The sequence below is a fragment of the Styela clava genome, chromosome 1 (assembly GCF_964204865.1).
Source record: "Styela clava chromosome 1, kaStyClav1.hap1.2, whole genome shotgun sequence".
Taxonomy (NCBI): Eukaryota; Metazoa; Chordata; class Ascidiacea; order Stolidobranchia; family Styelidae; genus Styela; species Styela clava.
The window spans coordinates 9,232,653-9,694,499 of NC_135250.1; the positions used below are offsets into that span (position 1 = coordinate 9,232,653).

General features: G+C 34.8%; 31 protein-coding genes, 1 long non-coding RNA gene and 1 pseudogene across 46 annotated transcripts; 16 read left to right on the top strand and 17 right to left on the bottom strand.

Annotated features, from left to right (window-relative positions):
* Positions 1-2,356: 2,356 nt before the first annotated feature.
* Positions 2,357-25,896, bottom strand: LOC120339791 (splicing regulator ARVCF-like). 7 transcript variants are annotated; one of them, XM_078111500.1, is made up of 20 exons: positions 25,356-25,498; positions 20,125-20,463; positions 15,618-15,704; positions 15,139-15,306; positions 14,789-14,880; positions 14,474-14,566; positions 13,912-14,076; positions 12,441-12,542; positions 11,986-12,108; positions 11,649-11,803; positions 11,177-11,377; positions 10,488-10,665; positions 9,972-10,092; positions 9,293-9,440; positions 8,370-8,554; positions 7,436-7,586; positions 6,723-6,912; positions 6,407-6,559; positions 5,807-5,906; positions 2,357-5,279 (listed from the first exon to the last, which is right to left on the bottom strand). In XM_078111500.1, exons 2-20 carry the CDS (start codon positions 20,428-20,430, stop codon positions 5,220-5,222), a joined length of 2,778 nt encoding a protein of 925 aa, XP_077967626.1. In that variant the 5' UTR covers positions 20,431-20,463; positions 25,356-25,498; the 3' UTR covers positions 2,357-5,219. The 7 variants fall into 7 exon arrangements, with proteins under 7 accessions (XP_077967626.1, XP_077967657.1, XP_077967723.1 ...); XM_078111531.1 differs by lacking the exon at positions 25,356-25,498 and adding an exon at positions 23,184-23,284; XM_078111597.1 differs by lacking the exons at positions 20,125-20,463; positions 25,356-25,498 and adding an exon at positions 25,873-25,896.
* A 1,181-nt stretch (positions 25,897-27,077) lies between these two features.
* LOC120340693 (choline transporter-like protein 1) lies at positions 27,078-38,727 on the bottom strand. The gene is made up of 14 exons (XM_039409034.2): positions 38,539-38,727; positions 37,919-38,061; positions 37,442-37,532; positions 36,620-36,744; positions 35,796-35,950; positions 35,166-35,255; positions 34,767-34,894; positions 33,826-34,012; positions 32,987-33,158; positions 32,329-32,482; positions 31,547-31,630; positions 30,887-31,019; positions 30,222-30,466; positions 27,078-29,474 (listed from the first exon to the last, which is right to left on the bottom strand). Exons 1-14 carry the CDS (start codon positions 38,671-38,673, stop codon positions 29,376-29,378), a joined length of 1,941 nt encoding a protein of 646 aa, XP_039264968.2. The 5' UTR covers positions 38,674-38,727; the 3' UTR covers positions 27,078-29,375.
* LOC120340704 (putative splicing factor YJU2B) lies at positions 38,711-44,911 on the bottom strand. The gene is made up of 7 exons (XM_039409046.2): positions 44,602-44,911; positions 43,968-44,087; positions 43,471-43,572; positions 42,714-42,888; positions 42,100-42,284; positions 41,339-41,465; positions 38,711-40,688 (listed from the first exon to the last, which is right to left on the bottom strand). Exons 1-7 carry the CDS (start codon positions 44,602-44,604, stop codon positions 40,222-40,224), a joined length of 1,179 nt encoding a protein of 392 aa, XP_039264980.2. The 5' UTR covers positions 44,605-44,911; the 3' UTR covers positions 38,711-40,221.
* Positions 44,912-49,177: 4,266 nt separating this feature from the next.
* Positions 49,178-53,429, bottom strand: LOC120348305 (riboflavin-binding protein-like). Its single transcript, XM_039418426.2, has 7 exons — positions 53,278-53,429; positions 52,751-52,905; positions 51,587-51,728; positions 50,848-50,973; positions 50,610-50,772; positions 50,095-50,229; positions 49,178-49,773 (listed from the first exon to the last, which is right to left on the bottom strand). Exons 1-7 carry the CDS (start codon positions 53,383-53,385, stop codon positions 49,724-49,726), a joined length of 879 nt encoding a protein of 292 aa, XP_039274360.2. The 5' UTR covers positions 53,386-53,429; the 3' UTR covers positions 49,178-49,723.
* A 7,036-nt stretch (positions 53,430-60,465) lies between these two features.
* LOC120341079 (uncharacterized) lies at positions 60,466-84,599 on the top strand. Its single transcript, XM_078111780.1, has 29 exons — positions 60,466-60,651; positions 61,128-61,270; positions 62,907-63,076; positions 64,219-64,346; positions 65,031-65,135; positions 65,334-65,414; positions 65,990-66,171; positions 66,829-66,994; positions 67,559-67,672; positions 68,288-68,441; positions 68,875-69,110; positions 69,249-69,383; positions 70,544-72,434; positions 72,692-72,734; positions 72,904-73,031; positions 73,533-73,738; positions 74,051-74,210; positions 74,737-74,924; positions 75,259-75,409; positions 75,597-75,709; positions 76,017-78,046; positions 78,185-78,368; positions 78,497-78,574; positions 80,246-80,313; positions 80,466-80,583; positions 81,342-81,422; positions 81,653-81,728; positions 82,169-82,353; positions 83,005-84,599. Exons 1-29 carry the CDS (start codon positions 60,564-60,566, stop codon positions 83,136-83,138), a joined length of 7,536 nt encoding a protein of 2,511 aa, XP_077967906.1. The 5' UTR covers positions 60,466-60,563; the 3' UTR covers positions 83,139-84,599.
* A 2,840-nt stretch (positions 84,600-87,439) lies between these two features.
* On the bottom strand, positions 87,440-90,178 carry LOC120348316 (guanine nucleotide-binding protein G(o) subunit alpha-like). The gene is made up of 2 exons (XM_039418433.2): positions 89,259-90,178; positions 87,440-88,896 (listed from the first exon to the last, which is right to left on the bottom strand). The coding sequence occupies exon 2, from the start codon at positions 88,873-88,875 to the stop codon at positions 87,814-87,816; it is 1,062 nt and encodes a 353-aa protein (XP_039274367.2). The 5' UTR covers positions 88,876-88,896; positions 89,259-90,178; the 3' UTR covers positions 87,440-87,813.
* A 179-nt stretch (positions 90,179-90,357) lies between these two features.
* LOC120341088 (lectin-like) lies at positions 90,358-93,568 on the bottom strand. Of its 2 annotated transcripts, XR_013477184.1 has the most exons (6): positions 93,479-93,568; positions 92,820-92,894; positions 92,360-92,401; positions 91,707-91,854; positions 91,191-91,298; positions 91,008-91,121 (listed from the first exon to the last, which is right to left on the bottom strand). XR_013477184.1 is itself a non-coding variant. In XM_078114143.1 (5 exons), exons 1-5 carry the CDS (start codon positions 93,537-93,539, stop codon positions 90,866-90,868), a joined length of 582 nt encoding a protein of 193 aa, XP_077970269.1. In that variant the 5' UTR covers positions 93,540-93,568; the 3' UTR covers positions 90,358-90,865. The 2 variants fall into 2 exon arrangements, 1 of the variants encoding a protein (XP_077970269.1); XM_078114143.1 differs by lacking the exon at positions 91,191-91,298 and having other exon boundaries at positions 90,358-91,121.
* Positions 93,569-94,597: 1,029 nt separating this feature from the next.
* On the top strand, positions 94,598-98,595 carry LOC120344312 (lectin-like). Its single transcript, XM_039413456.2, has 5 exons — positions 94,598-94,842; positions 95,103-95,177; positions 95,755-95,796; positions 96,419-96,563; positions 97,648-98,595. Exons 1-5 carry the CDS (start codon positions 94,779-94,781, stop codon positions 97,901-97,903), a joined length of 582 nt encoding a protein of 193 aa, XP_039269390.2. The 5' UTR covers positions 94,598-94,778; the 3' UTR covers positions 97,904-98,595.
* Positions 98,596-99,755: 1,160 nt separating this feature from the next.
* Positions 99,756-100,766, bottom strand: LOC120344319 (uncharacterized). The gene is made up of 2 exons (XR_005569704.2): positions 100,328-100,766; positions 99,756-100,012 (listed from the first exon to the last, which is right to left on the bottom strand). It is a non-coding gene; the product is annotated as an uncharacterized LOC120344319 (long non-coding RNA).
* A 1,472-nt stretch (positions 100,767-102,238) lies between these two features.
* LOC120346673 (sulfotransferase 1B1-like) lies at positions 102,239-106,196 on the top strand. 3 transcript variants are annotated; one of them, XM_078115694.1, is made up of 6 exons: positions 102,239-102,375; positions 103,003-103,047; positions 103,335-103,547; positions 103,810-103,981; positions 104,941-105,175; positions 105,500-106,196. In XM_078115694.1, the coding sequence occupies exons 2-6, from the start codon at positions 103,020-103,022 to the stop codon at positions 105,848-105,850; spliced, it is 999 nt and encodes a 332-aa protein (XP_077971820.1). In that variant the 5' UTR covers positions 102,239-102,375; positions 103,003-103,019; the 3' UTR covers positions 105,851-106,196. The 3 variants fall into 3 exon arrangements, with proteins under 3 accessions (XP_077971820.1, XP_077971824.1, XP_077971817.1); XM_078115698.1 differs by lacking the exon at positions 103,003-103,047; XM_078115691.1 differs by lacking the exon at positions 102,239-102,375 and having other exon boundaries at positions 102,687-103,047; positions 105,500-106,193.
* A 2,349-nt stretch (positions 106,197-108,545) lies between these two features.
* On the top strand, positions 108,546-113,175 carry LOC120346692 (sulfotransferase 1B1-like). The gene is made up of 5 exons (XM_039416499.2): positions 108,546-108,675; positions 110,294-110,506; positions 110,789-110,960; positions 111,681-111,915; positions 112,120-113,175. Exons 1-5 carry the CDS (start codon positions 108,570-108,572, stop codon positions 112,468-112,470), a joined length of 1,077 nt encoding a protein of 358 aa, XP_039272433.2. The 5' UTR covers positions 108,546-108,569; the 3' UTR covers positions 112,471-113,175.
* Positions 113,176-113,473: 298 nt separating this feature from the next.
* On the top strand, positions 113,474-124,107 carry LOC120344667 (uncharacterized). The gene is made up of 9 exons (XM_039413967.2): positions 113,474-113,738; positions 114,162-114,343; positions 115,230-116,153; positions 118,746-118,806; positions 118,908-119,538; positions 119,997-120,075; positions 121,932-122,092; positions 122,330-122,405; positions 122,838-124,107. Exons 1-9 carry the CDS (start codon positions 113,591-113,593, stop codon positions 122,958-122,960), a joined length of 2,385 nt encoding a protein of 794 aa, XP_039269901.2. The 5' UTR covers positions 113,474-113,590; the 3' UTR covers positions 122,961-124,107.
* A 1,246-nt stretch (positions 124,108-125,353) lies between these two features.
* Positions 125,354-139,553, bottom strand: LOC120344906 (dynein axonemal intermediate chain 3-like). The gene is made up of 19 exons (XM_039414238.2): positions 139,417-139,553; positions 138,810-138,860; positions 137,854-138,038; positions 136,847-136,973; positions 135,745-135,887; positions 134,691-134,911; positions 134,141-134,257; positions 133,605-133,716; positions 132,713-132,916; positions 132,000-132,179; positions 131,427-131,549; positions 130,857-130,991; positions 129,935-130,100; positions 128,271-128,453; positions 127,542-127,672; positions 126,999-127,172; positions 126,624-126,746; positions 126,331-126,444; positions 125,354-125,648 (listed from the first exon to the last, which is right to left on the bottom strand). Exons 1-19 carry the CDS (start codon positions 139,475-139,477, stop codon positions 125,511-125,513), a joined length of 2,688 nt encoding a protein of 895 aa, XP_039270172.2. The 5' UTR covers positions 139,478-139,553; the 3' UTR covers positions 125,354-125,510.
* Positions 139,554-163,025: 23,472 nt separating this feature from the next.
* Positions 163,026-165,286, top strand: LOC120348480 (uncharacterized). The gene is made up of 2 exons (XM_039418603.2): positions 163,026-163,233; positions 163,750-165,286. The coding sequence occupies exons 1-2, from the start codon at positions 163,026-163,028 to the stop codon at positions 164,424-164,426; spliced, it is 885 nt and encodes a 294-aa protein (XP_039274537.2). The 3' UTR covers positions 164,427-165,286.
* Positions 165,287-170,100: 4,814 nt separating this feature from the next.
* On the top strand, positions 170,101-452,149 carry LOC120348241 (putative MFS-type transporter C09D4.1). Its single transcript, XM_039418348.2, has 2 exons — positions 170,101-172,654; positions 452,134-452,149. The coding sequence occupies exon 1, from the start codon at positions 170,656-170,658 to the stop codon at positions 172,051-172,053; it is 1,398 nt and encodes a 465-aa protein (XP_039274282.2). The 5' UTR covers positions 170,101-170,655; the 3' UTR covers positions 172,054-172,654; positions 452,134-452,149.
* On the bottom strand, positions 175,043-180,792 carry LOC144411694 (creatine kinase, flagellar-like; annotated as a pseudogene). The gene is made up of 12 exons (XR_013478164.1): positions 180,548-180,792; positions 180,302-180,456; positions 180,092-180,221; positions 179,847-180,018; positions 179,653-179,776; positions 179,176-179,565; positions 176,638-176,830; positions 176,392-176,546; positions 176,182-176,311; positions 175,937-176,108; positions 175,743-175,866; positions 175,043-175,655 (listed from the first exon to the last, which is right to left on the bottom strand). The product of XR_013478164.1 is annotated as a creatine kinase, flagellar-like (transcript).
* LOC120340602 (uncharacterized) lies at positions 181,952-224,355 on the bottom strand. Of its 3 annotated transcripts, XM_078113328.1 has the most exons (28): positions 224,175-224,355; positions 223,131-223,336; positions 222,461-222,560; positions 221,285-221,378; positions 219,034-219,210; positions 216,945-217,685; positions 216,167-216,332; positions 213,947-214,095; positions 210,692-211,066; positions 208,866-208,924; positions 207,147-207,263; positions 206,151-206,262; positions 205,563-205,641; positions 205,019-205,114; positions 204,202-204,271; positions 203,847-203,883; positions 202,887-202,979; positions 202,404-202,526; positions 202,018-202,167; positions 201,363-201,487; positions 193,797-193,876; positions 192,859-192,995; positions 192,059-192,296; positions 191,443-191,606; positions 190,016-190,144; positions 186,719-186,863; positions 185,093-185,121; positions 181,952-184,594 (listed from the first exon to the last, which is right to left on the bottom strand). In XM_078113328.1, exons 2-28 carry the CDS (start codon positions 223,264-223,266, stop codon positions 182,894-182,896), a joined length of 5,622 nt encoding a protein of 1,873 aa, XP_077969454.1. In that variant the 5' UTR covers positions 223,267-223,336; positions 224,175-224,355; the 3' UTR covers positions 181,952-182,893. The 3 variants fall into 3 exon arrangements, with proteins under 3 accessions (XP_077969454.1, XP_077969468.1, XP_077969514.1); XM_078113342.1 differs by lacking the exon at positions 185,093-185,121 and having other exon boundaries at positions 184,452-184,594; XM_078113388.1 differs by lacking the exons at positions 181,952-184,594; positions 185,093-185,121; positions 186,719-186,863 and adding an exon at positions 188,638-189,466.
* On the bottom strand, positions 235,768-240,320 carry LOC120343884 (cytochrome P450 2U1-like). The gene is made up of 9 exons (XM_039412908.2): positions 239,937-240,320; positions 239,374-239,519; positions 238,932-239,028; positions 238,552-238,661; positions 238,122-238,243; positions 237,931-238,052; positions 237,503-237,647; positions 236,923-237,086; positions 235,768-236,840 (listed from the first exon to the last, which is right to left on the bottom strand). The coding sequence occupies exons 1-9, from the start codon at positions 240,195-240,197 to the stop codon at positions 236,523-236,525; spliced, it is 1,485 nt and encodes a 494-aa protein (XP_039268842.2). The 5' UTR covers positions 240,198-240,320; the 3' UTR covers positions 235,768-236,522.
* Positions 244,845-261,648, bottom strand: LOC120339784 (ceramide synthase 1-like). Its single transcript, XM_039407988.2, has 7 exons — positions 261,229-261,648; positions 259,506-259,665; positions 258,337-258,517; positions 257,739-257,900; positions 257,028-257,178; positions 250,109-250,263; positions 244,845-249,493 (listed from the first exon to the last, which is right to left on the bottom strand). The coding sequence occupies exons 1-7, from the start codon at positions 261,481-261,483 to the stop codon at positions 249,460-249,462; spliced, it is 1,098 nt and encodes a 365-aa protein (XP_039263922.2). The 5' UTR covers positions 261,484-261,648; the 3' UTR covers positions 244,845-249,459.
* LOC120343402 (IQ motif and ubiquitin-like domain-containing protein) lies at positions 264,467-275,831 on the top strand. The gene is made up of 15 exons (XM_039412572.2): positions 264,467-264,681; positions 265,540-266,217; positions 266,542-266,646; positions 267,646-267,780; positions 268,624-268,788; positions 269,398-269,573; positions 270,155-270,310; positions 270,912-271,122; positions 271,256-271,431; positions 271,735-271,905; positions 272,344-272,520; positions 273,179-273,300; positions 273,858-273,984; positions 274,304-274,489; positions 275,383-275,831. Exons 1-15 carry the CDS (start codon positions 264,654-264,656, stop codon positions 275,551-275,553), a joined length of 2,784 nt encoding a protein of 927 aa, XP_039268506.2. The 5' UTR covers positions 264,467-264,653; the 3' UTR covers positions 275,554-275,831.
* On the bottom strand, positions 276,945-288,858 carry LOC120345308 (thimet oligopeptidase-like). The gene is made up of 15 exons (XM_039414707.2): positions 288,632-288,858; positions 288,190-288,379; positions 287,172-287,297; positions 286,872-287,004; positions 286,039-286,147; positions 284,983-285,128; positions 284,063-284,210; positions 283,187-283,301; positions 282,537-282,662; positions 280,887-281,077; positions 280,025-280,149; positions 279,485-279,607; positions 278,587-278,730; positions 278,153-278,307; positions 276,945-277,655 (listed from the first exon to the last, which is right to left on the bottom strand). The coding sequence occupies exons 1-15, from the start codon at positions 288,780-288,782 to the stop codon at positions 277,493-277,495; spliced, it is 2,145 nt and encodes a 714-aa protein (XP_039270641.2). The 5' UTR covers positions 288,783-288,858; the 3' UTR covers positions 276,945-277,492.
* LOC120345317 (uracil phosphoribosyltransferase homolog) lies at positions 288,930-292,083 on the top strand. Its single transcript, XM_039414718.2, has 5 exons — positions 288,930-289,206; positions 289,514-289,689; positions 290,264-290,425; positions 290,919-291,017; positions 291,551-292,083. The coding sequence occupies exons 1-5, from the start codon at positions 289,070-289,072 to the stop codon at positions 291,655-291,657; spliced, it is 681 nt and encodes a 226-aa protein (XP_039270652.2). The 5' UTR covers positions 288,930-289,069; the 3' UTR covers positions 291,658-292,083.
* On the bottom strand, positions 292,849-295,981 carry LOC120341068 (lysM and putative peptidoglycan-binding domain-containing protein 3-like). Its single transcript, XM_039409502.2, has 2 exons — positions 295,547-295,981; positions 292,849-295,430 (listed from the first exon to the last, which is right to left on the bottom strand). Exons 1-2 carry the CDS (start codon positions 295,871-295,873, stop codon positions 294,765-294,767), a joined length of 993 nt encoding a protein of 330 aa, XP_039265436.2. The 5' UTR covers positions 295,874-295,981; the 3' UTR covers positions 292,849-294,764.
* LOC120347236 (serine protease HTR4-like) lies at positions 303,058-304,828 on the top strand. Its single transcript, XM_039417148.2, has 3 exons — positions 303,058-303,283; positions 304,050-304,197; positions 304,674-304,828. Exons 1-3 carry the CDS (start codon positions 303,129-303,131, stop codon positions 304,719-304,721), a joined length of 351 nt encoding a protein of 116 aa, XP_039273082.2. The 5' UTR covers positions 303,058-303,128; the 3' UTR covers positions 304,722-304,828.
* LOC120347227 (serine protease HTR4-like) lies at positions 310,861-312,377 on the top strand. The gene is made up of 3 exons (XM_039417137.2): positions 310,861-311,076; positions 311,638-311,785; positions 312,218-312,377. The coding sequence occupies exons 1-3, from the start codon at positions 310,919-310,921 to the stop codon at positions 312,263-312,265; spliced, it is 354 nt and encodes a 117-aa protein (XP_039273071.2). The 5' UTR covers positions 310,861-310,918; the 3' UTR covers positions 312,266-312,377.
* On the top strand, positions 313,850-318,043 carry LOC120343105 (small ribosomal subunit protein eS4, Y-like). The gene is made up of 6 exons (XM_039412220.2): positions 313,850-313,914; positions 314,187-314,264; positions 314,337-314,517; positions 315,467-315,736; positions 316,746-316,903; positions 317,895-318,043. The coding sequence occupies exons 1-6, from the start codon at positions 313,912-313,914 to the stop codon at positions 317,985-317,987; spliced, it is 783 nt and encodes a 260-aa protein (XP_039268154.1). The 5' UTR covers positions 313,850-313,911; the 3' UTR covers positions 317,988-318,043.
* On the bottom strand, positions 320,854-328,845 carry LOC120348349 (synapse-associated protein 1-like). Its single transcript, XM_039418468.2, has 10 exons — positions 328,656-328,845; positions 328,227-328,437; positions 327,765-327,859; positions 325,290-325,353; positions 324,939-325,018; positions 324,134-324,273; positions 323,507-323,713; positions 323,282-323,357; positions 322,413-322,583; positions 320,854-322,226 (listed from the first exon to the last, which is right to left on the bottom strand). The coding sequence occupies exons 1-10, from the start codon at positions 328,743-328,745 to the stop codon at positions 322,140-322,142; spliced, it is 1,221 nt and encodes a 406-aa protein (XP_039274402.2). The 5' UTR covers positions 328,746-328,845; the 3' UTR covers positions 320,854-322,139.
* On the top strand, positions 336,827-343,473 carry LOC120338227 (cytoskeleton-associated protein 5-like). Its single transcript, XM_039406180.2, has one exon. The coding sequence runs from the start codon at positions 336,897-336,899 to the stop codon at positions 342,852-342,854; it is 5,958 nt and encodes a 1,985-aa protein (XP_039262114.2). The 5' UTR covers positions 336,827-336,896; the 3' UTR covers positions 342,855-343,473.
* On the bottom strand, positions 344,632-346,026 carry LOC144425245 (uncharacterized). 2 transcript variants are annotated; one of them, XM_078114789.1, is made up of 4 exons: positions 345,715-346,026; positions 345,454-345,532; positions 344,937-345,104; positions 344,632-344,826 (listed from the first exon to the last, which is right to left on the bottom strand). In XM_078114789.1, the coding sequence occupies exons 1-4, from the start codon at positions 345,810-345,812 to the stop codon at positions 344,800-344,802; spliced, it is 372 nt and encodes a 123-aa protein (XP_077970915.1). In that variant the 5' UTR covers positions 345,813-346,026; the 3' UTR covers positions 344,632-344,799. The 2 variants fall into 2 exon arrangements, with proteins under 2 accessions (XP_077970915.1, XP_077970921.1); XM_078114795.1 differs by having other exon boundaries at positions 344,983-345,104; positions 345,715-346,003.
* Positions 390,661-402,254, top strand: LOC120348496 (inactive serine protease 35-like). Its single transcript, XM_039418635.2, has 2 exons — positions 390,661-391,474; positions 398,766-402,254. Exons 1-2 carry the CDS (start codon positions 390,848-390,850, stop codon positions 399,489-399,491), a joined length of 1,353 nt encoding a protein of 450 aa, XP_039274569.2. The 5' UTR covers positions 390,661-390,847; the 3' UTR covers positions 399,492-402,254.
* Positions 432,557-444,824, bottom strand: LOC120346666 (uncharacterized). Its single transcript, XM_039416460.2, has 3 exons — positions 444,657-444,824; positions 439,607-439,716; positions 432,557-434,761 (listed from the first exon to the last, which is right to left on the bottom strand). Exons 1-3 carry the CDS (start codon positions 444,743-444,745, stop codon positions 434,454-434,456), a joined length of 507 nt encoding a protein of 168 aa, XP_039272394.1. The 5' UTR covers positions 444,746-444,824; the 3' UTR covers positions 432,557-434,453.
* LOC120348336 (uncharacterized) lies at positions 450,623-453,511 on the top strand. The gene is made up of 6 exons (XM_039418452.2): positions 450,623-450,834; positions 451,012-451,145; positions 451,391-451,473; positions 451,592-451,648; positions 451,938-452,021; positions 452,816-453,511. Exons 1-6 carry the CDS (start codon positions 450,724-450,726, stop codon positions 452,974-452,976), a joined length of 630 nt encoding a protein of 209 aa, XP_039274386.2. The 5' UTR covers positions 450,623-450,723; the 3' UTR covers positions 452,977-453,511.
* A 2,025-nt stretch (positions 453,512-455,536) lies between these two features.
* Positions 455,537-460,608, top strand: LOC144425110 (uncharacterized). Of its 2 annotated transcripts, none has more exons than XM_078114432.1 (6): positions 455,537-455,712; positions 455,804-455,940; positions 456,536-456,573; positions 456,652-456,708; positions 457,626-457,709; positions 458,302-460,608. In XM_078114432.1, exons 1-6 carry the CDS (start codon positions 455,599-455,601, stop codon positions 458,460-458,462), a joined length of 591 nt encoding a protein of 196 aa, XP_077970558.1. In that variant the 5' UTR covers positions 455,537-455,598; the 3' UTR covers positions 458,463-460,608. The 2 variants fall into 2 exon arrangements, with proteins under 2 accessions (XP_077970558.1, XP_077970553.1); XM_078114427.1 differs by having other exon boundaries at positions 455,546-455,712; positions 456,491-456,573.
* Positions 460,609-461,847: the final 1,239 nt, after the last annotated feature.

Here is a 461,847-nt window from a genome sequence, read left to right on the forward strand (position 1 = left end):
ATACGTCCCGTTTTAGGCAGGAGTGTCCCGGCCGGTCGAAAGTACCGCCTTGGCGCTCAGCCAGACAGCATAATACACAAATATTGCCAATTAGCATGTTCTCGTTGCTGTGTAACGTTGACGTGTAAGCCTACTTACTGAAGGTGAATGCGTGATTTTCTTTGTTTCGTTGTTTTCCGGTAACAATTACAATTTGTTACGTGTAAGCCCTGGACCTGTAAACATATATTTACAAATGACTTAAAACGAGAATACAGGGAATATGCGCATGAACTCTCGATGACAAGACAATACGGTCAATAAAGACAGTCGGGATGGCTTTAAATGTAGGCCTATGTAGTAAAATCGGAAAATGTAAAGTAAAAAAAAATACAGCTGAGGGCATTGGTCTGTGGATTCGTGTCGCTTTGAGGTCACAAAAATATGTTAACCCTAATTATACGTAATCGAACAAAATTGAGCGAAACTATTGGGACCTCTAAAACTGCAAACTATATTAAACGAATTCGGAGGAGCTTGAACACAAGAAAATAAACGAAGAACAATGTTTAGACATCGCCGCTGCGTCACGCAATCGCGTTGTGGTATCTGAATTGTTTTTTTTACTAGAATCAAGTTGTTTTTTCTGAGATTGCTTCGATTCGAAATTCTGAAACTTACATCACTAATACATCCAAAACTATTTACGCGCACTCTAAAACACGTTGAAGAGAATTCACAATCGACTACAGATTGAAAAAGAATTGGTTTCGACTCTCGAGTTAAAAAAATTTCGATTACAAGAAAATCGAATTTTGATAACGCGAACTTCGGCGTATGCCAAAATTCATTTTTTCAACCAACACAGTTAGAAACTCCTAAAAAGTTACTCTAATTCCTTAATTCGAATTTGAGTGAGGAATTTTGACTATTTCAATACCATTGAAAATTTGCAATTCCAATGAGTAACAAAAGAGCAGTCTGTGTAGATTAGTTGTAGTAAGAGAATCATGTATCGGCGTATTTCTGTTTCAGGGTCGAGAGTGCTAGGACGTAACTGTGGCGACTCAAACGAAATATACAAACCCCGAATCTTTTTACATATTCAACTTGCCAACTTTTAACAATTTATTTTTTGAAATGCAATTTTGCGGCATTTGCAGTAAGACATAAATTCAGTCGCGTTTTCGAACACCATTTTCCTCTATTCTTGAACGATTTACCAAAAACAGGACGGTTCCTCGTTTGTCATCAATTGAACCAACCCAGAAAGATGAATATGCGCGCTCATATTATATACCTTGAATAACTGCGACAGCGGAGTGAGTCTGTATAGAGCAGGGTCGTCTAACCCGTGGCCATATGTGGCCCGCCGAGGAGTTTCGAGTGGCCTGCGCTGTATTTTCGGAATTAAATAAAAAAAAAATTGAGTAAAACTTCTATTTTTCGAGTGATGTAGTTAATATGAAGATTTGATACAAACAATTTGTCCATTTTCCTGAAATGCGCTCTGCTAGTCCGTTCAAACGAGCCATGAGTACCATCACCAACTGGAAGATATCGATACATAAATAGTAGCTTACACACTTGGGCAGAATGGCAGTTTTAATGACCTCATAATTTGGCAGCACGTAGATCATTAATTTCTGACAGTCATATGGAAAATTCGCTTCGCATTGCTACATCGTTCTTTTCAGCGAATATTGACAAACTTGTTAGCGGAAAACAGTGCCAAACTTCACACTAAAATGTCTACGTGTAGAAAAAACTTTGTTGACTCTTTCTTCGTTTTTTTATTGTTCTTATTATTGAGAAAGTTTGGTTCGAGGGTTTTGTTTGTTTTTCAATAACTTTTGGTCAGTGTAGCGAAACTAGAACATAATTACCATGTTAAGTGGCCCGCGCAATCATTAGTAAACTAAATGTGGCCCGTCGCCCAAAAAGGTTGGCCGACCCTGGTATAGAGAGTCTTTGACATATTTTAGTTATTTATCTGGTTTTGTTCGGACAAGAGGCACGAGAAAGCGTAGTATTACGTCAACATACAACCCTCACGAAACTCTGGGCTGACCACGCTTTTGCATATTGGATTTTTAATATGGATATTCTCGACTGTTTACGCCTGAGATGTAGAGTCCGAAATTGATTTCCATGCTATCTGTCATCGACTCCCATGTGACAAGTAAGAAAATCAAAATCAGACTAACACCAAAAAAATTTACTCCCCGAATAGATTATTGATAGTAGAAGTTGTGTTAATGGTCCATCCAGAGTCATATATCTTAATATTCACAGCTTTTGGCTGGATTTACTCTTATGACATTCTAAATGATTTCCTACCCACGGCTATGGTAGCACGGTATAAAACACAATAATATAATAACCACATTCTAATTTATTTCAGTAAAAATAAAGATCCATTTTTGATATTATGGGACACTAGTTATAGTAGCCTAGTTATATTAGGTGTTTTGGAATATCATTATTTCATCGAACTAATTTCAAAAGCTCGAACTGGTTTTAAAAATAATATACACTATTTACATATGCATCACACATGATCAAAGATGCTTTAGGTATAATCTGACCCACCAATGTCATACTACTACATCGGCGAAAAAGCAGGTCCACCATCACACTAGCATGTAGTACTGAGGGCAGAGAACTCAAATAGGGGCCACAATCTACAGGTGCTCCAAAAGCAAAAAAAGACACACGCTAAATTTGTCCGTGTGTCTTTGGCGCTATCTACTAATTACAGTATAGGCATTGATTACAGAATACAATATTGTTGATTTTCAACATTTCGAAAAAAATTATATGAAATTAAGCTAAATAAGAATTACATAACAAGCTACCATAACAAAGCTACAAAAACACAAAAGCTCATCGGTAAATGGCAGTAACGGTAGGTATAATAAGAGAATGACACAAGAATTATTGGTCATGTACATGGTGTGCAATTCCCTTTAAAAAAATTTGGTCACAAATGCGAACATTTTTCGTAATTGCTTAATCACCTCAACATAGGGGTGAACATTTTCAACTGAAATAGGTTTTGATAAGTAGTGGTTCCCAACTAGAGTTCTATCGATCTTTATCTGAGCTCAAGCGAGCCCATTGCAAGGGTTCAATATAGACCTACACATTTAACATGTTTCTTAGAAGCTGATGCTAGTAGATTAGATTGTATAGCGAGTCCGAAGAAATTGGATAGAATTAACAAATTAGTGCCTCTTTAGATGTCATAGGTATTTACCATTACCGACAATTCTTCTAGGGACAAATGTTTAAATATGGAAGAATTTCGAACAATACCATGGAATCATTGAATGCGGTTTGGCGGCCAGGAAAGGGTGGGGAACCAGTGGTATAATACAATGACTGGTGCACTTTCCCACTCGTTTACAGAATTTCAAATTACGAAGATGAAGCAAAATCGATGCTTGATACAGCCAATCTAGCATACTCGATTAGGAAAAATTATACGATTGAAAAGCACCATGTGCAAGCGAAGACTAGGACCTATAAGCACCGTTTGAATATGAGAACATCGCAAAAGTAAAACATTACAGAATATAATAAGTACAGAACCAGTGTTTGCAAGCACAAATGGAAAATATCTTGTACCATTCTAGCATAAAAGTAGTACCTTGTGGAATTCAGCCATTGTTTGTGGATTTATTTCTATATTTTGGTCCAAGTCTATAAACTTAAGATTTCATTTAATGATTTGATGAAAAATAAGAAATGTTCCTAGAACAAGATGTCGTCACAATTCATTGTATGAAAGCAAAAAAAGCCAAAAGTAAAATTGAAAATCACAATAGGTTGAGTCAGGATAAAATAACAATGTATATGTCACAATTATTGTTGGTGAATCTAATGTAAATTTACAAATGAACATCAATACCATTGCCGGGAATTTTTCCAGGTGATTATTAAAACATCTGTCGAGAACTTCCCCAAGAGAATATTATGACCATTTCCGAGAATTGTTCACGTGAAGAGCATGACATTGCTGAGATATTCCCAAAGCATATTACAGCCATTGCCGAGAATTTTCAAAAATATTACGGCCGTCGTCAAGAATTTTCCAATTTTTTTACGACCATTGCCGAGAATGTCCAGAGTAAATATTATGACCATTGTCGGAAAATTTCCCAAGCTCACATTATGGCCATTGTATCCGAAGTAAATATTCTAACCATGGTCGAGAATTTCTGTCTGATGCCTAGCGTGGTCAGTGCGAGAAATTTTTTTGATCGACATTACAGTAATATTAGGTTATGTTGATGACCTCATAAGCACACTTTCCAAATATATGATACAAAAAATGTTAAATGCAAATGTGAAAAACCACGATTTTACAAAAATACATTATCTGTCTCTCCTCGACATGAGAATGTTAAAAATTTTGTTAGAAAACAGTACATTTTTTCAAAAATCCTAAAACCTTTTTCTTAGTTTCGCATATCATACCAATCGAACAAATAAGGCACACATCATGAATGAATCAATCGCAATTAATTAATAAAGTACAAAAACATTTTCAGATTTAGTGATTAAATAGAGCGGATTGACCAAACTGGCGACGATTGGTATAATGGCATTTAAGATATGTTATGAAAGTGTTAAAAATTACGTATAGGCTAATTATTAGAAATTTATAATGCTATTCAAAAGAACTCTACACAATGATATGATGTTGAGGACTATAAATATATATGGTTGGTTCGAACGAATGTTTTTAGCAAGCCAAGTGCGACTTAGTATAAGACCAAGCTTGGTTAGAATATAATTAAGCATAAATCGAGCTTGATAAGTTGGATTTAAAAATGATCCAGACTAAATCCGAATGTGAAATAATACAATTACTGTAAATGTCTAGTGTGTCTATGTCCTATTAGCATAGACGTGATTAGATAAAAATTTTACAAATGCAAAAAGCGAGGCCCGAATATTAGTTGGCCCATTTTTCATCAGTTCTGTCAGTTTCATGGTTGAAAATTAGTCTTGTTTACGTTATTAGGACTTTGTTGAAAAAATAATCTTCAGCGCACCAAAATGCAAGATTGTTTTTAGCACCTTTTTTGAAAGTCTTGTCTCAGCAGAAGTAGAAAAACGTTGCGACACAAAACCTATTGTGTAACATTATAAGTTATTAATATCAATTGCTTTATTCGTGGCATCACGATAAGTTCTTTATATTATTGTCTTTAGTTTATTTCCCCTTCATCTTACACCCATGAATCAGTGGGTCCTTCATTTTGTTCAGAGTTCACAGCCGATTTGTTTTTCTGAAAAAAAAGCACAGAAAAAAAAATTAGTGCACTTTCTAAACGTTCGCCTATTTTACATCAAGTTGTGTAAAAGGACTAAAACCTATGGGCAGGAGGGGATGATCATTGGGCTAAAACAGACCAAACTTGTAATAGAACCAAAATAAGGAAAATCAGAATAAAATTATGGCCTAACCCTAACCTGGTACACATAATACGGGAGTACCGAATAAAGTACCACACACCCTGAAATTAGACAAATCAACAGAACTCTTTTGATACCAAAGTTCTCATACATATCAGAATATATAGTAGAAAAATGACTATTTGACCCATTTTTGTCATAAAATTATAGCAATTATTGATTACTGTACTTCAATTAACATAACTTATATTCCGCAAGAGCTGTATGTCATTCATTCATTTCGAAATCGTGTTTGTATTCCAAGAGCGAATTTCCCAAGTGAATATTTCCCAGAACCAATTTTAGATCACTATAAACAAATTGTCACGATTGCAGATGTCATAAACCAAAATTGTCATACCTCATTCATGGCATATTCTTCATTGTTCCCCTGTTTTCTTCTTGGGAAAGTGCCACTTTCTACAGCATCGTCATATGGACGATTGTTCAGTGCTTTTTGGCTAAATTAAAAAAAGAATATGTATTTCTATAAATAATTTTATTTCCCATAGAACCAGTTGATGGATAATTCAAAATACCAGAATAGTAAACTAAACTCAAGCGATTTGAGTATCTACAAGAGCATCAACAATATTTGAGTAAGTTCAGTTGGAGAAAATATTCAATTTGGAAATAGGCTTCAATAAAAATCCAGAAACCCAGCAGAAGTATCAGAAATACCAATGACCAAGGCAATTTGAAATTGGTTATTTTCAATAAAAGGAATTCCAGACATTAGAAATAGTTCAGAATAAATAAAATTTCAACTTCTGAATAGCTAAGAAAAATAGAAAATCAGTCGAAATAATGTTAGTTTTAACTATTTTGCACCACTAAATTCAATTTCTATCTATTTACAATCAATTTGTGAACAGGATTGGATTTAGAATTTATTCGATTTTCAAAAATATTATTTTTTAGAATGTATTCCTAATCGTAAATTATTTTTATCCTAGCTAACCTTCTGGGAAGAGTGGCTGCAGTGACAGTTGGCACGAAGTGTGTTTTATTCCATCCATCCTTTTTATACATGGAATGCAGTTCTTTGATATCCCACAACACTTTCAGCACTTGACCGGCGGCTTTCACAACTCTTTGATGGTACTTTCCATCCCTGAAAAATGTCACGCAACCATGAGGAAAATGAGTCATATCAGTTAATTTGAAAACTAGCGTAAAATATTCTTTGCCGAGCATGGTCATTGATGGACCACGCCTCAGCGGCGTGATCCATCAATGGCCATGCTTGGCTATAGATGACTCTTCTCCGATCCTACCTTGAATTATTCACTGTCGTGATACGTTCGATTCCACCAGCTTCTCGTAAATGTCTAGCATTTGTGGCACTTCTCTCTACTATGACTCGTACTGTGTTGAGCACAGCGATATATGTCAGGTCTGATAAAGCAGTTTGAGATTCTGTGCTTCCAGGCAATTTATATGCCAGATCTCTCATGGCATATTTTCCTGATAAGATAAAAAGATAAGAGTATGATAAGATAAGGTATGATTGAGGAATTCTCTGAAAAGCAAGAAAAAAAAGGCAAATTTGACAAAAGCAAACTTCTTGATAAACACTTTTCAGCATTTAAACTTTTTCAAAGAGAAGGAAATCTGTAGCAAATCTGTACATTATCTACCTTATCAGAGATTTGCGGTCATCGTTACACAATTTGGTACTCCTGAAGTATGCATACCAAGATGGCGGACACCGGAACATAGTACTTATCCCAGGTTAGGGTTAAGCCATAATTTTAGATACAAATACTACGAAAGTCACTTGGCTAGTCCCGAACTTGTAATAGAACTAAAATAAGGAAAATCGGAATCAAATTATGGCCTAACCCTAACCTCGTACACATACTACGTTCTGGTGTCGGCCATCTTGGTACGCATACTTCAGGAGCACCCACAATTTTCCAATTTACAACAGAATTATCATTTGTTGAGATATAAATAATAAGAACAAATAATTATTATTTAATCTTACCAATTAAATCTTTGTTTTTGTGGTCTTGTGCAAGATTAGTCAAAGCAATTGAAACAGCTCTTATAACTCTGTCATTATCAGTCCTCAGCCTGTCGACGAGGACTGGAAGTCCCTTTTCTTTACGAACTACAGCTCTAGCATAGAGGGCCCACTGAAATAAAAAACAACAACATTTGTTTACTATTCTATAAACAAGTAAATAAGAGAACAATTAACTGGGAAAGGAAGATAGGTGAAAGAGAGAAAGCAACTGAAATTTTGCCTGCATTCTAATAGTAAATATATTTAAATGGATTCTATTTTCCTTGAACAAGGAAGGTTTGGGAAAAAAGTTTATTTTGAGATATAGGTGGGTTTCTATCCAATTTTTTATTTTCACATTTCCTCCCTGAAAAAGGCACCATACCAGATATGTGACTGCTACTGTTTTTCTGAAGTACCCAAATCTTTCCGATTTTGCATCGATATGAGGTTTAAATTGGGATCTGTATGAGACCAATACTTTAACGACAGGCCATCACCTCAATGATGAGTATAGCTGTGACATGGACAAACTGCAGCCCGTGGGCCAAATCCGGCCCGCCTGATGCTGCCACAACCAAACTAAAACCAAATTTTGATGTTTTAGCTAAAAATAGCACAAGAAATTTAGTTGATATTGCGATTACATTTAGATTTTTTGCATGAGGCTTATTGTTTTCCACTTTTGCTTTTGTAACACTGTAAATATTGTTCATGAAATGTAAGTTTCTACGTCACACTTACATGGCTTGCCTGTCTAGGTGGGCAAAATTTAAAACCCATGGTCCAATAATCTTGGCCTCCTCTGGTATAGCTATAGCACTGATCATAAGATAAGTGTGCTAATCCTCAAACTACTATACCACAATGTCAAAATTCATGTTAAGTTAGAATAAAAGTAGACATTTCTTACCTGCCAATTTCCATGTGTTAAATTTTGAACAGCTCCAGCCGCCGCCTCCAATGTTTCTGGTTGATTTACACATGTGTTAAGAAGAGATAGATAGAGAGAAACAACATCAGGTTGCCATAATATTTCATGACCTCTTGCATTTGAATCAGCAGGCGGAATCTGATCAATGGTCTCTCCTTCTTCAGCTATGAAAATAATTAAGGTTTAGATTTGATTGCAAGATTTCAATTAGTCTAACTATAACCAAGTTGATTATTTTGATATTTCGAATTTAAGCAAATCTAGAATAGTTTCATTTTGAATATCATCGTGTTATGAAATTCGAATCTCGCTGTAAAGCCAAAAAAGGGCCATCATCAAAATTCTGAATACTAAAAAATGGTGAACCTATCGAATCAACGTTTATTAGAGTTCACATTCATTGAAAATGAATTGGCTTCGCGTGTTCTCACTTGAACATGACCCAATTTAGAAAATTACATTATTTCATGTTTGAAAATATAATTTTAAAATGTATTCCGGATGGTACATAAATACAGTTTTGGCCATCCCTGCGATGGATATTAAAATGATTTTTGATGGGGATACAAACAATAAAAGCTGAAGTGAGACATTCTCCATATAAATAGTATGGGCATTATATAATACTTTGTAAATCATCCTAAAATACCAATATGGAGTAAAGTTAATTGATAGATACTTAATTCGACAATTTTCCTAAGTCACATATATAATGGTGATTTTTGAATAAGTTTTACTTTTTTCTTAGCTAAAGTCCTTATTTTTTTATACTTTAGCATAGCAAGCTCTACATACTCCACTTTTATTTAGAATCTCGTTCAATTTCACACTGGCATTCTAGATTTCAGTTTTAAAAAAAAATTATATTTATCATTTTATACAAATATTTGAATATCCAATACCTTTTGATTTCTTTTTTCCAAAACAAGAAACGTCCGCCTGTTCAGGTTCTTTTGTTTCATCTTCAATTTTATATTGTTCTGCACCGGGTGCTTCAATGTATAACTGAAAGCTCAGATTTCTCAGAATGCAAGCACTGTTTTCAGTGCCCTGAAACAAATTATATGAAAATTCTATAATGCCATTGAAATGTATATTTTGTTTATATTTAACGTATTTAAAAATCTTTTGCTCTAAACGAGGCTCTGTAGTAGCTGCCACTGCTAGGTAATGACATAATATAGTTTGGAAGGATCAGAATCTTTTCGGTTAAGCATTACCACACCCAGGGGTAGGTAGGTAGGTGACTGGGCAACTGCACCCACGAACGAGTGTTTAAAAAATGGAGAGTGTTTGTGTATTCTAATTGAAGCTTAAAATAGCGGCATCAGCAAAAAATGAGTTGTGGAATTCGTTATTCGACTTTGACTGAGTTATAACTAGTTATCAGTATTAATTAAATTGAGAAAATTTTCAACAGAGTGCTATGCACATGGGCAGAGAAAAAGAAGATGGGAGTTATATATGAAAAACATTTCAGCTTCCAATTTCAATTTTCTGCTTCACAGGGATATTTCAGTCTAACCAATTCAACTAGAAATGATATAATTAAATTACTGGAAATAACAACAATTTTTCTACCTTGTTAGCGGTCTCTTCTTTTTCGATGTTCATTCTCAAATAATAAACAATGGCATCGATCAAATCATCGCACCCTCTCAAACGCTTTCTGTATTCAGGGCTGTTGTGTGAACTTAAATTCCTGAAAATTTATTCGGAACACTAATAACTACAACTAACCCTAGTAAGTCATAGACTCATGGTTGGCACACCATGTCAAGTGTTAGGCACATTGGTGCTCATATGGTACATAAGCCTCGTGCCAAAACTAAATTCAATCGCAATTTCACCAAATTCCTCGAGGTATTTTTTTATTGAAAAATATCAAAATTTGGTTTTAGTTTGGTGGTGGCTGCATTAGACGCGCCAGATTGAATTACCCAACGGGCCGGATTTGGCCCGAGGGCCGTAGTTTGGCCATAGGATAGCACAAGATATATTTCATTTTTATGATTATTTGCATATTGTCATTAAATCCAGCTAAACAAGAAAAATTTTGACTTGATCGACTGACTATTCTTATACCCAAAAGCTTACCTGATAATTCCGAGAGCATTGGTGAGAATATCTGGTAAATCAACTTTCTTTGGTTTAGTGCTTTGTTGTTCCTGCCATCCAGAATATGGAATGATAACAAAGGTTGCCAGTGGTTCCATGGCCAATTCTAAAATTTGTCCCTTCAGGTCCTTGTGCGCAGATAAATTCCATAATGTACCTGGAAAGTGTGGAAGATAGAAACTTGATAATGTAGAGTAAGATTCATAGAATAGAGAATTTCAGAAAGGAAACTGGTTGAAGGATGGGTTAGCAGTTGCTGCATCAGACCTAATTAGTTTGGTGATTTATTGTTTATCTCTCTACATATCACCGCTCAGGTAGTCTCGGGTTCAAGTCTAACTACCACCATTGCACCAAGTTGTAAGCAATGCTGAATTGAAAAGATCCCGCTCCTTCCCAAAATGGTAGCGACTTATTAAATAACTTTAGGAATCAGTGACTGTTAGTACAAGGCCCTGTATGGAGCAGAATGTGCAATCGTTATGCAAACAAAAAAGAGATGCATAACAATTTGAGCCCATTATGCAGAAAAATCATTTCAAGAGAGTTTATAAATACAATACTGCTGTGAGGTGTTACGTAAATGCAGAAAAAGGCTAGTAATGTTCAATTTATATGAGCATAGAATTGTAGGACTGTACACTTTAACTTTACAGAAGTAGACATACCAGTCGCTTGTTCTTTGACATCAGGGTCCTTGCATTCTCTTACAACTCTGACGAGAGCGGGTACTCCCTCGCACGTTTTTATAGCAATTTTGTTGTCGTTGTTTTGCGGGCCGTAACACAAGTTACGCAGAGCTCCGCAAGCGTTCAGTTGTACTTTTGGGTTGGCATGATCGAGAAGTCTCACGAGAGGTGGAATACCATCTGAAAAAATATTGTACTATTAGAAAAAAGTGTAATAAATTGAGTAGCCAATACAAAACCAGAAAAATAAGCAATGTTGAATTGAAAAGATCCCGCTCCTTCCAAAAATAGGAGCTCGTTAGATATCCATGGCTGATCATACAAGGCTTGTTCGATGCAAGAGAAGTGAATGAGAATCGCATAAACAAATTTGAGAATTTAACAAGATCTAACCATCTCGGCTCACATACCAGATTCTACTAAAATAAAAAAAATATCCTCGACTCCTTACCCAGCCTCCTGACATTAGCCTTGATGTTATTATCATTGAAGCAAAGATGTTGAAGATAGGCTGCTGCATTCAATTGCACGACGTCTATTGGGTAGCTCAACATTCTGATGACTTCTTTCAATTCTGGTCTTCTCCAGTCCGAGGGGTGGCCCAACCTAAACAAAACACAGTTACAGGTATAACAGAAATATCTGAGAATTTGGTTGGAAAAAATACAAAATTGATAGTATTGAGAAATAAAGTAATTTTATACTATCATTCAAGGCATGACTTTTTTTTTTCTATGATTCACCTTAATATTATATCACTGAGCATAAGCAATAAATAGTTAACAAACCTGTCTAAGCTTGCTTGACTTCCAGTTTCCATTTCTGCACGTGGAGCTCGTGGTGGATTTCTTGGGGCGGCAATCGGAGTCTCATTTCGCAGTTCAGCCGCTGGATCATATCTTGGTGATTGTCTAACATAGAATTGAAAAAAAAAAACAATAAACAATATAATAATGGTCCTATACCTGTGACTTGGGGTACTCAATAATTACCAAAATAAGCAAACATTTGTATTTCACCAAAGGTGGAATTCTTTAGTCTCATAATATTTTACAGGTAAATAATGGTAGGCAAAGATTAGGTAGAAATATTTATTTTATATATGTGATATTGAAAAATGAATAGTTTTTTTTGAATGAATATTATAAACAATATAAATAACGGCCCCATACCTGAGCCCTGGGGTACTCAATTATTTTTAAACAAAAATTCATACATCAACAATATAATAATAGACCCATACCTGTGCCTTGGGGTACTAGAGCGTGATGATTCGCCATCATAATCTCTTCTGCCCACTGGATCGAGACCATAGCCATCATTGTCATCTTCGTAGTCACTTCGCCTGAGAAAATGAAACTCAATCCATCAAATTTTGTAGTAGTAGTAGTATGTCAATTTTTAATATATACTGTTATTATTCATGTGGTCGCTCAAGCATGAACACCTTTATTTAGTCACAAAAAGAGCAAAGCATCTTTCTCCTAACTTTTTGACACAGCACAGTCTAACAATTGATATCGCCTTCCTGATGAAATAAGGGTGATTTCTACCTCTACCAATACATGGACATATTGACAATAGGCAAATAAATGTCTGACATTATAGCAAAAGTGATGGCCCATGTATTGAGCTTTTGAATTAAATTATCCCTCATTCTTTAGTTCTTTAGCGAAGTGAGAAGTGAAGAATAAATATTCGCTCAATAGTAGCTCATTAAATCTCACTCAAGCATGACACGACAAAATTCGAGCTGACTGCGGTACAATAATTAATAGTTAATTTGTTACTAATTAGAAAACAGCATGGAGGTAAATCACAAACAGCCTATCAGTTCGAACATAAATTGGCAACGCTCTCATATTAAAAATCAGGGATATTTAAAAGAAATAGAATATTATGAAAATATTTCTAGATTTTTGTATTTTAGGAATTTGGCATACGATGGTCAGAAGAAAAAAAATCGCCTTCATGGCTGCATCTAACTAACCTCTGACACAGTAAAAAACTCAAATTCCTCAAATTTCAATAAAAATAGTGACCTTGTGCAAAAAAAAATGATCAGGGTTTGAACTTGCCATTCAAAATATATACATCAGAGCTCTAATACAGTGATGGGCAATTACTTTTCTGAGTGGGCCAGATACAAAAAATAGACTTGGTTACTGGACCAGATGCTCCTAACTCAATATGAAAAACTATAAATAGAAAACAGTTTATTTACAAAAGCTAGTCAAACTATTAATTATATAATAATAAGCACAATGTAATAAGTAATAACTGGGGTCATCATGTTATTCTGTATCAATATTCTCAATGCAGATTTATATCCATAAAAACTATAGTCGTAATTTTAGCAGGAACAAGTGCATGTTATTCTGTATCAATATTCTCAATGCAGATTTATATCCATAAAAACTATAGTGTAATTTTAGCAGGAACAAGTGAGCCGGATGAAACACTTCATTGGGCTGACCCCGGCCCGCTGGCCGTAATTCGCACGCCTCTGCTCTAATAAACTCCTCGTCAGCAATCCCAAAGAGAGGTTTGATTGCCCATTATTGTAAAAATATGATAAACACAGTTTTTACATAATATCCTACATTTAAAAAAAAAAATTCTACCTACTACAACCATTTAGAAAATCATACAGTATGATTCCCATAACGATTAAGATTCTAAAATATAATCACAACATGATAAAGAGATTCTACCTTTCATCTTCAAGGCCATATTCTTCAGGCTGGAATTTTTCAGGAGTCAGTTGTCTCGGTTCATCTCTCTGGTCATAATTATTCTCCATGTGACGAGTGTAACCGACAGGAGCATCGTGGCTACCAGGTCGAAGGTCACTGTTGGAACTACTCTCTGAAGAAGGCCTGTAATAGAGTAATTCCAAATTAAGTAAAGTTTTACACAAACAGAATATAAGTTGGACACCAAGTAAAGTTTTGATTAAATCTTTATGCAGGCCCAAATAGAGAGATCGGGAACCAAGACCTATAAAAAAATAAGTATAGCAACAGATTTCAACTTCCAACTGGAATCTATGAGCAATGTAAACTCTTCAATATATTAAGAATGGAAAAATCAATTCCCAGTTTCGATTTTATTATATGACGAAGATAAACACGAATAAATCTGGTCTCAGTGGTCGAACGGCCATGAACTGCACATAGTGAACCTGCCGGTTTAAAAGCTCAGCAGAAAAAAATAGCTTTGGTTTACTTTATGTATAACATTTCATGATAAAAAGCTAGAAAAGACAGTTCTTACTCTTTCAACAGCCTTGATTCTTCATTTGTTGGACTTCTATGATTTCTATCAGAATATGTTGGACTTTGCTGTGATCTATAAGAGTCCTGTGGCCTGAAAAAAGAAAGATATATATCAATTATTGTACAAGAAAAATGAATGAGAGCTATACCTACCATTAAGGGATAAAACAAAAATGATATTCTTAGAATCATAGTAAAAAATTGGAGTGAGTGGGTGAAATTTTACAGAATAAATCCTATTTAATCAACCCATAGGTTATTCTGTAAAATATTAATATACATTAGGTCTATTAATCTCAAATCTAAGGGTTACCTTGACAAGTCGCTTCTAGGTAAACTTCCATGTTCGTAATCTTCTATTTGTCTTGTTGTATGTGTTGTTACTGTCTTTGTCACTGTCTTTTTCTAGAGAACGGATAAAGCCATTGATGAAAGTTACAAAACATGCTTAAAAATGGCACTTTATTCTTTTTCAAAGTTATTGAAGTACACATCTTTTTTGTTCTGAACTTTTTCGGACATTGCGGTGTCTATATAAGTCGTTTTATCTTCATGTGCATATATTTGAGCACTGTTGTCTTGCTATATCGTCTAATCAATTTTACGCAAAATACAGCAACAATGACAGGCAACATCCACAAACCATATCATATATTTTCCTACCGTTATAGTTCTTTCAACTCCATCATCTCCGACGACAGTCTCTGTTGTGATGAGGGGATCTTGATAGGCTTCTCTGGTTTGTGTTCGTTCTGACACATAACTGTCGCCATTCGGGCTATAATATGCATCCGCATTCATACTGTTTCCACTCCTGTTATCTGTGGGTTCCTATGAATAGTATAACCATAGGTTAAAGGTGCTTTATGAAGCAAACCTATGCAAGCTTATTAAATGTTAATAGTATTAAAAAATTTACTCTCAGCAGACAGCAGCATAGAATTTTTTGATATTATAACATTGAAAAAAAGTGACAAACGAGAGTTGTATAGCATTTTTGTAAAGATTTATCTCTTTTCATTAATAAGGAAGAAGCAGTACTGAAATTATGATTAACACTACCGTATTTTAAAATAGAGCTTTTAGAATACCAATGAACATTGGAATCCTAGTTTGTGAATGAATTAAGCTGTGTTACTTACGTTGTGAAATACTTGTAATGTGTTGTCAACTAACTTTGGTTGAGAATGTATCGTCCCATCAATATCTTCAGTTATTTGGGAGGCACTCTGAAAAGTGAGAATACTAGTAATTAGACACACCAGCATACGCAAAGAGGCATGTGTCAGTGGTTAAATGTAAAGACCTTATTGATATTCCATATTTTGACAAAGTACTATTTTCCAACATTAACATTTGGTCATTAGATTAGTTCATTGAGAATAGAGATTTAAATATTGATCCGTCCTAATACTGGTTAAGAATCTTGCTTACAATGTATGATATATTAGGAAGTATTATTAGGTTTTAAAGATCAATAAGGATGTGCTTTTGAATACACATCTGATGTACTACAAGAACATATTTTGTCGAAAATTTCTAAACGATTATTTTATTTATTGGATGTGCTACTATTATCTAGTTAATTCTTCTCAAATTATTCGGAAAATGTTCAAACAATTCAAGAAACTTAAATAGGGTTTATGATGCATAAATAACAGATACAGCAAATGATGACGCATGGTCTACCAAGCATGGCTTGTTTAAATAGCAGTGAAAAGAAATTAATATTAAATACATTCATATTACCAAATTTATTTATACAAGACAATTGATCCGATTATTATAAAGCCACATTGAGTATTTATTGCAGAGAGAAAAAATTTCCCACGCAAAATCCAACTAGTACAGTATCAAAAATTTTAGAAGGCCTATTGCACTTTGTCGTAAAATAGTTTTCACCATAAACAATTGCAATATAATTCTGCCCTCAGGGCTACTTTTTTACTATGACAAGCTTAGTGATAATTAGAAGCATCATCATCAATATGACCAAATAAGGCAACATCCATATTATATGACTCATTAAGGATGGGCCAAAGTTGATCAGAGTTTAATATACATTATCTTTGGCCTGATATAAATAATTGATAAATACTAAAGAGAACTGAGGTTCGATTATCAACATGGAAATTAGATCTCACTCATTGTGTAGTGTTCCCTTTCAAACTTTACACAACAAGACATGGCCCTGATAAAATTCTCATTTTGTCTATCATTTTATAGACATACCAAACATGATACGGTTACAAGATTGAATTGAACAAATCTCAAGTAAAAATATAGAGGATCGAAAAACAATGAATTCGAACTAAATGCGCGATTCAATGTAACGAATTTACGAGAAGAGAAGATATACTGTTTCCAAGTCAGTGCTGAACACTGTACAAGATATCAATTTCATTGACGGTATACTAGAGAAGGGTACTATACAGTTACCTATGGAAATGAAGCAAGAGTGTTCTGTACAAATGATTGAGCATTTTGTATTACCCCTTCAAAACTATGAACAGCAGATATGGAAAAACTATACAGATAAAATGATATGATGCAGTACTGCATTATATGGATAAGAATTCCAACCTTCAATAATATCACAAAATAAGATTGTCTTTTCCCAGTAAATTTTCTGGATCAATTTTTATATCTGCAATATTCTCCAAATATCATTTCAAAAAGGGAGTTATTTGTGAGATATATTTTATACTAAAACTTAAAAACCACAGTAAAAAATGCCAGCAATGTAGTCAAAACAATTGTAGTATTCCCAAAACATCACATGCCAAAACTGACTCATTATGGCATGGTTCAAATGGGTACACATCAATACAATTATATTCCAGTCTTACTCCCAAATATGAACAATTGATATCTTGCTCTTTTCTCTCAAAATATTTGCTACCGTATAAAGAAGACAGTTCGTGCTCGAAATAGTCTCAATATATTGATGAAGTGGTATTTTCAATAAATATTTAATGCGGACGAGCGAAATGTGTTTATTCAAAGGCTACACATATTTTAAATATGACATAATGTAATGATTCTTCAGCTTTGAAAGTATCACAGTAATTATGTGAAGTCAAGAATATTGCAAATTTTGCTTATTCGAACAGATTCTTAATAAGATATTACATTCAGTATTTCCTATCACCCCATTCATAAAATTTATCATAAGAAAAATACAAAGAAAGTCAGTATACAAAACACGAAATCTATAATACAATGGCGTCTTGTAGTAACCGCTATCAATTGTTTACACGAAAGTTACAAAAATATTTAACACAGTTCCCTCCCTTTTGTTTTTCAACTATTGCATTCAACAAGTATTAGTGGTAACAAGAATTTAACTATACAACCCCTTTTTAAAAATTTTACTAGTGAACATTTCTCAAATGTGAAGCCTATACTGATTCAACAAAAATACTGTATTCCTATAAGTTTAAATTCAATAATTTACAGCAGTAGAAAATAAAATATCGGATATCGTACATACACCATAATTTCAACCAGTAAAACTATGAAAAATTTTCTTTCAACAAACATGACAATGGCAAATTATAAAATACAAATTGGGCATATAGGCACTGTGACATATACCATTTCTCCTTAAATTCGTACAAAATAAGCCAACAAATTACCATATACTTGATAAGACTACACCTTTTGCAAATACCAGTCATATATAATTAGTACATTGTCAATAATAAATGAAAAGGCTGGACTTGATATTTATTTTGTCTGATTTGAGTATAAAACTTAAATTTAAACTGAACTGCAATAAACGCAACAAACAGAAGTTTTTATGACTAGCCGCAGTAAAATCGGAGCTGCTTTAGTGAGCAGATAAATGTTTTATAAAATGTTTGTTTGTTTGTACATATGTACAGTGGCTTCTGATCTAAGAATGAAAAGAGACAACTAGTAGAGTCTATAAAAAGTTAATTAGTTGTAGAATTCAGAAATTTTTTACAATATTGAAAAAAAAAAATCCGAAATTCAAACGAATGTATTTAGAATTCCAGATTATGTCACAGTTAATTGGTAATCTGAGAAGGACATTTATCATTTTTCCTCAAATTCTGAAGGTCAATCTTCTAGTATAAAAAGTATACTGGATAGCAATTTCATCATTCACATATCCCCATGTATCAAAATGCGTCAATTTAAATAGAACCTTGGTAAATAATGTTTGTGGTTATTGGGTCTGTCACAGCGTTGATTTATATATAGTTATATATATTACCACTACAGACAGACCATTTTACATGACAAAAATAGGGTACGGTTCACTGCATGCTAATATATTTGCTAATAAAATATAGTGAGAGAGCGACAGTAGTGTAATGCCTCTCTTGTTTACAAAGGTGATGTAATACATCTACCGCCACCTACGTGTCAGCAAGCACTCCTATCAACCCAAAGTCAAACACAAACAAAGATACGGCTCTTACAAGTAAATGGTTGACTAATTTTGCAAAGAGTTAGATGCTTTAAGTGAAGTGGACCGACAAAACAGAATTCCAAATGACAATACAGAATTGTGGTAATCGGCAACTAACTTCGTTTTGCCATTTTTTTTAATGAGAGTCACGATTTACGGAAGTGTAAAGTTTAAGACGACGAAAATTGAATTAGAATGAAGAGAACAAGCAACTAAGGGTACACGTACAAATGCAATTTTTTGTAAGATGGAAAAAAGAAATCTATGTATATATTTGGAAAAGACGGATAAACTAAACACAGACAAGACATAAGTATTCAACAATTTTTAAAATTATTGTTGAGCGAATGCAACCCCTCTCTATATGACAAAAGAAACGCAATTCAATTTAAGAATATCAACAATGAAACCACTTACAGAGAGACTAAAAACGCTTTTTGTTTCTGTGGAACAATAACCATCATCCGAAGTAGCTTCATCCCATTCAAAAGCACAATTATTAAAGCCCGCATATCTTTGCTCATTCTGGAGTAAATCAGCGAAAGAATATTTTCCTTTGCACAACTTCCCTATTCCTAAATCTAACGGTACATCGTTGCAAGTTATCGATGAAATAAATACTGGGTTATCCATAATGATATTGCTTTATTTAAATACACAGTGTTCGTACTAACATAATCTCACAATTGTTGAGCGGCTGATGAATACCACTCCAATTTATATTTTCAAACCGGATGAGTTACGTTAAAAATAGACTCGAGGGGCAGCGTAAGGGAAATGGTTTTCGTAACCCAAAACTTTATCAATTATTCCCTGACGTCCTTTATCAGGCCGTAATGTTTTTGTTTCCTGAGATTTGCGGTAAGATACAAGCTCGTAATATAATCTCATATTTCCTGATCTACATACTGGCTAAATAGTAAAAACGCAATCTAAGAATAACTAACTAGTACGTTATTCGGTGCGTAACGGTCGGCTGAACATTTAATCCATAAATGGAGACAGCGGGGTTACGTTATTAAGTTACCTATATTTATCTTCTGGGTAATCACATGCTGTACTTAGCACAAATAGGACCAAAATAACTGAGTTTGAAATACTTCATTGCCAAGCCAAAACGCTCCAAGAGTAAGACATAAACACACAACCAAATTCTGGTTTTGAAAACGGGCCTTCCAAACAAAAGCAACCTTCTACTATATTATTACCTGTACGGGGTGTTGCCTCCAGGAAAAAGTCTCTTCAGTATCACTAATGCTGTCAAGACTTGCACCTCGGTTACGACTTTGCTGTAGCTGTTTTGAAACGTTGCTTCTCTCAGCCTCTATTTCTTGGGTAAGCCTCGCAAATTGGGCTTCTTGCTCCCTAACGGAAGCCAGAATGGAAGCGCTAGTTTCATCATCATCATCTTCGTCGTCATAGTAACTTCCCTGCCCGCTGCTGTAGTGACTGCTACCATTATGACTAATCTGATAGTGATGTGTTAGTGATCCTCTCTCTCCAGGCGCAGCCATTTTAGTTTTAAATGTTAATGATATGAAAGAACCCTATAACAAGAATACGAGAAACAACACTTCAAATTCAAGTCAAGTGTGCTCTACCAAAATATACATTAAGTTCGAATCGATTACATCAGCTACATGTTCCGCAATTACAAAAATTGAATGATAATTAATCAGGCAAGTGTCACACAATTAGTTTCTATGTGCTTTCTATAAGACAATCTTGTAGTTGGAAATTTTACCATGCATTTTAACCAGCATATGAAATGTCACACCAAAATTATCTGTCCTCCAATAATATAGGTTTGAGAACTATGTGGTTAAATTTAAACAGTGAAAATAAGTGGAATAATTGCATTTTAACCTTAATATAACAACTATGAGTATGGAACATCTGTCAAATACTGTAAACTTCAATCAGCTAAGGTTTCCATTTAGTTCAAAAAAAATTACCGGAAGTAAAAATCCCTTAAATATCTTACAAAAAGATCGATTTCATTCATTATTTGCTTACAGCCATACAAATCTGTCTAAAACACAATGATCCTAATTTATTTCTTAAATTAAAAAGTTAAACACAAATTAATTACAACAAGCAAACAATTAGTTCATAGTGCAATTCTACAGTGCAAACTATAAAAACACAAAAAAATGGTCCTATTTAAATTGTGCTCAATTGGAAATCAGCTTACTTTTCCATAATGGAATCTTATTACCATATATACACTACATCCATAACTCTCAAACTATAGATCATAACCTCAAATTAAATCCTTTTCGGTTTTCTGTTCATATCTATATGAGAGTACGATTTACATTAAAATGTTCTGTTCTTCACAATCACAATCTTAAAATAATGAAAATGCTACAGTATCTAAATTTGGTGGTAACAAACTAGTATTCATTTCATACTGTCCTGAAATACAGTAGTACGGAAACAAAAAATCCTTGCCCTTGTTTATAGTGATTTGCCACCATAGCACCATAAGTGGAGATATAGCCCTTTACAATACGAATTATCGCGTCGGCACTGAGGTACTTGAAAAATGCCTGAAGAACCTCTTTGACCCTCAAGCTGACGACATTTGCACACTTTCAATTTATATGAAGATTTAAATCAAATCTGCGTCCATTGTTTGGGACTTATAGGAGTCTGAAACTCTTTTTTCTGATTGTTGGGCAGTCTTTCAGCAAGGGAGAACAAAAATTAAATTTTGAACAGGTCTAAATACTTGAAGAAATGTTTTACATTTAAGACATTGACAAATAATGTTTGATGAGTGAAGATTTATAGATAAATACATAAGTCTTTATATCTTTCTAACGAAACTTTCTTAAACACAATTCAAATATTTTATTAGGTTTGAATTAGGAATAAAAAGATATTTTTTATACCACAATCTTCAACTTACGTAATCTTTTCGTACACAATTGGTTTCTGATATTTCTGTCTAAATATATATTGTGTTCAATTTCAACATTACAGATCTAAAATTTTACTACACTCACAGACAGGCAAATTTGTAGTTTAGGCCAAAAATTAGTTCCTGCTAAATATAAAACTTTTATACGAACAAAGATGCTTGATGCAATGCTTTTCAACGAATCATCACAAGACTTCTAGAAGTTTATCATGCTTTGAAATCTAATATTCACATTTTAAAAATTGAATCAAAAATCCATAATGCATGCAACACAAGTTACACAATCAGTCAAGAGAATTTAAATTCTAAGCTCTTAAAAAGAAAATCAAACATCTCTATTTATAAGTACAAACAGTTCTACTCGCAGGAAATTAAAATTCACATAAAATAAAATTATATCACAGAAATCTGAAAAAAAACATAATATTTCAAAGAATTCAATAGCATGTAAATATACCGGAATGTGTTTCTATTACACAATAAAATAGCACAGCTATGTCTGTTTAATCTCAAAAACGTCCCAAAACAATTACCACACTTATTATGTCAATGGGAAACTATACAGGAAGTTATACTATATAATAACAAGGGCAATATGAGAAGCCCATAATACATAATAAACAAACATAATACATGCATTAACCTTGTATGAAGACTTCTGTGAGTGATATTTAAAATTTTATACTTTAATGCAGAAAGTTTGGAAATTTTAGTCAAATAGACCTTTTCATATAAATAGTGTCAAGCCGGTACGAAACGAGCAAAGAGGTACTTACATCAGTCAACAAATTTAGCCCCAAGGCTTATTAGTCTAGACCACTCAATATAAATATCTACCGTAATTATTACTTAATATCTCATGACTAATTTGACATGAACATCAACTACCGGCACTTTTCCCATGGTGAGCAAACTGTTATGAATCACAAAAGCATTCTGATTCACAAATATCCAACAATGTAACAATATTATGTTACTAGTCGATTTGTGTTTAAAAAATGTTACTCAAGCAGATATTCTATATGTTGAGAGTTCATTTTACTGTACATACAAGTTATTAAACACCTGTTTATTCTAATACGCTTGAATTCAAATTACATTTTGATGTAATTTCTAAAAGGATGCCAGTATTCTTGAAGGTTGATATGCAATAAAAACTTGCACAAAATGGAAAAACCACAAAGAAATACTGCAACACATAAAACAATCTAGATAAATTCAATGACACTCAACACAAATAAACTCAGAAAGCTGGCAAAGAGAAAAATTCAACATATTGAAAGACGTAACATGAAAGTTATTACAAAAATGAGGCCTACATTAGAATATTGCAAAACTGACCTTTCTTGAAAACTAACCGCACTTTGATGCTATTATTAATCCTCCAGTGGAAAGTCCCAGATGCAAGGCGTTAAATTAAATAACTTAATTATCTAAATATATGACTATAAAATATTGCTAAAAAATTAATCAATTTTAGGTTGTTGGGAGTTCAAAGCTTTTGAGAGTCAGTTTTAAAATCAGACTCTAAATATGGGGACCTAAAGTTAAAATCATATGACCACTACTTACCAGGGTGGCAAACAATAGCAAAACATCATAATATACTATTTTGAACAACTTATACTAGATTATGCTGCTATATTTTGTTCAGTGAATTCAGTTTTACGACAAAAAATTGACTGCATCAATAGCATACAATAACCACACCAATGTCTTAACCACTTAGTGATTATTTATTATTTGTTTCAGTGCTTACGGTATATTTTTGTATAATAAAATTCATGAATTTATAGCTGTAGCTCAGAACACTGTCATAATTTAAAATGATCAGACGATTCATCATCATTATTTACTGCATTTCCCAAAAAAGAGGATCAACCACATTATAATGGATTTGCTAATTCCATGTGACGGTTTTATTCGGAGAAATATACGTTTTTGCTCAATTTATTCTGGCTGATTAAACTATTAAACAGTTTCAACAAATAATCTAGAAATCCATGATATAATAACCGTCAATGCATCATATAGCACAAACAGTATTGAACCACATTTAACTTGGCACTACCCAGATATTTGAGTGAATTTCAAAATTCAATTTTATCGGAAAGTGATCATTATACAAACAGCATTGTTTACTAACAAAAATACATACGTCGTCATGAGATTTTCTTCGCCCCTACTAGGAGGTATTTGGTGCATACACACCAGCAAATTTTTCATATTTCAAACAATACATAATTTTTATTTTATCACAAATAATAGGCGAAACTAACATCCTGTTTCCAGCAACTAAATTTGAATTGAAGGATAAGCCACTTCGTAATAAAGAGGCTGAAGTAAACTGAGCCCACTATTCTCATATGTGGACTCTATTTAAAATCATTTGGAACCATAATGTCAAAAAGTGCTGTTTTCAAAAATATTGAACAATAATAGATCCAAAAAGGCAAAAATTTGCTGTTAATCTGCAGGCTATATCGGTAGGTTATATCACAGTTCTCTGATGCCAAGATGTCCCGACATCAGGTTCAATAATACAATCCCTCTGATTTGTCTCTGGAACTAAGGCATCTGGCATGACGGCAGTTGCGTCAGATCACGCCCTGCTTGTCTCTACAATAATTTAAATTTGTTGTGACATGCGTTGGCCGACAAATAACCCAAATCATCTTCTTTTGCTAAAAACACTCAAATGCTACTATAAATTTTTTTGTCATCTGTAAATCGGAATATTTTTTTTTCAGACTGCCTCGTAAGGGACGAGTTTGCACTTATCGTTATAGGCCTAGTTGATATCTTTTAATGTGGGGGATATTCTTGGAATTGGAGAACTGTGCCATAGTGTACCGTATATCCTACATCTGTACATAAGTTGCATAAAATTTGTTGGAAACAATTTGAGACCAACTCGGCTAAGACAGAAATTCAACTTGCTAGACACCGCTGTCTGACTGAAACCTTGATACTGATGTAATGTGATTGCAGAACCATAAATAGATGATGCCAAAATGAGACGAGCTTTCATATTTCTGTATTCTACGACTTTGAGATTACTTGTCTGCTTGTCATATTTTTTCAATTTGACACACGGTATGCAGATTTGACATTATATGAAACAATATCTATAAATATAATCTGGTCCATTTTGCTGGATTACCTACAATTATTGAATCAACTGTATTTCAGTATTCTGTAAACTAGATTCTGAGATTCAAAAATTTCAAGACTTAACTTAGTTTAGTAGTTACTGTAACTCACATCCATAAATCTGTAATTGTAATTTAAGAATTTACAGTTACTAAAAAACTAATTCCATATTATCTGAAAATTACACCGACCTACTAATAAGGCGTAACGGAGTATTTGTGACGAAGTTTTACTTTAAAGACAAGAAACTGACGTGACCGCGCAAGCAAGCAAGTGACGTTACTTTTACAGAGAATATAAGCTAAGGTTCTTTCTATTATGATAGACTACCCAACAAATTAATGTTTATAATTTTCTCACCTGCAGTCATCGAGAATAGACCAAATATCCAACAGTAAATTGTCAAATAAGTCCAAAAGCAAATAACACCCACGCGCCCACTTTAGATCTTCGCAGAGGAACCGCCTATTTATCGTTTACAATAGCCCTTCAACTATTATGCGCATGCGCAACTGGAGTTGCCAGAAATTATTATTGATATCGCGCTGTACGGAGAAAAATCAAACTCTGTATTTTATCAATGCCAGTTATCTCTATAACGCGAAAAAACGCTAGAGATTACTATTAAAATGCACTGATGTTTTCTCAAACATCAACAAAACGATTACCAACGAAGTCTGATTTTCAGCAGCGCATCCAAATTGTACACATTTTCAAAATTATTGTACCCATACCAAAAATACTTTTACCGATTCAGACACAGGGTGAGAAAATTTGTGTATATAACCTAAGTATGGAGCGGACCACTCAAAATCTATCAATAAGTCACTTTATATAATCGATTTGAAATATTGACTTTTTAATTCAAATATAATACCATGTCATGTAGGTTTTTCGTATTTTTTCCACAAGTCGATATAAAGACGTCTAGTCTGCTTGACAGCTAAAAATCTTTCAGCAGATGTTGAGAAGACCTGAATTTCCCTTTCACGCCAAACAGATGAGGTGCTACATGTCCGAACCGGGCCACCTTTGTTATAAATTATATCAAACATGAATATATGTGCCACAGATGCACCAATCACGCATACACGCGACGATTAATCGGACGTGATGCTGTTGTAACACCATACTAAAATCCTATCATGTATGATTGAAATCCTAATATATGAATTCCCGCCCCTTAGGATTTTCGCATTTATTCTTGGAAGACGACTGTTCAATATTATCTATTCATTCAGAAATAGTGTTCCAATATCACAAACGGTTGGACAAATACGGTATTTAGCAGAAAAATACAATTAAATGGTCCTTGATTAATAATGTAAACGTTTTCTTCCATATCTCACCCGAGACAGGGCCAAGTTGTTTTCACTTTCTAAACTAGTTATTAGTTCATGAATCTCTAATGGATTTGGCAATGAAATAGAATATTGATTGCAACCAAAGGCAGATAATATTGACAACATCTGACCAGTTTAGAGATATTCAAAATCTAGTAAAGAGCCCAAGAATGCGGCTTTATAAGTGTAAACGGTTGCCATTCACTATTACTGGCAGTCATGAGCATTCCACCTGAACCTCATTAATGCAGAGAAAATTTCCAATATTCCACAATTGTATACTTGAAAAATATTATGTGCCAGGGCCTCATCCAATCTGGATATATTTCAAAGGATCCAGGCTAAAAAAAAGATTAAGATTCTCGTCCCAGGGTTAGAAGCATTTAGAATCAAGAGAAACCCAAAATTTTGTCTAAGCAGTGGTCTTTGTGAAGAAGCATTTTTTGTTTGCTGTAAAAAAATTCCAAATGAGCTCTCAATTATCACAGATCTCATGTGCCCAATCAGTCGAGTTCAAAATTTAGATTATGAATAGGGAAATGAGACTATGATATGAGGAAAATGCCGCCAAACGCCAGCTAGCTATGCTTCTCTGTACAACATACATAGACAATATCAATATTAAACCCAACCTTGCTATTTTCAGAACAACACTATAATAACCAGAAAATTTAATGAAATATGCTACATATAATCAATAAAAGGGGAAAATGTTAAATCGTACCGAATTTTTTACTACACAAAAATGCAAATATGAAAATGTCATGGAAAACCAACCATTACAAGCTGTGTATCAGGCAAAATTACAAAGACAAAACAATGTTCATCATTCTCATAGCACTGCAGTTACCGTTAACGTTCTGCTAAAACATAGGGAGACATTCAAGGTTTCCCATACACCGAGTAAAAAGAATAAAATGGCTGGAGGGTTAAACTGATAATAGGTTTAAATAAGATCCATTTCTCGAACGACACACTAGTCTGACATCTGCACACTGTTTACTATATTTCTGGATGTGATATTCAACATACTATTATTTGACTATGCAGTGAATAAAACATGATCATAATTAAAAACCAACCATTACAAGCTGTGTATCAGGCAAAATTACAAAGACAAAACAATGTTCATCATTCTCATAGCACTGCAGTTACCGTTAACGTTCTGCTAAAACATAGGGAGACATTCAAGGTTTCCCATACACCGAGTAAAAAGAATAAAATGGCTGGAGGGTTAAACTGATAATAGGTTTAAATAAGATCCATTTCTCGAACGACACACTAGTCTGACATCTGCACACTGTTTACTATATTTCTGGATGTGATATTCAACATACTATTATTTGACTATGCAGTGAATAAAACATGATCATAATTAAACTTTAAATTCTTTAGTGCGCTTTAGTGCGTAATTGTATCCAGAAAATAAGTAAAACCAAAAATGATGATGCAAGACTAAAGCACCAATTATTCTTCCTGAAGGTTAAAAATAGAAGGTGTGAATGAAACAACAAAGGGGATTCAACGAAGGGTTCATGGAAAATAATTTAGGAACCAATTACAACCGCACATTGTCACATAAGCTGCTAAAATTGCAACATTGCATAATGATCAAAAACATTTGAAGACAACTGACAAATATTCTCAAATAAAGGCACTGCTCCAACTACCCAAAAAAGCACCATAATGAGGCATCAGCTGCCTAAAATTCCAAAATATGGAAACAAAACCGACTGCACACCAGAATATTGAGAGTAATAGTGGAGGATGGTATATGTTCTGAAAAACGCACACAAGTAGCTTATTTTTGATGATATAAAATTAGATGACTATACCAAGATGGTTAATAATATTGGTAGTATATGTATTAATGTTTAATGAAGAGACACTAAACTTTTAAACGAAGGCACAGGGGTGACTATTGGTACAAAAACATACCTTATCTTAGTAGTATAGGAATAAACGAGTCACATTAACGCTAAATAATTCACACTGAAATTTATTGCTACTTGTTGGCTATTCCAAATAAAACATACTTTTCTGATCCGCACCATATAAAATGCATATTTCCTAATTCCAAATATACAGGGTCGTCGCTAGAAAAGCAAAAAATAAGTTAACCATTCAAAACACTGCACGGGCTTGGGCTTCTAGGTTAAGACACTGCTCTGTGCTGTGAAGTGCACGAAGGGCATTTCGAGCATCTATGAGTCTAATATAACAAATGCCTTTAAAAAACTTCGTAAAAGTGATTCTTGGTAAAAAAAAAGCTGTTTGACAAATTTTCTGTTTTTCTAGCAACCCCCCTGTATATTTAAAATCAGATGCAAATGAGTGAACTGTAATTATTCACATTTTTGCGGCTAGTTTGTTCGATTGTGCAAAAGAAAAAAGTGCAATATTAAAATGGCCATTAATAATAGATAATAATACAATATAACAAATAGATTATATATCATTAAAAGCACCACAGATCAAACATGATAAAAGAAATATGTTATAAAAAAGTTCACATACATGAAATAGAAATGGAATCAAAAGGTATAACATGCTAATGGAAAATATACAAAATAGGGAAAAAAAAACATGGAATTCTGTTCAAGGCAACTAGTGATTACAGAAATATTAGGAATTTATTAACAACTTTAAGTTTTGGTTGAACATTGATCTTTATGGTTTTGATTTTGGATTGAGTTACATTCAGAAAATAAAAATCAGCGGACTAAGTTTTTTGACCATCCAAAATTGGACCATGAATGGTAATTGAAAAAATAGAAGCCATAATTTAAAATTTATTTCCATTTCATCAAACAATACTTCAAATGTCTGGTTCAAAAGTGAAAACTATTTCACCACAAAAATAGGTAACATAAAACGTAGCGCAGCATCCCCCAAACATAGAATGAGCATAATGGTAGTTAATATGAATTTGAGGTTTAAAATTTGAAGTGATATGCCCATTATGACTGTATAGTAGGAATCATCACAATAGGCGATAGAATGCTTCATTGTACTTGTATTCTTGTTATAATGATATTCATAGGGCACTTTCATTGAGTGGTACTCCTTCTGGTCCTTCTTTAGGTTTCTTCCCATCGACTTCATCAAGATGCCTTGTACTCTTCTTGACATATGCCTTGAAAAGAAATACGTAGAATTAAATATTATTTTATGCAAAGCTTACATCTATGGTCATGGTCAAGTATTGTTATTTATATGACCAATACTAAATATAATGCACATTGCACACAAATAAGCTTTTTGTGTTTTGAAAGACATTTCAAAAACAAGCTTATTCATATAGCGTACTACATCCTCTTGTCCAGTTACCAGTCCATGCCGAGTATGTAATTAGTTATCCAGATATTTATTTCAGATGCATGGACTTGATGGTGGAGGAAGCTGTAACTGACCAGTGGTTATGTGAACCACCCTACGATTACAAGGAGTTCAATAATCTTTACTTCTGTATGAGTGCTCGTAACTTTGCCCAGAGATGAGTTATCTTTAGTTGTGAGTGAGTGTCCATAACTTTGCTAAGGGATGAGTTTTCTTTACTTGTGAGTGAGTGTTCGTAACTTTGTTCAGAGATGAGTCTCTTTTACTTGTGAGTGAGTGTTCGTAACTTTGTTCAGAGATGGGTTTCTTTTACTTGTGAGTGAGTGTCCGCAACTTTGTTCGGAGATGAGTCTCTTTTACTTCTGAGTGAGTTTGTAATCCCCTGCGTATAATTATTCCTGCAGGAAGAGCTAACAAACAGACTAGAAAAAACATTCCTACTCTTGGCTTGGCAATCTTGTATTATATGATCTTGAATTCATTGATGCAAAAGTAAGAAAAAAAAGTATTTGGTACTGCAGAACCCCAAATCTAAATGACATACCATCAGTGATTTAGACATAAAATATTCTCGTCCAGGCGTCCCATCATTGACTCTGCAATCTTCACAGAAACATAACAACAGCGTATCAATTGCCATCTCATAGATAGAAAGGAAACAATGTGCAATGAGATACGCAAATATGGCAACAATGCCGACAGGTGCAGCAATGTAAGTCAGATTGGGATGAAACCGCATCACAACGACGCCACCGATACCCGCTGTAATAGCCACGACCAATAGTTTTCCTAGAATGAAACACACAATATAACAATCAATTAAATTTACAATTTGTACAATACAATAAATTAAATACAATATTCAATATGATCCATGAAAAAGTCCATAAATTTTTATTCCTTTTCATAAGAGATTTCGGTGCGCAATAAAAAAATTCAAATCTGATAGTAGTAATAGGGCAAAAATATGAAACACTCAAAAATATAAGGCAATTATAAAGACTATATACTTTGTGGATAAATCAACTTTAATAATATAACATAATGATGAAAAAGAATAAAATATAAATATTGTAACGAATTTCTAAAAAAAAACATTGAATAGAATATCATTATTGCTATCCAAAAAAGACACCAAACAACAAAATTGCCAACGAAAATCTCGACTTGGCAGAATTTTGCATGCAATTATCATGAGAACACATTTACCAAGAAATAAGATGAAAGTTCCAACAGAATTGATTGCGATAACACGAAGTGCATTTGACATCAATGTAGCCACGGCATCACATGCTGATTTACAGAAGTGTGTTCCATTGACTGCAACCAAAGTGTAGGCATTCTAAACGAACATGTTGTCGCAAAGTGATGATTATCATGAAAGTTTCTACTAATAATATTTAATTATATTTTTGATCGCAGATGAGTTACATTTTGCTTTGAAGAACTACGTGAGAGCTGTAAACGTAATAAGCTTGGGGTACGTTCAGCACATCTTTTGCTCCTAAAAATGTCCTATAAATGCAGTCACTGATACCTCACAATAGATAGGAAGTTATTCTTATTAATGAAGATAAGTTTAGGCTGTGTCACATGATCTCATGCATGAACAACTTGAAAGAAGATACAAGGCATGAAACAATGTGTACAGCTCTTTGTGAAGCAGAATATAATAAAGTATGCAGTAGTATGTCCAGCATTTTTTAAAATGAAATTTTTATATTTAACTCGAAGCAGGTCGGCTGACATTAGTTAGGTGTGTAGTCAATCGAAGGCCCTTGACCTACTATAATACATAACTACACTCTTCCTACATGGTTTTCCTGCGAAATAAGACCTAATTTTCATATATCATGATAACATACTCACATAATTTAAATATTTCAGACATCTTTCAAATACATAGAGGCAGCAGATGCACATCTTCAACAAAACTTTAGCACACATGTTCTCCTGCAATAAAACATAAGTTAATCAATGATATTAATATTAATCAATATTCCATTTGTGAATCATATATCCAATAATTTAACCGAAGTTATTAAACATTTATGCAGAAGTGGTGAAACAATTCTACAAGTGAAATTGACATTTGAAGACATCAAAAAAATTCTACTTCAAGAACTAAAACAATAATAATAATTTTTTAAAAATTTTACTGTTAAAAAAACATACTTTTCATCACGAAAATTTGGCAAATATCACGATTTCATTTCTGAATTAGGATTTATTTAATATATTCAAAATCGAAATTAATTGCAGAGAAAAAACTTCAAACACCAAAGTGTTTAAATAACAGTATTTTAAAAGTATTGTATAAAATAGCTCTTAAATTTCAGTAGTGGCCCAAAACTTTTCTCGGAGATGAGTTTCCTTAATTTGAGTGAGTAAATGTGACCTTGCTTTGAGAAAACTCTCTCAAAAACGTACATATGATTGAAATTCCAGTGGTAATCCACATCTTTGCTGATAGAAGACCCCCCTTACTTTTGAGTGAATGTGTATCACCTCGCTTTGAGAAAACTTTTTTGAAAAGATCAAGATATGTCTATTTAATAATATCATGTTTCTTAACTAGGCATCCATCAAATGAATAATTTCATTTTTATCATTTTCAAAAATTATTATAAAGAACATGAATTAAAACTCACAGAGCCACTCAATTGCGAGTGAATGTACATCAGAATGCATCTTGGAATTTTCACCAACGTTATTATGAATGATCCGAGAGCACAAGATCCAAGATGATTGGATATCAATCTTCCAATGGACGATAAAATTGGATCACCAAGTTGTGACTTGTTTCTGAAAAACAAAATTCATTGATGGTAAAATAGATTCACCTTATTTTTTGACTATAAAGTAAAAATCTTTCAGTCATGCTTGGCCAATATGATATATGCCTACCAATCCAAATTAATCCTATTTCATAGTAGATCGAACATAATACATTTCTGATTTAAATAAACCCAGTATCATGGAAGTTATAGATCAGTGCACAGCATAATGATAATGTAGCTGTTTATTATATAGGAACAAATATATTGTTCAAATATCTCAAAATAAGCTATCTTTAATTTTCCTATTATCTAACATTCTTCCATTATAACCAGTTAAACCAAACTACCAGGTGTAGCATAATGATTTAGAATAAGAAAAAAAGATTTCTTTAACAGTTTATGCACCGACATTTTTAAAAAAATTAAACGAAAATTAAAATAAAAAACGACGTCAAAATCAAGCAACAGGGAATATTGTCCTTTTTTAGCAGTGATACGTTGCATAAAGAAAAGAAAACTCATTTCCTACCTCGTAAAATAGTACGTTGCAATTGACCCGGCGATTGTCATCTGCTGACAAGCAAGTATAAATTCACTGATCCAAATCAAACCAACCAAATGATACCACCAACTATATCTAATTAAGGATGTTTCATTGTATTTCACCCAACCAGTGTGTGGGTCTTCAAGATATGGTTCCCCTGTAAGTGCATAATAAAATCTGTAGTTATTTTGACGCATTTTGAAGCATAGGCCTTGCTTCAGATGTCAAATCTGAATTAGGATAATAGTATTGAGTGAATTAATCTTGAGTTCAATCCCCATTTTCACTAACTCATTCTCAAAAAACTAGAAATCGTCTGGAGCAAAATTTTTTGAAAATAGTACCATGTTAGAATATGGGGAATTAAAATGCAGGTCGTTAAGTGATAGTAATACTCAGATATAAAGACGCAAAGGTTAAACCACCACTGTAGGTCTTTCGTTGGCAAGAATATGTAGCCAAAAAATTAGAAGCTGGCACATTTTCTTAAAATCTACAAAATGTAGGGTAAAACAATGAAATTTTGAAAATAACTTTTTGGGCGCTCCGGAAATATTCATACCGAGATGACGCACAACCTGAACAACCCTAACCTGGTACACATACTATGTTCAGGTTGTGCACCATCTTGGTACGAATACTTCGGGAGCACCACTTTTTATTTTTAACTACTGAAATTTTTTAGAATGATCAGACCATATGAAAAGATGCTTTCATTGACCAGATACCTCAAATATGAAATTATTTATACGAGCTCGAACTTCAGCCTCTCCAAACCTCTGCATTTCTTTTACAGAGAAAAAAATTTCAACAAAAAATCCAACCTGATGTAGCCAGGAATGCAAAAATGACAACCCAACACATCCAAAACAACAAAAGAATGATGAACGTCCAAAATGGTTGCATTAAAAGACATGGAAGTCGTGTCATGCACTTTCCAGCCTCGTAGAACAAATCAACTGTTATTGCAACCCGTTTTCTCATCACAAGGATTAAAAGAAGTAAAAAAACCTGAAAATATTGAAAAAAGAAAAGAATTTTTTAGAAAAGTTTGAAAACAAAGAATACTGGAAAGCATGTAAATCAAAATAATATAGTGAGTGTTCATTCAAAAGAGGATTCAGTAGCTTTTATATACCCTGGCTTATTGTACAGAGCGTTGTATAAAAAACAAGGGAGCAACGCTCAAATATATGGGAATGCAGTGGTATAGGTATGCAATCTGTCACAATAGCCTACCGTTACTGTATCACAGCATATTTGAACTTTCAAATGTGGAACCGCCACAAAGAGTGCAATTTTTAATTTTGATGACATCATCGCACACAGAAAACGAGGTCCACAGATGCGACAGAAATTTTTGAAATATATACAGGGTGTCCAAAAAGTTTCGCCCGATTTTATGGTAATAACAAATGTAATATTATCATAAAATCGGGCAAAACTTTTTGGGCACTCTGTATAAGTAATAGCCTTCTACTGAAAAATCCAATCTTTAACCACTGAAAATTGTTACAAGTAGTTAATGAGAAAAGCAATTTTTTTACAAGAAAAGAAATACTAACATGATGATCAACAAGAACAAAATAACAACGATTCATAGGTGCACTTTGCGTCCAATAAATGTCCCAGAGATCACAAATCATATGAATTCAATGCAAAATAAATTCGTAATTTTTCAAACATTTGCGGTTTAAACCCTTGATTATACCTAAACTCATTTGAACTTAAATTCCATGTTGGATTCCAAGTATCAAGGACTTACTGTAAGGACAGTTGCGGCAATAGCATACCACAGAAAAGCTTGCGAGTTGTTGGCTTCATTGAGTTTAATATTTAATTCTTCAATGCCTTGGGGAGAAGCATATGTCCACCACAATAAAACAGTGCCGCCTGAAAAAAATATGAAATGAATAGTTATTATTAATTAGGAGCTTTGGAGTAGAAAAAATTTACAATCGATTCGGACTTGAGAAAAATTTTGAGTCAAAGTCTGGGTTCTGACTCAAGAGTCAAGATTGATTAAAAATTCGACTAAGAACTCGGAATTCCGAATTTTCACTTTGATTAGAAATCTGAAATTGAAACTCAGATAAAATAAGTTGAACTTTATTAAGTTGAACTTTTTACGCATAAGTGCGTATAGTATTTAATAAAATCATACCTATTGATGCAACGCAGACAAGTACCAGAATGATATAAACAACGATACTTGCAACATATCTTATCAATATCACCATGATGAATGCAACCACTGGAAAAGAACAAACAATAAGTTAAAGACTGCACACTCGTGGAAATAAAATTTACATTCAAAGTTTACATTGAAGATACAAATCTGAGAGCAGTGGGAGAGGAAAGCTGCTTAAACAGATTAGCCATATAACGAACATGCTGTCACATCATTTGATGTTGAAACGTTTTGCTAACACCCGTTGTGCTTCATTTATTATCAACATGCTGTCGTTCTGTTACCAGTTTATGCGGTGTGGAAACCAGTTTTTGGTTTAGATGCACGGACTTGAAGGTAGAGGAAGTCAAGCAATCCTCTCGCACATAACTAACCCCGATATGATTGAAACCTGCGATTGAGAACACACACAGGAGTGAGTTCCACAAGTAATTAAAAAGGCGTTCATGGCGTTCAACGTTCCGTTTTGGTTGATACCGATTAACAAAAACAATTGTAGTTTTTAAATGAAGTGTATTAGTGTCAAAATAGATAGAATAGATATAGAATATCCATGTAAGCATCTTGGATACAAATTTGATATCACAGAGAATGCATACTTACATACAGCCAAAAAGCAAAGTCCTATAATGGCATATCGACTCATGTAAATATCTCTCAATACAAGGCTGATGAAATCAACGTTATATACAATTTTGACAAGATCGGACAAAAAGTCTGGTAGATCGTCAGGTACACATCGAAATAATACAGATGAGCTAAAATATAATGATATTTATTTTAATTACACAAAAGGTAGGAATTTTGTGAATATTTACTGAACACTCAATGAAACAAATTTAACTGGGTAAAAAATGAATAGAAATATGTAAATATCAGCTAATGTGTGGGAAAACATGATTCCATTTGAGGTCGGTTATTCGGGGGTGCACACACCCAAATGTGTAAGAGAATGCGAAATTGTTAAATTTGGTTAATAAAAAAGGGATAAATTTACCCCTGTTCTAAAAAGATAGGGAGTAGAGGAGTGAATATATGTTTACAAGAAGCAGTTTAAAAATATGAGCAAACATAATACAGACCATAAAGTCCCTTTATAATTTTAATTTTGTTAGTTCTTAATATATCTTAACCAGATTAGTAGTTTTTTAATCATTAATTGTCCAAGTATTTTTACTTCATTTAATACATCTGTGAGGGCTAAAACAATATATGGTATTGATAAATTCCCTCCTTAAGTTTAAAACTTTCTGAACGACCTACGGTATATAACTTGTCCAAAATGGAATGGTTCAATTTATTGGGCGCAAGTATTTCCCAGAAGGCTATTATTTTATTCTTTAAATAAATTCTACACTCCCTGGGCTGTTCTCACTACAAATTTTTCTGCAGTCACACAAAGAAACTTTTAGAAGAGGAAATTTTACCTAGGACGAACTGGTAGAACAGGACATGGACCATACTTAGACGAAGCTTGTGAATGATACTGATCTGGATCAACTTGATAGTCACATAGCTGACTCCCTGTATCATCAAAGAATTTCTTGACATCCTTGAAAACAAAATGAAAATGCAATTTTCAAAAAATTATTCTAAAGTAATTAGCAAGAGAGCAATGCACAAATAGCCTCAATGGCGGTACTGTAGTTTCACTGATATTGTTCAGTTATTTAGTATTATTATAATAAATACTATACTACATAATATACTATTCAAAGTGTGCAAAAAAGTCATCATTCAAGCTGTGTGTAACGTTAGCTAAAGATCTTCAAAAGAGGAAAAGAAGGAATTTAACTACTTTAGGGAATATTAGTAAATATAATAATAGCCTCCATCTTCAACTGTTAATAAACTATTATTAATAATAACCCTGCAGGAGTTCGCAGGTTCGAATCCTTTTGAGGATAATTGTGAGCTCCTCGCCGCCGTAAGGTAGTTCACTGCTGGTCGGTTACGGCTTCCTCCACCATCAAGTCCACACATTTAAAACAATAACTGGCAAACTACCGTAATCCCATAACCGACATTGACTGGTGACCGGACGAGTGGCCCTGGTTAGCCATATGATTAAGGCTTGACGGCTTACGACTTCCCGGGATAATAAATATGTAAATCCTAAATCAACTAGCCTTTCTTTACATACTATAGCAATCTTATGCAAATGAGAAAATATACGAATGTCAATAATTTTGTTATATATTATATAAGAGATGGAAACAAATTATTTGGATTGTCAAGTAGGTCCCAACCTGCATTGTCTCCAATTCTCTGTCCGGACATTTTTCAACACAAATCTCTAATGATGTCGGAGGATCCATTACGTCCATGAAGAAGACATATCTAAAAAAAATCGAGATTATATGGATGTATCTGTGAGCATCGGCCAATCAATAAGACAGAAAAAGTGACGTAACAATAGACGTTTTAGCAGCTGCTTAGACGCTTCTGTCACTGGGACAAATTTTTAGGCATGGTTTGTCTTGTAAACGTTACCTGGTTTTCACTGTTTTGCATGTTATTTGTTAGTTTTTATTAGTATATCGTAATTTAGGTATGAATCAAATAATTCAATGACCATTTCATTTTCCTAGGAGTTTTAGTTTAATTGCAGTAATCAAATATTAATCTAGAAATGCTTAATTTTTCTACTGGTACTTTTGTATGACAGATTGATGAATGTTTTGAATTAAAAAATATTAAAAAGTGTATCAAAGTAATCTTCTTACTTTTTTCCTCGTAGGTCCAGACCAGATTTATCAGAATTGACAATTTTTTTATTAACTTGGTTACATATATTTCCGTAACTGTCATAACCGTTAATAAGACGTGAGGCTGCTCCACTTGCAATGGAAAACGCAGCAATTAAGATCTGTAGAAAATAAAAATAAACTAAATATCCTCGTCCAAACCTCATGTTCACCAAAATACACAGTTAAATAAGTTTAAATTAGGTGTACTATAGCGAGATTCTAGCAATTTAAAAAACACTATAGCTCTCTGTCTAACAGTGTCTGTTTGCCGACAGCTATAAATGCACCCAACATTCTGAGTTAAAAACTATTTAAAAATATATTATAATGGACAAAGTATATAGGCTACTACATTTTCAAACTAAGAAGAACAAAATTATGAGAAAAACTAAGAGACACTATCTTTCAGTTTTCTTTCTGGGATAAATATCATCTACAAATGAGTATAATTTCGCTATATTCCCAATTATGCAATTTGCACAAATTTGTTTCGTAAATACCAATATTTCCAAAATTGTCCTAAATCAGAGAGAAAAAAGCAACACAAACTAAACAAATATGAAAAAAAAGTTGATGAAAATGTTTTAAATATTTACCATTCCAACAAAAAATATGACGAAAAATGTGAGAGGAACAATGTCAGTACACGTTCTTTTTTCAAGAGGTTCCCATTTTGAAGGTTTTGGTGGTGGCTTGCCTCCTGATCTAGCCGCACTATAGCAACAACCCATTGTAAGTCTACTGCATTTAAACCAAATCAAAAATAAACTGTAAAATGATATAGAAGTTGATTAAGATAACCTTATTGAGATAAAAATTTTTAAAACATTTTAATCCATTAATACCCAAATAATTAGAGGATGAGGGGACTTCAACTGTTCTAAGTTTTAATTGGCATTTGTTGGTATGTAATGTAACATCATATATCAATAAATTTCAGTAGCCATTGGCATTTCAGTATTTGTCCATAAACTTGATCAGATATGAGTTTCATGCACTCTTGAGTGAGTACGCATGATCTTGCTCTGAGCATATTCGTGTAATAAAAATGGAAACATGCGATCACCAATTACCGTATACGGATTGCAGTCTGCAGGTTACAATAGTTAACAGTATTTTACAATCAGAGTCAATACATCAGAATCTATACTAATTATTAACATACCAATACAGGCTGGCAGTACCTATATGACTATCCATTCAAAGTCAATTTAAAATTTTTTTGAAATTGAACACTGAAAATAATAAATGAATTCAACATGGCTTTTTGTTAAACAGTGCAACATGATATCAACAGCCATATAACGATATTGAAACCTTTGACATGTAATATACTTGAATGAAATGAAGACCAAACAGTCTTCAAATGTATAAACTATAAGATGGGATTGGCTTCAGGCTTCAATATTAAAATAAGAATGAACTAAAAAGTGTTTACTTGGCAAACAAAGACAGTCACACCTAAATTGACCGTAAAGGAGCTGCGTACACAAATATGTATCCATATATATATATATAAAGAACCAATAGGATTTACTTGGGGATTGGACCATAACAAGCTAAGCAATAGCTGCGCTATATACCATTATAAGCAAGATAATCCCCCAATTTACTAAGGTTTTTCAGTAATCAGAGTTATGTTGAGGCCCGATTTTATAGCAGTAGAACAAACTTCATGTGAAATTTGAATGTGAGGAAAAACCTGGTATATTAGGGTATGCAGCGAAATGATAATATATAAAATAATCAGATCACAATCAAATGCAAAAAAAATCTCCGAATACTAAACTATTATATGGTATCTGCCAAGTGAGAAATTTAAAAAAAAAAAATTAGCAAAAACCAGAAACTGAATACTATACACTCTATACTTATCAACTTAGGAAGGTAGGATAAGATTTTCGGGAAAGAGATAAGTTGACCTAACAGTTCAATCATATGGCAAACCACGGTATTTTCGTCCAGTTACCAGCCCATGTTGGGTATGGGAATAGTTCACTAGTTGTTCCAGATGCATGGACTTGCAGTGGCTACATGAACCACCTTACGGTGGCAAAAAGTCAAGCAATCCTCTCACACATAATTATCCTCCACAGGATTCTTCCTGAGAAATATCATTGAAAAACCTTGGGAGAGATTCACTTAGTATACAGACAAGCAATATTAGGAAATTGTGCTCAATTTTGAGTACTCCAACAAAAAATAATTTGTTATTTGAAATTTGGTATTTATAATTTGAAAAATAAATTGTTACAATTTTACCAACTTAGTATAATTTCTCATGAATCCCCGTCTTTGTTTGAAACATCACTATCAGAACTACTTTCAGAATCATAAGCTACAAGTGATTTTGACAAATTATCGTTTTTTAAATTATCTTCATTATTATTTTGTGTATTGCTACTTGGTAAAGATGTCTTATCCTCAAAAGAATTATTGTTTGAATTTGCTTTTTGAGCATTTCCAACTGAAGCTGGTTTTTGTAGAATTTCAGAAGATCTCTTTCGTGCTATTTTAATTCCAAGAGTTTTCAAAGGATCCGAATTTGAAATTGTTCTTTTCGCTGGCTTTGAAGTTGTGCTTATATCCCACAGATTGGGTTTTGCTATTGTTTTCATGAGAGCTGATCCTAATGATTTTGGTAACTTGGAAGTCACTTTCTTTGTCTCCATTACAGATGATGTGGACTCTAATACAGGTTTTGTTGAAATAATTTTTCTTGCCTCGTCTTGGCTTTGCTCCAATGCTAAAAAATGTAAAAGACGCAGTAAATAAATTTCCGCTAAGTCAATGACTCGACCAGAGTACCATTTATGAAATACTCGAAGAGACTCAAGTCATTTCAACAAAAAACTAAACTGCCGAGGAGACCTGAGTTGCAACCTTCATTTTTTGAAAAAAAGTACAATGTTGGTCAATGCCGTGTTACAAGAACTTGAAGAATAACCATGTTAATGCCAAGGTGCATGTTTTCAATACATAATTAAATACTAGTTTGATTTCAAATTGAACTTAAAATGAGATGGTAGTTCGAGTGCTCAATGACTCATGTTTATCCATTTCTCTGTTGTTTATGATAACTCTTTTGAAATAACTCGAAGACCCATTACTGGTCTAATACAAAATAAAAGTGATTTTCTTTCATATCTCGAATGATAGTATGTTGTTAATTTGAATACTTTGAGTTATGGTTTATTAACAACAGTAATTAAAGATAGGGCATAGCCCACACCAAGTATTTCCCCCTTGGTGAGGTGGTGGACATAAAACACTAACTTTTCAGCCACTGCCTTGACACAATAAATGAACAATCACATTATTAATTCTACTTAGTGTAAGAATGATAAAACAAAAATACTAAAAAATTTGATAAACTATAAATAATGAAAAACATACATTTCACAGTGTCATATTTCAGAAGCTTTGCCAAATTTTTGTCTTGCTCATTCTCAGGAAGAAGTTTGATGTCGAGAGATGATTTATCCAGAAGAGCTTGATCTTGTTTTGCAGTTGCTTCCAATGACTAAAATAAATATATCTTTCATACAAAGATAAACAATAGAAAACCAGGGGTGTACAGTCAGAAAAAGGTACACCTGACAAATATTTAGCCCAGTGGTTCTCAAACGATGGGGCGCGCCCCACAAGGGGGACGTGAACAATTTTTTGAGGGGATGAGAAGCTAATGAAAAACATGAATATTTGTTAGATTTGATCTTGCCTGCTTTATTTTGGATATTTCCGTTCCATCCACGTATATTTTGAATAAAACAAACAAAATAAACATTGTAAGTTATTGTTAGCTAGATATATTTGGGGGGTGAGACTTGACAAATTCTAAAGTTAGGAAGTTTGAGAACAATTGATTTCGTCTATGACCTCAACTCCGGGCAGAAAGAAATTCTGACTCCTGACTCCAGAAAACCAAATTTTAACAAAGAAACCTAGTGCAAGCATTCTCCTAAACTAAATGTATGTTGACAATGACAAGGCTTAGTCAACTTGATGCCATTAAACTACTCCTAAGAATTGAAATGCTGAATTGGCTCAGAGAGTTTAAAAAAAGTAGAATCTTTAATTTAACAACTAATAGAGTGTGCAAAGAGAAATCGACAAAATACTTTTTAATTTTAAGTAGAAAAGTAGAAAATATGTACCTTTTTCTTGTCACGAAACTTTTTCCTCAATACTTTATTGAGTATATAATCATCCCTTTTTTCCTCTTGTATATCTTGAATTTCTCCGAGTGTTGGTATAGCATTGATTAACTTTTTCTGATCCTTCACATTGTGTTCAAGTTTGAACATAGCATCTGTGGCTAGTTTCTTTTTATCCAAATGATCTGTAATAAATAACAGAAAAAATTATTAAAACAAGGATACATAGCTAAGATACAATTGTTATCAGAAGGTAAGAAAACAAGGCCCAAATATATGGACCTGTGGCCTAAACTGAAATCTGCTTTAAATCAAAATTGATTCGCATGGCTACGAGTGAGGCCTTGTTCGAATAAAGTGTTTGTCAAAAGATGGTGGACTAGGTTAATGGAATGCCCCAATATACATGAAAGTTGGGGTGTAATACCACTTCCCATAAACTCTGAAAATAACCAACAAAGTAAATAAAAGTAATAGCCTATTCTCTTTATTGAGTGATGAGAACACAGTTTCAATTTATTGAAGGCTGCAAAAAGTCTGGCGAAAACCTATAAGCAGTCTGAAGGCAAACTTTTGCACCCTGCTGAATGAAGTAATACAAGTAGGCTACCTACCTGTCATTTCAATTTGTTCATTATCTTTTGCATTCCATCGTTCTTCTTTCCGTCTTGCACCACTCAAGATAACATATTCACAATTTGCTGGGTCTGTTTGAATTTCAAAGTATTGAGGACAAAGATGGCATTTCATTTTGAATTTGTAAACAGGTGTAGTATAGTAATTTCCAACCTTAAAAAACACAATTTAATAAAGTAAGTTTGATTAAATACACTAAAACTTTCAGCCATAGAAGTTTATTGGCTGGAAGCTATCATTCGATCACTGTCAGTGTACACTCTATAGCAGGGGTGCACAACACGAGGCACGCGTACCAAATTTGGCACGTTAAATTGATTCAATAAAAAGATATTCGTTATTATGTATTGTTATTGCAATTTGTTTGTTTTACAGGAGTTAATTTACAATACCACAATTGTGCGTGGCACCCGACAAGATTATTTAAAAAAAAATGGCACATATCCTCATTTGAGTTGTGCACCCCTGCTCTATAGATAAAGGAATTGAAAAAAAAATTTGACAAATTTTCTTTCTGAGAAATCGAGTTACATTTTGGGAATTGCGATATCTTGAACTGTTTGAAGACTCGTATCAACAACATTTGCACCAAAAATCTATATTGTTTCAGTAATCCTGGCTTTTCAGTGGTTTTAATAATATGTTTGAGGTTCAACATATTCTAATATGTATGTTGTATCAAAAAATCGTTTCAGAGCTGCAAAAATAACAAAAGCGAATATGATAATAAAATACCTTGATTTTTTCTGAATTGTATCGAACTCCCATCCCAATATGTTTGTTGCATCCATTACACCAAATGTTATAAGGCATCTCAAATCTAATGATGAGTATTCCCTAGAAAAATTATATTAAGCATTGTATTATAACATAGACAAGAATCTAAGGATGACTGGAAAATAATTGGATAAAATATTCTCATACCCAACATGAATTGACGACTGAATAAGAGACTGTGATTAGCCATATGATTAAGTTGTCTTTTTAGCTTTTCGCTTATATAAAATGAAAAGGAAATCCATTTGTGCTCATAATACTATTTCTGAGCAAAATTTGATTCAAAGTTTGATTACTTGATTTAAAAAATTACATACAGCTTTCTGATGCTCGATAGGAACTTCAAAACTTAATTTACCATTAAAACAAATTTTTAATGATTACATTTTTGTTGCCAGTCACGGTTTATTAAGAAATGAAGAAATATAAATTGTCACAACTAAATAGTAGTATACCTCTCCCAATTTCTTTGCTCTTTCTCTGAGCGGATGAGAATTGTGGTATTTGTCAAGTGATCCATGTTTTTTGTAGTCAAAATCAGGAGGATAATATTTATTTACTCCCTTGCGTTCACCCTGTTAATAACAAGTTGGATAATGTAATATTTGAAGAGATATCACAGTAACATGCATACATACAGGCAAAGGGGTGAAAACAAATACACAAGAATTGTTTTATTATGGCAAAAAAAAAATCGAAATTTGCATGTTAAAATTGCATGGTAAATTAAATACTTATCTGCTTGCAATTTCAGTTTCAATTAAAGTTTAATTTTAGATTATCTCAAGTGGAATCAATCTTATCGATATAGAGGTACAACTACCGGCGCAAAATGGTAAATCCATACGGTACCGGTACCGGTACCTACAGCTGTAGTTCATCATCATTTACAGAGTAGATAGATAGTTTATTTTATGATTTACAGATTTAAGTTATGCGACATTACATTATTAAGACTGCAGGAGTTTCAAATTTGACAGGACATACAGTAGGCTACTTATGAATTCGGATTAGAAATAGCCTACATTAACATAATGATAACACAAAAAAATCATTGCAACAATAGATATAAAATATATGCCTACTTACCATTATCCAGTTCTATGTTATTTGTTACTGAAGACTGAAAGTTGAAAACAGCTACGGTAGAAATCTCCAATATGTCCAATAGATCGGGGCCGGTACCGGTATATCATGAACAAAAATGACCGACTTCTAGGCGATTGCAGCTGCTCTGCTAACTAAACTTGTCCTGATTGAACTCTTGCCATATTGTTGATTCACAGTGGCGCAAACACTGAAACAGGAATACAACTACCAATGTTTTTATCTGACACCAAGTGGGCCAACGAACTTGGCAACTTTGAAAACAAAAACCATACAATATTACGGTACCGCTAGGTTGGATCGGTATGTTAGTCGTTGGGTTGGATCGTAAATATATACTACTACGGGTTGGGTGGATCGATATTATTATTAATTTTATATTAATATGATAGAAAATATATCTTTAAACATTTGCAGCTGTACCGGTACCGTACACTTTATATTTGCATTGCAATATGCCAAAATGAATCCCCTAAAAACCACGCCTTTTTGTGGTGGCTTCCCATTTATGAGGGCAGGGTCGAACCGGTATGTTAGTCGTTGGGTTGAACTATCAATGACTCCACAACGATATCGTTTAATATATCGATGGTTAAACCATTATTGACTACACAAAGATATCCATGGTAAAACTTCTGGCACTGTGGTGGGGTGGTTCCCGTTATAGTCGACATGGTTCTTGTAACCTCCGGTAATCACTAACGTGAATATATAGCCTACTTGTCCACTTTGGCCTCCGCCATTAGCTCCATGCATTTGAAGCGAATAACTGCCAAGTGAAGTGGCGATCGGACAAGAGGCTGTGAATAGACCGCAAGTAAATACTAATATTAATGAACGATGATAGGATAGGATTTACATATTTATCCCGGGGGAGAGGAAAGCCGATAATACGGCTGATCCATATGGCGAACCACGGCCTCTCGTCCGATTACCATTCCAAGTCGGGTATGGGATTAGTTTTACTGTATTATTTGTTTTCGGAAGCATGGACTTGGTGGTGGAGGAAGCCGTAACCGACCAGCGGTTACGTGTTGGACATTGGACGTATGATTTGGCCGTCCTATCGACTTTTCTCCCTCTCAAAAAATAAACATGAGTATACTGTCCTACAATAAAAGTGTGGTGAGTGTTTTTAGGTACTAATGATTAAATGGGATATACCGATATATTTATGTTATATATAGGTTGCATTCTCGTTGTTGGCAAATAGCTGGAAGATCAATTTCATGCATCTGAAATAAATAACTGAATAAATAATCCGACCGGTATCGTTTTTGATTTCAAAACATGAAAAATTATGGCATACTTCCGAGTAACTACTTAGGCCTACTGGTTTCCTGATAGCTGGGTGAAGACAACATGAAACAAATATTTGACCAGAATATCTTGAAAAGAATACCGCCGAGTTTTCCGTCCATTTTATTTCTGTTATGCGTTTGCGCATTTTAAAATTTGAGCAGGCTATATAATGCTAACTGTGGAATATGGGTTTACACCTCAATATGACACATACGAAAATATGAATAAGTCCGACAAAGGTATCGACCGTATCAGAATATTTGCAATATTGTTTATTTACAACTGTAAACGTCTTCGAGAGAAATTTGTTCACTTAAAAGGTAGAAAGATTTATTAGAGTAAAAGTGTGCCAAAAATACTTGACTAGTCATTTCAATATTTTCAATTTTAGGCTGCTCTTCTGATTAGGACATAGTTTCGCAATTTACAAAGTTCCGAAAAACCAACATTATATGCGCGTAAGTCAGGAATGTGATAACGACAAACAATAATGCCCGGTGTTTTCAGTCAGATAGAAATAAGTAAAAATGTGATTACCCACGTATATTAAATGCTCTCTCAGACTGCATGGTCTATACCAGGGTGGCCTGCCGCTTCATTTTTTGTGGCCCGCGTCGCATTTGCGCAAGGGTAAACAAAAAATTGAAGTTGGTGTTGTTTCGTCATAAAAATAACCAGAAAAATCTTCTGACATATTGTTACATTACTAATGTCATTGAATTAACTGGTGTTATGGCTAGCTGAGGCGACTAGCAAAATTAAATAAAGTGGTTGGCTAGTCTAAATTGTTGCCTGGTTTCTATATTTTCGGTCGGGAACGTCAGTCGTTGGTCGGGAATATGTGCTAACAAAATCTGCTTCATAGAAAACTAAAAATGTAATGAGGAATCTGTTGTATACGCGTCTGGCCATTGTTTACGTGTGACGAGAAGTCCCGAGAAAGGAATCAACTGCCAGACTCGCACGCGATCCGCCCAGGCACTTTTTGAAGGTTTATCTGGCGTGCGGTACTGCTTTGTATTGTCTTCCGTTATGGTTGAAGTCTTATGTTATGCGGTATTAAATCTTGTGTGCATCACTCACTGAGTCTTTTCTGAACTTGCGAACTTAGAACAGAACATGGCGTTGTCGGCAGTGGCATTATAAGCCGTGTCATTGAATTGACCAGTGGACAATAACGATTTACTCTTGTCGCATTTCGGATATATCTGTAACCGACTGTTATGTTAACTAAAGCTGAATTATCGAAGATACTGGATAAAGCTAAACAGTAGTTGCAAGAAAAATTGCAGGAAATTAAACAATTGAAAGAGGAATCAAACAAACCAGTCCATGAAGTCGCGGACGGCGATTGGGTGAAGCAGTTTCTGGAAATGCAGCAAAAGCAAATGAAAATGCAGCAAATACAAATGGAAATGCAGCAAAAGAAAATGGAGGCTTTGGTTTCCTCACTTGGTTCTCAAGCGAGCAGTCCGAGAACTGAAACTGCCACGTTGCAAGGGCGCATATCAGCCAAATCTCCACCTGAGCTGACTGCTGATATTTCTTCGTCAGGCCTCGACTCGTGGAAGATTATGTGGTCCGATTACATGCAAGTTTCGGGCTACAATCAAGAACCACAAACGAAACAAGTCGCTGTTTGTCGCGGATGTCTGTCGCTAGAAATGCTGTCCGTCGTAAAACACGTTCTAAATGTCAGCGAAGAGACCGAAAAATCCGTTGACGTTATTTTAGAAGATATCAAGAAAATATTCGCAGTCAGATAAATGTTGCACTAGACAGGGTGTTGTTTGAAGAGCGCAAACAAGGTGATGGAGAAAGCTTCGATTCGTTTTAATCGCATTGAAAAAGCTAGGAAGAGACGCTGAACTCTGCGAAAACTGCTACGATGAGCGGCCCACTACACGAATCATTGCTGGCGCAAGAAACGCAACAGCCAGGGAAGAGCTGTTGGCGAAAAGCCCTTTTCCTAATCTACAGACAGCGGTTGATCTGTGCAGATCGAAAAAAATAACAACACTGATTTTTCGAAAAAGCAGAATTCGATTGCCAGTTCGATACAGATCAAGAAACCGTTTCAAAGACGATTCAAACCTAGGAACGTTCGCAACAACATGTCTTGTCAATATTGTGGACGAAGGCATGGTCAAAGATTAGCCTAGGGCGACTATGCCTGATAACTAAATATTAATGTAATGGCCGAACAATATAATTCCTGCCGGGTGGTTTTTTTTGCAACCAGCCTGAACCGTATACAAAAAATGCTGCCTATATGTCAGAAAATATAGTAATTACCCTCCTGTATCTCAAATTTGGTAAAATTCGGTAAGCAATCAATCTGCTGTTATTTGTAAGTTATTTTGCAAACATGAGTTTGAAATAAAAGCTGACCAATTCAAACATGTTTTTGACTAGATACGGGAGGAAAAATATCACAATGTTTGCTTAATATGATAACAAAAAGGGCATTTTCTTCGTATGGCACTTCCTCCGTTGTGAAGATTTTGAAGTCTTACACCGAATGTAGATATAGTAAAACTTTTGCACGTTTGAATGAGTTTTTTGCATGTTTTAGCTTGATGAATGGCAAATAATGACCAATGTGTCTGAACAATAAAAGTGTTTGTTTTGTATGGCACTACCTATTCTTAGCACTATTGTGGCCCGCAAACAATACAAAAATTATAGTGTGGCTCGCGAGGCCGACCACCTTGGACCACCCTTACTGATTACCATCCTGGTCTATACTATAGTACTCTATATGACACGGAGAAAATAAATCACCGTTATCTAGCGTTAATTTCATCTTTTACTTATTGAGGAGATATGACATATTCCTCGCTCAGTATTTAATTACCCGTTTGCGTTTTTACTGCTACGAAGCATGAGGCCCTCATATGTGAAATAGGGTTTTCATAATTATCACAGTGGAGACAAATCCGTGTGTAACCACGACTTTTCCTTCGCCCTCGATTGGTTACCATTTCATGTCGAGTCTGGTAATACGTTTCAGATGCATGAACTTGATGGCGCAGGAAACCGTTATAGACAAGTGAACCATCGTGTGACGGGAAGGAATTCAGCTTACCTCTCGCACATAATTATACTCAAGGGAATCCAACCTGATTACCCACATTGAGTTTATTGGGTGTGTGATACCAAGCGCGTTCCTGAAGCTCATATATATATTTATTCATTAAAATGTGTATATTTTCTCTTCTGTATTTCCTAAGATATGTGGCTACTGATGTTGAATTAAAAACGAGATCCTGTACTCCTTTGATTATAGAAGATAATTTATTCAAAATTATATCAAAAGATTGCAGCATTAAAGCAAGCATTTTTTTCCCAACAGTCGCTGTCATCTTGTTCAATACATTGATGACTAAACGTTGTTCAATCTAATTTGTCTTTATTTTTATTAGGTATGTGAAAAGGAAACATAGGTTTTGATGAATATAATGTAAAAAGCACATGGATTCGCATACCTAACGCCATTGAGCTTTCTTATCAGAGGGCGAACAAATTTAATTGAGACAGATATTACCGTACATGCTGGCAATCAGCAATAATAATTCTTTCTTTATTATTGGAGTATTTTCAAAAGTTTTTCAAACATGATCAGAAGGGATTTTCAGTGCAAAAGTTAATAATAAGATTGCAAAAGAGAATAAACATTCTAACATAAATGTGACAAATTTTTAGCATCATTGTGAGCCCATGGGCGACCAGCTATTCAAAGTAACAATGTTTCATGTTTGTCACATATGTTTTCTTACATCCAATATGTATATTCGTAATTTTATTCAAGTGTTGCAGGATTCAGTTCTTCCATTTCTTTTGGCTTCGGTTCTGAATTGAAGAATAATAATTTTTTTAGTCAGATTATCAGTTGAAGTTTGACGGCTTTACGATTTGCACATAATGGTATACGCTTATATATCATTGCACCGGTTATTTCTATTTGATTTTCAAATTCAATTGTCTTGAGTAATGATTGTGGGCAATGGTTACTGTACAATAACGATTCTTTCACCATCGATGCATATGCAAATGAAGCAATTGATTGGTTGCTAATTCCATATCGACAAATAGAAAATTAGACTGTAAGTAAACTGTTTAAATGAAGATTAAAGTTTTATTTCATCGTGAATCTTCAATTCACGAACTTACGTGATCCACCCTTGGCCTTATGTTTTTTAGCTTCTTTAGTTCTTATGATGAAAATAACCAGTGCAGTCAGCATTGCGGCTCCTGCTATAACTCCAACCACTATTCCGACGATCATTCCAGTATCAGTATAATGAACTGAAAAATTAAGAGTTATATTTAGATTTTAGATTAGTTTTTTAGATTTTATTTAGATTAGTTTTATTTATCTATACGGGGAAGCCGATAAATACGATGATTTGAAAAGAGTTCGAATAAAATCCGCCAGAAAGTAGTTGGATGGAAGATAATTTGTCCAATTAGATATATATTTATAATATTACTATACTTCATCGGCTCGGCTACCTGTCATTTCATGAATATTTTATTGATACTATATATTGTTTTTTGTCGATATATATATATGTGTGTGTGTGTTTTAAAATTGCCCATAGTGTAACAGTATGGTTGCCCCAATTTTAACAATTAATTCCACACCTAAATTTAACATCTCAGTTATCTAGTGTCCATAAACGTACCGGATTCACATGTCGAGAAAGGGGCATCTTCTCCTTCTACTGCTTTCACAACATTTTTATTGTGGCCTTGGTCTCCAGGAATAACGCAGCTACTTTCGTCAGTTTGATACATTGTTACACCTGGCCACATCTCCGTACAAAATTTTTGCGCATTCTCGTATACCTAAATAAGAAATTAACATTTTAAGTATATTTGCATAGTACCTCAGTGGCCTTCTTTACTTGCGTTAAAACTTACTTCGGAATATTTCCGGCAAGGCTGTCCTGTTTTACACTGCAAAGTGATATCTTTTGGGTCATCTCCGACTTGGACTTTCTGGAAGCCTCTCAACCAGTCTGTCCCGTCAACGCAAGTTCGATCATCCTTTATAAACGAGGTATAGGAAATGATTTAGTAATATCAATATTAAAACGGTCATGATTAGTTCTTTCTTTCGTTAAAAATAAAATACCAGGCAGACGTCAATAGACGTAAACCAACCTCCAGAACCTCCAAAACTTGATCAATCAAACTAAACACTTGACTGAGAATGATATTTTATTTGAAAAAGTCCGTAAAGATTTGAATTAAACCGCATAGATTATATGTAAGCACTTAAATACTTATATGCCCACTTTTCGTTCTGTGGTGAAATTTGGTATTTTATGTGGCATAACATACTAGTGGTATATTCCCACATCACTTCAGGTCCTTTGGATTGTTTAAACCACCATCCACAATTTGTCAATATTTTTGAATTTTCGCATCATATACTTGGACACATTGTGGATTGGATATTATGAAATTTGTCAACTATATTAGGTTGCATTCGTCACGCACGGGGTTAACTTATAACGAAACTTCCTGTTGTAGTTTTACGTGACATAGAAATGCTATCTATATTTCAAATATTCAATAGAAATACTAATCCCCATTCCGAGGGACTACCGCCTAAAGTTACTACAAATTCCAACGATAGTAGATATAAAACCAGTACCTTACATGCTTCGTACCAATCACCACAAAAACTGGCGCATATAGGCAAATTTTCCAAACGTCTTGTCACTCTGTGAAGCCATGGGTATAAATTTGGCGAACATTGATAGTAGCATTGAATGTAAGACATATAATTTGAACATCTGAATACAAAGAATAAAGTTCAAATACCGTGTGCATTGCATATGCCTATTGTTTAAATAGCTATTGTCATTTTAGTGGCCGCCTATGATGTTGTTCACAGGCTAGACCCTTGTACTGTTGAAAGCGCCTGATCTAGCTTCGACCCAGTTAGCAAATTTTCATGAAATTTTACAATACATAGCGATTTATGTTGTCATAGAAACGGCTCAATATACTTGAACAATGCGCGCAAACGCAACGAAATTGTTGAAATTTTACATAAAATACACGATAAATGTTATTATCTATGCCACCAAATTTTTGATGTTTGAAACCCTTAACGTACACTTTTTAAAGACGTCAAGATTATATGGTATTTTGAAATGTGTGAAAACTATTTGCGCTTATATATAGTTTCGCAAATTTTTTTGAGTTTTGTTTAATTCTCCAATTAGTATTAATTGGCCTAAAATGATAATTATGAAGCAGAATCTTGCGAAAAAAAGATATATATATATATACTTTTGAGAAATGCGTTTTTTTAAGAACCACTGCTGTGAGAATGAAATTTGTTTCATAATATGTTGATTGGACACGTTTAGTGGACATAACGATCGTTTCAAAATTTTGTTGTTATTGTTATTTGTCTTCATCATTTTTAAAAAATCGCTTTTCTCTTCGAATACTGGACCAATTGCTTTGAAATTTTCAGTGGTTAAAGATAAAATTTTTCCCCAGAAGGCTATTACTTTTATTTATTTCTAAATTTCGCATGAAATCTGATATTTCGTCTAAAATTTCGCTGTATTATTTTATCCACGGGAACACTGGCTGTTCGGTTTGATTCTGTAAATTATTTCTACGCAAAACTCGGGAATTTTTTGTGGGTACCGGTGGCGTCAAAGGTAAATACTGCTTCGCTCTGGTTAACGTGTCCATATATTTGAGCACAGCTCTCTTGTTTAAGTACATTTTGATAGCGAGCCTCGATCCTTAAAAAGTTTGCATCATTTTTTTTCAACCCATAAAAAAAGATTCTTACGCTGTGGACAATCCTCCATCACATTGGCTATAGTTGAGTATACCGACCATTTGCAGAGGAACTAATACCAGTTGTTCTGTCAATTCTTCTGTACAACAACTGTTACATTGATACTCTTTGCATGCCTTTAAGTTATTTTCTTGAGATGGGGCTTCCTGTAAACAATATTCAAAAACACAAATATATTATACCAATGCATTAGATTAATCGAGTAGTAATGGCAACGTTTTATTTCCTATATGTATTGCGATCAAAACCTATTTTACATTTTGATTAAGAAGAAAGGAGGGATTAATCACTGAGCGCCTAAAATAGGCGTTGCTGAAAATCAATATCGAGTACATAAGTACAAATGGCGCACAAGGCTTCTCGACTCTCTGGTATCAACTCAACGTTACCTGCTTCTAATATATATTGGTATTTTGAAAAAAAAAGATCTCCGAAACTGATCTCCGTATCAGTAATAGTAGCCTATATAGTATAAATATGCTTATTATAAAATTACGTTTATCTAATATGATAATCACCTTCGTATATGCTCCAAATGGGCACACTTGATCATTCGGTTGCTCCTGTGCCTTTGCAACTAGCAGTAACGAGATTGATATCACGGAAAAAAATGATATCAAATTCATTTTGTAATAGTAGATATACAGTATATGATTATGATGTAAATATGGGATCTGTTGTTAAAAAAAAAGTTAAAACATCATCAGGCCCCTAGTTAGATGATTCTCCAAAACTTTGGTACAGGCGTGATGTTGATGGCACTAGGCAAAATAAAAATATTTTACTCAAGTCGCCATATTTTTTTGTTTTGTTATAGAACTAATATAGGAAATCATAGTCGTTGCAAGCCTAGTTAAGATTTTATATTGAAAACATACAAAAATTGAAAAAAATGGGGAAGAGTCTTCTAAAAATCTAACCGATTCGAATCTTCAATAATCAGTAAGAATTTTGAAAATTTCATCTATATTTCAAGATGAGTTCGCCTTCAATTGAGTAGGCATCATCTGAGGCGAGTGCGCTGGACATGAATAAGAAAGAAATTCTTTATCTTTAACTATTCTCCAATTTAGTAACGAACACTTATTCCTTTTATAAATGTATATTGTTCTGTGACGTCTGTTCAGTAAGCATACTGTACTGATTTTTTATTGATTCTTAGGGAATGTTTGATGGTGGCCAAGGTGTCGATTTCCATTGTGTCTTCCGTTCTATTTCATGTTTCAGATGCCACTTACAAATTGCTGAGTTATTTATCTGACAAAACTTTGTTTCAAGATATGCATGGTGAGACGTTACATAATTCCGAAAGGCAAGTTTCGTTTTAGGACTCACTTGTCATTCGAAATAAAATAAAATTTAGACCTTTATCGATGTTTAAGATTACAAATACTCACTTTTATTCACCTGTTTACGTACTACTGCTTGATGCGTATCAATAAAAATGAATAGACTTTATAACAAACTTAAACAAAAAACTGAACTGAACTTTATCTTGAAAATATTCGATAGTCTTTGAAGGCTCACACTAACTCTTCTAGTATTATATAAGGATTACTTCACGCTGACCTCTACTTGCTGTGATGGGATCAAATTCGTTTATTATACTATTTCATAATATCAAGTAGAAAGAATATAACAAACCTTCTATTAAACAACATCGAGTTGTTAGATTTGCCCACTTCTATTCATTTACTAAGGGATTTTATTGTATCTCAAACTTGGATCAGTGACCTGGGCGCAGCGCGAGTAAGCCTTCATCGCTTCATCTCAATGCTTGATTACGGCTCTGCCCATTCGGGGCAGATGTTGTAGGATTGTATGAACTAACTTGATTTGTAGATAAGGCATAGTATCAGATTCGTATTATACCTAGATCATATACGTTTTAGGATTGAGAAACGTTTAATAATTAACGTTTCTTCGTTAGATCACATCGTTTGCTCAAGTTTCACATAGGTCGATCATTAACGAAGTGGTGGGCGGGAGATGGTATAACGTATTATTTTTTAAATATCTTTATCTTGATCTTTTTAAATAATGATTGTTTAGTTTTGTTGCGCTAGTTAAAGTAAATATGTCAATACACGTAGAAATCCCACCCATTCCCGCCTACGTCGTTGACGTTTTTGGAGAACAGCTTGATCACTTCTTTATAGTGAAGTGATCCAGTGGGGTTGCGCGTTTGTCTGTTTCTATACGCCCTTATTTTAACTCTAACATGTATAAGTTGTTTCCGATTCTGCCTTTTGGCACCACCAACATTTACTTTCTTTATGTTTCTGTGTATGGGTTTCGATATTGAAACCAATCCCTTATGGTGTATTCACCCCGAAAACGCCGCGAACATAATAAAGAGAATAAATTTAGTGTGATGCGATGTATTTTTTCGCAATCCTTATTGACTATGATGTCATTTGAAAATCAGTACACTAATTAAATATTTGCATTTTATATTTATAAACCACGTTATGCTCAACATACATCTATGTGAATAGAACAGACCAATGACATATATCACTAAATCGAGATACAAATAAGGAAAGCAATTTTAGAAAATATGGCTTATATGTATAATTGAAACGAACGTGGAATTCTCTGGATCTCGTTCTTCTTATCTCAACTGTTCACGGAGATAAGAACACATCTGTATTGATATATTTATATTGCAACTTACACAACATCAAAATTGAGCCTTAGATGACAAGCAATCATCAATTTACTGGGGTTATTCCAGCATTGACTGATTAAAATAATTTTTGTATTGGTTCCTCCCGTTTATGTCATAAAATGGCAAGAATATCAGGGCAACCAGTAATAATATATAGGTAATTTGTGGTTCCATCGGCTTTTAAAATAACCAACATTATACTAATTCACTCAATACTGGCGAGATGTTACGTTCTGAACATTGAAGCACCATCATTTTATGTAGGAAATCAACAGCATTAATGCGGTTTGAGATAGATCATCTACAGTTCAAAGTAAATACGATTTCTATTCAATGAAATATTTTTGGTTTTCCAGTGGTATTAACACATTACATGAGCAAACCGCAATATATGTGTACTCTAAGTAACGTCACTAGTGGATTCCTTCCAAAAAGCTTGTCTGAAGATATGTATCGAGTGGATGTATAAGAATCATTTCAAGCAAATTCAAACCTTAATCAAGAAGGTCCTCAATTTTTGCGTGCTTTTCTACGCGCGAGACGGTTTCTCCTTTCGTTATAATGTGAGACAACGAACGATAGAGTAAACATTATATGTTTATTCAGAACTGATATCACCACAAATATTAGCTTATCATTAACGATAGACCCATAGGCCATAACGTAATCCTTGTACGAATTCACCTCGACCCACGAATACTATATGTCTCGATAGCTTTTATGGAAACTGTAATATAATATGAAAATGTAAAAAAAGTAGTTCTCGTTACCTTTGAATATTTTTTCAATTGGTTTTAATTTGTGAAAGGATATATTCTCAGCTACCAAAAAATTTTTATCGACTTATTTCACTACCATTTTCAAGATAAAAGTTTATATGATCAGCCCAAATTTGGTGCCAGAACCAAATGAAATGCGCGTAAAATATCATGAGTTTATTTTGGAATATTGAAACAGATTTTGGTTAATTAATAACTTACTACGTTACGAGTTACTCCATTTATAAAGGGTATTGAAACTGTCGAGATATCAACTGTACTAAACGATTGCAAGACGTATGAAAAATAAATAAATGAAATATATATTTAAAATTAATTATATATATTATAATTCGAGATGAAATGTTGTCAATTAGGCAATAACTCCAAATGATAAGCTTACAAATGATAAAAATCAGTAAATCAGATTCGATGATTCCACACTTGATACCATGAGATACAGATTCAAAATTATTTATATGTGTATCATTCAATTACAAGCACATTCATAGCCCAGGAGGTGGAAGAAAGCTCGATGACACTTTTACAATGGATGACAAAAAAAATAATGCATTGTAATAGAATCCGTATGATTATAGTGCAATAAAGTGCATTTCAATCCACAAATATACGAGTTACAAAAATTTTGTTGCTAATACTTTTTTGACGTCTTCAGTATGACAGCCAACCTCATGACTATCATGAGCTTCTGTTCTTTTCTGAACATTTACGTCTGTGAAATAAATCTTCATCTAAATACAGTATAAGGACCTTAATAGGATGAAAATCAAATGGCAAAATGTTTGGAAAATTGAACAAAAGAAACCACGACTACATAGGACGGTATATTTAAGTTATCTTGTCGCAGTTAACAGGCATTTACCCTGTACCCTATCACTCGCGAAAGTGATAGTAAATACACTACAAAAACAAACACTTCCAAATTTCAGTTACCACGTGGAATCGTATCGAAAAAAGTAATGATTTATTTGGTTATCAATATCATAGACTGAAATATGCAGGTAGTTCGCAAGAACCAATCAGCGCCACCTCATGGATGCGACATTTGTGAGAAATGTTCCTCTCAGCAACAGGTTTTTGCGATATGAATATTTAGACGAAACTAAAACAATTATCTTTGTGCCCTTGCAAAAAAAGTTGCCAGATATAGAGTGTATACAGACGTTTCACCCAATGGACGTTTCATCCCATGGACCTTTCGGACCAGACGTCTTGACCCATAAAGGCTTGAGTCTGTAGATATGTTGTCAACGGATTTCTACCCTGCTCGGAATAAACCATATTCTGATATAAATGGCGCCTTTTACCCGCCAATATGAGTTAGACATTTGTTCTGGGGTTGTTTATTCCTATGCGATGGGAAACTTATCAGGTTAGGAGTTCATGAGAGGATTGAACATCGTATTAGTTAATATATTATAAAATACATTTACATAAAAAATAATCACTAATCTTTTCTTCATACGAAGATCATTTTTGAGTATAAAATTGAAAATTCCTTGTGGTACATGAACAATTGTTGGATAAAAAAGGTTCGTCACGCACAAATTAAAGTGACTGATTTAAAAGATGTTATATACCTGTTGATCAAGATCAGTGAATCACCTATTGATATTATTTTGAAACCAGTGAAAATGATAAATGAACATATTGTAAAATTTCCTAAAATCACACCACAAATCAAAGTATAGGGCCCTCAACAAAATGTAAAGAGTATTGATAGGACAGAAAGAGACCACTGGCGCGCTTAGAGTTATTTCTATGGTTTTATTAGCGTGGCAAATATGTCAGTCGATAACGGTTGAATCGAGACTTTTAGTTTCCTATTTTGCATCTAACAAATGACTTCAATTCCAATTTTAATCGACAATATTCTCAGTGGAATATTTTCAATTCACATGTTATGGTAGAAGACTGACAGGGACATCAAACACAAATATTCGTTTCGTAATAGTTGAAATCTTTCAAAAATTGTGTTCCGCGAGAAAGTAGGATTAAAGAAAATCTGAGAATAATATTCGACCATGTCCGCGTTTCATAAGTCCATATTTCTAATTAAGCTTTTTCCCGGAACGATAAACAGCTTCTAACATGCTTTAACGCTGAATTGAATGTTTATCAATTATACGAACGATACGTTGTTGTTGCTCATCTCAGAGATTAAGGTACGTTTAGTGTCGTAAGTTCAATCCGTATTATATAGGAAAGCCGAATTCGGTTTCTAGCCTTAGGCAACAGATTTAATGACTGACTTTCTAGCTGTTTGTAATTTTCAAAGCAGGCGATAGATGATACCGGTTGTAAGATACAGACAATTAAATGAGCAGCTATAATAAAAAGTGATAAATCAAAGGTGTGACTGAAGCGCCAAATATTATCTGAGAATATTTAGTAAATGGCAAGTTTTTTGGTAAGAAAAACAGTTTTTGAAGATCGGAATGTAGTTGAGATTTCGAAAGAATTTTTCGTGTTGCGAAACCATAACTATCAAATTACTTATTGGCGCGTTTTGCGACGTTATTACTAAATTGCGACAATGTGTTTCGTAACTTAATGATATCTTGACTACAGTGCGATAAAACAAATACTATGTTGAGTTATAGTAACCGTAGATAGACCAGAGAAAAATTGAAAGGATGGTAATAGAAATCAAATCTTCTTGTTTATTGTCAGTTTACTCACAGCAGCTCTAAGGGTAGGTAGATAGTTATTACTGATACAGAAGACGGAAGCGACCATCGCCACGCCATGAGATGTATATGGAGTACGTGTAGAAATGCCTTTTTTAGCATAATTTTTAGGGTATTTGAAGTCTACGACATTTGACAAATACTGTACTAATATGTATAAAAAGTAATAAGTATATATGGAAATTCGAATAGAACCAAAATTTACATCCATACAATTTTGAATGAGATGATGTTTTATATTGTTAGATGCTTAGTGATTTTGAGATAAAAAAAATAAGTACATTCAAAACTATGGATTAGTGATTCAGGTATGCGCAGTACATCAATGTTTTAAATATTTTAAGCAAATCGGTAAGCGGGTATTACAGATCATTGTTATTTTCATATTCATGCTTCACAGAAAAGATGAGATTCGAGAAATCTTAAATATGTGAAAGAACTCTTTACTTATGCTATGAATCATATACCATGATTATTTATTTAGGCGTGACTCCAAACATTCAATGCCAAGTCCCCAGAGTATAACGTCATTGTTGCTAATTGAAAGACTATAAACATAACTGGGAATAACTGCTGGCCAAGTAAGGCTGAGTTTTGCAAGTTAAAAAAAGTGCAATGATAAAGCAAAGCGATTAATCATGATTGAATTTTGATCCATGCCTTGTCGAATAAGTTCTGTTTGCGTTGATTTAGACGGAAAAAATAGATTTTGACAATTGAAAATCCCTCAAATATTACCCCTGTAAAAAAAAAAACTGGATATGCCGGAAAAATTTAAAATAATATCAAGAGTCTATATTTACTCTATAATGATTCAATTAGATATCGATTCGGAAATTTTTGTCATTTTCGTAATTTGTGCCTTGTGAGTACAAAATGAAGCTTTCGTAAAAATTATATTTACCGAAATTGGCTCCAGCGATTAAGTTAAGCTTAGGCGTTGTCCATTGCCTACGTAACAACATTAGTCATACGATGCTCAAGTTAACTATAAAACGCCCTTGGCGTTCAAACCGACAATTATTATTTAACCAGAAGATTGCGAACTTCGCGCGTTTTGATTATTTTGGATAGAATATAAAAATTATCGTTGAATTTTGATTGCATGTTCATATCACCAAATATGGCCCTTAGATAGATCATCAACAATTAACGTTTAGGTGAAATAGTCTCTATCGAGGTAGACTAATGAATTCGTGGGATATGAACTTGAATTACTGTTACTAAGTTGTTTCATCAATAATTAGTCAAACCCCAATATTGTTCAATTATCATATACCTATACCAAGTTTGAAGAATAGCCATTATTATAAAATGCAATGTCTTCATTCAAATATGAAATAGATTACCACGCTTTCGTCAAAATTTCATGGTATTTGTAATTCGAATTTCGTATAGGATATAGTTTCGAATTTTGAAGCACGAAATGAACCATCAAGTTTTAGAGAAATAACGTTTACAACTAGGGATTCCGATTCATTTCACGCAACCTTACGGTTCATATGAAAAATTGCATTATTACATAAATATGATTTTTTATTTTAAATTGTGTTATCGGGTCTAGATTAAAGAATGAAACATTTAAATTAATAAAAAGAAGGTCTGATTAAATACAGCTTATTCACATTCCGGATAGATAGGGATTCATCCACTCACTTCACAATATGGGTCATACCAGCTCAGGTTTTATATTTGGATATTATTTTTATTTTCTTCTGCTTCTTGGCGTCTGCAACTCACAAGATATACCAAGTAAGTATGTAATAATACATGGAATTGTTTCAAATTCAATATTAGCATATATTCTTGTAAAAATACCAACTATCTGCAAAAAAGAACAGAATCTCGTTTCATATAATGCAAGTTTCATCGAATATGTGGAGGAACCTAATGCATATCTTTTACACAATTTTTTTTGCCTTCGTGCAAAAATTTATTTTCGTTGTTATGCTAAATTGTTATAAATTGAAGGCGTTTTGCGGCGTATTTTTTCTCGTATAATAAAACATAGAATAAAATTGCACGCAAATAAATGCTATGAATGTTTGCTCTAAGCAAGATCGCGACTCTCCATCAAGAAACAAATCTTCTGGTAGAGACAGAGCGATCAGTGAATTGTTCTTTGTGGGGGCAATTTGGCTCCCATATTGCAAGCCATTACTTTTACATTGCAGGTATTTGATTGTAAAAATACCATGCTTAACTATATATACATTTTTTATCTGCAGCCACTGTTATCGGATCGTGTGGTGGAAGAATAACGGGTTCAAGCAGCGGATATATTGCTAGTCCCGGATATCCGTCAGAAAACTATCCGGACAGTTCAAACTGCTCCTATTTAATCGAAGCTGATGAAGGAAATATCATCACGGTAATAAAGAAATTATTTTCACGTTTGTCATTGTTAGTCTATATTACGTTATATCCAATTTAAAAATGCAACAAGGACTTTTATTTGGTGACCACCAACATATTGGATCGAATTTATCATTCCTAGTCGGAGCGACGTATTGCTGATTAGCGAGATGCCATCGCAGAGGCCTCGAATCTTGATCTAGTTCATTTGAACGTGGTTGGATTTTCTACAAAAATGTTGTTGATTGTTCTACAAAAATAGAAGTACAAATTATTAATTTTAGAGCAAGCTAGAACGCCCCCTTTGAAAATTGATAGGATTAGTCGAGTCCGACGTAATCGGGTCCATCTAAACTCAGTTTACATGACTTCCATATGTCTCGGGACTCAATCCAGTGTGTAAAAATGATGAAGAATTTATTGAATGAAAAATTCAAGTAACAGATTTTGGAACCATTCACCATATTTTGATTTATTTAAATAATTTACATTTATACTTTTTTCCCTACAAGTATTTTAATCAAAAAATACCGATTTGAAGCAGTATTAGAGCTGCAATAAGGGGAACTTTGATTCAAAAATAACCAGAAGCATTTCTCTTTGACATGGAACATCTTATCCATCCGTAGCTTTCGTGTTTGATTGCTAAGTACATGGTAATAGACCTTAGTCATTCAAAACCCATCCTACGCGCAAAAAAAAAAGTGGCATAAACAAATCAACTTAGCTCTTATGGGGAATGTGATCACCAGGACAGAAATTTGCATTTTTTATGATTTTCTAGTTCTATTTATTTGTAAACGTCGGCAGTTTTACATATAGAGTGATTTTCAGATATTTTTCGGTATTTTTATGACGATAAACATGGTCAAATATTTTGAATAATGGGCGTGGTGTTTCCGCTGGCGTCTCTCCTCCTAAACCTGACCTTCTGCCAGCCCGTTATAGTCTGTGAAATATGCTGCGCTAATGTCGACATGGGAAGCGTTTGACGTTGACAGTCTATAATTTAAACCATTTCACTCGCGTTTGTCTACTGATTTTGCGCATTTATACCTGTACAACTATAGCAACCATTTACTGACGGCATGCTGACGTTATTTAAACAACCGGTAGTCCGGTACCATACCGAGGAGGTGAAAACTAAATCCTAACAGAAATGTTAGCCAATAGGTAGGATGAGTTGTATACAAACAAAGTTAAATATCCCCAACCTATTACTCTATTACAGTAATTTAATAACGGTACAGTACTGGTATCCTAATTACACTAATAACACGCCGGTCGCTCGCTGTACCGGTAGGATGAGCGCAAAGCCAGCAAGGAAAGTGAATCTGACTGAATACGTGAACGTTAATAGACTACATTACAGCAAAACTTCACTATCTAGAATACATATTTTATTAAACGCCAAACACGGTACCGGTATGTTGTGGTACCGGTATTCTGTTACAGAATAAAAAGCACGAGTAGAAATCGTTTTGTTTATGCCACTTTTATTTTTCGCGTGTAGGATGGGTTTTGAATAACTAAGATCTATTGCGCGGTTATATGTTTTATGGGGGCTAACAACCGAAGAATCGAATGATAAAACATTTTTATTTGCTTATTTATTTACATCAACAATAGTAATAAACTGTTTTTATTAACAGTATCGAACATTATTACTCGACTTAGAAGCGAGAGATGCACAAGCAGATGAATGTTATGACTACGTTCAACTATATGATGGCGATATTTTGCTCGGATCTGCATTAAATTCTGGATCTTATTGCGGAAATGATAAAATACCACTCAATGCAACAACTGGTAACACTTTAGGGTAAGAACTTGTCACCGGTAATTACTGCAAATCTGGACTGTGCGGAAAATTCACGATCCGGCCCGATACCGGATTGAATACAATTTTGGCTCCGGCTGAGTTTAAGGGAATTTTGACTTCTACTCCAGCTCCAAACTCTCAAAAAAGTTTTGGTAACAAAATACTGTCAACACTGCCAAGAACGCTTTGTTAATTTCTTTTTTTGAGTTTCTGTAGATATTTGTCACCAATACAAGTCTGAAATTTCGACTTCCAAACTCCCGGGACTCAAAAATCTCGAGTTCCGGGATTTCAAATTTGGACTCCGACTCTGAAAAAATGTTATAACACGATCCCACTTCAATAAAACATGTCAAACTCCGAGTCCACATTCCTTCTGTAAAATATAGCTATCATTTTCCAGTAATGGTCCAATAATCTATCTACTTTCGCCCCTAATAAAAGAAACAAGAGAGCTATGCTCAAATATATGGACACGTAGCGCCACATAATTTTGATGACGTCATAGCAAAAAATAAAAGTGATAGCCTTCTGGAGAAAAATTCCATCTTTAACCACAGCAAATTTCAAAGAGATTGGTCCAATAATCAAAGAGAAAAGCAATTTCTTCGAAACGTGTCAATGAACAAGAACAACATAACAACAAAACGATCGTTATGTCCCCTAAACATGTCCAATAACGATTTTATCGCAATGTAGAATTTACGTTAAGTGTTCACACCGTAGTTTCAAACAAAGTTCTAGTCGAGACGAGCATGGCACCTAAGTGATGTGCAAATTCTTATATTAGAAATATGCCGGTACAATTATAAATAGTCAAAGTAAACACATATATACTGACAATTAATTGGAATGAAAGCACATTGCTAAGGTCAAAATACAGAGTTAAGGGGGGGGGGGTGGGGGGCCTTAATCTATTTAGAAATAATTCAAAAAATTATGTATTCTGTTTTTTTTTTAGGGTCACCCATTATAACAAATTCTAGTCTTTGAACAAGCTCTAGCACGACTTTATACAACTTTTACCGATTATACTAAATCCCACTAGAAAAATACCATAAGTAAATCCCACGTGGCTATATTAGCCTTTTAAAGTGAATATTTCAACTTCACCATATATTTATTTAATCTTTGCATCCTAGAATTGAATTTATTTCCGATGAAATAACAAATGGCAAGGGATTTGTAATACAATGGACTGCACTGAATCCTGCTGACAGGACACCAACACTGGATTGCAATTTTGACGGAGCTACGCCACTTTGTCCAGGTTTGTATCGTTATTGGAAAATACGTCGTATTAATTCTCGCGATAAATGCTTGTTTATGAATGGAAAACAATCATGTAATGACTCACTGCGTATGACTATTTTTATTTCAACGCTCGATGAAAAAAAAATAAAACTAATTAGAATAACATCGTAATATTTAAAAAGCTGCTTAGTATTAACTTAAGCGTCCCAAATTTTGTTATTCAAATGTCCAAACGACAACTCTGATTCGTATAAAAGCACATTTTGAAGAGCAATCTTTGTATCATTTGGTAGAGTTCATCAGTTTGGTAGATTATTTTTGTTCGTTCACCAAACCTACCTCAGGCCAGTGTCTTAAACTTTTAACGCTAAAGGGTTGAATTAAAACGCAGTTGGCCTAACCACGCTTGTTTTATGACGTGTTATACTGTATCTCGGTATCTCGAAACCAATTTAATACAAAATTACGCTTTTACTATCTGTAAACTAGTTCTCTTGTTCCACATTCAGTGAAATTATTTTACAAACCGGTTATCTGGATGTTATATATACTTGTATTTTGTTCAATTGTCGTTAACTTGTTAATTGATACAATCTTGTATATATATATATATGTAACAATCGCTTTATCAATGCAGTTGTTTTTTGTTTTGATTCGGTTACTCATCCCTTTTACCAATTCACTCTGTCTTTTATTCAAGGATGGACACAAAGTACCGAAGATTTGGGAGACTGGCAATTTTCACGAACAAAAACAGCTACAAGTCTCACTGGTCCATCGGAAGATCATACGGAAGACACAACAGGTACAGATAAGAAATTTGTAGTATTCAGGTAATTTGAGGAACTTGCCGACTGAACACGAAGTTTAAAAATGAGATAGGAGGTTCAAAATGGGGGAAAATCCTAAGAACACCATATTTGTGGCATCTAAAACCCCGTATCATACCCTTCAGTAGTCAACATCGCATCCAAAATTGAATATATTATAAATCTATTTTCAGATGGACGATATGCCTATATAGAAGCCTCTGACATGGATGAGGGAGAGGAAGCTATTATAATTTCACCTAAAATTGAGAAGAGTAAGTATGCAAACTTGTTGATTTGCAAAGTTGATGATTTGACTCCTTTATTCAACGCTGAAGACACAAACTATTTTCTTGTTATAACACATCAAAATGATGCAAAGCACGACTGAAGGATATGAAAAAATAACGCTGACGACACGAAACAATTTCTTGTTATAACGCATCAAAATTCCGCGAAAAAAGCTGTAGAATCTGAGAAAGATTCCGTGATATTTCGACACCTCACTGAAAAATATAGCAACTCCGACTCCGGATTCCAATAAAATGACTCCGACTTGAATTCACGACTCCAGAACCGAGAAAATCCGAAACAAGGAAATATATTCCGTTTTGTTTGAATTGTAAACTACAGCTCCTACTCACAACTATGAGAAGTCGGAAAATCAACCCGAATTTTTTTTACTCCGTTTAAAAATAGGTCACCTGATCCTACTTCAGTACCAGTCATAATAATAAAAATCACTCCGACCCGCAGCCCTGCTTCAAACATTCTATAAATTCATTTAGTTACTAATTGGCTATTTATAATGAACACTGAATTGATAAATTAACTTTATTTATTGATTCAGGTGATTCCAAATATTGCTTGTCGTTTTGGTATCACATGTTTGGGAGTGGAACTGGACAGCTTGCTGTTATAAAAGTTGAAGAAGGTGCTGAGACTGGAAATATTGTTTTTACTCAATCGGAAAATTCAGGAGATGTGTGGAAGCAGGCTGAAGTCACTTTGAGCGGAGATAGTTCATTTTATGTAAGTTGAAATCAGTTTGTGAAATGCTCGAAGACATGAAACACAAAGGTTGTGTGACTCATAAAGCCACAGCAATGTCAGCAATAGCAAAACGAATAATGTTAAACGAAATACATCGAATGTTATATCAAAGGCGTTCTCGCGACAAAAGTATCCAATTTGTGTTGGAATGTCGGGTTTTATAGGACTCCTGGAAAAATGAAATAACAAATAGCGACATTTGAAATGAAATTTGCACATTAAATGCGAGGGAAATAGGTAACTTTCAACCCAAGCAACGGCATTTTAACAAACTGATCCATTCTTGTCAAAATGGTTTGTTCACGCTAAAATCGAGTCGGAGCTGAAAATCACGTGACTTGGTCACGTGACCAATACGTCCTTCATCCTGAAAAGCTAAAAAAAAACTTATATCATGCTGTTTTGCGGTTGGGTTTAGCAAGAACAAAACATGATAATCTTATTTAACATACAGTACAATAATAACAAATTTGGGATCAACACTACAAAAACTAGAGGTGTAGTGTAAATAAATGCTTTCACGTCTAGCAAGTCTAAACAAGTTTTGGGATTGACACTATTACTGAGCTGCGTGTTCGATGAGTTTACGGTAAACTTATCGTATTTAATGGTGTTTTCATTTCTAACACATTTTAGTTGGCTTTCCGGGCGACAAGAGGCAAATCGTTTTATTCAGACATGGCTATTGATGACATCACAATATTGTCAGAAGCATGTGCATCACAACAAACGACCGAAAGTTCTGTTACTGAAGCAGAATTCACAACTGACTTTTATGTAACGACAGCTGATACTATATCAAGTAAGTGGATTGTTGGTATATTGAGTTTTGCTATGAATTTAAATATTTCGAAAAGAGATCTGTAAGCCACAATCTCAACTCGATGACGATTGAAATGTCACCACACGCTTCGAGGCAACAAAATCCACTGTTAAATAATACCTACAAAACCACCACTTCAGCGCACCATTATAAGTGATAGGTCACATACAGGCTGTGAATAGAGTTTATATGCTCTTTATCCTCATTTTTTGCTGAAACGTCAAAACCTGTGTACAGCTTTCGATCGTAAATTAAGCTACATCCTACCCTCATTATGACCAGGTATTGTGACGTCACGCTTTCTGATGCTGCGATAATATAATAGACTTATGAGATAACTCTCGCCTTTTCATAACTTATTTTTGAATTCTGAGCCATTACGTCATAAACTTGAGTGAACTTGATATGTATTCTCGCAAAGCAAACGATATTTTCAACAGGTAGAAACAATAATATTATAATTAATAGTTTTATAAACGTGAAGTCGAGAATATGGCACAGCAGACAAGAAACCTAATTTTCTAACTAAATTGACTTATTCAGATTGTACGGAAGAGGATTTTATTTGCTCGGATGGATTTGATTGTATCAAGAAAGAATATGTTTGTGATGGCGATCTAGATTGTTCAGATGGAAGTGATGAATTGAATTGTCCTGGTTAGTAATATAATTAAAAAAAAATTTTTTTTTCAAAAAACTGTAAATTGAAATTGAAAATAACATTATCAGTTGATTGTAAACAGACTAAAAACAGGGAAGCGAGTGTATGTTTACAGTTTTAGAGAAATCAATGCTATAAAGATAATTACGGTATACTCACTACGTGAAATTTTATTTTTGAGTGTCGCAAAATCGAAATACGATAAGAGATTTGTTTATACTAACTATTTTGGTTAAGTACTGTGTGCTTACATATGGTATGTTAACATGTACTTATTAAATATCGAACAATCCGTGGGAGCACATTTCTAATTGCAATGTTTGATAGCGTTTACATTGAAATAGCTTAAGTATTTTATTATTAACTCATTTTTCAGAAAAAAAGGTTCCATACTTTCCATGACCAATGTTATTTTAGTTATTATAACTTGTTTTTTGATATTTGATAATTGATGAATAGGATTTGATAAAACAAAATATCAAAAAACTTTTTTGTTTCTGTGACTTTTAACTGTGGAATGTGTGATTTCTAAATAACCATTGTTATTTGTTTCATGCTCCAAACAATAAAACCAACACACGGTTGTTTCAATACATGAATAATCATTTTAGCACCAGCTCGATGTCCTGAAACATTTGAATGGAAATCCTGCGGATCAGCATGCAATAGAACTTGCGCAGATGGTGAAGATGGACCAACCTGTTCGTTGAGATGTGTTCAACGTTGTGATTGTCCATTTGATGCTCCTGTGTTACACAATAGCAGGTGGGATTTATTTACTTCAAAACAGGAATGTAACGGAACATGGTTGAAAGAGATGATTATGTTTAAAAAAATGCTGACGAGACGTTACTGCGTTTTTGTTACATCGGAATATTATGTTTTTATTAAAAAATGACGACAAAAGCACGAATTTGGCATTTTTATTAAATTCGTTTTTTAGCAGTCTATGACATGCAATCTTTCGTTGGTGCTAGGGACGTTTTTTTCCTAATAAGGCACTAATAACATTGAAGCTGATCTAGATATCATTATTGTAAATTTCATGAAAGGCAGATTATGAAAATTGATGTTTTTTTAGTAGCTTGGAAAAAATTAACAAATGAGTGATTTAATATCAAAATCGGACACCTTAAGTGAAAAAGTTCAATGTATGTTGAAAATAATATTGCTTTAAATGAACCATTTAAATATTCAGATGTATTCCGTACGACCAATGTCCGTCTACTTCAATACCGCTCGAGGAGGTTCAAATCGCCTCGCTGGGTGAAATTACAGAAACGTCCGTAACCGTGACTTTCGATACCGTGTCTTCCGCTGAATCTTTTATCGTCTCTCTTGTCATTCCTGATCTCCCGGACTCAGAAAAGAAAACTCAAACTTTGAATAACGACAGAGCAACTATTTCTTACACATTTACGGGTCTTACTCAAGGTATGATGATTTCATGGCATAAATATAGTTTCGTTTTGTATTTCAATAAATGATTTAAATTTATGTCATAGAAAACTATTTGGTCATTTTTTTGATTTTAAATTTTTTTCGATTCTCATATATTTATCATTTGCGTAGGTACGAAGTATCAGATCTTCATAGAATCAGTTGCAACAGGAAAAGAAAACGTGCTGTCTTCTGTCCTTCTTACGTTTACCACACTGACTAATTTGGGACGACTCACTACTACTCCATCTGAAGAGCAAACTACGGGTAAGAGTTTTAGAGGTATACAAATAAGTTATTCCAGAGCTAAAATTTTTGATCAATTACATCAAAAGTCATTCATACAAAGGCAAGAACGATCCGTTGACAATGGGCGTTATATATATATATATATATATATATATATACATGCTTGTAACAAAATTCGCCAAATCCTTGTTAATTCAATTCAATTTATAACTTGAAGGAGATATGTATCAAGTTGATTAGCATTGACAGATTAGATTGATCAACTTTAGTTGGAAAGAGGCCAAAACTGTACTGAAATAATTGATTTCTCTTTGGGTAAAATTTTTGTTTAGATAAATTTCACTGATGTGAACTAGCTGCACACATACTACATCGTTTGCATATAAACAGAAGTTTTGTTATTAGGCTCATGATTTTAGGCTAAGACCGTATTTGCGATCAAATAAACTATTACGTCACTGCATGAAAGTCTAAAGATTAACTGATATTCCGGAGTAAAATTATTGGTATTTCCCCAGTAAAAAGTTTACATGAGGTTAATTAGAAACCAGCATGTTTAAATTTATGCTTATATTACAGAGAAGCTTGAACGAGTGAGCTTTTGCCAAAATTGTTAGCAAGATTAAACAAAACATGTCACAATATGTAGAACATCCGCCCGGGGCTGTTAGGTTTAATTTACCGGATTATATCTCTCTATAGTCGTGCCTGGGCTTCTAAAAGCATAGAAAATCATTTTATAAAAATAATATTTTGCTGTCGGGACATGTTTGACATCACTTGTCGTAATTAATCATATTATACATTATTGAATTCCATTTTGTAAAAAATTGTTGATTTACAACAAAAATTGTTTTTTTAAATGAACCTTTTCGACTTTTTGGTCGCAACATTACGAGCAATTTGTTTTCTGAATGTTACTTCTAAGGTTTTGCATAAAAAATAAACAAAAATAGGTCGGCGGAAATTGAGCTGTATTAAATATGTAATGCTTCTAATTAGAATTAATATTTTCTGGCCTGAATATGCTCTATATGTTTGAGTCTATAAGACGTTAGATGATTTTCTTGAGATGATAATTCATCACTATCGGAAATTCGAAACGAGACTACGTCCTGAAACAAAATGCCTCAGTTAGTATTCAACTAACGTTCAATAATTTGTTTTGCTGTTTCTAGGTTACTACGAAACAACCGAAGCCATTGACGTAACCGAAAAAGAAACCGCGCCCGCTCCGACTACCACAACATCTTCTTCGGGAGATGAAACTACTTTTGCTGGAACAGGAGTTTATGAAACAACGGAAGAACAATTTGTAGTAGTTGAAGATAAAACGACCCAATCACCACCCACCACTGCTTCGGAATCACCAGACGAAACTACGTTTCCTGATATTAACGTCACAACAGATTCTGAAGTCGAAGAAGTTACCACCACCCCAAAAACAACAACAGAAGAAACTTTTATTGACGAAGAAACAACAGCTGTACTGTATGAAACTACAGCAGCAGAAGTCATAGAGGACACTACAGCAGCTCCCATTGCGACAACAACAACGCTTCCTGTTACTACTAAAATTTCTGATGAAGAAACAACTGAATTTGATGCAACAACAGAGTTGGTAGACGAAGAGACTACAGCAACAACGACGACTACAACTGTACCTAATACTACTGAAATTCCTGACGAGGCAACGACCGAATTCGATTTCGAAACGACGGCAGAGGATGTTGTTGTGGAGACCACAGCAACCGTTCCACCTACGACAACAACAACAACGACTCCTGTCACTACCGAAAGTATCAATGAAGAAACGACTGAATTTGATGAAACAACGGAATCTGTGGTGGAGGAAACTACAGCGACAACAACGACTACAACCACGGCACCCACGACAAACGAAACACCCGATGAGGCCACGACCGAATTCGATTTTGAAACGACGGTAGATGATATTGATGTGGCGACCACAGCAACCGTCCCACCTACAACAACAACGACTGCTGTCACTACCGAAAGTATCGATGAAGAAACGACAGAATCGGATGTAACAACAGAATCTGAGAAAGATGAAACTACAGCGACAACAACCGTAACTACCACTGAAATACCCGAGGAGTTGACCACCGAATTCGATTTTGAAACGACGGTAGATGATATTGTTGTGGAGACCACAGCAACCGTCCCACCTACAACAACAACGACTCCCGTCACTACCGAAAGTATCGATGAAGAAACGACAGAATCGGATGTAACAACAGAATCTGAAAAAGATGAAACTACAGCGACAACAACCGTAACTACCACTGAAATACCCGAGGAGTTAACCACCGAATTCGATTCTGAAACGACTGTAGAAGATATGGTTGTAGAGACCACAGCAACCGTCCCACCTACAACAACAACAGCGACTCCTGTCACTACCGAAAGTATCATTGAAGAAACGACTGAATCCGAAGAGGAAACTACAGATTCAACCACTACCACCGTGCCTACGACAACTGAGATACCTGATGAGGCCACGACCGAATCGGATTTTGAAACGACAGAAAGTGATGTAGAGGAGACAACAGTTGTTCTCGCTACAACAACAACAACGACTCCTGTCACCACCGATAGTGTCAATGAAGAAACGACTGTACCTGATGAAACAACAGAATCCCCGGTGGAAGAGACAACAGTCACCACAACGACAACAGCGATTCCACCTACAACTACTAAAATACCCGATGAAATAACTACGTCTACGTCTGATATTAATGACGACACAACAGCAGCAACAACAACAACATCAACCACGACAGCGACAACAATTTCTTTGACAAAACCAGATGAAACTACAGAGGAAGAATTCACAACAAAAAGTAGCCTCACTACCGAAGCGGACGAAACGACACAGACTACCACCACAACTACCCAAGCTACAACTACGTCATCTTCAATAGAGACGACGGGTAGCGACTCAGAAACAACTGAATATTTTACTTTGCCTGGTGAAGATAAGGAGACGACGAAAGGAGTTGAAACAACGGCGCAAAGTACAACGAGGGCTGTTTTGCCTCCTACCACGTAAGTACAATATCCAATGCTTGAATTTCAAGCGAGAGTTATAACAAACCTGACGAAGAGTGATGAAACTATAGCAATATACTCTCTCAGATAATCAACATTGCTGTAGTGTCCCGTAGGTTCAACAGATCAACCGTGTTTATACATCATTTTGATGTAAATAGAGCGATTCAATACGCAAATTCCCGTTATATTATTGACGGTTGCAGGTAAAATCATTTTAATAAAAATTGCAACTTATTTGATTTTATTTACAGGCTCAAACCGGAAGAAACGAATAGCTTCTTCAAGACACTGGAGGTATGTAAGCTTTCCGTGAATCTATAAATCAGCAATATAATTCAATGTTTAATATTTTTCAACAGTACCATCAAATTATTTTGAGCATACGGGTCATTATTTAGTTGAATTATATAATGTCGTTCAACCTTTGTCACAAACGGGACATTAAAATATAATATTATTTTAGATTGGAGAAAGTATAACAATCACAAGTGAAGTATCAGACTCGGGACATTACAATAAAAATTACACTAAACTTTACAATTTTGTTGTTGCTGACGATTACATAGTTCGAGTCACGTTTACAAAATTGAAGTGAGTATGAAAATTTATTTAAATCAAAGTGAAAAACTTTTAATGAATCATTCATTTCGAATCAGATTAATAATTACCTATTTCATTTAATTTATTATTCATGATAAATACATACTTTATTGCTCACAAACTATGAATGGATCATTTTGCAAAATGGTAGTTGCTAATGCTGGGGAATATCGTAAAAAATCGCCGTTTTCATTTGAGGTACTTGATGATAGAATAAGTCGTCAGAACAATATCACTAATATTTTTTTTTTCGATTTTCTTCGAGTCTTACGGCCCAATTTTTTCCCCCAAATTATAATGTTTTGTATTATAATTGACGGCCACACTTTAACATGGCATTCGGTAAATTTATATATCACAGTCGGTACGATTCCTTTAGGATTTGGCTACAATTTTGACATTGCGGTAGCCATGATAGATATTTGATCTTCGTGCCCATATATATAATATCATGTATTTATTTATCTGAGCGCTGTCTGTTGTCTTTTTCAGTATGTATTGTGACGATGGAATTCATTTCTTCGATGAATTTTTCTTCGGAGACGAATTCATGAATGTATGTGGTTTAGAAGATCTAAGAATTCCAAACTATCGATTGCCAATTGTATATTCCCACTCTGAAATGATGACGATGGTTTTCCAAACTAATCATGAAAACGAAAGCGTGGGCTTTGAAGCTGTTATCGATTCTGTTCCTAGTAAGTATTTTCGATTTAAAAAAATGACTCAAAGTGTAACATTTCACATTTGGTAATGTAGAAATGCAATGTATATCAATTAGCGTTTTCTTGACTCGTTTGTTAGAGCTTCAGAAAGCTATTTTTTGAGCGATTATCGTCATGCTTTTTCGGCTACAGATTTGAAGTAACTTTAGTTTCATTGTAAACTGTTTATTTACAAATACTGCTCTTTTACTCACCCATAAATACATATATATATATATATATCTTTCTTACACGTATTGTCAAACTGCTTTCCTTAACATTGTATATATCTGTATTCTTTCAAAGGTAATACATTCCCCAATGCTGCGTGTGGAACAAAGATAACCGATACCTCTGGACAAATTGCTTCACCAAATTTCCCTGCTGTATCGGAAATGAAAGATTGCGAATTTGAGTTTGACTTATCAGAGAGGCAATATGTCGAATTTAATATCAACTTCATCGGGTACGAGTTCGCGTATTGTTGTGCTGTTAACCGATCTTGTATTTTGTCACCAGACTAAAAATAAAACTGGCCCTATGGCATAAATTTTTATATAATTCATAGGTTTTGAGTTTATGGTGTGAATTAGATGACTCATTTAATTATATATTCATTTTTTTCTGGTCAACGTTAAATACAAATTGGCGTGAAAGCTAAATATATAATATTAAAACTTCTTGATTTAATGAGTAGCGAAAAACAGTTGCTCTTATTTTTATACTCGCATTAAAAAAACACACTTGAATTCGACGAATTTTGATTCTGAAACTTAATGTTATTCAATTAAGTTTTAATCTAATCGTTGATTTTTAGATAACGAGGACATATTCATATTTATTATCTTGTCAAACAGAACTTTTTCTATGAGATTTTAAAATTTGAAAACAAAAGTTCTTGTTTATTTATTGCATTAAGAACAATATGTTTTTATTACAGAAGAAATGTAATATTGTGAATACAATTTTTTGCCTTAACTTCTATGTTGCAGTTTGGCACGAAACGAAACCGAAGGATTATGCGAAGATAACACATTGGTTTTTGTTTCATCTGACGGAGAAACAATAGTGAGTTGTGGAATTATGCGTTCACCTTTAATTACGCTCACTGGGAACATTAAAATAACAGCAAACACTGTGGGACAACAGCCTGGATTCTTGATATCGTATGACGTTAAAGGCATGTTGAGTATATTAATTAAATACAACTGGCATAAATATTCCTTTATTCGTTCTCTCATGCTTTCATTTCTCTTTTTCTTAGAAATTTGTTTTCTATTTGCCAATTCTATGACCCTCCTAGTCATGTAAATTTTGCATGTGCATTCATCTCGGACCACAAGCCTATTGATTTTGGATAAATTATGTCGTATAATTAGCGAGTTATTAATTAATTAGTGATGGGACACGCGGTGTCACTATAGAGTCATGAATCGAAACCGATATTCTCGTTGATTCTTTCTTCCGTTCTACGTTTCTTTCCTGATTTTTATTTGCAATAATTGGATTAACAGAATGTTTCGCTGATGGTCAAAAATACTCCAAAGTTGCTCGATCGTGTGATGATTCATGTTCCAATGATGTTCATGTACGATGCCTGGAAGAATCAGAAAGATCTGCAAGATGTGCTTGTCCGCCAGAAAAACCTATTTTATACTTGGGAAGGTGTGTGATATTTCTTATACACTGTACTCAAATAAAAGTTAATCTTAGGAACGTGGAGTGATTCAAAGCAAGGTTGCTATGTCAGAATCTTCCCATGCCTGAAATCCCCTGCCATGACTGTCTGACTGTTAAAGAGTGAAAAATTTCAGCTTCGCATATTTTGAAATCTTTTCTCTATACTCTTTAGGTGCATTTCAATAGACGAATGTGAAATACCGTCTACAACATCATTTGCTACAGAAGTTACTGATTATGCTATATCAACAGGCGCACAGTCTTTCGAAACGACTACTAGCAATGGTACGTATAGAAAGTGGGAGCTGGAAATGTATAACGTCTTGTAATTTTTTCTGAATAAACCAAATCTGAGTTTTTGATGTATTAGGGTCAATGATGTATGAGGTCATGTTAAAGTTTAGTTAAACGAACATGACTTTGTATGGGTACCGATACCTTATCAGTATAGGCTATTCTTCACTACAATACAGAAAACATGTTCTGGCAAAAACATTGCGTTGAATTTAATAAATATATTGTTTCGAAGTGCAAATGATCTTAAAATTATTGAGTTGCTTATTGCTTATTAAGTTTTTGTATCTCTTTCCAGTTTTGCAACAAACACCAGTGCCAGAAACGACACAAGAACTGGTAGTAGAAGCCGTTACTCCTCTAGGAACCACCGTATCCACTGGCGGCGTTGACGAAAAATTGGTCGAAGATACGACAATATCAGAACCAAACGTGACGACAGAGTTAGACTTCACTACTGAAGGTTCAGCTGATATAGAAGAAATAACTTCAACAACATCAACAGTCCAAGTCCCAGAGACTACCGAATTCAAGACTATAACTGATTCAGATAAAACAACTACACAATTTACTGCCGTTACTGGAACTCAAAAGCCTGCTGCTACAGCAACATCTTCTGGCGATGATGCAACAACGACCGATGCACCTGAAACTACTGAAATTGAAACAACTGAAAGTGAATTTACCACAGTAGAGTCTGTTACCGAGCCGACGACTACCCAGGCTGCAACAACAGCAACGATAGTGAAAGAGACCACGGAACCTTCTGAGACAACTGGATTTGAAACAACGGAAAGTGAATTTACTACAGCTGAATCAGTTGTTGAGCTGACGACTACTCAGGCTACAACAGCAACAACAACGGCGAAAGAGACCACAGAACCTTTCGAAACAACGGAGAGTGAATTTACTACAGCTGAATCAGTTGTTGAGGCAACGACTACCCAAGCTACAACAGCAACAACAGCGAAAGAGACCACAGAACATTTTGAAACGACTGAATTTGAAACAACCGAAAGTGAATTTACTACAACTGAATCAGTTATTGAGCCTACGACTACCCAGGCTACAACAGCAACAACAACGGCGAAAGAGGCCACTGAATCTTCTGAGACAACTGAATTTGAAACAACACAAAGTGAATTCACTTCAGCGGAATCAGTTGTTGTATCTACCACTCCTTCTACCCAGGTTACAACAACAACACCGAAAGAGACCACGGAACCTTTTGAAACGACTGAATTTGAAACAACGGAGAGTGAATTTACTACAGCTGAATCAGTTGTTGAGCCAACGACTACCCAAGCTACAACAGCAACAACAACGGCAAAAGAGACCACGGAACCTTTCGAAACAACGGAGAGTGAATTTACTACAGCTGAATCAGTTGTTGAGCCAACGACTACCCAGGCTACAACAGCAACAACAACGGCAAAAGAGACCACGGAACCTTCCGAAACAACGGAGAGTGAATTTACTACTGCTGAATCAGTTGTTGGATCTACCACTACCCAGGTTACAACAGCAACAACAACGGCAAAAGAGACCACGGAACCTTTCGAAACAACGGAGAGTGAATTTACTACAGCTGAATCAGTTGTTGAGCCAACGACTACCCAGGCTACAACAGCAACAACAACGGCAAAAGAGACCACGGAACCTTTTGAAACAACGGAGAGTGAATTTACTACAGCTGAATCAGTTGTTGAGCCAACGACTACCCAGGCTACAACAACAACCATAGCGAAAGAGACCATGGAACCTTTTGAAACGACTGAATTTGAAACAACGGAAAGTGAATTCACTACAGCTGAATCAGTTGTTGAGCCTACGACTACCCAGGCTAAAACAGCAACAACAACGGCGAAAGAGACCACGGAACCTTCTGAGACAACTGAATTTGAAACAACACAAAGTGAATTCACTACAGCGGAATCAGTTGTTGTATCTACCACTCCTTCTACCCAGGCTACAACAACAACACCGAAAGAGACCACGGAACCTTTTGAATCGACTGAATTTGAAACAACGGAGAGTGAATTTACTACAGCTGAATCAGTTGTTGAGCCGACGACTACCCAGGCCACAACAACGACGGTAGTGAAAGAGACCACTGAATCTGTTGAAACGACTGAATTAGAAACCACAGAAAGCTACATTACCAGCCCTGAAAGCAGTACGCCCGTTACTACCACTCAGTCAAAGGCCACAACTACACAGCCTAACGTTGGAGTTGTAGGTCCAACTACGATGAAATTGGAAGAAACCACTCAATTGGATTCTACTACGGAAGGGGCTACCATGAAATCTACCAAGAATACATACCCGGTAACTACAACAAACCATTGAAATTAAATCAGATTCACAACATAGCTAAACTAAAAGCTACCACTAAAGAAGAGCTCACAAAGCTACAATTCTTTATTTAATCATTCCAACTTAACAAATATATTGTTTATTTTTCAGTTCAACGAATTTGCTATTGTCAGCACAACGCACAATGAAGTTTGCTTCCAGTTCGAAAGTTTGTATGTCCGGGTCTATCTCGTCTTTTACTTTCCAGAGCAAGGGGGTGATGTGCAGTTAGTCGAAATAAATAGCTCACCGGATACAAAGATATATAAAAAATGTATCGATTCACTCACACCAGGTAATTTAATTAGTACAAGGCAATCTCTATCTGACATCAGATTTCATAACCGTACCACTTCTTGTCCTTATATTTAAGCAACGCCCTCTTGATATTAAATACAATAACACATCCTTACTAAATTACAGATACTGCATACAAATTGCAAGTAGGATATGATGAAGCAGGAACATATGTGCATCACACCGTCATATTTTCAACACTTAGTAAGTACCAACTACCAACAATAATTTTTTTACAATTAGCGAGATCTCCCCTTATTTTATAGCTGTTCAATCTCCCAAAGTTCTAGTACATAGCATCCCAGAGGCTAATCCAGCGTTTCCCAACCTTTTTTGGTCGCGGACTATTTTCTCACCGGCGAAAGCCTTTGCGGACTCAACGTGCGTTTATTGCAAATTTACTCTGCGTGAAGATGTAATAAAACCAAACAACAGAATTTTAACGAATTTTCAAAATCGGAAATTTGCCGCAATTGTGTGTTTGTTGATAGAGCCAACTTTTTTAGTGTAAAAAAGTGTGAACTCGTGTATGAATGGCCTTTTCTGTCACATAATATTCAATCCATGACAACGACGAGAATATAAAATGTCTTTCTATTTTAATTTAGTTGTGTTCATGGTCACTTGCGGTTGCGTCGACTTATGACAAGATGAAAGCACTACTTCTCTAATGCCATGGCAATCTGCGAACATAATAATGTGATAATATTTTGCCCGATTATATTTAGTTTTGATACATATTATTTGCGATCTTGCAACTTTGTTATCGCTGTTAGAAAAATCCTACTATCTGCTATAAATTTCCAGAAAGTACAACTTGATTTAGTATTTATCAAAAATAAAATTAAAGTATATTAGTAAATAAAAAATCGCCTTTCTTTAATATTAATTTAATTGTGATAATTTTAATCTGCGGTTGTGTTGACGAAATAGAAGCAATACTACTCAGCAAATATCATGACAATCCGTGGACACAAAAATGCGTGGTAAAGTGCCCGATTATATGTTGTTTTGATTCGTATTTTTGTGAATTCGACGAAGCTGAGCTGTTTGTATAACATGTACGGCGCTCCATTACTGTGCGTACCAATGTGGAGGCAGTAAAGCAAAGAATCTTAAGGGAAAACGCCCTGATACGGATACTACAGTAGCACCCGAAATTTTGCGATTTGCAATGTCTAAAAAAGCGTTTATAATCGGTCGAGGACTATGATAGAACTTAACTTATGGTGTTTTCCGTTTTATTTTAAGTATTTTGTATTGCCGCTTTTAAATTTAGAAAACTTAGGTTGCCACCATTGACACCTACCAGGAAAAAAAATTATTCCTCGTTGTTCGAGCTCACGAGAAACGCCACTTAGATATCTATCCACGCGTTTGCCGACTCGTGTTTTCGTCGGAAATCCGCAAGTGAGTTGTGAACTCCAATCGTTTGATTAAGCGACACGCAAGTGGTCTGTCGCGTCACCTGTTACCAAATTTTCGAATAGTAAATTTCTATTTTAATAGTTGAATATTCGAATATAAGCCCTACTCAGTACCCAGTAATTATTGAATCGATTAATGGTATATGAATAAATTAGATTTTTATATTTTATGTAAATTCTAACCTAAATTGTACCTTTGCTAATGGTCAAGTTTCGCAAAAACGTTTGCGACCCGCAGTGAATTTCTGGCTCGTTGCGGACTCATTCTAACGCTCCGCGGACTCATTTGAGACCGCGGACTCGGGTTGGGAAACACTGGGCTAATCAAATAAAAATTGTTGATATTTACCAGTGCAAGTGCTCTCTACCGCGTTTAGGCATGTGGAAAGAAAGTGATAACATTTCACTTATTCCATGGTAACAAATTATCATTGAATATTATTTTCAGAAAAATTCGAAGTTGAAACTGCCATGGTATTGAACAATATGGCGTGCATCAAGTTGGCGAATACAACAGTAAGTTGAGCGTAAAATAAAACAATTTGACAAATAATTTTTAAGATAATAAAAGCTTAAATGCTATAATTTTTTATCTCAATATTCACGCTGGATATCATATATTTTCAATTTGCATTCAATTTGTATAATTTAGACATTTTTTAATCTAGAAAAATATGACGTATGAAATTGAAATCACGGTCACCAATTCAAGTGACGTCATCCGAAAGGAAACAGTAATTTCGAAGAATCATCATATAAATAAATGTTTTTACAACTTGGAACCTGGTTAGTTTATATATATTTCGATTGTTTTTTTACACGACGAGATGATGTGTTACTGCATTTATACGGAGTATCGTTCCTACAGAAACCGTTAATTGTTTAAATTTTAACAATTTTCCTGAAGTTATCAGTAAGGAGAAGTGGAGATGAATAAAGTAGTCAAAACACTACCAATTTGACTTTCTTTGATTAATTGTGAAATTTCTAACAATTTTACACGGCTTTTTACTATCACTGATTTTCATTGTCAATACCAGTGTCGGATGAAAGTTCCTAAAACCCGATTTTCGCGTCACAAATTATCTGGTAGTCAAGTCGGAGTCGAGTCAATCATTGATTTCAATGTCAGTTACTTGACTTTGAGGACGGGTCCGAGGCATTCCGTTTGGATGTAACGAGTTACTTCGAGTCTTTGATAAGTAGTGACTCGAGTACAACTCAAGTCGAGTCAATGACTCGAGATTTTGAAACACGGATTATCACTATTCAGAATGTTGAGCAAAGATTAATTGTTGCTGAATTTTTATTCAATATTTTGACTGCTTTAATCTCGTTATCCGAAAAACATTACAATATATAAATCATCGTTCGCAGAAGTTGGAGTCATTTCCGATAAGAAAGAAGTATCAGGATTAAGTCCTGTCTAGCCCTGCTTTCCACACTTCCTATTTTCTGTAGTTCTCTTGTACCACATCAGTCAAAACTGGATGCCCATATCTCAAATAGTTAAAACAATTATTTTCCTTTTGTTTATTCTTTAGGTGCAAGTTACACTTTTGCAACGTATATGGCCACCGACAACGGTTCTTCTTCTATGGGTAGTGTGCACTTTCAAACAAAAGGTAACAACTAATTAAAAATAGTCGTATTATTTTAGATAAATACCGGTAATAGTCTTTATTTTTTGGCCAATTTTATTTTTCAGTAGTTATATGGTTTCTGAGAAGTATTTGTAGTGTGCAATTTTTTTTTCAAAATGTGCTTTTAATAATAGCATCCATTGTACTAGTTGATCATGCAAATGAATTCAGTAACAAACGTAACGTTAAAAATTTTCAAACTAATAATTTAGCCACCACAGAAACTGTACAAATATACGAACAAACACAAGAAAATAAAGAGTGGAGAGAGAGATATTATACTTGGAGGTGAGAATAGGGGTTCCATTTATTGTGTTTTGCGTACTAAAACGTCTCCAAATATCAGCCGGTCAAAATATATGTTCTCGACACCGAAAAATGTGAGAATACGACTTCTAGAAAGGTACCACAAAAGGTACTTCCGTAGTATGACAACCAGTTTAGGGTTAGGCCATAATTTTATTCCGATTTTTCCTATTTTAGTTCTATTACGAGTTCGGGGACTTTCTGTGTTAGCCAACGGAATATACCCCCTGCTCATAAGCTTTCGTTCTGTTACACAACTTAATGTAAAATAGGCGAACAAAATTAGTTACCTTCATATTGGTACACATACTTCTGGAGCGGCCCATAAAAAACTCAAAATCCCCATTGTCATATCTCTTTTACATTACATAAAGACAGCAATGACTTTTTTTTCAAATTAACTCTTTTTTTTCGTCTAATAGGTCGAGTTTTAAAGACTGGTTTGATTATTTCAATGAATATATGTACGATATTGGAGCGACATTTACGGATGATACGAATTGTCCGGTGCAATTACATAAGCCACCATGTAAAGATGGACAATTGACACCGATAACAGACGCTAATGGATGTTTTTTGTTGCTATGCAAGTCATCAGACTATGAAGGTAAGAAATCGAAGAAACACAATCAAAACCTAAAGCATTTTTAGTATAGATATTGATAAATTTATATCCATCAAAGATGATATGAAATTAACTGAATAAACGTTACTCCTGAAGTATGCGCACCAAGATGTCGCACAACCTGAACCCTAACCTAGTACACAACCTGAGTTCAGGTTGTGCGCCATCTTGGTGCGCATACCTAAGGAGGTCCGAATGAATTGTCGAATTGGCAGTCCAGTCTTATGAAATGGCATATTACAGCCATAGCATTTCTCGGAAGGAGTTCATTGGATGGTTAAAATACCTCTTAAGAGCCCGCCATATTACCAATATCCTGAGCACCAATCATCATTTTAGTTTGCTGTAAAAAAACAACTGTAAAAATCAACTATATATATCGAGTATTTAAGTTTATCGTGATACAGAACTCAATTTTTTTCTGTATGTTAAGAAGAAAAAAAGGGAAAAAATTGTTATAATACAATAAACATAACGACATAACACCAAAACTGGACATTGTAAGTAATAATCTTCAAAGACCCAGTGAAATGCTGTGGAATGGGCAATGGGCACGTCTTAAATACGCAAAATCTCATATATATATTTGTAATCTACGTCAAATAAATTTAAGTTATTGTATTTATCCTTCAGGTGAATTTACGGACGAAGATATTCTAGGTTGGGAAGAAGAATACAAACTATTTTCTGATTATTTCATGCCGCAATGGGAAAAAGTTTTCAAACAATATACTGCCCAACTTATAGACGACGAAAAAGACGTCTGATATATCTAGCAATTACTTCCAACACTAAAAAGGCCAAAACATGTTCGCAAAACATCTCAAAGACGTCTGTTGCCAAAACTGCGAACATTAGATATGTCCAGCGTTACACAACAGTGCCGTTACATGCTGAAATTTAATTTTGTTTATATCATTTTATTAGAAACTATTTGCCATAATTTTGACTACAGAAATATTATTTGCACTAGAAGCCATCAGTTGGTCATTTTTGTGAGATAGATTGTTTTCCAACGACTTAATAAAGATTTAACATAAGATATCCGCAAGGTTTGGTATTAGGGGTAAGATGGCGTGAATACCAGTCTATACCATTGCAAAATGGGAAATTTCCGAAAATGATTTAGGCCATAAAACAAACGATTTCAATTGAGTACCAAATATTCATACCGAGTAGTGTTTCCAAGAATCACAGTAGTTTAGATAGTAGCAGTTATTAGGTTATCGTAAAACTGTTCGGCCAGTTGGGTAATTCCATCTGGGCCGCCTGATGCTGCCACAACCAAACTAAAACCTAATTTTGCTGTTTATTCTAAAAAAAATCTTATGGCATTGGTAGATTGCGATTATGTTTAGTTTTGGCACGAGGCTTATTGTTTTCCACTTTTGCTTTTGCAAAACTAAATATTGTTCATAAAATATAACTTGTTACGTCACACTTACATGGCCCGCTAGTGTAGGGGGCCAAAATTTTTGGCCCCTGGTCCAAAAACCTTGCCCACCCCTGTGATGTAAAATGTTCTTGCCGCTGAACTTTGAATGTCTTGCACCCAACCTTGGATATGCAGAAAATTCGCATTTACAAAAAATTAGGTTTTTCTTTTAGAACAAATTCGACACGATTGGGGAAAATATTTACATATGGATCGGTTTTTCAAAATGCTCCTAGTTGTTAAAAGCAATTCATTTACCATTGAATGGAATTTTGTTTATATTGCGGATACTCATTTTATCTTTGTGACCATATATTTGTGCTTTCTCTCTTGTTTTCTTGAAATAATACCTTTAAATAAAATAGTGTTTGCGTGATGTAATTGCGTACATGATGTATAAGCTGAGACCAATACTTTCATGCAAACTAGCTTTTTTTCAATATTAAAGTATTACAACTAACTGCACCAGCTTATTTTTATTATTAATATGCAACTTCACAATGTTCTTTTACTGAAGTGAATCCATTACGCCATTTGTTGTTCAATTTATCATGGAACATGTTATAAAACAAGCGTTGAGCGCTCTTTGGGCAGAAAACATTAAATTTTTTTGGTTCATTGTGTTTATTTAAACGAATGATATTACTCAGCCCATTGGCGCTAAAGTCTTGGGCTCGGAGGAAATAGTAAATGTTTTAAGTTCAGGATAATTTGCATCTATCGCATATATATATATATATAATATAACGTTGCATTATTGAGTCTCGATTATAACAATTTTCTGAACGTTTCATATATATGCATTTATGATTTAGAACGAAATAACATTCACCGAGCGTAGTAGGGTATTGAGGACTGATTTTTTTTACAATTGCGAGATTTACTACTGCTAGGCAACTTCAGTCACCATAAATAGTAAGCTCTTTGAGATAATTTATTATATATAAAAATGAAGTCAAACGCAATATTTTCCGACAAACGTCTATTTTCAGTGACGTCAATTCATTGACATCAGTAGCCTTCCCCAGCGCATTAGGCAGAATGGAAGGCGCTGCAGAAATGTGTGTATCAATAGGGAAGTAACTAATTTTGTTCGCCTACCTTCCATCAAGTTCTGTAAAGGGACTGAAGGGTATACTTACTTGGCTAACACAGACAGTCCCCGGACTTGTAATAGAACTAAAATAAGAAAAATCGGAATCAAATTATGGCCTAACCCTAACTCGGTACACATACTACGGGAGCGACCATATACAATTAGTTCAATCATCTTCGATTGCTGTTGAGTTCGAAATAGATATGTAATCATAATGCATGTGAAAAATAAATGAAGTTTTGGGATGGTATAGACCTAAAAATAGGTGTATAATTGAACATATCGTTGCCATTAGCGGCGAAATAAACGTCATCTAATGGTTCTGTTATCAGTTCCACCTCGCCGTTACGTAAATGTTCCGCCCATTAAGTCTAATTAATTCTGGAAAACAATATTTTAATATCAGAATTGGTTATAGAAATATCAAATATTTGTCTCGTTTCATATTGACATTATTCACATCAAACTAACCGATATAGCGGATCAAATTGGCAAATGCAAAAGCCTATATGGCAGATATTTCGTTTCATCATGAAATGGAATAGCAAGCCAAAACTTTTATGTCTGTTCTGTGCTAACAATTGTCCATATATTGTGTAGTTGGGTAACCGAACTGAATTATTGCAAGTAACAGAAAATGAAAAAAAAACTTTATCTCAATACGATATGGAATGAATAATAAATTTTAACTACCTCACGTTAATAAAACGAAAACATATTATTCTTGGAATACGTCATTAAACTTGTTTTCGCATAAACAATGCATAAGAATAAGTATGTAGGAAATGAACTGAGCTACGACCATGTTTTTATGCAAATACAATGCGCTATTAGCACAAAGTAGTTGAAAGTAGTGAAATCAACGGTAACCATCAATCTGCAATCGCTACGATGTCAGACCATACGAAATATATAGCTATAAATTTTAATATCATTGTCATCGATATTGCAAGTTGTTGTCGATATTTTGGCATTGCTTTAAAGTCATGTTCAACTATTGTAATATCGGTGCTGAAGTCAGCAGATTTGGGTATTTTATTTAATCGTCGAACAAAGGATTTGGCACAGCATTTCGGGTTTTCCAAAATGAGATTTGAATTTCGTTTCTATCAAATCGCTGTCGCCAAATCGGATGGTGGTCCCAATCAGCAGACTCTACGTAATATAGATTTATCCGCATTACGCAATCAGTAATTTATCTTTCCACCATGCCAAAATAACGTAATAAAAACATACATAATATAAAACAAGCTACCAAAGATCGTATATTAGAGTGAACAGATCAGATCTTGCCAGTTCTGACTTGGCGCTGCAACATGCTATAAAAAGCTTGCATTAAAACAGCATTTACTCATCACACCAGAGTCAGGCGTCAATAAATTCGTTTTTGTCATATTTGGAAATAACAAAATAATTAGATTTGATTACATATATATATATATAGTTATATGAGATTTGCTACTCTACACGTGTCCAAATTAACCCCAAATATGGTTTATATTGCGACATATTCGAATATCATTGTTTAGTATCCCAGGTTTTTTCAACTTCTGATTAGATATTCAGGTTTCCACTTGGCAATTTGAATCCAGCATGAAAGGTAATAAAATTCTTTGACATTAATTTTTTGGGGAAAAAACAGATCGAATAGCGAATGATCTTTATAGGACCAAATGTCAGTCAGCTAAAATGTTGTCTTCTAACCACGGGTCTGCAAGGGTACAACTATCTGGTATATCAGGTTCAGCCACCCATCGAACCATTTCCGTTAGTGCCAAAGTGGAGATAAAAATAGATTTACAAGCTAGTCTCTCCACATTGTCCCCATTTATTCAAGAGCTCAATAATTCTCTTGTTTTGAAAATATTTTCAGTAAATTACTGATTATTGGATTGTTCCACAATTGCACAGTTAGAATTATTAAGATACACTATACTGCTATATGTTCGCTCTAGACTTTGATTGAAATCAAATATTTCATAGTTATGTACTTGTCATTGAGCCATCGTACCCAAATAATGTTGTTTTAAATATATTATTATCGGTCGCATCGTGGCATTTTGTTAATGACCAATTGAAATTGATAAAATCTATAAGTTGATCTTCGTCTCTCCACTTACGATAACCTCATGTTCAATTAGATACCGGTTTATATAAACTAAAAACTCAAATTTTATTTTATCATTTGTAAAATTTAAACTACATTTTGTGAACGTCGACTCGTCAGTATTGCAGGTAAGAGACCGGAAAAGCAATAACAATAACAATGTGATGTTTCAGAAATAATCATTATATTTGATCATATAAATAGAATAACATTTATGGAAACTCACACTTCAAATATGAAAAAGTCGATAAAATTAAAAAGACACATAAATAAATTAAACTAAAATATCATATGAATTTCAACACAAAACGTCATCACACTTTAATTAATAAAAAAAGTTCTCAATTTTGGAAGCGTATTTCGACTTTTTTTCTAGCAAAATTAAATACTAGACATGGCCTGGTGGAACAATTTTAGGACGTGATAAATAATTATGTATTACAAATATTGTAATTATTGTAATATTGCGTGACTATATTAAATATAGAGCATATTCCAGTTCCACCCATTCGTAAGCCCTCACACAAGGAGTTGCTTGTAGACAACTCAGCCTTGATATTCAGAAGATGAGTTGAAATTGAACTCCTAGCCAGAATTGATGACGAGTGTAGATAATCATGTATTGAACCAAATTTACGAATAGTTGTTAGCAGTAAATTGAGAAATCACTCGAAAAGGAAAATATTGAGCCTCACAGTTCCCACTTAAAAGGGCTGTTGTACCAGATCCAGTTCAACTCGACTTTCCATTTACTGTATAAGAATAATCGAGTGTAGATTTGCAATTAAACATTGGCGATTATATTCATACTAATTTATAGGCTACGGCTTGAAGATAGGAAGCACAGAACAGCAGAACCTTTTTCATATTTTCAACGTCTTCATGAGTTCTGAGGCGATCTCCAGCAATAAAAAACGAACAGTAACCTCGTCGTTTTAATGACTGCACTTGAAATTTTTTTCTAATGAAAGCCATTGCTTCCTCCACGCTATTGGATCCTTTATAATGACGAAAACAAGTTTTGAGAGGAACTCGGGCAAGTTTAGTTTCAAATTCCTCTTTATTTGTGAAAATTGTAAGCATGTAAACTGTTTTTGTAACGTCATGATTAGCGACATATTGAAAATGTTCCAATGTTTTTAGAAGTTTATTCGTTTTTCCATCATCTTCAAATTGATCATATGAAGAAATATCAACACAATATATTACCACTGTATTGCTTCCAAAGAACTGTAGTATTTTTTCAGCTTGTTTTTTAGTTTCGATCGGTTCGACTTCTAGTAACCATAAATTTTTTCGCATAGGAGTTTCAGAAACACCATTTAGTTTAAATCGACAAAGTTTGATATCGTCTGATGATGGAATGTACTTTGCTGACCGTAATCTGTCAATGCTGTTAAAGTAATACTCAGCATCTTCATATTTATCGTGGCATGATTTACTCATGGCAGCTTCTCCGAAAATTGGATCGTTCCACAATCGTTTGAAAGCCAACCATACCGCCCTTGGTATGTCTTTACCAGGTTTTTGCGTTTTGACTGTCGTTACATCAGTAACTCTTTCGGGATTGGAATACACAACTCCTGATTCCTTGACTTCATTTACCAAAGATAACATTGTGTCAATGGCAATACCTCTTACTAGTTGTTTATACGGTACAGCATCTGATTCGCTCTCTATGCCAAATTGATGTTTTTCAGCATAATCTCCGTATAATGTGCGAAGACTTTTACCAAGTTCTTTCGCTCCAGATCCTCTAGCTCCCAGTACTGGTAGTTTGAATGTGCTAGGGGAAGCTCCATTAAATCTTCTAATCTTATGTTGTCTTAATTTTTCCCAACCATTTATTTTCATGTGTAGTGCCATTTTATCACAATGAAACGATTTCTGTAAATATCGAGCAATAAATTACAACATAACTGGGAAAATTACAAATAGGAAAATACAACTTATTTTAATCACAAAAGACAACAATCAGGTATAGGGTGCCCAAACACATATCGATTCAAAAACGCCCTAGTAACGTTTACTACCTACTGAAGCAATGGCTTCCAAGCTTCTTCCTTGAATCCATCTCTCCGCCTATTTTGGACTATTTATTTCCCCTTCTTTATGCATAAAAACTACTTTTCTTCAATCTTCAACCGATCCTCAGCTAGCGTTATGCACAAGTCGGACCAAATAGTTGTGTGCACAAAAAGTAATATAGTAATAATAAAGAACTAAAGAATATTAGAAATACTACATACACAGGTAATTCTTCGCCATGAACAACATGATCACCCCTTGGAATTTCCTCCCCGGCTGGGAAATGTGGACCTAAAGTGTATCTATGTATAGACTACTGCTCGTTCAAAATCAATTGCATAAGTTGTTTTCAATCGATTATTAGACATGAACCGATTACAAACTTAGTCTCCTCCTTGTCTACCAAGCCTAAATTGAAGCATGCTATTCCGTTTAACGGCCTCATCATTTACTGTGTGCAGAATCAGTTCCACGTCTGCGTATTTATATAGCACCCATCTTTCATTCAATAAAAGAAATTTAAAACCACCATCGAGGTGTAAAACTGAGTTTTTGTGTGGTACTTCAATTCAATTTGGCGTCTATTTTAAGAAGTCGATTGCGAAAATTGATATGACGTAAAAAGCTATATGATACGAAAATTTGTTTTTTTGTGCAAATTGGGTTTATTAATATTGCGCTTAGGATATGAAATCACTAAGTATCAGTGGAAAATGCATGATTTTTCTATTTTTGAGGTGTGAATGAATTATACAATATATTACGTCATATCTGTTATGAATAATATGTACGTCAGTTGCAATTACATGATATTCATTTATTCCATTCGAATCTAATTGCTCAAAATTAAGCCGTTTACACCAGTATCTTAAAATAGCGATTTGATTGGTTGAATTAATATCTAACAAAAAATAACGGAATGCATTTAAAGGCCTTTCTGAATGCTAAAAAGCGATGTATTGAGTGTTTTGGTATTGAACACAGTGCGATAACACTTACTCGCATTCATATGAATTGCCAAAAAAATGTTTATAATGTTAAAGCAAATCTTATAATACCTTCAAATAAGGTTTGGAATGCAATTCCATTCGCAAAATTTTTTTTGTTCCACTTCAAAACGCATTCACGTCGCTACCATTTTAGACCATTGTAATTTCAGTTTAGGAGATATATGTCTCTATTTATGTGTTCTTAACCCAGTACTAAACGTACTTTAGCGGAGTCATCCAACTGACTCCTTCAGATGTCAATAAGCACACAATAACAGATAACGAAATACACTTGAAATCTTAACGCAAGTATATGTGATGAAACTAAATTTCTAACTATAAGTTTGCATAAAACGTTGTACAGAAATATTATAAAGTAAATGAATTAGGCAACGACCTTGTTTCAGGCAAATAACATGCACTATTAATATTAAGTGGTGAAAAGTATTAAAATACACAGTAATCATCATCACTCGCTGCACTGCAAAATAGCTTCTAGTTCTCGTATATATATACCCCATTGGTTTATAATGCACCACTGAAACGTCACGCTATAACATAAGCCAAATTGTGAGAAATTTACAGATCAATATAGAATCGGTTTCGTTATTACGTTGTATCAGCCAACATTGTTGCCTGTAGCTGCATACATTACAGGTTCTTCACCTGAGTTTAAATGGACAGGTGATGACGTCGATATGTTTAAATGGGCCAGTTCTAATATTATAATATAAGAATTTAAAAATAAGTTTGCCGCACTGGGAACAAAATATATAGATGTCTATATCTTAAAAGAAAATAGTTTCAGACTTTTTAATACTAATTTTAAATAAACTCAATCAATTAAGTTTTATTTCGCAAATATATCTATTACTTGTTGAACAATGATTATCGTTAAATTTCCATTTCTTAAGGTGAGATAGATGTACGCAATCTTCTTGGTTTTTATGATCGTCCGGTTGATCAGTACTCCAAAAAGAATCTTGATCGGACAAAGTGACTCCATCAGCCCAGACAAATGCTCCTTCCTGTTGAATGTCATCCAAACCTATCCAGGTATCAACTTCCACTGATTTTATCATTGGAAGTATTTCACTGCAATAAAATAAATAATTCAAAATGATTAACTCATTATCTCAAGTCGAACAATCAACCAGTTCTCACCTATATTTATTTGAAATCCATTGTTTTGGGTCTTTTATCACAGCATGTTGCACCGGTGTTAATGTTTATAGGAGGGATATGAAGTTGGCGTAAATTTCCGTAATCGGACTTTTAAAGATAATAATCAATGTGAAAATTTTCTACAGATATTCAAAAAAAAAAGAAAAGTTGACTAAGCGATCCTCAAAGGTAAGTCTCTACGCCAAAGTTCTATTATCAAAATCTGATTTTGGATTCACGTTAGGAGATGAAGATGGAGACAAAAAATTGTATCAACTGGGAGCGAATGTCAATTTTTTCAAGTTAGAGTCAAAGTTGAAATTATTGCTACAGTTTAGGAATTCTTTATATATACTCGATTAATTGAATTTAAAAACTTTAATGATTGGTATTGAATTTTTTTAAGAGTTTTTTGATACTTAATATTTCATCTCTTTGGACAGTAAATATAAAAGTAGTATTATGAATAAGTATTAAGCTAGGAATGGTATCAAAGTATGAATTAGTTTATTCTACCCGTTAAAAACAGTAGGATTTCTGATGCCAACAGAAGCCAAGTCTCCTCCTCGATTCTGACAATTTGACTTAGCTGTTGCATACGTGACTGGATCGTTGAACAGTTTGTAGTAGAGTCCGTTACTTGCTCTGTACCAGGTCTTGATTTCTTCCGTATAATAGACAAAAAATGATATTTGAATATTTTTCACACATTATATGTAATTTAGTTGATAGTTTTCTATGATATAAATTGATAAAGATAACTGAACTGAAATTTGCCTCTTTCTATTGTTTTATAAATATTACATCATAATAAGGTCTCATTTTTTAGCGTGTCGTTCTCTCCTGTTTGTCTGACAGCTACTAGGGCTGCTGTATTTTACTCTCATTCTGCGATTTATCGAATCAGCGGAATGAATGATATCAGTAATAAAATTAGGACAATGGCCAACTAAATATTCATCAACTAAATTCTATTTTGCAAGCGCACTGACTGAAGCACAGCATTTTGATTCTAAAAGAAAAAAACTATAACAGTGTAAAATGGTAAACAATAGTATTGTTTGAGGCGTTAATTAAGGTTCTTGATAATATAGTATGAATATTAATATAAAAAAATAATAAAAACGGTTCTGAATTCGCAAAAGATTTTAAGAAAAATTTCATTTCACCTTCTTTTTTCGCAACATTCTCTCTTAATTTCTTCAGAACATCTGGAAAAAAAGTAAATGCTCAAATACTGTCACAAATTTAGTTGGCGTAGAATGGTGTCACGTAATATACGACATTCCTTGTCACTAGTTCGCAAAAAAATAATTTAGGGTAAAACAATGTGCCTCAGGGAACCTAAGGGAAAATAAAAAACTAAAAAAAAAATTCGTAAGAGAATTTAAAAGTTTGATCGTCACAGAAAAAATAAATATTTTTTTTTATCAAAATGTAAACCTTTTCATACATTTAAACATTCTACAGGAAAATTTAAAAGCCCTACAAGAAAATTTTATTACTCATTTGTAGGTATCACCAATGACATTACATTGGTATCACCTCACATTGTTGGTTGTAGCCTTGATTTATCACTCAAATCAAGTGTTTCTTAAGAAATCTAATTTGTCAAAAATATCACTCTACCTTCGGCGCTTGGATTGTCACAATCTCCAACAGAAACCCAACGTCCATTCATCCATTTTGTATAGCAGTATCCATCTAAATGTAAACGTGATCTGTTTAGATCAGCATAGGACATTTTAATGATCTAATAAACGATTAAAATGGAAGGCTTTCGAGTTTTGGCCAAATAATAAATGGATTCTCACAAGAATATAAAAAAAGGCCGGCGCTCCAGAAGTGTGTGTACCAATATGAAGATGACTAATTTTGTTCGCCTACTTTACGTCAAGTTGTGTAAAAGAACTGAAACCTATGGGCAAAGGGCATATTCACTTGGCTAACACAGACAGTCCCGAACTCGTAATAGTACTAAAATAAAGAAAATCGGAATAAAATTATGACCTAAGCCTATCCTGGTACACTACGGGTGTACCGAAACATTATACTAAAAATGATTTCACATCTTTAATACTGTAATTATCAGTTGGGTTTATTCGATAGTGTAAAGGTAAATTTTGTTATACCTTTGCGCCAATGAATCCGTATGCGTATTTAATACAGGGGTGCTGTAGCAAGTGATCTATGTGTGGACTGTACTACTATAAAACTATAATATTATAAACAATATATTTGAACGAACTAGAGCGAGTAAAGTGAAATGAACATTTTCATCAACTCACCTCCAGCAAACGACAAATTGATCAAGCATTGACAAAGAGTTACGAAAATAATAAGCTTCATTTTTTGAGGTGTCTCTTCAAACAAATAACTCAAAATGGAGTCGAAACTGCGATTATATTTTCCTATGAATTTGTATGTAAATTAGAGTGGTTCATTTCCAATTTGCATTGATTCTAAACCCGGAACTTACTTACTACATAACACCAGTGGCCATGCACATTCATAATGACATTCGAGCGTGAAAAATATTTTGCAAACTTGAAAGTACGCAAGTATGACCTTTTTGAATATTGATATTAATTATTCAATAAAAAATTCAATTTTTTTTATTATTTCTGAAAAAACTTCAATTTAAATTTTACATTGAGTAACAGATGAATGCAAAAATATGCAACTTCCTGGATTCGATAAAAATGCAAATTGGGATTGAGAGATAAAGCAACAACAAAAATCAATTTGCGTATTTATATATATTACAAAATATTCATTATCAAATTGACTTAAAGTAATCCTCTTACATTTTTCATTTCTTTAGAGTTTCGGCGTTTTCATTGAGTGCAACTTTACTTCGATAAGTTATTGGGGTTAACAAACGAGAATATAAAAAATGTTTACCAACTTACCTACTTCACCTAACGACATATCGATTATGAATTGACAAAAGGTCGCGAAAATGTTACGTTCAGTTAGAGAGGTATTTCTCATCAAAGTAAACGTGGAACTGGAAACAAAGCCGAAACGACAAATATATGGAAAATTGAGAGTTATCACTTCAAAGTAAATTTGATTGAATATTTATTTATATAAATGTATGTAAATTAATTTTTGTAGGTTCTTTGCCTTTCAATAGAATTTACATTATTATTAAATCGCGGAAGTTGCGGATTTTTGCATTCATTTTTTTATTACTCAGTGTGAAATTTAAATTGCAGTGGATTTGTTTCAGAAAGTATTGTATTGAAATATTTTATTGAATAATTGATATATATTATTATTCAAAAGGAGTTCTCATACTTTTAAGCCTTCAATTTTGCAACATAATTCTTATGCTCGAATGTCATAATAAATGTGCATGGCCACTGGTGTTTTGTAGACTCAACTAACTGAGGATACAATGCAAAAATCTTTAATTTCCGGGTTTAAAATTAATGCAAATTGTAGATGAACCACCTTAATTTCTATATACACTCATGAGGGAAATATCATTATTTCAAAGTCACGCAAAATAAGTAACCTTGATAGTCAGTTGCAGGTTGACTTTAGTTTGGGTGTTTTGTGGTGAAGAGATACCTCAGAAAAATGAAGCTTATTATTTTCGTAACTCTTTGTCAATGCTTATTCAATTTGTCGTTTGCTGGGGAAGGTGAGTTGTTAAAATTGTTTATTTCTCTTCATATTTCTCAAATATATTATTTATAATATTATAAGAGTAATTCATGTGATATGAGAGTCGTTCTGCACGTTAGAACAATTATACTTATCTTTCTACGGTTGTCAGACAGAAATTTATTTCTAAGTCTGTCAGACAGAAATTTATATTGATGCTAGTTCTTGAGTTTCATTCAAGTATTGTCACTTCTATACTTGTCAGGGCACAAATTATAAAATCACGTTTACATTTAGATGGATACTGCTTTACAAAATGGAAGAATGGACGTTGGGTTTCTGTTGGAGATTGTGACAATCCTAGTGCCGAAGGTAAGATGATATTTTTGACAAATAGATTTCTCTTGAACAGTTGATTTGAGTGTTAAATCAAGGATACAACCAACAGTCAGAGAGGGCACATTCAGAGCAGTATAAAACCTTCCTGATGGACTGTCTCTGAATAGAATTTTCAAATGCATAAAAAGGTTTATATTTTGATATAAAAGTTTTTTTTAGTGAGCCTAACACGTAAATTATATAATTAAAAGACATGTACGAGTTGCTTTTTGGACATTTCATGAACATATGGATCGCTTTGTTAAATCTTTATTCTTCTTAAAATGAAAAATCGTTTTATTTCCAATTCCTGCGACAATCGAAATTTTGAATTTTCAGTCGTTAAAAACAGAAGCGTCTTCTACAAACTTGTAATTTTGAACATTTTAGAAAAAAACATTTTCAATTTTTCTCTTATTACCTTTTGCACGTAGTTTTACCCTAAATAAAATTGTTTAACAAATGACTTTCGAGAGCCTGTAGCCCACGAGTGTCGTATTTTTACGTGTCGACAATATAGTTGCACGCGCTTACTCACTATTTTACATTTTTGTCGTTTTTTTCTTTTCAGATTTTCTGAAGAAATTAAGAGCAAATGTTGCCAGAAAAGAAGGTGAAATCAAATTATTCTAAAAATACAATGTGAATTCAGAACTGGTTTTATGAATTTTTATAATTTATATCATATTAACGTTAAATTAGCGTTTCATACCTTTCAAATATTATTTCAGATTCTTTTTCAAAATTATTGTTTATAATTTTAAACTGTTATAGTTTTGTTTCATTGAACTCCCAAGTATTGTGTATGAAGTGTCTGAACTAACAATGATTTAGTATAGAGGCAAAATACTGTTCTTCGGTCAGTGCGTTCGCAAAATATAATTTAGTTGATGGATATTTCCTTGAGCATCGTTTGATATACATTCTTTCCGCTGATCCGATGAAGCGCAGAATGAGAGTAAAATACAGCAGCATTAGTAGCTGTTGAACAAAGAAGAAAGAACAACACGCTAAAATGACATCACATGGGCCGATGTGCTCGGAGTCAACCACGAAAATCAAATCTGCTTTCAAACAATATATCAGCCGCTGTCATAAATTTGACTCTGTACACAACATGAGTATGATGTAAACAAATGAAACAATAAAACTATTAAAACTTTCCCGTAATATCTACCAGTTTATATTCTAGAAAAATCAAATTTTGTTCTTTTTTGTCTATTATACGGAAAAAGTCAAGACCTGGACCAGAGCAAGTAACGGACTTTACTACAAACTGTTCAGCGATCCCGCCACATATGCAACAGCTAAGTCAAACTGTCAGAATCGAGGAGGAGATTTGGCTTCTGTTGTCATCAGAAATTCTACTGTTTTTAACGGGTAAAATAAAAAACTTTGATATCATTCTGACATAATACCTATTTAAGATCACTCTGCTACTATTATATTCACAGCCCAAAAAGATAAACCAAGTACAAAAAACTCATTTAATTACAGTCATCAAATTTTTAAAATCTAATTAATTGAGTATATAAAAGGGATTTTCATACTCTAAACCAGAGCTAAAGTAATTTCGACTCCGGAGTTGAAAAAGATTTTCACTTTGACTCCGGTTGATAAAATTTTCGTCTTCGACTCCAGCTGCGAACTCAAATCCGAAATCAAACTTCAATAATGAAACTTTGGCGTATGCGAGTTTCTGTCAAATTTCTGTAGATAATTGTAACCTGTATTATCATCAGTAGAAGTCAGAAACTCAAACTTCGAATACAGAAGTTCAAAACTTCGACAAAAACAGGCTAAACAAGAACGTAGCCAGGTTTTTTAAAAGGGGAGGGAAGGTTTCAAAAATGGGAATGAAAAATTCCCGAGCTACGGCTAAAACAGACGCCGCGATTACGCCACTTATTGAAATAGCCCTCAAAATACACTTTTGCAGCGGATGAAGATTTTTCTGTTGCGTAAAATATTCAAACCATGGCCGATCCGAACATTCAAATTGTCTTGCCATATTAGTTTAATTGTGATCATCGTAACTCGCCTTCGCGTCGGACTTGCTGTGAAAAGAAATCACTACTACTCAAGAAACTTCTTATTTTTGCGGGTCTGCGTTAAAATTCCGATTAAGATTACGAGGCAACCCAACATAATGTGAGCCGTAGGGACACCAAATTTAGTGATTTACAATGTCTAATAAGCATTTTTTCTGTCGCGGTCATCCGAAAACAAAACTTATGGTGTTTCCCAAAGTTTTATATTTGGTATTTTACAGTGCCGCTTTTCAATTCAAAATTTTGGGTCAGCACATTGCTATGAACAATGACACTGACGTAACTTATTTGCTTTACGTGCTGTGATAAAGACAGATTTAAAAAAGAGATATATATATATATATATATTGTTGAAAACTGTTTGATTGTGCTTGATAAAGAATTAATCATTTCAATTATTTATTTCATTGCAGTGAAATACTTCCGATGATAAAATTAGGAGATATTGATACTTGGATCGGTCTGGATGATCTTCAACACGAAGGAAGATTTATTTGGGCTGATGGCGAAATTTTGCCCGATCAATATTCTTATTGGGGTACTGATCAACCGGACAACCATGAAAACCAAGAAGATTGCGCACAGCTCCACAAGGGGCTAAGCTGGAAGATTAACGATGTTCCATGTACAGATACTTATAGTTATATTTGCGAAATAAAACTGGCTTGATTAAGTTAATTTGAAAATAGTATACTAAAAAATTAAAGATTTTGAAACTACCTTCTTTTGAGATACAAACATGTGTGACAAAAATCCCTTTCAATTTTTAAATTATTATTTGCGATGTCATGCGACTACGGCCTAAGTGATTGCATGTAGGCCTATGTACAAAAAATTTCTAATCAATAATCAATAATCCTGGTTCCCCGCAACTTCCCTTACCCAGTAAAATGTGTGTATAATTTTGTATTTTGGCAATTTCGTATGTTATTTTTACCCAAATGAAAAAAAAATAGACTACGGCTATGAACTATTAATATCATTATTTGCTATCGTCGAGGGACAACTAGAAACTACAATGTTTTAACTCATTTATTTCCATCTGTTTGTTTATGACCTGAGAGTATACAGATGAATAAAAAACTGATGCATTAAAAAGGCAATATCACAGCTTTAATTTTGAGCAGTTTTTTCTATTTGACTCATTTATTCCGGGTTATCATTTTAAGATTATATTTGGTATAATCATCCGATGATTAATATTTAGCTTATTTCTTATCATAGGGGTGTTGCATATATAAGGAAAAAATATAATTGAAAACTGTTTTGCTGACATGCAAAAATAAGAGAAATATATAACTTTAATCACGTATATCTGGCGTGATGTGTATGGTTTCTCATTAAATTTTTGAAATTAGAAATATGGTGTAAGTATAGGCAAATATTTCAATGATATAATATGTATACACAATGGTACGAGAAATGGGGAAACGTTTCTCCTTTGAAAAATAGATTGCAAATAGGCAGCAGGTGCATTTTTTGTGTGGTGGGTCCATGATATATATATAAATACGAAAATTTGAACATAGCTACCTGATAAAAAGTTTCATACAGCATCATCAAACCCAGACATGCCCGATGCCAATTCCCAAACCACTATATATATCTGCATACAGGAGCTAGATACGAACAAGGTCGAACCACTACCCGACTAGCACAAATTTCACTTTCCAGCTTTGAAATGCTAGTGACAGGTTGCGGGTTCAGCGGAATGTGGGCTACCCCAAGAAATCTTCACGCGACACCACTGGGGGCCACCACCCACTGTTTTAGACCATGTCTTCGATAATGCACCAAATTCACCAGTTTTTAGTGTAAAACTCGTAACAATTGATTATGCCAAATGTATAACATTTCGTAAATGCAAAGGCTAAACTTACTGGACCTGAAAACTTAGTTTACGAATAAACAATACCTTCGGACTCGGTCATATGAGAGAAGAATTCTGACAAATAACTTCCTAAACTCTAAGCAAGTAAAATATTACAGGTGGCTTTTTTGAAAAAAATACATTCTCTGCCGTTTACTTGTTGTCATCGGGTATCCTAAATAAGAAACTCATATCCCTAATTTAATTAAAAGGTGTTATGGCAATATATCAATGCTTTCAATAGGTTGTTGGCCCCTGCTACTGTGCTATCAGCAGTAGTGGGATTCAGTCGGTTAGCTCCGGTTCTATAGAACCGTCTCACGGAATTTTATGAGATCAGCGAACTGGTTAGCATTACATGACTTGGGGCTCCCGAAGTATGCGAACCAAGATGGCGGACATCGGAATGTAATATGTGTATAGGTTAGGGTTAGGCCATAATTTTAGGTATAAATACTACGGGAGGCTCTTGGCTAGTCTTCGAACTGATAATAGGACTAAAATAAGGAAAATTGGAAAGAAATTATCGCCTAACCCTAACCTAACCTGATGAAATAATCAGTATGTTTATGTTTTTAATTTCTCTTGCTAACTAATTTAGACATTTTCTGAAGATATTAAAAATCATTTCTAAACAAATATTTGAAACAATTCACAATAAGAAAGCATTTATTTCAATTAGCAATTTAGACGCAATATAGATTGCAAATTATATGATAATGACATGATTGTAAGTTTGGACAAACTTTAGTATGAGTTGGTGCAGGAATGTTTCTACGATTTTTATCAGGCATTTCTTAATGTTAAAAGAAAAAGTGAATGTCAGTTTATATTGGCATCTTTCTTTTCCGGTCTTTACAAGTAGATTGAAGACGATCTGTACGTTTTAACACGACGTCCCCAAATAGCTGTAAATGAAAAATATCATTGTTGGTTTTACCGCCGTAAAAAATAAAAATTGTTGCATGAATGAGAAAATACTAGATTATAAATTTGTTAATGAATGTCTCATTTCCCAAAACCAGTCCTTTTTCTGGATGTCAAATCATAATTAAAAGTATTTTTCACATATTTAGCATGTTAGGCCTATATCGATATTACCAAATTCATGAAAGTGAAATCTCAGCTAGATGTGTTTTCATACCTTCCTTGGGCAAAAATTTCAAATACAAACAAATAAATTAAATTGTTTAAGCTATGTTAAAAGAGTTTGCCCCACTTACATTCAACAGCTACAGCCATCCACAACATCACAAAGATAAAAACAAGTGCACGTTTCAAGAGTGTTTGTGAAGTTCCCGTCATTCTTCAGAATTCGTGTAGATTTGGTGATATATATATATATACAAGATGACCTAAAATATATATATCCAAGGTTTGGAAGGTAAAAAGTAATTTTACTCTGTTTTTTGAATCTAGACCGAAACAACACGAATAGAAAATCGTAATGTGTACAGCACATTTAACGTTTTCTTCCCAAATGCTGCCAGCCTAGTTCAGTCTATACATATTTTGCGTGAAGCAATGCTTTCACGGTAATTCTGCAAGTTTTTGAAAATGGTAAAATAATTCAACCATCCACATTGGCATATACAGAAAACCTTAGCACATTGTCGAGTGTACCGGCCTAAATACGGTATAAGCAGCGACTTGTATCGGGTGTGATTTCCTCTAAATGATGGATGAAAATGGGAAATATGAACTCACAGCGCGCCATTTCCTTTAACGTCTAAATTAAGTTCAATGTTCAAAAGAATGAAGTATTATGCAGGAAATATTTTGACTGTGTGCTAAGCATTAAATATAAATTATCTTGCATGCAGATCGACTTCACTTCCGTGTCGTGTCAAACACTTCCTAATACGGAAAACATGATATCGATCAGCTCATGGTCATGACGCTACATATGTTTTATGTTGTAGTAAACAATTTCTCTTCCCTTCTTCTGTTATGAGATTATCACTCGTGTCCTACGCCATTTTTACTTTAGTGGGTAAAGCTAATTCAGCATATAGGATTAAGAACATATCAGAATACCCTAATACTTCTTTTTTTAATATAGGGTTTTGATAAAACATAGAAGACATAGGAGCTCATGTATCCAACTATACTTATGCTTATAGTATACCATTTGTCATATTATATTGAATAATATGTTAGGAAAATTGTTCTAAACAAAAGAACAAAGCCACATTTTGTAAGCGAACACAGTTACACTCGAAATAGCGGAAATATTTTGCGACGCGCGTTGAATCAAACAAAATATAATACAACGTGTGTAAAAATAGTTTGCGTTGAACCTGTAATAAGTTTTCCGCGAGTAATAATAGTTTATTCAAGAATGTAAATAGTACGAGAGTTGTCACTAACTCACAGTATACAGGCGATTAATTTTTTTTCTATTTCACATGAATCACTTGACATATTATAATATAATAAACAGGAGATTCCGCTCACATATATGTGGACGAAAGCCAAACAACTACTTCATAGCCTTGCCATACTTTCAACGCCGTTCTCATAGACGCCCTCGTTTTACAGACAAACACTGTGTTTGTTTCATGATACTAAATACCGGCACATTGTCAATCAAGTGTATGGTGCTGCAGAAAGACATTTATCTGGTCATGCGACGTCAAATTTACTCAGTGGAATATTTATTTAGTACTTTTACTTTTGTTCCCAAAATGAGACATTATTGATAACCGTCGCTTGATGTGCCATCCGAGCAGTGATGAGCTGAAAAAATCGTTACAACCGGAACGCACCTAATTCGCGTATGCAATGTATATTTACATTCAACACCACGCGGATGCTGCCAGAAATATTTGTCTGTCCCAAGATAGAGCCGGAGAACTACAATGAAATATGAATTCCTTATTCGAAGAATATTCATACCAATTCAATACAAATGTTATTATTAGAATGTAACAGGACAAATTTTCACGGGGTCAAAGGTCGGCGAAAATCCACTACATGTTAATGCTGTACGTACCAACGACTAACTGCTGTACTAACTAATTGTTTGCCGCAATGTAAAAAGAATTATTACGTAACAAAGCGTAAGTAAATAACCAAGTTTACCAGAGAAACTAAACTTTCCATGACATAATTTTATTTCAATAACAGGAGCGCAAATGCAATAAAATGTCCAACAACCGGAACGCCGTTCCGGTGCGTTCCGGCTACAGCTCATCACTGGATCCAAGTGTGTTGAGTTGAATACATTCACCGTGAAATTGCTATTTCTCACACTAGCAATTGACAACAGGTAAATAAATGATCACCCCGCCTGATGCTTCGATATTTTTCAATGACAACCAAACATTATATGGACATTTGTAAGCAACATAAAGAGCATGGTAAATCATTAACCACATGCCGTAATGTTGAATCGCCAAACCATCCGAACGATTTAGGAAAACTCAAATGATTGCGTTGCAAACCAGGTTTAAAACTAATTTGTTATGGGTTCAGTTGAGATTGAAAACGTATGTCAGTGAGAAAAAAAGAATCTTTGCTTGTTGCTTGGCAAATTATCCGATTCTCTATGCAATGGTATGTAAATAGAATTGTTGAGAGCGAAAGTCAGTAAAAGCAGGTCAAGCGGCCAGAACAGGAAACACAAGGAATGGAATAACACCAGGCCATGGACATCACAGGTTCTTAGTTGGACACAAAAAGTAGACCGTTAGCAGAAATTTGATAATTATTATCACGATAATGTCACTTTGTAAAGGAGAACAGGAGAATTCAAAATCATATATATTTTTGCAAAAGCTGGTAGTATTATGTTCATATATATTAATGTGCTTCCAATTTAGTTTGTGAATCAATATGATGTATGTAATATGGACCGCTATTGCGGGTGTTCTAGCTGCAATTCTTCTTTATATAGACTATCTGTTGAATTCAATGAAAGAAATTGATAGAATGGAATTTGGTAAGTACCGGAATTTGTGCATTCTGCTTTTTCAACATGTTTTTGTGCAAAACTGATTTATATATAATATCACGTTTCCATGACGAACTATTGCTGATAAGATAGATACTACCATACAATATAGATACTAGCTCAATAACGTACATATTTTCACCTCTTTTGATCTAATATTAATCGGGGTGCAAGTTTCTGGTACAAAAAAATAAATTTATAAAGTAAATATATTAGCAATCATAAGAATAGTCTAATACCTAATATATAATAAGTTTTTCCGGTATTTATTTCAGAAGGCAAACTTTATCTCAGACCGTCAATTGTTCAATTGCTGAGCAATCTTAATAAAAGTGACATCATGCGGCCGAAGAAAGTTTACAGGGTGACCTATGACAATGGGTTCGAATTGCTGCTGCCTAGACGAGAATGGGCCGTTTCTGCAAAAGAAGCTTTAACTCTTGACTATCAGAGTGACGATATCATTGTTTCGTCGTTTCCAAAATCTGGTAAGCACAGAACATATCATTTTGTCCCAAAAATGATCCACGGATGAACGGATATAGCAATGAATAAATTTAGAATTCAACGAGTTGCCCTATCCCATTTATTACCAGCGAAGAGTAGGCCCAGTTGAGCGCAGGTATTCTATGTTGTAGGCCTTTTTGTTTGAATATTGTCGAATTGAGAGAGTAAGGGGTTTTGTTCTATCAGTCACAGTAGTCCAGTCAGCCCAACGGCCTGTCGATAAAATTGATCCGAATGTTTCAGGTACAACTTGGATTCAAGAAATTACCTGGCTGATTTGCAACAACTCAGATACTGTGGCTGCGAAGAAATGCCCTCTCCAAAATCGCTTTCCATTTTTGGAGATGGCATCGCTAAGCAACAACAGTGCTCTCGGGATAAAAGTATTGGAAAAGTGGCCAAAAAATAAGCAAAGGTACTATGTAAGACCTATGGACCTTTCCCCGAGCATCGACTTCCCTGTTTACTTCGTGACATTAGCCTATCAGCAAGATGCAAAAAGTGACGTAACAATGCTCCCTTTTCGCATCGGCTCAGACACTTTTCTCACTCAGACAGATTTCCAAGCGTGGTCGTAAACATTACCTCGTTTTCGCGTTTTTGAACTCTATTCGTTAGTTTTCAGTTGTGTTTCGGAAACTTAAATATAAATCAGATAATTCAAATATCACTATGTCTTCCTAGGAGTTTTAATTTAATTTCAGTAATAAAATTGGTTGTATGCGATAAATCATAATTATGGTTCGAAACACATACCCCATTTTACAGGCGCCAACTCGCAAAAGCACATTTGAAATAGACTCGAAAATTTTGCAATGGTAAAGTTTAAGAAGAATTTTTCGGGGGTCAAAGGTCGGGAAATGGTCCATTCTAATCGGTACGCGTTCCTATAATATTTTCAAATTAATTGCATTGTTATGTCATAAACGATTGAAACAGCAACGTTGTCAGAGCATTGATGACTACACTTAAGTCTATCACAGCTATTTCTACACTAATTTTTTATTACTGCAATTAAATTAAAACTCATAGGAAGACAGATTGATCACTGAATTTTCTGATTTATATTTACGTTTCCGAAACACAACTGAAAACTAACGAATAGAGTTCAAAAACGCGAAAACGAGGTAATGTTTACGACCACGCTTGAAAATCTGTCTGAGTGAGAAAAGTGTCTGAGCGGATGCGAAAAGGGAGCATTGTTACGTCACTCTTTTGCATCTTGCTGATTGGCCAATGTCCCGATGCAAACAAGGAGGTCGATGCTCGGGGAAAGGTCCATGGATCGGTTCTCTGATATACATACATCTTTCTACATGGCAGAAAGGCAGTAAACGTTAAATGAACAATGCTCTTTCTTTCTTGCCTTTTCAGACTAATCAAGACGCATTTGCCATTTGAAACGTTGCCAGTAGCATTTCAAGCTGGAAAATGTAAAGTAATTTATATTGCAAGGAATCCCAAAGATGTTTGTGTTTCGCTGTATTATTTTGGTATAATAAATGCAGCTGTCCCTCATCCTGGTAATTGGAGCACATTTTTAGATTCATATTGTTCCGGAGAAATAATTTATGGAAGCTGGTTTTCACACGTGAAAGAATATTGGAAAGTATAAATATTACTAAAAATCTGTGTTTTTACTAGAGAGTGGGAAATGAATTGGATCTTACGTTTTCCGAAACCAACCAATATAAAAAGCTATTGTAATGGTAATGTTAACCGCCGCACTTTTACTGAATTTACTTTTTTGAAACGCTAGGAACGAAAAATTATTTTTTAGTTGTGAGATTTATTGTTTTATATTTTGTCATCTATAATTGCAATTTAATTCGATTTAGTTTATCGGGATTCCGCCAACGTTCAAGCCTTTTGGTCCGTTATAAATTGTTTTCTATGCTACTTAGCCACAATTAATTTCAAGCACATGTTTCAGAAAATCCAGGAAAACAAGAGCTGGATTTATTTCACAACGTATGAAGATTTAACAAAAGATCTCAGAGGACAAATTATTTCAATCTCAAAATTTCTGGAAAAGAACTTAACAGACCCACAAATCGACGTCATAGCTAAACATTGTACGTTTGAAAGCATGAGTAAGAACAAAAGCACCAACTATTCGCACTTGACTGATAGAGGTCCTGGATTCAAAAATGCAAAGTTTATGCGCAAGGGAAAAGTAGGAGATTGGAAAAATTATTTCACTTTAAACCAAAATGAAGCATTTGATAATTTGTATGAAGAAAACATGAGGGACAATGGATTGGACTTCAAATTCGAATTATAATTATTATACCCATGTAATCAATAATGTAACATCAAGATCTTACAGGATAAACTTGTCGACTGCTACCAAATGAAGCAAACGTACCACACATACTGATTTCATGGTATTCGACAATTCCTATTTTATATATATATATGAGAATAATTGAATATATGAAAAAAATTGATTCTCTGTGTTTTCAATCAGTTAAAATTTTCTAAATTACACGACCTTATAACACTTAGTGATTTTCAATATATCGGGGTATACAAATATATTCGCCATGGCCTCACCTCTTTATCACACTTCTGATTTTCTGTACTAGATTCAGATATTTATTTCCGTCGTGCATGAAATATTGTACAAATAAAGAGTAAAAAAAAACAAAAGAAAGAGAAAATAATAACAGACGTACAATAATTCGACTGTAATACACGAGGAGCCGCGAATAAACTATAAAGTTAACGTGTCAGCGACATCTAGATTGCTGTATACAGCAGCAGGCGACGTCAAATAAACAGTATTCAAACGTTTTTTTTTTTTTGAATGAACACAATTTGGAAAATGTAAGTCGAATTGAGGAAGTCAGTTAGGAGAAAATAGTTAAATTGAAAATATACATGAAAAACGAGATAGAGAGAAAGTTAGATTATTGTTTTCAACCAGAACATTATGTCAAATATAAAGTCAGTATAGCAAGTAACTAAGTTGATTTCAATTTACCGTTACAACAAAACAATGAAGCAATACATGGCAAAACAAACAAATATAGGAAAATCGGGAAAGTGGACAAAATCTGAAAAAGATTTAAGATGTGCTGATGCACGTTCCCACTTACCCCAAACAGCGAATAACACATTGAAATAAATTTAAAAAAGATTCACGAAAGATAATTCGGGTGTAAATTTGTCTCAGATGTTGCACTGGACGTTTCGAGAAAACTATAGTTAGTCACCCTATCTGTGAATATGTGGGCCCGACTCCCGCGGTGAATGGAGATGGGTAGTTCACGAAACGCTCTCCGGTTGCGATTTCCTTCGTCATGCCAGTCCATACATATACAACGATTGCAGACGAAACAAACCCATACCGATCTGGCGATTGGCCCAGATTATGATTTTCCTATTTATCTCGGGGTATAGGAAAGCCAATAACACGGCTAATCATTATGGCCCACCACGGCCCGGTTACTGGTCCATGCCGGATATGGAATTATATAGTCAGATGCATGAACTTGATGGCCACGCTATGACGGCGAGGATCCAAGCAATCAGGGGCGTTTCTAGAAAAGGGTTGGAGGGGCATCACGTTCTAGTTGGCTTTTTGTTAATGAATGAGTTTGATCTTATACATGTGATTTTGAAGCTTAGTTTGATGATATAATCTACAATACAAACATTTCATTTTTACCTGACCTTCAATTTATAATGTATATTTCGTATATATAGCTTACAATGTATGTGTATATATTTATAAGTGTTTCGCCATTTTAGTGCTGACTCTTTTCGTTAGTTTGGTCGTTTTGTATTTTGATTTGGTTCCCGCGTTTTGATAAAATAAAACTTTGCCGCCCACTTGCGCTTATTGTCGTGTGATCTTTCGAGTCTTGCGATTCTCTCAAACTTTGTTTTTATCTGCGCGTTCTTCTACAAAAGTTGAGACTTGCTAGAGTTTGTAATATTTTCGGTTAGCTTATGGTATGTGGACAAAAATACAGAAGTTCGAAACTAGTGACGATGCCCACAGAACTGATATAACAAGTGTCAGCTTAGGTGTTCAGATCAGAAATCAGCTCAGATCTAGAAGTTGAAAATTAACGAAATTCAAAATTGTTGTTTGCGTTTTTCTCAAAACTTAAAATTGTGACTTAGGCCTGTTCTGTTCTCATCCGGCGATATATGCACGAAGGTTTAAACAACCACCTCAGAGTTTAACCTAGAATGAAATCTCCCGACTTCCAACGCCGTTCTACAGACAAAGACCATGTTTGTTTCATAGATCTAAATACCGGCAAACTGTCAATCGGTGAAGTGTGTGGTACTGCAAAGAGACTTTCATGCGGTCATGCGACCACAAATTTGCTTAGTGAGATATTTATTTAGCAGTTATAATTTTCTTTAGTACCTTTCTTTTTGTTTCCAAAGTAGGACATTTCTGTTAACCGTTTGATTTGATTTCATCAAGTGTGTTGAATAAATGCTATTTTCGCACACTAGCGATTGATAACAGATTATAGATCACTCCGCTTTGATATTTTTTAAATGACAGCCAGACATTATTTGTACATTTGCAAGAAACATAGTTAGTATGGTAAATCATTAACCACGTGCCGTAATGTTGAATCGCCAAACTATTCGAACAATTTAGGCAAACTTAAACCTAATGTATTCACTTGTTATAGCTTCGGCTGACATTGGAAAAGTCTGTCAATAAGAAAAGATGAATCTTTGCCAGTTGCTTGGCAAATTGTTCGATTCTTTATAGTTTATACTATGGTATACAAATGCATGTGAATATTGCGACAGAAAGTCAGGTCAAGCAGTCAGCAACATACCAGGGCATCAATGTTTGGCAGGTTCTCCGTTGTGCGTACACCCAAGGAAGAACCTGGGAGGGAATTTTAGGACTTTTGTCCTAAATGTGGAATATTCAAGAAACTAGAGTGTATCTAGCGACAAATTTTTAAAAAAGAACCCAAATGCTAATATAAATTTGCTTCAGATTTAGTTTGTAAATCAATATGATGTATGTAATATGGACCGCTATAGCGGGTATTGTAGCCGCAATTCTTCTTTATATAGATTACCTGTTAAATTCAATGGAAGAAATTGATAGAATGGAATTTGGTAAGTACTGGGTTTTATGCATCCTGTATTCTTTGAACATGTTTTTGTGCAAAACTGATTTTATACATCATATTACGTTTACAAGATGAACTACTGCCGCCAAGACATTTCTATACTATTGAATGCTGTAGTCCTACTACAGCAGGGGTGGCCAACCTTTCACATACCATGCGCCACGTTTTAAACATAATGTTTCAGATGCGAAATCTCTTGTATTCCCACGCCTAATGTCCGCTTCTTGTTGAAATTATATAAATTTATAATACACACACATATATACACACGTATATGTAGTTTTTACAATTTACAACTTCACATGAATAGAAATTAGGCAAGGAAGTATAATAAATAAAACTGATCAATTTTATTTAAGTACCGCCTTTATGAGACTTTTGCTGCTGTTTTACCCTCGCCAGGTTTTTTATTCTTGGAGTTAAGTTTGTTACTGAGAGGAGCAGTGCATTCTTCAAATTTAAATCTGTAAGTCTTGACCTCGCTTTGCTTTTAATTAGTTTCATGGCAGAAAATGTTTGTTCACATCTATATGTCGTTCCGAAACGACATATAAAACCCTGGGCAAATTTTCTCAGTTCTGGAAAATTTTCACGGGGTAACAAATTGCCAGAACTTGATCATGTCAGATGCACTTGGGACTGAAGAAAGCTCATCAAATTTAAGTTTCAATGATGGATGAGTTTTCAAGTCAATTAGTTCCAATTGTATATTGCTTGGCATCTTCATTATGGTTAGTTCACTAAGTGAAAATGGAAATCCATCTACCCTCGATTCTAATTGGCCTTTGCTAATCAGCTGTTTGGCCTAGCGTCGCGTGATTTTACTCCAGGCTTCTTCGAGATTAGTACTTGCGTCACAGCAAGCGATTTTACGCTTCGCTTTTGTTGACAACGGTCATTTGAAGTTTGGATAAAAAAGGTGGTATTTAGGGGTCATTTTCAGCATGTTGTGGGTTGATTTATAATAAATTTTTTAGGCTTGGGCAATTCAACTGGTTGTTCAATGGTTATTGGGAGATATTTGGGAAGTCTGGGCAATGGAAAATCCATGTTTCAAGCTGATAAATGACGATTTTCTATTTTTCCAGAAGTTCTGAACTTTTTACTTCAGTAGGGGAAAAATAGTAAATTTTACTAATTTTTGCTAAAAGTCTAGAATGAATGTCATAAAGTCCGTCCAAAAGCTAACGTCGATAATCGCCTGTTGTTTCGAATTCCAACAAGCCGTAAGTAGGCGACGTGGAGTAAGGAGAATAGATTTTAGGTACAATCAAAAGTCACCATGTAAATCGCAAAAAAACGGCTTGGCGTGGAGAAGCCAAGTGCAATTAACAATTTTGGCATGAAAAGGGTTAAAGATGCAATGCGCCACCTCTAATCATGCAATGCGCCACATTTGGCGCATGCGCCATAGGTTGGCCACTCCTGTACTACAGAATACCACACAATATAGAGTAGTTTAACAGCGTAGAAATTATCACCCCTTTTGGTCGAATATTCATCAATTTCTAGTACAAAGAAAAAATTTATAATGTAAATATATTAGCAATCATAAGAATAGCCTAATACCTAATATATCTAAGTTTTTCCGGTATTTATTTCAGAAGCCAAACTTTATCTCAGACCGTCAATTGTTCAATTGCTGAGCAATTTTAATAAAAGTGATATCATACGGCCAAAGAAAGTTTACAGAATGATCTATGACAATGGGTTTGAATTGCTGCTTCCCAGTCGAGAATGGGCCGTTGCTGCAAAAGAAGCTTTGACTCTTGACTACAAGAATGACGATATCATTGTTTCGTCGTTTCCAAAATCTGGTAATCACAGAACATATATTTTTGTCGTAATAATGATCCGCAGATAAAGAGCATTTGTACGACCTGTTTTTGTTTGAGATCTATTTTCCCCTTCAAATTCGACGACCACCACGGACCATGCTGTGCAAACAATTAAACGGCAGTATATCAATAGATAAATTTAGAATTCGCGCGTTACCCTACCATATTTATTACGGGCAAAAAGTAGTTTATTCGAACGAAGGGTAGTCTATGTTGTAATGATCTGACCGCCTGCCGTCAAAATTAATCTGAATGTTTTAGGTACAACATGGATTCAAGAAATTACTTGGCTGATTTGCAACAACGCAGATACTGTGGATGCACAGAAATGCTCACTTCTAAATCGTTCTCCATTTTTGGAGATGGCATCGCTAAGGAACAACAGTGCTCTCGGGATACAAGTGTTGAAGAAGTGGCCAAAAAATAAGCAAAGGTATGGCCTATCCTAATCATTATGCGTTTCTATTATATTTCCAAATCCAATTGCATTGTTATGTCATAAACGATTAAAACCGCAATGTTGGTTGTAACCACTGAACTGAGTATATCTCTATGATTGTAACTCGTATACGTAAAGTAAATAAATGTTGCCCTGACACCTGCAAATTCTTCCTATACTTTACTATTGCAAAATGTTTGACCTTTTTTAAGAGCGTTTTGGGGAGTTGGCGCTTAGCTTTACTGGTTTACCTTTTCAAAATCATCATTTTTCATAACTGTATTCAACCACATGCCGCTTACACATACTGATAGCATCTTTTAGTCTAGTTTATCGTCGATTTTCCGGGACTAATTTTTGAATATTGCAACTAAACTAATGCTTCTCCAGTGAAGTTTGCGAGAGGTTTTGGATTTCGTGCTCATCTATTTGAGCATCGCTCTCTTGTTAATAATACAAATATTTCACTCCTAATTGGTCGTTAATTTATTCATTCTAATGTATACCAACATCTATAATTTGTTTATCCACCGAATTATTTTAAAAGTTAGGTATAAAGAGGCATCATTATCAGGAACGCGCTCCGGGCGGCAGAAATAGTTGCAACTCTCCTGCCCACGGGCCAGTGGTTCGGCATCCCTGTGGTATACATCTTTTTATACATCTAAGCAGTAAACGTTGATGAACAATGCTCTTTCTTTCTTAAATTTTCAGACTAATTAAGACGCATTTGCCATTTGAAACGTTGCCAGAAGCATTTCAAACGGGAAAATGTAAAGTCATTTATGTTGCAAGGAATCCCAAAGATGTTTGTGTTTCGCTGTATTATTTTGGTATAATAAACGCAGCTGTCCCTCATCCTGGAAATTGGAGCACATTTTTAGCCTCATATTGTTCCGGAGAAATAATTTATGGAAGCTGGTTTTCACACGTGAAGGAATATTGGAAAGTACAAATATAACTAAGAATATGTGTTTATTTAGGGAGTTGAAAATGCTACGTCTAAAACCAAGCAATATAACAAGCCGTGGTAATGTCAACCGCCTCACCTCATCTATAATAACAATTTAATTCAATCCAGTCTATCAGAAAGCTCTTTTGTCCGTTTTTCTATGCTACTTAGCCACAATTTAATTTCAAGCACATGTTTCAGAAATTTCAAGAAAACAAGAGCTGGATTTATTTCACAACCTATGAAGACTTAACAAAAGATCTCAGAGGACAAATTATTTCAATCTCAAAATTTCTGGGAAAGAACTTAACTGACAAGCAAATCGACGTCATAGCTGAACATTGTACGTTTGAAAGCATGAGTAAAAACAAAAGCACCAACTATTCGCACTTGACTGATAGAGGTTCTGGATTCAAAAATGCAAAGTTTATGCGCAAGGGAAAAGTAGGAGATTGGAAAAATCATTTTACTTTGAACGAAAATGAAGCTTTTGATAATTTGTATGAAGAAAACATGAAGGACAGTGGATTGGACTTCAAATATGAAATATAATTATTATATTTAAATAATCAATACTGATTCACAGTAACAGCAGAATCTTCGAGGGTAAACTTGTCAACTTCTAGCAAATGAAGCAAACATACAACACATACTAATGTGTCATGTTATTCGACAAGTCCTAATATATATAAAAAAAATCAATAATTGATTCTTTATGTCCTAATCAGTTAAAATTTTCTAAATTACATGACCTTATAACACTTTTTTAATATATCGGGGTATACAAATATATTCGCCATGGCCTCACTTCTGATTTCCTGTGCCAAATAGAGAGAAAGTGAAGTTATTGTTTTCGACTAGAACATCATGTCACATATAAAGTCCGTTTAGTAAGTTTATCCTAACTTTTCGTTACAAAAAACAATGAAGCAATACATGGCAAAACAAACAAATATACGGAAAATCAGAAAAGTGCGCAAAATCTGAAAAAAAGGTTTAAGATGTGCTGATGCACGTGCCCACTTACCCCGAGCAGCAAACAACACATTGAAGTGATTGACGATTGGCCCAGATTAGGATTCGGATTTTCATTTTATCTCGGGGAAGAGGAAAGCTAAAAATTATGGCCCACCACGGCCTCTCGCCCGGTTATTAGTGCATGCCTGATATGGAATTATATAGTCAGATGCATGAACTTGATGGCTACGGAAGCCGTCACAGACCATGGCTTACGTGAACCACTATTCGACGGTGAGGATCCACGCATCAAGGGCCAAAGCGTATATATAATGAAGGGGGGTTCTTAGAAAAGGGTCGGGGGGGGGGGGGGCAGCACGTTCTAGTTGGCTTTTTGTTAATAAATGAGTTTGATCTTTTACATGTGATTTTGAAGCTTAGTTTCTGTATATATAACTTATAATGTATATGTATATATTTGTGAGTGTTTCGCCATTTTAGTGTTGACTCTTTTTCGTTAGTTTGGTCGTTCGGTATTTTGATTTAGTTCCCGCGTTTTGATGAAATAAAACTTTGTCGCCCACTTGTGCTTGTTGTTGTGTGAATTTTTTCGTAGGATGATACGCTTTGAGACTTTGTTTGTATCTTCGCATTACACTACAAAAGTTAAGACTTGCTAGAGTTTGTAATATTTTTGGTTACCGTAGCTAATGGTATGTTGACAAAGATGGAGGAGTTCGAAACTAGTGACGATGCACACAAAACTGATGTAACAAGTACCAGCGGTGAAAACTCCATGGTTGCCAAAACTCCAAAATCCAGGAAATCAGAGTTCAGCAGCTTGCTCCAATCAATGAAATTAGGTTTGTATGTTACCTATAACCTTCAGTATGTCAACTCAATCAGTCAATAGTACATTTTAAACTCTACAGTATCGCTGTAATTCCCTGTACCTGCATACTATTCAGTTCTGTATTTTGACCTCAAAACCTAAAAAATTCAGAAATTACTTACCTAATTCTGGAATCAGTGTTATACAAAAAAGATGATTTTGTATGGTTCAAAAAATCCTGAAATCCCTTTTTTGTTGTTGTATTTTTTCCATTAAACCTACATGTCAGCATGTACTGATTTGATTGAATTATTCAAAATACAAATAATAGTTTAATTCTAAAATAGTCTACTTGAAGATGTATATTTCTGACATCAAGCCATGCAAATTTTTTTTTCTCTACATATGCAACATTTATAAATTTCAATTTTTGTTTTTTTTTATCTGTTCATAGATATGGATGCGTCGCACGATGATGTTGACTATAACGTAACTGTACGAAAAAGGAAAAGAAGAGTTTCAAATTATGTATCTGTACCCAGTAACCAACCTGATACATTGTCAACTCCTCTAAAGCTATTCACACCAGATCCTGAAATAGAAGATTTGGTTAGTTGCGTTAAAGCTGGAAATGAGGTAGGAACAGGATTAGTGAAGAATGTGTTTATAATGGAAGGTATTTGGCTCTATAGCTATAATACTGTGATAATGATTTGATATTGAAGATTTTACTATATGACTCTTGCTCAAAACAAAGCACTGCCCAAGCTAACGTGCTTGGTGTAGAGCTACTATAAATGGAATGATCGGAATATTTTCGGTTCTGCATTGCCTACCGAATTTTCTTACACCCTGATTGAGGTGATGCTCATGAGATATAATAAAAATTCAAAATGCAATGTCATCATAGTTAGGCCTAGCGCTTTGACCCTTAGACCAGCAGTTCCCAAAGGAATGATTTGCCAAATGCGCCCCGAAAATTAACACAATTGTGTTAAACATAACTAATATATAATTGAATATTTACACTAATATTTGATAAATGTTTTATTGTTTCTTATTTGTAATGCTGTTTATAGGACTCAATAAATTCATATTACCTTTCTATGTCGTTTACTTTCTGTTAGTGTTTTTTTGTGTAAGTGCGCCATGTGTTTTTTTCCTGATAACTAGGCACCTCACGAACCAAAAGTTTGGGAACTGCCGCCTTAGACCATCGTCTCTTTGAATATAGTTTTTATATTGCAGCTTTGATCCGATCAAAAGAGTTAAATATTCTGTATTTGTTTTATGGAGATAATAATCATGAAAATATTGAAGCGTGAATCAAATTCCAATATTCCAATATTCCAATCAGCCATAGCTTGTTTCTGTCTGAAGTTTTGTAAAGTGCATACTCATGATTAAGGCTTTTTATATCCAGACACATAGAATTGTTGAGTGCAAATGAATATTATTTTACTAGTTTGACCATATTGTACCAAAGGCTTCTGAACTGATTATAGATATTTTTTTAATATAGTGCAGCCCGAAACTCATTATGCGACCAAATGAACAAGAGCATGCGGAATCAACACAGCCACACAAAAGGAGACGACTGTCTATGCCAATTCAATCGTTACATTCAAGCAATTTTGATCCAATGAATCTCTTTACCGAATCTCCACTAGTTGCTGACAAATTTATTCAAAAGAAAATTAAAAGAAAGCGACGTTCATTGATGTTACCGCCAAGAAGTAGCGGAAACGTTCCAAAACCAAAAAATATACCTTTTATTCAACCACCTTGGAATTCCAATAAACGACAACTTTTAAACGGTCACAATAAACAAGATAATTTGAAGGAATCAAAAATACCAGTTTCAAAATCATCTTCTTTGTTTCAAAATGGTTTAGAACACAGCCACAAAACAACCGCACCTATTTCAACAAAGAAAGCCTTGAAATTAACGTCGGAAAATAAATTCAAGAAAAAGCTGCAAAATAACATTAAAATATCAAGTCGTAACTCTTCACAGAGATGTCAAATCAAGCTCACAAAAGTTAATCACAGTAGAAGTGTGGTCATTCCAAATGGATATAATAACGAAGACGTACTGAAACAAAAAATTGGCAACGCTTTTATATCATCGAAAGACGGATCTACAACAGATGACAGTAACAATATTTTTACTGGACCTATAAAACCAAAAGACAGCACAGATAAATTAATTTCAGGTATCAGCAACAAGCCTGCATCCTGTGACGATATTCCCAACCATATAAATGATTCTGGATCTATCAACGGATCGTTATTTTATACCGAAGGAAATAATAAGACTGATATTTTTCATAATAAATTTGATTTAAATCCCAAAAGATATAAAAAGAAGAGTTCGGCTGTAACTTGTACTGATAAATGCAAACCTATATCTACAAATAATATTCAACTTGACAACGCATTTGAGGTAATTTTTCTTCAATCTTTCTTTAAGGTAATTTTCATTGTATCACATTAAATTGAGTGATAATTAAGAATTTGATTTGAAATTATTGCTAAGTAAGTCAAAACAAAACTATTGGGCTTGTAAATCCTGCAATATCCATACTCTGCCACAGACTCTGTTAGAATTAGTGAGATGGTGACGGCATGGAATTATTTCTAAGATATTCTTTTTATTTGGTGGTCACCATATAGAATTCAGAGAAAACATTTCGGGCCATGCACCTTCTGAAAATAATAATAAACAATCCTCTTGCATATAAATAGTTGTGATCACCAGGGATGGCCATTTCCGAATACTAAACTATTCCGAATACATTCTAAAATGATGTTTTCGAATCTGGAATTCCGAATACATTCTAAAATCGAAAATAACACATTTTTGTTTTAGTTTAATAAAACCCAGTAAAATAGGAAATAAGCTTCAATAGAAATATTAGAATAAAGCCACAAACCAACAGTATATGTACACAAAGTAATTGATAGTTTATAGCTATCAATAAAAAATAATAGCAACTTGTGACACAGTCAGTTTATTAAAATTATTCACTTTGTACAAATGACCATATGAAAAGATAGCCAAGGAGTTCTAAGTCTATTGACAAAAATACTACTTGTATTCAGATAATTGTGTATATTTTCTGAGAGTGATAAAATTTATTGGCAATACAGCCAACAACAATCGAAAATCCATTATGCCTTTAAAAATTCTATTATTTAAGCCTGAGGTATTTTACTACCTACCAGTATATTTGTATATTAATTTATGTGAACCATATTGTTGTGTTTGGAATTAGAAATAAATTAATAGAGAATAGATGACCACCACTGCCAGCGCGCAGCCAGGATTTTCGAAATCGGAAATTCCCATTGCTGCCTGAAACACCCACCGCGATTTCGCGCTCGTTAATTAAAATAGCCGTCTTTTCAGCATATAATGATCATTCTGTTACGTAAAAATTCAATCCATGACAACTACGAGATTCTAAAATATCTTTATATAAGAATTTGATGTGTCCAACGTAACTCGCGGTTGCTTCTTCTTAGGTCAAAAAAAAACATTACTATTCGGTCCACGGCGATCTGTGACCTAAAATTAAGAGATAAACTGCCTGATGTATTTAATTTTAATACGTATTTTTGCAATCTTGCCAACTCGTTATCGCCGTTGGAAAAATCTCAAATAATTATATAAAATCCTGTTAAGTGTAGAGTATAATTCATTTCATACAATGAATATACATATAAAGTTTAGCAGTGAATTAAAAATACAAATTCATCGCCGCGATTATGCCACCTGTTAAAAGAGTCTACTTTTACAACAAATAATATAACAACGAATATATATTTTTCTGTTGTGCAAAGTGATGAATTCATGACCGACAGGGGCATATTTAAAATGTCTTGCTTTGGTTGCGTCGACAAAAGAAAATCCTCACCACTCTTATATACCATTGCAATCCGCGGTCATAAAAATAAAAACGTGAGGTAAACTGTTTGATTAAATATTGTTTTGATCCGTATTTTGCGAATTCGGCAAATATTTAGATGTACTTGTTAACAGTGACTCCGCTCGATCGAAATGCTGCCACTCTGATTATTTTTAGATAAAACCGTTCGAAAAATTCATAAATATGTTGTAATATCTCAGAGTAAAATTTATTTCATCACAATAAAATTGATTGAATATACTTTAGATTAATTATATTATATACAACCTCACAACCCGGGAAAAAGTCGCGTTTCAAACCTCGTATCGTGTTAACACGAAAATATCGACGGCAATTTAAAGTAATGGATAATCAAGCAAATCCCGCCCTCAATTAGTGACGATATGTTTCTAAACGCCGACCAAACAAGGTGTGCCAAAGGCACACGAAATTTTGCGATTTTCACTGCCTAGAAAAGCGTTTTTTAAATTTTCGCGGGCCTCGATAAAACTTATATTGTTTACGATTTTATTTTCAGTATTTTAAATTGCCGCTTTTCAATCAAAAAGTTGCGTTGTCTTTAGAAACTCGCCGCCAATGAACGTATTTACCAGATTCACAATTCCGTGCGCGTACAAAAATAAAATAAATGTTATCGTTATCGTGGAACAAATTTGTGGAAAATTTTCGCTTTAGAGAAAATAACACAATCGAAAAGGCGTTTACGGGCCTAAATACCACGTTACGCTGATGAGTGATGAAAACAATCACGCGCAAGTTTCTATCGAGAATGTTTTCATTCAAGGGAAACGTCTTGAAAGCGGCGTCGAAAATGTGTGACGTCACACAAATATCCGATATTCTTATGAACGTGAATTCCGATATTCGAATGACGAGATATTCGAATACATTCGAATACTTTATTCGAATTGGCCATCCCTGGTGATCACAATCAAAGTTTGACTGACATTCTTTGGAATGAATATCCATTTGTCATTTTGAATGAAATATTGGAATTATAAGTAAATTACTAGAAAGAGATGGAAATAATTTGCTTTCAAAGAGGTAGATGTAAAGGTGAATTTACAGTGCCATTTACTCATGATCCAATTTATTCTTCTTCATAGGAACATACTGAAAAAGATATAGTACCAGATTCACTTGAATTAAATGAAACTTGTTCAAATGGTGAGTGTTTCAGCTCATTTCATATTCATTAGTTTTATAGAAGCTAGCCTACAAATACATATCTTTGTCATTATTAAAAATTATTCATTTTCAATTTTTAGGCTATATTTTATCCCGGAAAGATAGCAGACAAAACTTTTCATCCAATTTGGAATTACAACAAAATTGTGATTTCGAAACCAAGAAGCTATCACAAAACCTGTATAATGATAAAATAGCATCAGATTTATCCGTTTCGTTCCCACCAGAAACAATTGAAAAGCAAAATAGCAAAATGGATGAATGTAGCACAGAAGATCATGTGGAATGTACATTAAGTGAAAACCGAAAAGAGATTGTTCAAATATCATCAATAGAAAATGTAACAATTTTTCATCCTTCTGATGAAATCGAAAAAGATTGCGAAGTCCATTTTCATACTGAAGTCTTGAAAATGGAAAAGGTAGATAATGATTGCTCAAATAACAACATCCCAGCATCTGAAAGCAATTACCATTCTTCCTCTGTTACAAGCCAACCTCGCATATGCAGTATGTTTTTCACTAAATTAGATATGAGATCGGACACTGAATTTGAGAATGATGATCCGGATATTGCGCAAGAATATTCGGAATATGAAACTATTTTTAACAGTGGTGATAATAATAGAGATAACGATAAAATCAGGACTGATAAGGTTGAATCTCCAGAATCAATAGAAGAAGAAGCGACCACTCCCAAGCGACAAGACGGGTTCGTAAAATTTGATTTTATTATTATCGGAGAAAAAAATTTGTTGACAATTTTTTATTCACTCCCTATTATTAACGAATACAGTAAAGATTTTCTATCAATTTTAATCATCACCCATGTTAGGTATGCAATCCCCAATAGCTTCGTGCATGTCATTAGATATCAGGGGATCCTTATACATGGTAGTGTTCGAATTGATATGTGTAAAAAAATCATATTCTAGGACACACAAATGGGAACCATGGACCGTTTCAATGAATTCTCATTGTTATTATCGATCATTTTTCTCTGCAACAAATGTACCAATAGATTTTAAATTTTTAGTACTGAAAGATGGAAGACGCCGCTAGAAGTCTAGTGCCCAATAGTTCACCCCATGACATAGCTTTCCTGTTTATCCGATTAGATATATTATTTTATACTATATATATCTGATCTGATGTATTTCCTCTTTCCAGTGATGATTTTGAAATGCCAACAGTTACAAGAAAAACAAGATCAAAAAAAAGAATCATAAATAATTTACCAAAGTTGCAGGTTAGTTAGCAATTTTAATGTTGCTTCCGACAACAAAACTTAAAATTTAAGGCGAACATATTATTACCACAACAGTCTGTGGTTAAGACGTCTCATCAACTTTCTTCTCCTCCTTATGAAAATCATATCCTATTCCTAAGTGTAAAATTTTTGTCAGGGTTTCCCGCTCTTTTTCTTTGTTTCTGTTACACATACAGGATACAGCTTACATTAATGTTGAGCTGAAATTTCATTATGTAATTTTTTCCATATTTACACAAGTAAACACTATTTATATTGAGTCAGTATGTTGTTTTAATACTGTATAATGCATTGGTTGATCGTCTTTTTTCACATATTCTTCCCATGCCCACGTACACGAAATACTGTTGTACATGCTGTATTTTATCTTGGTTTGCTTTCATACTAATATTAGACACTCAATACATAATGAGAATATATGGAGCAAGATTGTATACTGTAATACTGTACAAAAGAATTTCCAAAAATTAGTAGTATGTTCATTTCTAGCATTGTGAATCGTGAATTTTAATGGTTGAAAACACCTCAGTTGCCATGGTAGAAACTGAAATTGGTATATCTACTTCCTTTACTGATCGTGAGCTTTTCTCTACATTGAATATGAGGGATTGTTCAAATATCTGGAAGTAGCTATTTGCATTGTATTGGGGTTCTAATTCCTCGGTATCTGCCACAGAAATGTTCGAACTTATAGATAATATCATATTCGAATAACCGTCTTGTTGCCACATTTTGACGCTACCGTTGTTAAATTTTATTATTTCGCTTGCTTCTTTGGACAGTCACACAAAATTAGCCAACTTAGTATTTTAATGAGTAAACGCCCCCCTAGATTTCTAAGAGCCCTGGGGCTTCGTATGGAGCCCTTTGAGAACCTATGGCAGGGGTGGGCAACCCCTGGCTTGCGTGCCAACGAGCTCATTTATTCGGCACGCGAGCGAGGCCTCAGAAACGAGATCATTCTCCTTTAGATAAAAAGTTCGAGACTCTGAATTAACTGATGAAACTAGGTGTTCGTTTATTCATTGTGTATCGTTTGTTAACAATCCGTTCTTTATTTAAACTCATATTGTCCTTTCATGACATATGGCTACAAAAAAATATATTATGTCGTAACAAATGGGTGAGCTCTCGAGAAATTTTGTCGAGAACAACGCAGCATTCATTTGGCTACTTTCTTACGTAATGGAGTTCGTCTGTGACACCCTTTTTCTTCATTTCCGCTTGATTTATTAAGTTGTACAGCTCATGTTGGTTAGAGTTACTTGCTAACTTACTCTCATGAATTGATTTCGAAAGAAATATAAGCGATTGGAGAAGGGAATACAAGAGAGAAGTGCAGAAAACAAACTATTACGTGATTGGGGTGCCATTCCCAAAAAATTTTCGTGTGTTCTAATCTTTGCAACTGCGTTACTCTCCATGTTTTCATCTACATATGCTCGTCTGTTCTCAGTACTCAACTTGATTAAGTCTCATGATAGGAGTAGCATGAAAGATGAAACCAGTAGTTCGTGTATTCCTTTAATAGTTACAGAATATAAACCCAATGTAAAACCCAATTTAAATATGTCTGTACATATTTAAAAGGTTTATTATTGTGTATTTTTGCTTTGAAAGTAGCAGAGCATTGTTCTTAATTTTGGTCGGCACGCGGGAGAATTTTATCGTTGAATTTAGCCGACTTTGGCACGGGAGCCGAAAAAGGTTGCCCACCCCTGACCTATGGTGTAGGCTACCCTTTTTGATATACTTGTGATTTGTTAAATGTACCAAAAACTTATAAACAATACAAATTTTTATAACATATTGTCTTATTTCACTTTATTATAAAGGTACGGCACACACCAATGGGTTTACCGAAGCCATTACGAGAAAAGAAAGAAAAGTTTTCAATAGAAGAAATATATTTGAACAAAAATTTTAAAACGCCAACTGAGAAGAAATGGGAGACTATTTTTGAATATCCAAAGAAAAATAAAGATGGCACTATAAGGTATAATTGGACTGATATGAGTTCAGGAAAGTACAAATAAAGGTTTGAAAAGTGTGCGTGACATATACCACTAGGGGGCGTTTTTGAATTTTGCATATATTACAAAAAATGGCATTTTGCATCTGAACTCTAAATGTGACTCTATTGCCGGATTTGGATAGTTTGTTACATATCCATAATACTATGAATCTCCAGTTACGTGATTAAATTTGGTCATATTCTTGCTATCTTTTACAGTAATTATGAAAAAAGGAAAAAGAGAAGGCTTTGTTATTTCACGACTGATCCGAGTCTAAGGAAGAAGAATTGGAAGGTCTGTATCACTTTAGTATTATCTAGAAAGGTTTGGATCTTCCAATTTCAATTATCTGGTCACGGTTACTAAATATTTGTAGAATGTCATGAAACTATTTTTGGTTCATATTTGTTTTTACGTTAATTTTAAATAAATTGCTGCTAATAAAATGTACTAATTGTATAAAAAAAGAGTTTTGCGAGTTTTGTCGTTGGTACGTATACGTGCGCACGGAAAGGGTTAATGACACCGTAATTTTCAAATTTGCAATACATGAACCTGAATAAAGTCGATATATTCAATTGCTTCCTTGTATACAATAAATCTGATAATAGAAAATATTTTCAAATATCACTGAAATAGATATTTCAAATTGAGTGAACTGTTTTGATATATATATACATTTTCCTTATGTCAACTCTATACATACACATTATATATTTTTTTTAGAAAAACAAAGTAAAGACCAACAAGAGAAAGAAAAATCTACAAAACATTGACGCTGATAAAATTTTAGCGGAAAAACTTATTAATTTAGATCTCGCTTTAAAACTTGCGGATTTATCACCATAATATATTTATTCTTTGTTCTGTTCGATCTGGATGGAAAATGGATGTCGATGCGGTATTAGGAAATTTCCATCCTGACAAAATTCAACCCTAACCTCTATTAAAATACTTGATTACTTAATTATATCATATTGTTATTTTCTCGGCATTGTTTGTTCGCAGCAAATATGTTTGACAAAACAAGATATAACTTTATCAAACAATAAATTCTATATTCTGATGAAAACTCCCAAATAACTTGCTATTTCATGGTAAGAGTCTAGGTTATTGTTTTTTACATTCATGATATAGTGTACGAGTATTATACCAGTTTCTATGTTCTGAAATAGTTCTAGCACTCCTGTGATATTCCTTTTCTTTCGTTTCCACGGTGCATGCTAAACAGAAATTTATTATTTTTTCTATGAATGGCTAAATCCTATTATCTTATTTTAAAGGAGTTCTTATGTTCCTAATATTTTTTTTAATATATCAATATATTTCAAAATTAGAAACCTTAACACAGTTTTAAGTCCAGCTACCACAAAACTGTATATGAGCTGATGCTTATGGTAGTGGTCATACCAAAAAACCTCAATGTATATGGAGTTAGAGGCCCAACTAGGCAAAGAATGTATTAAACAACCACCCCAGCTCTGACAAAAACTTAACTAAACCGACAATATAACTAGATTTCAACATTGGGCAATGAAGGGTTGATTTACCATGAAAAGTGGCAACACATATCATCTTCTCTTGGTTCGAATGTGTAATTTAGTTTTTAATTTTTTTTTCAGCACAGTGCCTGGTTCAAGTTTTTATTTTAGCGCAGTTTTCCACAGCGTGACCCTATTATAGATGGAATCATAAGACGTAAGATATGTTTTCCGTGGGAATCCATACTTAATATATCATCCCCTTCTGAATGAAACAGCTGAAATTACTTCAGAAATTACAGTTTTATTGTTAACTATCTAACTTGCTTGTAAAACCATCTATCGGGCCTTTTTATTTTATGATGAATTACAAATGTCTTATGGAGCAATTTTATGTTAAGTGATTTTCAGTGTTTGAAGATCTGCCTTGAATATGTCCTGTGTATGCGTATTTTATCAACTTTTTTTTTCTTTGCTCACAGTTTCATTGTTGCTATTATATTCATTATGCACAATTACTGGTGTTTGGTTACTATACTAAGGAAAGCATGTGAGGTTATTTGAAACCATGAACCCAGTTTTGAGATCCAGGGGGTTCGCTCGAACCCATACTTGTTTTAGAAGTAGGATGACGCACCAAATGGGTTACATGCACCACAGCTGATGACTATATTTGGCACTTAAAAAAAGTTTTGTGTTGAATTTATGTGAAGCATGTCATGTTGATGAAGCCTGTACATATATTTTTGAATTGAGGAAACGAATTTCTAGTGAGTTTGATACGGAAGATATCCTGCTCTTATAATTTTGAATCCTATCTACCGGTATGCATTGCATTGTTGATCAGACTTTAGGAGCATGTTCAATGTAAAAAATACAATAGGCCAGTTTTTCCATTTGAACAAAAGTTCTGTTATCTGAATGGCATTGAGATTTTACACTCGTTATAATAACACCTCGAGGTGTAAGAAAGAAGCTAGCAAATGATTCCCACATATGTCATCAGATGAGTTTTTGTGGTATTCTACTTCTCATTCAAAACTCTGTATGCTTGAAAGCAAAGACTAAAATTTTGAATAGAGATACGCGAGTACTTATTATCAGACTATCATGTCAGTATCTAGCAGCCTCTAATAACTGCTGATAAACATCCTGAATTTGAACTCAACTGAATCATTTTTTGGCATATTATGAAGTGTCTCTATGGCAAATACATAATAGTTGGAATATAAGACAATGAAGAGTGAACAATGTAGTGGAGTTACAACGGGTGATGGTCGGCAATTAGTGGTTGTCTGAAATGGGATGTGCAAAATATTCCCTGAGCGACATCGGGCAAAGAGAGACAAGCAATGCACAACGCAGGAATTTATTCGATGTTTTTGGCTATTGACCATCGCACAATATTAATCTATTTAAACGAGAAGAAGTCCATTGTGGCGTCACAAGTTCCGCCTACGGCGCTCTGTTTCCAGCGAATTCCTTAGGCTGTTTTCCTGCTCAGACGCACACCATCCCAAGCTGTGGTATTCAATCAAACACTGCTTTCCAAATAGAACAATTTTGTTGAAGGGCAATTCAAGATTTTTAGGCCTACTCCATGGAATTTTAAAGTAGAACTCTTGGCCACATTCTACTAATTTTTAAATGATCTTTTGAAATGCGACAACCAGGAAATATAAAAATGAAAACCATCTGCTTAAACATAGCCTTGTTCTGTCTGAGAAAACTTTACTATCCTTGGTGGAGCAATTAATTCAATTTTTTTTGTATCAAAATATTTAATTATATACTCTTGGAAGAAAATATAAAATACCAATTTCAAAGTTACAGTATGTACAATTGAAGTGAAAATTGTAACATGGAAGGAGCATGCTTCAAAAACTTATACTTGATCAAGCAAGATCTGGTAAAAAATTTACATCTCTGGTTCATCTTCTTCTACCGCAATTCCAAGTTCTTTCAATAGTTTTTTCTCAAGTTCAAGATATTGTTGATATTGTTTTTCGTATTCTTGTAGAAGTTGTTCTTCTGATTTATCTTCCGCAGGTTTGTCCTATTTATTTATTGAAGAGATCGAATATTAATAAAGTTTAAACCAGTATGGCAGATCACAGCTCAATTGGGGTCTCGGTAAAATTTTTTTTTCTCATGTTATAATGAAATATCGATCAATTTTGGAACCAGTACGGAGACCCACCATCACCGAAATAGAGCCAAAATTTGATCTCTTGTGCAAAAAGACAAAAGCATTGTCTGGGAGACTAACACTCTTGCTACGACAAGTTCATAGTCAAACCATGAATCCTTTTTCCCGGAAAGATGCCCCAAAAGGTCTTGTGATAAGATCAAAAAATCCCAATATAAATTTTTGCACATCAATTTAACATCAGTAGGTGAGTATGAGTGGTACTAAAGTACACCTGCACCTCTGAATGAATATAGTTACTTTCAGCTTAATCTGATCAAACTTGATCGGTAAGTATGTTGAGGTATTTGTATGTATGTCTGTGTGTTAGATGCACGCGATATCTCACGAAAGCGAGGTTCAATCTGCTCCAAATTTTGCATGTGCATTCATCTTAGCTCGGATCAGCAGCCTATTGATTTTGGATGGATTATGTCGTATAATTAGCGAGTTCCATAAATCCATAAATTAAATTTAGGGCTACTTCACTGTTGCAAACTGGAACCAATAATAAAAAGTAAAAATGGCAATGAAAAATCATTCTGCTTACGTCTTTCTTCTTTTTGCCAGCTTGATTCTTCTCTGCTTCTCTAATAACTGCCTTGTCGGAGAAATATTCAATTCTTTTTGTTTCACGATCAAAGTAATTCTGAACGCTGTGAACCTATTAAAATTGTGAAAAAACTTTTAAAACGGCATTAATTGGCTTGATTTCCCTCTTTTTACACCCTATTACTCTATTCTGACTACTATAGAAGTCATATGCCTTCTCAGCTTTGTCCTGAGGATACTAGGGTAACCATTTGACCATACAAGACTCACATTTGTAAAGTAGAAAATTACCTCATTTGCAGCAGCATGTCTCAAGTTCCAAGGTATTTCTAAAATGTGAAGTGTTCCGATATTATCTGATACGGCAATCAGATGTTGCTTCTTTGAAACGACCCAGGGGATGATAGTGGTAATCTGTTTGAATAGGAAATTTAATAGGAATCAGATATATGAACATGATATTTTTCTATGATAAAAACATAGATGGTGACAACTTACATTTGTTAACATACGACGAATCTCTAGATTTGATGACTTCGGCTGGATTTTTTATATAGCATACATTTATATGTCCTTTGCTCTAAACAAGGCTCTCCTAAAAATCGGAACCTGGTACACATACTACGGGAGTACCAAATTTAAGTATATCCCAGTGTGCCATCTTACCTGAGCTGCTGTAACATTTTGAACTAAAGATGGTTCATGAGTCCGATCTAGCAAATCCCAAACTTCCACATTCCCATCCTTTGTTCCCAGAAAAAACACAGCAGGTCGTGTTGTGCTCCAGTGACCAGCGGTATATAGTTTTGTAGCACATGCAGACTGTAGTATCGCATCATTCTAAAACATGTATAATTTTGTCAAGACAACCAAAATGAGAGTAATATCATGATTTATAAACTTGTTCGATTTGTGTAGCTATTCGCGATTCAGCCATCTTTCTATACCTACTATGGGATATATAAGATAGGATAGAACATTTTTATTCAGAGGAGAGGAAATCCGACACGACATCTTAATCATATGGTGTCCAGTTACCAGTCCATGTCTGGTATGGTTGGTAAGTTATTTGTTTCAGATTCATGCACTCGATAGTAGAGGAAGTCGTTACCAACCAGCAGTTCCGTAAATCGCCCTACGATGGCACATAATTATCTCCCACAGAACCAGCGCAGGGTAATCAGAGGTGTCTCATTAAATAATACATACTGTGACACCCTCTTTCCACAAAGCAAATGTCCATCCACCAACGCTCAACAAAATATCACTAAAGAATGGAGACCTTTGCAATGTATGTACTGGTCCATCATGAGGAGATACTGCCCAGGTGGGCCTGGGAACTGTGAAAAATATAACATTTTTAATGTTTTTTTTTAATAAATATATTTTATGGTTTAAAATTCACAAGCTAAACTTGTAAGAACTCTATGGGACTCTTTAATTAACAGTTTTATTTTCTGAGTGTGAATTATCTGATATACTATTACAATGTCGCAATATAAATCAACGGCATAGTTAAGTTCAACGCTCCAACCCTGACATGGGCAAACAACGGCATATCCTGCTGGATAATTCAATCTGGCCCACCTGATGCTGCCACAACTGAACTAGAACCCAATTTTCATGTTTTAGCTAAAAAAATAGCTCGCCCCACAAAGGGGGCGTAGACAATTTTTTGAGGGCCGTGAATCTAATTGAAAATAAAAGTATTTGATTCTTGCCCGCTTTATTTGGGATATTTATATTTCTTTATTTTGGATATTTACAAGTATTCAACAAGTGTTTTGAATAAAACATACTTAAAGCATCTGTTATTTGTATCGTATTGTTAGCTAGTTATTTGGATGTGGGGCACATGACGAATTCTGAAAATGGAGTGCGGCTCAAAAGTTTGAGAACCACTGATCAGGACATCTAATGCTTTTATTATGAATTTACCATTAGATTTTCCAGTTTCTGAATCTTTCTCCATTTTAAATGTTGCATAAACTACTTCACCATCCTCAGTTGCGATAAAATATTTCGTTGATACACCATCCAGTGGTTTTTGATTTTTTGCTGAATTTCCTCGGCCCATGCCAACAAGACTTTCTCTTCGGGTAGATAAATCAGGAGCAGGGACTAGAAAAGTGATAAGAAAAAAACAGAAATACATGAAAGTACGATAAAATAATCACCTCAAAAAACAAAAATGAAATTGCACATATCTTCGAAAATCAATGCATGATTGGTAATGCTCCCTTGCTTGAAACATTGAGAATAAATATCCCAGTATGCGATTAATTACTATCAAATTCAATCTTTCCCTATGTTGTTGCGCTAATGGCCTCGTTAGTATAATGCAAGGATGCTGCTGTAGCAGGAATAAAGATGACTATACTGGGTCTCGGCCAGTTGAAATGTTACAGAAATACATTTCTGTTCGGGTGCAGTAAGACTCTCAAATCACATAGTGCAATAAATTATATTGTAAATATATTTTACAATATATACAACATATTCACAAGGTAACAGGTTATCATAATATTATATTTGTAATCGAATGCATTGTTATATTCTGTCCCTCACGCTTCTTTATCTACATTGTGAAGGGGAAACATTTGGGTTTTCAAACAAACAAATAACTGTTAGTGCTTTGCTGGTCAAAGCAGCTTAGATAGAATGGGACACTCATATTTATTGTAGGAAATAAATGAGATCAGGTATTTTGATTATATGATGAATTAAAGCATTTTGTCTAGCCCATTCATTCATTGCATATTGGGGCCATTCCAAGCAAAAGTTGAATTCCATCAATTTTTTAAAAAGTGTAGTGGAAGTAAATTTTTTTATTTTTGATATCAAAAGACATTGGAATTTTATTGGACTGCACTCATTTCATCGAACAATTTAAAATTTCACCCAGGTTTATGAAAAATGGCCTGAAGTGTAGAAATTTTGGTATAATTGACATATTTTGTGAGGATTCCTGACACAAAGTGTTTGATAGTGTGGTACAGTTATTTTATATGGAATTGACGCACTGGATTTGAGTTAATAAAGTTTAAATGTTTGCAGTGCTGTAGGACATCTCTTTATTACCAGAATTTTAAGAGATGATACAGGCCGCTATTCCGAAGTGGAAAAATGTCCTGTAGTGGTACGTCCTGTAGTGTCACATACAATATGCACATTATTGGCATGGATTCACAGTGTTACATTAAGTAACTTGAGCAACACATAGAGGGGTAGTTCAGTTACTGCACCAGAAAATATTATGGGCTCCTACTGTACCATCGCAATAATTTACAGTACAACACAACGTACTGTTAGTGCATGGTGGATTTGCCGTCCTGTAGTGTCACGCTATATTTTACTATATTTTTTTATGTACTAAGTAAGTCTTGGGTGTAACTTTTGTGCAATTTTTTACATATTCAATAAAGCAACTGATTGGACGATGAAACAAAACATGTAGCTGAAAATGTGAAAATATATTGCATCCAACAACATGCAAAATTTCTGGAATTGTCCTGTAGTGTCACTTGGAATAGCCCATTGATGGAAAATGAATATAATTTATTTCAAATTACAGAAAATTCTCAATATACATTTCTCCTTACCATGATCTCTGACTCCCTGTCTTTCCTTGAGACTAAAAACCAATGGACTGTATTCTCCACTGCCATCAATTTTTTGAAAAACCATTTTCAGCAAAGGTTTCCAAGTCAAATCCAAATGCTTGAATGTTTGTGGACCTGTCTCTGATATTTTTTTATCAATAGCTTGCTATAAAACAAAGATTAATAGAACTTTATGTGTGTGGGTGAATTATGCACCACTCACTAAATTTCAGTATACATAAAATAGGGGTTTCATATGCTGCTAAACTAAATATGATAGGATATAATTTACATATTTACCCCAGGGGACAGGAAAGACGATAGGCTTAATTATATGGCGGTTACCAGTTCAAGTCGGGTATGGGATTAGTTTGACAGTTATTTGTTTTCGGAAGGATAGGATTTACATATTTATCTCGGGGGAGAAGAAAGCCGATAAGACGGCTTAATCATATGGCGAACCATGGCCTCTCGTCCGGTTACCAGTCCAGGTCGCGTATGAGATTAGTTAGCCAGTTATTTGTTTTCGGAAGCATGGACTTGAAAAAGGGCTTGAGCTCATTGACTTTACCAGATATTTGTTAAATATGTGTGAATATAGATAGAGCTTGAAAATGTTTAGGCAATACCGGTAGTTACAAATTTTATTGGCCACCAAGTATTTTCTATATTTCTCTTAATGAAATACACTGTTTTTTTCTGAAAGCGATACCTGAAGCATTGATGAAGCCACTAAAATTTTATATAATTTCATTATCGTTTGACATTCCTGTGGACACTCGTAACTTTCCTCAAAGTATGTGCTACCATACTTTGAGAAAATTTTATTAAAACGCTTGAATTAGTAATGACTTTTGGTTAATAATGTTAGAACATATTTCTATCTTTAATCATAAAGAATTATATTGAAAAATAGAGTGACCTGTTCTCTAGTAGGACCTGTTGTTGTTTTCGGAGGTCTTGTATCCCACACCAATATACTTTCATCAGGACTACATGTCATTATTTGAATGCATTCTGAAGTTTTGTTTTCAACCGGAATTCCATATCTGTTGAGCTGAAAGTAGATAAATTAGATTCTATGAAATTTTATTCAACTTTTGGGCACTATACAGTGACACGGAAATAGGGACTGTCATATTAGCTGTTATCAGAGTGAGAGATTGATATTTTCAAACGTCATATAGAGAAAAGTCGCAATTTTACTTTATCAACTATCAGACTTTCTGAAGTCGATCTGATAATGATGATAATAGACGAAAAGAGGACCAATAAGGCTTTAGCACTGCTACACAGCTCTTTCTATGATGTCGTTCAGAATTACTGACATAACTTTGCATTGGGCATAGTTTTATTTATTGAGCAAATTTTATTTCCTAAGGTATATTTTTATGTAATTTTCACTCCTTCATTCCAAATAAGACCGTGCATACATATTTCTAAATTACAAATGAAATTAAATGATATGTTATATCAAAAAAATTACTATTACCTCAAAATGATCTGGAATCCATTCCAATGATGTAATAACATTTTTATGGCTGTTTTCAATAGCAGAAACAGCACAATATCTGATGGTAGGTGTCTCTGGCCCAACTTCTTCACCAAATAAGGGCTGGAAATGTTGAAAATTTAATTAGTCAAATAAAAATCTCAATTATCACCTATAACAAAAACATTGCCTGTTGAAAAACAATCAACTATTTACATTTGCAATCATAATTCCTAACCTATGATAACCGAGTCGTATTTTGAATCGAAATTTTGAATTCCTTGTAGTCAAGATTCAGAATTGGTGAACAGCGGTGAACAAATTAAAAATTTCATTCAAAAACTAAAAAAGCACTGCATCAACTAAGCTGAAACAAAAAATTATAGGGAAGGTGTGAATTGAAAATTTTTTTTTTGTAAAAATTTTGTTCTCTCGGTTGGGTTAAAAGTTACTTCAAAATGGAGTTAGGCGCCATATTTTTATGATTTATTTTCAAATGGAATTGTAAATTTTTCTCCACTCTATAGTCCTAGTTAAATCGAAAGTCATTACTATACTAAATAACATACATACCTGTTGCTTTTTGTCAATTTTAGTATTTCCTCCCCCAGTTCTACTGCTTTGTAGTCTGTCTGCATGTTCTGAGATATCCCACAAGACTAGCTGTCCATTAATACAACCACCGGCCACAATATTTGGATCAGAAGGACAAAATTTAAAGCAAAATATGTCATCTGGAGCTTCGAGAAGTATCTAAAATTATAATAGATGTGATAAATCTAAGGAAATTTAGTCCATCTGAAACCAACTAAATCACAAATACTGCATCAAGTCGTGAATCAATGCAAAATTTAAAATCATATTTAAAATTCTGCTAAAAAAATATTTATATGGGACATAAAAATAGACTCATCTGACAAAAAGTTGACACTAAAGACCAACGAGTCCAAAACCAATCAAAATACTTTATCCTCTGACAGTTGGATAAAGAAGCAAAACATTCAGTTTTTAGAATGGTCATAACAAGTCATATTTCAGAAAAAAATTTTAGGGCTTTAACCCAGAAGTAAAAGTTGAAAAAGCTGTTTTTAAAAAATGAGGAGAATATATATTTTTGATTGACTTTGGTAAATATTGCTTCAAACTAAGATTAGATGCCAGCTTAAAAAGAGCCAGTTTCTTTGCAATATTCTTAAAAAAACATTTTTTTTTCAAAAATTCAACATTTTCTCTTTTATCTTGAAACCCTCGTTGTAAAAACTTCCACAAAATTATCATTTAGCTACCTGAGGATGAATCGGATCAGAAAAACTCCAGATGAGAATGAGTGAGGGAGTCATAAGTAGTTGAGTAGCTTGATCTACTCTCTCCTGGAAACTGAGGCGTTCTGCACAAGATACTGCCATAACTCCTTTAATAGTTGGATGCCAATCAATGCATGTTATTGTCCTATCCTTACTGTATTGTAGATCAGTGAAAGACTGGTATTCCTGTAAAAGATAGATACTCGTATTTACAACCTAATATTTTGATAACTTAATGCACAATAATATGCTCAATATATGCCGAACCACGGCCTCTCGTCCAGTTACCAGTCCTTTCGAGTATGGTCGGAAGCCAGTTATTTGTTTTGGGAAGCATAGACTTGATGATGGAGGAAGCCACAACTGACCAGCGGTTACATGAACCACCCAACAGTGACGAAGGAATGCACCTGAAGGGTAATCAGAGATGCCGTGACAAGCGTGTTACTGACGGTTAGCACGATGCGCCACGCTGCCCAGCCTTCAGGAGCTCTTAGCATTTTTGTAGCCGCCAGTAAATTTGATTAGAGATCAGTCTGCATGGGTGTATGAGACCCACGCAGAAGTCAATAACATCACAACATTTTTTACCACTAAAAATCATTTTCTGACTGATGGCGCGATGGCCAAGAAGTTTAAGACTTAACTGTATTGGCATAGCAGATTACACATCTCGAGTTCAAATCCGGCGTGAAAATGCATGAAAATATAAAAAAAAAAATTTTGCTCAACTTCCATTCTATAAAAATAGTTTCTTCTTGAATATCAATCGCTGCTTCTACAGTGCATCGCTAAAGTGAGTGTTGAAAAAGTTAAGGTGTGAACATACTTCATACAAAAATATAACTACAGCCAGGTAAAAATATAATTTTACTTTCAGATGGTTGTCTGATTTGCTTCCAAAATTAGTATCTTCATCTCCAAGCACTGACCAATCATCAAAAAATACATCCATTATGTCATTTTGTTGTAACGCGAGTTCAAATCTGCGTAAAGTAGCAAGAATGTAATTATCCTAGCTACACATAATAAATAAACTTCAGACAAAAACTGTTAGATATTAACAATTTCATATTATGTCTGTTGTATATACTGAATACCAACTGGCCAGATAATATCTGATATAATATGAAAATGAAATACAAATTGTTTAAAATTTTCTCTCGAAACAAGGTTCAGCGCAAGCGGCCAATGGCAAATAGGAAATTACTAACATTAGAATGAATGGAATCTCTTTGGCGCAGCATAGTCCAATTTTTTCAACCATGAATAGGGTATGAACCATGAATATTGTGATTACAGGACTAACCAACATTTAATATCTAGGATCTGACACGCCATAATATAAATATGAAAAAAGGGATAAATTCAATAAATACAATAAAAGTAGAATATAAATTGATTACAAACCTTGGAACAGTACTTTCAATAAAAGTTTGGTATTCTTCTGAGTTTTCTATTGTTGTACATTCTTCTTTTGATAAGGATCTTGGTTCGTATTGTACTGCGGCAGTGCATGGATGCTTCCTGATGCATTACAGTCAAAAAATTAAACAAATTACAGTCAATTTCCATTATGTTAACATACCACAGTTATTGCGAATGGTACCTAGTGAAGGCCCTTGTTTGTGGCCCCCAACGATTTGTTCCATAGCCCACTTAGGGAATAGGGCCCAGTTTCAGAAACCATGCAATATGCCACCAGGCTTTAATTGGTACTCCCGTAGTGTGTGTACCAGGTTAGGGTTAGGTCATAATTTATTACGATTTTCCTTATTTTAGTTCTATTACGAGTTCGGGGACAGTTTATGTTAGCCAAGTGAATATACCCCTTGCCCATAGGCTTCAGTCCCTTTACACAACTTGATGTAAAGAAGGCGAACATAATTAGTTACCTCCATATTGGTACACACACTCCTGGAGTGCCCTTTCACTTACACTAAAAGCTGAGCAAACATACCAGACTGTTTGTGATGATCCCTCCACACGTTCAGGCACAGCTTGCACAGATGAATCTTGCTCAAGTCTTTTTGATGAAAAATTTTTGTCTTCATAAGATGCTATTCCCATGTATGATGCTGAAAGACCTTGTTCTAATGCTGTCGCAGGATCAACATCACGATCTTGAAATTCACAGAAAGCACCAAACTCTCTTCTTACTCTTGATGCAATGAATTTCAACTGGAATTCAAGAAAGCAAATGTGGAAAATCATATGGGTTATAGTATAAAGTGAGGTATGCCACCATATCTCACCAACATGCAGTGGTTTTCGACAGCGGGCAAGGAATAGTCGCAAAAATAGTGTTTGCAGTGGGTTTGACCCTGCATCAGCTTCTTTTTTTTAGCGTGAGGTTTACCAATGATCAAATTATAATAACGCCACCTCATGTATCTCTATAGGAAGTTGCATTCAATCGAGCATGCGTTTGCCGTCAACCCTATTTATCACATAAAAAATGTCTATTCCGAGATGAGAGAGACTAAAAAAATAGGATAAAATTTGATAATTAACCACCAAAAAAGGGAGTGAATGGCCAAGCTATATAACCTTCCGTGTAGTAGTCAGGCTATAGCGGGCATGAGAATATTCCCCAGTTCAAGGGGCATTATGGGGTATGATTATGGCTCATGAAAGAAGCCATAGCCAACCAACAGTTATATAAACCAATCTGGAATAGTGAAGGTCCAGTTATCTTCTCCCACATACTTGACTAACAAGATAAAAAAATGTAAACACTTTCGCACATTATAAGCCTTTTAATAGAGTGACAGGCTACAAATGAAACAAGAATTCATCTGCCAAGATGATTTATGAGTAGGGTAAAAATGAGTGACAAATTTAATTGGAAATGATAATTTAAAAATCAAAAGCTACATGATTAATTGCACAATGACCAAATTCAAACAGGATGCTAGTAGGAATTCATCCATAGATATTAAACTTTCGTCCCACATTCATGAAATTAATACCAATCCTTGTGGATAGCAACTGGCAAATACCAGGATATTCACCTTAGGTCGAGTATCTTGTACAATTTCACATTCAACTTCAACCTGACTTCCAAGTGAAATCCATTCCTTAGCTTCAGGCGGTTTGTAAGTATAAACGATTTCTTCTTCTTCCTCTGGTTCTGCTTCTTCACCAGCTACACCAACTGGAAATGAAATAAAAATTTATTTTTAATAAAATGTAAACATTAAATTATTTTCATTAAGAATCAATGAAAGAACAGACCATATGACAAATGATCATTATTGACAAATCAAAATTTTGATTGGTTAATACATTTTTGTTTGACATTCTATCAAATTTATCTGTTACCTACACCGGTATATTATATAAAAGAATGTGTAAAAGGTTCTGTTGTTCAAATTCATAATGGAATCATTTTCACAAAAAAGCTGTATGTACCTGTAAATCCTGATGAAATTGTAATTTAGTCATAAGTTTCTTAAGGAATTTGGAATAACGTAACATTTTGGGTTATACTGAATTTGGAAATAGATAGTTTTAGAGGTATGTGTCCAAATTGATGAAATCATAAAAGTGCAAAATCAGAGTACATAATTTTTTTTCTGTATATTTTTACACAACTTACAACTTTTACAAAAAATAAAAAATTTTGTGGTAGCTTAAATCTGATACTTTTGACAACCGTAAATCTTTATACAAGTTTTAAATAAAAAAAGGCTCCAACTCTCAGCTTAAAGCATAAATGTCACAATCAGGAGGGCTGTTGAGTTGGTGTCTGGAGTTGAAATTTGAAGCTTCTAATTGTCATACAACTCATCACTGAAGTTAAAATTCTCAACAAAAACTCAGGAAGCATTAATTTAATTAAGCATTCTCAGCAGAGAATTTAGTTTGCTCAGGGTGGAGACATGTGAATTTTGCCAATTGGGAGTTGGGAGTCAAGAAAAAGTTTTTGAATAGCTCGGAAATTAGAGCCCAAGTCAGATGCAAATTTTCTGGCCCCCACAATCCTAGTTACAAGTAACAATATGTAACAATTGCTTAATCCAAATTTAACCTTGCGACAAAGAATTCTTTTCAATTTAAATTCTTTTAACATTCCCCTCTGATATTAGAACTATGCTAGAAAAAGGTCTGTACCTGGTCCTTTCCCCGACGCAGGTCTTAACAGCTTATTTTTTGCATCCTCTGTAGTACACAGATAAAAGTTTTGTCCATATTGGAAATCAGGATCATAAACAACCAACAATTCTTCTCCAGGATAATCCTAAGAAAGATGAGAATTTACTCGGTACAAGGTCATGCAAGGTCACTGAGAGGTAAAGAGCCAAGTCAAAGACGACCTTGAAAGATTTATACTTGTGTTGATTTCACAAAGCTACAGTGAAAAACAAAAAAATTAAGAACAAAACACAGACGAGCAATAGCAGTGTAGCAGGCTTGGCAATGTGGCGCATCGCCATCGAACCTCTAATTGCTATGTGTGGGTTTCCAGGTTCGAATCCTGGAGGGGGTAATTATGTGCAAGAGAATCGCTGGACTCCCTGTAACTGTAGGGTGGTCCACGTAACCGCTGGTCAGTTACGCCTTCCTCCATCATCAAGTCCATGCATCCGAAAACGAACAACAGATTACCTACCTAATCACATACCCGACATGGACTGATAACCGGACAAAGGCCGTGGTTCGCCATATGATTAAGCCATATAATCAGATTTCCTCTCCTCCGGATAAATATGTAAATCCTATCCAGTGTGTCACACAGAACGGCTCAAAAAAAATTCTGATCTAAAGGTAATCTATGAAACTACGGTATACAATTGAAACCTTCTTGAGTCCTATTAGACGAACAATGGAACTAATGCAATAAAACAGATTCCTCGCTTTCAATATAGTCCTTGAAGGGTACTCCCGCAGTGTTTGTACCAGGTTAGGCCATAATTTTATTCCAATTTCCCTTATTCCAGTACTATTACGAGTTCGGGGACTGTCTGTGTTAGCCAAGTAAATATACCCCCTGCCCATAGGCTGCAGTTAAAAAATTAGTTACCTCCATATTGGCACACACGCTTATGGAGCGCCCATTGAAGTATGTTTAAAACAGTGAAGTAATGATAAAAGTTAGTCATTGTAATACTATTTCATACCAAGACAATTTGTTTAGCAGGATGGAAATCAGATATAGCTGCTCTCATTTTCATATCTTCAATTATGTCTTCTTTCTTGATCAATTTATAGGGATTATCATCAGTAACATGTTCATCACATATGCATGAGAAAATTTGTTGAGATTTTGTTGCAAGAAACAGTGGCATGACACCTTCTGGTGGACCTTGGTTATAAAAAGAAAAAAGAAAACAATATTATCTTTATGTCCATTGCTTTTTTCTGTATTTTTGACTCTAGGTGTCGCAGACTCATGATGACCAGTTCTGGTCCTTTGTGACTTCCTGTAAATTGCAATGAAATCCGGTTTTCGGATGTATAATAATTGTGTTTGAATTATTTATGATTTTTTGCATGACGAAATGAAGATATTTTCAATAGTGATTATTACAAAATTTTTCAGATATTTCACAAGTTTGTGTGATAAAAAGGTTATTTAATTAGAAAATATTAAAATGGGTAGGAGTTCAAAAATCCTTGCAAACATTTCTCTCCAAACAGCATCCAAATCTGTGAATCTGCGCATGGTAATAGGATGTGCGATGGCATGCATGTTATGAATGTTCAAATTATGCACCAATGATTGAGCCATATATTCATGATGCTTTAATGATAAATGGTCGGAAATTTCTATGTTGGCATTGTCGATTAAGATTTCGGTTTCAACCTCCATGTCATAACCTAATCTTAGGATGTAATAAATTGGGTACACATCAACTGGAAAGTTTCTAGTCATTCCAAAAATAGTAGCCATTTCGGGTGACTACTGGTCTTAAGCTCAGATCATAGTAAGGCCAAGAGATCATTCGAGTTCACTTTTTCCAACATGAGTACAAATTACGAGAAAATGATAATTTACACAGTTTTACTGGGGAAGGGAAGTATCGAAGAACCAAAGCTGGTTGTCGAGCCCCTGATGTCCTAGACATGAACCTACCGGACTCCTTTGGAGGAGGTGAAACCACTTCTTCTTTAGGTTTCTTTGCATCTAAGAAACAAATTAACACATTCAATTACATTATATAATATTGTAAAGAAGTATGATTAAAATGAATTTAGAAAAGTCAAATAAAATCGGACCTCTTGAAGTATGCGTACCAATATGGCGCACAACCTGAAATCAGGTTGTGTACCAGGTAACGGTTCAGGTTATGCGACATTTTGATGCGCATACTTCAGGAGTACCATAAAACCAATCTGGAGCATTGAAGGAAATACTTTTGAAATACTTAGTGAGTGTGAGTATTCATATATGAGTGGGGGGGCTAACTGGAAAAGGTTCGAATATCTATAGGTTTATAATAATAATAGAAGCAAATGAGTTTTGATGGCTATTCAAAATAACATTTCTTGTTACATCTTCGTAGATTTTTTATCTAGAAACATACTTGTTATTTCAAATGTATTGCCTGATTGTGCTATTACTGTTTTACTACAACTACAAAACCAGGCTGCTATTATGGTTGAGAGAAGTACATAACATGTAGCACAACTGTGTCTTAGGCAAACAAGATCAGTATGACATCAGTATACAGGTTACTAACCCTTTTTTGCTCCTTTTGCACTTCCCTTCTTTGCTCCCGATGGAACTGGTGAATCACTCATGTTGATGATCGTTTAATTTTATCTGTATTTATTCAAATTCCAGTATATTCCATGTTTTTATAAATTGCTATAATATCTAAATAAAATTCATATTTTTAATTTCAGTTTTGTGCAACATCAGCCATTTTACAGTTTTACAATGATTTAATAAACACATAAATCTGGTAATTATGTCTTTAGGTGTAAACATTCTGATTTCCCATCGCTGGTGATAAACAGAAGACAATAGGAGTAATTCAGCCATCCAGGTTGCTGGTTCAAAATTTCTGGCTTTCCAGATACATTCCATGCCCAAGGTTTTCTGGTTTTGTTAATCTATTCAACTTGATGCATCTGAAACAAATAACTGGCTAACTAATTCCACAATCGACATGAACTAGTAAGCGGACGAGAAGCTATATGATTAATCCATTAAGCGTGGTATTATTAAGCCATTTTATCATCTTATCTCTCGCCCGGGATAAATAAGTAAATGCTATTCTAATAAGTATAGGTTTATTCCCATAATCAGCATAACAGGCAGTAAAATGAATGAAAAACTGTTTACAATATCAGGAGAGCAAACAAAACCTTGAATAAGGTTTAAAATGCAGAAACGTACAGAATATAAGATGGAAGGTTTTGCCAAGAAGAAGTGGTAAAATTATTAAATTAATTCACATGTATACACTCACATGCACCCACACACGACCACAGAGAAATTATTGTAAGTACTGAAATAGGAAAAACGACATAAACTTGAGATAAATTACATAGTAAACAAAAATAATAAATAAACAAATAAAAATTACTTGCCACACCATATTAATAATTTCATAATGATTGCCACTGCCAAATCGATAGATTTTAAGTATAAGTATAAGTATAAGTTTATTTCGACTCCATAATCAGCATAACAATACATTTGACAGATAAAAACAAATAAATAAAATCTGATTATGAAATCAGGGGAGCAAACAAAACCTTAGATAAGGTTTATAACGTACAAAATATAAGATGAAAGGTTTTGCCAAGAGGAAGTGGTACGTGTTTACTCACCTAAAATTATCAAGTTATTTCACACACGCTCACATGCACCCACCAGCCACACACACACACAACCACTGAGAAGTTATTTAAGTAAGAATGAAACGCGATAAATTTAGGGTATACTATACAGTAAACAAAAAAATAAATAAATAAATACTAGAAAAGAAAATTATCTGCCACACCATATTGATATTTTTGTAATGGTTGCCATTGCCAAATTGATCGATCTTCTAATCGTTAATTAGGTATATAAAAGGAAGATTCTATTGAAAACATATTGCCAAGCTGATTATAGTTGGAGTCAAATGCCAAGTTGCCCAACCAAAGTTGCCAGAATTGGGTGCATGAAGAGGTGGGCGAGACCATTTCATTCCCCAAATCAGAGCCTATTATTGCCAAATTATAGTCCAGATTGTAATAAGTAATTAAGTTACCGGTAACAGTAAAATTACTATAATTAAGTAAAGTAGGATGTGGAAATAAATTGGTTACAAAGGGTCTAAGTGAGGTTTTTCATTCTTGGGTATTGATTTCAGACAAGGATATGGGAATGAGGTTGTTATTTCACAGGATATCGGGAGTCTTTTTTTGTTTTTTTCCGTATGTGTTTTACTTCATTTAATCACTTTGAAGTAACCTGAAAAACAAAAAATAAAACTGCGAGTAGATGTTTCAATGATTGGGTGAAGGGGAACGCTCTGAACTATTTATTACAGGCAAAAAATAATTGTTTAATTAAATGGGATGTATTGTCATTATATAGCGATGGATAGATGATCTATGATGACATTCTGCTTGGGACAGAGAAAAATTTATCACACCATGCAAAAACACACAAAATTTTACTATCTATACCTTGGCCAACAAGTCAACTCAAACACCATGCCTTAACATAAAACGCATGCATACATAAATGATATAAAAACCACATCCAATTACAATGACCCACAGCAAATTAAAATCTTAAGGGGAGAATCCAACATAGCTCTACTGCTCGCCTAGTTGCAATAATTAGTAACCTTGCAGGAACAATATTGTACTATCTACAACCCTTATACCACCACTCAAACATAAGACCAAGCGTGTATGATAGGGACATCACAGCTAGAAAAAGATAAAAACACGAGCGTGAAGTGATAGAATGTGTGCAGTTATTTAAAGAAAATATCATCCGAGTACGTTAGCTACCTATATATTTAAAAAAATATATATATACTCATGCATGTCACAATACCATTTCTTTAGTGCTGGACTAGTTCTGGCCAAGTCGTGGCAAGATATTATTATAGTCGTGGCACAATATTATTATAGCTGTTCAACATTTTCATTAAAACAATAATGTGCAAGTGTGGAGTGTCCCAAGTTTTTGTCATCGAATACCACCAGTAGTAATTTTTAATATTTGGAAACTAAATGAGACTTGACTTGTTTTTGAAAAGATTTTTTGGACTTTAACGTCTTCAAATTTAAGGGAAGAGAATTCCAAAGTTTGGGTCCAGTAAAAGACAAGGAATGCTGACTCACGGATTTACTCATGAAAGGTACGAATAAATCAGAACTACTTCTTCGGTTGGAGGTATTTTTGACAAGTATGTCATTAAAGCAATTGGGCAGCGCATTATTATGGAAGTCGTGAGCTAGAGATAGTATTTCAAATTTCATCATATCTTCAACCTTAAGTATATTTAGTGATTTGAAGTAAGAGTCTACACTTTCACGTTTTCTTTTACCAAAAACTATTCTTAAAAAATTATTACAAATACTCTGCAGTTTTGAGACAAGTGTTTTATTACCATGAAGCCAGACTGAACAACAATATCGAATATGGCTAAGTAGTAATGATTGAAACATTGCTAGTAGAGCTGATTGATCAACACACTGGGATACTTTGGCAGAAACTGCTAGGTTTCTTTTTGTTTTACCAATAACATGCATTATTTGTGATTTCCATGACAGATTTTCATCAAAGATAACTCCTAGAAATTTTATTTCTTTCACTCTTTCAATTTCATTGCCATTGAGCAGTAGTTTTTTTGAACAACTCACACTTTTATGCTTGCTTGGATGGAATAATACAAATTTAGTTTTGTTAGCATTCAGAGATAATTTATTAACTAACATCCAGCTATGAATGTTGGTTAGTTCTTGGTTTGCAACTGTGAATAGATCTTCAAGGTTTTCCCCATGAAGAATCAAGTTAGTGTCATCAGCAAACATGATCGACTCAGAGGATTTCAGACACCTGGACATGTCATTAATGTAAGCTAGAAAAAATAATGGGCCAAGTAAAGATCCTTGTGGAACTCCGTGCTTCATGACACAAATATTTGTAGAGAATGAGTTGTCATATTGCACAATTTGCTTCCTGTCTTGAAGGTAGCTCTTGATCCAATTGAATGGAACGCCTCTAATTCCATAGTGATAGAGCTTACTTAAGAGGATGGAATGGTCAATGGTGTCAAAAGCTTTTGAGATATCAAGAAATATTCCAATTGCATGTTGTTTGCATTCAAACGCATTGGTCAGTTTGTGTACCAAAACATTAGCAGCCATAGCAGTGGAGTGATGCTTGCGGAAACCAAATTGATGCGAGTGGAAAACATTGTTAGTTTCAAAGTAGTTTGACATTCTACTATACATTATTTTTTCAAGAATCTTAGAAAATGATGGTAAAAGACTAATAGGTCTATAGTTTCCAAGATCTGAAACACTACCTTTTTTAAACAGAGGAAGAACTTTGGATGTCTTGAAGCTTTCAATGAATAATCCACTAGATAGTGAAAGATTAAATATATATGTCAGGATATCAATAATATGTTCTGGAACATATTTCAATATTTTAGATGGAATACCATCGATTCCAAAACTTGACTTGGGCTTCATATCGCGTATAATATTTTTTATTTCTAATGATGTAGCTGGCCTTAAGAACATGGATGAGGATTCTTGCTTCCCAAGATATGAAATGTAATTTTTGTCACAGCCAGCTGGTTGTGGCATACAGTCAAGCAGGCTTTGTGCCACTTGGGAAAAGTGTTCAATAAATTTATTTGCAGTTTGTGTATTACTGCAATCAAGTCCAATCAAAGGACAAGAATTTGTTTTATTTTTACCAATAAGCTCATTAATTGTTTTCCACACTGCCTTGATGTTGCCTTTGTGAGAAGCAAATTTAGATTTGTAATAATTCGATTTCTTTTTGTGGAGCAATCGAGTATAAAGGTTCCTGCATTCATTGAACTGTAATTTGTGCTTGTCATTTATGTTTTTATTGTTTATTAATTTCTTATAAAGTTTTTGTTTGACTTTGTTGAGTTTGCGTAACTCAGTATCATACCAAGGTTTGTTTGATCTGTTTGTCTGTTTTTTGTAAGGAAAAGATTGAGAGTAAGCAGTGGAGAATTTTTCAAAAAAATTTTCAAAGCAAGTGTTGGGATCCTGGATGCTGCTGAAGTCATCAATATCAATAGAATTCAGTTCATTCTTAAACGTATTCAAGTTGGACGAAGTTGGTCTTTTTGAAACTTGCCATTTTCTTCTGTCTGCATATTGTGTCCTGGTATTTCCTTACTATTTTCAGCCCAGTGCAATCGATAAGAAGTATGCAGATCTCATAATTCATTCTGCACTAATCTGTAGAGCCAATAATTTACTAGCAATCGCTTTAACAGAAAATAGCCACAAATTCAACCCTAGCAGCAAACTCCCGTTGCTGGGTACGCCATCTTGGTGTAGACTGAACGCTGAGTCATAACGCTATTTCGCTGTGCTCCGTACTCAACGAGGCATAACCATTTTATAGATGTCGCTGTTGCGTCCGTCATGACATTCCGTGGTGTATTTTCGATTTGTTGATGTTTTTTATCTGTCTTGTTTTTTATTTAAAAGTAATCTTTTTTTTATTCCAAAGTCATTGTGGCATTCCGTGGTTTATTTCGCATGTTTTGCCGCTCTTTTTCTTGTATGATTATAGCCTATTTCATGTTTGTTAATCATTCCACAGGGATTGTGGCATCCCGTAGTTACTCAGGTTTTTTCTTGTTGTTTTTCATTTTTCGAATGATTGTGTCCAATTAAGCCAATGTGTAATATTGAGTTCTATTTATTTTGTATTATTTTTTTGTCTTTTGTATGATCGTGTTAATTTATTAAGTTAATGTGTAATATTGAGTGTCCCGTTTCTTATATTTGCTGCTTAATTTCAGCTACAAGGTGTCGCTGACTAGATGACTCTATGAGTCTTTTCGCGACTCCGCGTCAACTGCAACAAGCCGATATCCATTTGACATTTTGTTACATTATATTATTTATTCATTTTTCATATCGCGCATTGTTTTTTGCATGACGAAAATAAATATCTGAATCTGAATCTGAATCTGAAGTAAACTGGCGATAAAGCGTTTCAATTCTGGTCTGAATTTGCTTTTCTAGAAGAGAGCATTGTACAATCGGCAGATGATCAGAAACACATTCTGCTAAAACAGCACTGTTAATTTTTTTATCATATACGTTTGTCCAGATATGGTCTATACAGGTAGCAGAACTTGAAGTTATCCTGGTGGGGCAGTTTATCAAAGAATAATAGGCCAGGTTGTGCATAATATCAACAAATAGGCTGGTATTCATATTGGACTCATCAATAAGATTATAGTTGAAGTCACCCATTATATAATTATAATTCAACCTGTTCATCTTTGAGAGAACTTGGGACAAGAGATTCCGAAAGTTAGCATTGTTCAATTCATCAGTTAGTGGTGATCTATAAATAGTACCGCAGGTTATTGTTTTATTTTCCAATGATATGTCAATGAATATAGATTCAAAAACCTTTTCGCACATTATAGTAATATCTTTGCGGACAATGTATTTCAAATCATTTCGAATGTAGAGACCAACACCACCACCTCGGTGATGAGATCTACTATTAGAGATAAAAACATAGCCATCCAGTGCATTGAAATGGCCATTTGTACCAGATACAATCCATGTTTCATTTACAGCAATTACATGAGGCTTACAATTCAGTGAATTAACTAGTGCTTCAAATTTTGTGAAGTTTTTGAAAGAGGCTAAAGATCTGATATTGATGGAGAGAGTCATGAAACCACTTAGTTTAAGGCTGTCGTTGAATTTAAGGGCATTGACATCACTGGAGCAGATATATTGATTTGAGCAATTGTACAAGAAAACACTATCAATGTTGTTGAATTCATCAGTATCAGTATTTGCTGATTCAAGAAACATTTTGTTAAGGTATTCAGAATCAAGAATTTTGGCAAGTGCCTGGGCTTCAGCTTTTTCTGTATGAAGGGGAACAAATAACTCAGATATTTCAGAATCAGAGAGACAAGAGAATGGCATACAGTCTATTTCACAAAGGAAACAGCACCAAGGTATTTCGTCAGCTTCAGATTCAAGATTTTCATATTTTTGTCCAGAAATATTGGTACATTTTAAATGTATCCAAGAAGAACAAATGTCACAATAAAGAGCTTTTTGATTGATTCGAACTGATTTGTGGCAATTTCTACATGGGTATTTTAAATTAGTTTTCATGGCAGTGGCACAACAAAATAAAAGTAAAAAATAAAAATGAAAAAAAATAAGTTAAATATCTAGTCTGGCTATATAGGTTTCCAGATGTTTAAAAGATGGAGAACCATTGATTAGACAGCACTAGCCTATTCAAATAAGAAAAATGGAGATTATGAATGAGTTAATCGTTCCCCTCCGCTCATAGGCTACCGCTACGTCTTGAGGTTGGTCCCACTCAACGGGCAGCAGCCTTGGAGTAGAGGGGACGAGAGAGAGTAGTGATATCATTTGAGGAAGATATTACTCGCCTTTTATCTAGGTAAGCGTAGATAATCCCATTCATTGTGCTCACTTTTTGTTTTCCGAAGGCTTCCTTGGCAGCGCTGAGTAGCTTGAGCCTGCTACGGGTCAAGGACTCAGTGATGGACAATCCGCTGCCTTTGAGTTCTTTTTTTCTACCATACACCATATTCTTCGTTGATCTTCTGACGAATTTGATGATGATGGGGTTCTTCGGAGATCTTGATTTTAATTTGTGAGTAATATCAATGTCAGTGTTCACAATAGGATGGTTGGGTTTAAGGCTGTCGTTGAGAGTTTTCACTACAAAGTCTTCGAACTTATGGTATTCAGTTTCTGGCACAGAACTACAGCCATGGAGAATCACACAGTTTCTTCGGCTGTATTGTTCTAAATCGTCCTGTTGCTTTTCACAAGTCTCCAGCCTGCTAATAATCTCCTGGATCTTGGAAGAGATTTGAGCCACGTCATTCTGGAACTTAATGATGTCCTGGGACTGGTTGCCATGGTCTTTAGAGGCAGATAATAGAGTTGCATGTGACATTAGCTCCTCTTGCTTGGCCTGGAGAGATGAGATAGCTGCCAGAATCTGGGTTTGGACTTCCGGCTCTAGTTCACCTTCCAACGTAGTCCGGTTTAGTTATCACACACTTTGATCGTTTAAAGCGACGTCCTCAGAGATTGGGTTCTGACGTTCATCAAGTCCCTTGGGATAGGTCCTTCGCATAGCAACACGTTTGGATTAGGTGTTTTTATTATCAGGAACCCTGCCTTTCTAAGCGCAGCTGGCTTAACTGAAATTTCCACCCGTTTTCCTCGAACCTTGTATTTCGGTTTTCTGCTGAGATGAATATACTTTCGTCCTCGCGATTCCAACCCAATTTGCCATATAGAGTTTAGGTTTTCCACGCGCGTCACATGATATAGTGTTTCATTACCAGTATATTCATTGTATTGTGGCGTCGTTCCCCGCGTGTGCCCATAAGCTGCTGCTAGCCCATCCTTAGTTACAATAGCCCTTTCGCTATCTCGCATTACCTCTTGGATGTACATTACGTCGCAGTTAATGCCACTCTGTTCCTGTAGTACTTCCTGTAAATGCTGCCAAGAATGAAAACCTTCCTTTGCGACAGGACAATCTGTATGTCTGCAATGAGCTATCAAGACGCGTTGAATTTTTTCTTTTTTCTCTCGTGCAGCGAGCTTCTCCCCTTCTTTTTTCGTTGTCGTTTCAGGTATGGCCCACGCGCCAGTTTCTTTGGGCGTGAATGCCATCTCAAGCCAGAACGAACGAGACAAACCATCTGACGTAAATACCTCCCTTGTAGTTCGATGTATTACTTTAGTTATTTGGAACCCAGATATATGATTCAGCCAGCGTTGAATTAGCATGCGCGGGCTGGGGTTTTTTGCATTGTCTTTCATTCGCTTTAGCAAGCCAAAAACTCCCATGTTATCTGTTATAACTGTAAAGGGCATAGTGTGTAAGATCGATAGCCACTTATCCAAAGTTTGTTTTAGGGCCTTAAGTTCCTTCGTGCAGGGATCGTATGCCCTTGCCGCAGGCGTATTCCACTTCTGGCTGTAGTATGCTATTGGGTAGACTGAGGTAAAGGGCGGTTCTTCTTCTTTGTTTGTTTGAAATATAATTGCTCCAAACCCGTTTTCGGAGGCATCTGTTTCCACAAACAACGGGAGATCAGGATTTATGTGATACAAGACCTCCGCGCTATTCAGCTGCTCTCTAGCGACTTTATAATCTTCCAATAGTTCTTTAGTCCATAACACTGGTGTAACCCTTCCGCGCGTAGCCGGAACGTTTCCTGTTAGAGCATCAAATTTTGCCAGTTTTAAGCTAAGTTTCGGGATATGATCTGCAATGTAGCGTAGGGCTCCAATCCAACCCCTTAATTCGTATACATTACGCGGCGGAGTCAATTCTTTCAAGGCCCTCAATCGTTCTGGTTGTACTTCTATTTTCTTACCGCTCAATGTCGCACCAAGTAGATTAATTCGTCTTTTTCCGATAAAACATTTGTTTATGCTGAGCGTTAATTTCATTTTAGCTAATTGTTCAAAGGTTATTTGAAGCAGTATTAGATGATCCTCCACAGTTTTGGTACTCAGAAATATATCGTCAATGTATGCTTCTATAGGTGAGGCCTTTACCTCGTCAAGCCGCTTGCAATTATTCATGTGTTTTCGATATAGAGCTGTAATAGGTTCTACGACGCAAGCTTGCATATTAGCTGAGAAGAGGGCCACGGCGGTCTTAAGTCCCATCGGGAGTTTTCGCCAGCGTAGATGTTGACCTTTGACCGCTATGCCCAAAAAGGTCCTACTGTCTTCAACTACATCACAATGAAAGTATGCCTTTTTTAAATCAAGGAGTGACAAGACCTCTCTTCCTTGCGCCATTTGCTTAATATCGGGGATTAACGCTGGGGCGATTTCAATAGATTTGATGGCAGCATTCAATGGTTGGAGATTTTGCACCACCCTCCATGATTGTTGCCAGCCAGTTTCTTGCTTTTGTCGTTCGTTCATTTTTTGCGGTACCACAAATATTGCCAATTTCCATTCCGCAAATCCAGTCTCTATTACTCCGAGATCTAGAAAGTTTTTTACGGCTTCTTCGAGAGCTTCTGATTGTTCTTTTCCTCTCAGGTTGTATGGTCCTGAGACAAAGGGTTTTACAGTGGGATCTTTTAGTTCGATGTGACACGGATATTTCAGTTCTTGTTTAGACGATAAATGACCCCTCAGATCTTCCAACTCTTTGGCATAAGGTTGATACACTTGCCTCCATTCTTTTTCTGTTATTACTGTGTTTTCTGGTGAATTGAGTTCAGGCGGGACGTAAGTTTCCCCAGCAAGAGCTATCGCTTCGTCGCTGAGCTTCTGCAGTTCGCTTTTTACTTTGTGCGGTGTTCCCTTTTTCAACACGTATTCGTTCACTGGTCCTTTCATGACAACTCTTTCGTTTGATATAGGTATGACGGATGATTTTCTTGCACTTCGTGCTTCACCCCGGGGGTCCGAATCTGGCTTTCTACTAGCTCGTTCGGATTTTTGACCCCTGAAACTTCGTTCTCGGTCATTAGTGTTTCGCAAGCCAATACCACTGTTAGGCCTTGCGCGCTGTTTCCCCGCCTCGGTACATTCCAGAGGATCGTCACCCTCTGGTTCACCGGCTGTCATAACTAAATTGCTCATACATGACGATGGATTGTTCATCTCCGTGACCATCGTCGTTAAGGCTTGCACCGGTCCCAACCATTTGAACCCAATTATGTTTAATGGTATGCCCTGTCCCGTTGCAAATGGAACTTTGAGCTCTCCCATGTTTATAATCATCAAGGAATTAATTTGGCAAGTTCCTCCTATTCCCCTTACATTCACTGTAAAAGGTTGACGGTTTTTCCAACTATTGGGATAAGATTTTTCGGCGGTTTGCCTTGTCATTAAGTTAGGCAAACTACCCGTGTCTGCAAGGAACATAGTTCCAGTTTTGATATCCCTTAAATACATCAATTCACCTCCAAATACATCGGTAAGGCTTATACCGTCAGTTTTTTCCGGTTTTCCCAAAAAGGTGAATAGAGGTAAGGTTTCATTGTTTATGATTTTTTCATATTTACAAGGTACCACTTTATCCGGAAGTTGCCGCACCGGATCAGACAACTTCCGTACTAGTTTAAAGATGAGTTTAGTCCTTGTTGCATATCATGTTCAGTCCAACCATGTTGGACATAATAGCAAGGAGCTGTTTTAGTTTGGGTAAGTGGCAAGTTCCAATGCGTCCTATTCTGCCAATGAGTTTTATCTCGGCTTTTGGGTCTAAATCCAAAGTATAGCTCACACAGATTTGCCCTTTTTTCTAATGTTGGGGACCCTTGAGATATGAGGTATTTGTTTAGGTCATCAATGTCGCGCAATGGAAGTGCTAAAGGATTATTGCCGCCTAGGAAATCGGACCATTTTTCCTTGCATTCTCGTCGCAAATTGTCTGGCAGTTTTCTTGTTCGCGGCTTGATTACCCAACTTCCCTGTTCATCCTTTCCCAGGACCTTATCCGTGACCCACAATATAGCTTTAACCAGACACGAGCTTGAAATGTGACCAGGACTTTTACACAAGTAGCAGACTGATAAAGATTGACCATTTTCAGGTGAAATGTACAGTCCTAATGGTTCAAAGATGTTGGACTGACTCAAGAAATTGTATGGCTCACCTTGTGTTTCCGCTATTCTTGCGGCTTCGCCTATGCTACTTGGAGTTGTTTCTTGTTGGGTTAACTGCTGGCGTTGAGGAGAAATTTGTTGCTCTGATGTCTCTTCGCGAGGTGGCGTGTTTCGTGGATTCGCGTAACGCTCTTTTCGCTTCCACGGCTTGGCTTTTTCTTTCGCTTTTCTTGGTAGAGTGGCTCTCTCACGTAGATTAGGTGCTTCATTGCTCCTTGTCGTTTGGCCACCCGAAACACCTGGAGGGTTCATCATTCTATTACTTAATAATTGATTACTTTGGACATCAGTGGGGAACTCTTTAGTAGACCCAACGTATGCGTGCAAAAGCCTTTTGTTACCTTCTTCATAGGGTGTTTGGCGCAATGTTTTTTCCATCGCCGGCTGGATATTATATACGTTTACCGGAGGTGGTGTATATGTTTGTTGTAGTGCTGGCATCGAAGTTACTGGATACGAAGAGGTTCTGGAATACCGATCCATCTTATTTGTTACTCTTACGGTTTGGTCATCTAATAGTTCAGAGTTCCAGAATTTTTGTAGATCTGTCGCCACATTTCTCCAGGTGAAATGTTCTCGTCCTTGTAGCAAAATTCGCAATGTTTGGGGAAGTTTTGCTCTGAGATTTCTGAACAGGCGCATGCCATCTGGATCGGCCATAATTTGTTCATCGATATCAATATCCATTTCTCGTAATACCCCATGTATAGCGAGCATGGGCCTTTCTTTCCAACTATAATTTAAGGCAAAGTCATTTATCACCTTCTCGTTGTTAGCGATGCCTTGTGGATGAGTTACCGCCAACAATTCCATGACTGTTTTCCAATTAGGGCGAGGTACGTCAAACAAATCGGCTATTTGTTCTGCATCCTCTCGGCGGTTCGCTTCAATTAGCTTCTTTTGTATCGCGTTGGCCAGTATTCTGTCCCTTATTGTGTCGCCTGGACCATGTTCGATAAATGTCATCGCGTCTTCTAGCCACTTCAATAGATTTAATCTCCCAGGATTCTTCATGATAGCCATCATTTCGTCCACGTTCATGGGTTTGGAAGAAGTAGCCAAGGGTTGGTACGGTGGTTGTGTAATTTTGACGAAATTCGGCTGCGATGGTCTTTGAGCATACCGTTCTTCTTCTTCAGACGACGATGATGATGAAGGAGTCTCGGTATTACTTGATAAGTCCAAATTCGGGTCCGCTTGCAAGGATCGCTGAAACTCTGGGTCTTGTTGCAAGAACTGTCCATTGGCAAGGGATATCACGTCAAATTTTGGGCCTCCTTGCAGGGAGAATTCTTGAGAAACTGGTCTTGTTTCTGACGATGGCGAACGAGACAATTCAGTTCTCGTCAGCACTCCATTTTTTAGCTGCGCCCTTCTTTGCCTTCCTCGAGTTAAGCGTACGGTGGGATATTTTTTTGGACTTGGTCCCAACCTTATGGAGCTTAGTTCTTTAGCTTTTGTATAATCGGGAGCCGGTATTACCATTTGAGGCGTTGTTATTTCTGCCTCTTGATAGGGACCTTTCCCGTCACCTCTGGCTGTTCTTGAATTCAATCCCAACCGTCTTCTATTTATTATTGCTGACCTTTCGTCTGCTGGAGTGGAGAAAACAGGAGGCGGTATAAGCTGCGCCCTTTGTGAGTACAGCATTTTAACTCCGTAGGGATCCTCGCCTGGTGTAGTTAATAATCGTCCTTGACGTATCCTTTTATCGCTGACCACATCTACACCTTCGATTCCAATCGGGTAAGCGGCCATTTCATGTTGCAACCTGGGGTATATAGTTTCTATTTCTTGATGGTCTAGTCCCTTTTTCACAACCAACCTTGGGCCATTTGGGGTATCTGGGTGAATTGGCCAGGAATTCATCGTGGGTGTTCTGGAAACAAGTGTGGCGGGGTATGATGGTGGTTCTGAAGACGGTGGTGCCGACGGTTCAACAGCCACTGAATATGACTTCGTGACGTCTGCTTCACTGGTAGACATTTTGTATAACTTTCCAGCATTGTATTCGTTTTTGAGTACACCTTGAAGTTCTTCCATCGTGATTTTTGCGCTGGCTTTCTTTGCTGCTTTTTCAATGGCTGCTAAATCGTTCTGGGCCATTTTTACATCTTTCGTTGCCTGTTTAAGTTCTTTTTTGGCATGGGGAAGGTCTTTTTGTATTTGAGTAAATAGTTTTTGTTTATCAAGTATATCTTGCTTAAGCTTTTTTTCAGTGGCGCTAACCTCTTTATGTCTTTCTTGGGTATGCTTTATTAATTTCATTTTGTTATTAAGTTTAGTTTGTTCACGGGACGCCTCCCCTTTTTTTCGACTAAACCAATTGGGCATTGTTAGTCCTTAATTACTTTAAATATTTAACGTTATATTATTGTTATTGTATACATGCAGTGCCAAATCTTCTTGGCGTTACTCTTCTCGGACTGGTTCTCTGGACTGGTATTCCGCTTTTTCCGTTGTTATTGAGTGAAGTGGCTGGTTAACTATTCGTTATTAATATAAAAATTACTTGCAATTTTACGATTCCCTTTTTATCTTGCCGCTTGTTGTAAGGGTCGTTTGTTGCCTCGTTCTCTTTCGATTGGAGTCTACCTCTCTGCTTTTTCTTTTTTCGTTTTGGTTGTACGCAATTCTTTTGCCAGTCCCGACAGGATTTTGTTTTTGCTTATTTGGCTCGAAACGTTCCCTTCCTTGTTGTCTTCTTCGACTTGGGTCTCAGAACGACCCAAGTTTTCCTAAGCCTAGTACGTAGCCTAAATCTTAATACAACCAAATACTCCAATATTAGTACAGTTATATAAATAAATAAAATACAATATAACCATACTAACACACATTTAACATTTTAAATACAATGAAATTATTTACTAATTTGTTTTTGCATCATAAAAATTGTTATAAACACAATACAAATTTCTTAAAATAGCATAACACACTTAAGATAAAATTCGGAATATGATATAAGATATCTTAACATCATTATACTGTTTTTCAAAACTATAACGTTGGGTCAAAAGCAGAGCGCCTATCAGGAATTAACCATAGACCGTCAGGCTCCCCGTAACCAATGTTAGTTTCCCACTGAACACCCTTATTACGGTGCCTTGATCCCAGATTATTAAATAACATGTAAACAAAACAATATAACGTGTCAGACATCCTATATCCTATTTTTTTTTTAAAGTGATGCACACATGTAATACGGTAACCTATTTCAAATTTATACTGAAAAACACTTGATCATATTTGCAAAGTATTCAAAAAAAATACAACATGCACATTTGTAGATAGTTTCAGTATAGTTCCTTAATATTCTCAACACGGGGCATGGGGTGTCTTGTTGCATAAAAAACAACACTCGAGTTCAGTGCAGGGCTTCTATCAGGAATTTCCTTTAGACCGTCAAGGCCCCTCCCAGCATTGGCTTCCGCTATGCCCACCTAACACGGTGCGTTACTACCCGCAAACAAACATTCCCTCCCCCGGTTAAAAAATAGAAAGACCGAGACGAAGCCCCCAGTATGTTATAGAGATTTTTGGGGCTTAATTAAACACACCCCACAGGGGGTGGGGTACATTCAATTTGCCCTTGATTACTCTTGGGTTCATTATCGTTGTCTAGGACAAAATAATTCCAAAAAAATATATGAGATAAACATCATACATTATTAGCAACATACAAAGACATCAATGTTCAAAAAATTCTCAACTAGTATAGTCAAATCTTATTTTAAAGTTTCGATGTCTTAACAATTTCAAAAAAACATAAGTTACACGTATCCGCCATTTTTTTTTTTTTGTGGCCGCCATTTTGTTTTTCCTTTGTGGCCGCCATTTTGTTTTAGATGCGGCGATCAATGGTATTGGTTTGTATCAAGAATTTTTAGCTGTTTCTTTTATTATTTTTTATGGGTTTTAATGTACAAATTGAAACAGCACCATTAAATAGTCACATTAAGTATGTGGTTATAACTTCCACTATATAATTAATAAAAATAACTAAGGTTTACGACTCATCATAATATAAGTACATGAGAAGGCTTCAAGTCTTTCCTTAGGAATTTCTCTGTTACGAAGGGCACCGGCTTATCGTATGAGTAAGTCAAACGTCCGGTTAGTTCATTAATTAAAGGTTCAAACTTACAATTTTCATTCATATAATAATAAACAAGTTACATAAGTATATAGGGTAATATAAAATCAAATGTTGAGTATACCAACACAATAAAAATATAAACAATAATGATAATAAACTACAATTACATTTACATTATTGTCAATGGTGAGCATAAGTCGTTACAATTATTCCTTTAAGCTTATTGTGTAATTCCACAATACATTCGTGTGGTCTATTTATTTATTATTTTATTTTTACTGACCAACCAAACTTGGGCATCCCATGTTTGAATGACGTAATACCATAAATGCGTATTACTTCCGTGGTCACTATAATACACTATGTCCATACATGATCTATGTTATTTCCTATATTAAGTTCCGCCTGGCAAATATGCTCTAGCATAACTTTTAATATAAGTCCCACGATCATCCTTGATCTCATGATTACATGATAATACATTAACTATTAATCAATGAAAATATACCAATAATAATAAAACACCATACGTCAGAGCCAGTTACAAAGTTAAATGGAATAAGAAAAAATAACAAACTTCAAATATACTTGGTTATACATGAGTCATTTGCAAAGAATTTTTTAATAACTGGGAGTCATGGGAATACAAGTTACGGAAGCCATTAAACCAACGCAGCTGAATCTATTTATAAATTTCCTATCTGGGAACTTCAGCAATGCATTAGTGATTATCCATGGGAAAACATGTTTTCTTGGGCTCTTAAGGGATTATCCAGCTTTTTACGAGATAATAACTTTGCAGCGTTGATGGAAAATATTTAATTCTCTGCCAATTCTCACGACGTGCAAAATCTATTTTCCCATAAATTTAATAACCATTTGATAAGGCAATATAAGGTTTGCAAAATATAGCATAGCACCATGTACTTTACGATCAGCCAACAATTTCCTGAAACTCAATGTGGGAAAATTTTGACAATACGTCAACTGTTTGTGATTTCCTATGTCCCATAACAATATTAATTTTTATTATGTAAGGCAATTGGAGGATTGTGCATTCCCAGACTCTGCCTAAAATTCTCATATAATTTCGAAAATTAAAACATATCTGAATTAGGTAACTTTCCTTATTTCACATAAATTGTTTAATAAATTCCTACAATTCTTTATAGGTCTCAACAGTTCTACAGTTCTAGTAAAAAATTATACAATTAACTTCAAACATAATCTACGTTTTCAAAGTTTACCAAAGTCATTCTGAGTTTGTATCTATATAATCATTCAATAACCGTTCTTTTAATCGAAAGATTCTGATTAATGAATTAAAGTTCGGATGAAAACTTAATAAATTTGTAACATCACCAGTGAGTCCATTTAGTTGAAGGTTGTTCATATGATATTCTTTTAATGCTTGAGTCTGGATAGAAGTTGCAGTTGAGTTCTCAACATCTTTCTGATATGTAGGCTGAGTTGTATAAGTTCCATTTGTTTCGGTTGCTTGTTGAATATTTCCAAGTCTTTTGCTGGTTGTACACAGTAGTTGATATTCGTTTGCCATGGATGCCCGATGTTGACTGACTTTTTCAGGCCAATATTGGTCACCTTATAACACATCTGATGGGTGTATTTTAAACTTCAATTCTCGAGGGATCAAGCATCGCTACCTTATATGGTCGCGTTGCGCAATTTTATAAAGGTCATGACGTATTCGATTTTCATCAAGTCCAGGAAGTTTTGGGCGTCACTGGGGGTTTGCAATTTATTCCGAGAGTCTTTGACAATTTACCTAGATTTATATTTATAATATTGCTATAGCAGCCGTTTCGGCACCGTCTTTTATCATTTTCTTTATTTCGTGGTGTTTTTGCCTGTTTTCAATATTTCGCCAACCTAATGGGCTTCCTGTCTGAAAGTAAGGCGGCAGCTGTGCTTTTACAGGGGCGCAATTTGGGTGATTCTGGATACAGCAGCACATTGTTATAAGAATCACAACCACGATTGCAATCGGTATTAATGCTTTTAGGAAAGGCGAGAATACCCCACCAAAAATTCCACCGAAGAAATTTCCTACCGCCTCCCCCCCGGTTTTGAAAACATTCCCGACTTCTCCGAGTCCTTTATTTACTAGGTTCATAGCTTCATCCACTATGTTAGTGAAATTTAAATCTAATGTCATATTAATGTGTTCGACCGATATATTTTCGAAGTCCCATTCTGACGTGTTTACTAATATTAGGGAATGGTTTAAGCCACTCACCCACAATTCATTGGCTTCGTTTAGTTCTCTGTCTGCGCCTTGCATACCACGTCTCATTTCCTCTGCTTGCCTTACATTGTTCTGAATCGTTTGGTTTGCCTCCTCCTCTACTGCTGTTAGAAGTCGGGCGTATTCTTTCAAATGCAGGATACCATCTTTTACCCGTATTAAATACGCCTTGGTTTTGTCAAATAATGGTTTTGCCGTTGAATTTTTCAAAACGTGTAACACTAATTGATTCACCTCTAACTCAGCTACAGACATGGCTTCGATTGTTTGGAATTCATGCAGAAACGTATCCAACTCCCGTAGTAATAATCGCTGATTCTGGTCAATTTCTCCCTGTAAGAAATTCCATTCCTGTCTTCTTAATTCGCGCTCTTTAACCATTTGAAAGATGACCTCACTTAGCCGTTGATTCTGAATAAAAGTCGATCGGGACAATTCATTTAGTCTTGACGCAACTTGTCTTAAGGCCTCTTCATTCTGGGCAAACCTCGTGTTCACCTGTCGAGTCATTTCGTCAATTCGATCGTTAATTTCGCCAATAAGGGTTCTTGTGTTTGCATAATTTATTCCTGCAAATATTAGAGCTATTGCCTCAAATATAAAGCGTTTATTTCTCCGGGCAGGAATTCCTATTCCGGGCACACTAAGCGGATCTTGCGCGTTCCGACTTGGCCATTTGCCTCCTTTTAGCATAAGAGGTGGGGCCGGGAACTGAGTTCGGTTGCGAGCAGGGTCATACTTAGTTTCGTCCCAGAACCGCATTTTTACTTCCATACTCCCGACAGGGTATTGACATTGTTCATTTCTTTCAATTCGTCGCTTACATTCACTGTCCCAGTGCAACATGGACGGATAGGTGTCATATAACACCATAGGTCCATGTTTTTGTATCACTTCCCCATCGTGAGTCCAATTAACAATATGAGTTGGCGCGATCCACCTAATTTTCTCATTCCATTCCGGGAAATCAAAATCACTTGGCCATATGTTAGTGGATACCGGCCAGAAGGTCTCATTCAGAACCCCTACGTATTTTGTAGTGTTTCGAATTGACACGCTGTTATGTTCATCATCGACTTCTTGTATTAAAAAATCGCCTTCTAGGGGTTCAAATATTAAATCGTGCCCGGTAAACTGATACCGAATTCGGTTCATGTAAGGGGACAGTCCTTGTTTGTCTACGTAGTTAGTTAAAAATGTCTGAAGTATACCTTTGTCAAAATCCATTACTTCGACGCCACCTTCTGTCCCACGATATTGAATTGCTTTTGTGACTTGAGTTGTTACATCGACTGTTGCGTAAAATTGTAGCAATCGGATCACCATAGCTTTATACGCCGTGAAGGTCGTAAGCATTAGATTGGTCATCGTTTGGACGTGTTTATTGCGCCTTTTGCTTGGTTGCGGCGCCCATTGCCATGCAAATCGGAAATGTTGGCCTATAGGTCGCCTATACGTTTGATTTTTATAAAGAAGTGAGCGTTGTAAATCAGGCTTTATCCAGGCAATTCGCCGTTTGCACAGGCACTCCCGTTCTAGCATGATAGGACTTTCCCAATATTTTCCCTGGGGATAATTACGTTGTTGATAAGTTTTCTCTTCCGCAACCACATACCCGAAATTTGAGGAATAATAGAGAGCCGGAGTTTTATATACTTTGTCGCCGTCACTTACGTTCCAGCAGTTTTTTAAATCAATTTGTTCCCATGGAGTAGATGGATCTGTCAGTTCCCAATGCGTGGCGTTTAATTGACTCGCCTTGATCAAGGTACCCTCGTTCAACGAGGCCACGCCCAAATTTAACTCTCCCATAACACAGAAGACTTTTTCCCTCGACAACAATACCATAGCACATAAACCCAATGCGACGCCAACCCAATTATTGTTAGTACGAGAATTAAAAACGTGCACCATTCTGGATTCATCGGAGGATGGGCCGGCCATATCATTTAGTTTTTTTTTTAGTTTGTAACTTTTATTTAACAATAGTCTGTAAAACAAAATTCAAAAGTTCATGGTTATGTACAACACGGCATGCCTGTTTTATTATTACTTCATTTACAGTTCCAATTAGTTCGCTGAGAAATTGCCATTTCGAGACTGTAGGTAGATCTTTTCACATGCAAAATACGCTTCCGGATAGTCCATGGGCACTCCATCAATGTCGTCGAGATCACTTTCCTCCGATAGCGGAGGGGGACAGCTAGTAATCGAGTGCTTAAGGCTTGGCGGTGAGTAGGCAGGGCTTGGTGGCGAATACGCAAGGTTCGTCATTTCTCCATCACTTTCTTCCCCATAATCTGCCTCAAACTCTGGCACTGGATTAGTAGTTGAGGTTGCTATTTCGTATGTTGTTGTGGACGGCTCTGGCTCGAGGACTTGGTCTGTGGTTGTGGTGGTTATTTCATGGGTCGTGGTAGGATCGCTATCCAACACATACCCAATAGTAAACCTTCCTTTTTCTGCCTGCTTCTTTAATTGTTTCGTCTTCTGTTGTAAGGTCGTCACGATTTGAGTAGTTAAGAGCATTAGTTCAGCCACCTCCGTTATGTCGGCTATATTCGTATCCGGTCCAATTAGTGACGATACATGTTTTCTTTGTTGAGTAGTTCCCCAGTTAGCTGTAGTTGTTAACAAAAATACCGATGCAGCTTTTTTATTCGTGTTTTCCATAATAAGTCTCTTATAGGATTGTATTGTTAATTCTGTTAAAGTAATATGAACATTGTAACGTAGTTTTTTTTTTTTTTTTCTTTTCTTTCCTACTTTAGTTTTCAAGCCTGTTTACATCATACTTTGGATTATTCGCTATTGCCTCTAAAATTTTGGCAAAACGTTCGTGTGGGAGGTGTCTTCTCCTCCATTGAAATTCATCTAGGTAAGACGGGATCATTTCCCTTCTTGTCCCATGCATTTTTTTAAATTTTTCTTTCACTCCAGTCCAAAGCCCTTCTACACTATTTGTGGTTACCCCCTCATCAGTGACATACATCAAGCTATGATTCACTGTTCGATGCGTGTATCCCATTCCCAACTTTTCTATGTCTCTGTAGGACCCAAAACAATCGCTCCAAATTTCTGAATGTGGTGCAACGTTTGCCTTTATCAATTCTTCCATTGTAGCTTTAGTTCTACCAGTTTCGGGCACTAATTGCAAACATATTTCTTTGGTTTCCAAACATATAGCCCCCCACAACCAAATAGGCTTGATTTTTCGGGCCCTAAAATTTGAGCATGGCTTTCGTTTGGCTATCAGCGTTTCATCGATGCAGACTGTCATTTTTTTGCCACCGATCTTTTTAAAACTCTGAATGAGTTCTGTCGAGCATATTTCTCGTATGAAATGCAACCAATCTACAACAATACGGGGACTCACATCTATTTCATATACGATTTGTCTCTGCGGTACATCCATGGCCCAACAATATAATAATATCACCAAGTTAACCAGGTCGATTTTACTTCTCTCGAAAAACGAGTTTTTTCTTATTGTCGTTGTATTACGGCAATTAGCTTTCCTACATCTAAACCTTGCCCCATCGAGCTTGTTTGCCTTATTGATTTCTTCTACCATGGCGTTTCGACATTTGGGGCAGTTCATGCCGCGGGCGAGTACGCGATGTTCCCGCAAGAATCCTATACAGTCTCGTACATTTGACAAAACCCCAAGGGCTGCCAGACTCCGGATTTTCATATCGCTGGTTGGTCCGGTACCTATCAATAAAATTCAGAATGTCAATTTCTCGTGTGGTTAAATTCATTTTATATTCTTCTTATCTACTCATCGTTAGTTCATGACGCATGAAATTCATCGTTAATAGCATTATTTATGTATCAGATATTGTCCGTATTCCCTAGACAATTGAATGTATTGTCCGTATTCCCTAGACAATTGAAAGTGTCGGTTAAGTTATTAGCTACGTTGTTTAGTGAACATGCGCCGGACTTCCTTGTTCATCTTGAAGTAACGTTAGTGCAGTAGTGTGATTGATTGCAAGGTGAAATTAGGTAGGTATGCAGATAGTATATCCAGTAAGATCCACGTACAATAATAGTACAGAAGGTAGTAGGCTATCGTACTTTCAGTCTAATCAAAGATTACAATAACATCTGCAAACTTAATTATACAGCGAATAATTTTCTAACTGCTGAACTGGAGTGAACATTAAAGAAAAACATTTACCGGTGGCACCGTACCATCTGACCATAATAAAATAAGTTATTGTACCGGTACCGTATATTCAGATATTATTGTCAAACTCTGCCGCAAGTTACCTTAATATTTTTAGTTGCGCCAAGAGGTATTCTGAATTTCCAATGAAAATTCTTGCTCAGTGACTTGAGCAAATTAAAATAGTGACCACTAATTTACAATATTATCCTTTATTGCCTTTACAGCTTAGTTCTAATCTAGCTAAATTTTGATTTTAACAAGAAAAATGAAAACAACATGAAGCTAATGAAGCATGACGTCGTTGGCTTCGCTATGGCAACCATTCAGTCAACCATATAATTCAACCCAAACGTTTAAAAGGTGATTTAAGTCGTGTTACAGATAAATTAATTCAGTTTTCAATTCAATTAAAAAGTGTATCATTTTTAGCGTTCATTTTCGAGTATACTATTGAATTTTTGTGAGCGCCATAGTCCCAAGTTATAGGGACGATTCGAAATATCGACTTTCAAAATACGAGGGACGCGGGATGAGTTTCTGTCGACTGCTATTAGTATTTATTTACGGTGTGACTCACTTTTCTTACACGTTAAACGCTCTACAAGCCTTTCATCAAATATTTTTATAAATACTATTATGTGTGCTAATTTCGGTGAACGTGCATTACACGTTATAAACTTTATTCTCACATTATTCTAATATAACATTTCTGTTATATTATTTGTTCGTTTCATTGAGTGTTGAGTTTTCAGAATGCCGAAATATATTGTATTGTATTGTACTTTATAAAACATAACCATGCATATATGCGTAATGACTCATACCATGTTATTTGAATGCATATCTACATACGATCGCTGAAAATCCCTTAATTCAAATTCATGTCGGGTTGGGGTAATTGTAGCAGCCTGACAATTAACTATTTACGTACATTGTTTGTAATTGATAATTTTTCACTCCAATCATTTGTATCGGACAGAATATCTTTGAAACAAATATTCTAAATATGGATTTTGGTGGTAAAGGTAAAACAGCACTAGTTTACAAAAACATTCTTATATATTCCCTAATCTGATTAATGGTGCCGTAATCAGAAATCTAAGGCTTAGGCTACAGATTCATTTTGTTACCGAACTTTCAATATATGAAATCACCCCCGGTGTTGCCATATCTACTGGCATCTAACTTTCAAAATACCTTTTAATAATACTTAGAAAAACTAAATTGAATATTTCCTGACGTCATTCTAATGTCACTTGGGTATCAGAGCACCTTTAATAAAGTAATTTAGATTTCCCAGAATGTTATTGATGAGTTATTATGAATACTTGATTGCTCTTGCAAATTTCAACTACGCCTCTTGCGCAGTGTCTAGTTCAAAAATTAAATGTAGTATGTTTTTGTGAAGTTGACTGTAGTCGTCATATACATGTATAGACAACCTTGCTGGTCAACAGCAGTTAAATGTCATAAATCCAATACGAATCATCCAGTGAATTCACCAAGCGGGTTCATTACACAGATATATAAATGACCATATTTGACCATTGGAATGTCACCATTCGAATAATTGAAAAATACCCATTGGAAATTTGAATAGTGGAAACGAATATATAGCGGAGCAAAACATTATGAAAAAATATGGCCAATAAAAATGGATAACGTGCATTAATTTGTCATGCCATTGTCGCTTGTGAGCATTATAGCCTACATGCTTTTTTGACACTGTCGTGAAATGCGTTGTAATTTTGAGTATGTCGTCTTTTCTTTTACTTTGGAAATCGAAACACAATAGTAATCTCACGACTAATCCAAACGAATGACATCCCACAACACGATAAAGCCTCCACCAGTTGAAGATTGTGTCAGGCAAGTACGTATCTGCCAACGCTGAAATTCTGATGAGCTGCCGAAAAAAGACTCCTCCATTCATAAATGAAGGTATTTCTACCAGTAGTTTGGTTCGAGTCGAAGAAACCAAACTTCTAGGACGTTCACAAGAAGTAAAACCAAAGTGCCTCTTGACTGAATTTGATGTGTCTATTTTCAGCGGCATTTGCAAAAGCATAAAGGGCAAGAGTTATAAATATGAAAGAAAGTTGGATACACGTAAGTTTGTAATTATATACAGGGTGACCCCCCAAAAATCATAACCCAGGTCACTTGGAACACATTCTGGAGTGATCAAAGCGTCCTAGATTACTGAAACATCTGAGTACAATCACCCACCAACAAAGGTTCAAGTGTTAAATAAATTTTCTTCCTGTTCGTAGAAGTAATTAAGAAATTTATAGGTTCTGTTTTACGGGAGTCAAATATTACTATACTAACCCCTTTTGCAAGATGAAACTCAGCCACTGCGGCTCGAATATGTGCAACAGCCATGCTTGCGGTTGGTTTTCCGAGCATTAACAACAGTGATTAATCTATAATAACGCTTCTTACGAACAGTTTTCGTTACGGGTAATTTTAACTTATATTTGGTAATGAGTAATTATTACGCAGTTTAAAGAATAAAATAAATGTGAACCTATTTGATTAGACGGTTTTGTCAAAAGTTTATTTTCGCATATGGTGGCCTGGAATTCCTTTTGTGTTTAATTTATAATGAAATTAAATATATAGATACATGGAAACCATTGGCAGATTCTTTATGCAAATCGACAAAGCTAAAACGCAAGCTTTCAGATGAAAAAGATATCTGCAATGAAGAACAGGATAGTTGCAAAGATATCATTGTTCCGAAGAAGTTAGACATAAGAAAAAAATGGATTAAATTTACAAAATATGAAACGCCTTGGTCGGGTTTAGAATGCTCATATTCTAACGAACTCCCCGTCACCAGAAAAAGATGTTGTTTACTGGAGTCTATGTTTGGAACAGAAGTATCTATTTTAGGGCAGCAAGATCATATGATGTGGAACGTACGCAGCTTGGACGACCACGAATCTGTAGAGGTTTCATATGGCGGTGGAAAGCATACCACTGTAATGTGGAAGATCTATGACCGCTATGTATTTGCTTTCAAAACGCCAGGATCGAAATTATATTACGTAAGCGCTTATCACGCAGGTCCTGGCGAACTATTTATAAGAACGAATGAAACGCATCCGCTTTCTGTTAGTCATAATAATATGGCAACCGATCTTAGATTTTTCCGGTATGAATATGATCGTAAAATAAACGGATACGTATTGAAGCCAGAGTTTAACACAGATCTGTTCGTTATTGCGAAACAAAGAATCGTGACGTTAGCACAAGTATCGAGCACGGAAGACCCAAGATGGATACTGCAGCTTTAAAAACAAAACTATATATATGCAAATGGCCAGTTTTTTATTTTAATTGTATAATTGAAGTCATGGAAAAAATCACGCAATGGGATCATGAAGTACCTACTTGCTCAAATGAAAACTCAAATGACTTTATAAACGATGAGTTTGACGAGCATTATTGAAACTGTATTACTGAAAGCATGCGGACTATGTATTGTAGTCGAATCCGCCATAAAACACACCATGCATTCTTTAAATCAGGGTTGTGCAACCTTTAATACAAGAAGGCCAGATTCAAGTAACTGGGTGAAACCGCGGACCGCACCTTTTTAACATAGGCTTTCTAGTAGTTGCACGCATATAATTTTGGGTATTGATCTTATGACATGTGCTGTTCACTTCGCACAAGCTAGATGTTCGGGCATTGTAACGTCATGGGCATAAATCGGACTCAGACATTGGCTTCGCAGCGCAGGGAAATTGGGCTTACTCACAAATACCAGATTTTACTAAAGTAAAAACTTGTCTCGCGGGCCGCACACCATTCAAATTTGACACTTCTCCGTGGGCCGCACATTTTTCCTTGCGGGCGCATTTGACCCACGGGCCGCAGGTTGCACACTCCTGCCTTAATTATTACATTTTATGGCCTATTTGTGTTGCACATCTTTATAATATATATATATATATATATCGTATGCTTTATTGACTGGAACCGTTCAATGATATTCTTTGAATTTCAAGGGGTGGTGTCAAACTTCATTAAAACTATTTATTTAAACTAATTTATATTACTTATATTATATAACAGCCATATTCAGACCCTGACACGCGAGGTCGCACATACCTTTACGTGTCAGCTTTTGTTTTGCATCAAGCATGTTTTTGTTGGCACAATCTTATATAAATATATATCATCGAAGTATATTTTGAAATGTTTATTACGTGATGGAAAAAAATTCGAACTTTATTTCAATATAGGTGTGAAGTCTTCGTGTGTGAAGTCATCTTTTCACTTTTGAAATGGACTCTGGTACATTATTATTTTGTTGTAATGTCAGTCGGGTACAGACTCTCGAGGGGGTGCGTTCCGGATACTATATTTTCTTAGGACTAAGGTGCAGATATTTATTTACGAGCAGATAATGGTGTTCCATTACATTTGAAACCGTAATTTGAACCCACGACAATTGCACCTGCATACTATTGGACCTATGGATTTTTTTTATGGATTCAGAACTCATACTAACCCTACCCATGGATTTTAGCACCCTCATATAGATTGAACCCGCGAATATATGGGCGCAAATGTATGGGTTCAAATGTACGGTCACCGATAATGAGCAATAGGAAAATAATTTCTGAGTAAAAATTGTACCTAAATATTGCCGGAATAAAAGGAATTTGGACCACCTGAAGTATGCGCACTAAGATGGCGCAAAACCTGAACTCAGGTTGTGAACCAGGTTAGGGTTCAGGTTATGCAACATCTTGGTGCGCATACTCCAGGAGTACCGGGAATTTGTTGGTAAAAATGGTAAAACCCCGTTGAGTGTTGAGTGGTATTAGACCATCAGACACCGTGCAGAATAATAATTACAATACACATAGGGTGGAAAATCACGAGAGTTGCCAAAATTTTAAAATGGGGTTTAAAATATGAGACATTGAAAATGGGCGATCTTGCCTTGAGATTGTGGTAATATTACGTTAATTACTTTAGATCAGTTTGTTTACATGATTACTTTTTCTGCACCTATAATTACTGCACCTATATATAAATTTAGTCTGGTACTGTTCGCTGGTCACTTACGTTTTGTCTGTGTTAGAGTAAGGAGCTAATAAACTCTGTGTTAAGTTAATGTTCATCTGTATTCTTGGGAATCAGTACATGGCGTTGTCGACTTGGTAAAATGGATTTATCTAAACTGGATTATGTTGTTAGACTAACAGAAATAAATATTGCTGCTCTTCAAGTTGATGAGCTTATACAAGCCCTGGAAACTTCGTATATATTTTAGCACAAAAGGTATGTTGGCATTCACACTGAAAGCAGAGGTTGACAATAGAACAGAACATGAAGTCAGACCTGGTACGGTAGAAGTTCCACATGCGTTCGCCGAAATGCTTGCACAAGCCATTGCCAAAACACAAGCTACTGCAACCCCCTAATATGACACAGACTATGAATGAGCAGACTAGAAGCACAGCAATCCGATTCAAGGGGCCCAGATGCATTACATGAGGACGTTTTGGGCATGGATGTAGCAGTATCGCTTGTCCCAGCGGGAACAGAAGATGCTTATAGTGTGGTACGATGGGCCATTTCGCAATAATGTGTTCAAACAGAAGCCAAAATGATAGTGGAGTTTCTGTACCGGTGGATAAAAAGATCGATTCAATGGGTACTGAATTTATTTGCAACAATAAAGAAGTTAGTGGTGGAGTGCAGTCCACACTCGTGGGCGTGAAAGGTCTTGAATTTGACCTGCAAATTGTTCCCGATACCGGTGCCGCAGCTACAGTAGAAGAAGAAGCAAGGTGGAAAGCAATTTATACGAATAATTTGTTGAAGCCACCAACACCAATGTGTCACTGGCGTGGCACTCCTGTGTGAAGGTTGTAAAGAGTTTCAGTTGTCAGTTGGAACGGCAGAACATCCAAACAACTAGTCTACTTCTGCCGACAGCTTGGACAGTCAGCATATCGATCAAATGATGCGTGGATAAATTTGCATTTGGTCGATTGAGAATTTCCATTTAATACTCTAAAATATGACTCAATGGCAGGTGTGAATACACAGATTACAGGAGGCGAAACCAAAATTCCGACGATGAGCAAATACGCTGATATATTTGACCGTGGTAAAGAGGTTGAAAATGCACTGAGAAGAGGGGAAAAAGCCAACCTGAAAGTCGAAGCTGAATAAAGAACAAAAAGGAACGTTTGCAAACTTTGAACATTGGAAATAATGTACGGATCCGAAAGCCTAAATCCGGTATATGGCAAAATAATGCCAAGGTACTGGACAAGGGGGAAATTTCGAAACTATTTACTTGAATTCGAAAACGGGAGAAAAACCTGGAGAAATCGCAGATTTCTAAAATTGTTTCAGGTTTCTCATTTTATAATACTCAACATTATCGTCATCTTTTGCCAATCGTTTTTCAAAATGTTTATTTTGTGAAGGGGGAAGGGGAAGTAGTAAAAGACATTTTGTGGAAGGGGGATGGTGGTAATATTACGTTAATTACTTTAGATCAGTTTGTTTACAATTCTACATCAATGATTACTTTATCCACATCTATAATTACTGCACCTATTTAGTCTGGTACTGGTCACTTATGTTTTGTCTGTGTTGGAGTAAGGAGCTCTGTGTTAGGTTAATCTTGTATTCTTGGGGAATCGGCACAGAAATATATGTGAAGAGCTCCAATCGGGCTTTAAGCTTGTGGTATACGGCGATGTAGCCTACTCTCAAATCGTGCGCTAAAAGTCTTGCTAGTCTTTCGTTACACTGATACTGAGCATCAGTTTCGATTCCGAAGGAAATCCTGCAGTTTAACGAATCTCAAATTTTGAAAACTCCAACGTATGTTAGACGTACAATTAATTTGCCTTTTAAAATGGTTTCCCATCTTGATAAGAACCTTGCCTTTCGATGGGAATTGCGTGATTCGGAAGCATATTCCCTTTACCACGTGCTCGTTTCATGTCGTCTGGAAACTTGTGGGGTGGGTATCGATAAGTTCTGCCGGTTACGCACTTTGCACTGAAATGTATTCATGTTTGTCAGTGGATATGTTTGCGAGTAAAAGTTAATCTGACTATTCAAACTGGGGGCACTTATATAATAATATGATATATATATATAATAATGAATAATTTTTACGGTAAATCATTAGGCGGTAAGTACGAGAAAGTGTATCCACCAACATGAGAAGTATCGGCTCCAAAATTATTTCATGTTTGGCAGTACATACATTTGATTATTAAAACGGAAATATGTATATATATATATAAAATAAATGAACCGTCTTTATTAAATGAATGATTAATGAGTGATCGATCGCCACGTCACAATCACCACTTAGCATAATATTTCCTGTGGATTACGATGGCGCTAACAACAACTGCGGCCCTCCGTACTGGTATGCCTATATAATATTTTTTAATAGTAACAGATCTAAAAATCGGAAACATGCGATTTGATTCAATAAAAGTACACTTCAGATTGTCATTGCGTGAATAGGTGTAAGATGGAAAATTGTTCTCTTTTTACCAATATACTCCTATGAATATGCGCTTCTGGTAGTCGGGTTGCGATTTAATACCAGGCATTCAGGCAAACATTTAAATTACACTCTAACGCACCGTCGTGCAAGCCATGACATGAATATCATGTAATTTCCTGTTTTACTCATCAGCAGCCAACAAACGCTACGCTATCATCAGATTATAACATACTGCCGCAGGCGGTAGACGTTATGCAGACACTTTCAGGAGGATAATTGTACTTCAGTAGTGTCAGTCAGTGTCAGTGTTGCATACAATAATTTAGTAATCACTTATATATATTTAATTAGTATATGAAATACTCGTTAGATGTGACAGAGCTAAACCATTAGCTTAGAATAGTTTCTACAACCTATTGCCTGTGCATTTTTCCTGAGGTAAAGGGTTCAAACATTTGAGGCAAATAGTGTGTTTTCAGAAGTGTGTTACTGGGTCACAACATAAGTTAATCAGACTAAGTTTAGCCATAGTTTTAACTTGCCTTTGACAGGAGCATACGGTAGCGTTTAACATAACCAGGGCTCTGACCGACTTTCATTTACAAAATATTTGTGGCAGCGTGTAAAATATCAGGCCAGTACACCTTGATTCAAATTTGGAGTCTTATTCAACTTATTCTCTTCTCACATAGGTTTATACGTTTAAACATCAATGTATATATATATATATATATATGATTTTGGTTCGAGCGAGCCAGTATAGCTTTGGTATAAAAAAAATTGAATCTTTATGTCGCAAGTCATCGAGAGGATTAATGCAATCGGCTGTTATATATATATTGGTTGTTAAATCATAATGATGGTAAATTATTGTAAAATCTTTACAGCTTAGAAATTACATGTGAGACCTAATAATCTAGGGATAATTGGCCCTTAATCTGAATATCCAATTGCCACGTACGGTAATTGAAGCAGGTATTCGGACTGATTGCAGACTGATTTTTCGGCTGTTTGCTTCCGTGCTTTGGGAAATCCACTTGTTTTGTACTCCAATTCGTACGAGATTTTCCGCGTCGTGTGCACACAGCCTGATAAAATAAGCTTGTTATAAATATAATCTGGCTGTACTGATTATTCTAATTTTAGGTGATAGTATGCGGATACGATCAAATTTACCCATAATGAAGGTATGCTAGATATATCTAATGTTTCACCCGAATTGATCCAATGTTTCGAGTAGTAAAGAGATTTTCCGTTGAACACGACGAGTAATGCCGATGCTAGTTTCAGTTTGTATCGGAAACACATGTTGTAGTTGATTTTTGCATGGCTGTAGCATACTTGTCTCAATTAATTTACCACATAACATTTGATGCCTGTATTTCGAGTTCCGATTCAATTTAAGATAATTGATTTAAATGTATTGATTTATCTATTCAAATGTTTTTAAATTTATCTTCCGGAAATCAATCTTCCGTCGAGGACCGAAGTCAAAATAAGAACAATTTTATATTAGCTTTGTACGACCCCAAATTTAGAATGTATGAAAGACTAGAACAGAATCTGATTTTTTTATCGTTTGTTATCAACCTTGTCACCACAAGACATGAAAACCGCGAACAATTTTCTACGATGACATTCGTCAAAATATAAGCGAGAACACGTTACGTTGTGTATTCCCTAGCGGCCATGCAGCATGTACACATATTAGCTTCAATTGCTGTTAAAGAAGTAGGCCTGCTGTAGTATTCTCTAATAGTTCTCTCCGGAACCTATTTGTTGAGGGCTAGCGACTTTTGCTTCTAGCAAACCTTAATAAAAAAGAATTCAGCCGTGCTCCCATTATGAAATAAGTTAGACAACTTCGGTGTGCAAAAGAGTAGAAGTTAATTGTGTTTACTTTGTTCATAGCTATCTGAACCCATAGCAGTCCTAGTTCGAGGTGTTTTGTTGCAACAGTATATTGCTTAATATTACGATTTCGAAACCTTTGCTACTTACTTTGCTATGGTTTAATAACGATGCCTTCGGAGATAAAACTATACCCAATAAGGTGGCTGGTCACCGTCATTTTGAGCGTCACAGGATGTGCAAATATATTTCAATGGATCTTCATGGCTGCTGTAAATCAATTGATTGCGGATTACTTCAAAGTTAGTCTTCAAGTTGTTGACTGGATTATGCTCTGTCAAGCTTTAGGTGGGTTGCTTATGGCCCTACCTATTGGATTATTGTGTATTGCGAAGCCACTACACACAAAAATATTTTTCAAAAGCGCCTTACTGCATATCGTGGTTTCATCGCTAGGAGTGCTGCTTGTTCTTCATACCGGAAAAGGATTTCCACTTCTGATGATTTCTGGACTACTTACTGGTGTTGCGAACACTGTGTACTTCGTACTGATACCACTTGTTGGCACGGTCTGGTTTGGCGAAAGAGAACAGGGAACAATTTATGGAATCGGATGGTTTGCTGTATCAGCTGGAGGCTTATTGGCAACGGTGTTGCCAACTTTACTACTGCACTTGTCTTCTCCAGACGAAGTGGCCCACGATATTCACAAAGTGGTATATGTATTTGTTTTCATTTGTGTGTTTTCTTTTATCAGTCTCCTAGGTCTGTGTGTATTAATACCAAATATGCCGGCAATTCCACCTTCGCGCGTCGAGGCAATGCGAGTACAAGCCATTAGCTCATCAATTCATGAGTTGACAATGAAAAAGGCAATTCGTGATTTCATCATAGAACTAAAAGTACTCATTACTGAAGTAAATAATATGATTCTCTCACTCATTTTTGCCATTGCTCAAGCATTATTTAGTGTCCAGTACATGATGACGCCGATCATCTCAACAGACGGAGATGAAAGTATAGCAACACTGGCATCTATGAAGCTACGAATACTTATTTCGTTTTCTGTTGGAGGTCTCGTGGCGGCAGTCGCGACAGGCATAGCTGTAGACAAATTCAAACAATACAACCCAATGGCGAGGTTTATAGGTGTGGCTTTATTTTTGTCAAGTATTTTAATGATTTTATGCTTCTATTTTAAACTTCAAATTGTAATGTATTTTGCTTATTTTTTCTATGGGGCTTTCATCGGTTCTATAACAGCTTTTGTTGCTGAAATCTTAAAACAAACAGTTCATTTAAAAGTCAGCGAATCGACTCAAGGAATATGGCTTGCGATCGGTATGAGCGTATTCACTTTTATTATACCACCTGTAGTTAGACTGGTATATTCGAAATATGGTCCTCTTTATTTTTTGATTTTAAATTCGTCCTTGGCCCTAATACCATGCATCATGGCATGTAGCATAAATCCCAAACTTCAAAGATTTTTAACGGAAACCGTCAGATTAATGGACGGGGCTGCCGACATTGAAAGAAATAGTCCAGACGGTCGGGAACAAAGCTAGTTGGGTAACATATTAATTTAAAATACTGTAAAACAGCAACATTTAACTATTTTCTGAATCTTTTTCAACGATATACATATTCAATCAAGGCTTTAGACAAGCAGATATGTAGGAAGACACCAACATGAGTAGGTCCCACGCCCTAAACTCTATGTCATCTCAGTGCGAATGCTATGTCATCTCAGTGTACTATGTCAGGTCAGTGCAAATGCTGACCTGCTAGCATATTAAACATAATTTTAATGCTATTTGTTTTCAAGCATTGCATTTTAGAATACAGCATTTATAGTAGTTATCCGTTGGAAGCAATTCCGACTTAAACACGTTTTTCCAGTCTCCCTTTTCACGGGGGTGTGTAGTAAATATTGTACTGCATTATTTCATATTTCTGCCAGTATATATATATTTACTAATCAATTTCACGTCTAAAAAATGTTAACTACTTACCTATTTTCATGCACGAGACTAGCCATATATTTGTACAAACATGAAAGTACAAGTTGTGATTTGCTACATAAATACATCATATTTGTATAATCTCATCTGTATATTCGTCGTTCGTCGAATGGTTTCAATTTTGTTTTGTGATATATATATATATGTCCCGTCAAAGCGGGACACCTTCAAAGACACGACCCCTTAGCTATGATCCTGTAACTTTACCGCTTCCGTTTTTACTACATAGGCCCATATTTAACACCATCCCGATTGTCTTCATTGATCATATTGTCATCGAGAGTTCATGCACACATTCTCTGTCTGAATGTCGGGTTCAGTTCGAAAAATAAAAAGGAATAGACTCTAACAATACAAATGATCCGAATTTAGATTTTTTATGTGCACCGAAAGGAATAAAGACGATGAAATAGCCTGCCGTTTTCAAGCATTGAGAATTTACTTATTCGCCCAAGCATGCTTTTCTGTAGATAACACCTTCAAAAAAACGTTGTTCATTGTTACATTCACGTGAACGTCCGAACAGGACCAATTAGAAATGATTTTACATGTGATACGTTTGCTAACAATGTTAGCGAGAACGAAACAAACAAAATAACGCATTCACCTTCAGTAGTTCAGCAAGTAGGCTAGCGTTGCGCTACACAATTCAATGCAAGTCAAGATGTTCTGCCTGTGATAACTCAATTCTCATTGGAAACGAATTGTACATGAATATCGTTTTACTAAATTTTTGCTGTTGATATTTTTCTTGAGACAATCAATTTCAAATTTTCAGTACTCAAAGAAGTTTGAAGCTGCTTGAAACAAACCTATTAAGCCTACTTTAATTTTTTTTTAAAATTCGATATTCTGACCCAAAATTTTGTGATGTTTTATTTTAAATAAACTGAAACACTTTTTTATTCTGTCATGCTTTTCTGTCGATCTTTTCACCAGAATCAGAGTCCCAAGGTATTACTTACCGTGTCGACAGTAACGAGGGACCTCCGTATCGGTATATTTGAGCACTGCTCCCTTGTAGTCAATTTGTCCCTTTGAAAAATAAGTTTGAGACCTAAAATGCAGATCTGAAATATATTGGCAAGGTTGCAAGGCTTTTTTCTTTCCTGTTCGAATGAAGATTTGGGATTTGAGAGAATTATCATGACTTAATTAATATTATTGACTTTTTTGGTTTCTGTTATTCACCGTTCATAGTTTTTTGCAGTCACAGGAAAACAACTACTTGTTAGAAGTATTGGTACTTCATAATTTTATTGATAAAAGATGGAAATCATATTCATTGCACCAACAAGATTTGTTTATCATGCAGGAAGTTAACGTAGTTGACCCTTTTGTTATAAACAGAGGAAACAGTAACAATGAAACGTTTATATCCTTCGTTTTGTAAACAATCCAGCGATCTTTCGGTACGTTCAGAGGCAAGTCAAATCCAACGTAGTATAAAATTATGGCGTATACGAAGTAAAATTCGATATAATACCATACATAGCAATTATTGAAGGTCAAAATAATAGATTAAAATCATGCTTACCAAAGGTACTATATATATTGTATATAATCGGGTTAAAACCTAAAATGTTTTGCCGTTTTTTCGGATCTACACAGATGCTTAGATTTTGAACTACGCAGAACTTCAAAACGGCGCTATTACTGATTAGTCGTCTATTTAGCAAAAAGCAAATTGCAAAATTGTGAATGCTAAAACAATCGATCTTAATATTTTAAGGCTAAACACAATATTTTTTCAAAAATTTGAATTGAATTTAAGACCCAAATTAATAATAAGTATTGTTTTATAATATGCTAGATCTTAAATATAGATCGCTCAAAAAGTTATAAAAGTTTTAGGCTCTTTGCAGACTTCGTTTTTTGGCCTCTAAAATATGCCGTGGTAATCAGATTGTGGCAGCTTCGGGAGTGAGAGTGCGAATGTTTCTCGTATCTGCGTCCGGGACTTCAGTCAAAGTCAGAGCCCTCATCAGGTTTGGTAGACCTCGCGCGAGCTGGACAGTCAAAACTACGGTAATCTGACTTCCGTAACTCTTCTCCAAACATGGCTTTTTTTCTTTTCAAATTCTCTAGTGGTGACAGCTCGGAAACCTTGTAAGCTCGTATATATATCAGTTCGATACATATTTATCCTATCAGGAAAGGATATAAACGCATCAAATCAAAGATAATTAGGATGAAGATTACACCTGACGGATAGACAGTATAATGAGATAAAATTTCTGTTTAAAATATTTCGTCACTTTATTCTATCCCAGACCTATGGCGCTGTCATATTTAAAGTATTTTATTGGGGAATACGACTTGCTACGAAAAGTTTTCCCAAATTATATGGCATAAAATTGCCCTGTTATTTTGGAAAATTCTTAACCGATTGATCCGTCTGTCTATATTATCTTACAATGAATCTAGGTTTGCAAGTAACTGCATCATAACTCATGTCCTACAGCGCCACTAATCTTTATAAAAGCGCATGTACCCTAAGTATGAAGATTTTAATATATATATTTCCATTACATCCATTGCAAATTTCAAGTTAAATGTATTTTGCACGTTTTTATTACTGCACATACGACAATGTCAAGAAATATCACAAAAGTTTTACAGATTATACGTCACAATGTCCTATAATAAAATGTAGTGAATGAAAACTAACTTTAAGAGTTTACAACCATTCAATATGACCATATTATATACAACAGAAAATAGCATCTTTTGTTACTATTACAGAATGCAAATATATATATCAATTGAGGTTATTTCTGTTTGAGTTGCTGAATATCCTCTTCAACACTTTGGCCTTGTTCCAACTTCTTTTCACATTCGATCATAAATTCGACTCCATCCACAACCATTTGTACAAGCTCTACTTCAGAAAATCCAAGACGATCAGCATTTGAAATATCAAAGGTACCTCCTTCAGCTGCAGTGTCCACCCCGCCGGTGCCACGCTTTTGCAAACGAAGTTTCTTAAGAACTTCATCAAACTTTGGTTGTTGAGAGAACAGTGGAATCTTTAAGTGAACTCCCGCGCGGACACCCGTACCCAGATTACTTGGACAAGTGAGAATGTAACCGAGATGTTCATTCCACATGTATTCGTGTCCAAGATCTTGCATATTTTTCTCAATCTACAAGGGAAAACAAACATGGTTAAATTAAATTAGAATATTGGTCAGTTTAATTTAATGAAATATAAATATCCTAATTCAACTTACATCACCTAGTCCTCTGCACCAACGATTAAAAACTTCTTTCATGTTCCCTCCTTTCTGCATTGAAATTACTCTGAGATGGTCTTCCTCATTTACCCAAACAAGGAAGTTCTTTTTGTCGTTGTGCCTGAATTTTTATATGGCATTCTTAATACTGATATATTTCAGTTTGTTTCTGAAGTATGTATGCAACTTACCATATTCCTCTTGCATCGGGCCAATCGCGCGCCATTCCAGCGGAGAGTAACAAAGGAGAAACAGGTTTATCAAAAAGAAAATGATCGTTTATCAATTGTTCTTGTTCTTCATCTGTCATCTTTGCAAGGGGGTAATATTTTCCGTTCAGTTCACCATCGAGTTTTCCAAGAGCTAAAATTCGAGAACATCTCTTTCAATAATTATAACGTTACAAATATACTTCTCAGTAGAAAACAACTTTTACCTTTACAAGATATTTCTTCCACCTTTCGTCTCTCTGCACGGCTACAATGTGGAGGAAGACATAATCCTCTGATACTTCTTCCAGTTCGTACACGAGATGAAAGGACATATTTTTCATCTAAACAATCTCCCTGCGAAATAGGAGAAAGCATGAAATTAATTATTGCACGCTTTGTTTAGCTTCAAATTTACCTAAGAAGTCACATACTACCTTTAAATGTTCTGGGTTGAGATCCGTCTTATGTTTATCCGTTTTCTTGTACCCGTTATGTCTTGCTTCAATTACTGGGTTAAATAATTCCGCGAAGGTTTCATACGACTCTTCGTCTCCCGCTACACATCCGACAGTCATGATGAACGGATGGCCTATATAAAATTGAAGAAAACACAGAATGAAATTATTTGTAATAGCGTGGACCTCTGTAAAATAAAAATTTGTAAATGCAGAATTCTTTACCTGGATTGTCAACCCCAGTTTGAATAGCATTATCAATGCTGAATCCGTTCGGAGTTTGTCGTGACCTCAGTATTTTGTAAATATCTTTAGTCAAGCATTTTGACATATGATTGTTGTGCTTTGATAAATCAGGGAACTCTTCTTGTGCTGTGTATTTTGTTGTGCTAGTGTTTGCCATTTTTACTGCTATTTTGTTCACAGTTGCAAGAGAAGAAACGACCGAGATACTCCTTGTTACTCCAATGATGTGAACAAAAACTGATGGACGTGTCGTATTCATTTGTTGTTTATATATTGAATTCTATTCGCACCTCAGCAAAGTGAAAACTTGAAGGTGTTGCACAAATGTTTTTTTTTGTCGCACATTTAAGCGCGAACAAAATGATTTTATTAGGAGACAAGTCACACGGTCAAAATAAAAATGATGATCAAGTTCACTCGGCGATATTGTGACAAGCATCTCCTTTGTACCATGCCGGTTTCAAATTGAAGCATTGATTTGCTCACGGGTTTATCATTATTCGGAAACCGTTATGTGATTTTTGTATAATAACAAAATGCATACACAGGAAGCAGCAAAGACAAGTGCGAGACATATAAACTGAACGCTAAAATGTCAAAACAATTTATCTCAATACTGCATTATAAAATAACCGGCTTCACCATGCCATAACAAGATAGAATAATAATTGTAACAATGTTAATTAATTATGACACTGTGAATTTTTTGAATGACTCACATGAACATGCAAATACGATTATAAACTAAATGGAACATAAAAAGGTGTAATTAAATCTCGTAATTTCATACATAAGAGCGAACCTGATTTTTGCTTGGCTTATTCTTATCTCGCTGACCAACTGAAACTTTATTATTGGTAGGAATCCCATTAGATTGGACAGTTTTGCTTCACAGCCGTTCCTGCCTCATCCAATTAAGAAGGGTCATACCAGGTGCCACACCTTTTGGATTTAACCTTTCCTAGTTTTTTGCAGTCACAGGAAAACAACTACTTGTTAGAACTATTGGTATTTCATAATTTTATTAATAAAAGATGGAAATCATGTTCATTGCACCAACAAGATTTGTTCATCATGCAGGAAGTTAACGTAGTTGACCCTTTTGTTATAAACAGAGGAAACAGTAACAATGCAACGTTTATATCCTTTGTTTTGTAAAAAATCCAGCAATCTTTCGGTACGTTCAGAGGCAAATCAAATCCTACGTAGTATAAAATTATGGCGTATACGGAGTAAAATTCAATATAATACCATACATAGCAATTATTGAAGGTCAAAATAATAGATTAAAATCATGCTTACCAAAGGTACTATTTATATTGTATATAATTGGGTTAAAACCTAAAATGTTTTGCCGTTTTTTGAATCTCCACAGATGCTTAGATTTTGAACTATGCAGAACTTCAAAACGGCGCTATTACTGATTAGTCGTCTATTTAGCAAAAAGCAAATTGCAAAATTGTGAATGCCCAAAATAATAGATCTTAATATTTGAGGGGTAAATACAAAAATTTTTTAAAAATTTTAATTGAATTTAAGATCAAAATTAATAATAAGTATATATTGTTTTATAATATGCTAGATCTTAATTATAGATCACTGAAAAAGTTATTGAAGTTTTAGGCTCTTTTCAGACTTCGTTCTTTGGCCTCTAAAATATGCCGTGGTAATCAGACTGGTAGCTTCAGGAGTGAGGGTGCGAATGTTTCTCGTATCTGCGTCCGGGACTTCAGTCAAAGTCAGAGCCCTCATCACGTTTGGTAGACCTCGCGCGAGCTGGACAGTCAAAACTACGATAATCTGACTTCCGTAACTCTTCTTCAAACATGGCTTTTTTTCTTTTCAAATTCTCTAGTGGTGACTGCTCGAAAAACTTGTAAGCTCTTATATATATATCAGTTGGATGCATATCAGGAAAGGATATAAACGCATCAAATCAAAGATAATTAGGATGAAGATTACACCTGACGGATTGACAGTAAAATGAGATAAAATTTTTGTTTAAAATATTTCGTCTTTTTATTCTATCCCAGACCTATGGCGCTGTCACATTTAAAGTATTTTAAAGGGGAATACGACTTGCTACGTAAAATTTTTCCAAATTATATGGCATAAAATTGCCCTGGTATTTTGGAAAATTCTTAACCGATTGATCCGTCTATCTATATTATCTTACAATGAATATAGGTTTTTAAGTAACTGCATTATAACTCATGTCCTACAGCGCCACTAATCTTTATAAAAGTGCATGTACCCTAAGTATGAAGATTTTAATATATATATTTCCATTACATCCATCGCAAATTTCAAATTAAATGTATTTTGCACGTTTTTATTACTGCACATACGACAATGTCAAGAAATATCACAAAAGTTTTACAGATTATACGTCACAATGTCCTATAATAAAATGTAGTGAATGAAAACTAACTTTAAGAGTTTTACAACTATTCAATATGACCATATTATATACAACAGAAAATAGCATCTTTTGTTACTATTACAGAATGCAAATATATATATCAATTGAGGCTATTTCTGTTTGAGTTGCTGAATATCCTCTTCAACACTTTGGCCTTGTTCCAACTTCTTTTCACATTCGATCATAAATTCGACTCCATCAACAACCATTTGTACAAGCTCTACTTCAGAAAATCCGAGACGATCAGCATTTGAAATATCAAAGGTACCTCCTTCAGCTGCAGTGTCAACGCCGCCGGTGCCACGCTTTTGCAAACGAAGTTTCTTAAGAACTTCATCAAACTTTGGTTGTTGAGAGAACAGTGGAATCTTTAAGTGAACTCCCGCGCGGACACCCGTACCCAGATTACTTGGACAAGTGAGAATGTAACCGAGATGTTCATTCCACATGTATTCGTGTCCAAGATCTTGCATATTTTTCTCAATCTACAAGGGAAAACAAACATGGTTAAATTAAATTAGAATATTGGTCAGTTTAATTTAATGAATTATAAGTTTCCTAATTCAACTTACATCACCTAGTCCTCTGCACCAACGATTAAAAACTTCTTTCATGTCCCCTCCTTTCTGCATTGAAATTACTCTGAGATGGTCTTCCTCATTTACCCAAACAAGGAAGTTCTTTTTGTCGTTGTGCCTGAATTTTTATATGGTATTCTTAATACTGATATATTTCAGTTTGTTTCTAAAGTATGTATGCAACTTACCATATTCCTCTTGCATCGGGCCAATCGCGCGCCATTCCAGCGGAGAGTAACAGAGGAGAAACAGGTTTATCAAAAAGAAAATGATCGTTTATCAATTGTTCTTGTTCTTTATCTGTCATCTTTGCAAGGGGGTAATATTTTCCGTTCAGTTCACCATCGAGTTTTCCAAGAGCTAAAATTCGAGAACATCTCTTTGAATTATTATAACGTTACAAATATACTTCCCAGTATAAAACAACTTTTACCTTTACAAGATATTTCTTCCACCTTTCGTCTCTCTGCACGGCTACAATGTGGAGGAAGACATAATCCTCTGATACTTCTTCCAGTTCGTACACGAGATGAAAGGACATATTTTTCATCTAAACAATCTCCCTGCGAAATAGGAGAAAGCATGAAATTATTTATTGCACTCTTTGTTTAGCTTCAAATTTACCTAAGAAGTCACATACTACCTTTAAATGTTCTGGGTTGAGATCTGTCTTATGTTTATCCGTTTTCTTGTATCCGTTATGTCTTGCTTCAATCACTGGGTCAAATAATTCCGCAAAGGTTTCATACGACTCTTCGTCTCCCGCAACACATCCGACAGTCATGATGAACGGATGGCCTATATAAAATTGAAGAAAACACAGAATGAAATTGTTTGTAATAGCGTAGACCTCTGTAAAATAAAAATTTGTAAATGCAGAATTCCTTACCTGGATTGTCAACCCCAGTTTGAATAGCATTATCAATGCTGAATCCGTTCGGAGTTTGTCGTGACCTCAGTATCTTGTAAATATTTTCAGTCAAGCATTTTGACATGTGATTGTTGTGCTTTGATAAATCAGGAAACTCTTCTTGTGCTGTGTATTTTGTTGTGCTAGTGTTTGCCATTTTTACTGCTATTTTGTTCACAGTTGCAATAGAAGAAACGATCAAGATACTCTTTGTTACTCCAATGATGTGAACAAAAACTGATGGCCGTGTCGTATTCATTTGTTGTTTATATATTAAATTCTATTCGCACCTCGGCGAAGTAAAAACTTGAAGGTGTTGCACAAATGTTTTTTTTGTCGCACATTTAAGCGCGAACAAAATGATTTTATTAGGAGACAAGTCACACGGTCAAAATAAAAATGATAATCAAGTTCACTCAGCGATATTGTGACAAGCATCTCCTTTGTACCATGCCGGTTTCAAATTGAAGCATTGATTTGCTCACGAGTTTATCATTATTCGGAAGCCGTTATGTGATTTCGATTCAAATTGAAGATGCTCACAAGTAAAGAAGTCATGTTCTCAGTTGGATTATTCAAAATTAGACGTTTAGAAATATCCCAAAATTAATTTGAGTGAGTAACGATACAAATCTGATGTGTGTGTAGATTGATACCAATAGCAGAATCACAAAATTTCAGTTTGGATTCATGTCGAATAGGGATTACGATAATTTGATTACAAAGATGCTACAAATTGACCCCTCCGCCCAATCTTCTTAACAAATATAGCTCAATTCTCTCGCATCCCACGAATCTAAGATAAAAAAGGCTCAGACAACATTGAACACGATTTAAATTAAATATTCGATTGTAGGAGATGAAAAGTAACGCCTCTTGTTAAAATAGCGTAACCTATATAACTTTATAAAAATGTCTCGAAAGTATGAAAGTTAGAGAGCATGATTTGGGCTTCGCATCGGCTCAAATTCTCCAGCCATATGGGAATGGAGTTTAATCAGGTCAGAGCAGCGTTGACTCAATATTTCACGCTCTGAGAAGACATAACTAAACCAATATACCAGCCTTTGGCCAAAAAGCACCACTCGTCAGGTTCTGCTCGGCATATTTAAACTTGCGTCGATATATCGGACCCGCGTAATTTTACGTCAAATTCAACGCACCTAAGGTAAACGCTTCCTGCACCTTTACCCGTGCCTCTCCATTTCTCTACTTATTTGTCTAGTAACCAACTAGTTAAAAGAATACACTTTCTTCGCGGTTTTAACCATATTTTGTCTCGAATTATGAAATCTGCTCCGGAGTAGAACATCAATGCCGGGATTGATTAAATATCACAATGTCACTCAAGCCAAGTCTGATTCTAATCTGAACATGAATTAGGTGGTTGAGCAACACCGCTTTCCAATGTATACTAAACAGCTTCATTTTAGTAAGAGTCAATGAAAGAAAACAATATTATTACTTGAAAAATAAAAAGTAAGGGCGAATACATCTTTTTAAAAACGGCAAGTACAGAAAAATATTCACCAAGTGGGTAAGAAGAAGACAGACCATCCTCTGAACAAAAATAAATAAATTCAGTAGCATTCTCTGAAACAGAAGCATTCAAAAACATACATATATCAGCTCCAGCAGCACATAACTTATGTTTTCTCCATTGCTCAAAAGGACACTGCTCTCGTAGAAGTTAATTATATAAGTATATGAGACAAGGATGGCGAGCACCCAACACCAGCTTACTCATCTGGCCAACAAGTTATTTTACTGTAAACTGGCAAAATAGTTTGTAACATATAAAACAAAACATATAGAAAAAATAAACAAAATAAGATATTGTAAGATAATATTCATAAAAAAAAAATTAAAATCAAAACAATAATGAGTCCTAGAACGGCCAGCGTTTAGTATAATTTTTAGCCAATCGGGCAATGATGAGTTGCAAAAAAGTTGTAAAATGTACCACGATTCTCTAGATATTGTTACGTCTTCTTGTAAATCATTCCTTTATGTGAAGCTGAAAAAATTAACAACATGTCTGCTAATGACAGAAAAACAAATTTGTTTGTATAATAACAAAATGCATACACAGGAAGCAGCAAAGACAAGTGCGAGACATATAAACTGAACGCTAAAATGTCAAAACAATTTATCTCAATACTGCATTATAAAATAACTGGCTTCACCATGCCATAACAGGATAGAATAATATTGTAACAATGGCAATTATGACACTGTGAATTATTGGAATGACTCACATGAACATGCAAGTACGATTATATAAACTAAATGGAACATAAAAAGGTGTAATTAAATCTCGTAATTTCATACATAAGAGCGAACTTGATTTTTGCTTGGCTTGTTCTTATCTCGCTGACCAACTGAAACTTTATTATTGGTAGGAATCCCATTAGATTGGACAGTTTTGCTTCTCAGCCGTTCCTGCCTCATCCAATTATGAAGGGTCATACCAGGTGCCACACCTTTTGGATTTAACCTCTCCATAGCAGATTGTTGTGCACTAGACATTGAAGTCAGATCATGCATTGACAAATTTTGATTTGCTTTTTTAAAATTAGATTTCAAAGCTCTATTAGAAAAAGATGGGGCATGCTCTTCAAGATCTTGTAGTCCAGATAATGTGTGCCGTCGAATAATAGTACTCTTTTTATTACCACGAGAAGATGGCTTTCTTCGAATTTGTTGGCCATGAAAAAGTCTCTCCGTTGCAGTCAATTGTTTGCCAGGAGACGTATTTAAGGTTGTGTGACTTGAAAAATTCAAATCATTTTCATTACCAGCAAAACGAATTCCCCTTCGTTTTGGGTCATACCGACTGAACATTCTTTCAGAAGTCGCTGTTGTAGGTGCACCAGAAACCACATTCTCTTTTAACGGACTCTTGCCCTTTTTAGGTTGTCTGTAAGAAGCAACATCCGGCGACAACTTCCCAGGAGCATCCTTTTTCAGGTGAGGTGACTTCTTTTTATCACTAGTTAAACTGGACGTAGAAGTTTTCCGTTTGGACGAATTATCAGATTTGCTGGGTGTTGACTGTCTCAATGACTTACTGCTGTCACTGGAAGTTCTTGGACTAACAGTACGTTTCACCGGAACTGGTAATTCACCAACCAGTCGTTCATGAATAACGCCGGGCGAATTTTCAGTAACTTCAGCGTTATTTGACTGCACTACAACAGATTCAGCATGTTGCTTCTTGACTGCAAAAGTATCAACGACATTTTGTTTAGTAGAAGTAACTTTCTCAATTTTGGGTGGTTCGAGATACTTTGGAGGGAGCAACTTATCACTTTTTGTGGCCGAATCAGGATTCTGGTGTGGTGTGACCGCAACCGAAGGAGTAGATGAAGAATGTTGTGTGCTTAAAGGTGCTTGCATTGATGAAGAGCTAGAAAAAGTTGTGGTTGATTTTGAGGCAATATCTGTATGGGAATCTTTTGAATTTCTGATATAAGGGTTAGGTGGGTGTCTGTATTGTGGTGCATCCTTTAAGCGTGTTACATCATGTAAAGGAAAAGGTGGTGTTTTGTGTACTGGGTGCATTTCATGAGCAGAAGCTATGAGGCGTGCATCAGGGTCCGAACTTATGCGACTTCGACCACGATGGGGTACTGGAGGTGGAAAAACAATAGGGTTGGCAAGAATTGTGCTATGACGAGGAGTGGTTCTAGGTGAAGAATCTGCTGAAGAAAACGCAGGAAATGTTTGACCAATCGTGGTAATTCTTTCGATGTGTTCATTGTAGAATTGGAACAATCTTTCACTGACATTTGGAATCCCTGAAGTAGAAGTAGCAACACCTGGAGAAATTGGTGGTTTGGCATCAACATCTGCTACTACTTCCTCCCTCTTTCTGACTGAATCAATGTCACTTGTAAACTTGTAATCTTCAAAACCTCCATGATCTTCCAAAGTAGCAGGCTGGCTTCCCTGCTTCCACTTTTTTCCAAATAGCAGATCCATCAAATCGCGTGAGAATGAGTCTTTTTCTGAATCATCAGAGCCCTGAAACAGTTATATTTTCAACATCAATATCGAAAACATACGTTAATAAATGAACTCTAAAGTGTAGTAAAGATGAAATCAATGAAATGTTCAGATATAGGAGCTTTGAAGATATGTAGCAAATATCACAGCAAAAGATGACATGATTGTTGACTTTGCATCGGCAGAGCAGCCATTCGATGTTATGCAAACCAATAGAATAAAAAAGCAATTTTCACCAGAAATTCGAAGCGAACCAAATGCATGATTGAATATTGCTTAAAATCATAACTATTACCAACAATTGAAGATGGTCCAGTTCGTAAAAAACCACCAGACAGCTTACGTAATGGCTTTATTATCTTTGTACTTATCATTAAAACAGACAATAAAGCATGTCTAAGTACTTCACAAAATTTCGGATTACAAAGTTATTATCTATGATACGATGAGTTTTAAAAAAGATCTAATTGAATTTCATGTGTAAATCAATATGATATTATCATGAATTCTTCTTACCTTTGATTTCGCAGATTCACTGGTGTTACCTGTGGTGACGATAACACAAATTTTACACACTTTATCATGCAAAACAACAAGTCCAAAAATAACACACATAAAACAAGTTTTTTTTGTCTGTCGAAATCGACACCAAATAACACTGCAAGTCATGCTTGTGAAATATGCGAGTCGAAGTATCTTTGAAAATGGGATGCCAATCAAGTGGATGACGCAAGTGTTAATTTGAAAACTAGTAATAGGGAATACAGTAATGCAGTATATAGTGTATCAGGCCACCTTTCACAAAAACAGGCCAAATGTACTCTGTGGAAAACGACTATAATTAGTCTAAATAGCAAATTGACACAGCTGTGAGAAAAAAGCTGACCAGGAGGTATTTTCGAGAGTAAGCCACCCAATCTAACTCAACCCAAGTTGAGGAGAGTGTCAGTGAGAGTTGAGAACAAGTATATTTCATACACTTCATGAGGTCAACTTTTTACTTTTGACTAGGCTCTTTACACAATATAAGCAAGAACAATTTTCTGTAGGTACTTATCTAGGTATCTAAAGTAATATTAGTACATCTATTGCTTCTAGAACAGCCATTCGGGGAAATCAGCAGCATCCAGTCATTCATACTATATTTGTATTATCACAGACATGGAGATAACTTTAAAGATAATTATTTTTAAATAGTAATAAAGCTTGCAATTTGAAAATTTTCAAGATAATATCTAATCAATCCAATGAGTTTACTGCTGGGATATTATTTTATAAGCTTATACAAAACAAATGATATTGATTCGACAAACTCCTCACCAATATGTTATTCAATTTAAGTTTGTTAATAGATTCCTTACAGCTATCATTCCTATCACAATCAATGCAAAAAAAATTGTCATTTTTGTGTTACTAAATCATTTCATTAAGTCAAGAATTTCCAACCGATTCAGATATGCATCCAAGCAAGATGATATCATAAAAGTTTGGAAAGAGGAGAATCACCGTCATATCAAAGCATACGAAAGATATTAGCATGCATAAAAATATTTGTTTTTAAATTAAAGTTAGGGCATCATAACGATTTGGTGACTTATATTTCGAAGTTGATATTTATAAATATGACGTCACTTGAATCATAGAAAATCAGAGATTCGGTTCATTGAGTACTATAACAAAGCAAGATTCGCTGTTTGTAAAATTTGGCGTCCAGTAAAAGAATGATTGACGTAATAAGGCCCATTTAAAACAGTGGTTTTCAACCAGGGTTTAAATTCAAATCCGAGAGTCTATACCAATACATGTAGATTGCTAAATCATAACCAAATACCTAATATGTTTGCTACTATTTTTAAACTTGCCACCCATTAAAGATCATTTTGTTTTGCCAGTATTAGGTTTGCTTTATATACCTATTTATAGTTTATACAATTCAGACAAATAAACAATTGTACAGGGCTTCCTGATGCATGTGGAATGTTTCAATGAGGCTGTTCTACCACTAGGTTGAAAACCACTTATTTAGATGGATGACCATAATTTGCTTTCATTGGGAGTTCGTTATGTACTTTTGACACCAAATTGGCCAATTCAATTTTTATGTCCAGTTAAATTATTAGAACTCTACGAGCCATTAATTACCGGTATCTCCTGGTTTTCTTCCAACGTTATCGAGCAAAAACTCGATACTTGGAACAGCTTCTCGTTCTTTCTCCGCAGGGACGGATGTTTGAGTCGGAATATTCGGTGCAGCTTCATCAGAATTTTCAGAAAAAAACCATTCGGCCTAAAACAAAAAATGAACCAAAAATAAACTAAAAATAATGAAAACAGGATAAATACATGCAATATGAATGATGAAAATAATAAAATAACATAAATCTGGAAAATATTGTTCTACTTTACATGAAAAAATAAAAATGGATAGCATTAGAATATCTGAAAAAAAATAATTTATTATAGCCTCTTTTTTCAGTCAAACGTAATAATTGGAAAGAATCATGTGCCACAAATCTTTGAATGAAATTGAAAATAATTTTAAAATAAAAAAAAACAGGCAATCAAATAATATATCATCAACATGCACTTTGAAATATTGTAAAAAAAGAAATGTAACGAAAATATCTTGCAGAACAGAAATTAACTTTGGGTAACTAACTAACAATGACTTGGTTTGGCACTAAATTCCAATCCTAATGCAAAGAGTATGCACATAATCGTGTGCGTTCTTTTCTTGTAGACTTCGAATTCCAGTTAATTGCGGACTATGCTGGTTGCAAGACGTATTTTTGAACAAGTGCAAATGTTTCTGAATGACCGACACTTGTGCTTTAAAAATTTCATAACCAGATTTTGCTGTATGATTCGGAAAATATTCCCTAATTTTCAAAAAATATAAAAGTATAAAAAAGCAGACCAAAGTACACAGTTTCCAAATGTAATAACTTTATTACTCAAACTGAATTAAAAGATAGAAAAATTGTTTAATACAACACTTCAGAAGAAAAATTTACATTTCTGGAAAGTACTTTTCACAAATAAAATATGGAACTTAACGAAACGTCATGAAAAAGCTGTAAATACATTAACTACGCAATAGCATTTTACATTTAAAAAATTAAATCCAAATAGAATACTGAACAAGAAAAGGGAAAAATTCTAAAATGGCAGTTTTTAGGCAGAAAAACAAAACTAATATACTTGCACTGAAAATGGTTATACTGGAAATCATATTAGAATGCGAAAATGGCACCAAAACTGGTTGTCACTTAATATTGCTGAGGGGTTCAAATTTTTTATTGATATGCTTATTCTGATAAAAAGATTTTAAAAACCTATTGCAGAAATAAATATAGATAGCGTAATAGATGACTGCTGTTCATACACTTATGATTTGTAAAAGACTTGCGCCAACTGTTGTTTGGAGATATACCAACTGATATTAGGAATCTTACCAATTATGAAATCGATTATGGAACGCTTTAATGTACGTTGATATACAAGCCAAATATTTCTACTCATTTGATGCATAATCTAATGAGTGTCAATATCTATGTATGTCAAAATGACCAGACAAATGAATACTTATCTTCAAAAATATTTTGCGTACGACTCTTTATACAGCATTGCTATATCCAAGCATGTGATCACACCCAGAACGATCACTAATGAGCAATCACACCAAACCAAATTTTTGGATTGCATTAATAGAATGGGAATACATATTCTATTGTCTTACTGCATAGAAAGTATCCCGAAAAGCAGTTTTTTAAATATAGGACAATGTCATCAAAACAGTGAGGAGCTGGGTACGAGTGAGTACATTTAAGTGAGGAGCTGGGTACGAGCAGAACAATGATTGAATCCTTATTGATTTGTTTGACAAGCTACAACAATCTTTGAAATAGAATCCATTTGTGCATTGAAATAACTTGTTGTGATATAATAAATTTAATGGGCAATTAACCTTTTCATAATAAAATGTCATATAAATCAATAATCATTAAATGATGGGAAATTTGCACTAATCTTTTTAAATTTGGGAAATACCCTTCAAAATAAAAATTTACTTGGGTGTCATCCATAAGCTGAAGCCTGATCAAGACCAATTCAATTTTGAGTCTTGTGTCATTTGTGACTTGAGTTGAGTAAGCCCTCAAGTTAGAGGCCATGCAAAAAGCTATGTTAATCATTGTAAAAGTCGCGACTTAAGCAGAGTCAATCATAAAAATTTACTCAAGTGAAATCTTCTCAAAAATCTACTCAAGTGCAATATAAAACATGTGTCATTTATGACTCAAGTCGAGTCAGAGTTGAGTAAAATCTGAGTCATTGTGTCAGAGATCATAAAAGAGCAACTCAAGCAAAGTCATATATAAAAATTTACACAAGTCCAAGTCTTCTCAAAATATACTGAAGTCCTGTAATGATTTGCATTGTCCAAATCCCGCCATATAATACAAAAGTTGAAAAAATAATAATGAGACTAGTCTGCTACAACTATGCACAGTGACGGCTGGTAGTAGATGCAAATTGTGACTTTTTGGTATAATTCTCGTTCATGAAAAACAATTTGTTTACATATAATTGAAATACGTAAAAAGAAATAAGATTTGGCGGACGTCAAATAAAACAAAAAAGTATTTTTTGCTTATATAAAAATTCAAAATTATTGATATGGGTCAGCAATGTTTTATTATCATGGCTCAATATAATCTCATGCTTGATCATGCGTGAGCAAATAGCTCAACCATAGAAACTGTGACATTTGATCAAGCCTGATTATGTTCATGTAAGGTTTTTGTGTGGTTGACATCATGATCTTCAACTATGAAAGCTTCGTATGAATGCCGGTATTTCCTCATGTTCTCCTTGGAAGAAGAATTGTGACTACGCAGGATACATAGAGAAAAATTAGGTTTAGACAAATATGGATAAATCACACAATACGACTCAAAAATTCCTGCATATGGTATCCCTGCTATTCGTTTCCATAGAACATTGTTATAGTTTAGGATTGCATAAATACTTGGAGAAAAAGGCAAAATTTGCTCAAAAATTATGATATGGCTGCAAAATAGGTCCATTCAGGCACGAACACGTGGAAAATATTTATCTGCCTCATTTTAGACATTCCACAATTGATAACAATTATCGAAATAACTATCTGAAAATATTCCATTCCAGATAAACAAACGATAGTGAGGCCGAGGGTATAGTAAATAATAAAGTTCTGTGCAAAAAATGGAGTGCATCAATCACAAGGATATTTCTGTTCTATCATCACTGTTAAATTAGGCATAAATGTTTGCCTACCCATACCAGGTAGACACTAATAAGATGTTGTCATTTTCGCAAAAATTTGCAAAAAAAAATTGAGATAAAAGATGAAAAGAGCAATCATTTACATGTTTTTAAACTATAATTACTGAGACTTACATGTTCAATGATGCTTTCTATAATTCTGCATTGATCTGACATATCTGTGACCATGGTGGCAGTGTTGTCTGCTGCTGTATTACGAACTAATGTTGGACCGAAAACAATCGCGAGATTGCGGACTTCCATCTGTCACAGAAGTAGACAGAATAAAGATTTGTACTTATGATTACTATATATCTAGATCATAGATGTACTAACACATAGATGATATTAACTTAATTAGCATTCTTGGTGCCAATATTATTGTTCATTATTGTATTGTATTGTATGTTTTATCAAATTGTCATTTACCAAAAACAAGATGGTATATCACAATGTAAATGCATAAAAAAATACCTAAAAAAAAATAAAACTTAAGTGTTTTTAACAAATGAATATTTCCTTTTTTATGTTCAACTTTTAAACACAAATTTGAATAATAAAGTATTGAAAAATATATTCATCTACTAAAAATTCTCAGAAAAATTTTGTTAAATTATGTAGTTTCGAGTTTTTCAACCATATAGATAGATACCAATTAGTATTAAATTTGATATTTTTTAAAGTCTATGATCCAAACTTTTTGTATGAGTCACTGTGAAAAGCCCATTATAAAGAAATATTAATCTTTATAGCATCAATAAATACACAACATTAGAAGTTTCCATGAATCTAAATATAAACACGGAAAACAAAATATCGATGAAGCCGAGCTGAATGTCTGCGTAATATACAATAAACAGTAGACTATAAACTATGATCCTAAAATAGAACAGGTATGACTATGTTATGAATATTTAAAATAGTGAATTTGCATTTGAAAAGGAAAACATTATGAAAAAAGTGCCACAATAAGTCTAATTTTGGAATTTCCCCATAGTATCAAATGCATAATTTTTCGACTTCAAATAGATTGAATCTCCATGACTATCAATAAAAACACAAGCCAGAGGTTTCCAAATGTGATGTGTTCAGTTTGTTTAATATAAGATACGCACCATTGGAAAGAAAATTTGATTTTGTTAACATTAAAATATGTCAAATAAGAGTTTTACATTTCACATTTAAATGATGCTACATGTGAGCTTGTTTATGTGCATATAAATGATAATAACGTGACTGGATGCGCACATAAAAAAAAATTTTTTAGGAAATGGAATGATATTTCGCAACACTCGAAATTGGAAGGTGATGCAAACAGTGACATAAATCAATGTTCAAGATTGCAACGAGTACAAGGACAACGAGGTGTTTTGTGACCCTGCTTCGAACAATGCTTTGAACGAGCAGCTACTGATACTTAGAACATGTATGCTTCGAAAATATTTTCCCGACAGATTACACTCTGAAAGAGGCGATATTCTTGTTGTAAATCTCCAATCTGTTATGCCACTCATATTATTGAGATTCCTCTCAACACACTATACAAAAATGATAATACTGACCTTATTTTCTTGGCAGTTATCAGCAATAAGTCGAAGATGACATATTAAAAATTTGAGTGTTTCATAATGAGGACCGGGCAACATATGTACGAGTCTTCGTAAACTGTTCAATCTGTCTTCTGCCGTTGGTCTACGATTTGCTTGGATGAAGTCGTGATATAACTCTAAATGAAGGTAATAATTTGAGTGCTGCTATATAATTAGGTATGTAGGTGTAAGACCTATTTTTACCAACTACGGTTATCTTTTCCGATTTAATAGTGTATTTTTGCCTTGGTTCATTTTCATTAACAGCATTAGGAACTTGCTAGCAATATAAAATCTTAGATGTCGATACTTAACAATGAATAGCTATGGACTGGTATTTGAAAATACCACTTGAAAAGAACTGCATAGGGATAAGCAAAAGGGCTAAACATACACCAGAACCTATGAATGAAGGAAAGGAATCTGATAAATGCATCCATTGAAAATTGCATAAAAAATCAAATCGAAGTCTCTATCTCATTAAAAAATTGAATAAAATTTAGTTCAAAAATGCTCAAATTTTGATGGCCCAAGTATTCAATTCTGTCACAGTTAACTTATTTATTTTTAAGACAACTTCATTACTTACCATTTGTAAACAATGGTTCTGGTAATTTACGGAAAAATGATTTTAAAAGTGAAGAAACCACATTAAGGTCTCTCAATCTTTCATCTTCTTGTCGTATCGATTCAACTCCGTGATTATTTAAATCCTCCTGCAGAGCAGAGAGAGATGCATTGTTTCCAGGAACTCTGTAAATTCCAGTGAAATGTAGACCACGTTCCTCCACGATACGACAAGACAAGTCAACGATAAACGGCACAAACTGAAAATGAGATAATTATTAGAAATCAGTATCCAGTATTTCAACCGCAGGGTGTGCAACCTGCGGCCCGCAAAGAGAAATTTCGTAACCTGCGGAAAAGCGCCAATTTTAAATAGCGTGCGCCCCACGAAACTAGGAAGTGCAAGTAATTCCAATCCTTTTGCGTTGTAAAGTCTATACCTGAGTCCAATTTAACCGAGCATACGAAGCAACCTATCCCTGAGATACAAATATCTGAATTCAACTTTACTTTTTCGAACACTTTCTCACTCCTATTAGCATTTAAACTGAATATTTTCTATAAAAAAGATGGGTATTTGCCATATTAGTCAGGAAAGATTTTTATAACCATTGGTTTAAACTGACTATCATAAGAGAATCTACTTATATATTTTCAGGCATTTATCAATGTACTGAAAGGCAGTACCCAGTTAGTATACATAAAGTGCTCTTGTCAATAAAATCCTATGAAAATTTTAAAAAATTATTAGAAATCAAATTTATGGATATTCACTAAACAAGGTTCATCAGAAAACAAGCTATAAACAAAAAAATTCCTTACTTCATTAGAAGCTGATGGTGGACAATCTTCTAAATGAACACCAAATGTCCCGCTTAGTGCAAAAGGTTGTCCAGTACCGAACTTTTTAACAATTTTATTTACACTTCCTCTCCACTTGAACCTTCTAGATCCATCAACTGTAATGAATGGTTAAAATTTGATAATAAACAACTCTATTATATGTACTCAGTGAAACAATAACAGGGTATGATGCTATTGCATGAAATGGGCTATATTGAGCGAAGTTTTCTTTCTTATAAAGACACTATTTAAATCAAGAGTGAGTAAGGCTATTGGATCAGGGGCCAAAAATTTTGCCCACCTAGATGGACGGGCCATGTAAATGTGACAAGCTACATTTTATGAACACTATTTACAGTGTTACAAAAGTAAAATTGGAAAACAATATGCCTCGTGCCAAAAATAAATTTAATCGCAATCTCAACAAATTCCTTGAGCTATTTTTCAGCTAAAACATCAAAATTTGGTTTCAGTTTGGTTGTGACAGCATCAGGTGGGCCAGATTGAATTCCCAAAGTGGTCAAATCTGGCCCGCGAGCAGTAGTTTGCTCATGTCAAATCAAAATACTGTATTATTTAAAATACTTCTTGATCCCAGGAATGGTCAAAACCATATAACTAGATATTCAGAACACATTCTGAATCTGAATAATAGGAGTTTAAAATTTATCCCATGTAGAGGAAGTCGATAGCACAGCCTATGTACAACATAATCTCATACATACATTTAAGCAAAAATTAGGAAGAAGACAGTCAGTTGTGCACTATATGTCTAAAATATATATGTTACAAAATTGCATTCATTTGAGCTTAAAAAAAGACTGTATGTGAATAGTCTTTTTTTAGGCTTAAATGTATTGTATACAATAATGTTTATGAATTTCTATTTTCACTTTTTAGAATCATTAGAAACATACCATCTTTAACTTGCAAATTATTATTTTTGATGTTCGGTTTCGGTGATCTTTTTCTGTTTACTCTCTTGTCTGATTTAGGACTGAAAAACAAAGATCAATAAAATTAATTAATCAATGATATCATACAATATCACATTATTACTAGAAAGTGCAGAGATCGAAACCAACTATTATTTTAAGGGCTATTAATCAAATGGTATAAAACGAAAGTGTGAAACACCTTATGAAACTATTGATCTCTCGTGGCTGATTGTTTACAAAAATAAGTGCACACAATGAGTAGGGTGAGCAATGTTGAACTAGGAAGATTACAGTCTTTGCCTTGCAGTGGCTCCTTGTACAGAGTATTGGGCATGGCGCACAACCTGAACCCTAACCTGGTACACATAATATGTTCAGGATGTGCGACATCTTGGTGCCCATACTAGCGAGTGGCATATAATAAGTCATAATAAAAATGCCTCATCATTGATAAAACTGCAAAGGCATGTCGAAACGAAAAGACTGAGATTTCAATAGTTGCTCATTTATAGAATTTTCCACAATAAAAATCTGAAGAAACCAGATGAAATGATGAACTATTGATGAACTAGACAAAAATGATCTTCCCCTACAACAATATGAATAGATTACAGAAGTATTAATACTCAGCTAACTTTGGAAACAATCAAGCCCACTAATAGCCTAATAGGCGATCATTTTAAATATAAAATTACTGCATTAACGTCATACTCCAATAATTTAAATTGCTAATGACAGAACCACCCTAGCTATGATGTCATAATATTATGATGATGGCCAAAATTAATGGAAATCATAGGGCTATTGATCACAATAATATGCAATTTGCACGCCCTTCCTTGTTGAAAATATAATTCCCAAGTCTAGCTATTAGAAAATGTTTATACTCAAAAAAGTAATATTTGAATTGAATACATTCAATATTAACTTGTATTAACCATAAACATTCAAATTCAACTAAATAAATATTTCCTTATCATCTTTTTTTTTAGTATAATTTTAACAATAATGTAGGTAATAGTATTTTCAACAACAAACGTGGTGATAGAATTCATCAAAAAAAAAGGCTTTTTGACAAGTGAGAAATTTCCAAAAAACATATCTGTTTACTTTTAATTCATAAACAGATGAATTTCAAAAAAATAGGTTCAAATAATAAAACTATTTTTGGGAATACATTCTAAAAAATTTACAATGCAGTTTGAGCCATCGCTGCTATATCTTTATACCACTCATAATTCACCAAGTATAAAGCACAGCAACCTATTTTTTCCAGAATTATGCTATTTGCAAGTACAGACAACTAAAATTTAAACAAAAATAGTTCTAAAAAGAACTAAAAATAGCTTTGGAATCTATTATTTTATTATAGCGATTGATGATGGCGATTAAGAAATTTTCGGAAATTTTCCATTATCAAATACCCGGTAATACTAATGCTATGCTACACATACGGAGTAGATCAGTATTACACATACCGTAAAATCTATGGGCAGGGGGATATTCACTTCGCTAACACACACAATCCCCGAACTCGTAATAGAACTAAAATAAGGAAAATAGGAATAAAATTATGGCCTAACCCTAACCTGGTACACATGCGATACTACGGGAGTACCCAGGTCACAATAAATTTCCTTTGCAACCGTAAAATTTATAAGACTTATGAATAACCTGTTAAATAAAAAAAACTATACCTTCTAAACTTCATCTTGATTCGAAAGATACAAAAATTAAAAACTGAACTTCAGTGGCAGGAAATACTTCTAAGACTAATATTTACAGCCAAGTCGTATGATGAAATACTAATTTTAATTGTTCATAAATTTGTTTATTAAGCTTTTTAATTGTTAAAAGATTTGCTTGTTGAGTCATATACGTGACACAATTTGTGTGATAGTATAAATTTGATATCGTTTTACTTTCTATTACCTGTCTGCGTTTACAGTTGTTACTATTAATACTATTATTAAAATTATCCGGTCATTAGTAAATATGAGTATTGTTATTGCTAGCATACTATGTACGTCAATATCTTATGTTTACTATCAAATAAATAAGCTCAAAACATATTAATTACTTTCTGATGGTCTGGGCCATGAATGGCACAACCCAGATTATCTACTCTTCAAAATACTGTACATTTTAAAATAATGATTATCAAATATATTCTGAAGTTGTGTCAAGTTAATCAAATACACACAGAACTCAATATTTATTCGATGTGTTTGAATTTGGTTGTACAGTAAAGTTAGATAATCAGGATTAGATTAGTTCTCTAATTTCCGCAGTTTAAATCGGTCATATTGTTAGACGTAAACTAATCAAAATAATAATTTTCTATGTAAAACCATTCTGAATATCCATGAAATCAAAAATTTAAATATGTAGCAATTAATATCAAATCGAGAATAGTTGATTTGTTTTGAACATCCGTAGCGGAAGCATTTTCTTATCATTTTATGAAATAAATCTTTATTCTGAGAGCTGTACTTCTTGAAATAATTACTATTTGAATTAGACTTTTTAATTTTCTAAATAGATAATTAATGATTGAATGCTTATGAATATTAGGTATCATATTTCATTTTTCGCATTTACTGTTTACTGAGCGTTTTCAATATTCCAGAAGAATAAACTATAAATATAAAAAGGGCATTCTATCCATCTGTAAGTTTAGTTTATTTAGAACCGAATAGCACAATATGTTTCAAATGTAATGAAATGCGTTCACAAAACATCAAAGTTCTTGATATTGATTACAAGGTCTTATTGCCTTTTAATACAATGTAATGCGAGAGTGAAATGACAGCATAACATGATTTTGTTGGCAATCATAAAATTTTGGCTTGGACGTTGAACGTTTGATGCGCAATACATGTATGTGAGATTGACACTGTCCCAACATTTGTGAAACGTTCGAATACGTCATAAATTGTGACAAAATAGACAAATGAGTCATATGTGAATATGTCATCCAAATAAGATTTTAGTACACAAATCTTTTTAATGTTCATGATGAGAATAAGAATTATCCATAATAGAAATACTTAGCAATTAACATTTAAACAGACAAGATGATTTATATGGTAGTTACAACTTACTGAAGTGGCCATTCAGTCCTGACAGAGAAAGCAGTTGAAAAAATATTTTTTTTGTCGGTAATACTAAACTTATTACTCATTAGGCAAATCTAGTGTTATTTACAGATTCCAGTTTACGCAAGAATTGAAATTCCCATTATTCAAAGTTATCTTTATTAAAAATTCTATATTAACTTCCGTAAATTTTTCCCTTATGCAGCAAAATCAAAATTAAGGTCAATTTTCGACTAATCCTAATTATCATGCAAAATAGATCCATTTTATCCAAAATATTTGGACATAAATAGTTATCCATTTGAAGCCCAAGGGCAAATCATTAACTGCTGTGTAAAAAAAAGATTATCCAGTACCTGGGTTGAAATTTCTTAGTTGCTATGGAAATATGCATAATTTGCGACCAAAAAAAACTGGAGCCACAAATTTGTTATTATGTTAAAAGTAAAGAGTGCACACAAGAGGTTTGTTTTTTGAGAAAACCCTTTTTGCAAACTAAAATTTTACTCATTTTCATTTCATTTGATCAGTGTACTGCAGTTTTGATTAGTTGCCGTTGGTAATACAAAAGTACCGGTATGTATCAAAAATGATTGCTGTATGACAGGAATAGGCCTATAACAAAGGCTTTGAGGATAGAATACATTAAGAGTTTGAAGATATTTTGCTTACAGCATTTTAAGAGACCCAAGATGTAACAGTTATCCCCCTAAAGCTGGATTTCCCAAACTTTTTGGGCTGCGTACCCGTTTGTAAATTTTATTTTTGACGGACCCCATCCTATGTAGTATCGATTTCTGTGTTCTAACCAATGAGAAAGGATAATGTTTCCTTCGACGAAATAAATGAAAGTTTCAGACTCGAGACTTCGTTGCATCGTTGCGGACTCCCTATACAGTCATCATGGACCCCAGGGGTCCGCAGTCCCCAATTTGGGAAACCCTGCCCTGAAGAGGTGTTTGGTGGTCAATATTTGGCAAGTACAATTGATTATTAATCTACTTTACTCCAAGAAGGCCATTTTAAAATGTAGTTTCAAGTAAAACAATAAATTTAAAAAACCTTGATGTTTCGAGTTTTGAATACTGGGCCTGTTTGACTTTCCTCGTACTAGGAGAATAACTCTCATCCGCTTGATCATTTGCTTCATCTAATAAATTGAAAGCCGGTCTTTTCGGTGATGAATTTGAAGTATATAAAGCTTTAATTGTGCGTTGAATCCTTTCAGCCATTCTTGTGCCTACGCTATTCGATTGCGGATCAATCGGGGGCTTATCTTGTTTTTTCGAAGGCTCAGACTCGATTTGAAGTTTAGTCATGAGCTCTTCTTGCTGTTCTATATCTCGTAATTTTATGCCGGTTTCTGTTGAACTTATGTGGTGCGATATTAAAACTGGACTTGATATGGTGCTGGAATCTAAAATGAGTCCTTGTCTACGACGATTACCTTTCGGAGAATGAGTCTGCTTAGAACGCAGTCTAACACCATAAGGAGATGATGGGCTTCCAGATGGCGGTTTTGTCACCACGATTTCTGTCTTTTTAGACCCGTTTTGTACTTTACTAATACCATCCGCAGACACAGCTCCGTTAAAGCTATTATACCTCCGATGATTGGACGGACTAGTCCTACCTTTCGCTTCAAAATTTGGATTCTCTATATCGCTTGCTAAATTTTGAGCGCTGCGATTTTCCAACACAGAGTAACCTCGTAAATCCTTCTTCGATTTGGAATAGTCCTCGAAACAAGCTGGGTTACTGTTAGAACGAAAAGGTGCTTTTTGCGTCTTGTTGTTGTTGTTAGTTATATCAGAGTCAATGCTAACATCGAAATCACCTGTCGCTCTTTTGTTTCTGTTGTTCACTGAATAGTCATGGGCTTTTACTTTTGAATCCTTTGTGCAGTCATAAATAGGTGGAGAAGAGTGTCGGAATGGCTGGTTCTTTCCTTTGGACTGAAATAAACCACCGCTATAGTCGTGGAACGGCATGAAATAAGTCAAGTTGCTATTCAATATTGGAAACTAGTAGAAAAATTTAAAGATTCAATTGAAAGTAATTGAGTTTGCTGATACAATGACTACTAAGCTAAACACATTCAAATAAACTTAACACAGCTGTCTGTATTGTGACTCACTTGAGGTATTTTATTTGGGTCCCTATTCTATTTCCAGGTATATATCATTTGACAGATAATAGATTAAGTTCGATGTATAACGTTTTATTTAATACTACTATTATTTATAGAAATTCCGAACTATTGACTTCCTAACCATTTAACTCCATATATATCTTTCCTTTCATAATCATATTACAATGGGAATTTGCATAAAAAATGCTATTTTATAACACAATGTACGTAGAGTCATTGTATGACACACATACAGTGTATAACTTAATGCCCAGGTCGCATGTTTCATATGCACAATATAATCTGAATTTGAATGCACCAGTGTTGCAATTCACACTAAGAAATCAAATATCGCTCAAAAAACTCATTTCCAATATACAAGGATCCGAAAACAAAGCGTATGCATATTAATATTCTTCCTTGTCGATAACAGTATCAGATCTTCAAAAACACAATAACTATAGTCTATATCTTGATACATTTGAATGCCACCCTATATTCTAAACAAAAAACTGCCTAGATCCAGTTATTACTGTGATACAACTAGAGTGAAATAAATACGCACACATTCCCACAATCATAATGCGTTATTATTACCAACTTAACAAGCGAATATTACCGCATTACATTTCCTGACCCAAACACGCACACAGAAAAAAAAACGCCTTCGAAAATTGAAGCGTTCGTTGCCGTTCACAGACAACGAGAGACTGCTCATCGCATACATGGAAGAAAAGCTCGCAGGCATGCCATATGTCAGTAATACGCGAATGAGCGCTGTCTGGCTGCAGTGAATTGCAACAGGAAGTGACTTACAGGAAGTAATGCTCGACGCTGTGTCCCCATTGCTAGCAGTAATCAATGCGTTAGAAGTAATAGTGTAACGCACGATAATTTCCCTCGCGCTGTCACACTGAACTGAGCTTTCAACTTATGATGGACAGATGATGACATGATGCAATAACGCTAACAATGTTTAATTTTTCCTCAAAACAACATGGGCCTGGGATAATCGATGATTCATAAGAATGGTCATGGATAAAAATATGACCAGAGAAGCATTACTAGTGGAATCGTGATGAAATATTTTTTTAAGTGTATGACTGGTCTTAACCAGTTCAAACCAGATTTTTAAAACCGACCCCAATAACATTCTCTACTATTGAAGATAATATTAAACCCTTCAACATATATCTGCCTAGATTTCATAAAATTAAACAAGATCAATGAATTGAATTAAGATTAAAATATTAGAAAAATAGGCTTTTAAATATACAGCAATTCGAATTCACAAATTGTGACAGAAATGAGTATATTGCACAAACATTTCAAATGTGAAGATTCATTTCTTCTTCTTGTTTTGATATGAGGGTTTGGTCTTGTGTGAAGATCTAATCTGTCTAAGCTAATACCATCTGGTTATTGTAATCAAGTAACAGTTTTTATATTTTACACACTTGGATTCGCTGGAGTTATATTTACGAATAAAACAGCCTTTTAGTTCATTTTGAAGCACTTTATCCATATAAATATATATATATAATAAAACTAAATCCATAATACAAGACTAAAAAGTTTGTTTTCAAACTTGAACAAAGTCAAGAAAACAAGAAAACAAATTATATCAAATCCAATAAGCAACAAAGGAAATTCATCATTAAAATGGCATGGTAAGTAATCTTTTCCAAAGTACATACCGTAATACAGGAAGTACAGGGTTAGCACTTCCTATAATAACAGCTCAATTTCCAAATTTCATTTGATTTTTTAAAGTTTAAGAATAAGCAACTTCAAAAAATATAAATTTAAAAAGTGGAATAACTAAGATTGAAAGACGTTTAAATATTGGGACAGTATTTTTTATATGATGTATTGAAATGCCTTTTCACTCTGAAGAAGACTCTTCACAAGCAGCTACTGATATGTAAGAGGCTACTTTATTTTGGAAGAACGGAAATCTTCACGGTTCTGCATTGCCTATCCAATTTATCACACCCTGGGTTAGGTGGTGGGCACGGGATTCGAACCAGCGATTTTAACCTTCAATGTCACCACAGGTAAGTCTAACGTTTTAACCACTAGGCCACAGCGCATGCTTACTTACGAGTGAGCTATCAAACTTTATGATAGATAGAAAATAACTTAATAATAAAAACCTATATAGTATAAACTTATTGAATACATTTCTACATTTTAAATAATTGTACGCAAAGTCGACTAGCGATGATTGAATAGTAAGAGGTCGCAAAAATGAACAATCAGTGATGACAGATAAAAAAATAACATAATAATAAAATAAAACAACTCCAAGCTTACCCTGATTCGATTTGATTAGTTTTTCTCAATATCAAATCTTCATTGATTTCATCCCCATCTTCCCACGAGCAACTTTCTTTCTGGATTGCTGCTATCCACGCCAGCATATCATCTCGATTTTCAGCCTGAATTATCAATTTATGGAAAATTGCTTATTTTATTCCACAGACAGACTTATTCATAATATAATATTCAGATGGAGCATTCACTATTTTTATTAATGTTTTTGGTAAAGTGATCAGATATTAATGAATTTGGTGATTTTCTTTGTTATAATACAGATGGCCAAAATTGAATAATTTGCATTTCTGAATACATTCTAAAACAACATTTCAGCAAATAGAAATATAATCTAGTAATGCAGAACAGTTGAGATAAACCGTTGTTGTGTTGAAAACTGTGATTTATTGTAATTTTTTATTATTTTGAAAAAATGTTGATATAAACTAGTTGACAGTTGACGCATGGCTTGCAAAAATCATGATTAGAAGATTTAGAAAATGATAACGAAAAGTAAATATTCAAATTTATTCAGAATTTGGTGCAAAAAGGAAGGATTCCTTGATGAATATAAAAACTTTTAATTCAAAAATCATTATTTTACATGTCACTTAAACTTTTCTATCTCTTCAGGAGAAAAGCTGAAAAGTCTTACTTGAAAAAGGTATTCTGAACCATTGAAAGTCGTCAGCTTAAATACATTTCGACGTTTTAAATAATTGTACGCGATGCCAACTAACGATGATTGAATATTAAGTGGTTGAACTTCTTCTTGCAGAGATAACTGACGAGCAAGTTGGGCATCCTGAGAAATTAAAAAATAAAAAGGTCACTCCACCTTATTACCTCACAAGAACACATAGTAGTCAAACTGTTTTTTGGGAAATTCCTTGGTCGCATTAAATTTTTGATAGCGAATATGGCATAAACAATAAATTTTCGAATAAAATTGCCACTTTATCAATGAACTTAACACAAAAGTTTGAAAAAGTAATTCTGTCTTCCTGTTTAATGTAGATTGTCACAGAATTTGACATTAACCTGCATATTTTTAGATTTGCTCCAATCTTTGGATAAATGAAGATGATGATCAATAATTGCTGCCCAAACCAACTTCCATGATTTTTGTGAACTTGTACGTTTTCCTTTGTCTATCGTTGCCACCTAATACACAAGAGACAGACAATGATGACACAGCATTTCAACTGAAATGGATACACATACACATATATTGGAATAGTTGCTTACCGAAAGCCTTGAGTACAGAGAAATGCACATGAACAAATACACTACTAAAAAACTACTCGAATTGAATAACAAACTGTTACCGAAAAAATTGTGATTTAAGTTGAATCAATTGGACTTGTCTTAGTGAACAGAGTTATAAGAGTCAATTTGTTTGCAAAATCGAATGTACTGTAAAAAATTTGAGGTCATAAAATGCCCTTGGGTATCCCGATATATTATTCTCAATACAATGAATATTAATTATACACAACAACAGCAAAAGCAAAAAACACCTACTTTGAAATGCAGATATCCACTCCTAGATGTCTTCTGCTGATCATCAAGACTGGAGTCAACACTTCTGTCTGCATTCATGGAATCATCCAAATCCTGTATCCCAAATAGGAATATAATCAGAAACCAGTGGAAAATTAAAGCATTATTAGGTTGACTAAGCATTATCAACAGATAAATAAAAAATCTGGCAAGTGTTTTGTCATCATAATATTGTTTTATCAGAATATGGTGATGAGTTGTTTTTCAAATAGTCCATAGTTTAGAGCAAGGTGAGGTGGTCCAAGGTTGTTAGCATACATTCATGACCAAAAAGATAGAAAGCTAGATAACAATTTAGACTGCCAAGCACATCCTTCAACTTCGCTAATTGCCTCAGATAACCATAGTAATAGTCAATTAGGTGACATTAGTGATGTAACAACATGTCAAAAAAAATTCTGATTAATTTTATGACGAAACAACACCAAATGCAATTTTTTGATTACTCTTCGAATGCGACACAGGCCTCAGATAATGAAGCTGTGAGTCTGGGTTTAGTCCACCCTGATTTAGAGTCTGATTGAAATTTGTCCACGGCACCACAGCTCTGTTTTTAATAATTCAAGTAAATTAATATTTAAACAGGCATGATCAGGTAACCCAAAGTAATCATGGCCTGCCAATGAATCACTTTTTCTTGCAAAAATGTTGTTCAGCTCTTTGCTACCATCTTCTGGAGAGATGAGATACATAATAACTATTAATTAACCCTATAAAATAATGCTAAAATCATGAACAATTCAAATAAGAATTTGATATCACCTGGACATTATAGTGTTATTGTGTTTCTGTAAAGTATTGCTTGAGTTTAATAAAATAATAATTTTTACCAATAAACACACATGAAGTGAATCCACGTGAACCAGTATCACATTGATAAAATTGATAGAAAATGATAAAATATATGTATAAATAGCTTACCGAATCATTAGGAAACTTTTTAAATCTTGGGTCATCACTGTAAAAATTAATGAAAGCAGTTGAGAATCCATGAAGAATTGTATTTATATATGGAAGTTCTTTCACTACAGGTAGTTAATCAAAATGAGAAATTTGCTCAGATGACTTTCAAAAGTACAAATTACTGTAAAACAAGAGTTAAGCAATAAATTAATATAGGAACCTTACATTCAGCCTAGTAATGTCTACAATAGGTTAGTTCAGTATCATAAAGCATTTTTGAACCATTTTAAGACTAAAGCAGACGTATATTTTTTCACTGAAATCTCAGCCTGTTGACAGTGTTTCAGGAGAAATTTCATTAAAAGATACTTACGCTGGAATATCGATTGGCATTGTAGCGATTTGATATGAACGCCTGTGAACACCTTTCGCAGTTGATCGATCTAGATTTAAATAATTTTGTTACAATACAAATAAAATTACCCACTATACAATGTTTTACGAGAAGTCATATTTTTTCTACTTGAGAAGAATAAAAAACCATAAAATAGGATCCATGTTTCCCAACCAGCGAAGAATTCTCGCCATAGTAGGATTTTGTCATTTGCTCAGCAATTTTTCTTTGTGTTTGTAAATGGAAAGAGTGATTCAAGTCAAAACGCACGAACCACTAGGGATACTTGGATACTCCCGAAGTATGTGATCCAAGATGGCGGACACCGGAACGTAGTATATGTAACAGGTTAGGGTAAGGCCATAATTTCAGGTACGAGTACTACAGGAGTCACTTGGCTAGTCCCCGAATTTGCAATAGAACCAAAATAAGGAAAAGTGGAAAAAAATTATGGCCTAACCCTAACCTGGTACACATACTACGTTCTGATGTCCGCCATCTTGGTTCACATACTTCGGGAGTACCGATATTTGCACCTGCAATGCACATCGTGCCCAATATCACACGAATGCATGATTTCAAATCGATATGAGTAGACATCATTATTTCAAAATGAGCCGTTGGGGTTCTTCGAAGACGATTGAACAGGATCCCAATAAAATCATGGTAGTTTATATTTCTATTTTCATTCATTAAGCCCCTCTCAAGTTTTGAAGGCTTACTCTTGGAAAAGGTTCAGTGTAAACCGGCTTAGACCAGATTTTCTTTTCTGTCAACTCATTCATCTATTACTAACCTGCACTTAGTGCTCTTGTTCGTCTCATCTTTGCAGGAGAAACTTCTGCATTGCGAGACGACAAAACATCCGCTGAATTACTTCTGTGTATTGAACCTAAATTGAATGAATGAATTCCAAATGAATGAATGAATTCCAAAAAGTTTTTTACTAAAATTAAATAAGCAACATCTGACGAAATTTTTACCATGTTCACTAATTTTAGTGTTATAAAATATATTCCTTCGTAGACATCAATGCAGTCGATAGAGATATATTTTTGAATCACAATTTTAAAATTGCGCTTTGTGAAATTAGTTCCCAAACTGGAATATGTGGATGCCATCGGGATAAGCCATTCCCAAGTAGATCAAATTCATTTCAAATAATATCAGTGACAATGCAATGTTCCTCACATTTTGAATACATCATTTCTCAGAATTAAAGAAAAAGAAAACTTTGATAAAGATAATACAACAAAGCCTAGTCTCCAACAATCAACAAGCCAGACCTCAGCTATGAATATCCAAAATAAAATTTTTAAAGATTGCAATATATTGATTACCTATATCAGAATCTCTTTTTGGTTCTCTCAATGACAATCTCCTTGTGACCTTAAGGAAGTTGTCTTTCAAAGTGGTTGCCTGTAAAAAAAAATGATTTTTTAAAAACAGTGATCCAACGAATGAATTTAGAGGCCAACATATCAGAAAGTATTGCAATGCTCTGGTGACTAGAGCATAACACACAGCATAACATTGGATCATAATCAGAAATATTACGAATTTTTTTTATCACATTCCTGTTTTTAAATTTCAATCAACCTTGCGCTGGGTGTGATAAATCGGGTATCCATATTCAAAGCAGAGGGATTTTGGTCTTTCCAAAAAAAAGTTACTCATTTGACATCGTTAGATATTAGTGGTTGCTTGTTCAGGGAAAAAGGTACAATTAGCGCTGTATAAAAATGAAAACTCAGTGGAACAAAACCACTATTGTTAATGAAAAAGTATAATGCAGCCCAGAGTTATCTTACACTTCTATCTTACACATAATATTCAATATAATATCTATCATATTTCAAGAGAAAGTTGCCCATATTTTTATTTGTCTATAACTTCCATTTGATACAACCAAATATGATTCAACTTACTGTTCCATTGGGCGGTGTTGTGATGTCATCAATGAAAGGAATAGTAGAATCATGTGATGTTCCATAAACAACAGCATTTGCAACTGCCTCCTTTCCGTGTGTGCTTCGATCTCTGTGAAATAGTTTGAGTAAAAACATTAGTGAATATTTTTCGATAAATGCAAAACTTTGGATCAGTGCATAGAACAGGGTGGTCCAAACCCAGGCGCGCGACCCACATGTGGCCCACCGTTTCATTATCTGTGGCCCGCGTCACATTCGGAGGGTAATCAAAAAATCGCATTTCGTGTTGTTTCGTCGTAAAATTAATCAGAAATATCTTTTGACATATTGTCATCACTAGACACTAATGTCACTGAATTAAATAGTGTTATGGCTAGGCAACTAGCGAAATTGAGATTTGAATGATATGCTTGGCAGTCTGAATTGTTATCTGGGTATCTAACTTTTAGGTTGGGAATATATGCTAACAATATAGGAATCAGAGAAAACTAAAAATTGAATGCGGATTCTATTAGCCTAGAATGGCTATGCCTGATAACTATGTGTTTGCACGATAAAAGTGTTTGTTTTGTATTGCACTGTTAACCTATTCTTGGCACTATTGTGGCCCACGAACAATGCAAAAATAATTTTGTGGCCCGCGGAGCCGACAACCTTGGACCACCCTGGCATAGTAGATCAAATTGACTCTTATTCAAATAGGTAATACATTGAGTTAATAATATTGCATTTTGAGGCTAAAAATGTTTTTTGAAATACTGGCAAACCTGTATAAATTATTAGGTGCAGCCAGGGGCGTAACCAGAAATTTTCGAAGGGTGTGGGGTTCTGAAATCCTGATTGCCAAGTTAGATCGTAAAAGCTAGCGGGTCCACGTGGGTTTCCAAGAGTTTTGAGAGTCTCAAAAGCCGTTCAAGCTACGAAAAATTGCTATGTTTGATACAGAAAAACTATTTTTAAAAAGTTCTCGTCTCCAGTAGTGATGCTACTAACCTTTTTGATTCTGACATAGAGTTACTCCTATACCTTTGTACATCATGTCCAATTCTTCTTGTGTCTGTAGATTTAGAACGATTGTATCCAGATCTTCCTGATCTTGTGCTTTTCCTCCTGCAGAAGAATTATAGAGTTTATCGAAAATTGAAAATTTTTTGTTAGATAATGTACTATTCAAAATATGCAGTGCAAACTGATTCAAAGGGTCTGGTGCAGGGGTGGGCAACTTTTCTAGTCGGTGGGCCAGATGTGGGAAAATGAAGTCGTCGGCGGGCCGGATTATTACAAAAAATGCTTCCGTATCCAATCTTTGTTAAATGCTCGACACTCTCTGTCAACTTTACGATTCTTGGGATATTCCATGGTTAATAAAACTTGATATAAAATCTGATTTTTAAAATATTTTCATATTTAGAATCTGAATATAACTGATAACAGTAGTGGGGAATGTTCACAACGCTCTCTGCTTTGACCTTTATATTGTTTATTTAACAAGTGTGCTTACGCAATTGTTTGTTCACTAAGGCAATTGTTTATTTCACCAGCTCGCACTGACAGTGCGGTGAGAGTAGAGCGATGGGCAACATCTAAGAATAATGCGCCGGACCACATTACAGAGTGTGGTTCGATACAGTCAGCGGGCCGGTCAAAATCTCGCCAAGGGCCGAACCCGGCCCACGGGCCGTGTGTTGCCCACCCCTGGTCTGGTGGCTTTGCTGGAGGTTGAAGCATTTGACTAACTATGATGGCATCGAAGGATATAATATCAGTTGAAATCCCATGCTCACTAACTCACCAGCATGTAATAAATTTCGCAGGGAATGTCGAAACAAAAAGATTACGATTCTCTCACCTAGCAGTGACTGCTTATGCAGAGCCTTGTTCAGACTAAGTTACAAACTAAGTATAAATGTCAAAAAAGTATGAAAAATAGAAAAAATTTTTCGTATATATTTGAATATTCTTTTACTAGTAGTTCGGACATAACTGAATTAAACCACATGCTTTGAATACACATATTCAAATACACAAAATAAGCAAATATGGTAAAAATTTTATTTATCACGAGGAAGAGGGAAGCTATTATAGTTAAGGCGACATAATCACATGGCCAACCACGGCCTTTCATCCCGTTAACAAGAAAAGATGTTTACTAAATGCAAAGTCATAAAAATTTCTAATGTATACTTATCAGACTATTTAAAGAAATGGGAGTTTCCCTGGAACAAGAATGATATAAAACACACCTATAGTAAGGTGACTGGCAAACATCAGCAACAATCAAGTTTGACAGAATTTTCATTCTGAAAAATTAGGAAAACCCACTTGTCTACTACTACATAGACAAGATATATTGAACAACGTCATAATTCACATAATCAATTATTATTTATCCACTTCAAAATCATGATAGCACTTAAAGTAGACCTCAGTTTATTAGCCATTCATCATTATAACCTTTCATCATTTGGCAATATAACATACATGTACAATTATTACAAATAAACAATGAAATTCACTAAAAATAAAATCGATAACTTTGTAGAAAAACAAGCGACCCAAGATGATTTTCAGGTGACCCAACTTGGTTTGCGTGTGTATATGGATACTGGGAAAAACTTAGGTAAGTATACCTAGTTAACATGGAGTCGAGGCAAAAACGAAACTAGATACTTACAATACGATTCAACTACTTTTAAAGAAAGTGAAAATTACCTTCGACTCGGGCTCTTTTGTGTATCTTTCCTTTTCTCTCCATCATGAGATTTTGAATCCTAGAAAAAAAATTTAAATTTAAATATATATTTTGTTATTGATCAACAGCTGATAAAAATCAAATATCATACAAAATGCTAAAATTAGGGGATAAATCATGATTTTTCATGAGAAAACCACCCTCTGAAGAAGACAACCTACTAATAGCCTACGCGAGAAGAACTTATTTTTGGAATGGAATGAAAAAACTCGAATCTTTCAAGGTACCTACCCAGTTTAAAACACTGCAAACAAAATTACAATGCAAACGGCTTCCCTTACAATTTGGAAAGTCAAATATGTTACATAGGCACGACTAAAAAACAGATTTACATTGATTGCCTATTTATTTACCTGAAATTGAAATTTTACAACAAAACCCAGTAGCTCGCTCTTTCTTTTCTAGCCTTGTCAATTATTTGTTACACTATCCTTATTCAGAGTGAAGGCGTGGAAAATAACCACAAAAACATTCTCAGCATAGCGTGTATTCAGCAAAAGTCAATATTGTACTAACACCCGGACAATACTCAGTATGATATGTCAATGTCACTAAACATTAACTCAATAGAGCACTGAGACTAACAAACACACCCAAAACAAATATTTCGTCAATAACAATTGGAACTCAACGCGATCAAAAAATTAGTCAACTTGAGTGCGGTGAATATATATTTTAAGAGAATTTGCTCAAAGTAAGGGCACTAACTCAGAGATAATTATTGTACCTTTAATTTAAATAAACAGCCACTGTAAGTTTACTAAAACCATTACAAGTCGCGGAAAATGCAGAAATTTTTGAAAAAAGGGTGCAACGACAGAGAACGAGCTCAACAGCTGGGTGACGAAGGTTGATATTTGTTGCACGAGCTAATATAACAAATATAACCCATTTGAATTGTAGCATTGCAAATAGGGAAACTTTTCCAAAAAAAAAAAAAAATTTTTACACAATACCCAATTACAGAAGGGTGATTAATAATGGGTTATATATCAATAAAAAGAATCAAAAACGTGTGAATAAATATAATTCATATTTAAAATTATGATTAATCAAAACACGCAGATAAAATTTGATGATGCAATGTATCGATGCATATCATTCGTTTTACGTATGGGCCACCCAATGATAGTTTTACCAAATTTAATGTATCTACAGGATAATCTCCAAATAATCAGCCTAATAAAGTTAGCCTGAGTTCACTCTAATTATATGGTTATTTTGTCAAACTATTTTAATCGTAATGGCTTTAATTTATAGCTTTGTAAGAAGGTTAATCCTATTACAATAACAAGAGAATACTCTCTCTATAGTCTATAATCATGTGATATTTAACATTGTTTAAATACCAAATGTTTCTTGGGTTGAATTTCTAAGCATTATCAGCGTGTCACTATATTTTTTTAAGTAAGCTTGCTTCAAACAAGATTGACTAAAGTCAAGTCCTTGCCTAAATGTAGTTGTCGTAAGCACTGACAAACAGTAAAAAGTGTTGATAATCTTGATGAAAGATATGTATGGAAAAATAGAAGATTGGACAAATAATGTCTCAATTCAGATCAAATCAAGAATGGCAAATTGTTTATACCCTATGGCTCTCATGTGTTTGAAAAATTTGGATCTAAATTTATCTCTCATAAGATTATCCGTTTTGATAACAAAAGAGATAATGAAACACATAAGAGTGTTAGTATGAGTGCCATAATACTCCAAATCGATCCGACGGAGAGTTCCAAATAGACAGAATTAACCACATAAATAGCGAAATGTAAATGCAAACAATTACCTTTCTTCGAGAAGATGGCAACAGTTCAGGATAAATTCTTGAGGAGTGTTCATCAATGATTGCAGTATTAGAAGAATCCTTTTTTTCTTCAGGTTTGCTATCCAAATAATTTGACTTGAGCACATACGGAACAAATTTAACAGGCGCTACATGCTTTATTGATACTTCGTTAGTTTTCTCAGAATTCGTTATATGATTGTTTTCTGAAACATTGTCATTCTTTGGCAATAAATCAATGGCACGGCTAAATCCACCGAGTTTTTTAAGGTCCCGGTCCATTCTTGATATTGGGTTATCCATATCACTGTCAGATGATGATGGCATAATAAAAACTCTAGCGTTCCGTTTATCCCTTGCACCAGGTCGCCTGTTCACCTGGAAATATAAAAAATGTTTAATATTCATCTTTTATTATAGATTAGTCTCATTCTATATAGTCAAATACATTGGTCACCCAGGTGGGGTCGCCTTAAATATTTATGGGGTCGCAGAAAGTCCGGCGATGTTTTCTTCTGTTATTATTTTATTGTGTGTGTGATGTCTTGAATATTACCAAATTGCCAATAGACAAAAACATTACAGTTTATTATAAGTAAAACGTCAGTATAACACAGTTTTAACGCTATATATTTCACACGAATAATAATAAGCATGCAGACAAGGAGCAATTACAAGAAAGTAATTATGACATGTTGATCACAAATGACTTCGTGTGAAAAAGAATGAGATGATATAAAACACTGTCCAAGTCTACACTCCACTAGGCCGACTAGCGATATTCTGAATTAGAATGATATCTCTATAATAAAGCTATTGTGTAACGACAATAATTTAAATTTTAAAGTAAGCAGTTGTTCTGTTTCCACTGCAATGGACTATGACCTTTGCTTTTGCTTTATTGTTTGCTAAGTTTCACAAATGGCTAATAAACATAAAAGAATAGGTCATGTGATCAATCTTTTTTCAAAGCATGGTTTAACCGAAATAAAGTGCCAAACGAAATGCGCTGTTTGTCAAAAAGTTCTATCGATAAGAAGCTTATTAAGCTACATTATGCCACAATCTCAAAAGCTCTGCGAAGAGAAACAATCGGTTGAATGTGGTCAGTTTTATTGGTTTTATTTTTTTCATTCCAATAAATATACTTTGGGGGCGCCAATGCTCATCATACGTCACAATTTTTTGAAATGAGGTCGCATCTTGAAAAGTTTGAAGACCACTGGTCTAATACAGTGTTCCCCAAACTTTTTGAGCCGCGGACCCCTGTTTGGTAATCTTATTTTTGACGGACCCCAAGTCTCACCCTGTATTTTGTCATCATAATGGTAAGAGCTGAAATTGCTGCCTAATACATGTATGTCTTTGCAAACGCAATAAAATTTTGATTTTTTTGTCTGGCAGCAATTGATATCGGTATTCGTCTGAACGCTCAACCAAACAGACGCATTGGAATCAATCATTAAAAATCGATCAGATTTGCTTCATATCATTGCGGACCCCTGGTGCAGTCCCCTAACCCCAGTTTTGGGAACCCTGGTCTAATACACGCTTCCTAACCGAGAAGAAATTTTGTCTTTATCGGAGAGGCAATTTGATTCGTATTTGGTGTAGTATTACTTAGATTCTTTAGTTCTTTATTATTACTTCAAAACTTATTATGGCAAAGATTATAAACTACCTAAACTCTGTAATATGGCTGTGTGAGTTTTACTTACCAATAGCTAAGGATAGAATAAAGATCGAATAAACAAACACATATTGGGAGAGGAATAAATGAAGAGGATTTAATGAAAGGTTGGGAGCTTGTGCAAAGCCTTGTTTAGAGTAAAGGCAAATGAATGCGCCATATTAAAAAGCTAAATATAAAGCACAAAGAAATCTATGACACAGCCTATTTGGTTGTAAATATCAAATGTAATTTATTCTTTTGATCCTATGAAATTGCGTAATAAAATTCAGTATTAATGCTAATAAAAAACTAGTAGAAGGGAATATAGTTCTCACAAACATTTCCTCTTTTTGTGAGCCGTTATACGATAATGTTACTGTTAGATAAAAAGTTTCTACATAAAATAGTTGGCGTAATCATACTAAACAAACTTTAAAACTGTAAAGCGTCTGTCAACCTGTCCAAAAGTCTTTTCAATGGCCACTTTAATATCTGACTATCTGTATTTCATATAATACCACTAAATTACGCAATATGAAATACAATTTTAATATCAAGACTAACAACTTATCTTCACTAAGTAATCAATCCTTCAGAACATGAACTCGTATTTATCATTTACATTAGTCTAGACTAGCTAAACAACAAAACAACACAGTAGGCAGCAATCCAAGCTTTCTAAAAACTTGGCAGAACAAAAATGAAACTCCCCCATAATAATATAATACAGCTTTCAATGAGCGATTCCGAATAACGAATAGGAACTGAATAGTAAATCATTACCCTGATTCAGTCAATAGTCAGTAAATAATTACAACAGGAAAATAAAAGAAGATGAGAGTCAAGTATGACAAGCCAAATTAAACAATACAGGCGACATAAGTACAGGGTTATAAATGAACATGATATTATAAAAGCAGCAGGGTTTGAACTTGAACTAGAAATGACGTTAGTGAAACATTGTTGAAAATAATTTTACAGAAGTAGTGTGATAAAAATTGAATTTAACAAATAAACAAAGTATCTACATGGTGAGCTTCTCTCCCCCCTATAAAAAAAAAAACTTTTCCTAAATTACTACTACAAAACTAAATTTATATATCACTCGAACATGTATGATTAAATATCGATTGTACCCAAAAGTTTTAATATTAATCTAGGACGCTATGGATATATCAGACACTGGATTATTCCCATGCAAAAAAGTATTCGAATATAGATGACAAACGAAAAAAAATCTGCACAACCAATTACGGTACTTATATCTTTGTGAGTTTTTGCGCTGATGTATATGTATGCATACAATGCACGAATGTCAATAGAAAGATTGAAGATAACGATCATATGTGATTCAATAGTCTTCCTGTACACAAACACATATAATATCTTTTGTACAGTTTTATTTGACTAAACACTTCCTTTAATCCTTGAATCCGATAAAAAAATGTCACATCAAAAATAGTTTTTCATGTTTGCTTACTGATGTATCTGATGCTGTTATGTATGTATCACAGAAAAATACAAAAAATACATATATACATATGCTAATTCCTTTTTCTATACATATATCATAAGTCATGCCCTACCTGGCCTCCATGTTCATTCCGTGGAGATCTCAACTCAACTGGATAGCTTGTTGCAATGTTTGTAACTGACGATGGTTGTGCAGCCTCGACGCTCGTCGTTACTGTACCGGTACCGGTAATATCATGAGTGTCTATTGGAACGACACTTCCTGAATGATCAGAACACGAGTGTTATATGTTGAATACTTTCATTATTTATAGTGCAGTAGGCTGTTAAAAAAAACAAGCTCAGTTTTCAGTAAATTTATAAATGGGTAATTCAAATGATATAGCATGAAGTTAATTTGTGTCGTGGGTTCTTAGGTACAAGATTTTGTCAACCAAAAAAGGTTTAGAAAGTTTACTTAAATTGTAAAGTCAGTTAGTTGGTAAATTAGAATACTTGCTGTGTTTGTTTTTTAACAAATATGGTCAACTTCTGCTTTAACCAGACCAGTAAAATTTATTAAAATATAGTTTCGAAAATTTAATATGTGTTTTTGGAATCAGAAAATAGGAAAAATGAGCATGGAATATTATTATTTTATTTCATCAAAACAAAACTTGTGTCAAAAATCAAAAAATAAAATCTTGTATTTGATACAATGTGAGTAGATTACAAAATGCTAGAGAAAGAGCATTTCAATCTCATTTCTAATATAATTTAAATCAACAAATCAGGACCTATCACCGGTAAGTTGAATGTATTGTAGATTAAGCCTACAAATGATTCTATCGTGTCATAACACATCTCATATAAAAGATAGGAAGAAAAAATAATCAGAACCATTTTCTAATTTCGTCAGCTCATTAGCCATAACGGAATTGATCAACTGCAATCGAAAATTTAAAATTTCGTTAAGGAAATTCGCATTAGTTTCATTTTCAGAAAATCGTATATACCGTCATCATGCTTGGCCCATACAAGCATATCGTAAATAAATGAAATAAAAATTTCCATACAGTGCCTCAGGAGAAAAAGGCAACAGTGAACAAAAGAATTATGCATGTAGATGTAGTCATGCTTAAATATAATGGGTTGAAAAAAAATAAAATTAATTCAAAATATATAATAAAAAATGAATTAAAAATAAATGAAAATAAAATGTATTTAATGACAAATAACATAAAAAACATAGGTTTCGAATTCATGCTTCATTTGCCTTATTAATTTTTGTGGAATCCTTCCGAAGCGGCTGATTTCTGTTTATTGGAAGTAAGTTAATGAATGAAAAATGTAGGTATCATAAATAAGTAATCATAATAATTATTAGAGGCAATAAAACGATGATTACTACACTAAAATTCCTTCGTATTCGCTCATACTGTGATTGCATATTTCTCACCATGACACTTATTAAATCCTAATTTTACTCCACAAATTTATTTTAAAATAAATAATCCAATTATATAACTGTTTGAAATAAGCATATTTTGAATTTTCTAAAAACTGAATTTTTTCATCAGTCATTACTGACACCAAAATAAGATTTCTATCAACAAATCAAATACTTGAAATTTCAGGTTAAATTCCCATTCATTTACATTTAATAATCTCCACCCAACAAAATATTTTATTAAAAAGCATCAGACTACAAAAATATAATTGTTGGATTCGATACACCAAACACGCAATCGAAGAATTTATTGAAATGTGATATTATTTACAAAACATGCTGATTCACAAAACAGAATATTTGATCCTTTTAAATTTGGCGAGTCACTTTATTATTTACCAAGATGCGATTACTTTCATAAAAATTTCAACAATTTTAGCATTTTGTTAAACAATAGTATCATAAATACAGAATCAGATGAATATGGGCCAAGGATAAACCACACTAACAATGTTCGATTGACCCACACTCAGAGATGGCCATACCTAAACTAACTTATAGGAAGTATAAAATCTAAAAAAATATTTCCTAATATTTTTTGAATTGGGTCATATTCAATGAAGGAGATAAATAGAAGGTGATAGGCCTATATGTTCAATGTGGTTTTTTAAAATGCAGGAAAAATGCAGATAAACAACGATTTGAATGGTTATCTATTTTCTCAGTTTTCAGAAATTGAAAGAAGACTTTTCAATCAGATCTTTCAAAATTATAATTTTTCAAAATAAAATGTTCTAAATTATCCCTAAAATCAAGAATTTATACTAATTAACTCAAATTTTTTGATTTATTATTGGTATCCCTGCTACATAGAAAACAAAGAATTCTTAAAGTTATGACTCACGGTTGTCGTCGACGATTTTGGATTTAGATTTTTCAAAATGAGCTGAAGATTCAGGCAATATTGTGGCGTCTTCTGCTAGAGAATGGCTTCCATCCAGATTTTGATCATTGTTGCTATTAACCTTGTTTTGACTATTTTCAATGGCATTCTGCGGCTTTGAGGTATGCTGAAATATTCGATAAATGATCGCTATAAGAAAAACTAAAAGAGTACTAAACGCAACCCAATAAAAGTCTTCTCCAGTTTCTTTACACTTATGAAAATAGCTCGAGAAATTCGACTGCAATGACACAATTTTAATTTGCATTTATATATTATGCTAGTGTGGTCTGAGAAAACACTGTACCATATGGTTGATACTGATAGGAAGTGATAAGACTACCAACTGTCGAGCTATGTCAGTCAGATGATTCAAATTGGAAGAAAAAATCAATTTTACAAGATTGCTGTCAAATGAATTGACTATGGTCTCTATAATGGCAAAGATAGTGTTCTAACAAACATGTTTTTATCAAAAATAGCCTTAAATAAAATTTAATTGTTTTTTTCCATAATTTTTTGTGACGCTTATTCATGTCTTTCGCCCTAAACATGAAATCATGAGCTACTTTTTATTGGGGGGAATGATATCTTTCCGAATTGGTATTGCCTACTCAATTTATTATTGTGTAACATGCAATGCAGTCAATTGAATTTAACTCTTTTGTATACCATCGAGCCATAAATGGCTATTAAAGAATAAATAGGGAATTCTATAGGTATAAATAAATCAACGAACCGGCAATTTGTGATTGTCTTCCTTTTTCAATTCATCTGCATCTTTTCCATCAGTTGATTTATCAATATTAGGACGTTGTGATTGCTTCATAGATGGTGTCCTCCATATCGGTTTAAAATCAGAGCCTGAGCTACTTTTCGGTGTCTCTTTTGAAGGTGGTGCAAGAGAATTTGGTTTAGAAGATGATGTTGCTTTTAATTTCTCTGTTTTTCTAGTTCTATTTTGCTTAATTTCACCGGAATCTGTACTTGTATTTCCATCCGAAGTACTATGTAGAACAGCTTTTGGTGCTGAAATTTCAGCGTTTGAGTCGCTACTGCAATATGGTGTGCTTGTTTTTATGCGTGCGAAGTTTTCTGAACTTTTTGGAGGTTCAGAATTGTGTGTTTTGGTGTCAAGAGAGTCCTTGCTACTGCGACGTTTATCCAAACTGACTTTATTTCCAGTCACAATAGGATTTGTATTATTAGAAATCTTCTTTTTTTCAGTCTGTTTTGGAGGTGATTTCTTCAACTTTGGTTCTTGGGATTTTGTATCAAGCATAGGTTTAGAATCTGAAGAAAGCTTCCTTTCGCTCCTGCTTTTAGGAGTTTCAATTATTTTTTCACCATCCAGTGGATTGTTTATTTTAGTTTTTTCAGGTAATATCTCAACCACTGGTTTTACTGTATGAACACTCTTGGGCTGATGAGATTCAATAATATCTGGCTTTGGCATTGATAATATTTTTCCATTGGTTTTCTGAAAATATGGAATGTAATATAAGAACAGTTTTCAAATAAAATCTTAAAGAATTAAAATATTGCGAATTTACACCCGACTCACACTCCGAACTGCTCAAAAAGCTTTTTCACTTAAAGTTGGCGAGTCTACGACTGCAGATCCAAACTTAATTAATAATGGATTAATTCCAGTTCTAAAAAACCCAATTTGTGACCACAAATACTTCAAAGTCTAATCTTAAAGAATTAGTTACAGTAAGCTTATGAAGTAAAATTACTGGAAAAATTGATGATAGATCACGCAAAGAATCAATCTACAAAAAACATCATATGCAAATTCTCGTCTTTGAAGACAACAATGTATCACCGACAAATTCTAACAATAAAGTAAAATACAAAACTATTGCGACCCAATTCAATAGCAGCAGTACAACAGTATTTGAATGATAAGGCTTTTTGCTTGCATATTAGATGTAACATCAATCGCAAACTATTGAATTATATTGAATAAAATCAATGAAAATCATAACATGAAAAATTACATATCAAATATTGTCCCCTAAGGTTTGTCCATATTATAAGCTTGCTTCACATTTGTAACCTCTTGTCCTTAGCATGTTACCCCAATTACCAGTAATATACCAAAACAATATAATAGAATGAGTAACATAAACACATTGGTGTGAAAATCATAGATAACTTCAACATGAGCATGTTAAACAAAGTGTCACATTGCATGAAAAATCAATTTTTCAATAAATAAAAATAGCTTTAGAAAATAAATTATGTCATATGGTGGGATTTGATAATAATACATAGAAATAGGAACAAATATGAAATGATACACAGAATGTTCAAAAGATTCTAAAATGTTTCGAATTTCAAAGAGTATTTATCAATAACATATAATATAGTTTGTTGGTAAAAATCTTGACTAAACACTGATTTAAACTATATAGCAATCGGAGACTGCCGACTTATCGATCTTAGGGGTTTTGATTCCCTCACTCTGACTCAATAGCGACACCGCGTGTCCCATCACTAATTAATTAATAACTCGCTAATTATACGACATAATTCATCCAAAATCAATAGGCTTCTGGTCCGAGATATGATGAATGCACATCACATGCACATTTGAAGCAGATTCAACCTCGCTTTCGTGAGATATCGCGTAACATACGAAAGTGTCTAACAGACAAACAGACAAATAACTATCAACATACTTACCGATCAAGATCGATAAGTAATAAAACAAACCTGGTGGAGACCTGTACATATTTGTCCAAATGTCCAAAATGAATCGAAAAGACTTTCTACCAATTTGTAACATTTGCAAAAAAAATAATGAAAACTTCTTTACTAACCGAATAAGGCTCTTCTTTCAGTGAAGACATATCAGGTTCTAATTTAGTTGAAGATCTTCGTGAACCAGATCTTGAACTGGTAGTAGAATGATCTTCAGAACTATTGTTTCGATTTATAACTTTGGGTGAATCCTGGTTCGATCCTCTCCTTCTAGAGCGAATATAACTAGGACGAACCTAAAATTCAAAAAAATATTTAATGAAAATCCTCACTGCATATATAGGTGCCAGGAATTATATCTTTCCTATTTAAGAAATACTGTTTTTATCAATATATTGCTTCTTACTGTGGCAACTCGACTCAGAATGACAAATTGGAGGCAGAATGACCAACAACTTCCAATACAATATACAACCTGGCTTAAATATGCACCAGTAATGTCCATCAGTTGTAATTATATTAGAATTCCTCACTGATATCAATGATATATAAGGATAATACTTTTTGAAAGAACCAGAATCTTACAGGTTCATCATTGCTTACCCAATTTACTCTAGGTGAGGTGGGGGACATGAAATTTGAACGCAAGTAAACTGCGCTGCCAACACGCCCTAATATACATGCCTTACTTTCTAACTTAAAAAAATATATTCAAAGAGGTTACAGCTGAGAATATCAAACATTTGAATATGAATTTCATATAAAGTCTGCACAGTGCACTCTCAAGACAACTTTTTATAAAAGACAAACTTAACTTTCCTCATTCTTTAATAAGACTTATTTACAACTAACATATTTTAAATTCAAAATTCTGAACCAATCTAGAAATGTCATTGCCTTAATTATACTCAACCTAATGTACAAAAAGATAACTAACTAAAACCATTGATGGTAAACACCTACGGTACATCTTAGCAAACTCATTGTCAAAGTCTTGAATGTTTTCAATCTTATTCTCTCTATATATATATGTATGTATATGATAATAAGGTCCGTCAGCAGGTTCTGGCTATCGTCTGAAAGCACGAAAACACTTTTTCTGCCAAACCTTTTGCAATATTCATGTGAACTTAATACCTACCTCGCCATACATTTATTATGCTATGCTTAAGATAAAAAATTATCCTATAACGAGTGTAAACCATGAAATAGAACAAAGAGAAAGATTGTATGCTTGATTCACTGGCAGTGAATATCTGACTGACAAAATGGCAACATCAGAAGATTATCAAATAAATATATCCTCTCATAATTATAAGCCAAGTTTAAACCTCAAGATAAAAGTTGTCATACTATGGGTTCGGCTTATATGCGCATAACTCTGATCACACTTAAAATTTGGCTTTTACATGCATAACTAAACATAACAATATTGGTTATCATTTTTATTTATACTAAGAAAATGCTAAACTGAAACAAGATAATATGTCCCAATTAATATAGAAACAGTCCTGCGCAAGTCCCACCCATGCATGGCCACAATGTAATCATATCATACATAATATTCTAAACCTGTAATGGCAAACTATTCATTGCAACTCAGGTGGTGAAGATTGAAAAAACGGCACTCCTATATGTGCTGAATGTTAAAGTTTATGTATAGGGTGATGGTTAAGTAATGACAGACAAGGATTATGAGACTTGTGTGATTTAAATTTTTTCTATATCATTGCAGCATTCAAAGTTAATAAGTCTGATAAGTATAGATTCAGCTAATAAGTCAGTTTCAATGCTTGGTTAAAAATTTCATCCCGTAGTAATCAAACTTTAAACAAAGTACTAGTAGGAGTGGGCGTGGCAGCCTAGTGGTTAAACTTGACTATGATGACATCACGGGTTGAAATCGCGGATTGTACCGCCACGTCACCCAGGGCATAAAGTTGGATCGGCAATGCCGAAATGAAATGATTCCAGTCCTTATAAACTTTATTAACAGCATGTGGAGAGCCTTGGTAGGAGCAATTGGCATATAAATACCTGGTATAATAAAATGAAGTAGACTAGACTAGAAGATGAACCTAATCGCCACTATATATCAGTGGCTGATTGACTAAAGCCTTGTTCACAGCAGACAATCAGTCTGTCTGATGAAAATAAACAGTAACAAAATAGCTGTTTATACAGAGAAATTGATTGCATCAAGTGTGAGAAAATGATTGGTATCTTACAATGTTTTATTTTAGGATTACCGGGTGCTATTCAATATGGCCCGAGTCCGAAATGCCAAAATAAACACGGCTTGCCAGATAAAATCAGGAATTTAACCTAAGTCAATGTAACAAAGAGATGGTCAACAGGGTGTAGTCTTACCTCAAGCTTAACAGAAGCCTCAGATTCCAGGCTTTTTAATCTTTCTTTGATAGACACTCTGCCACATAATCTGTCCTGTGGTGCTGTTATGTATCTGGAATTACAAAAAATAGGATAAATAATCCAGAAGAGCAAATGAAGTGACAAAAATTGACATATATTTATACATTTATCAAGAATTTAAAATAATGATGTATTTTTTGAATATCTCTGGCTGTAAATATTTTTCAAGTAACAAAATACTATGAATAGGTCCATATTTGGCATTGGCTAATATTACCTCAAAATACTCATAAAATTGGGTAGGCTATATTGCATTATAGTATGATCAAGGATGGTTATGCTTGATTATGGAGTAATGACAATGACATCATTCTAGGATTTTCAGCTCGACTATATACATGTACATTATGCACTGTATCTCATAATTAATTTATGAATGTACTATCACACAGTTTGGTGCCAACGACTAAAAGCGAGATATAATGTTACTGCAGATGGGATCTGAAGAAATGTTAAATTCTCCCAAAATTGACACCCGCTGTATGACTCATAATATAGTACATTTAAATAACTACTCAATCTTCAGGTATGTGAGTTAACCATACAAGGCACGCTATAATACTATTTACAAAAAAGTTGTTAAAATTAATAGCCTAACAATAATTTCCTAAAATGTCAACCATATTAGATAGATGGTTTTGGAAAGTAACCTAATTGAAAATTTAGAATAATAAAAATTGGATTTAAGATTTGCTCCTGAAAATTATAATTTATGCCATATTTTACAAAAAGAATATGATAAAAATTGTGCTTTTGTTGCAGTTCATATCCATTTGAAATAATTCAATATGCAAATATTTATGGGATAATTCTAGGATGTGGAACTATCTTAAAAGCATGAAGCAACGTTTAAATATATCCTAGACACAAAAACTCAAATTAATGTCAAAATAGCGTTATCATGAATTGAACTTTATAAAAAAAAATTGATATACGGGTAGATATCAGGCAAGTGGGCTTGAGAAAAAATCATAAAAAAAAAACAATAATTTGGTCCAGTAATTGCAGAGAATGCACTTTTCTCACAACATCAACAAGCCCAAGTTTTTTAACAAGACTAACAACAATTCAGCAGAATAATTCAGAAGCAAAACCGAGTCTATATAAACATACCTGGATGGAGGAATAGGATGGGTGGTTGATCTTCTTCGTGTTGGGAACACTGGATTACCATCATCTGATAGGGGAGATTGAATAGTTGAAGATGGTCTCTCTGAAAACAGAAAATAATTTTTGTGCTTCATTCTGGCAATTTACCATATACAGCACAATTTTCAGTACAAACAGGAATGGCCACTGACTTAATTTTTTGTATTATGACTATCAAATGTCAAAAGCTGAAGATGACAAATTCTCAAAGACAAGTATTCTATATTTTTTTTTTTAAATCAAGAATTGGCTATACAGAATATATTTGATTTTATCAAATGTCTCGGCATATTCAATTCGTTTTGGACATTCTCTGATAAAAGTCAATGAGTGTGTATATACTAGAACTCTCGAAGTATTTGTATATCAATGACAGAGCAAAATATGTCACTATTTATTTATTTACTAAAATATGTCACTATTTACTAAAAACTATTTATCATTTGTTCCATAGCCTACTTCTTAAAAAATATTTATAGATTTCACATTCGAAAGTATTATTTAAAAAGATATTCAGTCTGGGCTATCCCTGATCGTTACATCATATTATTTGGTTATGGTAATACAAAAAAATATTGTATAAAAATCTTCTACTGTTATTAACCTAACTCAAAGTAATTACCCCTGTACTCACTAGAGCTTGAATGTCCACTCCCAATAGCAAACGATGCTGTTCTTCTAGCATGGTGAGTGGGTGTTGTCGGTAACGATGATCCTGAAGGGGACGTATTTGTCGAAATCGGTCGAATGTAGTCAGGCACATATGCCATATTATTCACAATATTTGAATGTCAATTTACATTATAATTTTTGAGAAATGAGCTTTTGTAGAAGTGAATCCTGAAAAAGGAGAGAGCAGTAATAAATATTTGCCCTAAATGTGAAAATTTATCAATTTAAAATTGATAACAAACCAAACATGTAAATCCTAATGAAAGGAATGTTGGCTGCTATGGTTTAAACACTCAATTATATTGTTCGTCTTCAGGACGAGTTCATATAAACATATAAAAGTGAATATTATGAAATTTAGAATTCTGCTTCATGTTGTATCAATTCATACAATTTGTATTATAAGTATACATAACAACTCTATAAGGTTTATTACATCATCCCAACTTAGATTCAACTGAAGTAAAGTTGAACACTGCATAAAAATAATTAAGATTGATGATGACTATAAACTGTTTTAGGCAAACACGCAAAGAAAACTTTATTACATCATCTTTTAGATGGAAAAATATATAAAATTTGGATGAAAAAAAAAACTTGAATTATCTCAACTGATCTACACAAATGCAACGAAGGAAACCATTGAAAATTTGAAAAATAAAAATTATATGTACATATTACTTTTTAAGAAACTCAATACACAAACAACAGTTTTTTGCTACCAAGTACTACTTTCTGGGAATATTGGGAAGTTTATCATTCATCTGAGCTAGAACATTCATAAGTCAAAAAAAATTCTTACAAAACACAATATTGAGAAAGCCACTCTGCATAGAGCTCAGTCAAAAACTGACATTGTAAAGACAAGTATATAAATGGACCCAGACTATGAATTACGCCCTGGAAACATACCATACCATACTCATTGAATGATCATGCGTGGGGCTTTCATGTAACATAAAATACTGCGGAAGTTATACACAATAACAATAGAGAGATTGCTCACTTTATGAATGATCGTTGATCATTGTTCGAAAGCGAAGATTGTTGTCTTTTTACACCAGGCTTATTTTAACTTTACGCTTCAGTACTTCATAAAATTCCAGATATTCGCTCGCTTTTGTATCGATATTACGATACTCTTAATAATGATACTCGTACAATTTAATACTCAACAGTAAAACTGAAAAATATATAAGAATTAAAATGAAGCATTAGTATCTCACTATACAGTAACTTATTTTTACCGGAGACAGCTTATGTTACCGGTAATTATCACATGAGAAAAAATTAAAACATACAAATATATGAATTTTTTAATGGTTAAATGTCTCAGGTGAATCACAGAAAAACAAATTGCTAAACGTACATAAATTCACAAATAAATATCTGTTTATTAAACAAAAATTTAGCTGGTAGTTTCAATTTGAGTTGGCCTGCTGCCAAGACGAACCTAAAGAATAGATACTAAACTGTTATAGCCCTGCGACTATTTCTATTGTCCATCTTCGTTGGGATAGATTATTGGTCCTCCTTTCGGTTTATTCTACTAAAAATCATTACTTTTACAAGAAAAACTTTCCTAAAAATGGAGAAGCTACCTCTGTCCTAAACTAATGAAAACAGATCGAGAATTAGTGGCAAGGCAATAACAAAGCATGAAATAAGCATAAAATTCAAATATCTGATCAAGTTGTAACATAAAAGCTGATTTTCAAAGACTTATTTAAATAATGAATTGAACTTCACTCACAGCATTCTTATGAAAAATTCGAACTTGAAGAGATATACTATTGATAATTTATCAATATACTAATATAAATATTAATTCGTCGAAACATAAAAGATTCATAGGCTGAGATAGTAACGATTAAAAAATTTATTGAACTATAGATTTAAGCTATTTAATAAATATATTTTTTAGGAATTTATAAATAATATCAGTATTTTATAACATCTGACAGTTTTGGTATGTATTATGAATTACAGAAAAAAAAGCTTTACTTTTTGTTTACTTAACATAACTCGTGAATACTGAACTATTTCTACATTGGCAACTCACAGAAACACAAAAAATTCTGTCATTCTAAGAACGTCTAAGTAGTAAGACTCCACAATAGCATGATAACGACTTAACGATAAGTTACGTCCATGTTAAATTCCAACGCAATTTACTGACGCAGTCCCGATTCGATTCAAAAGAAGCATTCATGCATGAGTCTCGCATTACCTAACCATCTAACAATTGAATAGGATCGCATACCATTCTAGCCGTCTCGCTATCAAAGATGTGATTGTTTTGCAACTATTTACCTAACTAAACAATGCATAGGAAGGATGGTGCTGTTTCCTTTGCCCATCATTATCTACATACTTTGTGAATGAAAATGACAACATGCAAAACCAAGGCAAATGTTGTTAGGTATACAATAAGAAATGACAAAAATGTAAGGAGTTCTTCCTGTGGACATTCCAGAAATATTCAAACAATGTTATTGTTTTTAAATTCATATCCTACTGTTTTTTATTAGTAGGAATTTTGTCTTGAATAAAATAACTATTTTTTAACAAGGTTTAAAATTCTCTATATCAAAAAATATCGCTTTTGTGTTACATATAAAAATTTTGTATTCGGTTATATAAAGTATAATTGGACAAATAAAGTTATTATTTGAGCGTAAATTAGGCCTGGACAATGGGTAATTCAAGGATCTTTAAAATAGGGTATTAATTAATGTTTTTCGTCTGCCTACTCATTTCATTTTGAGGTCAATTCAATAAATCATTTCCTATAAATTTTAAATTTAAATAAGCTTACACCTCAGTGCCCATGTTGCTTGATAAGTAAATATAACATTCTGAATTTGTGAACAGAAATATATCAAAATCATGATAATTGAATTTGGTTTGAAGAACAAAAAACCTCACCAGACAAACAGTCTAGAAGCCATTTTTATATTTAGAAATGATAGAACAACAAACAGAGTCTGGAATGTCTCACATAGTTAGGGTTGGGCAACCGGGAAGAAACCAATCCATCAACTCATTTGACATGCAGGAGCTTATGAAGAAGAAAACAAGAGACAACAGGCATAATAAGCTTTAAGTAACATGGCTAAAAGAGAAACAGCACCTTCGAGACAACTTCCAATAAGTTTAAAGGAAATATAAACTAACATAACAGATGTATTTATTACTTTTAAAGGCCATTCTAACAATTTTATGGCCCTCATAAAAATGTATTACCTATGTTTCATTACAATTTATACCGTATAGGTAATAAGTATTGAACTTGCTTCTCTTTTTCTAATTACTAATGCTTAAAGTAGATACCGGTAGGCTAGGCGGGAATGTTAAAAGTTGAAACGTAATACCTTGTATATTATTAGTGTGTAATAATGAATATATAAAAGCAAATCCAATCTTTTAACTATAATATAATACCTTACATAGGACAATGTAAGATAACACTAATTCATTTTGTTATAAATACTTTAAAATTTAGTTAATGCTACAAAAATTTTTATACTCTTCAGTCAACCAGATGAATATGAATCATCAGAGCATATTTTATTAAACAAATAGACAAGTATTTGGAAATATCAAATTCCTGACATGCTATGTTATTATTTTAATGAAAAGTGAAATATTCATTGGTGCAATACTATTTGATATATTTGACAACAATACTGATATCGTTACTCCCTTTATTATATAAATTAAGATTAAAGTATTCAAAATGTTACAATATTATTAATCTATAAAAATATCAAGAAAAGGGATTAGAGGTGTTTTTAGTATATTAGGTGGCGTTTTTTTGTTATATTTATATTAAACCATTCTTTTATTGCAATATCATATTTTTCTTTTTCATTTATTCTTCTTATCATATCCTTGCATCCTTGCAATACACGTGCGGATCCCGCCAGCACAAAGTCGTATATGAATGATAGACAATGTTATGATAATTACGAAAGTCATGATTAATGCTGAATAAGGTGTTTACTTTTCAAAAAAAAATTTATTGCAACATGCAAGGCAGAATCAAATTTTTTATGTCAGTCTATTACCTTCAGTAACCATGACTTATTAACTGGAGCTAAAAAATAAATGAAATTCTATTTCTGAGTGTCTGACTATAGGTATTTATAAATTCATTTTGTATATATCAAAAAGATCTCAGTAATTTATGTTAGTAGAATATAATATATTTATAGTGCTTATTACAATTCTTTCTAAATTAATTTCTATCGAATCATAAAAAAAAATTTAAATCTACAACAAAAATAACATCATATCAATAAAGACAGCGTCATTTTCGACAATAACCGAAAAAGTACAGATACCAACTAAAACAATCATATAACGCAACAAAGCCGCAATTGAAGCAAAACAACCTTTGAGTACCAAAAGAATTCGAAAAATACATTTTTACATACATATAACCAGGTATGAACCATACATATAATGTGTTATTTTAGCACGGCCATGTATGGCCCATAAATAAACTTTCTAAAAGGATGTCATAAAAATATGAGTGCTATGGTAAATATTAGCTTATGTGATATAGTAACTTGAGTACAATTACTAAAATAAACAAGAAAAGCAATAAAGGTTAACAACACTGTAAAAACTAAACCAAAACCTTTTATCATATTTACTCAACTTCACTGTAGCGTATAAACAAAACATAATTTCTTTATTGTGTTCGGACAATGTATATGAATGTATCAAATTGGGCTTTGACAGCAATAGTGAATTTTTTCTGCGAAGGGATAGTATATTTTTATATGACATATTTTATTTATGTGCATTTCGCTGTAGAAAAGGCTCTGAAAAGCAACCATTGCTAGGTAAAAAGCTGATATAGTTTGACAATTGCCTAACCAATTTATTATACCCTGCGTCCCTGGGTGGGGTGCTGGGCATGGGATTTGAACCCAAGATTTTGATTTGTGATTATAGTTGGGTCTAACTTTTTAATCTACAAAGAAATTTAGCTACTGAGCTACATTTTGAAAAAAAACGAAAAAATTTATAAATTTAACCCATATTGATAAAAAAAATCAAAAGTATCAAGTCCAAACATGAAACCTGAAAAAATAAATTTCAGCTCTGAATGTACAGACAATTTAGGATCCTGTCACAAAATTACAGATAGTATTATAATATTTTATCAGATATCTAAGATATAAATCTACGTTGGTTAATAAAAAACATACATAAGATTCAACAAGACCCGTGAACATGTACTGATAGCTTAAACTACATAACTTTCTATCCAACAGATAAAATGCTAACTCATGAAAAGTTCAGAAACCTTATTAAGTATAGACAAGGAATGTAACTCAAGTACTTTGTTTTTATCAGGGATTAAAAAGACACATTACTGTCATAGTAAGAGGCTGGACATATAATAGCCTCAGGTCATATTTGTCATACATACATGATACATTACCGCATCAAAAAGACGCGAAGAAAATAAAGTCGATATGACATTTCTCCTGGATCTGATGCGTTCGAGTCAACTTTATCTGTTTATACTACTTACCTCAACTTAAAAACGAGAACCTATATTTGTTGATTCACCTCAAAACTTTGGTACAACAAAAATAATAAATATGAAAAAAATTTAATTCTTTATTCAGAAGTGGCTTCGCATGCATAGCACCAGATTTCATAATTCTCAGTTAAATTACCATAATTGACTCAATTATTTTTGCCATAAATCCCGAGTTCTTTGCAGAAATAATAGTTCATGCTTAACAAATCCATGGTGACATTGTTTCTTCTAAACAGCATTGATCAGATTTTCTAGGTTGAAGAAACATTGTATAATTTTCAATAATAAATTACCGGTATAATAAATGATGAAAATTATTTTATTGATTGAGTGAAAATAAACCCTTGGCTGAGAGCCCGAGAGTCACAAAAGCCAGTGGCTGAGATTCACCACTAATTAAGTGTTTCTATAGTTAGGTCTTTTTTTTCAACTTTACTGGGTTAGGGCTCCAATCATACATAATTATTATAGACCAAGTGTGTATTATTAAGTGGGGTTCAAAAAGCTTAAATCATGAAGATTACATACCAAAAAATAACTATATAATTTGTGTACTAACAGAAATGTTCAAAACAATTGGAATATATATATATATATATATATACAGGCGTTGAAAATTTTGATCTTAAAAGTGATTTTGATCATTTTGGATTAAAAATTTATCTTTGTACTACAAAAAAAAACAGCGATAAAACTAAATAGCCCACTCTTTAAATATAGGTCAATTGATTGGTAACACTAAAGTTTTTAAAATATAGGAAACCATTTAATGTTTCATATAACTGAATAGGCTATAGAGCTGTAGAGGCTACCAATCAAAATAGAAATACAAGTTCATACCGGTACAGCGTACCTAGCATTATGACATGAGTTATCGACATTAATTTAAAAACACCAACACTTTTCAAATTTTCAAACTGTAACCAGAGCTGCAGAGATAAAAATCAAAGCATTTTCAAGTCTACAGAATACTGGAATGAGCATTACGGTATATATAATGTACAAATAGGCCAGATTATTGCATTTTATTTTTCAACGAATCATCTTATTCTAGAACTTATTGGTTAATCCTATTTGAATATTTTCCTGTAGCTACATGCATTGATTTGAGATGTATATCAGTCCGTCTGCTGGTCTGTCAGTCTGTTCAGCAGTTGACAGGCTGGTAACCGCAAGTACGGTAATACAGTAATAAGCATGAAAGATTCTTCCTCCAGCCTTTACTTTAGTAGACACTGGTCTACCGTACAATTCTACAGTTTCAATTTCCTTTTCCGGGACCAAACTGTCAAAGTCATCTTAGCTTGCCCTGCCTGCCGACTCTTGTCAGTTTTCATTGCTCGCCATTTTGGCAAACTTGCGAAGCAACAGACTCACTGGACTCAGTACCCAGAGTACCGGTACCGGTACCGGTAGGCCTAGACTAAGTTTTTTTTTTTTTAAGTTACCTGCCATGACTCGTATCTTACTATTTTGCGACAAACAAACTTTTTTTTTTTATCCTTTCGTTGCCGAATTTAATTCCAGTACGGTATCAATATTTTCCCATCCAAATACAACACTGTCTGACCGTCGAATCTGCAAACGGTGCCGGTATTTCAGTGTTTTCATACATCTGTACCGGTACCACCGCTGCAGCTTTTTTTAATTAATTATCCACTGCACTGTATTTCGATCAAAATCTGTAATATTGTCTGTTCTTTTTTAGTGCTTTATTTGAAACATTGTTTTGTGGAAATAAAATCTTTCTCTCTAATTAAAACGCATACCGGTACTTTTTTACCCATATTTATTCCATTTATCCAATTTAAATAGTGTCCACATACCGGTACCCTTTTTTTGGTGACCGAATACCGTTTTTAGAACTTTCAAAATGTGTCGGGAATTGAATTGGATTTTAATGAAGTCCACTCAATGAGAATATAGTTTGCCCTGATTTTCAGAGCAAGATAAAATTTTGTTGGGGTATTTGAAATTTTTTGTCAAAGAATATTTTACTTGGGAAAGGTATCAAAATGGTTTGTTAATTTTCTATTTAACATGAATTGAGGTTCGGCTCAAAGTATCATGTTGTGTTTTAAATATTTCAAGTACAACTATGAAAAAATACGAAATGATCAAACCGTAAATATATGGACCTTTCCCCGAGCATCGTTTTCCTTGTTTACTTCGTGACATTGGCCAATCAGCAAGATGCAAAAAGTGACGTAACAATGCCCCCTTTTCGCATCCGCTCAGACACTTTTCTCACTCAGACAGATTTTCAAGAGTGGTTGTAAACATTACCTCGTTTTCGCGTTTTTGAACTCCATTTGTTAGTTTTCAGTTGTGTTTCAGAAACTTAAATATAAATCAGATAATTCAATGATCACTCTGTCTTCCTAGGAGTTTCAATTTAATTGCAGTAATAAAAATTAATATAGAAATAGCTGTGATAGATTAGCATGAAATTCTTTACCGGTATTTTTAAAAAACAGATTGTTGTATGCGATGAATCATAATGATGGTTTGAAACATATACCCCATTTTACAGGCGCCTACTCGCGAAAGCACTCTTAAAATAGCCCCGAAAATTTTGCTATGGTAAAGTATAGTAAGAATTTTCCGGGGGTCAAAGGTCGGGGAAAGGTCCATACTACATCAAACCCACTAAAGCCGGGCATATTATTAGACACGTCCACCATCAGCGCTAGCGAGTTATTTTTTCTCGAAGACGGCTGTGATGTTTTCTGCTGCCATATTGTTTCATACATCTGAAGATCCATGACAACAGATTAGATTTATATTGCTGACATTCCAGGCAACAAGAGGCATGTTATAATAATGAGCGTCGTTCCCAGGTATGATGAGTTTCCTCTGGACTGACATTGTTCTCGGATATTCATCAATGGGAGAGAGAGAGAGAGAAATTTGTTATTTTGTTAACCAAAAAAATACAGTCATCAATACAGTAAAAAAGTAGCAGCAATAAAATTGTTTTGGTATGGACAGGAGGAAGCGATACGACCATGCGGTCATCAACTCCCACCTTTTTCTCTTGTATGAATAATATTCAAATTTTGAGATGATTTAATGAAAAAGGTAATAGATAGATAGATAATGATTTATTTCCGATACAAGTACATAATACAATAAGCATGAGCAAATAACAATAAGCATAAAAATGTATACGGAAGGGGACGGGCAAGACCAAGGTTAACAAGGTCGACCGACCCCTAAGATAAGATTCTACCAAGACAGGACACTCTAATTGTCTTGTGAATAAATTTTTTGACTTGGCTCGGAGTTGGCATGTTCAGGTATAAGGACGTCACATACAGGCAAGTGTACAAGAATATTTTCGACAACTCTTTGAGGGGCATCTTGTGATTCTTCTCTATCGTGTTGACTGAATACCGTCGTAAGAGGACGAGGTGTATAACTCATTAGAACTATGACGTGGGGCAGGGGTTCTCAGCCTGGGGTTCGCGAACCCCCAGGGGTTCACGAGAAAATTTCCAGGGGTACTTGGACGGCAGTCCAGTTTTTGTGAGTTGCTGTTTTTTAATATCCTTTATTACTAGTAGAGGAAAAAGCGTGTCAATTGAAATTAGATTAGATAGAAACATAGATTTTCCCTGATGTTGCGATTGTGACGCAACAATGTGAAATTCGCGGCTTTGCAGACAAACTGTGAAATCTCAAAAGACAGCGAGATGCGAGCATTGGAGAAAGTGATTATGCTTATCAAAACTTCGGAGAGATTTTAAGAATTCATTAGTTAGGCGGAGGACAAGGGCAATAATATCAACACATTAATTTAATTTAGTTACAACTGGTCAATAAATTGTTGTTTCAACAAATCGTTAGTCAATATATCACAACTTTGTTCGGTGTCTGATTATGGGGGATTCGCGTTGATTGTTTCGTGACTCGGGGGGTACTTGACAGAGAAACGGTTGAGAACCCCTGGGATAGAGGAAGATAGATCATACTCCTTGCCGCAGTCATCTTCGTCCATTTCGGAAAGGGGTTTGATAAGTCGATTTAAGAACTCATCGTCCACTCTGTAACAACTAACAATCACTAGCTTTTACTTTGTGAGATTGTTTTCGTAATTGATTACCTTTAAATTTCCTGATGAAACACCACCTCCAATCTACTGAAACTACAATGTATCGGTCCCGTGCTCGCGTTTTGTTCCGGTCAGAATACACAAACACCAGATTACCAACCGACAACTGCGGTGCAGGCCCAGGATATCGAGGACATTTAGTTTTTTCACTATATTTGTGATTCAGTAGTCGAGAAGCATATTGGCTATCGATTAAATTTTTGTCAGCCATGGGCAATTGTTCCATTATAAATTGATCACGTTGGAACCACATCTCTTTAGCAGATAAACCTCGAGTACGTATACGGGAATTTACCTTCGAAGACGACATAACTATTTGTTTTTGCCTTGCTATATGGCTAACAACTACACCAACTATCACAGATGGGCCGGACCTCGCTGCATTCCCTCACTCACTGGAAAATGATTGAAACCTAAATACGTTATGATGAATATATTCTGCATCTTTCCTCGCTTTTTTTGGTATGTTGGGCGCCTTGTGCTATCTTTAGTCTTTGCCCCGAATTTCATTTTTACAATCTTCTCCCTGCTGCTCACACTGCAATCTTACGCGCTCCTATCTCACATCAATTTAACCTAGTATATATTTACGTTTTAACTACCTGTCGCACGCCCGTCTTTGTTTTCTGCGATATTTACTCTGTGTGAATACGCCTTCATTTACCATTTCATGCAACAATCCTGCCGTGGCCGATTTCTGCTTCCTTTCTTAGGATTCGAACCTGTGTATGAGCATGATCGTTTGCGTAACAATCTTTGATGGCTCGAGATCTAAGATATCATTGTCTAAGACAGGGGTGTGCAACCTTTTTCGCAGGCGGGCCAAATATCAATAACCGGGTTAAACCGCGGGCCGCACCTACATTTCACACAGGCTTTCTATTAGTTGCAGGCACAGAATGGTGTCTTTTTGTTATTGATCTCATGGTCTTTACAGAAATTATGAGGTAAAACGCATTAAGTTCTTAGAACTGTAATTTAAAGATATATATTGTTGCACCCAATTCAAACGAATTCAGTGAGAAATTTGCTGCTGGATTCTTTTCCCGACTACTTTTATCCAAATTTGCTTAAATGGAAGTGCTAGCAATTCGATGCGACGCCCATTTAAGAACAAAAATATATTACCGAAAAGTGCCATATTTGAAGCCATGACTTTTTCAAATGTGGGAAGTAACTTGATTGAGAAGTTTTCAGTAAAATTCGCCAAGTTTCATTTCCAAATAATTTGCTGTCAAATCTTATTCTAGGTTCGATTTAGACAACATCAACTGATAGGCTGGAACCAAAACTCATTTAGCTATTTTATCTTTTAATATTAAAAATTTTCAAACTGCTATTCAGTTGCCTCCGCGGGCCGCACAATTTTCCCTTGCGGGCCGCATTTGGCCCGCGGGCCGCACTTTGCACACACCTTAGACTCTGAGATATCATTGTATTTAATTGCACATATATTATACACCTTCCACACGCTGTTTGGCGACCAGTTTTGATACTTAAGACTATATAGAAAAGCCATGTGGTATGTGCATCTATCAAATTAACCCATAGAACGTATCTGACCATGAACTAATGATACAATGCATTTTTATCGATATATATATATATATATATGAGAATGTGTGAATTGTCTGATATAAGGACAGTTGCTTATATAGATTTCCCACCACAAAACAACCAATTCGGCTTCGGGGAACTGCTACATTTTTCAATACAATAGCGTCAATTACTATAATAAAGAATATTGAGAAGGATAATCAGCTTTCACCGTTCTATTTATTGGGGTGATATTATTTATTTTGCCTATATATTTGTTTCCGGTGGTTTGCGAGTAGCATCGTGATAATACGTGATTGCTTAGGTACAGCACTAGGATTGTTCCAGGCTGTTTTATGGAATAGTTTATTGGTAAAAAAAAAACTATTCGGTACAGGGAGAGAGAGAGAATTTATTTTTTTATAGATTTATATGCCGTTTTCAATTCGCCTCTGAATATTCTAAACTTCATATGAGATGTGAAGTAGTTAGGACAATATATTTGAAAATCATATGGATGAATTCAGGTGGCTCATACGTTATAATGCTTACACTACCAGCAAAGTAAAAAGGAAGTGGTTTGTTTGAATCTGGCACAATACGCAGACTTTGTACTATAAAAACTTCATCTTTCATCTTTGCAAGCTGTTCTCCTAAACAACGCCTCTGACCAATCGGAAACGGGATCACATGATTCGATTTGATGAATTTTCCGTCACGACCGAGAAATTTCTCAGATCGAAATTCTCACGGATTTTTGAAAGTATCTGAATTGAATGAACTGCCCATAGATTTGTACATACCCGAAGGAAAACGAATAAACTTGATTAGGATAGAAGAGATCCCATGAACATTGACCGTTCATCTGAAAAATAAACTTTTGTTGGCGCTTTTACCAGCAATTACAAAAAGAAACCTGTCAATCTTATGCAAACATGATTCATCGTAACTGTTGCGACTACACGCGTACATAATATAAGATCACTCACAGAGATATGTTCAGTGTATCACACGCGTTTCAACCATAGAACAACCGTCGTACTGAGCTCGACTTATTGCGCTGCTTTCCTTGAGCAACGATAGAAAAAGAATTCATTCAATCAGCTTTTTATGAAGACAGTCAGTCTGCGCCTATCTTATGATGCGTTGTTACATCTACGGCAAGTAGATGAATATTTCTCCCACTGATTAGTTATATGCTATTAACTAACTCCCCCTTATCACCTCGCTATAACAGTTGTTGTGCACGAGTCACTGAATAATAAGAGGATTGGTTGCTTCCTCATCTAAAAAGTCAAACGATGCTAGACAACACTGCATTACTATTATTATAATTGAAAAGCGCTAGGCAACTGGTTACGATTGATGGATGGAAGAGACTTCAATAACATGTAAACAACAAAGAAATCTCTTGAATCGCAGATAATTGTTTGCTATCGTTTATTAGAGCTGGATATAGGAAACTGGTCACAACTGACAGTAATAGGTAAATATGATCTTGTTTAGAATATAGAAAAACAACTGTAAAACTACATTGTAAATATGAAATTTTGACTGTAAAAACATTTGAGATAGCCATAAATTAATTCCACTGAATTTGTTTTAATCAAGTCGATTCTGACTGTTAGAAAATATATAGATTATTTTGATTTTAGTTTTCTATAAAGCTATAGTGTTTTTGTCAACCAAATACTGTAACCTGCGACTATTGTTTTTTCTTCAGTACGCGATTTTTTCACGAAAAAATATCAAGATTTGGTTGAATCTGGTATGCGGTATATATATACAAGGTATATTGTGTAGACATACCGTTTAACTCATTCTCAAATACATAATTTCTCTTTATATAGAAATTGAGAAAATATCGTATGTATAGTTTCGATGAGAAAAGTGGCTTTAAAAATATGACGTCATAATTTCATGTCATATCTATTATTTTCACAAACGTCAGTGCATTGGGCCACCTATGCACAACTATCCACGCTCATATAAGCAGTAATATAAAAAAAAATAAAGTTAACTAGAAAAGTTGTTCAGTTTCTCAGTAAACCCCAGAAAACTGTAATCCATATTTGTTGGGGAAAAAAATAAAACAACTGTGCAAGATAGGCCTATATAATATTTATACTCAGAAATATGAACTAACGCCTTTCAAAAACAACATCAAAGACGGGTGGTTCGTATGTCACTATACTGCTACCACCGATATGGAAGGATGGAGGGGGGTTGTCTGGGTCGGGTAACACTTTCAGTTTTTGCACTATTCCGGTTAGGAAAAGAAAAATCTGCATCCTGGCCAATTGTTCTCCTAAACAACGACGAGGGCCGATTGAGAATGGGATCACGTGATTTGATGTGATGAATTTTCCGTCACGGTCGAGAAATCTCTCTGGTCTAAATTCTCTCGGATTCTCAAAATATTCAGGATCGTAATGTACTGCCCAGAGATTTGGAGCGATCTAAAACAAACGTATATCAATTAAATCACAATAAAAGGCGTGAATCTAATTCATTATGCATGACGAATGCTGTGATACTTACTGTTGTATTTTTTGGAATAGTATATCCATTTAATGTGGCTTCTTTGTTGGTTTTATGGAAAATGCTTAGAGGCACAAGAGTTCTATGTCGCATCAGTTCTTGTATGAAAGCACAAGTGTAAGGCATTTCATCTCTATGTCTCATACTTGGTATTCTGTCTTCACCTGTTTTAGAGAGTTTAAAGAATCAAGGTTTATTCATGCGTTTCAATGATCAGGAGATAAATGTGGGCGCACGTACCGATACAAAATTATCGATCACTTCATTCAGAGGAATTCTACCTACGTACCGGGACAAATTACTCAATTCTTCAGTGATTTTTCGACGGGGCGTGAACGGAGTGAAAATAATTATACCAAGTGATTCAAGATTCTCGGTGAAAACCGTATGTTAGTCGTTGGTGGACACTCACACATATATATCTATGTTTGCAAAGCTTGTCATCCAAAATAGAATTAGGTAAGCAAGACTCTCCCATCGCTAAACAGTCCAGAGATATCTAGTTTATTACAATTACATAGTCTCTACAGAATTGTCCCGGGTTTATATATTAATCAAATATTAATAAGAGCTTTCTAACCTATTGCTTTTGCAACTTCTGCTGCTATTTTTTCTTGACATTCTGGATAGTGGCAGAAACATAGCAAGGTCCAGGTCAATGTACTGCTGGTTGTTACTGATCCAGCATCAAAGAGATCACGAATGTATTGGATTAGTTGGAGTTTCTGAATAGATTTGTGGTTACGATTACTATTTGTTGTATTTTGATTTTACGATTTTCTCAAGTACAACATCTAAGTTGCTGCTTTAGGTTACCTCAAGGAAGTTCTAAAGAACTTGTTGGCCTTAATTTTCATTAAAGTCATATAAACATAATGGCAAGATATTTTTATCAATTGCGTGATGTATATATTATAATACGGTCAAATTTAACCTCAAGTTCATAGAATTAAAAAAAAAAGACAAACAGTTAATTTCAGATTAATTAGAATGGTTAGTAGATCTCACATTGAAAGCTGGATCATCTTTTCCGCTTTTCTTTATTTCTATGAGGAATGCATCCGTGAAATCTCTGATATGATGTTCATCAAAACTAGATTCGTGTTCTTCGATAATGTCTTGCACGTATCCTGAAAGTCAATCTTAATAATGTGACTGATTTGAAAAACAAACTAAAAATTTCAGAAAATAACTGTTACCCATAAAACTTTGTGCATCATCAGAAGTAATTTTAACAACGTTTCTGAAGGGCGGAATGAACCTTAAAATGGGAGCAAAAGTCAACACTGCCAACATGTTCGAATGGGGTGTATCTTCAGAGCTGCAAAAAAGGAAATGACGTAAAAGTGAAAAGTAGAAGATTAATTTTAACTCTACTGCGTCTTTTAGATCGTAATTAGGAAATGGAAAAAAGATAATTCCACTTAATATTAATTAGCAAGTGAGCAATGCTCAAATACATTTGCACGGAAGTCGCGGTTCGGTAAGACGGTAAAGGTACAGTAAGGCGTTAGTTGTATACGAGCACCAAGTTTGATGAAGAGATCGAGGGAGGAGCGTGACGGACTTAAGTTTTACAATAAATCATAAAAAAGCATTGTCATCGATAAATATAAAAACAATTCTTACAACTTTTGAATAATCTCCACCATATGCAGAAATATCTTGTCGTCATATTCGAATCTTGAACCAAATGCTATTTTAGAAATATTATTTGATACCGCGAGGGTGAGTTTCATCTGAAATTAAAATAGGAAATCAAGACTATATTTTATAAAATGACATTGGTATTTTCTTACATTATTTAGAAGTTAAATCACATTTACCAGATAATTTCCTTTCTATGCGAGCAAATGTGGGATTCAGTCTATTTCTATATCATCAAGTGTTTATCATTACACAAACGGAAATAGAAAACAGGTCAAAGGACTAACCACATACAAATATGGAATGTAACAAGTACAGAGAAACCTATTCGATTTTTAAATGAACAATATGTGAAATATTACTTGCGATGTTTGTCCGTTTTTTGTTGTGAAATTTTCAACTAAAAACGGAGTCTCTTCTGTGATGGTCGCCTCCAATGCTGTTTTGCCAACTCCAAGTCTGAACAAAGATACATGAAGAAAGAATCGAAACAAATGTTTTAAATTGTTAGATGGTAGCAAGCATCCATGACGTACTTGGGAGCTACATATAAACTTGTTGCAACAATTCATTCACGACAATTTGGGTGAAAAATTAAGATATTTTTGGATCGTCAGGAGTATGTGCACCAAGATGGCGCACAACCTGAACATAGTATGTGTACCAGGTTAGGGTTCACCAAGATGGCGCACAACCTGAACATAGTATGTGTACCAGGTTAGGGTTCAGGATGTGCGCCATCTTGGTGCACATACTTCGGGAGCGCCGATTTTTTTCATCGATAACATTTGAAAGATTCATTACCCTCTCAATGTTCTGTGACCTAACTTTTTCAATGCTCTCCAAGTTGGTCCGTAATCTGTTGCTTTGAATCCTCCATATATGGTTACCAAATCAAATATATAATTGTTGGTGCGCCCAGAAAACTTCTCGCCCTGTTTCACCAGCGCCTGATGAAAAACAATATGTCTTTCTTATTATGTGTTATATACAGAGATTTAAAGTACAACAGATATTATAAGTCGAATGTTACAACATGAACTACTTATTATTGTATCAACATACTTTTACGTGGTATATTTTAGTGACCATATTGTCATTTTCCTCACAAATGAGTTTTCATTTTTTCAGAGTGAATTAAATTCATTTACCCATGAGCAAATTCTTTAGAAAATATCAAGTACAAAACAATCTTAAATATAATTTGCTATTGGATCGGATGATATGAACGATAGAGTTCGGCAAAAAGCATTTATATTTGAATTTTCATCCCCTCGCCAAAACTGCAAATAATATATATACCAGTTGCGTTCTGAATCTGGCAACTGGTGCTACCGTGTTCGTAGAATCGCATGGGGAACTTTCACCTCATTGATGGAGTCGTAGCTATTCAAAACAACGCAATCGTCTCGGCCAAATTGAACCGCCATCACAGATCCGTATTTCTCTTTCAATTTTCGCAAACCTTCTGCCATATTCTTCTCTAAAAATGGGATGTATCCAACCAGTGGAAGCCCATGAGGACCTGGCGGGAAGTTTTTAGGTCTTTTCAGGAAATAATAAAATAGTATCAACACCGATAAACCAATGAAAACCGTTGCATAATTTGAAAAACAAGTCCAATGCATGATTTTCGGCCTTTTATAGCTATTATTCTAAAATCTAAATGGAAATTCAATGCAAATGGTAAGTCAAATGTAAACTTGGATGTCATCAAAGCAAACTAGCCGTCGTATTTGTACGAGAATACAGACTTAGATTTGTTTGGCTTCTGTACTGGCAGGCCGGCATGTAATAGCTTCTATTCCTTTAAACAACAAAGTGTACATATATATATATATATATGGATTGTTTTCCGAATTGTTGTTCTTGGGGTTGCTATTGCTGTTGTTAAAAATAGCTTTTCTCCGCAACTAATTTGCCAATTAACTTTTCAAGTACTCCATGACGGAGAAGACACTAGAAGACTACTTCCTATTCATTCACCTAATATCATCCAGTAAATTTACATGAATTGATTGATTTTTGATTTCGCGCAAGACCATTTCGCAACAAATGTTCGTGTTCTACATAGATTGTTTTTCAGTCCCCATTATATTTGTATGATACTGAGCCCTGTACAATACCAGAAATACAAATCCCATTTCGAGAAAAACAATCCACTTGGAGTTCTGTAACAAAGTGAAACCTGAAAATAATGGGAATTTCAGTTACGTTAGGCCATTTCGACAACTGTTCTACCATATTGCTACTAGAATACTACCTAAATCTATCTAAGCCGAACTCAAACCTGGTCAAAATAAATCTAACTAAAATAGTAATGTTTTCCTTTCAATTGCGTTTTATCCATCTATATGAACAGAACGTAAAATATATTGCACCTGCTTGTTAATGCATGGATAGTTCATATCTCGATGAATAAAGTAGTAGTGTGTTGAGTTTTTTATGAGGTGTTTCACAACTTCGCTCGAAACGGCACGGGAGAAGAAGTCAGTGATACAAACAAGCTAATGCAATTTTCAAAAATAATTCTCGAAATTGGTTTTCATGTATGCAAATGTGAAACTTGTGTGAACAGCTCTAAAACAACGCAAAAATTCCGAATAGACTCAAATGTCAAAAGTATATTTCTTAATCCATAATGCGTACAATATCCTCTTAAAACTCAGTTCATACTTTCACTTATAGTGCTCTGGTAATTGTCACACCCAACTATGACGGTATGGCTAATGTTAAGTATTTGTTGAGAATTATATTGATCACGGTGGCATGATGCCCATGTTACATGAATCACATACACTAATCTTCCCATAGTTTCCAGAGGCGGATGCTATACAGTAATGTATTGATGACACGTTCCAAATACTTTGTATCTGATGATGCCTCAAGGGCACGCCACACACCCTTTATATCAGTGGTTCTTAAAGTATGGGTCGCGACCCAAACATGGGTCGCGGAAGGTTTAAAAATGGGTCGCGACAAGGTCGTCAATGCAAGGGCAATCTAAGAGGATAAGGACGAATTTTCAGCTTTCCCAATGTTTCAATTTAGCTTCTAAACTCTGGTATTTAAAAATAATGAAATATAAAATTTCATTCACGGAAAGAACTGTCTTGAGCTCATTGTTACATCACAATTCTGATAAGCCAGTCACGTGTATTATTTTTATGGTATCGGTAACCATGCACGTCGCTTGTCGTTGTGTTGACCGCATGGAATGTCGTCTTAGTGGATTAAAATAACCAAAAATGGGTGTCTTTTTGGTAATGAAAATTGTAATAGACGACGCAATGAAAAAGCTCGCTTCTCGACATTAGATTATTCAATATCTAGAGAAAATGTGACTTCATCTCGAGGCACCATTTACCGCGAAGGAAGCAGTGCGTGCACATGTGACGAGTAAAAAGTTGTATATTGCGAGAGATACCGAAGGCCAGCTAGGATGTCGTGTTTGCGACGGACAGCGGACGCCTTTTCTGCTACAATTCGCGACAAGGCACTTGTGCGAGCGAGGATATTTGGCACTGACGGTTATCAAAACTAAGCTCGCAATCGCTTCGATACCCGTGACAACTTGCGTATTGCGTTAAGTAAAATAGAGCTGTGTATTGAAGATATAATGAAAATTAAATTTCAGTTTCATCAATCTCACTGAGTCAATGGACTGTTTCTAATAAATAATTGTCTGTATTTGAGTCAAACTGTACCAACATTAAAAACACATTTTTGCGTTTTTTAGGATTGGGTCGCGAGTATTCATAAAACTCAGATTTGGGTCGCGCTCGAAAAAGTTTAAGAACCACTGCTTTATATGGTTAATATCTTAATCTTTATCTTACCTATATTATACAACGAGGTCGAAGTGTAGTCGATTCAATGAATATATGAGAAATGCTAGATTCGACTCCAAGTATTAAACAATCAAAATATTTAAAAAATACCCTCTGGAAGACTGGGTTGGTTTCAATCGGGAAATTAGATTCCAACTGCTGCCTTTTATGACATAGAGTTGGTTCAAGATTTAATTCGGCTTCATCTATCAAACTCTGGTTTTTAAAGCTACTACTTTGGCTCTAACAATAATACTATGACAATGCTTGAATGACTGTTTCCGAACACAGGCCTGGTCTGTAAAGTTCATTCTAACTAAAATAATTATATATTTTGTAATTTCATTTTCATCCATCTATTTCAATTCAACGTTAAAATAGGTCGCACGTGCTTGTTAATGGTCTATAACAGACAGATTGGTTTTGACCGCGATCGACTGAAATCTTCGAAATAGATCGCGATCGACTGATCAGTAATAAGGCTTTACACAAAAACGAATGGGCACTGAATGTGCAGATAACTACATACACGCATACAAAAAATTCCAGCGCTGCCAATAAGAAGGCCTGGGGGCACATTATTATTAAATTCATTATTATTAAGTTCAATCAATTTTAAACGTAAAAGTCCATATCTCGGGCAACAAATTGGAAACGGAAATTTACACCGAAGACACGGACTCTCACCAATATCTTTTACCCTCCGCATGCCACCCCAAACATATTACTGCGAACATTCCAAAGGGGCTCGTTATACGATTAAGAAGATCGTGCTCAAAAATCGAATTTTTCGACAAGCATGCCGAATTTATGGAAAGCTATCTCATGCAAAGAAATTACGAAGAGAATTCGATTGACAAAACAATGAAATTGGTAAAAGAAATGAACAGAGATTACCTTTTAACACCGAAAAGTAAACAACAAGGTCAGCAACTATTGCCATTTATTACGAACTACCACCCAAACCAACCGCACTTCAAAAAAAAAATTTCGGACTACTAATATATTCTTGACAACAATGCACCACTAAAAGAGATTTTCCCGCAACCTCCGAAAATTGCATATTATAGAAAATGCCCTACATTACGCGATAGACTGGTTAGAGCTAAACTACAACCAGTAGTATCAAAGAAAGTACAATTTGGTTTTTATAAATGTAATAGAAGAGCATGTACCACCTGTAAATATTTCGAAGAGACAAAAAAAAGTACCGCGAACGTGACGGGAGTTTATATAAACATTAACGAAAGAATAAGTTGCTAAATCAAAAAAATTCTTTCTAATCTAATAAACTGTAGAAAATGTGGGATCGGCGAAACGGGAAGGTCGTTAAAGTATCGAATAACAGAACATCTTAGAAGTATTACAAAAAGGAAATATGATAATATAACTTAGTCTACACAAGTCTCAAAATAAATTCTGTTACGTAAAGAATGTAAAAGTCAAAACAGCTGTTTTGTTACTATCATTCATTGAAGCGCCGCGGGCCGGATTCGAAACGAGTAACTTGGTTATGATCTATATTGGATGCAGACGCGCCACATAATCAAGCTGAACATCAATTAGTTTGTATGCCGTATACAACAACTACAAGTTTGTACTAGTACTTTGTGCTACAGTCAAACCTATTCAGCAGTCCCTCAGATTTTTACTTGTCGATCTTAAGATTGGTAAGTATTTTGATAGGTATTTGTCTGTTAGATGCACGCGATATCTTACGAAAGCGAGATTGAATCTGCTCCAAATTTCGCATGTGCATTCATCATAGCTCGGATCAGAAGCCTACCGATTTTCGATGAATTATGTCGTTTAATTAGCGAGTTAATAATTATTTAGTGATACCGGTAGGACACACGGTGTCACTATGGGGTGGGAGCGACGTTTTGGGGGATCCCCTAACCTTCGACCGCTAAGACTTCGGTCTCCGACCGATATTCTCGTCTACATTTTGTTAGAAACGGCGCCTGGCTCTCATTGATGTTAGTGCTAATACTAACATTTCTACCAATAATAGCCCGTTACCGGTATAACAGTCCAAATTATGAAAGAGTGAACTTTTGATGGTAAATTAAGAGTGGAAGTCCCCAAGCAGGAGTAGCCAGTCAAGCTCAGCAACAGGTTATCTGAATCTAGAGTTGAGTCGATCACTGAGTTACTGGCGATTAGTCGATCACAAGCAAGACGCGAGCCCCATCGAATCTGGAGGGAATGGTGACAAAAGTCCAACTCGGGTCGAGTCGAAACTTGAGTCTACCAAGCACTGCTGTTTAAAAATTCAGTATAATCACTCATTTTGATAAAATGGATCATTATTTCCTATATATAATCATTTTCAGAATCATATTCTGTGAACGGACTAAATTCATCAGTTATTTTTGTTCTTGTCTTATACCTTTCCAGTGATAAAATCCTGCCAACTAGTTCCGATGAATTTAAAACTAGAAATTAATGTCATGAAACTGCCAACAAACTTGTAATGAAACAAAAGTAATTGGGCAACGAAAATTTTCGAAAAATACATACAGATTAATGCAGAGATATTTTGAGTTTAGAAATATACAAATATTACTGAAAATGGAATGATAGAATTAGTAAAAGAATTTAAAATGCCAGACATGACCCATGCCCGGATGATACCAAGGTATGACTTTCAAAATCCTTAAACGAGAGAGAATCAATCAAACAATCAATGTAAGTAGATACTAATAGAATACAAACTGCGAAGCACATCATGTTTTGTTTATAACTGCGATCATGTCAAATGTCAATCTTACAAACAAAGAAGTATGGAAATATATAATCTAAAGTTGCAATCAATCTAAAAAGGACTTCTAACACCTAAGACATAGTATTTTAAACATTTGGTTGAAAATTCACATATGAACAAGAAAAAGGATTGCAAGCAACTGTGTAGTGAATCGAAACAGCAGATTCTCATGACGCCATAATTTGAACTCTTGATTGTAGAGTCTTCACTTGAGTCAGAGTAAGGATTTCAGACTTTTAACAGTCAGATATTTTGTAAGAAACTCAAAAAGCATTCGCAAGTATTCTCAAAATTCTATTAAATATGCTTGCATACGCAAAAGCTTTCGTTCCTGATATTCTTTTTTCTCATAGTTTGGAACTGGAGTCGAGATTATTTAACCCGGAGTGGGAGTCAATATTTTTCTCAACCCAGAGTCTGGAGCTGATGGTAAATTGGGGAATCCAAAGCCTGCCCTCAAGTGTGTTGCTAGGAGCCATACAATTATACCTGTAAGCATATTTCAATTCCAGTCAATACCAGATGTGATCGCTTGCAGTTGTACCCCTAAGTTTACGTTTACAGAAGATACCAAAGGCTATTTAGAAAGTTCAAGTATGCTATGAAAGAAAATAACGAATAACGATAACAACGATAATATAACATATACAGCGATCAAAGTCAAGAATCAGTGAAGAAGAATTATATTATTATTTTAGATTGCAAAGAATGGGAATATTGTATTTTGCTATGAGCAACTTAAATAATCATATTTTATCAATATATGATTATTAACTTACACTGGAGTCATAACAGTTGAGTATCAATCTTAAAACAAAAAATATGTGATTGAATAAGTTGATAGTCAATTTTATCATTTCTAATATTGTGGGGATTATATTCTTATTTTGGTCTTCGCCACATTGAGTTTGTACCGCAAATATATTATTAATAAGTTATAACGAATTCATGCATTAAATCATATAATTGGCAAGTTATGCAATAATTATATGTTCAGAAAAAAAAAGGCAATCTAAACATTGTCAGACAAACTATTACTTTAGTTCATATTATTCATGACGGCGTACCAATTTTATTTAGGATGCTCGTCATTAATTTATATGGATGTTATGTATATTATCTTTGAAACGATTCCATTGTTACAAAGATATTGCCCTAACTTGCAGCAAGTACTGGATTTGAAAAAATATTTAAATTCCTATACTAAAGACTTTTGAGAAATAAAACATCTCAGAATGTGCGATGTTTTACAAATTACTGCATCATAGCTACACAGTTCCGAAAAATCTTTTGGCAAAATAACGTTAAGATTGATAAAAGATTCTGTCTTTGCGGTTTTTAGAACATGCTTTTTCATGGATTACAGAATTATTACATCATATTTAGAATAGCCTAGCAGCATTTAAAATTGACAATAATTAGACTAAAGCGAAATGAAAAAAGCATCAATTAGAAAAATGAGTTAGTTTCATCTCAGAATCATTTTTAATTCATCAAGATACACGAAAGCCATCCACCAGAAAAGCCTGATTCCATTGTATTTTTATGATCATTATTAACGGTGCTGATAGCAAAATCCAAAATGCGTTTGTGCTGACAATTAAATGGGTTAAATTTTGCAAATGATATCAGTAGTATGCGGTATGATATGAGTAATAATCTATTGTCCAGGGAACTTTCAACACATATGGGATTATATTGAAGCATTCAAGGTAGATTTTTCGAAAATCAGCAAAATTTTCATTTTCAATCTTTTTAAATTATTTTCGTACTCAACACGGGCAGTTATTCGAGATTTCAATTTATTTTTGAACAAAAATTATCTGAAATTTTGCTGTATGTTTTTTGTGACAAACACTTAAATCAAAAAAGGTCATCAACGTGTGATTATGGATCAGGTCCTCATAATTGCCATATTTAGCAATTTGCATACAATGCAAATGGGAATATTTCAATCACGAAAAAAGAAAAAAAATCAAAACTGACACATATTTAATGTCAGGTGATCAATACAATGGAATTACACTTAAATGGTATCATTAGCTTAAAACCAATTTTCATAGTCGTTTATAATCTATGAACGTTTTACTGAAGTTGAAAATTTAAACACAGAAAGCAGGAAATACTCCATCTTCAGCAGAATGTTCATACAATGGTTGAAACTGCATTACAAATCAATTCATATTAAAGAACTCGAGAATATTACCTATATGCAATTTACAGTGGACATTGCCCTTGAAATTGCCATGTTTCTATTACAGCAGTTGAAAGTGAAAATTGAATTGTCAATAATTCCCCAAATTACAAGCAAAAGAAACAGAACAACATGGGATTTTAGGTTGAAAATAAAAAATTAGGCGATATAGCCCAATATCTTGGATATGATAACATTTCAACGAGTTGAATTCCATTAATTTGCCTGTATCTGGAATGGAATTACTAAACTTTTAAATGTGTATGGTTCGTTCTCCCTTCTAATCAAATACGTTCGAAAATATATATTCCCAATAGATCAATCTCCTTTTGTTCAATTTTATAATTTCAATATGTCAAAATTTTAATGCGGTTAATTTGATCCCTAGATATCAAATTCTTGCAAATCAACGTTGAATTTTCAAATAGAAAAAAAATCGAGTATCACCAATTTTGAATGCATTTGAATCGTTTCAAACATCTTCACAGACTTCCACTTTCAAAATTTGGCAGTAATTGAAAAGTTATATTACAAGCTTACTTTAGGACCAAAATACATTACAGATTTTATTTAACGACTACGATGCAAACAGCTTAGAGGCAGGCTATCATATATGAATCAAAAAAAAAAAAAATGGAAATTGAGAAAACTAAAAATGAACATACAGTCGTAACATATTGAACTCTCAATTTCAAAACTGCAAAATAATTAACAAATCTAAATTAAAAAACAGCGGTGTGGACTCCTTCTATTGCGAATAAAACATACTTTTACGAGTTAACAGAGTAAGATAACATATTACACTATAGTAAAACTTGATATTATGCTCGATTCGTCGTTTTTATGATTTCAGGTCAAAGGTTCGCAATTACAGCAGATGGAAATGCCCCAAATACACGCTGTGAATGCTACAATCGATAAATACCTGCTTTATGTGACATAGTCAAAAAAATTTTCAATTAATATAAAACAGAAGTTTGATTTTCCTGCAGTAATATTGCATTGCTAGGAACAATGCAGAATGAATTCATGGCAGTAAAGGGTTAATGATAATTACGACTTGAAATAACAATTCACTTGGTAATCGCGCAAATTGAAAAGTTGATTGTAAATAATGACATGTTTATAGATTATATTGCATTTCAAAAATATATCCAATATGAGTGAATTTTGTATGATTATGGATGAATAAACATGTATTATGGAATATAGATCGAATATGTCATCCGAGATGATACATAGATCATCTCATCATACTGACTTAACTCGCGATAGTATTGACAATAAAAATGTATGAAAAATTAACCAGAAGTACAGACGATAATAATTATTCTATTTTTTGATAATAATATTTTAGTTCTTGGAAAACGTCTTTAATTAAAGAGAATGTTTACAGCAATGAGGAATAAAATAGTTTCGTGATATAAATAATTTTAATATCACGCATTTTCCTTCGAACAAGGCCCTGTAAAAGCATTCGCTGATATCCGAAGTCAATAAGTGAGTAGCAGACATAAATTGCAATAAATAGAAGTGTGAAAGTATATGACAACTATTTAACTAATTTGAGTTGAGTTTGGTGCCAGACTGAGAGAAATCAAAATCAATCCGACTTTTGCTGCTTATGTTTTCATAAAGCACAGATTGAAAATTATCCAAACTGATTTATAAATAAATGAAGCAATCTGGAAATTTTTCAAAAATAAAATACACATTATGATCAAATACAACTAAAGCTGAATGCTTTATTTCATGAAAAAATTCATGTATATACTGTATAGTAATTTCAGTTAGTTGAAGCATATCTTACTGCAATTACGAAGGAAGATATTGAAAATTGGAAAAGGTATGGTAAGAAAAAATCAAAGTAAAATCAATGCAACTATAATAGCAATAACGTTTAATACAATAATAACAAATCTGCAAACTTCAGTAAAATATAGCAATTAAGTATACATGGCAATAAGAGTCCCAGCCGATGATACTCGATCAGGCATGAGCAGCATATGGATGCAATTAAAATGCTTGAATTATCCTCGGTTTTAGATTGATCTAATGATAAAATTTGTTCATCAGCGATGTATTCTTTGATTTGCTACTCATTGGTGTTTCTTCATCAAACCGTTTTTCCGGCTAGAAAGAAATTTTGAGATAATATAAGGAAACTTTTCAAATTTCATTTGTAATTATAATTTTTTTTAAAAGAAAAATTTGAATCATTGTCTCTGAATGCTTCATATACTTCAGGATCGAAGAAATATTAAAATACCATAAATAACTTTTTCTGTAAAATTTGCTAGCATTTTATGAGAAACGTGGCCTTAAAATCAAGCTTAATTTACATGCTCAATGAAGAACATTTGAAATAAATTATGAAGTAGAATTTTGAACTATCGATTTACCAAGACACGAGTGCAGGGATGGCCAAAACTCAATAATTTACTATTCCGCATACATTCTAAAATATTATTTTTTAAAAACAAAATTTCAAAAATATACAAACTTGGGTCAAGTTCAAAAAAGAAATATGTTATTGTGAATTCATAAAAGTTGAATAAGGCAATGTAGTATATTGAGATATAGCCTATACATTTATTTTTTATTTTTACAGTACCAGAACAATTCAAAAGGATGAAGTCTATTTTTTGTCATACCATCAAATGTCAAATGCCCAAATGGAAAATTTTCCTACTCAATGTGCCTACTCATATAATTACTCAAAAGTCATAAATATATCTAAGGAAATACCTGGCATCACCATTGCCCATTTCTTGTTTCTTCTTGTTTGAAATTTCATCAGAATCACTCGATCTCTGAGGGCCTTTGTCTTCATCATACTCTCTCACATCTTCAACTTCATTACTTTTTCCCGTCACAACGTAATATGCCATAATTACGATGAACTGAAAAAATGAATGGTACAGATTATTTTTTAAATTTAGAAACGATTAGGATGTCGAGATTTGATTTGGAAACCAATATATTGGAAGTCAAAGATTCATATACATTATTGAACACACAGTAAAGCTATGGATCGTTTACAAAATTTTGGTTGCAGAAGAACAAGGATTTGTGCCCTGGTCATTTTATATTTCCGCCTCAATATTGTGTTATAGCTCAGTTAAGTGGTTACTTTTCTAAAAAAATATCATCCATCAAACATGCTAGAATACCAGTCAATCATGACCAAGTATTCCACACTAGCGATTAACGAAATAAGCAATATCGCCATCTAGGAAAAGAAATACATTAGGGAGCAAAAATCACATTGTAGGCAAGTCTGAATTTTAAAGAAACTTGTTTTGCATATGAATTGTATCTGGCAAAAATGTCTTCGAATATTATTCTCGAATATTATTCTTCGAATATAAAAGTCTCGATAAAGATCACCAAGCTCATCCACGTTAGAAAAACACAGTTTTTGTATTATAATTAGTGTACGTTTAAATAATTTGTAATGAATTTTTCTAAACTTTCATGTTTTTTGTATTGCGTCTATGAAGGGCAATAGTAAACAGGAGTTTGAGAACCACTGTTCTTCGCTATTATAATGTATTATTACCATATCATAATATATTGAAATCTAGTTGAAAGACTTACGTTCATCAAATACATGATTAGCGTTTAAAAAATAAATGAAGCGGTAATCGGGAATTAAAGTAGCCTATTATAAACAGCACGAAACCTATATTCATCCCACCCACATGAGCTATTTAGCGAACAAATGAGAAATGTTAATCTAATTATAATCATCATCCATCAATTATCAACCATCTATGTAACAGACTTAACAATTCTTAACAATTGTTATCATGGTGATTGTAGTAAGTAGATTACAGTCCCAAACAAACCATGTTCGATTTACAATCGGCCGATTATAACCCATGTATGATAAAGCTTACTTTTAAACAGCTATTGACAGCTGCAATATGTGTTCAATATACTGAACAAATTAACACTTGTGTGATATAAGGCAATAACCATATGTGGTATATTGCCAATATAAATCTCAGAGGTATTCAATCAACTAGAAAATTGTGGATTCATGCTCCATTTAACAATGAGCTGTAAGAAGAAAACAAGAGTATAAAAAGTTTATTATTCTATTGAAGTTTAAGAAAAGATGTATATAGAAAAATAACCTCAAAATTTACTTTTAAAAAAAAAAGGAAATATGGGAAAAACATTCGAATCATTCATTTTTTCTAGAAAAAAAATTTGCAGTGATGTGCGAATATGAGAGCAATGTTAAAATATATGGAAACGAAGGTAATACCACAAAAGTGTTTCCATGGATTAAAAAAAAACTAATAGAAGCAGAATTTTGGGTAAAATTTATGTTCGGTAAGACCCCAAAAATAAAAGTAATAGCCTTCTAGTAAATTCTTCACATACAGTTGTTAGGATAGACAATTTTTTGACAACATCAACAATTTAGCAGAATTCTAAATTGTATGTGCCCTTTGTTGAGTATGACCATATCCAAAATATATTCCATATTTAAAATACTATTATTTTAATAAAATGTATTCGGAGTAGTATAATGCCTACAAGCTTTGCTTTGTTAAGTCTTATTTTAGAAAAATATCAAATTAAAAAAGTAATGAAGAAAATAATTGCAAAATAATGTATTGCCGCAAAGCGTCCTTGGTTTGAACAAACTTACATACGGTAAACAACAGCGTGTGATCGTAGTACGCAATTCAATTAACAGAGTATTTACAGACACAGTAAAATAGTGTCGTATTACTACTGCTAAACAAATACTTTTAAATGATAAGGGGCAATGTCCACTTAAAATTAGTTTGTTATTCTAGAAATTGACATGAAATTTCCCAAATCAATTCAAAATGAATTTCTGATACATCCTAATGATTAGTCATCAAAGATTATTACCAAACAAGTTTTGTTTGGAAAATCAACTGTCAAAATTTGATGATTCATACATACAAAAAGCTGAAAATTTTTTTTGATGATGACATCAATAATCAAATTTCTACACAATAATAAAAAACAATAAAAGATGATTAATAAGCCTAGGAGCTATGACTCAATCTGGGATGTATTAGGAAATTAACTTCCTAGGATAGGGGAAAGGGGCCACAAAGCGGTTCCCTGGGGGCCACAAGCTAAAGATATCACAAGGCCATTCGCGATGACAACATAAATTTTATATACCAGTAAATTGACTGTTATTTGTTTGATTACTTGACTGTAATGTATTTTTTTGCCGTCGTTTGCTTGATTCTTCATTATTAAACTTCGCACATAAAATAACAGATGAAAACGTGTGAAATGCAAAATCAGGTATTTTTTCAGAAGAGCAGGTGTCCACCGAGTGCTGAGTGTCTTTGGAATGGGGGCACGGCCGCACGGGGCTGATAAAAGTTTGAGAAAAAAATCTCAAGTGTGACCTCTTGGTGGTACTTGTGTTAGCATCAAATACAGAAGGCTTGAATGCTGAAAACTAGTAATATTTTACAAATTTTACTCAATAAAATGTGTGAATTTTAAATTTTTATACAACATTTTTACGTGACTTTTACTCTGAACAAAGCTCTGTGCAAGCAGCCACCTATAGTATATATTAGAAAAAGGCTTTCCTATCGAATTTATTACACCCCGGTAAAGTGGTGGGACTTTTAACCCATGATGACAATATAGACCTACAGTGTAACTTATCAGAAATGATGACAAATATTTCAATAAACTTATCAGTGACGGCAGTAAGTATTGAAAAATATTTTCAAGCCATTATTCAAATAATCGATTTGTTATGGACATACCCAAGTAAGGGTAGACCATAATGTACCAAATTTATACAACCCAGCACATCTGCATTCTATAAGCTGATCTAGGCTATTGCAATTTTACGATTTTTAGTTATTGTCTGTGTTAACTGAAGCACAGAAATTGTTCATTTATGACCAATGACCGCAAAAAAGAATGCTATAAATAAACCGCAGACAATTGTTGTTAATAGGTTATTGTTGTTTTAACTGATAGTTGTTTTAAATCAATGGGTTAGCGAAAGAATGAAAAGAATTTCGATTCATCACCAAAAAAGAATAGGATTTAAACGCATACGCCACTAGCTTTATACGACAGTTAATTTTTATGACAGCAACTTGTGAGTTTAGGATTAAATTTTTTCATAATATTATAGATCGGAGAACAATTTCATCCAGTATCATTCAACACCAGTAGATCTAATATTATCATCAACCCCCACGATGCCTAGCATATTTCCTTACTGTTTGATACAACAATAAGCCTAGATCACATTTCCTATGAACCTATGTCACTGACAAGATGTGATTAGTCATATCATTATGGTTTTATTCTGTGATGATTCGATTTACTTTATTTCTCCTGTCTGCCATTGGAAAACTCATCAACTACGTTAGTAATGAGTCATTCCCTGTAACTCAAAATAAAGGGACAATATGGTTTCATGAAACTTTGGGATATTTTAATCACGAACCATGAGATTATTCAGGAAATCGCTTTATATGAGATAGAGATTTTCGATATAGAAATCCCTGTTATCAACGAAATGGTTAATAGTGCATAGCTATTAAATCCACATAAAATCTCAAGTTAATAATGATGTAGGTTCTATAAGATTAAACTCTTTGAATAAAAAGATTCTTTATCAAGAGTGTAAAGAATATTCAATCAATTCCAAATTGATAAAATTTGATATTTTAAATGATCTGATTTTTGGAACAATCTAGAATATTTTTGTGTCATTTTGATAAATAGAACTCTCATGATGACCAAAGAGGCCGTTTCTCTGAAGAACCAATCAAAATGGTTTATCTTACCAAGTTACCATTTATGTCTCATAAAAACTAATTTCTGTAAATTTGAGAAACTTTTCATGTTGAACATAAACAAAGCCGTAATTTTATCTGAAATCAAATTTATGATATCATCAATAGTGATAACATAGCTAAAGATAAGATAACTGACTTTAAGAATTTGCAATTTTTTCTTTTGACCTGCACCAAAATCATTTTAGTGAGTTTAATTGTTATAAATGAAGTAAAACCAGAAAGTAAATGGTTAATCAGATTATCAAAGACTGAAAATGTTGCAGAACTAATAATAATCACAATTTTAACAAGGAATTACCCGTGAACTTGGGTGAAATTCAATATTACTGCAATGGGAGGTAAACATTTGAAAATTATTTTATGTGCGTCAAAGACCAATTTTATAAAGCAAAAGTAAAAACTCGTTCTAGAATCACCGAGAATAAAATATATTTTTTTTTAAATCTTATTCAAAAATTTGCTGCACTACAAAAAAATGGTGAATTCACATATCTAAATACGTTTTACCACAGAGTCACTTCCTATTCTAATATTGAAGCATGATATGTTGAATTCATATAGTACCTAAAGGAATGGTAGAATCCAATGGTCAATAAATGTCGAAATTTTGGCACAAAAGTAATTTTAATTCACAATGAATAATTTATAATAATCTTTATCTGTCTATCCAATAATGTATATTTTTGTTAAGCATGGCCATGGAAAAACATAGTTTTGGACACCCACTTTTATAGACGGCCAGTTTTAAATCATACATAATTTAAAACCAGTAAAAAGAGTGACTAAGCTACCAGATGGTAAGGGGTTGCCCGTTTAGGGTGAAGTCATTGAATTATTTAATTGACCTATGTTTTAAATCAGAGATGGCCAAAACAGAATATTGTAACATTCTGAATACATTCTAAGTAATATTTTGAATATGGAATATTGAGTCTCGTTCAAATATATTCAAAAGGAATTTGGTAATGCAAAAATGTTGGCACTCCAGAAGTGGATGTACCAATATGGACAGACAGTCCTTGAACTCGTAATAAAACTAAAGTAAGGAAAATCGAAAAAAAATTATGGCCTAACCCTAACCTGGTACACATACCACAGGAGTATCAAAATGTTTATATAAATGTTGTAATGATTTATTTTCTATTGTTACACTCTCAGAAGTTGATAATGTTTATTTTTGTCTTAGGGATCAGATATTAAGTTGGCAAAATCACCAAAAAAGTTTTAAAGATACCATAATTGTTATAAATTATTTTCAAAATCAATAATCTACTATTAATAAAAATATAACTAATTTCAGATGTATTCGAATTCCGACTTATTTTGACAATTCACTTCTGAATTTAAAATAAAATACATAAAAATCTGAAATGTCAGAGCAAAAAATAAAAAAAATTCTTATAATATTCTGAATTTGCCTAATTTATTAAAATCAGTTCTATAAAATCCAGTCAGCTCCTTGAATTTAAAAATTCAAAAAAAAAAAAAAAATTTTATTCTGTATTATCCAACGATTAGTCAAACTTAATTAAAATATAGGAAGCAATTGAAAAACTATTTTCCAATTCTATTGTAATATCCAAAATTAACTAACCTTCGAAAGGAATTTTGAATTTTAATTTATGGTATATAAGTGCCCATTTGTTGTATAGTAAGAGAAAGTGTCAATTATAAGAGGCAATTATTGTGACACCAACCGTATTATTAAGTCCATCTAAGAAGCGTTCAGTTCTGACTGGGAACAAAAGTAATTTTAAAACAAAATATTTGAAAAATATACCAGCAATAAATAAACAATGAATATAGTAAATAGCTTGCTATCATCTTGTTGGTGTTAAAAGCAATGCTAGAGAGTCAGAATTTAGCACATTTTCACTGGCGTTAGAGTCGCATTTTCAATTTTTCTGGGGTCTAAATTGCAGACTTTTAAATGGTGATAAAATAAGTCAGCATTATAAACAAGGGTTGCATGTACCAAAATTATCAAAATTTATGTTTACAAAGTCTGAAAATGTAGTCAAAATCATTTGCAGCCCCGAAGCAGAAATCAGGGTCAAAAATTTCTTAACCTAGAGTGAGGGGGGTCAGACCCATATTATTTTTTTTTACCCCATAGTCGAGAATCGATCGTGAATTTTCTCAATCCTAGATAACAGCATAAGTACTCTAAACAGAATGCACATTTCCCAGTGGTAACTGAATACCACATAAAAGTAGTTTTCCAGTCTTTTTGAAATGACTCCAAACTCATGAATATTTAAACATGCAAAATACTACAAAAAGCCTCATGAATATCAAATATGCAATAATGTGGAAAAACATCTGAACCTAGCAGTTACTGTGTCCAACAGTGTGAAACATTATGTTGAATTTTAAATAAAATATAAGAACAATTTATATTCAAGAGACATGTTTTGAGCTTGAATGAATGCTTGAATAAGATTGTCAAAATTTTATCACAAAAATAAAAAAAATTCCCTTTTTTATAATACATGTTTTACTATGCTTTCAGTCACTAGCTATACCTGATGTTTGGCCATTATATGAAAAAAAATATTTTTTGTAACAACATTGTCTCAATTGTATTGTCATGTTATAAATGTCATAACAGCATTATTTTCAGTTGCTGCATACCAGAACGAATAGTCCATTATTATTAGATTGAATGAAGACTGGCCTTAGTACAATTTTAATACCTTTTTCGAGACTTTGCAGGTCATCGAAAAACAATGCGAAAAACTGGTAAGTGGTTCGTCATTCAACAGATTCAAGCAATTGCAAAAACAATTTTCAAAATAAAAGACTGAGTACTGGTAATATTTACTTACTTTAAACCAATAAATGTTCATTCCTAGAAGAATCCATAATAAAATGTTGAAGAACAGAAAAAACGGAGGTTCTTGTCCCATAACAACAACACTTGTATGTCCTGCAGCGTACAGTGCTTTCAATGGATACCAATACAATCGAAATACAAACCTAATAAATAAAATTTTTTTTTTTCATTTTTATTTTCTAAGCTACTTCTGAAGTCATGTTTTTTATCAATAGTGAATCACGATTCAGAGTACTTACTGTACTTGTGGTCTAAATGCATCATTGCTATCATTATTTAAAAAGTGAAATTGAAAAAAATGCAAATTAGACAAAATGTGTTGAATCGCACAGATAATAAGTGGCAAATGGTGAATGAGTACATGGAGTAAAATCTCATGCCCATTACCTAGGTCAGTAAGTAACAAATTTGATAGGCAATGGAAAAGATTCGGGTCCTTCTAGTGAGGTGGTTCCGAAACAGCGGCCCCCAGGCCAATTACGGCCCGCGTAACGGTTTAATATGGCCAGTCGAACTCTAGCAAAATATTCTACCACTTCATGTTTTTACCTTTTTGCGTTCTAGAAACAGCCAATTATCGACCCCTTCTTCCGCTTCTAATTTTGGCCCCCGGTCAATCAACTTCGGGAATCACTGTTCTAGTGTATAGCCTTGTTCGTAACGTAGGTTTGTAAAAAAATGTAAAAAATATCAAAGGATTTACCAAGCTGTGCCGAACAATACAAATCCGATTGTAGAAATAAAGTCGCATATTTTCGTCCACTTTCCTCCAACAGTTTTATGATAAAGTACAAGTTTGGTGAATTCTAAAATAATATCAGTGATGTCGTGGAAGAAAAGTACCAAAATTCCAACATTCGTAAACCTGGAATAGTCAAAACAAAATCGTAGTGATAAGTTCTCGTTAATAGAAGGTAGGAAGTTATGGTCGAATGTCTCAAGTTTGATTTCCATGCCCAACATTGTTCAAATCAGGTAAAAAGCAGAAAAGTCCAAAACGGGGATGACCCTGGTAATACTTACAAGACACTCCATAAGAAGAGTTTTCTAATGAAATATTTGATTCAGGATTATATTAAATCATGAAATCCCCATTCTCCAAAATCAAAAGTAGCAGCATAGAAATTTTATGTTTTTCCAGAAAATAAGTGACAAAAATTATGGCAAATAAAATTAACAACAAATATTAGGAAAATCAATAATTTTGTATTTTCGCTGAACTTAAATAGGTATTTATATACCGTAATTTATTATTAATTATTCACAGAAAAAAAAATCGACAAATATCAATAAAAACTAACCTGAAGATATATGAGAATCCCACTAGAAGCAATGTTACAAAATGGTGAAGAAGCATGACGACAGAATCTTTCCTCCATACATCCATGTAAAATGTTCCGTAGACAGAATGAAAATAGAAACTTAGTTGAACCATGTAAAATGTATAAATATCTTGAGGCACATCCTGCCCATTCTTCCACCCTGGAATTAATTTATGAATGAATACAATTTAGGAAAAAGGCAAAAATCATCTAAGCTCGGCATTTTACTACATTTGGGCATTCGGAGACAAAAACACTCAGAAACTGATTGGTTTCAAAGGCGCTACATAAAACAACACTGTTTCAATTCACATATGGTGTCATAATGGGTATTGGGGTTTTTCTGTGAACAAGTTTCTAAAGCATTTTCATATGACCTTGTCTGGGATTCAAAAAAGTCTATTCACTCAATGGCTATTATTGTTCAAAAGAGATTCAGACTACTATGATATCATAATGAGAATTAGTCATATTGTTTACAATGACTATAAAGCAGTTTCATAAACAAATGCAATACAAATTGCAAATGGGACCTAGTCAAGGCTTTTGCTCATGGCCCCCAGAGAATATCTCCATTATTTGTACCTCCGATTATATTACTTTCAGCTTTATAATCGAGGCATTAATATGCTTAGAAATTTAGTATCCAGAAATAATTGCTAGACTCATTTCCTGATTCAAATAATCTTATTTAACACTACTATACCCAGGGATGTCCATAAAGTATTCGAATACATTTGAAATTGGGTTCAGACCAGAAACAGAATTTTATTCAAACTTGTAATAATTGTAAAAGTCAATTAAAACAATCACCTCACCCAGAATGTAATAAATTGAGTAGGCGATACTGAACCAGAGTGATTCTGGTCCTCTCAACTGTAATATCTCTTTACTTAGCATTGGCTGCTTGCACAAATTTCTCTGGTGGATATTATTCAAAATAAAATATATCCGATCTCATATTAATAAATATCATTTAATATTAACTTCTGTCTGTCTACCAGAGCAGGATATATTTTACATATTGATGTGAAAATTTTCATATTATGAAAACCATTGTCTGATGGCTATTCTATCACTGTCATCTATACTATAGAAAAAATTGAACTGGAATTTTAGGGTTAATGTGAAAAAGTAATGAAACTTACCATAAAACGTCAAAGGTGGATTGAAGAAAAAATCATATTTGGTGAAGAATAATAGGTAAACAGCATAGCACCACGTTGAGGAGTAAAATAGCAATTTCCATAAACTTTCTGGAGCTTTTCTTCTTTCATTTTTTCCGAGTTTATTTATTGAGAGAAGAGGCTGCATATATAATGAAAATATTTTGAAATTTGCAAAATTTTTATTCTATTTCCCAAAAGCAAGGATGCACAAAACAAATTGAATTGGAATCCATTGTTTTCGATATTTTGAATTTTTTATTTTGTCAAGTTTCCATTGGAAAGTTACGAGCAATATAAATCTCACATTTCAACTAAAAAGGCGTCAATAAAATTTCTGAAAATTTTCTATAAAAAAATCAAATCAAACGATTGTATATTTTGATTCTCTCTATCTTTTGATTCCAAATTCAAGCCCATTGAATATACAGGGTGGACGCTAGAAAAGCAGAAAATTTGATGATCAGATTAGGTCATGAATAAAATGCGTGCTTACTCATTTATTTTTCAATATGTTTCTTATTTTTCTAGGTTCTGTGTTGTTTTAGGTTGATACTTTTTAAGTTCTTTTTGATTTCTATTTTGACACCCACATCATGGAAGGAGACAGGAAACAGCTGTTACCAAATTTTTTTTTCTGTTTCTCTAGCGGCCACCCTGTATATTAACTTCGAAATGTTCTCTACTTAATGTGGTCCACTTTAGAACACCAGTATATCCAATACTCAATATTTTAAGATTTCAATTTAAAAAGAGCATTCAGAATAGTGAATTAATAAGTCATCCCTTAATAAGCCTTCATTTTTACACAACAGGACACTGTTTACGTGACAAGTTCCTTGATCAAACACTAATAATGTTTGTAGAATGTAGATTAAGCAATAGTTCTACTTGTTCAACATGACCTTTGGTTTTAAGAAAAGTAACAATGTACTGTATATCAATCACACATGTTAATCAACAACTTCATGATTGCTAAGATTATATTTGCATTACAGCAAACTGATTGTAATTCACAATACATAAGTTCATTGCAAATAAGTGATAGTGATAAAGCGAAGGCCATTTCATATTAAACACTTTTGTGGGTGCCCGTGAAAAGGTTCTCAAGTAATTTTGAGATATTTCCATCAAATATATTATCTTTTCAATATTCCAAAAACCAGGATACAAGATTTTCAAGATATGAACAACGAATGACGGAAATTCATCCGGCGCTCTGCCCCCGACCCCTCTAGACATAAAATAGATATAATAATTTTGGACAGATTTGGGAACAAATTCTTTAATCAAATTTGCAAGTCACTTGACAACAACATGTTCATGGGGTAAAATCTTTTTTTTATATAATGTCTTTGTTTGTGTAAAATAAGATTTAATCACACACCCTGAAAAACTAATAAAAAACAAAAAACAACAAATATAAAAACAGTTGTTGTTTCTCAAACTAATTTAACAACATTTTAACCTGTATGCAATATGTAAATAGAGATTGCATACAAATTTAAACCTTAATTAAGGGATTATTCATAAAACAAATAATTCATGAATTCCCAGTAAAAGTTATAAAGAAAAATAATCTTTTTAAATTACAAAACCGTGAAAGAAAAGATCATTTTGATTTTGCTATATAAAATTAAAACGAACTGCAAAAAAAGAAGTATTTTACCTTTATAAAACGGTATAAACAAAAATATGACCTCACCTTTAAGAAAAAGACAGTGGTTACATATCGGAGCAATGTCCATAAAAGGGCCAATCCGAAAAATGTAAAGATGTCACGAAGTGATATATTTCCATATTCCCTGACTGTATTTGACAATGACTTTGGTGTTAAATCACTCGACGATAAATTTTTGTAGGAAGTTGAAAGTGTCGAAAATACATCGCTAACAAATTTTTGATATGTCGGCATCACAAAATTGTACGACATATATTTGGAGTCAATCACAGAAACCATATTTGAAGGTTTTTTTCTTAATTGCTGCGCTTCGAAAACTTTATAAAACTAATCCTCGTCAAAAGCACTATATCAAAAAACAGGAAACATCAGGAATGCCCTCCAGTGTCTATGCTTCTAACTAAGTATGTACAAGACTTTTCAAAACAAAAAATTGATTTTTAAAACCTGTAGAAATTCATAGAAAAGGGTTAGAAAAATCTTCTATAATCGAACCCATTATGTAGTAATTTAAAAAAAGTATGATTTTGAGGCATAGCACAAATCTCAAATAGACAAGGTAATATTAATACTGTACAATTGCAGTAACCTTGAAACAGGTACTATTCATTCTATAACTTATTAAAGAAATTACCTGTACAGGTAATAGACAACATTGAGGCCTGAGTCATCGAAAAGGAATGACTCATACTGTCATCAATCGACTACCAGCGAAAATGACGTCAGTGATAGACGAAATGACAAAATAATATATTTTCAATATTTTGCAAATGTTTTTGTTGAAGCTACATTCGGCTGAAGAACATTAGTTTGCCTTTTCTGTTTTATATGCATATTTGGTTAACTGTTTTTTATTTTTAATTCTACCGCTACATAGAATCATTGAGGCATGAATTCTCAAATTAACCTCAGACTAAAACAGAAGTTATAGTGAGATAAACTCTTGTGAAGTAGAGTGGATTTACTTTTAATAAATGCACTTTTTTGCACAGCTTAAATCAATGACAGATCTCCAAGCCACTCCACCCAACATCACAGATTCTATTTCTGTATTTAATGTTTCCTTCACACATATCCCGGTCTTACTACTTACTGAATACAGCGCGAAACACCGCAAAGAGCGCGAAACAGCGCAAAAGAGCGCGAAACAGCGCAAAACAGAGGGAAACAGCGCAAAATAGTGGGGAAACAGCGCAAAACAGCGCAAAAGAGCGCAAAACAGAGGGAAACAGTGTGAAGCAGAAAAAAATTTTGCAATGAGTTCGGGGCACCTTGTTTTGAGTTGGATTACCACGGCAGCAAATTAAAAACACAAACCAACGTATGTAGCCCGTAATGCTGTAATGGCAGGTCTGCCCCTGCTGGTGACACGTTTTGGGTACCATAATTTAGAACATTTTCCATGTGGATATGGTTGGCTTTAGGGTTAGGGTTAGGTAAAAAGGGACCTCCAGAAGTATGTGCACCAAGATGGCGCACAACCTGAAAATAGTATGTGTGTGTGTGTAGCGGAATCAGGTTGTGCGACATATTGCTGCACATACTTCTGGAGCACCAAAAAGGTAGATAAAATTTCGCATGATGACCTATAATCCGGTACATAACCTTGTAAATATACCGGAAATAGCGCCATAAAACCATGGCGAGAGGCGCCGTGGTTCTTTCGTGGCAGGAGGTGGTAATGACTGCGTCTCCTGTTTTGCGCTGTTTCCCTCTGTTTTGCGCTGGTTTCCTTCTGTTTCGCGCTGTTTTCCTCCGTTTTGCGCTGTTTCGCGCTATTTTGCGCTGTTTCGCGCTCTTTTGCGCTGTTTTGCGCTCTTTGCGGTGTTTCGCGCTGTATTCAGTAAGTAGTAAGACCCCACATATCCAGAAAAATTTTCTCTTAGCAAAATAGCAATTTAGCAATTTTATTTCAATATTTCATCTACAATACAGAACATGAACAAAGTAACAGGAGGTAATCAAACATTGTATTACAAGCTTGTTTAAAAATCCAAGATTTTTATTCAAAAAATCTATGATTTTCACAGACAGACAAGGGCACAAGGGTGAAAAGAATGGAGTCTGGTATAGTTTGGTACCACATTCACTTCTAGTTGGCCTGGCTCCACAATTTTTGCATATGTCCATCCTGACCTCCACCTGACTACGTCACAGAAAAATGACGTCATTTCAACCTCACAGAGGCGTAATAAGGCCCACCAAAGTATACGAATGGTCGTCCAAAACGTGCAGACGATAACCCGAAATCGAGCAAGCTATTTTTCTCGTCACAACGATCACGATGGGAGAGAGATCGCCGGCTTTAGCGAGTTCGTTATCGGCGGCGTAGATGCCATTTCGAGCGATCGTAATTATACTTTGGCAAGCTCTATGCCGTGTTGGTGACGTCATTTTTGGATGGCATAGTCAGGTGGGGGTTAGGAATAACGGGTCTCATGACGTAGTTTCGTACCTAACATAGACTACTTCTAGTGGGCAAAGCATAACAATTTTTTCACGTATCAATCCTAACCCCCACCTGACTACGTCATTCAAAAATTACGTCACTGCGACGTAATAGAGCATTTAAACCATACGAACTGCCATCCAAGACACGCAGACGAGCACCCGAAATAGAACAGCTATTTCTCTCGTTTTCTCGTCACTACGATCCCAATAGGAGAGAGATCGGTGACGTTAGTCAGTTCTTTATCGTCGGCGCCGATGCCATTCCGGGCGATCGTACGTATATTTGGCAAGCTCTATGACGTGATTGTGATGTCGTAGTGACGTAATTTTTGGATGGCCTAGTCAGATGGGGGTTAGGATTGACATATCAAAAAATTGTCATGCTACGCCTACTAGAAGTACGTTAGGTACGAAACTACACGAGACCCGAAGTATGTTAGGTACGAAACTACATGAGACCCATGTATCGTACACATGACATTTTAAAGAAGTTGAAACTTCAGATAGTTAAGTGATTACTTAAACGATGTGCTAACAGGTTTGACCTAGTTAACTAAATGATTACTGGATTGTACAGCCATATCAGCATATCGAAGTTCTTTTGGGCTGCGACAATCGCGGAAACAAATAGCTTCTTTTTCTGCCAAATATGATAGAGTTGGGTGTTTCAAATAAATGATATCAATTTAGTTGCATGAATAACAGCTTCTACCACAAACCTAACGCGACGCGACATTAGAGAGAGACGACGGTCAAAATCGAAGTGTCAACTTTTCAAGGAAATGCCTCAATTTGTCGAAGCGAAAATATAAAAGTTCTTTATCGCCCCCCTATGGATACATTAAGAGATTTAAATTCGATCCTATAATGCCTCCAGTGTTGGTAGTCATGGTAATGTAGACAGGAGTCGCGATACACACAGCGCTCACCCTCTCTGTCTGAGCTCGTTTTAGCAAAACTGTTTTTAGGTTGTTCAGAAAAACGCGCGAATTTACGACATGGAAGAAGAAACATCTAAAAAGGAAGGTAAAATACATTTGTGAAATTGAACTTAAGATCTTCAGAGAACTTAAAACCCTATATGCAAGGATATATTGGGATAAATTAACAGAAATGATACCGTTAGTGCGTTAAGATATTAATTTATTACCGTTAAGACCTTAATTTAGTATTGACTATAGTCAGCATATAAAATTTCGTCGGCTAAATCTGGTTGTAATATTATATTATATGGTAACCAGTGAGCAATGTGTTACATTCCACCAACCCAATTTTTACAAACAAGAGCAAAAAAATCTCACTGAATCCGGTGCCAGGATTCTGCGTGCAAATTTTAAGACTGTTTATTACATTAGAACACCTGATGCCAGGGTTGAGTAGTGGTTGATTTAAAAAAAAAATTCTAGTTTTCAACTGCAAGAAAAACACATTTTAAACCATAAAAACATTGACAGATGTAAGCCTTTTTTAATTGTCAATGTTTTTAGTTTCTATCGGAAATTTTGACCTCGATTATCCTTATTGAAAGTTTTAAATTCTGAATCATCAATCTGGGAAGCATGAAAAAATGCTGTGGCAGTTTGAAAATATAACTCCAACTTCAATATCAATAAAAACATTGCAATTTCAGACGCCATAGCCTTGTCGTAAAAATTCATTCCTTTTTGTCAGGATATCCAGGGGTCGTATTGTGTAGTATACATTTCACTTACCGATTTATCACAACAAATAAAGATTTTATTAAAAGCGTAAAGGAGTACCTCTTGAATTTATCTGTTCTCTCTTTTCATCTATTGTAGTTCAGTGAAGATGCATGTATAGTACTGAATATATCTTGTACCCTATACAGTACATACTCTATCTATCTGTTAATATGTTTTATAGGAACTGTTGAACCAGCCAAAACAACGACTGAACAGGAAACAGAAGAAAAGAGCAAGGCAGCAGAGGTAGCAGACACCAATGCTGAACAGGTAGGAACTTCTACAGACCAACCAACAGAGACAAATACAGACAAACCATTAGAGACCAATACAGACCAACCAACAGAGACCAATACAGACGAACCAACAGATACCATTGTAAATGAACCAGCAGAGAACAATGTAGCACAACCAGCAGGGACTAGTGAAGACCAGGCTGCTGAGACCATTTCTGAGCAACCAGCAGAGCCGAGTGTAGACCAAGCGGCAGAGACCAATGCTGAGAAACCAGCAGACCAAGCTGCAGAGACCAATGTAGAGCCGTCTGTAGATAAAGCTGCTGAGACACCAGCAGACAAAGTTGCCGAGACCAATGTTGAACAACCAGCAGCAGCCAGTGATGAGCAGTCTGCTGAGAATGAAACAAATGCACCTGTAGAGACCAATGCAGACCAGCCTCAGGAAAATAACAACCAAACTGAGACTGCACCTACCAATGCTGAAGAACCTGTAATATCAACCAAAGAGCCTCCAGCAGAATCAGAACAACCACAGCTTATTGCTCCATTACCAAGTGGAGTTGGTACAGATGATATATCAACTGAAAAACAAACTGATGATGCTCCAACTGTTACAACTGGTAAGCAATTATTGTGGTAATAAATATTGCATTACTATCTATCAATGTAGATTAAGAATCGTAGACTAGATTAGGAAATGAAATATATTACAATTCATAATAATAGGTAATGGGCTCATGATTTTTTGTTGGCAATTCGTCTTATTCATTATTATATTTTAAGGAAGAGGAAAAGTGATAATATGGTGAAACTAAGCTTCTCAGCATTGTTTCAGTACAAAATGGGAATAGAATTAGCTAACCTGTTTATACTTCAAAATGCATGGACTTGGATACTGGTAGAAGTTCTAATCAACCAGTTGTCTATTCGTAACTTTGATTTAGGTGGAGCAGAAACATTGGAAGAAAAGCAAACAGAAGGAGGCCAAGATCAACAAAGTCAACCAGAAACTGCTGAAACCCAACAAGAAAAAGAAGCAACTGCCACTGGTATAGTAGTATTTATATGGCATATTACACCCCGCAATTCCCAATGAAGCTTTGAGTTTACTTAAGTTTTGCATGATCATGACCTTTTTGTTTGGTTCAACTCACCCTATTCATCACATTCCTGGTGGTGTGGGTTTCATGGGTTGCACGGTAGACTTGATTTGACACAAAATAGTTCATTAAACTTCATTGACTGTTATTTTTTTTTACATTAGTTTTGTTAAGTGTAAGTTATGTATTAGATACTTCAACCAGAAGTTTTTCCCATGACCTCTGCTATACAAAATTTTTGGACCTCCTGAAGTATTCGCACCAAGATGTCGCACAACCTGAACCCAGGTTGTGTACCAGGTTATGGTTCAGGTTATGCGACATTTTGGTGCGCATACTTTAGGAGTACCAAATTTTTTTTTTATATGTTGCTTCATCATACCTTTTGCTCTCAACAAGGCCCTGTGCAAGCAAGCAGCCACTGATATTTTACAATATGTAAGAAGGTAATGCCCACTGCCTACTTAATTTATTACACTCTGGTTGAGATTGTGGGCTTTAACCATTGGGCCATACCGCCAATGTTCCCTCTAATTTTTTGTAGTATGTGTGCGCAGAAGTTTTGGTGTGTGCGCACTTTTTTGGAAATGACTAATATTTGTGCAAAAACCAATGAAGAAATTTTGGCGATCTAACCGGGTAATAAGTGGGCCAACAACAAACTTTCTCAACCTGCCAACCGAGCACATTGTTACATTACATCGAAATAAGTCTGTGCGCACTGCGCAGTAAATCTATGCGTGTGCGCAGCCTCTGAAAGCTGTGTGCGCGCGCAGACGCGCACACCTTAGAGGGAACACTGCATACCGCCCATTGCTGATAGCTACATTTTAAACTTGATCTGTTTTTGTGAATGAATGAATTTCACTTTTTAGAGTAGTTTGTTTAATTTGTGAGTGGTAATTCATAAAATTTCTATCATTATCAAATATTTTACTTTATTTTTAGTTAAATTTCAACTTCTACCGAGCACTGAAGTAATAACAATAGCATCTGCTCTCAGTACTAGCATATCAACTTTGAAAGAAAATGCGTTGAAAGAAATTGAAGATACAAAGTCTGAGTTGCAGATTAGATGCAATGGTAAGATCGTTTTAAATTCTTGAATATCTAATGCTGAGGTTAAGCGTTAGGAACACCCTTGCCACCGCACCTCTGATTACCCTGCGTGGGTTCGAATCCCATGCAGGAATAGTTATGTGCGAGAGGATTGCTGGACTTCTTGCCGCCGTGGGGTTACGGCTTCCTCCGCCATCAAGTCCGTGCTTCTGAAAACAAATAACTGGCTGACTAATACTATAATCGACATAAACTGGTAACCAGACGTGGTTCGTCATATGATTAAGCCCCTTATTGGCATTTGTCTCCCCCGAGATAAATATGTAAATCCTACTCTATCTTGAGGATGCACATGTAGGAATAGTTTGGTATTTAAGAATACGACTTCGAAAGAAGCTATTCTACTGGATTTATTGTCAGCCGATTATAGCATCACCTAGCATATCTTATGCCTTTCCATATAAGCTATTTTATACAACGAATTTATATGCATTTTACTCCAAACAAGGCTCTACACAAGCAACCACTGCTAACTGAGAAGCTACTTATAGTTTGGAAGAACCAGTATCTTTGCGGTTCAGCATTGTATATCCAACTTATTATACCCTGGTCGAGGTGATGGGCATGGGATTTGAACTCAAGATTTTGACCTACGCTATCATATTGGGTCTAACGCTTTAACTACTAGGCCACTAGATTTCCCTGTTCGATAATTGCTAGTATAAAATAAATTTCCTATTTGGAAGACCTTCAATCTACATTACCAACATAGATAGATCCAATGCGTAAATCACTACTGTAACAATTGATGTGATTTTTTTGGTGAAAATTTATTTTATATGTATTGTATTTTTTTCTATCTTTCAGGAGAAGAAGTCAATCTTCAGAGCACTTTGCTTGATTTAGGAGTCAATCCTAACGGCACGATACAGTTTGAGATATTATCAACAGATCCAAATATATCACTCAAATCTGTAAAAGGAAAGAAAGCACCAGGGACCCCTGATTTTATTACAGTTCGGGTTGCTAAAGGTAATACTCAGTTGAAGTTCATGATTTTGTTAAAAGCAAGGCTGGAAAGCTGGTTTAAAATTACAATGGCTCCAGCTCTAAGGTAAAAAATAAGGCTTTGTGATCAGTGTCTCCAATTTAATATCAGACTATTAGAGTCTAATTTTTTCCTTCCTATGGAGCTGCTTTAAACCATGCGACTGCGACTCAAAACCATGATATAAGAGTTTCGAATTTTAAAAATGATCTCTAAACTCGACTTTAACTATACAAAATAACATGAAAATTTTAATTTTTTTTATGAATTAGGCATTGGATAAATAAATTATAAACTCAACAGGATAGCTTTTGGTCTTATATGAAGTACTACGAAATCATGAAGGAGAAAATAATAATTAGATGGCTAGGAGCTGGAGCCACTATAATTTCTGGTAGCGTTGATGTCAGCACTAACAAAATGTCATAAATCCTGCTCTCCAGCTAAGGTTGAGGAGATTTTAAGGACACTTCCAATTTCTTCTATGCTTTCTGATCTTTTATATTTTTCGAAATATGGTTTATAACGATAGTTTCAAGACAACTAAATGTATTTTCAAACTTGTTAAAATGCAAAAATTTTATGCTTTTTAGAAAACAACGAATTCCGAGAAGTTGTTGTTGAAATTGAACGACAGCAAAGAAAGAAAACATTTCTTGGTGGTTTCAGACATAAATTATCTGGTACTCAGTTTCATCACGCTGCAGCACAAACTGCTCAGAAAAAAGTCAAAGCAAGTGAAGTTGAAAAATTTACCAGAGATTGTCAGGTAAGAAAGTCAAATTCATTTTATTACATATTTACATATTAATACAGTGGTTTTCAACCTTTTTTCATACCATCCTCCCTTTGCTTATTTTTAAACTTTTTATTCCCCCCTTACTAAAGATAAAAACCCGATTTTAGTTTGATGTATCATCAGCTAATGATATGTTCATCTTTTCACTCTGGATCTTCTAAAGTTTGTATTTTTTATATTGTGTGCACTGATTGATATGTATTACAATGATATTGAATAATCAAACTATATTTATAATACTGATCTCAAATTTTTTCCCCCTAATACAATAAAATCATTCCTTGAAAAGGGATTTTTTCCCGGGAAGAAACCGAATTCCATTCTACATTTTTAAGAGAATTTGCTCAAAGCAAGGCCACATGCTCTCGCCCAAGCATAAAAGATACTCACTCGTCTCTAAGCAAAAGTTATGGACGGCCATTCAATTGTCAACAGCCACCGTAACTGTATAGATTTATGGTGGCACATTACAAATTAACGCAAAGCTTGAAGTAAATTTCACAAAAAAGAATTATTTTTGTTTAAATGGGCATTCACATTTTACATTACAGACAGTTTTTGAAAAGAACAGTACGCAGCAGACAACTAATGTAACATCGACACAAATGCCAAAAGTTGGTTGTTACATTTCTACAGATGAAGACATAATATTAACACCACGAAAATATATCACTTATGACGAATATATGAAAAAGAGAATTAAAGCAGTAAGCATGGATATTGTTGCTTGATTGGTTTGTTTTGCAGACTCACAGATTGATATTGAACTCAACGGATGCTGGGTTGTTCGTTTATACCAGCAGTAATTGATAAATACTCTTTACTTAACTTGCAAACTTGGTAGTAGTTCAGCCATTACAATATTTCACCTGGATTTATTTTCTTGTTTCGTCCTATGATTTGACCATCTTATTATCATTTCTTTCTGTGATAAGTATAAAATTCTATTTCATATGCTTTATCAGTTCCTTTAAATTTAATTTTTATTTTTTCCAAAACTTAGTATTACTCGAATGACGCTTTGCATCATTGTTCTTCATTAATTGCCATATGCAATAGAATTTTTCAGCATTTGTCAAAGCTTGGATCAAATAAGTATAATTATATACTTTGAAAAGCCTATAAATAAAAAAAAAACAGAAAATTTTGAAAAATTAAAAATCTAATCGAATAATTTTTTAGAACCAACCTACCGGTATTTGAATAAGATCTCCTTATTTTAAAAAGAAGTTTACATCATTCTATTGCATAGCGAAATGGTTAATTTTTTTACAGCTATTTTTTACCAAAATATCATTTTCTTGCTAGGTCATTGTTCTGCAATCATATTTCCGTCGATGGCAAGCTAGACATCTCGTGGATGAATTAAAACTGGATCGTGACCGTCGAATTGAATGGGAGAGACAAGAAGAAATCAGAAAAAGGAGAGAAAAAGAAGAAAGAATTAAACAAGAATTTGAGAAAAGAATCAATCCAAAAACTCGAGAAGATTTTGATTTGCTGTATTCTGCACTGGAAAGTAAGCAAACTGAATTATTTGTGGGGGCGGTGAACCAGCGGTTAAAACGGTATTACAGGTTCACATCTTGGGTTCAAAAGTGAGGCGTTATTCATTTGCTTTTTAAATTTATATATAAACTTTTACTATTCAGAATGGAGACTTGAAGAACTTGGTCATATTGACAATGAATTTACCGGAGCAGAAAGAAAGGCAGCTTTATGTGCGTTACTTGAACAAGAAACTCAACTTATTGGTTCAATTGATCGTCGAAAAATTGATGCTTATAAAGACGGAAAAGAGAAAAAGATTTTGCAGTTTTTAGACAAGGTATTGTGTGATTTTATTGACTGAATTTTTATTATTTATTTTAGAAAAGGTATCATACTTTTTAACCACACGAACAACAATAAATATCTATCCGAAACAACATTGATTGTTGTTAACATAGGTAGACATTCGGAAGGGTTTTACTTAGGATGCACAGGATTCGAACCTGTAAACCTGCAAGGTAATCAGAGGTGGGATGGCTAGCGTATTCTATCGTTTAGCATGATGTGCCAACCGCTCAGCTGGTGTAACAACTTCTTCTTAATACGCTCCAGAAAATTTCATAAAAATCTTATATTTCAGGCAGCAGCTCCAAAAAGGTGGAAAGCATATGATGGCCGACATACAGAGATGGATACCCAATATACAATTCGAGCAAAAGAATTGAGAGATATATACAACAGTATCAATATGAAGTATCTCACACAAGATGAAAGGCTCGACGTACTTCTGACATTAAAACACACTGTGAAGGTGACTGTCAATTTTTTTTAAAATATTTTTTTTCTCGATTTTTTTAATGTATATTGAGCTGTCCCTAAACTTCAATTCACAAGTCAAGTTGCGGGCCATTTAAGACTTGAGTCACATACAAGTCCCAGCAAATCCGAGTCCTAAGTTGCGTTCGAGTCATTGTAAATTTCATAAACAACAATGAAATGGATGAGTATGAGTCACATTGACACTAAAACTATCATTTTGTGCGTTTTTTAAACTAAAACTAGGTTTAATTCAAATCTCGATTCCACTGTTGGCACAGCATGCTACGCGCTAAAAAACTCCATATTTGACTTCCTTAAAGATTTTTTGAGTAGATATTGTCAAATGGTTAGTTTTTATTTATCAATCTTTACCTTTTCACTATCAGCGACTTCTCAATGCATTTCATTTTTCAAACATTTTTTATTATAGGAACATGATTGTAAGTTGACAAGAGAGATTACTGAACTTATAGATCGTGAAGCAGATCTGCTCATGAGAGGAGTCAGGGACACTAATTTAGAAGGATTGAGAAAACGAATTTCCACATTGTTCCTGCAATATTGTAAGAATCCACTTTTCAATCCAGAGGCTGCTCGACTACTCAAGGTATGTATAGAAAACCGGAAGCAGGAATAGCGCAAACCGAATAATCAATCCACTGTTCCAAATACATCCTGAAATAATATTTTTGAATATGGTATGTTGAAGATATTCAAATTGTATCATGTTCAACAGAGAAAATTTAGATGTCAATGTTATATGAATTAATGTTCTGTGCATAGAATTCAGAAATAAAAATAGGTTTTCCAAATTTTAATGCAGGCCTTTTAGTTATACTATTTGACTTCAATGACTTAAAATGATGACTTTTACTAATGAAACTATTCTGATACATCCATAAAAGCAAGAATAAAAATATCGAAAATATAGTTAATTCTGAATCAATTTGAATATTTTATTAGTTTTGGATACCTGTTTAGAAGTAATTAAAAATATTTTTGGCAATAATTTTAAACCATCACTTAGAAAAAGGCTCTACACAAGCAACCAAAGACATGTAGGGAGCTCAGGGTGATGTAAACGGTAGATTGTTTATGCCTGAGGTCATCAACCCGGAATAATAACATAATAGATTCAATAATCGGAGCTAATCACTAAACATTTTATGAACTTCTAGTTTCGATCTACAGATGTCGATACTCTGACTATTTGGAGCCTCTTCTTGAAAAATGATAAAATTAAATTGTATTTCAATTTTTACCAGGTTCCACAAGATCCAAGTACTTTGGTTCGAGATATATACTTTTGTCCAAGTTCGAACCAATACCTACCGTCCACTGAGTTTCAACTTACTTCCAAGTCAAGGGCTGTTGGAAAAAGCAGAAAGTAAGTGAATACCTGTATTATGGTTCAAAAAAGTTTTCCTGGCAGACGAAGTATCGTCTTGTTACTTATCCATGTTGGGCATACGACTAGCAATCTGGTTAAGCATTTCATATGTGATAATATCATTTAAAAAAGGAATCATAACTTCAGTTAATATACAGCTTATCATTTATGAATCTTCGTGAAATTCGAAACTCGGAACCATGTTCAAGATTTCAGCATGTGATGGCTAGCATGTTTTCAGTGCTTGACCTCTCAAATATAACTGTTTCGAATGTATTTCGGACATACCTTAGTGATAAATTCTTAAAAGAAGATAAAAATGTATGTATATAAGTGTATACTATCATTTTTTTGACTGATTTTGCATACTTTCAGTTTTAACTAGCTAATTGAAGCTTGTATTTAAACTTTCACCCAAATTCTGATCCACAGACGAAATGTAGTATGCCCGGATGAAATAGGTATCTTTCTCTAATTGAAGTTGAATATTCAAAATATTATATCTATGTGTGAAAGTGACTTGGTTGGCTCAAAATTAACTTTTTATTCATCAGGGTTCAGCAACTGGATAATGAAGCTCGTACAAGACAAGATTATTCGCATTATCGAATCATGTTACGAGCACTTCGACAATCAGAAGAAGGTTATCATGATAACAGCAAAATTGCATACTTGATACAGGTACTAGAAATTGTAGTGTAAATTGTCATAAATCATACAAAATCTGTTTTACTTGTTTTTACCTCATTCCATGTAATGAGTCAAGTACGCAATCCCAAATAGGTTTCAAATAATGAGTTAGGTATTGCTTGACAAAATTTGTCCAAACAAACAAAGCATTTCTAGTATTATTTTCATAGCTTATCGACAATCTGATATAACTAGGTTACTATCTTTATCCCTTTGTCTCGTCATCGATTTACATTATCTTGAATTATATTATATTCTCAAATCGACACGAAGACCTACCCTTCGTAAAATATTAAAATTATGTCTGTAGGAAAAAGATCTTCAATACTTGATTGAAAATATCTGGGGAGCACAAAGTATACTGAGTTCATGGGATGATTTGTATGATCTTGTATTAGTAAGATGGGATAGAGATGAAGAATGGTCACCATGGAATACTATACTACTTACAAAAGATGAAGCGATTGCTCATAATAAACTTGATCACTTACAAGAGGTAAGTGGTAAGAAAGGGACGCTTGACAGATGAGGCTGGGACAGTATGTCCTGTGGCCTAGTGCTTAAAGCAACATTTCTCAACTTTTTTTTGCCCCAAATCGCCTTCGCTTTTTATCTCGCCTCGTGGAACACCTAGGAATTAGAAGGTTAATTGATTTAAATTGTGCAATCTACCTGCACAACCGGCTTATCACAAAATTTTTTGAGGCTTCCAATTTTAAGCCAGCAATCCATTGAGAAGGGCGGTTTCCAAAAAATTTAGCCTATGGTAAAATTCAAAAGTTTGCGGTAAAACTTGACAATTAAAATATTAGGCCGACAGATGACGGTTAACTAAATTGAACTGTTGACAAAAATGCTATGCTTTCCAGACTGGCACGAAGCCTGTCTGCCTGTTTAGATAGCAAGGCCTGTCCACGCCAGTTGGGGGACAAATTAACAACCCAGAAGCGCCCAATTTAGTCGCGATTTCGATGACTATCCCGAGGAACACTCCAAAGAATCTCGCGGAAAACAGTTTGAGAAACGCTGGCTTAAAGCATTAGCATCACAGGTTATACATCTCGTATTCGAATCTCACGTTCGGTATCTCACCCAAGGTGTTCGGTAGGCAATACCGAACCAGAAAGATTGCAGTCTTTCCAAACGTTCACGTTTTGTTAGATGTCAGTTGTGGCTTGTTTGGAGCAAACTTTGTGAATAAGCATCTTACACTAAATATTAAACCATTCACAGATTAAGTTGACTACAGACAAACAGATTTAATACCGATGTGCAAGTTCAAATTTTTTGAGGGACAACGTGAATTGGCAGTCTATATATAGTCTTGTCAACTTTTCCGTCTCCCATCCTAATGCCATAATGAAGTAACGTTAATATTTTATTCAACAGGCATACAGCAGGCAGTTTGTTTCTAAAGTCTGTCACAAACACACACTGGCTCGTGTCCATTTCGTCAAATTACCAGGAATGGCAGAAGCATTGAGAAAGAAGGCTTCAGGATCACAAAGATTACCAGGACCAGGAAAAGTGGAAGGAATCAGTGCTCTCAGTGCATATTAGGAACAATTTTAAGTTTTATATTTTATTTGCAGTTTTTGATGGTTACAAAAAAATTTACAAATTTTTCTCAAAAATTTAATTGCAATGTAAAAACATGTTGAAATCCTCTCATTTCATCTTCAAAAGCAAATTTTTAGCCGAAAATATTATACAACTTCTGTGTGTTTTTCAACTGTTATCCTGTTCATTTTTCATAATGAATCCTTCCTATTAAAATGATATTTCTTGTTCTCTATATCTTATTTTATGTAAAATAATAATGAAAAATTAATATATAACCTACAATGTGATGCAAATACTTGTGAAGGAATAAGGTAGGCCATTTTGAAGAATATTCTCAAAAACGCTATTCTTAAAATATGCGCTAGACCTTGACTGAAACAAGATTCTGATATGCTGTCGTCATTATGATAGCTTAGACCAGACGCCATGACGCATTTTATTTCTACCATGTAAAAAATCCTAATATACTGCAAAGAAAGGTTGAATTTACCAACAATTAAGAAAGGGTTTTATAATATATGCACATTTAAAGGTACTCCCGTAGTATATGTACCAGATTAGACCATAATTTTATTCCGAATTTAGTTTTAGCACGAGTTCGGGGACTGTCTGTGTTAGCCAAGTGAATATACCCCCTGCTCATAGGTTGCAGTCCATTTACACAACTTGATGTAAAGTAGGGGAACAAAATTAGTTAACCGCATATTGGTACACATACTTCTGGAGCGCACATTTAATCAACGCAAAAGCTCGAATAAATAAACTATCATAATGAAAGTGAATGTCTAATATAGCCAGCGCAAATTTTTTTCTTAATGTTACTTTATGCAGACATAATATTACGGTATATGCCAAGTTATGCACGTGCACAGACAATAATTTTGTTTTAGGAAATCATTATTTTGTGGCTTACTGAAAATTATCTTGCACCAGATGCAGTTCGAGGACCAAAACAAGCCCACACCTAGGCATATGGCTATGAAGTTGTACCTATACCTTCACTATTACCTCTTTTGAGAAATCAATTAATGCCCAAAGCACTTCTAACCAACTTCTATATTATATAGAAATTAACCAGATCAGTCGAGAAAATGAAATAAATCAATTTCTCCAGACTCCATTTATGAATAATAATTTACAGAAGAAGTGCCATCAACATGTAACTAAGTCAATTCTAATCTGCTAACTATACTGTTCGTGCTTCGGTTTTCATGGCGATAGTTTACATAACAAGTGTATTTATTACCTCTGCGAACAAAAATAAAAGGCAAAGACGAAAGTTATCATATTCATAAAAGTCTAATGACGAATCAAGATTATATCTTTAAATAGGGTGTGAACTATTCATTGTGGAATTTCTGTTCAACTAACTCTAACCAGAAAAAAAATAAGTCTTAGACAAATTGAACTTTATTCTTTGCAACAAGATGAATTGGTCATAATGAGACAGATGAAGATAATAATGAACATAATTGTTTGCAACAATCAATCTGGTGTTCTGAAGAGATGTCTGCATAATCAATAAACTCCACAATGACAATCTTAATGAATTCAAGTTATGATCAAATTGGACTTCTTGAAAAGCACTTAGTTGGATGATTTAGTCTTTCATTTACTAATTGAATATTGGCATAAAAAGAACATTGATGATAAAAAAATGTAACATTCTAATAGTTTATTTAGGCATTCACTGAGATGAGCAGCAACATCCAACAATGCATAAACATTAATCATCACAGAACAGAAATTGTAAAAAATAGCCTTATCACACATCTACAGAATGTATATCTGAAATAAAGCAAAGGCTAACAACTACCAGGAATGCTGCTAAAGAACTATATTAGCCAGAAAATCAAAACCAAAAACAGCCAAACGATAGTCAAGAAGATATTTTTCTAATATATGCAGTTTAATTTCAAATTGTATTGATAAAAATTTATGCAGCAAGGCCTTTTGCTTTGAGAAAAGCAGCTTGAGTTGGATCTCTACCAAGAAAATTTCTCAGCATTTCACTTGCATCCTTAGATCCACCTGGTTTTAAAATTTTCTCTCTGTAATCTCGACCGACGGTAGTATCGAAAATACCTTCAGATTTGAATCTAGAATAAGATGAACACGATTATAGCGATTCCGAACCTTAGATCCAGAAAAAAACAAATCCACCAAAAAACGAAGTTCGGAAATAAAATTGTAACTCTTAACTCCAGGGGTTCCCAAACCGAGGGCCAAATCTGGCCCGGGTAACGATTTAAAATGGCCTGCCGAGCTTGAGTGAAATAGTGAAAGTTTTAGTGAATGTCAGCGTTCGTATTTCTGCATTGATTTCTGCAAAAGAATCAAACTTCAGCGATTTGTTCACTTTACCAACGAACTATTCCAGTTCTGAAGAAATACGACGTTAAGCGCCATTATGAGTCAAACAAACATGTTTCAAAAAATTTCAAATGTGAATCCACTGAACCCCAGCTAAACAGTCGCGCACTTTCGGGCACTACACTCTTCCAGCCCGCGAACATCCTCCCCATTCTAATTTTGGCCCACGGCCAATGAAGTTTGGGAACCCCTGCTCTATACGTATAGCCAATCAAACTGTTACCTCGAGTGATACATGTCATAGCAGAAGACTTCACTCCACAGATAACCATAGTATTGAGCATCGTACCCTCCTCCAAGATGTCCAAATGTTGCAGGCATGCATGTACCTTCAGATGCTGGAATGCCCAATATACTATCACATGCATCTGCATAGACCTGTGTACAAATGTTAAATACCGTAATACTTGATTGTAAAGTATGCAATTCAATATTCAAAATGGGCCCTCTAAAACTTGAAAGAGAAAATTTCAAAAGAAATTAATGCAATAAACTTCTAGCGACTTCTCTCAATGTACAAAAATTTGCAATCGATTTGCTTTTAATAATGACAACAACCCAACCCCAACAAATATAACAATTTTGCAAAACAATCCATACATACACTTCACATCCTATATTTAGCCATGTTCACAATTCAACTAGCCCAGTACAAACCTTCACTATATCAGCAGAGTCTCTTGTGTGGATGTTAAGATCCAAAGTAGCAAGTGTTATTTGTCTAAGAAGAAATACTCCAATATTCGCATTTCTTGATTTAACGAGACTGTCCATCATCTCGCTTGGAATTACTGATCCGTCCTGTCATAAAAAAACATTCTGAACTATGTTGAAGCATAATATTGATTAAGCGCAATGGCATAGTTGTTAGTCTCTGTGTTGGGCAGAAGTATATAAACTCGAGTCGAGTCACATGTCATCAGAGGGTCGAGTGGAGGCAATCCTCACTGGCGATGATGGTGAGTATGAGTCATTCCAGTTAAGTGACCCGAGTCCAAATTGGGTCGAGTCAATGACTGGAGTTTTCAACTCTGGTCAAGTCCAATGACTTGAGTCAATTCAATTACTCGAGTCCAACCTGGGTGAAATCAATAACTCTAGTCTAACCACTTGGGTAAAGTCAATGACTCAAGTCAAACTCTGGTCGAGTCAATGACTCAAGTCCAACCTGGGTCAAGTTAATTACTCAGGTTCAACGCAAGTCGAGTTAATGACTCGAGTACAATTTGGGTCGAGTCCAACTCGGGCTGAGTCGAGCCTTCCCAACAATGGATAAATAATGACCCGAGTGGCTTTTCACATAGAGCCTTGGTTGGAGCAGGCATGTGTAGCCAGAATTTGGACTGCAAGCTCCCAGGAGTCTGCGACAGAATTCTGAAATATTAGGATTGGGAATATCCAACTCAGAAATTCAGTGGGAATATCAGCATATGTCATAGATAGACAATAAAAGAAGGATTGCAATAAGTCAGGTGTGGATTATTTTACTTCACTCTCTAACTATAGAAAATATGATTCGTATAAAAATTTGCAAATTTGAAATAACCTATCTTACCTTGTAATGTTTGGACATTCTTTTTACTGCTTCATGTTCCCAACACCAATTTTCAAGCATCTGTGATGGAGCTTCTACAAAATCTCTTTCAACATTGGTACCGCTAAACAACTGGTATTCAGTCTGGAATAAAAAATTGAAATATGGATTGGTGCAAAGTGCAGTTTTAGGAGGGCAATTGTTATGGCATGCAACCGCATTGCAGCAGATGGGCGTAGTATTCTAATTGATTTGCATTTTCAAATGTTAATCAAAGTGTTAGAATTAACTATGATGGTATCGCAGGTTGAAAATCTCCGCCTACCCAACTTATTATACACTGGGTGAGGTCAGATTTAAACCAGAAATGTGTAACTTGCGACGCAAACACAATTAAGAACAACACTTCAACCGCTAACCGCTTCAACCTATTGAAGACTTTGCAAAACTTTTTCGTTTCAATTGAGAATCTCCAAAAAATTTGTAAATTTCAAAATTTCTGTTTCGACTCCGGACTCAAAGAGATATAAAAATACAACAAGTATTCAACGTAAATTTTACCTCTGAACATATTTGATGCATGACGTGACCAAATTCATGGAAATAAGTTTCAACTTCACTGTGTTGTAATAAAGATGGAGCATCTGCCGTTGGTTTACTGAAGTTTGCAACCATGGCTGCAACAGCTGAAAAATAAATAGAAAAAGAATAAAAAAAAATGGAAAAATCATTTAGTGATGATTAGCTATGCCTATTTTACAAGGCCACCGATATGTGAGGAGCTATCTTATTTGGGAAGGACCGGATTCTTTCTGGTTAGATATTGCCTACTCGATTTATTTTCGTCTTGTAGCAGTCCATGTCAGGCGTGACAATAATTGATCAGTTTTTTTTTTCAGAATCCTGGACTTTATATTAGAGGAAGCCATAATGTGTCCAGCCGTTATATGAACCACTTTACAACGGCAAGTCCAGCAATCCTCTCATACATAATTATTCTCCAGAGGGTTTCAAGTAGTGTTGCGATCGCTGGATCTCAGGATTATCAACTAATTCTTCAATCCCGATCCTGGAGTTATTTTGAATATAATCCAAGGATTTAATACATGAGGTAGTGCATTTTGTGAATTATACTTTATTTGCATTGTAATTGTAACTAAAAAGAAATTCAAATTTAACCAAAAATGTCAAGTTTTGAAGAAATAAGTTCAGAAAGTTTTCTCGTCAGTTTTACGAGAAATGAAAATGACTGTGTGTGTTTTCTTAATTTTTGATGGTGAAAATCCCAGGAAGTCCCGACCTCAGGATTTCAAATCTGGTCCCAAAATAGTAACCCTAATTTTAAGTCTGTGATTGCTTAGCATGCACAGCAAATATTGATTCATACAAAATCAATAAAAGCAAAAAAACATGGAAATGCTACCAAGCTGTCTCTTCCCATCAGGTTTCAAACATCCTGGCTGTAATCCGAAGCAAGCAGCATGTCCGTACTTTCCTTCTCTTGGATAAAGATCAAGATAAAATATTCCAATGATATTTTCAGAAACTTTATCAGTCACTGTATACATTGTTACTTCTTCATGCCAGAGAGTTACACCCTCAACTTTGTTGAATCTGAAAAAAGCGCAAATCACGAATGAAGAATAGTGATCAGCAGTTAAATCTCATTACCTAATTATTCCACATACAGAAGTAAACATGATGTAAAAATTGGATTTGAGGGTCAAAGGTGATGTGATACATCAGTACTTTTAATTGAGTAGCAACATCTATGAAGAAGCCAACCATGAATATGATATTTCCACTATTACACGTTTAGAAGTAAATAACTGAAGCACCAACAGGAATCATGGCAACAGAAGAGCAAAGAATAAAAAATCAGAGATAGTTAAAGGGATAGGGTGCATTAGCTAGTTGTTTTGTCTATGGTACCGTATTCTAACAGAAATTATCAGACAACATTACCCCCCCCCCCCCCCAACCCCTAAGAAATTTAATTATCTGACTTTGGGACAATCCGAATAAGTCTATCCGAGTCTTTTGTCTTATGCAGAGACAATATTGAAAATTTATATCCATGTTGATAAAAAAATGTAGGAAAATATTATCATCAGGAAATCAACAGTTAAATGGGCTGCAATTTTTACATTATATTTTTATATCATATTTTACACTACCCAAATAAATAGGAGTTTTTTTTAAGTTTGCAATGTAAATATGTTCGTAAGGACAAGCCAAATTTCACAGATGACAAATCATGACTTATAAATTATAATCAATTTCATAAACATGACATACAACTCTATCACAAAATAAATTAGTCTGGTATTATTAAAATAAATAAATATACTTCTGCCAAGTTCGGTGTAAATTTGCATACTTGATGCCATGTTTTCTTCTGATTGATTGTAAACTTACATGCAACAAAGTGATTTTTCAGGTTTGCGGGCCAATACCAAAATAAGGTCATATTCATCAATATGATAACAAACAAAAATAATTTGAATTGAATTTTGACCAAGGATGTTCGAGCATTTAGATTAAGAATAGGCAAAAGCAAAATAATTTATATTCCTAATGATTAAAGTGTTAAGACTTAAATATGGTGAAAACGCAGGCCATTTAAAATTGGTTGGCAATATCGTACTAGAAAGAATCTGATCCTTCCAAATTATTGCAGAGGCTTGATTATTGTAGAGCGAAACGCAAATAAATACGTAGCATAATTAATATTCTAACCCCTAAATAATCCTAAATTCAAGATTTTGGCTATATTAAATATAACAAGTTTGACATATAATCGAAACGGTCAAAATCATATATATTAATATTATGATCAAAACCAAGTCCGTATTGAAAGGTCAAGCGATAACCACGTCTTATATCATTAATAGCCCATAATATCATGTCAGCGAAAGCAAATGGTGGACAAACATAACATAATTGAAACGGTCATCATATATATTAAAAATCATGATAACCTAAGTTCATATTGAAAGGTCAAGCGACAGTCACGTCTCGTATCATTAATGTAAGATCAAGCCAGCGGAATCAAAATGATGGATGAACATACTTTAATCCTAACAATTCTTGATAAATTTCCAACAATCCGTCAGTAACAACATAGAGAGGGAAATACTGCTTCAATTTTTCTTGATCAACTGCAAATTTTGTTTCCTCAATTTTGGTCATATAATACCTGCAATATAGACATTCATATTTATCCCAAAAGAAAGGAAAGCTAACAAGATGGAATACCGTAGTAAAACCTAAGCTAAGTAGCTTATGATCCATTTTTAAGAAATAGACTTTGTGATCTTCCGTTATTAGGATACAAGGGACCATTTTTGGTCTGGGTTACCAAGCTGTAGTCGTTTTTGATTTCTATTGTAGATAGTGCTTTATGTCCATTCTCAAGTTTGACTTTTATAACCGAACTAATACAAATATGCATTTTTCTCAAACCTTAAAATGCGACATAAAATAATTCGAGTTTACTGCCGTGATATGGTAAATTACTGCAAAATTAACTGCATTAATAATTGCAATATATCATAAAGTAAATCCAGTAAAATGGAAGACATCATTGAGAGATTGCCTTGCATTGACTGCCTTAATTAACAATGTTTGTCTACATGTTATACATCAATATATACCAGTAATTCTTTTTATTACTTCAAAATTATTACAATTCATTGGTTGTTTCATAAAAAACAATCTTACCTCAAATCCCACATGTTAATTTTTCCATCAAATTCAACACCGAGTTCTTTGCATTCTTCTTCTTTCAATTTCAACATTTCCTTTCTGTCATATTCACCGAGTGGTTTCAGCTTGGCTGCAACAAAAACAAAACCAACCATTATCAAATTATTCATTATAAAAAAATAGTGAAAGTAATTATAATGCAGGGCAGGGGAGCTTGTTTAAAATCGTGATGGCTCTACCTCCAGTTAAGTAGCAATAGTACATTCAAACTGTTTAGTGTTTTGAATGGAAGTCCCAGCCCAAAATATAAATTTACAAAGTTGTTCAATTTGATAACATTTTGAAATATATCTAGCCTATAGGAAGATAAATTGAAAAGTTGAAAAAGGTTGTAAAATAGGCAAGATATGAAACCTAATAACAGGTTGCCTTTTACTGTGATGTTAATTATAGAATAATTATGAACAATGAAACTGATGATTATCGTAAAATTAGGCAGAGTAAAACTCGTTAAAATTGTTTTTTCAGAGCATTGATTGAAAAATTTGGAAACAAAAAATTGCTGAATGACTGAATACCTGAATAGAATATTGGTCTTCGAGTTAATTATCTAATTAGAAAATTTTTTATTCATGCTATCAAATGGATTTCTGAAAGACCAACTACTTTAATTTCTTCTATGCTTTTGCTCTTGTGCATCTGCTTGCAGGCAATATAGAAGTATATAAAAATCAAAAAGTTCGTACATTTACAATCAGGTCATGTCAAGGACCAAGAAATAGCTATGAGGTAGTGAATTGCACATAACAGAAGTTCTTGAAAAACAAACAGTGCTTTGCAAGAGACCATTGGACTAGTTCTGACAAACTAGTGTATTTTAATAATGCTCACCGGCTAAATTTTGAAGAAACGATTTAACATTTTCAGGATTTTTTGCCATTCTCATGTCATGTATGAATGCCGCATGAGTGCTAAAGTTCAAAATTTTTGCTTTTTCAGCCCTGAGTTTTACAAGTTCAGTCAAGATAGCAGAATTCTCCTGAAACACAGAATGTATAATATTTTAGTTCGACAAAATCTAAAACTAAAAGACGTAGAGTCCCTGGTAGTTATGAAATAATCTGGACATTTCCAGTCCCTGTGATGTTTAGGGTGTGCTGAATTGAGGCAGTTTGGATGATGGAGCTCTGACTAGATGGCTGAACGTGGTTCGCTTGGCGAGGTTGTACAAATTAGTAATGGGACATTTAAATGCAAGCAGTTTGCTCTAGTCTGGGGGTGGGCAAGGTTTTCGTACTAGGGGCCAAAAATTTTGCCACTGGACAAGCGGGCCATGTAAGTGTAACGTAAAAAGTTACATTTTAAGAACAATATTTACAGTGTTACAAAAGTAAATGCGAAAACAATGAGCCTCATGCCAAAACTAAATTTAATAGCAATCGCAACAAATTCCTTGAGCTTTTTTTAGCTAAAACATTAAAATTAGGTTTTAGTTTGGTTGTGGCAGCATCAGGCGGGCCAGATTGAATCATCCAACGGGGGCCAGATTTGGCCCGTTAGTTCAAGACTCTTGCCTAACAGATGGTCCCCATAACTACTGGTCCTTCAGCTTCATATAACAGGTAATAGAGACATTGATATCCATCACTTCACGTCAGCAAATTTATTGTTTACCTTGTGTTCATATGAGTTACCTTCAATAAGTGGCTTATTCTCTTTAGCCTCGATCAAAATGAAAATTTGAAGCGCATCAATTACTGTTACATATCGGTAATTTAATTCGAATTCAAAATGTAAAAAACTATACTTGCCTCTTTGCATCTAGAATTGAAAGCAATTTCCATTTTCTTTCGTGTACTTTCAACCGAACATTTCTTCATCAGTGGAAAATAATGTGGATATTTCAATGAAAGTTTGAATTTGCCTTCAGAAGTTTTTTCCAACTCATTCAGGAGGTCTATAAAGCAATAATGTAGCATTGAGACTGGAACCAATATAAGTCAAATTTACTATTTCAGTATAAAACACATTATAATAATTATGGTATATTAAATATTATGGGCGATATTACCGGTAAATAAAAAAATTTGCACAAGTCTTAGCACATTCATAACTGTTATAATATTAAATAAAGCAAAAAACTAAAATAAAAATTTATTTCATTGATCAGATTATCAATGCATACAAAATATTTTCCTGAAAATGATATATTTTAGATTCAAAGTTCAATTCATTTTTTTTTTTATCTTTGACAGTTCTAATTAGAATGTCCTATTATGATTGCATTATTATGAACGTACAAATTTATCAAACATGGCATTCCCAGATAAGGCATCCTTCAAAATTTAAATTCAAGAATATTATTTCAAATGCCAAACATCAGAAACTTCCTGTTTCGATTGTTTCAGATCACTGAAATTAACAATAATTTTTTGACATAAAATTGGATAATTAGTGTATTTCCAATGAAAGTGAGATCAAACCAAGGTCACGAAACAACAAAAACCTTTGATCATCAAAGATCATTGATAAAACAGTCCAGATTCACCACTAAAAATGCAAAGATCATGATTTTTGAGTAAACTTACAAGCGGCGCCTTAAACTAAACTAAAATATTTCATTTCACTATTGACAGAAAAACAATGATGAAACAAAGAATTATACAGAAGCAGTTCTTTAAAAAGATTTTAAGAAGTTACTTTGTGAGCGTGAATCTCCATAATAAATTGATGAATGAATATCTGGCACCACTAACCATTTCATGTGTTGCCTTGCCTATATAAAACATCATACAAAACATTGAGATATGGATATACTCACGAAACTTGTTTGAAAAAAATAGATGAATTGCTTTATAAAAACATACCTTTCGGTAGTCCTTTCAATTCATCTTCACTGAACTCCCAAGTTGAATTTTCCTCGTTCAAATTCTTTTGAAAATCGATCTCTATTTCGGTTTGTCTTTTCTTAATGGCCTGAAATATTAACATAAACTCTGCATTGCTATATTTTTTAACGATTCAACTCATTTGATGACCAACACAATATAAAGTGTATTTTCAACTTTTAGTGGAGCGAGCTATCTATCAAGCAAATATGGTTGGTAGAGCAGTGGTTCTCAAACTTTTCAAGCCCTGTCCCTTTTTTTAGAATTTGTCTCGCACCCCACCTCAAAAATAATTAGCTAATAATAAGCTACTAATACCTGATAATGAGGCGAAAGTATGTTTTATCGAAAAAACACGTTGAAAATATGTGTACATAATAAAGAAATGTTAACAATAAAGAAACATAAATATCAAAAATAGGGCGGCAAGTTCAAATCTAACAAATATTTTCATTTTTAATTATCTTCATGTCCACTCAAAAATTTGTCCACTATCGACCCCCCCCCCCTTGTGCCACGCCCCACCGTTTCTGAACCACTGGCCTAACTATTAGATCATTGTACCAAACTGCTATGGCGTCACAAGTTGAAGTTCTCAGGTAAAAACCCCATGCACACCATCTCACCCTTGGTGAGATAAATTAGGAAGGCAAAGCTGAACCAGAGAAGCCCTGGTCGTTTCTAAAATACCCACTCCCTGCGTATCAGTGGAGGTGATACAGAACCTTGTTGGGGTGGAGTTGTATAATTCCTCATGAGAAAGTGTCTAGATGGCATTAAATTCGTAAATATTTCTCAATGTTAAAGTGTACCATGACTTTTTCTTGTTCATTTTTTGGCAGACGAAGACCATTCCTTTGTCCTAATTTATTCATTCTAGTAATAAATCTTCTTGTTTCATCAGATAACTTCATATCCTTTGATTTTTCTTCAAAAGCAACAATGCTTCAAACAACAAATATATGCATGATTGAATATTCATTTCAGAGAACTCATACATTAGAATTTTTATATAATGTAACATAAATAAATATCCTATAGATTATTGACCAATTTAAGAAATTTTGTTTATTTTCATTTGTCACAGTGAACAATAGATTGAAAATATATACCGATCATAAATATCTTGTCGCATGCTGGTTTCGATCTCAAAATCCGATAATTTCTTATCACATTCAGTACTTGCATCTCGCAATGCTTTATCAGGGTGAATACTCTGATAAAAATCCAAGTTACACCTGAAGTATAAAAAGTAATGGATTACACAGTCATATTTTCGTCAGGGGCTCACACCGACGAGTTGAAAATTTTGATTTTGACTCTGAACTCAACTCCGACTTCAGCTCTCAACTCTTGACAAAATCAATTTGATAACAAAAACTTTGGGGTATAAATGTTTATAGACCATTAAAAACGTTTAGTAAACATAATGCTTTTTGAGTTCCTGTTAAAAAACCACCATCGCGAGTGTGCCGACTAGAAGCAATTAAAAATTTCGACTCCAAGGTCTCAGACATTCAATACTAACATAATTTCGCCCGTAGCGCCAACATAGCAGTATGTCAAAATTATAGTCACAGTTTTGAGGTTACCGGTACATTCTAAAACTTACAGGAAATGAGATAGCAGTCAGAGTTTGATTTTCTTGGACTAAGGGCTCAGAATGTGAAGAACCTAAACTTTCAACTAAAATAGAACAAGGTTGATAGATATGTTTTCCTAATATGACTTCTATTATTGCGAAATCAAAAAATACAGTCAAAGCCAATATTTATCAAGATATCATTCAGAGCCAAGTGTGTGAATAGAACCATTCTGTCATCGGGTTATAGGTTAAAGTATATTTTGATTTTCCCGCAAGAAAAATCATACACAAAACACAAACAATGAACACACAGAAGATTGGAAAAATCGGGTCAACTGACAAAACCTTTATACAGGTTTAATACATGCATTATCAAGTACAATATACTTCATTCTCCTCATGAACTCGCATTTAAGAACAGCAGATATTCTGAATACTTGAATGCTTCAACTTATGACTCAAATATAAACAAATGAATAAAATTTAAATGTTATTAATAACATTTGAAAATAATTAGTTAAAAATTCATGCAGGGAAGTATTCACCTTTCAACACTAAACGTGCAATCAGAATCTGCAATCGGCTTTATTGTGTTTTCAAACGTTACTTCACATAAATCTAGGTTTCCAATCTTGTCATAAAGAGCACGGGTTGTTTCAATCAGCTTTTCAGCTCGTTCTCCAATCTCAGGTGCTGTCATGTCCCATTTTAGTGACAGGTGTTTTAGAACAGTCTCTGAAATTTAAGGAACAATCAATTCATTAATAAATTGCTGAGACCATTAACATACGAGTGGAGGTAATTACTAGTAGCAGTAGTGCTGTATATATGAAAAAAATCTTTGCTCTTACCCAAAGGTAAACAATAACAATGCACTGTGACATGGACAAAACTTCAAATAGTTGCACTACTTTTAAAGTACAGTAATTTGTGTATAAATCTACAAAACAGTTAAATATTATCCCACAATCTTAAAAACAAACAAACCTTTGTTAATTGCTGCAGCCGGCATTTTCGTTGTGGAGAAATTTCGTTTTTTCAGGGTAATCCAAGAGAAATTTTGAAATGTGGGAACGTTGGTTCGAGCGATCAAAGAAACTACGCTTCTTGTAACTTTGATATAACTAGCTGTAAGCATAACCTAAGAAATGAGAATAATGAAAAAATGTGTCTTTATATCACGGAGTTGGCGGAACCAGAAAAACTGTACAAATTATAAATCAAAACACACGTCAGTTGACTCCTGAAGCTACACGTGTTCTTAATCGACTCCTTTACGACCTCTCGCGGTTACGTACGTAAACAATATAAGAATTGTTATCTGTTCTGTAGTTGGACGGGAGAGACGAGCGTTCAAGATAGTGAATCTTGTAATACAAACCAATTCTGAGGCTGGATAACAAATATCCAAATCCGAGTGAAAGTATGCCGATTTTAGAACATGACAGTAATGACGTTTTTGAAGAACCAATCAAAATATCTGTTACAGAGGCCCTGTCATCACTGCGTTTGATAAAAGTAAATGACCAAGTTCGAAGACTCCAGACAATAATAAGAGATAAGTATGTATTAATTTGATTCGTATGGATTATAGAAACTCTAACTTTGTTTCAGGATATACATCTGTTAAATACTGTTGCCTATAAGATTTATGAATTTACTGATGCCGCATATATTACAGTATTAGGGATTTGATTCTGTGACGAATAATGAAAATAATATTGTAATGCTGGTGTGTATCGTTTTGACTAATTTTTAAATTCGAAGAGAATGTAAGTTTGGATTAGACCAACTCTATTTCAATCAAAATGATGTTCTATTACTATTTTCAATACTTTCTATTATTTCAATTTACTTACTATTTTTCAGAACTTCATCCCGAAGTGATTTCGTTTTCAATGCAGATCGTTTAATCAGACTTGTTATTGAAGAAGGATTAAATTTACTTCCATATTCTACTTGTCAAATTGAGACACATTCAGATATAATGTGCAATGGGATTCGATTTGATCGAGGAAATTGTGGTGTCAGTATTGTCAGAAGCGGTAAGATAACCTCATTCCTATATTCAGGATTACAAATGTGAACTTATTTTGTTTTGCTTTTTTCGTTGTTTGAAGTGCTAATTCTCTTTAATATTTATTTTATCATATGTAACCATCTCTATACTATATTGAACTTTTCCCATTCAAAGATCATATATCTGAACAGCTTCCGTGTAACTACTTCAATTTATGATTACTCAAAGCGAAGCCACAAGAGCTAATTTTTCAAGAGCTAATAAAAGAGTTTCGAAAGAGTATGCAACCAGTAACTGACGGTCAATAGATTCGAATCGTTCAAAGAATTAATTGACAAAAAGAGTAATCCTGAACTAATTGTTCAATTTCCTGTATTGCTTCTATTATCTTATTTTGTGCAAAAAATATTCATTTAAAAAATATTGTCATGATTAATCTTTAAACAGTACTGGGATCACAACAAATTTTGTATCGAAAAAGTTCATCTTCATTAATGTGCTATGTGCTACAATTCTTAAAATTTTAAACTTTTAAGCATAGAAATTTTGGCAAAATTCAAAATCATTACATTTTTAATGTTTATTTTTGATATTCATAGGGGAAGCAATGGAACAAGGTCTTCGAGATTGTTGTCGGTCAATTCGTATTGGTAAAATTTTGATTCAATCAGAAGATGATACGCAACAAGCTAAAGTATTTTATGCTAAATTACCACCAGATATTCACAGGAGAAAAGTATTGTTGATGTATCCTATCCTGTGTAAGTTTCAATATTTAAATTTTGGATGCAATTCAAAAACAGCCTTAAGTTCTTTTATGGTAACAGCGGGGCTTTCAAATCGGAAATGTGGCCGCAGAACCCTAGTGGTTAAAGTGTTAAACTTTACTATGGTGGCATAGCAGGTCAAACCTTGGGTTTGAATTCCAAGCCCAGCATATCACTCCAGGTATAATAAATTTGTTAAGGAATGCTGCACTGGAAAGATTCCACACCCTCACAACAATCGTTGCTCCTTTCTAGCAGTGACTGCTTGTGCATTGTCTTGTTCTGAGCAAAGGTGTATAAATACACTGTGCCATTATTTACCCAATTAAATGTCTTTCTGCTGATCTATTTTGCAAAGAAGGAATTCCACTGTTACTAGTCGTCCATATTATCGATTTACTGCTGTTTAATGACACACAATTTGAGCCTCGTAGTATAAGTTTCAGTTTGCTTCCTATTATGAATCGAATCATACCTTTTTCTACAGCATCGGGAAATACAGTTCTTAAAGCTGTTGATGTCTTGAATGAACACAGTGTTCCAGACCACAATATTATATTACTGACATTGTTTTGCGCCCCAGAAGGTATGATGTGTATTTTTGTGTAAATATTCATTCCCCTAGTATAATGGTAAATCGAAACTATGATGTGAATGAGGACTCTAACACTGATTTTTGCACAGTTCGCTGAATTGGATGTTATGAATAAGATCAGTGGCTCTTAAACTTTTATGTGCGATTACCCCTTTACAGCGCTCCATATCCCTCTGCAATACAACAAAAAACATAGGCTTATAAGCGAATTTATTAAAAATCTGATCTTCACCAAGTTTTTGTAAATACAAATATTTTGACTTTTTGAGAATACCCGCTCAGAGTTTCTCATCCCCCATTGTATCTCTTTTGCCCCCTAGAGGGCGATATTGCCTACTTCGGCAATCGCTATATCAGATAATATTGTATTGTATAAAATTGCGTAAAATAAGGTCGGGAGCCTCGCAGAAAAGTCGAAAAGAGAGTTTTACTGGCGATCGCCAACTACTACAGTAATGGAAGAGGGCTATATAGATAGTAGTCGTTGTATCAATAATCTAATTCTTTTCCTATGTTATCGACAGGTGTCCATGCTGTGGCAAGCAAGCATCCAAACATTAGAATATTAACATCAGAAGTACATGAGAATGCACCAATATATTTTGGGAAGAAATATTTTGGAACTGATTGAATGCAGACAAAATATTTATTGTAACAAATGGCTTGCAAATACAGGGGCTTCGCTTGAGATTAGAAAAAGAGAATGTGTTATTTTTATTTTGTCTATAAGCGTTGATAATCGTTTTCTCTTTATAAAGTATTTGCATTTTAATTCTGTAAATCAGGTGTTGATGAAGTCTTGGAAAATTTTTTGAAAAAGAGACTTCTTGGATATCGTATATACTGTAGTTTGGTTAAAACTACGGTTTTACTGGTTTTATTTTCACAATGGATGCTAAAAATAATTATTTGTGTCATTGAACAATATTAATGTAAAATACCATCAGTTTTATTCTTTGTACATCACTGTTTTTTTGCTCAATCATATATCCAAACCATATTTTTGTGTCTGTGTTATTGGGTGAAGGTATTTTTGAATACATATCATGAAATGATAGAGTTATATATTCTGAGGTAGCAGGAGGACTGGGAAAATCATGCAGCAGTGCTGAAAGTCAAGACCAAATGCTTGACATCCTCATTGAAGATTTGATTCTCGCTGCCAATGTGTCTTATCCAGAAATCACGCTGTAGCTCTAGAGCTAACATAGCCCACCGGCCAAATTCACTAACCCATTTTGATGCTGCTACAACCAAATTTCAATTTAAAAAAAATGGCTCAAGGAATTTGACAGGATTGCGATTGAATTAAGATTTCGCACAGGGCTTATTGTTTCCGCTTTTGTAAAACTGTAAATAGTAACTTTTACATCACACCAGCATGGCCCGCCAGTCTAAGTGGGCTCCTGGTCCAAAATCCTTGCCCCCTCCTGTTCTAGAGCTTAATTCCTTACTGCGGAGCTGGACTCTCCATGACCACTACCATGGAAGCAATGATATCTTGAGGTTTAAAACTGAAGTTTAAACTTTTAAAATATAAGTTTGGCGTGAGAAACTTCGAAATCAATATTGAAAATTTCAATGACAAAAATTACCAGCTGGAAAGGATAGATTTTATTATGTGGTATGAAATATAAGAAAACTATGAATGAGAAAAAAATGATTAGATAATTGGATAAATTTCTAATAGCGCCACGTCTATCTAATATGGTTAAGATAGGCTGCAACAAAACATTACAGCATTTCCAGCCCTGATTGATTCTGAACCTGCTTTTGGATATACCTGATAGACTCTCAATTGCTGATATGATAATATAAATACTGCACTTTTCTCATATGTTCTATTTATTTTATGTTCAAAGGATCTCACAGCTCATCTACAACAAAATATATTATCGCACACACAAAAAATAAGATATTGGCTAGTCATAATTAAATTTAGAATATTTCCTAGACAGAAAATAAATATGCAATCATTATCTGTTATAGTAACTCTTATAAATTACCAGACATTACTAATATCTATTGCACAAGGTACTGTGCTATGCCAGATTTAATAAATCCTAACAATGGGCATGACAGGTTAACACTTTTTGGCTTTTTGTATGCACTAGTACATGACCCAAAGTTTGGATGCTTGTTTTTTCAACTAAAAGTCAAAAAATTTCGTATTTATTATGTTTCCTACTATTAATTGTATATTTGATAAGTATCACAGCGTGAAACTTGGCAGCATCTTTTGCTATGCTTGAATAAAACTATGTTACGCAAATGGCAAACGAGCGCAGCTTTCTCATTGGCAGGTTCAAGGTGATTTTGAAGGCTTAATTTGTATTATTATTCTAATTTTAATATTTAAGCATATATTCTTGGGACGCGAGATTCCACAAAATTTATTTTTCCTAAATTATGGTCAGTTAAAAAAAAGGTTGAAAAGGTCATGAAACAATTTTGTGGACAATATGTAAGTAAGGATATCAAATGACTCAAATTGGAATGAAAAATGGAACATTGTCATATATATAAAAACCATCTAGCAAAACAAAAGTTATTTCAAAATTCTTGCAACATACAGCTCTATAAAGTTCACACTCTTCCCACCATTCAAACTCAAATACCTAACTACTCAAGTGAAACAACCATATAATATATTATGTCATAAACTAACTATGGAAGAACACATATAATCATCAATAGATATACACTTTTTTATGAAAAGGTAGTCATTCCTATATTAATAGATAGTTGAGTTGCATAGCATTTAACAAAGATGGAACGTTCTGCTAATGAAGTTTCGACAGCAATATGTGAAAACCAAAATGGAAATTTGAAGATGTTATGTCAACTTTACATGCAGGTGACATCTAGTTACTAAGTGATCACTGGAGCATAATTGAAGGAAAATGACTGTTTAAATGCTTGGCCATTGTAAAAATTTACCCGCATATTTCTAAAATTATACCTAAGTAAATCACTTCATTCAAACATTTTTAACATTGACAGAATTACAACAGTTGTATATATAGGTAATGCGTCATATCTGGGAGCAAACCAAGTTTTTCCAGCTCTGTTTAAGGGGTAGAACTGAACTGAATAAATGTAATGCATGATTTAATTCTAAAAACAATTCTATTATCATGGAAATTGAGAAATGGCATCCTCTTTTTTACGATTTAGTTACAAAGGCCGTCTTCAGAAAGGAGTGGTTTAGTAAAAAAGGAACTGTTACAGCATGTCCTATTGACACGCAAACCTGATTTAAATTATAACGAGTAAATATTTAATTAACGGGTTGGGAACATATTAATTTTCATGATGTATAAAATTTGAATAAGCAGTGCCATGATTACAGAGGACAAACAAATGAATTATGTTGCCCATTCTCTTTTTACAGTGCAAAAACTACAACCTATATTTCCCATATTCTATTGGAATAAATTCAGACTACCCATAAAATATTGATCACTAAGCACGTTTTTCAAATTAGATATTTTCTGGTCACAAAATCATCCTTCAAATTTTCAAGTATACTGAATTAATAAATATATATATGAATGGTCAGGAAAGTTCAAAAATATGTTTGGGATTGATAACCTCTTCAAGCGCATTCTAAATCAATTCTAAAACCTTTTACACCGACGAAAGAAACCATAAACAATACCATACATTACCACAGCACCCTAGTTTCTATGGAACAAATTGGCAATAAGACACTAGATTCTAACTTCTGGCAGTACACTATTTCGATCTATAATACTCAAAAACAGCTAGGATGATAATAATAAGTAAAATGAGAAAAAAGCATAATATCACAGACCACCATTTTAAACCGCAATCCGCACCATTAGTTTTTTTAACTCTGTTTGGGGGAGGCATTGTCTGTTCGCTGGGATAAAATTGAATTGAAGACAGTACCTCATTTAAACTCTCATTGTGAGGTGTTTTATCATTTCCTATATCAGCTTTCTTGACGGTCTTTCTTATATCTTTATCAAGCTTTTTGAGGTAACTGTTCGTATCATTTTTATCAGCTGCGTCAACACGTTTTGGTCTGTTGGATTGCACTAAAAGTGATGCTGTTTCTTCTAAACTTTCTGAAGAATCAAATTCAGAAGAAGATTGTATTTCAGGACTCGTATTTTGCGATGATTTACCGGAACTATCAGCATGGCTTGGCAAGATAGTTTCGAAAGAACGTTTCACATCAGAGTCAATACTGGTTGAAATAAGAGCAGATGAAGAAGCAGTATCTTGTGAATAAAACTGATCATAAATTTCTCGATGTCTTTGTTTTTCCTCAGGAACTGTTAGTAAACTGTAGCGACTTACAGGTATTTTAATAGTTTTTAAAGCATAAAAATCCTGTTCCTTTATCAGTCCGTTTGCTCTTTTGATGTCATTAATCTGAAAAAATATGAAATATAAAACAAAATGACTGATAAAAGAAATTTTATGATAGATAAATAACACCAAATAAATAATATACTGTGTGAAATTTAAACAATCTTTATACAACTTACAGAGCATCCATATCGCAGTGAAAAAGATTGCAACGTATCGTTAGGCAGTATATCTTCGGTGAGTAACACAGTGTTTGATTTATTTCCATTACTAAAATTTCCACTTTCTCCATTTTTATTATAATTGGTATCTTTTAATTCAATTAGTTGAGTATCATCGTGCGTTTCTTTTACTTTTCTCCGCAAGCTGCTTTTTACGACACCGGATATTTCATCCGAACTGCTTGTTTGATGACCAGATGATGATAATGTATTATATTTCAAATAAGACTCTTTTTTGCTTAATAAAGCAGTGTCAGCATTTTTATATAATGCAGTACTACTCATTGCATTATGTTATTGAGCTAAAATAATATTGAGAAATATAAAAAACCAAATATTCCCGATAATTGTGCTATTGGTGAGCTTTTTGCGACCACGAATCCTTCTTCTACATTTTCGATATGGCATTTGTTTAAGAATTTTCAATATACATAATACAGTAGGCCTATGGGGTCTCGTGAAGTAAATGCTGTTACTGCTTAAATAACACCAAAAAAACGTGATGTGAAAAGAAAATATAACGTTAACCCAAACTTTGATTTTTTTAAAATAAAGGTCTGTCTCGATGGATCGATACACTTTATTTGGCATAGGACATCAATGCTTGGTTTAAAATTGAGTGGGTTGGATTTGAATTATACACGTGTTTCAAGAATTTCACTCTGTCTGTCAGATGATATTGGGCTGAAAAATTTCTCGGAAATAGCAAAAGATTTTTGTTTTTAAGGTTTCACATTGTGTATTCAAAACAGTTTTGTAGAAATGAATAATCTCTGCCGAACAATCTATACAATAACGGTACCTCAGCTTACTGGCTTACACAATTGAGGAATCAATCAATTGACCTTACTCCTACTGCAGTACTGTCTTATGCCTGTATGGTATGCCGTCATTAACTTGCATCTAACTTCACTGCCAGCTACTGACTTTCACTTCGAATGGTCACTTTTCTTACGATTATCTTCAGATCTGGCTCCAGGTTTTGGAAAACAATTCCACCTGCCTGAGGTGAAGACTCGAACTTGAAAAATTTCCAAGAATGACGGCGCCACTATGACGTCAGAAATAAACTCACCTGGAACTAACCATCCATGTCAAAATTACGTAAATATCTTCGGGTCGAACACTAGTGGTAGTGGAGAGCCGGAACCTGTAGTCTGGAATCCGGATAAAAAATTTTCTCGCTGAAAGTAACGAGCCACCAAGTTTAATCACAACTTTGATCACATAAAAGTGAAATTAATTTCATTCAACGTTCGGAAAATTACCGACATCCGGGCTTTTTGAGTAGGGCTTATATTGAAATCATTTTTTAAAATTCAGGTAGGTCTTATTTATAGGCTAGGTCTTATTTTCAGGGAAACAAGGTATTTCGAATGTTACAAAGCTGTTGTTAGAATAGGTCACAATTAGTGACAAAAATTAATATTATACGAGGGCGGGTTAATCAAGATTTGGTCAAAATAATTTTTTTTCAAATATAGAGCATGTACATTAGATCAAAATTCAGTAGGGTTTTTGTTCGACTAGTCGGTATCAAGACGGGATTATAAATTCTGTTGGCTGTACAAGGTAAACGGTCGGGCAGGTAATATGTGGCTAGATTCTCGATACAAATAGAAGCCAGGAAGTGAATTGTGGTCTGGACCAGTTATTAGCCATTTCTTCGTGCCGTCCGTGTTGAGCTTGACGTTGGGTTGAGCTGTTTTATGGCATTACTGGGTCTAATCAATTCCAGTCATGGCATTATGAATGAGAATCGATTGCTGTATTTATTTTCATAACAATGACCAATCAGCAAAAATGACTCAACAATTGCAATTTGCGCAGCCGCTCAGACTATTGAATCATTGGTTCATACAGATATTCAAGCAATTCGAGGGCCGGGAAACATCCATTTCTGGCATTTGACTTTCACGACTTGGATCAGCTAGTTGTTGTCAAGTTTTTAATGCGGTTGATAGACTATCCGATTGGGCGCTTGTTTCCCGGAAAATATGACCACCCAGTGGCGGCGCATGGTCATTTTGACAACCGGGGCAAGCTACTGCGGGACCAAGTCACCCCCATCTACGAGGACAGGATGAGCGCTGTAAGTTCTCCCATCATTTTATGAATATAAAAACCATTCCATCGGTAACAACCAATCGGCAAAAGCGACAATTTTTAACGATAAGAAAGTGTCTTTAAAACCGGTCCAAGTCAAGGGATTAATAAATATAGACATAGTTTATTTTGAAACCTCTTTCAAAAGGAAAGGCAATATTTACCCAGATAAATAAAATGGCACATTAACAGAAACTTCGGGAAAGCAGACAAAACCTAAAATAAGGTTTGAAAAATGTTACTATGAAGAAAGGAAAGTTAATGCAAAGATAAGGACATGCGTCGCTCACTCATAGATATATATGCTGCTAGACTTCTACTGCTTGAACATATATGCAACACGCCGCGGTTTCTTGGAAGCAAAATGCTCAATAACGCGCTGATTAAAGTCATGCATCCCAGAAATAACGTCTCTGTGAATGGATAAAACAGCCAAGAAATTTAATCTATCTTGCTTCATTGTGTTTCTGAGATACGTTTTAATACGCTTCAGCGTGCTGAATGTTCGCTCTGCGTCGGCGGAAGAAATGGGCGTCGTCAAAATGATGTCCAGAAATTTTGCAGACGCCGCAAAGGTAGTTACTAGAGTGTTATCTATGAGGAACCCATAGAGCGCGCAAGTTGATGTGATGTTCAAAAAAGTTTGATTGGTGTATATAAATCGCAATTCATTTTCCAATTTACCCACGTTTATTATGGGGTAAAATTTGGAGACAGTAGCCAACAAATGGATGGGAAATTGACGTGCAAATTTTGAAAAATTTTTGAGGTTCATCAAAGAGAACGCGGCAAGGTGTTCAGTGCGCAGACAATCGCCTATTTGATTCACCAGAATGTCACAGCATTCCTTTGCAGACAAAATCAAACGCTGCGTTGTTTGCCCGCGGCGTAAAGAAGCACTCCATGTGTCGTCGTATTTTATTGTTTCCCGGATACGAGATACAGCATCGCAGAAGTCTGAAATACACGACTACACAGACGCTCCATCCATTAGCCTTGACTGCAATGCGCCGTATAATACATCCACGTAATAGAATATTGTGGAGAAAAAAGCGAGAAAAAATGAAAACTCACCATCTTCTAGCAGACGCTTTAGACCTGCCGCCTCCCTCACAGAGCGTTCGTCCCAAACCGGAGAGCTCTGAATGCCATTGAAACACTCAATGAGCTCAGATCTAATTTCGAACACGCCCTGCACCACGCGTGATTGGAAGTTCCAACGTGTTGGTGCAAAAGCTGGGAGACGGCGGCTACATATCTGGCGAAGGAGGTCAGAGCGCTTCGGCGAAACGGAAAAAAATGAAGAAAACCCCGAAACATTTGCAAAAAATATACGGACGAGAGGGGTATCAAGACACATATTTTTAATAACGAGGTTAAATTGGTGTGCATAACAATGTAAAAAATGCGCATGAGGAAAATCTTCTTTTATATAAACTTGAACACCATGTTTCGACCCACTCATGACTGCCGCGCCGTCATAAGTTTGAGCTATCAATTTTGACTTCGCGTTGTAAGGCTGTAACACTTCTTTCAGTACAGCCGATATCCCGCAAGCCGTGCGATCAACGATTGGTACAAAGCTGTGAAATCTCTCGGTAGGTTTACCATCTTTCACAAACCGAAAAATCACAGCCACTCGGGAAACGCACGTGATGTCAGTTGTCTCGTCAGACTGAATCGAAAGGAACTGGCAATTCTCAATTTCCAGAGCCAAATGTTGTAAATAAATTGTATACATTGAGTCGAGCAAATCATTTTGGATATCCTTAGATGTCCCTTTCGAAACAGTTGCGGCATCAAGATGATCTCTCAATACTGTATCTAGGGAAGCGGTGTATTCCACCATATCCAAAAATACCCCTCTATTAGAAGAGCCAGCCCGTTCATCGTGCCCATGGAGGGACAGCTCGTGACAACCAATGAACTTCAAAACATCTATCAACCGACCGAGAACATGGCGGTTTTTCTCGACGTTTTGGTTGTGCCGACGAATAGAAACCGCGCGTCCTTCATCCAACTGTGCTGCAATATTAACATTTCCGAATGTTCGGTATTTTACTGCATTGTCCAGATGCTCCATAGAAGATTGATGATCCCTGGCACGCTCGGAAAGATGTTCAAGATCTCTAAAACCAAATTTACACCAACGTGAGTCACGGGCGGTAGCAATAAGTAGGCAATAAAAACAAAAAAGTGCATTTTTGTCCTCGTTGTAACACAACCATTCGTGTTTTTTATACCAAGTTTCTGCGCAGAATGTACGCCGACGCTTTCCTCCGTCATGGGATTGTTCCAGTGAACAATTTTTTGGTTGATAAGGCCCAAGACGTTGTACCTCTAATTTTTGTTCCAGCGGCAGCTGCGAAAACGGAGTGCGAAGTAGTGCATCAACCTTATTCATTATGAGGTCTAAGGCTAAGAAATGCGAAGCCGGAAAGAAGTGAGGAGCTCAAAAGGAATGTGGAAAATCGAAAGCAAATGGACTAAAGGTCTCTAACTGATTCAAATAGCGAAACAAGCGACAAAAACGAAGGCGAGGAAACTATCAACTCTTTAAGCAACCAACGAACGAGAAGGAATGCGTGAATAAGTCAACACGTTGTTGTAAGAAACGTCGGCATTGTGTCGTCATAATTTCGGGGCTAGCCCCCGATGATTTAGTAAAAGTAACAGAAAACAAACGAGACAAACGCGGCGAGTGGAAGATAAAAGAGAGAATACGATATACAATGAGCAACCGGGGCAAAATCGGCGTCGCCCCGTCGACGTTCGGCGAAGGCTTTGCGAGCGAAAAATGAACCATGTCGGAAGAATATGGCTAGTGTAGACAGTCTGTGCAACCGATATTGAGGTATTTTTTATTATACCGAAAAAACAACCGGGGAATTGCCCCGGTTGGCCCTATTGACGCGCCGCCACTGTGACCACCATTGTTTATGTTGGACCGTGAACCGACCATGCTTCATCACTGCACACTCTCTCGGTTCAATTCGTCGCCTGCTATTGCTCGATTTTGGTGTTGCAGGCAAATTAGCCTACAGTAATTATTGATGTCGCCCTTGTTCTAAATTAGTTTCCCAAAACAGATGTGATTGTTTTGCTATGAATCCGTGATTGCGATACTTGAAAGATCTCCACTCATCCCTGAAAAGTGGAGACATATATGCACTCGCGTACTGAGGGAACGGAGGTCATGGCTCCTTCTCTTCCCCTCCTGTTTAAAACGCATATTATGACGTCACGTTTTCTGGTTTGCGTTTATTACAGCTCAATTTCTTTTAAATACAAGTTGTTCATTCAGTACGCATCTGTCTGAAATGAACAATTATTCAGAAATGATTTTGAAATATAAATTTAGACGTTTACGTTCTTCATTTGTTATCAACGTGCGTTTACAAACCCGGACTTCATGGTCTATGACTCTATATAATCGTACTCGGTTGGCGAAGAGACGACGTAAATCGACTATCTAATTGTAAAAACCTCCCAATCCTCCAATCCAATGGACACTGCATTGTCATGGTATGTATCCAACGCCCGCCCGTTGATTGAAACAGTGGCGAGAGCTACAGGAAAACAACTCTTGGCAATGCTAGGTTCGGTTGCACGAATCACTTCTTTTCCACTATTGTCTCATTCTCTAAGGTTGAGGTTTTTTTGGGTTTCAGGGGCTTAATTATATAGGCATCGCAAACAGTTTCCGGTACGTGTAAACCATTGGTGACTTGCTCTAAGTGTGGATTCGCGAATGAGATCTATGTGCTCAATTATTGTCGTGCGATCAAAATTAGGCATGGGGAGATCTTGACTCACCTTCCTATATTCAGATTTTTTTAAACACAAAAAAAATCTCGGATATAATATCACATGAGCGCAATATAAATAACAACTAACATTGCTGCAAGGCGTGACAATACCTGCCATTAGTTTTCATAGAAAAATTATTCCCCCTAATCACTTGTACGGATTCGTTTTCATATGGATATAAAAGTGTCTTTTTATCATTAAATTGATGAGTCAATATTCGGAAGTACTTTTTTTTGTGTGTGATAAATATAAAACTGCAACTCTCGCGTATCGGTAGTTTTCCTAAATAAAAGTTTAACGGAAAGCAAATTTCAACAGAATAGTTTCGCAAACACAGAGAATGTACTATTACCAGGCCACTCTAGCAAGATACTCGGATAAATTATTTGATAAGAAATCGGATTTTAACGAGAATGCGTATTTTGTTTATTTAATTTTATGAACTTCTAAAGTTACCGTATATTTATGTTTGTACTAGCAACTATGTTAGGGCACCTCTGAGTATGATGTAGTAAGTACTTAACCAAAAAAATTCAGGTAAGCAAGATGCTTGTGCATTACACGAAAGCGTAATATCTTATATTCAAAGAACCAAATTATAAGTATATTATGTTTAATCGATGCAATTATATCAAATCAAAAATGAAACTTAATGGAAATCGAAAATCTGAATGAGCTTTTATTATTATTCGAAAAAAAGAAAAATAATAAGCCTAATATCAAAATTATTAGATTTATTTCAATTTCAAAATATTTACCATGATAATTTCGCGACAAAACGGTTTCATTCACAAGAAAGACTGGTACTTTAAAGAAGTAGAATTTCTACGAAATGTGTTATACTGTAGGGAAGTCTACGACCCAGTGGTGCCATTAATTATAATTATAATCCATTATGTATATACGTTTAATTTATGAGTTTCGTCACTTGTCAGAATTAAAATTATGCGCAATTTCGACCACGAATGATTAATTTATGGGGAAATTATTATTAATTTTTTATTTAATGAATTCCTGGATAAAAAAGCAAAAATCCTTCGAGACTCGTTTACATGACTGGCTATTCTTGATGTGGTAACGCAAATTGAAAAAAGGTTGTGCGTAATTGCTGGAATTTGACGTCTAACGCAAGTATATTTTGCAAGATTTTTCATAGTAAAATGGTATAAAATGACAACACACCACAATATTTAGACAGCATTGCAAGTTGTCTTCCGACATGACAAAGATTGCTGATTAGTTGTAAGGCTGCGTATCGCGAGAAATATGGAATAAATGACTGAATGAAATTTGAATGTTTCAAAGAATTGAGCTGTATCATCAACATCGATCGACTATATGTACTTCATATAGTTATAGTAATACGTATGTGTTTCTCGATCGAATAGCCAATTTTTTATTGTAATTCACTATTTTTTATGTAATGTTGTTTTCACGATTAGGGTAGTTTAAAGCTATTTGTGCGCGGACTTACTGTTATCTACATAATATTTGATTATGTACTCTTAAGATAATAATTACTATAATAATTATATTTTTTTTATCACAGTTTTGAAGGTAGAGCTTATCGTAGCTTAAAACTTTTCGTTCGAAGAAGGCTGAATACAGTGATAATATCGGAAACATGAAAACATTTATAGCTATTCTGACCATTAGCGCAGTGTTGTCTCTCACTGCAGCATACAAACCATACTGTCCGTATAAACCTGACTGTTCATTGGTTCTTTGTGCCCTTCCCATCTGTCCGAAAGGAGTCAAGTATAATACTCCGCGCTGCAGGTAAGGTATATATAGTTATTATTTCATTTACACAAATATATCCCGAGAGGACCCCTCCGTCCCATTTTGTACAAAATCTCCCACGAGTTTTCGAAGAAATTAGCTTAGAGCAAGGCCATACGCACTAATTCAGAAATAAAGGAGTTTGATCTCCGAGCAAAGTTACTGACGACCACGAAAGTGCCAGGAGCTAAGACTATAAAGAACTATAGTGCACGTTAGTAAGTAATGGTTTCATTACATTTGAACCCACGACAACTGCACCTGCATACTATTGCACCTATGGAAATATTTTTTGTTTTGCGGATATTTGAACCCATACTAACCCTGCCCATGGGTTTTAGCACCCGCATATAGATTGAACCCGCGGATATACACATGGGTTCAAATGTACGTGGGTTCAAATGTACGTTCACCGTAAATAATGATTAACAAGAGACCTAGAGCAGTTCATTTCAATACGACCAGGAAAACAGCTAAGAGGCAGTCGATTCCACATAACTAAAGTTTCGGCCAAAAAATCTTTTTGTCTCGTATTCACACTGACAGTAAACTGTAAAACGCTGAAAGTCAACCGGGTGTGATAGCTGATAACTTTTTTGGGTGGGCAGATTCAGAAGAACATAGTTCATTATACCGCTTAGTTGTAATGTTTCGAATATAACCTATCCGTTTGAAAACTTCAATATATTTTAGTTTACGTGCGACAATGTCATTTCAATTTCATACTGAACGTTACATTAAAATATTTTTACACGTGTTTCAGTTGCTGTCCGGTTTGCGGAGGAGGATATGGAGATAAATGTGGAGGAACATATGGAAACTGTAGACCAGGATTGTTCTGTTACAGACCGCTTTGTAAATGGCATTTGTCCGTTTTGAAACCCGGTGTCTGCATACCTGAATATTCTTACGTGAGTATTGCCTTACTAAAGTCTGAAGTTTCATGTTGGTATGAGCTACTGACAAGAAGAGAATATAAACGATAATATTCTCACATTATGAAAACTGAACTGCGTAGAATTTCACTTACGATCCATATTGCACACTTCTTATATCAAATTACTACTGTTAGCTTAATTAACTATTAGTTTAAATAGTTGAGTGCGTCGAGGGAGACAATTGAGTAACTTGTGCCACATTATGAATCGCTACGATTTTCTGACCTGCTGTTAGCTTTGAGATACATTACGAGACTCAAATAATTGATTATGTCATTTATTAACTTTTTAACATAACTGTCATGTTTTGTAAATGTTAAATTTATGACAGTTTTATCATTATTCTTAAACATTTTTGCAATATTTTTCACAAAAGGCAATCCGACTGTAATCGCAATATCTTGAAATTCCGAATATCCGATTTATTCCTTTTTTATTTTTATTTTCAGAGTTTCCAGTCAACCATGCCATGCTACATGGATTTTGCACTGCCATAAACCATCTTATGACGATAAAATATATGAATGCATCATAACAATATTTATTTGACAAAAAGATTATTGATATAGTGCATTTTGGTGAAATAAATCTGAGTTTGAACAAGTGTCAGTTTTGTCGCAATTTTGTGCAAACAAATTATCTCTGCTGGGTGTTTGTAAGGTATGGGTTTGAAAATAAACAACGTTTTCCTAAATACGGATATAACATATGTATACGATGTTTCCAGTGACAGGTATAAATTCAAAACTCTTAGTCGATTTGAGCCACAAAACAAGACACCAAAAGTTGGGTCTGAGTGTAACAAATTTCTGGAATTAAAAGATTGTCTAGTTCAGCCGCTGGATTTTTGAGTCACAAGGCCTCAAATCGCGAGCTTCTGCTAATGAGACATATTAGATTTTGTAAGCTAAAGTTAACAAACAAATGAGACTCGAATGGAATCCAAATACTTTTTTAATTAATGTTAATTAACAATCTTATATAATTCGTTTTTGGCGTATGTACGACGCGCCGCGCCGACTTACCGTTTTAATGTATTAAATTGATAAATGAGTAGGAATGTAAGTTTCAGCTTTTCAAATCGGGGCAATTCGAATCAATATTAATTCGACTCAATTCGAAAAATTTAAGAAAAAATGGCTTGATTCTGTTTAAAAAAATTATGATCCAAATAATATGAGGCGATTGCAAGACGCAGCGAATATGGATCGTTTTGTTATTATGTTTTTGTTATTTGAAACTATTCATATTTTATTGATTATACAAGAGAGAGATGCTCAAATATATAGCCCTAAACCCAAAACGTATCACAGACTCCACGACTAAGGCAAACGTAACCACCACAAAGTGAGCAAATTTTGATGACGTAATCGCACACAAATAACGAATCCCATAGGGCCCTCATAAATTTTGGAAATAAATAAAAGTAATAGATTTCTAACGAAAAATACAATCTTCAACTACGGAAAGTTTGAAAGCATTTGGTCTAGTAGTTAATGAGAAAAGCGATTTTTTCACAAGGAGAGGGAAAAGAGAAGGAATACTAACAACATGATGATCAACAACAACAACATATTAACAAAACTATTCATTGGTCAATTTCGTCTCCAATAAGTGTATGGATGGCAACAGACTCTGATAACCACAAAACGTCGTATCTTTGCCTCCCGGTCATATACCAAAAGAATCTGTTTATTTATTACTTATATATATATATGCTTAAATAATGTATTTCATGGTTTGACGAATGAAATAACCCCCTCTTACTTTTATTTTGTCCATGTTTATTTCCTTGTTAGTATTTTTTCTCGTTATGAAAAAACGCCTTTGTTATTAACTACTTGCTTGGAAATTTTCAGTAGGTAAAGATTGTATTTTTCGCTAGAAGGGTATTTTCATTCATTTCCTCAATTTCTGAGGCTGATATTATTGTTTCAGTACAGTGCCATTGTAGTTACTCTAGCGTTGTATTTTTGGTTGTTGTCAGGGAATTAGCTATCATCAGTACTGTTTAAAGTGTTTTTATTGTGTATATTCTGTTTACTTGCATTGTGCAGCCTGATACTTGTCGCTTTATTGTATGCTTGTCGTTTTGTTTGGAGTATTTGGTTGTGTTGAGAATTGTTAATTAATAAATAGAACAAAACAGTATAAATTGAAGTGAATATTGAGAGGAAACTTGACGTCAGATCATATTGGAAGATCATCTGAACTTGGATAAATATTTCATAGACTGTCGGTACGCTACAAATTTTTGGCGAGAGCACGCCAGGATATCTTCTAAACGTAATATGTCACGCGTAAATAGAAATATGTTTCAGAATCCCTTAGTTTTTTGTCACAATGGCTGTTTGGCACTTCTCACACATAACATAGACATGCGCTGAGCGCGTGTTCACAAACGTAGTGGCAAATGTTCTGTCCAATTTGGCTTTAACCAGTGGTGGGATTCAGTCGGTTCGCACCGGTTCTATAGAACCGTCTCACGGAATTTTATCAGCGAACCGGTTAGCATTATGGTCACTGTCAATGTTCTGTTTGTAACAGAACCGGCTGAAAAATATCCTTTTGTGAAGAAACCGGCTGACAAAAAATTTGAATCCCAACACTGGCTATAACTACAGGGAGTCCTCGACTTACGACGTTCTTGAGAAGCGGCGTATCTCGAATTTCAGTGTAAGTCGGAACATTATACTGTACAGTACATAAATTACTCTATACATATCGTACTGTATATTAGAAACATCTGTTTTACGCTTTGAGTCCATAACAAAGGGCAAAAAGTTATAAAAAAAAAACGAGCAAAGAAGTCATGAGAAACCTGGCTCAAACAACCAAAATTGCGTACAGTATCACTGAAACTGTATACCATGTGACTGAAGCTTAGTGATTATTCGTTCATAATCGTAATATGTCGCAATTGTCTACTCTACGTTATTCACGATGTAAATGACGAAAACCAATGAGCCTAAAGCACTGATTTTCTTGATCACAATGATCCAGTTCAAGGGCTTAGATATTACAGTACAGTATTATCTTTTATATTTTTATGGAGTGCGTTCGTTACCTCGAAACAGCGTTATGGAGTGCGCGTTCGTAACCTCGAAACAGCGTAAGTCGCGACCGTCGTAACCCGAGAACTCCCTGTATATAGTTTGAAATCCGGTAACAATAGTAAGCTCAGCCTTGGAATATCAGAATTTTCTGGGGGCCATATGCCGCACCAAAAGAGCCATATATGGCTCGCGAGCCATGGGTTCCCGACCCCTGGCCTAGATCAAACAATCGTCTTTAAGTTTGGCTTGTATGTCGCTGTAGCTAATCGAAGCAGTTCTTTCATATGATTGTCACTCAGATCAGATCAATGCTTTGATTTCACGTGTTTCAGGGTAGAAAAACACAGCTTCGCAGACGTATGTTGACCTAAACATTGACAATATCCCAAGCTCTGCTAGTTTGACATTGGGGTATTTTTCCGTTGGCATGATTATCTATACCTCAATGGTCGCTTTTCATAAGAGCATTTCGGTTGTCTTCTTCATGGAGATCGATAACTTTCGACTCAGTTGTAGCCTCATCTGAGGGACTGATACTAGAGGGAACTTCAAACTATCCGTCTCAGAATTAAACGAGTCGTCGACGACGTAATCTGTAAGGTTTTATCAGCACTTCACTCAAATGGTAAACTGCGCGTTTGCCGCCGAACGTCGTTTTCGATATGATAACGACAGCCGTTGTAGTACCGTTGTAGTTATATTTACGGTAGTACAATAAATGGGTTTCATGACAAGTGCAGGTTCAAGTACTTTGTGGCGTCTGAAGCTGCCGCAAAACCATGGCGGGATTTCCAAACCATGGGAACCTTACCTCAAATCTGGTACATGACTTTGTGGATATACCGGTAATAGCACTATAACCACGGCAAGAGCTGTCATCGGTTCATTCGTGACAGGAGCTGCCACGAAGTGGTAAGAACTGCGCCTCATAAATGACGTAATAATGGCCGATTGTATTGTAAAGTGAATGGCGGCGTTTATGTATCTTCAACGTAAAAGAAGAATGCAGTATGAATCATAATATGCATGTTTAATAGAAATATGATGAACCGTAGTCTGGAGTTCTTTTTTCCTTAAAATAACCAAGGCAAAAAGAGCCGCATGCGGGCCGCGGGTTGGCCACCCTGATGTGATCAATTATTGTCGTACGGAGATGAAATTAGGCATGGGGAGATCTTGGCTAACTTGCCGACAATCAGATTTTTTAACAGCAATATCGACGCAGTTTGTCGGAAGCAGTATGTTCCCCAGCTTTTTATTTTAGGGGGGGTGTTTCGAAATTTAGGGGGGTGGTAAATAATTTGCTATTAGAGATAATACTAGGTTATTTGTATTCTTAAAAAAATGGTATGTATTTAAGAAACGATGTACATGGGGGGCCCTCCAAGTTGATTGGCGGCGAGCCAAAATCCACAGCAGAATAAAATTGTAGGGCCAGAAAAGGGGAGCGAGGAAAAGTGCGGGACGACACGGCTGGGAAATTTTGAGAAATAGGCACCAAAATAGGCTCTAAGCTTAATTTTAGATACACCTAGCATCACAGTTTGTTATGTAATGAAATCAATAATTATAATATTATAAATTAATAATATTATAATATAGAATTCCCGGGAAATAGATAACAAGCACGGCTTTCAACCGTAAATATATATATACTACTACGTTTCAACAAGTAATTTGCAACTGATAGTGACTAATGAAGTTACTTGCTCATCTGGCATTGTATGAATGGCTACTTATGGCTTGTTTTGTTACACATTTCACATTTTTTTGAACATGTGTGTTTGACTTTTGTATGAATTAAGCAATGAATTAAATTTTGAAATACGCGCGTCAACTGATCATAATGGTGCATAATGTTGTATTCCTTCAGAACTGAAATATTTTGTTGGTAAGAAGACAAATCGCTGAAGTTTGATTCTTTTCAATAAAGAAATAAAAACGCTGTCATTCATCTAAAAAACGTCTGTTTTCAGTGCCTAGTTTTCGTTTTGTGACATCTTTAAGCTTTCTTAATTATACGGCAAATATCTAAAATACTGAAGTGTGTAATCCTAATACCCATACGTATACATAAGATACCGGTATAATTCAATTGTTACGAAATAAACGTGCTTAAACTGTGATAATGATGTAACAATAGACGGTATCTAAAACTCAAAAGGTACCACATGAAGGGTTAGCCCGTTAAACTATTTCACTCAAGTTCGGCGGGCCATTTTAAATCGTCACGCCGGCCGTAATTGGCCCGCAGACTGCGGTTTAGAACCCCTCATCTACACTGATAAATATGCCATAATCGTTATATTTGAATACAATTATACTTGAGTTAGGAAATAAAGTGTGGAATCGCACCTCAAAATTAGGGGGGGTGTTTGAAATTTTAGGGGGGGTGTTCACCCCCTATAGGGGGGGTGTAGGGAAATCACTGGTCGGAAGCACGTCGCTATTACAGCTGCAATGCCACCGCCTAACCTAATTCTTGGGTAAATCGGGAGGAATTGATTTGTGGTTTAACCACTTGGGAAAAGTGAGATTTTCCGAGTTTTTAACAGTTTGATTAAATTCAAGAAAACAGGATGCTTGTGAAATACACGAAAGCGTAATATCTTATGTTCAAAGATCCAAATACCAAATTATAAGTATATATATTATGTTTAATCGATGCATTTATATCAAATCGAAAGAGAAACCTAATCAAAAACGAAAATTGGAATGACATTTATTATTATTTGACGAATGGGAAATAAACAGTTTAATATCTAAAATCTAAATTATTAGCTTTATTTCAATTTCAAAAAAATAAACATGATAATTTCGCGACAAAACGGTTTCATTTACGAGAAAGACTGGTACTTTAAAGAAGTAGAATTTCTACGAAATGTGTTACACTGTAGGGAAGTCGACGACCCAGTGCCATTAATTATAATTATAACTCATTATGTATATACGTTTAATTTATGAGTTTCGTCAGAATTAAAATTATACGCAATTTTAACTACGAATGATTAATTTATGGAAAAATTAATATCAATTTTTCATTTAATGTATTCCTGAATAAAAAGGCAAAATACTTCCGAGACTCGTTAACATGACTGGCTATTCTTGATGTGGTAACGCAAATTGAAAAAAAGTTGTGCGTAATTGCTGGAATTTGACGTCTAACGCAAGTATATTTTGCAAGATTTTTCATAGTGAAATAGTATAAAATGACAACACACCACAATATTCAGACAGCATTGCAAGTTGTCTTCCGACATGACAAAGATTGCTGTGTAGATGTAGGGCTACGGATCGCGAGAATTATGAAATAAATGACTGAATTAAATTTAAAAGTCTTGAAAAATTGAGCTATATATCATAAACATCAATCGACTATATGTATTTCATATCGTTTCTCGATCGTATAGCCAATTTGTTATTGTAATTTACCTCATTGCATGTAATGTTTTGCACGATTAGGGTAGTTTAAAGCGATTTGTGCATGTTCTCTCTGTTATCTACCCAATATAATATTTGATTTCGTACTTCTAAGATAATATTCACTATATTTTTGTATCACAGCTTTGAAAGCAGAGGTTATCTTAGCTTTGAACTTTTGTTCGAAGAAGGCTGAATATAGTAATAATATCGTAAACATGAAAACATTCATAGCTATTCTTGCCGTTTGCTCAGTGTTGTCTGTCACTGCAGCATACAAACCATACTGTCCGTATAATAAACCTGACTGTTCATTGGTTCGCTGTGCCCTTCCCCTTTGTCCGGAAGGAGTCAAGTATCATTATCCACGCTGCAGGTAAGTTATATATATTTATTACTTCATTTACACAAATACAGTCCGAGAGTATCCCTTCGTCCCATTTTGTACAACATCTCTAAAACAATTTTTGAACAAGTAAGGTCACGCGTACTAATTCAAAAATAAAGGAGATTGATCTCCGAGCAAAGTTACTGACGAACACGAAAGTACAAGGAGCTGCTAAGACTATAAAAAACTATAGTGCACGTTAGTAAATAATGATTAACGAGAGACCTAGATCAGTTCATTCCAATCCGACCAGAAAAAAGCTAAGAGGCAGTCGATTACACATAACTAAAGTTTCGGCTAAAAATCTTTTTGTCTGGTATGCACACTGACAGTAAACTGGAAAACGCTGAAAGTCAACCGGGTGTGATAGCGGATAACTTTTTTGGGTGGGCAGATTCAGAAGAACATAGTTCGTTATAACGCTTAGCTGTAATGTTTCACATGTTACCTATCCGTTTGAAAACTTTAATATGTTTTAGTTTACGTGCAACAATGTCATTTCAATTTCGTACTGAACGTTACGTTAAAATATTTTTACACGTGTTTCAGTTGCTGTCCGGTTTGCGGAGGAGGATATGGAGATAAATGTGGAGGAACATATGGAAACTGTAGACCAGGATTGATCTGTTACAGACCGCTTTGTAAATGGCATTTGTCCGTAGTGAAACCCGGTGTCTGCATATATGAATATTCCTACGTGAGTATTGTCTTCTGTACTAAAGTCTGAATTTATGAGCTACTGACAAGGAGAGTAAATATAAACGATAATATCCTCACATTACGAAAACTGAACTGCGTAAAAGTTTACTTGCGATCCATATTGTACACTTCTTATATCAAATTGCTACTGTTAGCTTAATTAACTGTTAGTTTAAATAGGTGAGTGCGTTGAGGGAGACAATTGAGTAGCGTGTGTCACATTTTCATCGCTACGATTTTCAGACCAAGTTTTTAACAATATATTAAAACCATGCGTGTCTTTTCATAACTGTCATCATTTTTCAAATATTAAATTTATGGCAGTTTTCTCATTATTCTTAAAGACATTTCAGTAATATTTTTTGCAAAAAACTGTAGCCAAAATATCTTGAAATTTCGATTAACTCAATTATTCCTTTTTTATTTTCAGAGTTTCCAATCAATCACTCCATGCTACTTGGATTTTGCACTGCCATAAACAAACTTATGACAATAAAATATTTGAATGAACCATAACAATATTTATTTGACAAAGAGATTATTGATATAGTGAATTTTTGTGAAATAAATCTGAGTATGAACGAGTGTCAGTACTGTTGCAATTTTGTGCGAATAAATTATCTCTGCTGGGTGTTTGTATGAGTTTGAAAATGAACAACGCTTTCCTAAGTACGGAAATAACATATACGATACGATGTTGCCAGTGACATGTATAAATAAAAAAACTCTTGGTCGATTTGAGGCACAAGACAAACACCAAAAGTTGGGTCAGAGTGCAACAAATATTTAAAATTAAAGATTGTCTAGTTCAGCCACTGCACTTTTGAATCGCGAGTCGCGAGCTTCTGCGAATGAGACATATCAGGTTAGGACATAATTAGGTTAAAAATAAGGCTCAAATGGAATCCAAATACTTGAATTTTACCAATCTCATTTAAGTCAATTTTGACGTACGTACGACCTACCACGCCGACTCACCATTTAAATGTTTTAAATAATTGATAAATAATTAGGGATGTAAGTTTCAGCTTTTTGAATCGGGGCAATTCGAATCAACATCAAAGAATAGACGATGTTTGTAGATATTCAAAATGTATTACAGAAACACACAGTCATCGACTGAAGCATCAACAAAAGAAGAAGGGAGAGAGAAACCAAGGTCACTCATGCATGAAGTAATGGGAGCCATAATACAGTATACCACATACTGGTGAAATTGCTTTAAAATTTCCATTAGCTGAAGATTGTATTCGCTAGAAGGCTATGACTTCCATTTATTCCAACAATTTCTGTGGATGCTATGGGATTTGTTTGTATTTGCGATGACGTCACAAAAATTAAAAATTTCGATTCTTGTGGCGATAGTCGATTGTGGCAGATTGAATACCCTAGTTCGTTTTGGTGTTCGTGTTCATATATTAGACTTTGTTTAGTTTAGACCGGTATGTTAGTCGTTGGTTTAGACTTAGAGCATACTTAAAGAATTGACTACTTAAGATGCTGAAAAGTTTTACAAATATATCATTACATAAACGCTTCTTTAAAGTACCAATACACTATCAATATAATAACAGCAATATTCATTATTAAAGACATAGGTCTGCGATGTTTCCTTCGTAATCTTTGTTTCTTTTAAAACCATGGCACGAACGGCATGAAAGCACATTCAAATACTGTTCATTATTTGGGTGAATTTTGAAGGGAAATATAAGAAGAAAACGATCACTACAATACAACGTACAATAAAAATGAACATGTAACTGTATGTAGCTCTTTGTAACAAAAATAACCTTTCTATTCGAAACTTAAATTCCTATAAATGAGCAATTAAGTTTTTACAATTGAAAATAATGAACAAACTAATAAGAAAAAAATACAACATTAAAAAAAGAAAGCAAGATTTTAAAATTTCGTTCGCTTGAAATTTTTTTCTCAAAAAATTATATTCTCACATTCCCGCAAAATTTATTTTCGACAAACGCTGGACTTTCGCGAAAAGTGTAGTGGCATAGCGCCATCTCGCGAAAGTATGACGAGCATGTACAAATTAGCTAAAGGGCGCAAATTATTCTTAACGTTGACGAGATTTGCCGCTGTTCCTTCTTTTCATTTAGGAGGTGCATAATGGTGGGTGCCTGGTCTACCTTAGTTTTTATCTGTTGTAATCCTTCTATTATCATGAATGTTATTGCTGGTAAAGCGTCGCCGTTAATCAGTTTGGTTGATTATAAGTTATTTTGTATCAAATAAGTGTGTTTATGGTCAGGATAGTGCAATATGCGAACTTGAATTTCGGTGTTCAAAATTGTTGTTTATGAGCGTCTTCTTTGATTTGAGTATGATAATAAACTGAGTTCGTATCAAGGTATTCAATATTTAACAAAAGATGATGTTTTCAGGCTCGTGGTCCAAAGAAGCATCTCAAGCGGCTTGCTGCTCCTAAGCACTGGATGTTGGACAAGTTGACTGGTGTTTTCGTAAGTAATTTCTGATTTTTTTTTTAGTTTGGCATTCTTTCCATCATACAGTCATAATTTATTTTTATTCAGGCGCCACGTCCGTCCACTGGTCCCCATAAACTGAGAGAATGTTTACCATTGGCTATATTTTTGAGAAATCGTCTCCATTATGCGTTGACATATGATGAAGTGAAGAAGATTTTAATGCAACGTCTTGTCAAAGTTGATGGGAAAGTACGAACTGATGTGACTTATCCTGCTGGTTTTATGGGTAAGGATGGAGGATTTTTTTACTAAATTGTTACAACATTACACTAATGCTGGTCTGTTGTTCAAGTGTGTATGTTATGTAAATAGATAACTTCTTAAAAGATGCAAAAAAGCGCGGTCTAAAAACGTCATCATTGAATTCCTCAGGAGAAAAAATAATCTAATTTACAGAACGAAAAAAATTTTATTGTGGCATTTGAAAGTTTCAACCGAAAACGGCAATCTTGGTCATGTGACGGCCGCGATCAATTTAGATTATTACTGCAGTACTGAGGTAAACATGGCTGGATCTGTCATTGTGCCAGACGCTCCTCGTTTGTGAGACATGTGGGAGTGTTTGTTTTATTGAACTAAATGACGGGACATTCTTGAAATTTGGAAACTGTATTGTACTGATTTGGGGTCTCGTGTAGTTTCGTACCTAACGTACTTCTAGTGGGCGTAGCATAACAATTTTTTGATATCTCAATCCTAACCCCCGTCTGACTACGCCATCCAAAAATTACCTCACTATGACAGAACAATCACGTCATAGAGCCAAAATACGTACAATCGCCCGAAATGGCATCGGCGCAGACGATAAAAAACTGACAAACATCATCGATCTCTCTCATATCGGGATCGTCGCGGCGAGAAAATGAGAGAAAAAGCTGTTCAATTTTGGGTGCTCGTCTTGTATGACAGTTTGTATAGTTTGAAGGGCTCTATTACATCACTGTGATGTAATTTTTGGATGGTGTAGTCGGGCGGGAGTTAGGATTGACACGTGGAAGAGTTGTTATGCTACGCCCACTAGAAGTACGTTAGGTACGAAACTACATGAGACCCGAATCTTGTTCCATTGTTTTTTTGAGTTTTCTATTCAGACTATTTTTAGAACAGATACGCTCCTAAGGGAAAATTTGTCATTGTATTTATGTATATTTATGCCTTTCATTTCTTTCCATTAGATGTAATCACTATCGAAAAGACCGGAGAAAATTTCCGTCTTGTATATGATGTGAAAGGACGATTCGCAATCCACAGAATCACAGCAGAGGAGGCCAAATACAAACTTTGCAAAGTCAAGAAACTCGGAACTGCAGCAAAGGGAGTGCCATTCCTTGTCACCCACGATGCTCGAACGATTCGTTACCCACATCCCGATGTCAAAGTACACGATACTGTTGCTGTCGACATCGCTACAGGAAAAATCATCAGTCACACAAAGTTTGAAATTGGTGAGTAAGGCTTTTTCTGATTGCTTCTCTAGTAACTATTTTGACATATAAGAGTTTTGAAATCTCCTGTCCGAGTTCAATACCATTTACATGACACCGAGTGTGTAGTAAAGTATATTTGACAATGACAGCTGTTTTGAGAAAAAACATATTTTTTTTAATTTTAACCTCCTGTCTGTACTTTGGTAAAAATATTGCTTCAAACTATACCATCTTGGAGATCTATTTGTATTGTAATATATTCAAATTGAAATTTTATTATTTGTCGCTTTGTCGTAGGGAAAGATTGAGCAGTGACTACTTGTAGAGTTTATTAGTGGTTTTATCGTATTTTATGAACAATATAAAGCCTTTTGCTCTGTCAGGTTCAACTTTCTCAATGTTGTATTGCTCAAAATGAGAGCAGAATCGAATTTAATCACAGAACTAGAATTATGTCGAGTACCAAATTTTTGCATATTTGTGTTGCTTGATACAATGTACAATTCTTTATTCTGATGAGTGAATCTTTATTTCTTTTTATTCATAATTGGCTATATGTAAACCATTCATAGAAAAAATGGCTTCATTATAGTACTAATGTGAATAATTTACTATCCCAAATACACATCGAAAAATGACTTTAGATTCCGTAGTGCAGTATGGGAATGTTTTGTAATATACGATGCTTTTTCATGCAGTTTTGCTCTGAACAAGGCCCTATGCAAGCAGCCACATATATCTAACAATGTGTGAGGAGTTATTTTGGGGAGGAACAAAATATTCCCAGTTTGGCATTGCCTACCCAATTTATTATCCCTTTGGTGAGGTAGTGGGTGTAACATTGATGTGTAACTTGAGATGTTACCCACGATGCCAGTTATTAACACGATTAAGTCTATTGTTTAACCACTAGGCCATCATGCCCACCTTTCTACATATCTTATGAACATAGAACTATTCAATTGCCTCAATGGGACTATTGACTTTACTTAATTTAGAAATGATAATGATTCTCAATGTCTTTTAGGTCTTCTCTGTATGATTACCGGAGGGCACAACATTGGACGTATCGGAACTATCATGCATCGTGAGAAGCATCCTGGATCTTTCGATATTGTACATGTTAAGGATGCCACTGGACATACCTTCGCTACCAGACTTGGAAACGTCTTTGTCATCGGCCAGGTGAGCTGTTGTATTATCAAGTGCTCAAAGACAGTCTTTGGCTTAAAATTTTATGATTTTTGTTACATGAAATGTATGTTGGTTTGTCAGCTGTACCCCTCAGCACTTATTTGTTTAAAAAATGAAATAGAAGTATTGCCCACAGATAAACCGGTTAGGGGATGTAAATCGTAATTTGTAGAGTGTAAGGCGTCTTTGATTTTTTTGGAAAAGAAAATGGAACTTTGTCATTGGTGGAATATTTTCAGTTGCATAATAATCTAGCAGCTCGACACTAAAATGAATGCCTTTCTCATCTAGAATATTGAACAATAACATCCGTCCCGTTTTTTCGTATTCCATCTCGGTGTGAAAACGCATTTTGTGGATAGACTGTTAAATTTTATTTGACTGGTGTATTTTATTAAATCTGTACGCAAGATGTCTGTATAGTGGAATTAACATTGAAGAATTTTATAAAGAGTAATTTCTGGTGTGCTCGTGCATTTAAATATTGGGTGGGTAGTGCATTGAAAATCTGCCCAATATACAATATACCTTTTATTAACCCTTCAATAGTCGATCGCGTCCGATGTTGAGTGAATTTAGAAACATGCCCTTAAGTTTTTCACCAAACTAGTTTCACGCAGCGCGCGCCTGTTGTGTTTTAAAACAGGATGAATACAATGCTATACATGTGCAAAATGCAGGCTGTGTATCTGAATTGTATCATTAATTAAAATAAATGATGAAAATTTTCTGGGTTATTTACATGGATTAAATGGAACATAAAAAATACGAAGTTTTGTCGTAATTTAATTAAAAATGCGCCCACAGAGCCACGTTTATTGGCAGCGGTGGAATTTTATGTATGCGTATGATGTACTCATTCGATTTTGTGTATGACCTCAGTCGATCGCGAGCTCTTTTGAAGATTTTAGTCGAAAGCAGGTTGCCACCCCTGCAATATATGAAATGCCATCATTACTTATGTATATTTTTCTTTTATCAGGTTAACAAGCCAAATATTTCTCTACCAAGAGGAAAAGGAGTGAAGTTGACTATTGCAGAAGAGAGAGATAAACGTCTTGCTCAGAAACAATAAAAATAGCCATTGTGTATCTTATTACATGTTCAATAAAAAGAAATGAATGGCGTGAAGTCTTGTTCAGGTTTTTTTTCCTAGGTTCTAATGTGTGAAACATCTTGTACTGTGGAGGTGGGAGAAAAGATGATTTTGGGGTTTCGTGTAGTTTCGTACCTAACATACTTCCAGTGGGTGTAGCATGACAATTTTTTCACGTATCAATCCTAACCCCCATCTCACTACACCAACCAAAAATTACGTCATTACAGCGTCACAGTGACGTAATAGATCCCTTCAAACTATATGAACTGCCATCCAAGACGCGCAGAGTGATATCTCTCCTATTGGAATCGTTGCGGCTAGAAAAATAACTGTTCGAAAAGATAGCTTAATCATATTGCAAACCTCTGCCTCTTTCGGGCTACAAGTTTGTTTTATGATTAATTGGTTGAAGGAAGCGGTGACCAGTGACCACGCGGGGGCCAACCTAATATGGCAAGGAGTCCAGCAATCCTTGCATAACTATCCTAGATGAAATTTAAACATAGGGTAACCAGATGTGCAATGGCAAGCATGTTGGCGTGGCACGCTTGGCCTGGTACACCAGCCACAGAGCATTGACTAATTAATAACTTTTTATTGAAATGCAGGTACTGGTGGGTAAGGATGTTAATATTATTTTATACATCTAGTAGTTGACTCTTGCGAAATAGGCTTTTGTCCGAACACTAACAGGGTTACAGGAATTTCACAAGCCATAGTGCTAGTGATTCAACCTTTTGGAGTGAAACACCAATAGACATTCCATAGGAACCCCGATGGAATTGATACGTATATTTTTATCATGAAATGTGCCAACTAAAAATGTAAAATTACAATTTGACGCAGAACAAATGAAGGTGTTTCACCACTAACATGCCTATTTTTTGAGACTCTAGGACAGGGGTCACGACCCCAAATTGGGTCGGAGTGAGAAGTAGGTGGGGTCGCAAACAGGTCATGGGGTCGGATACAGGATGAATGTACAAAACATCTAAGACTTGATAAACCTTGTTAAGTTTAGCAGCTTGTACCATGGCTTACTGTAAAACAGGCCCATAGGCATCGCTCTATGCTTATGCTATAGAAAATGTAGGTGCTTATTGCGACATCACTGTTTGGTTTTAGCTTATTTTACTTAATATCACCACATGCCCAAACTCAAAAGCCCAGTGAAAGAAGCTCCAAAGTTTCATGAAAAATATATATATTGACCTGGGGTCGCACTGGACACTTGAAAGTTGTCTTTGGGGTCGTCCTAAAAAAAGCTTGGGATCAATCCTAACCCCCATCTGACTACACCATCCAAAAATTACGTCATTACAACGTCAGGATTTGAATGTAAACTTGCAGAACTCATGGACTGAACTGGTGCACCCTAATTGTAAACCACCGACATAAGGACTAGAGATGTACCGGTATCGGCAATATCGGCCATTTTTTCGGTATCGGCCATGTATCGGTATCGGTTAGATTAAGGCCGATATTTCCGATATATTTACCTTTTTGATATGGTCCAGAATGTTTTAAAAGATTAGTTGGAATACTACTTTTTAATTTATTTTTTGTCTGGAGAGATTGTGAGCTATGAGCCATACATGTCCCCACCCCCGTGAAAGAATATTCACGTGTTTTTAGCTATTTATCAGCCAAACTAGCTCAACTAATTTAGATATTTTCGCTGTCAAATTTTTATATTGACATTTTTAATATTACATAGTAATTATGAAGAAATATATCAACACAGCACATAACAAAAAGCAATCAGGCGCCCGGTTTTAAATCATACAGTGGAATTGGGGTCCTTATTAACGGCACATAGACTTTTGGCACGGGTATAAATTCTGACTGTTTGTCGTCAAGTACGAGTGTCATTTAGTCCGTCGACATCGATAAACTAAATTCCGACACAATTATCTCTCTACGCAGGTATTAATCTTAATTTTGTTTAACTACACAACTACTTTATAGATATATTGACATGACGGCCTAGCCCTAGACTGTCTCAAAATATATGATTGCAATTGTAAAATATTATAAAATCTATTTCGTTGGAAGAGATCATGTTATTTTTACTAAAAAAACCTCCTCGACGGTTATAGGTAGGCCTTCTTTTTGTTGGTGCTGATTGATATTCTTTATTCATGTTGGCTTTGACTTATTGCGTCGACGATTACGATTAGCCACGAAATACAATATTTGTAAAATGCTTTTAATTTGAACGTAGGACGGCGGCGCTAGAATATGTGGGTGATATTCGATATTCTTTTAAACACGAATAACGATATTCGAAGGTCGCGATACTAACATTAAATTCAAATTTGACATCCCGGCTTATGAGATTTCTAATTGAACACCGAGATTACTAGCGTTATTGTACAATGTATCTTAATCAGTTAAAGCAAACTCCAAACATTAATTTCATATTATGTGATTTATCTTTTTTTTTCTATTTGAAATAATGTGTACTATGAACAACGCTCAAAGACCATTGTTTTAACCCGTCTACCCTACACAGCACCCCTAATTAAGTAATAATTACATAGTATCGGCGTATCGGTATCGGCGTTTTTAGCTGGTATCGGATCGGTATCGGCGACTAAAGTGGTATCGGTACATCTCTAATAAGGACTAGTGTAGGGGAAAAAAGCGGCTGAAAACTGTATTAAGACATAGAAGTCGAACAGAGCCGGTTGTTAATTAAAGCTAACTAATGTCCCTTCATTGCTGCCAAGTGTAGAATCGCTATACGAATCATAACTTACTACCTTCATCGCGAAGATCAATATTTCAAACAGTTTCTACATATCTTTACCATACCCACACATCTAATGCATAGGTAAGACACCATATAAGAAATTTTTAATAGAATACATAATGCCGTAGAGGAAATATATATACAACAGAAGGAATGAAACAAAACATAAGACAACTATCAAAAACGGAACATTTCAAAATCTAAAATTACATATTTCTGTTTAAGCAAAGGTATGAAATGGAAAAGCTCCAGGATGTGCTGTGATGTAAAGTTCTATTGAATCATAGCGAAGATTTATTCTTGACTCAATCTTTTTCAGAGTTACCTATGGTTATGCTCTACTTTAATATTGCACATATGACAATTTACTTAATTGGATCACCCCTATCTACTACAGCAGGGATTTTAAAACTGGGCTCTCGACCCCCACAGGGCAACAGAGCGATTATCTGGCGGCCACAATCACGATGACAACATTAATGTATTTATTCCTTTGATCTTGTTTGTTAGCTTCTAATATTAAACCGGCAAGTATAAAACGAGAATATCGATCGGAGACCAAAGATTATCGATTCATGACCCTATAGTGACACCGCATGTCCCATCACTAATTAATTAATAACACGCTAATTATTCGACATAATTCATCCAAAATCAAAAGGATTCTGGTCCGAGATATGATGAACGCACATGAAAAATTTGGAGCAGATGCAACCTCACCTTCGTGAGATATCGCGTTCATCTAACAGACAGACAAATACCTATCAACATACTTACCGATCTTAAGATCGAGTAAAAACGAGTTAAAAGCAAAAGTAATAATTGTTATACAAGAGCAAGGGGGCCACAGATGATAAAAGTTTAGGAACCGCTGCATTAGAGCTCGGTGATGAACAGTCTTTTCAAAATGTATCTAACTCACCATGACTAAACTGGTAGAATGAATTGACTACTAAGCTATATAATGTCAAATGAGCTAAAACCTATACATACGGGCCATTTTATGAACTATAGAAGAACATTTAGTCTAACCAAATATTGCAGAAATAAATTTGTGTTAATGTGCAGCAAGATTTTTAAATCACTTAAAATAGTTATCTTTACTCTTGCTACAACATCCATAAAGTACAGACATACCAGCACACAAAAGTGTACGATAAGTAGAAAACCCATTCGATAGCAAATAAAGAACATGCACCCGAATAGATCTTGAAACACCTGGCGACCATCACTAAAATTTTCACACTGTGTAAAACTGTAAACCATTAGATTAGATAAGAATTTAAAGCTAAAACGAAATGTGTGAATAACCATAGCTGAGTGTACAGTTAGCAGAATTCAAAAAATAAGGAATAAATATACAAAATATGATATTATTCTTTTGCTTCACTACTTAACATATCCTCAATCTCTTTCTCCCAGGCATGGTCCTTGTCATTTTCTTCAACAACTTCGTAATCCTGTAACAAATAAATTGTGTAAATTAAGGCTACATCTATCACAGAGGCAAGTTACAAAGCTAAGTTCCGATTGTACTAGTGATAATGAGTTTCTGTACATTGTGATTAAAAAAGCTGAAATTAAAATACAGCATGGTTCACAAAATCGGGTAATGAAAAATGAGTGAAAATATCGCAAAGTTTTACCTGTAATTCTTTCTGTAATTCCTTTTCCCATTCAGGTACTTCCCCTTCTGTCCCTCCCCCATCTTCCATGCCCAGTTGCTTCATTTCTCGTTCCAAATCGTCAGGGTTTAAAGCTGAAGGGTCGAAATCATCCGAAACAAACTCTGGTCCAACACCAGGTTCCATTTCATGCTGAAATAAAAATAATTTGATGCCACCCGATCACGCCATAAAAAAGTCGCTTTAAAATCCAACTATGAACCCAGAGAAAATATGATTTTAATAAAATAACATTGGCGTATGCAATCTTCCTTTAAAAGATGCTGTTAAGAATGCTTGGAAGATTTGATTACTCTTGAGATCCTGAAGACAATTTTTATTTTTATTATCATCATTAGAAGTATGAAATTCGGGAAGTTTGGAAATTCCACTTCAGCTCTGGCTTGACGCCCAGTGAAAACCTGCCAAACTTTGACTCCACAGACTGTTTCCGACACCCGAATGAAAGTTTTAACTCCCAAACTTCTTGCTATTTTTAATACGAAAGCCTCTAGCATTTAAATGAAAAAAAATAAATGTAATTTTTATAGAGATCAAATTATGATTTTGTTAGATTCACTCCGCCAGACTGCAATAGCTGATTGGTGGTTGGTTTCAAATCAATCAAAAATAAAATATAAAAGTTTTTTTTTATTTACAAGCATTTTCATTTATAATACCCTTGACTTTGGGATTGCTTTCGACCATATTTTAGCCCATTGCGACTATTAAAAAGTTCGGTCCTGTGCTAACTTATTTGGAGACGATTCAAATCAAATCGATCAAAGATGAAATTATCAACAAAACAAAAAAAATTTCAAATTTACTCCAATTTTCAAACGATAACTCACTGTGTCATTGATATGGTCGAGGGATTCTGCTTTTTGGTGTGTCTTGGTTACATTGGATGGACTTTCGGAGTCGGATCTGAAAATTATTAAATAAAATGCTAAAGTTCTTTAAAAATGCTAATCAAGAATTAGAAATATCAATCGCACCTTTGCCTACCTTGCATGGGCTTTCAGGTTTCAATCCTTTAAGAATATAATTATGTGCAAATTAAAAAGTCAACTCACTTGGTTAATGATTTTGAGCTACTTGATCGGCTTAAAGTTGTTCCAGTGTTCGTACTTCCGATGATGACAGCAGATGATGTACTGGACGCTGACGAAGATGCATCATTAGAAGATCGAGTTATTTCCGCCAAAGTTGACAGTTGTGCCGATTGCTTGATTAAGGAAACACGATAGAAGTAATTTCGCCAAAATACTTCTTCTTTCAGACTAGAATATTAAATTTAAAAATTGAATATTGTGGTAATCGGTGTTGGGGATACTCATATAGTCTTACTAGACACGCCCACGGACAACTAACCGCCAGTGAAACTTAGATCAGTGTAACCCAACTTCGGGACTTGAGCATATCTTAACCCACAACTGGACTCGCAACTCGGGGTATAGGGGCTTCTTCCCAACACTATGATTTATCAGTTATATTATATAATTGGATTAGAATGGTGTGACCATAAAATGCAAATTAATGTAGGAATAACATTCTTAAAAGGGTTGGCAAGTATAATGGTTTAGTCACAAAAAACAGTATGGACTTGAGAAATAAAATAGGAGTCATATAAAAGGAATCATATTAGAAGTAGTATAGAATCTACTTTTGGTATCTCTCCTAAATAAAAAAATAATCGCAACCTTTTCGGAACAAGATCAAATCTCATTTTCTGTAGGTTTTCATCTTCTTTCAATGTTGCCATAGCTACAGGAAAATGATGATCGAAATCGAAATTGAATTGTACTCCTGCAGGAGGGTTTCGTAAAAAATTTCTTTTGTCCTGGAATAGTTATGTTTACAATTCATCACAAAAAGTATGTATTTATTCATTTATAGAATCAGATATAACAGAGGTTCCAAATCCTTTCAAACTCATGACGCATATGAATAATGGCTCATACTTTCTGCGATACAGGTCATGAAGCCTTGTAAAGAAGGTTTGGGCTTATTAACAACAAATTACAACATGCATTTTTAATCAATGCGGGATGACACAATAGAATCATGCAAGATTAGTAATCAACCAGTTTGGAACAAAGTGATTTTTGGTCACGTTGAAACAATCTAATACAATCAGCGTATCAAGAAAACGGATTCACCATATACTTAGGGTGTCGGGGGACTTGGCACCTTCACCACAACCCTGCGAGAATAACCTTGCAGGTTCCTCATTGGTCAGACCTCGACGGTCGTTATAATAAAGTGTAACATATAACTCGTTTCAAATGATTTTCAAATTTGAAATTTACAATGACCTGGAAGTAACAGCTATTTCAAGCAATTGAAAATTTCAAACATGTATTTTGGAAACTAGTTAAATATTTGACATGTCACATACATTCTTTATCAGATTACTCTTACAATGAAAACTCTTCTCTTACAATACAATGAAAAAGATCAGTTATTGAAATGTGTAATGCAATTTCTAGATAAAGCAAGACTTACAGTAGACAAGGCAAGAATTTGTTGTTTCATTGTGTCACATTCTTGATAACCAATCCAAGGTGGTACACTGGCATCACCCGCTAGAAAAATATATTGAAGCAAATAAAATTTTCACATTAAAATATCAAAAACAAGTCAGAAATTTTTATAACATAGAAAGCGGCAAAGCGCAATCGCCCAGAAGGTAAAATCTCAAGTTTGAATGACTCAGGGTGTAACAAATTGGGTCAGCAAAGTCGAACGGGAAAGTAGCTGGCAGTAGATGCTTGTACAGAGCCTCGTTTGGAGTGAAATGCATTTCAATACATCACATGAAGTCTAACGCTTGATTAATACTATCAGTATCACTACCTTGTCTTTCTCGTTTCTTCTGCAAAAATTCTTCTTGCTCTCGATTCAAGTCTCCAATGATAGACTGAAATATAATGAAATTATTAGGTAATCTTGAGTTAGTCATCAATCAAGAATGGTTGACCTCAAGGTTTATCATGAAGGAGAGAGAAGCGGATTAAGATAACCTAATGGTATTGGTAAATCAATGGATCAACCTCAATCGAAAATGCTTTTCATGTAGTAAGTGGTTGCCAAAAAGGGTTTTAAAGTACTATTATTGCACTTCTATGAATTGCAAATTCTCTATCAGGACTTCCAGTTCAAGTTAATATTGTATTATGTTATTCGCTAATTTTGATCCATTCTAAACATTATATAGAACTAGGATACAGATTTTTTTTATAAAACAACAACACAATAATAGGTAATATCAATGTAACATAAACTAGAAAAAGGTTTTACACAAATCCCATTGGTTGAATCGGATGTCGGTAAATTGCTTAGTCATGGAATATTAGTAACACAAACATATGAATCATGACATACAATTGGGTCATCAATTACAGACCATCATTTTGAAATGTCAAACATTATTACCCAAAACATATTTTTTTTTTATATTTCATAATTTTTTCTTCTTCATGCTGTCGCTAAAGAATTACCGTACTTCTCGGCTAATTAGTCGCTTTTCTAGACCCAATTTTTTGGCCTGATTTTGGGGAGTCCATCCTATCGGACGGCTATGCTTATTTTATTTTTCTGTGGTCGGCCTATTTTTTGCAGGAGTCTTCTGAAACATGATTTGTGTTAACTTTATATTTGGTTCGATATATTTTATTATGTATGGATGACGCCAAAGGGTCTGCTAATCATGATATTTAATTCACTATTTACTGCCAGATGTAATTTGTCATATTCTTTTTAAAAACTCCCTTGCAATCATAACTGGCTGGTGTCATGAAGCACTCCCTATTTACGCCCGCCCCGTTATTGGTACCTTAAAGCAGGGGTGTGCAACCTTTATTACAAGAGAGCCAGATTCAAGTAATTGGGTGAAGCTGCGGGCCGCTCTTTCATTTAAGATATAATTTATAGTAGTTTCAGGCCTGAAAAATGTTTTTGCTAGTTAGTTTTGTTAATATGACAAAAGCACTGGGGTACTGGTATAAACTTTGCGACGCAAAGTAATTCCAATTGCTCCCATGTATCAGAATGAGTAAACTAAAATCTCGCTTCGCAGGCACGGCAACACCATTCAAAATTGGCATGCGCGGGCCGCACAATATTTTCTTGTCTGCCACATTAGGCCCGCGGCGTCGATTTTCTGTCGATTTTTCCATTTTGCCGATTCAACGGAAAACGACACAGACAGAAAATCACAGCTGTTAATTAAACCATGGACCTACAGTGTAGTAAAAATAACGAGTGTACATTCGGTTATGAGGGTGTTCAAAATGATTATCGCTTTTTGACTTAAAATTACCACTATTATGTTAAAAATAAATAATTTTGTAAGTATGATTCTACCAAACAAACATGATCTGGTTTTAACCATATAAAATTATAGGTTGCTCAAAATGATTGCCGCTTTTTAACTTAAAATCCACCCTCTATTGTTGAGAATAGTTAACTCTGTGAGTATGATTCTATTAAAGAAACATGATCTGGTTCTAACCATATAAAATTATTATCGCATAGAAGCAAAAGAGAAGAAATTTTTCTACCCATCTTATTGGGTAGCTATACGGAAAACCCGCTTTTTTAGTGCTAAAAATAGACATTGTCTTATTTGCCAGGTAGACTGATTAGCCAGGAAATATGGTAAAAGCAATTTCACTCAATCCCTCCATAAATAATTAATACCAAAACAAATGGATAAAACATTATTTTATTAATTAAAATAGTGTTGTATGAGGCAAAATTGGTCTGAACACTTGAAATGATATTAAAAAAAAGTCGGCCACACCACAATTAATAATAAAAAATATTTGTAGAAGTGTTGTTTAATAATTTTTTATTTCTGATAAACACTTCTTGATCTACCGGTAATTGTTTATTGTCAATAATATCCTTCCAATTATTGTTCTAATTTAAGCTTACATTGTAAGTTTGTAACGCAAGATTTATAGGAATAATATTGATTTTGATAACTCTGATAAAGTAAAAATACAAATGCTTCTAAAATTATTAAATTCTGAATGATTTTTTTTCAAGTAAAAATTTGTTTTATCAAGTATTGGCCTAAATAAATCTATCTAGAAATCTATTTTGATATCGCGAAGAAATATTCTCGAGTTCAAATCCAAGACGACCACCTCGTACAGGGTGTAATAAATTGAGTAGGTAATGCTAAACTTGAAAACGAAGAAATCTTCCAAAAATAGCCATTTCTCCTTACATGTCAGTGAGTGCCTGTAAAAGGCTTTCCTTGTTCAGTTTATGATCACATAAAATGAAAATAAGAGGGATATCACCGAGATATAGCTGAAATACCTTTTCCTCCACTGTTTTCTTGATTGTTGTAGCAGTTTCCGTCACCTTTTCTGAAACTTTTTTTGATGCTTCAGATGCCACACCAAACAGGTAATCTATAAATTATAATATATTTTTATTCAGTTGCTGGGTGAAATCAAATGTCTATTCAAATTCAAAGTAATATTCGAATTAAAAAAAAAAAGACTTTTTATGAACGCTACTAGTGAAATGACCAGATAATTTTAAATCAATGATCTTGCAAACACTATAATTTTCTTTATTGAGACATGATTCAGATGTGTCGAGTAATAATATTATGAAGGTTCAAAATGTATTAAATCTAAATATGACAATGACATGCCATTAATGGAATTCATTGAAAGAACATCAGATTTTCTGTTATAGCACTGAAAGTAAATCTGATCATATAATGAATAAACCAGCTCATTTAAAAAAAATTCAAATTCCTTGAAATCTTACTTCCGAAAGTCACAGCCGAATTCATCATTTTTTGTGTTTCTTGTGATATTTTTGCTTGCATTTCTTCAGCAGTCAATTGATTGGATGAGGATTCTATTTCTGGATCCTTCCCTTTTTCATTTTCAGTATTTTCTTTTTCTTTTACATCTTGATTATTGTCATCACCTATTTCACCCCCAGATGATGACTTTGATTCAGTATTTTCATCAACCTGTTTTGATAGAGTTTATTAAATTAAATTTTTATTCGGTGCAATGTTAATTGAAAATAAATTAACATTTTCCCTCTTATTTTCTCATGTCTGAAAAGAAAGTTTCGATAACTAAGTAAAGTCCTAAAAGAGTAAGGAGACTGGGGGATTAGGCCTGAACCTGGTGCAGAGAAGGGCCGGCCATTCATGCTGTCTGCAAATGAACACCAAAACTATACCTTGTCAGTCGCGCTTTCTTCGGCAGACTTCTTTTCAGTTGATCCAGAGAACCATCCTGATATGGTTGAAGAAAACCCGGAATTGAACATCTTTGTGTCGGAACAAAACTAGCTGATAAACTTTAGCGAAAGCAACCCAAAACCCAAATATGCCGAATGACGTAGGAGTAGACACAAAAACAAGAACAATGAAAAAAATTGTTGTGATTCAGTACTGACCTCTTGTGATCGAGGATACTTACTCGACCTTTGATCTCAGTCAAAGTTCTACCAGAGCCATTATATAGGGTTCTACTTCGGTATCATCTTTCTTCGTGATCATCTGACAGTGACGGACAAATGAATTGGTTGGGGGCTAAACGGGTCACAATGATTTGGTTGAAAATATCGATCAATTATTGAATGAAAAAATAATTTACAAAAGAGTATCAGAGTATAACTTTAGTTCCATATGATTGAAAAATAATAAACTGGCAAATTTTTTCCAATCAGTGGGTTGCACATTATATTTTTAAATAGGAAAATTGAAAAATATCTACATCTATGAGAAATATTGCGGTTACAAATTTCCTGCCAAGTTTTAGAATCCTGGTTTGGGGTGTGCAAATTTGAATTTTACACATACAGCATGAATATGAGTTGTAATGTGGTAACAAAGATTTTCATGGTTTCGATATTTAATTTAGAACAGAATTCAACTTTGAGAGCTTACAACCACATTAAAGTCACTATCATCAAGTTCCATCTGTATTTTAAATTTGCTATTTAGACGCTGATTTAAGTCTATAAATTTGGTTTTCTAAAAAAACAAAGAAGAGAGAAACCAAGATAGGGGGGTTGGCTGGGGGCTTGAGTTGGTAAAAATATGAATGTTTCAGGAAAACCTAATAGTCTGAAGTAGGCTGGTCCAAACCCAGGCCGGCGCGCATAATTATCTGTGGTCCGCGTCACATTTGCTGGTATAGGTAACAATACTAATTGTTGTAGGCTACTCGAAGTGACGCCATAAGTGAGGTAAAGGCAGCAGTGCAAAAGAGATAGAAATAAAGCCCAATGACATAGAATAGACAGACAATTTGCCAAGTTTTTGAATGATTCAGGTGTAAAATATGCAGATGTGCCACTGCATTCAAAAATTCTATGGTTCAGCACAGAAAACCCTTAACAGCTCTTTGCAAAAAGAAATTTTAATTTTTTTGTGAAATGAAGTTGAAATTTTGAAAAGTATGATTCAGATTCAAATGTTTATTTTTGCAATGCAAGAATCAATATACAACAGAAGATGAAAATTTTATCGTTTTTTTTATTTTATTGTCTATTCTGAGCAATAATTTGACCCGCGAGCAATACAATACCATTTCAATATGTCAGGATTTGGAATTTGGGAATTTTAGAGAAAACACTTTGACCAATAATGAGGCAAACCCGCTATTGATCAGTTAACCATTGTTCACGTCAACAACGCCGCGGATTCTACAGCAGTTTGGCAGATACTTTCCTTGGCGTTGCTGTAAAAAAGTATGAAAATGACATTGTAGTTGACAATTGACAACTTTCCTGCGTTTTGTTGCCATTTGTGCAATTATAATTAAATTATAGGCTCATTAAACGAGTAAATGTGTATCTTATACTTGTTAGATTATAATGTAATTAGGTCTACACGTGTCTCACAATAAATTCTGTTACATAAAAAATATAATCGTCGAAACAGCTGTTTTGTTACTATAATTCACTAAAGCGTCGTGGGCCGGATTATATTACTCCGCCGTCGGCCGTAGGTTGCCGACCCAAGGTTTTTGGGCAAGGTTTTTAAACCAATGGCCAAAAAAAATTGCCCACATAGACTGGCGGGCCATGTGAGTGTGACGTAAAAAGTTACAATTTGAGAACAATATTTACAATGTTACAAAAACAAAAGTGGAAAACAATAAGCGACGTGCCAAAATTACATTTAACCGCAACAAATTCCTTGAGCTATTTTAGAAGAAACATCAAAATTTAATTCCAGTTTGGTTGCGGCAGCATCAGGCGTGCCAGAATGAATTACCCAACGGGCCGGATTTGGCTCGCGGGTCGTACTTTGCTCATGACTTCTCTAAACCCTTTATGAGCCTTTGATAAACCATATATCCCCGAAACCTATGTTTCAACCGCGTTATCATACTGCCTTAATTAATTATATTTATCGGTACTTGTATTGATTAATAGTATTTGAATAGTTTGGACTTTAATTTGGCTATTGTTAAAAAAATTATTGATATGGCGTGACAAAAGAATTTATTCATTTTTTTTTAATTTTTATAATTTTTTTTTTACTGAGTAATTTATTTTATGTCTCACTTTGTTCTCTTCCGATCTTATCACGTATCTGTGATTGCGTGTGCCTTAATTAGTTTTAATACTTTTGAGTGAGCGAACACGTACTACATTTAACAATACCTTTCCATCTAAAATCTGCACGCTTCAAACCTTACCTTTGCTCTCCCGATTCTATAATCAGTTTTATTTATTTTGTTTTTATCAATTATTTTATCTTCTATTACACTTTATGGATTATGGAGTCGAAACAAACTCATACTCTTAGTACCGTAAAAATATGAGCGAATTAATTTTTATTTGAAGAATTTGCATCAATAGATGGATTCCTCAGATTCCTCAGTAAACTTTTCCCAGTCCATTTGGTGGTGTTTGATATTGATCGCTAGTCGATGCCCAAGAGCAGCTTTGTAAGCAATTAATGCGTTCAAATTGGATTGTTAATTGTGAGAGGGGGAAATGATATGTTTTTGAAAAAAATAACATGAACAACTGAAATTTTTTCGTCTTTCTCACAGGCGAAGAATAGTATAATAGACCCGAGCGCGACGAACCGTACCGAGTGACCTTGAGGTCATTTATTTGAAAATTGTTTTATTTGAATTTGATCTACAACTAGGTGGCGTATTCATGATTTTCATGGTAGGATAGGATTTACCGTAAGTATTTATCCATGGGGAGAGGAAAGTGCATATTGTAATTTTACTTTTATGCCAGTTGTTGAGAAGACTGAATTTTGTAGAATATTATTGATTAACTCAGGGCTTCCCAAACATTTGAGCTCGCGGCCCCTTTTAATATATTAAAATTTTTCGCGGCCCTTCTGCCCTTGTTCACGTTAATAATGCTGAACAGTTCGAAATATGCATTTTTGCCATTTTATTGACACAGCTACCGTAATTCTCAACTTTTAGTAGGCGTACTCAATAACAAAAACAAGCACATAGACTATTTACTCACATAGATAAATGTTACCAGTACTCAATTATTCAGTGATACCGGTGTGGGTGTGAATGCTTTTTGCTGTATAGCAAATCCAACCGGCATGGTTCTTATCCAGAATTGTTACTCACTTTTATTGATCAAATTTAGCATAAGGCAGCGGTTTGTGAAATGCCAAATTATCAGGGAAAGAACCTGCGTCGCACCTACACGAAAAATATGCTGCCTCGAAATAAAACACAATTTTGTCATCGTGAAAGTGTACTTTAGGTGTTTTGAGGTTTATGAACATGTAGACCTAATAAATTGAGGCAAAAGGTTCATCTTTTATTTCTTATCTCTGACTGGTTTTTCTTTAAAATGCTAAAAAATCTCTCATGTTCGATAATCTCGGTTCAACAAATGAATATACTGCAGCCTAAGAAATTGCAATTGGGTTTATCTCTTCTGTTACGTAACAATAGACCCTTCGTAATAGAAAGGGAACAACATAGGGTGGTGTAGCCAGTCTGCGGACGATTTCTTTCAAACCGCTATAAAACAAAAACCAATATTTCTAACCCGTTAATTTTTTCACCGAAGGTGCATTGGCATTTATTCTACACGTTAAACCTTAACTTAACTGAATTAACTTTCTACGACCAGGGGTTAAAGCTATACAAACCACCAAAGTATGACACTCGAAAGACGAATTTGCGACCGAACGACCACGGATTTCAAGTATTGAACATCGTTTCTGCTGCGTCAACACTAGAGCATGAGCAGCCACGCGTGAGAAAATTAGGCTTCTAATTGCATTTCTGAAGGTCATATATTTTAGGAACACAGTCATTTCGAACAAAACTCATGAAATTTTATACAAAGCACCGCATCACGGCAATCAAACAGCCAAAAACACGGTGGCCGCAAATTGGTCGACAAAGATATTATCGACGTATTTGAAATGCGCACCCCCCTTTCCCCCCCCTTTAAATGTAGAAACGCGAAAATTTATAGATGGTTAAAAGAAACACAACTCTACCCCCTTACCAAGTTTCTTCTTTTTATCTCTTATATTTGTATGGCTTTTCAAGTTTTTTTAATGGGACAATGGGTAGTTGGCGACATGAAAAAATAGTCTGTTTTTTTTTCTCTTAGGTCGGTTTTTCGGTCGTAACTTTTTTGTTTGCGGCCGCATCCTAGTATAATTTCGCAGAGCTATGAGGGACGAGTGGACGATCACGCGTGAGAAATATCGTCGCGGTTCGTTAATTTTTCCGGCATTAATTAGAACGATGATGTGCAGAGTGGGTAAGCCACCCTGGAACGGTAAATTGAATTTGATTCATATACACATCCTTTGCAATAATGAGAAACAATAAAACATTTAGAATAAATAAAATATGTGAAAGATTCAATCATATATACGTATACGTAATATTTAACACAAATATCCTAATTTTCGAGGCGCACTTAGCAGGTGCTCGTGCAAATCGAGTCTTACGATCAGAATATTCATTGTTATGCAAGCGCGATGATTCATGTCCTGTGGTTCTCAAAGTGCGTCGTTTCAATTTTGCTAGGGCGTCACAAAATTTCGTGATCCGTGAACCTTTCAAACAACCCATTTCCTATATTTATCACCTGTGATGGTGGTAAAATAAAAAAGTTTAATTCTGAAAATTCGTTTTTTTGTAGATAAAGATTATTTTTCCTTGGTTCAAAAAGCGTTGCGCACACGGCACACCCATCCCCTTTGCGATTTTGTATTTATATAAAGCAGGCTTTTCTACCAGGGCCCATCAAATGTGATTTCACTGACTGTTGTTAGGTTTTGTTTGTTCCTTTATATTAAACTCATTGCAAAAAAGGCCTTTTATTGAAAGGTATATATTAATACGTATTTCACAAGGAGCGCATATTGAGCATATTTTTGGGGAGCGTCACAATACAGTGAAGTTTCTTAACCACTGAGTCCTAGTCGATAGCGTAAAATCTTTTCTACTTTACGTACGTTAATTTTTTTCTCCTTTGATATGTTTATTGTAATATATCAATTACTGAATTACAAGTTCTATGTCGCCACTGCCATAATATCACTTCAATACATTATTCCATTGAGTGCCGCTTTGAAAAGCACAGGGTCTCCCTAAAACCAGGGACTTGCGAATTCAGGCACTTTTTTATTTTTACCATATGTTATTGGGGTTCCCAATTTATTTGACCTAATAATTAGATCCTAAATAAATCTGCGCATTTCTATATTGCAATAAAAAAATAATCTTTCCAAGTTATTAGGTCATAGATAATTTTTTAGTAGTAAGATATGGCAAGCCTGAGAACAAAATAAGGAAATCAGACTTTTGTGAAATTTCAGGCACTTTGTAAAAACCTATTTTCTAATGGTTTTGATAACTTTGCCATCTTTTTTTTGTCATCTTTTCCATAGATTGTTTTTGTCAGAACTTACTATACTCTACTTTCTGAATGAAATTGTTTTGTTCAAGACAAGATCAAGAAGTTTTATTTTTGAGGTGCTTTACATAATTTCGAAACATTGAAATTATTTTCCTGTTTTAATTTTCATACAAATGTCCCCGATTTACGATGGAAGAAGATCACGAATCAAAGGTTTAGTATGGCTTGACAATGAAACAATCAATGCATTATTAATGTTTACCTATGTCTAAAGTTTGATTTCAGCCATGCGCAAAAATTGCGTTTGATGGTAAGGTTTTGTTTTGTGTTTTTTGTATGTCCGTCACAACTTTTGAATAATACAAAAAAATGAACAACTATTGGCAGGTTGAATATGGAAGAATTTGTAGAATAACATTTAACTATACTTTTAAGCTAACTTCTGAAATGGAGCGATACCTCCTCTTATACTTTAAAACTTAAGCATTTGGTGCTTAAACTAATCGGAAGTTTACACAAAAAACTTCGTAGAGTATCTGAATTTTGTCAAGAGCTTGATTTAAAAACCGTGCAGCAAAAAAATGTATCTATCTGTGTTAGCCTTAAGATGGTTGTTTCATTTATTCCAAATAACAATTTGTGTTTCGATTGAAAAAATAAAAAATCTTCCAAACATGGCTTTGTCAAATGAGTACGCCTTGAAAGTTACATTCTACAATAGATAAACAACATATAATAGGCAAAGTTAAAATTATTATCGAAAATAATCATGGTGAAATAATTTGGCAAGCCCAATTGCAAAAACCGAAAAATCAGGCGTTTGCTAAATTTGCCACATCGCTACCAGTGACAATTCTTCTTGTATTCGACCATGAAAATACCAGATCAGTCATACAAAATGTTTATAGTTGATTTTGTTATTTGAAAGTAATCAAAAACACAGGGAAAAAGGGTTTTTACGAAGTGCCTGAAATTTCACAAGTGCCTGATTTGTATATTTTGTGCTCAATGTTGCCATATTTTATCATTGATTTCCCAATTTTGAATAAATCCAAATAGTACGAGGATTGACCGTATGTTGTCAAATTGTATTGCTCCTTGTGTTATTAAAAATGCTCAAATTACAGTCCCAATCGTTTTTGTTTTTCACCAAAAAGATGTAAATTCAATCATACAAAATGTGTATAATTGATTTTTCTGCTCCAAAGTAAGCAAAAACATTGGGAAATCGGGGTTTACAAATTGCCTGAAATTTCACAAGTGCCTGATTTTTTTCAATTTCTTCGCACTGTTGCCATATTTTACCATTAATATTCAATTTCAAATAAATACAAATGGTGAGATGATCCGCGGTAGATTGTCAAATAGTAATGCTTCTTGTTTTACTAAAAATGTTAAAATTGTCTTGGAATAAACAATTTCATTCAGAACACTAAGTATAGTAAGTTCTGACGAAAACAAACTATGGAAAATAAAGTGAGAAAAGATGGCAACTGACATCGAGAAAAATCAGGCGCTTGTCACGTCTCCACCAGTCACAAACGGTTTGGTATTCCACCAAAATAATGCAAATTCAATCATACAAAATGCGTATCTTCGATTTTTCTGCTTCCAAGTAACCAGAAACATTGGAAAATAGGTTTTTACTTAGTGCCTGAAATCACACCAATGAGAAAATTGTGATTACACTCTTTCTACAAGTTTTAGAACCCTGGCTTCTGTAGAGCCCTGTAACTTCAACTGCATACCACATGAATAATAATATGAGTCATAAAATGTTGACAAAAGACTTTAATGGTTTCAAGTGTTTGAAAGGAAATAAAAAATGAGAGTTTCTAACCGCATTAAAATCACTACTATCCAGTTCCATTTGTATTTCAAATGTTCAGTTTTCCAAACACCACTTTGGAATTTTATTGTTTCCATTTCCAAAAAAAAAGCTGAGACAGTTCGGACTTTGATAATTCGATATACTAGGGCTGCTGTAAGTAGCTGCCTACGCTTCAATCGTAACTGCTGTAATACTTCACTTATTGCTGCATAGATTTGAAGCCGGCAGTTTAAAAAAAACTAATAATGAATTGTCAGTATATTTTTTAGCATGAGTGCTATAGCACCAAGTGCCATTGACACATTTAGATTGATAATGGTGATATTTGTAAAGTAGGTAAATTGAATAAAACGTTAGCATTGCTTTTTCAATATTCTTAGGCTTCTGAGTTATATGAGTCTATTGTCTGTCATTTCCCTAGGGATGTCAGTTTAATTTTTCATTTTGACGTCATTGCTATTACTAGTGAGCTGGATACTCGAGAGATGAGATATTCAAGGGGTCGGGTGGAGAGGCTTTAAGTTGTGTTTTCGTAGACAAACAAGAAAGATGTAATTGTACTAAATATCTCAGAATAGTTTAGAAGTTTAGATGCATTTTTCATAGTGAACATCCCTGTTGTCATTGGTAAAAGTAGAGGATTTTCTGTCTTTGTCTGCAATTGACAAGGAACAATTTTGTTATAGTATGCGTATCTTTTTCAGTTATCCTTTACTTTCCGATTACTAGACCTTAGTTATATTCCATAATACATAATGGCTGAGGAAGATGAATGGAAAAAATTATCGACTGAACAAAAAGTTCAACATAAGGCATGGAAGGCCCGTGCCGAGGGTTATAAAGAATGTATCAGAAATTTCAAAATGTGGGATGAAACCAGTCCAGAATTCAATAAATATCTAGGACTTATGAAAAAATTTGTAACAGATTCAAATGAATTGATCAGAATTCAAGGACTGGAAGCCGCATTGGTCTTTGTAGAAAATGCAAATGTTGCAAAGAAAACATGCGGTGAAGTTATACCTGGGATTATTTTGAAGTGTTTTAACTCTAAACCTCGAATGAAAGAAGCAGGTATCAATCTTTGCTTGATGTATATTGAAATTGACAAGAACGAACTCACCCAGGAAGAACTTGTTAAAGGATTTTCAAACAAACAACCGAAGGTAGCTACAGCCTGCCTTGAAGCAGTTACGATTGCTATAAGCTTGTTTGGCTCAAAAGTAATGCAAGTGAAACCTATATTGAAAGAAATCCCAGGACTGGCTGATCATCGCGATAAAAACGTCAGAGAAGCAGTAAAAGCACTAGCAGTTGAAATATACAAATGGGTCGGGTCAGCTATCAAAGCATCATTACAAAATATCAATCCGGTGATGCTGAAAGAACTTGAAGAAGAATGGACGAAGGCAGAGGTGAGTGGAAGATCTACTCAAACTAGATTCATGCGGTCACAGCAAGATTTGAAAGAGAAGATGGAAGCAAAACAAGCAGCTGTATCTGCTGGTGGAGATGCTGGAAACGAAGGCGGAGCGGTAGAAGAAGAGCAACCTGAAGTCGATCCATATGATCTCTTGGATCCAGTCGAGATTCTCAGCAAGCTACCGAAAAATTTTTATGAGCAAATTGAAGCAAAAAAATGGCAGGAGCGTAAAGAAATGCTAGAATTATGCCAGAAACTTTGTGAAAATCCTAAAATAGAAAATGGTGATTATGGTGATCTAGTAAAAGTTCTGAAAAAGGTTGTTTCCAAAGATACCAATGTCATGCTCGTTACTATAGCTGCAAAATGCCTCGCTGGATTAGCAAAAGGAATACGAAAAAAATTTCATCCTTTTGCTAATTTGTGCACTGATGCTATTTTGGAAAAATTCAAGGAAAAAAAACCAAATGTAGTTGCTGGACTACAAGAAGCCGTTGATGCTATTTACATGAGTACTAATCTTCAAGGTATTAGCGAAACATGTATAGAATATTTGAATAGTAAGAATCCAGCCATTAAAGAACAGACTGGGCTGTTTCTGGCAAGGGCATTTTCTAAAACAAAGCCTTCTGCTCTGACAAAAGGTACAATTAAGCCGATCATTCAGGCATTGTTGAAGAATATTGATCACAGTGCTCCAAATGTTAGAGATGGATCGTACAAAGCACTTGGTGCTTTGCTGAAATTAGTTGGTGAGAAAATGGTGATGCCATTTTTGGTTGACCTTGATAATCTAAAGATGGAAAAAATTAAGGAGTATTCTGGTAAAGCTGAAGTTCAACCTAAAGGTGCTGCAGCATCAAAGCAAACAAAACCTACACAGCCACAGAATGCTGGTGCATCAGCTTCTACTGAAACGGCAGCAGATAAAGTGAATGATCCAAAGAAAAAGGTCGTCAAAGGTGGCAAAAAGAAGCCGAAACCAAACAAGAATGTAGCGTCATCAGAATCTTCTAGGCCTGCAGAAGAACCTGTACTAAGTGAAATTGCTGTCGAGGATCAAATTGCTGAGTTCCTTTCCGCTGAAGTCATAGCCCAATTGTCAAATTCAAATTGGAAAGAAAGGCTTGAAGGTCTTCAGAATATTACACAAAAGCTGAAGCTTGCGGATGTTAAAACCATACCTTGTCAAGCTCTGGTCAAGACCTTGGGGTCTGGTAAGCAAGGATGGAAAGATTTAAATTTCAATTGTTTGAATGAAAAGTTTGCTATTGTTAAAAACCTTGCTGAAAATGCCAAATTCAGTAAAACATCTGGAGACATATGTCTCACTGGTTTAACTGACAAAATTGGAGATGTTAAATGCGGTAAGGCGTCGAAGGAAGCTATTACCGCTATTGCAGAGGCGACTAGTTTTGCATGGGTGTCGGAAACTTTACTAGAGTATGCTATATCACACAAAAACCCGAAAATTCAATCTGAATCATTGAATTGGCTTAGTAATGCCATTAAAGAATTTGGGATTGCTGGCGCCAATGTCAAGATGTTTATCGCAAAAATTAAAATTGGATTTGCTGCAACCAACCCTGCTGTCAGAACTGCTGCTTTCAGCGTCATGAGTGCAATGACACTCTACATCGGTGCAAAAATAAGAATGTTTTTTGAAAGTGAAAAACCAGCGTTGCTACAACAGATTGATGCTGAAATAGAAAAGTGCAAAGGTGAGTCTCCTCCTGCTCCAATCAGAGGAAAATCGTCAAAAGTGAGTGCAGACAGTGAGGAGGAAGAAGATGAGGAGGATGCTCCAAAAGAGATAAAATTTGATGACTTGGTTACCAGAGTAAATATTGCTGATAAAATTACTGATAGTCTTATCACTAAACTTGCTGATAAAAACTGGAAAATGAGAAAGGAAGCATTGGAAGAAGTGAAAGATATTTTGAATGAAGCTAAATTTATTGAACCAACAATAGGGGAATTAGCGCCTGCTATGAAACTCAGACTCGCAGATTCTAATAAAATTCTTGTTACAACTGCTCTTGCAATCTTATCTCAGTTGTCAACATCTCTTGGACCTCATTGTAAAGTTCATGTGAAAACAATTGCTCCAGGTCTAGTTGGAGTGTTGGCTGATAGCAAACCAAACGTCCGCCAAGCAGGGTTAAATACTATGAATCAGTGGTCGGAAAATACTAATTTATCATTGTGGTTCGAGGATGAAATAATGTCTGATGCATTGTCAGTTCAAAAGCATACCTTCTTGAGAATTGAACTTCTAAACTGGCTCACTGAAAAGCTTCTGTCTACACCAAAGATAACAGCATCTGCTAAGGATGGACTACAGGCTTGCGTGAAACATCTTTATTCTTGTTGTGAAGATAGAACAGGAGATGTCAGAGCGAAAGCACAGGCTGCTCTTCCAGCTTTCATTTATCATCTTGGCATGGATAAAATGACTAGATTTTGTGGAAAACTTAGTCCAGCTTCATTGTCAACTATTCAAGGACTACTAGAAAAAGCAAAAGATCTTGTACCAGCACGAAAGTCCAAACAACCTAATAAAGCTGCCAAACCTGTTGCTGTTGAAGTCGAAATAGAGATTCCACCAACCGTGGTACAGGAAGAAAACAAACCTGCAAAGACAGCTTCTGCCAAAGCAAAAGCATCTAAGCCTGGAAAGCGTGCTCCATCTTCTAAAAAACAGCAGGATGATGGGGATTTTGGGCCTGTATTGATCAAAATACCAAATGGAAAAGAGCAACGAATGAAAGATGAACAAAAATTAAGAACGTTAAAATGGATATTTGATGCTCCCCGAGATGAAATTGTAGTGCAATTAAAAACTCAGATGACGCCATGTGTTGGTTCTGGATTATTTGCTGAATTGTTCCATGCCGATTTTCAACATCACCTGAAAGCATTAAATTTATTAACACAAGCTCTTGAAAACCAGTGGGATGAAACTGTTGGTATGCTTGATTTGATACTGCGCTGGCTAACTTTACGATTTTATGAGAAGAACACCACAGTGCATATGAAGTGTTTGGAATACGTGAAATCTGTGTTTGTGAAACTTGACAGCTTTGATTTGCGAATCACAGATTATGAAGCTTACGCTTTCATACCACATCTTATCACTAAGATTGGTGAGACAAAAGAGAACATTAGAAAAGATGTTCATGCTATTATGCACCAAATTACCAAAGTTTATCCAGCTGGAAAGGTTTTCTCACATCTCATGCAAGGACTTGTAACAAAAAACTCAAGACAAATAACTGAATGCTTGGATGAGATTGGTCATTTAATTACCACCATCGGCATTGATGTCTGCCAGCCAACACCAACCAAAGCGCTGCGAGAGGTCGCATCTCATATTAGTAATCGAGACAACAGTGTGCGCTCCGCTGCTCTCAACGTCTTGGTGTGTGCTTACAATACTTGTGGTGATGTCGTGTACAAGTTTGTAGGCAAATTGAATGAGAAGAATATGAGCATGCTGGAGGAAAGAATCAAGCGATCTGGTAAATTTTCAAATGAACCATTACAAGCTCCTGCGAAAGTTGAAGCTAAAGTCTTAAAATTGCCTAGTAAGCAAGCTGTTCCTGATAAGCCCAAAATATATACTGGTGATACCTCATCTCTGACAAAAAAGGAACATGATATAGCTGAAATCAGTGATATTGATGAATCTGATTTCAAATTACCAGAACTTTTAGACACAAACTGTGATGATTTACTCAATGAACCAGATGTTGAAATTCCTCCGAGATTTGTCAGTGGAATACATGAATTCAGAGCTAGTAGATCAAGTGAAAATATTGATTCCACCTTGAATATTATAATTTCATCTCTCGCCAGCAGTGATATTGATACTTGCCTGAAATCGATTCATCAGCTCGACGAAGTGATGAAAAGTACGGAAAAACGTGAGCTGCTTAAGCCAAGAGTGGATCAGATACTAACTTCAAGTTGCATCCAATTTCGAATGGCTGCAACTCGTTTTTTTAATGATATTCCAGTGGAATCAAATGACAGAGATAAGGCAATTTTAGGAATTGTGTCACTATACAAGAGTCTTTTATCTATTGATATTACAATTTTTAAAACCCCAGTCCTTGCAGTTTGTGCAACTCAGAGCTGTCTTCAGGATTTCATCCAAGCGGTTGTTGTCTTTATGATTGATAAACGTGTTGAAGGCTTGCCAAACGGTGTTCGAATAATAGCAATTCTGAACATTCTTCTTGCTGATCTTCTAGCAAATGCGAATCCAACTTCTGTTTTATGTGCTTTATTGCAATTGCTTCATTGTTCTCTGGAAAACACTTGGACTGTACAGATGGATCTCTATAAAAAATGTATCTGGAAAGTAATCTACTTGATGAAAGATTTCATTTCACCAGCATCAAACAGTCCAAGACCTATATTACAACCTTCAATTGTACTAGCTGATTTGCATCAAATACAGCTTGCTTTTACAAGCAAACAATTACTCCCGATTTCGAAAACTTTCAAATCATTGGTGCTTGCATTCTGTCAAATATTGGGACTGGGTGTACTTGATGAAGTTCAAAATATTGTTGGAATAGAATCATCTGATCTTCTCCAAGTGATCACCAAATGTTTGAAAGGAAATCATCCAACATCTGCGATTGAATCGCATCCTGTCAAATCCAAATCATCTAGCGAGATTCATAAAAAGGAAAACCTAGGTGTTTCTAATGGCAATTTAACTCCTGAGGTGCAATTGTCCTTGATAGCCAAGAAAGTTAGTAATTATGATCTCACAAAGCAAGGTTTGCAGGAACTATATGACTTCAAACAACAACACCCGAATATTGATATTGAAGCAGGCTTTAGAAATGTTCCGCCTTATTTTCTCGATTATATTAATCGTTCACTTCAGGACATAGAACAAGATCGTAGAAAAGGAATCACACATTCAGATAGTAACTTAAAATGGTCGGGTGAGCGAATGACTGCAAAAGATCATATTGAACATATTCGGACGCTACGTGCCAAATTTGGCCTGCCAGTGGAATCGACTTCGCAAGAAAAATCAGACACCAAAGTTCTTTCAACAAATACAAATGAAATGAATCGTGCTGACAAACTAGATGGAAATAAGAATGAGTTAGGCCCTCCATCGGCAAAAGGCGTGGATTTGGAGTCCTCCAATGTAGTGACTTCAGCCTCCAACATGCTGCCTCCACGACCAGCTACTACATCTAAAATGGAAGCTTTAAAGCAAAGATTGGAGAAAATCAAACGGGAAGCTAGTAAAAGAACTTGAAAGACTTTTTGTTTCTGTGCACTGTTAGTTTTCTTGATAGTGCTAGTCCATATTTTATATTGTCAACTTAATATTTCATTGTACTGTATGCCTTTTTTGAATTCTTTCCAATAACTTGCTTGGTTTTTGATGTAGAAAATTAATCTTTTTTAAGATATTGTTTTCTTTTTCTACATTTTTCTCATCTGAAGAACCCATACAAGTTTAATTTCTTTACCCTTGTTCCACTTCTGCTAATATTGACTGCCCTTTTTAAGTTACTTTCAAATTATTAATCAGTAAAAAATGTATATATGTTCAGTGGTAGGGCAAAATTTGGGTTTCTGTTTGTTTATTTACGCATGCAGTTTCCATTTTTTGATTTGATTTAAAAGATATGGCATAGGATTAATTCAACTTTCAGACTTGAGTGCCGTTTTTGAAACTTTACCTGTTAGTTGTGCCTGTACTATGTTGTTAAATGTAAGCTAAACATTTTCTGATCATTTTATCTACTCTATGAGCTGAAACTTTTCACATATACCAGTATACTGCTCCGTAAACGTTGTTATGTATTTTCGTTCTGAATTAGGGTATTGTTCCAATAAACAAAAAGGCTTACAAAACTTTTCAACTTCAATATTTGTATTGTATTCTAGTATCAATGAGATTTAAAGTGAATGGGAATTGGCTGATTTGAAAGCTTAATACGTAAACTCGTTTTTGTACACCAGTTAGAAATATAGATACGGTAGCTTACATGTCCATTCATTCACCTGTCCTATGCGCCTGACGTTCTTTGAATACCGTAACCCAACAAGGGCGGAATTTTGATGTTCTTGGGAATGAAATATCCTTCTTTATTGGGTGTAGTTTCAGAAATACTGTTTATGTATTTGAAATTATTGTAATTGGTATTTTGGATATATTATCATCTATTTAAACCATGCATAAGCCAGAGTGGGAGTTGTGCCTAGGCGTAGAACTATCTAAGAATCTATTAAAGATTGTGCAAATACGGGAAGAGTATCCATGCGTTGTGAGAGAGAGGAATAAACATAGGCTAATTTATCGAAAAAGATTTGGAACCACTGCTGTAATCTGACAGCTGTTCGCGTTATCTTGCTTTACGTTGTAGTCTTGCCAGTTCAGGCGGCAAGCTGTGTACGGCGCAAAAGATCACGAGTGCATGTCGAGAGATTTGCACTTAACAAAAAGTGTTTCATAGATTTGCATTCATATTAATGCTGATATTCATTTGTTTCACTCCAAACTAAATCTTTCGTGGTACGCTAGACTGGTGGGGGTATTCTGAAGCGAAGACTTTAAGACACTGACGGAATATTTGTTCCTCAAGCTACGCCCCTACCTCCAATTTAGGTGAGATTTGCAAGCATGCAGATGAGTTATTCGGAATGGATATATGGCCCAATCGCCACGTTAATGATCTTTTCCATTCCAGAGATGACTATCAGACGCTTCGTTTATTTTTCACATTGTTTATATTAATACGCCGAGTCTAAACATTCATCCGCGATGTGCCTTGTCTCATCTGGAGTAATGAGCCGATAGCCAGAGGTAAAATTGTGGTTTGCCATATAATTAAGCCGTTTGGAAAGCTTTCCTCTTCTCAGGATGAATTAAAAATCAAATCTGATACAGAGTCGCGCATTTTATTCGAATGTAAATTGCAATTTTTGAATTCAACAGAAATATAGTCAAATTCATCGATTTTCACAAAAAAAAACTACACAAGCTCGTCAATAAACCTACCTTTTTGTAAGTCAAGAAAGCAATCTAGTTTGTTATAGAATTTATTGAAACATACAGTAAGAACTGAGTAAATATGTAAACAATCCCCGGTTTAGTGAAGATAATATTGGAGTTTCAATCATTCTTTTCTCTCGTTCAGATACAAGTTTTGTTGGTCGAATGTGTTCTTTTTAATTTTGCGAATCTTCGTTTTCTATAGTTTGTTCAGTGGATTGGAGATCTGAAAAATATGAATTTGGTTTAACCGTAAATATATACTACTACGTTCAACTAATATAACTGACTATATTAAGTGTTTGCTACATTTATTTTCTGCTATGCTTATCTCACTAAGCACGAGTAATCGCGACGGTTATGTACAGCTTGCTTTACCAACCGAATTCGCTGCTTCGTTTCTTCATAGTTTTCCATGACGTCATAATCATTTTCATGACCTTTCATGAGACCTTCAACCTCATTTTGAAGTTGCACAAGAAAGTCCATGTTTTTTCCCATGTCCTAGAAAATAACGTTAACATTCAAGTTGTCTTCATGGTCAGACGTTTGGGGTTTGGAGTCGAAAATTATATAACATATACGAATCGCGATGAAATATAGGAATGAATAATAATAGTAATCACGCGAAAACTTGACTATGGCTATGTACTGCTATCTTTCCAGCGGAATTACATTCTGATGAAGTTGTTACAGGTCTATTTGTATTTTGTTTATATTTTCTCCCAATGGATAGTTCGTACTGCTGCCACTTCACATTTGCCTTAGGAATATAATTCTAAACTTTTCTATTTCTTTATCTTATTCAAGTCAAAATTCCCTATTTTTTCTCAAATAAAAGTTAAATTGTTACCTTATCATTCAAGTTATTCAATACCATGACTTCCAACATATCTCTTGGTGGGGGGTATGCACTCCTTCGAGTACTCGTTCTGTAATTTATACAAGGGGGTTTACCATACTTACTTACCGGGCAGAAATTAAATCAACGGAACTAGAAATTCTATGTCTGAGTTTACTTTATACCAATATAATAATCGTTGACGTATGGTTTAAAAGATTTTGGAAATCGAACTTAGCTTCAGTTTTAATCATTATAAATGAAGCCACTCACGGTGCACCATGTTTTGACCTGGCGCTCCACATTTCTCCAGGCACGAAATATGAAACAAATAAAACTAAGAACAGCACAACATTGATTTCAGTATTCATGCTGGCAACTAATTGATAACGTACTGCAAAAACGAAAAAACGATGTCTGAAAGTCTATATCTGAAATATATGATTTACGCGTATATTAATTTCATCACCGAAATGGTGTTTTTTTGCATTACATATTATTTAAACTGTTGTACCAGGGTTCCTCAAGCATCTTTTTTGGGGTTCAAGGTTGACCACCACTATATATACTTCACAATCCCTCAGAAGGAAATTTACTGTCTTTCTCACATAATATCGCTCGATTCTACTTCGAATTCCAAGCTTACTATTTCACTCACATAGTGAGAGCCACCATATGCGTGTGAGGTATTTGTAATTACCGGTATAATTTTCAAAAATATATTGTCTATTGTTATAAAATTTGTATTGTGAATAAGCTCTTGGCCTATTGTTGTAATTTGACCACGGTACGTGAATAAATTTCGAATCGGCCATCAGCAATTGGCTGGTGAATTTTCTGATTGAATATTTTGAATAATCAAATTCATGAAATTTCGTGTAACAATTGAATGTATCTGATTGAAAACATAAGACCGTGGGTTGAATCTGGCAAGTGCTGTATCGAAACATAACTTCAGTTATGAGCCTTGATTTTTTTAACGTTTTTAGCTATTTGGATTCTGGATATATATATATATATATGAAAGACAAACCTTTGCATGTAGTACAACACTCATTTGAAGAATTGTCTTTAAGCGCCATGAAAACCGCGAGTGATTTTTACAAAATACATTCACCTCGAAATAAGATTTCGACATATTTTCAATATTTTGATCATTATATCCGTCAAAACAAATTTTTTAATATGACAGATATTCAATCGGTATACAAATTATCAACGGACACAAATGTTTCACAATATTTATATTAACATACTGAATCCATTATAATGAAACTAAAATGCAAATTACTTTTCGTCATAACTTCCGTAACGTCCTTCCGGGAATACGGCGCAAGTTCAACGTCGAAGCCGCATCAAATTTTGAATATGATGGATTAGTTGCCCCAATAATTACTGAACAGGACTATGACCCGTAAATAATCGCGGCATCGTGCAAATAAAATTCGAGGACTATTTCGTGAGATAATTTCTCGGGTGAATAGAGTTCTCCAATCATTAGTTTGGTTTGAAGACGCCTTTGGCGTCATAGGGATTGAGTTTACTTCCTTATTGCTATTAACTTTCTTATTGCTATTATCCTTTCCCTTCTTATTCTTCAATATAAAAACAAAGGGTAAAATTAGGTTGGTAAATATTCAAAAAGTTGTACTTCCATCTTTTCAAATCTAGGATTTTAACCCCATTAGCCGTATTCAGATAATAGATTGGATTTATCAATGCACGTTTTTGTGACTTGTTCATTATGGAGAAGTGTACGTACGATTTCGCACGTAGAGATACCATTGACGGGTTGCGGCTATGTTCTCGAAATAACACGGGGATTTCCGATTCAGCACAGCCTATCCAACAGTATCACACCTCAGACTACCCAACAGTATCACACCTCAGACTACAAATATGCTTGCGCTCGGTGTCGGAGGCTATCAATCTTTTGGATGCCTCTGACGCGAGAGAGTGGCGAAGTGACGGACGACGGTTGAAACTTTTAAAATCCGAAACGTAGAATTATTTAGTCCGTGGCTACTCAAGCGCATTATGTATCGCCAGGCGCCTAAACATATACGTAATACCTATCCATACAAGACAAGTCTGCAAAATTACAATATTATCCCAGAAAACATACTGTAAAAAAGCTATGCTATATATACTTGAAATGTTGTGAATTCGAGAATTCAAAAATATCGTTACCTATTGGTGTTGCCTGATCCTTGATGCGTAGAGTTAATTTTCTTTTTCGTTTAGAAAAGATAACTTTATCACAGTTAAATTAGGCATTTGAATTAGTTACTTCCTTGTATAAAATATATTATCGGATCATTAAAATGAAGCATCCTGCATTGTTAATACTGTTTTTCGGATAACATTCAAACACAGTTTCAAACGATTCCCTCTGATTCAAATGATTATTTATTCTTTGGAAAAAAGTGCAAAATATTATCCTGTTTATGTTAAAATTATGCAAACTTTCCACGAACAACGGTGGTAGTCGAATTTATAAATACTTTCATGAGGTTCCAAATAGTGTAATGCTTGATCAATGCACTCATAGTAAAGACAATGTCCGTATGAACAGACTCGAACGCAAAATTATTCAAATTAAATATTGAATCTCACTTTATTTTAATCAAATCACCGAAAATCACAATCACTTTTGAAGATACATGATGACTGTAAAATTAATTAATATTATTCATTCATTTTGAAAATATTGCTGATATTTATGAAGCTGAAAAACACATTGATAAGATAGGATTCACTTATTTATCCCGGGGGAGAGGAAAGCCGATAAGACGGCTTATCCATATGGCGAACCACGGCCTCTCGTCCGGTTACCATTCCAAGTCGGGTATGGGATTAGTTTTACTGTATTGTTTGTTTTCGGAAGTATGGACTTGGTAGTGGAGGAAGCCGTAACCGACCAGCGGTTACGTGAACCACCCAACGACGGCGAGGAGTCCAGCAATCCTCTCGCACATAACTATCCCTGCATGGGATTCGAACCTGCGAACCCACGCAGAGTAATTAGAGGTGCGGTGGCGAGCGTATTCCTAACGCTTAGCCCGTTGAGCCACACCGTCGCGCCAATGCTCTGTATGACAACGAATACAAAGGGTATGAAATAGGTTCACGAGTCTCCGGTCATTTGAAAATCAGACTTCTAACATAAATTTCACTCCAACAAAAGGCAAATGGGACCTTCTGAAGTATGCGCACCAAGATGGCGCACAACCTGAACTCAGAATGTTTACCAGGTTAGGTTTCAGGTTATGCGACATCTTGGTGCGCATACTTCAGGAGTACCGGCAAATGTTATGTTCCTACTTTTCCTTCCAGCTCTCATGTATTTTCAAAAGAATGAGACTTGAAAAGTTTCGGAGTTTATTGTTTGATATTTTTGAAATACAAAAATTCGTGTATTTCAGTTTTTATATTTTGAACACAAATGTATTATTCATTTAAAATTAATCTTCAGACAGAATAATGCAAATCCTCGAAAGATATCAGTCTTGGAGTCCGATTTGAAAGATGTTTGACAAAGACTTAGTTTGCACGTTGAAGCTAGTATTAAGATTCAAATAACATCTGCTATTTTTCCCTTCATTTACTTAGGTTTGTAACGAAATATTTGCATATCCCAATCATGACATTATCTTTTTATAAGACCCATTCTCAAGCAAGGCTTCTTGTGCCAAGTTACTGCATACAAACGAACATAACGACATGTTATTGGTTTAGGAAACTTATTGATCACTTTTGTGTTCTTGTCTTTGTTTCCCATAAATATCTGAACAGAACATAGATATAAGACGTAAATTCAAGGCTTTTATTTTTGTTTAATTTATATTCATGGTATTTGAAAAAGCAAGAGAGCAATGCCCAGATGGAAGTTCAAACGAAGTTCAAATCGCTATCAAAACCGCTCCATTGTCAGAAAAATGTTAAAAGAATTATACCGTATATATTAAGGTGTTAACGGGAATTGGTAAAACTGGAACATTCGAGATGAAATATTGGCCTCATACAAATAATAAAGAAGAAAAAAGAAGAAAGTTTTCTAACGACTTCTTCCATCTCCAAGTACTGTACTAAAAGTTAACGGTTGGAGTGGACTTTCGAAATTGCTACAATCGTAATATCCTTGAAGAAGTTTTTTTTATATTAGACATATATTATAGGTAAAAAATCCCACAATAACGTCTCTACCGTGGTTTTTCCATCTTGCTGAATGAATTGCATGTTGGTTGTTGTATTTCCGCATGACATTTTGTAAGTCTTCCATTTAGTGTTTGGTCGTTCTTGAGTAACTACGCCACCTACCGACTTTGGTCCACTTGAGTCCATCTTTCGCTATCTGAATCTATGAAATGAAGTAACGGAGCACACAAATTATATTTAATTAGAATATGCAAAATTCAAAAACAGCCAATACTCACTCCTGTGTGGACACCACGCGCCAATGGAATATGCCTGGTCTAAGGAACCCAAAAGATTTCTTTCATCAATGGCGTCGAGTCGTCCAACATAGGGAGCATGGTGGGATTCAGCCGGTTCGCACCTGTTCTATAGAACCGTCTCACGGAATTTTATGAGATCCCCCACCGGGGTGATATCGTGGTAAGAAGAGGCCGTGATAGCAGTGCTCGGAATCTCAAAAATTTTCATTCCCATGAAGCAATATAGAACTAAATATGAAAAAATGCGCTGAGAGTTATACACACACATATTAGTCTATATATAATCGATACTGATGTGTGCGCACGAATGCTTGTTATCTTGTCTGGGATAAATTGGCAGCGAAATGAAAACTGTATTCACAGATTTGCATGTCGGGTCGGGCTATTCTGGCCGGGTTCAGAATCAAGCGAATAACATATATATTTCTGTCACCAGTGACACCTTTGGGTTCGGGTCGGACAATTGATTGGTTTTCAGGCCTAGTGCAAAGCTCCTACTGTGGTAGGTTTCAGGCAAATGACGTAGGCTAATAAAGGCATTTAATTTAGAGTAATATGGGTGTAAGTCAAAAACAGTACAAATTGAATGAATTTTACGTTCTATTTTGAGCCTGTTATAAAAATTATTGGCAATTCTCTTCCAAAATGATTATCACGCAAGCCGAAAAATACCCGTTGTTACATTTTAGGTTTCCATATAATTTTGTTGCAAGATAAGAAAATAATAGCTCAGATTTTTGAACGAAATTATGGTTTTAGGATTTCTCTGGATTAAAGGCTTAATAGACTCACATTGTATTATTACGGTTGAATTGCTTCGCGGGGTTGTAATACTGAAACGGTAATCTTGTCAGAATCAGTTACCTACTTTTGCCTAACCTACTACTAACCTACTACTTGCCTACTTTTACCTAATTCTGAAGCTATACGTATTCATGTTATATAAATATTGATACTTACGCGGAGGAATCAGCTGCATGTGTTTTTTAATTTTTCTGGAATAAAGGTCATAAATAAAAATTGTCAAATGACATAAAATTGTTATAACTGAAAACTTCTATAAAAACGGAAAGTGAGTTGGCATGTATATAACATCAGGTTCGATTACGCGGTTCGTAAAAACTCTTGTGTTCTTTATGAAGATATGTGATTCATCTGAAGATCATGCTTAGCATACGATAATTCATGTAGATATCACTGCGATAATACTGCAGCAAATATACCGGGATTTCACAGTAATCAGAGCATCCACTATACATGATCGAATATTTTGCCGATTAGACTTTTACAATCGATACATTTAATTGTAGTTGTTGGATTATAAAGTAATATTTGGTAAATTTTTGACGCTAACAATTGACAGTAATATGTGAGTGGCAATTTGTTTGGTGTTTTGTAAAGACAATTTTGCTTATAATAATTATATCTGCTAATTTCCTCATTCTTTTTGCCATAGCCCACATAATATTTCGGGCTATTCTTCTCCAAATCCACAGTCTTTTCCTGAATCGCCTTTCCTACCCGGAGGACCATCCTGTCTGGGCGGACCAACTGGCCCTATTTCACCAGGTTCGGCCCGGCAAACCAAAGAATCACGGGGCGTATTGTTGGAAATGCCTTCTTTGTCAGGCATAAGCGCAGAGCAGAATGTTGGATCCAAAGACAACTTCTAACAGGATTAGAATACCGAATGGCAGCCGCAAAAATTGCATTTTGTGCTATTTCCCAACCTAAATTCAGCAGAAAGTATTCAGTAAGTTTAATTTACCCCCGCTCGTGGCTATGACTAGTTACTATAGGGCTGGGAATTTCAAGAAAAACGCTTTAACCGTTAACCGGGTAAAATTAACCGGTTAACAAAAGCGTGACGTTTGACGTAATAAATTATAATTCCAGCTTGTTACGTCACAATGCTCATAAAGCAATTTTGAGTGATCTTATCTCGGTATCGCTCAAAATTATTCACAAATCGAGATAGTACATGATTGCTCTGCTGCAAGAGATATGTAGCGTGGTTCGAACATGTTCGTTATCAAATTTTCAGTGTTCGATGTACAAATTCTACTTCGTGATATCATAAAGAAAAACGGCACCATCTGCACACTTGTTGGATGACATTGAATATACGATTTTGCAATAAATTCGTGAACAATGTATTTCTACCGAAGACTGATTCTGAATTTATCATTGTCCATTCTCATAATCAGCAATCTTGGTACCTCAATTATTTTTCACATTTATTGAGATCTTACCCACATAGTTAGTGATATTCTTTTGAAATAAACGCCACAGGAGATAAATTTGTGATGACGTAATTATTTTTGAAGAAATTGTACAGTATAAAAATGATTTTTACCTGAGATGTCAGTCAACGGTTAAAATAAATCGTAACCGTTAACCACCTAAAATCGGCTAACCAATCCCAGCCCTACTAGTTACAATGCCCAAAGCTGACATCAATTTATTCAATATCTTTACTCATCGTTGACGACTGTCTTTTTACAAAAGCTATGACTTGGAAATATCCAAATAAACATGTGTATTTATTGAATTCAATTTTATGCCAAACAAGGCGAAACCGCCTCGAAACAGATAAAGCCTAATCCTACTTGAAATTTTGCGCCATTGTTTATAACTATAAATTTACGCGCGCGTTTTTATGTTTATGAGAAACACAAGGGCAGTACGTTAGAGGGAAATCACTAGCTATAGTTGTTAAAATTAATATTTCATGGGTAACGTTGAATAAACAAAATGTGGAAATTTGAATAAAAGATGAACGCGTATAAATAATGCATGAAATTCTTTTTTTACTGTCATTGTATAATCTAGGAAATTGAAAAATAGTTAATATTGACGTTTTTTTTTGCAAAAAACATACCCCTAATAATGTTTGTTAAGATACCCAAGTATTTTATTTTAGGCGTAGGTAAACTTTATAATTTTAAGTAGAAGTCTCCCATGCTTCTTTGCAGAATTATTCTGCCCCGAATACCCCCATCTTCCACTGGTCAAAAGACTTCTGTCAATGGCAGTGTTCATGTTGGTGCGTCACTTAGGCGCGGCCCTTGTAAGAAAAATACTATTTCTGGACGGGTTGAACAACAAAATTTCAGTTGACGCAAATTCATGTTGGTAATATTATGGCGACGACGGAATAAACTCATAAACTTAAAGCTAACGCGACACCCTATATACTTGAGCTTCAACTTTTATTATATTCAGTTTTGTTAAAAGTTTGCTTTAGTTCTCTGAGTTGTGCAATTATACTAAGAGTATAACTCTCAAGCAAGCACTTTTTATACGTTCCGGTAAACAGTTGTACAAAAAGTCTAGAAACTCTCCTTTTCCGCAAAAAATCTCGAATTCTCGAAAGTCCCGCTTTTCCAGCATAATACACAAACATGTTCTCGTTACTGTTGTTTCTGTGTAGCGCAGCGCTAGCCTACTTACTGAAGGTGAATGCGTTCGTTTCCCGCTGATTCCCATTGATGGCAGACGTATCGCATGTAAAACCAATACTAATTAGTCTAAATTCGAATTATTTGTACCGGTATCGTTAACGTCAATTCCTTCCTATTTTTCGAACTGAACCCGATATTTGGACAGAGAATATGCGCATGAAATTTCGATAGCAATATGGTCAATAAAGACAGCCGAGACAGCTTTAAATGTAGGCCTGTGTAGTAAAATCGGGAAATGTGAAGTTATAAAATCACAGCTAAGGGGTCGTTGTCTTTCGAGGCGTCCCGATTTGAAGTCACAAAAATATGGTAACCCTAATAATAACCCAAATAATAATATACGGAAAACCTTGACAAGAACCAAAATACTGATATTTTAGGAAATCCTATTTATATTAAATGTGCAATACGTGCGGTGGCGCCATCCGTTGCAACCAATTTGCCAATATAACAACACTTGACTCGAATATTGACTGCAGATATGACTGTTGGCTAATCTCACCATGTGGCGCAAGCTGTTGCCATCGAGGTGTGACTAAATTTTTTTTCTGGCTCTCAAAAAAACTTCACTTTTTTAAAAATAATGAAAAATTACCTTATTACTGCGGTCAAAGCAAGTTGAAAGATTGTGCGCATAACTATCCATACAATAACATTTAATTATGAGTCATTTGAAAAAAATCAGTGGCAGAATCCAATAGGATTTTTGCTACATAGTTAGTTTGTACAATACGGCGGTAGAAAATTTCTATATATACTGGCTAAAATATCATTTCCTTTGATTATTCTCTCTTCCAGCTGTTGACCCAATTTATTTGACATGGTATTTTTAAAGTTATTTTTTTTGTCAACCACTAAGCCCTAAAGCTTCTCTTATGGATTTTTAAAAGCGTGTGCTAGAGTTCTATTCAGCAATATATCTTTAAAACACACTCCGAAAAAAAGATTCTTCAGTCTATACGAGACTTATTACAAAAAATGCTTCACAGAGATACATTAACAAATTGAAAAACCTTTACTCAATGTTGGTTTGATTAAATTTGCCGAACAAATGATCCATGTTTGCCGAGATTACTTATCTGCAGAAATACATTCAGAGCCGTTGTAAGTTATCGGCTCAATGGGAACGCATTTAAAAATCCGCCATTAGTCACATTCTAGTTATAAAAGTCCATTACGGCACATTCAAAACGATTTGTTGCGTAGACTTAAATTGACTGTATTATATCGTGCACTAAAAGGGCTAAATATTCAAACACCACACTAGGCTTGCACGTAATTTACGGATTTACGGAATTACGTAATTATTTTGAGTTACGGAAGGGAAGTTACGAATTCCGTAAAGTCGTAATTATTGCATTGAAACGAGCTTTCTTCAAAGCAGTCAATTTCGTCGATTGCGAAAAATGAAAGCTCAACAAGTAGAAGTTAGAGTTCCGGTATTCGCAGCCGTTTTTCTCTCTCTTGTTACGTAGGTGAAGGAGGGCATGACGCGAACCTATTATTAACTTCTCTGGCATGGCCAATGTAAATTATTAACGTAGTTAAGGGGGAAGAACTGAGTAGGGCCGTTTGACGCCAACACACCTGGTTTTAACTTCTCCCGTAACTTAACCGTAGATAAGGGATAGAATTGCGTTGAGACCGATTGACGCCAACACACCTGGTTTTAACTTCTCCCGTAACTTAACCATAGATAAGGGATAGAATTGCGTTAAGACCGATTGACGCCAACACACCTGGTTTCAACTTCTCTCGCATCTTATCTAGCATGGCCATGGCCAATGTACATAATAACCGTAGATAGGGGGAAGAATTGTGTTAAGACCGATGTACGCTAACACGCCCGGTTTCAACTTCTTCGGGTGAAATGACTAATGACCGCAGGAGATCAATCTTTCAAACATGGTCTATCAAACATTTGTATCCATTTTACTTTTATTTATTATTTACTTGTTCCAGTTTTCCGTTACTTATGGTATATATGTTCCGTTTCTATTTTATTTTATAGTCACGCGTTTAAATAGTGGGAATTCCCCACCAAGTGTGGATTAGCAATGCTTAACCATTCTTTAATGTTAATATCAACACTTGATATATGAACATGGAATATCATACTGTTTTTGGCTGTTTTATTTCAGACTTGGGGTATAAACAGGAAAATATCCATAACCTTTCAACACGACGATTTTGTGAAATTTAACGAAGAGCTTTCGCGACGAATTGGAACCAAATAAGCCAAAAGAGCGATTGATCACTCGCGCCAATACCTCGCCGTGATAATTAATGTCGCGCTTATCAAATAGCAATATGACGACAAAAGAGAGATTGCGTAATGAACCAACGCAACTTCGTCTTCTCGGCTTCGGTAAAGCGATTGAGACGGCGGAGAAACAGCAAAACGACGGATTCCTCGCGGACCGCAAAAAAATTTAAATGCTATCATATATATAATCAAATATGAGCCAGTGTGTTTATTCTGTGCGAGATCCATTTTCTATTACAAAATCTTGATGTTCTGTTAACGGTTTTATCGTAATATATCAGTCCGGACTTGGCCTTGCGCATGATGTTTTTCACAATTCCTCTCAATATTTCGGCCATATATGATTAACTGTCTTACCAAATGCGGCAACTTATTTTGATTTATCGTCTACTCTACTTGAATACCACCGGCACTCGACCAAACTTGTGTCAATCTTGGCCGATAGGATCGCCGATTTGAGTTAGCAAATAAATGTCGTGAGTGTAAAATAAATGTCACAAAATGCATTGTTTTGCGATATAACTTTTGTATTTTCGGAGAAGGCATATCATATAAGTTCGATATTTAAATTATACTCAAATAAATAATATTTAATCTAAATTTCTCGCAAATAATGTTTAAAACATTCAGTCCGCGAAATGATTAAATGTAAAATGAAGCATGGTAATCGGAATATCGTCAATAAGTCGACATCAATAATTATTATTATAAAATGCTAACAAGGCAGTAATGTCGGATAATGCAGAAGACGCTGCAAAAACAAGTCTTCGTCGCGAGGAAATCGCAAGTATAATCAAATGAGTGAATACGCTCGTCGTTGGTTAATAAATTAGAAACCCTTAATTTTTATTCAGTACTAAGGTGGTTTTAAAAAACTATCGTTTCCATAAATAACCGTATACCAGTGTCGGTAATGATAAAATAAAATTGATCGCATAAAAATGGGACGGTTAATTTGCGAAGGTGATAAAGGAAATCAAAGCTAACACAAAAGATAAAAATCAGAATAAAATTAATTTGAATTCACTCCTTGATATTTGTCTTTAACATCTGCCGATGGCGTGTAGTACTGCCAAGAATATGAAAACCCAACTTCAATGTCCCATTCGGAAAAGAAGTGGATTCAATTGGTTGTTATGATAGGTTTAAATGCGTGGAAAAATATCGCAATTACGGGGTCATTACGTAATTGATTTTGCCGTAATTACGGAATTGATTTTTGTCAATTACGTGCAAGCCTACACCACACCAACAATTTTGCCCCGATTGTTGTAATATAGATAGGGCATATGCTGACTTGTAAAACTACCATCAATACAGAAACATACAAGACACGTATATATAGCTACTATACTATTATTTCGCCGCCACTAATTCGTATCGTCAGTCTTTTTTTTTATTCGATTCAATTTAGGTTAAGTTGGATTATCGTGTTGATCTGAACTTCTTCAAGTCTCGCCCCAAACAGCATTTATTGGGGCGCGATGCGCCATCACAAATCAATTTAGTTTCAGTAATTCTTGTTATTTCAGTTGTCATCTATATCTTTGCTCGGAATAAGTTTTTTTTTCTCGAATGGAGCTAATCTTTCTTCAAGAAAATTCTCCTATAAATAATGAATAAAGGAATAACGATCATGGTTTTCTGCCACATGAAAATCACGGTGACCGTACATTTGAACCCATACATTTGCACCGGTATATCCGCGGGTTCAATCTATATGCTGGTGCTTCAATCCATGGGTTAGGGTTAGTATGGGTTCAAATATCCGAAAACAAAAATTTCCATAGGTACAATAGTATGCAGGTGCAATTGTCGTGAGTTCAAATGTACGTGGGTTCAAATGTATATGAAACCGAAAATCACAGATGTCACTCCATACCTAAATATTAAGTTAAAACGACGGAACTCGACTACCCAGCTCCGGCGCTACTTCCAGAAACGCCTATTTCAATTCTATAACCTTTTAAGATGGCAATCGCCAAAAATTTACCCATTCTATACAGTCTGATGCACAAAGTGAGCGGGATTGGAAAAAAAAAAACATGGGGAATTCGATCATTTTAAATTTCACCGAAATTGAAGTGTAAATTCCGTCATTAGTCATGGAGGTTTTGACTGCATTCTAAGTTTGGGGGAATTTGAGACCTTATTTGCATGTATATAAAGATTCTGATATTCAAGGCAATGTACTATCAAGTAACTGTGTTTTACGTATACACCTGCTTCAAAGCAACTCAGTATGTTTAATGTAAATTTTGCGGGGTAGTCTCGTCGTGGGCTGCCAAGTGCGACGTCGTTAATTAAGTAAGATTCTGATCCGCACCATCCTCGTCAGTAGCCGTGGCGCAGGGGAAGCGTAGGGACATGGTCAAACTTCAGGCTAGTTATGATGTTGGGTTCGAACCCCACAAGGTAGACTACGTCGTAGGCATAATTCAGCGGGCAAGGGAGGCGGTCGAGGGAGGAATGGCAGCCGATGAGCAAGTGAGAGCAGCAGCCAACAGGGTGGACTGAGTTGTGGGAATGGAGTCGATGAAGGAAAGGTAGCCGGAGAGCAAGAGGGCATACCCAGCCGCAGGCAAGGTAGACCGAGAGAGAGCAAGTGAGAGAGCAGCCCCCAACAAAGCAGATTGAGCTTTAGGGACGGGCCAGCAGGCGCGCCGCAGGGATGGACCATGAGGCAAGGAAAAGGGCCGAAAGACGAGGGAGAAAAGAAAACCGAAGAGCCAGTGAGAGAAGGAGCCAACAAGTCCAGGAGTGGGCACCAGGCAAGCAAGGAAACGAAGGCGGCCGCGGGAGGAAAGGGAGCGAAGAGCGAGCAAGAAGAGCAGCCAACAAAGTAGACCGAGCCCGCAGTGAGTGATCAACAGTGAGAGCTCCGCAGGCAAGACAGGCAGTCGGGGAGAAAAAAAAAACCGATGAGCTAGCGAGAGAAGCGCGGCCAACAAGACTGGGAAATCCAGGAACGGGCGGCGTCAGTCAGGCAAGGAGGCAAGGCGGCCCGAGGACATAAGACAGCGGATGAGCGGTGTTCATGAGGCAAGTTAGACCGAGCCGCAGGGATGCAACAAGGAAAGTAAGGGTAAACCGGGCAAGTTTAGTGCAGCCCCAACGACTGAGCTGAGCGAGAAGAGCAGCCAACAAATTAGACCGAGGCCGCAAGCTTGACTAACAGGCAGCGAAGTTCTCAAAATGAGCTGCGGGGATGGATGGATGGGTCACACACACAGCAGGTTGTCGAGGGAGAACCCCGGTCATCCCAACGAACAGGCACCGAACCAGTTAGTACAGCTCTCCCAACAAAGTAGAATGAGCTGCGAGGATGGATGGGTCACATCAGTCGAGGGAGAGAGAGAGCCCAGTGAGAGAAAGCAACCCGGTCGAGGGAGAAAAGAAAAAAGCCAGTGAGAGAAAGCAACCCCGATGAAAAAGTCTCCAGTAAAATGAGCAGGCAAGATGAGGTGAAAAAATAAAAAAAAATAGATCCGGTGAAAATGAAGTGAGAAATATAATAAAATAATCGGCGAGACTTGGCGGGCTGGCTGGAATAGCGGGAAAAATCAAGCATAAAAAAACAGTCCGCGCATTAAATAGATAATAAATAAAAAAATAAAAAAAAAATAAATAAAAAAATAAATCCCTACACCCTACCCGATATCGATCCCAGCGTTCAGTCAGATATTGTTTAATGATCTAGCAAGCAAAAATAAAAATAGATCAAGCGGAAGAGCCTACGAGAGGGCGGGGTAAAAACGAATAATAGAGATCGGTGAAAATGGGGTGAGGGTGAAAATATATTAAAATAACATCGGCGAGACTTGACGGGCTGGCTTCTCTCACTGGCTGAAGTATGTGAACCAAGATGACGGACATCGCAACGTAACATGGGTAACAGGTTCTTTCTTTCAAATTTTCCTTATTTTAGTCCTATTATCAGCCAAGAGCCTCCCGTAGTATTTATACCTAAAATTATGGCCCAATCCCAACCTAGTACACAGATTACATTCCGATGTCCGCCATCTTGGTTCGCATACTTCGGGAGCCCCTTTTTTGAATATAAGGCACCAAAATATGAAGTGTTTAGGGACCCTGACCAGGACTGTCGTTATAAAGGGATAAACTTAACTGTTCCCACTTGGTCACCGATTATGATTTTTTGGCAAAATAGCTACCGGAATAACAGATAGTTTTGATGGTGTTGTCTATATGTTGGCTCGCGTGGCTCAGCTCCGACTTTTGGTTAAGAAAACTTTTGACTACGATTTCGGCTCCCAACTTCGGGCAGAAGGAAACGTCGACTCAGTTTTAAATCCGTCTCCAGCCTTTTTCAATTTTCTGTCGAGAATGCTTCGCGAGATAATTCTATTTGCTTTCCCATCAAAAATTTTGACTACAACTACCAGTATTCGAAGTTTAAAATTCCGATTCGAAGAATATCACAATTTTCACTTCAGCTCCGACTTCCCCACTCCAATATCAAACAGAACAAGCCGCACTCCGACTCAGGAGTCCCAGTATTCTCCAAGTCTACGAAACGTGAGCATATTAGATGGCCACAGGGTGGCGGTAGCAAAGATGTAACACAGAAAATTTGTTTGCACAGCTGAGTTAAGCAAGATTCACACTTCTTGGTTATTGGACACGAAATGTACCTATGGATCGTTAGTCATTTTGTATTCTTATTCTTCTTGCGGTATGAAAAATTTGCTTTTCTCATTATTTACTGAACTAACTGCTTTGAAATTTCAGTGGCTGAAGACTATTGCTCTTATAGTCTATTTACTCAAAAAAATTTTGTGGGTTTTATGGGATTTTTTTTTTCTGTGCAAAGTCGTTATCAAAATTAAAAAGTGCGCACATTGTGGCGGTTTTGCGTTCGCTGTCAGTTTAAGGCGTCAAGACTGTGATACCGGCGATCACTTGGCTAATACAGACAGTCCCCGAACTTGTAATAGAACCAAATGAGGAAAATAGGAATACAATTATGGCCTACCCCTAACCTGGTACACATACTACGTGAGTACCAAAAAACGACTTGACTGTTAAACTGTCATAAATGAATATTCAACTGATATTCCTAGTCCGATATTGGTTTTTCATGCCTACGAAGGCTTACTTATATGGCCGGCCATTTATGACTATATATATTTATTTATTAAGTCTTTGAAACCACTCGACCACACAATCGAATATGCAGACAATAATCCGATGGATTCCGGTCTTGTGTGCAGACTTTGCTAGCCGCATCGTGTCAGCTCAAATTTGACGTCTACGATAATGTTTACCCAATGGGCGTAAAAGATTTTTACAACATTCTATTTGCAAATATTAGTTGGGTATAAAGATATGGTTCAGACGGGTGAATAAATATATACCACAATCATGTTCGTCAATTTTACAAACAAAAGAATCGTAAAATTCAACCACAGTTAAGAGTTTTTCAATATACTCATTCATTTATAATTGTTGACGCCCGGTGATTGAGAGGAAAAATTTTGCGGCAGTCCAATGAGTATGAACTGTGCTCAACTTTAATGTTACCAAATAAATATATCAATCACGAATTATCTATTATTTAATTATTCAAATGCTAAGAAGTATATCTCTGTCGTCACTTTTTTATTTGCAGTCTTCATGTTATTCATCTGTCGTTGGTTGGCGACACATGTATTCCTACCGGTGAACTCGGGTGTTAGGGCACACATCTAAATACATTTACACCACGCAGCTAAGGGCTCTAATGTCGGTACTCTCGTTTTCACTCTTACCCGGTATGTCAAAAAGCGATTAGAACACATCCAGCCGTAAATTTCCATGTGCTTGCAAATAGTTGCCTTTTGTTTGTATACTTGTTATGCACGAAGTGGACCCACGGTTCACCATCCTAAATTGTTTTTCAGGTTTCAAACGGGGAACAATTATCATCTCCAATTTTGCTGTTTTTTTTTTTATATTCACGGTCACACCTTCATGACATTTGTTGCAATTCTTTTTACTGTCATTGTGTTAGTCATTTAACCTTCATGTTCACAAATTTAAGCGTTGTGTTATAGTTCAAAGAGTGAGTCATGGAAGGTTATGATCTAAGAATTTACCTTACAAATATATAAGTCACAAGTTGTTATCATATGTTTTTTTTTGTGAAATATTTTATAATTATAATCGTCGATGCAATGAGTTTTTAAGTCGATTATCGTAATATTGATTGTATTTTTGAGTAATACTGTGTTTAGAACATGTAATACTGAACAACATAATGATTTATAAAGCTTTGTTGGTGGATTAAATACATAGCTGACCAGGTCTTTTTTGTATTCACTTTAACCTTAAGTTCATGCAATATATACATCAATGCATATCAAATCCTGTCAAATTCGACAGACGAATTCAAGTATGCGTTAATGTTTTTATGGTTGACATAACGCGGTTTCCGTTGGCAAACAAACGATGTACAAATAAATGAAAAATTGTAAAACCGACTATAACAAACCATCATTCGTTGCATGCTCAGTGTTTATGTATTACAATGGTTTTACCGTAGTTTGAAAAGTTTTCTCTCATGTATTTGCAATAAACCTGACGTGTCAATACCTTGCGCTGACTGATGTAGATTTATTTTTGGGGCATACCAAGTGTCTTTTGCAAAATAGCATTTTGCGCTCTACTTCAATTTGATATGATATCACTTTGTATGCTCAATTCAACCAACTAAACTAGGCTTATGTAGAACTCGGAACATCGAATGAATCCTATCAGGCATCATATTTGAAATTAGCTGGCCGAACAAATTCTTGTCATGTAAAAGTATCGTTACTATAACAGCTATAGTTTAATTTGTTAGGCCGTAGCCAGGGCCGGGCATTTTCAAATATCTGATGATTTTAGAATCGAATCGAATTTTTTTTTTCGAATCGAATACTTGGAAGATAGTTGTATATAGTTGTATTGACTGTTATATTGTAATCGGTCATCCAGACACATAAATTAATAAATTAGTGAAAACGCATAATCTACCAAGAAACATGTGCAATCAATAACTCACTCGGAAGAAAAGAGTCATATGTCGGAATTACATTTTAAAAATTTGATATGAATAAAAAAAAATGAGGGATTCACCTTGACCTGTTGGTGGGCAAAAAAAACAACAACAACAATATGGCGACGATTCAAAATTCCCGTCTGAACCAATTCGAATGATTTACTATTCGATTCGAAATGCCCAGCCATAGCCTGGATCAAGTTTTGGTAGCCTGTTGGAATGGAGCAGAATGGAATGGAAAGACAATTACAGAAAAAAATGAAAATACAAATTTGTTGTAAGCGTAGCAAGCTCAATATCTATTTTAATGTGTTTGCACTGAGGTAATTTATTTTATTAGTGTAAATATATGGATAGCAGCTGTAGATATCATGACGTTAAAACCTGTTTGATCCCCTGCAGGATATTTTTGTTATGTTGGATTCAACGACAGAAGTTTTGCACTTGCCTGATACGCAGAAGTAAATGAAATTTTACTAATTTTTCAATATTTTATATCAGTTTTAACTTCAATGAGAAAGATAGCTAGACATTCCGTTCGGACTGAAATATAACCGCCAAGGTCGCGCACTGGGACCATCAGTAACCTCAAATATTTCAAGCGCCGTATTGCCGCAATTTTGAACCGATTCAAATTAAATCCTATGAAATTTAACGCCACAGCTGGTTGAATTTTCAGATTTTCAATTAGGGTTCAAAATTTATTGAGCATTCCCAGGGAATTTTCAAAAGAAATGAACTTAAACCTGACATTGTGACCCTATGTAATAAACTAAAGTTCCACTGAGTATTCTATAATGACGTAATAGACTATAATAATATTCTGGAATTTTTAATTATTTTCGTTTCGTGGGTCAAATGAAGACATTTTCAAGTCAAATAGGATTACATTCACAGACAAACTTTATATTAATTGAACTTATGATTGGATTATGATAATATGATGATAGAAGCTTGTAATTGTACCGCGTTGTTATTGGCTCGATACCAGGAACTTCGCGCAAGTATATGAATATTTAACTTTTTTATTCCCTCGTCACAGGAGAGCTCACCTTTTTGGTACTTGGATCACTCATCCAAAATACTAATCACATTGATTGAATACCCGCTTTTTAATGAATTTTTTACCGAAGTATATGACGCGTTGGGAATTAGGAACAACTATGTCTCTTAGGGTGTAAAATAATATCGAGTTAATTATTTCTTATGCGCGTTGGTCCAAATATGAATATATTTTGTTATAGTATTTTGAAGGTTTATTTAATATGATGAATTTTCTAGAATACTCATAAAAAACTTTTTTTTATTTTCTACGTATTTTATAAAAAAAAAACACAAGGGAAAATTTTGTAAACAAGCGCTCCTCTGTCAGCCGCGAAGTCGGTCACATTCAATTTTGTCCAATTTAGCGTGCAATAACATTTTTCGTAGGCTTGGTGCAACTCTAATACCTCAAGTTGGTACATTCAATGTTACTTTATCTGGGTTTTTGAAAAAATATATATAAACGAACACGGAAACCAAAAGGTGACATCATATAGTGCTGACTTAAATTTTTAAGCGAATTGTATATTATATATATATATACTAATAATATTTGTGTTGACGTCTTAAGGACAAATAGATGTATAATGGTAAAATTATACTCCGTGGTTGGTGGTAGCCTGTATCTATTGGAACAGCATGTTTCCATAGGACATCATCACATTAGCTCACCTCAAACGGTCATTAGCAGAATAGTTTCTGTGGTAAGTAATGAATAGCATGTCGAAAAAAGTTATAAAATAGGAGAAAATTCAACGATTACTATTAAAGATGGTTTCCGCCCATTCTCTCAATCCGATCATCATCTTCGTTCTACATGATCAATATTTCGATATAAATTGCAGTGATTTATAAGTCATGTGTACCGAAATATCATTTGTCTTGCACTACTCAATGACAGTGTTTGCGGATGATATCCGCTTAATATGTGTGTTCAAACTGATAAGCATTGATAAAGTGCTTTGAGGGTTTGTTTGTTGGTTAAACGACAATTACACTGATGCATTGTCTTGCGAACTATTCGAGGAAGTTGGTATTAAGAATATTTATGTAATCATTTACTTACAGTCTTATTCTTCATCTTAAATCGCTTGTCAGGCGGAAACTTGTGAAGGTTGTTTACTGAATGGCCAGTAGTGGTCTGTATGGTAATTACCTCATTCCAGAAGATACTTTTTGCCACTAGGCGACACTAGAGTTTGTAAAATAGGAGACATAAGTATTTCACTTATTTGAGATTTATCGGAGTTTGATAAAAACCTATTTATAACCTTCCATGTCCACCAACTCACACTGAGTATAATAAAATGGGTAACCAATGTCGGACCGGAATAGTTCCGATCCTTGCAAAATAATGAGTTTGCCCCTTTTATATCGCTGGATATTAGTGACTCAAGTAACAATTATTACGTAACGACGAGACTTCACACAAAGCAAATACAAAAAACACACGCTTACGACCCGCTTTGTGTGATTATAGATTGACACAGAAAAACGATATTGACAAAAATTTACATATTATTTTTCGATGATGAAGTTAAATTGGAATGTAATAGTTCACATAATTTTAAATCTGAAAAAAAAATTTTTTTTGTCCAGCTAAATACTCATCTCGCAGGATGGACCAGTTTATACATTGCTCACTAACATATTCAATTACGGATGCAACATGTACTCATACATATTTCTGTAAGCACCATGAGTACTATACGAAATGATATAATTTGATAATATATGATAAAGTTATCATAATATTCTATCTTAATACTTTCCGATTTTGAAATGATCTTAAATTATAGAATTTGAATTTAATTTGTTATTCAGAAAATCATTCACATTTGCATCAAGTATAGTGTATATACCGGTAAATAAATATCTTTCAAATATATATACTTGCAAAACACGCTTATATTCACGATGCTATATATCCCAAGCAGTGCGTAGTAATTTATTCTGCATGCTTTTGATGTTTTGACGGACACGTTCAAATAGAGGCACTTGACAACCTATATTTTCCGTTTGAAGCTATTCATGAATACTGTATTGGGCAGTGACGCAACTCTGTGTGTCTGGCTGTATGTTGTGAATTACATTTGAATATATGCAATATGGTGGTGTTAAAATAAATCGTTCAAGGGTTTGCGACCTGAATCATATATAAGAATGCGTTCTCAAAATAGTATTGCTTTATGCTGTGATCGCATTCCGGTGAACGATCTACTTGTACTTTTCATATAATAAATTACTCTGGGAAAGATTTACCTATATAGATTGGATGGGATCCTGGATTTCGTTGAACTGAAGTTGATACGTTTTATGCAGCGGGAATTCACACAAAAATTGATTAATCCCATACTGATTAAAATATATTTATTTTATACTATGCTACGATGGAAACCATAGTGAAATTTTTATAACAAAGCAATACCAGCATGAGAGGAGAAAATATTGCCACGTTGAGTCGCCATCTATAATGTTATTCGGTGTTATGAAATACACTTGATGGTTTGTTGCAATTAGCAATATGAATAGCTATATTACTGAATTACATATGCCTCATTCTGATATCACGTTTGGCTGATGTGCATCTGCTATAGCTGCTCCAAAAATCAAACTTGCAACACAATTGCCCTCCTCAGTGGGGACTATTCAAATAGCGTTTATGGCCTTATACCCAACCTTGATCTTAACTTTCATAAAACACTATGTGGCCTCGGGATCTTATATCGGAAGCAAAAGGATAGTTTTTATGATGTATTTTGTTCTAAGCTAGCCTAATTTTAACCACTTTGACTAAGCTCTATAATGACCGTTATATTCGGGCTTGATTTCGGTGAATGTTATTTGTAACAATCTGTGAACATACCTTCACCAATCCGAGATCTACATCTTTCGCTGGCGATACAATCAATAATCACTAAATCTATGAACAGACTTCATATTGGATATGGAAAAAACATTAAAAATAAGACAATTTTATTATCAAAACAAATCTCAGTAGTTTTACTCATTGAGCAGAATAAAATATCTAGATCTTTCGAATTTGGTTAAATTATCTTGTAGGAGTATAAACTGGTAATGATCGGGTCAACTATATTTTGGTTTGACCAGGCAAGTGACAAAATCATGTTCCTGTTTTGTTTTATCTTGAAAATAAAGATTTACTCCGCAAACATATGTCTTACCCAATGTTTGCAAAGTCTGTCTAGCGCACATCAAAGAACCTTTGATTTGTTCAAATATCATTATATAATATATGTAATCATTGAGCAATCTCGCCCCGTATTGATCTCGTTGAGCATTCAGAATTACTTCGATTTAGCTCGATTGAGAATCAGTATGCTGTATGTTCATCCCGTCATTGTTTGGCGCATGTGATTGTGTTAAAATTGGGTTGTAAAATTGAAATATATAGGATACTAAGAATGCCCCAATCATTCTGTTTTAGTTGGGTACAAGATGCTAGATTTCTATACAACTTTTAATATTTTCTTAGTATTAGCGTGAATATATTATACGTAGAAGCTTGCTAAAAGGGCATGATGTAGATTAGTTGACTTCGTCTTGTAGTCTTATGAAATATATATATATATATATATATTTGTAAACAGCTTAGATTACGGTGGCGGCTTTGGCGCTATAATGTACTGGTAGAATGTGCCCACAGTTGGCTTTTGCGGTTACTTTTAATCTTTGTAGCAGACTGCTGTGTGAAAAACAAATCATTATCATATATTACTCAAAATGCCCTAATTTAGGCAGAAATATGAAAGTTTATAACTTAACAGCACGTTTTGACGTTCCTTTTACGATTATGTTGTCGCATCGTCGGGATATATTTCCGGATAAGATTTATTTATTATGTGTACACAAATATTAAGAATGGAGAATTTTTCGTGAAAAACATATTAATTTATGCACTAATATCATAATATTTTGACTTATTTACTTACAGGCACAAGGAATTCGAATATAAATAGTGGCGCTTAAAGGTGGTAGGAATAAATATGATAGCAGTAAACTGAATGTTAACTTTCACGAGCAACAATTCCCAAATAATAAAGTTTGTATTTAATGTTTTAGGCCGAATATTTATTATTTACTATAAAACTACCAGAAGTCTAGATTTGCGACTGCATACCCAAATCTTTCAGTTGTTTTCACCCTTGGCAAAGAATATACGACCATCATGGCATTGAATTCCAGTTATTGAAAAAGCAGGAAATGGGCATCATTAACCGCTTTCATGTCCAATTATCCTGATTTTATTGTCATTTTCTATTAATAGCCTTGAGTGAAGCACAACAGTCAAGTGTGACAAAGCTGTCGAAACCTTCAAGTGGCTTTCACGAGTGGGTAAGCACTGAAATAATGGCAACAATCAGAATTCCAAAGTGCTTCGGTGGTTAGACACTTCAAGGTGGTGTCCATGTTGCTAACCTGCCACACAGAACGGAAACCAGTCAGTGGCAGAAGAGCAAATGTGACGTCACGTAGACCTTTTTTGTGTGTTTAAGAAACGTCCTTATCGTGCCGGCAAAATGTGCGTTTTTCTCCCCGTTCGGCGTCTCTCGCGCGGGGTCGCTTCGATAATTTTTACGAAATATTTTCATACCGTTCGAAGCCTCGTGCATGCCGGTAGATTTTCTTTTCTCGTCGTAAAGATAAATTTCTAGAAAATTAATTTCAATCAAACCTACAACAATTACCTTCGAATAGCTAACAGCCAGGTGCAGACTGGAAAGCACAAAAGTTATAGCATTTGATGGTCATTTGCTTTGAACTATACTGCTAAGATTTCACGCGCCTGGTATGGTTCAAGAGCCCTGTCAATCAAGATAGGAGGGATATCAATATTAGAATTTTTCATAATGTCCTTAAAATTTTAAATGTTATGTATTCGTGTTTTGCACGCCTCAGTTCAAAGGAATTTCACACCTCATTTGGGTTGAGTAACAGGACCGAAACAAGGAGACAGGTAAGTGGGAATTTGATTTATTTCTATCGGCAGCGAGTAGTGCTCGTCAGTCGTAACACGCAGCTAACACACGTCATTTATTGGTGTTAGTTTTATACAATCTTAGTAATATATATCCAATATGGACAGCCAAAAGTTGCTACTGTAGAAAGCAAAGATGTTTTAACAATTTAGGCTGATATGAAAAACGGTACTGCATTGGTATACAAAAAAGTGAAGAGTGTTTGCAGCTTCGCTATTTCTGTATTTCAATGACTAAATTATTTATCATTCACAACGGTATTGTTTACTTTTGGACAAACGTTTGTTTGCATGGGGCTTAGACGACTAAACAAAACGATGTGCCGTTATGTACCTCTTCACTCGCAAGGTATGATATTCTTGATCATTGTATTTCCGTTATGTCATTGTCCGGCCAAATATCATTGTATAGTTAGTTACACAATGATTTGGCGTGGACAAGGCGCAATTCATCTGCAATTCCACAGTTATTATTTTTTAGTTGAAAATGTTAAATAGGCTGCTGGAAACCATCGTTTTGATACCAGCTATTTAACAGTATGTCAGCGGACTAATGTGAATTTTAAAATCGGACCAACGTTCTGTTTAATATATTTGTATGGCCGATCACACAAAAAATTCCGTGGTAATATCACGGTCTGTAAATCCTCGTGTGTAGATTGGCGTTGTCATCTATGTTTACGATTAAAACTGCTATTTTGATTAGACTCGTTTTCGGAGAACTGCTATTTGTGGTCCTTTCACATTTGACATACAAATGTTACATTGCCATGAAATCTATAGGCAATTCCCGACAGTAAATATCACTCTGTAGACGCAAGTGTCTAGTTTGTATTGTAACTGGTATTATAGGATTTTTCTATTGAGTATCTCCACATTGGCTATCAATGAATAATGTTGAATCGGGCGTTAATATCAATGGATCACACTTACCAAAAATATTCTATCCGTTATTTAATTACTTTGTTGGCTTTGTGAATAACTAATATTGTACTACGTTCGTCTGGCAAAGAACTGCTAATACCAAATTAACATTAAAATGTCGAACATGAAATTTATAAGTCCAGACATCGTAAAATTTTATTCATCGGAACTAATGAATATTATCGAACCTTGGCTATTACCACACGCGAAGTAAAACATCTCTTTAAATACGTTTGCAACGGTTAATATTTGAAACATGTTTTACTCCACAGCGCCTTTAATACCCATGTTACATTAATCAGTATCGTACCGGTACTGTACGAAAAGTTACATTTACTTGAAGGTTAAACTTTAACGCTAAAGGCGGTATCCTCAACTCTATACCGGCACAATTCAGTACCTTACCGGCACTGTACGAAAATAGGCGTTAGGTCATCGAGGTAGCGATCATGACAGTATGTGAAGATTGACATTTTCTTGTAGTTAACACGTGAACAAATGTTTACCCGCGTTAGACATTTCAAGTTACATCTCAATCAGTAAATATAGCACACCCAAGAGTGGCCAATGTATGGTAGTCTATACGTATTTTGAAATTATGAAATATTTTAGTGCCAAGACACGGTCTTGGTACAATTTTCAGAAAATGACTCAAATTTTAAGATGATAAATTTTGTTAAGTCATATGCTAATCCAGGTGCGAAGTGGGCGAAACGCGCGCGCATTCTTGTTTATGTTTTGTATTGATATATCCTCTCAAAGTTCGTAAGAAAATTTGTTGCCTAGCAACGCACACTTAGCTATAGCCAGTGTAACCTCCTAATAGCAATTATAACGTTATATATCCACTAATTCGCGTAACGATGCTTAGTGGGCTTCCAAAGTTAGCATATATCATAATTTGAATACATTCTAAGAATAGTTTATCTATGTATAAAACAGTAGGCATGGTTCAAATGTTTATCGTGTAACAAAATGGAAAGTGGTTCAACAATTCCAAAGTCTGAAGGTATGTGTGCAGTTTGACATTTTCTTTGTTTAATTAATTGGTTTTCAAGCACCGAGTAATGTGTGGCAAATGCGGTACTAATTGCTTCAAGTATTTCACAGCACAATATCTATGTCGGATTGTCAGTAATACTATTTGAGACCGCGGGAGACGTACTTTATTGAAACTGTACTTTTGTCTTTCTTCAATCCCCCATTTCAATCAAATTCTGGCTCTTTCGGCTTCGAGTGAGTTTCTCTTCATATCGTCGTAGGGCCCGTAGCGTATTCGACAATATTGTTTGCTTATTGTAGGTACTGTGGTCAATTAAAGCAAAGAATTCCAAAATATTTAGAAATGGAATCTATTTTTGGCCAACGTAAATTGAATCCGCGGACTTGGATAGTAAACATTCCTTAAGGTAGCTTATCAAACAGCTGTGCTAATATTGTATACGCTTCGACGAAGTAGGACCACACGTTAATCCATGAAATTTTACTATTAAAATGTTTTTAAATTTTGGATCTCTCTGTGTAATTCAAATCCGACTCTAAGCTATATTTTTATTGCTAACTGTTAAATTGTGCGTAACGAAATACAACGCATTCCTACACATTCAAAGATAAGATCGCTAGAAGCAATATGAAGTTATGAACAACTTTTGAGATGTTATAACCTGCATTTAAAATTATGTAAATACTATTTTTTGTCACACTTCAAGTTATTCACTTTTCATGCGATTCATCATTGTAGAATTGATACGCTTTGTGATCCAATTTCTCATGAAGTCGGATAAGATACACACTGCACAAAGTATTTTGGTTATAATTACAAACTTTCACGGATTAAACAATTTTAAACAAAAACAGCCGCACGTTTTTTTTTTAATTAAAAAAACACATCAGATATGCCAGAACCAAATTTCCTTTTAATGAAATTGCGGAATCAAGGTGCATGTATGTGCTATTACCGTTTGTAATTCGTAGAACGCAGTGGCTGTATAGGGCATGTTGGGCTTGTTAGAAAATGGAATTAGTGTTATGTTAATTTCTCGCGGAATGATCTTTGTTCGGCACAAATATGCCACAACTTTAAGCTTCATCAGCATTTTGTAATCTCTCACTTTTTTTGTATCAAATTTCTTATTTAGGCTGGATATTATGACTTCCGAAAGATATTTTTTGGCCGTGATCCAATTGTTGCATTATTTAGAATTTAGATAGTTTTTCCGTTACCTAATAAATTAAGATTATGAAATCGTTTTCTGTGCAACAGAATTAATTTTTTGAATTACCTCGATTGCCTGAGATTCAATACAATTTGAAGTTTGTTCAAGGCAAATGTCCAGTTAATTTTGTTTGTCAATTGCATCTGTAAATTGTTCAATTATTCACATCTCGCGTTAGCGCTTGTTCCTTTTCATATCGAATTTTGCCGGTGTAATAACTGCTTCGTAATTTGATCTTAATTGGAAAATTGCAACTGGTCGCTCGATCAAAATCCATTGACCTGCCGACACTGCTGCTTGCTAATGTGATAAAGACAATTTTAAGTTTAACGTTGCTAAACGATTATCCTTTGTTGTGCATATCTTTAGAGTTGGCGCAACAAATTGCCTTTGTGCTACAGTAATGGATTTTAAGATTAAGAGGACCTGAAATTGCTTTTGGGATTTGCCGATAGCGGGAATGCAAATGGAGCGCGGATATTTTAAAATTCGCCTGCTTTCTGTTCAGGTAATAATACAAACCTATATTTAATGACTCAACAGAAGTGAACAAATTCGCGTTAGCGCTCATATCTGAAGCCACATTTTAATCTAGGTACAACTAAGTATAAAATTTCGATAAACATCATCACCTCTAAACACATTCCTTCAACTTTCTCGATCCCAGCCCAATTTTGATATCAGATTGTCATTTAATGTCACTGAGGTTCAGATAACTGCGGTCGACGCACAGTTGTTGTTCATGTGTGGCGGTCTTGGTTATTGGGGTGAAATTATATTTCATCAACTGTATAGTTAGTTCTTAGCCAATTAGAACGTGTGATATTCCTGCATGTCGTACGCAGCTTACTTTTGCAGATCATGCTATAGCTATTATGGGAACGATTTGATAGATCGAAATTTTTCAATCGCTGATACACTGATGTTGCCATTCATGTACCACCATGCTAATTTTTTTTTATATGATTGATGAGTATGTGATTTATCGATTTAGTGATAACCAACTATGTTTATTGTCATGAAACGTTTTACGTATTTTGTTTGACATATCCAGTCATACATAATTGTATGGCTAGACCGTTTTCTCGCTACCGTTAACGACTCTCACCTCAAGTTTACATTGTTTGAGAACATCGTTTTGTTCACACCGACTTGTCAAGTTCAATTTACAAATCTGCAAATCAATTTACATTTTTTAAATTTTTTCCAGAATTCTGAAAACCGCGTTGCCAGACTAAGATGATTAACTATCTCTTGACAGATTGTTTAAATATTTAGTTAATTTAAAATGTCGCCAACAGATAGAATATATATTTATTGTTGTAGTAAATTAGGGTACCCAAAGTACATGATAACCAGAATTTTTTTCTCAGTTCAGAGTTTTATACGGTGGTGAATGTGCAATACAGAAATATCATAATTCTTTGTCATATTGATATTTGTTTGTCATATTTGTATTAAAAGCCAATTTGTGTTCAAAAATGTGTTTTCAATTATTCTCTTCGAAATAAATAAATTTTTAGTGATGTTTGGCTCTATTAATATTAAAAGCTGAGTTTTGTCTAAAAGGGTAAACTGTCAATTTTTCTGGCCTGAAAATATTTTGAAATAAAAGTAAAAAATAATTTATGTTGTGCTTGGAATGAAAACATCAACATAGTCAAATTTAATTATAAATTTTAGTTCATTGCGTATAGTTAATGTTGTGATACAAACAGAACTTAGGCAAAACTAAAAACTGCACTATTGATCGAATAAATCAAAAACATTCTTATCGATGCATTTTCTCATTTCCGAAATCCCTCTTTCAGACTATGATCACGTTTTTAAACATATCGTTTAGTCAGACAGATTTTATCAAATCTTGTCGTGTTTTCCAAACATGGTGTACATCTCAGACATCTTTATATAAGAAGATATTATTAAAGTATGTAAAGGCTACTCTCGTTATTAATAGATTGTTAAACTATGCGAGGAATGTCGAACGAAAATTTTCAAGGACGCAAACGTGAATTTTGTTTTTAATTTACATTTTATTTTCATTTTTAACGTGCTCATAAAACGCATAAGAGGCTTTGGGGTTTTCAGAAAATCATTTACAGCAGACGATATGAAACATGCCCAAAATTGGTAAACTTCTTTTAACGTTTTAATAAGAATGGTTAGATATTACCAAATTTATAGGTAACTTGGCATACTTATGACAGTCATCGATGTATTAAAGGATTTCAAGCGCCTAATAATGACAGTAGTCAAACTCTCTTGAAAGGAAGTGTAGTTGATGTAGAGCAGAATCGCAGAGATCATTTCCCCGGAGTTGGGAGTCCTAATTTTCGATAGAAACCAAAAAAGACTTGCAAACGTCAACTTTTTGGTTGTCATTTTTTGCGTCCCCAGAATCTCATTCAATTTTGAAAACTTGGAGGGAGCCGGAGGCTGTAGGGTTGTCAATAGATCCACTTATTGGATATAGAGTCCGAAAATTTAGTGATATGAAGCAGTACGTTACAGAAAACGCTGATCGTCTCTGTCCATGCCTAATTGGTCATTTCTGCAAAGGGAGAAGACCTAGGATGCCCGACGCTGATATTTACGGCACCATGGAGCTGATTCGGCAAGACAACGGAAACTGGAAAAAATTATCGTTGAGATCAACTAATCTCTGTGGGGGCGTATGCTCAATGTTTGAAATTTTCCAACCCACGTGTCTAGTCGAAGATGAGTCAATCCGCAATTTGCAGGGGTGCATACGTTCTTATAAATCCCTACACTCGGGTAGACCGTAGGGGAAACTCGTCCGGCAAACACGATCTACTCGTGGACCTTCTAACAATTGCATTTATTTATGGATACGAGAAGAATTTCATTTCTTTTTATCGTTAGTAGTATTACGAAAGAATTTGTTGCACTATCGGAACCCATTAAAACTTATGCCATTGTTACCACGTGTTGTGGCAACCAAATTGTCGTCACGTGTTTTGTTGTTTCCATTGGTTACCGATACAGCACATGAGAAACGCGAAAAACTTGATACGATCGACGAGAAAAAATTTCGGATGTAGACAATGTGATAATTGGCAGAGTTTGTCTATGACGAATGCGTTTTGTCTGACTGAGCAGATTATATATATTATAAATTCTGGCTGCCGCCACTGCGGCGATATATTATGGGAAATGAAGGTTTAGAATATGATAGAAAATTTTGCAGAATAGTTTACAGATGCAGACAAAAGTAAGGAAAATTTGTTTCTGATTTACCATATTTATATACTGGAAAAATACACGATACATCATCTGGTTGCTAATTTGCGTTGTGCGCAGTTTTGTGATTCCTCAAGCAAGTTGTATACGTCCATGTTGATAATATTGGTTAAGCTTGCTATAAGTTACCAATCCTTTTAATTTTTACCAAATATTGTCTTGTTTCACGTGCATTCAATGTTTATCAATGAACTTCGATGTTTTCAATCATGTAAAAATTTTATACATTTTGAATTGAAATTAAAATTAAATACGGCCTACCATATTGAGCATTAGTTTCTATATTTCAATGTTTACAACTTTGGGCCTTGGATTTCACTTCAAACAAATAGTCGAAATATGAAAAAAGATACTCAATATGTGGCTTGTCAAAACAAACGGGTTTTATTCTAACTAAACAAACGGAACGTTCCCACCAGTCCACAACAATGTGTACTATAGATATAGACTGGAGCCATTAATTTACTTGTTATGTTTACTTGTCAATGGTATTTTTGTTTGTACGGCTGTGGCAAGACCGCAATGTTTCTAAGTCGTTACAGTGGTATTCTATCTTTCTGAGAAGCCGCGGAAAACGACCAGACAGAAATATGTGAGGAATCTACGTCTCTTCAACAACAATATGGTAAACAGAATAGTGTATTGTATAGAATGGGATTTTATAATTGCCTGCGGACCACGAAGTATTGTAATTAAATGGCTTTAAATTAGGCGCTGGCAACATTCCCGGACCCTTTGTCTGATGACGTATAGATAATAGGAATTAATATTGGGTTGGCCTTAATTCCACAAATAATTATGAAGCCACAACGAAAATACAATAAATTTTGCGTATGCGTATTCAGTTGTTGTTTTTGGCAATCGATAAGATATTGCCCTAACCATCACACATTTTAATTTCTGGAAATGTGGAAATTGTTTCATATAATTTGCACCTTGTTAGCTTATCTCAAAATTAGAAACCAAGATGTATAATAACTTACTTACTTATTCTGTAAAAAAAGGTAAAGATAACCAATATTTTGAAGTAAAATCTTCGTGATAAGTATTGAAGGTTTATAAAAACGAGTTGTCATTGCACGTTCCGTCAATATCTATCTATTTTATTTGTCCTCAAGTCAGTTGACGAGCAAAATAATCTCGGTTTACTGGAAAATAAATGAAATTTACTACGTCTTTAGCAGTACAGTCAAGCCATGTTATTTTGTTATCTCTGAGACGTGCCATCCGGCTGCCCGAGGCGAGTATGTTATGTACTGGTCGGTAAATTTGACGATGCCATAACCACCAAGTAATAATGTCAAATGAGATGTATATTTGATAACATGAGCTATCGGATAATCTTACAATGTTGAATATAAATAGTAAAATATACCTTGCAATATATGGCTTTTCAATTCATCATATAAAAATAATACTAAATTATTCGACATTTGTAGGAATTTTCAAACATATTTCAAGTGGTGCAGTTTTTTGAATACTCTGAAATTCATATAATACGACCGATTTCATATGAACTTTATCTTGAGAAAAGCGTGACGGAGTGGCGAACCCAATTATCCGGTGTCGAAGAGCTGATAATAAATTTGCATTTTATATTTCCTTGACAGATGTCAATTATTTTGACGCTACCGAAAACTGTGCTAATGTCACAATATTCATGCTTCTTACCTGGCGGTGGTAGATAGCATAGATATCATAAAAATTTGCGGTCCCTTATTTGACGTTTGTTACTCTCCACGATATTGAAGTAGTATTCAATAAAAATTACTAAACCGTCCGGCGATTTGGCTATGGATTGGTTGTGCCAGTGTATCTGCCCTTCAAGTCGAACCTGCAGTAAAATGGTCGAATGGATGCCCAATATGCTCTCTACAAAGAAGTCCATACCAGGAGCGATTGGGACCATATAACCATCCCTAAATCCAACTGATGAGTAAGTGTGAAACCACTTTTATCTGGTAACATACCTTAAAAGCATTGCAGTAGGACTCACGGTGTAAGTTATTTACCGATCAACTATTTGAGTAAAATTTAACTAGCATTTTTTTGTGCGGATTCTTGAAATCGGGAAAAACTTACATCGAAGAGAAAAAGTTGCATATTACGTAGTACTGTTACTTTTTTTACAGCCGACGAAAATTCGCGTTATCGCTACTACACTTACAAAATATTTCTTCTATTTAACGTAAATCGGCGGGAAACAATTTAACTGTGTTGCATCCGAGCGTTACCTTGTGTGTGGGTAATGACTACCTTTACAAATCCTAACAATGCTAGATCTGTATTTGGAGGATTTTATTGGATTAATCAAAATTATTGCCTGCCTGTCTTCCAATCCCGCATAGCATTTATGACAATTGTGACAATTTTGCAGCGAATTGAACATCGTGGGTGGTGCGGCATTTGTGGGTGCTTTATTTCCGCTTTTGGGTTACAATGACATGGAGAAAATAGTAGATTAATATTACGATATGCATGCTCATTTTCATCGCTTCATTTGAAATTTACACCAGTCCCTAAAAGTTATAAATAGATTCCCCGAAAACTTAAAGTAGGCTTTTAAAGTATCGCCCATCATCGTTTATTGGTTATATCTGTAGATATAGTAATATAGTTTTAGACATACTTTAGGATGCACGTAACTTTGCCACATTTCAGGTATATGCTACATATTACTATGTGACTCAGGCGTGACCACTATGTTTCCCAAATTGGCGTCGCGGACATAAAGCATGTCATGCATCATCGGAATTTTGAGACAGTCCTTGTACCCGTGAAACGAAGGGTGCGTGTGACCCCAAAAACTTCTTATCTTTTGACATGAAGGAAGCCATTGTTGCGGTATCACGACAGAGTTAGTTTTGCGCGAACATAGCAATTGATTCGCGTACTTGGTATAATAATATTATTGTTATTTTTGACAAGGTTTGTAACACTTGTGGGACTAGCGCAGAGTGATAACTTGCGCTGTGGTACAACGAAGAAAATTCCTCATTCAATTTAGTACCCGTTATTTGAAAGGATTTGGGTGCGTCAAAATAAGTTGTGTGTAGCGTATTTTATGTATTGCCCGGCAGAATTTGATTTTTAAGTTTGATTCGGGATTGAGTTTGGAATCGAGCAAGCAATGTCGTCGCTTTATAGAACTGATAGTCATCCTCCATCAGATATGATTTACGCGTTACCGATTGGGCTTTCCAATTGCTGATTCTGCTTCAGAATTTTCAAAAACAAAATCGCGTTCGGTTCGGTGGCTTTGCTTTTTGACCATATTTGCATTTTTTAAAATGAGCCTAGTTCTAACTGTGGGGAGTTAGCTAACTGATTCTTGTGGATATATATATATGTTTATATTGTTGCCACAACAGTAAAATTTGATTTTGTCAGCTTGTTTACGCCATTGCAAAAGTGATAAATACTGTTTGAGTTTTACAAAACTTGCCTCTTGAGAAAAATAACAAGAATTCTGTAATGTTGATTCACCAACAAACCGCGTGGTCATAAAGAAAAATGGTTTGAAATGAACAGAAACGAAAATTGCTACCGGGGAAGAAAACTGTGGGGAACATAGCGTGGAATTTAGCAGCGACACCAGGTTTCGAAGATGAATTGGAATTTAATGAATGTTTTTCATCAACAAGTTTTGATTGTTGTTATAAGTCCAGGATCGCGATACACATAATGTCGTTTAGGGGTGTGAACGCTATGAAGTAAGTCAGGTATATATTATATATTTGTACGGTTTTTGCAGAATAGTTTTGTATTCAAAAAGATACACTTTGAAAACGACAAATATGTCAAATAAGTTTGGGAAAGCTCTATATTTATTGCAATATTCAGAGCAATAAAAAATCACGTATTACAGTTTTATCTGAGAAGCAAAAACACTTATTAGTCACGTACACGCCCCCAATACATCCGAAACTTGCATTCTTGCATAGCGTTGATCCGAAGCGCATGGTTCAACAACCACTGAAAGATTTTCTACTGCTAGGATGATTTTTCTCAGGCACTCGGTTCCCATGAATTACACATATTTGTTGATATTTCGCACTTGGGACGCTTCGTGGTGTATTGTAGTGGTTTTTCTGCACCTGTACATCAAGTAATTGATGAAAATAAAGATGATATGCAAATATTACAAATATTTATGAATAAATACCGAGTTGAGCAGTTCAAGAACTTCGAAGGATAATGATATTGTGGCTCATTCAACAATTGAATAAGCATATGTTGTGTGAACATATACTTCATTAGATTTTAGATCCGTGTCACCTCCTAGCCCCATTTCGATTTTTTTCTCTTCTGCTTTACCCATAAATGCCTCCTGAAGGTGCGACGAATCTGATACTGGTGCACAAGTCTTTGTCCGCGATTTTGCGTAGAATGAGATTCGCATGTACGGATTTGCTTGGCGCTACCTCAGAGGACAGTGCATGAGAATCATGCTATTGGTAATTTTGAGATCAAAATGAATGAGACCAATTACACTATATACTGTATGAGTTTTCCCTTAGTCTCGTGTCGCTGTTAAAAACGTGGCCCCCAACCAAAAGTACCATGGTGTTCACAACTTCGATGCCTTCTCTATACCGACTCATGAAATTGAATAAGTGGTTGTTCAAAATCCTGGCCAAGTGGAATGCAATTCTTTAATCCAAAAATTACTATCATCCTATTGGTTTAACAGATAATCTCTGAGTCGGTGACGCATTTCAGTCTGGTTTAAAGGTCAAAGGCACCGGGAAGTTCAAGCGTGCAAAGTCTAAAAACCTGCTTATCGGTTGAGACTTTCAATACCCGTTGCCACGGTTAGTGTCGATACTTATATAACTGAGGGTTTGAATTAATTTGAGTTTTATTGTTGCAATTTTGCAAAGATTGATGTATAGAATCTTTGCACCATGATTCTCAGTTACACGTCTTATCTACGGATCATGAAATAGCATGTATGTATACACTAATCTTTGATGTGCCCCACGAATCTCTATTCGAGCAAATGTTTAAGGGAGTTGAATTATTGAGTTAGGAACAACCTTTCTATTTCTCTTATGCGATGGCTATCTAATTCATTACTCACACAAGGTAAATCATGGGAAATCAGTACACCAGGACTCCCCCGCCTGCATATTTTGCTTTGTGGTAGAAACAGTGATTAGGAATTCACACCTTAATTGGTTATGTGAATTGATAGTGACGTTACGGGTCAACTTTATTTGGTGCTACTGACAGCTGAATGACGTGTTGTACGTCATACCTCCTTTATTTTTTACTGTTGAAAAAAATGTCGTATTTTTGCTAAATAATATACATATATTTCAAATTCTGGCAATTTCTTTTGTGTTCAGGCATAATATATCTGAGACTGACTGGTTAATTACTCATAAAACGCAGTTAATCGTATTTGGTTTTCTAAAATAAAAGAGACGTTTGCTTATATAAATCGTGGGAATCGTCGCGAGACGACACGCAATGGACATATTATAAATATAAAAAAAGATTTCGTTTCTATTTATCTACATTTTAAGCGCTTTATGTTTCCAGTTGACTAGCCGAGGATTTAATGTCAAATTTCCGTATACTAATACGAAAATATTCAGAATATATACTCGTATTTTAAAGTATTACATCTATATACAAATGAGATTGATGTTAACAGTCATTGAAGGCATTAGCTTAATTAAGAAAGGGCATACAAAAATAGTCTCCACCAGTTTGCTCGTGACCAATTTCTTGTAAGTGGCTGATGAATTTTTTTTTCCTAGAGTGTTCGGCCTATGGTCCGTCCATATTTGACTGAGTATTTTTCAACAACACTTATTGCCTGCGTAATAGACCTATTATCCTTTGTGAGTGTTATGTGAAAATACGTGCTCATGAGCTTGTTCAGCGTTCAAGTGTAATTTCGTGGCAGGTTCAATACACAGGATTGAAATAGGATAGCTTGGTCTCCTCAGTGTGTTTGTACAAGATTTTGACTTTGTGCTTAACTTGTTATAGGCGAGTGCAATGTCGAATTCGTATTACAATCGCACTTTAGGTGAACTGTCACGATTCTGTATAATGTATATAATTATATTGAACTAAATTAATACAAGAGAGCAATGCTCGAATATATGGACACGAAAGCTAAATCGAAGTAGCATCAAATCTTTTACAGTACCGGTATTCTGAGAATGAGATCGCTGAAATACGATCACGGAACAACGACACGGTGTAAATTTTTTAATTTTGATGACGTCACCACAACAACAAGAAAAATACAAAAATGACAAGACTTCCCATGGGTCCATTTTGTGTCCAATAAAGGTAATCATACAATACACTACGGTTCTAGAGTTCAAGTCATTGGATCATCGCCCAAATACCGTCATGCAACTGACTCGCTTTGTCACAATATAGTACAGACCTAATGAGGCATACGTGTTAAATATTTTTAGTCACAGTCGCATTCGGGTCGAAAAATCTTGATAAAATACGAACGATTACCATAATGAAAAATATCATCATTGCATCATCGCAATCCACCGACCTTATTTATATCTTGCGGCGTCACAAGCAGTCTGGACAGATTGAAAACCAATGTGCCGTGGAACGCAGACAGGCGACCATTTTACTCCACAAACGCCGCGACTAAAATTCATTACTTTGTTAGATGGGGGAAAGAAAAATAAAGCTAATTGACACCCTGTTTTGAATAGTATATTTCCTGTGCTTAAAAGTTTTTCCGCACCTTCGAGGTTTTCTTTGAACTTCAAATTTTGACTCAATGTCTGCGGTTTTTTATGTTCGTGCCTTCACGAGGCGAAATCCTACCTGTCGTCCTAGCCACACAATGAATAGATTTCAATCGCTTTTAGAAAAATTGTGAAAATACCATCATTTTCGATACTCTTATCATCTTATGTCTGTGAGTGATTTCGGACAAATATATAAAATATAGGTAACGCTATCTACCAAAGTTACACCCGGGGTTGGAAGCTCAATACAGCTAAATTCTTTTATATTTTACTTATTTGTGTTAGCAGATAAGCCTTTTAGACAGGATAGATAGGCATTAAATACACAGTCTTTGTATTATTAACGTATTAGTTAGTACTGCTTTGAAAGTAATGTGACGCTAGGTCGTTGCTTGGCTAAAACATTTCATCAATTGCCCGTGACTATGCAAGCGCCGTTTTGTTGAAAAATTTACATACAAAAGCTTAGTGTATTATTTTATGTTTATGGAAATGAGAGAATTGGCCTGGTGATTCGCACCTAAAACGGGGTAAAAGTGCTAGGGGTAGTATCAGAATATTTGCGTCTGGCAAATTATTGTATTGATTGTCAGTTTAAATCATTACAGGGATATAGAGATACAGAAAAAAGTTAAATTTGTATTTACCCTATCTAAAATTATCAAATTTATAGCGCCTTGGTCGATAAGAAAATATGGCAATCGAACCATTTTTGTTTCCTCACTTTCCTCTCAGAGTCTTCGTTTTCGCGCGCATTTCATGAATTGATTTTTTGTTTAATCGTTTTATTCCTTTTATGCTGGACTTGCACAGAACCCAGTGGTTTAATGTGTTCGTTATTGACAGGTGTACATTACACTAAATTTAATCCTTTTTCCTACAGCTGTACTTATTTAATAAAAGCATTTTTGACATTGCTTTATTCGTAGTAGTATTGAGAAGTGTATCTCAGATCAGTTTGTGACGTCAATATATTCAAAGAAGAAATGAAACTCGACCACTTACGTTGTATTTACGGCATTTACCACATGGTTGCACGCGAATTCCTCTTGTGCGTTGGTTGTAAAGCCCAGGGCGCGAAGGTTGAAACAACCGGTACACCTCAGTGTGGAACTTTGATCCATCAAAAAATGCAAATCAGTAGAGGACAGAGGTACTTATATTTTATAAAAAAAAATAAAGAAAGTCGGAAGGTGTTTGAGGTGAACAGGTCAGTAAAAGGATTAAAAACTATATTAAGAAATTTGTAATTCTCGACTGGTCTCATGCGAAATTTTACGAATTCAAAAGAGAAATTATATACAATTTTTATGCAGCTGGTCCTTTTTCAGCAATTTGTCAGTACCATAATAGTGCTAGCTGCTATGCAATTTTGTTCAATTCAAAATTGGTAAATAAAATGAAGAATTGATTCTGTATTATAAAATTCTTGTGACAATTTTCCACATGCAATTAAATTGTTTCCATGGAAAGCGTAAAACCGCTAACCAAAGCATACAAGATCTTAATCGATATTGTAGTAAACTTACTCATGTCACAACTCATTCACCCTCTGAGCACTCGCAAACCATCTGTATCACTAAACCCTTATAATGATTGATCGCTCGCCTTGAAATATAATCCTTTCTTGGCATTACAACCCTGAATGTTATTGCAACGCATGCGTTAAAAAATCTAGATAAACATCCCCATTAACTTTTAGTAAATCATGATGGGTATACATCCACACCTTATGAATGAATTCCAGTTAAATTACCTCTTTTTATTTAGTATCGTTGAGTAACATTTGAAGCATGAGATGAACAAAGGGTGAGATATTTATCACAACACCTTTTCTGAGTTGAATAAAAACAGTTAAATCGTCAAGTTGTTTTTGTTTCGTTTACCTTGCTTCTAGTGATGCAATTGACTAATCTCTGCATCAATGTGCTGACTTAAAAAAGAGATTATAAAATCATTATCATCCGCATATTGCTATATATATATATATGGAGAATAAACAAATATAGATTGTGGTCAACGTCCAGTAAAAGAACCTAATTTTTCGGAACTCCAGAAGTATGTGCACCAAGATGGCGCACATCCTGAACATAGTATGTGTACCAGATTATGGTTCAGGTTGTGTGCCATCTTGGTGCACATACTTCAGGAGCGCCAATTTGTTCAGCATCCCTCAACGCGCCGTCAATAATAACGTTCCACCTTCGTTTGAGTGAATCCGTTTTCAATATACATCGATCACATTCAAAACACTCTGTAGCTTCTATACCACAATATACTTCTCTGGAATGCTTTTAACGGATCTATACTGTTTTCTTTTCTACGAGTGATTTGTTTACGCAACAACTATATTTAGATAACGAAAATGCTTTAAAGCGGAGGTCTATACAATTCCAAAATATTTGAAATAGTGATGTGCAATTTCATGGTGTAAACTGTACAGAGAATCGGCTTCAAGTTGTGTCTTGAAGTGGTTTTAGCCTGCTGCTAATGTTGGAATTATACCCAAATTATTCTGCATTTGCTGAAGATTCTTGGCAACACATGATTCTTATAACAAAATAAGAACGTAACGGAGTGCATGAATGATAGATTGTATTGCATAAGGAGAAACAGGTGCTCAAAATTAGACTAGTATTTTTGTTATTTGATCAAGGATAACTTTTGCGGTCGTGTGGGTGATGCAGTAATACCATTAGTTAGGTAGTAATGATGTAACATATAAAAATATTTTTTTATATAGTTTGAGTATTCGACCAATCCAATGACGTTATGAATGTATTGGTACGTTATTGCCATGTATTCAGTCGTCACCACCCAATGTCCTGCATGGGCTATGATAAAAACTCGTCTCGAATATCTTGTATAGATTGCTTCCATGTTGATGGAAATGATTACTGTGAAGTATAAATTTGATATATTGTCACGTTAGGTTTAAGGTAGCACCTAATTTTTGTCATCCAAATCCTGGGATTTGTCTTTGACGTGCACGTGCTTTAAAAAGGCAACATACTATTACGTGCATTATCGTATCCGTAATCGCTCATGGGACGAAAATTTTCTCACGTAAAAGTATTTCTTAGCACTTGTCCACGCCCGCGGTATGAAATTTAAATTTTAGAGATAATCCGACATTTCCTTCTCGCGCCTCCATGTGTGAAAACAAGGTTATCCGACAACCAGAAATCAAGAAAATAGGAAATACTGAATTTGTAGGTAGGACGAGATTCGAAGCGGTACATTGTCTTTGAAAACTTAGCTTTGGTATGTAATGTTGCATGATCAGGTTTAGTTTGAACAAATATGATATACAGAATTCTTGGTAACATTTGAACTGATGCATTTTTGCTGTAATATTGAGACCCGTCAATCAGGTATTCCCGCTTGTAAACAAAACGGCGGGTTAATACAGGTCATTGTTTATAAAATTTGGCTGACTTGAAAGCTTCCGATGGAAGACGGATTATGACTGGATCAAGATAATCCTAGTACAACTGAAATCCACAACCAATCGTTATCCTTCCATTTTTCAACCCTATTCGTGTTTCGGAAGACCACGCATAAAATGTTTTGTATCTTGGTGCAATTTTCTTTCTTTATTTTCATGGCCATCCGTTCACCGAGATCCGCCACTATGCAGAATACTTCAGACAGACATAAATAGAAAAAATGCAATCGTAAAAGCGCCACACAGAGTTTCTGCTAGATTTCGAGACAGGGAGAAATTTTCGTAGAATTGATAAGACGAAACTTGATTCAGTTGCGGTCAAATCGAAAGGATGTCGCCCTCACTTTAACCATCCAATCTGCTTCTTGAATTGCGTCCACCTGGGCCTAAGCTTTTGTAAGACAGGATGTGCAGAGTTTTGTATTCAATGTCCACAAATATGTCCCGTGTTTTGGAGTTGTCAGTTCATTAGTTAAGTTAAAAGTTTCGCATAATTAGTATTGTGTATATATACACAATCTAACTTCAAGTCGTTGGGTCCAGTGTCGCCTTTAACTAGCACCAGGTTTGCATTGTTTGTTTTGGAACTTTGAAGACATGTCAGTGGCGATGACCCGTTGCTTCGGAACCCAATACAAATTCATGTGTCTTTTTTAATATTTTACAATATTGGTAATATTTACATGTTTGTAAGTATACCGATCTGTTGACCTATTTCATACATTCCAAAAGGTTAGCATGGTACTCTCAATTTACTAGTATCTTCAATAAGCTCTATAACACCAGACATAAGATGCAGAACATATCCATGCAAGGTAATGCAAAGCGGTTACACTAGATCTAGTTCAGGAAATGTGTTCGTTAGCGATTGTACTTGTCACATAGAATTATGTAATCCTAAGACATAATTCTCGTTCACGGCATACGTATAATAACCTATTCAAACATTCAATTGTTTGAAAGAGCCCATATATCATTCCGTTCCAAACAATACGATGATATCTGCTCTGACTGACAGCTCCTTGGCTAGCCGAATGTCTATATCTTCTTATTATCCGACACAGACCAGACGGCATTCACGTTTATCGGAATATGGTAGAAACAGGTCAAGGATGACTCGCGAGTGTACACCATATTAATACATGAACGTGCCAAACGATGACTCACTATGAGATATTATGTTAAAAATATGCCGGTGTCAATTGGGATTTTATTACCAAAACAAAGGCTTTTTGCCGAATAAAGTATGACGTAATAATCTAGTCCAAATTAGGAAACAGACAAAATGGTTGGGGTAAAAGGTGAGACCACAGCGTAAAATTTTTGAGCATACTTAAAAATGGAATGTGTATCACCCATCAGGTCACGGGCTTGACTTCAGCTTCCTTTGAAACATTAGACGCTGAAATTTGCTAAACTGGTATTTGTGTTGGCTAAACAGAAGTTATGGACCAAACGCTAATGAGTTGTGCGCTAGTGAAGATATTAACATCGAAAATATCGTGTAATAGAAGTCATTTATTTGCGCCATGACAAAATGCTGGCTAAAGTATTTCACAATTTTGAAAGAATTTTGACTTATTCCCATATTTGGGCATATGTAACTTGAGTTCTCTCGCAAGGGAATAAAACTTGAGATCGGGGAAATATAGTTTAGGTCGGCGTAGGTGGTCAGCGTAAAATCGGTCAAGTTGTTCATTTATTACCGGTCGATTTTATCCATCGGTTAATTCAGTTACAGTAATAGTCAGAATAAACGAGTTTATCAGAGGAAATTTATCTTATGGTGATTTTTAGTAAGTGGCACAGCACAAATTTAAAAGTATCACGTCAAATTCGTCACGTCATCATCAAAAGTATTGAAATAAAATTTTGAACAAAATATCTATTTCAGTGAGCGTACTGCCCTTATATCATAGGCGCAAAGCAGGTCGATCTTAGGTAGCCTATATATATCATTGTAATGTGATTAGGCACTTGACGTCAAATCGATAGCACTTAAGGCTAATTGGCATTTGTGTGAATATAATGAGGAAGTGGGATACTTTGTGTATCGTAGACGTCCTTGATAGGTGTTGGTTTTGTTCGTTTGGTTAATATAGTTAAGAAAGGACTCTGAAGTAAGGGAACATCACTTTATCGATACTAATATTATTATATATATTACGATTTTGTTCGAACTTGATTTGACACTTACCTTCCCAGAATTTAGACGAACAGTTTTCTTTCTACTATTTTTCATACCTTTTTCGCCATTCAAACCATATTACTCAATCAAAATTTTTGTAATGTGGGCTATTTAGTGCTGCTCAGAAGCCATTTACTTTCGTTAGATTTATTAGCTTTCAACTTAACTGGATCAAGTTATTTGAACCCGATTAGCATGTTAGGGAATTTCACGCGTATATCATAACGGAAGATCCTTGTAAGCATGAATACCACAATCCAGACTTTCCGCGTTCCGGCACGATCATAGAATAAACATTTTTGTATCAGCAATTTTCTAGACAATTTACTTTATAAAATCCTCAAAAAAATAGGTAATTTCACCAGAATTTCTTAGTACTTAGCTTCAGTCAAAATGTTATTGGAAATGGGTGTCATCCCGGTTTGTCCCCACAACGAAATTGAGATCAGTTTCCAGTTCCACATAATGTATAACATGGAAATATTGTGAAGTTTCAGTGATTTTCCTAACAGTGAGTTGATACTCTGCAGAACGGCTCACAAAGTTCAGTTTCTGGACGAGAAAGTAAAAACAAGATATCGTCTCACTTTATAATTAGATTCTTTGTCTTCGCTTTTGTTTGTATTTTACAAGCAGAAAGTGTTTAGAAATAAACAGCGAAATTTTAAAGTTAGATTAGAAGCAAGGTCATAGGTTAAAAACACAAAGACACCGTTTTGTGTTTTTCGAAACAAACTGCTGTGCATAGTTTTACACTTGTGACTGTTTAATTTAATCTTCGTATATATGAAGTATTGTTAATCTATGATATATATATAGATCAAAAAACTGATCATTTACTCCTGAGTTTTGTATTAATTTCGTTTATGACCTAGTTTTCAAATGTTGAAACAATCAATCATTTCAACTCTCATCTTAATCTCTTCGATTGTATGTCACTTAAAAAGACTTTAAAATTTGTTTACTGTTCCAAACCTAACCTCGAACTTGGAAAACCAGCAAAGATTGATGACTTTTCATCATGTGTGAGTGTCAAGATATCCGAAAATGTTTGTACGGCGACGATTACTCCAGAAATACAGTGTTTTTATAGTACCGGTATCGGCAAAAGCGGTATTGAAGGAATGCAAAATGACATCGAATTTTATCTTTCTGAGGGGAATTCGAAACTTTTAAGAAGCCTGAGAACAGTATTTTATACACCTCTATATCTAGCAGTTTTGTATTGTGAGAATGCTGTAATTAGCATTCGGTTTGGAGTATTTGTGGGAAATGTAACTTGAACTAGACAAATAGCCACCATCCATTTTTAAAACGAGAACCAGAAAAAATAAAGATAAGTTAAATTCTTCAAAGTGTTGTTTTACGGATTAATTTATTGTTTGTTTTCGGGTGGAAGAGGTTCCGATGTTGTAGTACGATCACAGGGTCAAAGATCACACTTTCCCTTTTTAGTATTTTGTTGAGCGCGACAGAATTTAAAGTTTTCGTTGATGTATTTATATTAGCTGACAAATTAATTTTTTATCTACTTTTAGGTGACAATATTCATTTTCAAGATATTTTGCCGACTTCAAAAAACTCTGTTTAAGGCGAATGTGACTATGAAATAAATGCGCACTGATATGTCCCCGGCATATATGTGCTATTCTCCCGGGGTTGTCGCTTTAGTCGACGTTGGTTACATTTCTAACGGTCTATCTCATCTTTTTCCCCGGCATAATTTTATTATATCGAGTCTAGGAAATTGGCAGACCTAAGTCAAAATTGTTGAAATCTGAAAAATAAATTGTTGTTCTTAAAAGTTTGTTCATAGAAAGGTCCTTGTGGTAACGAAAGAACTGATAGATAAGCAAGTGACCATTGACGCAATTGAGCTATAGCTTTATTTCTGCAAAAAATGACAGTATTGGCGAGGGACTTGAAACTGTTCAAGTCAATACTACCAAGACAAAGGAGAGGAAGAAACTTTTAGAATTGAGATTTTGTTGACAAGGTGAGAAATTTAGATGCAGTTTCGTTAGATCATCGTTTTATGCGGGATATGGAATGTTGGCTGACTTTTTCACAACTGAATATCAAGATATTTTCTGGGTAACGTGTATCGCTTACGATGCAAATTCGCTCCTCCGACTTTAGAAGCACCGGCTTTTATAGCTAACTCACTGTTAGTTATGAACTGATCTCAAATAATAGCCCACACCTTTTTTCAATAGTTCGTTCATTTTCCATCACATGCACTTTAGACATTTTCACTCCTATAAATTCCTCATTAGTCACAGATAACGTTCATATATATATCATTCCGCGGGAGATTAATTTTGTTATTGTTATTCAACGACTGTTCATACCGATAAGTTGAGCCATTACTTATATTTGTCAAGTATTGCCAAAGTCTACAATTTTCATTCCTCACTGTTTGAGTCAGGCTGTCTAGTTTACTTTTGTGGTTTTTCGGAACATCTACAACAGGAAATCAGGATATTTTCCCTCTCATTTACTTGGTTTGTCCGACCATATAAAGATATAAACATACAGCAGGTGCTATATACTCTAAGGATTTAAATATAATAATGTAAGAATAGATTAAAAAGAATGTGAAATGATCCTTGCAAAGATGAGTACTGTGCTATGATTTCCCAACTACCAATATTTTGATTCGCTTTTTTTGTTTTATTCTAGGTATTGTAAGTAAGGATTGTTTAAGTTAGAAGGTGGGGCTGTAACGTAGCTTAGGAAAACTCATCCTATCCTAAGATATACAAAATTAAAGAAATTATGTCAGAATATTGTAGGTGGTACAATCATTAACAGTATACACCCAAGGATTCAATATTATTGTGTTATTTATCTATAAAAATGTGTCAATTATGGACATATTTCCGTTGATATGAGATAGCGTGCAAAAATAAAAGTAATCAATCGCTATTCTTGATTAACCTGGCTGGTATGTAGGTTGGTATACAATACTCTTTGCTCCAGTTACTTAATCCTACTACGATTTGCGGACTACGATTTTGACAGGTGTTATGGAATGGTAGGTGGAGTGTGTCCACTACAAATTCGGCTGGTGGAATTATGACTTTACAATTATTAGCGATTTGCCAATTTATCAACAATTTCTAACGATCTATACTATTGATTCATTTTTTGTACTTGTTTCAAATACTTCTTTCCATTTTCCAGGTTAGGTTTTAAGTTGGGATAATTTGATAGACAGATTGTAGCTTTGCTGCATGTCATGCTTGACTGGCATTTCAACTTAGTTCATTGTTGACAAAGCCGTTGCCAAAACGGAAACAGACAGACTTCAAAAAGTACCGGCCGCCGAAGAATTTGGCAGAAAGCAGAAATATGATTGAGCGTGCTTTGTTTGGCGCGCTTTTTGTAACAATATGGATCACCTCGGAAGCGTCACATCTAGGTCGCCAACGAATGTTCTCCAATCCAGTGCCGGCGTGGGAGATTCCTAAGCTACCCGAAATCAGGCGCGTGAGTGTGCACCAGTCCAAACGAGCCCGGTTTCACGGCCACGTCCTCAGGGATCTCAACACTACATGTGGGATGTCTTGCCAAATGAAGAGGTCTAGCAAGCCGACGAACACTAGGGAATTAGAAAATGGACTTGCTTTTGAAACACTGGACATGCAAAACTACGAATTGACTAATGTTAAAATAGAAGTTGGCGACGTTCCACAGGAACTAATAGCAACTAACAAAACAAATAGCCCTAGCCCACAAACGGAAGAAATTGACATAGATGACACAGAATTCGATGACGATGTAGATGTTCTTGAACGTAGAAGACGAAACATTTTTGGCCTTGACACAAGATTCGCAATTCCTTCAAGAAAATACACGACAATGTACCCTTTCTCTACCGCAGTCAAATTGTCTACAGGGTGTTCTGGCGTCCTGCTGTCTCCAAAGCGTGTTTTGACGTCAGCACATTGTGTCCATGACGGCAAAAGATACGTAAAGGTACGTAGAGGAAGCACTCATTTGTTGCGTGGTAATTTTGACACTCTTTTAACTCGAAATATGTGTCAAAATCGTATATATATATAAAAAAAAATGAATTACCGTGATTAATAGTACCATTTATCAAAATAATTCAAGAAGCATCAACCGAGTGTGAACTCACGCATATTCGTGCAAATTTGGATGTCGGGTCGGGACCACCAACAATCTTCTGATTGAATACAAAAGCGGTATTTTGAGTGATCTTTCAAACTGACCACTATAGGTATCCCAGAAATGAATTTTTGCGTAAGCTGTTTGTGTCAAATATGTGCGATCCGTAACCGCAATGCCATGGATCAAAACTCGATCCTGGGAAAACTAAACTTTCTGATTATATTGAGCTGTCATCCGTTATAATTTATAACAGCAGCTAGGATTCGCGATTTTTTCACAATTTCCTCGTTTCCAAAAAGTATCTATTGACAGTGTAGCTAAATGCAAAAACGTTCAAACTAATTATGATCTATGTATATTATTTTATCGGTACGTCCACGATAATCGTGTTTCAACGTTGTCGCTTGATTATCAGTCTTCATTATTCTTGCGTCCTAAGGTGCCGGTATGTCTTGCCGCCACGCAATTCGGTGAGTTAATTATTAAAGCTATGGAATTATAGTCCCGGTTCATGTCTTTCAACAACAGAAACCCAGAATGCCGTCACACACAGCATGCTAATCATCAAACGTTAGACTGATTCGAGAGAAGACGAGCTAAGAATCTCTACTTGTGTTTCTGACTCAATCTAACATAGGCTTGCCAGATTTCGGTGTCAAAATTTACCATTAAGCGATTTAGCAGGGTTAAGAGAACGTTAAATGGTAAACTCAAAAATCCATCGATAGAAATTATAAATTGTTCTACCTGTTTCAAGTTTTTTCTAATATTTGCCTAGATTTGAAATCGTATAAAACTATTATTTTATACGCCATCATTGACAGCCTTACATAAAAAAACTTGCGACGTGACATAGTTGCGATGTATAGTTTTGTCCCAATCGTCTTATACACAGTGGGGTTGATTTTTAGAGTAGAGATAAACGTGTAAGACTTGTTTGTTATAAATGACTTTAGCATAGATGGTCATGAGCCAAGATCTGTGTTGAGTTTGTTATAAAAATTTGCACCGCCGCCGTTTGGAACGGTAATGTAATTGGTAGTGTGGCTCTCAATATACGAGAAAAGCAATACACCAATACAATAAACATATCTCTGCGTTGGTATGCTATATATATGGTATTACACCTCACCCAACGCAATAAACCAACACACTTCGACGCCATTGCCACAAATATCTCGGATTATAACATGATGTTTTATTTCACGTCACATAACTGACGATATGTTCCAATATATGCATACTCGTCATAACAAGCATAGACTGCGATCCAAAGAGTATATTAATTAAACTTCTGGCGTGACGATGAAATAGCCATGGCTAGGTCATGTTCTTCTAATAACGCGTTAATGATATTAACGCCGGCAGCCGGGCGCGTATTAAAGAAAACAGCTGCAATGAACGTAATTACGTAGTAGAAAAGTTCTAGGAATCCCAAACCCTTGTTGACCTGAATTTTCGTCATCATAAAACTGTATGATTCTGGCCAAAATATAATAATTTGAATTACTTTGGTACGATTGTGAAATAACTGGATCTGATATATGGAGTACCGTATTTACTCACATTCGGTGAACACTATTTTCTAATTAAACATGTGTTTTGGCATCATACATCATGTTCAGTGACAACGGGCTGCTGTTAAATATATCTAGCGGGAGTCATGTACGTACGTGATCATACGACAAAGTTAGCTATAACCGTCTTATAAATCATAAAACTAATTTCAATTCAGTATTACGAAACAGATTTGGAATAGATATACCATATCGAAAAACGGGCATTGTCAGCTGGATTAAATATGGCAAAAAAGGTCTTCCAAGGCCATTTCGATCGCGTATCCACGGTCCGTTATCTGATACGATATTGTCTGACCTGATTGATAGCAGAATACATTTTTGTGGTAACGGACACAATGGAAACTCTGTTTGCTTTTGATAGCTAAGTTTATCGTGGCATTAGGCTTCATGTAAACCAATGATTCAGCTGTAATTTTTTATTGGTGCGAAGTAATCAGTTTGAAATTAAGCTATAAAGTTACACTTCTAGTAACAAGTCTTGGCCTCATCAAGGTGTAACAAGCGAAATCTTGAAAACATTTCAGTAGCTACCATACCCTTCCAAGAAGCACATAATTTTAGCATTTACGGTAGTTTAAATACGAGCAAAATGAAAATTGTTTTATATCTCATTGAAAGACAAAGGAAAAAATTTAGTCACAACAAAACGCTCTAATTAGCCTTCTTTTCAAAATATAGACCTGTTGCATATCACCGTTTTGTTAGTGGTAAACGTTTCATTCGGACGTTTTCCTTCCCAGAGTTTATAATTCTTTTGAGATTTTTGGGAGATTTCGCGTGTATTGTATACACTTCAAATGCCAACGGAAGCCGATAAAATTGTTCTATTCATATGATTGAGTCAATTTACCTTTCGGGAATTCTTATCTAACGGTTCCATTACATTTGAACCCACGTACATTTGAACCCATGACAATTGCACCTGTATGCTATTGCACCTATGGAATTTTTAACCCATGGATTTTAGCACCCGCATATAGATTGAACCCGTGGATATACGCATGGGTTCAAATGTACGGTTACCTTATCTAACACCTAATAACGTAAGATCTATTTTCAATCTGAACTGGTTTCTAATTCACCGCGTTGTTGAATAAATTTCACGAGTTAAAATTTCCAAGGTTAAAGCTGCTGAAAACCGTATCATGTGATTTTGCAAACGACTTTTCACTTATTTACCTTCTCCCTAGAAATAGCTTACTATATTTGCTCACTGAGGTGAAATCTGGCACGAAATTTCGTTTTTCCGGGCATCTTTGTGGCATGATAGCTTTAAATTGGAATGATAAATCGGGAGTAAGGACAGGCCAGACGTGCTATTTGCCAAATTCTAAACAACTCAAGTTTCTCACGCCCGCCGTTTTCAATCCATAACGGGTGAACCGAACCAAGGTTTATGCCAAGAATAAATGTAGATGGAACGATGAGCCCCGCCTTTACCTGTTATCTCCCTCACATCCCACTACTCGGCAAAATTGGAACTACTCTCGACTTTATATTAGGATAAATTGATAAATAAAATTCTGTGGTCGAATGATATGGGCATATAAGGCATATTTTAAATGTATCTCAAAATCATTGATCGGAGCCAATTAATGAACGTTTGTGACCATATATCGATCCAACTATTTATCTCACTCTTCCGTCAGAACTAATCGGTTCAAGTAGATTTGAGTTCGCTTTGGTTGGATTTACAACCTCATCCTACTCAGAACTTTTCAAATTTACGTCTGTATAATACCTCTGGAAACCAGGCACACACGAGTACTTCTTGTATCACTTGATTTCGCTGTAATTATGGTTTCATTACTTCACAGCTTTTTCTTTGAAGTTGAATATGGGCCCGAGTTATTCCAGCAACAAAATAAATATATTTTAGTAGCATCCAACACGCTCAGGAATTTAACCTTTTTTCATCCAAATAGCGTTCGAAAACGAAACGTAATCCACTCATTTCCAGTCAATTAAAAAATATTTTTTTCAGGCATATGCCAAACATGTGCCAAGCTTCAATGGTACGACTTATCTTTGCAACATGTTCAACCGTGTAGAAATTAAGAAATATTCGTTGACTGCGTGGGGCGCAGGAATAAATTCCTTTGAAGTAATAGGTACAGAATATCCAGACTAAATCACGGCTTAAATTTCGGAACGTGCCCTTGTAACTAGATTTAAAATCAAGTGCGTTAAATCTTGAAGTTTAAATTTCTGTTACCTTCCATTCCTCGACTGCTTAATGGTCGTAAACAAAAGACTCGAATTTCAATTTAATCCTCTTCATTTTAATACTATTGTAAAAACTGTAATTTTACTAATGTTTGTCTATCACTGGAAGCCTATTGAATGGACACAAAGCATTCACAACAACAGATTTTTGGCTAGTGTGTGGCGTGTCACTGCTGCACAAACTTAATGCTTGTTTGGAATGAATATTTCTATAATACATCTATAACCACATTCCACAGTATATATGTAAATACTGTAAAACTCTGAGCAATTTCTGCATTTTTTGTGGCAGTGACAGTTCCATAGGTTACAGGTACACGATGACCTTTGAATGTTATCGAATTCTTATTTGTTGTTACCCACTTTTACGTTAATCAAGTAACAGGCGATAATGCTGGGATCATCTCGATTTAAAACTCGTTAAAAACTACTACCAAGATTGATTAGTACAGATCAAAATATTTGAAAAGTTGCTTTTTACGTTCGTAGATCATGTAAAGATATGTATTGCCATATTATTATATTCTATCTAATCCTGTCAATAAGAGCCTAGGAATATTAAGTTTTTTGCAGCATCTCTAAAAGATCACTTTTTGATCACAAGACATACTGCAATTTTTTTTACATTTTCCCACATGCATTCCTTTTCACCATAGAGGAAATATGACTTGAGTTTATTCTTGTTTCACGAAGTAGGATTCAAGTTACCCGAACAACATTTGTATTGGCTGTTGGGGATAAAAAGTGAGCCCACTAACATACGATTTTTTCGACTTATTCGTACTTGAAACCAATTCATGATCTATTAAAAATGTTACTTCTCTTATGAATTGAATTTTGGATCATCGCTTTAGCGTAGCTTAGTATTATGCGACCCCAGGAGGGGTCAACGGCAAGTTCTGCCTGTATCGTCTTCGATATTTTGTCTATTCAGTACTTGGAAAATTTTATTTCCAGACAATTAGGTCATTAGACTGCTGTTAGACAAGTATAAGGTCACTGTATGTAAAAGAAGAGCTTCATACCTTGGTAAACAAGTTGTATAAATTTGAACAAGGAAGGTAAATTTGGTTAGTCTCCCCATTAGGCGCTCGGCAATTTTTTTTTTTAAAACTGATGTCATACTTTGGCCAACGATGACGACATACAAAGTGCTTCAAAGATAGTGTCAAGTGAAATTATGCAGATGGAAATTGCATTTCTGTAATTGCATTCGGGATCCGTCGTCTTTGAAGTCATGTTGACATAAGAAAAAATTTGATTTGCGCTTTTTCTGAATAATTTATGGTATTGTACTTTGAAATTTGTATTGTACTTTACATCAAGTGTAAAGGGACATGTCTGAATTCATTTAGAATATTAGCCCTGGCATAAACATAGTACACAAGTGATCATACATGGACTAAACGCGACATTGATTTCATGGCGCTCCAGAAGTATGTGTACCAAATGGAGGTAACTAATTTTGTTCGCCTACTTAACCTCAACTGTAAAGGGACTGTGGGCAGGGGGTATATTCACTTGGCTAACGCAGACAGTCGCCGAGTTCGCAATATCACTAAAACAGGGCAAATCGGAATAAAATTATGGCCTAGCCCTAACCTGGTACACATACTACGGAAGTACAGATTTAAAACTATTTGTTTAGCAAAATAAACGAACAAAAACCGCATTTTACTTCTTTTACAGCAGTTTTTAGGAGACAAATTTGAAATGAGAAATGCACGTTTTGTAAAAATGACGCTATGTCATTAAACTGCAGACAGGCTTACGTAATCCACTTTAATTATTGAAAACACAAATATCGAAAAACGAATTAGGCTATGCCTCGTTTGTCAAAATACACAAAGTATGGGACTTTATGTTGGCTAAACAGATCAATGCCAATGTTAGTTATGACTGAAATGTATGACATCATTGCCCTTGGTCATGACCATATCGACCTTGGAGGATTAAAAAAGAAAGAAAGTCAAAATAATACATTTTGTGCCCTGTCCGTCAAGCTGGCGGCTCAGGTCTATCTATGTCTGTCAGCGTAAAATTTTCCACACATCACTCTTATGTAGTAAAATCAGAGTTGTGTAGTCGGGGAAATTTGCAATCGGCCTTTGACTTCGGTTAAAATAGTTTTGACCCGGATTTCGAATGCTTATTAAAGATTTGACTCCGGATTCAACTCCATACTCCAGGTTAATGGGAATTTTGACTCCGACAACTTAATTTACTTCAGTTTCCGTAAAAAATTTCGACTCCAATTATTACCATAAAATATTTAAAATTCTGATTTCCGACTGCAGCGAATTCGAAATTTTGACTTCGATTCTCGACTCCGGGAATAGTTTGTCATATTGTAGCGTGGAACTGTACTATAAACCTTAAACACAAAATGTCATTGGAAGTTTGTCAGAAAATTATTATTAATATTCCATATAGTTTGAAATAAAACTATCGTATGGCAATCCCATACAGTCGACAAAATTAAATTCTGCCAGACTTGTTTACGCCGTTTCGCGTCATTCATTTCCACATCTAAAGTTCATTTTGAAAAGGGTAATTTTACATGCAATAATTACCTTGCCAAGAAAACGAAATTGCATATTTGCCCAAAATATTGAAGTTTTGCCAACTCAAGTCATCAAAAATGCCAATCGACGTAATAGCAAACGTCGCCTTTCAACAAACGATTGAAATTTCAATTGGATTCGTCGTGGTCAATTACTCCCACTTCTCGCCAATTACGGAGCCTATATAGCTGTGTCAGTTAAAAAATACCTAGCTTCCGCCTTTTATGCTCATTGTTGGTGATACACGATTCCTGGTAAAACTATTGACGTCTACGAGTGCGGGCCAATTTTTTTTATCTACTTTTGTAGTAAAATTACCCCTTCTGTGAAAAACGCTTCAAAGTTCTGCTGGTTCGATGGTACATAGAAAGCCAATTTAAAACTCTCAATATTTGGATCGAGTTATGATATTTTTGAAGAGTCATTCTTCACAAATAGGATCGCTCACCATAACGAACAACACGGTGACTGTGTTGGTATTCTGGGCCAAATATCTCGAATTTACGTCTTGTTTAGCCCCGTGGACAACCCGCTTTAGGCAGATGTCATGGTGATTGCTTATCAATACAAGATGGACGTATATGCTAATTGTAATGGAGTAATGAAACTTATTTCGTTGCCGAGTTCTTTAATGATGTTTTTCAAATCCATTTCCGATTTTAATTTGCGATGACCATCAAGGCTTGTTGGTCAATTACGGTAGCAAATCATCTTACTTTTATTTATTTATTCGAGATATCATACGATCATTTTTATTCACAACAGGGCGTTCGAAAACTCAAAATTGGCAAGCTTATGAAAACAATGCAAAAACAACGCGGAAAAGGCAAGCGCCGTAAAGCTGGCCGTGGAAAAAAGCAACGCAAAAGCAAGAATAAAAAACCGAAGAAAGGTTCCACTAATGATGTACAAGGGGATTTCAATCAGCGTTCTAAACGAGATGTTTCATTCATGAGAGAGCCGATTGCACCGTATTTCAAGTGGGTAAGATCGAAACGTATACATATACCACAAGGATGGCTGGATGCTGCAAAAAATAGCAAGACGAGCGAATATCCCATTGAGTACGATTATGCTGTTATAGAACTTAAACGAGCACTCGGAACAGAGTACATGGATATCGGAATTTGTCCTGAGAAAGAAGCAATCCCATCTGGTCACAGAATTCACTTCACCGGGTTTGATACAGACCGTAGCAATCAAATGTTATACCGTTTCTGCCCAATTGAAGACGAGTCTCCCGATCTCATGTACCACTATTGTGACGCACAAGAGGGCACCTCTGGATCTGGTATTTACATTCGGTTGTATGACAAGCAAACCGAACGATGGTCTCGCAAAGTTATCGGCGTATTTTCTGGTCATCAACGAGTGCAGTTTCCCGACGGTTCTCACAAAGAATTCAACACCGGGGTGCGTATAACTCCTCTCAAATACGCTCAAATTTGCTACTGGACCAAGGGGGATTACTCTCAATGTCGTGGCGGATAAAAGAACATATTTTCCCGCTGTTTTTATTAACTGAATTGGTACCGTTGGGAACTGCCAATTTACAGTATTGATTTAAACGCATAGAAGTTCCAATAAAACAGAAAACGTCCAACATTTGGACACATAATAGCAGGTTAGAGAAAGATGGTGGGTTACGTGAAAGAGAAAAATCCACGGATTTGCCAATGTTATAAATATTGGTACTAATGTTCATAGGCAGATTTTTCGGACACTGTAATAAAAATACACTAGATTTACTGATATTCGAAAGTCTTTAGTTTGTATTTTAACATCAATTTGAGTGGCGAATATTTATCGTATGTTTGAATTGAATTTGTCAGTATAAGATAACCGATGGTAGAAAATTAACTCAAAAATTTTTCCAGCTTGTTCTATACATTGCAGCTTTTGCGATCTTAAAACTCCAGTAACAATGTTGAGAAATTATATCAAAATAACTAGCATTTTTTATATTAAAATTAGACATTTTATATTCTTGGGAAAATTTTAAGTAATATAATACTCCGTTTTTTAATGTGAAACGAGATTCCTAATGTCAATATACATCACTATCATAAACATAATTTATGCTAAATCGTATTCTATTGAAAATATTAAAAAAATTAACTCTGCTCGTTAAAATAGTCACGTACATCCATCTATCTACTCATTGAAAAAAAAATATCATATTGTAGTGTCTGCCGTCAAATAAGGGTTATTTTAGTTGTCCTTGATTTCAATAAGTTATTGGCGTGTGGGAGCATTGGGGTTTCAGCACTTTTTTCATGTGAGAAAACAATTCCCACAGTTGTCATTTTGTTTTCAATACTCATTTAATATCAAATTTAATGGAATAAAGAATTATGGCTAAATAGTTCTATAATTTTCTGCAATGGCACCGTCAAATAAGTCACGATGTCATTGATGAAATATAAAAATTTTGTGTATAATATATTGTAATTTGGCATTTTCGAATAACTCTGATTTCGGATTTATTCGGTTTAGGCTGAAGTGCAGTGAACACAGTTTTTTCGTGTTGCGTTGTTATCCATTACAACCCACTATTGGCATTACTCCCCGGCAACCTTTCATTGCGTTAAACTCTGTTAGCAATTTGACTTATATATGAAGGACAACGAATTTTCAACTTGTTCAGCATAAGTTTCATCATGTCGTATTTTTATTTTTTATTTCTCATTTTTTGTTCCAGCTTTGTCGCAGCATATCAATTTTCTAATTATTTTTCCTGCTTATTTTTATTGTTTGTTTATAATAAGCTTATTCAAGTATATTGTCATCATTGATACTACCATTATTATATTACTGTAATTTTATCCATTGATCAAACACGGCCCCTTGATAAATTCGGTCTGGAGTACTTTTTTCCATTGGCCTGGTAAATAAAGTACCCACGTTTGACAAGATTTCTTAGTTGTGATAACCTTTAATTTGGCCTATATATAGCTCATATCTTTATGATCAGAGGTTAAAACTAAATTACCTTGAAATACCAGTTATTTTTATACAATTTAGTAGTTCATTTGCTATCATTATAAGCTTACGATTTGAAAAAAAGCCAATTTTTATCTTTAATGAAAAAAATACAAAAATTGACATATGAGCAAATGCCGACATAAATATGTAATGCTACCGGCACCGGGCGATAATCTGTGCAGTGGAGCAGAAAATCCGAGCTACCGGCACCTCCCGGCATGGGTTCATAAGGTTCGACATTGATAAATAGCCCTAAATACCGGCTATACTTCGTTTTAATTTTCCTCGTGTTACATAGCTCATAATTCAGTCCAAGGTGCTACTGGATAAAGAACATTAATCTAATATTGAAAGCAGCTGTGATTCATCATAGCTGACCCATAACGTTCGGAAAAAAAAAATTAAAAAAAAACACCATAAACAGTAAATTTTGATAAAAAGGCTTTTCAAATTAGTTGCAAAATTTTTTTTAAATTAACGCACAAATTGACAGTTGTTTCTAAATAATATAAACAAATTTATCCCGCATTATAAGGAAGTTAGAATAATGTGGAGTATTCACTTTGTGTTATAGACAATGTTAAATTAATAATAAAAAATCACGCATGGCGAAATCATTGCCGGTAAATACTTCGTTACCTGATACTTTTAGTTTGGCGCACCTACATATTATACAAATATAGTTCAAATTGCATATGTTTCATATTAATATCAGCATTTCATTTTAATTTTCTTTTATTGCCTGTTTTCAGCATATTTTCTTCATATTTACTCTGCTTGAAAGCTTTCTGGATGGAGCGACGACGTCCTCTAGCGATTGGTATTGGATGCCCATGCGCCGCGCTGGTTCGCGCTTGCCGCGTGGCTACGTCTGCATATTAGTTGCTTCGAAATTGTAACGGGTCTTGATATTGGAAAGTTTTGCCAAATTTTGGCTTTAAACATATTATAAATCTTATAGCCTCTATTATATACCCCTGGAAACACCCCTTGAATTTATTTCCTGATTCTTTATGATTACTCATTCTATCTATATTCTATAGTCTACTAGACCTCTATAAATCTACTCAAATGTCAACTTGCAGTACGTTTATCAATGTCGTAAAAATTAAGATTTAGCTGATGTGACGAATATTGTTTCCATTCATAGTGTAACGTGTTCAGGTATCCGTATTATATTCGAGCTTAAAATATAGTTTCATTGAAATGTATTTGCTATATATATATATGCTATTTGTTATGAAAGTTTTAGAAGACTTGTATTGGAAATGGGCTTCTTTATGATTCTGTTGCGCTAGTAGTGTTATAGGATAGCTAGGCTTTTTCCGTGAGGTAATCCAAACTGCACGGAACAAAGAAACATTTCTCAGCATCTTTCAGTAAGGATAATTTTGGGCGACTCTTTGAAATAGCAAAAAAAAACAACTAAGCATGACCACCTAGACTGGTGTTGTATTGTAGAGTTCCAAAATTCACCAGATTTTTTCAGCAATATCTTAAAATAAACAATGATGATGCAGAGGTAAACGTTGTTGAAGTCTCAGGGATTATTACCCATATTTATACAGTTTTCAATGCGAGTCCTATGGCTCCTAATCTACAGTTCACTGTCACGTATGAAGTCTGCAGACTCGACCTGTAACTTGAAATAGTTTAAGAATCTTGTGATACTGAAGTGCAGTTACTCGATCCTACCTGGCTCCGGAACTGGCACAGTGGGGATATTCAGCCGAGATACTTTTTCATCATATCCGTGACATTGTTCTTAAAACCGTATCCGAGTTGAATAACACTATTACTATTTTTAATGAGTTCCGGGAGACAGCGTTTCCACAGAATCGCACTGTACCAATGATTCGCCAGGTCGCACACGATGTTGCTTGACACTGGACTACCATCTTGATCTACCAAATTCATTCTGGTATCGCCAATGTTGTCCTGCGATTTGTTCCACGACTAGGGCGAGGCAAGTGTTTGGGATGGGTCCACAAACTTCTAAAATTGATTATATGCGGAGTATTTAAGACATTCAAATGCATGTATTTACATATAGTATGAAACTGCCTCTTCCGCTTCATTATTATTTTTGATGTTTGCCACTGGAGACGCTGGTGATACATAAGTTCACAGATTTTAGTGATTGTGACATCATCATACTCCGTGCGCGTGCGCTGCGCGCACTGCTTCAGAACCTTGATTCGACCTTCTCAGGACTGTGGGATTGCAGATTTGTGGTGCAAGGTTTTCGTTCTCTGGTTGCAGATTTGTAGTTTCAAGGTTTTGATTGTATTTTCATATATTTAGATTTAATAACATTAACTTAATTTCATTAACTGTTCCAATCAACTGTCGATTATTTTGTAAGCTGATAGTTACACTGTCAAGTACGTATTTCAGTTTATTATTTTTATATTTAGGAAAAATTTCGGTTGTACTGTGTTTTATAATGACCACTTTTGTAATCAGCCGCTACTGTTATTTTACTGGCGTAAACCTGCGTATGTTAAGTTCAGTTCCAATGTGTACAATTTTGTTTAGTTGATAATTTCAATTGTCGACTTATTTCTTGCCGGCACATTATTTGTTGTAATTGTTTGTTTGTTTTATTTAGAAAACCGTATTGCCGCATTCACGTAATGTCGTATTCTCGTACTTCTAACATCGTACTTCTCATACTGACGTACCTGACGTCGTACCGACGTATCTTCGTACACCTGTACTTTCCTGACAATAAACGACATCAACTTGTACTGTTATGCGCGTCTTTTTGCATTGGAGTGACAAAATCAGTTTACTAAAACAGATCGACCATCCAAGAATTACACCTGGTGTGGGCGCTAAAGGCACTCCAAATTTGGCGTCTACATAGTAACTAGTATGCTTTAGAGTAACAAATGATCCGTGGAGAAAAGCGAATTGACAATCACACAAAGTAGAAGGTGTATTCGACGTGATTAGAAATGTCAAATTATACAGTCTTAAATGTAGTCAGCAAAGCCCCATGGGCACAGATTTGAATATGTGTAATAGGCTTGCACGTAATTTACGGATTTACGTAATTACGTAATTATTTTGAGTTACGGAAGGGAAGTTACGAATTACGTAAAGTCGTAATTATTGCATTGAAACGAGCTTTCTTCAAAGCAGTCAATTTCGTCGATTGCGAAAAATGAAAGCTCAACAAGTAGAAGTTAGAGTTCCGGTATTCGCAGCCGTTTTACTCTCTTTTACCTTTCTTGCTACGTAGGTGAAGGAGGGCATGACGCGTTGCCATTCACTAACCTATTATCAACTTCTCTGGCATGGCCAATGTAAATTATTAACGTAGTTAAGGGGGAAGAACTGAGTAGGGCCGTTTGACGCCAACACACCTGGTTTTAACTTCTCCCGTAACTTAACCGTAGATAAGGGATAGAATTGCGTTGAGACCGATTGACGCCAACACACCTGGTTTCAACTTCTCTCGCATCTTATCTAGCTTGGCCATGGCCAATGTACATAATAACCGTAGATAGGGGGAAGAATTGTGTTAAGACCGATGGACGCTAACACGCCCGGTTTCAACTTCTTCGGGTGAAATGACTAATGAACGCAGGAGATCAATCTTTCAAACATGGTCTATCAAACATTTGTATCCATTTTACTTTTATTTATTATTTACTTGTTCCAGTTTTCCGTTACTTATGGTATATATGTTCCGTTTCTATTTTATTCTATTTTATAGTCACGCGTTTAAATAGTGGGAATTCCCCACCAAGTGTGGATTAGCAATGCTTAACCATTCTTTATTGTTAATATCAACACTTGATATATGAACATGGAATATCATACTGTTTTGGGCTGTTTTATTTCAGACTTGGGGTATAAACAGGAAAATATCCATAACCTTTCAACACGACGATCTTGTGAAATTTAACGAAGAGCTTTCGCGACGAATTGGAACCAAATAAGCGAAAAGAGCGATTGATCACTCGCGCCAATACCTCGCCGTGATAATTAATGTCGCGCTTATCAAATAGCAATATGACGACAAAAGAGAGATTGCGTAATGAACCAACGCAACTTCGTCTTCTAGGCAGCGGTAAAGCGATTGAGACGGCAGAGAAACAGCAAAACGACGGATTCCTCGCGGACCGCAAAAAATTTAACTGCTATCATATAGAATCAAATATGAGCCAGTGTGTTTATTCTGTGCGAGATCCATTTTCTATTACAAAATCTTGATGTTCTGTTAACGGTTTTATCGTTATATATCAGTCCGGATGATGTTATATATCAGTCCGCATGATGTTTTTCACAATTCCTCTCAATATTTCGGCCATATATGATTAACTGTCTTACCAAATGCGCCAACTTATTTTGATTTATCGTCGACTTGAATACCACCGGCACTCGACTTGTGTCAATCTTGGCCGATAGGATCGCCGACTTGAGTTAGCAAATAAATGTCGTGAGTGTAAAATAAATGTCACGAAATGCATTGTTTTGCGATATAACTTTTGTATTTTCGGAGAAGGCATATCATATAAGTTCGATATTTAAATTATACTCAAATAAATAATATTTGATCTAAATTTATCGCAAATAATGTTATAAACATTCAGTCCGCGAGATGATTAAATGTAAAATGAAGCATGGTAATCGGAATATCGTCAATAAGTCGACATCAATAATTATTATTATAAAATGCTTAACAAGGCAGTAATGTCGGATAATGCAGAAGACGCTGCAAAAACAAGTCTTCGTCGCGAGGAAATCGCAAGTATAATCAAACGAGTGAATACGCTCGTCGTTGGTTAATAAATTAGAAACCCGTAATTTTAATTCAGTGTTAAGGTGGTTTTAAAAAACTATCGTTTCCATAAATATCCGTATACCAGTGTCGGTAATGATAAAATAAAATTGATCGCATAAAAATGGGACGGTTAATTTGCGAAGGTGATAAAGGAAAACCAAAGCTAACACAAAAGATATAAATCAGAATAAAATTTATTTGAATTCACTCCTTGATATTTGTCTTTAACATCTGTCGACGGCGTGTAGTACTGCCAAGAATATGAAAACCCAACTTCAATGTCCCATTCGGAAAAGAAGTGGATTCAATTGGTTGTTATGATAGGTTTAAATGCGTGGAAAAATATCGCAATTACGGGGTCATTACGTAATTGATTTTGCCGTAATTACGGAATTGATTTTTGTCAATTACGTGCAAGCCTAATGTGTAATTGAACGAAAAACAACAAATAAGCCATTTAATGTTGAACTTTCACATCGAAGGTGTAAATAAAATAGTCTATATCGGAATTATGCGATTAACAGGACGATATGTACATGTTCAAAGTAAGTTATAACGAACAACTTTCATCCATCCTTACAACATAACATGTCTTATCTTCATCAACTTCTTCGCCATCCTCGGGACAGTCCCCTTCTTTAACTTTTTTAACCTTCATCCCATCCAAAAATGTTAGTCGTGCACCCATATGAATGCATTTCAAGTCAGATAAACCATTGACACTAACTTCGGCCAAACTACTACAATGTATAGTCTGAACACCCACGATCTCAGCAGTTGATGTAGCCTGCTTCATGCTGTCTAATGAAATTTCAGACAGCATCTTGAGTGGGATTTTGCTAGCATTCGAGAACAATATATTAAAATGGGCGTTTCATTTGCTTGTTTATCAGCGACTTCAGTTAAAGCATGTAACAGCATTCATCTCCCTTGAAATGTTTTTCTTTATAAACAGCAAGTGCATTTTTCGGTACATGTTCTCTGAAGCTGGGTTTACCTGGTTCAATGCTGTTTAACTTGTCGTTGTCTGTATCGGGACGAATGGCAAACAGACATGCAGGCATAGCTTTCATTTTTCTTAGAATAAATATTTTATCCAATATTGCTTTTGTCTCAGCAGAAACGAGACCTCCAGAAGTATGTGCACCAAGATGGCGCACAACCTGAACATAGTATGCGCACCAGGTTAGGGTTCAAATTGTGTGCCATCTTGGTGCACACACTTCGGGAGTGCGCTTGAATTGGCCATGATTAATCTCCGCTGTTATAGATATAGGGTGAAAACAAACTGCAAAACATGTTGAATAAAATTAATAATTTGATATCAAAATGTGAGAACAGAGTAAAGGAAAAAACAACAATTTACCCTTGCAAATTCCTGAATATGCATCGGGATCACAGTATATAGAAGACTTATTGTTTCAAACTAAACTTTATTTTATATCAGAAGACTAACTAATATGAAATCTGTCTCATTGATCGTTAGAAGAAAAATAAATCTGCAACTATATTTTTAGGCAGATCGCTAATTTGTTTTACATTCACCCTGGAGCCTTGAGTTGTATATATAATAAATAAAAACATGTGGATTTACAGGAAATTTGGGTTTAGGTATAATTAGGGGATTACATGGTTAGGGTGGTACGGGTGTCGTAGGTTGCCGATATATATATGTCGTTACTATGGTGAATATAACACGAAATATAAATCTATAAATTACCGAATTATGATTTACATTCTTTTATATTTATATCGGTATCAAATTCCTAACTCAATCAGCATTGTTATACTTATTTTAATAAATGCCTTAACGACCCAAATAACAGTATATATCAATACAGCAATATGCACTATTAACAGATCACGGTAGCGGTACGCCGATAAAATTCCTATGAAACAAAAAGCTGTGCCCACGTGAATACAGAAATAAAATTATGAAGTTAATTGAGCACTTGCAATAAAAAACGATACATAACAACCGTGAGCAGCAGCCCTATCTAGCTAAGCATCTCTTTCCTGCCCCCACCGTCTACTTTCAACGTACAAATTGTATAGAGAACAAGACTGGCTTAGGTGATTTTGGGAGTGAATAAATACTTTCCGACTTTTATTTCTTCGTTTATGCAAATATTCCTGAATATGTATCTAATTAGGAGGCAACCGTTTCATAAATACAGATGTCATAATATTGACGAAAGTAGGTACAATCACCGTTATGCGATGAATATCAAGTCCAAATAAAGCCTTGATCGTAAACAAATACTAATACGGCGGTCGGCGAGACTCATCCTCTGCGATTTGGCGCAATCGACGTAAACGTCATTTGTTAATGTACAATATAGCCGGGTTTGACGCCGTTTGTTCAAATATGTAATAAAGACTTTTGTTAAGTGAGAAACTTACAAATACAGTTAAGCCTAATCGAGGATTCGCGCGCCAACCTTTCAACACAACACATAACCATAAGAAACACATCTATATTCAGTCAGATGGGTGTATCTGAAATACTGCTGTGTTTAACTGCTGTAGGTCCGATATCTTACGAACACGCAGTCATGCATAGCCTACCTGCGTACTCACCCTCTCGTACAAATTTAAATATCGCGCTTTCTCCTAACTATCATTAAGAATTTCGATTCATTCGAGATGAAGTGTTATTATTATATTGTTGTTCTTGCTTTTAGTATTATTCTTCCTACTGCTATGAAAAAAATCTCTTTTCTCTTCATTTGCTGGACACATAGCAGTTGTAGCGGGTTCCATTACATTTGAACCCACATACATTTGACACCATGACAATTGCACCTGTATGCTATTGCACCTATGGAATTTTTTCTGTTTCACGGATAGTTAAACCCATACTAACCCTAACCCATGGGTTTTAGCACCCGCATATAGATTGAACCCGTGGATATACGCATGGGTTCAAATGTACGGTCACCGTTGTAGCGTATAGCAGTCTATCAAATAATTATCTAAGTTCAGAATATCTTCCAATATGATCTGACGTCAAGTTTCCTCTCAATATTCACTTCAATTTATACTATTTTGTCCTATATTTATTAATTAACAATCTCAACACAACCAAATACTCCAAACACCCTCAGTGTTAAAAGTTCAAAATAACAAATATATATGGAAACAATATTACATGAATCTCAAAGTTTATTTCAGATACATCCATCTTGCTAAATATAGATGTGCTTCTTATGTTAATATGTTGTGTTGAAAGGTTGACAGACGCATCATCTATTAGGCTAAACTAAACTGTAGTCAATCTGTATTTGGAAGCTTCTCACTTCCCACAAGTCTTTATTACATATTTAAACAAACGGCGTCAAAATCTGGCTATGTTGACTCCGACAGCTATATTATGTTACATTAACAAATGACGTTTACGTCGATTGCGCCAAACCGTAGCGATGAGTCTCGCCGTATTAGTATTTATTTACGATCTAATTCTGAGGCTATATTTGGACATGAGATACTTATCGCGTATCAGGTAGGCTATTGTACTTTCTTCAATAGTATGAAATCTGTATTTATTTAATAAGCGATTGCATCCTAATAAGGTACATATTCAAGAATATTACTCTACATATACGCAGAAATAAAATTCGGAAAGTATAAATTCACGCTCTCAAAATCATCTAAGCCAGTATTGTACTCTTACAATTTGTACGTTAAAAGTAAACTGATGGGAAGGCGCGATGCGTAGGTAGGCCTGCTGATTTGTGATACGGTGGCTGTTTGTACGGTTATTATGTTCCGTTTTTATTGCATGTGCCCGATTTCCTTCGTAATTTCAGTTCTGTTTTTATAAGAAAGTGTATGCGGGCACAGTTTCTTGCTTTATCGGAATTTTATCTGCATACCGGTGCCGTGTTCTGGTAATGTTGCTTGGCGATTTACCGATACTCTGATTGAAATCGTTGGGAAATTTATGAAAATAATTAGACTATATAATAAGACTGTTTGAGTTATGAATTTGTTTCATATTCGCCTATTACCTGAATACACTAACGGCAATACTGTAATATATGGCTATATACTAGATATTATAAGTACTGTAAACGAGAATGTAAATCATATTTCAGTAATTATAGATAACGATTAACGATGTATATTAGCAATCTGCGACACCCGTAAAATTCTACTTGTTTATCAAGCATGCGCGATCGCGATCGGAATCAAAATGATTATTAGGAGGTGGCGCGATATTTCCATCTGGGCGATGTTTCGAATATGTTAGTCATTTAGTACATAATTTTGTTTGAAACAACAAGTCTTCTTTATCATGTGCTCCCGATGTATATTCTGGTATTTGCCAAAGTAAACTCTTGTTTTTTCATTCAGTCTGCTCTCACGATTTTGATATCAAATTATTAATTTTATTCAATATGTTTTGCAGTTTGTTTTCATTCTATATCTATATTCTATAACATCAGAGGTTAACCATGGCCAATTCCGGAATACCAGTTTCCGCTGAGACAAAAGCAATATTGGCTAAAATGTTTCTTCTAAGAAAAAAGAAGGTTATGCCTGCATGTCTGTTTGCCATTCATCCTGATAAAGACAACGACAAGTTAAACATCATTGAACCAGTTGAAGACAGCTTCAGAGAACATGTACCGAAAAATGCACTTGCTGTTTATAAAGAAAAATATTTCAAGAAAGATGAATGCTGTTACATGCTTTACTATGCTTTAATTGGAGTCTCTGGTATACAAGCAAATGAAACGCCCATTTTAATACATTGGTGTCCGGATGCTTGCAAGATCAAACTCAAGATGTTGTCTGCAAGTTCTTTAAACAGCATGAAGCAGGCTGCATCAACTGCTGAGATTGGTGGTGTTCAGACTATACATTTTAGTAGTTTGGCCGAAGTTAATGTGAATGGTTTATCTGGCTTGAAATGCATTCCTACAGGTGCACGAGTAACATTCTTGGATGGAATGAGGGTAAAAAAAATTAAAACAGGTTACTGTCCCGAGGATGGCGAAGAAGTTGACGATGGAAACGAGGCTTTTTGTAAAGGCAGATAAATATTGTTCGTTATACCGTTGAACATGTACATATCGTACCGTTTGTCGCACAATTCAGATATAGACTAATTTTATTTACAGCTGTGATGTGAAAATTCCAAATCGAATTTGCGCGTGTGTGGCTGTGCTGACTATCCACAAATGTATAAATTGGCACTCTCACCCATGTTGAATACACCTTCAACTTTTACTGATTGTCAATCCTCTTTTCCCCACGAATCATTTGTTTCTTTTATAATTTACTGGGATTGTTTATTTGTAAAACATGCAATTGGGTGTTTTAAATACTCAATTATCAATATCGCATATATATTATCAATTTTAGAGATCAATGGACAACATCCCTATTGTAGTGCGTCTTTGAAGCCTAATTCGTTAAAATCAAAGTTTTGCTAATACTGATAATGTCATTCTCTGTGATTCGTTGTTCCTTCTTATTTTGTTTCTTCGTATTGTGCGATATGTTTTATTTGTATTAAACAATATTGTTTCATTTTTATTTAAGTCAGTCCTGGTGTGTAATCCTTGTATTTGAAATTTGCTTTTGTTATAGTGATCTGTATTGGCATACGCTGTCTTCCGGTACTCATTCATAAATATTATTAAGCAATAAAATGATGAAATTACAAAATATGCCTACCTTACCAAAATTTGTGGCGTATATAGGACGACGTTCGGACGTTTTTGCACAATAACGCTAAGTTACGAATTGAAAAGTTTTGTATTTGAAAATAAATAACATAAGTAGCGAGATTGTATCACAGTAAGCAGGGGTGGGCAAGGTTTTTGGAACATGGGCCAAACATTTTGCCCACTTAGACTGGAGGGCCATGTAACTGTGACGTAAAAAGTTACATTTTAATAACAATATTCACAAAAGTAAAAGTAGAAAACAATAAGCCTAGCACTAAAACTAAATTTAATCGCAATCCCAACAAACTTAAAGAGTTTCCTTGGCTAAAACATCAAAATTTGGATTTAGTTCGTTTGTGGCAGCATCAGGCGGGTCAGATTGAATTGCCCAATGGGCTGGATTCGGCCCGCCGGCGTAGTTTGCCCATGTCAGGTTTAAAGTGAATAATATTTAAGTCGGATTCGAATACGCACAAAATGACATTCTTTGAGCGTATGACAAAGTATAAATCCATGGATTCAACGTTAAAAACATCAATATGATGATATCTATCTACGATAAGCTGCCATTTGGTCGATGGAAAAGATGTTCAAATCCGGCATTTATGTGCTTGTCATATTAATATTACTCTTCGGCCGGGCAAGGTATTTGTACAGGTAATTACCGAATTACTGTGATAAATATCTACGTATGTATAAAAAAAAAATGTCCCACCTTCAATGAAGCTTTATCAGTAATCTGGAGAGAAAGCCCGAGTAATTTAAATGCAATCGCCTGGCCTGTTCCTTATTGAAATAAATATCTCACGAAATAAATGAGTGCATTAGGAGGAAGTTAGATCCTGTCTACTCGTATCCGTGGTTAGTTCCCCATTAAGACATAGTATATTTGTATCAATGTTCTCGAAATGCACTGCTGCTGGATTGGTGTATTTATTATTATCAACAAATCGCTACAAAATGTTCAGCACAGTTTTTAACATTCCTTTGCAGCGTAAGTCTTAATTGTCTTTTAAGTATAAGAGTGATTATAACCATATTAAGCATGTTTATCTTTACTCAATGCCTGGATCAAGGTCAACGGGGAGGTGAAATCGCCATTTCACTCATTTAGTAATTCAAGGATGTATAATACTTATTTTACGTGACTAAATCGATAGGCTCGTCCGTGCGATGATTTTTTTGTCGATACCCATAGGCATTGCGACATAAATAAATCGAAACTCTGCAGAATCAATGCTGAATGAACGAACGGGATGACAGGGAGTAGACCAGGGCTGGGCAATTATTTTTTCTATCGGGCCACATTAAATATCCAAAATGCAGTGGCGGGCCGGACTAAGTAAAGTCAACATATATTGCGCGTTTTTGTCGTATTTTATTACACATTTAAATAAAACAAAGTACTATATCTATTGTACTGCGGATATAAAAATGTTAGATAAACTACCGGAATATACTTGGTTTTGATGCCTTTTTTGCTATACGGCTTATTTAAAATGTCTTGCTTTATTGTTCTCATCTTAACCGCGGCTATGATAAAATATAAGCATTACTGCTATGAAATACCACCGCATTCCGCGGACATAAAAATGTGACTTAAATTGCCAGATCATCTTTATTCGTGCTTTGCCATTTCGCGAATTCGCCAATTCTGATTCGTTCTTACGAAACCGACTTCACTCTGTTTTTTCTGTCCTTACGTCTGTGATAAAACCACGTCGCGTAAAATTGATTTTAGTAGGATACCATAAACATCGATTGAATTTAATTCACATTAATTATCTTATATGTGAGGCCCGTCGGTGACTTTAGAATTAGATAGATAGAATTGAAAGTTTTGGAACTGATCAAAAGATACATCGCGCGCACGATCGACTGTCTTTCAATTTCAGTCATAGTATGGTTCCGAGGGCACATGAAATTTTTCAGTTTCTAATTTCTACAACAGCGTTTTTAATCTGTCGCAAGCCTCCTAAATCAAAACATATATCGCTTCTGTTTATTTTTTAGTATGTTATATTGTCGCACTTTAGTCTAGATTGAGGTTGGTTGCAGCTTCACTCCTTCATTTACCTTCAGCATCTCGTCGCCGATAATTATATAATAACTCGTTTTTCTAGATCTAGAAATCTGGTCGCGGACCGGATAAACGTTGCCGCGGGAAGGATGTGGCCCGCGGGCCGCAACTTGCCCAGGCCTGAATTAGACCGTACTTTTTTATTGGGTTTTACATGATAAACAATATTGCAGTTTTAATACAATACAAACGTAATAGAGAATGCAGAATAATAACAATTACTCACATACATTTAATACCACAGTTATTATTTATACAAAAATACCTAGAACTTTTCATTTTTTCCTCTGTTTGTGTATTTGTGTAAAAATTCCTACAGTATCCTAATAAACATTCAATCTTAGTGAACGCAGAACGTAGACCGTACTGTTGATCTTAATATAATCCGCGGTACCACGTCGTCATCTTGTGACGGTTGCGCTTCCGCGTTAGTCGTGAAGTTTGTGATACGTTTTGAATTTCGTGTTCATTTATTCGAGGATCGCTTTCTTGTTATTATTATTGAACACTGAGACTAAGTGGACCTATAGATTGTTATGCTGTTGTTAGTATTTTTCTTGTTGTAAACGTATGCAAAAATCGCTTTCTTTTCAACGACTAGATCAATAGCTTTGAAAAATTCAATGCTTGAAGATTTATTTTCTGCTAATAGGCTTTTAATTCATTTCCAACATTACATGTCGGCTCTATGTCGGCACGTTTTTCACTTCGAAATTTTGTGTGAAGACCTCTTCTTAATTAACATAAAATATTTGTAGCGGTTGTTTGACCGCTTGTTTTTTCTCTTGCTACTCGAAAGTTGGAGGCTTTTTGACGGTTCCAGTTTTGTAAAAGCTAATGTAGACTACTGCTTTCTTTTTGTCTTCGTGTTCATTTATGTGAGAATCGCTATATTGTTACAAATGTGCTCCTTTTTATATTTTTATCTGTGCATCTTCAGAAAAACATTTTGAAATTTACTAAACATGTATAAAATGGGGGGGGGGGGGGGGCGGAGATACAAAACGGTGACCGTACATTTGAACCCACGTACATTTGAATTTTGAACCCATGTGTACTTCCGCCGGTTCAATCTATAGGCGGGTGCTATAACCCATGGGTTAAGGTTAGTATGGGTTCAAATATCCGTAAAACAAAAAAATTCGTAGGTGCACTAGTATGCAGGTGCAATTGTGGTGGGTTCAAATGTAATGGAGCCATACAAAACATTTAGAAGGAATGGGCGTGGTGACTCAGTGATTATCTCGCTTTTTCCTAACTATCATTTAGAATTTCGATTCATTCGACATGAAGTGTTATTACTTATCGATCTTTAGATCGGTAATTATGTTGATAAGTATTTGTCTGTTTGTCTGTTAGATGCACGCGATATCTCACGAACGCGAGGTTGATTCTGCTCCAAATTTTGCATGTGCATTTAGCATATCTCGGACCAGAAGCAATATTGATTTTGGAAAAATTATGTTGTATAATTAGCGAGTTATTAATTAATTAGTGATGGGACACGCGGTGTCACTATAGAGTCATGAATCGAAACCGCAGTTTCGATCGATAAGTCTTCGGTCTCCGTCCGATATTCTCGTTATTATATTGTTGTTCTTGCCTTTAGTATTATTCTTCCTACTGCTATGGAAAAATCTATTTTCTCTTCAATTGCTGGACACATAGCAATTGTAGCGTACCGGCAGTCTATGAAATAGTTATCCAAGTTCAGAATATCTTCCAATATGATCTGACGTCAAGTTTCCTCTCACTATTCACTTCAATTTATACTATTTTGTCCTATTTATTAATTAACAATCTCAACACAACCAAATACTCCGAACAAAACGATAAGCATACAATAAAGCGACAAGTACCAGGCAGCACAATGCAAGAAAACAGAATATACTTAACAGTATACCAAAGTACAGATCGACAGTGTCACATCGCCCTCGGTGTTAAAAATACCAAATATGGAAACAATATCACGTGACATCATTTAACAGATAAAACAAGGGTCGTCACACAGTTATACACCGCACGATATCTCAAAGTTTATTTCAGATACATTCATCTTGCTAAATGTGGATGTGCTTCCTATGTTAATATGTTGTGTTGAAAGGTTGACAGAGGCATCATCTATTAGGCTAAAATAAACTGTAAACAGTCTGTATTTGGAAGCTTCTCACTTCCCACTATTCTTTCTTACATATCTGAACGAACGGCGTCAAAACATGGCTATGTTGACTCAAACAGCTATATTGTACATTTACAAATGACGATTACGTCGATTGCGCCAAACCGTAGCGGCCGAGTCTCGCCGTATTAGTATTTATTTACGATCTAATTCTAAGGCTATATTTGGACTTGAGATACTTATCGCTAAGCTTGCACGTAATTGACAAAAATCAATTCCGTAATTACGGCAAAATCAATTACGTAATGACCCCGTAATTGCGATATTTTTTCACGCATTCAAACCTATCATAACAACCAATTGAATCCACTTCTTTTCCGCATGGGACATTGAAGTTGGGTTTTCATATTCTTGGCAGTACTACACGCCGGCGGCAGATGTTAAAGACAAATATCAAGGAGTGAATTCAAATTAAATTTATTCTGATTTTTATCTTTTGTGTTAGCTTTGGTTTTCCTTTATCCCCTTCGCAAATTAACCGTCCTATTTTTATGCGATCAATTTTATTTTATCATTACCGACACTGGTATACGGATATTTATGGAAACGATAGTTTTTTAAAACCACCTTAGTACTGAATAAAAATTACCGGTTTCTAATTTATTAACCAACGACGAGAGTATTCTCTCGTTTGATTATACTTGCGATTTCCTCGCGACGAAGACTTGTTTTTGCAGCGTCTTCTGCATTATCCGAAATTACTGCCTTGTTAGCATTTTATAATAATAATTATTGATGTCGACTTATTGACGATATTCCGATTACCATGCTTCATTTTACATTTAATCATTTCGCGGACTGAATGTTTATAACATTATTTGCGATAAATTTAGATCAAATATTATTTATTTGCGTATATTAAATTCCCAACCTTTTATGATATATATGCCTTCTCCGGAAATACAAAGTTATATCGCAAAACAATGCATTTTGTGACATTTATTTTACACTCACGACATTTATTTGCTAACTCAAGTCGGCGATCCTATCGGCCAAGATTGACACAAGTTTGGTCTAGTGCCGGTGGTATTCAAGTCGACGATAAATCAAAATAAGTTGCCGCATTTGGTAAGCCAGTTAATCATATATGGCCGAAATATTGAGAGGAATTGTGAAAAACATCATGAGCAAGGCCAAGTTCGGACTGATATATAACGATGAAACCGTTAACAGAACAATTTGATTTTGTAATAGAAAATGGATCTCTGTGCGAGATAAACACACTGGCTCATATTTGATTATATGTGATAGCAGTTAAATTTTTAGCGGTCCACGAGGAATCCGCCGTTTTGTTGTTTCTCTGCCGTCTCAATCACTTCATGCCATCCTTCACCTACGTAACAAGAGAGAGAAAAGAGAAATCTTCTTCTACTTGTTGAGCTTTCATTTTTCGCAATCGACGAAATTGACTGCTCTGAAGAAAGCTCGTTTCAATGCAATAATTACGACTTTACGTAATTCGTAACTTCCCTTCCGTAACTCCAAATAATTACGTAATTCCGTAAATTACGTGCAAGCCTACTTATCGCGTATCAGGTAGGCTATTGTACTTTCTTCAATAGTTTGAAATATGTATTTATTTAATAAACGGTTGCATCCTAATAAGGTACATATTCAAGAATATTACTCTACATATACGCAGAAATAAAATTCGGAAAGTATAAATTCACGCTCTCAAAATCATCTAAGCCAGTATTGTACTCTACAATTTGTACGTTAAAAGTAAACTGATGGGAGGGCGCGATGCGTAGGTAGGCCTGCTGATTTGTGATACGGTGGCTGTTTGTACGGTTATTATGTTCCGTTTTTATTGCATGTGCCCGATTTCCTTCGTAATTTCAGTTCTGTTTTTATAAGAAAGTGTATGCGGGCACAGTTTCTTGTTTTATCGGAATTTTATCTGCATACCGGTGCCGTGTTCTGGTAATGTTGCTTGGCGATTTACCGATACTCTGATTGAAATCGTTGGGAAATTTATGAAAATAATTAGACTGTATAATAAGACTGTTTGAGTTATGAATTTGTTTCACATTTGCCTATTACCTGAATACACTAACGGCAATACTGTAATATATGGCTATATACTAGATATTATAAGTACTGTAAACGAGAATGTAAATCATATTTCAGTAATTATAGATAACGATGTATATCAGCAATCTGCGCCACCCGTAAAATTCTACTTGTTTATCAAGCATGCGCGATCGCGATCGGAATCAAAATGATTATTAGGAGGTGGCGCGATATTTCCATCTGGGCGATGTTTCGAATATGTTAGTCATTTAGTACATAATTTTGTTTGAAACAACAAGTCTTCTTTATCATGTGCTCCCGATGTATATTCTGGTATTTGCCAAAGTAAACTCTTGTTTTTTCATTCAGTCTGCTCTCACGATTTTGATATCAAATTATTAATTTTATTCAATATGTTTTGCAGTTTGTTTTCATTCTATATTTATATTCTATAACATCAGAGGTTAACCATGGCCAATTCCGGAATACCAGTTTCCGCTGAGACAAAAGCAATATTGGCTAAAATGTTTCTTCTAAGAAAAAAGAAGGTTATGCCTGCATGTCTGTTTGCCATTCGTCCTGATAAAGACAACGAAAAGTTAAACATCATTGAACCAGTTGAAGACAGCTTCAGAGAACATGTACCGAAAAATGCACTTGCTGTTTATAAAGAAAAATATTTCAAGAAAGATGAATGCTGTTACATGCTTTACTATGCTTTAATTGGAGTCTCTGGTATACAAGCAAATGAAACGCCCATTTTAATACATTGGTGTCCGGATGCTTGCAAGATCAAACTCAAGATGTTGTCTGCAAGTTCTTTAAACAGCATGAAGCAGGCTGCATCAACTGCTGAGATTGGTGGTGTTCAGACTATACATTTTAGTAGTTTGGCCGAAGTTAATGTGAATGGTTTATCTGGATTGAAATGCATTCCTATGGGTGCACGAGTAACATTCTTGGATGGAATGAGGGTAAAAAAAATTAAAACAGGTTACTGTCCCGAGGATGGCGAAGAAGTTGACGATGGAAACGAGACTTTTTGTAAGGGCAGATAAATATTGTTCGTTATACCGTTGAACATGTACATATCGTCCCGTTTGTCGCACAATTCAGATATAGACTAATTCTATTTACAGCTGTGATGTGAAAATTCCAAATTGAGTTGCTTATCCATGGTTTTTGGTTGTTGCAATTACAAATATTCGAATTTGCGCGTGTGGGGCTGTGCTGACTACCTATAACGAATGTATGAATTGGCACTCTCACCCATGTTGAATACACCTTCAACTTTTACTGATTGTCAATCCTCTTTTCCCCACGAATCAATTGTTCCTTTTATAATTTACTGGGATTGTTTATTTTTGTGAAACATGCAATTGGGTGTTTTAAATACTCATTATCACAATCGCATGTTAGCAATTTTAGAGATCATTGGACAACATCCCTATTGTAACGCGTCTTTGAAGCCTAATTCGTTAAAATCAAAGTTTTGCTAATACTGATAATGTCAATGAGTGGCCCTTTATCTCAAAGAGGAACACCTTCCTGTAGGCAAAGTGGCAAACTATTGCCTGAATGACAAGCTTCAATATTTTAAAAAGATTGGAATAAATCCCTTGAATTTAAACGTAATTGCCTGTTTCATACGACACTGGCTGATTTTCTGACCAAGTAGAATTTACTATTATGTTTAATTTTCTTTTGATATAATATCATTCTCTGTGATTCGTTGTTCCTTCTTATTTTGTTTCTTCGTATTGTGCGATATGTTTTATTTGGATTGAACAATAATGTTTCATTTTTATTTAAGTCAGTCCTGGTGTGTAATCCTTGTATTTGAAAGTTGAAAAATTTGCTTTTGTTATAGTGATCTGTATTGGCATACGCTGCCTTCCGGTACTCATTCCTAAATATTATTAAGCAATAAAATGATGAAATTACAAAATAGGCCTACCTTACCAAAATTTTTAGCGTATATGGGACGGCGTTCGGACGTTTTTGCACAATAACGCAAAGTTACGAATTGAAAAGTTTTGTATTTAATAATCAATAACATAAGTAGCGAGATTGTATCACAGTAAGCAGGGGTGGGCAAGGTTTTTGGAACATGGGCCAAACATTTTGCCCACTTAGACTGGCGGGCCATGTAACTGTGACGTAAGAAGTTACATTTTAATAACAATATTCACAAAAGCAAAAGTGGAAAACAATAAGCCCAGCACCAAAATTAAATCGCAAGCCCAGCAAACTCCAAGAGTTTCCTTGGCTAAAACATCAAAATTTGGATTTAGTTCGTTTGTGGCAGCATCAGGCGGGCCAGATTGAATTACCCAACGGTCTGGATTCGGCCCGCCGGCCGTAGTTTGTCCATGTCAGGTTTAAAGTGAATAATATTTAAGTCGGATTCGAATACGCACAAAATGACATTCTTTGAGCGTATGACAAAGTATAAATCAGTGGATTCAACGTTAAAAACATCACTATGATGATATCTATCTACGATAAGCTGCCATTTGGTCGATGGAAAAGATGTTCGAATCCGGGACCTATGTGCCTGTCATATATATTGATATTACTCTCCGGCCAGGCAAGTTATTTGTACAGGTAATTGTTATATCTTTATAACAAGTAATGAATACAGACTCATTACAAAACTGCACGCGATTTATTTGGACATCCGTCCGTCAACTTAGTTCAGAACAAAAGACCTCTAAACAGAGGAAAAACAACTTACGGCACTAGACAGCATTGTGACGTAACAATATAGCACACAAGCAGATAGAGTAGTAAACAAGCTATGATAGTAAGCTCAACATAATATATAACACTCCTTCCCCCCTTTTTGGAAATATTGTACAAATTCAAGAACCATATATTAAAAATTAATGTACAGCACAATTACCCGAATTCCAACATTCCCAATCAAATGGTATAAAATATTGCAAAAACAAATATACAAGCAACGTACAGAATTTCACAAAGAAACTAAGAAATTCAAAGAAACTTTTACAACTATAATTCTGTCCAGTACAAAATTATAAAACTTCTTATAGAGATAGTTTTTCTGGCGGTTTTGATATTCTGCCAGATCTTGTTTTATAAGGTATGTTTGAATTACTGGACGATTCTGGAAAATTAGGAACTGGGTCTACATTGTCTCTGTCATTTTGAGATTCATCAGTCTCTTCAGTAGCAGTAGGGGTAGGAGTTGAATTTCTATCTCCCACATCAACATCAGGTATCCTGTTGGAATTGCAGCTGGTATTCTCTCACTCATTCTAAAATCTTGATTCCCTTCACGTACCATTACATCATCAGCAGAAAATCGATGTCGAATATGATCAAGATGACGTCTAAAAATTCTTCCATCGTTCAAACGAACACGACACATTTGACCCATAACTTCAGTTACTGTGGCAGGTAACCATTTGAAACGAGATCCAACGACTTCTGTAATAAAAACTGGGTCATCAATGTGAAAAGTTCTTATTATTCCACTTGGAACATTCTCTGCTGACCTCTTCAAACGTGATGAAGGTGCGATTAGATCAATGTGCGTTCTAATCTTACGACGAAAAAGTAATTCCGACGGAGTCTGACCAGTCGTTGTATGTGGTGTAGTTCGGTATTTAAATAACCACCGAACAAGTCTGACTGACAAAGATGCTGGTGCTTGTTTCTTCAATCCAAGTTTAACTTGTTTTACCATTGATTCAGCTTGGCCATTAGAAGCCGGATGTCTCTGTGGTGAAAACAAGTGCTTCACTCCATTTGCCTTTAGAAATGTTGCAAATTCGTCTCCTGCAAAACAACCAGCGTTGTCAGTGACTACAACTAGTGGTAATCCATGTGTAGCAAATGAAAGTCTGACTTTTTCAATAGTTTCATGAGCAGAAACTGACGATGTAATCCACACATCTGGCCATTTGCTAAACGCATCAACAATAACAAGAAGCATTTTCCCATCAACTGGACCGGCATAGTCCATATGTATTCTTTGCCATGAACCATTAGGATAAGACCATGGGCTAGCAGGAACTTGAGGTGCACTGGGACGTAACTGTTGACACAAACTGCAAGATTTCACCAACTCTTCAATATCAGCATCAACCCCAGGCCACCATACATGATTACGAGCAATTCTTTTCATAGAACAAATACCAGGATGACCATCGTGAAGTAATTGCAACACTTTCTGTCTTCCTTGTGGCGGAATAATTACTCGACAACCCCAAAATAAACAATTTTCATGGACACTTAGTTCCGTCTCTTTGCTTCTATAAATTTGTAATCCTGGGTCTATGTCAGAAGATTTTTGCCAGCCCATTTGAGTATGATGCATAACTGCGGACAGTACAGGATCTCTTCTCGTCCAAGACTGGATTGCATCAACTTTAACAAGGGTAGAATCGACTGCTTCAAGAAGATTCACTACATCACCACAAGGCGGTATATAATCCGGTTTAACAGGCAAAGGCAAACGACTTAGTGCATCGCTATTGGCTTGGTTTTTACCTGGAACATACACTAATTCGTATTGATATCCATCAAGTAATACTTTCCAACGGATCATTCTCGGTGGAGCTGCATCAGGAAGTGGCTTATTCTTCCCAAGCAAACCGAGAAGTGACTTGTGATCAGTTTCCAAAACAAACGGTCTTCCATATAAAAATGAATCGAACTTTGTAACAGCGAATACTAGAGCTAATCCCTCTCTATGCAATTGGCTATAATTACGCTCTGGTTTTGACAAAGATCTGGATGCAAAAGCCACAGGACGTTCTCCTTCTTGCGTTATTACAGATAAAACTGCTCCGATTCCATAAGTACTGGCATCTGCAGAAACAATGACGGCGGCATTTCCGTCAAAATGAGCAAGGCATGGAGCATTACACAATAGCGATTTCGTTTTCTTAAAAGCTTCCATTTGCCTTTTATTCCAGTGCCATCGAACATTCGAACGAAGAAGTTCATACAAAAGAGCAGCAACAGTTGATAAATTTTTAATGAATTTACCATAATAATTAAGCATCCCCAGATATGAGCGCAACTGATGTATATTTTGTGGTTCTGGGGCATCCAGAACAGCTCTCAGATTATCTTCAGTTGGTTGAACTCCAAGTTTATTTATACGATATCCAAGATAAGTAATTTCTGAAACCATCCATTTACATTTGTTTGGATTAATTTTTAGACCTTCATTTGTAAGACGCTTGAAAACTTCTTCCAATCTGGCTATGTCTTCTTTATCAGAAGAACCGGTTACTCCAATATCGTCTTGGAAAACACCTACACCTGCTATGTCACCCAGCAGTGTTTCAAGATATCTCTGGAATATAGCTGGGGCACTTGATATTCCATAAACAGGACGATTTGTCGTGAATAATCCCTTATGTGTATTAACTACTGTGTACTTTTGACTCTCTTCTGCCAATGGTATCTGCAGATATGCCTCTTTCAGATCAATAACAGAGAATTTTTCCCCACCAGCAAATTTAGTCAATAATTCATCCACCTTTGGCAATGGATACTGCTCAAGACGACTTGCTTTATTTACAGTCAAGTCATAACTTCCACAGAGCCGAACTGACTTCCGATCAGCTTTTAATACGGTAACCATAGGTGCAGCCCAATCGGATGTTTTACATGGCTTCAAAACACCGATTTCAACTTGTCTATCAAGTTCAGCTTCGACCAATTCTTTGAGTGCAAGAGGTACAGGTCGTGGTTTATAAAATTTAGGCTTAACGCTGTCATCAATCTCCAATTTAGCTTCAGTTTTTGCACAACCTAATCCAGGTGAAGACAATTCAGGATACTTATCAAGCAGTGTACTGATTTTAACATCAGAATAGTTAATTTTGAAAATTGAATTCCAATCAAGTTTGATATGTTTCAACCAATTTCTCCCCAGCAATGGTTTACAGCGGTTATTATTTCTTACCACAGTGATTGGCAATACCATTGGGTTACCATTTTGATACGTTACAGTAACATCCCTTTCTCCCTCTACTGGAATAGACTCCCCCGTGTATGTAGACAGTTTACCATCGGTGTGGTTCAATTCTGCTTTTGGCCACAACTTTTTATATTGCACTAAAGACATGACAGATAGTGTAGCCCCTGTATCTACTTCCCAAGAAATGTTTTTGCCATCGATGTCAAGATCAAGATAGATTGGATTGCATTTCACACCCACATTGTTATTTTGCACGGACGACACTGTATGATGTAATTCGTATGATGAACCAGAGTTTTCATTCGTTTCACTTTCGCCCGGCGTATTCTTATCACCAGCGATACAACATTGAGAATTACATTGCTTACTTCTCTGGCCGTGTCTATACTGACTTGATTTCTTGAATCGACACACACTCTTGGTATGGCCCTTTTTACCACAACAAAAACACTTGGCATCTTTAAATGGACATTCACGGGCAAAGTGCTTAGAACTATCGCAGCGAAAACATCTAAGAGACTTACCCCCTCTAGCCGAAGAAAGCTGTGGTGCTCTAGGCTTGGATTTGCTATCGGAATTCTTTTCACGCTGCACATCAATTTCATATAATTTCTCTGGTCTCGTGTGACGTTGTTCAATTTGTTTTGTTTGTTGCTTTGCTTGTTCTAGACTTTTTGCATAATCCAGAAGTTCTCGAAGAGACATACGCTGCTGTAGAGCTTTTTCCCTAACTCTAGAATCACATCCACCAGAAATAACTTGCTGTTTTATTTCACGATCAGCATCCGTAAAATCACAGGTAACAGCTAATTTACGCAAACGTGCCACATAAGTATCAATATTTTCGCCAAATTTCTGTTTTGCATTCCTGAAAACATCACATTCAAAATCAATGTTTATCTTTGGCACGAAATAATTATCCAATTTCTTAACGGTGTTGGCATAAACATTATCATTTTCATCTGCATTCGGCGGTGCGGGCAAATTCTCATACAGGTCAAAAACTTCAGGTCCCGCAAAATGTAATAATAACGCTTTCTTTCTCTCTGCGTTGTCAACCGACATGGCGAGGCACATGTTTTCAAATCGTCGCAGCCATTGTTGCCATTCGTCTGGGCGATTAATGTTGAATTGCGCAACTTCCAATGATGCTGACGTCATTATTCTGTTAACAGTTGCAATCGTGCTTCAACGATGCTCAAATAATTTACTGCCGTTTAATTCAATATAATAACAGGCCTTGGGTTCCCAGTCCAGCGAATGCTGTTCACTATGAATATCCAAAGTCACTGATTATGCTGCAATAATCAGTTCTAACTCCGTCGCAGTCCCATTAGTGGTGGTAGCCTAAAAGTCTCATTGCGCGCAGCGCATTAGGAGCAGCGCATTACGCACAGTGAGGCCGCATTAGGAGCAGCGCATTGGGCACAGTAAAGCCGCATTAGGCGCAGCGCATTGGGCACAATGCGATATCGCATTAGGAGCAGCGCATTGGGCACAATGCGTGGTGGCATTAGGAGCAGCGCATTGCGCACAGTCAGGATTGACAATTCATCCATCCATTTTATCATTGTTTATGGAATCTATAATGACAAGCTAGACACGACTTTTAAAAAGCAGCAACAGTAATTCGACTTGAATTGGTACTCGAATTTGCTGGAACTCGGCTGATGATACGTTACTGTAATTTGCTCGTTGCGAGCATCGCATTAGGAGCAGCGCATTGGGCACAGTGAGGCCGCATTAGGAGCAGCGCATTGGGCACAGTGAAGCCGCAATAGGCGCAGCGCATTGGGCACATGCGAGATCGTATTAGGAGCAGCGCATTGGGCACAGTGAAGCCGCATTACGCGCAGCGCATTGGGCACAATGCGAGATCGCATTAGGAGCAGCGCATTGGGCACAATGCGTGGTGGCATTAGGAGCAGCGCATTGCGCACAGTGATGCCGCATTAAGAGCAGCGCATTGAGCACAGTGAAGACGTATTAGGAGCAGCGCATTGGACACAATACGTGGTCGCATTAAGAGCAGCGCATTAGGCACAGTGAGGCCGTATTAGCAGCAGCGCATTACGCACAGTCAGGATTTAGCATTATTTATGGAATCTATAAAGTCGAACTCGACTTTTAAATAGAATTCGACTTGACTTGGCAATCGAATTTGCTGGGACTCGGACCGGTGATATGTAGCCCCAATTTTATGGGGTATTCCATACATTCCATTCAACAAGGCTTTGAATAAGAAGTTACTAATACATCTGCTATGCATTTTAGAAAAAAGTTATGAGTGTTCCCATAAATATGTGCGATTAATTCACATGATGATATCAACTTTCCTCCATCCTGAATTGAATGCAATTATATCGTTCTTAACCTCGATCTTTATGCAAAATAAAAACAACAGCAGTGGAAAATGATATTATGTTTAATTATACCACACACATAACATAAAGGAAAGAGATTTGAACTGTCATTTATTAATATTTTTTTCTAATCACTTATAGTCATAACATATTTTAATTATTTGCTTATATCTTTGAAGTTTATGCTCAGATGTCTCAGCTCTGGAAGGAGTTTCTTCTGATGATATTTTAATTGTTTGACCATACGGCGGGTTCTTTTTTGAAATTTAGGTCCATGTTCACTTCCACCTTCATGCATCAAAACCCCAGCTGCGTGAACCATTTCGTGTATTATTATTCCCAACCTTTTCTCCCTAGAATTGATAAAAACGATTGAGAAGTCTTTATATATCGAAACTTATTTATCCGTTTCCTCTGGCTCATTTTTTGACGACTTCATGAAAATGTTTCGTAAAGCTTCGAAATGTATCCCTGTGGATTCGCAGTCGTCGCAAGTCCATTTCGAATCTTCTTCGTGGTTTACTTCAGGAGGTTCTCTTAGACATTTTCTGTGAAACTAAGTTCCGCATGCCACGCATTTATGCATTTTTCACCGTCGTCAGGCATACGGCGCGCGTATTAATTTGAATTTATACTACAGTATAGGAAGACGTGCACTTGTGATATTTACTGTCCGAGTCCAATTCACCTTGGTCGGCTTTTATATTGGGTGCATTGCTGTTTTATTCTTTATATTTAATCTTAGTCTTATTTCGGTGGGTGTGCAAAGCGTGTTATATTGATAAAATATATATTTTTAAACATAAAAAATAATGTAATTGAAACTGATTAGCTATTTTGGGATTAGACATTGTAGATACTGAGAATTACATTCGATTTTGGATTGTTTAGTTTCCAGGACTGGTGCATATAGTAAAGTTGCAAAATTGCGTATGTCCCCAAGTCATTGACACATTTCTGACTAAGTCACAGTGCGTTAATTAACTGCGTCATACAAATTAACTCAAATCCGGCAACAATCAAAAAATTGAACCATGACAAATTATTGACTCTCAATGGCATAACAATATCATTAGGAAGTTTTTTATGTTTTTCTTAAAACTGCTAAATATGACTTACGTAATTCGGTTATTAGCGTGACGATATTTAAAAAAAAAACGATTGGAAATGTTTATTGATAAATGGAAACTGGAAAAGAGCAATTTTGGAAAAAGTTTTATAGTTACTCATAGCCATTTAGGCATAAACAATCAAAATTGTATAAGGCTTTGGGTACTCGTGAAGTATGTGCACCAAGATGTCGCACAACCTGAACCCTAACCTTGTGTACAACCTGAGTTCAGGTTGTGCGCCATCTTGGTGCGCATACTTCAGGTCGTCCAGGCTTTGTTTAATAAAAGTTCTATAGATTGCCTTTTACCCCATTGAAACAACTCGAACAATTTAAGCCACATGTTTTGTGTTTCTGGCTATATTTTATCGGTGTACATCACCCACACATGAATATGCATTTAATGCTACATACCGTCAATATGATGATAAATATCATTATGATAAATACAGGAAAATCACAAAAACAACATATAAAATGATTTGATTTTAAAATTAACATTGCCGCAATCAGAAAATGGTTTGTTTTTAATTTTCTATAAGATTTGCGCTTGACCTATTCAGTTTAAAAAAGTATTCAGACATAAACTGGTACTTCCATGAACAGTTTACCAGTTACATTTCCTTAATAATTTACATTGAATAATCAAAATCTAATAAATACTGCCTCACTTCTGAAAATATACTCTGAAGTTCACAAATATGTTAAATCTTGTAACGCATTATCGCTTTTATATTTCTCTATTTTAATGTTGTTTCCACGATTTAAATTAATTTTGAACTCAATCTATATCTTCAATGATTATTCTGAACTGAATTATATGTGATTCAGAATCATGGGGCAAATTTAAGTCAGATGTGTTTTTCTAACGTTTCGTTGGATCATAGCAAGAATTCTTTGAACAAACATACTTCTGATAAAAAAACAACCGCAAGTAAACATGCACAGTGAGAATCGCGCCTGGTATGTTGAAGAATCAATGAAACTTTTGAATGCATCATTAACAGTGGGGAACTTGGATGATAAAGCTGATTGAAAAGTATTCAGCGGATTTCTATTGAGTAATTTATGTCAATAAGTATGGCATTATCTCTTTTCACGAAATAACAGGTATATTTGTAAGCTTTCGTTAGATCATAGTCTACTCCTTTAGACAAACAAGCTATAACTGCAGATATGAATGTTTTCTGATCCTCATGTCCAAAATAGTTTGCATTCGTCTATAAATCTTCGGTATGTCTTAATAATCATTATATTCTCATCGAAGTTATCTGGCACAATAAGACAAATATATTTTCCTATTGTTTCGTCTGACCAATTTCAGACATACATGATTCCACTGTAACAACAAAAGGCAAAGCTGTTAAATTACAGTAACGTGTCACCAATCTAGTTCTATCAAATTCGAGTACCAAGTCAAGTCGAATCACTGTTGCTACTATCTAAAAGTCGAGTCTGGCCTGTCCTTATAGATTCCTTAAACAATGATAAAATGGATGGATGAATTGTCAATCCTGACTGTGCACAATGCGCTGCTCCTAATGCGACCTCGCATTGTGTCCAATGCGCTGCTTTAATGCGATCTCGCATTGTGCCCAATGCGCTGCGCCTAATGCGGCTTCACTGTGCCCAATGCGCTGCTCCTAATGTGATCTCGCATTGTGCCCAATGCGCTGCGCCTAATGCGGCTTCACTGTGCCCAATGCGCTGCTCCTAATGCGGCCTCACTGTGCGTAATGCGCTGCTCCTAATGCGCTGCGCGCAATGAGACTTTTAGGCTACCAACCCCTCTCCGCAGTCCAGCGACTGTTCTCTTATCTATCCTCGAAATTAAGCTGTAACATCGATATATTTTCCTTCCTTCCCCAAGAAATGGCTACAAAACGGCACAAAAAGGCTTTTTAATCCTCGTCGCCAATTTGTTATATCTTTATAACAAGTAATGAATACAGACTCATTACAAAACTGCACGCGATTTATTAGGACATCCGTCCGTCAACTTAGTTCAGAACAAAAGACCTCTAAACAGAGGAAAAACAACTTACGGCACTAGACAGCATTGTGACGTAACAATATAGCACACAAGCAGATAGAGTAGTAAACAAGCTATGATAGTAAGCTCAACATAATATATAACAGTAATTACCGAATTACTGTGATAAATATCCACGTACCTTCAATGAAGCTTTATCAGTAATCTGGAGGGAAAGCCCGAGGAATTTAAATACAATCGCCTGGCCTGGTTCTTGTTGGAATAGAGACGTCACGAAATAAATGAGTGCATTACGAGGAAGTTAGATCCTGTCTACTCGTATCCGTGGTTAGTTCCCCATTAAGACATAGTATATTTGTATCAATGTACTCGAAATGTACTGCTGCTGGATTGGTGTATTTATCATTATGGACAATTCGCTACAACATGTTCAACACAGTTTTGTAACATTCCTTTGCAGCGCAAGTCTTAGTTGTCTTTTATGTACAAGAGTGATTATAACCATATTAAGCATGTTTATCTATACTCAACGCCTGAATCCAGGGTATCGGGGAAGGAAAATCGCCATTTCACTCTTTTAGTAATTCATGAATGTATAATACTTATTTTACGTAACTAAATCGATAGGCCCGTCCATGCGATGATTTTTGTTGTTGCATTGCGACATAAATAAATCAAAGCTCTGCAGAATCAATGCTGAATGAACGAACGGGATGACAGGGAGTAGACCGTACTTTTTTTTATTGGGTTTTATATGATAAACAATATTGCAGTATTAATACAATACAAACGTAATAGAGAATGCAGAATAATAACCATTACTCACATACATTTAATATCACAGCTAATTTTTTATTTCAAATACCTAAAACTTTTCATTTTTTCCTCTGTTTGTGTATTTTTTATTTTTTTAGAGCCAACATTTTTTCATTCTCTTCTATAATGTTCCCTTCTACAAATTTTAGAAAACATTTAACTTTGGCATTCACACATGAAAAAAATCCTACAGTATTCTAATAAACAGTCAATCTTGGTGAACGCAGAACGTAGACCGTACTGTTGATCTTGATATACGCCGCGGTACCACGTCGTCATCTTGTGGCGGTTGCGCTTTTGCGTTAGTCGTGAAGTTAGTGATACGTTTTGGATTTCGTGTTCATTTATTCGAGGCTCGCTCTCTTAATATTATTATTGAACACTGAGACAAAGTGGACCTATGGATTGTTATGTTGTTGTTAGTATTTTTCTTGTTGTAAACGCATGCAAAAATCGCTTTCTACCTAACGACTAGATCAATAGCTTTGAAAATTTCAGTGCTTGAAGATTATTTTCCGCTACAAGGCTTTTTATTCATTTCAAACCTTACATGTCGGCTCTATGTGATCTGTTTTTCACTTCGAAATTTTGTGTGATGATGATTGTGTTTTTGACGGTTCTGGTTCTGTAAAAGGTAATGTAGTGTTGTAGACTACTGCTTCCCTTTCTTCGTTTTCGTGTTCATATATGTGAGCTATCTTGTTACAAATGTGCTCTTTTTTATATTTTTATCTGTGCATCTTCAGAAGAACATTTTGAAATTTACTAAAAATGTATAAACTGGGAGAGGAAATACAAAACATGTAGAAGGAATGGGCGTGGTGACTCATTGATTATCAGAAAAGTAGACGGATTGGTATGTTCAACGAATCACTGTTGCTGAATTATCATTTATAGCCATATCAGGTTTTGTTGACCCATTGTCCTGTTGTCGGACGTTTGTCATCGAAACTAATTATACATGAGGTCATTTGTGTGTTAAAAACGCGCGGCTCTAGTTAAGAATCATTTTTCAAGCCCCTTTGCGGTAAGCGTGGTTGTATTAAGTGATCAATTTTGAATTCTCCAAACATTAGCTTACTATTGGAATTAGCACACATTCCATGGCGGAACTGAAAGTCACGATCCGTCAAATCCTAATTTTGATCCCACTCTCCAATAAAATGACGGGGAGAAATAAATTGTTCGGTTATGAAAATAAAACCTATTCACCCAAAGTACAAAATGCTTGGCGTTTCTCCATAAAATCTATTGTGTGCCCTCAACGATAACCTGACCATAGTCGTTCGAGAACGCTAGCATATTTTCACGACTACCGGTACATACATATGGTGATTTTCTCGCGATAGGATGACCGATAATGAACTATGAAACTTGAGGGGCGTTGGGACGCGACACTCTGAAAAGAGACACACCCTGAATAAAACCTTTTGTTTGTTTAGTTATTCCGGGACAATATCTCTTATTGCGCGGTGAGACTAATAGTAGGCTATTTGAAATAGAGAGTGAAAGCTTTCTCGCCAAAGTTAGCTTTTAAATTTATCTACTAATACGATACATTGGATTTTTTACACTTCTTAGGGTGGCTCGCACAACCGCTGGTCGGTTACGGCTTCCTCCACCATCAAGTCCGTCCATACGAGTAAGCCGTTTTATCGCCTTTTCTCCCCATGAGATAATATGTAAATCCTATCCCTATTCTAAAATGACAAGACTTCCAACCTGTAGTTTGACATATTATAGGACTGTATGTGCATAATGGGTTCTATTGAAAACTGCGATTGCGTCCAACAGTCATGATCGGTGTGTACCGGTACTGCGAAACTATTTTATTCAGACAACGGCATGTGTTTCATATCTGAGTGTCTTGGAAGAACACGCCATCTTGAAACGGCAGTTATAGACTGGTATTGTTGTCCGAACTCTAGTATGTTCTGTAGATGAGAACCTAATAAAAGACATCCAACCTGAAGGCTGACATATTATATGAATGACGGGTTCTTTTGAAAACTACCAATGAATCCAATAGCCGATCGGTGTGTACCGGCACTGATTTATTATAACAACGGCTGTATTTCATGTATACTAGAAGTGTTGGGGAAAAACTTACCTTACATACCGGGTTATTGTTACTCCAGATAAAATACCGCTTACACTACTATTATGGGATTTATCCGGGACCTGCGGCTATAGTGGTTTGCACTCGGCAGCGCAGGTCTGTTTCGCAAAAATTTACGGTACAATTTCTACAAGGTCAAACAATGATCACTAAGTAGACTGTGCCGAGGTCCTGCTCCCACGCCCCCTAATAAAGTAAGTATCCGTTTTCGGTCTTGGCCTTGAGAAGTTGAAATTAGTGTGATATCAAGTGTAAAATTACTTTCACAAAATTAGCATCTTTAGGAGCAGTCATCCAGGGTTCATACCACAGTATTATGATCATTGGTACGTCATGGTATAAAACAGGTGCTCAAACATTATCAGTTTATCACCTTTATCCAGCTTTTCAGGGAAAGTAGACACTTTGGGGTATAAAATTTCTACCACCTTCTCTAAATAATAAATAAAAGCTATCCAGCAGTTTATATTTACAAAAATTTTATTGTTAATTTTATTAGAACCATCATAAAAAATCGCACTTTCATTTCCAAACACTTTTAATGCCAAGAAATAGTTTTGACATGAATCATACCTGATAACCCAGAAAAAACTATCTCTGTCATAGAGTAAGTATATGCACAATCATATATAAACAAATCAAAAATCTATGCTGTTTCAAACAAGGATTTCATTAGATATATTTTCACTTGAACACAAGACCATGACTGACCATAATACATCCACACTTGATCGGGTATAATACGAACTAAAAAATTGAATCCAATCTATAAGACCATTTCATACAAAGCCAGACAAAATTAAAATAAAGCACATGCTATGGAAACTAAAAATTGAAAACAAAAGTAGCACAAAACAGAGAAAAAGCAAAGTTTACAAGCAAAAAGTGATACAAAAATAAAATAATGGCATAATACTAAAGACAGAAAAAAAATTGAACACCAATAAACTTTTGGTAATCCCAAAAATAAATGAGACTTTCTCAAAAAACCGTGATCGGCAACTTTAAACTTAGCAAACCATGTAACATAACACATGTTGAAAAACACACAATACTGTACTGGTTCAATAAAAATACATTATTTTTTATCCAATGACTTAGCATACTATGAGAGAGCTTATCCTATAATAATCAGTACCAGTAACCACAAAGTCGCCAGTAATATCATACTCATGAAGCAAGGTATAAATCATAGTCTGCTTAATATACGTCTTGGTCATAGTTGCCGCTATTCAAGAGTTTGATTTCACAACAGCAGAAGATAGCCGGATTCAATCATGCAATTGAAACATTTATTGAAAGTGTTTCAAGTAGCTTAAAACTCTTGAGGACCAAACTAATCTATGATGGTGTAATTTTCATTATGAACATGTAATCGAAGAAGTAAAAAATGACATAAGATTGGTTTAAAATATTTGATTAGTAGTTTACGAAATTGATCACATCATTTCAAATCGTTTCATGAACGAAATTAAATGATGTCACTGCCATCCGATTTTGAAGATTGTCTACGAAAAAATATGGGTGGCACGAGATAAGTACATTGATGGAAATGTAATGTATAATCATGGTTGATTACCAAATATTAATTTCAGGAAATAGCTCTTAACTTGATTAAATACGAAGCAATTTAGAGTAATGGGCGTAAACATGATCAGATGACATCATGTAGTAATTACTTTGTTATCTCTTCTATATTATTATACATTGCTAATTATATAAAGCAGATCTGTGACAGCCAGAACTGTAGCTAAATTAGCAAAATTACAAAAGTTACTCATGGAGCAAAAAAAGCCATTACCAGTAGATCAAGATGATTTCCATGTATCCATGAAAATTTTGCAAACGATGTATGAATAAATTAAGATACATTTATGCTACTCTAATTTTTCAAGTGAAGGCTGCATGTTAGAAACTGTTTGTGTAGTTTAACCTACTGTAATGCAAGAGGCTGTGCATATTCAGTAGTTCCACTTCATAGACAACTTTTTAAAGCTGATCACTCTCAATCATTCATAATATATTAGTTTGAAAAACCAACAATAACCAAACGCTTTTTATTGCCCCAATCTGTGATTCTTCATACTTTTAAAATATTGGAAAGGTATATTGACGACGCAATGTAAAAAAAATTAATCCTGACATATCGGGCTGGGATGAAAAAGTACCTGAAATTAGAGATAAGAGAGACGACCTACAACGAAGTTAGGATGATTCAATACTATAATGAAGAGATGTGTTTTGATAAGCAAAAAAGGTCAAAAGCAAGAGTTGAGAGCGAACTTCCCAAGTGATGAATTATTTCATCATAAAACTTGGCAAATAAAAAAATGTTGACAAAATCGTAAAATAGGTGAAATTACACTTTTTTCATCCTATAACCGATGTATGTTGCCAAGTTATGGTAATCGCGACAACACTTTGAACGAAGCAAGTAAAGGCATCTTCCAACATGAGAACTGACGGAACGCTTCCGGTGTCGACCTTTGCTTTTTATCGACACATCAAACTTTTCCTCTTGAGGACTCGGATCAATGTAAGCTGGATTGACGATGTCGAATATATCTTGTTCTGCATTAATCATCATACTCATCTGACGTGTATTACGTTCTGTCCATCGTGGGATTTTTCCTTTTCTTGACTGATGGAATCTGATCTCAACATCATCTAGAAACAAATTGAAATTGAGTAATGCTTTTGATAGTTCTATTATGTTTATGTAATTTTGTATTAGCAATATATCATTATCATGAGATTTCCAACAAACTTATACGAGTAGTCGTTGTTTAGATACACAAGAGCTGCTTGTTTTGGAACAACCATAACCATTTTATAACATTCTGGGTGGGTAATTACAAGAAGTCATGACTGTACCATACACACCATTTTATTTATTTTACTGTTTATCCCCATGTTTTCTTTTCGTATGTGTGTGGTTGCTAGTCCGTTAGTCTTTTCCCTACTTCTCTCACTTTTGTACATCAAATAGAGTAAAGTGATAGTTTTTTAGGTTATATAAGATACATATTTCTTGCCTTTTACATTTGGAGTTGCTACTATTGATAAATTTATCTAAACCGGAATACTTCATAAAATTGACTTCTCCAATTCCGAATATTTAAATGTTCCACAGCAGCTATTTATTCAAATAAAAATTCCTTCTCATTACGCCCAATCTTTAATAATGATGTACAACAAAATTTCGATGACAGTTCTTGCCCATGTTTATGCCAAGACCTATGCTTCTCATCAAATCACTGTCTATTTGGTCTATAAGGATAATATCACTGAGTATTCAAGCTTATTAAAGTCTAATGAAGATCTAAATATAGCACAGAAAGAATGAATTTCTGTTTCATTTACTTCCACACAGGGCAAACCTCAACCACAAATTCCAAATATAACAATTAAAACACCACACAATCAGCACCTATTCATAAAAATTTACCAAATTGCCACATTTTATTACTAAAAATAATTTTAAATATAGTACCAAATTAAAAAAGAACTTTATTTATAGCTTAAATATTGGTATCTCATGGTTTGATATGCCAAACTACGAATGAACCCTTTCATTACTTGGCAATTAAAATTAGAACTCAAAAGAATGAATCACAGGCTTTTAAATGTTGCACTCAGGACTGTTTTTTGTAACACAACAAATGTTTGGAAAATAGATGTTGGAATTGTACAAAGAAAAGCACACATTTATTTTTTTTTATTTGGTTTTTGTTCATGACAAGATTGTGGACAAATATTAATGATATTCCAAAAAATTACTTCCGTATTAACTAACAGCTTTCTGCAATGAGTGAGACGCAACAAGCAAAACCCAAATTTGTGCAAGTTATGCTTCAGTTAGAAAATAACGGTTAGAGATAAGGCTCATTTGCTTTGAAGTTTTATAAACTTCAAATGCCACTCAATTACCGTTAAAACTTCAAATGATGGCAAAAATTATGCATATTAAACCAAACCACAAATCTTTCAGTCTGCCTCTTGGCAAGTACCGTAAAGCCACATGAAAGAGAAAAGGTCTGATCCGTGTCAATATAGCGTTTTCACATCTCGGCGATAATCTCTACTACAAACAATAAACCGCTTAGAATTCGAGAGCCACAGTAGCCAAAGTGATTTAGCCTTCGCGATACAGGATTAAATTTTTATCAAGACAAACATATGGGAAACGATATCATACCGTTTAATTAAAAGCAGTCGAAATGCATTCCAAATTTGTGAATACCTACAGATAAAATCAGATTACAAGGTAATTCATTAACAGAAATTAAATTAATAAAGACCATTCTCTTTATTTGACACTTACCGGTAATCTTTATCTAGATCAAATAAGGTTTTAATTAAAAATTTAAGTCTATTTTAATTTTTGAATGGATATATTATATTACTCAAAAGTGAAATTCAACATTGCGCAATAGAAATAAGTAAAGACTTATACAGACAAACGATGTTTTGAATAAACACTGCGAATTCAAATATACATGATGAATGGGATTTAAGAGTAAAATTGTTTTTCGAGGGAACAGAGGTTCTTTTTCATAGAATTATATTGAATCCTGAAACCAAACTTCAATGAAAATACTTTAAACTTGTAAAATTATGATTTATTGCATGGCTGTATAGACGTAATTGCATTTTTCACCCAAAACAAAAAGAATCAGATCAGTTTCAAAAGAGTAGTATCTAATCTTATCATCTAATCATACTTGATCTAACACAAATTGTTGGGTATTTTTATCATTTTCACAAAAAGGGAAAAACAAAACCTCTGTGATTGCAGTTTCAATGACTCAAATATACTTTTATTTGGGGGAAAAGAAAAACTTTTGATGTATAGAACATCCATCATTTCATGAATATGTGATTTTATATTATCGGATATGTGTAATTTCAACTAAAGTCCAATAAAGATGTTTCAAAAGAATGTCACTACATAACCAAAACTATTTATTCTTTTTTATACATTCGTGCATGACACATGGATAAAATATACAAAACCCATTTATGATTCATACTTGATTTTAACAAAGAATATTTCAACAAGGGAAATTCTAATAATGACAGTATATGACATATGAAATATTACTTATGATACCAGGTGATAATTATCAAATAATTAAGCGTGATGTATATAACTGCCTGAAAATTATGTGACATCTATCAGTTATTAATCCTAAGGTGACAAAAATAAGAAAATCATAGTCGTAAATGAAACATTGCGAAACATATGTATCACGATTATTGCTCAAAAAAATTTCCAAAATAGTTGGACGTGATTGTTAACACTAGATAACGCTTTCATTATTTTACCCATCAAAATGGATTATTTTCTTTTCTGTGGAAAATAAAATAAAAAACTCTCACAATTTCAATTGTAAAAATTAGGAAAAAAATGGATTGACAAATGATGAACTTGATGTACGCAATATAAATTTCATTGATGTAAGTTTTTTTAAATGATGTGACATATCAGTCCTAAATTTGAAAATTTGATTTTATTAACTCTCTAAATATAGTCTTAATTTGTACTGTACATATATTTAAAAAAATTTAATATGGTAGAAAAATCTGGAAACCAAATCAAGATAGCGCGACAGATATTTCAGCCTCATTATATGTGCATCATAATATAGGTGTTATTCAAAACACTCAAATATGTGTAAAATTTTGTTTTTCTACACATACATAGCAAATCCGTTTGTGTCAACTAAGTTATCTGACACATATATCATTTTAAGACATGATTTCCAGTTTCACAACCTGGTAATATGGGTTTACCCAAGAGACCGAGAATCAAACCACAAAAACGCAGATGAATAACCCAAGTCTGGATATTATTTTGGGAATGGGCTTTACATGCCAACTTAATCGAATTGGTGAGATTGAATAAGGAGACCAGTGTGATAATACTATCAAAACATGACACTGGCGCCTCTCCTGCTGAGACCGACTAGAAGATGAGACTCCAACTACACAATGCTGCTCTTTGAATGTGAATTAATATCTTTGAATAATCCAGTTACAGAACATATATAACTTGTCAATAATTGTAGATTAGGCTTCGATTCCTTGTTCAGAAAAACTAGCAATTTTTAGGCTTATCATCATTCAAGATTGATCATGTATAAAAATATACATTACGAATGAAGATATTTCCTTGGACTTTAGGTGGCCAAGTATAAATCAAAAAAGATTTTCTGCATATTCATCAGATAAATATTCATACAAATATGATCAAAATATATGGATCACGCAACCTTTAATAAAAAAAGCATTTAAGATGCCATTGCCATGGAAAACCTAACGATGGCCCATAGATAATAGTATATCAGGTTCAATGCAAATGAACTTTTTTAATCAGTGCAACCAAGTCTGTCAACCAGAATAGCGCAGGTATCATAGTTTGGGAAAAGCTATCATCTATACAGGAAACCCATGACTGGATTTCATTGAAGTGAAAATAGGAATGTGGCAATAATCTGCAGATGCAAACAGAGACAGACATTACAAACAATGATCGGAATGGGTCCATTTCTTTAAACTGTCATTGATTTCCTTTGATCAAACGACTAAAAAAGAAACACCAAAATTGTTCCCAATGTATTATACCAAGAAATATCTCTGCGGCATTACAAAGCATATTATCTGCGATTTAAAATTCCATGGTGGTACTTTTGCTAGCAAAATAGGCACTAAATTTGTGTGCCTAATGTTCTTTGTAATGGGATTTTCATAATCTCCTAGTTCAGCTAGAATCGTCGTTTTGGGTTAGTGGAAAAAAAAGTTAATGCAGAGTATCATTAATACAAATTCGATTTTGTAAGACATAATAAAAAAAAATACTGTCAATTATCACACCATGTTTAAACGTGAGATATAATACCATCATTATGCCTTCCTAAAAATGCAACATATCCATTAACATAAGCTGTACAAACATTTTTATCGTAGTACACATGTATAAATTGTTGTGTAATCCAAGCATCGAAGATCAAACATCACAAAAAGCCCAAAATACAGAATATATCAAAAAGTTTTCGGCAGGGATCAAGTTGTCCCGTTTGTGTGATCCCATTAGCCATGGTGTCACATGTTGGAGCAACTTGGGTGGCTGAGACACTTTTAAAGCTTTTCTATTTTTAATGCTAGAGTTAAATATGATATTACTTCTTTTTAAATGTATACATTTTGATTTTGTGACATGTAAAAAATTGCGATGGTCGTCAAAAATTTAATATATTTGTCATTTCATATGTAAACCTTTGATCATTTTGAATAAAATACCAAATATGAATAAAAAAAGGCTGTCAAGATATAGTACAAGGTTGGAAAGCTGTAGTGTATATTAAAACGCATTGTTGATTGATGTTTCATTTGATTGTGTTAATGTATATAACTGATAGGAAATATACAATATTGTTATTGAGTTCAACCGCAGCTTGCATGTTAAATTGTCGATATTTCAAAACTATTTGAAGTGACAATAAATATTACCTTCTAATGGATTATCAGGAGTATCAAATTCATTTTCACCGTCTATAATACTTCTCTTTCCCCTTGAATTCACATACATTTGACATTTATAACATAGTCTCAGGTAACATCTGAAAGGAAAAACAAATAAAGAAGTTCGTGTTAGCATTTCATAAAAAAGCTCATAAAAAATGTTGCACAATGCGGTGGGGTTATGTGGAGCTGTCATCCCAAAGTACACTTTCAGACACCACAAAGGTTATTATCGTCATTCTTTATGGCAAGCTGATACCGTTTTCAGACGTCATGTCATCAGTTATATTTGTTATCTGCCATTGGCATCGATGTGGTTATAGACTTTGTAACTTGTGTGTGTGTACAACTGTATTATTATCGCAACAAAATTGCCAAACGCAAATATGCATTTACAGTGATTTACATGTATCTAAAAGCAATTTATTCTAATACACCATTATGTTAAAACTTCATTTTTAACATTTTAGACGAATACACGTCAACAGACAACATGGTTTCGCGATAAGGTCATGCTTACGACCTCAGGGCAGATGTTGGGGAAAAATTACTAAGATTCGGGCAAAACAAAATGCCAATCCAAACTTGAAAGATTCTCCAGCGGGAAGATTGAAATGATAACAGCCTGGATGTTTGTGCTTAAGTGCATAGTCTAAGACGCCAAGAGTACCATTACTGTAATTGACAGAAAGATGGAAGATAGTGAATGACTCTCAAGTGGCAGTCTGTTAATGCCATTCAATGACACTCATATACAAGCCTCTGACATGGATTTCAATCAATCATCGTGATGGCTAAGTGCGTCTTTATAATTATAGAAAATGATAAATTTAAAATTCAATTATTTAAAGAGAAATGTCAAAAACTTTAAATCTTTATTTGCTATGCATCAAAATTTGAATAAAATTTCAATTCAGCTGCTATCAAATTATATTCAATGTTCAAGTTATTTACATCTATACAAATTCAAACTCAACATTAGAAGACTTTTCAGTCACAGCAATTTGAATAAAGACATTATCATTTGGCAATCAACATTAACTACTTAGCTATGATATTAAAAATATCAAATTTCACAGATAAAATAGTAATTTTAAATATGTTAATAAATCACAAAAAATTGCTATCATTTTGATTTCTTATAAAACTAAATAATTGTGTATCTTCATATGAAAGCATATTTGGTTTTGTATAGCAGAAACATTATTATCACACTATCAGATTATTGCAAAGATCTTTAAATTTTCAAGTGCATAACAAATAATTAACACCTAGAATGCGAGAAAAATCAATATTTTTTTTGCGGACAATGCAATTGATGAGGTATTTGTTGAGCTTAACTATCGGTATACTTGCATATGGTTACGAAAAGAACTTTGAACCTTAGAGGAATAGACAAGAAAAAAAAATTCCTTACATAATATGATTATAAATGGTCCGGTCATATTATTTTAGCAATAATAGGTAGTAATTCAATAACTATTGACCAGTACGTGATTTCATTACAGAAATATGTCATGTAATCTTCTTTGAACATTGAACAAGGTCATAATTTTCTGATAAAATTACACAGGTAATGATATATTTCGTACAATTATTTTTTTAAAAAGTTATCATGAATAGATATTTAAAGAATTATTTTTCAGAATATTACATAAATTCGGATGTTTAAAATTAGGAGATTAAGCTCATTTAGGAATATTATTATACTGCAGGCTAATGAAAGGCCATACATAATTAAATACATCTAATAACGGGTACAATTACTGAAATTTTTACTTGGAATTTGATCTGATTATTGTCTGTGAGAACCGTGGCACCAACAGAAAACTAACCTTTACGATCTTGAATAACAAAAGTACTTGAAAAGGTAATAATAAAGAGGTCAACTAGAAGAATTTGAAATTACTTCTTCACCAGCATTCTTTCACGTACAAATCATGAGCACTCGAAGACACATTATTAAACATGTTGCCAGGTTTTTGGAATGTATTTACGAACTAAACTTTAATATTCTTTCAAATTGCCATTGAGGGCAAAAATCTAATGTCTTAGCAACTAGTTAATTTAATATAGTATATTATTTTCATCTACTCAAAATGTCAAATACAAATGGTATTAGGATAAACGCAAAAGGATGGCTTAGAAATTTTACTACTAAATTTATCTATCTTTTGTTTCCTAATTCTAAAGATTTTTGAATCAGTTCTATCGCATGTTTTGAGTATACTTTCGTGTTACATTCCTTTTTAGTACTTAGCGGGGGTGTGACTAAAATAACAATCATGACTACATGTCAACCTATATTTATTGTTAAACAACATTGTGTAGATGACAAATGAGCTATTCGTTAGTGGATGACATCCCTGAAATTGAGCAAAATGGTCGTAAATGGATTTACGATTTCATAACTTTCAGACCACCTGCTACTGGTGTATTTACAATCTTATGATGCAACCATCTGGTACCATTATGTGGTTCATAAATCAATGATTGTTTAACATATGGTAGTTTGTTTTACAAAAATTGGGCTTCCTAAAGTAGAAACAGTAGAATAATGAACTTATGTATCAAAATATGGACAATAGATGACTAATATGTATACTGAAACAATATACTCAAAATAAAAATTAGCTCTTTTTCAAAATATCCATGACTAAATGATGGAGGAATTTCTGAATGTTTATAATACATCTACGAATGAAATTAGAAATAAAATAATATGATGAAAACTATTTTCCTGTGTATTATTAATAAATTTTGTAATGTAAAATCCAGCATACTCCAATATTTTTCTGAACAAAAGACAAATGAATACTGGGAACCCAATGGTATTGAGTGGGACTATCATTATACTATTTATCCAATATAACCCACTATATTATGGAAGTCAGATCACGAATAATGTCAAATTTACCTATGAAATTAAAATAATGATTGATATTAAAGTTAAATTCAACATAGGTCCTATAGCATGATTTTGCAACACAAAGAAACAATAAACAATACAAAAATGAAATCATTATTCGATAGGTATACTGCTGGGTTCAATTTATTGATAGATATACACTTCCTTTTAATATGAAAATTACTTGCTTTTTCATAATAGGTAATATCATTTAGAAACCACAAAATATCCCACAGAAGTATATTAATGTAGACTCAAGATAGTATGTTTGTGTAGTCTAATAAACGAGTAAGATAAGGAATTGTTTATTTTTTTTTGTCAGGCAGCATCAGAAAACATCATAAGCGCATGGATTAACCCACAAGTAATATCCATATAGTTTGTTCAGGTGAAAAGGGGAAATAAAAAGGTGATCACCATCAAAACTTAAATCTTTAGCAAACATACTCAAAATATCGTTTGTTGACAGTATAAACATGGCCCAAGAGTGTAATCTCGTAATATTAACTTGATTCATCGTGGGGGATTGTGTTAATAATAGAAAACTCTAAATTCCTCAAATCTTGAAGATATCATCAATAAATCATCTCAGATATAACAAAAGTTTCACGAGTTCAATGGTGGAAATGGGCATATTAGACAAATTTCTTTTCACCGATAAGTCTTTTTTGTGACAAACCTAATGCTTATCCTATGAATGACATCTAAATGCTTTTTTTCACAGAAATCAGAAAACTACAATTAGGTAAGTGAATTGACACTTCAATATTTGGTGGATGAGAGATGACATCATCCATGATTTATTCATAAAAGTTGAATGCAAACAACGTAATGCGTTATCTTGTAACTCAATTTTTTTATCAAGTACGAAATTGCAACATTTCTAACAGGTTATTAATAAATCAAGTACAGCTTTGTAATAAATCAAAATAATGAAGCCCCCAGGAGAGTTGAATACAAAAGATAGCTATTTCAATTCAGTTTAATAACTTTTCAAGATGCAGACTGTGGCCTTGAAAATGAAGTCAAGTATTTTAATTAAAAACCTGAATCTAAATCGCGAGAATAAAAGACACTTAAAATTGTATTTGGTTTGGTGAAATACTCGTTTTGTGGTAAACAATAATATTCTAATTTCATAAATATATATTGCTCGATAAAGATAGATATGGAGATAAATATTGGAGCGTTATATCATTCTGACAAGTATATTGCAAAATTGGGTCGTTCAAATTTAAGATATATATTGCCAGAGTGTCAGATATCATATAAATGATTTCGGCTCATATTATTAACATTTCAAACCCTTTCAGTATTTCAAAGGATCTATTTTCTATTATACCAACCGATATTTGTACCGATCATCACTCAATAATATAAATAGATATGGTATTCCACCAGACAAAAATGCAAATACTCATCGATCACATATAATTAACATTTGAAAATTAACAATAACAGCCAGTTAAATATAAACGTTTTATGTGCAACCTCTAACAAATCGTTTCTATTATCATAGCAAGAATGTCAATCTTAACTGACAATAAAGGAAGTTATAAGGAAGTCCTCGCGAGTTTCTTTTCAATTATTTGTTCCAAAGTAATGAAAAGAAGTAAGATCGATTGTACCCCAGTCTGTGTGGGTTATATTATTGAAATTTAAAATACAACTAACCACACATAGACTATATGCAAGCTTATATATGCACTATATGCAAACTTAATACAAGCCACACAAAGTGTGATATTAGCAAACACTGAGTAATGCTTACATATTACAATATGATTTAATTAAGTTTATGTAGTTCTGTATTATATGTATTATTGTAATTGCTTTTAATTTTCAAAGCTGGATATGCACACTTGTGGATTTTTCAAACCTTTTTTACATTTTGCGTACTTTTCGGTCCCTAAAATTATGTTGTTTTTGCTATATCTGATCTATATAGTGATCAAAACCAATAACTATAGTACCGGTAATGATAATAATGTACTAGTGTGGAAAATTACAACAAAAATAATTGGTAAAATATGATTATTTTCAAATGTTATACTTTCTAAGCTAGTCAATACAGTTATAACATAATACAACATCTAATAGGGCCTACATAGTCATAGTCATAGTCAATACCTTCGCCTCCTCCTAGCAGATTCAGCCTCTTGAAGAAAAGGTATGCAGAGCAAAACAGCAACTAATAGGTGGGTTGCAGAAATCCTCATCACATTTGTTACAAATAGATAAACTTTAAAGGCACAGGATGACAATAGGCTTACAATTACATAAATTTTAAGTAATTAAAAAACTGTGAAACAAAAACAAATAAATTAACAAATAAATAAACAAGATTCAGAGATTAGAGATCTCTCACAAGTTATGAAGAATTGATTTCTAAATGATTTTAGCTCAATTAAATCAATTGTAAACTTCGATCATAAACGAGTATACAGCAATACTAAATCATGCCACGATATAAATCCGTTTTATCTACGGTTACCTAAGAACTAACCTATCTGCATATGACCGGTTAACCGCGGCATGTTCAGATGTTCGCTACGTATTTATGAGCAATCGACCACTTTCTTATGCAGCCGTATCCAAATATAAAACCGAAAGGCACGTGGAACTACATCGACAAAACATATACTAAATCTGTAATCCTAAAATTAGACGCCTTACAAAACAAAGACTAGACTATAACTAGCAATAAGCTGCTTACAATCTCGCATTCGGCGTAAGGTTTCCCATCTCTAGACAAATATTAACTTTCGGCACGCGACGAACGTTGAAAAGCGACAAAATAACGTCAATTTCTCCCTTCAATGAATCCTCGCAATGCGAGAAATTCAAATTCTTGCCAGCGAATTAATCTCCCGGAAACACTACAATAAAACGATTAGGTTTATTTTTCACCTGCAGGCGAATAAATAATAAGTATTATCCATGAGTAATGTTTGTAAAATCCAGCTGACATTCGAATCACCTTGCAAACGCAACGTAACAAAACTGTCTATCAAATGAGCTTGATTTCTATTTCACACGACTCGAGGCGAGAAGCGAGCACGCGTGAAACACGTTGTCGCTGTAGTTCATTGTTATGTGACAAAATCGTTTTGTAAATTTAATTACTATTTCAATCTTTTCGTCTTAGTGCGAGTAATTTTGTCAATTTTTCGCCTCTATAAATATGAAATTCAGGAAGGAAAATTAGTCTTCTACCTTCAACATTTTACTTTTAAATTGGTACAGTTGGAAAAACTTTGCAGCGCATCGCATTGGCTCAATTTTGTAGTAAACAGGCAAAATCCCCACTCGTTGTATGCAAAACACCCTTGTCACCGACGATCAGTTTGTGCCACCAACACTTCATTGCTCGATTTTTATACCACCGAGAAATACGAGATAAATGACTATTAAATGAACGTTTGAAAACGCAGATTTCTCTCTTTTCGAAAAAAAAGAGAATCAGATTCTGCTGTCACTTTTGAACACCATAGTTGACCCGAGGTTAAGCCTCTTTCGCCACCAAATAAAATTATCGTGCCATTTCACGAGAGGGATATGATTCAAAAGAAATGACAATACTCGCAAATATGCAACGCTTAAATTGTCATGAATGGTTTTTATCACCGTTTCAAACAGTGCTTAAACACTATTTTACCGCAAATAATGACTCGTCGAATTAGCAAAAAAACATTTTTTTCCGGCTGAAAATTATATCTTAACTTGATCCTATATGTTTTGTAAATGGTTGGGTCGACAACGAACAATGACGCACTTTCCAGTTGGTGGCAATACTATTTTGTTTTTCATTTTTACGCTTGATACCAAAAGCTACCCGTCTGTCAAATAATTGATTGAAAGGGCAAGAACATTTTCAGAAAAGACTGGTCGGACGATTTTCAAACATGTAACCCACTTCGTCAGTTGACGTTACTCATAGAGAAAGTCAATTCGAAAATTTTTCGCCATGCGTGATCGCTTAAATATTTAAAGTATGACTTTCACAAGAAACCTACAATAATAAACAATTGGGATTCATAGTCAACTAATTATAACTTACTCATGAAACAGCGACAGCGTTTAGGCCATCGTTCTTGGAAACTTAACTGCATACCAGAAGATTGTGTAATGGCAAAATGTCAATTCAGTTATAAGAGTTCTACGCATATATATATATATATATACAGGCGCATATTTTCTTACTATACATTCTTACTTTAAATCACATGGTTAGATTCGACTGATTCGAATTCCAAGATCAAATCAGATAAGAAATAGTAATAATGTAACACAGCTGTGTGTATATAAATATATATAATTATCTACGTTCGTAATGCAAACAAAAAGCAAACTATTACCAGTGTCTGAAATGAGTACGCGCAAGTAATCAGTAAACGAAATTAGGATTTATGACTATAATAAATTGCATTAGCTGCAACAAAATATATCAAAAGATTTACAGATATAGTATAATTGACAAGAGCTAAAACATGTTGCATATGCCCAAAACAATTTATTCCGAATGATCGAAGGATAAGAAATGTTTTGTCAATACGTTTCGCCAACGTTGTGCGCCAAGTAGTCTATGTAAAAATTGATATTTTCACAATCGCAACGCTTAGTTTAATCTCTAACTAACTTACTAAAATTGAAGTTTATTTTATCGTCTTGTTGACGCCTCTCTTTGGATACATGTGAAAAAGAATGAAAAACATTGCTCGCTTTCGTTCGTCCTTGTTAGACCAATAGTGATACTTAGACTCTGAAAGGCTAACTAGAATACAGTTCACGGTACTACACTTTCAAGAGTGTTGACAATAGTACATTCAGAAATCAGAAGTGCGGAATGAGATATAGCAATATTTATACAAAACACCACGGAGCCTAACGAGACAAAGTTTTCATCATTTCGTATGAACTCGAAAGAGTTTTTCTAATTGACACTAATGATATTTCACATAAATCTTGCAGAACAAATGACTTGGATTTAAGATGCAAATATATATCAAGCTCTTTTGTACGAAAAGGGCTTAGCCGAGGCATGAATCATTGTCCAAAAAATAATATTCAATGAGGAATACGGGATAAAATAACGTTCCGCGGTAAGTTGTTGCAAATATATTTCTGGAGTGTATACTTCATTTCGTTTTAAGTATTAATTGCTGTTCACGCCCTGTCCTGAATGCACAAGACAGGTAATCCTAAATCTTCTTTTCACAGCTGCACTCTGTTTTTCGACACGATCCCTTTGACCCTTCATTTCTCTCAATTTTCGCTCGATGCAAGTCAATTTTTATGAGATGGGTGAAAGTTTAAACAAACTAGATCATATATGGAGATGTTCTAGTAAATAGCGCCTGCTGAGTTCAAGAACTGCGGCGTTAGTGATCAAATGCTGTTATTTTTTTTGCGTGTTTCGATATTTTCTGGGTCCATAAGTTTAGCTAAAGCAAAAAAATAATAGTGTTATAAAAATTCATTTGTCTCATGTTTGGATTGAAAACCAAAGAAACGCAATAACGTCTAAATATTGATCACTCTTTCAGTATTTGTAAAAGTAACATTTGACTGAATACTGAGTGTTTAACACGACATTGGATGTATAATTAGACCATTAGGGGTGACCATAATTATTTTAATTTTACTTAATTGCTATTCTCAATGATGTAATTTCAAAGAATTGTGCTGGATATTCAAACTCGAATTTTATTTAATATCGGCCTTCGGCCCTTGTTACAACAAAATCGTAGATACGGGGATGGCCTATTAAACCTCGTGATAAAAAAGCTTCAGCTTTGCAATAATTACAATCATTAGAGTATTTTCTGTGCTGTATAACATAAATAAATGGCGACTTGAAGTGTCTATTCATTTAAAGCCGACGGTCCAGATAATATAACAATTTTAGTAATTTTCCAGTTTTTCGTAATCTATGGAAATCACGATTCATTTACTGAAATTGAAAGCAGATAAACTTAACTTCCTTCATCCGGGTAATGTGACAATTATCTAAAATTATGTCGATAAACCGCTGTTAAAAACAACTCCTGTATTGTGAATATTCATTCCCTTATGAAACAATTATTTTTGAGTCGCTGGTATAAAAATTAATCGCAGGAAATACGGGTTCAGATATTAAAGTTTTAGGTAACATTAATTGTAACAAATGTAACTTCAACCAGTCAGGATAAACATGCATACACACGTAAAAACAAATTTAACATAATGAATATATATATAAAAAAAGAGAGCTATGCTCAAATATATGGACACGTCACAAGGTGTCGCTATTTTTCATTCTGACACATAAAAAACGAATCTCTTGAAGTCCACAGAAATTATTGAAATAAGTAAAAGTAATAGCCTTCTTTAATCAATCTTTACCCACTGAAAATTTCAAAGCAATTGGTCGAGTATTCGAAGAGAAAAATGACTTTTTCATAACGTGTCAAAGAACAAAAACAACATAATATCGAAACGATCGTTATGTCCACTGACATGTCCAAATATTAACAATCTTATGTAAAATATTTTAAAGTTGTAATGAGTTGAAGTATTGAATTCCCATACATAGTACTGGACACCAAAAATAGTATCTTTAAAATTTGTTCGACATTTTGAATTTTATGCGCCACGTAATCCATTTTTAACTAATCGTTGTTAATGCATTATTTTTGATTGAAATTCAAATACGGCATTACAACAAATAACATTCGTAAGATATAGTGTTGTTAATTTCATTATTAGAGCCAAGATAGACTTTATCAGCAAAGTCAATTGTTGTTTGACATTTCATGCTGCTATATGCCTACACTTTACCAGATATATATATATATACCGATATCTATTTTTCGATAAAAAATTTTTATTTTTCCTGAGTGTCCATGAAGTTATGAGGAATTTCCAATGTTACTATATATAAGGAAATTGTAAACGGGTGTAGCATGGTGATAAATTGCCAGTATACATGAACGAACGTGAAAATTTGTCGACGAATCAGCTTGTAACCTTGCCATTTATTGCCTCGTCACTCTGAGTGGTAAAGGGAATCGCAATGTTCTGACTCAGCAGCGCCTCTGTCGTTAATGAAAATCGCAAAACTTCGCACATTTTCATTGAGGCCAAAAATCATTACTCTGATACAACTGTATTTCACACACTCATGCCCGCGATGTGAATAAACCACCGGTATACGTTTGACAGATTTCCCATAACAGGATGCTGGGATAAGAGACTTGCAAATATCTCTATTTTCTCAATCGCTTCGATGTATTAATTCGTAACTGAATCTGGATATGTTATCTGTTTTATATTACCAAAGCCGGCCAGGACTGGTGAACGAGCGGAAGGCCCGAGGTTTGTCAAATCGGCTTTTGTTTCCATGGGAACCAATGGAAAGTCTTAGAAGCTATTAGGGTTGCAATCTATGAAAAGTTTCAATGAGGGACATAGATTATCGTCTTTATTTAATTTGTAACTTGCAGGAAAGAACAATATAAAACAATGAAATAAAATTTATATACAAGCTAAAAAGATATAGTAAAACAATCTTCACGTGTTTTTCATTTAATGTTTGTTTAACATTGACCCAAACAATGTTAATAAAATTGTTATTTCTTTGGCTATTTGAGCCGGACCAAAGCGAAATTGAAAAGAATAATTAAAAGCTCGCAAATACATAAATGAAGGCATTTTTTTAAAAACGGAACAATATCAAACACAGTACTATAACTAACTATCAGGCTAAACGACGTTGGAACGAATATCATAAAATTAGCATCTTTTCTAAATGCTAAAAAGGACAAGGACCGAAAACCTTAATTGAAGAATTGTCCTTTGCAATAAAGGACAGTTGGCAGCCCTACTAGCTTTAAACCTGACGTGATTTAAACCGTGCTTAACTGCACCGAATGAATCAAAACTTCCGCCATTCGAAGAATCTTAAGCCATTTGCTTTTGCAGAACGCCCTCGAGTTTTGCAGCTATGTGAATAAAGTGGTTGTTTTAGAAAGATATTTCAATACACTTCGCTGATATTAATCGATTCACGCATAGCTGCAAGCTTGATCATATATTTACAGACAACATAGAAATAGCCTACGTCATTCAGCATTTTGCATATATAACGCGATGAATTGAAATATAATACTCGAGTTGCAGTTAGCCTGATATCAGTCAGCTTTCGGCACCAAACAGTATGGAAGTCTTAACAATTTTATCAGCATTGTGCTTCACTGCCCTGGTTGTGGCAAAACCAACAACTAAAGAATGTCAGTTACCAGCTTTAAAAGAAGTCGACTCCAACATGGTAGGTTAAACTTTTGTTGAGGTTTGAATCAGACGTAACGTTTTAGCAGTTTCTGTTAAAATGTTCCTCATGGTCAACAACGCGCCGTTTTCAACAAATATATATCCAATATCATTTCTTCATAAATCATAGTCTACTAGCTAGAGCATTGTAATCTTTTGTTGTTTTTATTTATAGCTCACTGGAACTTGGTATCTAGTATTAACACCTGTTCAACCCTTTGAAGAAATGATGCCTTGTTTTGCGGCTAAAAACGTCAGGGACTCGGGGAAAGGTACATACGTGAGAGGAATGATCATCTATCCATCAAAGTATGCTCAATGAATTAAAAGATTACTTTTGTACTTTTTAAAGATTTAAAAAGTTTATATTACTTTAAAATATGAGACAAGCGGCTTGCCAAAGGAGTTAAATAAGAATATGTCATGTCCGATGTAATGGCTTAGCGTTCGTCATTTTTCCAAGATTCCAACTCAACTGAATCATTAAGAAAAGTTCGATTAGAACCGCTGACATAACAGGCTAATACGTGTTTTCATTTTTTATTAATTTGCAGAGACACCGTTGAAATCGAAGACATACCACTACATTACTTCGCTATGAATCATACTTCAATCAATTACATGGACCCCAAATATGGTTAATTAAAATTACTGAAATTTATAACTATTAAAACATCAAAAATACGTTATGTCTATACAGAATATTATTTTATAGTAGATCACAAATAAACAAAAATTTCAACATTTGCTTTTAGAATTTATATTTGCTGATTCTGCAAAGAGACACGGTATAGGAGAGGAAGGGATGAAAGGTAATGTACCTGCTGTTTCTGTATAACCATCTTTTTATTATTATAAATATGTTGATCAAAAAAGTGCTTCCTAGATTTAGAAAAATATAAACATGCGATTTTGACTTTTCAATAAATTAATTGTGCCGGTATATGATACAACTCCGAGCCCAGCGCTAAGTTGCTAACTATTACTTTATGACCGACTCGTGATTGTGCATCAAAAACATTTTATTTGAAATAATAAATGAAATATACTCACTCAATTTGTTGTTTGCAACTCAAATTTACGGAAAGATTAACATTTTAGAGGTGAAAGGAGTGTTTTCATTAGGAGCAAGTCAAGTAACGGATTATGAAAATTATCTCATTTGGGTAGAGTGTGCTTTCAATGGTGAGTGACTGGTAAAGTATTTTGGCCGCCTTGTTCATAATTAACATATGAGTGACTGCTAACAACATTCTACATACTTAAAGCCTTTGGTCTATAGTATAGATATATCTAGGGTTACCATATTTTTGTGACTTCAAATCGGGACGCCTCGGAAGACAACGACCCCTTAGCTGTGATTTTGTAACTTCACATTTTCCGATTTTACTACATAGGCCTACATTCCTACATTTAAAGCTGCCGCGGCTGTCTTTATTGGCCATATTGTTATCGAAATTTCATGCGCATATTCTCTTCCAAATATCGCGTTCAGTTTGAAAAATAGGAAGGAATTGATGTTAACGATACCGGTACAAATAATTCGAATTTAGACGAATTAGTATTGGTTTTACATGCGATACGTCTGCCATCAGTGGAAATCAGCGGGAAACGAACGCATTCACCTTCAGTGAGTAGGCTAGCGCTGCGCTACACATAAACAACAGTAACGAGAACATGTTTGTGTAGTATGCTGGAAAAGCGGGACTTTTGGCTGACTTATCGAGACGGCGGGACAAAACGCTGAAAAGCGGGACTGTCCCGCCTAAAGCGGGTCGTATGGTAAGCCTAGATATATCATATACTAGATTTATCACTAAAATTTGAGCCGATTGGTTGATCAATTTAAGTCACAGTAATAGGAAAATTAATTACAAAACCCCCAGATATAATATTTGATAGAAATAATATTGAATAACTGAATATTAGTACTGCTAAATATAGAAGTGTGTATACGCATTTTTGTAATATTTTAATAGGCGATAAGTATGCTCTTGCCTACACAAGAACCAATCATCCCAGTGCTGAAAACATTCTTCAAATACACAATGCGTTGGCAGAAATTGGAGGAGAATGGAGTCAAATTCCGCTACATCTGGCGGGTTGCACAAAATTTGACATACCATTTGCAGAAATATAATTATTCTACAAATGCTTATTGGACACGTTTAGTGGACATAACGATCGTTTCAATATTATGTTGTTATTGTTATTTGTCTCCATCATTTTTAAAAAATCGCTTTTCTCTTCGAATACTGATACATCTGATTTTTCCAATAAAATCAACAGACGTAGGTTCAATTTATTTCAGGGTTTTTATCTATATTGACCAAATCTAAATACACAAGATTTTAATCGTTAACAGTGCCATTGTGACTGAGTATCACCAGGAAAACTCCTTGCTACAAGTCCTCTGTAGCAATAAACATTTTTCGATCACCTATTTTCCACATAACGACTATTAGTTTATTTCAAACATATCGTAAAAATGGTATTTTTTTTAAAAGATTATGCGATGTCAAAGTTATTCAGATTTCTTTACAAACTTCGTTCTAAGTAGAAACATTTAATCAGTCTTGTTCGAAGGGTTGCATTTGAGTATTTGTGTATTTCATTATCTGTTACAGTATTTGGAACAATTCAAATCGATTGTGCAACTTTACAATATATGAACATTTGCAATCATTGTGTGCAACCATTGTGTGCTTTTTTGATCTATATATAATGAAATCAGATTGAAAATGATTTCTCTAAGTACGTTCCAATAGTACGCAAAATAGGAACAAGCAGTGGGGACCCACTTTTCCTAGTGTAGTTTCATCATATTCAATTGATAACTTAGCATTTATCGGCGCTCAAACTTAAAAAAGTTTTTTTTATACATCTCACGGAAAGTAGGCTATTTGATATCAAACGATGATCTGATGGTTAAGCCTCAGTGAAAACCTATTTACCAGAAAAAAAGGCAAAAATTGAGTGCCAAATCCATAATACCCGAGGATATCTGAAATAATAATCTTTTATCTTAAAGTACGCCTACTGAAAATTTGAAACTGATTGTTCAAATTAGTTGCCAAAACAAAGCAATTTTTCTCAACAACAACAATTTCAAACCAACTACTATGTTCAGTCAACACAGTTGGGAAGATATTGTACATGTCATTCATACGGAGATCAACAACAAAACATCTAATGATCAAATATTTTATAATTTTACACTTTGTCTAAATCAAACTGTAAAGTCAACGGTCTCAGTTATAATTTGATGGTCTTTTCAGGTTAAGTCGTGTCTGATTTGGCATTGGTAAGTGGTCACACATTAACAGACTTATTAAGTCTGTAATACTCGATTTGCAATTATAAGCTCAAAGTCTGAAATACGATATTTTGTGCACATAACGGGATAGACATGGCATGCTTCAACCTAAGTGAGACTGCTTCGCCAATCAATTGGAGTATACGCGGACGTTTGAACCTTGACATAAATCTTCTTTATGTAACAACATGGCAATTCAACGTCATTTCGCATTATATTTATGCAAAGCTTGTTTATAAAGCTAGCTGTCACTCAGTCTACGTAATTGAGCGTTTAGCTTACCGTAAACATTAGCGCAGTACAAAAGTCGTTTATTTCTCTGTACTCTGAGAGTAACTCAGACTGTTATTTGTTTACATAAAATGTATTTTATTGGGTGCTCAAGTCAGGCAGTAAATCTGTAGGCATATACGGTATTTTGGCAATTTTCATTTTCAATTGAGTCCTGACTGATTTTTTGCTTTTATGTTTTTTTTTTTAATTTATTCGAGTGCAAAATAAGGAAGCCATTGCAGCGGTGTGGTTTAATGACAAAAATATTTTCGACAAGTTTGTAAATCAAGCAGACATGTGCGAAGTGCGGAAAACGCTTCCAACTTTATTGTAATCACATAAGAAGAAAAGAACCATGTGGTCACGTGAATAAAAGAGCAGGGAGTCAGTTAAATTCGTCCATTGGGAAATATTTCAGTCAAAACCATGGTCCTGGCATTAACCAAGACTCTAAGTAAATAAAACAAACAAAACAAAACTAAAGTCCTGCCACGCTATGATAGATGAAAGTTATTCTTCCCAATTTACAATCTCATACAAACGAATGGATGCCGTCGCAATCACCAAAGAACTCGTGCTAAGTGTCTAGTGTCTAACTGAAGGCACCAGATTACAGTCGTTAATATACGACGCTTCACAAACAGTATTTGAATGAATTCAAAAAATCAATTTAATAACATTCGAATTTAATAAATGAAAAATAAACAAGATCGTGTATGGAAACTGAAGTGATTCTCCATGAATTTTGATGATTGGGCGAGACACTATAAAAGTGTAAAGGGTCGTGCGTTACGTCAAAGTGTATACAGCCAAGGCTACACAACCAATAGAACGTTTTGTGCGTACAGGAGGTTTTCAAAAAAAATCAAATCATATTTTCCAGTGGAAATTCCCTAAAATTTAAAAAATAAATTCGTGGACTTTTTAAAGACCATAATTACATCTCATCATTTATATATATTCCCAATGGTTCAGCAAACGAATGAATACACAAATGGGATTGCTTTCTTGTATGACCCAAAGATCTGTATTTGAAATATCAGCGTAAGCACGATCCTTCTTTGGCCATGTCGGCTGCCGATATATGACGTATTGTTTACACTACACATCAACTCTCAATATATTGTAAGGTGCATTACAATTGGGACCATCTTTAATTCGGCAAGAAACAGAATGGACCTCCGAGCGATTTTTATTGCATTGTGCCTAATCACACTCTGCTCAGGCAAACCAACATCAAATGAAAAATGCCGGTTGCCATCTTTAGAGCAGTTCGACTCAAACATGGTAAGTAATAATGAATACTATTGATAATTAGTCATACCTCCAAATATTATATCAATACCAAAGTTTGCAATGAAATGTTACTTTTGTTTAGCTAACTGGAACCTGGTATCAAGTCCTTAGACCCACAGTACTACTTGGGAATAGTCTCCTATGTTTTGCCATCAAAGACATCAGAGAAACACAAAAAGATTCATACTCAAGAGGATTAATCATTCATCCATCATCAAAGTAAGACTATTCATAATATTTTTCGAAACAGTATTTTAATATATTTTAAGATATTTTGAAAATCATAATTGAGGTAACGATGAATCTAGATAGCTATCGGAGACCGCCGACTTATCGATCTGAGGTTTCGATACTTTGTTCTGACTCAATAGCGACACCGCGTGTCCCATCACTAGTTAAATATTAACTCGCTAATTATACTGGTCGGAGATATGAGGATTGCACATGTAAAATTTGGAGCAGATTCAACCTCGCTTTCGTGAGACATCGCGTAACAAACGAAAGTGACTAACAGACAAACAAACAGACAAATACCTATCAACATACTTACCGATCGAGATCGATAAGCAATAATAGTAAATACATGGATATGGAGGTAGTGCCATTCTTTCACCATAAACCAGATCACACCCGTAATAGCAAGTTTCAAGTATGTTGTTATCATCTAGGCTAGAAACACCCCTAAATTATTTACCCCATGGAATAAATCTTTGCATAAACACATTATTAGTACACGATATGTAATTCATTTTCCATATTGATTTTGCAGTGGCAACATTGCATTTGAAGATTTACCTATGCATTTCTGGTTTAGAAACAATACGTCGATACATCAAATGGACAAAAAATATGGTATTTTTGTTGAAATTTCATTGCACTTCTGTCTGAATCGGGTGTCAAATGAATAAAATTTAAAATCATTATTTTAAGAATATATCTTCGTCGATTTGGAAAAAAATCTCGGTGTTAGCGATGAAGGAGTTAAGGGTAAGATGTTAATAAATTTTATTGGCATAGTTATACAAAATATTCATATTAAAAAAAAGGATTAACGAATCTTAAGGCGCGAAAATATAAATGCATGGACCCAACAGAGGCTTAGGTGATTGGTCGACATCCGGTTTTAACACTCACGAAACGGTTGTTTTTTTAAATGAAGACTTTCTTTATTCCCAGTCCCAGTTCTCTTGAACAGGTTGCCACAGTTACTGTCTCTATGACTACTACACCCTTTGCTCTTGGCGTATCTACAATTATAATCGAATTTCTAAATAAAACCTCAGCTTTTTTGAGATTTATGATGAGATCCGGTTATTATCACTCTGGAAGTTATAGATGCTGAGGCTACTCCCTCCCTATCATAGCGCTTAAACTATGCCTGTAAAATCTGAACTTTAAACTTTGTTGATGGCTGGTTTCTAGAAGTCACAAAAAAATGGTATAAGATGGCACATTTTGACCCCCGCGTCTGTTGACTTTCTGCTTAGTATTATGCTGTCTCGCGAGACCACTTCAAAACACGGATTACGCCTTGCTGAAACTAGCAACTAATGATAACTGAAACCCAGCAGTTACTACACAACTTCGTCTCTAATTTTTTTTATATTGTATCTTACTTTTGGTCCTTACTCGGCGACCGTTTCGTTTTCTGCATTTCGAAACATAGATGATGACACATTTCTACCATTTTTACGTCGGGATACATTAAAAAACCTATTTCATTGATAAAAACGAGTTCGATACAAACCATTACTGCACTAGAAAGGCAGCACACAACTTATGTATTTTTCCCAAAATCCAAATCTGCTGTCTATTTTGCAGTCCAACCAGTCCAGTGCTCAACAGAGGAAGCAATTCAAATTGGTTATTGTGACCATATTTTTTCCAACCTGTCTAATTTTTAGAGATTGACGGATTTTTTTCGACGGAAGCTAGTCAACTGTCAGACTATGAAAATTACATGATCTGGATGCAGTGTGGCCCTAATGGTTAGTAAAAACACTAGACTATGATGTTGAAAAAGCCGGAATTCTTGTACAAATAAATGCGCACATAATGCCACGAAAATGCAATATATATATATAGAAAGGGATAAGAGAAGACTAATATATATCATCAAGAAAGCTGGGTACTACGATGTCCAATTATCAAAGCGTATTGCTGGGGATTTCGAATCAAATATTTGACATGAATCGAATAGTTAATTATTTGAATGAATTCAGACAAAAATTTTGAATCGCCGCCATCTTGTTTCGAGGGGAATCACTCATATTTCATAGTGGACCCATATTTTTTAAATGTAATTTCGTCATATATATGACTCTTCTTATTCAATCAGTTATTGATGAAACAAGTGCTTAATGTACGTGACAACTCGGTGAACTGAGTAATGAATTCTATGTTTTCAGTAATCTATTTGAACCCATTACAATGAAAAAGGTCTTAAGTGTTTGCGAGTCGATTCGAAACATATATTTTGAAACCATCATTTATTCTAAAACGCCCTGCAGTAAGTATGGTGCGATGTTCGTCATTTCAATAATTCATTATGAGACACGGTCAGTATTTATGTGTTTTTAGGTGAACGTTTCGCTGCTGGCTTCACACGAACCAATCATCCAAGTCCTGAAAATGTTCTTCAAATTCGCAATGCGCTGATAGAAGCTGGAGGTGGATGGAGTCAAGTCCAACTACATCTTACTAGTTGCACAAAACTTGATATACCCTACCCAGAAGCATAAGTATTTTGTGAAAAATCGATTGCTGTTGAGTCAATGATGGTATGCTATAATATACATAAAATCATATTTCTTCATTGCATATCCGTTACAACTTTTTGTATGGAGCAAATAGCAGATGCAGGAAGAAAGGTTTCGAAGAGAACTCATAGACTGTAGAGCAGGGTCGGCCAACCTTTTTGGCCGACGGGCCACATTTAGTTTACTAATAATTGCGCGGGCCACTTAACATGGTAATTATTTTCTAGTTTTGCTACATTGACTAAAAGTTGATGAAAAAACAAACAAAACACTCGCATCAAACTTTCTCAATAATAAGAACAATAAAAAAAACGAAGATACTGTAGAGTCAACAAAGGTCTTTCTACGCGTAGATATTTTGGTGTGAAGTTTGGCAAAATTTCAATATTCGCTGAAATGGACGATGTAGCAATGCGAAGCCAATTTTTCATATGACTGTCAGAAATTAGTGATCTCACAGGGGATTCAAAGCGCCAAAGCAATCCAAAGTTGTCAACTCATCAATATTTTGCTGCATTGCCAAAACATCAAGGATTTTATGCATGCACATACCACGCCTAAACACACAGCATTGGCAATTATCATTTATGCCCCAGCAGATTTGACCAAGTAATACTTGGTTGGTGCTACATTTAAACGAGAGACCACGTGATAAAATAAAAGAAGATTGTCTCACAGATGAGATACAGTTAAAGAGAGTAGTAGAAGACCCAAGTGTGTAAGCGACTATTCAAGTATCGATATCTTCCAGTTGGTTTCGATTCAAAATGGCACTCATCGCTCGTTTGAAGGGGCTAGCAGAGCGCATTTCAGGAAACTGAACAAATTTTTTGTATCAAATCTTTATATTAACTACATCACTTGAAAAATAGATATTTTGGGCAATTTTTTTTTATTTATTTTCGAAAATACAGCGCGGGCCACTCGAAACTCCTCAGCGGGCCACATGTGGCCCGCGGGCCACGGGTTGGACGACCCTGCTGTAGAGTGTAGACAGTACACAAATCAGCGCCATTCAGTGCGCTAGTAAAGGTCGAGATGTTCCGATTTTGAACCATTCTGCAATATTCCTGGGTAGTTTGAAACTTATCCTTCTCTTATCCTAAACATTACTAGATTGAACTTATCCAGACCGATGGATTGTAATGAACGTAACGTAATGAACATTTTATAACAAACTGACAAATGGAAGGGAACTCTTTAATGCCATTATTACCATAGATGAGGATATGCTGCACTGTGCATGGTAGTAAGTTAAGTAACGTATTGGCAGGGTGGGTGCAACTAATGTTGCAAATGACGTAATAAAACTACGATAAACACTGCTTCGCATAAATCTTATCCCATCCTTTTAATTCGTGATATATATTTTTTAATTGTAAAAAGACTTTATAGGCAGCCTGTAGGCTACAATTAATTTATATGAAATTTCACTGAAAATGATTATTTTGGTAAAATTTGTGAAGCCTAGTCAGGTAATTAGATATAACATAAGAGAGCAATGCTCAAATATATGGACACGCAGACAATTCCCCAAAAATCATATGTGGTGACTTACCAGTACCTGTATCGGGGTACCGTGACGGTACAGGGACTGTCATAGATATTTTAAGTCCTGTGACAATGATCCATTCTTCTTGATTATATTGAAACACAGTGGTGGCGCGTGGTCATTTTGACAACCGGGGCAAGCTACTGCGGAACCAAGTCACCCCCATCTACGGGGACAGGATGAGCGCTGTAAGTTCTCCCATCATTTTATGAGTATAAAAACCATTCCATCGGTAACAACCAATCAGCAAAAGCGACAATTTTCAACGATAAGAAAGTGTCTTTAAAACCGGTCCAAGTCAAGGGATTAATAAATATAGACATAGTTTATTTTGAAATTTGATATTTCGTCTAAAATTTTGCTGTATTTTTTTTTATCCATGGGAACACGGATTTTAGTCAGTGTCATGACTGGCTGTACGTTTTGATTCTGCAAAATTCTTGCTACTGGAAATTCAGAACTTTTTTGAGGGTACCGGTAGCGTCAAAGGTACCGGTAAAGACTGATTCGCTCTGGTCTAACGTGTCCATATATTTGTGCGTAGCTCTCTTGTTGTTATTTGTCTTCATCATTTTTAAAAAACATATTATAATCAAATCGTCTCGTTGTTGAAGTTTAATTTTAACAGCTGTTTTTATGTGAATCATTAATTTGTTAATTTCCAAGGGTAGGATGGGTTATGATTGCTACTTCCTCCGCTATACAATTAGCTTAAACATCTGATTTTTCCAATAAAATCAACAGACGTAGGTTCAATTTATTCCAGGGTTTTTGTCTATATTGACCAAATCCAAATACACAAGATTTTTTAATCGTTAACAGTGCCATTGTGACTGAGTAACACCAAGAAAACTCCTTGCTACAAGTCCTTTGTAGCAATAAACATTTTTTGATCACCTATTTTCCACATCACGACTATTAGTTTATTTCAAACATATCGTAAAAATGGTATTTTTTTATAAGATTATGCGATGTCAAAGTTATTCAGATTTCTTTACAAACTTCGTTCTAAGTAGAAACATTTAATCAGTCTTGTTCGAAGGGTTGCATTTGAGTATTTGTGTATTTCATTATCTGTTACAGTATTTGGAACAATTCAAATCGATTGTGCAACTTTACAATATATGAACATTTGCAATCATTGTGTGCAACCATTGTGTGCTTTTTTGATCTATATATAATGAAATCAGATTGAAAATGATTTCTCTAAGTACGTTCCAATAGTACGCAAAATAGGAACAAGCAGGGGGGACCCACTTTTCCTAGTGTAGTTTCATCATATTCAATTGATAACTTAGCATTTATCGGCGCTCAAACTTAAGAAAGTTTTTTTTATACATCTCACGGAAAGTAGGCTATTTGATATCAAACGATGATCTGATGGTTAGGCCTCAGTGAAAACCTATTTACTAGAAAAAAAGGCAAAAATTGAGTGCCAAATCCATAATACCCGAGGATATCTGAAATAATATTCTTTTATCTTAAAGTACGCCTACTGAAAAGCCTACTTGTCTAAATCAAACTGTAAAGTCAACGGTCTCAGTTATAATTTGATGGGCTTTTCAGGTTAAGTCGTGTCTGATTTGGCATTGGCAAGTGGTCACACATTAACAGACTAATTAAGTCTGTAATACTCGATTTGCAATTATAAGCTCAAAGTCTGAAATACGATAATTTGTGCATATAATGGGATAGACAGGCATGCTTCAACCTAAGTGAGACTGCTTCGCCAATCAATTCGGGTATACGCGGACGTTTGAACCTTGACATAAATCTTCTTTATGTAACAACATGGCAATTCAACGTCATTTCGCA

What these genes read in the sequence shown, in the direction of transcription:
- LOC120339791 (XM_078111500.1), bottom strand. Translation starts at nt 20,430, where the DNA reads ATGGCTGCGCCTGGAGAGAGAGGATCACTAACACATCACTATCAGATT. An exon ending in CCTAGAAGCGACTTGTCAAG is followed by an intron (nt 14,567 to 14,788) that starts GTAACCCTTAGA and finishes TTCTTTTTTCAG; the next exon opens with GCCACAGGACTCTTATAGAT. An exon ending in ACGACAGTGAATAATTCAAG is followed by an intron (nt 6,560 to 6,722) that starts GTAGGATCGGAG and finishes GACATTTTTCAG; the next exon opens with GGATGGAAAGTACCATCAAA.
- LOC120340693 (XM_039409034.2), bottom strand. Translation starts at nt 38,673, where the DNA reads ATGGGTTGTTGCTATAGTGCGGCTAGATCAGGAGGCAAGCCACCACCA. An exon ending in GTTCTACCAGTTCGTCCTAG is followed by an intron (nt 35,951 to 36,619) that starts GTAAAATTTCCT and finishes ATTATATTTTAG; the next exon opens with CTCATCTGTATTATTTCGAT. An exon ending in ACTTTGCTTTTTGGCTGTAT is followed by an intron (nt 35,256 to 35,795) that starts GTAAGTATGCAT and finishes GTTCTTTTCCAG; the next exon opens with TGGTTGCATTCATCATGGTG.
- LOC120340704 (XM_039409046.2), bottom strand. An exon ending in TGAACAAATTGAAATGACAG is followed by an intron (nt 42,285 to 42,713) that starts GTAGGTAGCCTA and finishes TATTTATTACAG; the next exon opens with ATCATTTGGATAAAAAGAAA. An exon ending in AGTTTCGTGACAAGAAAAAG is followed by an intron (nt 41,466 to 42,099) that starts GTACATATTTTC and finishes TATTTATTTTAG; the next exon opens with TCATTGGAAGCAACTGCAAA.
- LOC120348305 (XM_039418426.2), bottom strand. Translation starts at nt 53,385, where the DNA reads ATGAATTTGATATCATTTTTTTCCGTGATATCAATCTCGTTACTGCTA. An exon ending in CATTTGGAGCATATACGAAG is followed by an intron (nt 52,906 to 53,277) that starts GTGATTATCATA and finishes TATTGTTTACAG; the next exon opens with GAAGCCCCATCTCAAGAAAA. An exon ending in ATTGGTACGAAGCATGTAAG is followed by an intron (nt 50,974 to 51,586) that starts GTACTGGTTTTA and finishes TCGTTTATAAAG; the next exon opens with GATGATCGAACTTGCGTTGA.
- LOC120341079 (XM_078111780.1), top strand. Translation starts at nt 60,564, where the DNA reads ATGGGTCATACCAGCTCAGGTTTTATATTTGGATATTATTTTTATTTT. An exon ending in TTCACCTAAAATTGAGAAGA is followed by an intron (nt 65,415 to 65,989) that starts GTAAGTATGCAA and finishes TTATTGATTCAG; the next exon opens with GTGATTCCAAATATTGCTTG. An exon ending in GAGAGATATTATACTTGGAG is followed by an intron (nt 81,729 to 82,168) that starts GTGAGAATAGGG and finishes TTCGTCTAATAG; the next exon opens with GTCGAGTTTTAAAGACTGGT.
- LOC120348316 (XM_039418433.2), bottom strand. Translation starts at nt 88,875, where the DNA reads ATGGCACTACACATGAAAATAAATGGTTGGGAAAAATTAAGACAACAT.
- LOC120341088 (XM_078114143.1), bottom strand. Translation starts at nt 93,539, where the DNA reads ATGAAGCTTATTATTTTCGTAACTCTTTGTCAATGCTTGATCAATTTG. An exon ending in CAATTTGTCGTTTGCTGGAG is followed by an intron (nt 92,895 to 93,478) that starts GTGAGTTGATGA and finishes GTTTACATTTAG; the next exon opens with ATGGATACTGCTATACAAAA. An exon ending in AATCCTACTGTTTTTAACGG is followed by an intron (nt 91,122 to 91,706) that starts GTAGAATAAACT and finishes ATTTTATTGCAG; the next exon opens with TGAAATACTTCCAATGATAA.
- LOC120344312 (XM_039413456.2), top strand. Translation starts at nt 94,779, where the DNA reads ATGAAGCTTATTATTTTCGTAACTCTTTGTCAATGCTTATTCAATTTG. An exon ending in AAATGTTGCCAGAAAAGAAG is followed by an intron (nt 95,797 to 96,418) that starts GTGAAATCAAAT and finishes ATACGGAAAAAG; the next exon opens with TCAAGACCTGGACCAGAGCA. An exon ending in AATTCTACTGTTTTTAACGG is followed by an intron (nt 96,564 to 97,647) that starts GTAAAATAAAAA and finishes ATTTCATTGCAG; the next exon opens with TGAAATACTTCCGATGATAA.
- LOC120346673 (XM_078115691.1), top strand. Translation starts at nt 102,942, where the DNA reads ATGATGTATGTAATATGGACCGCTATTGCGGGTGTTCTAGCTGCAATT. An exon ending in AATTGATAGAATGGAATTTG is followed by an intron (nt 103,048 to 103,334) that starts GTAAGTACCGGA and finishes TATTTATTTCAG; the next exon opens with AAGGCAAACTTTATCTCAGA. An exon ending in TGGCCAAAAAATAAGCAAAG is followed by an intron (nt 103,982 to 104,940) that starts GTACTATGTAAG and finishes TTGCCTTTTCAG; the next exon opens with ACTAATCAAGACGCATTTGC.
- LOC120346692 (XM_039416499.2), top strand. Translation starts at nt 108,570, where the DNA reads ATGATGTATGTAATATGGACCGCTATAGCGGGTATTGTAGCCGCAATT. An exon ending in AATTGATAGAATGGAATTTG is followed by an intron (nt 108,676 to 110,293) that starts GTAAGTACTGGG and finishes TATTTATTTCAG; the next exon opens with AAGCCAAACTTTATCTCAGA. An exon ending in TTCGTCGTTTCCAAAATCTG is followed by an intron (nt 110,507 to 110,788) that starts GTAATCACAGAA and finishes TGAATGTTTTAG; the next exon opens with GTACAACATGGATTCAAGAA.
- LOC120344667 (XM_039413967.2), top strand. Translation starts at nt 113,591, where the DNA reads ATGTTGACAAAGATGGAGGAGTTCGAAACTAGTGACGATGCACACAAA. An exon ending in AACTTGACAACGCATTTGAG is followed by an intron (nt 116,154 to 118,745) that starts GTAATTTTTCTT and finishes TCTTCTTCATAG; the next exon opens with GAACATACTGAAAAAGATAT. An exon ending in ACTCCCAAGCGACAAGACGG is followed by an intron (nt 119,539 to 119,996) that starts GTTCGTAAAATT and finishes TCCTCTTTCCAG; the next exon opens with TGATGATTTTGAAATGCCAA.
- LOC120344906 (XM_039414238.2), bottom strand. Translation starts at nt 139,477, where the DNA reads ATGAGTGATTCACCAGTTCCATCGGGAGCAAAGAAGGGAAGTGCAAAA. An exon ending in GGATCATCACAAACAGTCTG is followed by an intron (nt 134,258 to 134,690) that starts GTATGTTTGCTC and finishes GTAATGCATCAG; the next exon opens with GAAGCATCCATGCACTGCCG. An exon ending in AAATTGACAAAAAGCAACAG is followed by an intron (nt 131,550 to 131,999) that starts GTATGTATGTTA and finishes CAACATTTCCAG; the next exon opens with CCCTTATTTGGTGAAGAAGT.
- LOC120348480 (XM_039418603.2), top strand. Translation starts at nt 163,026, where the DNA reads ATGAGCTGCCGAAAAAAGACTCCTCCATTCATAAATGAAGGTATTTCT. An exon ending in TGAAAGAAAGTTGGATACAC is followed by an intron (nt 163,234 to 163,749) that starts GTAAGTTTGTAA and finishes TTAAATATATAG; the next exon opens with ATACATGGAAACCATTGGCA.
- LOC120348241 (XM_039418348.2), top strand. Translation starts at nt 170,656, where the DNA reads ATGCCTTCGGAGATAAAACTATACCCAATAAGGTGGCTGGTCACCGTC.
- LOC120340602 (XM_078113328.1), bottom strand. Translation starts at nt 223,266, where the DNA reads ATGGCATATGTGCCTGACTACATTCGACCGATTTCGACAAATACGTCC. An exon ending in TCTATGTCAGAATCAAAAAG is followed by an intron (nt 206,263 to 207,146) that starts GTTAGTAGCATC and finishes ACTATTTCACAG; the next exon opens with AGATCGAAGCACACACGGAA. An exon ending in GTGAATCTGCGAAATCAAAG is followed by an intron (nt 184,595 to 185,092) that starts GTAAGAAGAATT and finishes TAACTGTTTCAG; the next exon opens with GGCTCTGATGATTCAGAAAA.
- LOC120343884 (XM_039412908.2), bottom strand. Translation starts at nt 240,197, where the DNA reads ATGCATTGGACTTGTTTTTCAAATTATGCAACGGTTTTCATTGGTTTA. An exon ending in GGTCACAGAACATTGAGAGG is followed by an intron (nt 239,029 to 239,373) that starts GTAATGAATCTT and finishes ATCTTTGTTCAG; the next exon opens with ACTTGGAGTTGGCAAAACAG. An exon ending in AAAACGGACAAACATCGCAA is followed by an intron (nt 238,662 to 238,931) that starts GTAATATTTCAC and finishes TTTTAATTTCAG; the next exon opens with ATGAAACTCACCCTCGCGGT.
- LOC120339784 (XM_039407988.2), bottom strand. Translation starts at nt 261,483, where the DNA reads ATGGTTTCTGTGATTGACTCCAAATATATGTCGTACAATTTTGTGATG. An exon ending in TCCACCTTTGACGTTTTATG is followed by an intron (nt 258,518 to 259,505) that starts GTAAGTTTCATT and finishes AATTAATTCCAG; the next exon opens with GGTGGAAGAATGGGCAGGAT. An exon ending in TGAACATTTATTGGTTTAAA is followed by an intron (nt 250,264 to 257,027) that starts GTAAGTAAATAT and finishes TCATTTTTTCAG; the next exon opens with TTCATCGTAATTATGGCATA.
- LOC120343402 (XM_039412572.2), top strand. Translation starts at nt 264,654, where the DNA reads ATGGAAGAAGAAACATCTAAAAAGGAAG. An exon ending in AAATTGCATACTTGATACAG is followed by an intron (nt 273,985 to 274,303) that starts GTACTAGAAATT and finishes TTATGTCTGTAG; the next exon opens with GAAAAAGATCTTCAATACTT. An exon ending in AACTTGATCACTTACAAGAG is followed by an intron (nt 274,490 to 275,382) that starts GTAAGTGGTAAG and finishes TTTATTCAACAG; the next exon opens with GCATACAGCAGGCAGTTTGT.
- LOC120345308 (XM_039414707.2), bottom strand. Translation starts at nt 288,782, where the DNA reads ATGCTTACAGCTAGTTATATCAAAGTTACAAGAAGCGTAGTTTCTTTG. An exon ending in TCAATTCTAGATGCAAAGAG is followed by an intron (nt 284,211 to 284,982) that starts GCAAGTATAGTT and finishes TCTGTGTTTCAG; the next exon opens with GAGAATTCTGCTATCTTGAC. An exon ending in ACTCTGCTGATATAGTGAAG is followed by an intron (nt 278,308 to 278,586) that starts GTTTGTACTGGG and finishes ATTTGTACACAG; the next exon opens with GTCTATGCAGATGCATGTGA.
- LOC120345317 (XM_039414718.2), top strand. Translation starts at nt 289,070, where the DNA reads ATGCCGATTTTAGAACATGACAGTAATGACGTTTTTGAAGAACCAATC. An exon ending in CAGACAATAATAAGAGATAA is followed by an intron (nt 289,207 to 289,513) that starts GTATGTATTAAT and finishes ACTATTTTTCAG; the next exon opens with AACTTCATCCCGAAGTGATT. An exon ending in ATTGTTTTGCGCCCCAGAAG is followed by an intron (nt 291,018 to 291,550) that starts GTATGATGTGTA and finishes TGTTATCGACAG; the next exon opens with GTGTCCATGCTGTGGCAAGC.
- LOC120341068 (XM_039409502.2), bottom strand. Translation starts at nt 295,873, where the DNA reads ATGAGTAGTACTGCATTATATAAAAATGCTGACACTGCTTTATTAAGC. An exon ending in CACTGCGATATGGATGCTCT is followed by an intron (nt 295,431 to 295,546) that starts GTAAGTTGTATA and finishes ATATTTTTTCAG; the next exon opens with ATTAATGACATCAAAAGAGC.
- LOC120347236 (XM_039417148.2), top strand. Translation starts at nt 303,129, where the DNA reads ATGAAAACATTTATAGCTATTCTGACCATTAGCGCAGTGTTGTCTCTC. An exon ending in TATAATACTCCGCGCTGCAG is followed by an intron (nt 303,284 to 304,049) that starts GTAAGGTATATA and finishes CACGTGTTTCAG; the next exon opens with TTGCTGTCCGGTTTGCGGAG. An exon ending in GCATACCTGAATATTCTTAC is followed by an intron (nt 304,198 to 304,673) that starts GTGAGTATTGCC and finishes TTTTATTTTCAG; the next exon opens with AGTTTCCAGTCAACCATGCC.
- LOC120347227 (XM_039417137.2), top strand. Translation starts at nt 310,919, where the DNA reads ATGAAAACATTCATAGCTATTCTTGCCGTTTGCTCAGTGTTGTCTGTC. An exon ending in TATCATTATCCACGCTGCAG is followed by an intron (nt 311,077 to 311,637) that starts GTAAGTTATATA and finishes CACGTGTTTCAG; the next exon opens with TTGCTGTCCGGTTTGCGGAG. An exon ending in GCATATATGAATATTCCTAC is followed by an intron (nt 311,786 to 312,217) that starts GTGAGTATTGTC and finishes TTTTATTTTCAG; the next exon opens with AGTTTCCAATCAATCACTCC.
- LOC120343105 (XM_039412220.2), top strand. An exon ending in ACAAGTTGACTGGTGTTTTC is followed by an intron (nt 314,265 to 314,336) that starts GTAAGTAATTTC and finishes ATTTTTATTCAG; the next exon opens with GCGCCACGTCCGTCCACTGG. An exon ending in TTATCCTGCTGGTTTTATGG is followed by an intron (nt 314,518 to 315,466) that starts GTAAGGATGGAG and finishes TCTTTCCATTAG; the next exon opens with ATGTAATCACTATCGAAAAG.
- LOC120348349 (XM_039418468.2), bottom strand. Translation starts at nt 328,745, where the DNA reads ATGTTCAATTCCGGGTTTTCTTCAACCATATCAGGATGGTTCTCTGGA. An exon ending in GAAGAAACGAGAAAGACAAG is followed by an intron (nt 325,019 to 325,289) that starts GTAGTGATACTG and finishes ATATTTTTCTAG; the next exon opens with CGGGTGATGCCAGTGTACCA. An exon ending in TTTGATCTTGTTCCGAAAAG is followed by an intron (nt 323,714 to 324,133) that starts GTTGCGATTATT and finishes TTAATATTCTAG; the next exon opens with TCTGAAAGAAGAAGTATTTT.
- LOC120338227 (XM_039406180.2), top strand. Translation starts at nt 336,897, where the DNA reads ATGGCTGAGGAAGATGAATGGAAAAAATTATCGACTGAACAAAAAGTT.
- LOC144425245 (XM_078114789.1), bottom strand. Translation starts at nt 345,812, where the DNA reads ATGAATACTGAAATCAATGTTGTGCTGTTCTTAGTTTTATTTGTTTCA. An exon ending in AGGTCAAAACATGGTGCACC is followed by an intron (nt 345,533 to 345,714) that starts GTGAGTGGCTTC and finishes TATAAATTACAG; the next exon opens with AACGAGTACTCGAAGGAGTG. An exon ending in TGAATAACTTGAATGATAAG is followed by an intron (nt 345,105 to 345,453) that starts GTAACAATTTAA and finishes GTTATTTTCTAG; the next exon opens with GACATGGGAAAAAACATGGA.
- LOC120348496 (XM_039418635.2), top strand. Translation starts at nt 390,848, where the DNA reads ATGATTGAGCGTGCTTTGTTTGGCGCGCTTTTTGTAACAATATGGATC. An exon ending in ACGGCAAAAGATACGTAAAG is followed by an intron (nt 391,475 to 398,765) that starts GTACGTAGAGGA and finishes TATTCACAACAG; the next exon opens with GGCGTTCGAAAACTCAAAAT.
- LOC120346666 (XM_039416460.2), bottom strand. Translation starts at nt 444,745, where the DNA reads ATGAGGATTTCTGCAACCCACCTATTAGTTGCTGTTTTGCTCTGCATA. An exon ending in TCTGCTAGGAGGAGGCGAAG is followed by an intron (nt 439,717 to 444,656) that starts GTATTGACTATG and finishes TTTTCCTTTCAG; the next exon opens with ATGTTACCTGAGACTATGTT. An exon ending in TCCTGATAATCCATTAGAAG is followed by an intron (nt 434,762 to 439,606) that starts GTAATATTTATT and finishes ATTTGTTTCTAG; the next exon opens with ATGATGTTGAGATCAGATTC.
- LOC120348336 (XM_039418452.2), top strand. Translation starts at nt 450,724, where the DNA reads ATGGAAGTCTTAACAATTTTATCAGCATTGTGCTTCACTGCCCTGGTT. An exon ending in AAGAAGTCGACTCCAACATG is followed by an intron (nt 450,835 to 451,011) that starts GTAGGTTAAACT and finishes TTTTATTTATAG; the next exon opens with CTCACTGGAACTTGGTATCT. An exon ending in TTACATGGACCCCAAATATG is followed by an intron (nt 451,474 to 451,591) that starts GTTAATTAAAAT and finishes ATTTGCTTTTAG; the next exon opens with AATTTATATTTGCTGATTCT.
- LOC144425110 (XM_078114427.1), top strand. Translation starts at nt 455,599, where the DNA reads ATGGACCTCCGAGCGATTTTTATTGCATTGTGCCTAATCACACTCTGC. An exon ending in AGCAGTTCGACTCAAACATG is followed by an intron (nt 455,713 to 455,803) that starts GTAAGTAATAAT and finishes ACTTTTGTTTAG; the next exon opens with CTAACTGGAACCTGGTATCA. An exon ending in TCAAATGGACAAAAAATATG is followed by an intron (nt 456,574 to 456,651) that starts GTATTTTTGTTG and finishes CATTATTTTAAG; the next exon opens with AATATATCTTCGTCGATTTG.